This window comes from Rhamphochromis sp. 'chilingali' (assembly GCF_963969265.1).
Source record: "Rhamphochromis sp. 'chilingali' genome assembly, chromosome: 5".
Taxonomy (NCBI): domain Eukaryota; kingdom Metazoa; phylum Chordata; class Actinopteri; order Cichliformes; family Cichlidae; genus Rhamphochromis; species Rhamphochromis sp. 'chilingali'.
This window is the reverse complement of record NC_137932.1, coordinates 20,458,633-21,035,348: the sequence shown is the minus strand read 5'-3', so window position 1 is coordinate 21,035,348 and position 576,716 is coordinate 20,458,633. Positions and strand designations below refer to the sequence as shown.

The following is a 576,716-nucleotide window of genomic DNA, read 5'->3' as shown; positions in this document are numbered from 1 at the left end:
GAGCTGAAGTGAAAATGAGTCAAAAGGAACATGCGTAAAGATTCTGATTGAAGCATATAAAGAAAACAAAAAAACCTGAGAAATTTTACATAAAATCAAGGATAAACAGTTTGAACCTCCAGCATTAACTGAACGTGGCTGCTCTGTTACCTGATTTAATCCCACAGTCGTCCTCCTGATGAAAGTGCGTCTGCCCGTTAAAGTCTGAGCATGTTTCCTTTGGCGAGTTGCACAATGTTCTGGTTAAAGAGCGAATAAGAAACACGCCATCTCTGGTTGAACTTTCACTGCTGCGTTTCATCGGCATTGTGTAAGAAAAAGAAAAGAAGTAAAAAAAAAAAGTGAAGTTAGTCTGCTGTGTGAAAAAATCCTCAGACACCAAATAAATCCTTAAGCGCTGTGTGCTATTCCCTCCATCACACAAGTCCAGAAAGAGATGAGATCGATCAGAGAGACCATGTCCAGAGTTTCAGGTAAAAAAGTGGAGAAAAACGCCCAGGCTTTCTCTGTGCAACCTCAGTGTAATAAAGCAGCGCTGTGAGAAGGCAGAGCTAATGAAGCCGTGGATGCATTCATCATATTTACAGAAGACTGGGGCTAATCCACTTTATTAATGATTAACAGAAAAACCCTCATCCATCTGTCCATCCATCTACCTTACCTCCCACAGTCAGCTGGCCCTTTATACGGGGTTAAATACACATAAAACATGTGGGTTTAAGTCACACTCAATTCAATTCATCTGATCTTCATTTGTCTGAAAGCTGAATCTTGAAATGAATGTAACTGTGTGGCACTAGCAGAGTTAATTTAAAGCTTCTATTCTCAAATAAAAAAAATCTGCATAAACTTCTAGAGCTGCAGATTATTATTTTTGTTGCTGTATCAGCTGAAGTGTATTTAAGTTTTTTTTACGACCCATTTGTAGGTAAATACAGGTTTTTCCATTAATTAACGCCCTGTACCTAAATACAACAGAACTACCACATGACCATCATTAGTAACATCTGTGTTTACATTTTATTTCATGCTGAAATGGTTGTGGCACAATAGGTATATTAGTTGCTTTTACATTCCTTTATTTATTTCTGCGTCAGTTACAGAAGTAAACTGTGAGAATATAGTGGGGGGGGAAGTGTAAATTACAATCTACTAACAATACAATCACAAATCAATCATATTTTAAAATATCAAAGCCGATAAAAATAACCAAACAACAAAAACAGCTGCAACTATGTAATATTTGGTCATTTGCTAGATCGTTGCCAAATAATCTTGCTTCATCCTAATCAATTAATCCACTAATTTATACCACAACACTGAAAATAATACAACAAAGGTTAAAAAAAAACCCCATCATGATTAAACACATGTCATATTTATTAAGTTTATAGTTTTGCTCGCTTTTGTAAGTGTTACTCTAGAAAAGGGAAGATATCCTTTAAACTGTTAAGCTTTCAGTCTAAAAGTTATTTTCTTCTTACTTTTTATTGATCCCACTTTTTAAGATGACTTTAATCTTTAGTTACACTGTTCACTGATGTTCCCACATAGATAACAATATTTATGTACAGTATATACTGGTCTAGACTGCTTGAGCACTGGAGCAGACACATTAAGTATGGAACTTGGAGGTCCTCCACCAGCACATATTGACCCTCAGCTATTTCCATAGTTTCTAGTGAATTTTATACCTTTATTCATTCACAATGCTTGAAATCCTCAGCATGCAGAAGTCATCCAAATAACTGTGGCTCTGGATAATGTAAAAATAAACTTACAGACAACATCATTAGTTACTTCTGTTTATCTGCTCATTGAGATGAATATTTAATCAGCCAGTCACATTGCAGCAACTCAACTCATTTAGGTACGGCATGCAAGAAAGAAAGAAAGAAAGTTGATTTCAGTGATTTTGAGTGTGACACGGTTGACGGTGGGTGCCTCACAGACTGGTCTGAGTATATCAGAAACTGCTGATCTACTGGAATTTGCTCAAGCAGACATATCTACGGTTTACAGAGAATGAATTAAAAGAAAATATTCAGTGAGCTGGGAGAAAATGACTTGTACATGTCGGAGGTGAGAGGAGATGGATCAGACTGCTGTCAATTGTAACAGATATCCACTCATTGCAGCCAAAGAATGCAGAAGAGCATTCAAAAAACAACCAAAAAACACACTTATTAAAACACTTATTATGATATGTGTCCACCTTACTCCTTATTGTAATTATGTTTAGATTTTTATTTACGGAACTCTTTTATTTTATTTGTTGTGTCCTGTTCTTTGTATCCTTCTTTTTTTTCTAACTCACTGAGTCCTTTTATTGAGATTGTCTACTTTATTTAAACTAGGCCTTTTTAAATCATAGGCTGGCCTTCCACATTTTGGGATAAATAAAGTTGTTCTTGTATTATTGATGTAAAAAAAGAAGTAGAAGAAGAGCAAAACAAACAAAATAAAACATTACAACATAAGTAGTCTCCTCCTGGATTTATTAGGACGGTCAAATGTGTGCGTTTTAAATACTCGTCGAGATATGTCCCCTCCCCTCTATTGTTTATATGAGCAGGGAGTTGATGGTACCTGTTGCATAAGTATCTCGTACTTCAGGCCGCCATGTTTTTACAGATTTTACCTGGAGCACGAGACAGACGGCAGCAGCAGGAAATGAGATCAGCCACGTGCTCTCGGCCTGGACCGTCCTTACACATCTGAGGCAGGACAGAAGGTAGAAAAGAGACTTCAAGGTGAGCCAGGGAACTGCAGTCACACAGGTGTTACCAGCTAACCAGTACTCTTAGTCACGGAGGGCTCATTAGGGATCAGAGCCAGCACAAGGAAGGCGTTAGACGCAGCTGTGAGGGTAGCTTAGCATAGTTAGCTCTGTGCTACTTCTACTGAAGCTAACTCCTTTTCATGAAACACTCTGCTCACTTTCCGTTTACCGAAACGCTTACCCATCCTGCAGGTGTAGGCAAATAACAGTTTGTCAGATTCTGTATTCAATAATTGCATTTTTATTAAAGGTTTATATGCACTACATCGCGAAAATCTAAACTAGCCGCGGTATATGTGATATTAAAAAAATAAAATGAAAAGGTTGTGTCTGGATAAAAAAAAAATTCTTTCTCTTCTATAAACTATTTATTGTCATAAAAGGCTTTTATTTACTACTACTACTACTACTATTAGTATTAGTAGTAGTAGTATGAAACTGTTGTGGGAAGACCGCTTGGATTAAGGGACTCCCTTAGTCCAAGCGGTCTTTCCTCCCTTAAAGGGAGGCCTCTTTCTATATAGCTTTTTGCTATAGAAAAAAAAAGATTTTTTTCCCACAAAAAGAAATAATATTTTTAATGGATGGAAAGCTAGTGTGGGGAAGTCAACATCTGCCAAAGTGGGGAAAAACAGAAATTTAAACCTGCCAAGAGCCCAAAAATCTCACTCTACAGCCATCATTTACCCTTGGACCCTTCTTGTTGAACAAATGACTCGGGAGGGGGAAAAAGCAGGAACAATTTTACAATTTTAAGACTGGGGAAACAAAAATTTGCAGATACTATATATTTTTATCAGCTAAGCTACCTCTTAAAATGATTTAATAATTTTAAATTAATTTCTTTTTAAAATACTCACCCACATCTTCACCATGTTATCATCCTCATCCTTTGATCAGTGTCCCTGACTGCCTGTGTTTTTAAGTACTTATAAATGAGGGGTCGGCAACCTGTGGCACACAAAGGGTTAACTGATGGCACGACCATAGCTGGACTGGCCATTGGGCATTTGCTCGGTGGCCGATGATATATATATTTTTTGTAACGGTATAAACAATGAGAGGTGGTGGATTGGCCAGATGCTGGCCGGTGTGTAAAAATAACTCAGTTGTTTGGTGGTGGCTATGGCGTAGCTTCCACAGATTCAGTAAAATTAACAAGTGGTGGAGGCCAGCAGGTGGATGAGGAAAGGGGAGGCAGGAGGAGGAGAGACTCGAGGCGGCCGCCGGTCTGAGTGTCAGGTGAACTGAACTTCAGGTAAGAAGTTATGACCTGCAGTCTATGTGGGTCAGATATAAACCAAGTTTAGGTGGAGTTTATTTTCGTTGTCTTGACTTTTTACAGTCCGTTACAATAACTCGTACTGTGTACTAGCTAGCATGACGGAGTTTCTATACAGCTGGGTGGGTGCTATGATGTTACTGATAGTGAACTTTATTTTATTCATAAGGTTAGTTAGTAGCGTTGCCAAGCATCCAGTAAAAAGATGGAATCATCTCGTATTCAGAGAAATTATTACGCGTTTCGTATTGAGCTGAGAAGGGACGCAGTTTGTCTAGGATGGAAAAAGACACAAAGGTGGATTTATTCTGTCTTTATGCTGCACAGCTGCCTCTCCTCCTCTCATCCTCTCCCCCTCCCTCTCCTGTTGCTACTTCAATCATGAAACTGATCAATGATCAGCTGATCGGCTTTTCTCTCTTGTTTGTTTATCGCCCACTTTGCGCCAGAAAGAGGAAACCAGCAGATGTTGCGCTAAACAACAGCAGCACGTTTAAGCTTGATCAGCTGTTGTTAGAATTTATTTAATATTAATTTCTAGTATCAGCTGATGTTTGCTGGAGCCACAGCTGTAAACCTGCTGGTCATGATGTCTGTTTAGATATGTGGTGAGAGGGAAACATGAAGATGAAACCACGAGATGTCCTTACTGAATCATCAGAGCTGTGTGGTGATGGAGAAACAGGTTTACCTTTTAGGTGACATGAATGAGTTGAAGGGAAGTTATGAACTGTTGCTGAGAGACAAATAACACCAGGATCCTTTTCTAAGTAGCTGACAGCTGGTAACTGTGCAGGGGTGGGTCTAGCAAAGTGTTGCCAGGAGGGCCAGGTAGGGCATTAACAGGGAGAGGGGGGCACAAAGAAATACTTTCTTTTTCTAATTTAAAATGTCTGGCTGTTATTAAATAATTATCTGAAGCTTACAACCAAAGTTTTTATCTGATGTAAAATGTATAGAAATCATACATATACCAACAAGACAGCGTACATCACTGTCACAACAGCGTTTGTTTTCATTCAGACTTTATGGCTTTAATACCTGGTGGGCTGGTCTCTAGTCAAAATGCCCGGGCTGTTTTTTTGTCCCAGTCCAGCCCTGGGCACGACACGCAGTGAATTAATCTGAGAAAGTGCATCAAAAAATAAATGGCCGCGCCAGCGGTGCACATCGCAAATCAGCTCGCATAGACACATAAGTTGTGGCTCTTCTTAATGACGGTATCTTAGCTAACAACCCCAACTACCAGATTCAACTTGTAATCGGCTAAAAATAACTTCACCTACTGGTAAGAGGGACGTTGTTAGCTTTCCACATTCTGACACTTCAAAAGCTTCAGGAGCTGTTCGCTCAGCACAGCATCAGCACCACGGAGACACACGGATACATCCGTAGACTCGAGTAGGGCTGTTCGATATAACGATATATATCGGATGAGGATATAAAAACGTCTATCGTTTCATTTTACGCTATCGTTTGTTTCGTGGTGTCGCAAAATAAACTGTTTATGGCAATATTTTTTCATCGTTTTGATGGTCACTGTAGTGGCTATATTAATTTCTTAAAGTTCTCTCTTTCTTTTATATTTAATATAACCACACTACAGACGGACAAGCAACTGTTTTTATGCGTTGTCGTTAGCAACAGCGACGGTAACACCTTCGCATGTCCGCTTGTTTATGTTCCACATAAACCTTTCACAATAAAGCTCAAGATCCTGTTGAGACTTTTCAAAATAAACTGAATCACGTGAAAGTGCAGATTATTTACGGATGAGAAGTAAAAAAGAGCCGCCTGGGCCCTGTTTCAGAAAGCCGGTTTAGTGCAAACTCTGAGTAAGTATACCCTGAGTTAACGAAAACTCTGGGTTTTCGGTTTCACAAAGCGAGTTTAGATTAATTCTGAGTGAGTCACTATGACGACACACTCCGTGAAGCTAACCTGCCCCCTCGCAGGTTTACTTCAACTAACCCTGACCTTCTCCGCCTCTTTGTCAGAAACCTGACTGTAGGAAGTGTCAGACATGGCGTGCCCCTTCCTTGAAGAGCCAGTAGATGTTGAAGCCCAAATTCTCCGTAGAGCTCTCCGCTGGGAGAGAGTGATTAGAGCGCGTTCGGACATTTTATCATTTCCTGATGATTTCCTGTGTGAACGTTACCGTTTTTCAGCACAATCTATAATTTATTTGAATAACCTCCTCAGGCCTAATATTGCTCATGTGACACATCGCGGACATCCTCTCAGTTCTGTACATATTATTTGTATTGCACTTCGGTTTTTTGCAAACGGGAGCTTTCTGTATAATATTGGTGATGCTGAGCACGTTCCCAAGGCTACCGTCTGTCGGGCAGTCAGGAATGTTACAGTTGCACTGAAACGTCTCCTGTACTCGTTTGTGGTGTTCCCCGGTCATAGACCCACAAGATTCATCAAAGAGGGATGCCACAAAATTGCAGGTATCAGGATGAACAAAACTTAATTCATGATGTGGTGATACTTGAACTACTACTTAAATTTTACATTTATTCCCACGGTTCCCAGGCGTGATTGGCTGTACAGATGGCACTCACATTCCAATCATTGCTCCTTCAGTAAATGAAGGAGACTATGTGAACAGGAAGTCTTTCCACAGCATTAATGTACAGGTACATAGTTCCCTGTAGCATTTCAAACTAACAAATTATTTCATTATAGTAATGGATGCCAATTTGTGTTCTCTGCACTGTGAAGATCATATGTGATGCTGCCAACATTATCACAAATGTGGAAGCCAAGTGGCCAGGCTCTGTGAGTGGTGGTGGTGGAGGACCCCCACCTGTTTTTCCGGCCTCCGCTTTTTTTTCTGTTGGCTATAACGGGTCACATTTGAGCATACAGAGTAAGCAAATATGTACTTGTAATGCTCAGATAATTTCAATAAGTGCTTACAGAAAGAAAATTAATGTAGCCTCTAACTGCAATTGATTTACATCGGACAAACAGACCAAGCACTATGGCTCATAATACAAACCTCACCTGTTTGGACTATATTTTTATATTTCATTTTTACTTGCTGCCAGGAACGTTTGGGGCCTGTTGGGTTGCACCTGCGCTCACATCACATCACAAAATAAAATGTATGAAATAAAAAATAAAATAAAATATAATAAAATAACGTGTTAAATGGGTGGAAATCCCTAGATCAATGTTTAAATTAACACTCACGCATTGACTGTTTTGCCATGCATGCTCCCTTTGTTTTGCAGCTGAGGCTGTGTTACTTTTTTTCCGCAGAATTTGCATGTTATCGGCATATACTGCCATCAGAATTTCGGCCTCAAGCGCTGTAAAATACATTGACCGCGCCTTCTTTCCCTCCATCTCCATGGTGACTGTGCTCCACTAATCAGGGCTTTATGTATCCTCGTGCGCGCTCTTAACTTGGGGTTAAAGCAACTCCGCGTTGATTGAACTAATTGTTATCAGCCTTTCTGAAACCGAATATTCCGAGTTGGACAGTTCGGGGTTACTCAACCCCGTGTATCGTTTTTCACTCTGAGTTTTCTAAACTGGCTTCCTGAAATAGGGCCCAGGTGCTAAAAAATAAACCTTAGACTCAAACGTTAGAACAGGCAACCCGCAGCACGCCGTGTAATAAATACTCACAAAGAAAACGGCGGCCGTTACAACTTATGTCTATAGATGTATAGCTTCATGCATCGGTTAAAACACTCGACTCCGGGTAAAGCACGCCCAGCTGGAAACACTTCACGCAAGTCGAGCTGCCCGAGATTCACGGAATTTACAGAAAATTTTTGTGATTTATATCATTATCGGACGATAGAATTCTGATATCGGGATATGAGATTTTGGTCATATCGCACAGCCCTAGACTTGAGACACAATGCGTTTTTGGGACTTTCAGGTGTTTGGACCAATGTTTTATTTTCTGATCAAACCAGAAATCTTTAATGAGCAGCTGGATTTGTCTCGCATTAACTGGCTGAGTTAATACCAGTTAATGTGACATCAAAGCAGCTCTAATCCACAGCTGTGCGTGTTCATGGAGCTTGCATTTTCACCTGCTGGACATCACTACCTGACAAGTTTAACTGTCTTCAGAACATTGCAGAGGCATTATTGACAGTATTTGGCTCTAAATATCTGTGTGAGCAGATTTTCTTTCCTCAGGTAGCCGTCTGAATGCTGGACACTCGGAGACCTGTGTCTCTGAGTGGGAGACCAGAGATCAGATTAACATGTGTGTCTCTGTATTAACAAACATGCCATATTGGCTTAGTTTATTTTTCTTATCATTGTTGTGAGGAGACCATAAATAGCATTTGTATTTTCTGTTGTACAGACCCTTTGCTGTTATGGAGTTCTTGTTATGGATAAAAAGTGTCTTTTTTTTGTTTCAAAACAGCTGATAACTATTCACTGATAGCTGCCAACATCTGCGAACAAATAATTCTATGAAGTGGTTCCATATATTGTATAACTGTTCATATAGAGCGTTATTAAATTTATTGCTAATGCAATCATATGGCACACTGACTTGAGGAAATTTTAAATGGCACTCGTCATCAGAAAGGTTGCCTACCCCTAAATAAATAAATACAATTTTATTTATACAGCACCTTTCTACACAGTGTCAGAAAGTGCTGCACATAAGATAACAAGCCATAAAAAGGTAAAACAGACAATATAAAACAGGCAAAAGTTAACCAAAAGTTTTAAAGTTTTGAGTTGTTTTTTTAAAAACAGCTACTGAGTCCACAGTTCTTAAGGTTTGGGGGAGAGAGTTCCACAGTCTAGAGGCCACAGTGGCAAAAGCTCTATCACCCTTATTTCTCATCTTAGTCCGTTTTATAGCAAGTAAGCCCTGATCAGATGACCTCAGGGACCTGCTAGGGACATAGGGCTGTCGCAGATCATAGATGTAGGCTGGTAAATGATTTACTTTGCTCTGAGATCAGACTTGACTTTAAAAAACATTAGTTTCATGTACACTGCTCAAAAAACTCAAAGGAATACTTTTTAATCAGAGTCAGTGTCACTGATTGTAGCACGAGTTGATACTTAGACCCTTACAGAGGTTGCACAGATAGTCCTGCTCCTGCATGATGGCACATCATGTTACTGCCAGGTTTGCTGTGTCTCCCAACTATTACTATCCCAAATATTGTAAATCACTTTATCAGACAGCAGGGGGGGCTCTTGCATTGACATTGGTTTGTGAAATTTGCTCAGCTCTTTAAAAAAGGTGCGGTGTGTATATGTATGTGTATATATATATATATATATATATATATATATATATATATATATATATATATATATATATATATATGTGTGTGTGTGTGTACACAGAAGCAGAGCAGGAAAAAGGTAAACATGAGATATCTGATGAACGCTGTCACAAGTGAGACCCTTGAAGTCAGTGAAACCTGGGTTTAAATATTAATACAGTTAACCCCTTCAGGTTTGTCCATGAAACCATAAAGCTGCACTTTCTTTTTGCCTTATAGTCTGATTTGTCATAACTTCTCTGTTTTGTGGTAAGCTTTTCTTTGGCTGTCACTTCTTCACCCTGACCTGTCTTATTTGGCTCAGCAGAACTGAAATATAAATCCTGCTGCTTTTACACACGGACTCACATAAGCTCAGCGATTCTCTGCGCGATCAACCTCTCACATGTTTAAGCTTGCTGCGGGAGATTTCACTTGTCATGTTTGCATAGTAAGCTAACGATTAATAAGACGATGTCAGAGGAATTGGTGCACAAATTATCATCACTCACAGATCAGTGCTGTCGCTCTTTATACACAGTTCGCACGATTGCAAAGTGAAAGCAAAAAAACAAGCGCAAATTCAAACGCGATTTCAATATGTCACATATTGACAGTGGCTCACCGATGCCAATGACATAATTACCCAGCTACATTTCTGAAAGAATGCAAAAGCATTGACATATATTTTTCCTTCCTACGATAGCCCGACGGGCAGGGAAGAGATAGATTTTGGTAGCCCGACTGGAAAGATCGCTAGCCCCGGGACGTCGGGATAGCGATATTGCGAGCCCTGTATCTGATTGAGGAATCACTCATCTTTGGAAAAGAGAGTTTATTACAGAGAAATGTCTCTTTCCAAAATAAAAGCTATACTATCCGCTTCTTCTGGGCTATATTCTCAGCAGCATATTAAACATATCAGGTCCCCATAAGGAGAATCATGTGCTAACGGATGTCTAAATGACTCGGGTAAAGTTTGTAGCATGCGTGCTTATTGTTTTTGTCTGCTTCCACTTGTCTTTGCACTAGGATGATGTCAGCGTAAATGTGCAGTCATATTCGTTGTGTTCCCACTAGTGCTTTCAGGTTAATCTCATTGAAATGACCTTAACGCCACAACACGGCAAATCTCCGTTAACGAGCTACCCCTGATCGCCCCGTGCATGGGGCTAGACGGCCAACACGTTAACGAGCTAACTGCGCTAACACACTAATTCCCACCATGTGCATTGCGTGGCACATCCGACATACTGTTTTACTTTTGTCCATCAGGGTCATGCGTCACATAAAAACCAAAATAGTTCCAAACGCCAGATCTGAATGAGGGTGGGGGAGGTTCAATTTGCCATGTTGCAACAAGCTTAGCTTCTGTCTTGCTAGCTTGCCCTTCGCTCAGTGGATCTGCGCTCGACAGTGCAGCCTAGGCGGAGTAGTCGAACGCAGATCCACTGAGCTCTCAACACAGACAGCATCGTCAGAAGAGAAGTTGAAAAAACAAATTAAGAAATTTGTTCAATACATATGCGTACCGAACCGAAAGCACTGTATCGAACGGTTCAATATCGATACGAGTATCGTTGCACCCCTAATATATATATATATATATATATATATATATATATATATATATACACATATATATATACACATACATACACACACCTGTACCTGATAATAACCTCAGAAGCCTGGCTTTAAATCATATATTAGTTGTCGAATTAAGACTTTTTTTCCCCTCCCTACAGGTTTATTTTGGGATGCAATTGTTCCTTATTCTGCTGCCATGCAGTCCACACTGGGATCTGATCTTGAAAGGTAAGAATGTGCTTTTCTGTTTCTTTTTCTATTTATTTTGATCACATAGACAATATGCAGAAAATCATTTAGAGGAAAAAAAGAAAAAAAATTATAATATAAAAATTCTGTACAAAATAAAGCAAAACGCACTACAATATCATGTAGTGAAGCCACGGCTAACAAAATCACTGAAATTCAACAGCTATCTCTTCTTTATATCTCGTGAAAACCAGATCTTTATACTTCTTTCTAAAGTGTATCACAAATGTGTAAAACCATTATGTAAAAGTATTATATCTGACTTCATGCTCCTATGCAGGGGATACACAGTTTGGAAAATTCTGGGTATTTAAAAGAACATATTTTTTTGATGTTTTATAATGTTTTCTTCTTTGTTAATTAGCTTCAGGAAAATGGCAAAGCTAAATTGTTCAGCCTTTCAATTGCACAAATTTCTGAAACAGAATTTCAGATATAAGGAGCATTGTGCTACACTGAGAGAAAAAAAAGAAGCTGATAGAGAAGGGATTGTCATTGTTAGGGCTTTTAAGTCGTATAAGCCATGCAAAACTTTACGAGGCATGACATAACGATGCACTGCTACTAATACATGGTGTAATAAAGGCAGAAAGTCAAATCCAGGCTTTTGAGTCACAATTTCAGTGATATTAGTCCCAGATATTGGATCTCAAATAAAAACATCTGTTGTTTCAAGTTATGCTCTGTTGTTTATGGCAATATTGTTTTCATCATTTGGATGATTAGAAGCAATCAGGAATGTGAATATAAGCATGGTGAGTAAAGGTGAGACAGAGGCAGGACAAAGACCAGTCGAGACAAATCGAGGAGCTTGTTTGTAAATGAGGGCGTCTCTTTGTAGCACGCATGTGGTTTGGTTATGAGAAGTCTGACGTGGACCAGAGAACATTTCCCAATAGTTCTGTGTAAAAGGAGAAAAGTAATCACATATGGATTAGCACCATTCATCTTTGAGCTTATAATTAAAAAAAAATCTTTAATGTGGTTTTTATATAAACTAGCACTATTAATAAACTAGTCATTTATAGAGTTTCCATAAAATGTAATATACTTTGATACATTTCATTATTAGATATTGGGAAATGAGATTTTGGTATGGAATATCAGAGTGATTTTGACTCCTCGCATTTTAACATTTCAATGAATTGGCATATATAAATAATACATAAAACATGAATATAAATGCTATACAAAGTAACCATTTAATCTGTACTTGTATGAACTATTGTTGATAATGAAAGCCATTTTACTTTGCAGGTCTCAAGATTTATCCCCATCCGCACCATGCGCCCTTTGGCCAGTGGACCTCAAGTTAACTCACTTGGACTGGAACCCTGAAGCAATCCTGATACACTTCCAGGGACAGTACCTCACCATATGTGAACTTGACTATAGTATCTTGCAGGGAGAAATACAGAATGTACCAAAGACTAAAGCTGAAGTGGATATTGGAGAGTTTTGCCTCGTGGAAGATTTGACTTCAGCTCGCTGGTACAGAGGAAGAGTTCAGAAACGACGGGACAACCTCTTTGATGTTTTCCTCATTGATCACGGAAACGTGTTGACTGTCAGTGCCACAAACGTTTCTTCCTGTTCAAATGACCTGTTCATCCTGCCTCCGAAAATAGTTTGTGGTTTTCTTGCTAATGTGCTGCTTCTTCAGAGTTGTTCTCACTCTGTGGTTGAGGAGTTTTTCTCAAGCCTGATCGGCAGAAATATCAACGGTTACATTCAAGCACTGCTTCCCCACAAAGTCCTCCTACTAGAAGTCCCTGACATCAACACCGGCTTAGTTACACATGGCTTTGGGAGATATGTGGACACTGATACATTTCTCTTCTTGGTAGAGATGCTTACAGAGATGCCTCTCAAACAGAAAATAGAGCCGGTTCCTGACTTACTCATTGAAAAGCCAAGGGGACAAGAAGTTTGTTTTAAACCACCAGGTTTGCAGGGATATGAAGGCATTTTTTCACTCTATGGACCAGCCTTGTGTTGTGGGACACAAGCTAAAGTGAGAGTAACTGCCGCTGTCAGCCCTGGGTTGTTTTACTGTCAGATGGCCAGTGTGGAAGCAGAGCTCTGGGAAATGTCAAAGAAGTTAGCTGCATCATGTGAATGCAGACCTAAAGAAAGTTCTCAGATGACTCCAGAGAACCTGGGTTTATTGTCCTCAGCTAAAAGCAAAGATGGGAGATGGTACAGAGGTTTGGTGCAGTTTCTCCCAGGCAGTTCTTGGGTTAGAGTCTCGTTTGTTGACTACGGATTCGTTGAATCCGTCAAAGTTGAAAACATCCACAGGTTGGCACCTGAATTGTATTCAACGCCAATTATGGCATTCCCTTGCTCTCTGGCATGCCTGAGTGATGAGGATAAGGCCATCAAAACTCAGCAGTTGTGTCTCCTGAAATCAGGCTTACTTGGAGGACGATTACACGTGGAGATCACTAGATACGATGAAGAACACCACCTGTACTGTGTCACTATAATTAGTGCTGAAGATGAAGGTGTGGAAGAGCCGGAGCCTGTCAGAAAGTGTCCAGTCATGAAGGTTGAGTCCGTTTCTGAGGCTGAAGAACAGGGTGGCTTCTTGTACCATGAAACAATCATGGGCGAAACACTGGGGCAAACGCTGAAGGTAGAAGAGGTGCAGGTAGACTCCGTGTTTGTGGGCTATGTTGAACATGTCCAAAATCCAAACCATTTCTGGATTAGAACACAAAAACGCAATGAGGAGTTTGAAGAAATGATGTCAAAGATGGCAGAACACTTCGAACACGTGAAGCTGGATGAAGACGTACTGTTAAATCCTAAGCTTGGAACACTGTGCTGTGCGGTTTATGAGGGAGACATGCATTTTTACAGGGGTGTAGTGACAGACACTCTTAAGCACGGAGCTGAAGTTTTGTTCATCGATTTTGGGAACACTGAGAAAGTGCCACACATGCTGATCAAGAATATTCCTGAGTCATTTGCCTGCAAGGCGGCATTTGCCATTTGTTGTACTCTTTCGAATGTTTTTCCTGTTGAAGACATCTGGACAAGTTCAGCCTCTGATTTCTTCAGAAGAGCTGTGTCAAACAAAGCCTTGCTAATCCATGTCGTACAAATGAGAAAAAACAAATTTGTTGTTGACCTTTTTGAGATGGGAAGTGGCAACAATCAGAGTATTACTGAGCTCCTGGTCTCTTCCAAGCAGGCTGAATACATTCCGAAAGGGCACTTGGACCAAAAAAGGACAGAAAAGACAAGGTGCCTCCAAAGTAATGTGAAAACAAACATCGCTGAGGATAAGGAGCAATGGAAGATTTTTAAGGAAGAAGAGAATGCATCGAATAATGAACCTGAGAATGAACCTGAGAAAGCTCAACTTCTTGCTAGCATCAAGCTGTTAAATATCAAGCCTGGGTGTGAGTTGACTGTGAACTGCTCTTATATCAGCTCTCCATCAGATTTCTGGTGCCAGCCTCAAGACATGGTTCCAGCTTTGGAAGAACTGATGGATAAACTTCAGCAGTATTATTCAACTCATTGGGTTCCCCTAGAGTCAGGAGATTCATGCTGCATTGCCAAGTCACCTCAAGATGGACGATGGTACAGGGCCTTAATCACTGCAAAACAGAGAGACAATGTCACAGTAACGTTGGTTGATTATGGGAATACTGTCCAAGTCAGTGAACACATTCTTCAAGCAATAATGCCAGAATTTCTTTATTTGGAAGAACAAGCTTTCAGGTGCAGCCTTTACAACTTAATTGAACCTGCTGACCCTAAGAACTCTGGGAATTGGAGTCCAGAAGGCTGTAGGTTGCTGAAAGATTTTGTCTTCAGCAGCACTGGAGCTCTAAAATGTAAAGTTGTCTCCCAGTTATATGTGAAAAACAAGGGGCTGTGCAATGTTGTTGATCTCTACAACAGCCAAACCCAGCAGAGTGTGACAGATACGTTCACAGAACAAGGTCTGGCAACACGAGTGACGGCGTCAACAAGGCAACAGCAAGCAGCGTTTCCGGAATCTTTTATCTACTCTTCACATGATCTACACCCAGGAAATGAGGAACAAATGTATGTCACCTACGTTAACAGTCAGTGGGAGGTCTACTGCCATCTTGAAAGAAACACTGACATTATTGTTGAGCTTGAGGAGAAAATCTCAGAGGAGAGTAAACACATGATGCAAGTTGTTACAAGAGCTGTTGTAAGCAAACTGTGCCTGGCAAAATACTTTGATGGCAAGTGGTACCGCGGTGTAGTGCATCCTATTCATTCACCTCTGCATTTCAGTGTGTTTTTTGTGGACTATGGAAACACAAGCATATCAGAGAAGACCAAAGTCATGTTCATCCCGAGAGACTCATCAGATTTGTTGTACACCCCCATGCAAGCCGTGAGATGTTGTCTCCATTCAGTGTCCAAGAAAGATGTGTATGCAGATGTTAAGGAGTGGCTCAGTAGTGCAGTCCTCAACAAGCAAGTGAAAGCTGTCATACTTGGAAAGAATGAAGATGGTTCATTTGATGTCGAATTATTTGATGGAGACATGAACATCAATGAGAAGTTGAAGGAGCTCATTCTCAGTCTTTCATGTAAACCCAAGACTGCTGTTAGATTTGAGATGATCAACAGAAAACAGAAAACCTCCTGCAAACGAAACACAAAGTCTTCGTTAAAAAGCAAGAGTCATCCTAGCGTGTATTCAAATCTTTCGACATTGTCCACTGTCCACAGAGGTACTAAAAAGAAAGAAAACACAAAAAGCCTTGTTGGTGGGAGAACTCAAAGCAAGAACACAAGAGTGAGAACACAGAATGAGGGCACATTGAACACCCGGGCCTCTGTGAAATCGCAGAACAATCAAGTGAAACAACAAAGACAGAAACAGAAGCAAGCCCAACAGAAAGAGGCAAAAGAAATACCCCAACTGCTGCCTGACAAGAAGATATGTGCAGGCTTTAGGGCAAAGTGTTTTGTTTCCCACACAGACTCCATTTACAGCTTTTTTCTTCAGCTGTCAGAGGATGAACCTGCAATCTTGAAAATGGGTGAAGCTCTCAACTCAGGTACCCTCAGAGAATCCTTGAAGATGCCTACAACCTTAAGAATCAATGACATTGTTTTGGCTGAGTTTGAGGAGGACGGTGCCCTTTATCGTTCAGTTGTGAAGAACTTTGCAGGCAATTCGTGTTTCAAAGTTGAGTTTGTGGACTATGGAAACTCGGCAGTCGTTGAGAAGAAAAAGATCTTCTCTATACCAAAGGAGCATCTGTCACATCCGAGATTCAGTATACCATGCTCGCTGCTGGATCCAAGCACATTCAGAAATGATGTGGCTTTCACTGATGCAGTAATGGAGAAGCCACTGATGGTTGAGTTCATAGAGCAATGTGGAACCAAGTGGGACATAAAGATTAAGGTTCTTGATGGAGAAGTGGGCCTTAATGCAGGACCTGTAACTGAAAGGGAGGATGAGTCTCCTAATTCTGAAGCTAATGAGAAATTGAGGTCCCACAAACAGAATAACCAAAGAGATGAAGCATGCAAGAATGAAATAAGGTCTGAAAGAAAGATGGCTACTGTCAAAGGTGAAACATTCACGCCTAAACCACCATCTGTTAAGGTGTTAGTGCCGATGAGGATGAAAATTCACAGGTATCACAGGATAAGAGGCAAGAGTAGCAAGAGTAAGACGACAAAGAGATTTGGAAATGCATCCCTTACCCCATCTATTCAAGCCAGAGACTCAGAGAATGGAATGCTTTTGTCGGTCCAGAGTAATGGCTGCTTTTATGTAAGACTTCTTAGGACCAGTGACTGTCTCACTGCATTGGAAAGTCACATTGCAGATAGCCTGGTCAAGTGCAAGATGGTAGCAAGAGAGGATATCAAACAAGGCCTCAAGTGCTTAGTTCAAGTCCAGAGTCACAACAAGTGGCACAGAGCCATAGTTCAGCACCTGAGTGATGAAAATGTCAATGTTTTCCTGGTGGATCACGGAATAACAGTGGAAATCCCAATTGGTTCAATTCGACAGCAGTGTAGTGACCTGTTGAAATTCCCAAACCTTGCAGTGCTGTGCAAGATGAACAGTCTTGGGTTCACTGAGAAGGACGATGATCACAGACACTGGTGTGAAACTCTGAAACCCTTGATAGGCAAAGAAGTCAAGTTGATTTTTGTGCGTTATTCTGAAGCGGATAGCCTCTGGATGGTTGAAATAATCATAAACAAACTGTTTCTCATGTTGCATCAAGTTGTGTCACTGCAGCACAATGGAGGCACTGAAAAAGGACCAACCGTGGAGACCAGCCCTCCTCAGCGGCTTGCCTTTGCTCCAGTTCAAATGGACAAATTATATTCTGGCTTTGCTGCTGCAGTTAAGACGCCTTCTGACTTCTGTGTGTCTCTAGAGGATTTTCTTCTTGTAACAAACAAAGTGTCAGTTGAGCTGGATGACCTTCCAGACAAGATAACAACCCTCCCAAAGGTCACTTATTCCTGCATCCTGAGAGGTGTGAAGCCAGCTGGATTGGATGATCAGTGGCCTGATGAGGCGGTGGTCTTCTTCCAGCAATGTTTGTATGGGAAGAACCTCCAGATCTTCTTCATAGAGTTTGTGTCAAACACACACTGGAAGGTGGACATTCTTGTAGATGGTGTCCATGTTGCCAAGGAGCTGGTGGATGCTGGACATGCCAGCTATGTGGATGTCATGCTAGGACTCAGGTATGCTTTATAATTTAAAATCTGACTGAAAGTGTATTAGAAGTGATCAAAATAAGCACATATTTAGTCCTTTGATATGTTTTTTTAATGACTTCAAATCCACGATTCAGTATTCTTAGTGTAGTATATATCAGTTGTGCTTTAGTCGGTGAATAAATGAATGAAAGAACAATGAAATGTGTGTGGATTTGTGAGATAAATATCACATTTTTTGTGCTTAACCTCTGGCACTTTCAGGTTCCTGGAGCAAAGCCCCTTTAGAGCTCATTCCCAGGTCCTTCACAGTGAGGAGCAGTGTGGGCCAGAAGAGGAAGGTTCTTGTGAAGCTCGAGTCCACTGGGGGATGTGAGGGGACGATGTCACTCAGAATAAGTTTGGGCTTGTTCACAAAAATTTTGTGGATGTTTAAGGAATTTAAACAGTTCTTTATGTTAAACAGCTGTTTGTGTGAAAAATATTATATTGGTTCTAATTTCTGTTTCTGATCATTTTGACTAAACATGTAGTACCAAAAGATATTTTTGTTATTAAATTTCACATACTTTCAAATATCTAAAACTTAAAATAAAAAGTAATTGCCTGATTAAGACAAAATATTGTCACTACCTTGTCAGCACTTCTGACACTTTTCTTTTTATATTTTAAATACGTTTTGAGTCAAGGCCACATTGTGAAAAATAAAATCTTTACTGATTGTTCTTTTGGTCTCACGTTGTTTGTTGTCTTAGTCAGCAATCAGTCACTTGTGTGTTTAAGGAATTTAGGGTTGTTTTTTTTTTAAAATTTATGACCTGCACACATGTTCCACTTGATGGTGCTGTCAAGCCAAGATTTCTTTTTTATAAGCTCCTCAATGAGGCAGTGCTGCTAGGAACAAACTTTCTTTTTCTGTCCAAAAAGAGTCAAAGAAATAAATGCAGCTGAAAGAGATGTACATTTATCTTTAAATAGTATATTTTACATAAAAGTGGCATTATACCACAAAGTACAGTACATCCCGTTATTATTTTCATGAGTATATTTAAGTCCACAACTGCAGCCAATAATAAATGAAATTAGTTTGGAGTGATCACGTTGTGAAAATTGATGATAAGAACAGTAATGAAAACATTTTGTGGCGATGATGGGAAGGAAGGAAGAAAAGAAAAAAAAATACTGTCAGAAGTGGGATTCGAACCCACGCCTCCAGGGGAGACTGCGACCTGAACGCAGCGCCTTAGACCGCTCGGCCATCCTGACATCTAGGAACCGGGGAAAAAAGACTTAGTCATAAAGCCTGTGTATACCGTCACGGTCGTACTGATAATGTTCTGTGTGTATTCTGTGTCATATTTCTAAATAGATCTCCAGAGAGAGGACACTGGCGCGGGTTAACGTTACAGAAATAAACCGTCGCCATGTTCATTTTCTGTTACAAACGCGGTAAAAAAGTTACATGTTTTCATAATATATTTCAACAAACAAAGATGATTATATTAAACGTATTTACTCCTGTCGCTCATAATCTCTACACAGAGACGTGTTTTTCCGGTCTTTAAGCCTGACGTCATTAGCAAAATTAAGTTTGAAATCCAGGTATCCATGAAAACGGATTTTTTATTTATTTAACTGAGTAAGAAGTTAACAGAGTTAGCTCGCTAGTTTCCACCTAAAGATGATAGGAAACAGGAAGTGTAATGTTGCTGAGCGTTATTGATTAGTTTTGCTTTTGGTGGTGATATGATGGTATTATTATTCTTATCACCACAGAGTTCCCAAATGTAATGATGGTGGGTTTAGATTTATATTTGTTCATGTATTGGAAAATAAAGAACGCCGATTCAGCTGCTAAGTTCTGTGTACCAATCCTTACACTAATATCGAAAAGCAAAACGCATAAACAGCAAAGACATTTTAAAAACGTGTCGATTCCAATGACTGTAGAATTCCCGGGCGAGTTCTGAAGAGCTCTCCCAGAGTTACCCTATCATCTCCGAAGTTGAACTTCAATTTTTATGCTATAGTTGATTACGCGTTAAAATAAGCAGGCCGATTTACATATAAGTTTTTTTAAACGTGCGCCAGTAGGTGTACATGCATTATCAGCAAAACCGAAAAGAAAAATCTTTAAAACGTCAGGATTCTTCAGCGAGTTCCGAAGAGTGACGATCTGCCACAGTATTAACTTTGTTAACCTTTACACATTTTAAAATAAAATACGCCGAATATCGACAGATCATACTTTCAAGTACATGGTTAGATATGCTGGAAACTTTTAGCAAATTATGTTATAAGTGAAGAAATCTTAAAAACACCATCGTTTCATGCGAGTTCGGAAGCCCTTTAATTTTTAACCATCAAGTATATTACACCGACTTTATCTGGTGGAATATTTTACGAATACAGTTACCTTTTGTATCATTAATGACAACTTAAAATACCGGTAGTAACACATAATAATAATAATAGTTTATCAAACACAACTTCCAAAATCAGAGCACTTGTCCCAGATTAAATACACCCGAAATGCCCCAGCACCGTTTCACCGCCAGTTCATATTCCATTTGAATGTAGTACCACTGGCTTTTATAAATAGCTTGTCTTTAATCCTTTCTATCTATAAAAAGTGCTGATGTACCCAAAAAGTGACCGTATAAATACACAAATAGGCTGTGAAGGCTACATAACACCCTAACTAGTTAAGTAATAGTCTTAATTGAATTGTTTCTAACCATATGTCGATTTTAAACGCAGTGACAAAAGACCACGCTTCCAGTCCACACTGTTGAAAAATCTGTATTTATTAATGATTTACAAAAGGCTAAACATGAAACCATTTAAATGATTCAGTTCATTTTGAAACCTAAAAAGGGAGAAGTTGGTGTTGTTGCTGTGTTTGTTTGTTTGTATGTGTGGGGAGCATCTTGTAGTGTTTTTACAGGTCAGTTATTATAACAGCGTCTTTAACTTGTCATGTCTTATCAGAGGCTCCTGTTGAGAAAAAATATATAAGTCGACACACAGGATGGAGTCAAACAAACAAACAAACTGCAGGAGAGGGAGAGAGAGATACATCTGAAACATCACAAGTTTGGGGGAGGGGGTTTGAAGTGCGCTTCATTTCTACATCAGCAGTGGCGGTGAGTGAGTTTTTGAGACTGCACTTGTGTGTTGTGTTGCGTTGTGTATATTTGTACAATTGGGTCATGTTGTGAAACACCTGGCTCCCTCCGACTACAGCTGGTGTAAAAACAGAACACTTCTGTCTCTAAAGCAGAAAAAACCCACAGATTATTAATATTATTGTTATTCTTATCACCACAGAGTTCCTGAATGTAATCTCAGAACAGTTTGCAGATACATATTTAATAATAAAACAAGTCGTTGTGCAAGTTTTTCCACAAGGTTTGAAATAAATATCTGTAAAGCAAACAAGCACTTAAAGAGTAGCTGCATTTTTTTTCCTTTTTGTTATATTATTGTCAATATTAATATTACTGTGAAAACCAACATTAATCACATTGTGGGTGAACAAAACAAGTTCCTTTTTCTGACTTGAATTTAGGGCGAAAAATTCATCTCACACGACTACTCTGGTTAAAAGGAAATAAAAGTAGAAGTCAGGAAGGGGAGAAACACGTAAAAATGTGACTCTGGTGGCAGCGAAGAGGAGGGCTGTTAAATCACATTAGTTTTGCAGATTTTTTTTTTTTTTTTTTTAAAGTTTCCTGGCAGATTTCTACAGTAGTAAAAGAGTGAGTGGACCCGAGTATTTACAGTAACGTTGTGCACTTAAAAGATCCTTCCCGAAGAACCTTTTCAGAGTTTTTCTAAAACAAAATCACAGAAAAAAAAAAAGAAAAAAAAAAAAAAGATGTCCCACACCTTTTCGCTATAGAATGAAATAACAGTGTTTCCACTCGCTGAGAATTTAATTAAAAAACAAAATAAAAAAATAAAATAAAAAGGTGTGGAGCTCAACGTTGGGCGTTCCTGCTGGCAAGGAGGGATTAAAAGATTGAAAAACAACATGATACAGAAAATAGAGCATAAAATAAAACTGTAAAACTGTTCAAATTTCACTTAGCTATGAAAAAAAGAGAGAATAAACCTCTCTCTACCGCCCCCCCCAAAAAAAAATTAAAAAAAAAAAAATTTACAAACAAAAATATATCCCCTTTCTGTCATGTGATTCTCGGACTCTCACTAGATATAATTAAAACTTTTTTACAGTGCTTTATCATTATACATCTTTAACAGGTTTTAACACGAAGGGGAAGCAGATTTTTAAGCCATAAAAATCTCTTCTGCTGATATCGCTACGTCAAAAAGAAAAAAAAAGAAGAAAAAAAAAGAGTGGTCCAGTTATTCAATGATTTAAGTCAAAGCAAAAAGAGAGAGAGGGGAAAACAAACGGGCGGCGACGGTCAGTGTCAGGGGGAGCAAGCGCCGGCTCTCTCTCTCGATGTTTTTGTCCCCCAGGAGCACCTTATCACGGTGGCGTCGGCGTTAAGGTGGCGCTGGGAGGTGAAAGGCTCAGGTCTACTGCTTGGTGTTGAGCTCGTTCTCCAGCTCCATGAGTTTGCGAGAAGCCTTGACCTTGTTGGAAACCTCCTTCCCCTGAGAGAAGAGGCGCTGGCGCTCCTTGAAGGTCAGACTCTCCGGAGCATCGCTGGGGATCGAGTTCTCCTGCTCTTGACTGCAAAATTAAGATTAAAACCAGAAACTTACTAGAAGAAATAATGCAGGTTTATTATAGTTGAGTACCAACTTGACTTTTCCCTTCAAAATAAAGATGATCATTTACAAAATAAACATCCTTTTTTATTTAATGACTCAAAAATAGTAACCGAGACCATAAACTCACCAGGGGAGCGTTTACTGAGACATTAAGTCAAGGGAGAAGTAGGTGTCTTTTCTTTTTAGAGCGAGAGGAGTTGCCCCCTGCTGGTCATTAGGAATAATTCATTTTTAAAGGCACTTAAACCCAAATTATCTGTAGTTTAAGGCAAAATGGATGTAGACTGCTACAACAGAGACAACCACCCATGACTAAAAGTGGCAAAGAAAGAAAAAAATTAATAAAACAGAGCTCACCTCCTCGTCCATTTGTCTCTCGGGTCCTTGTAGACTTCTCCTGTTCCTACAACTCCTGATGAGTTTCCAGTGTACGAGTTAAATCCTGCTAGATGTTCATGAGCCACACAGCAGAAAGACAAAGAGCAGCAAGACACGAATTAGCATCGCTTATGTGCAGCTTGTGATTAACCAAAAATCATCTGCGACAGAAGCTGCTGGGAGACTGTTCGGAAGATCTCTGATATCAATTATCAGTGACGACAACTACACATAGTGAGTGCACTTGGAAATGCTTTAAGTCAAACTGAATCGACAGCAGACCAGAGACCCCGGTGACCATTACCCAGCAGCTTCTCCAGTCATTATCACTTCATTTCCCACAGACCAGCCTAAGCAGAAAGGAGGAAAGAAAAGAGAGCGAGTTGTGAGAAGCATTAGACAAAAACCTCAGATCTCATTAAACTAGAGCAGCGAGCAGAGAGAGAAACACAGCACTAAAGTAAAAAGCAGTTAAAGAGCCATTCCCAAGCAGCAACAATGGTCTGTGGAAGTGTCAGGTGGGCTCTGAGGTTGAGGTCACCGCTAAACATGTCCGAACCAATTCTGTTACTATCTAAATCCAGCAGTGCTTAAACTCGGCGTATCTTCAGAAAAATGAAGAAGGGCTCCCAAAGAAGCCAGGTGAACAAACATGAAGAGGGTGACCGCGACCTTTAACCCCAAGTGAGACGTTAGTTTTATGCATTCCTGTGTCTTTCCAAACTGTAGCAACATCAACAGCTTAACGAAGGTAAAGCTTCGTAAAACCATCGCAGGATCCGATGAGCCAGGAGTCTGAGACTTGTTTCCAGCACACAAAAATACAAGTTCCTTCCTGCTGGCTATAGAAGTGTTAATGGTTTACTTTCAATAAAGACCAAAACCGACAGTGCTGATATTAAAGCTTCAGAAGTATTTGAACTTTCTCTTTTATTTGCTTGTTTACTTCCCTTTGGTTGTTAAAAATGACCATCGCTCACTTCAGCTCCAAAACACAAAGATCCCGGGCACACTTTGATCACTGACACCCAATTACATCTTCTCTGGCCAACACGGCTGCATTGGAGCCGGACAGGAAGAAAAACAGACTTCTAATTCTGACTAAGGCTCTTTTTTTAAACACATCGGCCCAGATGTGTTGGAGCTTGCTGGCCACTTTCGGACTGGATGCTGGTGCAGATTTCCTGCTTCCTTCCTGAAGCTGTTTGCAGATCTACTGCCTCCGACTGGTGACCAACCCAGGCTTTGGTTTGTTTCTTTTTATAGAGTTAGTCAAGTTTGCTACCACATAGAGGGCAAAATATGGAATTTTTAACCATTTATCTATTAATTTTACCAAATCATAATTAACCAGAACTAATGACCAAAAGAGATACATCCGCCACTGAACAGTGGCGGATGTATCTCCCTAGCTACCTTCATTTGAGTAACTATTTGCTGTTTTGAGAAATACCTGCAAAGTGCTCCCTGGTTGGAACCCAGTGGTCCAAACGCGTATTAATCCACCACTGAAAATAGTCCCCAATGGATGAACCATTTACAGCTTTTCCTGTAACGTGCTGAAATAACTAAAGAACCCAGATACTTGTAAAAGTATCCCGTGTGACAGTGCCTGGCTGTTTTGTTTTCCCTTTTATAAATTGAGTATAAATTAGGAATTGTCTCACACCAATTGCCTGTTCAAAATAGCCGACGTGGTTTTGTTTTTCTTCTTCTTCTTTTTTTTAAAAAAGACGTTTACAAGAATACAGAATCGTTTAAAAAATGCCCATAAAGGCTGTTCTTTTCTGTTTTTAGCTGATAAAATGTTTCATTTCACTTGCTAAAACCAGCAAGCAGGAACTTGGAGAAATGTGGGATGATAAAACCTGGCAGACTCTCTTCGTGGCTCAGTATTTGGCACGTCATGCTAAGAGGAAACACTGGCTCCACATGGTAAAGAGGATTTCTTCTCTTGTGTTCTGTGTACTGGTGAGGATAGTGGTTGAATCTCACTCAGGAAAAACCCACGAGTTAGACATTAAACATCCAGTCCCAACTCTACTTGGCTGCCTTTTCAAAGAGCACAACTGCAGTCTAGATGGATGTAAGGTTTCGTGTTTCAGGATGCAAATCAAAGGTTGGTACAGTTCAGACGCAGACACAGTGATGGGGTGTGAACCCCGATAGATTCATCCAGCTGGCAGCTCCCAGGCTTTTTACTTTGGGTTTTATGGAGCCAAAAGCAAGAGGGGGTGGGGGATCTGAAGTATAGTCTGGGACGGGATCAAACCGGGTCCCACTTCAGCCCACATAAATACAAACTGGCAGAGAACAAAGCAACCACAGAGAAACAAGCCTCGTTCAAGGCCAGAAACATTCCTCTGTGCAGCCAAAAGAGATGAAAATTATACTTCTGGCACTACAATAGAAAATTCTTCACATTCACATGAAAAAAGTCATCCACTGGCCTGTGATTGATTCTCAAAGGTTATGAATGTTTTCTTTTACTCTGGCTCGGTTATCTTGGAGGCCAAAGGACGCCCGTTTAAATTGCTGTTTTGTTTCCCTGCTCTGGTACACATCTTTCTGTTTGAGCATCGCTCTCTGCGGATAACTGAACTCGTCCTTCCTCTGCAGCTTTCTCCGGTTCGTGCACCTTTGAGGCAAACTGGCATCTGTATTGTTTTTCCTGTGGTTTCAATCTTGATTACACAAAAATACCTCTAACCCAAGAAGAGGCCACACTTTATTAAAGTGAGACTCAAACCTCTAGGACCTGCCAGCTGATCAAATAACACACATCAAATACAGTTTCATATTGGCAGGGAAGCTGGAGACTCAGGTGCTGTTTGTTCACCTGAACCTGCCGCAAAGCCCTGTGGGAGTTTAGTAAATAAAGCCGCAGCGTTAGACAGCATTGAAGCTACAGCAGAGACACAGACTGACAGGCGAGATGACAGAAATGAAACAAAAGCTGATACGAGGAGGGAAAATTAGGCACTTCTGGGACAGCAAATTAAGAGAGAGTCCAAAACACAGACACGCAAAGTGGGGAAGAGCAGCAAAGAATAAATAAGGAAATAAATACAGACTGCAGCCTGGTGGAAGCTATGCACAGGCAGTAAAAAGCAATAGAAATCAAGCCGGTTACTGGGGTGAGCTGCTGGCAGCCAAAGTGCACTGTTTGCTGTGTGTTTATGCACAATGTGTTTGACTGTGAGGTGAAACGTGCAGATTTTACTCCCGAGGGAGGGGGGAGAGGGTGTTTGGGTGAGGTAGGTTGTTGGGGGTGGGGGGGTGTTAGTGGGATGATTTTGTTTAATTTAAGTGAGATTGCAGCACAGAATTCCCATGAGGTCCTGGATGTGTTTTGATCTTTAATATAAGCAGCAGCGGCGATGGAGGTGGTTTCGTGTTAAAGGTGCAGGCGGCCTCCTGGACCTCAGGTGCTGCTGAAACTCAGACTGTGCTGCAGTCAAAGCTCTGTTTGTCTATGGATGTTCAAACTGCTCAAATTGACAGCATCACAAAGGGATCGTTATGTCTACTCATCACCGAGTCATCTGTCTTTTTTCAGGCCAACACAATGCCTAGTTTAGGTACTTACTAGATTTTTGGGAACCTTACATTATGAAAAAAGTTTTTAACAGAAGATGCTAAAAACCTGATGAATCTGTGATACCAATACTATGGAAATAACTCACTACCACATATGTACTGGGGTCAAAACCTCAATTTATCAGTTGTAGGTTTTTTGACTGAGCTGCTTTTTACATGTGACAAGAAAAAAAATCCACTTTAGTCCCCAATTTGTTTTTGTTTTTTTTATTTTGGGGACTTTTTTGTTCTTTTAAACTAAAAGAGGATCAAAAACCTCATGGGTTCCTGTTCCATCAGGAGCAGAGAAGCTCTCCCTAAATCTTACCTTGCTTTATTTTTTCTCTTCAACTCTAAACTGGATCATCATTTACAAAACAATCATCTTTTATTAAGTAAATCTAATAACTGACCATAAAGTCATTAGGGAATTGCTTAGCGAGGTCATCTTCTCAGGCTAGCTTCCAAGCTGGCTTGTTTACTCGCCGCCTGCTGGTCATTGGAAAGAATGCGTGTTTAAGGCTCAGCAGGTTTCACATTTCCATCGCAGAGCCCTGCGTTTATCTTTTATACGAGCTCTATCCAAGGGATACGGAATAAATAAAATTCTGGGTGAAATTTTTGTGGGAACACAAAACTTCCAAACAGCAGCCAGCTGGCTGCAGCTCGAACTCTTTCAAACAATGAAGAAGAGATGCCCATCTTGAAATAATATCTGACATGGATAAATCCACATTTGGACTGCGTTAAAGACTATTTTAACCTCTTGATAAAAAAAAAAAAAAAAAAAAAAAGCGGCAGCCTGATCATGAACCTCTAGAATTTATGGCGCTCCGTCAGTGTGGTCAGAGTAGACTGAGCTATAGAGAAGGAAAACGAGCCGTTTAAACAGACACAGACAAAGAGGAGCTCCTTCACTCAACACACTGCTGCTGTGTGCAGTTTTTGCATGTTTATGAAATGATTCTGCTCAATTGAGTGATTGATGGGTGTGAGAAGCCAATGGTGTGTCTCCTTCCCTTTAAAGCCAACACCGCTAAGCAGAGCCACGGGGCAGGACAGGGGGGGCGGGGGAGGACGGGCAGGCAGGCAGGCAGACTGACGGCTGGCCTTTACCCCCGCCCCCCAACCCAAATTCCCAAGCAGCAACCAACCAGACACAAAGGAGGCGGCGAGCGACAACACCAACAGTACTATGATTGGCTCTGATGGGTCTCAATCTGCAGCAAAAAGTGGTGGCGTGATTATCGATTGCTTTTTTCTGTTCACTAGTGCTGATCGAAGGGGGAGGGGAGGGTGATTGGAGGAAGATGAGGACGGAGGGCGGGGGGGAAAAAAAAATTACTGGGGGACAAGAGGTGTTCAAATAAACCTACAATGAAAAATATGAAACAAACAGAACCTGATTTGCTTGAGGAGGAAGAGAGGGGGGGGGCAAATTTCTACATATAAAAACTAACAGTGATGAATCGACGACAAAAAAAAGGAAAAAACAAATAAATTTGGACAAACATGTAAAAGAGGGAAAAAGTAGACGGTGGAAGTGAAAGGGCACCTCTCTACTGAAAACAAGATAAACCAAGAAGAAAGTAGCACTAAACCATAAAGGAGTGGGTAGAAAATGAAGATGAGTGAGTGAGAGGGAGGGGCGGGCGCTTTAGAGGGCGCTGTGGCGAGCCTGACTCCTCTCTCCAGTTCTACCTTTATAGCCTCCTGGGGGCATGGAGCTCGGTTTGGCAGGAAGGGGGGGGGCTGTACTGTTGGAGTTGTTGACTGGCGGCTGGAACGAGCCAGACAGGAAGATGCCGTCAGAAAGAGGTCGGGGCTTGCGCGCAGTGGGCGGCGGCTGAGGCTTGCTGTGATTAGGCGAGGCGGTGGCCGGGAGGTCGCCGTACGACTTCCGGGTCGCCGACAGCTTCACCTGACCTGATTGGCCGCCGCCGCCACTCCCTGCTTTGGTGGCGTCCTCCTCGTCTTCGTCATCGCCCGTGTAGGTGACAAACTTGGCGGTGTAGAGCATGTCGGGGGAGGTGACCTGGGTTTTGAGGTAGGAGGTGTTTCTCTGTGGTGGGGGTGGGGGGGTGTTAGTAGGGTTTTGGGGGGCGAGGGGTTGGTAATCCCGTGGAAGCGGGGGCCGATACAGACCGGCCGGCTCGTCAGGCGTCAGCAGCTTTCTCTCCGCCTCCTCGTGCTGCCGGCGCCGCTCGGCCTCCAGGCGAGCGTAGTACTCCTCCTCCTGTCTCCTCTAGGGGAGGGACAACCTGTTAGTAAGCGCCGCTCTCAATGGCTCACACCTAACACTAATCAGCTACGTGGGAAACTACTCAAAGAGCTGCACTACTCTGCTTCTGCACAAGCAGCGCTCCACCAGTCTGATGAGACTCCCACCCAAACTCCAACTGAACCTGAACTACAGCCGCGTGTAAGAACCGCAAAGTGCGCCAAAACTAAACCGTACCAGCAGGTCAGGGGCATCGTTTCATAAGGTGTTCCAGCTGCATCTTGATGAATGACTCAGAAATACTGATGACATGTTTGAGGTGTAACAATTCTGAATCCTAGAACAAAAATGAAGCATCCCTGATTTAAGATCATCCACGGGACGAAAGAACTGGAAAATCAATAGGAAAAAAAGTGGCTCAAAAGTGGAAGTATGAGCTAAACTGATATTAAGAAGTGGGGGCAGAGCTCAGTTGCATAAAGGTACTGCCTCACACTTCAGTGCGTCCTCTGAGATTTAAAAAAAGTTTTATTAATAAACAACTATAACATTTATTTTCTCCTGTGTTTCTTATTAAAACAAATATACAAAAAATACCTTAAATTTAAAGTCATATAAACGATTTTTAAATCATCTTATTAGGTTTCAGAAAGATAAAAAATAAAATAAAATCAGGGACCAACTTCAAGGCTGATGCCCCTGTGCTGGTCTCAATTCTGCTGGTTTCCTGTGTCTGTGAGTGTACACTGATGCAGCTCGGCGCTCTTGAACGTCACGCCTGATGCATATGTTGCTCCACATCACTGCGAAAATCTAATATCGTGGGTTTTTTTTAATGCTGTCCATCAACCAAACTTGGGAAATCTCCTCCGACTGGTCTATGAAATCCGCTAACTTGACACAACGCTAAAAGAATCCAGCTTACCGCCGTCTCCTCTTCCCTCATCACTCTGTTTGTGTATGTGTGCTGGGTGTCCATGTGTGCTCGGTTTTCTGTGTGGCCCGGGTTTGTATTTTACGGTTTGTGGGTAGGTTTTTAAGTTTCCAGCCCACCCTGTCTCCAGTGGCTGAGCTCCAAAATCTACACTAGGGGGTGGGAGGCCTGTGATGAAGCTTCACTGGTGAATGTGTTTAGATTTTGAGGTTTGGAGCGTGACCAGCCGCTCCGGGGTCACTCAATCTGGATGCTTCTTGTATCAGATTATCTTCACATTTTTTGGTCCGTTTCATGTGTTGAAGGCCTGCCAGGAGGAGGCTGAGGGGAGGGCTGAGTGTAGTTGTGATTGTACATGTCTTCAGAGAGACCATGCGCTGCTGTGGGTGTATCCGAGCCGCTATGGCCAGGTTCAGCCAGCCCAGTGGGAATCTGAAGAAACTGGGAGGGATTAGTGGATGTGTGGGGTTTGAATGAGTGAGCGGCTGGGTTTCTGAATATGTACAGTATGGATGGCTGAGGGCGGGTATGAGGCAGGTGGGCCGACAGACCTCTGCGGTGCGTGTGTGTGTGTGTGTGCATGATGTGGGTATAAAGCATGTGGTTTTTGGGAAAAGTTGGAGGAGGGTGGGCAGCATTCCCCTAAACATAGTTTCCAAAGCAATGCTGGATGAAATGACAACAAAAAATAAAATTAAAAACCTCACAAAAAATAAATGAATCAAAACTGCTTCCCCAAAATAACTGAAACTTCCTGACGCACACTGACGATAACAACAACAACATGATGGGAGTCCCATGCTTCAGGTGGGTGGAGGCACGTAACATGACACAGCAACACATCACATAGGGTGGGGGGGGGTGCACAGGATGAGGACATGCAACTGGACAACTTCATAATAAACATCAGAACAATCATAACAGCCTAAAAACAGTTTATTTATCTTAGAAACACCTAAATATTCTCCTAATTAACATTTAATCAAATCCCTGAGATTTCTGGGATGCCTAAAGTTGAAATTGAACGGTAAAATCTGAATAAATATGCATGTTATTTTTAAACAACCAGTGGTCTTATGGGTGGTTTGCAGCTCACCGGACAAATGGACCGCGCTAACGGTATCACAGTGAAATCAGCGGGCACGACACAAAGATAAAAAACAATGAGCATGTTTGATTAAACACGCACGACACATGTGGGTGGGTGAATGCTGCACCAAACCACTGGTCATTTAAAAATACAGCACATGTATTACATTTCATCTCTCATATTAACCTGAGTTACTAAGTGACATTGAAGACTAAGCCAACAAAGGCATGAAAGTAAAAGCTTTGGGAAGTTTTCAGACTCATTCATCTGCTGCACATTTTACCGTTACAGTGAAGATTTAGTTTAAAACAAAGCAAAGGTGCTTTTTTGGCAATTAATCCCACATTAAGTGTCCCATCTTGTCATCCATTCATTCGTTGCTTTTTTTTTTTTCCTTCTTGTATGTTCACGTATTACTAGTACTCTGAGACAGAGCTCACCTCACACTCTCGCTAACCCTGACCGCCAGTGAGAGGAAGCCCTTGTCCGCCGCTTGAATCCACGATCTCATTCTTTCAATCACTACCCGGAGCTCGTGGCGGCAGGTGAGGGTTGTAAAATGACAGCTGCATTTCTCGCTCTGCTCTCTATTTCCCACAACAGCTTAAGTAACTAAAAATCTCTTGCTTACAGAGGAAAACAGTTTGCTAAAGGCCCACCAAACTGAGGCTAGATACAAAGGATTAATATATAAATAACTATAGTTTAACTTTATAGTAGGACTGATAAAATCCTATTATCTGCAATTTTAATTGCATTTATTAGACAGTTAAGAGTGCACCAGGTAAAAGGGTCTGAATTCTTCCAAAGCATCTTCACATTCAGGGGTTAGACCGATGTGATGGGTTGGTATAGTTTAAAATCTCTATGAAATCAAGGTGTGAATGTACAAAGAATATAAAACGTAATTTCTTTTTACCAAAGTGCAGGCTAAATATGCAAACGAACTGAATTGTAAACACAGTGGCTACATTTTAGCTTACATTGACAACCTAGAGAAAAAGCCTTTTTCAGTAGGACTAAAAATGTAGTCCTTTGCATCATCTGTGCTGTAAACACTGTTATCTGGTAACAGGGGAAACAGTTTGCCAGTATATCTAAAAGTTTAGCACCTTTAAGTATAATCCAACAATCTGAATTAAAATTACATTAAATCTTATCAAATGCCAATATTTTGGTTCTTAACGGGAATTTTTGATGTTTAATGAGGATTTTTAAGGACCTTCTTTCTCTTATCATGCTAATAGCTCCTTGTTAGCATCGCGTACTTTGGTTTTATTGTGTATTAGCAGCTGGCTGTTGCACCCTAACAGGGGAAAAAAAAAAATTTAAGACAAGAGAAAGCTGCATAATTTTGTAGATTTGGATATAATGTAATTACTGTTCAAATATCGGTCCAACCCCTGTGTGTGTGTGTGTGTGTGTGTGTGTGTGTGTGTGTGTGTGTGTGTGTGTGTGTGTGTGTGTGTGTGTGTGTGTAAACCTAATCTGTGCTACACCTGAAGCTCTGACTCAGTAATACTTTAATAAAGGCACAAAGCATTAATTTTAATCAGGTCAGAACTCCAGCGGTTTCAAGGACAGACACACCGACCTTCTCCTCGGCCTCTCGCTTGGCTCTCTCCTCCTCCCTCCACCTCCTCTCCTCCTCCTGCTTCGCCCGCTCCTCTGCCTCCCGCTTACGAATCTCCTCCAGCTGCTGCTTACGCCGCCGCTCCTCATCCTGCAACTGGTCACACACACCCGCGGGGAACATGCCGCAAGGCACGCATGCAAATGAGGAAAGAAATTAGTACGCGTGGCATTCACAGACACATAATCTGAGCACATTTTCTTTTGGATTTGTTCAACTGCACTAATATGTTTGTGTACAAATGTGAGGTAGAACTGCATTTGTCTCACAGGACTGCTCCTGGGGGGAGGAGCTGTGTGCACTGCAAACACACAGCACAGGCAGAAAGAAACAGACACGCACGCACGCACACACTGCTAAACATGCACACACCGACATGCAGCGACAACGACAACAGCAGCAGCAGTAACAACAACCGGAAAAGGGCAGAGCGAAAAGCAAAGACAGCCCCTCCTTTGGCTACTTAAGGTGTACTTGATTTCGTTTACAGATCATTAAATGTCCCACTGAGCAGCAGAGGAATAATAAATCAAGCGTACCTGAAGTAACTGCAAGCTTAATGGGCTGCAGCAGAAATATTCCGAAAACCATCCCGACAAACCAAGTGCAGCATGGCGACAAACGAAACAAACACACCCATTCTAGGGCTGGATGGTGGTTAAAGGGTCAGTTTAACCAAACGTTCGCGGTGGTATCTGTCCACAAAGAAGCTCCAATAAGGCTCCCCGTTTGCTCCTTTTCTAATTCTTATGCAGGATATATTGTTTTGCTTGAGTCGTTTCAATTTGTTTATTGAGTGAATTTTATATATTTTTAATTTCTTACAATTACTATTTTGGCTACACTTTTCTTTGTCTTTATATTTCCATTAAAAAAAAGTTGTATTTACACTGTAAAGGTTTTCCAGTAGATTTGAAGGCAATGCAGTCTTCCTTCTTTATTTTTGTTATTTGTTAATATTTACCACTATTGCATTAGGGTAAATATGGTAACTACATCATTCTAGGTCATGGTCAGGTCAATGCTATGACCCTGGTTAAATAAAACTAAATCTGTCTATCAATCATTTAACCACAAAGTGATGTTCTGAAGCTGTAGTGTCTAAAAATGTCTGGAACCTGCAATATAGATAATTGCCAGTAGGGGGCAAGAACTTTCCTGCAAAAACAATTGTATAGAAGTCTACGAGAAATTGACCCTACTTTTGTTTCTTCTTTTACCCAATTAAACACTTTCCTGATGAGTTTGTGGTCTCAATCATTAGCCTTAATGCTTGATTAGTACAAAATGTGTTTATTTTGTATACTAGGATCTAGTTTTAGAGTAAAAACTCTTGTTGTTAGCTTATTAGTCCTAACTCCATGTCCAAATATGAGTTGGACATTGAGTGTTTTTAAGCAAAAATGATGATCTAAAGCACAGCTGTTGAACTCCAGGCCTCAAGGGCCGGTGTCCTGCAGGTTTTAGATGTGTCCTTGATCCATCACAGCTGATTTAAATGGCTAAATGACCTCCTCAACATGTCTGGAAGTTCTCCAGAGGCCTGGTAATAAACTAATCATTTGATTCAGGTGTGTTGACCCAGGGTGAGATCTAAAACCTGCAGGACACCGGCCCTCGAGACCTGGAGTTCGACTCTCCTAAAGGTTTCAAAATTGTACTTCACAAACTAATGGATCTGAGTCTCTGGGTGGCCAAGTCCATCTCTTATGTACATTTAATCAAGTAAAGCAAGAATTAGCTAATCTAATAACTTGGTTGAACAGACCCTATACAGAGAAGACAAAGAGGCTCAGCAGGTCACACACAAATGGATGGATGGGTAGACAGACGGATGGATTCATGACCACCACGACAACATGATGTGGCCCTTCGCAGGCAGCGCAGGGGGCTCGCAGGACTGTCATGCATTGGTCTCGACCCAGATGCCCCCCATGATGCATTCAGCCATGCAGGCGCCACCTCAATATGTACTCAAAACATCACTGCTGAAAAGAATCACACCAACCGCAGCTCTGCTAATCTGAAAGCATGGACAGGTTTGGTTTGCAGTTATCAAACACCAATATTTAAGCAGCAGCTTCGTTCACCGTCCCCCAGCAGGTGTTTTGAGTTGACAAAGAGATGGACAGCTTCCCCAGCCAAACAACATCAAGCATCCTAGGACCAACTGCTCGTTAGCTAATCATGGCCCAGTCCCGTCTACCACCACGACCCCCGATGAAACGACAACAGCAAGCCCAGATGGGTAGGGAGAGACACGGGCAGGTGGGAAGCCCAGACAGGAAACAGGAAGTGATGTAAGGGCAGGGAGAAGATACTCGTCATTAACAGGATGAACATACCAAGTCTAGAACAGAGATAGCTGGGACAGCAGTCTGCTGCTGAAGAGGAAGAAGAAGAAGAGAATAGAGAGTGAGAGAGGGAGGGGAGATAGTTGGAGGAGGAAATACCCAAATACTGAAAAGGAAGGTGAGGAGGAGTTAAGACTAGATTAGAAAATCGAGGGAGGAACTAAAGAGTAAAACAGAGATAAGAGAAGAGCAGGGGAGGACATAGAATAAAGTGAAAACATGGTTTGGTCTTATTACTCTGTTGATGAGAAGCTTTTAAATCTAAAAACTACAGAGCTACATCTTTAACGTTGAGCTCATCGTCCCATATTTTTCTCTTCAACTTTATCAATGAAGCTTTGGTAAAGTAAAATAGTCCAAGAAGTTTTTACTTCTTAGAGAAAGTTGTAATTTTGTGGTATTATCCATTTACGGTAAGCTAACTAAATGTCCACTTTTAGTCATGAAGACCTAAACTAGACCCTGTTTACACTTAGCTTAAAAATACATTATGAACAATCTAACACAGGTGTAAAAGACCACCGAGGAGCACTACCAAACCTTCCTGGTGGTCTGGGACCCACTTCAGAACATACCTGTGGTAGTGTACATACTAATGCACACGAGGGGAAAAAAGTCAAACAAACCTCACTCAAACAACCACAAAGAGACACAATTATCCTAAATCAGCAATAACTCCTCACTGCAGTGATGCACATTAGATGACTGGACAGCATTTAAATGGATTATTTTATGTTAGTAATACTGTCACAATAACCTCTAACCACGTTATCCAATGTTTTACCTTTTGCGCACTTTATCCAGTTCAGTACTTGGGAACAGTACTCATAGACAGTAAAAAAGACTTTATCTGTGCCCCCATTATAAATTACTTTGACCAACCACTGTGAACAGCTGGAAACGCCTGCACATTTCTATTAGTGTCTGAAATATGTTTCTGGTGTATATGAGCCTAAATTCCCTTCCTAAGCAGCCAAAAGTCCCAGATTTTAAAACCAAGTGTATACCAGTCTTCAAGATGAATAAAGTAGTTCAACAAAGAAAAAGAACGCAGCAAACCAAAGACATAAAAAAATAAAATAATTCACACAGTCAACCAAACTCTGAGATTCATCCACAGCTACTAAAGACACCCACGTTCCGCATCCTAAAATATCCAGTCAAAGTCTGGTAAAAGTCAGCTACAAAACAGTTACCTTCACTACAGAGCTACTGGGAGGAACACACAGCAGATCTACACACGACCCGGATGAATGCACAACTGATGTGTCTGAACCTAGAAAAGCACTTTCCTCCTGAGGTTTCGACACACACTCAGGCTCGTGCTGGATGACTCGGTGAATTCAAACACCCAGCATCGTCTTCACCTTAAAAATACTGGATATTTGATATCCATTGTAGTGCAAGACCTGTGCTTAAATAATCAAAAGGCTGCACATGTGCAGCGTTTGCTCAAATAAAAGTCACATCCACGAGATGTGAAAGCAGCTTTAACGACACTGCTGCCGCCTGCCCTCCCATCCACCCCTCCAGCCAATCAGATTTAAGCAGCTCAGCATGGCAAAGCGATGATAGAAGCATGTTGCAGATGCACATTGCAGGACATTCATAGTGGGAGCCATTTTCCCTTCTAGCATTTGAAAGGCGGTTCTGTTTTCCCCCCCATCAGCCCGATTTCCTGCGGCTCGCCCTGAACTCTGAGCTGATGGGTAGTAATGCTCGAAAAACAGAAGTCAGAAAGTTTGATTTCTGCCAAAGCAGCCTTTGCACATGATACGATTTCGACTCCCTCCTTTTCTTTTTGTTAAGAAAAAAAAAAAGCACCTTCCCTACTTCCTTCAAATGAACTCATTTTTCCCCCTCAGTCATTTCCTTCCATTTCTTACCCTGGCTCTCTTCTCGGCCTCCAGCCTCTGCATGATCATCACGGTGTCCACGTCTTCATCATCCTCCTCGTCCTCCTCGTCGTCGCTCTGCTTGGACTCCTGCAGTCGTTTCTGGAACTGCCACTCCAGCATCAATTTCCTGAGGCGGTCGTTTTCTTCCGCTGTTCGCTCGGGCTTTGCCTGCAAAACAAAATGATGTTTAGAAACTGAAGTCGTCTTACCGGAATAAGCCACAAGGTCATCTAAGTATCAGAACGGGGCACCGGCCAGTAGCTTTTACAGAAATCCAGCTTTATGTCTTTGGTTAAACCCTGCTCTATCCACGCATAGATGCAGGAGTGGAAAGAGTGTGAGATATATTACCTCTCTAATAATCATATCTTTTATACTTTTGTGTGATGCAACATTTACACCCTGCACCTACCACTTGATATCAATATCTGGTGAACCATTTCTAACAATATCTGACCTAATTACTTTCTTTTGAATGATCTTTACTGGTTTTTACCATTAAATATTTCCTACTTGAGGCAAGAAGATAAAATAACAGTTTGCATAGCAGTTTTGATCATACTCTTCCACAATATCCTCATAATGTCAAGTCGATCACATTAACTCTGCTACTTCCTTCTAAAACATGATCTCTGATTTCAAATCACTCCTCCCACTGTTGTGAACAAAAGTACCTGCAGCTCCTGGATTTCCTTGTCCAGCAGATCCACGATGTGAAGCTGCTGCTGTTTTTCGGCCTTCTCTCGGGCATCTCTCTTCCAAGGATCTGGAGACAGACTGTCGCTGGACGTCAGCTCCTCCTTGCTGATTGTGATGTACTGCAGGTCTCGCCTCTCGATGGTTCGCGGCTGCTGCTGTGGAAGCAGCTCCCTGATCACTGTGTCCATGCCTGCAGGCATATTGAATACTAGTTATTACAGAGACAAGACTGGTTTATTTGTTTAAACAAGAAGTAACTAATACATTTCTTGTTACCAGCAGGGTTGGAGGCACTAGCAGGAGGAGGTACAGCAGACCGCGGCAGACTGGCCAGCTTCTCTGGTCTGGGTGGAGGAGGCTGAGGCTGTGGGGGGTGGTAAGGCTGAGGTGGAGCCATGGAGGCCACAGGGGGCTGGTGGTGAGGAGGAGGCATGGCTCCTCCGTTGTGAGGCTGGACGGGCATGACAGGGTTGGCCCGGATCTGACCCAACTTCCTCTCCTGCTCCCTCCTCTTCCTATCCCTGGAAATGCATCAATATCATCATCATTAATACTCAAAATCAGATGCATAAATGTAGCAGTATGACATCACCTTGTTTTGTTTTTTTAATTGAAAAATGGGAATCCTGTACTAATACGTTTTTGCTTTTAGAGAAAGTGCCATTTAAAAGGGTGACTTGGCCAAGGTCTTAAAATGCAACAAGCATAAATGCTTGTCTACATCTTCCCTCAGAAATAATAAATAGCAAGCCGGATATAGTAAATAGTAAATAACAAAGATGCTTTTTTTGCTAACATTTCAATAAACAAAACAAGCCCACCTCTCTTCCTCAAGCCGAGCCTTCTCCTTCTCATACCAGCGCTGCTGCTCCTCTCTCTTCTTGCGGTCAGCAGCTTGCTGAGCCGTTACTGGGTTGATAGCAGCTGGAGGGGGCGGAAGCGGTAGGTCCGGCTGTGGGTCGTAGGGTTCGGGGTAAGCTGCTGGAGGTGGAGGAGGAGGAGGGGGCAGGTCAGACCGAGACGGCGGCTGTGCCGAATGCGGTGGCACGGTGTGAGGGGCGTTGGGCGTCTTCCATCTGCCCGGGCCGGTCTTCTGGTTTTGGGTCTTGTTCGAAGAAGAGGAGGACGCGGAGAAGTTGAGATGCTCCTGGCTTGATGTTGATGACTCCAGGGAGGAGGACACCTGCGGCTGTGGAGCCCAGTGGTCGGGCCCTACCAGACCTGCAGACACAAAGAAACACATGGTCACCTGCTTGACCAGGGACACCAACTGCACAGTGGTTTCTAAGCCTTTAAACCTCCATGAAAAACCAGTATCAGTACCTCTGAACCTTCTTAGCCTAAAAATGAATTTTATCACTAATGTTGGCACAATACTTTAGTACTAATCAGCTTTCTGAAGAAAGATGGAGGCTTGGTGATGGTAAAACTACAGAGTGTTTTTCCTGGGCATCTGCAGTCCAAAACATTAGATTTTTATATTTATTTTTAAAGTGAAATAACTTACAACTTAGTTATTATTTTTGTTGTTGTTTTCATCTGATGAATGTCAGAAATGACAGCATGTCTGATTTGCTATGCTTTAGCAAATTGTCTTTGCTCTGGTCCTTGAATTTAATATCATGATTTGTGTGTTTTATGTAATCGTGAAGGATAATCAACTTTTAAGGGACATTTGGATGCTGACTTTAAGATGCTGTATAATCTGGTAGTGAACACACTAACAGGTGCTGCGGTCCTTTTTCTGTCATCCTCTCTGATCCGATCTGAAGTCAGGTTTTCCTTCTTACCTCCAGGTGGACCTCTCTGGTATTCGAGATCTCTGTGTGGGTAGTCCAGGTCCCGGTGCTGGTAGTGTGGCTGCATTCGCTCATCTGGCCTCATGCCTCCTGGTGGTGGATACAAGTCCTCCTGAGAGTGATTAATCCGCTGCAAAGCAATCAAAACATTAAATATTAGATGAGGAAAAGTATGCGTTATAAAAGGAGAGAGGAGGGGTGGTTGGAAACACAAATAATCAATATCACCTCAATCAGCTACTTATTACATTCCCAAGTTTACCTTAGAGGTTATTATGTAGGCTCTAGTTTGTCTGTTTTATTATGTTATCTTAAATTGTATTTCTAATGTTTAAATATGTTTTTCAATCCTGTGACACTTTTTAAGCCTTTGCATATGCAGATATAACCACGGTGACTCATAAGAGATGGAACAAACGATGCTCAAAACTGGGAGGACGAAGATGAGAGGAGCTCACAGCCAGAAAAGGATGGAGAAGGAGATGATGATCGGCTTGTCAACAAGCTGATGGCTTCCAACATTTCTGTGTCACCAAAATGTGATTTGGAAAAACACATTGATGAATAATAAAACTTTACTAATCTTTTTGGGTCTCATAGAGCGTTGTAACGCCCAGAAAAACAGTATCTGAAAAGTATCTCAAGCTTCCGTACCTGCATGCTGTTGTTGTGGATGTTATCGCCCATGGGGAGGCGATCTCTGTCCTCCATACCCTGCCAGTGTGGTGGGGGCCCCTGCTGCCCTGGTCCCACCACCCGATCCTGGCTCTTGGAGGCTGGGATGGTGAAGTACTCCCTGGGATATGTCTGAGTTGGGATGGGGTAGGCCTCTGGGCGGGGAGGAGAGGGCTCATCCTGAGGAACAAAAAACAAGCGTGTGAAAAAAAACAAAATATTTTGAGATGGTTTTCCAGGAATAAACAAGACTAAGCCATAAACCTGATAAATGATTTCTCATGTCTGCTCAACATACCGAGTGTGCTCAAATGTTGTGTCACTCTGCTGTTACATTTCCCATAAGGGTAAGGATTCAGTCTGATGGTTACTTACGTCTGCACACAGGTTCCCGGTGGAGACGGAGGTGATCTTGGTGCCAGGTCCTCCGGGGTACACTGATTTGTTTGCAGGACTCTGGCTCTGATCTGAAGCAGAGGCAGGAGAAACCATTGCTTTAGTGCAGTAACAAAAAAACAAAAAGTCTCACCAATACACAATTACTGAGGAACAGAAGAAGGAAAATGGTTGCTGAAAATATTTTCTTTTCTTCTGAAAATAAATATTTTTCCAGCAGCAGGAAAACTGGCTGCTACTGTGTTTCTAAATCAGGGTGGAGTAGCTACAGAATAACATGAGGGCGGTTTTATTTTTTTTTCCTATTTCCTTTACTGCCCACACCAAACGCTGTTGACCAGCGATGGCTCAATGGATCAATTGTTTTATTTATTCTTTTGCATTATAATTGAACTATGAATGATTTTATGCTCTCCTCTTAATTGATTGAGCCATTTGGTTTCTGTTTCATATTTTAATTTATGGTACTGACCTTTTGCCCTTTAGACTACTTTGTTACAGATATTTTACATGCTGTAAAAGGAAATTCCCAGCTTGTAGCATAAATTACATATAATTTGTTGGGATGTGAAATACCATGAAAGGAAGATTTCAAACATAGTAAAGAACAATGATTTTTTTTAATATACTTCATCTGTTTAAACTGTATTAAAGCTTAAAGTTATGTATTATTAGTGATGTGGCTGCTTTGAGTTACAGGTGGGTGCCGACACTGTGCACTTGGCTTTACCTGCAACAATTCAAGCCAAGTTTTAAATGTGCTATATAAATAAAACTGACTTTATTAGGTATCCATGTACACATGGAAAGTTTGCTATTATTGATAATTTAGCAGCCCAAGCTCTTAACCAAATATGACCATATCCGATTCCAAAACAGACAACACTGTGACAGCAAACATGGCCAACTAAAGGCTTTAAAACAATGCGCGACATCCCAGTGGGTACATCCTTCTTAAATATACAGTCTGTAAACCAAATAAGTAGGAATGGTTTCATTATTTTGTGCAGAACTAAAGTTAAAGTTCACCTTATATTTGTGGCGGAAGAAGAGGAATTATTAAAATGACACTGTAATAAATAATTAATAAGCAGCTTTCTTACTGGCTACGTTGGGGCTGGAGCGATGGTCGGCTCGGTTCTTCAGGAGCCGGTCTTCTCCGCTCATCTTCTTTGGCTCAGGGTAAGAGTCCCAGCCGGGCTGCGGGCTCTCTGGAGAGCCGTTCTGCACCGAGCTGTTGTACAGCTCGAAGCCTTCACTCTTTGGTCGCATTTTCCCGTTCTTCTCACGGCCTCGGTCTGACGCTGGAGGTGAAAGAAGAAACAGGAGCAGAGGAAAACAGTTAAAAAGAAAAAAGTGAATCTTTGTGTTGCTGCAGTTTGTCAGCCTTTGTTCTAGTCGAGCTTGTGTTTGGGCCCAACTGATTTCACCTCTTTGGAGTCGTTTGTTGTCTCAGACCATTTTAAACACACATCAAAGTGCTGATCTCCTGCTGGGGCGTCTGTAATTGTGACTGAAGCTAATTTAAAGGCATTTAAGTGTATTTTAAACATAGGTTCATATAAAATCCATACAGCACAGCTACCAATTTGTTTCTTCTTCTGGCTTCACGCCATCGTTCTGTGAGAATCTACACTCCTGCTCAGCTTGTCCAGTTTCCTGTAACTAAAGACCGTCCTTCGACGTCTGCTTGTTAAACGTCTCTGTCAGCGGTGCAAGAGTCTGCGGTCGAGGGAATTTGGGAGAAACACGCCTTCATCGTCATCGTGGACCACAGACTGGCCCGGCCAGAACGCTTCCTTAATGAACCTGGGGTCACCGCTCAAGCACCGCTCAAGCAGCCAGACAACCCTGTAAACTCTGCCATGCACGTGTGTCTGCACACACACACAGCTGGCTCTGGCCACAAGCTCTCATTATATCCTCCAGTCTGCTAGCAGGATTTTTACTGTGCTGCAGAGGAAGACAACAAGGACACACTGTCTGGACAAGCCTGCTTCTTTTCCATCATCCACAACACCAAATTACTGGCACACCCTTCAGTGGGACCAACAATAGTTCATTCATTACCACTTTTAAATACTTTAGAGAGCCGTGTTTGTGGCTGTTTTTAAATGCCTCTGAGGGTTGTTGATTGAGGTAGAAAAATGGCTTCATTATTTTTAAAACTCCTAATGATTTTATTCATTTGTGTCTTACTACCAATCCTTTAAAAAAAAAAAAAAAAGAGAAGAAAACAACCTTTGTATCTATTAAAAAAAAATAGATACAAATATTACATTTATACCAAAATTAGAGAAAAATCAGCATGCGTGTGGAAAAGGTTGAACCCAAGACAAGTTTTTACATCTATCTGTACAAATAATGGCTGAAATAGTTGAAGACAACTAACCAGAATTCAAAATCAATTCTCAGTTGATTTAATTTGATTAATAAGCCATCAAAGTTATCAATAAGTCACAAAGATTTCCACAAATCATCAGCGCTTCCAAAATTACATCCAGAACCATACACCAGAACTTTTAGTCATGAATAAAATCCTGCTTCTTGTGTGTGCGCTCACCTCTTGCCATCATTGGGCTTGGCTGGTTGAGGAGGGTGGCCAGTCCGTGGTAAATGGCTCCCTGCTTGGCGACTTCCAGAGTGACGACTGAGCCCGTCCTCGTCATCAGCTCTGCCGCCCTGAACAAGAGGGGGGAGCACAAATTACAGAGGGACACACTGAGCCAAGTTTCTTTGCAGCCCCTCCACAGCCCCACTCTCTGGAACAAACTTAGCCCAGTGTGGAGTCGCAGTTGTGGCTGTCTAAGGGTTTCATAATTAAAAAATAGGGTAGAAGAACAACACAACATTTTAGGCAAACAGGAATTTATAATCCGCATCTGTGGCGATCCATACCACAATCAGATGAACTAAGATGTATACATACATTTAAATTTAACTGACTGTTTTTTCATAGACAAACTTCAACTGTGTGACTTGTGATTATGTTTAATTTGGCTTATTTAGTGGCAGTTTATCAGGTGGCCACATGTTTAGGAGCGGCAACCTTGATTACCATTATTAGGTACCTGTAGTTTTGGTTTATGATCACCTTTTATGCTGATCGCTGTCTGTTTTTTGGATTACTTTAAACACTTCAGGGATTTAAAGCATGTCAGACAAGAAGACCTGACCTGTGTCTCTTTTTAGTTTGTTACTGAAGTTGCTATGGTGCGGTTTCCTTGTATCCACGTGATAAATATAATCTGAATGTATTGTACTAACTGGTGTTTTTTTAGCTTCGACATGTTTCTTATGTAAGGCAAAGCGGTTAAGATATGACACATATAGAAAAGAATGTGATTGTATAAGACTGAGACCACAGAGCGATGAGGTACTAACACGGGATGAGGACATGACTGGAAAAAATAAAAAAAAAATCAAAGTACCTTTTTTGGTAAAAGAACGTGTAGACAGACAAGGTTGTATCTAACACCCAGGTGGCGCTACAGAGGTTTATTCTAAGTTATTCTAAATTATAAAATAAAAGTTTTGAGATTTTAATTTTGTACCAATTTTCTTCCAGCTTCATTGTCAATATTGTTTCAAATATTATTAAAGTTTGTTAAAAAGGAGCAAATTCTCACAAGGTGTTTCATGTTTTGCCTGAAAAGTTCCTGAAATGTTGATTGAACTTCACTAAAACACAAATTTCATATCATGTAGACATAATGGTCTTAATAAGCCTATGCACCAGAGCCTCCTGATGCTTGTTGGTCGAGCACATTGTTTTTTGTTCAAATAAAAACATTTTGAGTGGGAAGTCTGGACAGCTCTGCAGCCCCCAGCACTGCTGTGAGTTAATAACGGGAAGAACAACTGCCTTTACTATGAACCAGAGGAGGCAGGGATTATATTTGTCACTACCAGAGACACGCTTCATTCCAACTTTGGCTCCAATGCTGATGTGTCACTCAGACACGCACAGGATGCCTGCTATTATGTGTTACATGTCCCTGTGTATGGAGCTTTAACCTAATCCTATAAATAGTTGTAGGGCAGAAGCTAACTGTTTGACTGGAAGTGATTCTGGGAATGTAACATCAGCCCCTTGGCGCTGAGGGGAAAACAGGCTCCAAATCCATATTTGGAAACATCACAGCTTTACATACACATCTATGTCTGACAGAAAGGGTAAAAATCCCTTAATCTCTACTTGCTGGGAGTTGAGATTACCACGCTATGATACCATGACAAAAACTCGAAATCTAGAAAAATTAGTTAATTGCTTTAGCTGCTATCTGCATGCTAAAGCAATTAACTTAATGATCTGTTAATCCAGTTTGACTCTTTGTCACAATGCAGGTAATAACACTAAAAATCAAGCCTGTGCATGTCAAGCAAGAGGAATAACAGGATTAATCTGAATGGGGCGTTAGCCACCGCGTGCTCTGGTGCTGTTTCCAAAACACACACACGCACACACACACACGCACGCACGCACGCACACACCCTTTTTCTGCTCGAGCTGCATGTTCCAGACGTGCTGGAAAATCCGTGTGTTTACAAGGACCAACGGGATGCAACGACCTCAGGATGTCTTAACCCTGAGGTGAAAAGTAAATTATCATGCTGACGTGCCGCTGAATGTTTTCTGCTCCTAAAATAACATTAAATGTCAGTTTCATCATCTCGTGACCATAAATGCGTCACTACAGCGCGGTAGGTGGTTAAATATATAAAAAGAAAAACACTATTTACACCCTGCTGCTTCTTTGGGGTCAATCATAAAATTGTAATTTGCTCGTGTGTGCTCAGGATTTCCCAAATTATTTCTGTGGATTAAAAAAATGTTGCTGTACAAGTTTCTCACCTCTCTTGCGATAGGCCGACTAGACTCCGCCCATCAACACTCAACAACTGGTCACCTGCCGCCAAACGACCATCCTGTGTAAACACAAACAGACGCACACTCACACATATTGATCACATCCTGATTCTTTCTCCTGTTTTCCGTCGTAGTTTTCATACTGACCATATCAGCTGCTCCGCCTTTGACAACAGACTTGATGTAGATGCCCAGCTTCTCCTGACCAGCACCCTGCAGAGAAAAACCAAACACAGTAAGTATAATGTTCATAAACCTGCGGGTGAAAAAGCGAATGGTTTTCATAAGTGCTTCAGTTTTTATCGAGTAACTCGATTCATTCCTAACACAAAAAGCAGACACATACAATTACCACAATTATTTACTGTAAGTAGGGAAGCACTTTGAATGCTCAAACTGAGTAGAAAGGCCCTATACGAGTACCGGTACATTTATAATTTTCATTTCATCCGATAATGGTTATAAGTTATGACTGGATCGGGTGATCCTGAACTCATTTGAGCTGCTACAGGCTCAGGCTGGGAGAAGATGCATTTAAGTGCCACCACAACATGTTATTAACCTGGGGTCACAGCACATGGCTGCATCTCTCTGAGCCTGATTCCTTTTAAAATAGAGTTTTTCCTTCCCACTGTTACCAAGTGCTTGCTTAATTGTTGGGATTTTCTGTCTAATACTCAGGAGTCCATGCACTGCAACAAAAAACAAAAAAACAAAAAAAAAAAAAAACAACCTTAAGGCAGGGGTCGGCAACCTGCGGCTCTTTAGTCCTTATACTGCGGCTCCGCAGTATGTAGCTGAAGTGTATTTTATTTATGTTAGTTCTTTTTTTAACTTGTAGTTCTAAATTGGAAGATTATTTTGATATTGAAATATAAAAATAAAATTAGATTTTATTATTTTTTCATCGCTCAAAATAAGCGTCACACTCGCAGAAGCCGGTGTAACCGCCGCAACGCCGTGCATATATCAAAACTTTCAGCCCCAGATGGGCCAATTATGGATCTTTGTATCCACATTATGTCAGCAGCTGTTCTCCACCGTGAACTATGTTAAAAACAAACACCGCTCACGCCTCACAGATGACAGCTTACAGTCCTGCGTAAAGATGAAAGTGACTTCGTACAGCCCTGATTTGCAGGCGCTGTGCGCAGAGGTTCAGGAGCAGAAGTCCCATTGTAAACATATCACGGCAGACCCGACGCTGTTTGCATGAACATGCTTTTCACACACAGTTGCTGTACGCATACAGCCGGCTGTAGCTTTGCAGCTCACAGCCCGACACACGCCAACACAACAGCAGAGAGAGCACAGACCTTAAGGCGGCGAGGCGTGATTGCGGGTGCAGCTCAGGTTCGTCCGCTCCCCTGCAGCAGCGCTGCAGACCACGCCCCACCACACACATTAACCAGGCAAAATACATATTTAGGCAGAATTTTGAAAATATCTATCTTTCTTTTTTTTTAGCAGCATAGTGCTTTTTTCCGCCAATTATTTTTTAAAAGCCAGGCCAAGGTTCCAAAAGCCCAAAGGCGATAAAAGGGTGGCGGCTCACGACAGTTGTTGTTTGCTACATGGATCATTTTAGTTCAGCTGGGTGTCTTTCCTTTTGTTATATTTCGTTAAGAGTTCAAAATGTGTTAATTACATAAATAAAATATAATTTTCTCTGTAGCACTTCATGGGTTTCATAAGCAACACACCTTAGTTGTTCACACAAAGCATAAAGGTAAAAAACAATAATTACAGTGTTATCTTCATTTTAGATGTCAAAAAGTATTTGCAGCTCCCGGTGTTTTCTTTTGCATGGAAACCGGGTCCAAGTGGCTCTTTGGGTCTTAAAGGTTGCTGACCCCTGCCTTAAGGTGACTTTTGTTGTAAACTGGAGCTACATAAAGTAAATAAAATTGAAGAAGAAGAAGACAGTTTCATTCTCATGATGAATTCTAGACGATCAGATGCTCCCTTGATGTTGTAGCATGAGGGATAAGAATGCAAACATCTCAAGTGGTTAAAACATTTGCACAGAGCTGTACTTAATCTCATAAGTGTGTCTCCGTCCTGCCTTTTTTCAAACCTGCCTATCTTAGCCAAGAAAGTCAGGGAATTAAAACATCCATCTCAAGAAGGAACTGTTATACAGTCCAATCCTAATGTGTTGAGACAGAAACGGTGACTTGGACCTGGTAGGAGTCCAGGATCAGCAGGTTTTTATTAAACACACATTTAGATCTACAAGTTGATGCTGAACAGAACCAGGCTGGATTGCAAAGCTGTCATTTCCTGAACTATAGCAAGTTCACTCACATGTCAAACTGAAACTCTTCAAGACATTTACTGCAGTCAAACACACTCAAAGGCTTTGCTGTACGCCTGTAATATTTACAGCAAAAACAATCACATCTCTCCACAGGATTCAGCACAGATTAAGTTTGTGTCAAAACATTTTCTTTAAGTCAAATCTTTTCTTTACAAAGCATAGCAACAAAGATTTTTTTTCCAAAACGAAAGAAGGGGGAGGACAAACACGTGCTAGTGTCAATGTGCTCACAAAGCCCAGAGCTCCTGTCGACGCGTTCTGACTGTATGTGTAGTTTTCCTGTGAAGTGGAGAGCGCTGGCTTACTATCAAACTCTATCACACGCTTTCTTTACCATCAACGCATGTTTATCCTTGGAGTTTGTGCAACTGTTGAACCAGAAACCATAAAAATATCTCAGCAGTCTTTCTTTGTAGAGATCGTGCTGTGCAAAGTATGAAACTATTTTCCACCGCCAGCACTTCAGGATTTTCTTAAGTGAGGATAAATTAAGAAATGTTCTCTTTTTCTTTTAAGAAGCAAAGAAAACATATCTGACAATCTTGCTGATAAAAGACTGGAGACAAGTCTTCATACTTTCAAGCCAGTTTAAGAAAATACAGCTTAAAGGCGACCCAAAACATCACAAGAAAGGTTCAAACGCACAACCTCCACATTAAGAATCACAGCATGACTATAAAGTCACTCATAAAACTGTGAAGTGGGTTAAAAAGACTTCTAATTGCTGCCATTTGTCAGACCTGGCAACGTGGCAGTGTGTCTGTGTAAAGCCACGTCTTATGAAAAAAACAAAACAAAAAAAACAAAACAGGGGTTGCACTCAGGTTAACAGCTCTCACTGATAGCAGGTCACTTTTATGAACTGATTCATGAGCTGTGGTTTAGAAGACAAAGACTGCAGAACAAACCACAAACACCTGGAGGAATGGAGACATTTCAACGCTAAAGTTTACCCTAAAATCAAAGGTTAATGTGTTTTCCCTCTGGCCTGTAGTGCTATTCACCCATTTAGGGCTGCACATCACCAGCCCATCTTGGCCTTCGATGAATTAGCACTCAGGTTTGTTGCAGGCTATGGTGACATTATCCTCTGTTGCATGCACAGACACACAAGTACTGATTTTGCTAGACTGCACTAAAGTTGAGGACTGGAGAACCCCGCCATTAATCTCAACATAATTCTGCTCGGTCTTTTCAATTTTAGCTCTTCATAAGCTCAACGGTGCGGCTCTCCACAACAGTCCCAGTTTCTCATGTAGAAACTTAGGATTTTAATGGCCCATCAATGCCGCAAGGAGCGTAAGGAGATGAAATCAAGCCCTCACATCTCTACTGTTGCCATCAGAGAGAAACCAAAGCAGCCACAATGACCGCAAAACTCACAAGTCAGAGAATGAATTTGAAAAATAAAGCAAAAACTAATTTTTGTTTTGCTATTTATCTGGTTTTTCTGAGGTCAGGGCTTTGCACACTGGATAAACAGGCCAGAAAAAAAGGAAATTTAATTAACTCTTTAAGCAGCAAATTGAAAATTTCTTACTTTACCATTGCCTCAATGATTACCATAAGTAGCTCATATTTCCTCAAAATTTAGCAGGTCAACCAGAGCGCCTGTTACTGAGACGTTTGTTGACTATAAATGATTTCCTGCAGAAGGAAACAACTGAGTATGTGGAGACATAAAAAAAAAAAAAAAAAGAAATGTAGCTGCTTTTAAGTAACAAAGGCCTTTGTGTTGCCCCGTCTTCTAAATGAGAGGAATGTATGCCAGAGCTTTCACATATTTTGCCCAAATGTGTGTGGACTGTGGATGAAAGCCTGCTATTGAAGTCTAGAGCTTATGCATGACAATTACTAGTATATTTTAAAAGTGCATAATTTTCCCTATTTTTACTCCAATGACTAGCTCATTTAAATATGCACTTAACATTGAGTGAACATTGTGTTCTTGTTTCTCCAGCGCAGACCCTCAGGCCTTGAAGCCATTTGAGCCACAAGGTTTCAGCTCTCAGTGTGTGTGTGTGTGTGTGTGTGTGTGTGTGTGTGTGTGAGTGAGAGAGAGAGTGAGATAATGAGGCTGCATTCATGCAGGCACGAATTTCCTGTGACTGACATTAAGATGAGAGGAGGACAGTGAATCATTCTGACTGTCTCATGTCTGTTATACATTACAGGCGACATTAAAAGAGCGTCTGTTTCAGACGGAGCCAGGCCCTCATGCACTGATCCAGAATGAGGCCCAGAGACACTTGCGGGAATTCCCTAGATCCCTGGAGGATATCATGGGTTGGTTTTTTTTTTTTTTTTTTAGGAAAGATAAGAGGATCCTACAGCGGGGCTCAGAAGGGCAGCATCGGCATCAGCTCGTGTCTGATGACTCCAACTGACTACAGCAGCACTGTTTGCAATGCCCACCTGCTGCCATACTTAATCGGTCTGGTCCCAGAATATAACCAGTTGGCAACCAGTTAGGTTGAGTCTCCCATTGCAAAGCGAGGTACTTTATTATTATTATTATTATTATTATTATTATTATTATTATTATTATTATTGTTGGCACTTATCTGCAAACCTGTGCGAAGGGGGATTACAGAGGGATTACACGCCAACTCAGACCCTGTTTGTTTGGAGACAGGTGTCCTGGGCCTTGTGACTGAATGTTGCAGCCCAGGGTTGAGTGCACAACACCCGCAAGCTCTAAGTAACCTCTTGGTCACCACAACTACCTACAATCAGTCTCAAAATGTAAAAGACTATAATGAGGATGCCATCATTTTTACTGTAGTGTGACAAACACTAAGTGCTGTCTGCTAGGAAGGCCACTTCCTATGTCATTTTTGTTTTAGTAGGTGGGCCAGTAAGCACTGGATTTCATTTTTTCAAAAATATTATTCTTAATGACAACAGCACACGTTAGCTAAGACCCTTCCATTAGCAATCACCTTTTGTTTTACTTATTTGGTGCTTGGCTTGAGCAGCAGCCTCCTGCTCCACGCTTCTGGTTCCCTTTTACATGACTACTAATAAAATCTATTAAATAAACGACTCAGTCTAAACCGCTTTCCTTGTGGTTGGTTACCTTTTTGCCTCTGAACCTAGTGAGCTGGGATGTAACAGAGTTTTATCGTGCTGTGAAGGCCTCAGACTGGAGAGGCAGGTAAAGGGTGCATACTTTGCATTTTTGGGTGGAAACCAACTCGAGTGAGTCAATAGAAACACAAACAGCAGCTAATTAACTGAGATGTTTTTTCCTTTTATGCTTCAGTGTGCTGGAAAACCTGGGAGGAGCTGGAAGTGCTGAAACCTGAAACCTCATCTCTAACCGTTTCAGCCTGGCCTCTAGTGTAGCTATAGAGCGCTAGACATCAGATAATACGACACATTAGAAAAGAAATTGCACCGCGGCAAAAAAATATAAAAGAGATTGATGTTATCCAGGTGGATTCTTTTGTATAAATAAATGAGCACTAGCTGATGAGCTTAAATCCTAATAAGAAGCTAAAAGGCAAACAAAACTCTGTTAAACGTACTGATTACAAATACGAGTCACGGTCTCTCTGTTGTGTAAACAGAGAAGACGAGCAGGCCAACTGCAAATTCACAGGCAGGTTGAAACATGCACAAGCAAATGCAAACAGCAAGTTTGTTGCAACAATTAAGCTATAAATTGTTAATTTTGAGGTGTGTTGCTTGTCACAAGCATTGGCAACAAATCAACACAAATTTAGATGCATAAGAATAACTGAAATATCTGAAGACCCTTTATTTATTTAGTCCTGTAACGAACCCTCGCACACCAAATAAAGCGCACCTTTAAGACATCACACCTCTATTAGAGTGAAACAACCCGAAGAAGTCTGCTCTTAAATATACTTCCAAATTCAACCTTTATGGAAAATCCAGCTTTTAATATTCAGCCAACTCCAAATCCTGTTGCTATGCGTCACACTTCTCAGTGTAACCTACAATGAATCAATGTAATCCTGTCAGGTGCTCTTGTCTTACAAGTTCTAGCCACACAACAAACATGAGCTTGAACATCAGTGCCCCGAGGGTGGCCTTGCTGGCTCCACACTCAAAATCTCTCTGAACTCACACCTGTTAAAGAAGAAAAGCCCGTCCTCGACTCGTACAAAGAACACCAAGTATCAAAAGCTCTCCTCTGCCCACAATTTCATTCTTCCTGGGTGTCTAACGTGAGCTGATAACCCACTAAAAACAAAGCGTTGTCTGTTATAGAGGTAGGACTGCTGTGATATATAACAATTTCTACAGCTCATAAATGAGGTGTATTGCGCATCTGGTAAATGCAATGTAATCAAATTTCCTCCTTTAATTATTTCTGCAATGAAGGTAACGGCTTTACCCAAAAATAAGGTTTTAAAAGGCTTTTGCTTCTTTCTTTGAAAGTTATCCTTCTACACCAACTTTCCTGCTGCCGAGTCCTCCAATAGATTTCTAGTCTACTCTTTAGGCACCATGTTTCTCACTTATGTCTCTGGTAATAATCGCTCCTCTTGAAGAGAGGAAAATAAATACGACTCAAAGTGATGTGACATTTTTCTCCTCAGCCATTCTGTGGCTGACTCACACTGAGAAACACACGAGTCACGTACGTCTGATACACATCTGACACAAACTGCTGCTAATGCAGGCTGGCGGTATACCAAAATTACAGCTTACAGTTTGAAAGCATGTCAACCTTTCCGCAGCTTGACTGAGGTTATAAACCACTTATCCACGAGAGGAATTTATGCTCAGCTCACCCTCGCAGGTATGCTTTATCATTTTTAGGTGATTAAGTCTCTTCTCTTGCCTTCCCTGGGCAGGTACAGACTGTCCACTTGTTTGTTCCCAATTCTCTGATTTAAATTTTGTTGCGCCTGTTGCTACAGAGACATTTCTAAACCTTTGCGATTGTTGAATAAATACAAAAATGCTGACTTCAACAGGTTTATAGTAGGTAACCCACAAGCCAAGATGATGGCTGATCTCTTACCCCTGTATTAAACAGAGACCGTGATGGAAGATGGGAAAGTAGTGAAATAGAAGGTCAAATGTGCAGGTCAGAGCACCCTGGTAACTCAAAAACTGTTCAAGTATTTTGTTCTGTCCATCTCAGATTATCCTAAGTATATCTACGAAGTTCAGGGTCTCAAATAATGGTGAGATGCATATATTTCAGCTCCAGAAAAGTATTTTATTGCTGCTGGTAGTAGGGTGTGCTTTTTGGTGCGGAATGGACAAAATCAGACAATGACTGCAAATTGTATCAACTAGTGCCTGTACCTAGCATTGTAAACTGCAAAACTCAGAAATTTTAAAAAAAAAGAAGAAAAGAAAAAAGAACAAGTCCTGGACTGATCAGCTGACAGATAGAAAGATGGGTGGATTGACTGACTGATTCACTGACAGATATATGGATGGAGGGATCAGCTAGCAGACGGGTGGATGGACGAACGGACTGGCTGACAGACAGATGGATGGAAAGATAAATGGATGAATCGGCTGACAGATAGAAAGATGATTGACAGGAGGATGCATGGATGGCCCGGCTGTTAGACTGATGGACGGAAAGACATAAATGGATGGATCAGCTGAAGGATGGATGAACTATTTTCCAGTGATTTTGCAGAAGGATAAAAATGGAGTTTGGGGCTTGAATACATCACGTGGTAAATGCAGAAGCTGTAGTAACCAAACTAAAGATTTACCAAAAAAATATTTCATTTTATTTATGTATTTATTTTTTGTTTTTAATCCAACAGACCACATACGGCACTAGAAATAAATGCAATTCAAATTTTTAAAAAAGCAAAATGCTGAAATAAGACCAAAACTACAAAAATGTAAACAAAATAAGCAAAAGACAAACAATGAAAAAGCCCTAGCCTTTTACAAGCATGCCTCAGTTTTTCCCCACACAGATGTGCCAAAATGTGACTACATAGATTTCATAACGAGCGCCAAGGTGAACAAACGCTCTCCTTCCACACCTCGTAAACACCTCCTGCCCAACAGGAAAGCGAATGCATGTGTGTGTGCGTGCGGTACATCCTTTCATTGTTCCAGCCCTTAGTGGGACGCTCTCATGCTATTGTTACACTTCCAATACGCTTCTATCAGCTAACAAACAAACACACACAACTAAAGCTTCAAACACTGCAGAAACAGATTCAATCCTCCTCCTTTTCAGTTTATAGCTCATTTCTCAAGCCGCATAACTCTGGTTTGAGTGCCAAACTTTTAACTGTTTAAACCTCTATTCCCTGTCTGTCTGCAAGTGCACACAAAAAGCAAAACATTTGAAAGAAAGAAATATATAAATTAGTTTCCTAGTAATGTAGGGATAACAACGTATCATCGGCATGAGCTTAAATCTTAGTTTTTAATGTTAGTCTCACACGTCTCCACAATGTATATTTCAACTTTCCATCCAAAATACCACACATTTTTTTTGAATCACACCTCTGGTTTTGAGCCCCAATGTTAACTGTGTGAGTGTCTGAACTTTTAGACCGAAGTGTAACAGCTGCAGGCTCCGCCCCTTTCAGAAGAAGGTATGAGTGACGGCCAGAAGTTGCCAATGAGAGCACAGTAGCTCACCTGCTGCCAAAACAGACCTGAACGAGACACTTTCTGGCTTTTAACTTTTCAGATTTCTTGTAAAATTGTAATAATAGAGTTCATCAGAGAACATCGTGGTTCCAAAGGTCAGCGGTGCAGGGCAGCTGCTTGGTAAACGGTCCGAGTGTGTTAGCTGTTTTGATGGTAGTTAAGGGCCTGCATTGACAAAATAATTCGGTCATTCAGTTATCTGAAAACAGGACATTTTAAATTAACTCGGACCGAACCACAAAACCCCTGAAGAGGACTGTGAACAAATTCTATAACCTCCACCATTTAATCATTTTTAATATACATATTTAATTATTGAAAATTGAGACATTTCCTCATAAGCGTTAACCAAGCTCAACTTTAACAGTTGATGGGATGTATCAACCAAAGCAGTATAAATGACCAGAATTTTTGACTAGAGATTGGAAAAGCTCTCCTTTATCAAACACTGTCCTGTCTCTGGGAATCCTCAATTACGACACAACACAAACATTATCTGGTGTTTTTAAATCTGTACAGAGAGGATGTTCTGTTCCTTTCTTTCGCTGATAAAGGAGTAAACACACCAACGGACAACAAGAGGAGGGCGAAGACGAGGAGGGGAGCGAGTGTTTCCTCAACTGCAGCTGGGAGCTGCCCGGAGGGAAGACAAACACAATACAATAAAACACACGTGTGTGGGTTTGACTGATGTAGTATTTTTAAGGATGCTAATCTGCTCTCCACACGTTTGTTCCACAGAGACAAAGGGCTCCAACAAAATGACCAACATGTAAAGGTTGAGAGTTCAAACAGAGCAATCACTGATTCGACATACAGATTTTATGAGCTAATATTCCCATTTTACACCAGAATTCTTATCTAGCATTTAAACTGCGCTGAACTGTCAGACCCCCTCCCCACCACACAAAAAAGAAATTCTTCAAGTCTAATAAAATATTTTAAAATTTATGGAGATTTCTGCAAAATCTGATTAAGGAGTCTTCTTTTAGAATCTACATTTTAAATCAGGCCACAAATTTAAATCTGGCTGAAGAGCACTTTACCCTTTTCTTTTTCCCTTCTATTAAAAACACCAGGGGTTTTTGTTTAACCAGTGACAGAACGGCACTGACAGCAAACTGCCAAGAGTGATGGACCAGCAGGCCATTGCACTCGATAAATCCAGGAATATTCAACCAGCTGCTTCACAAGCATGTGCTTCTAAATAAACACTAAATACTCATGGACTACTCGTGTCCATCTAAAAGATTGTTACCAGCACAAAAGGAAAAAGGAAACTTCCTCCCTCACGTACATTATGATGGTATTTAATTTACTGAAGTACACCTATTATTTTTTTGTATATCAAACAGTGAGATTTGAGCCAGGAAAAACCCCAGTAAGGTCAACATTTTAGCAGAGCGAGTCTATCGTACATGAAACGCAACAGTCTTAATCGGGTTTACATGGATGCAAACTTACAGACCACCTTTCAAATCTTTTTTTTTAAATTTATAATAACATCAAAGAGAGCAGACAGAAACAGTCTCTTTGCCTTTAAAAAACACAAATGACATAAAAAGAGCAGTTACCTGGTCTTTCCTGCCCACCACAGAAAACCACATGTTGCAGCTGCTTGTTATCCAGACCAGTTCACACTGAGGACATCCACAGCGGAGGACACACACACCCGCACCAACTGCACACACCTGTTTTTTCCTTTTCTTTCCTTCCTTCCTTCTTTTTTTTTTTTTTTTTTTTTTAAATCCCAGAGAACGAATCAACCTGCTAACATGAACCGACAAGTCTAAAACCTCCCAGCAATTACACAGACTGAGCGTAATCCATTGAGCTGAACTTTTAAAAATCACTGTTTACGGACAGAAATGCGGGATAAAAAAGTTCCTGTATGTAAAGCAAAGACGTGCAGGAATCTTTCCGCTCTTCATTCTCAAAGGTTTGACCGGGAAAAAGAATAAATCTTAATATAGAAAAAGTATTATAATAAAAAATTTTAAAAGTTGCCCAACAGTCCAGTGTGTGTTGCAGTAAATTCCTCAAATGTTCCCAAGAGCTCCCAAATTCCTCCACGGCGTCCTAATTGCAGAGTGTTTGTTAAGAAACAGCAAATTCAGACAGCGGTCCAGAGGTGAAGTGTCGGCTGGGACGCCAGCTGGTCGGACTGAGGTGGAGCGCTGCTTCAGCTCCACCAGGCAAATACCACACACGCGCACACAGACACACACTCTGAGTTATATAATAGGACAAAGCTCAGCCCAGTTTACAGAGAATTTAGGCATCTGTTTGACAAAATTCACTCTACCTGCCTTTCCCATCCCACATACACACATCTCTGCCACTCTCTCAAACATCCACACAGCTCTGAAAATAAACAGAGCAAGGAGGTTTCCTCAGCACATCCTTCCTTCCCACTCTTCCCATCCACACACACAGAGTCAGACTGCACACACACAGGAAAGCTCTCGCCTTAAGCAGGAAACTTGCTCCAATCAAAAGAAAGAAAGAAAATCATTATGTTTTGTACATAGAGCAAACCGTAGTAGTCTTATCTACTCATATCCTCTTGCATGGATGTATACTGGTTTGATACTGCTGTTCTGTACAAGATAAGCTACAGTACAACGAGGAACCCAGTTAGGGGGAAATCTTGGTGATGGAACGGCCTTAATGTAGAATTATGTAACTGTCTGGCCTGAAAGTGAAGGGTTGCCCCTGAAGGAAACTTGTTAGTCAAACTGGACACCCAACTGTGTCTCACTTCTCTTTGCCATTTCAAATTATAATCAAAACCATGTCGGACACTGTTGGGGGCTCTGAGGTACATGCTGTGCATCGGTTCATGTTTGGCTTGCAGCTCAAAAAAAGTCAGAAAACTTTTTAAATTCAAGAAAGCGAGCCAGTGAGTTGATTTCTTACTAACATTAGGAAAGATACAGGGTAGCGAAGCCTTTTCTTGTTGCTATGAAACACTCAGGATGAGTCGCCTGATGATGGCTGTGACATTTAAGATTAGAGGGAACCAGTGGAGACGAGACTGGACTGGAAGATGATGTCAGTTGAATATACTCCACGTTTCACATTACAGCCTCCCTGTGATGTGCGGTGAGCTTATATAAACTATTTTGGAAGCAGACTTAACATTTTAATTGTTTTCAACTTCAAGTTGTGCAACTGTGTTTTTCCTGGACTTGAATGAAATGTTTTGCGTTTCGAAGTGTTTTTGTTTAAATTTTCAGTTCATCTGAAGTAGCTCGGTGTCACAGTCATTACATTTTACTAAACAGCAGCCTCTGCGGCTGCAGTTCCTCCAGTGTTAATGTAAATGTGTCATGTTAAAATACTACGCCTCAGAGCTGAAATTAACATGTTTACAACCATCAAATAATGAATTGTGACAGTCTGTCCAATTTGGTGGCCCACTGTGTGGATCAACAGTCCAAAAAAGTTTAGCATTTTCTGTTAATTGGCACTAACAAGCAATCTACACAATCAGTATCTGGACATTAGCAACAAGGTGACAGTGGCCAAAATGAGTAACTCAAAACTTGGAGCCAAAGCAACATGTTTATTACATCCATACTGAGCAGGTATCCAAGCCACATTCATTTTCTCTACCAAAATGAAGCTCTGCATTTTCTTGGACGGCGTTCCAGGTACAGTTAGGTCCATAATTTGTTAGACATCAACATATACTTTGTAGTTTTTTTCCTCTTTGCAAAACTAGAAATCAAAACAATCAATATGTGATAAAAATAAGTATAAGGATAGTTTTTAAACAGTTGGATGAAAACCCTTTGTCTCAGTGGCTGAAGTCTAGAGCCCATGAACATCACCAAAAGCTGTGTTTCGCCTCTTGATATCTTCTGCCAGTGAAACAGATGTACTGTTGGGTTGAAATCAGGTACCTGCCTTTGCTTAAGAAAACTGGCTTGTGTTGGTTCAACAGTGTGCTTTGGGCCGTTATCATTTTGAATTGTGAAGCTCAATCTGATCATTTTGGGAAAGTAGTCCTATACACTTCAATTCATCTTGCTGCTTCTATCAGTAGTTATGTTTTCAATAAACATCAGTGACCCTGTAGTTTTTCAGGTCTTTTGGTGTTGCTGAGCTGGTCGCTGCAATCCTTCAAACAATAAACCAGTTTGCTGATTGTTTGGCCACTCCTGATGTTTTTGCCAACTCTCTGAAAGCTTTATTTTGGTTTAAGTCTTGTGACACACTGGCATCTCATTGGTCCTTATCTAAAAAAAAATACAATTAAAGGCTGTAAAATACTAACTCAACACTTGGATTCAACTTCAGATTTTATGCCTGCGCCGTTTGTTGTAAAATAATGAGGGAACCAGCCTCACCTGCACATGAAACTGCTTATCAGTCTGCAGCAGCAACCTTCGGACCTTCTTTTACACTTCGGAAGTTTCTGATTCGTGCTTTCCCTAAAGCAGTTTGCATGCAATCCAACGACAAAAATGAAATGACTTGACAGCTACAAAACAAAACCTCTCCATATGAAGTCCTGGTTATCTAATCCTATCATTGCCTCATGAAAAACAACTATACGATGCAACGTCAAAACTCCTGCCCCACACTCTGTTTACCTGACTGACTTGAGCATGTCAGGTGATTTACACACACCGATTTACAACAATTGCTCGCACTTTATGACTGCGTGAGAGATTTACAGCAGGGCAAACTCACAAAGCACAAAATTAACACGGATTAATGTTACTTTATTTTAAAGTGTTTTGTAAGCTTGGAATTAGCTTGGAAATTGGAATTTCTTTATGGCTGTGACATGGTCAATCGTCCAATCACTTTTGGTCTTGTGAAAATGGGGAACAAGGTGTGAAAATAGCTTTAATTCCTAAACAGTTGATGCAAAATTTTTGTCAGGCCACTTGAATTAAAGCTTAAGGTCCGAACTTCAAACTGTTTCATTTCAAATCCACTGAGGTGGTGTATGGATGCAACAAATTAAGGACCTGGATATTCACATATGCCCAAGTGTGTAAACCTCCTGTTCATGTATCTTTTGTTGGATTATTACATTAATACTTTTATGTGTATGTAAGCCAGAATTGCATCTTACACGGACATCTGCAGACTTTTGTACTTTGGTCCACACATCAGAGGTGCGGTAACACAAACACACGGACAGACAATGATCTACAGTTAAATTAGCCCCACCGCACAGCCCCACATCCCCTCCCTTAAATCAGCAAACTGCACAGAGCACGTTTTTGTCCGGGGCTTATCCAGAAGTTTCTTTGTAGTGTTGCTGTTTAGTCTCTGTGCTGCTGTCAGACTCAACAGTGAAAGGAGTCTATTTTAAACAGCAGCCTGTTCTGTCAGCAGTGTGTCGCTCAGCCTCACACACACACCATCTCTACAGCCACGATAAAAACATCCAAGTTATTTTGGGGTTTCCTGTCAAATGCATGCCAGTCGTTTACTTTTCAGTGTTAGATTTCATTTTTAGGAAAAGTTTCCTGCAAAATTTTAAAAAATAAATAAACCCCAACAAACTGAAAACATCTCAGAGCTGCCAAAGTTTGACTTTCACTCTTTAACAAACTTCCAGGTGACATTTCCTACCTTGGCGGCCACGATGCTGAGGCCCATGCCGTTGTGCTTCTTCAGGGTTACTGTGACAACCTCCGGCTCTTTCCTCATTGGCTGAAAAGAGAGATGGACAGGAAGGACAAACTGTAAGCGAGGATGTAACCTCTCACTGTGAGCGAATGCGTGGAAAAAGGCCTGAGGAAAGCTCAACTCTCCTTTAGCGTGTTCCCTTCGTCTGAAACATGTAGGAGAATAGTGAGAGAATGCAGAGTTAAAAAAAAAGAAGAAGAAGAAAAAAGAGGGAGGGATGAGAAAAGGGAGGGAAGGCTTGAAGGAGGGATAAAGGGGAAAAGGGGAAGACCGCAGAGGAACCTGTGGTCGCTGGAACCAAGTCAAGAATGAAAACCACTTCATGGCTGAGCAGGGCTGGGTGACTGGGTGGGGAAAGATGGAGAAACAAAGAAAGAGAGAGCTACCGAGGTTTCCCACATGATGAAAAAATATTCTGACAAAGGATACTCCAAAAGCTCATGTCACACTCATAAAAAAAAAAATGCTTGCATCGTATTGTCTATTTTTGTTTGGTGTTGTTGTCCTGCATGTCGCTGACTAGCGCTTCAAACTGCAGCAACACCCAGAAGCAAACAAAACAACAACCACAAGTCAAGAGGACAACTCGTACACTAAAATTACAGCTGCATACCCACTCAATCAGGCTGAATTCTATTAGAAAACAGATTCAACTTTCTGCTTGAAGTTTATAAAGAGAAACATTTCAGATCTGAGGTACAACCTGACCAAGAACACCCGAAACAAACAAACAAAAAATGAAAAACCCTCTTCGGCTTCATTGACGAGACGTGGCCCTACATCAGTGATCAGTGTGTGGAGAAGGTTCCAAATTCCTGGGTACTTTCTGAACACCTGAGCTGCCAATGGTTATTAAAAAGGTACAGAGACTACCTCACTTCCTGAGACTGCTGAGGAGGAAGAAACAGAGCCACGGCTCAGGAGATCGCTGGCTGAGCTCGGTCCTCCATACAGGACCTGTAAACCTCCCTCCTCCTTCTTCAGCAGACATATTTGAAGGACCCTCACATCCTGGCCTTCATCTGTTTAACTTGTTGCTCTCTGGCAAATCAAGGACACAGACCCAGGAAGGGCTTCTTTCCAAACCTCAACACCTCTTCTCTGAATGTACCAAGTACACCCGAGTTATTCGATTATTAGATTATTGGTAAATCACTGTGTAATATTTGGGATACTCTCACCATTTGTTACCCGACTACCTAACCTTATTAAACATTAGTACTTTTTATATACTTTAGTATTAGGGCTGGGTATCGTCACTGATTTCTAGAATCGATTCAATTCCGATTCACAAGGTCCCGAATCGATTCGATCCACGATTCGATTTAATTCGATTCGATTCGAATCTGGGAAATTTTGACAGTCAGAAATATTATAATTAAGATCAGTACATTTACATATTTTTGTATCTATTAAAAGGAAGCTGACACACGCAAGACTTTATCCAAGGTGTGAGCATCACAGCAGAGGCCTTTGTGTCAAAGTAGCTGAAGATAAAACACAGAAAAACATGAAGGTGATTTTTCCTGGCCTGGGATTTTATAAAAATAATCTGCAGTACATCAAAAACGAAAGAAAACCATTAATCAACACATGAACATTACCTCTGAAGTTACAGCGGTTTTATTAGAGACACGGCTAAGCGTTTTGCATTTTGCTTAATTTTAAAAAGTTTAAATTTGTTCAATATTGAACGGCAGAAATTAGGTTTACTTTTCGGAAGTAAGTAAAAGGGAAAAAAAAACGTCGGCCGACAGCGCTGTAAACAACGGTAGACTTGTGCGTAACAGGCAAGCGAATAATGCAGAAAAGAGAGAGAGAGAGAGAGAGAGAGAGAGAGAGAGAGAGAGAGAGAGAGAGCTGTGCATGAAGTGTGATTTTTATACTGAAAAGTCAGCAAACGTCAGAGTGAATTCATGACGATGTTTATGTGAAGCGTAGTTTGGATCTTCTTTTGCTGCTGGTTCGGTCAATATTGTTTGGAGAGAGATAAAACTAACAGCCATATGATCAGCGCAAAAAGGGCGTAAACACACAGCGCGGACCCGCGGATCAGAATCGGCGAGCTGTCGGCTTTCAGCCCCGACCGTCAGCTGAGAAAGGCGACATCTCACTGATTCTGATCCGCGGATCCGCGCTGTGTGTTTACGTCTTTGTGCAGAAGCCGTGTACCTGCTCTCATTTACTGTCTTAGCTGTTTGGTGGTTGTTGAAATTTTGTGAGGTTTCACCAGAGATTCTGGCATTTCGGGCAAAATAAATTAATATTAAAAAATCGATTCAGGATTTTAATGAATCGATTTTACGTTACCCAAGCCAGAATCGATTTTAATCGATAAATCGATTATAAAAACCCACCCCTATTTAGTATATGTAGCAATTTTTATACCTAGTACTTTGAGTACTAGCACTTTATGTATTTACTGCATAAATGATCAAATGTTTATTCTTCATTGTGTCTTAAGTTGTTGCTGCGCTCCAATTTCATTGTACATTATATAATATCAATAAAAGCTTCCAATTCTAATCTTTCTAATACAACCCAAGTCAGTTGTGAAGTCACCAATTTCTTCTTTCCAAGTTACAAATAAACGAAAATGTATGTGTGTAAATGAAAATGAATGAATCAATTAGATTTGAAATATTTTATGGGAAAAAGACATTGTTTGATCATAATCATGAAATACTGCTGCTGTTTACTTCCAAAAACTTTACTTGTGAAGTTTTGTTGTCCTATTCTTACCTCACCGTCTGTCATTCTCCAGTAAATACAATACTGCTGTAATTTATGTCTCCTGTCCCTGTTCTTTGTCACATCTATGCATGCGTATTAAAAAAGGCATGCTCTGTTCATTATAAATTAGCTGGTTAGTCTGAATCTCTCTGAACTGCTGCTCCACCCTAATAATGTTATTGTTACACATCTGGATCCTAAGGACTAACGCTGTTAACGTTAACTTCACTGGGAATGCCGCCGTGTTTGGTGTTCAGCGTTCTCCTCATCAGTTGAAGTGGATTTAAATTTTTTAGCCGGCAGTCATTGCCTGCACGGCTTCAAGTTCACACCTTTGTAGCCAGTCTGTGTATGCTAGCAAAACTTCCTGTAGCGCTGCAGAGAGAGGCTGCAGCTGTTCCACACTAATGCAACAGTGGCCCAAACATTATTAGATTACTGTAATTCCGTGCAGATATCTCCACAGGAATTAATCCTGGAAGATGCTTTGATTTGGGTCCAGAGGAATTCAAGCCCTGTACAGGTTATTATCAGGCCCACAATTAGGTTGTGTGTGACACGCCGCTGTACTAAACACAAGTAAATTAATTAAACTTAACTGATACCCATGTTTATTCATCAGACAAACAAACGAGGTTAACGACTTTAAGCTCTTAGGAAAAACTTAAACCTAATTAGACATTACGTACTCAGGAGGCACAGCTCATTACACATTTTTGGCCTCTTCCATCCTTTTCTCTTTCTCTTCGCTTCCTAACCAGTCACGGTAAACTGGCACCGCTCCCTGAGGCCTGGTTCTGATCCAAGTCTCTTCCTGTTTAAAGGGAGTTTTTCTTTCCACAGTTACCAAGTGCAGCACACAGGTTAATGACTTTTCAGTCTTTACATAATGGTATAAAGCACCCCGAGGCAACTGTCACTGAACGTTAACTGAATAAAACTCAATATTGTGTCATTTTTCATACTGTACAACAGCATGGGCTCAAACATCACTGCAGGCTCTCCTTATTCCACTTGTAATTTAGTATCAGACTTTTCCACATAATCCAGTTTATACATTTATACACATAAAAAGCAAACAATATCACATCTTTGACACTAAAGTGGTTGCAGAGCAGAGCTGGTCTTGTAATGATCGCTTAAGAACTGTCGACAAGGCAGAGCTCGACCCACCAGTCTGCCTGAACACACACCATTAATCACTGTGTGCGCGTGTGCTGTGTGAGACGCCAGTCGAGACTACAGTCATGAAATAGTAGAGTAGGGATAAACAGACCAATTACAGAGGAAGTGGCTGTGTGTGTGTGTGTGTGTGTGTGTGTGTGTGTGTGTGTGTGTGTGTGTGTGTGTGTGTGTGTGTGTGTGTGTGTGTGTAAGTAAGTAAAAGTAGTCTCTCATTTACTGCTCTGGGCTCCCCAACTTCAGCAGCGTGATTAGTGTTGATTAAATTGTGTGTGCGCTTGTGTCTTGGTGTGTCTCTTATGAAAAGTAAATAGATCCTTCTGAAGTCACTTTAATCTCTGCATTCAGATTGAGAGACCACACACACACACACACACACACACACCCACCCCTCTGGACTCAAATCAAAGCAGTCTCCAGGTTTAAACGTGTCTAAAAATAGTCAAACTATGACAGTCGTGCCGTCAAATTGTCTACAGCTCAGTTTCTGCACAGGAATTTCACCTTTTTTTGGCTGCTAGTCTCAGCTACCCTGAATCTCTTGTCCAAACTCTGTGAAATCCTCTACTTATTGTCATTTTTGTCTTTAAAAAGAAACATACAGATGAAGTTTATTAACACAGCTGAAATATTAAAATGTATACACTAGCCACATTAGTATTTATGCCTTTCAGGAACCACTTTTCCCTTCAGAACTGGCATACTGGAAACATTCTCAGAGATTTGGGTCTATAATGACACAAGAGTAACACACAGTTGCTGCAGATTTGTTGGAAATTTGTTGGAAAACATGTTCCATCACATCCCAAAGGTGCTCTACTTGATTGAGATCTGGTGATTTCGGAGGCCAAATGAGTACAGACAACTTACTGTCATGTTCAAGGAATCAGCAGAAGATGGTACCACTGTGGCCGTGGTCAGCGGTGGTGTTTAAACGATGCTCAATTAATACTAATTGGTGTGCAGAGTCCTAAGAAAACCTCTCTGACACCACCAGTCTGAAATGCTGATTCAAAGCAGGATGGATCCATGCTTTTATGTTGCTTAGGCCAAATTCTGACCCCATCATCTTAATGTCAGAGTAGAAATTGAGACTTATCAGACCAGAAGCAAATTTTCAGTCTCTTAATGTCAAATTGTGCTGAACTATAGAATCGATTTCCTGCTCTTAGCTGACAGGAGGGACACCCAGTGTGATCTTCTCCTTCAAGGTTTAATGTCTTGTGCATTCAAAGACGTTTTTATCCAGAGAAGTGTTGCTCACTGGATCTTTCTGCTTTTTTACATCATTCTCTGTAAACCCCAGAGATGGTCATGTGGGAAAATCCCAGCAGAGTCTGAAATACTCTGACCAGGCTGTCTGGCACCAACAACCAGGTCACAAAGTTGCTTAAATCACCTTTCTTCCCCACTCTGAGACTCAGTCTGAGCTTCAGCAAGTCATGGTGGCCATGTTGACATGCTTAAATGCACCGAGTTGCTGCCATGTGATCAGCCAATTAGATATTTGTATCAAAGAGCAGCTCATCGTTATTGACAATATGGAGGCGTCTGGGCAGCATACAGAGCAAAGTGGATGGGATCTCAGTGAAGATCATCCACTCAAAGCAAGAGCGCAGCATGAAAATGTAAATGCTGAAAAAAAGAACAGTTTCCCAAAGTCACTCTGCAGCCATCAAAGACCCTGCAGCCACTTTGAGTTTTAGTCTTGTTTTCTGCTGTCTTAGCTGTCAGACTTACTTTAGACTTCAGTCTCCACAGTCTCTGTGACTCAGCATTACTAAACCTGCAAAGTCTCCTCTGTGGCACCGAATTTACCCAGGATGCCCCACTGCACTGACACACAACTCTATAAATAAACGCACGCACAGTGTGGCGAGAGAGTGACTGAACGTCGACGTCGTACCATTTCAGAGTTGTCAGCAGCGGAGAAGTGGCTGTCGCAGTCAGCTCCTTCGAAGTGGACGGTCCAGGTGCCGGGCGAACGTGGATGTGGCGTTAACCTACAAAAACCTACCAGAGGAAACAGACCCACACAGAAATAATGTCACTGATAGTAGAGTGATCATAACCTTTGTTTCAGAGCAGCTTTTCTGAAATCATGACAATAAGAAAACGTTAATTGTCGAGTGTAGCAATACAGCATATAAAGCAACCAAACTTATTTTAAAGCAGCAGCTACTGATGCTTTTTGTTTGGTCTGCTTTATTTTAAGATGCTTAAATCCCAACATAACATCTTTAAACTCGTTGTACGTCTCATAGCTTTAAAAACAGGAGGTATAAAACTCAGAATAGCAGAACTAACACACAGTTATGAAACATAATTCAATGAATGTTTGATTTCCTTTAGGTATACAGGGTTTTATTTAAAACAATGACAATAAAAACAAATTAAAAACCCTGGGAAAAATTATCTGCTCATATTCAACCAAAGTCATTTACATTCTCATAAAACATAAACCTATTTGAAGGCTTTCATTCATATATTTCCAATATGACTTCATTCCTTATTCACATATAGTTTGACTTTCTACCTCTTTGCAGGAGAGGCTCCAGGAAGTCCTGCAGGCCATTGGGGAGGCTGCGCACCACGTCGCAGGAGTAGCCGTCCTCAGGAAGGAGAAAGGGCAGCTGGAGGTCTGGATCCTCCTCGAGCTGAACCTCTCTGCCGTCACTCCTCGCCAGCTCATCTGCTGTGTTTTCCGCCACTGCCACCACGTGGTCTATCAGCTCCTAAACACACAGAAACCAGCAGAAGTTTCTAAAAATCAGTTTGACTTGAATAACTCCAGTTTCATCTAATTTAATCCAATAAAAACGCTGCACATGTTTAAAGACGCCGTTTATCTTACAGGTGGGATGTACGGCTCATCGGGGGCACAGTGGTAGTTGGTCATGAGGGCGTGAAGCTGCAGGGAGTTGAGCTTGAAGCAAGTGTTATTGATGGTCTGCACATCCTGCATGGAGTATTTATCCATGGTCAGCAGGGTGGTGGCCTGGAAGGGGACACAAACACACATGTTGTAAATCAAACACATCTTATTGTTTTGAATGTAAACAGAGTGGCCACACGTGGTCGCAACGTTATCTGCAAGCACACGAAATGAGAGACTTCCGCGGTTGTGTTGACTGGCTGACTGTAGGCGAGGCGAGTGTTGTGAGACAGTAATAAGAATCTGATGACAGCTGTTGAGTTGTTTGCTTGTTTTGCCAGAGTCAGTCGAAGCTGATAAAGCAGAGTCCCAGAGAAGCACCTGAGCGGGGGGTTTGGAGTGTTTGCCTCTTTACGATTTTTCATTTCAGGTTTACTATAACAGAGGATTATATTCCTTCTGGGCAAGAAGAGATCCTCCAGAAACTGCAAAGCTTCAAAGCATTTTTTCCTGGTTGCATTCATGCTGCTAAAAGGGATTGTAGTGATGTAATAGCCAGTCAGCGGTTGGTAGTCCAACTCCATGTCTTGTTGTGGTCTCTTAATTTCTTGTTTCAGCCTCTTCATTTTCTCTCTGAATTGCTGCAGTGTAGTAAACATCTACTCCCAAACTTCAGACTGCCGCAGCCAATTTAGAGATCCTGAAAACCTTCTGCAGCCCACCCAAACCTTCAATCCCAACTGCACACCGCACAAAAGGAAATGATTCCTTCCATGTGGATTCACTGACTCATTTTAATCTTAATTTTGATCACATTAACAGCTTTAGCTGATGGCCATATTTGTGCTCTCTGATTAAATAGACCACAGTTCAGGGTCAAGAATAGGCCAGAAACTGAAGGAAAACCTGTTATTTTTAAAATCACATTGAGATGTTTTTCAGTTCAGTTTCTTCTTCTTTTTTTTAAATTACAAATGGCTTCCTTCTGACTTCTTGCTGCAGTAACATCACAACCCACTTTTTTTGGAATCCCTGATGTCATAGCAAAAAATGGCCCATTGTTAGTCAGTTGTGCTGGTTTCAATCATTATGCAAATGTACCATTTATTAGACTTGGGAAACCTGCGGTCACCTGAGACAGTAGTCGTCACTTGAATGAGTAACAAAACATTTCTGTGACTGAAAAAGCAAAGTTGAGATAAACAGAATCAACTTTCTGGGAGTTGTCACTTCAAGACCCTCTTACTCTTCCACAGGAGCTACTCTGTAATAGTACTTTTACAAGTCTGCGTAATTCCCTAAAAACAGAAAATGGGACACAACCAACAAGTAAATCAGTCGAACATATTCTTTTTTTATCTTTTCAAAACCCTTTATAGTAATAAGAAAAAATTAAAATGGAGATATTTTAAAAAGATGCAACAAACCAATTAGTGTGACTGACACAACTGAGGAAAATGCCTCTAAAACCTGTTTTAGCGACCATCTGCTCACACCCCTGCACAGACTCTTACTGTTTACCATCTTACCTGTACGATTCGGCTGAGGTGGCAGTCAGCAGCGAGCTCCAGACCCTGCTTCTCAGCCCAGGCCTCGATGTGGCTCAGCTGCTGCCGGAGGATGGCGCCCCAGTAGTGACAGCACAGCCCCGAGCCGGTATCTGTCACCAGCTTGTTGAACAGCCACATGTTGATGAAGTGGAAGAGCTGCGAGAAGAGCTGGATGGTGAGAGCGGCGTTGACCCGACACCGCCGCAGTAACGACATCGCCCCCGTCAGTGTGTGCAGGACGTCCTCTGAAAAGAGAAACCGGGACGTGAGAAAAAATCTTCCCCTCTAAGTCTTATATCCTGTTCAAGGTCATTCTGAGCCGTGTGAGGCTTGTTTTTTGAGATCACTCAGTAGAAATCCGGTTACATGCCCTTGTACTTTTGCTTCTGTGATAGGCGCACTTCTTCCAGTGTTAAAAAAAAAAATACAATCTTCCAGCTGGATTATAATTATCTTAATAAACTGACAGGAAGCCAAGTGGAGGAGTTTGTGATTGAAGGTTGTGTTTTTTTGGAAGAAAACTTTCAGTACATATGTACAATATCCTCAGAAAAAAGACAAGCGCCTCCTGGTTTCACTCCTCACCTGATGCAACACTGTCTGACTTGAAAACTGTGGGCTTTTCAACCCGCAATGATCCTCTACATGAAATGTGAGTTAAGTATATGGACAGTTTCCAGGAGCTGTATGATCAGGTTATTAAAACCAGGCCTGTACGCAAACAAATACAGTGAACAACGATAGCTACAGAGTTCAATTTGGGCTTTCCTCCGAGTTTCTGGAGTCTGCTGAAAAATCTTGGGCTCCATGTTTGTGTAAATTCTTGACTTCAGAGAGTTTTGATAAAAAATAAAATTCTTCGAGTTTAAGGTGGCACTGCAGCTACTGACTCTGCAGAAAAGTAGATCCCAAATCAGAGAGACAGGTCCAAAGCATGTTTTTAAAAAAACAAAAAAACAAAACAAGACACCTGAGAGACCATTAGGAAATAAAAAAAATACTTTGTTCAGATTTTCTAATATATTCTTTCCAGTCTCACAAGGTCCAAAGGAACCTGAGAAAATTAATGCTAACAATTTCTAGATGTGTGCAACCTGTGAGTGTGGAATCATCTTAACATAAAACGGTGAAAACTCCGGCAAAACCTATAATGACATACGATTAACATGTCTTCATTTTAAAGGGCTAATCACCTAAATTAATTCAGAATTGTTGCTGTTAGTCATGAGCAGTCTTGGTTGCTTCCTGTGGTTGTGTGTTTGCACATTACCGATCTTTGGTCTCTGTGGATTATGCTCCTCAGGGTCATCGAGGAAGGCAGGCATGTAGTTGTTCAGATCGGCCTGGAGACAGTGGACCAGGTACCTGCAGCAACACGATACAGCTTGTTGCAACGTCATTCAACACTGTTCACATCAAAGGTCACCATCTGAACGTATTTTACACTTTCAGATGCTTTCAGAAACTTTAATGTGGGTTATCAGTGTGTTCATATATTTTCCATAATGCTTCTAAACCAAGTGAGAAGTTTAAATTACTGCTAACTGCCAGCGAATGTCATTTATACAGAAAGAATTGCAAGCCTATGTTTCTTATCACCCATTTTATACTAACAAGTTACTTTAATAAGGATTTCATTACATTATTGGATGGACACTTTGGACTGCATATAAAAGACAGCGCATGCTCACAGGGGGTTGTATGATCGTTGGGGTTTCTCTCTATGATCGTGGGTCTTGTCTTTATAATATAAAGCCCCTTGAGGTGACTGTTTTCTTTTGGTGCTATATTAATAAAACTGAACTAAAATTTGAGGTAGATTCTCGCTCTGCTTATTTCACATGTATAAATGTGGAAACAGGAGGACAAAGGAGGGGGGAACAACTAAGCTGTAGTGCCTCTTCACCTCACTGTGCAATACCTTTTGTGCAATACTTTTGTAAATAGTCAACAGTGCAATAGACTCAATACTTGAAATGTGCAATTCACTTGTATTTATATTGTCTCTGTGTGTATATATATATATATATATATATATATATATATATATATATATAAATAAAATATTCTGTAACTCTGTAACTTCTGTCGGTGCTGTGCTTTTTTGGAAATCGAATTTCCCAGAGGAACCCACCCGAGGGATTAATAAAGTTCTATCTTATCTTATCTTAAATTTAAGTCCACCAACATCATCATCACCTCTCATTCATTTTGACTGGGGCAACATTATTAACTGGATGCACTCATTTGTTTTTAGGACAAAGTAATGCACTGCTCACTTGGATCAACCCCATTAACCTGCATTCCTTCTAATGGCCAGCAGTGGGCGACTCCTGCAGCTAGAAAAGATAACAGCTTCCTCCCCCTGTGACCCTAGGAAACACTTTTGTGGTGAGTTTACGGGTATTTATTTGATCTCTTATTGAATTAATAATCAACATTTTGTAAACTGCAGTTTCTGTTAAGAGTCACAAAGACGAAAACACTGATGCTTCGCAAAGGGAAGGCATTAACCTGTCTGCATCATCACAATGGCTATATCTTTGTTCACAGTTTATTATCTACACCCACACCCACAAACACAAACTGACTTGAAGGCCATCTGGACCAGATGGGCGAGGATGTCCTGGGCGTCCAGCGTAATGCGACTCAGGTCTCGGTCCTGTTTGATGAAATTGAGCAGCTCGGACGCATTGGCCATCCAGAAAGCCAGTGCTCCCGCGATGTTCTTCTGCTTCTGTAATGCACCAATCACAACCACACACAAAGAAGAAAAACATGGTAGAAGTTGTTAGAGTAGAAGTGTCCAGGGAAGACTCAAGGGTAAAAATTAAAAAAAAGAAGGGAGGAGGACAGAGGGGTTTCTGTTTGAGTGACAGCAAGAAGGAGCAGCTGTTACTTTAAGGGATAGACTCATGCCTCGCCCACCCCTCCCTCTAAGCCAACCGGGTGTCGAGAAGAAGAGTGGTCATCACTTTCAGATCGGTGAACACAAACAAAGTGTCGTGAGCTCTGTGATAGTTTTGTTTTACACAAGAGTGACCTCTCCTTTTCTCTCCCATTCATCAGATCGACAGACACCGGCCGTCTTAGTTCACAGTTTAAATCATGACGAAGCTCGATGTCTGAGGAGCTGATTGGTTAAAATCCCCACCGCTCAGAGAGAGAGAGGATTGTGCAAAGCTTGGTCCCTTGCATTCATCTATCCCCACCTTTGAAAAACAAATGAAAACAGAACAAAGAAAAGAAAATAATAATAATATCAATAATAATAATAATAATAATAATAATAACAATAATAATAACCCTTCATTCAGAACAGCCAGACAATGAGAGATGGAGCCAAGTGCATCCACAATGAAACACAGATGGATGGCTGAACACGTTAAATGAACATCCAAACAGACAAATGAAGCAGACGAGGTGGAGCAGGTCAGAGGGACGCGACTTGTCTCTCATCCACACCGTCGAGTAGAAGAAGCAAGATGTGAGGTCACAACAAAAAAACAAAACAAAAAAATGGATGCCAGAGTTAAAGACTGAGCAATGATGGAGAGAAGTGGATGCTTTGGTTTTTGTTCTGTTTTTGTTTTGTTTTTTTTCTTTGGTGTGTTTGTTTTTTAGTACCAGGCAGGTCCAGGAAGCTGAATGGAATTAGTCAAGTTGATGTTGCTGTTGTTGCTTAGTTTTCCAGCTGTGGGGTAGGATGCATTATTACGGCGGTATTTTACATCATCTCTGTTAGAATGGAGAAAAAGAAGCAGCAGCAACAATGAAGGGCTGGTCAAAAAGAAACAAAGCATAGAGAGAGAAGAAGAAAGTAGGACAGGGAGAGAGAAGTGGGGGCAGAGATTAATAGAGGAAAGCCGAGGGGTTGATGAGGTTGGTGATGTGATTTTACGTCACCAGTGCTTAAATGTTATCTGATTCGCCTTAATTAAAATGTGTTGGCTTTTTTTTTTTTTTTTTTTACCCAGTTGGTCTGGAGTCGAGGTTTCAGGTAAAGAAATAATTTAACATACGAGCTTCGATCAAAAAGATCTTCAAATCCATGCGCACTGTTATCCTGATCATCACTCTGTGGAAGTCTCGCTTCGACCACGAACACCAAACAAACAACTTTCAAGCTAAGGATCATCACCGAGCTGAGCATTTAACCATCGTGTCCATGCCCCTTCATGCAATAACGTTAATGTTCACATTTCCACTCACTGCACGCAGACTGAAATCAGCTGGCAGTAGCACAGCGCAAAAAAAAAAGACCCATCATGCACGTAGAGGAAGCTTTGCAATGCAATAACAACTTATTTGTTTCCTTAGTACATAGAATGAGATTACTGAACCACCTACAGTGATGCATAACAGAAAAATGTATGTTGACTGCAGCTCACTGTCTCCAACTTTGTGACATGAACAACAATCTGAAAAACAGAAGCTGTCCTAAAGCAGTCCAGAGGTGCACAACGAGACAAACTCTGACGCAAAACTAACAATGTTAGAGATATGGTGTAGGTAACCATAAACCGCAACCTGATGTGCACCTCACTAGAAATACAACTACGCATCACGTTGATGCAGCTCACAACGACTGTGACTCTCCTCCATGGTTATTAAAGTTAACTAAAAATAGGTGTGACCAAAATGTAATTAACTAAAATAAAAATTATAAACAGACCTGGGGAAAAACAAACTAGGAAAAAATGATAGCAAGAAATTTGCTTAGTTTTTGTATTGTTTGTCTATAAGACTGAGTCAACCGCTTTCCAAAAGTTTGGCTTCTTTTTTTTCTTCTTTTTTTTTTAAATACCTGAAATACCTGTACTTTACCGCTGATATAAATCTCATAATAATAACTAAAAAGCCAAAAACTAACTCTTAAATTAATAAAATTAAACTAAAACAAAATATTTTTAAATAAAATGAAACGGAAACAAGAAAACCTCACTACAGAAACTGCCTGAAAATTAACAGCAAAAAGTCTAAACTAAATAAAAATGACTACAATAATGCATTTTTTGCTATTTCCATTTTCAAATCCAGTGAATAGGTTTGAAAAACATCAAAACACCCATAACTAGTGTTTTGGGAGTGACTGCACAAGAACGGAGACACACCATGCACACATATAAACGCCGACCACGAGTCGGTCACTTAAACAGGCTTTATGTCGATTCAACACAGAAGTATTTATTTATCTTTCTTTACTTAATAGTTACAATGTAATACTAACATTATTATAATAATAATAATAATAATAATAATAATAATAATAATAATAATAATAATAATAACAACAACAACAACAACCATTTTTTCTGTTGCTATTGGGAGTAATAAATCAACCTACACTGAGAACAATACTATAATCCAGTAGTATTTTGTCACCATGGCAAACGTGATCGACTGTTTTATTTCCTCTGCAATATGTTCCTTAAAAACAGCTCTGAAAACTGTGGATAATACAGTAAAAGTATTGAGTTGCAAAGCTCTTGGCATTGCTAATCTGTGCAGCTCACATTAACAGTAGCGAGTACAGAATATAAGGTGCACTGCACAATTAATATTACCCACATCACCCACCCCAAGAAAATGAGACAAAGAGAGAGCATCAGAGCCAGGGAGAGAGAGGTAGACGAGTCTTTAGCAGCCGTATCATGATGTGCTATCCTACCTGATCCCCTTCAGCAATCTCCTGGATGGAAGGAAGAGGAAGAGGAGGAGGAGGAAGAGGACACGTTCACAGGACAGAGAGAAAACACGTCAACGGCTACAGTATGGACAGCTATGTGACACACAGATACACTTTGACACACACGATGATTATGGTTTACAATGTAAAGCCATCCTCAAAAAAGTGAAGTGATGGAGGTCAGCTGGAAAAGAAAAAATGTTAAAGAAAACACTGCAAAAGTGAACGAGGTATACAATGTTTTATATTTTACAACTAAAAGCTGCATAAAATGTTTGAAGCACACTATTGTAACCGCACTCTAACAAGGATTAAATATTAGAGAGTGCGAGCACTGTTATTGGCGAGGAACATCCCAAAGAGATGCTCCAAAAATATCCTGATCTGCTGGATTAGTGTCTCGTATGCAATGATTAATGTTCAGATGATAACTGAAAACACGCGCGCGCGCGCACACACACACACACACACACACACACACACACGCACACACGCAGTTTATAAGCAAGCTTCCCACATCTCTCAGTCTGTAGCTAAAGATAGTTTTCCTGAAACTCTATAAAGCTGAACTCCTACTACACAGACTGAAATAGTCTTACAGTCTTGTGTGTGAATTTGTGAGTCTGTGCTTGTGTTTTAGAACTTTTCTGCATGCCAAAGACAATGAATAGCTTGCTGCAGGCTAAACAAATAAAAGCAGTAATGGCTTTACTGGAAGCTGGAGGCTTTAAAAGAAACATGTAGGTGTTTATGTGTTTACTTTTCCCCCTCCTAAGATCCTCTGCTTCATATGTGGCATCGTGCTCCCACCTAACCCAGCAAGGATCACTTTTATCTTTTATTTTGTACAGTAACTTTAGTTAAGCAATGCAAAATCTTAACTTCATGCTATAAATATTTTATAGAGTATACACCAGGCCTCGAGGGCCGGTGTCCTGCAGCATTTAGATCTCACCCTGGGTCAGCACACCTGAATCAATCATTACCAGGCCTCTGGAGAACTTCAAGACATGTTGAGGAGGTAATTTAGCCATTTAGATCAGCTGTGTTGGATCAAGGACATATCTAAAACCTGCAGGACACCGGCCCTTGAGGCCTGAAGTTCCCCACACCTGTTTAGGACATGAAACTGATCGATGTGATGTGTCTAAATCAATTTACAGAACATTTGAACACGGATTTCTTTTCTGTGAAGGGATCGCAACTAGAAGATGAGCTTGCCATCAAAGTATAGGTAAAAAGATTTCATAATCTATAACTTGTGCCCAGCTATCTATCCCACATTGCGATATGACACTTGTGAAACTTGGAGTATCAAAATTGGTTTAAAAACCGCTTAAATATGAGGTACTGAAGTTGCTGGGAAAACGAGAAAGAATTTCTGGCTGTTTTTAACGTGGCCCAGAGTTAACAAAAAGTTTCAACAGATGGTGAAAGTCTTAATCCTTTTTCATATTTCCATACAGACTGTTTCAATTAAAACCAGGCATTTTTAGCATGTTTATTAAAACTTCTTGCAGATGTTTGTCTTAACGCAATATTGAACACAGATACCTCTATGTAGTTTTATTTAGAGGAGGAGATCTCGAAAAAGTCTTTAAAAATTACTGTTTTGACACCGCCTCCCTCCCCTACAAAAAACGGCTATAAGACCGGCATCAAACTTGACATTTTAAGTAACAGTAGCTCCATGTTGAGTCACAACAGGCTTCACATCTCGAGCGTAACACTGAGTGATGGACAAACAGAATCGAAAGCACAACTGTGGAGAAAAGCTGCTAGACACAAACACAGACACAAACACACACACACACACACACACACACACACACACACACACACACACACAGCTTACAACAACTACAAATGTAGTTTTGTAAGAACACCGCTGAGCGTCACCTAATATTCGACAAAAGCAGGAGGAGCATGAGAACGAGATAACGTGCAAATTAATCGATGATTTGATTCGACTGCTTTTAAAAATTACAGTGAAAAGACTTTTAAAAGACGCATTACTGACCTGGATGACTCCTTCCATCATGCTCACCATCTTGTTGACGATGGCGATGACCTTGTGCGTCCTCTCTGACGGCGACATGTCGGGCCGGTAGGTGGGCGACAAGACATAGCGGCAGGCCATGTACAGGACGTACGTGGGCGAGAGTTTGAAGTGAACCGTGGAGCTGTTGGTGTAGTTGATGATGGCAGAGAGGAAGGTGTCTTCAGCTGGATGGACACAGAGAGAATACATTCGATAAAATCTTTGCGGCAGCCGCTGTTTGTCAGAGGACGTAACAGATTTCACGTGATTAATTAATAATTAATTAATAAACATGCAGCTTAAGTAATCCCCCACAAACTAAACTCATGGTTATGGTCACGTGTATGGGTGAGACAACGAAGTCTGATGCAGAAAGGGTGAGTTGGGTTATGAAAACATGAATTAAAGGCTTCTTAGACACCAAAACAATGGAGAACTGAACTGATGACTACAGAGCATTTTTACTTCCAGCCACTTTATCGTAGTCCTACAGTAGAAAACACCGGAAATGTGTTAAAGAGGCAAGCAGGAGTTTTATTTGTTTCCTGTGTTTTCATTCAGCATTTCATTCAGATACTCCTTGTGTTGTCAGTTCATTCAGCAACTGGTTCCTGGCTTTATTCATTCATCTGTTATTTATTCTGTTTCCATCCATCCAGTTGTCGTTTTTTTGTTTGTTTGTTTTAACCCACTCAGCCATTCATTGATGAATTCATTCATGGATTCTCATTTTATTCTTTTTTTATCTGGTTTCGTTTTGCTTTCATCAGTCGTTTTTCTTTTCCCCACTGTGTTGACTGATAAATAAAACTTAACTTTTCTGAATTGTCTATTTTTTAATATAACAATAACAATAATAATATTCATTTGTTTATTAGACTTCTAGTTTACTATTCAATTCATTCATGTTTTTATTCATCTATTTTGGCTTTCATTCATTTATTCCTGCCCCTTCTGACAACAATCTCCACCTGTTTAACTCTTTCACTATAGCTGATTTTTTTTTTTTATTATTTCATGGAATAACAGCTCATCATTATAGCTGATAATAGTAATTAATGAATGCAAAGGTTTTATATATCATCTCTCATTAAAAACTGTATGTAAAGGCAGAAATGACTGCACACAATAAATCAAACTGCATGTTCGAAGTGTCGGCCCACACCGCCTCTGAGCTGTGGGAAGCAGTTTGTATCAGTCGCTTTGGCGGTGCAGATATTGGCTGCACATGCGTGTCATGTTGAAAACACCAATGAAACCAGCTGCCTCACTTTAGAGTCATTCGGTTTTAACTCGATGCCAAACTAGTGGCAGCTGCACTTTAGCAGCTACAACACTCCATATGAAAACCTGAAGATGAGACTACTGCACCTTTTCTGCCTCTTACAGCACATGGTTAGGCTCCCTGAGGACTGTGGGGTATGAGAGTCTCCACCACTTTATGACCAAAAACCATCTTTTGCCTGGAAAACAGATGATCTCACACACGGTGCCAAATATACTGTAGCACTGTCAGAGCGTGCACGCTGATAGACTCGGGCCCGGAGCAGAAGAAGAGTCAATAAACGGAAGACAAAGCAAACGGCTCGAAGCGTTCGTGGCTACAAAAAGCGTGGGAAACGAAACGTTGCACTGCCGTCTGGAACTCAATTATCATGAATTTAACATCCAACAGCAACAAAGAGTTCTGAAATCATCTAATAAAGGATTCACTAGAGACATTAGAAAATTAAATGCCGGGGATTAGGACAACTCAGTCCAGCTCTAAGGTTCCCTCCACACCGGCAGACAAAAAGGAGAACTTTCATTTTATTACTTTATTAAACAGGAATGCACAGCTCGAACACGGCTCAGAAAAACGCAGAGATGGAAATCATGAAGCTTAATATTAATCTCTGTAATGTACTCTGACATGTAAAGGCAGAAACACCCCGATGTAGCAGTTTTCATACATGCACCACAGCACCAAACTTCTCCACCGTTCAAGGTGCACGAGAGAACAATAAAAACCCTTTGAGGCCAGTCATGAAATGGTCTTCAACCTGCCAGCTTCACAGAAAAAGTTCCACAGGAATAAGTTCCTGGGTTTGAATCCAGTCTTTTCCGTTCTGTATGGAGCCTGCATGTTCTCCCTGTGTCTGCATGGGTTCTGTCTGGGAACTCCAGCTTCCACCAACAGTTCAAAAACATGCATGGGGTAAGGGTTAATTGGTGATTATAAATTGATTGTAGTTCCCAAGGGTCTCCTCCCAGATAAACATGCCCCCAAAACCTCCAGCGGCGTTGTTACAAGACGACGAAAAACATCCTGAGATATCTGCCTTTCAACCCAGAGAGGGCACTTCACAGTCTCACATTTGGAGGTGTCGACCTCCAATGCTGAAGATCACACTCTGATAAATCAAATAAAACCACATTGGCTTCAAAAAGCAGCGATGGAGAGTCGCCTTCACCCCGGCTGCACCCGCAGATCTTGTTCAAGAATATCACAAGCAGGCTCAGAAACGAGGAGCAAAAACCACTGAACGTGCTTGACTTTGTGCCACAACGTCAAATAGGATTTTAATGATTATAATGGCTTTCAGCCTTTCATCGCTGCAGGTCGGCGAGGTGAGAGAAAACGTGAAAAGCCTCTGAACTGCCTGCATTAACCATGATACCGTTATTGAGCAGCACTACTTCCAGCGCAATCAGGTCAGGTTTGTCGGTCCAGGACGTTACGACGGGAACTGAAAGGGTTCAATAGTTTCCAGCTATTGACTGTGTCACTGACACAGTGAGGTGAATGAAGAGGCAGAAAGTGATGCGCGAACACTCACAGTTGTCTCTGAACTCGATGCTGGCTGGAAGAGTCAGCTCTGTTCTGTCTGCTGAAATATCCTGAGACCTGATGAGACAGATTCAAACCATGAGGAGAGGAGATCCATACAGAGGGGAGAAAAAGGATAAGCATGAGGATCAAGAGAATCCAGGGTATTGGAGGAAACCATGTCTGACCTGCTGTCCTGCTGCTCTCCTCTGATCATGGGTTTGACCATTCCTCTCTCCATGTCCAGCTTTCCTGAGCTCTGAAAACACACAGAGAAAAAAAGAAGCTTCAATTCAACTTAACATACGGAAATTTGTCCCTTATTATATTTTAAAGATACTGGCTACAGTCCTACGAGGCTTAAATGCAGCGTGGGGAAACAAATCAAAGTTATGGTGTCATGGAGTTTTGTCTGGGAAAGCCGACAATGGTGACTTGGGTCAGATTTATTGGCAGAACTACTACAGCAAAAGCAACATGACAACCCTTTTTCCACTTTTCATCAAGTTTTTGTTTCTTTGTATTGAGTTTGACATTTAAAAAACGTTTTGCTGCTTCTCCAGAGCTTTTGCAGTTAGTCAAACCAATAATCAAATGACAAAATTAATCTGTGGCTTTGATCAGATTTTTAAATAATCTGAATTAAACTTCTTTGGAGTTAAATGTTAGATGAAATGCACTCAAGAAGATCTGCAAATCAACACCGATAATCAACAAAAGACTTAATTATTTTTGGAAAACCCATGAGAGTCATTTTTCTCCTTTTTGTCATCAGCAGCTCTCTCGCGGACGATTGTGGAATCATTGTGTTTTTATAATATTTATAATATGTGCATAGTCTTTACCTTTGAAAATAAAACACCTTAAGATGTGTCATGATTTGTCACTCTATAAATGACATTTAACTGCAAAGAAATTTGAAAGATACTGATAAATACCACTGGTGTGCATAATTATCATAATAAGATTGGCTCCATATTTTTAAATCTGTGAATTCTTCTACCACGACTAGTTACTGTAGTAGTTTTGTTCCCCCTCGCAAAAATAAGGCTTAAATAGTAGGTGGGTGGAGCTTCTGTGCTCGCTGTGACAGCTGTGCACCTGTGTTGACAATAGTTGAGATAAGGCATCATACAGAGCAGGGGGAAAAGAAACTGTCAAAATTGGCATGTTTAGAGCAGCCTGAACAGCGATGACTTGAACATAAACTAACGTCATTATTTGAAACCAACTTTAAAAGGAGAATCCACCACAGAAGCAGTGCAGTAAACAAAAATATGATGATGCCCGACTTCCAGCCAGTCTGCTTAATAAAAGTTCAGACAGATAAAACATAAAAATATTAACAGCATAGTGTTTAAGTGTTTGAGAGCAGAAAGCAGAGCAGAGAGAATTTTGAATGGAATAAAGTATATACACGAAAATGAGTGGGTGTTTCTTTTTCTGTCTGTGTGCATGTGTGTGTTACCTTGCTGGTAGGCAGGGCTCCTCCACTGTGGACGTCTCCGTGAAGGTCGAAGGTGGTTTCTGGTACGCTGCTTCAGCGGGGAGACACAGACATTCAGAGGTTCAGATGACAAACTGCGCTTTCCACAGCTGACTTTTCATTACTGACGTCGACAAGAGCGCAGACTTAAATCCAGACACACACACGCTCGCTTATCTAACTCACCGTCACAGAGGAGAGCGATGGGCGTGAGAGGCAGTAAAATACTCGCTGATATTTGCACACAGATAGCTCGCTTTATGCATGCACACTCTTACATAACAGTCTAATTAGTTATAGAGAAGCCACGCCACGAGTCCTAACTCACAGCAACGCCAGGATGTCGTGTCGTGTCGTGTCGTGTGTGTGTGTGTGTGTGTGTGTGTGTGTGTGTGTGTGTGTGTGTGTGTGTGTGTGTGTGTGTGTGTGTGTGTGTGTGTGTGTGTGTGTGTGTCAGCAGTCGTGTTTAAAAAGACAGGATTCTGCTTTCACAGCCCGCGTGACAGCAAGGCATCAATGTTGAATAAAGAGCACAGCACAAACACAAAGCATCAGTGCTTCATGTCATTGACACGGAGATCTCCATCACGCACACAATAAACAAAAGCAGCCAAACAAGGTTAAACCATTACCAGCATCAACATAGACAGAGAAAGTAGACTGATTGTTTTTTTCTTTCTTAAACTAAATTTCTAATCAAATGAAGTACATTACAAACAAACTCATAACTCCAGTAAAAACAGATAAAATATTAAAATCTTTCTGATGCTGCCGTTTTCAGCTTTTGAAAACAGATTCTAACATCTTTAACAAGATGGTCCCAAATCCCAGCGTGCCAAAGACTGCAATTCCTCTAACAGCCACCTGGGACTGGCTTCAAATGCGAGTCGAACCCCACAGGCTCCCACGTCACTGCATTAAAAAGCATGTTTTAGCCTCCACAGATAGGCTTTCCCTTTCACAAACTCTGTTTTAAAGTGCAGACCATTTAATAAGCTTGTGCTTCAGTTCTGGTCTGTTAATTAGCACCAAGGAAGGCTTTCTGTGTGTTTTAGCTGTACTGTACAATAGCTGGAGAGAGCCACTGTGATGCCACCTGTTTGTTAGTTTTATGAAGCCTCAAAATGAGTGTTTTCACTATCAGTTTTTTGAAACCAGATGCGGTGAACGAGGTGTGGATCTGACTGTGAAACCACACACATATCCTGGATAACCCTGGAAAAGCCTCAGGATGACTATAACTTACAAAATGCACTCAGTGTTTGACAAAAATAAGGCCTCATGCATTAAAGTAATGAAAAAATGTTTACAGAGTTCTTGGAGATAGGAAGGTGAGAGTCAACTTAGACTTCTATACGACCAGAAACCCTCTGCAATCAGAGGAGTTGAGTCCTGTTGGCCATTAAAAAGAATGAAGGTGTAATTTTTCAATCTTTGTCCATCTTTATACCGGCTGTGGATGCAGCTTTCTAACCAATAAGGCTGCTATTATTTGATAACTCAGCTGGGCCCCACCATCTCACCCTGCCATCCTTGCATGTCTTCCAAGACGCCATCATTTTAAATGGTCACTTTCAATTCAATTTTATTTATATAGTCGCCTCAAGGCACTTCATCTTGCAAGGTAAAGACCCTACAATAGTACAGAAAAACCCCAACAATCAAATGATCCCTTTTAAACAAGCAGTTGATGACAGTGGGAAGGAAAAAACAAAACGCTCTTTTAAGAGGAAGAAACCTTCAAGAGAACCAAGACTGCGTCATAGCAGTATGAGCACACAGCAATAGCATCTGCCTTTTCTGGCAGTCTCTACTCTGACAGAAAATTCAAAACAAACACACCACAGTGCTGCTTAACCTTGCGCCCGCTCACTAACAGTCTTCTTGCAACTCGCCTCATTTCTCTGTTTAGAAAGCGTACTATTGTAATCCTGCATCTGTGCCACACTTCTGTCAGCTGCTAACAAGTCAAACATGCAGACCAAAAAAGGCTGTTATCATGATATAAAACATGAAAAACAGTGTTTAAAATGTGAATCTGCCGTGTCATGCGTACTGAGATTACAGCACAAGGATCTGATAACGATTTATTTAAAATGATCTCAAATTAAACATGATACAGATTAAAGTTCCTTTTAAGGCTTCTGGCTGGTTTCATTCATGTTTTTCTCTCACTCACTGACAGTGAATACAGATGAAGTTAAGAGGGAGCAGATTATCAAAGGATCAAACACTCATTCCCTTACAAGATCATCTGAACCACGCCAAAAAAGAATCCTCGCCAAACTACTGCAGTAATTGGCCTAAACATTATGATGAGTCCTCAGCTTGACTGTGGCTAGGTATCCTGGTATGTTTGTGCAGCAGGACACTGGAAAGCAGCCCAGAAAACCACAGAGATCCACATCCACAACTTCTCCTTTTCTGAGCTGCACAAAATGATCCCTGGTCTTAATATAACTCCTCAGTGTTCTCATTTCTCGTAACATCATTTCACAATGCCTCCAACTGAGCTGACAACTGAAAAAGTTCCCAAAGGAGCTGATCAATAACAAAAAATCTAATAAAATGACCAAAGTATTATTTGAACCATTGAGAAATCTGATTATACAGGTGTACTTCTTGCTTATATAGAAAAATAAAAATGGGTTTTCTTTTGGGGCAAGGTCAATATTCACACATTTTCTGTAACTCCTGGGGGAAATATGGACCTCTTTAACTTACAAAAAATCCACTATATCCATGACCCGGAAGCTAATTTCATCTTCCTCATGTTTGTATCTGGACAGGCAGAACCGGCTAAATGCAGCTGCCTATCGTTAAAACCATCAATAGTAAGAATGAACTATGCGATTTATGCTATATCCTATAGCTAGAAATTACAAATGTTAATGCACGATGTTTAACTCTTTAAAAATAAAAAAATAAAAAAATAAAAAAAACACACACATTAAAAATGTATTTAAAGCCTGTAAAAAAAAAAAAAAAAAGATTTTTGGCTTCTATTGATAAATTCTCCCTTTATAACACCTCTACACTGGGTAAAACTCATCCAATGAGACTCTACCAAGTCTTAAACTTAAGGGCAGAATTTGAATCGGCAGACATAGACAGCTGTAGTTGACCTGCGCTGATCTGAACCATGCCTGTGCTCCTGGAGCCCTTTAGAGCATTTTTAATGGAAATGTCTGACAAATATAATGTATTGCTGTTTGGGACAGGCTGAGCAAGAGATTTATGACTCTTGAGCAGCAAAAGTACCAACATTAAGACTGTATATAAAAGACCAAGTGGCTACTTTGATCTTATATATACACAGTCTGTGGACTTCATTCATCCCGAGTCTTCTTTTTTTTAAGCTGAAGTATTTTATTGTCACATTTTGCTGCTGACATGTGGAGCACTGTGAGCTGTATTTTCGTATTAAACATGAATTTTGAGGTCTTCTTCTATAGCTGAGGTTACTAATCAAAATCACCTGATGGGAGTTTCTAACTGGAATGCAAACCTGTGTCAAAGCCTCTGAGGAACATGTTGTGAAAGCAGTCACAGCCCACAGCTAAATACAGGATTAGCTCTCTTTTAAAACGCTGCACTGATGTATAATTTTGTGTTTGCTCAGCAAGCGCTCAAACCTAACAAACCAGCTCTTAAACACATAAAAAAAAAAAAAAACACTCCCAGGCTGGTGGATTAAATTCAGCCAAGCAAAAATGTTATGCTCATTTTACTCCAAAATAATTTTAAGGTTTATTTCATCTGAAGGCAAAGCTTACAGAGGCAAACTTTACACTCTAGATTGTTAAAAAACTAATTTAAATGTGTTCATGACCTTGTGAGCTTTAGAAAATACTGAGCACATGCTTATGAAAGAGTGCTACAAAAGATAAAGGACAATTTCTTGAATCATTTGTAGAAACTAATTCATGCAGAAACACACCCACAGTTGTGAGTTAGTGTTTTGGGTACTTACAGACTTCCTTCTTTCTCTCTTCCTTTCAGTGTTAGTCGTCCATTAAAGACTTTTAAGTTGTTTCTCCTTTCCTTCACTGATCCCTAACTTTCTCACACTCTCCTTTCTCTTCTTATCTTGTATGCCCTCCGTCTTTCTCCCGTTAGTGTGTGAAACTCCAGCGAGGAGGAGGCCACACCCAACATCATGTTGATCAGATTAGAGGGCAGCCTGCCTGCCGTAACCCCAGACCTCCGCTCTTCCTCTCATTTCCCTGCTCTCCCCATCCCAGACTCCCTCCTCCCACTTTTCCTTCCCTTCATCTCTGCTTCCGCCTGCCAACTCCAAACCTCACCCTCCCTTCATTTACAATAACACCCTATTCTTTCTTTACTGTTGGTAGGCTTCGGGAAACTGTGTGTACAGACGTTGAAGAAGGAGGGATAGTAAGAAGAATGGATGTCCGTAAGTTTGAGGTGAAAACTTTGCATTCAGACACCCACAAACCCTTTTCCCATTCCTCACCCAGACTTGTGTCTGCCTCTCGGCATGGCCGGTTCTCTCTTCCCTCCCTGGTCGAACATCGGGTCCACGAATTTGAAGACGTGGGCAGAACCGAACTGGATGGTGGAGCCAGAACCCAACACAGTCGTCTCGATAATGCGCTGCCCGTCTACAAATGTGTCTGCGTCAGGGCCGTGCGGCGTCACAGTCACCATGCCTTCGCTGTGCATGAGGTTGCAGTGGTGGGGCAGAATCCCCGGACCAAGCAGCTGAAGACAAACACAGCAAGTATATCAGCTATATAAGCAGCATCAGGCTAAAACTCCACTTTTAAGCTGTAAGTCGGGCTGGCTTCTGGCAAAATAAATAAATAAATAACTCTTCTGCAGTCAGTTTCACTTGACTTCAAGCTCCCATTAGAGCTGTGCACCGTTTCCCCTCTCTATCAGCTTAAACACCCTTGCTGTTTAGTTTAACTCGAGCCAGGACGGCCAAGTAAAAGTATCATAAATTAACCTTGGAATGATCATCAGCTGCCTGATGCTGACCTTGTCTCTGGATTTTCACCTGATCGACTTTCAAACAACAGTTAGCTGCAGCTGCTCAAGTGTAATGGCCCTTATGGTCAAAAACCTCCACTGGTCAGCATCTCACTCCACCAGCTACACCTCTTTGCTTTTCATTTGAATCATATCTAAAGACAGCTTTTTAAACTGCAGTAACGTCATGATGTTTGCACAGTTAATTCAACACCGTGTGTGTGTGTGTAAGGGAACACTGAGTGTGAGGGAACTCCACAGGGTTTGCATCAGTGCTCGGATGCACTGGCATCAAAACTTGGCAGCATGTGAGCTCTTCCCAAATACTGAAAGCTTTAGAAAGACAGAAATCTTAATTTAAAATTGCAATGTAGTACTTTTTTTAAAAAGAGAAAAATTCTAGCATTAATATGTGCAGTTTATATAGTGCAGTATTCTACAGTCTGTATTAGAATTTTTTGTATTTTAATGGGGTGTTTACCTGGATGGCGCCGTCGTCTGTGCAGTCTGAGCCGACCTCAGTGATGCTGTGCTGAAGCCGATACAGCTTGGGTTTGTCCCGAGAGTCTGAGCCGTCTGAACACACACACACACACACACACGTTCAGATTTAGAAACCAGGTAAGGCTGCACTCACATCACATTTTAAAGAAACGGCATACAGGTTCACTACACAAACTCACACATACACATACACTGATTGACTGAAATCCCAGTCAATCAATTCAGCATTACTACAGTACAGAGTCAATACATAGTGACATATGGAGAGCTGCGCATTATGCACTGCTAATGTGGCACAGAGTGTGGGGGTTTTGGTGGGGCTGCAGTGCAGTTATTGATATTAGTAAGTAGGGGTTTAGTAAAAGCAAAGCAGGGCATTAGTTCAGTGAAGGGAAAGGGATAAAATGTTGGCTGCTGTGGGGGGTTGGGGGGGGGGGGGGGGGGGGTGAAAGGGTATCAGAAAAAAACCCACATATAACCATCTTCTAAAAATAATACTGTAGTCAAAAGGTAGCTAATATAACAGATCTCCGTAGATTAGAAGGTTCTGCTATACCGACTCGGTTTTGTTTTTTCCATCAATTCTGTGCCAGTTAAAGGTTTAAGGACGGTAATCACGAGGAGCCGAGGGCGTACTTTCACTTTCTTTAGACCCTCAGTCATTTTTTTCCCCTTTCTCTCTCTATTTTATTCATTTATAACTTTTCATATTGCAACAGTTATTCATTGTTTTGTGACTGATGCCATTATCATCATTATTTTGAATTTGAAATTAATTAATTAGAGATTAGATGCTAACACATTATGTTCATCTACGTGATTGTTGAATTAAGTTGAATAGGAGCCACCCTTGCATATTAGTTTGTTTTTTTAGAATATTTGGATCTAATTTATTTGGCATTCTAATGGCTCAGTGACACGAGTAGATATATGACGGCTAACTGTCTGCAACTAAAAGGATGAAAAACCAAACAAAAACACGGTGGCTGATAAACGCGTTTAATTTCCTTCCCTTTTGGCAGCTTAATGAACGCGCTGCAGAAACCAGATGCCTGATTGCGACCGCACAGAGCCCCTTGCAAAGGCAACCTGATTATTAGCAGGTTTGCATCTAATTTATTAACACAGAGACTGCCAACATGTTGCAATCAGTCAGAGTTGGTCCACAACAATGAACACAACGTCTCTGCATCATGGCTCTTTAATATCGACCCAATATTATAATCCTACATAATATCAAGGTTCCTCCATCCTTTAACAGTGAAATTCAACATCCTGCTGCAACTATGGCACTATTTGTGAATAATTCCTAAATTCATGTTTCACATCTATGAGGTTTTGGTTGAAAGTAACAGTATATAGCTGCCTAATGACCATTGAATTTGCAGTAACAGTGACAGCAGACCGACTCCATCTTTTTGCCATTTTATCAAAGCTACTTTGAAGACACAGCTGATGGTCATCTTTGAGTGCTGCAAGATCATGAGGTCACACGGTTGCAACTGCAGTCTACAGACACCATTTTTCACAGTGTGGCATTATGCTCGATTTAGACTTCTGGTGTGAAAAATAGATGCCAGTGATGGTTGCAGCCTCTAGCATTCCGTTTTACCTGTGCAGGCTGCACTGGCAGTGACATGTGGTTACATTTCTATGCAGGTGGACTTCAGGTAACATCGAACATTATGGTGCAGGATTTCAGAAAGATTTTCAGTTACGACTATTTTACAGGTAGATTTAACACAGAAGTATAATTCCCATGTTTTGACTTCTTCAGTCTTTCAGTCAGTTATGAGGTAACTCACTAGAAACGTCACTTCGATTATTATCAGTTCATTTGTGAGCTTTTAGCAACTGGTGAAATAAACTGATTTAGTAGTTTCGTGTACCCTTCAAATAAAATGAATGTCAATCTGCAAAAATGCTTCCAAAAAGGTCTCAGTTTTCCCTGCGATTGGCTGGATATAATGTTAAATCCTATTTCTTATCAAAACTTTATATCCTAAAATGTATTTAAGCTGTTATTGACTGTTTTTAATGCCGATACAGAAAGTATTAAATAACTCTCATGTAAAATGTAAATAAATTGTTTAAATCACTTTTTCCTAACCTCTCTGTTCAGTACTAGTGCCTAAATCACATCTAAAACATGTATCAGGGCTGTTTGACCACTATTGGCCAAATGAGTTGACCCCACCAACAGACACACAGGTGCGGCAGAGTTTTACCTTCGTGGTGCCGATAGGCGTAGTAGGCATAGTGATTCCCTCGCCCTAGGCAGGCAGGCAGGCACGGAGGTAGGAGGAGACATGCACAGGCCCCACACACGCACACACACACGCATACGCACCATGCCATAAAGAAGGTGGGAAAGAAAACAGACAAATAGCAGAGGGTGAAAATGCAGCAAGGAAGGGAAAAAAAATACCTTGTTAACCCGTTAATTGCATGGAAAGCAGGCAAACACACACACACACACACACACGATATTTTAAAAGGGCTCTCACTGTCTACATTTGTCTTAGTGTCCAAATTTTAAATGAATTAAACAAAGCAGTGTGTAGATGACAACGCACACTGCAAGTAAATTGTAAATTCTAGTTTACAGAGTATGTATCTTAAAACAGGTCATAACAAAAAAGATCTTCCCAACAGTTTAACCACTGATCCAAACAAGTATGCATTTTGGTGACATTATGTTGCCTGCCCTGACTTTGAGGTGAAAGCATCTTTATCTGTTTAAACGTGTTATTTTTGGTGACTTTGTGGTTTATTTCTCACCTCACGTGTTTTTAGGATCAAACTTGAGCTTAATGGTCTGCTTTTTTAAAGTGTCAAATTTTGGTTTTAGTTTAAAATCCAAGAGCAGACAGAGTGGTGTTCATTCAATCAGGTGGTGCCGTAAAGGCTGTAAAATGGGGAGAGCACCCAAATAGTCGTCTATTGTGATGCTTTATAGGGGCTCGCCTACGCCCCACAGTCAGCTTTGTCCTCTGCTCGTCATATCTGGCTTCATAAAGCTTAGATGGTAACACAATTGTCAGCTTGAGGCTGAGACATCCCTTATGTCCATATTTTAAATACAATCTATGAAGAAAACGCACTGAGAGGTATGCTTGTGGTTATAGGACTTCCCTCAGTAGCCCGGACATCACTTAAATACTGGAAAGTCATTTAAAAGTAAAAAATTACAACAAATTTCTTTTTATCTTAAGCCTTCTACAGGGTAACCTCAGTGTTTTCTTTAATAGAAGTGGATTAAAGTCCAGTTAATTAACACACACACACTCTCTCTCTCTCCTCACACAGACACACACACTTTGCCAAGCAGCTGTTATTTAGACAAGCCACCAAATCAATTTCCCATCCTGGCAATCTTCCACAGTCAGTGACCCGTCAACCTTACAGTAGATGAAGTAGACGTGTTAGTACATTCCTGGATAGGGCCCACTGGTGAGCCAATATCATTCCAGCACCACAGTTCAAACCAGTTCAAGTGCCAATAAGAATTGGGTTCACCAACGGGTCTGATAGGTTAATGGCATGATAGGAAGAATGACAAAAAGGCCAATAAAGAAAGAGAGGGATCAGTAGCAGGAAACAAGCTGTTAGGGTTGTGTCATATTTAACAGGACATGGGTATGTTTCTCCAAAATGCCCTTCGAAAGGCTCTCAAAACAAATAATCTGGGGTTTTATGTACTGCATTCCAGCTGTTATTACACCACTGTAACTTACCTCTTACAGTACAAGTGGTCTCTGTCCTGTATACTCTTACATCAGTAAGAAACTTCCTATAATTCACCAAATGAAGCTTTTTCATAGTAAGTTTAACCTTTTTGCTCTTTAAATCATCTTCATCATAAATAAATATGATAAAGACTTTGATGTGGCTGTTAAGATTAGGACAGGTTTTCCCCCTTTGAATAATAATAATAATAATAATAATAATAATGATGATGATGAAGAGATTCATTATACATGAGTGGTCTAAAAGAGTGATCTCAGCTGCTGTGACTGAGGACAGACACATTTTTGTTCTAACAACACCTACATATAACTCTTACCGATCTCTGTCTGATAACTTTACACTTTAACCTCAAGAACTGCCAGATGTTTCCCCAATAAAGAATTATCTTATGTTAGAAACCCTTCAGGCAGGTATAACCTCAGTGCAACAAGCATAAAGGAGAAGATCTAAAGTCCAAGTCTTTTTTATTCTGTGACTTCTCACAGTGCACTCGTGTGTTTTGGAAACTTTAATTCATATTAAAAGCTACAGCTCTTTCTGATGGGGGGATAAAAGAAAGTCAAGCAGCTGTAGCACGCGCCAACATCTCCAGCTATTTTTAAGAGCTCTCTGCAGCTTTCAGTGATCGTTAACCGCCCGCAGTGGTTTTTACACACTGACAAAATGCTGCAGTGGCAGGAACAGAAACCACAACACAGCTGAAAGTGGTGAGAAGATGTGGGAGCAATAATGTAGCCGCATTATAATGTGCTTCATTCACCTCGGCAGGGAACACGAAGACAGACTCACCTTTGACCAAACCTGAGTGTTTTTTAATGCAGCTACACTGCAACCTGTTGGTCACTGTTTGCCATTACAACAACAAATAAAAAAATAAAAATTAAAAAAAGCTGCTTCCGCTGGTGCTGTCACTTGTAATGCCTACCGACACTGACAGCAAAGATGAAGGGTCGCATATGATAGTGTTGTGGTCCTACCTGGGCTCAACTCCACTAGATAAGGCAGTTTCTCAGGAGGCAGCGAGCTGTCCTTCCCTCTGAGGCCCTTGTCATCCACTTTCCTTCCCTTCCTCCCCTGGTAGTCCGGAGGTCTCTTCTTCAACTGGAACACTAATGCCCCTGAAAATGAGGAAGACTAAATTTTACTACCTGTACGCAGTAGAGATTCCACAGGTTAATATACAGTAAGAAGATCAATGGTCAAAGAAAAATTACATTTAAAATAAACATTTAAAAAAAAAAATCTGTAATTTCAGTAAACCAGCAGCAGGGGGCAATAGTGACCAAGAAGCGAGGGGACAAGTGCCTGAGTGTGTCTTTTACCTCTATCAGCAGGCCAGTCCCTGAAGATCTGCAGTGGACACTCATTATCGTCCAGAATCACCTCCTTGCCCGACTTATCATCTTGCTGCAAATAAAAGGAGACAAACACCAAATCAATTCAAAGTTTATTCACATTTCATGCAGCTGTGCTTATTATTGGACTTATTAAACAACATGTTATAACATCTCCAGATGTTGCAGTTTAGAAATTGGTTGTTTTCCCATGTCCACATGGTCCATAATCCCCATTAACTAGTTTTCCAAGACACAATATAAAGAAAAGACGTCAGCCACTAATCCTGTTTTTCCACATCACACAGTCTAAAAATGCGTGCTGACCTGCAGCTTGTACTGGTTCAGTTTGCAGCTCAGTGGAGAGCAGATGCATTAGCGGATGAATTAGACCCTCAAGTCTGAGGCCCTGGTATTCAGTAAGAGATGGGTTGTTTTGAGGAAGCGCTACTGTCTCAAGTGGAGCATCTCAAGTACCTTAGGATGATGTTCACAAGTGGGGGAACAATGGAAAGTGGGAGAGCGACAAGTGGGCTTCTACAGCATCTGCAGTACTGCTAAGTTCTGGTGAGCTAAGGGGCATAGGGTTTAATTAACTGGCAGGGCTATGCTCTTACCATAACCTGTGGCTATGGGTTGTACCAGAAGAAAAAGATCATAAATACAGGCTGTAAAACTTTGTTTCCACTGAATGCTGTCTGGATTCAGACTACACAATAGGGCTGGGCGATATATCCAGTTTTTTAAAAATATCGATATATTTTCATACGCGATATAAGATGTGACAATATCGTTTATATCGATATAGTCTATGTTACGTTATAATTATACTTGTGGAGCCGCAGGTTTGCCTCTCTTTCGTCCACTTTTGTCTCTACGAAACGTTACTCGGCCTCGCCTCCCCCATAGCTTCACCTGCAGGCAATGACAAGATGAAAGCGGAAAATCTCCGTTAGCGAGTTACCGCGGATCGTCCCGTGCGTGGGGCTGGACGGCGTCAACGTGTTAGCGAGCTAACCACGCTAACGAGCTAACCGCGCTAACGACATGCAGCCCGGAGGAGCTGCACGGCCTAAAATCCTTTCATTTTCTCAAAACTCGACAGTGCGCCTTATGTATGAATTCTGGTTGTGCTTACTGACCGCGAACCGATTTTATGTGGTACACAGCGCTCAGCAATCTGTCAAAAAATGTTTTAATATGACTTTGCTAAGCTACGGAGCTGCACCGCTTGATGGATTGTCGGAGGATTACGGCTACCGAGGAGCTTCGCGGAGTGATACGTACTGTGCTTCAACGTAATATTACCGTACTGTGTGTGTATAAGGACCACAAATGGCACCTGTTCAGAGACGTGGTGAGCAGTGAAATCTGTCTCTTTGTTATTATGCTCAGCGTCTATTAGTTTACAATTTGACTGCACAATTGTGAGCTTTTTGTTATGCACAAAAACAACATTGTTTTATTTTATTTATGGACCATGATTATTTAATAAATGCTGATAATTTATTTTTAAGTAATTTCTTCATGTACATCTACGCTGTATGTAAATAAAAGTGCCCGTGTGACATCTGGGACACAGTGTGACTAAGAACTCTTTTTCACCTGCCCCTCCCTTCCTTCCCTCCCCATCTCCAGCTGCCTCCCTCTTCCCGCTCCTCCACAACCACCCACACATGCAGGGCCTTGGAGTGGGGGTATGTCACCAGGGTGCAGAGGAGGCTACCCCCCCCCCCCGTCCCCTTCTGGCTGCCTCTGCCTCAATTTTATCCCACAACTTAGACATTCACATTATTCACACTCTCATTACACATACATATAGGATCTTGGGGGTGGGCACAATCACGGAGTCCAAATCACCATCAGGGTGTATACCTCACCCCTGACGTCGTTGCCCACCTCTCAATTTTAAATACACTTAGTCATTGAGGGTTAGCAGGAGGGACTATGCGCTTACCTGCTGCTCCTTGGCAGGTAGCTCCATGCCCTCCTGGGTTTTAATTGCACCTTAGAACACATATGCATCAACACTACAATGAGCGGGTGGAGGGAGGTTTGGAGTCTTCTCCCACCCCCATTCTCTGCGGCCTGCTGGAGCGGGAGGGCTAGTAGGAGGAGTTGGCCGTCCGACTGCGGTCTGGGGTGTGGGGCCTCCCTGCTGCTGCGGAGTCGGGGTGGTCTGCCTCTCCCCACCGCAGGGAAAAGGGTAACACCACCTGGGTCTGGGTGCAATTCCCCCCTCCAGGGGCAAGGGTACCTAGACCCGGTTTGTAGAGTACGCTTGGGGAGTGTGATTGTGTGTACAGCGTCTCTTTATGTCTGTCTCCACGTTGGTTGAGTGTGGAGTGAGTGCATATGAGAGCATGAGGGTGGGAATGGATGTTTGTGTCTGTGTGTGCCTGTATGTCTGTGTCTATATGTCAGGTTGGGTATCAGACGCCACCTCTCTGGGGACACCTCAGGCCCTCCAAGGTTTGGAGGCCTATCTCCACCCACCACCACTTCCCCTGCCGGTGGCGGACTCCCTCAGGTGTCGGTGTGTTGGTGGTTCTTTGTGTCTGGGGGTGGGCGTCCGGGTGCACACCGGCTCACTCCTTGGCGGCCGCTTGTCGGGGCCTGGGGCCTGGGGCTCGCTCGGGCCCCTTTGGAGGTGGGGTGCCCCCGGCCTCTCAGCCTAGGGCTCGGTCACTCAGGCGCAGCTGGGGGCTGGCGGAGCTCACGGGCGCGTCACTGCAACTCCCCCTGACTTCTGCTCCGCGGCTGCTGGGCGAGCCCTCATCTGGGACTCTCCTCAGCTCTTACTGGGACAGTGGCGCGGCTGCCCCTCTGTTGGTCTTCCATGGTCTCTTGTGTTCTGGGGGCCTCTGGATGTCTGGAGTTTTGATCTCCTCCATACCCGCTTCACACCCTGGAGGACGGGGCTGTGGCCCCCCCCACACTCCCTAGCAGATCATTACATGGAGAAACCTTTGGAATGCAAGCATGCTGATCCACACAGGTATGCACACATGGGTATTCACAGACGCGGACTAAAGCTTTCTTGGCTGCTGCCTCAAAGCACACTGTGCGCTGTCTATCTTGCGTGCTGCACAATATCGTTTATTACTTAGTAAATACTGATATCTATGACTAGCTAGTTTATTGTGATGGTGCTTTGTTTTCTCTATTATTATGTTGCTCTTTGTTGTTTGCTGTCTCCTCTGTTTGTTTTTGTTTGTTTGGTTTTTTTTTTTTGTTTTTTTTCTCCATACAGGTGACCCAGGAGTTTTTTTTTTTTTTTTCTCTCTCTCTTCCCCCCCCTTCTCACCGTCTCTTCTCCCCTTTGGTTTTCTTTCTTTCTCTCCCCCTCTCTCTCTCATTCATTCCCCCTGTCCTATTTATTAAAAAAAAAAAAAAAAATGACAAAGGATGAACTGAAGCTCTGCCATCACGTAATGTCGCATACTGCTGTTTCTGATGTCATTTAAAGAAAAAAAAAAAAAAAAAAAAAAAAAAAAAGAACTCTTTTTGTTCTTAACTTATGGCTTTAAAAAAAAATATCGAGATATATATCTTATATCGCCATCCAGCTAAAAAATATCGAGATATGAATTTTGGGTCATATCGCCCAGCCCTACTACACAATATCAGCTGATTGCAACATGGAACAAATGTGTTCCAACAGTTCATCCTTCTACTCGTCCAGCATAAAATTCCAGACCAACAAAACCCAAATGAATTTACTAAATAACTTTGTGAAAAAGACAGAAAAGACAGACTAACTGTGGTGGTGGTTACAGGTTACACATGTCCTCGCCTCCAAAAAGTCCAATTTAAACCTACAAAAGCCTTGTAGGTTGATAATTGCACAAAGGTTAAAGGGGGAAAAAAGAGTTTTCCTCAACTTCAGTGACCTTGACTAATATGAGCTGATGGAGGAAATGTGAAAATCAATGAATAAGAAGATCACCAGGATCATAAACGTCACCACTGTGTTTTTTTTACTGGAAATCCCTAGCCAGCATTTCCATCCTGATGATATCACTTAAATTTAAAAAGCCAATAGGGGAGCAACGAGGAGCTCATCATGTCTCCAACTCTATAATCTTCTAACCTGACACATTAACCATTACAACAAACAACAATATTGTGTAATCTCAGTCCCGCCTTACACACAGAATGACTGATGTAATGTGGTTCAGGCTCCTTTAAGCCTCAAAGATGAGGTCATTTAACTACATCTGACAAGACAACGTCTCCAGAGAAGTCACAGGATGCAAAACAGAGCTTGAAAAGAAGGTGACTGGACTTCAAGTTTTTTGAAGATGTTTCACCTCTAATCCAAGAGGTTTCTTGATTGTTTCACAGGATGAAAGATTAAAAACAAAACAAAAAAAAACTTAATCCAGTCGCCTTCTTTTTCAGCGCCTTAGACTATCATGACCTGTACGACTGAGAACCTACACAGACACGACGCAACAGCTAGTTTTCAACTCTCCAGAAGAGCTGGAGGCAGTGGTGGTTGTTAGTTTTTGATAGCTGTGTTTAGATTAATGCTCCCATGATGCAGATAAGGAAAAAAAAAAGGACGAGTGGGTGGATAGTGTTTACCAGTTTCTGGCATTTCTCATTGTTGCTGACCTCCTGAACCCTGCACTTTAGGGTGAACTCGCACTAGGCACAGTCAGTGACTGTCCCAAACTCCCACACTGGCCTGTGCTCGAACAACACTTAACGATGCAGACCCAAGGATGAGTCAGTCTGCCTCAGCCTCTAAACACATCACTCCATTTTGCACACTGTCCTGTCAAAAATGTGTTAATTACTTAAGGCAATTTTTACACAACAAGCTGTCACTGAGGAAGTACTGGAGATCTGTGCAGGGAGTTTAGCTGAACTGTGCTGGACACACCTTTTCAACAGGCCAGACCTCGCAGCAGTAACACTAGTCAAAGGAAAAGCTCCAAACACACAACAGCTAACAAGTTAGCTCAGCTGAAAAGGGAAACTAGTGAGCTTGTTACTGGTTACGATGTGCTATCAATGTCAACTCTGTATGAGATCACACAGCCTCTGTACAATGTAACCATATGAGGGGCTGTGCAGTTTTGGTAAAGCAAAGCACGCTGATGAGTTACTTTTCTAAGTAGATAGCCCTGTAATGTAACAGATCACTTCATGATAGTAACAACACTGTAAAGTGAAAAGGTACCTTTAAAAGTAACCGTGTGTGTGTGTGTGTGTGTGTGTGTGTGTGTGTGTGTGTGTGTGTGTGTGTGTGTGTGTGTGTGTGTGTGTGTGTGTGTGTGTGTGTGTGTGTGTGTCTGGAGGATCTTCCAGTGTATTGGCAGTTGTTTTATACGACTGGCAAAAGCTGAGAGGACAGATAGGAGACAGGCTGTGAGCCAAGTTCACCGTCACAGTCTAACACACACACACACACACACACACACACACACGCTGATATAATAGAGCATCTGCTGCTACTGTGGCACTCAGTCTGAAAGTAACTGAGCTGCATTCCTTAAGCTTTCCTTTTCAATCTGCCATTCCTGTGAAGTGGGCATGGATTTTTCTTTTCCAACTTTTAGTCATCTTCATTTAAACAGGAACCAAAAAAAGAGAAAATGTGTTTAAAATGTGCCTTAAAGGTGGGATATATAGCATGCTCCTCGTATTGGAAGCTGTTACAATGTTTACTGACAGCAGTGGTGACCCTTGTGGCAATGACAGTGAACTTAACTTTCCACAGCCTCTCAGGAGGATGATAAAGGTGTTTATTACTGAACTCGGAGCGTCAAGGTTGTATAGTGCAGAGAAGCAGGATTAACGGTGTAACAATTCTCAGACGACAACAGAAATGGCGATACAAATGTCCCATCTCACGATGAGTCCCATGTGGAGTTGTTAAAGTATGCTAGTCTGGCAAAACGGAAACATGATTTTGGAAACATTACACCTCTAACCATGAAGATCAAATATGAGCTGTGAACATCACGCAGTGTCCTCAAAAATAAAATCACATATTAAACTGTGACAAAAGCTCAAACTCTGTTACTGTTAACGTGGGTTTGATGGAATTTGCTGCAGCTGGAGGAACTAAACCTAATTTAACTCGATTTTAATTTTAGCGAGAACAAAGCAGATTTTATGGTGTTGATGAATGTGTTTACTGGGAGCGTGAGAAGGTGACAAGATGGGTTTACAGATTTTTAAGAAAACTTACCCGAGCAATGCAGTACTCTTTGGGGTTCTCCTTCTCTAGTCCATACTTCTCCAGAGCCTCCACCACAGCAAAGTCAGCTGTGTCTCTCGTGGAGAGGAGGATGGTTTTATACGGGATATTGGGCTTCAGACTGTCAGCGTATATCCTCAAAGTGCCTCCTGCAGAGACGGAGTGTGTTAGTTCTGAATGCAAAAGCACTAAATACTGTTTCACACCTAGTTCTAGTTTTACTTCAGTGAACTTGGGTGTTTTTCACCTTTAGTTTAATTTTTGACTGCATTTAATATAGCCAATGTAATGGTGCTAGCAGACTCCCACTTTACAAACTTCTGTCACCATCGGTTCTCGGTCTATCATTTCTTGCTTGACCTGGACATTAAACTTTCTCGCGTACACTTTTAGATGAGTTTGGGGAAAAGCAATAACGTAATGCTTATAACAACTTTCATCTGGTGGAACATGTAGCCATGTAACGGGGACGTGTCAACTGAAAATGATCACCTTTGTAAATGCCACAAAAGAAGGCTTCAGCAGAGCAAACAGGATTTTCATTACATAAAATAAGGGTGTTTTGTTTGTTTTTTTAAATAGTGCTTTCTGCCGGGAGAACGTCACCGTCTAACCACCGGCCGTCCTGCCTCACCGGCTGCATGTGCATGCGGACGGTGGTTTGAGCCGTTTTTAAAGCCGGTTCACTCGTCCATCTGTCTGTCTGGCAGAGTGATTAGGTAATGCCTGAGTCACACGCTGAACCAGTCAGCATGCTTGTTTCATTCATTCGGCACGTCCGCGACGTATGTCTGTGTGCGTAAACATGTCAGCGTGAGACGCTCCAACGGCATATGGCACTTCTGGGAAGCAGCTGATGTGGGCGTGAGTAATTAGCGATGAGCAGTGAAAACAATTTACTAACAACAAAAAGTGGGCCGCTAATCCGCATGTTATATAAACACCACTCCAATAGATGTGCACACCTGCTTTCACAGAATTTAACTTGCTTTCTCATGCCCTTCCACACCAGATAAGGAGCGACAGTGAACTGCGACGTTCAGGTCACGCTGCAGATTATCTCCAGAGTTCACGTCAGGTTTCCTTTAAGCCATACAAGGACATTCAGACTTGTTTTAGAGCCAATCCGGGTCCCTCTCTGGCTGTGCCATTTCGGTTTGTGACATAAAAAGTCAGTATTCACAGCTGATTTTCATATTTAGGTCAATTTACTGTTTACTCCAACAAATACCATCATGAATTTTAACATTTAAGATTCTGGGGGTTTTGTAGTTACTCTGACACTGGATTGAATTTGGTGGCAACACACACCTGAACAGTCCAAACCAGAGGTGCTCATACTTGTTGATCATCAGTGAATTTGTCGATTTGATTAGCAGCACTTGGCTGCTACTTGCCCTCTTAAGTCCTATGGAAGCTGTGACTGTGGACTCTAGAGTCCTGTGCTCTCTTTTCCACATGACTGTAACAATATATCAGATTAGCCTTTGATGTTGACGGTCTCATTATTTTAAAGTAATACCACCTGCAAACTGCCCACGTGAGCCAATGTGTTCTGACTTCAGTTTATTTCCAGTGAGCAAAAACTTAAATATACATGGGATCATTAAACATACCGTACTGCCCTCTGAGCTCCGTCTCTTGTCTCATCATTAAAAAAGTGAAACAAAACACTTTAGCAGTGTTCAATTAGTCTACATTTTGGATCTAATGGCACTATATGCTTTTTAATTTTAACATAAATGAGGTGCAGGCTATCTAATTGGGAAGGAATGTGTTTGTTATATACCTATTGTTTTTTTCCTCTACCCACCCCTGAACTAATACACCTAGGAGACTAGGCACAGTTGGTAATCCGAGCTCATGTTGGGATTAGGAGAAAAGGGTCTGAATAAACTCGTAAACAAGATATTTGCAAATTCTAAGAAGTACCTGAGTCTGGCCTCCCATCGCTGCTCATGAACTCCTGCATGCGTTTCTCCAGTTTCTGCTGGCGTCTTCTCTTCATCACCACCTCTGGGTTGGAGATCGTCCTGGTAAAGCTGGTCTCCGGCATGTCTTTATAAACCTCTGCTGCCAGATTTTCTCTAAACCAAAGAATAAATGGGACAGAAAAAGAAACGCAGGGAAGAAAAAAAAAAGGAGTCAGATGAAGGAACTGAAAGGTCAAAAGTTTAAATCACTATTCTGTCATTTTCTGTGCTTTTCCTCGCATTAAGAAAAAGAATCTCTGAGGACTGTCAGGATGTAAGATGAATGAGTGCGTTACCCGTCCTCGCGACTCAGTGTCTGATCGTCTCCATCAGGGATTCGGGCGAATTCCTTCTCCCTCTTCTTTTCCTTTTTCTTCTCCTTCTTGGACAGAGTCCTCTTGAAGTTCTGTATCACGCCGTCCTTCTCCTTCTCAGGCCCGTTACTCTGACTCTTCTAGAAAAACAAGAGAGTGAGGCTGAGTGATAAAACTGCTATAGATGCACTCCTTTGTGGGTGAATAAGTGGCACATGAGCAAAGTGAGCAAGGAAAAGAAGAAAATCTTCGGCATCTTTGTGACATTCGAGTACGCCAAAATGTCCAAATTTGACTCAGGGCCCAAAGGGACTTTTAAAACCCACTAAAACCTGAGCACCTCTTACAAGGTCAAATAGGCACGCTGCAGTGCTCCCCACAGGCTGTTAAATTAAGACAGGTAGTTGCTGTCTTGCTCTGCATCGTCAGTGAGCAGGAAGACATAAACTACACCTCCACCTGCTCCAGGTTCTGATCAGAGTGGTCCTGTAACTCCCTACAGTGAAATACTCACCACCTCTTATCACAAATAGTACTGATTAGTGTACGTGTAAACAATAATACATTCCACTTTTAAATCACAAAAACGTTTGGGAGGCTGGTTGAGGTTGCTGGTAGAGCGAAATTTTATGCACATTGAGTCGCCGAAAATTGAGTTGTACACTTCACAGATTTTTACGCTTCATCATTTTCTAATTTTTTATTACATTACAAATTAAAAATACATCATTTATTATCATTAAAATTGGTTAGGGTTAGTGGGATAAAGATATAAAAACTATAGAAAAGATCACAGTTTGAAGAGACAACCTGAAGGAACAGCTGAAAGATATTAAGGACCATAAGTGGAACCTGGCAGGAAGCCAGCTGGTACAAAACATGAGAGCAAATGAAAAATACCAAGAAAATTCAAAAAATTAAAACTTGAAAAAGATTAAGGAGGGTTGCTAAATATACCCGAGCAGCTCAATGAAGTAAAGTCTATGTGTAGGAAACACTATGTTCCATTTAAAGGCAGTATCACATATAGAAGTAGCTTCCCTATTGGAAAATGAAGCTGAGTACAAGTCCTTAGCCAGTGAGCACACGTTTCAGTTTTTAAAGCCAAATCAGACACTCACTCGTCACATCTGGTCTCAAAATACCTGGATGGCTTCCTTGAAAGCCCTTCATTAACCAAGCAGCATCCATCTTTTATATACAGTCTGATTATATTCTAGTGGCAGCTGGTGCCTTTCCAATGCGCATTTGTATCTTTGTGATCTTGAAGAGCTGAACAAAGTGATTTAAAATGATTCGTTTTTCCTTGACAGGCTACGGATGAATGGAAGAATAATTCATCTCGCTAGTAAGCCTAATGATTAACAGTGAACACTTGAACCGAACAGTCAGAGCAGCTGACCTTGGGCAGGATGTCGTTCTCATTCTTCAGGACAAAGCGTCCTTCTCTGTCGTCTTTGTTCCAGTTCAGCTGCACAACAAGAGGCTTTTCGTCCAGGTCCAGCTGACGCTCTTCTAACACAGACACAGAAAGACCAGTTTACCTGAGAGCCATCCATTTCCTACTCTCCATTTTTACAATTAATTGGGTTCTGTAAAGTCTGTCGCGCTTTTCCTTGCATCAGAAATCTGTGGGACTCACCGCCACTGACATGGACCTCGTACAAGGAGTATTTTGGTGAGGACAGCATCCTCATGTCTGGTCTGAACTTCTCTGCTAACGTTTCAATGACATCCTGCGTTGTCGCTGTGCTGGAGACTCTGATGCACTTGGTAGCAAAGTTACCGGCGACCCGGTCCTGGAAGTAGAACCTCATCACGCCATGGAACTCCAGGTCCTTTTAGAAAAAACACAGGAAGAGAGTCACTAATTCTGTTTATACAAGCCGCAAATTACAAAAATACACCAAACATTTACATTCAACACAATTGCGTTTACATGCAGAGCATAAACAAATGCTTGGATATTAACATTGAAGACTGAAAGAAAATAGGGCATAAACAGTAGCTCAGACGTATTATTAATGCAGGATGGCGCTCTTAAGGAGGCTGTTCAGCAGCCTCGACTGTGGCGGGAGAGCAAAAATGCAAGGCTGGCTGAGATCCAGAGAGCCGAGTGTGTCAGCAGGTTGTGCGACGATAGGAAAAGAAGGCTGATCAGTTATTCACCGATATGGACTGTCAGCCCACATGCATCAAGTTTTGAGCACAACAACTTACTTCAGTGACATCGGTTATTAAATAGACAAGATGAATGTTTGCCGTCCAAATATCACATTAAATACTGAAGACATCACAACCATGAGGCGTGTCATTTCGGATAAACTTTACGTATACGTGTGAAGTATATTTGAGGTCATAAGTGAGCGTAATAGGTCCCTTTCAAGCAGTTCAACACCGATTAGTTCCAGTTTACTTTGAATTAAATCTTAAATATGTACTTAAAGTCATTTGTATATAATTGGTATCAAATGTTATTTCCAATAACCTTCCTGATCTGCACACTGATTTAATGTGTTCCAACTTACTTATCTACTTTATCTCAGCACACTGTGCAGGTCTAAGGAAACCTCTGCAGAACACACACAGCCTGTGTTACACAGCTACCCAGGGCTATTTTCTCTACATGTGTACAAATCCACTGCCTACATTTAGACATTTCCTTCATCTGCTACAGAGTGTACTACAGAACAAGAATGTGTAAAACCTGATGTATGTACGCAACGCTGTGCTGACGCAGCAACTGTAGCTCGCAGCCTGTGCACACACATGCATATGTTATGGCTCAGCTGTAAATCTGCCTCATATTTCATCATAACCGCCACCAGAGAAAGATCTAAGGTATTCAGGAGCTTGCCAACATTGCATAGCTAGTAGCTGCTATTACTCTGAAAAAGTAGGTGATTGTATCTCACTCTAGGGGACAAAAACAAATTGAAAGCGAGAGACAAACTTGTGGAAAGATATTCAAGTAAGATGAAGGCAGCCATGAACACAAAGCCATATATAGTTTCTCACAGACGCTGATTGGTTTCTGGCATCATTGGGGGGGGGGGGATGCACGCCTTCTTAAGTGCAGCATTAAATGTTGCCACTTTAAGGTGAATGCCAGGACAAGTGGATGAACCTGTGGAATAGGGCTGAACGATTATGGAAAATAATCTAATTGCGATTTTTTTGCCCCAATATTGCGATTGCGATGCGATATGCGATTATTTTTTAAGGTATTTGTCTTCTGTATTATTAAACAAAGACAAGCAATACATCATATAGTATGGCCAATACTATATTACATTAATTTTAAACTGTTCTTTCCTGGAAGACAGACCTCTGTTATGATGACATGAGGTGATGCATGAATTGATGACTGACATTTTTATTTAACTTCTTCAATCACAACAGTATATTTGAACATACACAATAGTTTATTTTTAGCTTACAAACATCTGAGCATAAAGTGCTGACAAGGAACCCTGGTGTAAACATTAAAATGAAAGTCAGTACAATGTGCAGATTGCAGAAATATACATAAAAAAAATCAGTGGCTTTACCACACTCAGTTTTTCGACATCTGTGAACTACTAGACAGTCATTCAATTAAAAAATAATATTAAATAAATAAAACTAATAAATAAAAAATACACACATCTTACTGATCTCTGCAGTCAGTAACATTACACATAAAGTGCAAACATAATAGCAATTGTATAAACACACACACAAACACGCCTTTAAAGTTTAAAGGCGTGAAATTGGACGGTCTAGCCTTCTGATTAGCCGCTGTCTCGGTGGAGTTTAATAAACTCGGCCGTCTGCTTCTTGCTATCTAAAATATAACCAGACACTGGTGTAAATTCTCGACTGTCTCATACTTCTGTTTAATCAGTTTTCTGTTTGACGTTTAGTCAGCTGTGTGAAAACCAAGGAGGAACCCACCCGGGGGATTAATAAAGTTTTATTTTAATATAATCTAATAACTTTAATCTCAGCCAAACCGATTTACTCACGAACAAACAAAACACTGAAAAAAGCCCAACAATAACATTTTTAGGTTGTCTAAGTGACTTATATATTACGTTTAACCCGAGCAGCGAAACTCCGCGGTGATCTGAAAATGATGTGCCGGGAGTTGTGCCGTTCTCGGCCGCATCAGTAACCCTCGAGCTCCCGGCTAGCTGTCGAGCTGGTGGGTAGCAGACGCCTCTGAAAACGTCGAAGCACTTTTGCAAATATGGGATATCTTGATAAACCGAGCAGATATTTGATGTTTACACAACTACTTTCTCGCCTGAAAATATGTTAAAAGTTTATTTTGTGACCCAGAAAGATTAGTATGAGTAATTTTAAAACTTAGTAGCGGCCGCCATTGCTGGAAACTGGAGTTTGGCTGGGCCGCGCTATGAATTCTGGGATATGGTAGTAATTTGGACAGCCTTCGGCGCGTCGCTGTGACGTAATCGGTCTACAAATGCGGCCTCAGGAGGATGCAGCCCATGAATTGTATAATATAATCGCAGTATAATCGCAGCCTTTGCGGTTAGAAAATTGCACTTGATCATGTCGCGATATTATCGCATATGCGATATATAGTTCAGCCCTACTGTGGAACAAAATGCAGATACTACTCGAGCACCATGGTCCAAGTAACGTTTCATGAATAGTGATGTCATTTTCAGAGAACCCATTGGTCAGGAAGTGACAGTTATATATATTCTCAGTGTACAGAGTAAGCACTGAGAGAGTGTCTTTAAGGTTTACTTCATAAGAAATTGTAACATTTTATTATGGCAGGAAAGATGTTGTGTCTTCACTGTGGATCTCCTAGACCGCAGATATCTTTTCTGTCAGCATGCCAACAAAACAACTCGCATGCCAGCTTCTAATAGGGGATGCAAACAAACAAATTCAACCATTTAATCTGAGGCTGAGGAGTGTGTGCAGAAAGACTTCCAACAAAAGATTCAACTACACTAATTCTGCACAGTTTGTGGACTTTATTCCATATAGAAAAAACAGGAAAATAGAGAGGAAAAAAAAAAAAAAAAAAAAAAAAAAAGAGGCCGACAGAAGTGAAAGCGTTCCCCGCCTCGTTCTAACTCGCCGCCTCCCCTTCCCCGTCGAGTGGAAACACTGAGAACAGTTTCGATAGGCAAGGGTGGAGTCGGGAATGTGCACGCGTTGTGATTTACTGCTGGAATGTGGGTCATCGAGGGCTGCCGTTGTCAAGCTTGCGTAACTGTTGGTTACAGTTACCGTGGAGACACTGAGGTTCAAACAAGGCCCAGCTTAGAGCGAGCGGTGGATAATTAACACACTGGTCAGTACAACGGCAGACACCTTCTGGGGCCACTGGGAACTGTTAAGGGCAGCCACGTGTAGTTCAAGTTCAGTGCACCTCCAGATGATGGTGCATTCCTGCAAAGTCTCATCTCAGCCATCTACACCCCTAAATAATCCAGCCCTAAACTCCTGAAAGTCATAATCTTAAAGTTGTGGACCAGTACTGACATTGCGTCCACTCATTTCCACAAGTTTCCAAGGGGGAGGGGATTTAATTAACTAACCAATCATAAGAGACTAAAGCAGCAGCATCTAACATCAGCTCAATTTGCACCATGGACATATTACTGCACATAGAGCACACAATTCATGTGTCCCTCCAAAATACAATGTTTGGTCGCACAATAACTAAACCATGAATTACAATAAATTCATATTTAGTCTTATAGTTATAATTTTTTTTTGTTTGTTTATAACACAAAAAACATCTTACTAAGTCAGAAGCATTTCTTTATGTCAATTGATTAAAAAGTCATTGATTAAACTCTTGAAATCAAGCTGTCGAACATTTTAAATACAGGGCAACAAGTGAGCAGGCGCCCTCATGTTGTCCTTCGCTCCAACATCCTGAATACTTGCAATAAGGACTGCTCGCAAGCCCGATCCAGTAGCGCCATGGCTGCGAATTTGGGCTAGCAGCACTCGCACAATGGCACAGCTGCAAACAGTTTACAATTAAGTTTATGCACCTTACTCCCCCCAACCATCAATGCTTTGATCTACAAACTGCACACAACTACACATTTAAATAATTTGTAAATCACACTCAGCTTTCACAATCCCTTTACTTTAATAGTTTAAAAACCAACAGTGTACACAGTAAAACAACTAGTAAGGCTAAAAGCTCCGTCTCCAGTTTGAGTGCTGGGTGATAATCTGTATATAGTCAATACTCATATACCTCCATGCCAACACACTTGTTCTGCAGGAAAGCTAAAACTGGACTAAAGTGAAAACAGTTCAGCATGTTCTTCCATATTTTTTTTTCAATGCCATCCTGTCTCGTGCAACAAAAAGGCACGCAGTGGCTGTGTGAATATCAGTTCCCAGCTTCATAGACCTGACATGAGTGCAGCGTTAATCCGGTGTGTAGGCAAGTCTTCTTTAAGATCAACTCTAAACTTAATTTTGTGACCTATTTCAAGCACTTACTTTGCTAAAATAATAAAATGTGCAATTATTTTTATCTTTTCAGCTACTACAACCTGGCGACCCTGACTTTGAGGCTGAGGAATGTTTCAAATAATGATCTAGTGATTTTATGGAGGAAAAATTATCTTTGATATTATTTTTGGACAGAAAAGGAAAGAAGGGCAGGCAAAGGAGACAATACCTAGACACAGGACTACTGTTACTTTATTGTCCTCCACAGTTGACAATTGTCTTGGATCAAACCAGATTACAGGAAATATTAGAATAAACAAATAAAATTTAGGCAAAAAAAATTCAAACATATCAAATAAAAGAGCAGAACAGGAACAAATGGCTCCGTTTATGCTTCTGCAGCTTTCACTCCAATAATCCCCAACAGCTTTTTCTGTTTTCTTCCATGTTTCACAGACAGCACATGGTTTGAGTAGAAATGCTAATGCAGCAGTATACCAACAAACAACAGCCCGGATAAGAGCTGCTGCGCTCCGCCTGTCAAACGCACGCAGTCCCACATTTCCAGTCGAGTGATGGCAGAGAGGAATCGGCTGAGGTTTAGGGGAGTCTTTGATGTTCCACTAGTTCTGTCAGCGTGTTTATATATGCTGGGTCGACATATGCTCTATGTACACAAATTAACTAATGCCATGTAATTACTGCATGTTAGACCATATGTGGCACTACAGAAGTTTGTGCATCTGTGTAGTTCCCTTTCTTCACTGTGTCAAGCATCAGGGAATGCTCGCATACACAGAGTGAGTGTAATGCAGGCCAATACCATAGATAGCCGTTACATTTTCAATTTATTAAGCCCCTTCAATTCTCACACAAATAGCAGATGAGCTATGTCAGACTTCAGTTGTTTCTAGTTTTGATTTTTGGTAGTGTCCTTGTCATTACTGATAGCATTCAGGTTGCACGGGTAGTCTGGCTCCTCCAGGGTGGCATGAGAAAGTTTGTGTCCAACAAAGACTCAAGAATAACTGTCGTTATATGAAAGCTGGACAGGGTCATTGATAGGCATCAACACCTCACCTGGACTATATCTACTTTTTCCCTCCTTTATTACCATCTTGCTACAAAACCCAAACAAACCCTTTGTTTGCATATGTGCAATATTCCTAATATGTTGTGAAAAACACTGACACATATTTAGAATATGTAAGGAGGCTCATCTCTATAAAATCTCTAAAAATGTTTTTGTCATCACTTTGTTATTTAAGTATCTGTGGCAGTAAATCCTCCTCCTCTCCTTGTGTTCGTATTGGATAAAATCACAATGTCGTTATTAGAAGTGAAAACTGAAAGTAATTTAGTCACAGCAAGCTGTAGTATTTCTCTACTAAACAATCTCTCACATGCTCAACTGTGTGAGAGCGTGCAACTAACAGCGACAGTGGAGGGAAACCATACTGCGTGAGAGATAACCTGGATTTTCAAATCCAACTGACTAACAGCTCAGGTTCAAAGGTCTCTAAGGGAAGAGTTCGAAGGTCACGTCTTTGTTTGCATGTGTAAGTGAGTTTACTTCACACTGCGGCTTTTTTTCTTTTTTAAAGAGCTCCCACCTGGTGCTTGTCTCATGTGTGGGAGCAGTGGATTAAACTTTAAGCCAAATGTAGTGTCATTACCGTACAAGACTAAAAATAAATAAATGATACAGCAAATACTTCACCCTTTTAAAAGAAACAACATTTTCACAGGGTATTAGCCAAGTAATTTTGTAACTTTGAATATCAGTATGTAAGCACTTTGAATAAAACCAAAAATATGTTCATAACCCTAAAGTAATATTCAGAAACAGTCACATTAGAACTGCAGACCTAAAGCAAGAAGCTGATGTCTGATAACTACTTCTTTTGGCTGCTCCCTGATTTAACGCCACTCACCCTCTCTCTTGCACCCTCTTTGGACACACCAACCCTCAGCATGCCCGCTCAGTAAATCCATAAATCTTCTCTTTGGCTTTGCTCTTTTTTTAAATGCTTCATTCCTAATTCTGCTTGGATAAGTACAAGTTAACCCCCTGCAGTGACGGTATTCAAAGAGGGACAACAGGACAATCTGGACTATTAGAAAGACGGTCCAGACCAACCATATTGGTCTGTTGGCAAATAAGGTGACAGGAAGGAATTTAAAACTTTATTAAAACATTTCATTATTTTAATGGCACAACAGTAGGAAATAAAATCAAATTTAAAAAAAAACATGTTCAAAACAATCCTGTAAACCTTCCTCCTTGCAAAAGATTTTTGATGAGCACACGTTTGTCCAGTGCTGCCTGAGGTCAAACAGTAAACTGGAAGCATGTTGTACAGGATGTTACAGTCTCTCTAATACTCATCATTAACTCAGTGTGCACCCTCAGCAGAAGTTATGAAACAGTACTTCCACTTTCTGTATACAAGGGTCACTGGTACACAATCCAAGAAAAGAAAACAAGTCAGTGTCAGGAGAGTTTCTGAGATCACTAACCTGAAGGTTGCTTAAAAAAAAAAAAAAAAAAAAAAAAAAAAAACTACAACAACAAAACAGCAAAAAGATAATTTGTCTAAAAATCATCTGTATTGATGTGGAATGCAGTGGAAACTCTTGGCTCCGGAGGGGCAGGTGATGTTGTCCATAACGTCATAAACCATTTATAATTTTTCCAGCATGATAAGAAACAGCAGAAATTCATGCAAAATGAAAATAAAAATTAAAAGGACTATTTTCCCCCACCAATTACTTTCATAAACTTTGGAAGAAAATCTTTTTTGTAATTACATTTATTTATCGCCCAGTCCTGACTGAATACATGCATCCCTAACTCTCAGCTTGCTAATATAGTTACTCTTAATTATTAACCCACGTTCACATTATACATATGAAAACCAATAATTTATATAATTTGTGTGCACGGTTTCAGGCTGCTAGTATAACACAACATGGAACAACTATGAGTTAGCCAGTCAAAAACTTTGCCTTTCTCCACCTAATGGTAATGGACTTTCATCAAACGTTTCAACAGACTGCTCGTGTTTTCATCAGGTTTTTTGCTTGTAAAAGCAGTGTCAGCATCGACTCTAGTAAAGTGCAACCACACTTTTTAGCACTCAATTCTCTCCACCTTCCTCACAAAGACCAGGGTGAGGCAAAGTTGCCCCGCCCTGACAAACACAGGGAAAAACTCTACCAAGAAGTAAATAGGGAAGCATGCATCGTAGATTCAAGTCTTAAACAGTAACAGAGGTGGTCAGATCAAATGCGAGAGATAACTTATGTACCAGGACCCATTTAACACCAGGTTTGGGTACCCATTCCTACTGACATCATCATGTCTCACTTTCTTATCATCCTTTCACATCTCTTTCTCACTATTCTCCCAAGTAAAAGCAGCACGGCCTCCGGAGCCTTCTTAAATCTGCCCTAAATAAATGTAGCTACAGTGTGTGTGTGTGTGTGTGTGTGTGTGTGTGTGTGTGTGTGCGTGCGTGCGTGCGTGCGTGTGATAAACTTGTGGGGGACGGTGGGTAGGAGGTTATCAAGTGCTAAGGAAACTAACCAGACCTCCACGTAAACCACTCCTGGGCTCTGATGTGTCTCTGCTGTGCTGAGACTGAGCAGAGCTGCTGTCTAAAGATAACAGAGATACCACACAGTACTCGGGATAAGATGGACACCATTCACAACCATGCAGGTAAACGATTCCATACTCCTGGTTCCCATCTTTCAATTCTCTGATGAATCCATTGGCTGCAGGCAAACACCGAGATCTAAATGAGATCTCAAACTCGTTATTCCCAACAATTTACAGGAAGAACTCTATATAAATGCTGTTGCTAAAAATACAAAGCATCCATGGCTCATTGGTTTAAGTGCTTGGGTTTTCTTGAAACTAACATTATTCCAAAATATCATTTAAAAAAGGTGTGATGCCACAGTGCTGACATAAAAAAGATAAAGCACTCCAAAAAAATATCCACAGCTGAAATCTCGAGGAGAAACCAAAAAAATTATTAAGCCAAAACCCAAGTTTAAGGCCAACATGCACAGCTCAAACCTGTACTCGAGTTGCTCAGCATCAACTTAGATGCCAGAGGAGGCCATTAAGAAACTTTTGAAAAGTTTATTTCCAAGCACCACCTTTTTCCAAGCTTTTCCTTAAAGGTATAAAACTGTTAATGGGAACAGTAGGTTAAGTATGGCAAGTCAACACCGCAGTAAGTCAACTACGAAACTGGTGTCCTGCTGAGCCTAATACACTGCTGGAAACCCTTTGTAGACTCAAAATAACTACCTGGAGTTGTTATGAACATGACTGCCAGGAATGAAACTTGTTTCTAAAAGGACTTTAATAATACATGTTGTCATGTATGATTTTGATGTCTGGATAATTTTCTGTTTGTAGCAGTTTTAATTAAAATGCTCTTGTTGCACGTCTGTGGCGTGGAAACCAATCCAGAGAGAAGTGCAACAAAGAACCCCAGCTGGCATCCAATCTCTCTTATAGAGCGTGTATCTTTGACACTAGGACACCTCAGAAAACACTTTTGACACCAAATGTAACACAAGGACACCAGCATTTTATATTTGTTACCCTTTTTATCTGAATGGAAACATGCAGGTGTGCACTTGAACACACCTGTTATATAAACGTCTTGCAGACAGTAAGAGCAGGGCACCATTTCCTGAGTTTGGCTTTATTATACATCTGCTGCACCCGTAAGCAGTCATTTCAGCTGGCTCTATGTCTGATCTCAATTTGGGGAGGCTCATGCTCACAGGGATGGGATTGAACTGCAATATGAAAACAATTACAGCCAATAAAATGTTTCCCATTACTTGGTCATGGTCAATTTAAGGTCTCAGATAAATTCTAAGGAGTCTAAGGATAAGATCTCACCCTCTATTGTCTTTCTGAATTTGGCATTGAGGAACTTTTTGGGATAAAACTGCACACTTATCACTAGATTTGCAGCCTAAAAAAAAAACAACAAAAAAAAAACTCATTCTAGGCAGCATGTGTCCCTGGTTTGGACGGCTTACAGCTAAGCTGCTATGTTGCTGGACTTCAAAACCACAGCTCTGATCCCCACCCTAAAATACAAATAAACAAAAACAAAAGTGCTTAACACTGTGATTTCACCCTCTCTCATACTGCAGTCGTGTTTATAATTAAATACCAATACTGGCAAACCAGAAAAAGGTGAAACCCCTAGTTTCCATGGAGACACTGAAACTTAAATTTGGATTTTTTTAGTTTTTGGCACTGAAACGATGAATTTGAAGCAGGGAGGAGAAGAGCTTTCTGGGTGATGGCTGTTTAAAAATGAGAACAGATTCCAGCTGCTGTGCGTCATACACACACACGAACATGAGCCTAATAAAATGAACTGAATTCCTGAGTCAATATTGTTGCAGCCCCACCTGCAGAAACATGGGGGGATTCCTCCCTAAGCCAGTGTCTAAGGTCAGCTGGACCGAGGTTTTTAAGGCGGGGGGGGGGGGGGGGGGGGGGGGGGGGAAGTCATCCGAGCGGGGGCATTTCAAAGACTTCACGGCATACCAAAGAAGAATAAAAGACATCAGGAGAGGGAGAGAGGTGAAGACGAGAAACCCTGAAGCAGGAGAATTACTTTCCCATTCCTTTAAATAGCCATGGGATGTGAGGCTTACACGGCATTATCCTTGATATCAAATATCTCACTGATACTTGCGGTTGCAGATGTAATATCAGAAATCCCATCCTCTCCTACTTTTCTTCCCCCACTTGAATACAAGTTAAGGACACACCCTCAAGCAAGCTCTCGATAAGTGTAAGAATAAAGCTCAGTAATAAATCTTTAGGACCTGTTTTGATGGTGCACTTAAATTTAAGAACATTTTAACAACTTGTTTTCAGGGATAAACGCGACATGCTGTATATATGGGCCGTTTTGTAGGTCCATCAAAGGAGGAGAACAAGATGTCCAAAAAGCAAAGCCGTGGGTCACATGAAGAGATAAATCCTCATTTAACTGCTGAGCTGAAGGGCAGAGCAAAAGATTAAGCAAAAGTGCTAGAAACGCACCACTTGTTATTCCAAATGTGTGGAGAGAAACAGAGTAACTCAGAATAACTACGCTGTAAATATGAGTGTTTCCACACACTTGCATCTCACTTAGGTGGGCTGCCTGGGTATATTTTGCAATTTGTATTTATTGTATATATTTAGATTTCTTAGCATCAGTGCTAGTATTGGTTTTCTCTATTAAAATGTAGGGAAATATTTGTCAGGGGCAGTTATTACAATGTAAACAGCTAATCAGTAGCCACGTAAACATTTAAGTCTCCCTAAGCTTAATGTGCAAGGATTAGAACCGAAGACATTTCCAAAATGTTTTTATTTTAGTTAGCTTTTTATTCTTCTTTGCTACTACAACTACTTTTATTTCAAGTCATCTATAACAAGCTAGCCATTCCTGTGTCCCATTACTTCACATCCTTGAAAACAATCAGCTGGTTCTCCAGTGAGTCTCTCCTCCCAGTCAGATGGACTCCAGCTCCCCAGTCACAAGCTGCAGCAATCAACATTTATTCTTCTGCTTTGGAAATCCAATGCAAGCTAGACAGCTACTCTGACAAGAGCCTGTGTTAGGCAGGTTGGAAATCTATTGGAAACATTCACTGTACAGTGATTCTGGAATAACTTCTCTACAAAACAAAAACATTCATTTTTGTCAAACATCAAATATAACTGGGTAGTTTAGAAGTGTGTTGGGGGGTAGCATTTAAGAAATTTGGAATAAAGTATAAAGAGACATAAACCACATGCTGACTCAGTTATGTAGACATCACAAGTCTCAAGAAACACTCTACCAATGTCTACACAAATGCCTTCCTCCAATCGAAAAGCAGCAGTGAAATGGCTTATTTCAAGGCAGGAATTCGGCACGTAGAGCACCACCATTTGATTATGTAATGCAGGACTGTTGTTGATTTACTGCTGGCCTCTAACTTTAGAGAGAAACACACAAGACCCATAAGGACCCCTGTTGGGATTAAACTTTCTGACCAATCAGGTGATGGACGCTTAAAAAAAAGTTCCATTTTCAAAATACTAATAAATCAAAGCTGAAAGCATTAAACTGGAATGACTGTACTGTTGTAGAATTTCCTGCAGAGCAAAAACAAACTGAACCACCAGGAAAAACAAAGCCGTGCAGCTGAGGTTTGTTGTCCTGAATGAATGACTAAAAGCACACATTTCCTCTGTGGCTGCGAAGAAAGGCCTCTTTGTTTCAGGTGAGTTTCTGCTTCGGTATCGGGCTGCCCAGCCTCCATCCCCCATCCATCCTGCCCACCCAGTCATTCTGACTGAGTAAAGCATTGTGGGAAGGTATGGCATAAATTTTCTGGACTCGTGCAGTGATGTCTGGCCACAAATCAGACCTGCTCAGCGCCTTTTTTTGGGCTGCTGATGGAGGCCATCAGCAGCCCAAAAAAACCCCCAAAAAAACCAAAACAACCTGACAAGATAATTATAAAAATGATTTTTCCTTTGCTTTTGCAATTTTTACTGCAAAGTTCTCATTTGACTTTGCTGTAAATGTAAAAGGTGTGCTTGATTTGCTATGTACAGGGCTTTCACTCTTCCCTAAAAAAAAAATTTTTTTTAAACTCATTTACCTCAAATGACAGAAAGAGTTTGGTCAACAAAGCTATCTAGAGCAAGGTCTACATAGCTGGGCCCTTCAAAGTGTCATTGTTACTGATGTCCTTGTGAGGTGGGCTTTATGGCTAAAAACGTTTGCTAATCAGGCTCTAGCTCTCTACCAACAGCTCTTAGCTTTACTTATTTAATCACTGAAATTATCATTGGAATGAAGGAAATTCCCTGCAAAAATGTTTGGTTCTGTCAAGCAGTCCTCACATGATGAGGCTCACATGGCAACTACTGTAGCAAACAGCTATGTTTCACACATTTTAACATCTAAATTAAGGGCTGTTCATGGTGACTGGTTTACTATTCATTCAAAAGAAAGAAAAAATAATATGGGGGTTAAAAAAAACAAAACATTTCTCTTACCGAAGTTAAGTCTTTTTAAACTGGTAATCAAACAATATTGGAAATGTTGCTGAACTCTGTGACACCTTGCACAACATGCCAAACAAACAGGTTATATCATTAGATCACTGAGCTTGGCTAACTTAGGAGCAGAACCTTGCCTTCTATGCACGTTAAATTCCACACGCCTTAGCAGACTGATAGGTTGGACTGTCTATCTGCCTACCTACCTGTATTATACTGCTAAAGTGACGCCAATCCACTAGCATACGTCTGGCGTTCATCACCTGGTCAGACGCCCTCAAACAGTCCTGTGACAGTCTGCCTGCTACCCGTTCAGATGCAGCACTCATTTAAAGTTTCTCTCAGAGGCTATGTTTGTTTTGCTTGGCATTGTGTTATTATCCAATGTCTTCCAACAGCTGACACACTTGGCACTTAAACTGCAACAACAATATATGGTTGTCACCAAAATCTCACAGCGTACCTGGACTTGCCTCAACACACCATTTGTGAACCAACATGAACTATGGAAACTGGCTTGTCTATATTTTAGGAATGGGCACTATTCTATATTCCATATAAGACGCGTGGCCTGCTAGGATTACCTGCCATAGCTTGAACTGGACTTTTTTTTTCTTTTTAAGTTCCAACACAAGACTTTGTGATGATTCCTGTCGGCTTATTTTTTGTGCAGCAACATCTAATCTCACCAGCAGGAGAAAGAAAGAGCGGGCATCAGTTGTACCGTTCATCAGACAGAAGCCTTAAAAAAAAAGGGCATAACCTTAAGATGCACAACTTTAAGATCATCCTCCAACTGATGTGACATATGTATTCAAACATGATCTTAGTGTGATTTAATGCAAGATTAAAATCATCTTAACACACCAGAAATTAGTAAATACAAAAATGACAAAACAAATTAAAAGCAACAGCGTGACGAGTGCAGTGCAATTATGTTGGTGTGCAGTTGGAAAAACTGCTGAGGCAAAGCGCAAAAAGCATGAACAAAGCTTAATTTGCTATAAAAGACTTTTCACAATAGACTTTTTCCAAAAAAAAAAAAAAAAAAAAAACGGGGGGGGGGGGGGGGGGGGGGGGGGGCGGAGAAGATGGAAAAACTGAGCCATTTTTGTCATAAATTACTCAAACCTCTACACAATGAAAGCTGGCCTGCATGTGTGCTATAAAAAACAACAAAATGGGTTTCTGTCCTATCACTCTAAACTCTGGTGGAAACATTTAAAGCAAGACTCAGAAACTAATTGGATAATGAGAGGAAGCATTCACTTTTGCTCCATTTACTGATATTTTTGCTCTCATTCACAGTAACTACAAAGGAGGAGAGAGAAAGAGGAGAGGAGGTAGAACAGAGACTCCAGAAACAGCCAGAAAGGTCACACATGCTCTTCGCTGTGTTTGTGTGCTCGCTGTGTATGTATAAGAAAGATCAATAAGAGTCTGCAGCAGTTTACAGGGGGGCTGGTTAAACACTGTACCTTGTGATCAGGGCTATGAAGTTACACGCAAACACACATACATGTGCACACACAAACGTGAATGTGTGACCTTAACAGGAATTTCTGAAGGTCCCAGCGTGCAGAGAATAGAGAAGCACTCATAAGAATCCAGCGTTCAAACACACAGAGCACACGACACGCTGACAAACACACTCGGGATGAGGCGCTGAATTATGCAGGTCCGCCCACATCTCACTCTCACAGCCTTGGAGTGACTTTGGTGCAGAGCAGGAGGGAGGAAGTGGCGACAAACTATCAGGGTGACCAACACACCAAAACAGTCTGACCGTGCAGATCGAGCTGAACGGTAAACAACCTGATAAACCAACAGAGACTGCCTGAGAATCCCACGAACTATATTTCAGCCAATCCAGGATGTATTCATCCAGCCAAAATTACACCCAAAGTGCCCACATCTTTTAGCACAGGAAGTTATTTTTGTCCATTTTCCACCATATCTAAAATCATGGAAAGATTAGGGGAAATTAGGCCAAACAAGAAAAACTTTATTGCACATTTCACACACACAAAGCATGAGCTGCCACAGTGCGCAGCCTCAACTTTACAGATAGACTTTACAGAAAGCAAGTAAATTAGTTTTAACGGTATTGGTAGAAACCCAGGAAATAACCAGTCTGATCCAAGTAACCTGAGGGGGTTGAGAGCTTTAATGGTGTATGATCATGTCAAGAGAGGTCAGAAACCATGGTGTGGAGGTATGTGCTGGAACTTCATGTCGGCCTGGGTCCTTTAGGTGCAAACTAGATGTGTTCCTGGTGACCAATTATTACAGTCAATTAAATAGGAGTGGGGAAAATTGTGAGAAATTTTGACAGTTTTTCCAGTCTAATAGAAAAGGTTAAACTTTACCCACCCATTTAGGAGTCAGTGAAAACTGATAACCATATTCTTCAGATGATGCTGAATGTGTTTTGCAACATCTATAACCTATCACACTCTCACACAAACACATACACACACTACATCTGTAATGTCAGTAGTGCTAACACAGCAGCCCTTTTTCCTCCTTGCAGGCCTGTGCAGATGGTGGTTACACACTGATCCAGCTGAGTGAGTGGTTGCCAATTTACTCTGAGACAACCAATCATTTTCTACACCATAATAGTGTATAGGAGTACTGGTAGGCAAGGCTTTCATATTTCTTTCTACCTTGCTTGTTTACGACTACAGCTGCAGTCCCGACTAGTGGGTGGTGGCTGCTTAGCACCTTAGACGGTGCATGGGTAAAAAGTCAGCACTGCTATTTCACTCTCTCAACTGACTGCAACCCCATTCAACACATTTCTTTAATTTGATTGTTTTGTGTCCTCAGTTTTTCAAACAAAAAGTTCACATTCAGTGTTGCTCAATTTATAAAAGTGAGTTCATCTATGCCAGTATGACCTCCTGAGGAAGTATTGGTGGCTTCCACAGGGGGCCTCAACTGTTGCTCCTAAGGCAAGTATTAAGTTGAATTGTGCATTAATTAAACGTAACTAATTAAATACAACTGAGTGTAGGGCTGGGCGATATGACCCAAAATTCATATCTCGATATTTTTTAGCTGGATGGCGATATAAGATATATATCTCGATATATTTTTTTAAAGCCATAAAGTAAGAACAAAAAGAGAGTTCTTAGTCAAAGCTGTGTCCCAGATGTCACACAGGCACTTTTATTAACATAGAGCAGATGTACATAAAATTTACTCAAAAATAAATTATGAGCATTTATTAAATAATAATGCTCCATAAATAAAAGAAAACTGTTGTTTTTGTCCATAACAAAAAGCTCACAATTGTGCAGTCAAAATGTAAACTAAAAGACGCTGAGCACAATAACAAAGACAGATTTCACAGCTGCTCTGTTCCCAACTTGTACTGCGTGACTGACAGCCTGGAGTTTGAAATCCGCTTCGCAACCACGTCTCTTAACAGGTGCCATTTATGGTCCTTATACACAGTGGGGTAATATTACGTTGAAGCACAGTACGTATCACTCCGCGAGGCTCAGCCGTAATGCTCCGACAATCCATCAAGCGGTGCAGCTCCGTAGCTTACCAAAGTCGTACTCAAACATTTTTTGACAGATTGCTGAGCGCCGTGTTCCACATAAAATCGGTTCGCGGCCATCAAGCACAACCAGAATTCATACATAAGGCGCGCTGTCAACTTTTGAGAAAATGAAAGGATTTTAGTCCGTGCAGCACCTCTGGGCTGCATGGCGTTAGCGTGGTTAGCTCGTTAGCGTGGTTAGCTAGCTAACACATTGACGCCGTCCAGCCCCACGCTTGGGGCGATGCGCAGTAACTCGTTAACGGAGATTTGCCGTGTCCATCTTGTCGCTTCCTGCAGGTGAAGCGATGGGGGAGGAGGGGGAGTTGTGTTCAGTGAAAGAGAGGCGAGGCCGAGTAACGTTGCGTAGAGACGGAAGTGGACGAAAGAGAGGCAAACTTGCGGCTCCACAAGTATAATTATAACGTAACATAGACTATATCGATATAAACGATATTGTCAGATCTTATATCTCGTATAAAAATATATCGATATTTTTTAAAAACTCGATATATTGCCCAGCTCTAACTGAGTGTTTTTGGTGCTGACAGGGAAGATAACACTCAATTTACTAAAAAAAGTTCATAGTCCTTGAGTTACCAGTAATATCTGGTTTAAGATTTTTAATAACCACAGAGGTCGTCCTAATTGCTTAATACTGGTGGAATCTCCCAAGCCAATTACCTCCATAGTGAAAAAAAATTTAACAAAAATTAACTCGAGGTCATTTAAGTATTAATGGTTTTCATGTGACTCTGCAATTTAGCAAAAAACGGGACATACTACATACAAGGATTTGTGCTATTGCTTTCCCTGTGGCTTGGTTTTAGGATTTATAATGGCTTGATAGATAGCATACCGTGTTCAAATTCCAGACATTCGTTTAGAAAGTCAGCATGAAGACATATTTGGCGAGGAAGCAAACTTGCAGCCAGGCTGGAAAGCCTAAATGAAATACAGACTTTGTTATCGACAAAACAACTTAAGGTCTAGCAGAGCTTTCAGCGGGCTGCTCGGTTGTCATGTCAGGTTGAAGATGTTTTCAGAACTTCAGCTCAAAACAGCAGGTTGTCAGAAAGTCATCCATCAGGTGGAGACTGAAGACAGCTTAAACTTCTGGGAGAAGGCAGCAAATGGACTTGAGCTAGAGTATGTATTCCAAGGTAAAGAGTAAGCTGTCAAGATGTTTTTTTAAGTAAAAGCTATTTTTATTTATCGATTAATATGCTCTTAGTTTTCGAATGAGTAAATGTGACTTGTTAAAATGTTAGTGGTAATCACAGAATTGAAGAAATTCAAGGTGACAGTTGCTTAACTATCTCAAAGCCGTAAATGTGCACACACTTTTGAACTGTTGATTCATTTTCTGACGATCAGCTATTCGTAGAACGAACTGGAAGATTTTACTCATCCAAACTCATCCTTAAGGCTACTTTTGGCACAGCAGGAGAACAGGTTAGAATACAAATCTGCTGCAGAGGTGATGAAAATCTATTTCTGTAACAGCCCAGTACATTACGTTTAAAATATTTTTGTAGATATTCTGGTCAGGTTGCTTTTCAATAACCTTTCTCTGAGTAGTGTCAATAGCATACCAGTTCCATATGAAACCAGTGAGAGCTGCCTCTGAAACAAACTTCCCTGAACAGTAGCCGGCTGCCGAAGGAACCCAACACCAACAAGCTACTGAACGCCTCCTGGGTAACCTCCTAGACGGGGTGTCGTATTCCCGCAGACCTGGTAGGTAGGCTGTGCCTACTTCTCAGGTGTCATGTGGACAAACAAAAGAGGGTGACAAAATATGCTACTGAGTATTATTACGTTTATAAGGTCATCAGAAATACGGCTGCTTTTCAGTCCAAGTAGAAGTAATTCAGTAAATTCAAAGGAAGCTCCCTGCTAACAGCAGCTTAAATTTTAGTTCTGGAAAGCCTTTCAAAGAGCAAGTCTGGCAAAGTAAAAAGGTCACTTCTTTTCTTCCTCCTCATCATCCACTTGTGAGCTGCCCCCCATCCGGCAGCAACGCCCAGCACTGAGAAATGAAGCCAACTTGGATGTCTCAAAAAACTGCAGTTCCTCTAATGGCCACTTGAAGCTGTGAAGTTCATCAGTCCCATAGAGTCACATTAAAAAGGCCCCAATTATATCTATGTAACTTGTTTACACCCAGATTTCTTTTTCCCCCTCTGTAAACAATTTCTTACATTATAAAACCTATTTTATGGCTTTTTCGTTTTTGTTTTAATAATTCTCCCCAGTGGATTTTTTTAGGGCTCAAAGTTGAGGTGCAACAGCTTTGACTGGCAAGTCTACTGATACAGGCAGCTGTAACTGTCAGCTGTCTGTTAGGGCTCAATACGACTACAAGGCAAGGCAAGGCAAGTTTATTTGTATAGCACAATTCAACAACAAGGTGATTCAAAGTGCTTTACAGAGACATTAGAAACAAGAACAAATAAAAAGCATGATTTAAAATTGATTAAAACAAGCAAATAACCTAACTAACTAATTAACAAACAAACAAACAAACAAACAAACAAAACAGTATATAAAATCAAAACAGATAAAATCAGAACAGTAGATAAAATCAGTAGTTAAATGTAAGTTTTGAAATTTAAGCTTAAAGTGTGGATTTGGTGCTTTATTCAAATGCAGCTGAGAACAGGTGAGTCTTCAACCTGGATTTAAATAAACTGAGTGTTTCAGCTGATCTGAGGCTTTCTGGGAGTTTGTTCCAGATATAAGGAGCATAAAAGCTGAATGCAGCTTCTCCGTGTCTGGTTCTGACTCTGGGAACTGATAAAAGACCGGATCCAGATGACCTGAGGGATCTGGATGGTTCATACTGGGTCAGGAGGTCATTGATGTATTTTGGTCCTAAACCATTCAGAGCTTTATAGGCCAGCATCAGAACTTTAAAGTCTATCCTCTGACGGACAGGCAGCCAGTGTAAGGACCTCAGAGCTGGACTGATGTGGTCCACTTTTTTGGTCTTAGTGAGGACTCGAGCAGCAGAGTTCTGAATGAGCTGTAGTTGTCTGACTGATTTTTTAGGTAGACCTGTAAAGATGCTGTTACAGTAATCAAGCCTACTAAAGATGAATGCATGGACTAGTTTTTCCAGGTCCTGTTGAGACATCAGATCTTTTATCCTTGATATATTCTTGAGGTGATAGTAAGCTGACTTTGTTATTGTCTTAATGTGTTTTTCTAAGTTTAGGTCTGCATCCATCACTACACCCAAATTTCTCGCCTGGTTTGTGGTTTTTAGATGTATAGATTGAAGTTCTCTGGTGACCTGTAATCGTTTTTCTTTGGCGCCAAAGACTATTACCTCAGTTTTGTTTTTGTTTAGCTGGAGAAAATTGTGGCACAACCAGTCATTGATTTCCTCAATGCATTTACCAAGAGCCTGTACAGGGCCTCGGTCTCCTGGTGACATTGTGATATATATTTGTGTGTCATCTGCATAGCTGTGATAGTTTATTTTGTTGTTGTTTATAATCTGTGCCACTGATGACTACAGTGAATTTCTCTCTCATAGTGGGCCATTCTGAAGCAACTATGCAAGTAAGCATGTGTATTCTGCGCACAGCATAGGCGCAGAGTCTGTGTAACCTTATTTGACAAGATCTCTGCATTTTCTGATATTTATGAATATTAAATATCTATTATGCTTGAGTACATTAACCAGCCAAAACCTATTAGGGCTTTTCAAAAGGTTCTCTAGACAGGAAAAATAAGTCAACACAGACTTTGTACCAGGGAGCCTGCAAGAGTTTGATATTTAATGCTAATCTAACTGAACTGGGAATTTGCTATGTTGCATATCAGCTGACAATTTGAAAGATGACAATCAAATCAAAACAATAATCTTTTGATCAAGCATCAGAGAAAACTTCAAATATCTTGTTTTGTTAGACCATAACTCCTAAAACCTGAAGATCTCAAGCTCAAAATGTCTGAAAATATTTTACAAGCCATTTTACAAGTTATCAGCAAATGCTTGTCATTCTATGTGATAATTTAAAGCAATATATAGGAGATTTTTTAAATAATAGGTTTTTCAGACAATGTTTTAGGGTTGTTGTAGCATAACATATGAAATCTAGTTAAAAGTTGTAAAATTTGTAATGCACCCTGAAGCTTTTCAAATCAAATCCAGGGTGTGTGTGTCTGATTTTAATTTGTTGGCACTTCAAACCCAACTATTATCAAAAATTACTGTGCAGAAGCCTTACATTTTATTCCAGCTGGCATTTAAAAAAAAGTCTTGATGAAAGTTGCAGATATCCTGAAACTAGTGCAACTGATGCCACAAGTATCCAAATTAGCACATGACATCATCTGGCCTTCACCAAAAATACAGTCCAAAGAGGAGACACCGCTCGCCTGAGCTTCGTTTCCACATGTGCAGGATTAACGGCCGGAGGACACTCCAAGCAGAAAAGCTCCACATATTTTCCTCTGCTTGTATAAAGTGGCTGGTACCGACAGTGTTATGTGGCAATCTCTGCCTCTGTGCAGTCACAGCAGGCACTGCCTCCTTAGACAAACAACTGACCAGGAACAGAGGCCTCTCCCAGTCTACACACTCATACAAACACGCTCTCAGGCCACACATAAAAACATCTGGGAGAAAGGAAGTTAGAGATAAATACATTCTTCTCCCAGAATCCACCCTAACCCTGAACTTCCAGGTACACACAAACACAATCTGGGCTTACTTCACCTGTGTGAGGCCAAGTCACACAATACCACTGTCCTGCTCTCTGTTTATAACTGTCAAAGCCAATCTTATGAAGCAGGGTGGACAGCTAAGATCAACAAATATGACCGGGTGGAGCAGGGTGTAGGGAAGACCCCAACATACTGAGGACACCCACACAGTAATATTGTATTTCTGTTTAAATTCTCCACCAGGTTCTTCCAGGAAGAAGGTGGGGCTGAACTAAAACAGGCAGAGGACAGGGTGCAGCTCCACTGGGGGGTCCAATAACAACCCACAGATGAGAGGAATGGACGTAGGACATACACAGGGTCTCTGCAGCAAAGTCAGTATGTTAACTTAAGGCTGCAGCACATATTGCAAATCACAATTAAAGCTATGCTGAACCTAGAGTCACTGTTTTTAGTGGTTCAAAAGTAGCTGGATATACACATTTAAGAACAGCAAATGACAAAACAAGTCTTCTCAGGAATGCATTACTATGGTTTTACTTATTGCAGAAGCTACAGCAGTTTGTGTCTGCTTCTCATTGCCTCATATTTTTTTCTGTAGTAATTAAGAACAAATTAAAAAGGAAATAAATATGCTGAGTAAGACTGCAGGAAAATAAAACTGTTAGTACAGCTTTTTAAGTCTCAAGTGGTAAGAAAAAGGGTGAGCAATCCTCTGTTATGCACCACAGTTACTACTATCGGGTAGGAGGTACAAGGAATAATCTTTGCAAACTTCTTTTATGCCAAGAAAGCTTTAATGCCTTCGAGTACAACTCTGTTGAACAAATCCAGACCATAGGAGGAGGTGTGTTGCTTGTATTTTGTGTTGCTTTGATTTCTGGTGATGACGTTACCACTTCAGAGCACTTTATTAGTAATGCATGTAATTGTAGCTGCAGTGTCTTTTTGTTTTGGCTGTGGCACAATGGAGACTTTATCCTTTAACTAACTAGACAATGTTAACTTACTTGTCAACACATAACAGAGTGTTGAGCAGTTTATGTGTTCAGAGTTTCAGTTTAAAACTGACTTAGAGCAGCATGTTTTTCCCCTGACAGCACTCTCAAAAACTCTCTCCTGAAGGGATACATGCAAACTGTTGAGCCGTGCATTAGTAATAGTGCCAGAAGAAGTTATAGCCACAGTCACATGGCACCTTGCATAAGTTCAATTGATGATACAAGACATTTATAAATATGCTCTATTAGGGCTGGGCGATATATCGAGTTTTTTTAAAAACATCGATATATTTTTATATGAGATATAAGATGTGACAATATCCTTTATATTGATATATACGTTATAATTATAGTTGTGGAGCTAGAGCTGGGCGATATGAGATTTTTTCATATCACGATATGTTTTTTTCATTTCAGGCGATAACGATATCTATCACGATATAAGCCAAATAACTATATTTGTAAGATTTAAATGTGCCGTTGCTCACAAGTAAAATGTGAAATAATCAGCAGCTTGTTTTTAAATATTTATTTCCCATAATAAGTTCAACAGGGTAGATGTACTTAAGGAACATGAGACTTTTTCAGATAAATAAAGGCAAATATTGCAAACTACACAAAAGGCAGCCGCTAAAGCGTTTAAGTTTCAAAATAGAACAAATGAAACAGACTAAATTGTCAATTCCACTTAGAAATAAAGTATTAATTCTAAAAATAAATCTTAGTTTGTTTTACAGAAGAACAGACAAAACTGACTAACTTTTGTCAATATCAAATAAACTGAGAACTAAAAGGAAATTCTCAATCTCTCCTTGTTGTATAGCTGAGCTTTTCAAACAGTTTTAACAGTTACTTTAGTCTGACAAAAGCCGAATGAAGAATTAGCGCTTCCAGTCAGAGACTGCGGCTACGTCCACACGTACACGGGTATTTTTGAAAACGGAGATTTTCCGTTTTCGTTTTGAAAAATAATCCCGTCCACACATAAAGGCAGAAATGAAGGAAAACGCTGCTATGAACATGCCAAAGCAGCAGGTGGCGCTAGATTCCTAACCGTGCCGAAATGTTGGCCAATCAGAAGTCTAGAAGCCTCGGTGGGAAAAAGTAAACAAAGCTGGGGCATAGAAGCAGAACCGAGTCGTATGTGTGGAGGGACAGTAACTGTGTGTATATGTAAGCATTTAAACACTGCAGAGAGTAGAATTAACAGTAACAGTATTGTAGAAATTCATTTCACCGAAACAATAACGTGGCGCACAGTGTGACGCATGCACCAGTTTATTGTATTTCCAGACTTGCTTTCGGCACAATTTACAGTGCACGCTACTCTGTTTTTTGTCAGACTTGAAATAGCCGAAATACCTTCACACTACGGAACTTCTTTGGCTCTTCCGTTCGACAATCTCTCCGGCATTGGAACCATCATCTGTTTTCTCTTCGGTCACGCTCGGTTGATTTTTCTAGTCGGCACACTCATTTCCTCCATTATGCGCTGGCTCCATTACCCGCTGGCTGCTTCCCAAACAAACACGCGTGCGGCTTGGCACTTGTGCTGTACGTAACAAGTCACGCGACGTGACGCTGCGGCTGTGATTGGTTCGGCTCTGCGCTACTGAATTTGGATCGGCTGACCTTTTTTTTTTTTTTTTTTTTCTTTAAGAGGACAAGAGCGGCGAGGTCTATCGCGATAGCTTAATTTCTCTATCGAGTAAAAGTTATATCGCGATACATATCGTTATCGTTCTATCGCCCAGCTCTATGTGGAGCCATAAGTTTGCCTCTCTTTCGTCCACTTTTGTCTCTACGCAACGTTACTCTGCCTCGCCTCTCCTTCACTGAACACAACTCCCCCTCCTCCCCCATAGCTTCACCTGCAGGCAACGACAAGATGAACACGGCAAATCTCCGTTAACGAGTTACTGCGCATCGCTCCGTGCGTGGGGCTGGACGGCGTCAACGTGCTAACGAGCTAACGCCATGCAGCCCACAGGGGCTGCACGGACTAAAATCCGTTCATTTTCTCAAAAGTTGACAGCGCGCCTTATGTATGAATTCTGGTTGTGCTTGATGACCGCGAACCGATTTTATGTGGAACACGGCGCTCAGCAATCTGTCAAAAAATGTTTTAGTACGACTTTGGTAAGCTACGGAGCTGCACCGCTTGATGGATTGTCGGAGCATTACGGCTACCGAGGAGCCTCGCGGAGTGATACGCACTATGCTTCAACGTAATATTACCGTATTGTGTGTGTATAAGGACCATAAATGGCACCTGAAGCGGATTTCAAACTCCAGGCTGTCAGTCAAGCAGTAGAAGTTGGGAACAGAGCAGCTGTGAAATCTTTGTTATTAATGTTAGTTTACATTTTGACTGCACAATTGTGAGCTCTTTGTTTAGCACAAAAACAACCTTTTTTTCTTTTATTTATGGAGCATTATTATTTAATAAATGCTCATAATTTATTTTTGAGTAGTTTTTTTCATGTACATCTATGCTATGTTAATAAAAGTGCCTGTGTGACATCTGGGACACAGCTTTGACTAAGAACTCTCTTTTTGTTCTTACTTTATGGCTTTAAAAAAATATATCGAGATATATATCTTATATCGCCATCCAGCTAAAAAAATATCGAGATATGAATTTTGGGTCATATCGCCCAGCCCTATGCTCTATGCTTGGTCCCAATCTGTTGCCAGGTAAGCTTTAATTCTAAATAATACAACACAAGAGTTCATAACCAGTAACATTATTCAAATCCTTTCACCAAAAACCAATGTGGATAGATGTTTTAGCTGCTTTCATAGACCAGTGGTTTGTTTCAAACGGAAATAGAATTGATTTAAGAAGCTGAAATGAAAGCTGTCTGCAGGGGATAAGCAGTTAGATCTTCAGCTACCCTCTTTCTAGTGATAGCACCTGCACCATGCAGGGTTGGTCTGAAGGGGTTCAAGTTTTAAGCTTTTATGTGCAGCTTTGATGTTACAGATAAACAGCAGCACTGAGAGCAGAGTGTCCTAAAATATGCTAACATGTTTTCTGCTAGCATTGTTTTCCTTGCCTCATTTGCAAGATCTCTATCACCTGTTCTTCTTATAACCTCTCTGTTGGATTGCTTTAAATCAGTCCAGTTGATGGACATCAAAGCCCAGGTTTATTTGAGCAGAAAGCTCAGGCTAACAAAGAAAGTTGATAGAAATCATCATGATACTCCTTTTGGGATGATGTCCTACAAAAACCCTGATTCTTTACGCAAGTAGGGCTGCTCGATTATGGCAAAAATGATAATCACGATTATTTTCACTGAAATTGAGATCTCGATTATTTGACGATATTTATTTAACAATAACAATGTATTGAATAATGACTTTAAAGATTGTCAAAAAATAATATAAAATAGTGTGCAAATACTGATAACAGTGCAAATGTTTGCAATATAAAAAAATAAATGAAAAATGTAAACATCTATGTTTAGTGAACTTTGCAGTGTTGCTCTGTGGTGCAGCTACGACACTGTAGCAAAGTTTACACACGTCTGACTCCGCGAACCCATAATGTTTCCACACCACTGAAGGTTTTTTTACCTCTCTTTTCAACCAACAGCAGTCACTCTCCTCTCCAAATAACTTCTGCTTAGCTTTCCGAGCTTCCCTCGGCTCCTCTTAATCAGCGGTCCCCAACCCCCGGGTCTCAGACCGGTACCGGTCCGTGAGTCGTTTGGTACCGGGCCTCGAGAGTTGAGGCTCATGTGTGAAATGTATAGTTTTCAGGGGTTTTATCGGTTTTCAGCATTATTTTGTTATCGTTTACTCGGTTTTCCTTGGTCTTTTCTCGTGTGTTATGAATAAATTTTCTTTTTTTTCGGTACCGGTACTAGTTTTATTTTGTTGTATTTATCCGCGACACCTTAAAGGCCGGTCCATGAAAATATTGTCGGGCATAAACTGGTGCGTGGCGCAAAAAAGGTTGGAGACTGCTGCTCTTAATTGTTGTGACACGTGTTCGAAATGCAGAGAGGTGCGCTCGATTTGCCACACGGAGCAGTGCGAGAGTAAAGCACGAGGGAGGGGCTAATAATTGGCTCATTCATTTTTAATGATCGTTGAAAGCCCAGATCGTAATCGTGATTAAAATTCGATTAATTGAGCAGCCCTATACACAAGTACTGTACAAATTACTAATGTCATGTCTTCCCTAACCTCAGGAATTTGTAAATCAACTTCCTTAAAAATCATACCCTGCTTGTTAAGGTCAGCATGAGTTAAACATTAATGGGGTTTTTTTATCTCGTTGCAGTAGACCCACGTAGTAAACACAACAGTGACACATTAACACCTTGTAAAATTGATACGGTGATAGTTGGCAAACAAAAATTAGATACACATGCAGCAGAGTGTAAAATTAGCACTTACTCAGAGTCGTGCTTCTGGACAGATGAGTGTAAAGGTAAGTACTCACTGCTTCTTTAGAGTTTGTTTGGGTTTTTTCCACCTAGCAGGTAAGGTAGTTTGGCTCTTTAACTTCAACTTTCAATTACAATTTTGGTTTCCAACTAGTATAAAAGTAAAATAACTAGAGGCAAAACAGCTATTGTGGTGTATTCATATCCATCTAGAGCAGTGATGTCAAATTCATTATACATCCACCATACTTTGATCTTAAGGTCCTTTTACTTTTTCTTTTTAGCTCAAGATTTAAGAAAACAATTACAGTGATGATGCTTGCCATAACTAAATGTCCATTCTTTTAAGTGGTCCGCTATACTCACTGGGTAACTGTCACCCATTAATTACAGCTGGATTATGAAAACCATGGCAACTGAAACTGATGAGAGTAATGAGACTGAACCATAATAGTAAATCTGCATGTCATTAAATGAGGTGACACTGAATAGCTGTGCAAAATAATGGAAAAACTGCAGTCTGACTTGACAATAAGACAGCTTTAACAGTGCATTTCTCCCCCTAATAAAACTTTGACCGAACACACCCCAGTCACTGACGCTCAGCTTCTTAAAGCTTAGAGCTCATGCAGACCGAAGTAAAACCATCATCACCAGCGATGTCCCGTCGAGCCACCAGCAGATCTGCTGTCGTGAGTTTGTTATGTAGACACTTCTCAGACCGGCGACGCCAAACCAGCAAACATTTCAACACAATGAGAAAATGCACCAAATATTTTGTGGTCCCGCTTTTACGAGTTGTGGAATTTCACTTGTGTGCTTATGTTCGTCACAGATGTGTGCATGTTTGTGTGTCCGTTCTAGTAATTAAGTTCAAGTAATCCAAAAGAATCACACCCTAATGCAGCCGTTATCCCACGGCTGTTTTGACCATTAGACCCATTAAGACGAGTGTTTTTAATCATGTTATTTTCCAGAAGGTCTTGTTTTTCCCATAAGAATTCTTTGTATTTTCTGTCACATACGTATATTTTGTGGAGTTTTCTGGCTCAGATTGTGCTTTTGGGGGACAACAACTCACATGATTTGACACAAATCTATTCATCTTATTTCTTCAAATCTCTTAAACAAAAATGCCATCTGTAAAAATGCCTTTGAGCAGATAGAAACCAAAAGTCTTACCTTAGGTTTTATTACAGGGCCAATCATTTTCTTTTGACTTTGGCCAAGATCCACCTTATTGATGGGGCAGGAAAACCCCTGTGTTACCACAGTAAATTACATTTAATTTCATTTAAACAACTAAGAGCAGTTAAAGTGGACTTTCAATGCTTTTTCCTTATGTTCTTTCATTGATAATAATGCTGGAATTGTAGCTGTTCATTTTAAACATGGCCATAATTTCAGGGAGTCTTCATAACCACTAAAGACTCTTTTGTGAAACTTGTATGAGTAAATATAATGTAAAATGTAAACAGCAAAGTGTACTGCAGCTTCTTTCCAACATTTTTATGACTTACCGAACGAACATAAATAAAATTATTGGGATTGCACTCCCTTAAATCTTCTGTCTGTGTAGCAGTCTGTCCTGGGGTATCTTGTGTTAAATTCTTCCACATCCTGTAAAAAAGTCAGACTGCTGATATTTTAGATTTCAGAAGCACAAAACTCCTACTCTAATGTAGCAGTGAGGAAAAATGGGAAACGGCACAAGACTGATTAATTTCTGCTTTAAGTAAGCAGGTTTTATTTTCTGCACTATAACTGCTACCATCTGACCACAAGTAAACTGCCAACACGTGGCAAACAATGGGTTTTACTCCTGATTACTCCCAGTGATTACACACACACTGCTCCTCCTTGTTTTCCCTCCTTGTGGGCCACGAATTAGACATTGATCTGCTGCAAAGCACCATGGGAAGCTGGTCGCAAGCGGTTCTAAACAGTGAGTGACTGAATTGGTGATTGCTGTCTGATCCTGCGAGGTCAATGGGGAGTTACCTCCTGTGCGACTGGCCCACATGGATGTGCACGAGGGGCTGACTGACAGGTGGGACAACATATCCGGAGGCTGGGGGGGGACAACACAAACCAATGGAGATGGGAGGAGAGGGGGAAGAAGAAAAAAAGCATGGGAGGAGGTGAGCCAGGCCTCTGAGGGGATTAACATGGTCTGACAGGCTGACTGGGACAAACACACACACAGAGCTTTGAGGGCGGGCTGCTCTGCTGAGCACACACAATACACTGCTTGTTTTAGAACAAGAGGAAAGAGAGAAAAGATAGATAAGAAGTAGGGGCCAAATCACCGCGAAGGAATGTGAGAGAGCAAAGAGAGAGTGAGATTATGAACCACAGGTGTTTCCCAACAAATGTCCTGCTGCTGTCCTAATGCATATTCCATAACTCTTCCACAACTCTCCCCCTTTACTTGAAGAATGAGCTGTCTGGATTGTACTGCAGTTCTGTTGGAAACTACACATGAAATACGCTCGCTTGCTATTAACAGGAATCTCTAACATTCCCCCACTTTTCCACTGAGAATCCATCAAGTTACCTGACCTTCTCTGTATGGAATTCTCCACTTGAAACTCCATTTGCATTCCAGGAATTCCATGACCACTAGGAGCCCTGAAACCCGTGGCATATCACCCAGTTGGATGCTCAAGCACACAGAGAGAGAGAGGGAGAGAGAGACCATGCTGATGTGTGGGGTGCTTAGGGAGCAGTTTAACATATTGATCAGATTCCGACGGCCCATTACAGAAAATTAACTGCCTCCAAAGTGGAGCCGGGGTTTCCACAAGACTGAGTTTAATCCAAGGCTTAAAGAACTTAAACTAACAATCAATTATTAACGTGTAAAGAGAAGACAGTGGGTCTGCAGAAGCATCTTTAAGATTCAAGTGATCAAATGGGGTCCATAAATGTTAACTACTATGAAGCTGTCTCTTTACTTCTACAACTTTTCATAGTTTTTACAGGAATACGATTTTGAAAAGTTGTGCCGCTTCATTAAGGACCGTGTTAGTGTGTGTGTGTTTTTTAACACTGTGGGTTTTGACTTCAGTGTAATTTTCCACTTCTTATCACTACAACACATTAGAATACACTGCAGTTCTTTTCCATAACTATTGTAGCAAGATTTACTTCCACAGCAGACTTGACGCCGATTAGGATAAAAAAAAAAAATGTATTTAATTAGATTTGAACATTTCAGAATATCTGCCATAGATAAACTAAAGACTAACTGATAAACTCAAATATAGCTTTTAACAAAAGAGTTCCTGTATAATTTAATTGTCATTTCAAGTAATTTTCAACCTAAAACCACTTGGTTGCTTTAGGGTTAAAGTGTTTTCAGGAGCAACAGAACATACAGAAGATACATAAATTTGTATCTACAGTTTTTTCATTTCACTGTCATACACATCTTACGTTTTTTCTCTAAATACAAATCACTGAGGCTTGATGGCACATGTTGAAAAAAGAAAACTACCTGTAATTAGCCGTGCTTCTTGTTTTTATTAGGTACAGTTTACAGACGTGCTTTAAATGCATCACATGCAGGCATGCAGTTACTGTTCTAAAAGGACAGCTGAAAGATGTGCATGATTGTTTCTGCTGGAAAAAAAAGGCCTTTCTAGGGTTTCAGACCATCAAAGTGATTAAATCTTGTAAAAGTTTTAACTTTTTGCCCAGCCCTCATTTCTTCGTGCCTCTTCAAAATTCCATTTAAGGGGGCAGACTGTGGGCTGCACTTTAAAAAAAAATGTAAAAAATAAAAACAGCTCATCCAAAATAACTGAGGCTGAAGTCATCTGTCACAGGAAACCAAAGGCAAAATCCCCAAGTCTGTCCGTCTGTCTTTGAACCAGTTTGAATTTAGTGGTGGAATTGTGTTTAAAGTTAGAACTTTAAAATCAGATTTTCCTTCTTTTTGTTCCCTTTCAAAGTGTGAGGGTTAAGACTTTGCTTTACTGTTAAAAGTTGTAGTCATGATCATTTCTGGTAAACAATCATTTATAAACTTGCCAAACATGCTTTGAATAAACTTCAAACCTCTTTTTATGGGAAACTCCATCTTTCCATGGGTGGAGATGGGCACGTTGTTGTGAGTTACACTTGTACTAGCCACTGATACCCTCTTGAATGGCAGCGTAAACCAAAAATAACGTGACAACTGTTGGCGTTTGCCACAACGCTTGTCGTGCCTTTGGATTTTTTTTTATTTTTTTATTTTTTTTAAATTACATGGCACACGAGAGTTGGTCGCTCTTTACCACCATTTAATGATAATTGTGTCTCTAGGAGCACAGAGACTGTCAAATAACAGGGAAATGCTTTAACATCTAGAAAAGAAGACTATGTAGCAAACTCCAAAATTACCTCTGTTCTCTTTATTTCCTGTTTTGACTTCTTGTCCTCCTGCAGCAGCACTGATAAGAAGTCGAGGGGGTTTTAAAGTTGTGACACCTATCGTTTAACGCCAGTATAAATGGTTACAGACCTGCACCGACGTCACTGTTCACACAAGCAATGAGTAACAAAATAACCATAATCACGACTTTAGATCAAGTGGGTGTTTCTGACAGTAAAGCCCATTTTGCTGTTGGTCCCTGCCAGCCCATAGCCTCCACTTTGGGGTTGTCTGTGGTGGCAGATGGGGATGAAGCGAGAACCTTATAAACCTGAGTCCTTATGATCTACAAGGGAAAGCCAACAGCTTACCATGACCCAAGTCGCTGATGCCAAAACCTCACCTGAAAACATTCAAACTTCAAACTCTCCTAAATCTCATGAGTCATCTTTCATGGCTACCTAAACTTTAAACTTTATTAAAACACCTAGGAGAATCTGGACCATTGTTAAAACTCAGAAGCCCCTCATTCTGTTTGCTAATTGAAAAGGGAATGCCTAATGACATTAAGATGTAACAAGCAGGTATTCGCCTACTGATTTGTATGCTTTAGTAAAAATACCTTTAAAAAAAAAAAACATAGGTGGTTTCATTAATTATTCAGCATTTCCCTGAGCTATGAACACATTTTGCCTAGTAACAGGGTACTAAGTAGTATCCAATCCATTTCATTTATCAGCTATACATTCATACATTTCTCCCATGACCCCAATAAGACCTTTAAACAATGTACAGGAGGCTAAAGTGGACTTCCTAACAAGCTGGGAATAAACAGTGGTGATGAATATCCTGGCTGCCCAGCTTGACCCCCATTCTTCTATTTAATAGACAGCAGCCAATACACTGAGAGCAGATGCATTAATTAAGGATGATGCAGTGAGCTTTGCAGCTGGGAGATGATAAGATGCTGAAATCCTGCAGAAATGCTGTTGTAATTATTTGGGGGGGGGGGGTTCTTTCTTTTTTTTTTTTCCTATTGTAATTTCTGGAATTGCTAAGTTTATCATTATTTATTCAAAAACAATGTGCATTTTTAAGGTCCTGAACATGCTTGAATACCAGTTAACATCCAAGACATTTGGTACACATACATAACAGCCTCTAACACATACTTTAAACCACAATAAAACCACCATTTTGAATGTAAGAAGCAATTTGGATGCAATTTTTTTTGCCATTTCTAAGCATTAGAATTTAAAAAACATCCTCCTAGAGACTGAATCAAATCCGTTTCAGTGTTGGTCATACATGGTCAGTTTTTATTCAAGGGAATGTCCAAAGCACTGTGAAATTTAAAGTTCTTGTAATTCACCCATACATTGCCCAAACCGGCCCAGACTAGTCATGTTTGATAAGGATCCCACCATGAACTATGAATGCCATGGCACCATCAAGTAGCAACAGGAAATCAGTATTTAGTGACATAGTTCATCTGATAAACCTAACATTTGCATTCTGGGTTCTACACATGGACACAGGAATTTGGTTTGTCCAACATCCACCTGCCTGCAGGAAACGCCTCAACCCGTACAAATTTGTGAGGACCCAACTATTGTTTTAATTCATAATTGTGATTCACTGGCTTTCTGAATAAGTGACACACAACTGGAGTATAATTGTGAGTTCACACTCAGTAGGAAAAAAAAACAAAACAAAAAACAACTGTGGCATCCAAATAAAGAAAGAACAGCATCACTCTGTTGCATCCTGTCAGACTGGAAGAATAAAGCACACCGCAGCATTTCTCCAGACTGAGAGAAGGTGGCAACGTTACTTACTAAGGTTTAAACCGCACAAGCGTCCAGCCTGAGAGTTAAGGCCTATGGTCACGATCTTTTGCCCCACTTTGTAATGAACCTGTGCTGAGGTGCGATTACTCTCAGGCAGACCCACCTATAGCCTGACCATGAAATGTGACATGCTACACATTTACAGCTTCATCTGGTCAGCCAGATAAAAACAAGCTCAGCAGACATTTACAGCAACACAGACAACACAGCTGTAGAGCTAGTGATCTAGGCCTGCTAAGAAGGTGCAGGTGGCTGTAGTTGCAGCTGATGGGGAAAAGGGTCAAAGGTTATAGAAGGTTCTTGACTTCCTTTTTTTAAAGTGGGGTTTAACACATTTTGCCTATAAAAATGCAAACAATTATTAAAATGTGGACCAATTGCAGTTACATGCATAGTCACGCCAGAAGAAACTGTGGTAGTGTTATGACCAATATTTTTGCAAGCTGACAGATTTACAAATATCCAGGACAGTAGGGTGTGTTAATTACTGAATGGACAAAGAAGTTAATGATGAGTTTAGAATATCTATATTTAGTGAGGTGGCTGTTAAAAAAAATCTAGTTTTGGGGTGGCCAATAGTGACTGTTTTTTTCCTTTTTTGTTAGCTGGACGCATTTCTAAAGCTTAAGAAAGACGTCAGATTGGATTGTTTCTTTAGTATTTTTAAATGATGTAATTACATTTATAAGTCTATGTGGGCTGGGCTTATTTTTTATGGATGAAACCAATTTTAAATCAATCAGCGAGCAGACCTTTTACAAAAGTTTGCAGTGTTTCATTTTTCTGTCAGGAGTAAACAGAATGCGCTTTATAACTATACATTTATATTTCAATGTCTTTGATTAGGAAAAAAAAAATACAAACCATACAGTCAAACCACTACTTGCTACTCTTCCACTCTTCCAATATTTGGGCCAGGGATATAAACATGTAACAGGGCAATAAATCATTCCAGCTACACCGTCTTGCACTGCAGCTGAGAGTCCTTGATCAGCTCTGCAGCTTCAGTGAGCATGGTATAGCGGCACGTGAGCCAGTTCAGAATGACCCTACAGCTCACAGATGACCTCCTAAGCAAAGGAAGAACTACCGCGACTAGCTGCAGTCCGAGAATGTGGAATGTGAGTACATCTGACTGCAGGATGAGATGTTCTGGGGAAGCAGGAGCTGAATGGTTTTGAGGACCACCTCAACAGCAACATGGCCAACAAGCTTGTAGGAAAAACACAAGACAGAAAGAACCAGGGCTAGCAGATTATAATTTATTCATTTATTTCTAAAAAAGGAAACACTGGAGCCTGTCGAAAACTGTGTGTGTGGCCTCCTATTTTTTATTTATTTTTTTTTAAACTGCTGTAGTGTGCAGCTCATCACAGCTACAGCGTTGCCATGGGGACGCAGCCAGCTAATGTCTGCATGACGTGAGGGGTGAGACAGAAAGAGAAAAAGGGGAGGGCACGGGCAATGAACACACAGAGGAACAATGCAAACAGAGATAAATGCACGCCGTGGTCAGCGCCTCTGCATGAGTGACCTCATGCTGCTGTCATTGTGGCTGAGGCCAGCATGTCTGTTACCCAAAAGTGTTTCTACTATCTCCAGCTGCCACTTTAGCAGGTACACCCACGGTCAGCACTGACCTTTAGCCAAAGTCAGAAACCAGCCAGCTAAACTCGTAAGTCCTTTCTGCCTTTATAAGCCGTAGCATTTTAATTTCCCAGGATACCCTATGCCATCTCACAGAAGATCAAAATACTTATTCCAGCGAATTTATTTTAAAAAAAATAAAAGAAAAAATTTCTATTATCATAAACAAAGGGCTAGACCTCAAAGTCCAAAGGCATTTAATTATCTAACGCAATGAGGAACTTATTAATGCAACAGTAACATGTTTCCAACAAAGAAAGGGAAAGAAACTGTCGCTTGAGTTGTTGGAACAAAAAGCATTGTATGTACAATGTGTACACCAGCTTTTATCATGACTGTGCTAGGAAGGACCTAGCATGGAAAAGAAGCAGCCATACGTCCTTGCCTGTCAATCAAGGTTATTAAATCCACATTGCCTACAGGTCTCTCAGATCTGCAGACACCTTTAGTAAAGTGCTACAATTTCAATTAGAGCCAACACAGTTAGGGTTAGAGTAAGTATATCATATAGCTACAAAGATTTTCATAACTATTTAAGTTTAACTTTTAGGGTAAAAGTGAAATTATTTCATAGTTCCAGGTTATTGACCTTGCCTTTTCTTGATGACTATGGTATCTTAAATTTAAAAACAAAAAAGGAAGAGATAGTCGCTGTTACATAACACAAGAAAGTGGCATTGTTTATTTACAAAGCTCAGCTGCAAAAACCACCTGGTTACCTCCGCCACTTTGCTTAAATTTAAATACTGCATTTACAATGTCAGGTCACGGGACTTTCTAGGATTAGCTAGAGGTACTCTTATTCACAATAAAAACTAAGTATAAATGCTTTGCCGCAATGCTGCAATTCAGTTTCAATCCAATTCAGTTCAATTTTAATCATACAGCTTCAAATCACAAAAACAGTCGCCTCAATGAGCTGTGTCTGCCTAATGATGAAAACATCTGTTAAATCTGTAAAAGATTTCCTATGCAATACAGATATATATACAGAGGTATTTATGCTCTTGTACTCAGGTGCAATGTTGCAAATCACTAAGCTGATCCGCTTTATATCAAAATGTGATTGTCCCATCAATGTGATGGACTATGTCAATTTGTCAGATATGTCCTATGCAATCACACATAGCTTTCTGGAATTCTTTTCATGTAAACACAAAGAACGTCAATAGGTTTCCTTTAAAAAAAAAAAAAAAAAAAAAAAAAAGAGTAAATACTTAAATAGAAAAAAAAATCTGACGGCCAGCATCTGTATACATATATCAGGTCTGAAAGTATACAAAAAAGCACACACAAAAAAAAAAAAGAATAAAAACTCCTGTGAAAGAAGGTACAGCAACTGATGAGTTTAACAGCCAGCAACTTCAATAAACCACAACGACAACAAAATATGACCAATAATATAGAATATCTAACCACACTGAAATACTTCTTCACAACTAAATTGCCACCACTGGTGGAAATGACTCCTCTGGAGGATTGAGAATCTGGGAATAGTTAGAAGAAGAAAAAAAAGAAACCTGACCGTTCTGAAAACAAATCATTCCACCTCATAGGCCAGGAAACACACTATCTCCACAAAACACTCACTTCCTTTCTGCAGAGTTTCCTGCTTCCTGTGCACCAGCAGGGAAAAGCTGGGAGGGAGGGAGTGGCCACTGATGTCACAGCGAGTCTGCCAACATGCAGCATATCCCGTGCCACAGGAAACAAAGTGGCTACAAGTCCGACTTCCTGCTAGTAAATACCTTCCACCTCAAATTATGATGATAAGTACAGGGAGGAAAATAATCCTTAAGGTGATCAGAAAAGTCATTTGGTGTGAATAATAATCGTTGATTTTGGAGTTCAGAACATGACAGGAGAAAAAAGGAGCGGCAAGAGCACACAAGAAGTCTCTTGTGCTGTATAGAGACTTCAAATAAATACTTTTATTTGTATATTTTCTCCAAAAGAATGTTGTGATAAAGTAAGCGTTTCTCAGGCTTTTCACCTCGCTAGGCCATGTGACGGCCAGACCAGTGTCTTAATATGCTGTGACATACCATCATCCCATTCAGCTGTGCATTACATAACTGAGATAAAGTAATAATTAAAATCCATTTTTATTCATGCAGATTTCCAATTTACTCTCCTGTGGTGCTCAAACTGAAACCCTTTCTCTTTAATTTTCCTTAAATTCAGCCTTAGTAGTCACTTCAGTCTTTTTTTTTTTTTTGGGGGGGGGGGGGGGGCAAAAGCTACAACCACTAAGTTAGGGAATTTATATTATAAGCCTGGTGTTCTCTAATGACACACAGGTCCCTGGGTCAGACATCATCCTGGCTCAAAAAGCTAGATAGGATAGGTAAAAACAGGACAATCAAGTCAATGCAGTTCTGTGTAGTTCTGTGTTTACTTTGCCATGCAACAGCAGCAGCTAACACATTTACATCACGCAGCTTTCACAAAGACAAACTGGGAACACTTTAGGATTCAAAAGATTCATTTCAGCAGTTAGTAAACCACAAACAAACAAAAGCCAAAGAGCACATATCTGACAAGCAGAAGCTCCTATAGTACATGTGAGCAGTGCAAGGTAAAGAAAAGTGTGCATTTAAAGAGAAGATTTTCTGCTCTGTTTACCAAAGTACATATAAAGTAAAAAAAAACATCTGTCATAGTGTATTAACTATGTTCTCTTCTGTGAGGACACAGTGCCTGTGGGTTAAATTAAATTCTTAAACTGAAAGTAAAAGTATGTATTGTGATGTAACATTTGCTTTAATTTCCATCTCTGCCTCAACTTTAGAAGCCCTAAAGTCTATTTAAGGCATTTATGTCTGTTAAATGTCTTAAATTTAGATCCAATCATAGAGATCTAACAATAGATTTGTCTTTTAAGCTGCTGTACTATGGGACAAAAAAAACAAAACACAACTGTACAACTTTGACTCTAATACTTGACAACTTTCTGAGGCTTTTAGGGTCACTGTTCAGCATAATTGATGTTTGGGGCAGAACATCTTGTTCCACGCAGGATCAGTGGAGAACTGAGTGGACAAAAAAATGCTGCCGTTCCCATTTTTAAACCATAAGCTTCTCTTGAGTTGCTCAGGGGGAAGGAGAAAAAAAAAAAAAAAAAAAAAAAAGGTCTTGGGTCAGCATTCAGGGCAAGAGGAGGAACTGTAAAACCTTATCACCATCCCACAGATACAAAGGTACTGTTTAATGTAGCCAACTCTGCCTTGCATAAATAAGAGTTTCCTGATAATCTGATTTACATGATTGAGGAAAATCACACTTATACAGGAAGCAGAGGGAAATGTCAGCATAATAAAGATCACTCCTGTCTGAATGATGGCAATGTAACACGTAATTACAGGCTTAAAGAGCACTACCTGCTAATTACTGCACTGTCAATACCCTCATGAAACCCACTGCCGGAGAGTGCATTTGTAAAGACGATATGCATCATTTATTCTCTATTATTTATCCAGCATGGTCTGCTTGTCCTGTAAAATGTTTGTCAGTCTGCCTTTATTTATGGCTCAACTTTATGGCATGTAGCAGAATGTTTACATTTATATGGGGGGGGGGGGGGGGGGGGGGGGGACTGGACCCAGATTTAACAAAACCTGCATTCAGTTTCAAGCACATCATGTTGGACAGGGTCTGACATAACCGGTGGCCTCAAGTCTGGGTTGTGTAAACTGGTCCCAAAATTCATTCAAAACTTATTTTTTTCTTACTTCCTGCACATCAAACTTGCTGTACAGTCTTTGTTTTTTCTCCAGAACTCATATTCAGGACAATCTTGTCAGCAGCTTTTTTTCCCTGATGAGCAGCATTTCCAAGCACAAGAAGCTGCAAAGCTGTCAACATCCAAACTATTAGAGGAGTCTTCCTGATGCTGCATACTCAAAAAAAAAAAAAAAAGGGTGCTTCTTTTCAAAGATGACACATACCATTATTTTGAGGTTGCATGTAGCAAGTTATTGAATGCCACATTTCTGAACAGACACCATTTGAGCTGACTGAAGAAATCTGAGTAGACAGTGACAAATTGAAGGAAATAAGTGAAGCCTAGGGCTGTGCGATATGACCAAAATCTCATATCCCGATATAAGACATCTATCGTCCCAATAATGATATAAATCACAAAAATGTAACATTTTCTGTAAATTCTGTGACTCTCGGGCAGCTCGACTTGTGTGAAGTGTATCCAGCTGAGCGTCGTGTACCTGGAGTCGAGTGTTTTAACCAATGCATGAAACTATACATTTTTAGACATAAGTTGTAACGGCCGCCGTTTTCTTTGTGAGTATTTATTACACAAAAAAGCCTGTTCTAATGTTTGAGTCTAAGGTTTATTTTTTAGCACCTGACGGCTCTTTTTTGCTTCTCATCCGTAAACACTCTGCATCCTCTTTCACGTGATTCAGTTTATTTTGAAAAGTCTCAACAGGATCTTAAGCTTTATTGTGAAAGGTTTATGTGGAAAATAAACAAGCGGGCACGCGATGGTTTTACCGTCGTTGTTCCTAACAACAACGCATAAAAACAGGAGCTTGTCCGTCCGTAGTGTGGTTATATTAAATATAAGAGAAAGAGAGAACTTTAAGAAATTAATATAGCCACCACAGTGACCATCAAAACGCTGAAAAGAATATTGCCGTAAACAGTTTATTTTGCGACACCATGAAACAAACGATAGCATAAAATGAAATGATAGACGTTTCTATATCGTCATCCCATATATATATATCGTTATATCAAACAGCCCTACCTTGACCTCACCAAGTCTGTAATGCTCTGGGGGGGTATTTTGCTACCATGTTTTCGGTCTGCTTGTTGCCACATAGGGAAGATATTTATCCTACGATAAAAATTTCAATCTCATCAATTTAAAGATTATAAAAAGATGTGAATCATGTCTTATGGTTGGCTGGGTTTGTCCCATTTAAATTTATCCACTCCATCAAGCTGACTGATTGATCTGGCATTGAGATGTGAAACAGCAGTTCCTCGATTAAAACTTACATCGGTTCACTGAGCACGGTGTGAGGACTAACGATTAGCCAACCAGCACCGTGGCGTGGGATTTAATCTGATGTCAATCTGTGGAACCCAATTTTTTTTTTTTTTTTTTTAAATTGCCATTGCTTGCTAATTTGCTGAACAACAAATACTGGACAAACATCAACTAAACAAGTAAAACTGTAAAAATTCGTAACATTTTAAGGTTCTTTAAGAGCCTTTTTAGTTCTTTTTAGTTTCTTAAGATGGTATTTTATATGTATGTAAAAAAAAAAAACAGCCAACGGGAACCACAGAGTAATATGATACTTAAACACAGTCACTTTTGTCAACACATAAAATAAAGATTTTTTTAAAAGATACTGAGGCTTAGACCCTTAGGCTACAACTATACAACTGAAATCGAAGAAAGTGCTCTTAAAGCTCAGGCAAAACCAGTTTGTTTCCATGGATATTAGACAGATTAATATGTAGGGCTTCAGGAATTTGTTAGAGGAAATGAAATGCCGTCCCTCACGGAAAAGGCTGCATCCATCTATTATACTGCATTTGTGCCCAAGTGATGGAAATGTCGTCACCAGGCTGTTAGCACGAGACTGTGCGGACTTCAAGCAGACCTCGAGCGGTCTTTAAAGAAATATAACAATAATCATTACTCATCCTCTGTTTCTGTCACTGTCCACAACCAAGTGTAAACCTCACTTAATCCTATGGTCTGCATGGTCACTAGATCACGACTACACATGGAGTATCCTCAGCCACATATTTGCTTTGAGCTGTACTACAGGAGCTAAACTTACTTGATAAATGTGATATGCTCTAACTATGATATGAGACATGGGAACACCAATGTTTATTCTCCACTTTACATCCATAATCTAAATTCAGGAGTATTAAATAAGACATAATAGAAAACACAGGTAGAAGATGAGCCTGGTGTCAAAACAATTAAATTCTTTAGTTGGTGCAGGTTTCCGTTTTTAAACCAGGTAAAATGTGCTTTTTCAACTCACAAAAGTTCATGTACTTATGAAGGATCATAAAAATAAGGCAAATTGAAAAGTATCAAACTCTGGCCTATGTCTATGTACTTGAGAGCCTGTTCCTTGGACAATTTTAGAGTATGAAAGTTAAATCATCAATGGCTTCATTAAATATTGCACAAAAACAATAAGCCGATTCTGAGATGGGAACTTTTGATAGGTTTGGGTGCTTTTCTTGAATAACTCTGGTGCAGAGTTTCAGAGAATCATGAAAGCTAAACACTTTAGGAAGGCTAATGTGCCACACATTCACATGTCCCACCAAAACCTAGAAGGATTAGAAGTCACTAAACCTCCACATCTCCAGTGGGTGGAGTGGAGTCATGTAGTGTTGAGATGCATGCCTGCATCTCAACACTACATGACTATTGTGCCACACCATCCAAGCCCAGTGTTTATTCAGTCTGCAGAAATAAGTCCCCACATCTCTTCCCACTGCGAGTCCCCAACGTGACATGGGTACCTGTTATGTTATAATGAGCCTCACCATAAGTCCCGCAGCAGGACCTATTCATTTTGGGTTTGAAAGATTAAGAAGTTTGAGAACCTTTGCTCCAGACTAATCAGCCAGCCGTGCCTAATCTAATCACACAAATGATCTCACTGCTCTCAGTGGCAGCTTGCTCTGAAATTAAACGTTTATAACAATTACCAGATATTCTGTTTTTCTACTGGGGGGTGGGAAGCTTTATTTAAGGATAACAGTGTCAAGTTTTATCTATAGCACAGCTTCACTCTGGAGTGGTCTAGCCTATTTGGAGGACACTTGTGCAGCTTGGGCGCTCCACCACCTGACATATGGGTGGGGTGTGGCGTGGTGAAGGAAGGCCATGCATCTCCTTACATTGAGTTATGCTCTGCTGGACTACACTGTGACGCTTGTGAGCTGAAACCCCAGTATAGTGAAAGAATTACAGTCTGGGAAACTTCTGGACATGCAGAGTTAATGATTCCTTACACAGACGAGGGGTTGTGTATTTGTCTGCGCGTGTGTGCTGTGTAGTATGCAACACTGGCCAATGGCTGGCCAGCTTCAATCCTGGTAATCGGCTCAAGAGGAGAAGAGAGGGGACCCTGTGGCCCCCCTACACCCTTATCCAAGAAAGAGGTGGGGGGTGGGCAGCTCGCCTAAAAACACAGCAGCTGACACAATCACAGTCATAGATTTAAATTAAAACTACTTAACCACAAAATGCACCAGTCACAGGCAGGATTGGATGCAAGGACGTGTCCTGAGGGGGGCACAGGGTGGCACCAGGCATCCCTCTACCAATGCTATTTTGCTAGAGCACTATTAAGCCATCTAGTATTATATAAATAATGAAAATCATCTCTACTAGCAGCATTAAAAGTGATATGCACACACTCTTGAATCAATAATTATGATCCAATAATGTGTTTATGACTGAAGGTTCTTTCTCATTAGGCAGTTGTAGTTGAACTATTTGTATATTTTGATGGTAAATATCTAAGAAAATGGACTAGATTAGATTTGGGCAAAATATGAGGGCCAGAATTTCACTGTAAATCATTTTGGTCCAGCCCTTCAATCCTAAAAAAATTAATAAATAAATAAAAAAATAGTATTAAGCTAAGTGTGGAGTCTGTAATGCATTTACCTCTATTCTAAAACAGTGCATTTCATCAGGTCCAGTCACTCAAACCTACCTTGAGTGCCGGCACCTGCAGAATGAAATTCAGATTAAATTAGAACTATTTTATTTGTTTTATCTTGTCATCAATGGTCTTGCTTTGGTCTCAGTGGTGCAGACAGAAAATGCAGGAATCTTGTTTAACTCCACATTTGTCTGGGCTTTAGCCAGTGTAGATGTTATGTTATGTTGTTAGCTGCTAGGCTAAACAGCATCACCAGTTTTCTTGGTTGCGTTGAATTGGCAACGTTATTGCAACTCTCATCAATCATGCTGACGTCCTGTGAGCCACCACATTTCAAAAATCCTGGAAACGCCCCTGGTTTGCTGGACACTGGACTTAGTAAGGACTAGAGACATCGCCAAGCCCTTGCTACTGTTCGGCAAGGAGGCGTTTCTTATCCCGTCATGTCATTAGTAAACAGCCACAACCTGAGTCCAGACGGGCGGTTTAATTACAGCACTGCTGCTCCGCCGTGTTGTAGGGTCAAATTATTGCTGGTCAAACAAGCAGCTCGTACCAAGCTAGCTCGCGTGTGAGGACAATGCAGGACGACATGACATAGTCAGTGTGTTGCACAGACAGATCGACAGACGTACAGGAGAGGGGCTGTCCTGTGGGTGGTGGGCTAGCAGTATCTGAGTGCCCAGCTAAGCATCCACACCCTGCTTGTAGCTAATACTTTAAGCTTTTATCTATATGCCTAACGTATCTAGCAACCTGACCGTGTTACTGGGTTTGTCAGCCATTGCAGGCAGTGCTGCGAGTGCGCTGCATGCACTGTACACGCCGGCTATATCACAACTTTGCCCCCTCATTTAAAAAGCGCAAATATGTAATGCATAAATCACCAATAAAGGGGGGGGGGGGGGGTGTTTATTCTGTTTAATAGTAGCACAGCTTATGTTTTCTCTACAGGTAAAGTGCTTGCTAACTAACTAGCTAGCTAGCCCAGTTAACGTTCCGTTCGCAAGATAACGCACCAAATCCCATTCAGAAATCTGGAAATTACATCTTTACCTACTTATCGCACGCATCCACAGAAGCAAGAATAAACCTCAAGGTAGATAATATTCTACTCACATTCGCGCCAAATTCGGCATATTTATCGCACACATAATCTTAAGAGCTTCTGTGATTTGCCAACTTTCAAAATTATTCCTGCCACTTCCCAAATACACAGCTGTGGGCGATAATAGCTACGCAAGTGTGAACAGTTTCTTTTAAAAGAAAGCGATAGAGGCAGGTTTACCTATACACGATGCTCAGCCATGGACTGTTAAATAGTTTGCCTGGGTTGCCGTGAGGGCTCAAAGATTTAATTAAATTTATAGGCACCATCTTGAACAATGTGTTTAGCCTACTATCTGGCAAATCCTGACATTTTTCAATGGAGTTTGGCATTCATTCTCTCGCAGCACGTACGGGGACTTGCCACCGAGTCACCCAAGAAAACCACGCTGCCCAATACTGCTTGGCTTTCAACATTTTCAACCCAAGGGTCAGCCGGGGGTAGGTTTACAGGGCCCCCCTCCCCCAGGAGAGGGCCCGCGTGTCCGCGGCCTCTCCTGCCACTCCTGGCTGAGCTCCTACCTCTGTGGGCCGGCTGATCTCGAACAGGTCGAGCCGGTTGGCGTTCCAGTGGTTGATGATGTCGGCCAATTTCCTCCTCTCCTCCTCCCTGCTCCCCGACATGGTGGACAGCCTTTCCGTAGGTCCGCACTGTTGAATAAAACTTCCCGTAACGGTAGTCCACAGGAGAAGAAAAAGCCGCCTCACAAACCAAAGGTTCAGGTCTGCTGCTTTATCGCCAGGACTTCGTGCGTCTCCGCTCACCGACCGACCTGCTCTCTGATCTGCTCCTGCTTCGCGTTCCCGGTGAGCTTCTGCGCGCCCCCGGTCTATGTGTATGTGTGTGTTTGCGTTTGTGAACGCGCAAACTATTAACTGTTTCAGAACCGACACAATTGATCGATGACGCTGCTTTTCTTAAATGTGCAGTCTCAAAAGAAGTAGTCCGCTTATGGTGGTCAGCAGGATTAACTCATTATCTTTTCATTAAGACCCCAACACAGACACACACACACGCCCTTAAACCCCTGAGCGATTTATTTACACTGTAAATATATAATATCTACAATTCAGACAGTGAAATCCCACTACTTATCTTGTTGTTTGTTTGCACTTTGAAAAAAGTAAACAAACACTTGTGCAGAAGAGGAATAAACCTAAAAACTTAGAGATGCAAAAAGATTTGAATACAGTAGAAAAATTATAATTAATCTTTTTAAATAATTGTAATAATCCAATACATTAAACACAATACATTTCAAGTAGCACACAGAATTTTTTTTTAAATTTAATTCAGGAGGCAGAGCTAGCTCATCTCAAGGTCAGCTAATCCAGTCCATATGAAAAAACTGAAAATTGCTGTGTGAATATAGACTGTAGTATTAAAAATGCTCGGTTAAAGTACAAAACAGTCCATTTAGCATTTGGTTGTAAATGTAAGATTCTTTTTTGTTACTTGTTGGAAGCACTGTGAAAGTGCACCAGAATTTTTCTTTATTAATAAAACTAATTGAAAATATCTTCTAATTATTAACCATTAATATTTTAAATTATTACCTTAACATCCAAAAGGTCTCTGCTAATCTATTTAGCTTTACATCTACCCTCGAATATAAAATTTTCACCTAATTTGCATGCTCAAATGGAAGCAAAAGAGTAAAGTGCATGCAAGAAACTTGATTTTAGAGGTATCATCTTCTTAGCATGTTACCCACCAGTGACCTGGTTTATGTTAAGAGGATAAAATTCCAGTTTTACGCACACAATCAGAGAGAGCATCTTATCTATGTATGGGATGGATGAGCCATTGTGTGCGGTTCTACATTCGTGATAACCTGTTTCACTGCAGTAGCTTTTTCCTTCCTGTGGACCCACTCTTCATAATCACACTCATTTCCTGTGTGTGTGTGTGTTTCTATTCTGTTTGTTGGGGGTAATGATGTGGCGCTGCGCTCCATCTATTAACACATGGCTGTGAGTGACTCTGAAAGGTCAGCAGATACATGTGAAATGTAATGATCTCATCTATAAAAATAGCTGTGATACAGCAGGGCAGTTAGTCATGTGGGCTGCCCACCTCTTCTCCCAGACAGGGTGCAGAACAGTAGCCCGGGCTTCTTATAAACACATTAGTCACCGTGCCAGAATTTCTGGGTGTTACTGTATAATGGATGAGTGAAGCATTGAGATCATATGTAAGTAATGAGTAAGGATTTTATCAGAACAGCTGATCTAACTTTAGCTACATGAGAGATTGCATAAAAATGTAAACATCAACAAATAAACTAAATACTGAATACTGCACTTTTACATTATAGTTTATATAAAAGTAATCAAATTAAACAATTAAACATTAAAATGACTATTTTCCAACCCACTTTTTTGGCCTGACTGTTACAAAAAGCCACTTACTTACTTACTTTAGACTTCTTATATTCCTGTACTGTAGTCTGAAAATCAGTCTGATCAAGGTTTGATGTTATGTGATGAATCCTTGGATCTGTTCATTGCCAGCCATTTCATTTTGTACTGATCCAGCTAACTCTTCAAATTTTGTGTGCTTTTTCCTTTTCGGTATCCTTACACTTACCATGAAACTGTGGTTATTTACTAAAACAGAAATAATTTCCCTAAAACTGATTCTCAAGTACAATTTCAGTAACTCATCTACATAGAGTGTAGAGGGTAAAGGAGCCGTGGCAGTTGTTTGGCTTGAAATGACAACTGTAATCTCCATACTTTCTTTTTTCTCGAAATAGTATTTCAATTTTATTCTTGAAATTCTGTTTGTGACAGGTAGCAAAAGGTTGTCTCGAAGAGAGAGGAGGCAAAACAGCTTGTTTTGAACTGTGACCAGTATAAAATAAATACGGATTATTTTGAGGTGTAACTCATGGAAAGCTACTCCAAGAGCAATAGGTAGGCATCTTAAGTACACCTCTCTAATATGCATATGCTAAAGTGGGTGTGTATGCAGGTATTTGACTTGCTATTGAGCCCCTTCTCTTCTTCTTTATGTGATGTGACAAGATGTGAATTCTTTGGGAACTCATTTGACATCAGCAGCAGAAGTGAGAAACCACAACAGGAAACCAACTTTACCAGATAGCCTTGCTACTTCCTGTATCTGTGATGTTATCACAGCATCAGTCACCACACACACACACACACACACACACACACACACACACACACACACACACACACACACACACACACACACACACACACACACACACACACACACACAGGTAACAGACAGAAGTTTCACTGATTTAAAAAGCTGACCTACATGGCTTCTGCTGCTTCAAGTTCACGTGTTACCATAATTTCGTTGTACACACACAATAACAATTATGGGTGATTCTATTCTATTCTATTCTATTCTATTCACAGGTCTACTCCAGTAACTGGAAGAGTCAGTTCTTCTAATAAACAGCAAATGAGATCATTTGTTTTGTCCCGGCTCTGCTTTGCATTTCTCACATTTGCAGATGAGAATCACATGATACAGGTTCACTGCCCTCGCTGACCTCTAATTCTTATCAATTATTTTGTCTCCCGCTGTGACAACCCTCTGTTATTTATTTATAATCTGTTATTTATTTAAATCAAGTATAATAACCTAATGCTTATCTTACTTACAGAAACATTTAAGTGCAGATTATCTCTCAGTTCAAGAAAAGTTAACATAACAAAGACTTAAGACAAAACAGAGCTAACAAAGCGAGCGAACATTTGAGAGAGGATGCCTCGAGGAACAGCTCAGCACACAAAAATGATGTACAATACATTACAAGGAAGTCTACATGAAAGAAAGCAATGAGGAAGCTCCCAAACAGGAAGCAGCGAGGTGAGCCAGGGTGGTTTGTTTGATTGGAAATTTGCAGAACGAAAAACTGTTTATTTCAATGAACTTAACAACATGTCGACATGTCTTTATGCTGCAGTTGGAGTCCAGCTGTATGCTGATCTACTTATGTGGCCCACACTGACATATCTCAACAGCTACTGAATTAATTGCAATAACATTTTCTGCAAGCATTTGTTATCCTAAGAGGTTGCAGTCCCTACTCGACCAGGAAGTTCACCTAGTTGATCAGGTGACTGTGTGTCACCTGTGTTCAGTTCTGATCCAGGACCCTTTGATGTGTGTCTTTCCTGTCTAAAAAAATATTTACTATCATATCAAATAAGGGCAAAAATGCTCAGAAAAGTATGTTAAAGAATTCAAAATGGTTGGCGTTTTTAGCATTAACATCAGGCACTGTACAGCCTTAGAGATCTGCTGGTATGGCTGCAAGAATTTCACGAGGACATAGACAGTATATAAATGATTAACTTGACACTCTCTAATAGTTAGCATGAATTTTTAAAATATTATAATATATTATGATATATAATGTAGCATCATGCTATTAGGAATAATCTCGATGATGAAGCAGGGTATGGTTTAGGGTGTGTCTGCTTTGTGAGTGACCACTCCTCATTCGTGGTGTTTGGTCTAAAAAGAAACAAGAGGGCAATGGTTAAAGCTGATGCTTCAAAACTGAACTTCACAAACTCACAAGCTTTCCATCTGTGATCCATGTCTTTCCCTCCAAAAACAGACACTACAGAACTACAGAGTATCTTGTCCCACAGTTGGAGACATCATCCAGGAGAGGCTATTGCAAAAAGTACATAGATGATTCACAGATGCAGCAATGATTTTATTCCCAGTGAAATCGCCCCAACTCGCAGTTCATAATGACTCATAACAATGTGAGTTGATTCTCAAAGGGACCCCGGCAGAACTGGCTCTGCATAAGCACCACATCTGTGGAAAAGAGGTAGAAGAGACTTGTCACTGAAACTTTATTTATGTCAGACAGCTGAGGGAGTCAAGTGAGACCTGACCGCTTGTATTTTATTGTTCATGACCGAGAGCGCCTCTCAATCTCATACCACTCCTTTCAATGTATTGTGTGTGTGTGTGTGTGTGTGTGTGTGTGTGTGTGTGTGTGTGTGTGCGTGTGCATGTGTGCAGTGTCACCTGAAGGGTATTGAATTTATTACCATCGCAGTGGATGGAGGTATTTTTAATCACCATATCTATACTTTTATTAAAACTACTGTTGGGTTAAGTGAGGTCATTGCAGAAAGACATAAACAGATTTGAGGTGGGGTTAATGAATAATGGATGTACCAGATAATAAAAACAGATTGATAAAGATGGAACAGAGACACTGAAAGCTTTTTCCAGAAAACCCCAAAAAGACAAACCAGGTCGAGGAATAGAGAAATCTTTTATAAAACTTTTTCAGACAGTCGAGTATGACCGAGAGCGCCTCTCCTGCAGTTTGAAATCAAACACCTGCACACTGTCATGACTCACTAGCTCTTAATCTCTAAAACAATGTGAGAAATGTGACTTTATCAAACCTTTCAGTAACATCCAGCAACTTTGACATAATCTTTATCCCACTGATTTGTAATGGAAGTGAGAGTACTTTAGAGCAAAGAGAGCTTAAGTTAAGCAAAAATAGATATTAATCAGCAGACACGTTGTTAAAGGATAAGACAGGAAAACTTTGATGTGATAAGTGCTCAAACAGAAGCAGACACGAGGAGAAAGAAGGTTCGCAATTAAGTGTAATAACAGCTTTCCTTCTTGAAAACACCTCTGAAATCTAAACTAGCCCTGAAGATGAACTAAAGCAGGGGCTGTTATTGAGGGTTAAAGATTTGCACAAATAGCTGCAGTGTTTGACTATGTTCATAGATAGTCACAGTTATTCTCCCTCATGCTTGCAATTCATTTAATTCAATTATGTTACGTATTAAGAAGCTGGTAAGGTATAAAGAACATCAATAAAAGCTCAAATTTGGGTTGTTTTTTTTGTTTGTTTGTTTTTAATTTATCATAGGTGCACTGTGATACAAGATGCTAACAATTAACAGGACAACCTCCCTAAAACTCATCTCACTTTGTGTTATCCTTTTCTATGAGAGGAACAAAGACTCATGATCAGGCAAGCGCCTCAAAAATGTGCCTCTCTCTGCACAGTGGCACGATTCAGTGTGTTATCTACTAACACACCTTTTCTTTCTTTCCTGTCCTTTTCTCACCATCTGTTGCTCATATTCCAAGAGAAACATGAATTTCTCTCACACAGCGCAACAGGAAACATCTGCTGCGGTGAGAAATGTGGCCGCGGAGGATACATGGAGAGGCGGGAGGAGCATTGTATGATTTTAAAGGTGTGAACAAATGACCGCAATGAAATGAAAGCATGGAAATCTGTGCCACTGTATTAATCCATGTCTTTGTATTCCAGTGTGTACAAAGACTCCACGTCATGAAAATGCCATCCTTCAAACTTCCGTTTACATAACAGCCATGGGGTGCTTTATGTAGCACCTCGCCTCAACGATACAAGAAACCTGTGTGTCTAGTTGATGATGATGGTTGATAGTAAAATAATCATCACAAAGCCATATAATAACTACAACATGCAGAGACTGTGCATCCAAGGTAATGGAGAAATTTATTTTGGAACATTCAGCGTTTCTTTGGTATATGGCAGGAAAGCCATCGGACTAGAAAACATCCACAGCAAGAGCTAAATAAATACAAAGATCCGGTTGGGGAACAAACCAATGAGGGAAGAGACACCTGAGACCTGTATAAAGTGGGAACTTCAGATTTAATCCTGGGTTTTCGGTCTTATCAGGGTATTTTACAGTAGAGTGTTTAAAATTAATCACACCACATGATTCAGAGCTTGTAGAGCCACCTTCTGCAGCAATAACTTGAAGCAATCATTTCATTGTCTCTATAATTTTATCAGTCTTGCACATCATTTTGAATGAATTTGGCCCAATCTTCTTTATTTCATTCCTTCAGTTCATTGAAGTTTCAATCAGGTTAAGAGCTGGACTTTAAATGGCTCATTGCGACATCTTAATTTTTTTCTTTAATGAGGCCTGCAGAGTCTGGGTTTATACCCAGTCTGCTTCAAGGTAGATTATGACATTGTATTAACACATGGCTAAATGCTACAGACCTGCATGCTACCCAAACTTTGGCTTTTATAGTGGTGCTCGCACTAGCTGATGATTAATTAATTGATCACCAGCGCCTTCCTGCTGCTAACACTCTTTATGTGGAAGGAGTCAGGTGTACTATCACTGCATAAATTCTGCTTCGGTGCAGATTATGTGCAAGATAAGAGATCAACGAGTAGGAAACCACCTCTTAAAGACCAATCAATTTTTTGGAAAATCATATCACCATTCCTGGAAGGTGCCTTGTACCTGTGTGCACAGATATTACAAATTTTATCGTTTTCTGACAAGCATGAATAAATACATTAAATACAATAAATACATGAATAAAAACATTCAAGTTTATATTTTTCACATAAAAGTGTAAACTACATTGAATAAATTACAACACTAAAAAGATTAAACTGAGGCAGGAAAATAAATTGTGATCTCAGTACATAAAACAGGCACTTCTTGCTTCTGTTATTGTTGTTGTTTGTTTTTTTTTGTTGTTTTTTTAATTCTGTTTTTACTACAGTTTTACAAGAAGCTCAAAAAGAGCTCTACAGAACACAGAGAATTATTAGATAGGCTCCTGTTAACTCCACTGAAACATGTTTTATATATATCTCTTAACCAAGGCTTGAAAACATTTAAAATTAGGTTAGCGATAGTATAACTACCCAAACTTTCCCCTGCACTTTTATCATTGCACAAACATCCTTAAGCACCTGGATATTTCTTAAAGTAAAAATTGAGACTTTACCAATTGACCACAGTCAACCTGTTGGGGATGACAGTAACTGAGATCAGCCTCTTAGTAAAAAACTATTTTTAGTTATAGGAGGCTCCATTTTCAGAACATACTGTGCATAATTTTTGCCTCATTAACAGCCAAACTAGGCAGCTTACTGCTGCAAGTGACAGTTTGCGAGGCAGCTATGGTTGGCTCTCTAGCTCATGGCAGGATCATGAATAATGAACAAACCAGTAAGCGTTGTTCCTCAAATGATTCATTTTGATGCCTTTATGTAATGCATATTATTTATTATATAATGTGATGCCCTTAAGCCCTGATCTTCTGAACACACTAATGTTTAAACAGTGATCAGCTGTATCTGGTGACTCCATCAGTCATCTCTTCACTCTGATCCAGCACTGCTGCTGCTTCTATGGCAAAACAAATCAGCACAATTTTTACCAACATATTGCACCAACACAAATATACAATAAGGTATGTTGGCTTCTACATAATAATGCAGCTTAACAACAGACTTTAGCAGACACACATGGCTATGATAAAGTTAAGTAATTGTTTTGTAGTTTGAAGAACCAAGAAAAAGTTTTTTTCTTTTATATTGCATGAAGAAATAAAGTAATGCACACAGTCACAGGACATCATCAGCTATTTGTTAGTGAGTCCCTGAGGGGTTTTCACCATCAACATCATCCTACTGTTTTAAAACCAGACACAGGTCGACCTGCCCTAAAGTATATTCTGCTTTATCATCTATTTAATTCCAAATAGAACCATCATGTCTCATTCCACAAGACTTGAAATAAGCAACTGAGAACATAAGGTCATCAGAAAAGTTGAGATGCTGCATCCGTCCTTTACATACTGTCTTTGGTACAGTGCTGTGACTCTTGGTTTCATGCTTTGTCCTCTGGTATCCCTCAGTGACAAATATCCTGCCCTGTTAACTGTAACACATTAGACTCTTTTGTTCATCACACAAGCCGTCCTTTGTTGGTCGAACCCAGAAGCTTAATCATCTGTCGTTAAGCTGTGTTTATGGTTTTAATGAATTGCTATGAAGAAAGAATGCTTCCAGTTTGGAACATGGTGAGCAAGTATGACTGGGTTATTTCTAGTGGATCTGGACTTTTCTTTTCAATTCTTTTCTTCTCTTTGTTCCTTCCTTCCTTCCAGCCTCCCCTTTTCCTTCCTTTCACATTATTTGATCTATATGATATATTTATGTCTTCCTATATTTCCAAGCCAGGCATCTAATCCATTCAAATTGTATTTTGACTCTGTATTGTCGATAAAACTTACTATTAATACAGGGTTATAAATATCCAATCAAAAAATAAAAGAAGCCCCGGAAAATAAATTTCAAGATGAAGCTCTCTTTATGACACAGTCAAATAGTTTGTTCGCTTGATGTATTTTATGGAACAAAAGCTTCTGTTAAGCAGACACATTTTCACGCATCTAATCAAAAACCATTCAGAAAAACCTGATGAATTTGTGAAAGTGCTAAATGCAAACTGATCTTCAGCTTTTAAGATGCATTGTTGCCGTACTTAGATATACCTTTCTGTTTTTTATATGAAGTTTTAGAATAACTAGTAAATAAAAGATACAATGAATGGACAAGACAAAGAAAGGAAATAAAAAATAGAAACTGGAAGACCAAAAAAATGCAAAGAAAACTCTCTATAGACCTTCTATTTCACACACTATCACTGTAAGAAGCAGAGAAAATCAGATGCACAAAATAAATAGGTGTAGAAAGTGCCTTTATAATTGCACATTGCAAGTGTAGTGCATACTGTACCTTTTTATCCACTCATATTTTATGCATTATGCATGGATAGTGGAGCTCAGAGTATGACGATGTGCTACAGGGGCTTCGCAGCATCTGTTAATCTGTGCTATTGACTGAACATCTATTAGTCATGAGGAATCCGCTCCACCCACACACAGCTGACATGGATTCCCTTGGTTGTTGCTATTTTTCTTTACAACATAATTTTAATAATATTCATGCAATAAATTCATATTGTAAAACCTATGAATCCCAGCACTTTCCCTTTAAAATCCCATTCATAAACACACCTCACTGGTACTGACTGTTCAGTGGGGTCCACAATGCTGACAAAGGAATTGTTTTGGTTTTTTTGCAAAACAAAAACGAGAGCTTGATTTTTTTAAAAAGCCAAATAATCAAGAGGAACACTAAAAACATCAACAAATCACAAACCAGGAAGACTGAATGGTACAGGACACAAAAGGCATGAAGCTCAGGAACACCCAGGAGTAAAAATCATCATCTGACAAAGACAAAGGGAAGAAAGACCACATGCTTGTGACAAGTGGGAACACTAAGTGGAGAGGGCAGGTCTAAAAGGCAGGAAATGAAAAAAAATGCAGGACACAAAAACTACATGAAGGCACAAGGACAATAACCTCCAAAATAAAACAGGAAGTAAGCAAAACACAAGAGAAACATCAAAACAGAGACAGAGGAACAAACAGGAGCTTTATTGTGTATACATAGTATTGTGGCATGCACATATACCAGTCAGCCACAACATTAAAACTGCTGACAGCAGGAATGAAGACATTTCTTCACCTCATTACAGCTAAATATTTGTAATGAGGTGTCCTGGTATTCATGCATCTGTTACAGACTCAAGCCGTCAAGGTAATGTCGCTCCCTGATGGCAATGGCCTTCTCCAGCAAAACAATGGGCCCTGCTGCACAGCAGAAAGTATGAGGAACGGCTCAAAAAACACAACAAAGAGTCAGATGCATTGGCCCAGCTTCTAGACTCCCCACATACCAATCTGATACAGCTTCCCTGAGATGCGTTGGAACAAGTAAGATCAAGCCCCACCCGACAAACCACAGGATCCAAAAGTCCTGCTGTTGATATCCTGGTGCCAGACACCACAGGACACCTGAGAGGTCCCACGTCAGCGCTTTGGTGGGTCAGAATTGTTTTGGCAATCTTTATTTTTTTTTCTGCATCCTTGTGTTTGGTACTTAAACGACTGAGTTTCTAAAGGCGCTTCAAATCTTTTATCCTTTGTGTCATAATCTAATAAGAGTTTTAATCTGATGGTTTTTGGTTGGTTAAAACTAAAGCGATGCAGTTTATTGAGTTCACTGGGTTTCCCCCTCTTTTTACATCTAAACCTGTACTGTCAGTCTGTGCATGCAGAACAATTCATTTGAGATCGTAGAGATTCGTTTTCAACCTAACCTTTCCTGTTTGCTTAACTCAAATACCTCAAAACATTGAGACTGGACTGACTAACCAACACAAAGCGCAAACACACTGACCTACACCACCAAACCATCGCACACACCAACCTGTAAATGCTCTTTTGCACAATATTATTACTAGATATATTATATATTATTATTTTTTTTGCACTAACTTGTCTTGTAGCACCTTGGTTCCTGGAGGAACGTTGTTTCGCCTCACTGTGTATTTTTAAACTGTATATGGTTGAAGTGACAATAAAGTTGAACTTGGAAAACTTGGAAAAAACTTATGCTGATGGCTGGATAAGAAATTTGTAGCCAGCGTGCATTAAATTAGAAGTTATAGCCAGGAGTTGTGTAGCTCAGCAATAAATACTGGAAACATGGAAATAGGTAGCGTGCCCAGACACGGATACTTCAGGCATAAACATCTGGTAAAACCACAGTTTTTGTACACCTCCCACAATAAAAAATGTGTTTATTAGGGGGTTTTACACAGGTCGACAAAAATAAATAAATAAATAAATAAAATGAAGAGAAGAGAACCGAGAGAAGTGTCAAAAGCTGCTAATATTAAATAATTTCCCCCAGGGATCAATAAAGTATTCTGATTCTGATTCTGATTCTGATTCTGATATCAGTCCCTACAGAACCAAATGTTAAGGTGTTATGGACAGTTTCCTCATTTATATCAACTCTAATGGGGTAAAATATTTTAAAACTCATTCATTTAGACTTTTACAAGGCAGTTATGCTGATACAGTGAGCAGTAGCCATCACCTTTCGGCCAGGCATCCCCTCATCTGATTGGAGTCTTGACTTTGCTTGTGCCATTTAACTACATTTACTGAGAAATACCATGCTATGCCGCTAGGTGCAGACTGTACAAGTAGTTTGTTCTTTGAGTTTTGTGAGGAAAATTTTATTAATGGATTTGTATATGACACTTTATCACACTAATCATCAGATATGTGAGTCTCTGGATTGCACCTGTACAGTTTATGGACGCAGCTTGCTAAGCAAATGTGCTGGTAAATTTGCACCTCATCCCCTCAACCCAAATACAGTCACTTCTGGCTCCATAAAGCAGGACCATACTGGCTAAACACTAATGTTTAGGTAATTCAACACGGACTACCTCCATCCTTCACTCTGTGTCTCTGAGTTTCCAGATTTTTTACATTTCAAGGTTTTATGCTAAGCAGCCTCCATCGTTTTTCTAATGTAACTCTAAATTAGATTAGAAAACTCATCAAGGCTGGAACTATTTCTTTAGTAGTTTCCTAAATGTGTAAGGTCATCAGTGATTAGATCAGTGATTCAGCTCAAGCCTATAACCTCAGATTTATCTTTTGAACGCTAATAAAAAGTATGTTTTGGGACAAATGTAAATAAAATTTAAATTTGAAGTTAAACTTTAAGTCAGTTGGGATTATCTTTCATTCCCCAGATTGCCAACATTTTCCAGAACAATAAAATCAAATACAAAAACAAACAAACATATTCTAATAGGTCATTAATGATGGCCTAGACAGAGGATTAAAAATGAGACAAATTTGGCAAATTCGATTTCTCTTTGCAAAATGCTGTGAAACTATTTAATTTACTCTTTTTTTCTAAACTCCTATAAGGTTGTCAGCTTTTCCACTGGGGTTTCTGATGCATGCAAACTTTCATCATAAGCTCTTTAGGTTACAGCTTGTTTCTTTCCTTTTTTCCCTCCCTTGTATCCACTTTGCGCGATTTATAATTTATTCTCTGGCTTTGTCTTCTTTTCTGTATCCCGATACAGAAAAGATAAAAGATGACTTGATGTGGGAGTCAAACCGGAGCAAACAGAAGCATTAGCTTCACACTGCTGAACAACCAATTAAACAGCAAACAGCAGAGTGAAAGTGGAACATCTTTGTTTTGTATCACTGCGCTGACCATCTGCAATCCACCGAGACTTCTTAAGTTTCTGTTGCACTCCCTTCATTGACTCAAAGCAGCGGGAGCAAGCTAGAAATGAAGGACATGGAGGTTACGTTAAAAAAAAGAGAGCAAGAGCAAGAGAGAAAGGAAGGAGTGAAGGAGAGGAGGTGACAAAACCCACAGAGGGTAGCTCAGTTTTGCAGATGTTAAGGGAGCTCAAACTGGGCTCAGTGGCCGTGGACAAGCATCTGGAAAAGGCATCAGTGGATGTGGTTACAAGAGTAGAGAAATCTCTTCGTGGCTTCTTAAAACAGCTGCAGGGTTGTTTAGGGTTGACGGATGTTAAAATTATAACTGGGCTGGAATAATCTGTCCATCCATCCATTTTCTGGTTCCTATCCCAGCTGTCAAAGGCCAAAAGACAGGTTAGAACATGAACAGATCACCAGTGTGTTAACAGAGAGACAGACAAATCTTCATGCTCATGTTCACAAACCACAACCAATTCAGAACCCACTAACCTAACATGCATGTCTTTGGACTGTGGGTGGAAGCCTCAGTATCCAGAGAAAACCCACACAGACATGTGAACAACATGTAAACTACACAGAAAGGCCTCAGCCAGTTGATTCAACCTGAAGTTCAGATTTCATCAGATAAAATACCAATTTTGGCTGGTTACCTCCATGATGTGTAACGACATAGAGAAATACAAGTGCAGGACACGGTAGTCAGAATCCAAATCTTTAATCCAGGGTAAGGTTATGCACTAGGAAGGCAAAGTCCAAATACATAAAGGAGACCAGCAGAACAAAGACGACAAACAACGGAGACATGAGTAATAGTAACTGTAGAACATTGTAACACTCAGGTGCAATGAAAAGAAAAGAAAACAGGGAACCAGGGAGTATATGCACACAGACAGGTGAGTCACTGGCTAATTGAATTCAAAACAGAACAAATGACCGAATGCTAAATAACTAAAGTGTGAAACAAACAGGGTGCTGCAGAAAAACCTAACAAAACAAAAAAGACTGAATACAAACAAAAGAAAGTTAAAGAATAATAAGGAACAGGTGAACCAATGCAGCATTTCATGTGAGGTGGAAAGTTGGAGGCCCAGAGTTCCCAGCAGCTGGAACGCCTTCTCAAGTCTTTCCACTTTGGAGTTCTGACACTAGACTCCAGCAAGGACAGTAAAAAAAGAAGTAAAAGCACAGATCTAACCTAAAAATAAAACCATAAGTGAACTAAAAAAGGGAGTAATGCGTAATATTAATACTATACTATACTGTACTTTACTACTATAAACTGTACTTCTATCAGGTACTTTGTGTAACTAACCAGGGTTTGCTTTGTGAGTGACTCCCTTTATATCTGCCTGAATGAAGCTTTTCTGTAGCAGCTTTAATTTCAGGTCCTCTTTCACTTCTCTTGCTAACGGTGTGCCTCAAGGTCGTGTCTTGGAACCTATATTGTTTCTGCTTATCTGCTTCCTCTTCAGCACATTTTGAGAACATCTCACTTTTACGTTCTAAGGTGTTTCTAAGCTACAGCTCTTGCATAGGTGCTTAAACTATTAAATGTTGGAAGGCTGACGCACAGTCCCTCTGTGCCATGCCCTGAGCTGGAAATTGTTATTCATGCCTTTATTTCACCATATTTAGATTACTTATAATTCACTCGTTCACTTGTGTTGATAAAGTCTCCTTAGAAAGCATACTGACTGTGAGGCTTCTGACTAAGTATTCACATCACACCGTTGCTAATTCACTTGTACTGGCTCCCCATTAACTTCATGGTCCTGGGGTGGTGAGGGATTTTTCTTGTGTTCTTCACTCATGCTGCTCTTCAGGTAAAGGTGGGATGGGTTTGCTGTTAGAGTCTTCTGGTTCCCGTTCTTCCACTGATGCACCACCATGAGATTGCCATCCTTTGTTAACCAGTAAGCAGGTTCTTTTTATGACACTCTGTCCTTTCTCCTTGAAACAATTCTCTGTCGCTGAAGAGTCTCAAAGTGACCAGTCACTTCCTCTGCTGCTTTCTCCCTGGACACTGAGCAAGAACTTGCACCATTTACAATAATGACTCACCTGCTCGTCATTGCTGCCTGGATTAACCTCCCCTTGTTCTCTGACAGAGTTAGCTACCTGCAGCAAGCACAGACTCCCTGTTATACTCCATACTCCTTGTTTTCTTCCTAATAAATCATTCAGAATTCCCCCAAAAACCTTACCTTTAAAGGTCACGACACAGAATCTGCTTTAAGATTCTGGGTTTAACTGGTTTTAACACACCAACATACATCAGTGAACTTTTACATCCATACATCTGGCTGGAACACTCTTTCTTTGAGCCTGAGATCTGTGGACTCACTGGTTTCTTTTAAAAAATTCACCTTTTTGAGCTAGCTGCTGGAGTATTACTGATTTTGAAAGTTCTTTTTAACGGTTCAGGAAAACTTCACCAGCTTATTTCCATATATTAGTCAAAGGGGGAAGATAACATGCTGATTTGTACCACAGGAGCTGACAGGGCTCTCTTTATGGCTCTCTGGCAGCTGAGTGCATTTACAGGATGAAAATGGATTGCGGAAGATGTGGAGGGAAATTACTGTCAGAGTTGTTAACAGCCAAAAATAACTTTGAAATATAAATCGTGTAGAGGACATCTAAACATTTTATAACATGTCAGTAACAATAAGAGGCAAAGAGTCGGGCTTAGACCGTAGCTGACTGACAAAGAAGGAGCCTCGCTTTGGAGGATTTGTCTCATCTGTTCTCCCTCACAAGTACAGAAGCAAAAGCACATATGCAAACACTGCACTCCCTCTGCCAGACAGATGGAGAGACAGGCAGGCTTCTCAGCCAGTTCCTGCATTTTTCTCCAGAGCAGCATCCCTCCCTGTCCAGCAGCAGTGTACAAAGTCCTCATTTGAACCAGGTGCAGCCGTCGTTCAGCAGTACAAGCCAGCAGCAAACTGCAGCCCCTCCTTGGCTCTCTGCCGGCATGTTGTGTAGCTGGCCTGATGCCACATAGAGGCCGAAATAGAGTTTCTAAATAGATCTTGGAGGTGTTCTCTGCTCCGTCACCCTGTTAGCTGCATAAAGACCAACATATTCTGACTAAAACCAGAAAAGAAATTCTTAATATAAACATATATAACTTTTAAAAACTAAAAACTAAAATTGACATTTCTTTGTTAAGAAGACCACCCAGAGCACAGAGCTCATTAACATTTAAGCTGGAAACAGGGATTAGATAGGTCACATCATTCAAAGGCCTTGTTCAGTTGTAAAGGTCGTTTTATTGAATGAACCACAGCAACAGTGACAGTTCTCACAGTCATTAAAGTACCTCTATATATGTTCACACTCATGTACTTTAACACAGAACGGTTATACGACAGAGTGTGTCATCTCTGGCTGATAAATATCACAAATCCTGTTTGTATTTGCTGATTTTAACACATTTTGACCAAATCGTCTGTAATTAGTCCTGAAGAAAGGCCCCCCCAAAACAGTATTTTTCATATTTGATAAAACATCTCCCATGTATGAGAACAATTGTTGAGTAAAAATTATCGTAAATTACAGGAAAAAGTGTTCCTGTGACAGTTATTGTAAAACCCAACCATGCTGAATGGCAGATGCTACGCTTGTGCTCATGTATGTTTATAATACAAGCTTTGATTCATTCCAAACTGGGTGTGATGTTGGGCAGGGTCTTCCTCTATATGTGTGAAAAAGCAGAACATTGTTTTCTTAATGTATTGAGGGAATACAGCCCTACAAACATGAATGAACGATAAGCAAAAAATATATGAGAATCCATGATGAATGCATCAATTTATTTTCATTGAGTTTTGGTTGGGAACATCTCCAGAAACACAAGCCAGAGTTTACTTGTCATACTGGTTATGAGGGCAAAGGATCCACTGTTGATCATTGGATCATTCAGAGTAAAGATGGCTTAAAAGGAGGGGGAGGGAGCTTATTTTAGACAGTGAATGTCTGATGGGCTGTACTGAGGCAGCATAAGACAAATAAGGATTATTTTGAACTGTTAATGATGTAAAGTGACTTTTATAAATTCCAAGAACAAAAAAATATGGAGCTGTATAGCCAAAAAAACATTTGAGGAGGCAGACGATTGGATGGGAATAAGGAGGCCATCTACATCCACTGTGAGCACCCACTGTTGAACAGAGGTGGTGGCTCATCAGTTATCAGCTGCTTTGAGGTGTTTCAATCCCCACTCACACGCTGCCTCATGTGACCTCAGTAGCTCACGTGATGGTAGAGTCCAAGTGAATGATCCTTTTCTCCCCACCTTGGCTCATGTGTTGACCAACATGATTAATCCTCGACCCCCAGGACCACCTCCAAAGGAACAGTCCCTATTACCTAAATACCTGGGAATCTTCACCAGCTGTTTACAAACTGAAGAAACCTCTTGGATGAGAGGCGTAACATCATTATGAAACTAACAGCTGCCTTCTTTTTAAACTCTCAATACTACAGGTGTAATGTAACTCTGCAGATAAACACATGGTCATTCCCAGTGATGAGCTTCATGTGGGAAAACGCTAACATGTGAGTCATTTCTGCTTCTCCCACAGCTCCACTCATTTACAGGGAAGTCTAGTGCAGCAGCAAAGAAGAGGACTTGGAAGAGTTTTCCACCCACATTTTCATTTGCGTTTATTAGGATGTACAGCATTATTTTTGCCCCACCCTTGTGCACTCTAAACCTTTAGTTTCTTAAACATCTGTTTCACTGTCATCCCCATAATGCAGCTGAGATGCGAAAGAAAAATGTCAGTAACCCCTGAAAAAGCTGCTTTAAGAAAGTGATCTGTGCATTCATTAATTTGTGTCGGATTAACAAAAAGTAGAAATCCACATTAACACAGAATGAAACTGGCAAAAAATTTAAAAAGAGTATAAGAAAGTGTTAACTTATATTGCAAATTTGTGTACTGCATATTATTTTTTCTATTTCCAGCACTGTATTAGAGTCTTTTCATTGTTTTCTGTCTGTGTAGAGTGGCCTACATTAGTCAGAAAGCCTGTTTGTTTGAAAACAGAATTGAAAAGTGCTGTCATGTTGTTTAAACACTTAAAATGGAATAATCTGCTGTGTCTGCTATCTCATGTTACACTAATTATTTTAAATGTACATTTTTCATTTTCTTTTGTTTTACATTTCCAATTAAAAGAATGCAAACATCTCAAATAAAGGAACTACAGGGTTAGCAGTTATCCTGTACATTTATTATCATTACTGAGAGTAAATCCAAGTGTTAAGCCCCTCTGCAACCTCGAGTCACCTTCCAGTGGCAGTGCGAGACTCTCTGGCTACTGCCAAGGCTTAATTGCCAGTTATCTACACTTTAGAGAGAGAGAGAGAGAGAGAGATACTACATCCTGCCACATCCTCTCTTTTTTAATTGAGTTTTTTTTAAGTATTATAAAAATAAAACCTGTGTTAAAACTCTGGTTTCAGTCTCCACTTTACATTGCAGCTTGTGAGCCATGTCATAGCAGAGGTCTTTATCATTAATCCTCATGCTCACAGATATACACCTATACAGTATAGCAACATTAACATTAACATGCCATTTTCTGTAAAATTATGGATGAAGACACAATTTAAAAGCAGAATTCCCTATAAAATTTAAATATTTCACACTCTGGACATGTGTTGGTTATTTGCAAACATAAAACATGTCTCAGTTTCTAACCAAATCTTGCATCTTGTTTTCATTTGGAGTTGTTTCCATCTCAACCTGAATAGCTGAGCTGCCAACGCCTGAGTTTTGTTCGTCCCTCTCTTGCACCAACTTTTGTTTTCATCTGTCTCGTTCACCATAAACGTTCTTCCATTAAACCTTGTTGTTATCGTATTCCTTTGTTGGACCCAGCTGTAACGCAAACAGCATCTAAAAAAATGAAACTGATATTTAGTGAAGCCATGTAGTTGAGAAATTATGCAAATATTTGCCACATTATTTTACTTTTACCAGCAGAGTCACATAATTCCTTCAGAAAGTAATGATGGCCTACTCAGTAATTGCACATTAAAGATAAGGCGAGATAAGTTACAAGAAAATTTGTGTAAGTCATTGTGTGTGCGTGTGTGTGTGTGTGTGTGTGTGTGTGTGTGTGTGTGTGTGTGTGTGTGTGTGTGTCAGCCTCCACCACTCAGCACCACTCCATTAAGTCAGCTCTTGTCACCAGCAGACTGTGACACAAAGGCCTCTGATAGAGCCAGACTCAGAGTAAAACACACACACACACACACACACACACACACACACACACACACACACACACACACACACACACACACACACACACACACACACACACACATGCACACAAAGAGAATGTCGTGTCGCCATCACTTCAGAGGACATTACACTGATTTACATTCATTTCCCAAACACTCACCCAGCTATAGCTGCTACTAACACGAACCTAAACCAGGTTTATACTCATTGTAAATTTTAATGGTTCACATCAGTGCTTTTCTTTTTAAATCACAAACACTGACAAAAGAGCCAGAATGAATTTTAGTGAAATAAAAGCTAAAATCAGAGAATCAGTAAACTATGGCTTGTTTATTTTACCTATAAATTTGATATTCATTCAACTTTGCTGTATCTACATTAGACAAACCCTATCATGCTGTCCGCTTGAAGAGCCAGGTCTGGATCAAATATGGCTGTAGTGTAAACTGTAACAATAAATCTATAAGACATACACGAGGACAATGTATCATCTCTTCCAGTAATTGCTCCGGTTATACTACGAATTACATAAAATCTGCAGGAGAGCTTTTAAAAAGCGTGAATGTAAGAGACAGAGAAGAAGTGAAAGAGAGAAGAGTGAGTACTTATGAGTGCTGGCCAATCAAGGACAGTCATGTAGGGCTGAGTATTGAAGCTAACATGTTAGTGCCACAAACTGCAGTTTTTCTTGTGGCCACTTGTGGTTATCTCAAAAACTGAGTCCGTCCTCAAAGACTTTTATGTTACAACGAGCAACTTCACAGCATTAAAAAAAGCTAAAAATTGGGAGTCCAGAACCACATGTTGCAAGTTGCATCCATCTTTTATATACTTTTTTTCTGTTTTTACTATTCTGCCAGTATAGCCTTAATTCAGCTGCATGCACATGGCTAACATGTGCAGAGGATCATGCTTGCAGGTCAACAGATCCTGGTAGCCAATTCTGAAAAAGACATTGATCTGCCAGGTTACCAGTGACCTGCTTAGTGTCAGGGTTAGGTTCAACCAACCAACTGAAGCTGTAAGGACCGATGACTGATTTGAACACTTTGTAGTTTCTAAATCTATGCTTGTAGGCTAAAAAGCAGCAGAAGCCCTCTGGAAGTTAAAAGGTCAGTAAGAGTGGAGAAAGGATTCTTTACGTGTTCTCAGCTCTACTGAGACCAAAGGAAAACACCTGCGGTGTTACCTTGGGTCGGCCAACTGAGTCAAACACTCCGTGTTTATGTATTTAAGGTGAGATAAGGGAAGGAAAGACGGAGCTGCACTGCCAGTTAAACTGGTTTTAAATATTCAGAACAACAGACAGGTCACATACACTATGAATGCTGCTGTACCTGTCTGCATGGTGACTACATTTACAAGTGTGTGCATGTGAGTGTGTGAGTAAGCAGCAGTGTACTCACACACTGTGTGTAATCAACCTCTGAGAACAATGGGATTTAGAATGATTTGGGAGCCCAGTCACTGAGGTAGTAAATACTGACTAACCTGAAATACAGCAAGCAGAAAACTAAAGTAAATCTTTCCCCTGCTGTCATGGGGCATCTGAATACTTGGAAACAGCACAACATAAATTTTACCTTCCTTATTATAACCACAGGGTTAGACTAGACTAGGGGTCAGACTGTGAACAAGAAACAAGTAGTTTAACAAACTGCTAAGTACTGCATTACCTTTAGGAAAAATAATGTGTAATGTGTTACTTTTCCATGGTGAGTGGTCACAGAGGTCATCAGTCAAATTTGATTTAAATTGTGTGAGGCTTTAAAATTATATAGACCCTTTCCTGGATCAATATATTCATCCAGGAGGAAAACATGCTTGGTTCTTGATCGTTGCTGTTCTTACATTCCTTTTAATTAGTAAGTAAGCCAGTCAGTCTCCCTCATATACATGTACACTTCCTACATAGCGCTCCTCAGCTGCCGTATTGTCTTTGCATAGCTTAGCTTTCAAGCTTTCAAACTATTTTCTCCTGTTTTTCCACACATTTCCTGGTGAATCCGTATTGATTCCTGTTGGATTTTCCTGGCCTGTTTATGGACTTTCTACCCTTCTACCCGACCTCAGCCTAGATTAAAGTTTTTCATTTTAAATTTCTGCTCTTCCTCCTGTGTACAAAGTCCTGTTTCCTTTTAAAGGGTCGCAGATCATCCGTCACTCTTTAAACAGACTCAAATGTGAGGCTTTCTGCTTTACGATTTCATCACTGGCATTTATTCAAGGTCCCTTTTTTAATTTTCATAAGTCAAATTCTGCCATCTTTCTCTTCCCTGCTGCTCCTGGGAGTGTTTTATTTTCTGAGCACATCGTTATCATATTAATAAGCATCGAATCTGCATGCAGTTCCTACAGTGCACTGCACATTCTGAACAAAAAGATAATAAACCTGCACCCAGATAACCACACCAACCCTGTCCTCTGTCTTCCTCAGTCTTTATAAATCCAGAAGAAAAAAACCCTCCTGGTCCCATGCCATCCGTGCAATAAAGGAAACACTTAAGCTGCCTACGTTTCCCACAGTCCTCAGCTGCAGGCAGGCAGAAAGGACTGTAATTTGCCTGTCTAATTATCAGGCTATTTAAAGTAGTGTGAGTGTGTGTGTATGTGGAGGGGGGGTGGACACAAGGCAGTATTATACAGCACATTCACAGTATATAAGCGCACATCACAAACGCCCTGAGCTTCACACGAACATCAATATAGACACACACACACACACACACACACACACACACACACACACACACACACACACACACACACACACACACACACACACACACACACACACTTGCAGAGTATCTCCCAGCAGCTACAATAAAGCTGTCAGAGTCTGCAGCAGCTCGGGGAAGAGAGGAGAAAAAGAACAGATTGAGAGATAAATGGAGAGCAGACAAAGGGAGAGCTGAATAATTCATGGACGGTTTTTTTCTGAAGGAGCTCTCCTTTGTCATCATCTCCTCTCCCTCACTCTGAATATCTTCACCACACATGCAGCGCCGAGCTAGGAGGGGATGTTCTCAAACTTTTAAAACATTTTTTTCCCCAAACCTTGATAACAGCCACAGTTTCTATTGACGCTGATAGGGAGCTGTTTGCGTGTTCTATGGGCTTACATGGCATGCTGTGTATATCACGCTTTTCTTTATCTTCCTTATTAAATAAAGAAGCTGGAAAATGGGATTACTGTTGTATTCGCTTTATTAGTTTACTCTAACCCATAAAAACTTTTATGACATTTACACAAAGCCACCTATACAACCATTACTATTTTGGGGGTTGTTGTCCATCCATCCATCCATCCATCCATCCAAGAGGCTGCTGGAGCCTATCCCAGCTATCATAGGGTGAGAAACTTGGACAAGTAGCCAATCTGTGTGGCACGTGTTGTTAATTTCATTAACATCAAAGCAGCTGAAATTGATTAAAAACCCCTCTGCCGCTTAACTGACCAGATCAATATCCCAGATATGTAACTGACATGATTCAATCTGATTCAAAAATATTGCTTTTTCTTTTCTTTTTCTTTTTTTATTGGGGGGGGGAGGAATTATAAGAAATCTACTATAATCATGTAATCACATTGGCCATTTTACCAGAAAAAAGCTGAGTAATTTTAGAATTTTATCTTTGAGAATTTGCTGATTTTCTTCATTTTACTGTGATCAAAATGTGGAATTTAGTTTGTCATCCAATGAATCATCTCTTCACCCTTTCGGGGGTGAGTAATCTTAATCAGAACTGCTTTTCGGTGAAACAGCACATGAGATCCGGTTGTCACACACCTTTATGACATCTCACGGTTACTGTAAGTTTCTAATGGGACAAACGCAGCTACACCCAATTCCTGTCATGATTGTTCAGCTATGAGGAGGAGAGAAAGCATTCAGAATAATGATTTCTGTGTCTGTTTCTGCCTTTCAGGAAAGTTTGTGTCACAGTTATTAATGATTTTTATGGCATTTATCCCCTGGTTCACACAAGGCGAGATAAACTTCACTTCAGTCAGGACTTGGTAAATGGTAAATGGCCTGCATTTGTATAGCGCTTTTCTAGTCCATAGGACCCCAAAGCGCTTCACACTACATTCAGTCATTCACCCATCCACACACACATTCACACACTGGCGATGGTAAGCTACATTGTAGCCACAGCTGCCCTGGGGCGCACTGACAGAGGCGAGGCTGCCGGACACAGGCGCCACCGGGCCCTCTGACCACCACCAGTAGGCAAACATGGGGTTAGTATCTTGCCCAAGGATATTTGGCATGCAGCCAGGAGGCAGCCTGGGATCGAACCACCGACCTTCTGATTAGTGGCTGACCTGCTCTGCCACCTGAGCTACAGCCACCTTCTGCAAGATTTTATTAAATCAGATGTGGCATAAATTGAGAGCCTAGCTTGGGAGTCACCGCACCTAGTGCTCCGATTACCACGGGCACCACCGTTACCTTCACCCTCCACATCCTCTCGAGCTCTTCTCTGAGCCCTTGGTATTTCTCCAGCTTCTCGTGTTCCTTCTTCCTGATATTGCTGTCATTCGGAACCGCTACATCGATCACTACGGCCGTCTTCTTCTGTTTGTCTACCACCACTATGTCTGGTTGGTTAGCCACCACCATTTTGTCCGTCTGTATCTGGAAGTCCCACAGGATCTTAGCTCGGTCATTCTCCACCACCCTTGGGGGCATCTCCCACTTTGACCTCGGGACTTCCAGATTATACTCGGCACAGATGTTCCTGTACACTATGCCGGCCACTTGGTTGTGGCGTTCCATGTATGCCTTGCCTGCTAGCATCTTGCACCCTGCTGTTATGTGCTGGATTGTCTCTGGGGCATCTTTACACAGCCTACACCTGGGGTCTTGCCTGGTGTGATAGACCCCAGCCTCTATGGATCTTGTGCTCAGAGCTTGTTCTTGTGCTGCCATGATTAGTGCCTCTGTGCTGTCTTTCAGTCCAGCTTTGTCCAGCCACTGGTAGGATTTCTGGATATCAGCCACCTCCTCTATCTGCCGGTGGTACATACCGTGCAGGGGCCTGTCCTTCCATGATGGCTCCTCGTCTCCCTCCTCTTTCTTGGGTTTCTGCTGCCTGAGGTATTCACTGAGCACTCGGTCAGTGTATATATATATATATATATATATATATATATATATATATATATATATATATATATATATATATATATATATATATATATATATATATATATATGAATGTCTTCTCTAATGTATTAAAGCTCTTACAGTATCACACAATAACCATGTAAATAACCATGTAGTTCTCAAAGCATGAATGAGCCTTATATAACTTTGTATATTCACTGCAGCCATCACTTCATATTTCATTTTAACCAGGCTATGTTTTTTTTTTTTTAGATGTTAATATCTCGTGTCTTGAACTTTAATCTGCCGCAAACTGCATCTTATCTACTCGGTTTCCAAAGCTCAAACACAAGACAGCAGATACAGAACAATGAAGCTTTTATAACTCTGTGCATTTCTCATCTCATTTTACAGATTTGGCATTTAGATGACCCTGTGCAGCTAATTCAGAAGCAGAAACATCTCCAGAAGCTAATATTCTGACTGTGTGTGTGTGTGTGTGTGTGTGTGTGTGTGTGTGTGTGTGTGTGTGTGTGTGTGTGTGTGTGTGTGTGTGTGTGTGTGTGTGTGTGTGTTTTTAAAGAAAACTGACTGCTCTTATCAAACCACATCGGATTATGTCTAAATCTAATTTTTCAGAGTGAAGAAAAGAATTTCTGTTGCTGCAAAAACTTCTGAACTCTTGTCTTCTTTTGAGATGCCAACACACACACACACACACACACACACACACACACACACACACACACACACACACACACACACACACACACACACACACTTTTCCTTGCGCTGTGTGTGTGTAAATGTGTGTATGTTTCATTCAGCTAAATAAAGCCGTGCAGTGTTGGGCTCAGCATCTCTGCATTGACTGCTCATTGTGCTGCTGGGAAAGCAACAGTAGCAGCCCTGCGGATGATGCACCATGTCAGCAAACACATAACAATGGATCATCTGGTCCCCCCCACACACACACACACATGCACAGTGACAATGGATGTTTTGGGAGTGAATCGCGGCTGTCACTAAGCTTGTTTGCAGTATGCAGCTAAGTACAAACAACACACACACACAAAAGTTTCCAGGCATAAAAACCAAATATCAAAACATCCTGTTTTATACATTTTCCTGGAGTGCAACAGAGAAAAAAATTTGTTTATTCAAATGTCCTCAGAGCTGCGGGGCAGTAGCTTTAAACAGAGAAGGGCATTGCTTTGGTGGCTTTAGCCAGATAAACATTTATGTTAAGAGTTTTTACTTCAGGTCGTATAGTTGCACACACTCAATATGTCTGCCTCTACTGAAAATAAGTATCTGTAGTTCAGAATAGCAAACACAATTTAAGGAAGAGCACACCAAACCTCTGTAGCAGTATTTGATTTAAAGGGAATAATGTATTTATTTAATTTATTTATTTTTTAAATATATTTAACTTTTTGTCGTGCAGCAAAAACAAGTGCAAAGTGTAGGACTATGTTATCTGTCCTGTTGAAACCCATTTTAATATAATTATGTTCAGTATAATTTCATTTTTATACATGTGGATATGGTACATGTGAAGCATTTCATAGTTTAGTAAAAATTCATATAATTTCGTTTTCTTTAAAAAAATATACTCATTCAAAAACATTGTATGTGTATTCAAATTGTTATATATTTAAATGATTATAACTGTTTCCATAGGGTTCATAACAAAGTCGTAATAAAGTGATGTGATATTTAGACTCATAGTGTTCCATACATGCCTGCATGTTACACAAACAATGGCAGTGAGAAACATAGGCTTTGACCTTCATATCAGTCCATAAACCTTGAAGGAGTTTAACTCTATATTTTGACAACACCCACCACACTTGTAGGAATCATAGTTTCCAAGTTATACAACTTATTGTTGTTGTTGTTTTGACTGATTAATCATTAAGTTGACCTTGAAGATTTTGGTGGGTGAATGCCAAATTTTCATAGATTAACATGACCACTACCAGAACACCATGCTACACTCCTTCAAAGTTTTATAAGAATTCATGCAAAACTTTGAGCTAATGGGTTCACAGACAGACTGCTGACATGTGTGCACATATGATGAGTGAATGATGCCTCTGTAAATGCAAATGATTGCATCACTTCCCAGCACTGGACACTTGATTTGCGTGTTGCAATATTTTCCTGACAGGTGTTCTCCCTTTCAAAGTAAAGCCTTGTATGAATACCCAAATACTGAATGGATTGGTCAGACTCCCTCTGTGAACTGACCAATCCAGTCTGTTCTTGGACTTTAAACTGAAAAGAACATTAAAGCCAGACAGAAGCTGAATCTGAGATGACATTTTAGGAAAAAAAAAGAAGTTTTCCAGCAGTTTCTGAGGTATTGTGTTCAGCTGACATGAAGCGACTGATATGAATAATGTCATCAAGCTTTCCATTTAAAAACAAAAATAAGGGCGGGTAACTTGATGCCTGGTTGCTTGAAACTACAAACTCTGCATAAAACATGGATGTAGCCAAATCACATTACTCATTTGTTAGCGAAGTGCTGTTTTACTCTAAATGGGACAATGACATTAGAAAAAATAACATTACGTTGTAATAGATAAGATTTAAAAGTGGAAATGGAGACCATAAATGCACCAGGAAGCTGTTTACTGAGGTCATAAATCAGCAAAGAAAAAGACTATTTTCTCACAGACTTCTATACAACAGGACTTGACCCCTGCTGACCATTAAAAAGAATACAGGTTCCATATGCGTTGGTTTTACTTGTGACTGTAGCTTTCAGTCAGGGGATGGTGTCATCGAGTGGTTTCCTGAGCCATGATGTCCGCCAGTTTACAGTAATGGCCTGCGGTGATGGCCAATCACGGCCTACCATTCTACAGCTGCAACCACGAATTCAGAATGGTGTACTAAATGTGTTATGTCTCTGCAAATGTGTCAATGTTGCTCCATAGCAATTAAAAGCTTCATAAACATTAGTGTTTAGACATTTTACAGTTTCCACTGATCAAGTGGCCAAAATGACTTTTTTATGTGTTAAATATTGTACTTTCTATGTGTATATATTGAGTATAATGTAACTCTGTAGGTTACCTTGCTATTAGATGGTGTAGCACTCTTTGCTATAAACAAGTTAGGGAAGCTATTAAAGGGCAGTTGCTAAGCTAATTGGAATTAAAGGGAAAGTTCTGCCTTAAGTGCTTTTTATTACCTCCAGTGCTTTAATCCACATATAATTTTAAAATATTTGGTTTAAACATGTAGTCAGCAAATATCTCTTTTTTTAAGACAAAAAAACCCAACCTTGTAGAATACTACCATGGACTTTTTGGAAATTGTTTGTTTTCCGACTATATAAAGAATATTCATTGGTTATTGTGTTCTCAGATAAAATGTTCAAAGGAACAGTACAAACACATATCTGTGTGTGATGGTTAAATCACAAGTTTCCTGCCAAAACACCAGCCAGACAAGATTAGCTCATCTTTGGTTAAGCTGCAGAAAATACCGACGCCGAGAGTGATGGCTATACAGAGGTTGCCACCTAAATACAGTGCGAGAGAGCTGAAAGCTAAAAGTGAAGCTGGCCACAGATACCAGCTGCTAAAAGGAAATGTCTGGAGTCACTCTGTGGTAATGAAGCCTGAAGCAGCTGCTGTGTGGTCAACAGAGAGCTTATTCAGACCAATATGAGCATTTTCTAACCCGTGATTTTTTTTTTTAAGTGACAGTTCATGCCAAACACAATAATTAAAACACAATAATGTGCAGAAGTTTGAATTTTGCAGAAGGATTTTGTCTACTTCACACGGGTTCAGAAGTGTATATAGAGTCTCATATCTGTACATACATCTCCATTAATGTCCCTTTGCAAGCTGCTGACACTTTGACCATCAACGAGCTCCTCCTTGAGTTTCCTGGACTCCTAGTGTTCAGTTGTTGTATGATGTAGAAGCGAAATGATGGCAAAGAGAAACTACCAGTTGCAGTCAATCACCATTAAGATCAGTGATCACTAATAAGTTAATGGGCCTTGGACTTGTCAAGTTAAGTCACTGTAGAACTGCCTATTAAAACATTTAAGGGAGTGTGTGTATATACAATCATTCCTGCCTGGAAAAAGAGCAGGTTAAAAGAACTCATTAAAAGCCCAAAGTTACCACGACATTCATGCCATGATGACTGTATATAAACTTCTCACCACAAATGCAAATATGCCATTACAGTGGTGGAGGATCATATTAAACATCAAATGCCAAATTTTCAATTGAGGTCAGAGTAACCCTCATGAACTCAAAGCTCAGGCTTCAGACTGCTCTAACCACCATTTGTCATGGTTATGACGTAACTTATATCTAGCATGCATGAACTTTACACCAACATTATTATTGATTATGCCTAGAAAGTATTGATTTAATATAACTGGAGCAGAACGGATGTTTTTTTTTTTATTGTTTTGTTTTGTGGGTGGATTGTATAGAGGAGGAAGCAAAATGCAGCACACAAAGTCAGATGGTGCAGAACAAAAAGGGAATCATTTACCGGTTGTTTACAACGTGAAAAAGAAAAATTAAACAAGAACCACAAAAACAAAAGTATAAAAACTGGCAGAAACACAAAGAGAACACCAACACACACAAACAGAGGAAGATGTGTTTGTGTGGCACAAAGCGAGCTGTCAGGGTTTCCCCCATTGTTCATATACAGAATCTGCCTTTCCTTCTCCGAGTGGGTGTGGTCTCTGGCTCACCTGTTTTCTATCCATTCAATCAGTTGAATATATAAACCTGGCTTCCATCACCACTCTTCAGATTGTTGACCTCATGTTGCTCAGGCCTCTAATTACAGCTGGTTTGTCAGAGTGGGCAGGCAGGTAAGAGACTGCCTGACCCACTCTGGCCCCGCCTGCTGAAAACATTCTAGTACTGGACAGTCTGGCTGCTTACCCTGGTAGCCTTTTACATGAAGTACCTGTGTATCTTGGCTCTGAAATAAAGACTTACCAGAAAGACTGCCTACCTGGTTCAAATCCCTGTTGCAGTTGCTCTTTAAAGTAAAACAGAAAATACAGACAAAGGGAGACAAAACATGAGCACAAAAATGAGACAGGAGCAAGGACTGATAGAAAAACACTGAGACAACTAAAGAGAAACACAAATCAAGAACTCAAAACTAACTGAAGGACAGTAACAGGAATTCAAAATTCTATAAAAACCAGAAGACCCACAACACAATAAAAGATCAGCATACCAGGCTAATAATGAAAACAGGCTCAGTAATGTCACAAGAACTCAAGCTGATTATTAGAATAATTAAGAAATCAAAATCAGGGATCAAAAAATTCAAACATAACCCAAGAAACCTAAATGCAAACTATCAGAAACCTTAAAAAACAGCAGTTTTCCTCTGGCACAAACAGTCAGCAGCTGGTCACATGAGTGAAAATCATTCCAAATGAACATGCTGCTCAGGCTGGTATTCATTCATTCATTTCACCAGAACATGTAACATCCATTCATCTTCCTCATATATCTTTGATACCCGTTTGATCAGCTCCCTGAAGACAACCATACATCACTTGCTTTCAATTCTTCAGGCCCCATTTAGATTTTGTAGAGTCTATGATATAGTAGCCAATGTTGTTGCATTTATGCTTGTAATGGCGCATTATGTGTTAATTCCTGTGTTGCCGTGTCCTGGTGTTTCAGGGCGTTTTCACACCTGATCACAATCAGTCGAGGAGTTGTAAACTTGTAGCTTTTCCCTGTGATTTGGTTTATTTTCACACAGAGAAAAATCCAAGCGCACCAAAATGCGTCACGAAAAACCACATGTTCAGTCTGCTCATTGGCCAGATGTGTCTGGGGTGAGAGCAACAAAAGTAAGCAGAGGTGTTGTGTTCTGGACTATCGGAGAACATGGAGAATTTACATTCATTTCACGGCTAGTTGCTAAACCCTTTACACATCTATAGTACCTTCCTGTATCTCAGAATATAAAGCATACATGGCTACAGGAGGTTTTTTAGTCCAGACTTGATATGTGGACGTGGTAGTTGGTTGGGATGGAGGTTCAAACCTGCACAAAAGAACTGCAGCACAGAGGAAAACACATCAAGTTTGACTTCAATCACAGCCAACAAAAACCTGGTTCCCAAATCTTTGTTGTAGTCATTTTTTCTGTTTTCGTATAATGGATAGTTTTTATTCTCTCACTGTTAAATTACAAAACTTAAAAGTAGCCTGAAGTGAAGGAACTGATGGTACTAAACAGGCCAATCACAGCAGTTGCAGGCGTGAATCCAATGTGTAGTTAAAATCCAAGTTATGGAGTAGGTTTTCAGAGGGGTCTGTAGTTATGAAGTTTGTTTCGGCCTAAATTTCCTACTGAAGCAGAAATCCCAGCAAAGAGTCTATAATAAAGCAAACTCTCTGTCGCACACTGGTTCAGCCTGGCCTCTTCCAAACTGAGCTGTTCATGTGGAGCGTCTTTCTTCTCTTGCGATTGTAAAACCACTTACATCATGAACTTTCGGCTCCATGTACACTCTCTCCCATAAAGCCTGTCACTTTTCAGTCGTTCTCTTGCGGTCTCACAGCCTTTGGAGCAATCCAAAGCCTGAGCGACAACACATCCCAGGGGTAAAAGCAGCTCCCCCTCTAAGGTGACAAGGCAGAGTCAATATTTACACAGATATCACTTTTATCTAAGAGATGAAACAAATTCAAGCAATCCATCCACACCACAGATAATATTTTGCACGACTTGCTGCTGATAAAACAGCTGCTATATAAAGGACAGAGCCTGAAAACTTGTAAGTAATTCTGTTTTTCCAGGTAATGCTGTCTTTATATCCAGAGCGGTTCTGTTCAAGTTTGATTTAATTTCACAATATTTTTTATGTTCTTTACAAAAACTTAATTAGACAGATTTTGTGCCTCAGGCTCATGAGGCGACTCCCAGAACTTTCCCACAGACCATCAGCTCTGTGCAAACAACCCAAAATGACTGTAACGTCTGAACAAATTACCTTACACAGTGTTTTATCTCTTTTTGGACATGACATGCTGTGTGAAACTGTTATTTCTGTGATAATAATCTCTGCTCACTTTGCTCTTAGTGTGCTCTTTGCTGCTCCAAATGGAGCTGTGTTGGATAGGAAGGAAATTGACGCCTAAGCAGTCTGTTCCTCTGTTGCTTCCCTTCCCTCCACCTCTCCATATGATAAGCTTTCACCTTTGCATTCACCTTTGATCTCTCTTTACTGCTTCCTTTTAAAATCACATACCATGTCTGCTCACTTTCAGCCTGTCCTGCAGCTGCCCTTACAAAGTATGTGCATTCAGTACGCCTAAAGGTGGGACTTATTACTTGGCTGTAAAACTGCAACTTGAACTTTTAACCCTTTTGCTTATATATCCGTCACAGTCTGTGGAGCTTCCTGGTATTCCCAACTTACCTTTGAGTTGTGATACAGTGAAATATGGTCTCATTTTTCTGGCATACTAAATAGTACGAATATTGGATCACATTCATGACACAATGTAAACAAATTCATTTATGCTGGCAGCACTGAGTCCGGCACACCCAACTGTGTGCAACAGATGAAATCAGAAGGTGCTCCTACTGTAGCCCACACAGTTTCGGACCAAAAACTGTCTTTTGTGTCTTTGGATTTTTCTCACCGTCCAGTCTAGGTGTGTTAAAACCTTTGGGTCCTGATTTACAAGAAATAAAACAAAACTGAAGCAGGAGAAGATACGAAAATGGTGGAAAACATCCTGCCTGGTTTCTGTACCCTGTATTAATAAGTACCAGCCAGCTGCCCTGACATCACATGCAATGAAGATGTGTAACTGTGTAACTCATCAGGAAAGTTTTTAGTGATTCAGAGCTGTTTTCACATTCACAACAAACACAAATCCCTGCTGTCAACATGGGAGGAGACATAAAGCCCTTTGGGGTTGTATCACGACGGACATCTGTTCTAAAAAGATGTTACCCTACTCGATGACTTTAAGTATTAACTGGAATGACTAGCTGGCATTCAGGTCTCCAGCTGTCCATTATCTGTGTCTGCAACAGGTAGGCGCCACCTTCCTGGTAGCCATTGACCTTTCATAGGCTTCACCTTTCAGACCCAGGAGTTTCATCTTTCATAGCTTCTTTGAACAATCTCAGTCACAGCTTCCAACATGGTGTTGTTACTATTAGACCTCATCATGAAAAATATGTAATTATAGTGCATAGTACCAGTTAAATATAAGTATATTTATTTATTACATGATTTAAAATCTACATTTCATTGTTTTACTTGCAGCTTCTTTTCTTCTCTAAATAAGAACGGTGACACTTGTGTGGTTCAGTAAAAGACTGTACATATAATCACTTATTTAAAATTCTCCTTGCTTTGTCAGAGTTATTCATTTCTTACTTTGTGCGGTGACAGTAAAGACTTCCATTCGTTTGCTGGAACCTCAGCCGGCTGCCGGATTTCAGCCCTGGAGCACGTCTCATTTAGAGACAGAGAAACTAAGGCTGGGATGACATTTGTTGAACAGGTAAGATACCTGCTGCTGAGTTTAGCCATAGACTGATTAGGTATGATTTGTTGTTAGAGCCATTGTCATTTCTCAGCCATGACTGGCATGCACAGTGATGAGCAGCCGGTAGATGAAAGTTGCTTGGGTGAATTTTTTGCGTGACTAAAATGACAGCTGGCTGCTCATTCGATTCAGGCTGTGTGCTTTCCTTTTAGACAGGTTTTGCAAATCCTTAAACATTCCTGAGGTTGCAGCTGCAAGACTAAAAATCTAAAACTAACTTATTTAGTAAGAACAGGAAGAGAGTCTGGAGAGGTGGGAGGTACGCTCTGAAGAGAAGAAGAATGAAAGTGTGTGTGAATGAGAAAGAGACAGGAGAAACAATAAAGATACAGGGAGCAGAAGTAGTGAAGGTGGAGACGAGTATCAGGGTTGATTTGAGCAAAATATTAGAAATATTAGATATTAGATGAAGCCCTAAATGCAGGAAAATGAAAGAAAAAATAAAGTTGGTCTTTAATAAAGATCAAAAACAGACAAATCCAAAGATTAAACAGACCAGCAACACAGGGAGGCCACTGAGAATAACCGATAGGATACCAAAAGGAGACCAACAAGACACAGGTGAAGACAATCAGGACACAAAAGAAGACAAACCTTTCAAAGTAAAACAGGAAATAGTAGATGGATACAGACATGAATGCTGAAACAAAGAGAAGCAAAAGAAAGGAAGGGTCACGGTAAACAAGAAGTCAGAGACAAGGAAACACATGATAGGGAAACACTGAGGGAACTTAAGCTGCTACTAATCGAAACCGCGGCATGAACCAAAACTTACACCCATCACTAGAATAACAAGAAGGTAAAGATCTCGTCCAGTGTTCCACATTTTTTAGTAAAACTGCTTCACTGTGACTCTGAATATAACTAGCTGCTGCTTACACACAGCATCGTTGTCTTTGTGATTATCTCAGTGTCTGTGGTATTTAGAGCTTAGACCAAAATATGCTTAATATTCAGATTAAAAATCAGATGTGGTCCGTTCTTCATGCTCCACCCATTAGTATGAGTCATGTGATGAAGTTTATTGGCTTTTAGATCATCTGTTATTTGTCAAGTTGTTTTGGTTTCAGAGACTGTCCCTCATTCAGCAGTGGGAAATTTCTATTTATCATTAAAGTAGTCAGATCTACAGATATGAAGCCTGTCGGCATCTTCAATCCAGGAAGATCCAGTATTGTTCCCAGTCTTTAAAAACTCATATCTTGCCGACCGCAGCCTGGTTCACACACAGGTCTGAGATTCCTGGGGGATTTGCTGGAGAGAGCCTGAGGATTGAGTGAGAAAAGAAAGTCTGGAAGAGGGAGAAAGTGTGTTTATGTGTATGTGTGAGAAACAAAGTATGAGAGAGCTTTTTTCCCATGACTCTGTAGCAGTCAGACAGGTAGGGGTCTGGGATTAGAGAGTGTGGCCTCGCTCAGTCGTGAATAAGGAATTCTCCCTTCACAGCTCTCACTGGCCTGTTTGAAGCATTAGTCTTACTTTAATACAGAGACATCAAAGGACCTAAAAAACTCACATTATCTTCTCCTCATTCTTTAAACTCCACGCTTAATATTTAGTAATCTGTAGCATTTCTATAAATAAACTTATGATACCTAAGAACTGTATTACTGTGGGAACTTAACATAGAGTGTATCCACTTGGCTGTTTTAAGCACCTAGAGTCCAGTTATTCAGAATAAATCAACACAAAGATTCCTGGGAAAACATTTTTACAGGGTGATTGACAGCTGAACACTTTATGCAGGCAGTGTATTAAAAAATAAACAGATTAGAGGTGACTTTGTGAGATCTGGAGTGCTTTCAGAAGCTTTTATCAAATAGTAGCACAGAGAAGAACTTTAAAAGAGACATATTCTGGCTCATTTCCAGCTCCGGTTTTTAAAAATATCTACTCAACAAGAGTAACTTTGCATGATTTATAGTTAAAAATAATCCTTCGTTTCATACTAGTGCATCCACTTATTTCGTCCCCTTACTGAAATAAGCTGTTTTAGATATTCCTCCTTTAAGCCAGCTTCCTTCTGATTCGCTGCCCCTCAAAAACCGAACGGAGCAGCAGCTTCTTATGTCCATCTGATATGACAATGTTTGTGAAATCTGCACTCAGTGACATCAGACGGACCAGAGGGCAGAACAAAAAGTCTAACAGGATGTTAATCAGTCTGAAGTCTGAGCTTTGGTCTCACAGGGATTACCTGCAAATACTGTGAGCTCATTATTGGAAACTTTGGGGATAAAGGCACGGTGACTTGATGAGATACCACTTTTCTTTGCCTTTATGCTCTTTGGGGTGCTAACTGTTTCAGCTAAGTTTGTTAGGCAATTTAAAATAAAATCTATGCTTCTAAAAACTCTGGTGTCAGTCTCCACATTTTTGTTGCGGGTTATAAAATTTGTGATGATCATTAGTGAGAAGTGATTTAGTGACTTTCTGCAGCACTGCTTTCCTTTTTTGTTTAGTAAATGTGTTGCCTCTCAGTGTTTTTATGTTCTCTGTAAATTGGGGTAGATTGTGCTCAGTTGGTCTATTTTGCATAGAAGAGACCTCAAATGTCCCCAATCATGTAACACAAAGCCTGAAGCAGAAAATTGAAGTTAACAAGGAAAGCTGATAAAATTTAGGCCCAATTAAAGTAGCTGCAAACCTCTCATTGTCCCTGATTTTGATCTTTGTTTCCTAATTCTGTTTTATTATTTTGAATTTTGAATAAGCGGTTTTATTTTCTCTTATGACAGGGTCACTGGTCTCTATTTCCCTGATTATTTTCCAGGGGTGCATTTAGCTGCTTATCTTTTCTGGGGTTTGGTTCTTTTATTTGTAGGTTTAATAATCTGAAACATTAGTTCTTATATCTGAGCTCTAGTTGCTGTTTATTTCTGGTTCCTGCCTTCAGTTCCTTACATTCCAAAGTGAGTTTGATCCTTTGGTTTCTCTTTGACTTTATTCCAGTTCCAGTAATGAATTTTAGTTTTGTGCTTCCTCGTATATTTTTTTTCTGTTTTGAGTTCATTAGCATAGCCTCTCTCTTTGACAATGATATATTAAAGGGGACATATTTTGCTTACGCAGGTTGTGCAAGCTTGTTGGTTTAGATTGATTCTAGTTCACTAATATATGCAAAGTGAAACTAGTACGGCCCACTGCATGCCCCTGAAATTCAAAAGTGATTTTCTATGTGCACTAGTTTTGTTTTTTTGCTCTGGGTACAATTATTTCTACACAAAGCTGGTGAATGAGGTCCAGTGGACATGTTTGGCGAAAATGCAAATATCAACACAAACACCTCGTATCAGCTGTCACCATGGTGATGAAGGGTTCATGATTTGGGCTCGTTTTGGAGACGCAGGATCTGTGCACCTTGCAGTTGAGTCAACTGCGAATTCCTCTGTATACCAAAGTATTGTAGAGTAAAATCTGAGAACATCTGATTGTAGAATCTCAGATGTCTGACAGATAAAGCTTGGCCCACACTGGGTCATGCAACAGGACAATGATCGCAAGCACAGCGGCAAAAAGAATCTAGCTGTCGCAGAGGCACAGTCACACACTCAACCTGATGTAAAGAGAGATGTGCATAAACAAAAGCCTGCAAACCTCACTGGTCTGAAGCGATGCAAAAGTCATACAGAAAACAGTTACTTAATGTTATTGCTACTAAAGGCGGAACTACAAACTACTGAATCATGGGATGCACCTCATTTTTAACAGGACTGTACGTTGCAATTAATGTGATGTGTGGTATGTGACTTATTACAGTCATCTACCTAAAGAACCATTAAAATAATGTGTCCTTTTAGTCTCTGGTGGGAGGTTAAGGTTGTTTAGTTTCCTTGAAGGACGTCAGATGCCAGAGTGAGATGGTCTGAGGCCTGATTCTGGGCCTCGGGCTGTATCGTTCCCAAATGTGTTCAGTTCTTCATTTTGTGTATAACAGAGTCCTCTAGTGGCTCACCTCACTCTCTCATGCACACTCTGCATTATTAAAGTGCCGTAAGCTGGTCTGCTCACAGAGCTTTCAGCCCATGTCTGGAGCGCAGACATACCTGTGTGTCTGCCTCTCTATTCCCTATTACCTACCTCCAGGCCGAGAAATATGTGCATGTACATATACCAGTCATGCTGTGGGTGACATAAGTCTGTTTATAGGTTCACACTGTGACTACTAATAATAACTAATAACTTTGGAGATTACATTTTAGGCTGAAGCTTGTTTCAAAGTTAAGTTTAGGTTGTCATGGGTAGGTTTTGATAAAGTTTCCAGGAAATGACTTCAAGTCAATGTAACGTCCTCTAAAGTGAAGGAAACACTATACAGTCTGTTTAACCCTGTGAGGTCGAAGAACCTTAATCAGGTTTCTCTTTGAAATACTGCCACAAACTGAGTCTCTGGAGAGGTTTTGGAAGAGTGAAATAATTACAGCAAAGTACTTTCAGAACTTGTTAAAAATCCCATGGTTTCATTCACCCTTTTCTGTCTCTATATAAAAGCAAATTTGAATAATTTCCTTTCTGATTTCCGTGTTCATCAGCAGTCAGCTCTCTGTTGCATGACTTTGTGCTTTAGTCATTTAAAAAGAATGTCAAAGACAAACAGGGTGCTATGTAAAATGTGTCTCTTCGTTTGCTTTTTTCTTTTTCTACATTGTATCAGTGCATGCACGCTTTCCCCTCTTAATTCTCTCATTAGAGATACACAACCAAAGGAGTTAGCGTTTCATTCTGTTTTGCTCAGTTAAAGGTTATCGGTGTGTTTTTAGATTTCAATCAGTTGCTGTTTCTCTTACAGAAATACCCATCACCTGAGGTGATTCTACTAAAATATTTTGATTGATATTAAAGGGGAATTCAGATGTACCATTAATGAGAAGCAGGCTCAGCCTGTGATAACAGAATAGTTAGTTTTGGCATTAGTTCTGAGGACTTTTCAGGGCGTTGTTGAGCATGAGGGCATTTATCAGGGGAGAGAATCTAATGCTGAGGTTGTGTCACATGGTGTGGATAACAAAGTTGGCTAGGAAAGGATTCCCATGTTCCTACCAGATGAGTCAAGACAACATACACAGACAGTTTACATCGACATCCCTTAAATCTGGCTTCGATAACCTCAAATGAGGTGAAGCTTTTATGTTTGCTTTTCCAGTGTTTTAGGCACCAAGTCAGAGATGTTGGATTTCCAGTTGAAGCTAAAACTCTGGATGATAATGTTGACACTATTTACAGGTTATAAATGTGTAATGTCCATTAACAGCCCGGAGCTTAGCTCAGCAAAGAGGAAAACACAATTTCCTTTTTAAATTTATATAAATAGCCAAGACTTCCTCATTCTGGTCTAAATATGTAAATAAAGATCAGTGACACATTTGTATATGAAACATTTGTACATGCAGATTTGTGTGCATCTGCTGTAAATGAGGCCTATTAATTTTTCTGGGAAAACAAAAGTTGGGGATTTACGAGATTCAAAAGTGCTTTTTTAAAATATTTTAACTGGCAATAATCATACAGTGCAATACTACCACGGGTTACTAGGTGTCAAGTGCAAAAATAAAAATATTTTGAAAGTAATTACATGATTAAAGCGTTAGGCTTCAAATAGACATATTTCTTGGCATTGCCCTGACTTGTTTGCAGAGGATCCTGCAGACTGGTTAGGCTCTTTTGTCGTATGTGCCTGCAGCAAAGAGGAGTTCCTTCTGCATTTTGAGAAAACAGAAGAGAAAAAGAAAAAAGGGGAAATTAAGAGGAAAAAAAAAAAAAGTAACGGGGTCTGAGCAGTGAAGAGCTACTGTTACGGGAGCCTGGAGGCTAGAGCAAGAACTGGGACCCAAAAACAGATGCAAGCACGGGAGCAAGCGGTAAGGTTTCAATGAGTTTATTTTACAAGAACATTGGGAAAAAGTGGCAACACAAAGGAGGACTTCTTTGCTAACAGGTCTAAATGTGGGCAGAGCATGATTAGAAGGGATTGCAGAGGAAACGAGACTGAAGATGTGAAGCGTAAACAGCACTGGGAAGGTGGAAGGTCAGGTGAGCTCCTCAGTGGAGAGTGAGAGAAATTATTCCAACCTTGTTTCCCAGTGATCCACAAAAGAAGATGGCAGGAAGGAAGGCAGGTGGAGATAGCGAATGATGCAATGATACGGCAACAAAGTGGAGAACTGTGTCCAGAAAATCCTGAGCAGTAGTTGAGTGACGGAGAAAACGTGGCAACTAGAAGCAAAGAAAAGATCAGGTGAGTACGAGTCGTTCACAAAGACCATGAACCGCATCGGCCCGTTACCAACATGAGGTTAGTCGACGATCTTGCAAAAGAGAGATGAGGATGCTGATCTTAAATACCGGGAAAGCGCTTTGGGTGCCTTAAAAAGCACTATATAAATCCAGTCCATTATTATTGTTATTTATATAGCACTATTCAGCGCTAATAGGAAAAGTGAAATAAAAACAGGGGAACTGCAAAGAAACTCGACAAGCAGGGAGATGCAGTCAGAGAAGTGAGATTAGGACACTAAGAAGCAAGAGAAATGATCACATAAGAACTTAAACTAATTCAAACAAAACAAATAAATGCATGAAATGCAAAGATGCAGAGCAACACAAATAACCCAGGCAAGATTATGCTTTGATTATAAAATTGGGATCCCCCTATTTTATTTATTTTTTAAGGGACTTAATTTTATTCATTCGTTTTCTTTCATTGGCTAAAATAGCTGTATTCACTCTTGTTTTCTCCAATTTGACTCATTTAACATATTCTGTTAAATATCCTATTGTTATTATTTTCCTGGGTCCCTTTATACACACACACACACACACACACACACACACACACTTTAATTCAAAAGTTTCATATCTAAAATATTTCCTCTAACCTGCATCAAAGGATATGCAAAATTAAGCTTTTTTGATTTATCAAGCCTGTTACGTCCCCACATAAAAACTAGGCGATGAGGGTGGGGGGCAGTAACAGTTGGATCCAGGTGAAATGAAAAGAACGCCAGGCAGAGGTATTTAGCACAAAATAAATCTTTATTATAGTCAAATACCTCAATCATATAAATAGTAACAACAAAAAGAGACAGCACCGCTGCCTTAATGATAAATCAGACAGGTCAACCCAAAGAGATAGTGAAAGAAAACAACTATAAGGCTTCAACAGAAAAAGACAGCAACGCTGCTAGTAACAATACCCAGGCAGGCCAAACAAACTAATGGAGGCTGCCGTCACTTAAGGGAAAACACCGCTCAGTTAAGAACTACTCACAAAGAGCCACGCACGATGGGGCTGGTCACACACAGCAGGCCGTTTCCATACCTAAACCAGTATCACACACTGCCCCCACCTCCACACTGCTCTTCTCCAGCTTACATCACCTCTGAGGGTAATTGGTGGTAACGAGGGCAGATGAGCAGCAGGTGTGTCCGAAAGGAGAAGGCAGGGGCGGAGAGAGACAAGGGGAGGGGCAAGAAAGAAGGAGGAGGAGAGGGAGAAGACAACACCACGCCCACACACTCCCACAGCCTCACAGGATGTAACAAAGCGTATAACAAAGACTTAGGTTGACGTGATGAATATTTATCTTAAAACTGCAGTGAAGTACAGGTTATAAATAACCAATTAGACTCCTGGCTCATAGGTTGCCATGTATCTAGAGACACCAAGTGCTTTAAAACAGCGGTCCCCAACCCCCGGGCCTCGGACCGGTACGGGTCCGTGAGTCGTTTGGTGGAGAGTTGAGTCTCAGGTGTGAAATGTATAGTTTTCAGGGTTTTTTTTTTTTTATCGGTTTTCAGAGTTATTTTGTTATCGCTTTTATCGTTTACTCGGTTTTCCTTGGTCTTTTCATGTGTGTTATGAATAAATTTTCGTTTTTTCGGTACCGGTACTAGTTTTATTTTGTTGTATTTATCCGCGACACCTTAAAGGCCGGTCCATGAAAATATTGTCGGGCATAAACCGGTGCGTGGCACAAAAAAGGTTGGAGACCGCTGCTTTAAAAGACTCAGTAAAACTGTATTTTTTGCATTATGCTCTATTAAAACATGGTTTCATCATCTAGACTTTATCATCCGTCATCTAAGTTGGGTCAGATATGCCAGCAGGGGTGCATATGAGCAGATATCAATGTTAATGTATTGCATATTGGAAAAGGCTTCACTGGCTTCACTTTAGCATTTGCAGAGAGATTGTTTTTGTCTTTGTTTTTATCTTCGTGGCTGAGAGTCTGCTCTGATCTTCTTAAATCTTTCCCATTGCAACCACGATTATAATAAAGACAACTAAACCTGACACTAACACAAGCGGACCGTGTAAGTTTCAGTAAATTGAAACTAAACTGATGTGAAAACGACAAAACTCGAACCTGCTCTGCGCGCATCTGTGTGTGTTTGTCGCCATCTAGTGGTTGAATTTACCACCAACAATTTCACTCATTTACGTCGCCTAGAAAACTATTCTGGACAGGAAACAAATGACGGGTTTTATTTAGCTAGATTTTAATCAGCACCCAAACTGGATGGATAATTTAGAGTTTCTGAGTGGTGCATGCTTCAGGAAAGAAGCTGCTCTGCTCCTCGACTCTGGAATTCCCTGCGCCCTGATTTAAGAAATATCACTTCCTTCTCCCTCTTTAAGTCCCAGCTCAAAACTCCCTTGTTCAAAATAGCTTATTATTATTATTATTAGTAGTAGTAGTATTAAGACCTGGAGAGCAACCCAGGAACATGGGACATGCAAACGTCCTCCTGTGAAGTCCGATCCACTGCTCTGCTTATTTTACAACCCTACTGCTGAAAAGCTGGAAAGCCTGCTCAAAACACTTCACATAGAGTCCTGAAGATGCGGGATTTAAAGAGCTGCTGCACTCGATGAGCAGCTTTGATTACGTCTTTGAGATTAAGCTGAAGCTCAGCTCTAGTTTATCAAACAGACAGTCCAGCGGTGGCGACTAATCATCACCAGCTCCCTCAAGTTATCCAGAGATGAAAGATTTCTTAGACATGTAAAACTGTTAAATAGGTATAATATAGTCAAGCTGACATACATTTGTATTGTTTTGACCTTGTGTGAATGGGTCATTTTTAATGGAAGTTGTTTATAAATGTGTGTCTGTAGTTTATGCTCCTGCTCCAGAGCTCCTTAGTCGACCTTCATGGCAGGTTGTTCAACTTTTGACCCGCCGAGTTTCATTTCTTCAAAATGAAGGAAAATTCACTTTTATCTTTGCCAAAAACAGCTTTAATGTTTGGTTTTACATATTTCATTTTAAGCGACAATGTGCAGATAAATTTGCTTCTTCTGAAGCTCGACAGTTGTGTCCTTAAAGGTCTGGATAAAAAGTGACTTCTGTCTGATTTCTGTGTGCAGTTAGAGGTCCTGAGGTTTGAGATCCACGGCCTCACAGCCGTGCACCAGTAACAGTCTCATCGGTCACGGCGCTCCACATATGAATAAAAACAGACCAGGTCAGCACTTTTCTGCCTCTGCAGGCCAGATTTAGATCAAACAGCACAAGCTTTGTCAAAATTTTCAGTCTACATGATCTCATACCCAACCACTGCTAAAAACTGTCACATGTATATTTTTAAGTGTGCAGTTTGTACCCCTGCTGAATGTGCATTTGATTAGATTATATGCATGCTAATGAACACTGAGTGTGGGAATGTATGTATCTACATTAACACAACTAGACTCAGTGCATCCCTAGTGTGTCCTGGACAGTTTGTTACAGAGTTGGTTTGTTTGTTTGTTTATCTGTAAGTTTTTCACTTTAAAATATAGCTTAGAAAAGCAACAGTTCCGACAACAGGGATTAAATACTTTTATTTAATCGTGAGCATCCCTGCAGGCCCAACAGAAACCAGCACTTCTCGTAATCTCGTAGATCCACCTTTTCTGACTTTATCAGTTGCTCGCATCGTTGGAGGGTTTGTGACGGACTCCTCTTTACAAAGTTGCCTCAGTACGTTGACAGTTTATTATTTTATTTTTCATTCTATTGTAGATTTATTACGGTGCTTGGGATCATTGTCCTGTTGCACGACCCAGGTGTCGTGCTGATGGCCTCTCATGTGAGTCTAGAATACAACCCCGGTTTGTGTCTGCAAAACAAGCTCAAATCATCACCTCTCCACCACTGTGCTTAACAACCAGTCATGAAGTGTTTGTGCTGATATGATGTGTTTTGTACATTATGGTCAAACATCTCCTCTTTGGACCGATAAAGGGAATTGCTCCAGAGGCCCGTGGTTTGTTCAGCAATCCTGGCAGCTCATTTCAGCATGTTCAGTATTATGACACAAATGTTGCGGATGCATTTGATGCATTTGAGCATCAGGACCTAACTGCTATTTATGCTTCTACTGTGTTTGAAACACGGAAGGCTGTACTTTGTTCTTCAAAAAGCTGCTTTCTAATCATTTTAAATGCATAAAAAACCTGGGCTTTAACACTAAATGAAAACAATGACTTGATGACTTAAATAACTTAAGAAAAAAAGTTTTTTTAAGGAACATTTGGGATCTTTTCATCTTTCATCACTACCTCAGCTTAATAGCGGCATGCATTCAGACAATAACTTCTCTCTATCTTTCTCGAGTCGCTCATTTTACATGATGAACATCAATCAGATATTACAGGGAAGAAAGTCTACTTATGATGTAAATCCAAACAAAAACATGCAGTCACAGCAAACTGCGTCTAAAGAACAGGGTGGATCATCTATAACACGCCCATAAACACAGATCTGATCTCTGATAAACCTGCAGCATAACAACGTAATTGCACCAGCCCTGCATATTTTATTATTTAGTGGAGAATCTGCACGTAGTAAAAGTCAGTTTACTGGGAAGGACTTTTGATTCTTTTCAAGCCCTAACCTAATCAACACTGATCTCACACTCAGTCATTTCCACTTGAAAACATTAAATTCAAGATATTCTCGTGCGATAACGGCTATCACTCCATGATAATTTCAGATTATGACAGTCTACGAGAGCAAATTATCCGATGTTTGGCCACAGTTCAACGAGCTCCTCCTTTGTTTTGGATAAAGTCTGACGTGCAGTTCTCATTTGTATTGTCACAGCAATCAGAAACACTCGATTTGTTTAAGCACTCACGCCAAACAATTCGGTTTCTTTTACAAAGCTATAAAATAGTTTTATATAATTCAAATATGAAAAACAACTGTTTAAAGTGTCCACAGATTTCAAGTACTTTGTCACCCGCCATAAAGTTCACACTCTGAACCTTCACGCTGACAAGGAGGAACGTGGAGAGTCACACTCACAGTCATTCACTTTTTAAAGAGTTATTTTGCTCCAGAGGCCAGAGAAATTATGTTAAATGTTACAGACACAGCTTATTAAGAAATCATCTATTCATTTGTATTCATTTCTTTCACGCAGATTTTACACTATTATTTTTTATTGTTAGTTTTTTGGTTGTGGCCCCAATCCATGGGCGTAACTTTGTGCTGAACATTGGGGTGGGGGGGTCAAGGTCTCTGTCTAAATAAATAAATAAATCTGGGTAAATTCCCAGATGATTAAACATGCAAGTATTTTGCTGGTAATACCTGAAATGAGTAGGGAAAATCAACAGCCTATTTATACAAGATAATTCATAATTTTATTGGGGGGGGGGTTATAGTGGATGGGTCTGATTATTGGGGGGGGGGGGGGGGGGGGGGGTTCATAACCCCCCCCCCCCAACCCCCCTGGAAATTTCGCCCCTGCCCAAATCGCATGTAAAATTTAACCCCAGTTACATTGCAAAAGTGAAGCCAGACATGAGACTTTTTCTCTCAGTGCAAAAGTTTAGCAACGAACACACAAACAAACAGACCCATCACAGACTTTCACACATTATTTGTACAATTTGTATGGCTGACGTGTTTTTTAATACATGTGTGTCGGTGTGTGGTTGCCATGGTGAGTACACCTGTGACATGAAGAGGACAATCTTACAGCTTCATGCTCTCCTACACAAAAAGACGTGCATAAGGGGAAAAATTTGAATGACTTATTGTGACAGTTTCACAAACTCTTGTGCGTCTTTTGAAGCCCCCACCCTCCCCAACTAAACCAAAGTCAAGTCAATGACTTCACACAGATAATACTACAATCTGAAACACAGCGTGGAAAAGATTTTCAAAACAAACATCATTTTTTATTCAGCATGCTCCAAAACGAGTGACTGAGCCCATAAACTCAGCATTAAAGTGTTTACAAAGACAGAAAGCCGCGTTCTCGCAGACTTCTATAGGATCACAAGTCTTGTTGTAGACACAGCTGTCGCCACCTGGCATAAGGCCTGGAGAAAAGGTCTATTTTGATCTAAACTGGGCCCTTTTTAACCAAGCCAAGCTTTTTCCCAAACATTTTATAATAATGTTTTTGTGTGTGTATGTGTATTGTATTGTGTATTGAGGACCTTAAAATATTAGAAACAAAACCAAACACACACTGCAGGAAGTCCTTCAGGCAAATCAGAACGGTTGAAAAACCCGTTTAAATTAGGACAAAGCCAGACAAGTCCCAATATCTAAGCCATGACAGCCCGATATCCAATAGGCAGTGAAAAAGCTCCAGGTCTGTGCAGCGCTGTGTGTGACCTACATCTGTCCTCATTAGGCCAACACCACCCAACACTTTATCTGTAGAGATATGAAGAGTTTCAAACAGCTGTTTCTTAGAGTTGGCTCATATGATTAGTCTCAAACTGTTCCACCTGTAATCTGCCATCCCTTCTGATAGCTTTAAATAAACACCAGATAATATAGACAGAAGTTTCATTCGTCAAATCAGCCCCGACGCAGTGAAGCAGCTTTTTGACCATCACAAGTCACAAAAAACTTCACCAAAAGCTACACAAATTAAATGATCTGCGTGCACTCACTGGCTGGTTTGGAATTTATTTCTCTTTGGGTACAGCTGAGATAACAGAGGGGACTGCGGTGTCCCTGTGTTTTCTGTTTAAAAAAACAACAACAACAAGCTGTCATGCTGTGAAAAGCAAGAGATGTCTTGTACGTTCATAAAAGTAAAGAATGAGAGGTAACACACTGTAAACCTTTGCTCTGTGGTCACTGCTCCTGTATGTATGCATGGTGTAAGTACACACAAGGAGTCTGGATTCAAAATCTTAAAAGGAACTAAAAAGAAGGAGGAAGAGGGGTTGAGTGAGAAGAATGAAGCTTTAAAGTAGTAATGATCAACAATTACAGGCAAAACATGTGCGATGACTCAGAGAAAGTGCAGGATTTAAAGAAGGGCAGTCTGATATATGAGCTTGATATGTGAGCAAATTGCACCATATTTTGAGGCCAACATGATAAGAAATGCAATATATAGTTGTCTGCAAAAACATGCGTAATGTGTGGGTGTATGGGCGTATGTGTGTGACAGAAAGAGGGCTGGACTTTGTTCTCAGTTATTTCCAGTGTAAAGGTTTATCAGAAATACCTTCAGCAGTGAGCGACCTCTGACTTCACTCTGTGCAGCTGCTGCATGAAGCCACGAATCTAAAAAACAAAACAAAAAAACAAAATACAAAAACCTAACAGCTTCTTTTTCTTTGTTTTTTGTTTTTAAAGGTTAATGCTCTGAGAAGGTTTTTTGTTTTGTTAAATATACTTTTAAAGAAGCAGCCATGATCAGCCGCAACTTCAAGAATGTGCTGGTGGTCTCAATTGGGTTTCTGTCCCTGTTCACGGCTTATGGAGGTCTGCAGAGTTTGCAGGTAGGTGGAAGATTTACAATTTACTGCTTGTTAAGGAGGGAAAAAAAGGAGTGATTTTTCCTTCCACAGTTGAAAGGACCAAGGAATAATTTACTTTACAAGTTTTCCATATGTCAATAATTACCGGTCATGTTTGTCAGTCAGCGCCGGATTTCATTCAATCATTATTGGAGCTTCGAAGAATGTATTCATACTAACTGACTATGAGATGTTAAATACATTGCATACCTATAGTCAACAAATGATGCCAGTAATCCATTCTGGATTAATTTGTTATTTTCTTGACTATTATATCACAACTGAACAATACAATGGTACTAACAAATATAAATATTGGTATAATATTAATGGTGCACATAGTATGCTAATAATTGTAGTTTTTTTCCTTTTCCCGGTAAAACTTCACACTCTTCACATGTATGATTAATTTGGAAAAATCTTTTCATTTCTGTATTTCCACATGCACGCATAACTCATAATATATTGATACTACTACTATCACTACTACTACTACTAATATTATAATAATGACAATCCATTCATCCATCCTCTACCAGCTGCCATAGGGCGAGAGGCACGGTACACTCTGGACACGCCGCCAGTCTGTTGAGCTCGAAAATAAAAATAAAAATAAAGACAATGAAAAAAAGTGTAATTATTTTAAAATACAAATAAAAATGCAAATAAGATATGGTAATTTATTTGTAATACCACAACTGCAATTGCAATTACTGTATTAGTTGTGTAAAGTAACAGAACTTTCTTTGTATTTTTAACATAAAAATAGGATTTTCTATCTATAAAAATGATGTGAGCAAAAACCAAAACATTTCAAATTTTTATTTGTACTGTTATAAACTATAAAAACTTTCACATCCGTACATATATATCTACAAAAATTCCATATTTCTGTCGTATGTTGAGAGCTGGACAGTTTTAAAGTAAAGTGTAAATTAAACAGTTTTCTGTTTACTTTAAACATAATTATCTGTGCACACACTAGAAGTACTCTAGATAAAATTAAAAAAAACTTGACAGTTATAAGCACGTGGCATAAATCATATATATATATATATGTATATATATATATATGATGCTCCGTGGTAATCGGAGCACTAGGTGCGGTGACTCCCAAGCTAGGCGAGTGGCTCCAGCAGATCCCGGGAGTAACATCAGAGATCTCTGTCCAGAAGAGCGCAGTCCTGGGAACAGCTAGGATACTGCGCAGGACCCTCAAGCTCCCAGGCCTCTGGTAGAGGACCCGAGCTTGAAGGATAAACCGCCCGCAGGGGCGTGCTGGGTGTTTTTTTTTTTAATATATAAATATTTTATACAAATAGAATCATGAATGAAATCTAATTAACTTTCAAATCACAATCAGTGTTTACATAATATTACACCAATATTGCCACCTTTAATGATCAACTTGCTTTAAACACTGATGCTGATATTGTGTAATTATTATGTAATTATCAGTATGTAGGTCAGTGTAACAGTAATATTAATTCAAAGTGTTTCCCAAAGCTTATAAGACATAGATTGGGCTACATAGCAAAGCTGAAACATCCCTATTTATAAACAGTGCTGCATTATGTGCAATCCTTACATCACTCAAAAGTCCAAGCACGAATTTTAAACACTTATTCTGTGTGTAAATCCGCCGGCTCACTATATATAAAAATATTTTGAGCATATAAAAAAATACTCAAATTTGTCTACTTTTAGAAAAAACTGTTTTGTTTTGATTATAGTGCAGTCGACTTCATAACATTGAACCTCTGATCAACACTTCTAGTGTTTCTGCTCTCTGTGCAGAGCAGTCTGAATGCAGCGGAGGGGATGGGCGTGGCCTCTCTGAGCGTCATCTACGCCTCCATCATCATCTCCTCCATGTTTCTCCCTCCCATCATGATCAAAAACCTGGGCTGTAAATGGACCATTGTGGTTAGCATGGCCTGCTACGTGTCCTACTCGTTGGGAAACCTCTTCCCAGGATGGTAATCAACCAGACAATCAATTAAAAACAATAAATGAATGAGGCTAATTGGGGTTCTAATTTTTTAATGTCTGTTATTAAAGATTATTTTTGTAATAGGATACCCAACTGCAACACGTCTTGTCCAATAACCTCATTGGCTAATAAAAAGTCTTGAAGCTGAGACCAAGTGTTGCTTTCTCACACAGGTACACTCTCATCCCCACCTCCGTGATCCTGGGGTTGGGTGGCTCTCCTCTGTGGTCGGCTAAATGCACCTACCTGACCATATCTGGGAGCATGCAGGCCGCCAAAGACAACAAAAAAGGCTCTGACGTGATCAACTACTATTTCGGCATCTTCTTTTTCATCTTTCAGTCTTCCGCTGTTTGGGGAAACCTGATGTCTTCCCTCATCTTTGGACAGGACACAGCTATTGGTAGGCAGCAGAAAAGTGGTCACATTTTGATTAAATTGAACCAGGACTGGTTTAATTGCCTCATTAATTGTGCATTGAAAGTTGTACAATGTTAACTTTTTGGGGTTGCAGTGCGCAGTTTTATTTGTTTATACCAGTAAGTTTAATTCCTCAGTAGTAAGCTTGAAAACAGCGTGCAACACTTTGCACATTTTCCTTATTTATCATTGAAATGTTGTACGTGTGCAGTGGGGTTTCAAGTATTTGAAAGTATTATTTATGAAGTATTTTCTCTCATTCGATGGGCAAGCCTATCGGCATTGCTCCATATACAAAGCCTGCAGTATTAAACCGCCATTACAAATAACAAATGACATGTTTCTATTAAAAAACAAACACAGCTTTGCTATTTTTTTTCTCAGAGCTGAACCATAGACCATATATAAAGCATAGACGTCACTACAGTGACATCTCCCTCTGGCTTTGGACTGGAAATTATTTCTAGAGACTCTGACATGTTACTAAATCACGGCACCTACAGCAGCTGATCCACTGTGCACAGCCGCTTAAATGCCACTGCTGATTAGGTAACACATCGGAGACACGGTGTACCTCAAAGTCTGTTACTCTACCTTTTTTTTTCAAGGAAATAAAAAACAGGTTTCACTAAAGTGACCCTTTCAGTATACTGTTCAAAACCGCTTGTGATTGTCCTTTAATGTGACTCATGCAAAGCTACTATAAGAGAGTTCAGGAATAAAAAAATACTGGAAATGAGTGAAGATTTTCACTGATGTAACATTTAGGAGTGTAAGGAGAAGAGGCAGCTTAGCAACAAATGTTAGCCTGGTGATTGGCTTGACTTACAATCATTAAAAATCACAATTTACAGTGATAAACAAACAAACAAACAAACAAAAAATTGGGTCACCACAGCAGGTAGCCCTGCATATCTGAGTTTTACACTAGCAAGTCTTTTCTTCAGGTACTTGTGTATAAACTCAGTTTGTGTCGAGGCTGCTGCGCCTGCAAGAAACAGTCAAAGCCCTCAAAACTTGTTTGACTTTTAGAGTTTAAAAAGATGTAAAAGCAGGTTTAAAAATCTTTTACAAACTCAGATTTGACAAGTTTAGCTTAAGTAGGGTGACCATATTTTAATTTCCAAAAAAGAGGACACTTGGCTCAGTCGTGAAAAACTTGCTTAAAGAAACATAGTTAACATATTAAAACGATGCCTTGTGTTGCTGCCAGCTTCAGCTCATCACTGAACAAGGTCCAATCATTTTATGGTTCAATTTAAGGACAGTATGAGAAAAGGTGTGTTTAAAGTTCCCAGGTATGCAGTATGTTACTTTATGGCGTCAATACTCTCTGCTTATCAGTTTAAAAGGAGACTTTCTTGGAAGAATGACTCCACAGAGACATTTATTTCAGTTTTATTTCCGTCTTACTTTGGGACACTGTTTAGATACAAACGTTTTTAAACGAAACTATCAGCAACAAAATCTTTATAGTTTTACAGTTTAAACGTGCTGATCGACTAAAATAAGTAAACTTGGCCGTTCTACCAACAATTTTCAACAGAATTCTCATCGATACGACAATTCCAAGTGTCCACTACAATCCAACACACTTCCAGTACAAAAAATTGAGAGATTTTTTGTAACATTGGTATTTTAGGGACACTGGACTGAGTTAGATCAAATAAAAAAGTAAAGATTTTAGTGTCTGAGCCCTGCAAACAAATAAGGAAAAAAGTTAAAGAAAACAGGGATATACTGACTCCAAACAAAACATGAATCAAAGGGGGGCGTGAGGAACAAGAGGAGGACAAACTGAGTGCAAACAGACAATCTGACAGCTGACAAGGCTGCATATGCAGAATGAACCAGTGAGCGTGGGTCAGACATTCACCTTTTTCTAGCGCCGTCTCCTTGACCTTGGTAGAAAACATCACAAGGTCAAGAAAAGGCGTGACTGTGATGTTTCAAGGGCTACAGTGAGCGTGTAAAAGCTGGGCTATAAAATGTGCCTCTTACTTCACCCGCACGTGTTCTTAGCATGCGCGGCAAATAAACAAGGAAAACGTGATTTTACGGTCACGCTTCAGCTGTGGGTTTAAATTTAACAGCTGCCTTAAAGAGCTTTACATTGTAAGGTAACACTGAATCATCCTTGATGAACAGAAAGGGCGAATATTATTATTATTTTTAGCAAAGTGCAAACAAAACAAAAACCGCAACTGTATCATGTTTCTCTCTGCATTCTTTCTGTTGGTCGTGATATATTCGCTTAAACAAATTGTATATTTTTCTGACAGTTGACATCCCACAGGAGCAGCTGGAAAGCTGTGGAGCAGCCGACTGCGGCCTTAATGTCACTGCTTATGGGAACACCACAAGGCCTGAGCAGAAACTGGTGTGGACGCTCGTCGGAAGCTACATCGGTAAAGTTTCCAATCACCTGAATGAGGGTGTTAGCTAATCAGTAATCAGCCAAACTTTGAAGCAAAGAAATTATATAACCACACAACCGCTCGCGAAGGTGCGACTAACATATTGCAGCTGTCTTCTGAATCACTGTTCTTTGTGTGTGGCAGGCGTGGGTGTGCTGGCCATCCTGATCGTGGCCGTGTTTCTGGACAACATCGACCGTGAGCAGGCCAGCGAGTTTCGTGGCAGCCAGCAGCCGTTTTGCCACACGTTCTTGGCAACATTCAGGCTCCTGAAGGACTGGAGGCTGGTGACGCTCATCCCACTCACCATGTACAGCGGCTTTGAACAGAGCTTCCTTTCAGGGGAGTACACCAAGGTAAGGACTGCTCCAAAAGATGAAGGCTTTCAGGTGTTAGTGCAGTTTTCATTAAGTCATATAGTTAAATAAAAGGATTTGATATATTAGCCTAATTTTTTAGATCTTTTCATTATTAGCGCAGTACAGCTTGACTTAGGGGGGGTCATATATTGATGGAAAACCAGAAGGGGTGTGAAGGGAGGTGTGGTCCCACTCCTGAATACAGATACATTATCTCCAATTAACTGAAGTCAGCAACACTGACCTGGGTTGGGGTCTGACTTTGATTGTGCACGTTGATTCTTTTCTTTTTTAACCATTTAGTTGTAGATTTGCTTCTGTCCTTGGCATTATTGGTCCGTTGCATGACACAATTTCAGCCTAGTTTATCTGTCAGGTAGATGCCATCACATTTGACTCAAGAGTACTTCAGTATACATGACTGCGTTGTGCCCAAGTCCTGTGTCTGCAAAACAAGCCAGAATCATTACCACTCCACCACCGTGCTTCACATTTCGTATGAGGTGTTTGTGCTGATGTTTTGTATTTGGTTTTCACCAAACGTGATAGCGGACATTATGCCCAAAGGTTTCCTCTTTGGTTTCATCTCTCCAAAGAACATCGTTCCAGAAGCCTTGTAGTTTGTTCTGATGCTAATTTGCCCTGGGAAAGCCATTCATTCCTCTGAACTAACACTTCTTTGAAAACAGCCCACTGCTTATCCAGGTGTTACCAATTTTGTCAACAGCAATAATGATAAGACGTGAGGCCTTATAAATGTCTGCTGTGTTTCTTCGCAGAACTATGTGACTTGTGCTTTGGGGATCCATTATGTTGGTTTTGTAATGATGTGTTTTGGAGCTTCCAATTCCCTTTGTTCAATTCTCTTTGGGAGACTCGCCCAGCACACTGGAAGAGCTCCACTCTTTGCCCTGGGTATAACCTTTTTAACAAAATACAATAATTAAAGACCGTTCACTGCTGTTTTTGTTTTGTTGTTGATGTTTGTATTAATACATTTCGTGCCTCTTTTCTTATTTTCCTTTCCACTTTCAGCTGCACTGACGAACTTGAGCTGCATCATTGCTCTTTTGTACTGGAGGCCTCATCGTGACCAGCTTGTTGTGTTTTTTGTGTTTCCTGCTCTGTGGGGTTTGTCAGATGCTATCTGGCAAACCCAGACTAATGGTAAGAAACCCAATCAGCCCACCTGAGGCAACTAACAGGTACACCCAGAAATTAGGATTTTTTTTAGTTAAAAAAACTCAAATTTAAGCTTAAAATGAGCAAGAATCTAGCAGATCTCCCCTTCAAGATAACATGCTGTTGCTGGCTCTCCCCTGAGATGCTGCTTTGCAGTGTGCACTCTGAAACCGTGAACCTTAAACCAGTGTAAACTAAATTTTCTGTGGAGACAGAGATGGTAACAAAAGGAACTTTAAAATTCCTTCAGTATGACTCACAAGCGTGACTTACCAGGAAAGTGTTTACAGGCTCAGTCAGAAGGTGGTTTTCCTCGAGACTTTCATAGGATTTAAAGTCCTTCTGCACACACAGGTTACGCCCCCTGTTGGCTATTTAAAACACTGTATGTTGTCTTTGCTCTTCAGACATAGAAACTAAATCCATTGTTATAAGTGCCATAAGGGTCATTACTCAAAAAAAGTAAAGTGTTAAATAAAACGTGTTATTTTTCTTAAATGTAACGCAGTAAATTACTTAATTACTCATTGGAGACAGTAATTTGTTACATTACCCCGGCGTTACTCTGTAACATGACCTGACGACACAGGAGTTTAAAACCAGTCCAAAAAGACATTTACAGCTGCAGAAGCAATTGCAGGTAGAAATAAAGGCCATAAGCCTTACTGGCAGTCACTACCTTTATTACCTGGACTTAATTACCTTCTCTTGGCGCACCTACCCCCTTGTCTCACAGCTCTTTACGGCATCCTCTTCCCGCGGGAAAAAGAGGCGGCGTTTGCAAACTACCGGATGTGGGAGTCGTTGGGTTTTGTCATCGCCTTCGCCTACAGCACGTTCTTATGCCTGGAGTATAAACTGTACATCGTGCTGGCCGTGCTGGTGGTCACCGCCATCACTTACCCGATAGTGGAGTACCATGAACACAAGCATCCAACGAAACCCATTCAAGAAGGAGACTACCAAAATCACAAAGAAGTCATCAAAGCAAGTGACGACATCGTCTGCCAGACACACTTGTAGAGACACAAAGTGCAGCATGCCTCCTGTTGAATGAATGTCATTGTAAACGCATGATGTGATTGTAGAGGTGCAGTAAGCAATAAGCCCACGTCTGTTGAACTTTACCAGACATTGACTTTGCTCTTTTCTTCCTTGTGGTAAAGCAACACAAACTGTAATGTCTTGCTTTTAAAAAAAAAAAAAAACTTAATTTTTTTTAATAAGGCCAGCTTTGTTTGAAACATTTTGTTTGGTTGGCACTGTACTGTTGTCATCATTCACGTGCTTCAGTCTTCAGTATCTATGTCGGCTAAATGTTGAGCAATGTGTGCGTGCAATCTTATCCACTTTATTTTACTGCCTTTTTCTATTGTCATTTACGGCTGCTGTGTGACCAGGATGTGACCAGTGATCGCACACAGAGCAGTATCATTTCCTGTTTTCGTAAGCTATTCTACTATATACCGCGATTAAGTGAAATCATACCTGTGAGATGTTTGAAAAATACCAGATTAAATTGTTATTTTAACAGTTGCCAATGTTGTAAAGTTCATATAACTTTGTAGACGTTAAGGAAGAAATAGGACAGAGAGATGTTGCCACACAAACAGCATTCAACACAACACTCACTGATTCATTAGAGTGAGCTGGACGAAATGGTCAACGACCACTGTCAGCCCCTGAGGTCCTGGAGAGACTAAAGTCCAGCACAGAAGCTCTGCAATCAGCCTGGCCTGTGATGGGTTGATCATATATGGACAGTTTGGGTATTTAGAGACAAGAGCTCACTAGAAACTAGCGACTTATCACACGGCTAACAAAAAAGAGCCAACCTTTCATGTTCCCACAGCCAGTTGAGAATCACCAGTTAACCTTATATGCATGTTTCTGGACTATGGCAGGAAGCCACAGTGCACCTGCAGGTTCTAACTACAGACTGAACATTGCTTTCTGATCTGCACCCTCTCAGTCCACTGAGCACAGTGGTGCTGGTGTTCCAGTTCAAGGCAAAATTGAGCTTTGGTAATTCCTGAACAACCTAACCAATTTCCTTTTATCTGAGGGTTTTCTTTCACACCTTAGCAAGGTGGTCACACATCTGAATAAATTTCGTACAGTTTTTTCTAAACTGGTGATGCTGGATTCTGCAGTCAATTAGAAATGGTTCCAAGAAACGTTCCTAACTGGTGTAAATCTACATTTCTAATTCTTAGATCCCCACAGAGTCCCTTGGATTTTGAAAACAGTCGTTGGACTGAACATATACTTTTTATGCTGGTAAAGAGAAACTACCAGTCATAGTCAAATATTATCTCTAACGAGAATAGACCTTGACCAAACTAAAAAACACATTGTAGAACCCCCTGCACTACTTATTAAAATGTGTATACATTTGACCCTGTGGGTTTATTTTGGATTTTCTCCAAACTTGTGTGAACAATTCTTGTATTTTTAGGCCATTAAAGATATATGCTGTACTATAATTTCACCCCGGAAAAAGTTACGACATTCACGTCCACGATGTGTCTATGTAAACTTGAAGACGACCGTCTTGTAACGAGTAACATGATACCATTGTTACCAAACTATAAGTGGGGCTCAGAATTAGAAAACCATATTCATTCTTCCTGTCACAATGCTAAAAAACTCTTTGTTTCCATTAAATGCACAGTGGTTCATTAGTGTAGCTGGTAGTATGGGCTAATAAACAAGACCATCATCTGCAAACTGGTTTAGCAAAATCTCAGAAACAACCTTCCAATTTCTGGGAGATAAAGAACATACAGGAGTGACACGCTGCATTTCAAATGGTGCTTTTATTGCAATGTGTTGCATTCCCACATTCATAGATGTTATAGATTTGTTAGTCAAAGCATCATTTCCTCAAGGTTGGCATCCTCACCTTGGAAAAAAAGCAGAGGGATCAAATGCACGAGGTGTTTGTGTTTTGAGTGTAGTAGAGAAGTGTGTGTGTGTGTGTGTGTAAACTTGAGCAGCCACGAACATATGAATGAACAAACCTCCAAATTTTAGACTTCCAGTAGATGCAAATAGAGTTTTTAATTGTCAAACAAACAAAAACAAAAAAAAAAAAAAGAAAGAAAAGAAAGTTTTGTTTGTCTGTTAGCCTACAGGGCTCTCACTCCCTGCAGGGACTGGACCCGGCCTGAGACTGATTGTCTACAACATTCCAAAGAAAAGGTAGATTTCTTTATATTCACGTTACACACCTGAAGAGGAGGGTTGAGGGGCATTAAAAGAGACAAAGAGAGAAGAAGAGGAGAAAATATAACATGCATAAAATTCTCCCAGATGAACATTGTCACTCATATTGTCTTGTAATAGCTGCTCCGATGCCTCTTTAAAAACAAACTTTACATGAGTGTAATATACAAAACTGGACAAAATGAGTAAAATGTATAATATATATTTATATATATATATATTTATTTATATTAATTTGTACAAGGGAGAAAGTGGAACCTTGGTCTTTATTTTAACTGAATTCTCCAGAGAAAGCATCAACGCCCCCAAAACAACAGAGTGGTGAGTAAATTACAAGCCTATGAACCATGTCCAACCTCAGAACCAATAAGGCAGCGCTTACAATACCTGACAGCTGATAGCGTGGTAGTTTTTTTTTTTAAAGTTTTGAACACCTCCATTAGGAATGAGTTGGAGTTATAAAAACTACAGGCAGTCTTGGACCTGGTTTCCATTGAACCACCAACTCAGTAGGTAGAATTACACGGCAGAAGGTGGGACCATTTCCATGAGAAGGAAATAACAGGAGACATATTTACTAGGAATTTCTTGTGGTAGCCTCTCCCATCGGTTTGGGATCAGGAATCTTGCTATCTCAGGATAAGGCTCACACAGGACTAGAGGAGAGCTGGAAAACTGCTGGCAACCACCAATTGCTGGGTGGGGGTAGTATTCCCCAACTGGGTGGTGAGTGATTGGTGGAGATTTGCACCAAAAACTTGCTCATAGTTTACATGGAAGACATAGACTTGTCTACAACCGACTGAGAGAGCAGTAGTGAAACATGAAAACATGCAGCACAAGCCGGAAACGGAACGCTTGCCTTGAAATTAAAAGCTGCACCTTACCACTGCAACCACCATGTTTCAAAAGGTGCAACTTTTACTTTGAAGGCAAAGGTCTGCGTTGCTGGTTTGTGTTGCACTCGTCACAGTTTCACTAACTTTTTGGTGAGTAGTTCAAGTCTTCCATGCAAATTACATGCGACTGCAACAATCTGGTAGCAATCAAAGTAATTGCAAGGTTTTCGGTGCAGTAACACATACCTCAATACAGCGACTTACACCTCCACAAACCACCTGCCAAACAGCTGGGGAGTAAAGATTTTTCCCTAGCAACCTGTGGTTGTCAGGGTGTCACCAACCGGTCTCTAGGCCTGTTTAACTGAGGCTTCAGGCACCTGAACTGTTTTGGTGGAAAAGAGGTACAAGTGGTGCACAAATGTTGGACCGATGTTGAGTGAGAACACGTATAAGCTGATAAAAGCCTACTTTTGCTTTGTGGAATAAAATGTTAAAGGTCGTGAACTTGGCTACCCACACCAGACATTAGACGGAACCTGCTAAATACTTAACATCAGGCAGCACAAAAAACACGAGGCAAGCAAAACACGAGGGACAGTTAGCGTGCTGTCATTTATGTCAGGTCACCACTGTGGCTTAGACAGAAAACACAGCTGCATTAATGACACCTATAAAGCAGTGAAGAGAAAAAAAAAGGAAAGCGAATGGCAAAGAGTTTGGCGAAAGCGGTCATGAGCAGGAATGTTGTGCGAATTGAGCTGAGGGAGGTTTTTAACAGTACGCCTGGGGATGGACGTCACCTGAAGACGATTAGCATAGTATTCACACTGAGGATCGGTCGGTGCAAGTCAGAGAAAGACAGACAGGATTTTTTTGGGATAATGGGTATCCACTACGGGCAAGTTCTTCACAAAGAACCTGAGAAGTTGTTTAGGTTCAAATTAAAGTACTAAGACTAACTCTTCTCGGTACATTCAGGGGACACGTCCTATCTCTGAATACTGATCTGATTGAGACAGTTACTGATGGCCTTTTCACTCCAAGTAAATCTGATATAAAGTGCAAAATTAGATTGTATTTGCAAATTCCTGGAATAATCTGATTAAACGTCTACGTGTGTAAAAAAGTCATTTCTTTATACAGTATTTTTTTTTATAAAGTTGAAAAAAGGTTTTTAAAAAAACCCTGGTTAACAAGGTTATTACTGTTAAACAGCAAAGGAGCAATCTTTACTGCAGAAAGTATATACACGAGGCACCTCAAGTTTGGTATAAAGTATTCAGTTGATGGAAAACCAAAAACCAAAAAGAAGAAGTGAAGGTCATCAGATATCGAGTGGGCTTTTTAAAAATGATTTTGTTGTGACTGTAAATATCTATGAAATGAAATGCTCCAGTGTTAACTCTACAAGGTGAGGAAATGCTTGTTTCAGTAAGGTGCATAGCTAAGGGTTGCAATGTTTTTTTTTTTCTCTTCCTGTAAACGAGTGATAGCACTTCAGGCTCAAAAGACCTCAATGGCAAAAAGTGGAGACGTCTCGAAAAACTGACCTAACTTTGGGACATCACACAGCTCGCTGCTGATAGGCCACAGGAGGGACGAACACGCAGAGCAGCAGCAGAGAAATCCAAATAAAGGGGGCCGCTACATTATGTTGTGTCCAGTGATGATGAGGTTTGCATATGAGTCCATGAAACGTGTTGAAGCTTTGGTCATTTACTACCGATGAATGCAAGAAGAAGAAGAAGAGAGGCTACATCAGTCAGACAGAAAGAAATAAAACATCCAGCTCAACTGGGCAATGCTTCTCCATAAAACCAAGGCTCCACTCTCCCAGATCTGCTTAAACTTCTGACAACAGAGAAAATTAAATAATATGGCCTTTTTTTTTTTTTTTTTTAAAATTAACCCGTACAAAAAGCCAGTCCACACTGCTTCTCTCTCAGTAAAATCACATTCAGCAGTCGCTAAAACCATTCTCTGGCATAGTCATCTGAAACACCCACAGGTACTGTGCAGGGTTGAAAAGAGTCGAAGAAGAAGAAGAAGAAGAAGAAGGAGAGAATCATATAGGACATCTTCCATCTTAGAGAACACCAGATATACAGTATTAATCACACATACATACACACTCACTGATAGTCATATACATACATACATCATCAGAAATTAAAAAAAAAAAGGTAGAAAATCAAATCAAATAAAAATGTGACGGAGGCGAGTAGTTATTTACCACAAACTCGGAGCACTACTTTTTTTGATTCTGAACAAATACATATTCACATTTCTCTGTTATATACATCATGTTGACATCTTGAAACCAACGTTACAAAAGAACCTAACCTGGTACCTGTTACTTGTAGTGATGACGGAGGGAGACTAGGTAAAGGAAGCAAAGGAGGGACTGTCGTTTCCACTGAATGGCTGTTGCATATAAAACCTTACCCTGGATGTATTTGGCATATATTTTTCCTTCTATTTTTCTTTATTTGCAGGTTAAGCTGACAGCTGCTGCTGAGTTTCTGCAATGAACAGGGTTGGAGAGGAAACCACTTCCATAGGAATGCCTATTTCATGCAGGAAAGTGAAAGGAGGAAGGCTGACACTGACAGAAACCTTTCAGAGAGGTGCGTCCTCCCACTTTGTGCAACTTCTGCCGTCCAAACAGTGGCGCAGGACTGTCAGGCGACTGCATTCAAACAATTCTCTAGAAAATACTCCTTGAGGGGGTCTAAAAGGGTTTTAAAATGGTCTGAGGCTTGAGGTGGGGCTGAGATATGTTCTTGCCTTCAGTTTCCCCCTGAATTCCTGATTGATAACGGTGGCAGAGAAATGATTCAGTTTGGAGGTCAAACATTCAAATAATTGAGCCGGAGCTCCTTACTACAGTAACCCACAAGGATGATCATGAATTCAGGCATTTATAAAAAGTCATCAATTAACTCCATTCCTCCAGAATCTGGGAAACTTTCTTGCCTTCCCCTGCTTTGACAAAGAGTTTGGAGGTAGTACGTTTTTAACTGCTTGTGGACTGCGATGCAGTTCAAAGGACCGAAAAAATTCTCAAAAATTAGATAAGCGACACATAAGGAGTTTGAAAATTCGGACTTTTTTGATCAATTACATTATTTACAAAACAAAAGCAACAAAAATTTGCTGGTGAGTTTTTGCCACTTTTTGCCCCCACTGTTGTATTTGGTACACTGCTTTAATTTTACATACAAGTTACTTTTATTTCTTATTCTGGGACAAATCCATCAGATTTAACGATTAGTAAAGTCGATGATAACCAAGTGCTATGTTTGCTTCTTCTTGATTTATGAAAGAAGACTTGTTAGCATGATTTTAAAATAAATCCATATAAAAATAGAAAGAAATCCTCTCTATACTGGAGGTGTTTTTGCATTTACTTCCGGAGCCACTGTTTGGACGCACACTGCATGATTCTGCACACAAATAACACGTCAAGATTGTCACACAGAGCGTTGCAGATGAGCACAAAGTGGTTCTCACATTATTAAACACTTCAGAAGTTGGTGGGTGGAATGTAGACCTTGCATACTATCCCTCTTTTTCTGGGTAAAACATTGCATACGGCGAAGTATCTCTGTGTAAAGACAAAGGAAAGAAGCCCTATTCCACGTGACTGCATCACCTACGTGAGCGACAAGTTTGGCAGATTGAAGACTTATTAGCTGAGTGGGTGGGTGGGTGGGGGGAGGAGTGAGCTTTATTTGAAACCTTCTCCACGGATCAAGTTTCCACGAGAGAAAGGAAGAGAAATAATAAACTGAGACCGGTTCGATCAGGGAGCACCCGATATTTGTGCTGGCGTTGAGGCGTGGCAGATTTGACAGGAGGAAACTCGAATGATGCTCCCTGACAGAACGAGCCCTGCTTTTGAAAAAAAAGAATAGAAAAAGAAAAGAAAAAGACCACTAAGTTTGGTTACACTCATTCCAAATGTTGTTTAGCATCCTCTAATTTAAACCTTTGGATAAAGGGTGTCGGACTGGAGCAAATTTAGAAAAATCATATGCATTAAGAAGTGCCTAAGCCACATATTACATGTTTATAGCTCTACAATATTTTAGTCATGTAAAGAATATTAAGAGGCAATGTCTCAGCAGGGTTTTCTCCTTCTTAAATTTCCGGTAAGGTGTAAGTAGCACATCTTAAGATTTGAATTTTGTTGTCACGAGAGGTCTGTTATCGCTGAGAGACACAGTGTCTGACTGAGCAACAGTAGTCAACAGAAAACTGTATATGAGTGTGTAGCCAGTGGAGTGAAGTCTTCATCAGGGAAACCAGAGGTGGAAGGAGAAGAGGGTTAAATCCCTCGTAAAAAAAAATAAAAAAATAATAATAATAAAGATTCCCAGGAGGTGAGGAGAAAATGAAAGGATGTTTTTGCAACTCTTCCTGTTTGGATTCAAATTCATGACAGCTTTAAATCAATTATCCATCACATCGTTGTTAGGAACTTCTATCACTAAAGCCTCTACTTAAATGTCATTATATAGGAACAATATCCAAAAGCGTGCCGTTTGCTGCGGCTCACAGCAAAGAGCCCGGTTTCAGTTTATCATTATGCTTTGTTTTTTTATACAATGGTTACAACACATGTACTGTCTGAAAAGTTTTTCTGAAAGTATTGTACATACATAAGAATAAAAAAAGAGGAGAAAGCAAGAAAGATGGCTAACTAGCTCCCTGGTTACAACAAGAGAGAAAGCAGAGCAATCAAACCCATTTTTTTTTTTAAGTGTGGCTGCATGTAGTGCTGACTGGGACGCCAAAGGGAGCGAGATCTACCTTTTTAATAAAAAAAAAAAAAAAATTCTTCAAAAACCAAATCGCTTAAAAGTTTCACATTTTAGAAGCTGGAATAACGTCTTCCTCCTCCACCACAACATGTAGCTGTGTTACAATATCATGATGCCGAAAAAACAATCTAAAAAAAAAAAGAAGAAGAAAGAAAACCTGGATCGAATCACATTATAATATATATGTTTTGCTTTTCTGAGTAATCAATTAATTACATTTGTTTTTTCTCATTTTTTTTCTTAAAGGAAAGCAGTTACAAGAGTGAGCTCATCCCCAAGTCTTTGTCCTTCTGTACTGTACAATACTACCTGCCTGCATGGTGCACATGGCAAACAACACTGATAGGCTGAGAGATAGCATGAAGATACACAGAGAGAGAAAGAGAGAGAACCCAACGGGGCTCTGTATTCACAGCTGCTGAGGTGAGGGGTAAAATGTGACGGACAGACAGTTAAATAATCATAACAGTCCTTTTTTCTTATACTTTGAGAAAAATAAAAATAAAACCTCCTCCCAGGGGAGGAAGACACGTAAAGTTCCAAACTGAGCAGCATCCTGTCTGTCTCCCATCCATCCATCCATCCATCCATCCATCCATCCTGGCTGTTGTCAAAGCTTGTTCTGATGATCGTGAAGATGATGATGATGATGACGGCGAGAGCAGAAGTTTAAAACAAACAAACAAACAAAAAAAAAACAATCCCCAATCCAACCCAAAACACAAACAAAAAAATAATGATGTAATAGAATAATATGTTGAAGAAGTAGAAGTAGAAGAAGAAGAAGCAGAGCTTGGGAAAAACTCAAACTTCCACCAGGCACCGTAGCTGATAGAGAGAGACAGTCACAGAACCAGCTGATACTGAGCTTCTATCCCACAATGCCACAGAGGTCTGAAACCTTAACATTCCCACATCGCTGAGAGACAGGCAGAGAAAAAACAAAACAAAAACAACAACAAACAAACAAACAAAAATAAAAGCCAGAGGTGCTGCTGTGTGGGATAATCCCAACACTTTAAAAACACTGAGCCCAGCTGTATGCTGCAACTCATGCTCCCGAGATGCGCTGCTGCTGCTGCTTGCTGTTTCGACGGCCTGACAGAAACCGTCCGATCAGAAAAAAACAAAAACAAACAAAACTAACAAAAACATATAAAACACAAATAAAAAGGAGGCCGGCCCTGATTTGACAGTGACAAAAACTTGGCAAAACTACAATGACGTTGCAGTTGTTTTCTTGGGTCAGGAAGCAGGAAGTAGGTCACCAAGGAATGAGCAGCAAGACAACACTGCCTTTAATAGGCTGAGGCAGACAGACAGGTTGTCAGACAGATTAGACAGGCAGGTTTAAATACACTGCTGCTCCTTCTGACTTCAGTCTTGACTTAAAATGTTCTGGGCATCAAACAACCAGCCCTGAATCCCCACCCCCACCCCTCCCCAGCACAGAAGTGGTTAGGCTGCGAAAACTCCACCGACAGCCAGACCTCTCTGAGCCTACTCTGTGGCCGTCCAAACATCCATCCGTCCGTACATCGATCCATCCAAAAGGTGAGACAGAGACAGCAATGGGTCTGGTGCACCGACCCTCCAAGGAGGAGGTGTAGAAGTGAGAAGTAGATAGAGCAGGAGAGCAGAAGAGGTGGGGGGTGTCACTCAGTGAGCAGCTGCTGGAGGAGGCTCTTCTGCTGGGCTTGGTTGTTCTGGGAGCCCTGGGGTCCGGGGCCCTTCTGGGAGGCCGCAGCTCCGATGGAGCCCTGGTTCAGGTAGGAATCACTGCCAACAAGGTTCACTGTGCACTGGACGTCCGCAAATACCTGGACCTGCTGCACCTGCAGAAACACGGGAATAAAGCGCGAGGCAATGCTTACAGAGGGAAGGAGGTCGCGAGAACCATCACTGACAGCGTCGGGAAAAGTCTAAAAGCTGTCAATCATTTTGACAGATTTGAACAGCAATGTTTGATGCAAGGGCTGTTTTGTTGCTTATTCACTACTTTGCATTGTTTATTATGCCATTTGTTGAGGCTACAAGGTGTTTTTTTTTTTAATTATTAAAAAAAATAAAGAGGTGGTTTGTAACTTAGCAACAAGGAAGCCTCTGTAAAGGTTGGAGCCTGCACAATTAACCTAATAAGAACAAGAAAGAAACGGTGCATTTGCTGAACCTTTTTAACCTCACTAAACATTTTCAGGAGCACACGATGCAATCCAAAAAAAAAAAAAAAAAAAAAAAAAAAGCAATTTAACTTGGGGCGTAAATGGAGACTGGAAGGAGAACTCTGCATCCTATGAGCATACTCTAAAGTAAAGCCACAAACTGAAACTAAGACAAAGCAAATGCAACTGGGGTGTATATCCCGATGCAAAGTAAAACAGGAAATGAAGCAGTGAAAGGTGGTCATTGGGACATGAAACTATCACAGCTGTCCAAGCTGGCAGGTTCAAAGTCACTGACCTGCTGGTCGCTGCACACTGAACCAACGTTGCTGAGGTTACTGTTGCTCATGCCAACTGACTGCCCAATGGGAGGTAATGAGCTGACGCCACTCGAGCCCCCGGCCATGGAAACGGTGATGCTCATGTTGTTATAAACCCCCTGCTGGCCAAACGGCTGCCCTGCGCTCTGTCCTGACTGACTGAACAGGCTGCAGCACAGAAAACAGTCAGAGAGGAGTTAAAACCGGCCTCACAGATTTCATTTATTAATGTTTGCAAATGTCTTTGTTCCTTATAAACTGTATGCATGCTCCTAACCTGCCCACGCTTGTTGGTTGCCAGCCTTTCATGTCGGGTGACTGGTAGCCAGTAGATGAGTTCTGCTGAAGTAGAGGACTCTGGGAGGTGGAGTTCTGAGGTGATAAAAGTGGGCTGGAGGGGCTCATCTCAGGAGCAAACGGTGGGTCTTGCTGGACCACAGCTGTAACAAAGAAAACATGGATGTTGAGAAGGGCGGAAGAGAGAAAAAAAAAAAAAAAACAAAAAACAAAAAAAAACAACAAACTCCTGGGTCACCTGTATGGAGAGAAAGAAAAACAAAAAAAACAGGGGAGACAGCAAACAACAAAGAGCAACATAATAAAAAAAAAAAAAAAAAAGCACCATCACAATAAACTAGCTAGTCATAGATATCAATAGTTACTAAATAATAAACGATATTGTGCAGCACGCAAGATAGACAGCGCACAGTGTGCTTTGAGGCAGCAGCCAAGAAAGCTGTAGTCCGCATCTGTGAATACCCATGTGTACACCTGTGTGCATACCTGTGTGGATCAGCATGCTTGCATTCCAAAGGTTTCTCCATGTAATGATCTGCTAGAGAGTGTGGGGAGCCACAGCCCCGTCCTCCATGGTATCAAGCAGGTATGGAGGAGATCAAAACTCCAGACATCCAGAGGCCCCCAGAACACAAGAGACCAAGGAAGACCCACAGAGGGGCAGCCGCGCCACTGTCCCAGTAAGAGCTAAGGAGAGTCCCAGATGAGAGCTCATTCAGCAGCCGCGGAGCAGAAGCCAGGGGGAGTTGCAGTGACGCGCCCGTGAGCTCCGCCGGCAGCCAGCTGTGCCTGAGTGACCGAGCCCCAGGCCGAGAGGCCGGGGGCACCCCACCTCCAAAGTGGCCCGAGCGAGCCCCAATAAGCGGCCGCCAAGGAGTGAGCCGGTGTGTACCCGGACGCCCACCCCCAGATACAAAGAACCACCAACGCACCGATACCTGAGGGAGTCCGCCACCGGCAGGGGAAGTGGTGGTGGGTGGAGATAGGCCTCCAAACCTTGGAGGGCCCGAGATGTCCCCAGAGAGGTGGCGTCTGATACCCAACCTGACATATAGACACAGACATACAGGCACACACAGACACAAACATCCATTCCCACCCTCATGCTCTCATATGTACTTCACACTCAACCGACGTGGAGACAGACATAAAGGGACGCTGTATACACGATCACACTCCCCAAGCGTACTCTACTAACCGGGTCTAGGTACCCTTGCCCCTGGAGGGGGGAACTGCACCCAGACCCAGGTGGTGTTACCCTTTTCCCTGCGGTGGGGAGAGGCAGACCGCCCCGACTCCGCAGCAGCAGGGAGGCCCCAGACCGCAGTCGGACGGCCCACTCCTCCTAGCCCCCCCGCTCCAGTAGGCCGCAGAGAATGGGGGTGAGAGAAGACTCCAAACCTCCCTCCACCCGCTCATTGTAGTGTTGATGCATGTGTGTTCTAAGGTGCAATTAAAACCCAGGAGGGCATGGAGCTACCTGCCAAGGAGCAGCAGGTAAGCGCATAGTCCCTCCTGATAGCCCTCAATGTCTACATGTATTTAAAATTGAGAGGTGGGCAACGACGCCAGGGGTGAGGCGTACACCCTGATGGTAACTTGGACTCCGTGTATCGTGCCCACCCCCAAGATCCTATATGTATGTGTAATGAGGGTGTGAGTAATGTGAATGTCTAAGTTGTGGGATAAAATTGAGGCAGAGGCAGCCAGAAGGGGACAGAGGGGGGGGTAGCCTCCTCTGCATCCTGGTGACATACCCCTACTCCAAGGCCCTGCATGTGTGGGTGGTTGTGGTGGAGCAGGAGGAGGGAGGCAGCTGGAGATGGGGAGGGAAGGAAGGGAGGGGCAGGTGACCCCTCCCTGGGGCCAGCTCCCCCGCTGACCCCAGTAGGCACTCCCACACTCCGCGACCAGCCAGGGAAAGGGGGGCCCAGGCCCATCCAGACCGGGGCCCAGCGCAGCAGCGCCCCCCGGCCCCACAGAGCCCGGGACAGTCCACCCAACCCCACCACAGAGAAAACTGCACCCACCCCACCATCCACTCGTCTTCCAGACTACATGAGACAATAGACGCCCAGGCTGAGATCTTCCTCCACCTCTCCTGTATCTCCCCCTCCTGCAGAGAGTTCCTGAGGGGAAGAAAGCTCCTGCAAGGTGTAACAATCTCCCCCACCGGTTGAAGAGCCCCACAGGCGACGTTTTCTTTCTTCCTCTCCCCCTCTTTCTTTCATTCTTTCCCCCTGTCCTATTAAAAAAAAAAAAAAAAAGGATGACAAAGGATGAACTGAAGCTCCGCCATCACGTGATGTCACATGCTGCTGTTTCTGATGTCACTTCCATAAAAAAAAAAAAAAGAAAAAGAAAACATGGATGTTTCAAAGATGTGAAATCATAATAAATTTATGTAGGTGAATCAATTTTTAAAAGGTTTTAATGTTCTTAGGCACAAAATCAAATTCACCAACCAACAAAGAGGGTGGCAACACCTTCCGAACAGAAATGCAGACACAATCATGTGCTTAGAGCTAAATGCACAACAAAGAGCCTCTATCCAGTCACTCAATATGGAAGAGCAGCATTTCTACTCTCAGATTACTGAGGTCATCAACCTACTCCTAAGAACGAGCCCAGACACTTTTGGAGGAAGCTCATTCCTGCTGGCTGAATCTACAATTGTTGTTACCAGCACCTTCAGCTCCACCTCTTTATTCATCACAACAGATCAGTTTAGTATCCACACCAATTTTTCCTCCAATTTGTGAACAAGGTTTAAATATGTCCTCTTCAAGGAAACTTCAAATGGGGATGAATCACCGCCTTAATATGGTGAAAGGGTTTAATCCTACACCCTTGCGCTTGGTCAGGTCTTAACAGGCAAACTGGTCCAGGGTAAGGAGTGAGGGTGGAGTGTATGTTGGAAAAGACAAGAAGAACCCTGTGACCTGTCCGAGGCTACGCACACAGAGGGAGGGGGTCACCAAAGATAACCTTGAAGTCTTGCTTTTTTCGTTTGTTTGTTTGTTTTACCAGTAAGGGCCCAGCCAGTGTTAGCCTGAAAAAGCCACATGGGGCAGCGCTCCTGCAGAACTCCAGAAGGAGCTTCAAGGATCCGGTGGTTTGCAGACTGAAGTCGAAGTTGGAAGCCTTGGAAGTCTGATTCCCAGCTGGCTTTAGGGACTTGCACCTCTAAGTCTGTCAAAACTGTTGAGTGTAAAGCTTCATTATAATTGGTGTTAACCAATGGTAAACTAATAGTCAATTTAACCTCACTGTTGAACAATGGCATTATAAGTTAATTTTACCAATCAGTAGTAAAACAATCATTTATTTTTCATGTCAGTTTGTGTGATAAAAATATTTGTTTAACAATTCCCTTCATGGTCCTACTTCTAATTGCATTTAATGCAGACCACATCCTATTTCCTAAAGCTACCCCAGGTGCCTTGACCTAAACAGAAGTCATCCCCCTCCCCCCAAAAAACAAAACAAAGCAGAACAAACAAAAACCAGGTTCACACCAACATCTCTTCACCTGTCTCCACCTGTATTAATTACAAAAAGTTTTGATATTTTAAAGTGAGCCTGTCGTGGTTTAGTATTTTGGTTATTTTGCTCCCGTGAACTCACCGGACCCTCCAAACTGCTGAAACAGGCCTTGCTGCAATGAGGAGTTGACGGTGCTGTTGAACTGGCCCTGCACGCCACCCATCAACGTCTGGTTGTTCAGGGGAACTCTGCCGGGCAGCTTGTTGTCCAGAGGGCCCGCGGTAATGGGGCTGAAGTGACTTGGTGAGGTAGGAGGGTTTCCCGCCATCAGGTTGTACCCTGGTGGGAAGTTGAACTGCTGTTGCTGCTGTTGTTGAGTCGTTGTGGGGGGAGCTTTGGGGACCCTAGCAGTCCCAATGGGCCCCACGGCTCCAGTGGGAGTGCCTGCTATGTTCTGTCTCATCAGCATGACCTTCTGCTGGAATAGCTGGCGTTGGCGATGCTGGATGCTGTAGAGTTCCCGCTGACGCTGAGCCAGCATCTGGGCATTCAGCGGAGGCTGCTGAGAGGGAGTAAAAGAGCCTGTTACAGAGAACTTATTGCCCATGTTCAACCTAAATATGATAGTTAATCTTATTATCCTGAGCTGCTTTGTACAGGCTTAAGAAAGAAAATTCACCCAATTTAAAGACCAGCATAATAACCATAGCACAGAAAAAAAGCAAGTTATTAATATGATTTGAAGAAGACTGGCAGTCCTAATTTTCTTAATTTCAATCAGCTCCTGGTAGGGTTCAAAGATCTTATGTGGCTGGCACTGGCACAAAAAGCCAATACGAGACCGAAATTAAAGCCTGCATTAGGACACTTAGGCTACGTTCACACTGCAGGTCTTAATGCTCAATTCCGATTTTTTGATCAAATCCGATTTTTTTGTCTGCTCGTTCACACTACAAATAAAATGCGTCAGCAAACGCGCTCTAGTGTGAACGCTCAAAGCGGCCTGCATGCGCAAAAGAAGACGTCACACACAACGCGCTCTGTTTAGACCCAGAGCAAACAATATTGTTTGACTGATGGCCCTTAATATAAAGACTTTGGACTTCATGTTTCCCAATTTTTGCTTTAAGTTATTTTGTTATTTACATAATAATGTAGATAACCTAATGATGATCCTTATTGCTGTTTTAGAGGAGCGGTGCTTCAAAGGATAGTTGCAGATTTCTGTCAGAATCTGCAGATTATACAGTACAAATAAAATGTTCACGTTTCTCCAACGTTGTCTTCCCAACAGTTTCACCGGATGGCCAGGAAGCGTTCGCAGTGTCTTCTCGGGCGCTTCTCCGGCGCTGATAATTGGCGTCTGTCTTGTGTCAGTGAGGTAAAAGACGGATTTAATGCGACACGACCATTCAAACAGCAGTCGCTTTCTGAAACATCGGATATGTATCGGATTCAGTACCACATACGAAAGTGACCCAGATCGGATTTGAAAATATCAGATTTGTTCCGTTCACACTGTCATAGCATGATCGGATATGGGTCGCATAGGGTCAAAAAAAATCGGATTTGATGCGCTTTCGCCTGCAGTGTGAACGTAGCCTTACATTCTTTTGGAGTCTCACCTGACCCCCCAAAAATCAGCTAATTATTTTGTATGATAACTTTTGTTTATTAAATAAAGTAATGCATAATTTTACCTTCACACTGTAAATATTTTCAGAGTTACAGAGGTGCGTGGAAATTCGGTGTTTTTAGTTTGCCCTTTCTTGGGCCCTCGTATCCTCGTTAAGTGCAGGAACATGAAATCTCCGGTGTGGAAAATTTAAGCTCTATTAAAAAACTGCAACCAAATTCATTTGTACCGATTGCGAGTATCTAAATCCAAAATGTTGGTGCGAAAGATACTTTTCATTTGCTTTCAAGTTTTCTCCAGTCAGGTTTTCAGAAACGGTCGAACATCCAGGGTACCCAGGCCCGTTTCGATCACTTTATATCACAGACATTAGACTGATGGAGTTTTACAGCAAACTATGATATATCTCATGATACTGATGATGAAAGTAGGTTACAGAAAAAAAACTCATGAACAAAAAGGTGTTGGGTTTACACTGTGAGATTTAGAGCCGGTATAAAACATATATGATTGCCATTTTTAACAAGAGCTTAAACAAAGCAACAAAGAATACTGTGAACTTGTTAAATTAATGGACAGAAATGCACATTATGCTTAACTGGCATGTGCAGTATATAAACAGACACACAGTTATTCATTTCTATGGCTTGAATTTCAGCACCAATATTGATTATTATCACTTTTTTTTATCTGAAAAAAATCTATAGTTAAATCCACAAAGTTCAGCCTGCTAACAAAAGCAGGGTGGTGAGTAGACAAACGCTCTCTACCACCGTGACTCACTTGCGAGGGCATTTGAGGTTGTTGCACCCCCTGACGAATCCCCATGTTCACATGCTGGGCTCCTCCTGGAAACTGATTCATCCCTGCCAGCCTGTTCTGGAGCTGCAGCAAAGAGAAAATCCCAATGAGCAGAGGTCAGACAGGTTGGACTAGACCAGAGACACGATAAGAGCAATAACAGAGAAGAAGAAATTAAATCAGAGACAAAGAAAATAACACTATTGGACAGTGTGGAGACAGAAGAGAAGAGCAGCGGGGAGAAAGAGGAGTCGAGCACTAGAGATGAGAGAGGAGAAAAAAAAGGTAAAGGGACATCGTTTTATCTCAGCTGCCTGTTATGCCTTGTCGTGGTTTCTCATAACATGGTCACAGTTTCAATAATATTTCATCTGAGTTTGAAGCTTTAAATGGAAGGTGACCTTAAAGAGACAGGAGCTAAAATGACTTATTTCAGACAGTGGAATGATCTACAGGGAGTGCAGAATTATTAGGCAAATGAGTATTTTGCCCACATCATCCTCTTCATGCATGTTGTCTTACTCCAAGCTGTATAGGCTCGAAAGCCTACTACCAATTAAGCATATTAGGTGATGTGCATCTCTGTAATGAGAAGGGGTGTGGTCTAATGACATCAACACCCTGTATCAGGTGTGCATAATTATTAGGCAACGTCCTTTCCTTTGGCAAAATGGGTCAAAAGAAGGACTTGACAGGCTCAGAAAAGTCAAAAATAGTGAGATATCTTGCAGAGGGATGTAGCAGCCTCAAAATTGCAAAGCTTCTGAAGCGTGATCATCGAACAATCAAGCGTTTCATTCAAAATAGTCAACAGGGTCGCAAGAAGCGTGTGGAAAAACCAAGGCGCCAAATAACTGCCCATGAACTGAGAAAAGTCAAGCGTGCAGCTGCCAAGATGCCACTTGCCACCAGTTTGGCCATATTTCAGAGCTGCAACATCACTGGAGTGCCCAAAAGCACAAGGTGTCCAATACTCAGAGACATGGCCAAGGTAAGAAAGGCTGAAAGACGACCACCACTGAACAAGACACACAAGCTGAAACGTCAAGACTGGGCCAAGAAATATCTCAAGACTGATTTTTCTAAGGTTTTATGGACTGATGAAATGAGAGTGAGTCTTGATGGGCCAGATGGATGGGCCCGTGGCTGGATTGGTAAAGGGCAGAGAGCTCCAGTCCGACTCAGACGCCAGCAAGGTGGAGGTGGAGTACTGGTTTGGGCTGGTATCATCAAAGATGAGCTTGTGGGGCCTTTTCGGGTTAAGGATGGAGTCAAGCTCAACTCCCAGTCCTACTGCCAGTTTCTGGAAGACGCCTTCTTCAAGCAGTGGTAAAGGAAGAAGTCTGCATCCTTCAAGAAAACATGATTTTCATGCAGGACAATGCTCCATCATAGGGCTGCTCAATTAATCGAATTTTAATCACGATTACGATCTGGGCTTTCAACGATCATTAAAAATGACTGAGCCGATTATTAGCCCCTCCCTCGTTTATCCGCGACACCTTAAAGGCCGGTCCGTGAAAATATTGTCGGGCATAAACCGGTCCGTGGCGCAAAAAAGGTTGGAGACCGCTGATTAAGAGGACCCGAGGGAAGCTCGGAAAGCTAAGCAGAAGTTATTTGGAGAGTGACTGCCGTTGGTTGAAAAGAGAGTTTAAAAAAAAAAAACTTCAGTGGTGTTGCACACTATTTTATATTATTTTTTTAAAGTCATTGTTAACCCTTTAAAGCCGGTCAGAGCAGCACGCTCCGTGTTGTGTAACTATTGTTAAATCCCTGTAGAACCTGAACCGTGTAAGCTAGCGCAATAATTTGTTTTGCATATGAAACCGGAGGAGTTGTACTTACATCTGATGCCATCAGCTTGTCCTCGGTCACGGTTTCGTTCCACATATAGCTTTGCAAAAATTGCATAAAAAGCGCTTGCAGGAACAAAAACATAATATTCCAGAAACACGCTTTGCCGTTCCGATCAGCTGTTCGTAACACTTCCCACAGTGAAATGATGCACCTGCTGTTTTCTTTGCAAATTTGCATCATAGGATTGTTTTTTGTTTTTCCTGCAGTATATAAAAATTGCTGTATCTCCAAAATAAAACTATGAAGACACTCAAAATAAATTTCCTGTTGTTGTAAACTATTTTTTGCAACTTTATTGTATTTAAAGTTTTGAGGGATAAACCTCTTAAATTTCTCCAAGTAGAAATATATGTAAACAAAACAAAAGCGATTTTCAATTTTTTTTGTAGTTTATTGCACTTTTTTGCAATTTATGTAATTACTATGGACTTAATGCATACATATTATTAAAATATGGGCTATAACAGTTGTATTGATGTAGCAACTTGAAATGCTCCCACAAATGGCACTACAGCATGTAAAAAAAATAATATAAGCTCTGGTGGACTTGGTTCTATAGTAGGTCTTAAAGGGTTAAATAAATATCGTCAAATAATCGTGATCTCAATTTCAGTGAAAATAATCGTGATTATCATTTTTGCCATAATCGAGCAGCCCTACTCCATCACACGCGTCCAAGTCCTCCACAGCGTGGCTGGCAAGAAAGGGTATAAAAGAAGAAAAACTAATGACATGGCCACCTTGTTCACCTGATCTGAACCCCATTGAGAACCTGTGGTCCATCATCAAATGTGAGATTTACAAGGAGGGAAAACAGTACACCTCTCTGAACAGTGTCTGGGAGGCTGTGGTTGCTGCTGCACGCAATGTTGATGGTGAACAGATCAAAACACTGACAGAATCCATGGATGGCAGGCTTTTGAGTGTCCTTGCAAAGAAAGGTGGCTATATTGGTCGCTGATTTGTTTTTGTTTTGTTTTTGAATGTCAGAAATGTATATTTGTGAATGTGGAGATGTTATATTCGTTTCACTGGTAAAAATAAATAATTGAAATGGGTATATATTTGTTTTTTGTTAAGTTGCCTAATAATTATGCACAGTAATAGTCACCTGCACACACAGATATCCCCCTAAAATAGCTAAAACTAAAAACAAACTAAAAACTACTTCCAAAAACATTCAACTCCAGGCCTGAAGGGCCGGTGTCCTGCAGGTTTTAGATATCCTCCTGGGTCAACACACCTGTATCAAATGATTAGTTCATTACCAGGCCTCTGGAGAACTTCAAGACATGTTGAGGAGGTAACTTAGTCATTTAAATAAGCAGTGTTGGATCAAGGACACATCTAATCCCTGCAGGACACCGGCCCTTGAGGCCTGGAGTTCTCCCAGCCCTGATCCAGGGCCTGCACAGAGGCCCATTATAAGATAACTATTTGGAACTGTTAACCATGTAAAGCTAATTTTAATAAAATTATGGAGCTGGGAATTAGCATAACAGGTCAATAAAATTCTGTGAATAAATTACACCTAAACAAAGTTCACAGTAGTTACTTAAAATGTTAGAGGCAGAAGAAAAAGAGGCGACATCATTTACAGGTTAATGAGCTGAATACACACCGGACAAACTGACTCTGTGTCCTTACCTGCTGTGGGCCTTGTAGTCTCTGCTGCAGCTGCAGGCGCAGTTGGTTCGGTGGCAGCCTGACCGGATTGCCCATCCCCTGTGGTCTGGTCATGCCTGGCCTCAGTCCCATGCCCGTCCCACCGGGGAAGGCCCCTCGAGGGGCTCCGAACCCCAGACCCTGCACCCCCACCGTGCCCAGCTCTGGAGGAAAAGGAGCTTGTGGAGCTGGTGTGAATTGGGAAGGGTAGGTGGGGAGTTTAGGGTCTATGGAAACTGGGGTGGCAGTGGGTTGCTGGGGTGGAAAATTTTGAGGTAAAGGGTCAAAGCAGCCACCCTACGAAGAGGGAAATAAAACAGGAAAAGGAAATCATTATGACGATGTTGTCTCGTAACCACCACAAAGTGTCCTTCAGTAAGATGGGGTAGGATTTTTCCAGTACTTTCTAGTCAAGTTGCTTTTTAAGTAATATGTTAGTATATCTATTTGGTCATTTAGAAGAGAAAATAAACATTCTGGAAAGTGAGAGCAATAACATACAAGATAATTATTGGACCTGGAGTTACTTGAGACCTGAAGTCTGAAATCTAACCATCTGTTCCCTTTATCACAACCCAGACTTATTGTTTATATCATAAAGGCCTTTGCAACAGTTTCACACCATGGTGGTGCTGCGGTTAGCTCTGCTGTCTCACAGAAAGAACGTCTCAAATGTCCGGGGCAACTGGGTTTCCACTAGAGCAGGGCGATATGGCCAAAAATATTTATCACGATATATATTTGAAAATTTGCGATAACGATATAACCGACGATATAATTGATGCGAGACAAAATACAACTCCACAACATTACTAGCGCAAAAAGACAACCTTCCATTTATTTTCACTTAAACAAGAAGCTGGTTTTTATGTACATTAAAGCTTTATAAAAATGTAACAGTGCAAATGCAAATTCCTTGCTGAAAGTTTAACCAAAAGGCATTTCCAGTAGAAATGGGCTGACATATCCTGAGCATAACCATGTATAATATCCACTGAAGTTAAAAAGAGGTGCAGTACGCATTTTTCGGACCATAAGGTGCACGGGATTATAAGGCACATTAAGCGAAACAAAGCAGTCAGATAAATCAAACTTTATTAAACTCATTCTTCTTGCTTCCTCCACTTCTGTACCATTGATTCATTAATGTTGAATTCTCTGGCAGCTGCTCTATTCCCATGTTGCTGCAGTATATTAATGACTAACCTCGTATTGTGGATGGATTATCTCAGTTGTTCTCCTGACTGAAGTTTGGTCCGTTTACAGCATCCTGCCATGCGATTGCATTTGTCTCTAACCATGAAGAACCTTCACGTTAACTTTTATAAGTGGAAAAGTGTTAGTGTTCGTCCTCCAGCTTCACTGTTTATGTTATGCTAACATAGCTGTGTCGCTAGCGATCACGTAGCACATCATTATATACCAGCTAGCTTCAGTAACCCTACAAACGTCACTGCTGTTTAGTTTCCTGTCTTCATTTATGTTGGAAGTGATAGCAGAGCTGTACGTTTGATTTTTTTCAGAAATCTCTCAGTCAGAACATGCAATATCATGCTTAGGTAACTAGCGAAACTAGCGAGCTAACTTCCGCTAGCTTCCTGCTAACTTCTAACTCCGTTAAATGTAATAACTTTTGTTTTCATGGATGCCTGGAAGTTAAACTTCATAGTTACACCTGGTAAAGCAGCAATGCTGATCGTTTTATTAAAGATGAAATAATTTAGACAGTTTTTAACTCTAAGTGATGCTGCAGTGTTGTTTGACCTGAAGCATATGGAGTTTAGGACCCAGATTACTCCCAGATTTAAGAGCATCTTAGTCCGACAAATATGACAATAACGACGGCCGCTTGCATGTTCTGCAAAAAAATGTGCTTTGTTGTGTATCTGACGGACAAACACCAAACCAGTTCCACATCACGGAAGTTGCACCATTTTTACAAACCAATTCTGGTTCATCTGTTTCACTCAACAATCGGCCATGTGCGTATGAAAACAAAGGCACTGCGCATGCGCGTTTTACTCCCATTCTATCGCGATATTTCATTTTCCTATCGTTGCCTAACATTATACCGGTATTACCGTGAACGGTATAATATGGCCCAGCCCTAGTTTCCACAGTGTAGTGATATATAAACAAAGCACTATAAGAATCTCTACTCCCAGGCAAAAAACAATGAAACAGCACTATTATTTACACGTAGATACTCATAAAAGTATTCAATTTTACACTAACTAAAATGCAAAAACGTTAATAAAACCAAAGTGGACCAAATGAAGTCTTTAAGGCACATTAAGTCAGCAATGTAGTTATTAAAGGTGAAGCAGAGACAGAAGCAACTGCAAAGCTACACTTTCAAAAGACTTTGGCATCACAGCAGTCACCAAACAGACACAGAAGTATGATGTAAACAAACCAAAGTTCTTGTAGACAGTTTATCTGGAACACCAGTCCGCATTAATGCTAGCATTAAGTAAATGAATGGCTATGACTAAAGACAAACTTAGCTCAACCCTTGGACCACATGATACGATCACAGTTACATGATGACAGAGGACTCCAAAGCCACACTTTGTTCCTCATTGTTTACTTCACTGTTCAACTGCCAGTACTGCTGCTGTTATCGCCTCGCTCCAGGTACAGCTTGCACGTCAGTCCATTACACAAAAATCAATCTACACATGTCATTTCCACAGCGTACACCTATAGTCACTTGCACTTACAGAGCAATTACTTTCTATCAGCGATTTGGCTCCGCCCAAAAAAACACATCATCACCTGTTTTCCTGGTTTGGAAAAGCAAGTCTGACATCGAACCATAATCATTTTCAGCCATTGAAACAACGTCGCTGCCACAGCGATGTTGATGTTTTTGAAACACTGAAATATTTTAATTCCATTTAAATCGTATCTGATGTGTTACCTGAGTGTTACAAAGAACTGAAAGAAGCATAAAAGCCAGAGATCGCCTGTGATTATTTGGCAGATTATTTGCTTTTAAACAAGCCAAAATAAACTAAACGACTGCGGTTAGAAGAGTTGAACAGAAGTAAAGGTAAACATTATAAACTAATTGAATCACCTTGTGTTTTACTTGAATGCCATCCAGGAGTTTTATTTATATTTCTTGTGCCAAATCCTTGTGGATGGCACAAAAAAACAGATCAGAGGCCAGCAGAGGCTGCCAGCGCTTCAGCTGAGCAACTGTTTTGAATGTTTTGATTAATTATAGCAACATCGTAAAATTAATGATCATGCACTGGTCTTAAAATTAATCTTGTAAAGCCTTTGCAGGGCTTAAAGTCCAGTCTGCTGGTCAAAGTGTCCAACAGCAAAAGCTAAAGTGCTTTGTTAATATGTTTGTAGTATAAAAGCACTCAGAGTTCAGTAAGCCTTTCCACTGTCTTACAAGCTTTATGACCTACTCACCTGTATCAGTTTGTCGATACCCAGGGCTTTGTCAAGCTCAGCCAGTTCGCTTTCATCTGTCCCACTGAGGAAGTTAACCAGCTGCTCTAATAGAGCCTTCTCATCGTTCCGGGCTTCAGGTGTGGTTGGAGGGCCAAGCACTTCATCCAGCGTACAGGGCACACACTGCCTGCTCAAAAAGACAAAACACCGTCTTTCCCACGCTCCTCTCTGGGCTGTGAAGAAGCAGCTTAGACTTATAAAATCAGACTTACTCTTGTGGTGATGCCAAAGGAGCCTGCAAAGGAGTTCCCAGACCATCAAATGTCAGGGTGTCAGCCAGAGCCAGAGGCTGAAACTGGGAATCACCCGCATCCATCTTGGTTTGACCTGAAAGGGAAATTCATACACTAAGGCTTGTGGAAGAAAAATGTTTATGAACAACAGCATGCATCTTTAGGTTTAAAGTGCTCTGTGCAACTTTTTTCATATATTAGATGCCTTCTACTTCCCTTTGTTCAAACAAACAAACAAACAAACACACTTTCTACTTCCACCATCAACAGGTAACAAGATATATATGGAAGTTACATACTTCATTTAATCTTGGTAAAATCTTTACCACGCAGCCATGACGTAGCATTATATTGCCCCCTTCTCAAGTAGAGTGAAAAAATTGATCATATATAAATTTCTATCTATCTATCTATCTATCTATCTATCTATCTATGGCCTGATTTATATGTCAGGCCCATGATAGTTTGGAATCTGGCCTTCTCGTTAAATTTGTTACCGTCTGGTTGTAGCTGTGGACTGTGCAGTTCATCCACATGCTAAACCAAAAAGACTGACTTTCAATCACTTACACAGCTGCTACAAGCTACACTGTTTGCTAACACAGAAAGCAAGAAAGACAGTTGATGCTCAGCAATTTCAACTGAGATGGGAAGCCTGCAGAGTGGCATAGTCCAATTATAATTTATGCTGTCATTACAAAGTTTGTTGTTTCACTAAATTTCTTTTTAATAGCAGAATTTAGTTCTGACTACACAGGGTAACCAAACTGTGGCTGCAGTACACTTATTTACCAGTGGTTGAGGTGAAAGGGTTCATAACTTCGGCCTCTGGAAATGGACTGCTGTCTATGGGGGTCTGGAAGGGGTCTCCTTGTCCCGGTTGTTGGCTTGGAGTGGCGGGATTGCAGAACTCAAATGAAGACTGACTCTGAAGGCTGCAGCCAGAGGGCGGTCTGCCATCACTGAGCCCTGCAACACAAACACAAGGACACTGCGAAAATCACTTGAAGTATTTCATGAGGAAAGAAATACTTTATGTATCCCATAATATAAAATACTAATAATATCTGGCAGATATATTTTATTCTAGGAGGTGATATCATGTGCTATGAAATATTTCCAACATCTGTCGCTGTGGGAGATGAGCTCAAACGTGCTGCGCTGCCTGTCCAGTTAGCCGTGCAGAGGGTTGTCAGGACTAATAACGATGGATAACAGTTTGCTCAGTGACCACCTCTCCACCACAGCCTTGAAAGTATCCAACTTTCAGCCAATCACTGATCATTTTATTCAGTCAGTGTCACCAGATCAGACCACAGCCCAATTACAGTGTGTTCGCTATATGTGAGTGAAAGAAAATCGCCAACATTTTGCTGCACTCAGTGCGGATCTCAGCTTCCCTAGGAAACAGAGCCTGCTCATCCCCAAATTTGAATATAGCCTCTATGTTGGTCTTCCAGTTCAGTCTGGACTATCGTTGTATACACCTCCACCACATGAACATCCTGAGTGTGCAGCCACCTCTTTCCTTCTGAAGTTCATCCCCATCTCTCTGATCTTATTCACATTCAGAAGCAGACCAATCCACAAACTCATCCACTAGTGCTCTATACTCCTCCTCCTGCCCATCACTAATGCATCCAACCATGCAGACCCGGAGTTGTACTGAAAGCCTAGCTATGACAAAATGCATCCATTTATTTTCAAGCAATTTTGGGAGATTTGTCCTTTGACATGCAGGACAAAGAAGGACGTAATCCACTTCAGACATGCTCTTGCTACTGGAAAATGAATATATCCAGTAGGAAGAGAAGGTAACCAATCTTAATGTGACAAGCATTATACAGTTAAAAATGTAAAAAAAATAAAATAAATCCAAGCTTGGTAAAGAAGTGTGAGATACTCTTGTGAGATACAAGAGTAAGTACTGTTTGACTCTTTAGCCATTGTGGTTCTCTTTTCTAATGTTTTATAAATTTTGCTTACAGCTTTCTGTTCCTCATGACATTTTCTATCCATGTCAAAAGCAATTAGACTCTTGACTATTCAAATTGAGCTTCTGTCTGAATTAGGTAAGCACACTGCCAGGATAGAGCATGCAGCACACTGAATGTGTGACAACCCACTTGCTATTGGTAAATCAACTGAACTATTTGCTGTGCTATTCCCGCTTTGACACAATTCAACAGCATATGGAATTCATATTTGGGATTTGGAAGATTAAAGACCGGCTACTGTCCGATCCTTTTTCTCCTGTCAGGTGATATTTAGAAAGATTCACGTGTGAAAACAGCTGAGGAAACCTTTAGACGTTTTCTCTGCAGTGTGACAAGAAGTAGAGTAAGAGTTTGGTTACATGGCTCCTGGAAGCCACTAGAGGGCATTAAGAATATAAAAATGCCGGTGAATGAACTCTGGATCATACCATTACTACTACCATCAATACAATAATAACAATAACAATTATTTTGAATCCAATCAATTTAAATGCTATCCAATAACGCTTAAAGAACAAAATTAGTAACTATTATAACAAACAATCTGATATTTGAATGAAATCAAGGATTTATTCATCACGAGCTGAAACAGTACCTCTGTTAGGAGTGCCAGGAGGCTCTCTCTTCACATTTACATTGCGGGGAGTGCTGGCCTCGCCGGGTTGGAGCTGAGTGGGTGACTGCAGTTTGAGCTGGGGGGAAGGGGAGTGAAGCTGAGGCGATGGGGACTGCAACTGTGGGAGGGACTGAGGCTGAGACAGGGGTGACTGGAGCTGAGGCACAGGGGACTGGAGCGTAGCTGGGGGCTGGGGACCCGGAGACTGAAGTTGAGGGCCTCCTCCGGGGTTTGGTGTATCCTCACTGCCCTGTTTGGCCCCAGCTGGGCCTCTGAAGCCAGGCAGCATCTGGGAGAGAGGGTCCATATCAACAGATACACTAGAAATCTACAGGCAAGAAACAAATGAAAAAGAAATGCAAATAAAAGGTGTTAAAAATAAAGTATTAAAAGATAATTGGGGAAAAAGGGGGAAGTGGGCGTTGGGAAAACTTCAAAGACTACAGCTGGTAGCTGAACCCACAGTGGAGACAAAGTCCAAGAAAATAAACATGCAACTCGGTTTACAACGGCTGTCCTGCAACTGGCAACACAGGATCAAAGCTCAGAGGAAAATTTCGAGGCTTGACTGAGAAAGATCCTTTTTAACGCCGTGTCACGCAAGCATGATTGAAAATAAGTCCTCGTTTAGGGTGGGAAGATTAACATTACTGGGTCATTACAGTTGCGCGTTATGACTGTCTGATTGGTCGAAGCTGGACAGAGTTCATCAGCGTCTGTTGCTTTTGACACTTGGATCACTTACTGATCAGTTTAGGTTGTTGAAAGGTGTTTTCTGTAATCTGGGTTAATCTGACTGGTATTTTCTGTTTTGGCTATAGGGACCACAAAAAGACCACAAAATACACCTCGTATCAGCAGACGTATCTCGTTGTTTTATCTTTGGTTTTATGTTCTCTAGGTGATTGTACACTAATAACTTATGACAGAGACACGCTCCTGAATCTTCGGTTTTCCTGTTCTCAACGACCTGACTGCCTTGGGACCGCCGGTGCCGCTATCCCCCTGATGCCTGTCTCCCCTACCTATGTGACCTATCCTCCTCTTCCCATGCTCCGTAGGAAACGCTTCAGGAAACGGGGTAGGAGGAGCGGCGTCCGTGTCCGCGTTAAGGCTTATATCAGAGCCATGGCTATGGACTTCCCTTCTACAAGCCGTGGGCTATCCTGTTTCTTCCACTATCTCAGCAGCCACTCTGCGGCTAGATTGCTAACCCACCGTTGGATTTGCTCCGTCGGCCTTCAAACCTACCCTGCTCGCCCAGTGGCTTACCACTCTGCCCGATTTTGGATAACACCGCCTGGCCGCGGTGTTCAACATAACAACCTTTGCTCCTTGCGACGGGCTACTACAAAGGTCCTGGGCCCCCGGATTCGGATGGCCTTATTTAATGTCAGGTCTCTTTCAAATAAGGCCTTCCTCCTAAATGACTTTTTTCGCACCTCGGGACTGGATGTCCTATTTCTAACGGAGACCTGGACTTCTCCGGGTGAGTTCATCCCCTTCTCTGAGCTTCTACCTCCTGACTGTGCCTTCTTTAGCTCACCTAGGCTAACTGGTAGAGGTGGTGGCTTAGCCTCGGTTTTCAATAATAAACATGATGCACGGCTGCTATCCTCTCCAACCTATTCCAGTTTTGAAGTTCAGCTATTGGAACTGACGGGCTCTCGGATCACTTTGTGTGTCGTGGTCTATCGTCCGCCTAAATATCATAAGATGTTTATCTCTGAATTTGCTGATTTTTTGGGATCCGTTCTTTTTAAATATGATTCTGTTATTGTTTCTGGAGATTTTAACATTCATGTCTGCTGTATGAATGACCAATTGGCTAAAGACTTTCTTGTGCTGACTGATTCTTTTAATCTTATTCAGTGGGTGAATGAGCCTACCCATGTTCAAGGCCACACCCTTGATTTGGTTTTTTCATTCAATGTGGACATTTGCATTAAGGAAATCAGGAATACTGGTCTCTCTGATCATTCCCCGGTCATCTTCGATGTAGACCTGGGTGATACTGGACAATACCTAAACTCTCCTCTTTATCCTACGCGCACTATTAATGCCAATACTGTGGTCAACTTTACTACGTCTTTTGTTAACTCCCCATTTAGTATGCTGGATTGTTCTTCCCCACACACACTTGAGAACTCTACTAATACTCTTTTTACCACCTGTTCCTCGATTCTTAACATTGTTGCACCCATCAAAATGAAACGCCCTAGAACTTTCTCACAATGCTGGTTAAATGATTCTGTTCGTGCCCTACGACGTATATGTCGGCGTGATGAGAGGAAGTGGAGGAGTGATAGACTTCAGTCTTCTTATGATATTTTACGTATTAGCCACTCGAAGTTCCAAACTGCTGCCAGAACGGCTAAAGCGGCTTTTCTCTCTAAAATTATTACCACTAATGGTGATAATCCACGAATTCTATTTAAAATTTTTAACTCTGTGGTGAACCCCCGTCCCTCTATGCCACTGCTGTCTTCCCCGGGTCTTTGTGGAAAATTCTCAAACTATTTTTTAGATAAAGTTTTATCCCTTAGATCTACTCTTCCTCTGGTGACTGATTGTATGTCTACTCCTGATTGTTCGGCCACTTTTTATCAATTTGAACCCGTTTCTCTCTCCACTCTGAAGCGTCTAATTGATAAACTGAACAATACTAACTGTGTACATGATGCTCTCCCATCCCGTATTGTTAAGGATTGTTTCAGTGTAATTGGACCTTGTTTATTGTCCATATTGAACTTCTCCTTGCTTTCTGGCTATGTACCTTCAGCTCTCAAGCATGCCATAATCCAACCTGTTCTAAAAAAAAGGAACCTTGAGCTTAGTGATTTTGCCAATTTTAGGCCAATTTCTAAGCTTCCCTTTCTGGCTAAAATACTTGAGAAGGTGGTTCTGCTCCAACTGCAGACCTACCTTGATGAGAATAATATAAATGATAAATTTCAATCGGCCTTCAAACAACATCACAGCACAGAATCAGCATTGCTTCGTGTTTTCAATGATCTCCTACTAATGGCTGACAATGGACGCCCCTCAGTCTTAGTGCTTTTGGATCTATCATCGGCATTTGACATGGTTGACCATAATATCTTATTAGCGAGACTTGAGCACACTGTAGGCATCAAGGGCGCTGCCCTGGATTGGTTTAAATCCTATCTCTCCAATCGGCTCTCTACGGTACATCTGGCTACATCCTCTTCCTCGGCTGTACCTGTTTGCTGTGGTGTCCCCCAGGGATCTGTGCTGGGCCCTACCCTTTTCTCATTATACTTGCTTCCTTTAAGTGCCATCTTTGAGAAATACCATATTGCTTATCACTATTATGCAGATGATATCCAGCTCTATTTTGAGCTAAACGACGATCTTGCTCTGTCTCTGAATAGCCTCCGAGAATGCATGTCTGAGGCCAAGAAGTGGTTGTTGTCGAATTCTCTTATCCTTAATGAGAAGAAAACCGAGATTATGATTTTTGGTAGTAATGCCCTTCGTGCCAAACTCCGGGATGCCTTTGGTTTTCTTAGTTGTTCTCTCTCTGATACTGTCAGGAATCTGGGTGTCTTATTTGACAGCTCCTTTTCACTTGACAAACAAGTGTCTGCTGTTGTCAGATCTAGTTTTTACCAGCTTCGTCTTATCTCTAAGGCTAGGCGCTATATCCCGCATAAAGATCTCGAAAAGCTCATCCACGCCTTTGTAACGTCGAGGCTAGACTATTGTAATTCACTTTATTGTGGTCTCCACTCTTCCCTTTTACAGAGATTACAGACAGTTCAGAATGCTGCAGCTCGCATTCTAACCAAAACCAGCAAGTTTGCCCACATTACTCCTGTCCTTGCCGATCTGCACTGGTTGCCTGTCAAATATCGTATTCAATTTAAAATTTTGTTGTTTACTTTTAAAATTACTAACAACACTGCACCCAGCTACCTTAAGGACCTTTTAAACCCTTATGCTCCTGCTAGGGCTTTAAGGTCATCGTCACAGTTACTGCTGGCTCAGCCCAGATCTCGACTTAAGACTAGAGGTGATCGATCGTTTGCTCTTGTTGCACCTGTGCTGTGGAACAATCTCCCGATTGGCATCCGGGCATCTGATTCTATTCATTCTTTTAAATCACAGCTTAAAACATATCTTTTTAAACTTGCCTTCTCCACCTTTTAATTGCTGGTTTGTTTGTTTGTTTGTTTGGTTGCTGTGACCTATTGACCTCTTGTATTAATTCCCTCCTATCTTTCTATTGGTGTCTTTTATTATGGTGGTACAGCTTTTATCTTGCTATTACCCATGTGCTGTAGTCATTCTTATTGGTAGCTTTTATCTATGAACATAACTCGTTATTTTTTATTTTTTTTATCCGTTATCAATGTTTGAACCTTTTATTGTTTTATGTAAAGCACTTTGGTATGCCCAAGGCTTTTAAATGTGCTCTATAAATAAAGATTGTTGTTGTTGTTGACGAGTAAAATCCCTATTTTTCTTACTTTTACCAGTTCATTAGTTTTACTTCCTAAACCTGGCTGCTCTAATGGCGTTTTACCTCATTATTTTCTGTCGCAGTCTCATTTTAAAGCGTTATTTTATTGGTCTGATGATGCAGTGGCGATCTGAAACAAGTTCTCATTAAGCTGTAGTTGAAATCCCACTCTGAAGGCCTTCTGTTTTATTACTTTACACAAATGTTAAATGCCCAATTTTCAAAAATTAACACAATATCAACAGCTGTACCATGGAGTCTCGGCTGTCTTTGCGGCTGTCTCTGCGGTTTTCTCCGACAGGGCTCGATTTGGGGCTGGACACTCCTCCAAGTTTGGTTGCACCTCCTGCGCCAACCGTTGACCCTGTACAGGTCACTCCCTCCCCACCAGCTTTCTTCTCTACCTTAATTCTCACTGTCTGAAGGCTCAGAGCAGATGGAGGTGGCAGGTCGTCCAAGTCCTTCAAAAACAAAAAGGTTTCAGCCAGGTGCCAAACATCAGGAAGTCAAATACAATGTAGTATACAGTAAAGAATAAATGTTCATCATAAATTAACGGACTTAAGCACTGCTTGCATTTACCTGAAATTTAAATATATGAAAATGTAATAATACAGAGAACCCTAAATGTAAGGTTTGAATATTAATGATATCAAAATATGAGCTAATTATTATGTTTAATTTTCACCTTTTCATAGAGTGACTGCATCCGAACACATAGTTTACAGAAGAATGTATGTTTGTATGGGATATTAAAGACCATCTTAAATTATAATATATTTGACTTTTAAAATTAAAACAATCCAACCATTAAAAAAGACCAAATAGTATATTAGTATATTTTTATACTGCATTGTGTTTCCTTTAAATTTTATTCCAGAAAAAGAAGCTAAAGTTCTCTTTCATAGCATTCGTTTGTGTCCACTATGGGAACGCCTCCTGCGTGACCTCATCAGAAGCTCAAATACCATTACGCCAGCCCTTACAGGCTGGCTAGGTGACGCCCATGTCAGGAGGGGCCAGTGCCTCCCTATATAATAGGCTGACATAGCGTCAGATGTCATTCAAAAACCTCTTCTCGCTTCTCACAGAAGCCTGTAGACAACTGTGCTATTGGGTGCTAAAGCTAAACTGTCCACAGATTCGAATGAACAACTCGGTCGCCGGGCGCTTTGTTCCCAGCTTTCAGTTGTCCACTAGCATACAAGCAGTAGCAATACTGTTCTGGAGCTAGTGCGGGTGCCAAGTAGCAATACTTTCACCCAGGGAAGTAGCAATACTTTCCGAAAGCGAAGTAGCAACGCTTTGCTAATAAAGGTACCCCTAGCTTCACCATCAGGTAGCAATACCCTTCGACGCTAGCGGTTTTAAACATTAGGTAGCAATACCTGTAGAAAAGTAGCAACACTTTTCACCCCACGTTAGCGAGGAATAGCAATATTCTCCGCACTCAGTGTCGGTCTTGCTAACGTGCGCAACCCTCTAGCTAACCATGGCTACGACGGCCAACGAAGTTGCAAAACTTTGTCCTTTGCGCAAAAAGATTTTTGCCTGGGATACACACCCCGTGTGTGCGGCATGCCTGGGCTTATCTCACGCTCAGGCTGCCTTGACACCCGCACGAGACTGTATCCACTGCGCGGCTTTCCCACGCAAACTACTCCGCCGCATGCTAGCTCGCCAGGCTAACCTGTCGGGTGGCGACCCTTTGCTGTGTGAGGCTGCTGCGGTGCCCGATGATTTGGCCGCAACGCCAGGGCCGAGCTGGGTAGAGGCAGACCCTCAGCCCATCGCGACCGCTTTCCCGTCGCTGGAGGCACACGGAGATCGTGAGTTTTTCCCCGATGCTGGAGTCACCTGGGGAGATGCCAACGAGGACGGAGATGAGTCGGCTGATTCAGAGCTCCTGCTGTCTGACGATGGCGAGGAGGAAGATTCCAACCTCCTTGGCTAGCATCAGCTGGGCTGCAAAGCCCTTGGCTACCGGCGAGGTTGAAAAACCGACACCGCCGTCTCCCCTGGATCTCGACATGCAGGACATGTGCAAGCGCGCAGCCGCTAGGCTCAACATCCCGTGGCCCGCCATACAAACAGAGGATGTAAAGTCTCGTTTTGACGGCGAGCCCACCCACTCAGCGCTGGGTGGGCTCGCAGGGACTGGACCCTCACCGAGACGGCCACCGTCGCGTGAGAGTCTCTGCAGACTGTTCACTCGCTCTCCGCGAGTGGAAGAGGCCAGGTTTCTTGTCTCAGGGCGTTGCCATGGGGGCAGTTTCAGCCAGGAAGGCGATTTCCACAGATGCCCCTCTTTCGGGCTGGGGGGCCACCCACGAGGGAAGAACAGTGAATGGGGCCCTCACTTGCGCTCCACCCACATAAACTGTCTGGAACTGCTGGCGGTTCACCTGTCGCTAAAACACTTTCTCCCTTGGCTGAGAGGTCATCATGTTTTAGTGAGGTCGGACAATTCCACCGTTGTGGCCTACATCAACAGACAGGGGGTCTGGGGTCCCCCAAGTTACACACACTAGCACACAGACTGATAGTCTGGAGCAGTGTCCACCTGCTGTCACTGAGAGCAACTCACGTGCCGGGGATCTTGAACTTTGGAGCAGATCTTCTCTCCAGGGGAAACCCGCTGTATGGGGACTGGAAGCTTCACCCAGAGGTGGTGAAGCAGATCTGGCTGCGATTCGGTCAGGCGACCATGGACGTTTATGCGTCCAGTGAGAATGCTCAGTGTCCCCTGTTTTACTCGCTGCATGATCAGAGAGCTCCACTCGGAGTGGATGCTCTAGCTCACGAGTGGCCGAGAACCCTCCTCTATGCTTTTCCCCCAGTGGCCCTCATTTCTCCAACTCTGGCCACAGTGAGGGAGAGAAGTCACTATATGATCCTGATAGCCCTGCACTGGCCAGGGAAACACTGGCTGGCCGAGATTTTTCAGCAGCTGTGCGGCCCACCTTGGCTGTTACCACTACGCAGAGACCTCCTGTCTCAGGCACAGGGGGAAATATTCCACCCCCACCCAGAGAGGCTGGCTCTGTGGGCTTGGCCCGTGAGTGGTTTAACCTGAACACGGTGGGGCTCCCTCATAGTGAATTACAGGCCACCCCTTTTCAGTGCTCTGTGGCTGTGATTCTGTCATTTCTTCAGGCCCTGATTGATAAGGGTAAAGCCTTCTCCACCATCAAGGTGTATTTGGCAGCAATTTCAGCCTGCCATATTGGTTTTGAGGGAAAGACTGTTGGCCAGCATCCCTTAATATGCCGTTTCATGAAGGGTGCACGGCGTAAATTGCCTACGTCTAGGCTGTTGGCTCCATCGTGGGACCTTCCCACAGTATTGGCTGCGCTCTCCTGTTGCCCATTTGAACCCCTGGAACAGGTTGAGTTGAAATTTCTGTCCTTGAAGACGGCTCTTTTAATTGCTTTAGCTTCTGCTAAACGTGTGGGAGAGATCCACGCTCTCTCAGTGCATCAGTCATGCATTCAGTTCTCCTCGGATAATACGAGGGTCAGTATGCGGCTCACCCTGCCTTTGTCCCAAAGGTTGTCGGCACATGTTCCCCTATAGAACTGCCGGCCTTTTGCCCACCGCATTTCTCCTCAGAGGAGCAACAGCGGCTGCATACCTTGTGTCCAGTCCGTGCTCTGCGCATTTACATGGACCGAACCCAGAGTGTCAGACAAAGTGACCAGCTGTTCGTGTCCTGGGCTAAACCACATATGGGAAAGCCTGTGTCTAAACAGCGCCTCTCCCATTGGATAGTAGGAGCAATTGCCCTGGCCTATACTAGCAGGGGCCTTGAGCCCCCTGCTGGCTTACGTGCGCATTCCACTAGAGGTCTGGCGACCTCATGGGCTCTCTTTAGGGGAGTTTCTATTCAGGAGGTGTGTGCAGCTGCATGCTGGACCTCACCTCATACATTTGCTAGGTTTTACAGGTTAGATGTGACAGCACCTAACCTAGCACATTCAGTCCTCAGTGCAGGTTCTTCCCGGGTGGGGGCCTCTCCCCTGTGAAGTGCTGTTGGGGACGGTTGTCTTCTTAACAGGCATGTCTGGCAATCCGGGAGTCAGTATTTCTCCCATAGTGAGACACGAAACGAATGCTATGAAAGAGAACTTAAGGTTATGTATATAACCCCGGTTCTCTGAGTAGCATGAGTGAGTGTCTCACCAGACCGCCCTCCTTGCTATGGAAGCGAGGAAGTGGTGGGCTTGTTTTGAATGACATCTGACGCTATGTCAGCCTATTATATAGGGAGGCACTGGCCCCTCCTGACATGGGCGTCACCTAGCCAGCCTGTAAGGGCTGGCGTAATGGTATTTGAGCTTCTGATGAGGTCACGCAGGAGGCGTTCCCATAGTGAGACACTCACTCATGCTACTCAGAGAACCGGGGTTATATACATAACCTTAAGTTTCCTTTTATAGTATTTGCAATGCCCTATATTCTAGACTTCCATTGCAATAAGTGAAAATGATTAACTATTATTTCAGATGCTGTTCTGGTTCTGATTCTCATCTTTTGGGTTGAGTAGGGATGTGTTTGTAGACTGTTATTTTTTTTAGTTTTTGTTTTATGTGGCAGCAGAAAGGAAAAAAATGTGAATATCAGATTAGAAATAAATACAGTATAGAAGGCAATTACTAATACTTTCAGGCTCACGTGCAGCCCTGCACTCCAATACAGCTGGAATTGTGTGGCTTTTGGATCTCTTATAGTCATAACCCTACTTAGGTAAAACTATCATAGTTTGGACCTAAAATACAAAGTATCTAAAATAAAATCAGTATATATATTCTAATACTGGATCATTGTAATTGATTCCAAATTGTCTATATAATTTTTATTTTGCTGCTGTACACTGCTGGGCAGCTTTATCTAGAACAATCGTTTAGTGCAGTTGCTTGTAACTAAAGCTTTAAAATAAATGGTTTTAAGTACAAAGCGCAATATTTGTATCCAAAATGTGCTGATTTTAAGCATAAAGTAGCAAAACACAGAAGTAATATTAAATAAATAACATTATTAAATTGTACTTCATTAAGCATTTCACCAGTGGTCGTGTCCGGGCTCTCGTCCACTGTAAGATTAACAGTAATCTAATAACATAAGACTGGCAGTGGGGCACAAGGAGAACCGGTCTTCCATATGTGGTGTGGTGGGAAAGGAATTTAGAAAGAAAAAAAGCTTTGGGCTTCCATATTATACCTTTTCATCTGTACCCAGGAGAAAACGAAGCAACTGGTGGTCCTGTGGCTCTCTCGAGTCGCTCTTGGGAGGTCCTGCACCCAGCGCCGGACTGGCAGGTGGCTCCTTCTTGATCTCAACTTCAGTTTTGTTTATTCCTTCCTCACTGGTGGTGGAGGCATCATTGGGACTACTGTCCTGAAGCAGCCGGTGGAGGATCTTGTGTCTTTCAGTGAGACTGCTGTGGGAGGCAGGGCACTGAGGGGCAGGAGCAGGGTTAGGTGGATGAGGTGAGGAGGTGCAGTGGATGCTGTTGCTGTTGTTGTTAGAGTCAGCTCCTGTCCCATTGCTATCCAGAAGCTGATTGAGTCTGGGGTTACCCAGCTGTGAGGCAGAAGAAAGGGGGACTTTAACAGAGTCCTCTCCCCCTTCTTCACCTCCATCTGAGGGTTTTGTTGACGGAGGTCGAATAGAGGAGCCGGTGGGTGTACTGGCTTGTCTCTGAAGGACCGGAGAGGACAGGGAGAAAGACCCTGTTGACCCACCGCTTGCGCTACTGTTGCCATCACCACTAGACTGCTGCCTGTTGAGGCTTCCTCCACTGCTTAGAGCCCCAGCTGGGGAATGGAGGCCAGGTGTGGAGGGAGAGAAGGGGTTCCCTGGTACCCGAGGGCTCCCACCTAACCCAGGACTGGCCCGTGGCATCCTGGGCGACATAAAAGAGGTAGGGGTTGCTGTAAGTGGGCTGCTCAAAGGAGAGGGGCTGTTGACCTGCTGGGGACAATTCGTCCGATTGGGTGTCAGGTAGCCTGTCGGCGTGGCTGGATTATGTCCGTGGGAAGAGGCATTGCTGTTGTTGGTGTGAAGGCCCGCGGTGGCGAGACTTGAGCCTTGGGTTGAATTACTGCTGGGGGGGAGGGAAGGGGAGCGGGAGGGAATTTGGGCGATACCGCTGAGGGTTGGTGGAAGGCTGGGGTTAGTGTTTTCCTGAGAGCTAGCAGTGTTGTGTTCCCTGGGAAAAGAAAAAACAAAGGAAAATTAAAGATGTCAACCACATCTTTATATCACGTCCACAAACACCCCATTTTCTATCAGTGTCTGCCTTATCCAGGCTTCAAGCGTCATCCAGGCTTCTCTGTCTGCTGCTCTTTAAATTCTCCCCGTAATCAATAAAGTGAAAAAAACATTAAACATTCATTATCTCCATTACAAGCTTTAAGAATGAAAATCCATATCAGAACACTTGTCGTAGCACTTTTTGTTTGCTGATGATTAAAAAACTTCTGTTAACAATCAATAAGTCAAACTGCACCTTGCATGGAAGAGAAAACATCAAATAAAATGTAATAAAATGGCCAATCAGTACATTACTGAAATTCCCAGAGGAACCCACCCGAGGGATTAGTAAAGTTTCATCTAATCTAATTAAGACAATATCAATTAAATATGAGGAACAAAAAATTATAATAAAATAAACTAGAATAATCAATAAACTCTAGTGAGAAAAGGAAATTCTGAAGAATTCAGTTACAACAAGCCAAAATAACAACCTTACTGGGTTTCCACACTTTTCCTTGAATTCAAGCACTTTTCAAGATATCCCAGCACCTTATGGCTGTGGCAAGTTACTCTCTCAGTTCTTCGGCACATTCAATGAGTCTGCCATAAATGATCAAATTACTGTGTAAGGCGCACATTCATCTGAAAAGTATCACTGACCCATTTTACCATAAAAGCAGTTTAATTACACTTTAACGCAGCTGGTAGAACTTCAGAGAAAGTCAGAGCATTTTTAAAATCCTTGAAAATACCAGCATCATCTGCAACATCCCCCAAAAAGACCATAACTGGGAAACTAACATGCATGGGACTCTGCAGGTGCATGCTGTGCACACTTCAGTGGATGAAAATTCATTTTACTCTGAGATACCACTTGTTACTGACACAAAGTGAAGTAAATTACTATCATAACATCTACACTAAGGCTAACTTCTGAAACTGGATAATTAATTCTGACCATGGAAGTACAAAGTTTTAAAATCTTTGACCTTTTACATGTGGTTGTCAAACATCACTTTATCCACTAATAAATAAGATTAGGCTCAGTTGCAGTCATCTCCTGTGTGTGTGTGTGTGTGTGTGTGTGTGTGTGTGTGTGTGTGTGTGTGTGTGTGTGTGTGTGTGTGTTCAGTCACAGTACCTGTCAATAGTGTGAATGCCCATAATGAAGGGCTGTACATCAGGGTTGGGGGGGCAGCAGAACTTGCAGCGGGTCTGAGCACTAAGCGGAGTGCCATCACTCAGAGTGAAATGGTACAGCGGGCTGATTGCGGTCCCATGTGTCATCACTGTTGAGAATGAAAGAGAAATAAAGGATTTAGGCCTAAAAAGGTCATTCTGAGGCAGACATCTGTGTTATAAGACGAGGTGACAGATGATGCTCCACCTCGGCTTTAGCCTGCTGCTTAAACGTGCTTTAGATTTACCGCATCCATTTCTGATAAGCTTGAAGTCTCACAGAGGAGTTCTCTAATTCAGATACATGAACCACTTCAACTGGTTTCTTTTGATGTGGAGGAGCAGCGTCTCAGGAATGTGTCACTTTTCTGTTAGCAGCCGAGCTGAAATTAAGCCAAGTCAGTCGATGTATAACTAACTTCTGAAGTGTGACGACTTCTTTTAGTTCCTTATCTTTTAGTAAGTTAAGTGTGTAATTATTGCTTGGTAAAAAATAAATAAATAAGAATAATAATTTGCAGGGCTGCAGGAACCTTACAGACTAATCAATCAACCTCATTCATTACTGGTTACAAGCCTAGAGCGAAGTTGTCACCTCCATAAATCTACATAAACATCCTCTCTCGATGTAGGTGGATCCAAGTTAGTTTGAAAAGTTTTTAATATTTAGTATTCTACTCAGTTCACTATAGTGCCATTGACATGTTGCAGAAACTCCTGCAGCCATGACAGAGCCGGCAGTGAGCGTGTCAATAATTTCTGAGAGTGGAGGCAAAAGGGGGGAGAGAGAGAGAGAAGAGAAAAAAAAAATCAATAGTAGCTACTCACCCTCATGCAAAAGCTTCTTGGCGTGGGAGGGCTCTTTGCCCTGCGGCTGAAAGAAAGCATAGATACATTTCCTGACCAGGTCCTCCCATCCAGGCCTGCCTGTCGCTCGCAAAGCACTAGTTTCTATGGAGATGATCTTCCCTGGATTAAAACACCACACACACACAAACAAAAGATCAGCCTGCACCGATTTCAACAACTGCAGCAGACTTCACACTTTCAGGGTTCACACTGTTACCTTTGAGAAACGAATTTAAAAAAAAAAAAGGAAAATCTCCGAATACTTTCTAAAATGATCTTTAAGCCTCATTGTTGCTGTAATTTTTCAAGATTTTAGGCTTTCGTCTGGGTGGGATATAAATTCATTCTAATAATACAGTAAAGCAAATTTTGTACATGTGTTTGAGTTTTAGTGACTGAACGCGAGGTAAGGGAGTGAACATACTATTGAGGGATGCAGATGAGAATTTAAAGGATGGATATATATGTTAGTATTTGGATTTTTACACTCATTTACAGCCTTTTTAAGAACACGTGAGGTATCTGCTCAATTCTTGACACCCCCCTTATTCTTCTTTGTGCTATAAAGGTTTAGTTCCTTTAATGTCTTGAACGGGAAATGTTTAAACTGAAGAGAGTTGCTTACTAAGTCTTGTTCTGTGCTGATATATCACAGCGTGGTATGAACTGTGGTTGAATAAAATAAATGCTGACCTCACAGGCGGTGCTACAAAGGGCCCCAAAGCCTCACAGGTAAGAGTTTGAGAACCATGGGTGTAGACGATGAGATTTTTATTTCCTTTTACCTGTGGGATCCTGCTTTGTGATAAAAGACTCCGTGCTGACAGGCTGGGTTCGTGGCATCCGGCAGGCAATGCATATCAGGCAGCTCTGCAGGTCTAAAGAGGACACAAGGAGCGAGGTTTATGTAAATGTTTGTTGCAGTCAATAAAAGAAAGAAAAAATTCACAACAGCTGAAGAATGGAGGTGATATAAATGAATTTAAAGACTAAGGGATGCACAGATTCACCCCCTTTTGTGTCAAGACAACAAATTGCTGAATACTTTTAAGGTTTTTCAGGATTTCATTAAACTAGTTTTAAATGTTTATCACCTGCAAGACTGATATAACACAGAAGAGAAGATCATCAGTTATATTATTACTTAATATGGTGATAACAACTGAACACGGTTGTTATCAGCTGAAATATAATTAATAACTCTATAGCAGTAGAAATATCCATTACTTGGGAGCATACAGTCCATATTCTTATTACTTAACACGAATCGCTGTCTTTGGAAACCTTAAATACAATTTTCTTAAATACAACAGATTCTTTTTTACAGTGGATTTTGGATATTCTTGAAATATATGAAGAATTCAATCCAAAAAACAGTCTGAAAAATAGCAATAAAAGTATGAACTGTGAGACAGGAGAGCGGGGACCAAATTCCCGCCCTATACCTGCGCTGTATTATTAAAAGATATTTGTTAAATCCAAGTAGTGAATATCAAAGACCTTCAACTACACATCCTCCTTCTTGCAACCACTATTCAATTACAATAACAGCTTGCAACATTTATTGTGCTGCATTTTTTTGCCCCACAATGGTGGTCTTGTTTTGTCTTGCACCATAAATCTAGAACATCCCTCTCGTTCACAGTGTATCACACATCTCTTAAAGCCCAAACTCACTCCCCCAGTTTAGCTTAATTTAAGTCAAGATGACAGAAAGATAAACTCTGGTCAACAAAAGAAGCAAAACCAGTTCAGCTGTTTGGAAACAGTTTCTTTCAAGACGTTTGGCAGCAAATACAACAAATATAAATAACACAAAAACACTTATATTTAAAAGTTCAATGAATGAACTACAAAACGGACGAAACAACAGCTTGCTGGAACACAAAAATAACATTTTCTTGCCAATTTTCTATAGAAACATGTCAAACAATGAAGTAGGAGCCACTAAACCAGATTCCACACACAAGAAGAGAGTCCTCCAATCCACAAGGCCAGCTCTTATCAAAGTGACTAAAAAGCAGACAGAACAAACAGCCCAATGAGTCTGCAATGCAGGAAAAAAGAAAAATCACACAGTTCATCAAGGCTACTGCGCCAGCGGCTCCAAAGAACATTAAAAACATCACCCAACAATCTGATGGCAGTCCAATTAACCAGCGAGTGAAAGGTTTTGGTGGCAGCATCAACAGCAAAAAGTCATAAAATAACTGCAGAAGTATTTATCCATCAACAATGATCACCTTCTGTGTAAGCCAAATCCATTATTTTCTTAAATTGGATTGATTCCTGACATAGCCAAGAACATTTTCATGATTCGGGAGAAACAGATAAACAAGTTTCAATAAGCGAAAACATGCTTCCCTCACCTAAGAGAAACACTACTAATAGAGTTTTAAAAAAATAACTAATTAAAACTTCATATCTAAAACTATTCTTTGTCTTTTTTTTTTTTTTTTAACTCTGAGTGCACTGGAAACCCATAGATAGAAAGACACTCTGCTACTATAACAGCTTTACGTGATTCACATTTTTAAAAAATCCTTATTTATCCTTTACTGGAATTTTGTGACGTTTCAGCTCCTCTTCCTTGAAGCAAGCGTTCTTCCAGTATGCTGTTCCTCCATCATCCATTCGTAAGATAAGATACATCCCTGTGTTACAGCATCCAAAACACCACCAACCTTTAATGTAACTTAAATAGATTATAAAGGTGAAGAAGCTCACTAAGAAAGGATAAATACAATAACTCATAAACTGCTGTACAAGTACATGCGTAACAGGAAATGAGGAAAGTATAATAAAGAAAAGCGTAATAAGTTTCATTTAAAGGCCGTTTCAGATTAACACAGATGTGCTAAGAAGGAAATACAAAATGCTCAAAGAACTGTGTCATAGGTGAACAATGTGGTGAGAGCCACAACTCTGTGCTGACAAGAACAGTAAAACCTCAGCCGAGGCTAAAGGCAAGGATCATGGAAAGTCATGGGAACAGCAGGAGGATATTAGGATGTTACATGTAATAATAGCAGGCCCGCTGCTGTATGTTCTATATCACATGAGCCAAAGTCAAAGCAAAATCCCACCTGGGGCAAATCTGAAGCCAGCCTGACTTCCTATATGGCTATTGAGCTGTCATGTTCAGGCCTGTAAAACAGGCTTGGTAATACTTGTAGGCATATGTGAAGAAGAAAGTGATTCTTATTCCTCTGTGCGGCCCTGAATTTGACACCCTTGTTCAGCTGTCTTATATAACAATTCCTAAACATGCAAACTGATACCAGCCAGTCTGGTGAGCAACTTCAAGATATTTTTTCTTCAAAGAATGGTGCAGAATGCACACATTGGTGCAATACCTAAATAGATTTATATTCAGCTGTTAACACTGAGTCAGTTCAAACCATGATCATCGTAAGGCTATACTCTGATGAGTGCCTATTGATATTGGCTTTAAAAACTACAATCTAGTGATTCAGTGTAGGAAATGGTTCATGGCTGTGTTGTAATATGTATGTATGTACCATCTCCCTCCTCCTGCATGGTCCGTAGCTGGGACACGGTGAAACACTGCATGATCTCATACTGCTGCCGGGCCTCCAGGTTCTCCGAATCCACCTCGTCTGGTGGTCTCTTCAGCATGCGACAGTTAAAGGCGTGGCTGTTCCTGCGCCCAGCTTCTTGTGGCCACGGGACACCATTTACTACAACAAAGAGAAAGTTAAATATTGATGAGGAAAGAGAAAATAAACAAAGTCCCATCATTTCCACCACTTCATGATAAAATCTCTTTACTAAACCTGGTACAAATCACCCTCAGGAACGCCATCCTTTTTTAATTTAGCACTAGAACTAGAGATGCAAATGCTCGTCTGATTTGCACAAAGTGCAGCAAAATAAATGCTGACAGTGGGACGCTTTGATGCGTTTTGCACACATTTTAAAAATTAGACAATAGGGCATTTGCAAATCCAAATCTGCTGCACACATTTGAAAGACAAGAAAAGACTTTTGCATCTATGCATTCATTCTTTCTTACACAAATATCACTCCTTTAATGAGATTTATGGTGAAAGGACAAAAAGACATCAGCTTAGATGAGAATGTCTGATCTTAATATCAGCATCATATTTTACTCATTTACAAGTTCATAACTAAGAACTATGGAGGTTTGTTTCCGTCACACTTGTGTGAATCAAGAAGAAGATTTTGCTACTGAGGCTTTCGTGCAGAAAGACTCTTAACCCCAGCAGCTTCATACAGCACCAGGGGGTTGGGACATAATTTAATGTTGCACTCAATTAAAGCAGGGCTATCAATCTGCTATAATCCTAATTGTGAGGCACAGATGGAACAGCAGAGCTGTGCTGGCCTCTGCGCATCTCGGCACTAATCGTGGTCGATGAGAGAGAGTGGGAGAGAGGGAGAGGGGAAAGCGAGGAATTTATTTTCCAATTTACAGTCTATAACACACAGAGAGAGCACCAAATCACCCAAACATGATTCACACGGTGAAAGGAATGCTTAGTGGAATTTGTAATTAGTGGACACAAATGGAAAGATGTCAGCGGAACCGGTGAAACAGTATCAAGTTAAAACATTTGCCTAGTACTTTTTAACGTGTTTAATAATTATATACTACGTAACTGCTTAACTTAGTCTATACCAGCAGTCACCCGGTGAGAGAGGGAACACCAGTTCATCACAGCTCTAACCAAACACCTCTCACTCACTTTCACATTCAAAAACTCTCTTTTAACAGGAAGAAACCTCCAGCAGAACCAGACTTGGGGAGAGGCGGCGACTGATTGGGGGTTAGTGGATGAAGACACGGCAGAGATATTTCACACATTTCTGGGAAATTTTATAATCAGTTAACAGACAAATAAGCATTACTTTAGACTGTGAGGGGGGACACAAACTACAAAAACAAAACAAAATAAACAAACCAAAAAACCCACAAAATAAAATGGATAAAATTCGAAGCAAATGTAGCACTGAGGCTAAAACCGAGGATTTTCCTAGCATTGTAGAGGCGCTGGGTTTTCAGTTCCTCAGATGCTGGAAGTGCATGGAAACTGCAATAAAATTAACTATTAATGTGCTTTCTCCATGCACAAGGAATGCTCTATTTTTTTGCATACTGCATGCCGTTACTACGTAAGGTAAAAACTTGCCTTTCATAGTAACATATCTTCATGAGTTTAAAACCACAAACCAATGAAGCTGGAAGAGCACAAATCTTTTCACAGCTTTAAATAAACTGATTATTTGTTTGAATCCTGAACTAGTTGTTACATTTGATACACAGTGAGGTAGATAAGTTACAGAAAGGAAACAAGGTGCAGCCAATTCAGGGCCAGTGTTTGTGGGAGAGGATAACTGCTTTGAAGCAATTTTTGTAACTTTGCAAAGATTTAAAAAGCACAAAAGCATTTTGTTCTGCTGCCTAATCTGTTCTTCTCTCCTTCCATTTTACTGTTCTGGGTTCATTTAGTAAATAACAATTTTAAATACAATATCAAAATTTATATTAATTTACAAAGGGCTGCAAATCCTTGTTAAGCAACACAAAGAAGAAGCACTAAAGGATTTAAGAATAAGCTAAATGTTGACAACCAACCTAAGATGGTAAAAATCCATCTGCTAAGTGTCTCTGTGAGTTTATTTTTCTTTAAAATCTGTTTCTGAGTAGAAAAAAAGAAGTACTGGAGTGCCTGGTGCCGAATTACAAGACCAATGGAAAATACAACAATTCAACCTTGTTGCCTAGTGCACTCTGTTATCTTTTGTCCTTAAATCCCCCTCATCTGGCCCCTACGTTTCCATTCTAATCTCTTCAAGGTTGGAGCTAAACACACACACACAAAAGAAAAAAAATACACTGTCACAGAATAGAAAGTCTATGTTTCAATACTCTTCACCCACGCATGTGCCGCCTCTACACACTTTCCTCCCTTAACATAATTTGCAGCTTTGTGAGAAGCACTAAAACTCTGTTCATTTAAAATTTACACAGTTCATCCTCCTACCTCTCCTCACAGCTCTTTAAATTTGCCTTAGCTACAAAATCTTCTTTTAATAAAGCAACTTAATCATTTGGATTTGAGTGCCGTGTACAGATTCTTCTGCTTTTTTAACAGTGAGTTTTATTGCCTCCTTAATGGGTTTCATTGGCATGGAAATGGTGAAATTTAAAAATGCTGAAAAAGTGATTATTAAATATCCCTCAAAAACATTGCAGTCGCTGGCTGCAAACGCAGTCGCTGCATTTAAAATCGATTCTGCTCACTCACCGAGGCTTTTAGGCAGCAGATTACGAACAAACTCATTGTGGTCTCCCACGTGGAGGATGCTGTAGACGCTGGAGGCCATGAGCTCCTCCTGGGTGTATCCAAGGTAACTCGTCACGTTCTCAGAAACAAAGACGATGCGCCCCTCCCGGTTGACAACGAAGAAAAACCCATCAAGCGCCTTAACGGGAAGAACAGAGAGAGGGAAAACTAAATCTGATTTTCTGAACGTGTGTATTAGTTAGGAGTAAACAACATGTTAGGCACACAAACCAGGATTTCCTATGTATTGTTTTACCTCTAGCAGCATGGGCCCCAACGCCTCTTTCTCCACCAGTCCCTGGCTACTGGAGGAGATGTCGCACTTCTGCACCTCATCATCTGGAGAAAGGAGGGCTGCTTTTTCTGCCCGGGGGGAGAGAACAACAGAGACATTAAATATTTTGCAATACAGTTGTTGTTGTTTTTTTAAGTATAAAGCCTATTTTTAAAAACTAGTGCTGTCAGTGTTAATTTCGTTTAAATTATTAAGGCCATAACGTCATAATGAGTGATTCTGCACGGCGTCAACATGTTAACACGTTGACGCCGTGCAGAACCACGCACGGGGCGATCCGCGGTAACTCGCTAACGGAGATTTGCCACGGTAATGCGGTCATTTTAACGAGATTAAATGACGAGATGACAGCACTATTAAAAACACGTACACAACGTTTGCTATGCTATGAAAAAAGGGGTTTTAATGCCAACAGAGATATTTGGTGCCTACCAAAAAGCCCATTTTGAGTCTCAGCGATATTCATAGCACAATAAACACTGAGGTAAATATCACAGTTTTACCGTGTTATTCTAACAAGTGTAGCACATGTTCATGGATGGAATGAAAAAGGTTGTTTTGTACGGCTACAATTTATTATCATACAGTTACTGTTTTGAAATAAAGAGCACTCTACATGTGTGTGGCTGCACAGAGCAGACAGACTACTGGAAACCAAAGAAAAAAAAAATCATATTATTTGAAAAAAGTTAGCTTTAGACCACCAGAGTGGTTACATTTTCTAAACTCCTTTGACAAGCTTTCAAATCCCTGTTTGAGGGTAAAAGCTTGGTTTTACAGTTAAAGTTACAAAACCGGTTCAGGTCAGGGAGAAGGTGAAAGTTTATCAGATATTTTGTGATGGTTAAACTTAAGTCTTAGGAATGCACCGATGTCAATGAGTGGCCTCACAAAGACAGCCAAGGCTTTCCTCCCCACATCTGTCGAGATAGGATAAGAATGTATGCTTTAACTGAAAACTTGAGGTGACAACTCTTACAGATGTGGAGGTTTATTTTTTGCATACCCTGGTTTACTCCTGCAAACCTTGTTTAAACATTTACATAAAATGTTTTATGATTTTTTGGTTTACATTATAGTTACACAGAAAATTATAAAGAAAATTAAAGAGCATAATATTTGACAGAAATTGTGGAGACACTGTACAGAAAACGTTTTTCCTCACCCTGCTCACGCCGTTTGATCTGCTGGATTTGGTCCACAGTGCTCTTGAGGATGTGGCACTTTTCGGGCTTAACGCTGAGACTGGCAATGTCGCCCATGTTGGATGACAACAGCTCCGCCAGCTCCTCGATGTAGCGGCACTCCAGCTCCCGTCTCCGCTTCTCCGCACTGCAGAAACAGACCCGACAAAGACTCAAAGCGAAGTTCACATTAAAACAGCTGTTTTTAAATCAGTACTACTTTTCTGGGAGATTTTTTTGGTACTTATCTGATTTTAAAAACATCAGAAAACTGATTCTCTAGCACTAATGAAACTATATTTGTTTTGATTTTGACATTTTTAACCATGAAAGCCGTGACATTTACTTTAAAGTGAGAAAGAAAAGCAGCAAAACCTGACATGTTAAAAATTAATCAATTCACTGTTTCTGCTCGGCAAAAGTTACATTTAAATTACACTGTACTTGAAGTACATTGTCCTAAACTAATCAATATGGCCAAGTATATAAGGAAAACTTTAGAACACTTTAGTAATAAGGCATTACTATATCACCATGTTTAGTAATGTAATCAATAAGGATGAACTTTGTGTCAGCCATAGTATTACTAGCCTAACTTTCTGTTGATGTCAGTGGTCAACATTTACCTCGTTGTGAATATAAAAGTTTAAAGATGTCATGAAGAGCTTTAAAAAACTTTAAGAAGATGTGATTATTGTTGTTGTTGTTGTTGTTGTTGTTGTTGTTGTTATTATTATTATTATTATTATTATTATCATCATCATCTCTTTTTAAAATGCAGACTTTTTTTTAAATGTGTACATGGCAGCAAAAAGTATTGGCAATTTTTTTTTTAAAGATTATGACAAGAGAAGAAAAAAAAATCAATTACTGATGGATTAATGGATACATATGAGAACACACAGGTTCTTTAAACAAAATCACCCATGATGTACAAGCAACTATCAGCACCCCTCCAGGAGCAGAAGCAGAAGAGAAAACTATAATTGTCCCTGTAGGCTAAATATGCAGTTATTACACAATAATGAGTGACTCGAACCGTTGGTTGTGACTGACAGCAATAGAGACAAAGAAACAAACAGAAAGCTGGTTGGACCCAACACAATGTGCTCAGACACATTACACAGGAGATCCAGCAGAGTAACGTAGATTGCAATGAAAGAGAAACACATGATCTTTAACGGAGCACAAATTAGACTGTTGGAAGGCTGGTGATATATTTAAAGCACAAATCACATTTTATTGATAGCAGCATTATTGAATAAATAAAGTAGACTAAGTTTTGTTTATTTTTTGTTTGTGATAAAGTTGTATGAAAGAGTTAAAGCATCTCGTACCTCTGCTTTATTGCTGTTGATGCCAAAGAAACATACATCAATACATACATCTACATTCAATGCTGGCATTTACAACTTTTAAGGTGATTTTAGACCTTGTGATTATTATATTTTTAATGTTTTTCCTCCCTCAGTTAAAAAAAATGCTGTTGCTATTTAAGCCCTTGTAAATACGACATTTGACATTTTTGTAATTTTCAATTAATGCAGATTAAAATAAAATTAGCTTAAATCGAATCTGAATCATGCTTTCAGCTCTGACCTTTGGTTTCAGTGTTAATATATTTGTAATGCATTTTACCATGGTGTTGCTTTTTTGCAATCAAATTGATTTATTTATACTTTTTAACACTGCTTACTTATAAAAAAAAGATTGTTTTTTTAAAAACAAAACAAAAAAAACAAAACAACAGCCAGTTAAATTTAAGTAAATGGTTATAGATTAAACTGTGAAAATAAATTCATGATCCTCTTTTTTCCTGCATTGGCTTTTTATCCACCTGTGGCATTTTTCTATAATATTGAAATTGGACAAAAATCAAAAGAAAAAAAATAAATTAAGATTCTTCTCTTTTAACCTTTTGCGCAGCCTGGTGTTTAAATTTATTCTTGAGTTCCAGTGATTTCATTTCTAACGGACGAGAAACAGCAAGGTATGTGGCAGCAAGAAGAGCGTATATGTGACCGTGCGTATGTGAAACGACAACAGCAAAAGTAGGTCAGTGCATTGGCCAGCCAGAAAACACAGGCGTGGTGACCGAGGGAAGGGTGAGGAGGGGGAGGACGCTGCTGTGTGAAATGAGCGGGTAAGTGGATGAGTGTAGCTGCTGGAGAAATGCTAGCTGGGCTGTTACATCACCTATCGGCCTTATAGATTTACACATACAGTACATGGAGAACTTTCACTCCTACACGCCCCACTTAAACTTATACTGACCTAAAGTCAAATCTATACTTTAAACTTTATCTCAGGTTTCTAATGACTTCTATTTAATTAGGACTTTTTGTTCAAATTTACTTTGTTTGGAGTAGCAAAAATGTTTGGTATATAACTTGGTATCTTGGTATATACATATACAAATATACATGTATATTGTTTTTTACATTTATATCTTTATAGTGATTTGTTTTTCCTTCGGGAGTATATAGACATAAATCACTTTAATATCACTAACAAATAAATAATAACTGTGATAAATAAATTAAAACAACAAAATATTTGGCACAGGGAAGTCAGCACTTGACAGGCTGTCTGTGGGATGTTATTTCACTTTTTGTTGCCGATGTTTAATCACTGACACCGCAATCACACTAGAGACCGGTTGGTGATCCCCTGGCAACCTCCAGTTGTTAGTGACAAATGTGGGTTCCTTAACCACTTGGATGTTACTAGGTGAAACTGGTCACAAACATAGCGCTGCACCGAAAACCTTCTTGTGCTCGCTTTGGTTGCTAGCAGATTGCTCCAGTTACTGGAGTTTGGTGGACCACACCAAGTTGTCTGCAATACGAATTTCACTGATTACCACGAATTAGAGATGGACCGATCCGATATTACGCATCGGTCCAATACTGACCTAAATTACTGGATCGGATATCGAAGAGAAATAAAAAATGTAATCAGATCCATTAAATATCACAAAATCATTTAACAAAACTTGCGACATGGCGTAACTCAGCTCATAACCAATTCACTGTTTCTGCTCGGCAAAAGTTACATTTAAATTACACTGTACTTGAAGTACATTGTCCTAAACTAATCAATATGGCCAAGTATATAAGGAAAACTTTAGAACACTTTAGTAATAAGGCATTACTATATCACCATGTTTAGTAATGTAATCAATAAGGATGAACTTTGTGTCAGCCATAGTATTACTAGCCTAACTTTCTGTTGATGTCAGTGGTCAACATTTACCTCGTTGTGAATATAAAAGTTTAAAGATGTCATGAAGAGCTTTAAAAAACTTTAAGAAGATGTGATTATTGTTGTTGTTGTTGTTGTTGTTGTTGTTATTATTATTATTATTATCATCATCATCTCTTTTTAAAATGCAGACTTTTTTTTAAATGTGTACATGGCAGCAAAAAGTATTGGCAATTTTTTTTTTAAAGATTATGACAAGAGAAGAAAAAAAAAATCAATTACTGATGGATTAATGGATACATATGAGAACACAGGTTCTTTAAACAAAATCACCCATGATGTACAAGCAACTATCAGCACCCCTCCAGGAGCAGAAGCAGAAGAGAAAACTATAATTGTCCCTGTAGGCTAAATATGCAGTTATTACACAATAATGAGTGACTCGAACCGTTGGTTGTGACTGACAGCAATAGAGACAAAGAAACAAACAGAAAGCTGGTTGGACCCAACACAATGTGCTCAGACACATTACACAGGAGATCCAGCAGAGTAACGTAGATTGCAATGAAGGAGAAACACATGATCTTTAACGGAGCACAAATTAGACTGTTGGAAGGCTGGTGATATATTTAAAGCACAAATCACATTTTATTGATAGCAGCATTATTGAATAAATAAAGTAGACTAAGTTTTGTTTATTTTTTGTTTGTGATAAAGTTGTATGAAAGAGTTAGGATAGAAAGTGTTACACAAGTTATTTGAATGTTGCTATTTAAACTATTTTGTACATTTTGTAAAGCATCTCGTACCTCTGCTTTATTGCTGTTGATGCCAAAGAAACATACATCAATACATACATCTACATTCAATGCTGGCATTTACAACTTTTAAGGTGATTTTAGACCTTGTGATTATTATATTTTTAATGTTTTTCCTCCCTCAGTTAAAAAAAATGCTGTTGCTATTTAAGCCCTTGTAAATACGACATTTGACATTTTTGTAATTTTCAATTAATGCAGATTAAAATAAAATTAGCTTAAATCGAATCTGAATCATGCTTTCAGCTCTGACCTTTGGTTTCAGTGTTAATATATTTGTAATGCATTTTACCATGGTGTTGCTTTTTTGCAATCAAATTGATTTATTTATACTTTTTAACACTGCTTACTTATAAAAAAAAGATTGTTTTTTTAAAAACAAAACAAAAAAAACAAAACAACAGCCAGTTAAATTTAAGTAAATGGTTATAGATTAAACTGTGAAAATAAATTCATGATCCTCTTTTTTCCTGCATTGGCTTTTTATCCACCTGTGGCATTTTTCTATAATATTGAAATTGGACAAAAATCAAAAGAAAAAAAATAAATTAAGATTCTTCTCTTTTAACCTTTTGCGCAGCCTGGTGTTTAAATTTATTCTTGAGTTCCAGTGATTTCATTTCTAACGGACGAGAAACAGCAAGGTATGTGGCAGCAAGAAGAGCGTATATGTGACCGTGCGTATGTGAAACGACAACAGCAAAAGTAGGTCAGTGCATTGGCCAGCCAGAAAACACAGGCGTGGTGACCGAGGGAAGGGTGAGGAGGGGGAGGACGCTGCTGTGTGAAATGAGCGGGTAAGTGGATGAGTGTAGCTGCTGGAGAAATGCTAGCTGGGCTGTTACATCACCTATCGGCCTTATAGATTTACACATACAGTACATGGAGAACTTTCACTCCTACACGCCCCACTTAAACTTATACTGACCTAAAGTCAAATCTATACTTTAAACTTTATCTCAGGTTTCTAATGACTTCTATTTAATTAGGACTTTTTGTTCAAATTTACTTTGTTTGGAGTAGCAAAAATGTTTGGTATATAACTTGGTATCTTGGTATATACATATACAAATATACATGTATATTGTTTTTTACATTTATATCTTTATAGTGATTTGTTTTTCCTTCGGGAGTATATAGACATAAATCACTTTAATATCACTAACAAATAAATAATAATTGTGATAAATAAATTAAAACAACAAAATATTTGGCACAGGGAAGTCAGCACTTGACAGGCTGTCTGTGGGATGTTATTTCACTTTTTGTTGCCGATGTTTAATCACTGACACCGCAATCACACTAGAGACCGGTTGGTGATCCCCTGGCAACCTCCAGTTGTTAGTGACAAATGTGGGTTCCTTAACCACTTGGATGTTACTAGGTGAAACTGGTCACAAACATAGCGCTGCACCGAAAACCTTCTTGTGCTCGCTTTGGTTGCTAGCAGATTGCTCCAGTTACTGGAGTTTGGTGGACCACACCAAGTTGTCTGCAATACGAATTTCACTGATTACCACGAATTAGAGATGGACCGATCCGATATTACGCATCGGTCCGACACTGACCTAAATTACTGGATCGGATATCGAAGAGAAATAAAAAATGTAATCCGATCCATTAAATATCATAAAATCATTTAACAAAACTTGCGACATGGCGTAACTCAGCTCATAACCTTAGCACGTCGGAGCAGCATGCGTCACGTGATAGAGCGGCTGTGGCGTGCGAGACCTGTCGGTGGTCTGGTTGAGCAGTTGGAGCCTCGCTACGAAACCGGCATTTCATCTCCGAGAAAGGTATCCCAGAGAAGTAAAGCAAGTGTGTAAGTTCATCTCTGAATGTTTGTAAAGCATTCCCACGTCAAGCTTAACAACCAATACATGCAGTGACTGCCTCTTCTTCTCTCCCCCTCACTCTCCTGCTGCTACTTCAATCATGAAACTGGTCAATGATCAGCTGATCGGCTTTTCTGTCACAACTCCCGTCTCTCTTGTTTGTTTATCGCCCACTTTGCACCAGAAATAGGAAACCAGCAGATAAACAACAGCAGCATGTTTAAGCTTGATAAGCTGTTGTTAGAATTTATTACTTTCTACACCAGGATCCTTTTCTATGTAGCTGACAGCTGGTAACTGTGCAGGGGCGGATCTAGCAAAGTTTTGCTAGGGGGGCCAGGTAGGGCATTAATAGGGAAAGGGGGGCACAAAGAAATACTTTTCTTTCTAATTGTCATGTCTAGCTTTTAATAAATAATTATCTGAATCTTACAACCAAAGTTTTCATCTGATGTAAAATGTATAGAAATCTATTATTGTATAAAGGAACTATTAACTCTAATATGTACCCTGGTAAGCTACAGCACTTTTTCCTTTGGTAACCATCTGTGCAGTCTGTAATTCTGTTGAAGAAAGATGTTGAATGTATTTAAATATGTAGAAAAATAATTGATTTCTGTGCATTTGTTTTACACGTGCATTAAATTAAAGTAGATTGCGCCGATTAAGCATTATCAGGCGGAGGGTGGGGGGTGGTTTCCTTTTGCTTTTGCTGGGAGTTTGCAACCCTATTAGTAAGGTTGTTTAATATTTCTGCTAAGTACTGTTTAGAATACCAGAATAGGTTGGATGGTGTAGGTTTAAGTAAATTAGATTGATCAGTATTGCTGAACTATGAAATATTTTGGGTGTAGTGTATTTTTTGCATACAGGAATAACAGAATAGCTTTAGTGTTTGTTTTTTTAAAACTTGAGTATGAACTCATACAAAATGCAGCAAGATATTTAAAAAACAAACAGTTTTGTTGATTATAAAATGAACTATATCGGATTCGTATCGGTATCGGCAGATATCCAAATTTATGATATCGTATTGGACATAAAAAAGTGGTATCGTGCCATCTCTACCACGAATCTCCAGTAACCACTTGGTTGGGGAATAGACATTCATCCCTAGCAAACTGCCTCCAAAAACTAAGCAACCTCAAAGTTAGTTCATGAAATCCTCATGCTTCATGCTCTTGAACACAAATTTCACCAAACTATTGGTATGTCCCGTAACATGATTTTCCATCACATGTACCAATTTGGTGTTAATTTCACAAAATTAATATGTTATACTTTTAAAAAGCAAGAAACCTCCAACCTCCACATTAAAAGTTAGAGAGACTGATTGTGAAGCAAATCGTTTTGTTGCTGACATCATATTTTCAGCCATGATTTATATTATTTTTAATATCTTACTAATTAAAAATACTTTACTTGGTTACAGTTACACATTAAAAATAGCTTTGCATTAGTAAAGGTTGGTCGGGTTATAATACAACAGTTAGTAATGTCTAAAAACTATTTCCTGACTATAGTCACGTATCCTCACTGATGAGTCTGGACAACATATGTGCTGCAGACACAAAAATACACTTTCTTTTAAAGCACACTACAAAAAAAAACACATAACATTTTATGTCCACGAATATAAACAAAGCGAGGCAGAATAAAACACTATTTTGCCTTGAGTAAAACGTTATATTTCTCCCATCTGGAGTTGCCTAATCCCACAGTGACAGCCCAGCTGACCAAAAATGAGCAAAAACAAGTCATCAGTAAGCATGCTCGCCATGTACAACCAAGGCAATGATTGCGTTACCTTATGTGGATAATCTATGATTTTTATAAGAATTCGGCAATCTGAGAATTAAATATGTCCATTATATTTATTTTAGGGGTGGGACTCGATTAAAAGAATTAATCTAATTAATTAGAGGCTTTATAATTAATTAATCTTGATTAATTGCACAAGAAATTTTTTTTTTAATTTTAAAAGGTTTTAGTGGGGGACAGAACAAATAATAGACATGGACATGAATATTGCAAACTCAAGCTCTTTTGATTTATAGGGGGAAAAACTGCATTTAAATGCAAAACAGAGAAACAAAAATAATATCCCTGGCCAAATTGGGCAGACTTAGAAATTAAAGTGCTATTTTAAGTACTTTTAGTACCTTTTTAAAATGGTATTGTCTTTAAATAATAATAGAAATTTCAAAATAAAGTGCAGTTTTTCTTCTAAAAAAATTAGGCAGAAACATAAAAGGCTATTTGAACAGCTTCACCTTTAAAATCTGAATAATCTTAGCCAACATTATTTTGTACATTAGGCTAAAACGGTGTGATCATCAAACATTTTAGTGCAAAAATAAACCTATTGGACTCACAATAACTCCATTCTTACTTACAGTCCGTCTTTCAGCCAGTTACTTAGACAAACTAGCCTGTTCACATTTTCAGAGCTCAAGGCAGCTCTCTTTTTTGTTACTATGTGACCTGCAAGTCTGCAACAGTCTCTCACATGAGACAGAAGTGGCCGAACTAATCAAATACTTGCAGGCCAGGACAGACAGCTGTGGGTCGGCCCCTGCTCGACTGGACCACTACTGCAGCGGGCAGTCTGCCTCCCTGATGGTGGATTCTGCTCTGTAAAAACTCAGGGCCCTGTTACACAGGGTTTCCTCATCTAAATCTGTAGCACATTTTCTAAACCCCTATCTTCTACCACTGCTAGTGGTCTACAGTCCAGAGCAATCCATTTTGCGAGACAATCTGTAAGTTTGTCCGACGCTGACTTAGTAATTTTGGTCCTGAAGCCAGTCATTTCATCAAGTTTGGATTGCCAAACTGGGACTGCTAGCACTAACAGCTCCTAGTTTCTGTGCTCGCTGCAACATGTTTTGCATTTAGATGGTACTGTAAGGTTGAAGTGCTGCGGTGGTATGCAAACTCCTTTTTGCACAGTTTGCACAAAACCACGCTTTTATCAAGACTTCTGCTAGGTAGTCTTTTAAAATGTAATTTAAATTAAATGAGTCCTAACTGTCGCTACCCGATCGGTACCCCGCATGCGCGAAAGGTGTCTACTTCCGGTCGTAGCATTTTACGATAGTTATGGGTCAGAGTATCTGTTAAGATGTTAAGAATAATAAGTATATCTTAAAATGTTTGCAATAATGAAGCATTTCAGTACAATGTAGACAAAAACGAAAAATAAAAAGATAGTTACGGATCAGGACTCCCCGATCCTTACTGCGCATGTGTAAAGTCGGACCGTACAAATCGGGTCTACCCGATCTGTACCGCGCATGTGCAGATGTTTTCTTCTTCTTCTGTTCGTTTAATGGCAGTTTACTCCCCAGTGTACGAGGATACCGCCACCTGCTGACCGAGCGAATGAACCCTATTATAAACTGAATTAGCGTGATTTCAAATGCGTGTTAAATTTGATTTAGCGATAGTCGAGTGTGTTTATGCTTGTCTGTGAGGAGAGGATTGTTGGAATAGTGATGATGACGTCCGCTATCACTGTCAATTGTCAGTAAACACTTAATCTGGCTGATGAATCTTCACGTGACACATTGCTAACTCAATATTATTAAGTCTGTAATTAGGTGCCATTCTTCTTATTTTACGGCGCTGTTGTTCAATCGGGGGACGCTCTCTGTGGAGGAACTTAGCATGAATTTGTTTGTATACGGATTATCCATTGTTTAAATGTCCCGGTAGTCGAAAAGGAGGCAGAGCTGTTGAGAAATGCTAGGAGCTAACTGGGCGCTAACCGTGTCATTCAAATATATTGAATGTCGCAATGTTGGCAAAGAGAGGAAGTGATGTAAGATTTGCGCATGCGGGGTACCGATCGGGTTTCCGGTACGGATCGGGTACACACTTTCTTCTGATTCTTCCATTTTTGTAGCTGTGTGCATCAGTGTAATCGGTATGCCAGGAAGTCATGCATTGACAAAAGTTCCCCTTTGCTTGGAATTCAAAGTGCGATTAAATGCATTAATGTTTTTATAATGCATTATTTTTTTCAAATTTAATGGTTTAACACATTTTAATGCAAACATCATTTGTTTACATGTATTTTACAACATAATTTCACGAGCTTAGACGTTTATAAGCTTACTGATAAAAAAGCTAGGTTGATATGGTTGATAATTGTTTTTATTACTCATCTTTTGGCTGATCATGAACCAATAAAGATTCACAGTATCTCCGGCTCTATCCGTGTAATGTTTGTCAGTGTTGTAAAAAAAGGCATGCAGCCGGTCTTACCTTTGCCCTGACGTGTCGCATGGCGAGCCCTTCCTCTTGCGTAACTCTGGCGTGGCAGGGTCCAGAGGGCTTTCCCCTACTGCACTCATTTTCAGCTTTAACTGACCTGCGGGGGTGGGAAACACATGGTAAAAAGAAGTGTCAGGAACAAAATGAGAGCAGCCATTAATGTAAGTCCCACAGCTTCCCCACCCCTAGATCCATTCCTACAAACCAGTGCAGATAAAAGAGCACAGGAAAGCCACAGATTTTGTCAAGACTTTGGACAACTATTTCTTTAAATTCCTACTGTCAGGCAGAGCTAACCACACATGCACAAAATCCAAGGCCACACTGAATCTCCTCGGTCAGACAAGACCGACTCTGCTGTTTTGTTTTTCCTTGTAAAACAAATTCCCAATTAAAACAAAAGTCAATAACACTATCAAACACTACTGTAATAATCCAAATAATCATATGGCGCTATGATTGTGTGCATTTCTGTCAACACCATCATCAATCAACATGATCACCAATTTAACTACACAAGTTTACCCCTTTTACACAGGTGCATCTTCTTTAATATTTGTCCTGACCAGTCCTTTTTAAAAATCACCTTCACCTGCAGTTTTCTACCAACCTCTGAATATAGTTCAAGAAGAGTATTTTGTGCTGAGAACATTTTAATTCACTATTAATGCTGAGTGGCTAATATTAGGCTAACCTACATGTTTCAACTGATAAGCCATGTATGAGGTTGACAAATGAGTTACATGTCACTCTCATCCTTTAGTCTTCCAAATGATCCCGACACCCTGCCCTACATATGTAGTCTTGAATTATTATCTACAACAGTGTGGACCAACCAGTAAACAATAATGAGAGTCTATGACTGACTGAGAGTTGTTCCAGGTGACAAATTTAGCAACAATTATTCAGATTTGTGAGCAATCAAACTAATTTAAATACTGCTGAAATGTGTAGCACGTTGAGTCGTACATCTTCTTTGCATGTTAAAGTCCTTGAGCTGAAAGTGGCTGCAGATCAGCCACTTTCAGCACTGGAGTTTTTACAGCCAATGTACAGCCACTCATTTCTCACAATACGTTCTGCAGTTTCAATAAGTTTCCCACTGGCACTATAAGCTCTCAGAAACAAGTTAACTAGTGTTGAATATCAATTAAATATTAAATATTTCATCATCTAGTGGACGTCCAAGCAACATCTGGCTTTTCCCATTCATAGTATCTCACAAGTACTACAAGAAATACACTGTAATATGCAAATGCAATTGATATGAGCATTTTTGTACAGAGATTGCTGACTGCTTACAAACAACGGAAATCTTTTCAATTTCTGTAGCCTGTATTTACAGGACAGTTCAGAGTAGACAGGAAAGCGGGAAGAGGATGTGTAGAGTGACCAGGTAAGCTACAGCGGCGCCTCGGGATTTCTAAAAGGAAGGTGAGACATAAACATGAATAAAAGCCTTTCAACTACTTGTGGGAAATTTCTTTTTCTTTAAAATTTACATTCATGCGTTGTGACTGAAAGAAAAATCTGTACACATACACACAACCTCTTTAGCCCACTGAAAAACAGGCTGCCATTGTCACAAGTATTGGGTGCCGCTGCAAGTCCATGCTGCTCACGGGATGCTAATCCTTCCTGACTAGCACTGTTTACATTTCACCTCAAATCACCCCGCTCTACTTCCGCCTTCCTTGTAGTGCTAACCCACTGCACTTAAAAAACATCCATCCACAACAGTGAGAAATGAGATCACTGCAGCACATTAGCACCCAATAAAAACACAATGCAGCCCAGTTTCAGAGTCAGAGATTAGTATGTATTTAATATAAGAGCCTGAGCTGCAAGTATGATATATAATTTATTCTTGTTTATGTTACAAATGTGTTAATTCTGGCTATATTTTAAGGAAAAAACATTTATAACACACATCAGATGATATTAATGGCTCGACTGGAATCTTGGAATAAAAATAAGAGTTAAAAAAGACATTTTTACGTAGCCAACATCTTTTTTTGCCTACCAAATATCTAAAAAAAAAAATGTTAATGCTTTAGTCAACCCTTAACTTGGTATATGTTCATAAAAGAGGCCAGAGGCTCTAATTTCATTTGTCAGATAAAATAGTAATAATATTTAGTTTGATATCAACGTGCCTCCAAAGGCACCAAATATTGACTAATTTTAAATGTATGTTTTTTTTTATTTATTTATCTTTTGTAACTTAACCTTGAAAATTAACGTTTGCACTTACAGACTGATGGACTGTTTCACCTGTAATGTTAAGTGTAAGAGAAAGAGGATCCATCTTTTCAGAGTGACCTTCCCATCATAACGCTCATCATTTATGATGGTTAACAAGCTCAGGTAAAGCCGGTACATTTCTGGGAACGCATCTACAAATTTACAGTTCACTGTCAGAAAGAGAACACCAGGTGCAGTGATTATGTCTGATAATGTACAAAAGCAAGCAACACCAAATGCATCTGCCGAACGCCCTGTACTCACTCGCTTTATAGATAGCTTTAATTTATCAGTCTACAACAAGAGGACGCTTTATGCTTTCTGTTTTGTACCATGAAAACAACCACTTATACTTTTTCTCAGAATGATTCAAAAGGAATTTGTGAAGCCCATCGGCTAGGCTCAACCAGATTTTTACATCTCAGGGCACATGGCCTGAGATGTAAAAATCTGCATGCCTGAGTATATCGGTCAGTTATTTTTAACCAATTTTGTATTTATTTTTAGTTCATCTGTCAGAGAACAGCGTCATTTCAGTCCTAGTTTGAACGTTTAATTGCTGCTAACCAGCAAGCAAAAGAAATTGCAGTCACAAGTCTGTGCCAACTGGTTGGTTCAGCTCTTTATCTCATTCAGGTGCTCCACTGAGACTAAGGGCAGGTATTGCACTTATATACATTTAAGTCACTTACAATGTGTACACAGTTCCAGCAATCTAATAATGGCCAAACCAGTGGGCACCAGTGTGGAACAACAGGCCTGAAGCGTTGCAGAGATGGATGGGCATCCGACCAGGGCAACACTGCTTTATTCTCTTTGTTTGAGGCTACAAGCTGCCTTTGTTCCCTTAGTTTCAGACTAAAGCACCAGTAAGGTTAACGTTAATCCTCAAGATTAACCTGTTTGTAAGTATTTGGCTGGGCACAGCCTATGAAGGGGGCTTTTCAACCGACACAAACACGTCTAAAAACCTAACAGCGTAGCTTGACGTGAATGATGCCATGCACATGTCAAACCCTGGTTGAAAAGTGGTCCTGAACACAAAAGGAAGTGATACCAGAAGCATATTTGAGAATGCTTCAAATGTAAGAAGGCCACTGCAGTGTAAAGTCACTAAGCTTATTTTGTGCACCACCCCTGTACTCCCTCTTGCATACATTACTGTACTTGGAAAGAGGTGATGCTGGTGGGATATTAAGTTATAAGTAACTGGTAAAAAAAAACATTAAATGCTAATGTCTATCGTTCCCAAACTATGTGTCAAACAGTAACACATGAGTCGATTCTCCATTACAGTCTTGGTGTGCTTTTAGGGCTCGTTTCTGACTGCGTCTTCTCAGCCAAAAGAGCTGACGCGGTGAAGCAACAAGAGCATCTTCGATAGAGAGCTAGTTATTTCAAGTGACTCACATGCCCCTTCAGTCCGATTCTGGGTTCTGCTGATCAACGGAAACAAAAGTAAGGGGTCTGAGTGTAACATTTACTGATAATAAAGCTTGAGGATCAAAATTTAGTAAGACCCCTAGCATTAGGAGACCCCTGTGAGAAAATAACAAAGGAGGAAGGGGCTGGGAAATGGTCTTCAAACAGAGGAAAAACGTGGGACACCAACATGGTACTGTAATAACTAAACAAGCTGAACAGGACATGTATCCTCAGATGAGGCCATGGCCATTTCAAATGTTCTGAGGTTCAGCAACCATTTTTAAAGGTTTAAAAAAATAAAATAAAATCCCCCTGTTGTGATGATGTAAGTGCTCTATCTAGGGAAAAATATCAATATCCAGTTTTTAGCAATTTACACCCAGTTAAGTGTGGATTTTCACACTTCACTCACCAACACGCTTATATAAACAAACAAAAGAATCCATCGACTACCATCCATGCGAAATATTGCAAATATTCGTTACTAAGCATGACTACAAAGGATTTAAAACAAATGAAAGACATTCAGCACAAAGTTTTCATTCTTAGCACCCACATGGCTGTCTTTAAGCAAGGTTTCTGCAGCAGTTTGTCTGTGGACAACCAGTCAAGGCAGATAAAACCGCTTTGTTTGTGCTCGGGTAAATCTCACATCAGAGCGCTTTAGACAGTTGTCTATGTTCTGCGTATTTGCTGTATGAGGAGAGGATGTGACACTCAAGCAACACAGTGTAAGAATTGTTATTTTCTGCGAGGAAAAAAAAAAGCTTTTACAGCAAAGATGGCAAACTTTTAAGCGTAAAAAAATAAATAAAATATGACTGTTTATATCTGCCTTAATAAGTGCCTGGAGACGTTTCAGGATCCTGGTGAAACTTGACCCTAAAAGACGAGAGGCTTCTTTGTCCCTGGCTGCCCGATTACCATCTCAAATGCAGACTGGAGCATCTACCAGTGATCTGAATGCAAGTGTAGACTGTATATAAAAGATGGATATGGTCACCCAGGCTTTGGAGTTCACATTGTGAAGTTTTAAGAGTGTTTTGGCCCTGGTTGCATAGGCTTTTTGGAGCCAGAAGTTACAGTACTTGGATGAAATGAGGGAGTTTTAAGCTATGAGCAAGTGCTGCACCCATAGATGTTACAACAGCTACACCCCAGCATAGGTACCTCCTAATTAGTGTTAAGAATTAGAATTTACTCCAAAAATCTCCAGCACAAGCACAGTGGGGCCATAAAATTCAATTACTACAATTAACAAATATGACCCCAAGCAGACACCAATCAGCTACAGCTGCCTGTGCCAGAACAGTGCCAACTACCCCCAAGTACTATTATAAAACAACTCATACTTTTGTATTAAGAAGGGCTAAGCTATTTACTGAGGCCAAAACTGTTTCTGTTTATTTTAAATGTTTATTTTTAATTTTCTGTAGCTTTATAATGCTGTAAAATGGCATAATTGAACATGGCTCATTTTTGGAACCAGACTCCAGTGGCCACTAGTGGAACTGCAGTTTTGGTCTTCATATCGTTAGCTTCATAGCATAATTGCCTAAGTCATTTGACTAAGTCAATGACTTAGGCACTTATGCTATGAAGCTAACGATATGAGAGTTTTGGGGGAATCTTTAAATTGGAGCTACAAACAACATCCCGTACTACACTCCGACCCTCTAAGCCGCATGAGAGTCTGCATACTACAACAAATACTGTGAGAAGTGACACATGATATACTTCAAAACCACACTTTGACTAATACCTTAATCCATCCAAGCCTTAATCCATCCCTTTAAATAAAATTCAAAGTTCAAACAAAAACTCCACAATTATGATACTCGCTACCTGAACCACCTTCAGTCTCAGTTTCAAAACTGTCACAACACTCCGTGCTTCTACTGCATACACCATTATCCAATCACTGAAATGAAATGACAAAAAGTTAAGTGCACTTTTTCATATATTCTGATACGCTTAAGTGAAAAGTTAGGCACCCTAGTGCCAGCTGGTGTGAAAAAGTTAGTTTGGAGTCCAGCACCCAGCCCTACATTTACAGGCAGTCACACTATGAAAGCTACCACAGTTCAAGTTAGTGGTTAAATATGAATCCTCTCGCTAATGTGGCCCTACGATGAAACGGTCAGGTCCGTGATGAGAAGTTCAAGTGCTCTCCTTTAACCTCCCATTTTCTCCACTCCACATACATTTATACAATTATGGAATTTGTGCAGCAGGATTCACATATTGTTGTCTTCTCTCCTTTTTCTAAAAAAACAAAACAAAAAACAAAAAACTAAACACAGCAGATTAAACAGAGGATTTATCTAAGCACTAAGCAGCACATTAAACAGTCTGCTATATTACTACCCTTAACTGTCCCTTTTGAATGAGTATAACTCACAGCGGATGACAGCTTTCACAGTTTGCACTTCTTATAGCATCCAAGCTGTGCTGCATGTGACTGAAACAATCATAATTAGTTACAGCTGCAGCGCGAGCATATCCTCAAACACACTTTCACACATATCAGCCTCAAAGTAAACAGAAAGTAGGGACCAAACAAAAAATAACATTAAAAAAAAAGGGGAGAGAGGAAAACTCACACTCTAACCCACAAACCTGTAGACCAGGTCCTGCACCTTCTGACCTCACCTCCCTCTCCGTATGTGCTGTATGGTGAGAGCCTTCAGTCGCCAAAGAGAGAGAAGAAAAAGCAGCAGCAGCAATGCAACAGACTCAGACCTTTGAGAAACACAGTCCACTGCCTCCACGGGCTCCCCATTTCAGCCGTCTCAGTATCTTTAAGTTTGTCTCTTCTCCTTCAAAGATCCTTCAAAGCTTCCCTCTGCTTCCGCAGAGCTGCATGTACACACGTGCGTGCGCGAACACACATGTGCAGGCATGCATGTGCTCAGCAGCCGTAATGTATGGCTTGGAGAAGGGGGAGTAAGGAAGAGACCACCAGCTACAGAGTAGGGCTTGAAGAGTGTGGAAAACAAGGAGATAAGGAGGACCTAAATGACATTTAGCCTCAATACAGACCCATTATTTATCTTTCTAATGTAGACACAATCTTTCACCAGGTCCCATTTTATTATTTTGGCTCCTTCAAAGAACCTTTATCTTTTGGATAAAACAGCGACAAAAAAGAAAGAAAGAAAAAAGCACAGAAAAATTCCCTCAGATTCACATGTCAAGGTTTCCATCTTGAGCCTGATATTAATCGACCTGACCAGAGATTTGATCAGAATTAAATATGACTGGATCTTCAGTAATGCCATAAACAGATGTGAAAAGGTTATAGTAAAAGGCTAATAGCTTAATATCTTTAAATAATTATCTGTAAAATAAGCTCACGACACTGCTCATGCATGCAGCATGGCCACCCCTCTTTACTGCATCATGTTGGTACAACCCATGCTCAGTCACTGTTGCTGAGGCCCACCCTCTCAAATATAGGACATGACCAGAGAATGTATACAGCTTCAGCAAGGCATATAGAGCAGCCAGTGACTTATATGTTCTTTCATGTGTCAAGTGAAACATAGCAAATCAGGATGCAACGGTGCCGGTGAAAAATTGAGTGTGCAGGTTCACTACAGTCACGTAACCAGCAGATTCAACTGAGCAGCTGCTTCTCTGAAAAGGCTTCAAGCTGAGGAGATTTTTTATTTCCCCATGTGGTTTCCACATGAGGGCAGGCTTAGGATTTGGTTTCTCACAATTCAATTAACAAACAAACAAACAGATTCTCTCATTACTCTCATTACTTAATATTAGTTAAATAAAATAGAGTGGAGTCAAATATTGTGACAGAAGTAACTCAAGTTATTCTCAGTGGATTCGAAAAAAATAAACGTATTGAATACTCAAGGTGCTTTCCATGCTGCAGAGTTATATGGTAGGGAAAGTAATTGCAAAGCAAAATAAACTGGAGGTGCCATGCTCAAAAGCTTTTTGATCTGACCATGCAATCAAAAGAAGCACTGGCAAAAGGTCAGATGATGGCTTATTTTAAGTAGATACATAAAGCAAAGGTGCCTTTGTTGTGCCACTGGAAAAAACAATATGAATTTCTCTGTTATTTCACTTCATTTAATTCACAGAAAAGAAACCTATGCAGGAAATTCCCTGGCTCAGTTTGTTTGTTTGTTAGCAAGATTACTGAAAAATGTATCTAAAGATTTGCATGAAATTATAGCAGAGGTGGGTGCTGGCACAAGTTAAATGTGATTAACATCTGAAGACAATCCTCAATCAGATCTGAATCCAGGAAGGATTTGCTACCATAGTGAGATTAGATGAAAAGGGGCAATGTTGTCTCATATCTTTGTAATTACACATAAAAATGAGTTAATAAAAAATTGGGAGGCATCGTCTTGATGTTCAAGTAAATAGCACAAACTACCCTGGCTTCCTACATTCTTCTGCATAATGGGAATTTAGTATTTTCCATTCCATATATTGTCTGCTTATAAATGAAATATGCAGTCTAGTCTAACATTTCCAAACCAGCCGTCGATTTACAAAAAAAGGAAAAAGAAATAGAAATGTCGTTTGACTTTTCAAACAAATGTTGTGACCTACAGTTTATGTAGAGCAATGATTGAATTGGCTTGATTTTAGAGTGCGCCGCAAGCTTGCTTTCCAAAACAAACTTTTACCCTGTCTGCATACAAATTTTCTACAAATTAAATCAGTCCCAAAGCATGGACCCCCATGCGAGGGGTACTTTGAAGTCCAGTTTGGAGCATGTAAGCAATGAAAAAGAATGTTTTCTATGGAAAAAGACACAAATATCCTCAGTTAAGTTTTTTTTTTCTTTTTTTACTAAATCTTTAAGTGAAATTTATAAGGAAAAATCAGTTCAGTGCATCTCCAATGTCATCAGTCATGGCACTGAGACAAAGATTTACTGACCTATCATTAGCCATTTTTTACTTACCAAAATTGCTATCAGCTTGTCAGATGGCTACTTGGCGGAAGGGATAATTTAAAAAAGGGGGGAACGACAGGTGCTGATATTGCTTAGTTGGTTGAGCAGCTGACCATTACACTGAAGGATGTTCAAACAGGTAAAGTACTGCTTGCTGCTCTGACCTGGGTATGATCAAGCTCCAGACCCGTTCCTGCATGTCATTCACCCTCATTCTTACTACTTTCCTGTCTACTCTCTGCACTGTCCTAGCCACAAAAAGGCCCAAAAATTGACACAGCATTAAAAGAACAATTGCATAAAATGCATCACAATTTCTATATTAACATATTTTCTCCATGTCTAGTCTTGGTTTGAAAATAGTTCCCAAATGAAAGTTCCGCCTCACATTTGTGAAGTCTATGGTGAACTCAGTGACTGCAAGGTGCTGCAAAATAAACCCAAATCCTCACCCTCCACCCTCTTTGACAGTTGGTATGAAGCGTTTGTCCTGATATTTGCTGTTTGGTTTTCTCAGAACATGGTGTTGTGCATTATGGCCAAACATCTCCACTTTAGTCTCATCTGTCCAAAGGAAACTGTTTTAAAAGTCTTGTGGTTTGCTCAGATCCCACTGTGCATACCTAAGCCATGCTGTCAGGTTCTTTTTAGAAAGAACAGGCTTTTTCCCGGCAATCCTTCCAAACAATCCATTACCTGTTCAGTCTTTTCTTGACTCCTATGAAAGAAGTAAGAGTGTATTGAATTGGCATCCATGCGGCTGTAGGATCACAACCAATATGACCAAATTGGCTCACAATCAATTATTTTAAAATAGGGAATAAAAAGCAAAAACAGATGTATTTTATTTCTTTATTGGAACAGTCTGGTGGTATTCTTGCTTTGTAATAGACAGTCTGAGCTCTGTAAGTGCCAACATCATAAATGATATAAACATCAGTCTGTCTATAGCACAGTTTTTAGCACTATGCTGCCATCAGTTTTGATTGGCGAGAGACTGTCCCAATAGGTTCCTTAAATGAGCGGTTTTCTCTTCAAGTGAAAATGTGCACCCAATTCTCACTTGCTGAATATTGTTTCAGTAGCAGAGGGTTACATTTGGCACGCCATAAGAAAAAAGTCTTGCAAACTATGCAAAACAGCCATGTTCTTCAGCTACAGTTAGAGTAATCTATAGCAAAATACAAAATTTTGCTCTACAAGGGCCTGATATCCACTTACAAGGACATTATACTGCCACTGTTCTATCAAAATTTAAAACAAATGTCTTCATATGTGGATCTCATTTTTCTCAGAAACAAAAATCAGGTAAAAAAAAAAAAAAAAATTCAAATCTGGTAATCTTTGTTTTTACATTCATCAGGTCCCAATCAGCCCAAATAGCAAGAAATTAAAAATGCATGCCATGAAAGAGTTCCAGAGTTAAAGCTAAAAGTCTGCACTTCAATTGCATGTGAGTTGTGTCATTTAATATCCATTGTGATAATCCGTTGTCGTAATCTCTTTCCAAATATATACGCACTTAACTGTATAAATTGCTTTTAAAACTGCTGGAAATGACTCATTTAAACACATATCTGGCTTACCTCAACATCATATCTATGTTAGAGTTTTGAATAAATGCAGTCAAAGTTATCTGTGCAAATCCAAGAAAGATAAAAGCAAGGCTGCAACAAATAATAATAAATCTGCCAACATTTTTTCTTTGTTGTTTCGCTTTTTAGTCCAAGATCTTCAAGGTCCGCCAATGCTGCGCTTCGGTGGAAACACCAAAACGCCCAAAAATGTAAGATCTATGACCTTAAAAAACTGCAACTTAAGAAATGTTAATGTTGACGACTGTGTTCCAAGTTAAACAGTTGGAATCACTGATGTATGTTTTTTGGTGGTTTATTTACTTCAAAAGATGATCAGGAAATTATCAACAAAATCATTTTTTCAAAAAACTTATCATTTACCCATGTTTAAACCTGTAAAAGTTAGTTTTCAAATGGTGAAACCAGAAATAACCAGAAAGAAATGCTAAAAACTCTGATGTACATTAGAAAAATTGACTGACTTCCAAAATTGTTGCACTTAGTTATTGTCAGCAAATAAGACATGTCAACCACCCTATATGGGACAACAACCATAACAACAACAACAGCTGGTTACAGCTAATGTTAGGCTTAAATTCTACAAAAATCCAGCTTATCCAACAGGCTATATGTTTGAGGTGACTTCTGCAAAAGTGTAAAATATTGCAAAATATTTCACTGAAAAGTATCAATTTTTTGCTCCCAATTTATTGTCTAGTGCTGGCATTCTCCACATATATTATATAGTGTGTACAAAAATGTGTTCATACTTGCACTGAAATGCAAACTGCCTAGCCTCTATACTACGCATGCTTCCAAATCCCAATGAAAAACCATTAAACATTCAAAAAATGCTGTTGTGGCCCTTTAAGATTCCCTGCTTCTCAACTGAATACCCTGTTAAGTTCCAGCCCATTGTTTCCCCAACCATCTGTGAACACCCAGATCCAGGATGTTTACCAAGAGTAAGAAATAACCTTGGACTACACACAGCTCCTCAGACATTATGACGGTTAGCCAGAGATCTTAGTGTATAGAAAGCACAGCACAAAGCTGTTTTTAGAGGTGAGAGACAACCAGAGAATTGCTACCTGTAGTTGCCCTGTTCATTTATGTAACCAAAATATAGAAATATACATTTTCACTGAGATAGAAGTGTCCTCTCGCTGTTTTCTGAGCAAAACATACGATATTCCTTATCAATCTTTTAAAAGACATCAAATATACCACTAAAACAATATGAGCCATGGACCGTCGGATCTGTGTAACTGCCTTTCTTAGCGTCTGTGTCATTGTTCACCTAATTTTTTCACAGTACGCTTTCTCTCTCAAACACGTTCACTGCCAGACTGATAATTCCACATGAATATTCATCATTTATTGAACTCTGCTGGGCACTGTGTAATTTGGCGCGTGAATGTGGGTGTGTGTGTCCTCATTTCAACTTGTGAAACGCTATGGGAGGCCTCCTCAGACATGCTGGGATGTTCAGAGCAATGCACTTCATTGGCCTGAAGTTTTTTTCTTCTCGTTCTCGCTTCTATAAACTATTAAATCCAAGTTTAACTAACTTGTCTTCTTTAAAATTAAATTGACAGGTTATTAACTATGTGTGGAGATGGCAAAGACTGGAGTCTTTCAAGTCAGCCATTTGTGCATTGTCTGCATACTGCAGAACTTAAAATAAATGACTTGCCCTGCAAAACTGAAAAGAACAAAACGCAAATCAAACCAATCTCACAGTGCATTTACACCTTATAAATAAATTCAAACAAACACCTACAGTGACAATATAATTACGATGGCACTCCCGAGGTTTTGTGGCAAATCTCACACTTGGGTCCTTGATTTAAATTAGATTTAATTCACCATTTTACTGCTAACAAACTATAGTTTGCAGGGTTTTTCCTGCACACAAGTAGTTTAATTTACTCAAGCCTAAATATATTTTTGGATTATAAAATGAACAAAATTAAGAGGTAAATGTATCTGCCACTCTGGCAAAGGTCTATTTTAAACCAGGATAAACTCTCATTTTCTCCTGGTCAGGAACAGATTTTGAAACAAAAAATGAATTTTCAATGAGGTTATAAGATAATAAAATATGACAAGAGTAAACAGGTTTGGCCTTACATCAATGTACATTGGAGTAAACTAAATCCCATGAATGAATCAAATGCATGGAAGTGGATGCAGTTTTTAAATACAATAGCTCATAACACTGGTACTGAAACACTGATTAATCACCATCAATTTTGATAAGCTGCCATTTTCAAGGAAAAACACCTTTTCAGCGTGATAGGCTGGTTCACCCTCCTAAACTTGCTTATATGTTACTTTAATATTTTAACTAGTTTGGGCTACTGGTGATATTCAATCACAAAAGCAGTTAAGAGAATAATAGATAATAAGAACTAGATTACAAAACAAGCATAAAATAAATTTAAAATAAATCCACGTTCAATACGTAGCCGCTGTGTCTTGCTTTACTTGACCTCAGGTTTGCCACTGCCATCCTACAAACACAACCTTCACCCTTCGTTAGAAGCTCAGTCCAGAAATTAAAATAATCACTAAAAAAGTATTCTAGTCAATAAAGAAAATTACTCTTTCAGTATTCAGTGGGAAATCAATGTTATATAACAGTTTGCTGCAGAACACACAAGTTGTGCGAGGGATCACTCTGGCTTGCAATGAGACATACTGCAGCACTCAAGTCAACGAGTACAGAGCACCGTGCTTACTTGATCTAGGGCTCCAGTTGGTGAGTCATGTGGTGGCTGTGGTGGCCTTGTCAGGGACTGAGCAAAGCTGAGGGAAGGAGGGGAGCCTGGGCGTGAGATCAATGGTGGGCCAACAGCTTAGAGTCAAGAGGATGGAATGGTGATGGCGGTGGGGTTATGGCTCCACAGCCGCTCTGTCAAAAAGCACCATCCCAGGTGCAGGGAGAAGCCCGTTGGCCTCCAACTGTCAAGAAAACACAGAAAAAATGGACAATCACAATATGTTCATTTGCAATGTAGAAATTAACCTTTCACAAGTTATGCTGTAATATTGACAGTTCTATTTGCCATTTGTTAATAACAGGTCATTATTTTTGAATATTTAAAATACCAAGCAGCATTAAACACAAAAAAAGTGAAAGAACGTGTTAATTGCTAACAGAGGGAATAAGTCTGTGTGACATGGTGAGACTAGATGCTATTACAGGGGGAACATGCAAAAGCAATGACAAATGTAGAGGTGAAAAAAAAAAACAGGTCCAGGGTGAACTCCACCAGGTACAGCTGGCAACCTTACTACAACTATGGGCTGTTACTTGAGAGTGATTTGTAGTGGTTGATATTTAAAGAATAGTAAAATAGTGACAATGTTTAAGCTTAATCATATGTGATCTGAACATAACACCAATACCACTGATGAAGTGAAAATGATTTGATGATATATTTTTTCTTTTTTTTTGTCATATAAGTAAATATAAGTTGAGTTGTAGCTTACAAGCTGCACCAAACACTAATTTTCAGACTGTTTGTTCCACTCTTATGGCACATTTATGCACACGAAGTCACTGCAATGAGGTGAACTGACACAAATTTGCACCAGGCATTGTAACTGGAGGCAAATCTGCATTTACACAAGTCGTAGACAGAGACAGAAAAGAAGGGAGGGCCTTGGAGAAAAGTGGCAAATCGTATATCTCATGATATTCTGGGGGAAAAAAGCCAATAAGAAGAAAGATAGCTTAAGGGCCGATCAGCTAAAACAGATTGGTTTACACAGAAGAAAAATTAAGGGGCAGTGCCAAGACCTTGTGTAAGATAAATAAGGATTATTTTGAACTGTAAATCATGCAAAGCTACTCTACAAGAGTTTAAGAGGTTCATGTTGAAGGAAACTTTAGCATTTCCATGTAAAAGTGATAACAACCCCGAAGAAAAGACTACATTAAATGAGATTTCCCCTCACTACTACCAAAAGACTGCATCTTATAAAAGAGCAATAAAATTGTTGGGCGAATTCAAAATAGAAGCTTCTATGGAAGACATCTGGAGAATTAAAAGCAACCCACACCAGCTGCAGGGCTTCATTCATTAAATATATTCGAAATATTTAGGTTATTTCACTGTATAACCTAAGAGAAGCACAGAAATCTACTTTAATAATAACTTAGAGCACACACACAGAAGATAAATCTAAACAGAATTACTTGCCCCTGACATTTGTGTTTCTTGCCTTGACATCCGCTTCATAGCTGCTCACAGCTGGCTGTTAACAACCCAGCAGGTAGGGACAGACTGATCACAGTAAAATCTGCGCACCATTGTGTCGACTTCGGTGGCTTTACATCTTGTAATCATAACAACTCGTCAACAAACAAACTGAGAACACAAATAACACTCAGACCGTTAAAATTCCCTACATTTAAATCCTTTAAAGTAATTCAGTAACTCAGAACTAAAAATCTAAAAACATGCTTAAAATATAATGGAAGAAAAGGTTTGAGGTGGATTATTCTGGTCTATATTGAGATTATTTAACATCAGCTCATTTTGGAAACGTGATGCATTAAAGGAATACTTAAAAGAAAATGGGACTTTCCTAAATTAAAAAAAAAAAGGAAAATAAAACATGAAACATATGGTATGTGTTTGACTTCATTTCCTTTATAGCACTTTCCACCCTCCCCAAAAGCCCAAACTCACTCCACAAGTTTAGTTTAGCTCAAAATAAGATGACAGAAAGAGAACCTCTGGTCAACAGGACCAGCAAAACCAAGGAGTCTGTTTGGAAACATGTTGGGTTCAAGGAATCCAAAAGTTCCATAAATGCAACACTCGAATCATCATGTCAAAACAACTGTTAGTCCAGTACTGACCAAAAAAAGAGAGGAAAGAAGAAGAAGCAATTATGATTCTTGCTATAATTGAGGTCAGACTGAGGCAAGTACAAAAGCATGTAGACCATCAGAAGTTCAATGTCGCCAGTATCACCATCTATAGACAACATTCGGTCACTATCAAGTACTTGTATATTTATTATCACATGCACCAGGTCTGAGACACTGCTATAGCTGTATTTCAGTGGAACAATGATCTATATTATTTTTCTGTCCTTTTCTCTGATTTCTTGTTAGTTTTACTGACAACCAACTTTGTAATTAAATGAATGATTTATTGACTGTATTGACTTTGAGTCAATGTACAGGAATCTGAGTAGAATGCCTCCCCAGTTTGGCTTTTTGGGTGTTGTGCTCTACAGAGATGACGCCCCTCCCAGACTCAGGGTCTCATGCTAGAAGGATTACATCTCTTGGCTGGCTTAGGAACATCTTCCTGTCCCAGGCCAGCAGATTTGCAAACAGACATATGTATCTATAAAGTAGGCTCAAATTAACCAGTCTGATGACCCGGGGCCAACACTGGTCCACCAAAACATTTGATTGGAAAAGTACAATTTATATTTTTGATTCCAAATTACTCCATAGGTTAAGGTCCCTTGCAGATTGACTTGTCTTTAATACACATCTAATGGCACTATGCAGAAACACTGAGATCTATTGTTGGATTTGCACTTATTATAAGACATTATAAGATGTTATTAAATGGCTTTACTAGTCAGGCACACTTTAAAACTCCTGATTTAAGCTTAATACACTGGTTTAAAGGGAAGAGGTGTGGTAGATTTATATCACAAGGCAAAACAACAGCATCACAGCAAAGAGTTTTATCTTGATGATCATGCTTTTATAATTGCTGGAAGTTGCCCGATAATAAATTTTTTATTGTTTCCTGTTTAGTCGAGGAGGGCACCTTAGTGCAAGAATTGCATTTCAGAGTTTTCTCTTCAAATACTGAACAATAAAACGTGGAAAGTTACAAACACTCGTGTTTGGAAGAGTCTCAAGTTTTGTCAGTATTGGCTGGATTTGAACGACTATCTGGATCTGATTCACTGGGTGGTTCTGCTCCTCAGCAGACCCCACTCTTCTGTTTCCATCTGTTCAGCTGACACATGGTTATCCTGTGCAACAGCAGATCAGTGTCTCAGTCTGGAGAACGAGCTGCTCGGGCATTATGAGTGATTTTCCTGACTATGGGGATCAAACGCAGTATCAAGCTGAATCAATCTGCAGCCAGAGTCTGTGCGGCAACACAGCTCTGCGTAAAAAGGCAGCAGTGTGCTGATTTTAGACGTTAGAAACAGTTTCCTTGTTGTATGTGCTACACAACACGCATTTTATGTAAAGATCAGATAACACATGATTGTTGCCAGGCCCAAACACACCAGCTGATTGACTAGTCCTCTTAATCTGGCTCCTTGCAGTGCTGCAAGAAATTTTCGAACAAGCAAGTCGAAGTCAAGTCAAAAGCCTTCTAAATGCTTTGCATGAGACCTCTCCTGTCTCAGGCTTTTCAGTGTCTATTTAGAGTTTGATCAGATAGCATTTTACAGGTGTGAATTACAGCTCGTCACTGGAACAGCAAAATAGAAGGCGAGTTAACAGGTACATACCCATATTCAAGGGAGAACAATGAAGAGAGAAAACAGAGCTTCAACGTCAACTTTATTTGATCCTCACTTCATCTGGGTTACTTAACCCTCCTCTCGTGTTAGGGTCGGCACCGACCCATTTTAAATTTCAAATGCATAAAAAAATCACATACATTTGTTTATTGTATCAAGGCTTTTTGACTTTGTCAGGAACCTCTATTTCTACAAAATAAAATAAAAAAAATTATTTTCACTAAATTATAAAATGCCCTAGTTGAAATTATGACCTTTGTGTTGTTAGGGTCGGTTTCGACCCAGGTATAATATTATGAGTATAAAGCAATAATTAAAGCCAAAACTGAAATCATAAGTGCACTGTCAGCTAAAACACTTACAGCAAGCGCCTCTCCTAATCATATGAGCTTTAGGGGATTCTTATTTTGCATGTTTTTTGCAGTATACCTGCACAAAAACAAAACAAAATAAACACGGGCATGTGAGGTGAATTCACTATTTGAGTGGCCATTTGACTTCCAGAGTGCACATTTACAATTTGCAGCATACAAAAAATGAGAAGAAGATTCACAGTGAGCTAAGTTCTGGATCATATTTTTGGTGAAAATGAAGGAGAGGACACAGAGCAGCATAGCGATTCAGATGGGCAGGTTTCTACAGAGGAAGGCAATGTGGACTATCATCCAGAAGACACAGACACATCTGATCAGAGGTGGAGGTCGCTGGTGCTGAAGCTACTCCTGCTGAAAGATTCAAGTCCAAAAATGGTAAGATCTTTTGGAGCTCAGTACCTCATGATGTACATGGCAGGGCAGCTGCTGCAAATGTCATCAAAATGACCCCTGGAATCACAAGGTTTGCTCTGACCAAAGTCAGTGACATCAAGAGATGTTTTGAGATATTTATGCCATTGTCACTAGAAAGAATCATCATTACTATGATAAACCTTGAAGGGAAAAAAGTCAATGGCGACATGATGAGGAATACCTGGATGCTTTCATTGTTCTTGCTGGAGTGTACAGATGCTGCAATGAGGCCACTGATCGTCTATGGGATGCATCGACAGGCAGAAACATTTTCTGGGCAACGATGTCACTTCACACATTTGATATCATTTTGATTCAAGAGTCCTCAGATTTGACAACAGAGAGACCAGACCGAGGTCTGACAAACTTGCTCCCATCAGGGATGTCTGGGAGAGATGGGTGCAGCTTCTTCCACTGATGTTCATCCCAGGGCCAGTGACAGTGGATGAATGTCTTGTCCACTTTTTGAGGAAAATGCCCCTTCCGGCAATATATACCCAGTAAGCAAGGGAAAAACGGCAGAAAAATCTGGGAAGCCTGTGATGCAAAAACCAACTATGCCTGGAATGTACAGATTTTCACAGTCAAAGCTGCGAGTGGCACCCCTGAGAAGAAACAATGAAAATGTGTGGTCCTCCATATGACCACTGGACTGCAGGATCACAATATCAGCTGTGATATTTTATTTTATTTTATTTTTTACCAGATATGACCTTGGACAAGAACTTCACAAAGGAAACTGAGGTGAAGCTGTATCATTGGGAAGTGATAAAAAGCCCACAATTACCCACGGCTATAACCAAAACAAAGGAGGAGAGGACTTTTTCTTTTTTTCAGTTTATATTAAAGGTCTACTGCTGAAAAAAAACAAACTTTTTTTGTCTTTTCTTGATGTAAATGTCTATGGGTCGAAATTGACCCGTAACACCATCGATGTCATTTTAGTTATTAATCTTAAAATGAAAAAAATCAATAAAACAGATTTATTTAAGAGATGTGTCCTATACCCCTCAGTAATACTCAGGTAACACAGAAACCTTTTATTTATTAATATGATTCTCTTGAGGTTAATTTTACAATTTTTTTTTAATTGAAATCGAGGGGTATAGTGACAAAAAAAGACCCAGAGGCCCACACCAAAAGTATTAAAACCAACATTTTCATGGATAAGGAAGCCTAACAAGGTAACCAAGAGATGAGAAACAAATTGGATGATAACTTATTGTTTTTAGTATATTTTATAGCTGATTTAATTCACGGGTCAAAACCGACCCGCTAACATAAGAGATGATAACAGAAAGCTAACACGAGAGGAAGGTTACTTAACAAAAAAGATAAATAAAATTTGCATACACAAGGTTTTTCCAGGCTTATAATGGGTCTTTGGGGGGGGGGGGGGACTACCCTCATCAGCAAGGCTGGTCCGTGTACATTGAATGTAATGAGTCTGCATTACCTTATCTGATGAAGAACATTTCCTGGTACTTCTAACCATCTTACAAAGAAAAGCATTGTTCGTATATCAGTATATAAACGTAACTGGCTGCTTCCTCGCTTAGATAATAACAGGCAGAAGAAAAAAGAAAAAAGTGAGTAAAGTTAATGTTAACAGTGTCAATAATCCTCATCCTCAGGCAAGAATCACTGATGTTATTAAGGCGATACTGGGTCTCAGCATGCAGAGGTGTTCAACTATGAACTCAGGGCAGTTATTTTCTTATTGTAATTCTCTGCTATAAAGTTTTAATCTGTGTAGTTCATTTCTTGTTTATCTTGTTAAAAATAGCTTTTAACTTCTGTTAAATTCCTCAAGATTTTCCTTAATTTGCACTTTTCTGATTGGCTGCAGATGTTGCTAAATTGGCATTTATAAAACTCTTGTATATTTTACACAGAAAGACTGCACTGAATGAGGAGCCTTAAAACATGAATGAAAATCTCCTTATCCAATGAACATTGATTTTCAAATATGGATTTTAATGGCTAGCATGCCAAAGACTAAAAAGAAAGTGCCAGCTTATAGGAGGATTTTAACAAAAACTTATCAATACCGTTATGAATATGCATCTGGAAACAAGAGCTGTCTAGCGTCATAGCGGATGTCTGCCCTTCACCTTCACACTGACTTCAAGTGTAGACATAATAAAGGGACCTTCAAAAGCACATTTTAACTTGCTCAAGAAGCCAAAACCTTGTCCCATCTAGTGCAGGTAACCAACAAATCAAACTCTTTTCCTACAATAAAGTATTATGACAAACTACTTTATCAAAACACATGAAGGCTATATTTCACACAGTCCTTGATTTCTTTAAGTCTGGTGAACCAGCAGCCTTGGCTTTGGTGGACCAGTAGGCTTGTTTTGGAACAGTGTGCCAGCCTTTCTGCCTCATCTACCAACGCTTCTAAATAACTACAATGACTACGTGATGGTCAGATAGTCATCAGATGCCAAAAGGTCAGCCTGCTTATACCAGAGGGTCGAGGAGGAGTTCAAATTTGGAGCATTTTATGAATTAAATGAGAATCATTACATAACAGAATAATTGTGATGTCTGATCTTGCATTCCATTTAGAGCTGGGCGATAGAACGATAACGATATGTATCGCGATATAACTTTTACTCGATAGAGAAATTAAGCTATCGCGATAGACCTCGCCGCTCTTGTCCTCTTAAAAAAAAAAAAAAAAAAAAAAAAAAAAAAGGTCAGCCGATCCAAATTCAGTAGCGCAGAGCCGAACCAATCACAGCCGCAGCGTCACGTCGCGTGACTTGTTACGTACAGCACAAGTGCCAAGCCGCACCTGTGTTTGTTTGGGAAGCAGCCAGCGGGTAATGGAGCCAGCGCGTAATGGAGGAAATGAGTGTGCCGACTAGAAAAATCAACCGAGCGTGACCGAAGAGAAAACAGATGATGGTTCCAATGCCGGAGAGATTGTCGAACGGAAGAGCCAAAGAAGTTCCGTAGTGTGAAGGTATTTCGGCTATTTCAAGTCTGACAAAAAACAGAGTAGCGTGCACTGTAAATTGTGCCGAAAGCAAGTCTGGAAATACAATAAACTGGTGCATGCGTCACACTGTGCGCCACGTTATTGTTTCGGTGAAATGAATTTCTACAATACTGTTACTGTTAATTCTACTCTCTGCAGTGTTTAAATGCTTACATATACACACAGTTACTGTCCCTCCACACATACGACTCGGTTCTGCTTCTATGCCCCAGCTTTGTTTACTTTTTCCCACCGAGGCTTCTAGACTTCTGATTGGCCAACATTTCGGCACGGTTAGGAATCTAGCGCCACCTGCTGCTTTGGCATGTTCATAGCAGCGTTTTCCTTCATTTCTTCCTTTATGTGTGGACGGTAGAGCTGGGCGATATGGACCAAAATTCATATCTCGATATTTTTTAGCTGGATGGCGATATAAGATATATATCTCGATATTTTTTTAATCCCATAAAGTAAGAACAAAAAGAGAGTTCTTGGTCAAAGGTACTTGTCCCAGATGTCACACATGTAACTTTTATTAAGATACAACTGTAGATGTACACGAAAAAATTGTCAAAAATAAATTGTCAGCATTTATTAAATAATAATGCTCCATTTTTTTTCTTTTCATACATAACAAAAAGCTAAAAATTGTAAACTAAATGTAAAATGTAAACTAAAAAGATGCAGATCTAAAATAACAAAGGCATCTTGCTCTTTAAAAAGTGCTTACACTGAATTAAAGTTTTCTAAAGTGTTTCTTTGTGTGTATTGCTGAACAATCATCTGGTACTTTGTGCAAAAAACCAAACATGTAAACAGATTGAATGAAATTAACAAAATTACATTCTTTGGTCAGTGGGTCTTTGTGCAAATCTCCAATGACAATAACAATATAGAAAGAACACAAACAAGCAAGGCCAACAACTGTACAGCTTACAGATTTTGTGCCAGGAAAACTAATCTGTCAACATTATCAGGCTTCAACGATGCCCTGTGGCAGGTTACAATGTTTCCACTGCAACTAAAAATCCTTTCAGAAGGGGAGCTGGTAGCTGGCGCACAAAGATATTTCTTGGCCAGGAGGCTCAGTGCTGGAAAGGCAACTTCATGTTCCTTCCACCATTTGAGAGGGTCAGCATCACTCTCTACACAAACTGACAACAGGTAGCTAGAAAATTCATTTTCGATTGCTTCCCTTTTTGTGAAACCAGTGTTGGTGGCTGTGCTGTGCTGGAAGAAGCTTGCCAGTGATCTCTTTTTTTTAGCTGTGTGTCCTACTGCTGCTTCTTCTTGGTCTGCAGACTCAGGCACGGCTGGATCAGTCAGCTCAGACAAACACGTACCCTGATAGCTGAGCAGAGACTCTGCCTCCAAGATGAGTTTATGTTTTAGTGCATTAATCTTCTCACTAGGGATGTATTTCGCCCTGAACCGTGGATCCACAAAAGAAGCCATGTCCAACAGGTCACTGGTGGATGGATCTGCATATTTATTGTTGAGGTAATCCACAATGCGGGTCTTGATGGATTTACACAGCTCACTATCCTCCTCTCCAGGTGCCAGGAGACTAGTGTTAAACAGGTGTAGCACAGGTCTGACATAGGACAGGGTCACATACTTCTCTCCTGAAAGTGCATCAGTGAAGTCCTGACAGGGTTTGAGAGCTTTCTGAACTGCTTCCAGGACCTCTATGTCCTGCCAAGTAGGGACTAGAGGTCTGGTTTTCATGTCGACAGAGAGGACTTTAGAAAGTGCTCTTTCCTGCTCCAGAACTCTCTCTATCATGAGAAGCCTTGATCCCCAGCGAGTTGTTGCCTCTGTGAGTAGCTGGTGACTTGGAAGACCCAGCTGTATTTGCACTTCAGCCAGCTCTCTTCTCTTCCTCCGGCTGTAGGAGAAGCTGCTGATGACTTTCTTACACAGAGAAATAGCCCGGGTAATGCGGGCATCATCCATAGCATGTCCTGTGACACACAAAATACAAACTTTTAAAATCACTTTAATTGTTATGTTAAGATGCAAATCACTCAAAGGCAAATTAACATCCATCTCAGTTGTATAGAATGTGATGCATAAGACTTAACAATATTTGCAAAATGTGTCGTGTATTGTATAACCTAGAAATGGTTCTAGTTAAACTATCTTGGTAAAATCACCAGATCACCAAATGATTAGAACATGGTTTTTTTTCGTTTTTTTTACACCTTTTAATCTCACTATGTATTTAAAAATGTATCCCTGTCTTGTCTCAGCTGTGGTCCTCATTTAGTGTCACAACTCAATCTAATACAAAGACAAATACACCCCAATACGTTTATTGGATTTAATAGGGATAGTTTATTTATTTGTTCAACTAACTTTCGATTTCTAAGTGATAGATGTATATGCTGGCTATGACTTATAAAAATATTTGTCTTGTGGTCCATAGGCATGTTTAGCTCTACAAGAGACTCTATACACTTTTCATTTATTAGCGTTTTTTTTTCCAAATCAAAAAATTCAGTATTGCACTTACCAATGGCCAGATGAAGCCTGTGACCAAAACACTGGATCCTCGACCACTTGTTCAGTTGAACCGCCTTGACAATATTAGCCCCGTTGTCAGTTGTTATAGCAACCAGTCCCGTCGGGTTGAGCTTCCAGGTTTTGAGCACATCCTGCAGGGCTTCAGCTATATGCTCTCCGGTGTGGTCTTGAGGAAAGTAGCTGGTCTGGAGACAGGCAGTTTTCAGTTCCCAGTCTTCCATGAAATGTATAGTCACACTCATATATGGCTCGCATGTCCTGCTGGACCACATGTCGGTTGTCAGTGCGAAGTGAGACACTTTGGTGAGCTGGGCAGCGAGACTCTGTCTAACATCAGTATACATTTTTGGCAGTGCTTCTCTGGTGAAGTATTTCCGGCTAGGTAACTGGTATCTTCGGTCAAGAGTTTTTAGCAGCTGTATAAAGCCCTCTTGTTCCACAGTTGAGATGGGGACCATGTCTTTAGCAATATGATAGGCCACTGCTTTAGTAATTTCCCCCCACTTCTCACTTTTTGTATCATATGGCACAGCACGAGTATATGAGTGTTGTAAGGTGGTCTGTTTCACGGCAGGAACCTCGGAAGACTTTGCAGTCTGGGCTACAGCACGCAATTTCACACACTCTTCATACTGCACTTTATGGCGCAGTTGTAAATGGTGGTAAAGATTAGTGGTGCTCGAACCTTTCGTTGCGACGCTTTTTCGACATTCTCTACAGAATACATTATTCTGCTGCTCATCTGACACTTTGAACCCGAACCATCTCCAAATAATTGAGCCATTGGTTTTCTTTTTTCCGACGAGCTCCTCTTCGCTAGCTCCTGTGTCCATCTTGTTGCCAACTGGAGGTTTAGCGATGGGGGAGGGGGTTTGTGTTCAGTGAGGGTGAGAGGCGGGGCAAACAAACCCAGACGAGAGAGAGGCAAAATAGCGGCTCCACAAGTGTAATTATAACGCAACATAGACTATATCGATATAAACGATATTGTCACAGCTTATGTCTTGTATAAAAATATATCGATATTTTTTAAAAAATCGATATATCGCCCAGCACTAGTGGACGGGATTATTTTTCAAAACGAAAACGGAAAATCTCCGTTTTCAAAAATACCCGTGTACGTGTGGACGTAGCCTCAGTCTCTGACTGGAAGCGCTAATTCGTCATTCGGCTTTTGTCAGACTAAAGTAACTGTTAAAACTGTTTGAAAAGCTCAGCTATACAACAAGGAGAGATTGAGAATTTCCTTTTAGTTCTCAGTTTATTTGATATTGACAAAAGTTAGTCAGTTTTGTCTGTTCTTCTGTAAAACAAACTAAGATTTATTTTTAGAATTAATATTTTGTTTCTAAGTGGAATTGACAATTTAGTCTGTTTCGTTTGTTCTATTTTGAAACTTAAACGCTTTAGCGGCTGCCTTTTGTGTAGTTTGCAATATTTGCCTTTATTTATCTGAAAAAGTCTCATGTTCCTTAAGTACATCTACCCTGTTGAACTTATTATGGGAAATAAATATTTAAAAACAAGCTGCTGATTATTTCACATTTTACTTGTGAGCAACGGCACATTTAAATCTTACAAATATAGTTATTTGGCTTATATCATGATAGATATCGTTATCGCCTGAAATGAAAAAAACATATCGTGATATGAAAAAATCTCATATCGCCCAGCTCTAATTCCATTGTGTAACAATGAAATCATGCCAGCAATCGCACCCATAAGAAAACCAGGCTGACTAATTGGTGATTGTTGATTTCTGGCTTAGAAATACTGCTGATGTTACAGAGGGAAAAAAAACTGACTACAAGCAAGAACAATTAAGGTGCTTTTTATCTTGAAGTGAAGATCCTACAACATCTGAGAGAAGCCGAGAGCAAATACTTGGCAATAGTTGGAAGGAAGAACTCACTTTTAATAGGAAGAGACCTCCAGTAGAGCCAGGCTCAGCGAGGCAAAGCCATCTTCCATGACTGGTTGGTGAGAAGAGAGAGAAGGGGCAAAAAAGTACCCAGAAACACCAAACACAGAAAGCCCCACAGCAGTTTAAACAATCAGCAGCATTACTGAGGGACAGCTCAGGCTCACCTGATCCAGTCCTAATTGTAACTTATACAAAAGAGAAGTTTAAAATAAGAGTAATAGAGGGGATGGTGTCTTTCTCCTGAATCAGAACACGAACCAAATTCTACAAAAGGGAGGTCTGATAACTGAAAACTCTTCCTCCAATTCTACTTACAGAAGAAGCACAAGGAAGCCTGCACTCTGAGGGTGGGTCTTGATATGATGAGGCATGTAGAAATCAAGGTATTAGACCCCTTTAGCACAGAAACTGTACCTTCTTTATTACAAAAGCATTACTAAGGTAACCCACTATTATTTTCAAATAATGATACGTTCAGAATCTAAAGGTGACAAGGCTTTTTCCATTGCTGCTCCAAGACCCTGGAACAGTCTTCCTTCATTTATAAAGATCACCTCCTCTTCAATCAAACCTGAAGACCTAGCAATTTTCACAGGTTTTGGATCACTTTGAAACAGGGTCTATTCTGTCGTAGTTATTTAGTTTTGGTTGTTTTTATCTTGTTGGATAATGTATGCATGTGTATATGTATACATGTATTATGTCCATGTGCATGTGTGTGTATAGGCATTTGTATATAAGTGTATTAGGGCTGCCACGATTTGTCGACTAGTCACGATTACGTCGACTATCAAAATCGTTGACGACTGATTTAATAGTCGACGCGTCGTTTGAAGCTTTGTAAGATCACAAAAGACGCAGGAATAAGTGGCAGGATTTAAGAGTGTAATAACGGACTGAAACAGAAGATGGCAGCATTGCATGTACAAGGATGTCAGCTGCCGTTAAACCCCGAAGAAGAAGAAAAAGCAGCTGTGTCCCAGAATTCATAGCGCGGCCCAGCACAGTTTCCAACAATGGTGGCAGCTAGTTAGTTTTAATGTTACTCTTATTATTCTTTCTGGGTCACAAAATAAACGTTTAACATATTTTCAGGCGAGAATGTAGCTGTGTAAACCTCAAATATCTGCTCAGTTTATCAGGACACCACATATTTTCAAAAGCGCTCCGACGTTTTCGGAGACATCTGTTACCCACTAGCTCGTTAGCGAGCCGGGGGCTAGGCTCACTAGCGCCGTGAGAACACCGGACTCCCCGCAAATCGTTTTCAAACCCACCGCCGTCTTTCGCTACTCAGGTTAAATATATATGAGTCACTTAGATAACTTAAAATGTTATTGTTTGGCTTTTTTTTTAGTATTTTATTTGTTCCTGAGTAAATCAGTTTGTCTGAGATTAAAGTTATAGTTTTTACACAGCTGAATAAACGTCAAGCAGACAACTGATTATCAGAAGTGTGAGATGCTCCAGAATATACTCCAGTGTCCTGTTATATTTTAGATAGCAAGGAGTTTATTAAACTTCACCGAAACAATCTGCAAATTTCATTAAAATTTAATAAACTATCATCTTGTCTTTATTTTTACTTAGCACAGACCTTAAACACTTAAAGCTGTAAGCTAATGATAGTTATATAAGAGCAGATGCTGCTGGTGCAATAAGCTGTAGTTTTACGTCCAATGGATGATGATCTGATTAGTCGACTAATCGCAAAAATAATCGGTGACTAGTCGACTATCAAAATAATCGTTTGTGGCAGCCCTAAAGTGTATACATGCGTATATACATATGGATGTCTTGTAATCTTTTTATTTTTTATCATTTGTTCAAAATTTTTACAAATTAAGAAAAAAATGCAAGTACTTTAAACATGCACAGTATTTTAGTCACTTTCAAACCACTATGCCAATTATTATCTAGTCTAGACTTTGAGGTGTGCGCATTTGTGGTTGCACAACTGCACAAGTTCTCTCAAATTAAGCATTCTATTCCTGACTCTTTACAAATTGATTATTGGATTATTTAATAATCAAATTATTTGCAGCTAAATATGATTAAGCTGGAGCTTTTAAATAAATTAGGTTTGATTTGAGTGATCAAAATGTTGCTGGCTCTCGTTAGCCCGTGACTTTTCCCTTTTAAAAACAACGGTGCTTTCTAGATGCACAACATGAGCATAGGCAGAAACTATAAAGTACAGTTTTAACTGACTACAAACTGGTTCCTGAAAAGCCACCCTCCAACTGAACAGGTTTACCCTTTTTCCTACTTTTTGAAATACTGCCAAAATGCAGGTCATGTTTTCTAAACATGACAGCACACCAGGCTTCAACAGTCAGCCAACTGTGGTTGAGTTAAGTAGGTCAGTTTTGTGTGCTCCATAATGATGCTTCTTGTTGACAGGAAATTCAGTGGGTCTTGTCTTATCTATTAACATGTTTGGGTAAACATGACACTTGACATTGGAGTTTGTGTGCACACATGCACACTCACTACTGACCATCTGAAAACAAACCACAGAAATATGACCATCAGGGGAATCTTTGCTCAGTCTTAGCTAGTGGAGCTGGAGAGGTACCGCAGGGCTCGCAAAATTTCAAAGTCCCTGGTAGCCCTTCGGGCAGGGACTCTTCAATTTTTGGTAGCCCAAAATAAATTTAAGTAGCCCGAATAAAAAAAGAGAGCAATTTTTTGATTGATGTTTTGTTTCCGTTACAATACATTAAAGTATAATATTGTAACGGAAACAAAACATTAATCAAAAAATTGTTGAAACACAAATTACAACATTGTATAAAAATTACAATCATCAACTCAAATATTTGGTTCTAATTCAGTGGTTCTTAACCTTGTTGGAGGTACCGAACCCCACCAGTTTCCTATGTGCATTCACTGAACCCCTCTTTAGTGAAAAATAAAACGTGATTTTTTTCAAATTCAAGACATAGATATGTTTTTTACTGGTGCACAAAATGAGCCGTGCATGTCACAGTGGAGGCTCTGCCGAACCCCTGAGACTAACTCACCGAACCCCTAGGGTTCGATCGAACCCAGGTTAAGAACCACTGTTCTAATTAAACAGAAATTTCTATGAACTTGTAAGAACTGTGTAGGACATGAATCAGTCTGTGTCAGATCCTGAATTTGAAATTTCCACTGAAGTCACGGGTAAGAGAGAGTTTGCAAAGACTGCTAAATTTTGCCAGTGGTAGTTCAGTCTTTGCAAGTACTAAAGAGATTTTTCAGGTTTATTTTTAGTATGTTATTTGCAATTGGTGTTTGTTCCAGGAAAGATATTGCAGACTGAGCAATAATGCATTTCTTGCATTTCTCATGGGTTCTAATGGGGGCCTTTCTTAAAATTACTGGTCCCAGTAACAAAGGCGCTTGTCGACTCAGAAATCGAGGGAAAACCAACAACACACCCGGCAGAACATTATGTTATTTACACAGGTGCACATAAGTGGTCTGCATGTGCGCATTCGCTGTCAAAATAAAAGACGCGCACCAGATAAAAAGTTGCAACGTGCATTTGCGTACATATAAAAAGCACTGTTTTTGTCCGCTAGAGTGGGATTTTCACGGCACATTCCGCACCACATCTCTGTGCGTTCATCATTTGTTTGAAGCCAGCTCACCTCCTGCAACCACTTTACCGAGAATACGTGCTTCTTTTGTGGTTCGGACTCCTGACATTTCTTTGGAGGTGGAGGAACACCAAAGTAATTGCTTAAGGAAGTCAGACTTGAATTTTGAAATGAAATTATGCCAAACTTTTTTTTAGAGAATTTGGCTATATTCCATTCAACACAGTGCAAATGGCTTGTAACTGAAAAACTAAAGGGACCAAAAATGGTCCCAGGGCCTAAGAAGGGTTAAAGGAGCTTCTTTGACATCTTTAGGAGTTCTAAACAAATGTCTGTCCTCCAGAAAATCTTATGTACGCATACACGCGTTGCAACTTCTTATCTTGTGCGCGTTTTTTATTTTGACAGCGAATGCGCACCTGCGGACCACTTATGTGCAGCCCTGGTTATTTAGCTTGTCATATTGCAGCCGCAGAAATTCTTTTGTCCATGAAACCATAAAGCTGCACTTTCTTTTTGCCTTATAGTCTGATTTGTCATAACTTTTCCATTTTGTGGTAAGCTTTTCTTTGGCTGTCACTTCTTCACCCTGACCTGTCTTATTTGGCTCAGCAGAACTAAAATATATATCCTGCTGCTTTTACACACGCACTCACATAAGCTCAGCGATTCTCTGCGCGATCAACCTCTCACATGTTTAAGCTTGCTGCGGGAGATTTCACTTGTCATGTTTGCATAGTAAGCTAATGATTGATAAGACGATGTCAGAGGAATTGGTGCACAAATTATCATCACTCACAGATCAGTACTGTCGCTCTCTATACACAGTTCGCGCGATTGCAAAGTGAAAGCAAAAAACAAGCGCAAATTCAAACGCGATTTCAATATGTCACATATTGACAGTGGCTCACCGATGCCAATGACATAATTACCCAGCTACATTTCTGAAAGAATGCAAAAGCATTGACATATAATTTTCCTTCCTATGATAGTCCGACGGGCAGGGCAGCGATAGATTTTGGTAGCCCGACTGGAAGATTTTGTGAGCCCTGTACAGGATATCAAAATCAAACTTAATTGGTATAGCATCTTTTGTGCAGCTTAGCAGTTCAAAGTGCTTCCAATGAAACTGATAATAGGCAGTAGGAAAATTTTAATTTCCTTTAGTACAATAAGAATGCATCATTTGAGCAACTGAAGATAAACAATGTTAAGATGGAAAACTTGTTTTCCTTATATGTATTAATCAAAAAATAATTTAAAGTGCACTAAAAACATAGCTGGCTGTCTTCAACTCAGAACGTCAACCTTCACGTCACATTAACATTTCTGCACTGAATAAAGACACAGCTTACTTGCAAGTGGGTAACACCATTACCAGCATTTATGCTTATACTATACTGTGTGGTATGTTTGAGTTAATTTGCAATTTTGCCACTAAAACAGTAGTTTTGTGGTGTTTCTTCCTTTAAGTCAATGCAACAGATGGCAGCAGGGAAGAACTAGATGGAAGTGCACCGGAGAAAACCATGATACCAATCACAGTCGTTGTAGGCTGCATCGACGCAATTTCGCTAGATTTCCAAGGAGGTACATTTCAGTTTACATCCAAGTTACACCGCATGTACGATTAGGGCGGTATGATCTCAAATCAAAATCAACTGAACATTTTACCTCAATTACAATTAATGAACTATGAATTTTAAATGGACCCCATACAAAGCAATCTGATCCTGACATGTTTACATCTCAAGTGTCTGAACAGAAAAAAATCATTTTTAACATCTGCAGAATAGTCCAACTTTCGATAAACAGAAGTAGTAGTTGTGAAAACCAAATGTGCAAACCCATCACTGTCTGGATCTCTTCTTCTATTGTCACCTTGCTGCATGCCACAGTTTTCAACCAGCATAACTCACAACCGACACGGGCCAGATTATGTTGATAAGAGATCTAATTCATTTCCAATTAATTGTCCAGTCCTAAAACGGAGTTTGGTTATGATCTTTTGAGGATGTAAATTTAATGCACAAGTATAAATCTCACATAACAGTGAGTAGAGTTTTTCACAGTCAAAAACACACAAAGGGAGGCAAAAAGCTGAGAAGAGGACATCAACTACAACTGCACTCTCATTTCAAATCAACCGCTGGACAGCCAACAACTGACTTCCCACATTCTGAAATGATATGTCAGTGTCATTTACATTTTCTAAATCCTAAATTAATTTAGTGATAAATAATAAGAAGCAATAGGGAAACAAGCTAAACGTGTTAATCAATAACACAAATGAAGTCACTCTGACCATCAGCAATTCCCCAAATCATTGTCTGCTGACATTAAAAGAAGGCACTTTCAGCCCTACTTCTAATATAATTTACTTTTCAATAGTCTTAAAAGTTATAGTGTACAGAGAGTACATACTCACAAACTGTCTTTAAGCTGGGATTTGTGAGTAATCACTACTGAAAAACATGCCCTGCATCACACAGCGAGTGGTACTTTCTTCACTGCTATCAGTCCAGTGTTGCCTTTTTTGTAGGTACTGCTCACTGCAGTAATCTCTGGCTTTGTCACCAAACTCGTTTTCTCCCTTTTCACACACACCATTTATCCATCAAGTGCATGCAAAATGCTATGGCACTGGCAGGTTAACCTGAGATTAGAACCACACCTCAGTGACCTGCATTTCAGCTGAATGGGACAAAAGGGAGAAACGTAATGGAAGGTGGGCAAAAAGGAAGAGAACAAAGCTGGCTGGATACATATTTTAATAACAGGTAGAGCCAATATGCAGAACTGACTCCATTTAAAGACCAATGAGTGACAAAACAGAACTATCAAGTAGAGCTGGGCGATATATCGAGTTTTTAAAAAATATCGATATATTTTTATACGAGATATAAGATGTGACAATATCCTTTATATCGATATAGTCTATGTTACGTTATAATTCTACTTGTGGAGCCGCAAGTTTGCCTCTCTTTCGTACACTTTCGTCTTTACGCAACGTTACTCGGCCTCGCCTCTCCTTCACTGAACACAACTCCCCCTCCTCCCCCATCGCTTCACCTGCAGGAAGCGACAAGATGGACACGGCAAATCTCCATTAACGAGTTACTGCGCATCGCCCCGTGCGTGGGGCTGGACGCCGTCAACGTGTTAGCTAGCTAACACGCTAACGAGCTAACCACGCTAACGCCATGCAGCCCAGAGGTGCTGCACGGACTAAAATCCTTTCATTTTCTCAAAAGTTGACAGCGTGCCTTATGTATGAATTCTGGTTGTGCTTGATGGCCGCGAACCGATTTTATGTGGAACACGGCGCTCAGCAATCTGTCAAAAAATGTTTGAGTACGACTTTGGTAAGCTACGGAGCTGCACCGCTTGATGGATTGTCGGAGCATTACGGCTGAGCCTCGCGGAGTGATACGTACTGTGCTTCAACGTAATATTACCCCACTGTGTATAAGGACCATAAATGGCACCTGTTAAGAGACGTTGTTGCAAAGCGGATTTCAAACTCCAGGCTGTCAGTCACGCAGTACAAGTTGGGAACAGAGCAGCTGTGAAATCTGTCTTTGTTATTGTGCTCAGCGTCTTTTAGTTTACATTTTGACTGCACAATTGTGAGCTTTTTGCTATGCACAAAAACAACATTGTTTTCTTTTATTTATGGAGCATTATTATTTAATAAATGCTCATAATTTATTTTTGAGTAAATTTTATGTACATCTGCTCTATGTTAATAAAAGTGCCTGTGTGACATCTGGGACACAGCTTTGACTAAGAACTCTCTTTTTGTTCTTACTTTATGTCTTTAAAAAAATATATCAAGATATATATCTTATATCGCCATCCAGCTAAAAAATATCAAGATATGAATTTTGGGTCATATCGCCCAGCCCTACTATCAAGACAGAAAAAAAAACGTGTAGAAGCAAGCATATTATATAATTGATAGGTGGGTTATGCCCATTTCAATCTGTATTCTTATAACATTGCAATAGTGCTTACATTTTAACAAAAAATATAAGTGGTGAACAGTCAGGGTGATCAATAAAATGCAAGAACTCATACACTGCAACTACAACAGCAAATATTTTATTTACCAAGTACTTTGTTACAAATATGTGATTAATATACAGGTTTTCTTCCAGAAAAGTTAACCCGGGCAGCTTAGACTGGCATGGGGACTGAGGTGTGTGGGGCTGCGGGTAATTGAATGTATCCGCTCAATTACTGTTGCACTATCAATCTGCTGTAACGCTAACTGAGTTGCACAGATGGACGAGCAGAGATGTGTTGGTACATATCTGAACGCACAGTGGATAGAGAGAGAGAAATAATTGGGGACTTTATTTCAAACTTATTTAGCACTAAGGTCCAATGCGAATTTTTAAAAATGGTTGAAAAACCTTTCAGCTACAGCTACAGCTAGAGCTGGGCGATATGAGATTTTTTCATATCACGATATGTTTTTTTCATTTCAGGCGATAACGATATCTATCACGATATAAGCCAAATAACTATATTTGTAAGATTTAAATGTGCCGTTGCTCACAAGTAAAATGTGAAATAATCAGCAACTTGTTTTTATTTAAATATTTATTTCCCATAATAAGTTCAACAGGGTAGATGTACTTAAGGAACATGAGACTTTTTCAGATAAATAAAGGCAAATATTGCAAACTACACAAAAGGCAGCCGCTAAAGCGTTTAAGTTTCAAAATAGAACAAACAAAACAGACTAAATTGTCAATTCCACTTAGAAACAAAATATTAATTCTAAAAATAAATCTTAGTTTGTTTTACAGAAGAACAGACAAAACTGACTAACTTTTGTCAATATCAAATAAACTGAGAACTAAAAGGAAATTCTCAATCTCTCCTTGTTGTATAGCTGAGCTTTTCAAACAGTTTTAACAGTTACTTTAGTCTGACAAAAGCCGAATGAAGAATTAGCGCTTCCAGTCAGAGACTGAGGCTACGTCCACGCGTACACGGGTATTTTTGAAAACTGAGATTTTCCGTTTTCGTTTTAAAAAATAATCCCGTCCACACATAAAGGCAGAAATGAAGGAAAACGCTGCTATGAACATGCCAAAGCAGCAGGTGGCGCTAGATTCCTAACCGTGCGGAAATGTTGGCCAATCAGAAGTCTAGATGCCTCGGTGGGAAAAAGTAAACAAAGCTGCGGCATAGAAGCAGAACCGAGTCGTATGTGTGGAGGGACAGTAACTGTGTGTATATGTAAGCATTTAAACACTGCAGAGAGTAGAATTAACAGTAACAGTATTGTAGAAATTCATTTCACCGAAACAATAACGTGGCGCACAGTGTGACGCATGCACCAGTTTATTGTATTTCCAGACTTGCTTTCGGCACAATTTACAGTGCACGCTACTCTGTTTTTTGTCAGACTTGAAATAGCCGAAATACCTTCACACTACGGAACTTCTATGGCTCTTCCGTTCGACAATCTCTCCGGCATTGGAACCATCATCTGTTTTCTCTTCGGTCACGCTCGGTTGATTTTTCTAGTCGGCACACTCATTTCCTCCATTACGCGCTGGCTCCATTACCCGCTGGCTGCTTCCCAAACAAACACAGGTGCGGCTTGGCACTTGTGCTGTACGTAACAAGTCACGCGACGTGACGCTGCGGCTGTGATTGGTTCGGCTCTGCGCTACTTAATTTGGATTGGCTGACCTTTTTTTTTTTTTTTTTTTTTTTTTTTTTTTTAAAGAGGACAAGAGCGGCGAGGTCTATCGCGGTTTCTTTCTCTATCGAGTAAAAGTTATATCGCGATACATATCGTTATCGTTCTATCGCCCAGCTCTAGCTACAGCTATGAGGTTCAGTGGATTTAGAAGTTAGCAATTTTAGATGTTAGCAGTGAGTTAGATAACTAGTTAACCTTACGCACCATGATTGAGATATCACGAAGCAAAAAAACAAAACAATTACCAGCGAGAGAGTATTGAAATATGGTTAACGTACATGAAAGTAATCAATGCAATCAGACAGACAGTAACCAAAAAACAAAATAAGACAAAAAGAGAAAAACTATGCAAGTAAAACACGAAACTACGCCTTGAAAGCTCACTGGCAGTAAAACCTGAAACGCTTTTCTGAACTGAGAAATGTCTGTCATATTTCAGGTCTGCTTATAGAACAAAAACGCTGGATGTGCATCTGAAATTAGTGAGGGTGATCTATGCAGCTACCCATGGAAAACTCCAGAAACTAATTCGTCATCAAACAATCTTCTTACCATACTGAGGTATGAAAACCCATCAATAAAGGTAGAAGCTTGAAAAGATTAGATGTTCTGTGGAAAACTTTTAAAAGTTTTCTGCAATCACTTTGCTTCCTGTGAACTAACTAAATGTTATAGCTTTTTCTATGGTGGTATCACGTTAGGCCCAGCGGGGAATAGCCTGGGCTTGAAATACACTAGCAGAAAGCCCACTATCATCAGCCCCCTCAAAAGTGAGTGTCTCATTCTGCTGATGAACGCTAAATCCCCCACCTAGGACTACAGCATCACTACACGCTCTGTAGCCGCTGTGACTTCTGAATAACACGACACCAAACAGTTCTTCATCTACGGCAGGGTCTGGTTGATGTGACCCTGCAGCTCACAATAGGTTTTCCAACATAACCAGGACCAAAATAGTAGTTTTCATATTACTACCCCAAACTTCCATTACTGGGTCAAAAATGAACCATATTCATTTCCTGTGGAATTTCATGGGAAATTCTGATTCTTATCAACAGTGACGGCCAGGAATGGATATTTTGTGGACCACAAAGAGTGTCACACCCTAAGATTATTTTACACAGCAAGAACTAACAGACAGCTTTCATTCAGCATTCAGACAGTTTATTCTTAGTAAATATGTAGATTAACAACCTGTGCCATTCAGGGGTAGGTTCAAACTAGGGCAGGGCAATATGGCCAAAAATATTTATCACTATATATATTTGAAAATTTGCGATAACGGTATAACTGATGATATAATTGACTAATAATAATAATTATAATTCAAAAATTGATTGATAACTCCACAACGTTATTAGTACAAAAAACCCCAAAAAACCTATCAATGTATTTTCACTTAAACAAGCAGCTGTTTTTTATGTGCATTAAAGTTATGTAAAAATTTAACAGTGCAAATGCAAATTCCTCACTGACAGTTTAACCAAAAGGGATTTCCAGTGGAAACCGGCCGACATATCCTGAGCATAACCATGTATAATATCCACAAAACTTAGAAAGAGGTTATACACACACAATACGGTAATATTATGTTGAAGCACAGTACGTATCACTCCGCCAGGCTCCTGCCTCCGGTAGCCGTAATGCTCCGACAATCCATCAAGCAGTGCGGCTTCGTAGCTTACGAGAGTCATACTAAAACATTTTTTTGACAGATTTTCGAGCGCCATGTACCACATAAAATCGCTTTGAGGTGAGTAAGCACAACCAGAATTCATACATAAGGCGCACGGTTTTTCAGAAAAATCGAAAGATTGATTTTAAGTGTGCCTTAATTTCTGAAAACAGTAATAACAACAGTATACCGGTATTACCGTGAACAGTATGATATGGCCCAGCGCTAGTTCAAACTTCTACTAGGGCTGCTCGATTATGGCAAAAATGATAATCACGATTATTTTCACTGAAATTGAAATCTCGATTATTTGAGGATATTTATTTAACCCTTTAAGACCTACTATAGAACCAAGTCCGCCAGAGCTTATATTATTTTTTTACATGTTGTAGTGCCATTTATGGGAGCATTTCAAGTTGCTATACAACTGTTATAGCCCATATTTTAATAATATGTATGCATTAAGTCCATAGTAACTACATTAATTGCAAAAAAGTGCAATAAACTACAAAAAAATGTTTTAATCGTTTTTGTTTGTTTTTTTACATATATTACTTGGAGAAATTTAAGAGGTTTATCCCTCAAAACTTTAAATACAAAAAAGTTGCAAAAAATAGTTTACAACAACAGGAAATTTATTTTGAGTGTGTTCATAGTTTTATTATGGAGATACACCAATTTTTATATACTGCAGGAAAAACGAAAAAACAATCCTATGATGCAAATTTGCAAAGAAAACAGCAGGTGCATCAAAATAAACTATTTCCAGCAGTGCAATTTGAGTTCCAAGCATCCCAGAAACTATTCAGAAAAGTCAAACATGACCAGTATAGGCTTTTAAGGCATCGAATTTCCCAGAGGAACCCACCCGAGGGATTAATAAAGTTCTATCTTATCTTATCTTACAAGTAAAAAACTACATTTCCGCGAAAATGACGTCACTTCCGGTTTCGGCCAGGAAATGGCGGACATGCGACAGTTCGCGCTGACGTCTGTTTCACTGTGGGAAGTGTTACGAACAGCTGATCGGATCGGCAAAGCGTGTTTCTGGAATATTATGTTTTTGTTCCTGCAAGAGCTTTTTATGCAATTTTTGCAAAGCTTTATGTGGAAGGAAACCGTGACCGAGGACAAGCTGATGGCATAAGATGTAAGTACAACTCCTCCGGTTTCATATGCAAAACAAATTATTGCGCTGGCTTACACGGTCCAGGTTCTACAGGGATTTAAAAATAGTTACACAAAACGGAGCGTGCTGCTCTGACCGGCTTTAAAGGGTTAACAATGACTTTAAAAAATAATATAAAATAGTGTGCAACACCACTGAAGTTTTTTTTTACCTCTCTTTTCAACCAACGGCAGTCACTCTCCTCTCCAAATAACTTCTACTTAGCTTTCCGAGCTTCCCTCGGGTCCTCTTAATCAGCGGTCTCCAACCTTTTTTGCGCCACGGACCGGTTTATGCCCGACAATATTTTTACGGACCGGCCTTTAAGGTGTCGCGGATAAACGAGGGAGGGGCTAATAATCGGCTCACTCATTTTTAATGATCGTTGAAAGCCCAGATCGTAATCGTGATTAAAATTCGATTAATTGAGCAGCCCTAACTTCTACAGTGAACTACTATGCCAAACAAACCAATCAAGTATGGCCTAAAGATCTTCTGGCTCTGTGATGCACACATCCTTCTTTGCAAGATCTAGAATGGTTTCCTCAGTGAGACACACAGCTGAAGAAGAAGATTTTTTCTTCTCCAATGTACCTCTTCCACAGTGTCTCCTGGGACACTATTGTGAGGACTCTACAATAGGACAAGGCAGAAATCCTTCGTCTGAAGAAGGCTTCTGAGTTCTGGGAGGTTTACAGCACAGTGTGCATTCAATGGCAGGCTTACCATAGTCAGCTATGTCAGAAAGAACGAAGTGGCTGTTGTACTCCTGAGAATGATGTATCACAAGAAAATAGTTGATGAAAATGCTAGAAAGGGGAAAACATAATTTATCACATTGTACAATAAGACCAAAGAAGGTGTAGATACTATGGTTCAGATGGTTCGCGCCTACTCTACACTCTGAAATTGTAAAACATATAGGTGGCCCATGGTGCTGTGGTACAACTTGACATTGCCACCGTGAGTGCCTACACTTTTTTTCACTGCTCAGCACCTTGAATTCAAGAATTGTATGACCACTGCATAACGGGTCCTCCTCACTGAGCTCTCAAAGGAGCTTGCTACACCACATATGAGAAGCTGACTGAAAGATTGCCCCAAATGCAAACCCCAATCACTGAAGAAATAGGAAGGTGTGGGGTGACAAAAGCCACAATTCAGCTACAGAAAAAAAAGCAAACAGGGCCAACCAAAGACGGCAAGACTTCAGATCCAACTAATGAAGATCATAAAGTCAGCAGCCGGTGTGGGGAATGCAAAAAAACCTCTGTGTAGCAACTACAGTCAGAAACAGGTGGTTTGTCACAACTGTGTGTATGTACTGTATGTAAGGGGGAGCAAGCCAAAAAAAATGAAAGAGCAATTGTCTGTATAATTGTTGTTTTAAAAATCTTACAAAAGTGAAAAATACAAAATGTTTCAAACATTAAATCATTCTTGACCAAAATGACAAAAGTGGGACAAAAACAAATCGATTTTAACACGGGTGGTTTTTGACCCACTTATGGAAGAGTGCAGGCTCCAGTCACTCATGCATCCGAGGGTTAAAGGACATCAGACAGAGGTCCTTTTTAGAGTAGCAGCTAAATGACATCAAAGACCTCCACAACAGAGAGCAAGTGGGTTGGGAAAACAAACCTTAAACCAGATTGGTGTAAGGACAAAAAGGGAAGAGTGTAACAGTAAAATAATATGCATCTGAAAAACAGAAGCCAAAAATAAGGAAACAGCGGCATGTGTGTCAGGGGAAAACTTGAAATTTTTGTTTTATTACGGCTGACCCATATGCGTCAAGGCTGAAAGTGTTTCCATGGTAATTATGACATAAGAAGCGGTAATCCTACAGTTTTTGTTATGCAACACATTAATTATAGAAGATTTTTTCCCAGACAAGGAAGTTTAATCCAGCACTGACACGGGTTACTGTAGCCACATGAAAGGCTTACAAGTTATAACTGCATTAAAAAGATGTTAATGAAGTCAAACATCTGGATACAGTCTAAGGTCATGGATAACTTTAAAGTGCCAAATATGACAAATCTGCAACATGTTTAGCAAATAACTGAAAACCATAGCTGTCTTGCAACATGTCACACTGCAAACCAAAATTTACAATAAAACAAAGTTTTTGTTATTTCAATTTTATACATTAACAATATGGCAGGAATCCTCTTGTCTGCCAATGTATACTTTGTTTTATTTCCCATGCTGAAATTTTATTTCTTTAATTCTACAGGGTTTTAAGTATTTATGAGTTCTTGTACATTTCTTCAGATTTTTTTCAGCCTAAATAGCCAAATCTGGTGCTTTAACGTTATAGATTTGTAGAGCCTTTATTTTGAATAATAATTATTGGACAAATCCTGACATCCGATTTTAAATCCAAGACCAAACATCCATGATACCTGCCTCCCATTTTCTGGTGCAGGGACTACTTGGTTAAATTATGTTCGTTTAGTGAAAAGTATAATGTTAAAAGCATTGTTATAAAAAATTTTATCAAATCAAAACTAAAAGTAGATGCGAAAAGACATTATAATGATTTTTTTTTTTTTTTTTTTAATTACCTTGTGTGCTTCAGTGTTTCAGTTTTTGTCAACACACCAAGTGTTTTTATTGAAACTGGCACATCTATGTGACAGGAAGTGTTGTGTTTGTTTTGTGAAAACCTATCATGAACTTCTTGTGTCTCATTCCTAAACCAAAATTAAAAAACAAACAAACAAACAGGTCTTACATTTACAACACTTTAAGCTGAATTACTGTACAAGGACCACAACGTTTACTTAAAAACTGAAGAACAGTCTGGAAACACCTGTGGTATAAAATATCCATAGACCCCAAACTAGCACCAAATACTCGCATTGCACAACAACACAAAACAAGCGGACTTCCTTTTCTCTTAGTTCTTTGTTCACCTTTGTTAACTGCCACAGTCTAGACATTCATGCAAACGATACACTGCTATACAATAAATCTTTTTTTCTTTCCTTGTGACTCTTGAACTCTCGAGTACTGAAGTTTCCCAGGATGATTAATCAAAGACGCTTTTTCACACCAGTTAATACTGCCCCTAGTTTACTCCAAGCTGTTCTGAACTCCTGTGCTCTTTCACCTTGCCACATAGATTTTTTTTCCTGAAGAAGATGGCATCCATCAGTATCAATGGATGATATCACATAATGATGTCACATAATTTTAAAGTTGGATAAATGTGTGACAAAGAGCTCAAAAAGCAAAAGCATCTATAAGCTTGAATACAGACTGAATCTTTTTCCACTTGTAATATTAGTTGGAAAATAATATCACTTGTAAATTCTTTGATTATCTAATTATGTAAAAAATCAGCTTCAAGCTTCCTGACACTGAAACAAAGACCCACGATCAACATGACATTAATGAGCATGCCCCACTACAGTTCATTTTATTAACCTTAAATGCCGTCTCTAATGATGTAAACAGTTTTTAAAATGACTTCCCTAATTAGTACAAACAAACAAACAACACTTGCAGTCATCGGTTTGTACAGTAAACATCACAAAGCTAAACTAAAGCAGCAAACTGCTGGCCAGCCACAAACTGCAGACTCACCTGTGAGGACGCGGTGGAGCATTTTATACATAGCAGGTATCAGTAGATCAGAAATAGAAAGGTGCAGACGAAAAATAATAATAATAATAATAAAAGAAATTTTTTAAATTGCTCAACGGTAACAAAAAAAAAAAAAAATCCACAGCAGTTTCCCACAATTAGTCTGAAGTGCTTCACTCAAAAAAAGCAACTGTAGCCTTACATCCGTTTGTGAGTCACTCAGTCTGACTTAGTTGGTTTGTTGTGGGAAGTGAGTGAGAGAACTAATCAAAGCATTAGAAAAGTGAACAGTGCCAGTCACTTTAGTCATAAAGTGGGCAAAAAAGCTGCAGCACAACAGTTAGTACCTGCACCACAGAGTTTTCTGTTTAGCGCACATAAACAGAAAATGTTATGAAGAGTGGAAAGCACTCCAATAGTGGGTGCATGTTAAAGCTGGAAAGGTACTGTTCATTTACAATCACATAAGAGGACGCCAATCGAACAGACTGTCTAACAGTAACCTCGCTGGTCCGGATTTCTTTGTAGATGAACAATAGATGAATAGATCCCTTCTAAACCCACAGCATATGGCATGAAAATCGTGTTGAATAGAGATAGTAATACTCTTTCTTTTGCATTATCTATTAACTATTTTTATTATCTATTCTAAACAGTACAAGTTTGCTAAGCACAAGTAGAGCCCCACTTTGGTCATTTTACTCGCAGAAAGGGTTAAAGCATTTCTCAGCCTTGAGGCAAACCTAAGTCCTAACTTAAATTACCAAGTGAACTTCTTGATTAAAAACGTTTGGCAGTCTCTCAAAACAAGGCCATTTAAAACCCAGGCACATGGACACCTTCATGCTTCACTTCACAAGAGGTGTTTAAACACCCATATGTTCATTACACACTGTTTGCTTCACATCTAAGGTGAGAAACCCGCAACTGTTAGGTGAATTACCAACGGTGTCCTCCAGACACGCTAACGTACCTGAGAAAAAAAGCTGCTCACTTTCTCTGCTTCCAGCATTGCCACTCAAACAGTTGTCATCAGAAAACACCAACTCGGATCCACTCAAATCAATCCACAAGGAAAAAACTGTTGGGTGACTCTTTTTATTGTAGCCTGACCTTGTCCAGGAAAACTGGGCCATTAGGGCTCGACTGTTAAATTGCTCGCCACTACTACTCTCGTCACTCTATTTTCTCACCTACACTATTAATTTCTTCCTGTATGTGCTCGGTTCCTTTCTCCTTCACTCCCTCCCACCCCTCAAATTCTCACTGTCTGCTGCTCAAGCCTCCCCCCCCCCCTCAGGCGAGAATGTAGGCCATTGGTTTCTGTTTTAGCCACAGCAGCAGCTGAATACAGTACACATGTATGTATGTATGTACGTAGGTTTGTGCCTGTGTGTGTGTTGCCGCCTCACAATGACTCAGAGCGCCAGACTTCAGGGACAAACCACAGACTACACCAACAGCCCATCTGTTGCAGTTTTGCAGAAACGAAATCTCCTGCACGTCCCATTGCATAATTTGATAGATGATCTGAAACGTGCTCTGAAAAGAAGTTTATTTTATCCACAAGCTCTGTTGTGTAATAACAACAACCTACATGGAGTATGTAAACCAAGGCTCTCATACTGCATGCTGAAACTTGACTGGAAATGTAGATCTCACACCTCAGTAAGCGATTAACGCCAACAATGCAGTACCTGAAATAAATAAACAAGAAACCTCAAGATGCGAACTGGAACTCTGCCGACAACATAATACATTTTTATCCACTGCTGCTTTCTCGTATCAAATGGATATGTACACATTTCTTAAGCACACAAAAGCAAGAACTGAGAAAGAACTGAAGCGCTATAATAGGTTTTTTTACTGCAACTGGCCGCAGGGAGAAGAGTTTAATGTCATGCAGTTATGTTTTGGGATGAGGGTTATTCAACATAAACTGAAGTTATAAATCTTAGGGGGGGGGAAAAAAAGTTCTGACCCCCAAAAATCCCTTTTTTCTTTTTTTAGTTGCAGGTCATTAAAGTACACAAAGTTGTTCAGATTTGTTTTGTTTCCCTGTCAATTTTGAGCACTCATAGCTTCATAAATATTTACAGTTTTCAGAGATGAAAAACATTTAAGCAACCTGATCAAAGTTGTAGCCACTCCAAGTCACAATCTAAAGCTGGTTTAACGTCTGTGATGTAGAAGAAGAGAAACAAGCATTAGTACCCTATAGGGGAGAGTTTTAATAATCAATTTTCAGACTAAAATCAATTTTAGCTTGAATAAAGCAATATCGATTCATTAAAATCCTGAATCGATTTTTAAATATAAATATATTTTGTCAGAAATGCCAGAATCTCGGGTTAAAGCTCAAAAAAACTATTTCAAACAACCAGTTAATCCTGATGCTTTTATTGGAGTTAGTTTGTGAATATTAAGCTGAAAGTGCTTAAGCATAGAACAATATACTGGCCACCTCCTGTGCTAGCCCTCAGCCTCCTAGTAGACACAAATACATTATCAATTTGAAAATCGTACATCACCACATTCTCGGGCTATGGGATTCACAAGAATTTCATAAAACTTGACCAATAACCTTGCAGTCAAGGTCACTGAGAGTCAAACTCACAAGAATTTTAGTAAATACACCTATGGTGTCAATTTCAAACTCCTATGTTGCCTTGTTCTTGTGTCCATGCCGCCAACTCATCCGCCATCAGCCTTTTACGGCGGAGGAGGAAAAAGAGCACTTGTATGAAGGAGTGAATGACACTTGTAGTAAGAAAGCGCTTTGTGTGCTCAAATGGCTCAAAAGTATATTATAAGTACCAGCCCATCTTGTTGAGTGAGAGCTCTCTGGAGGAAATCTAATCCCTGTAAAGAAAAAGGATGTGCTTGATTTGAAACAAACAAAAAAAGCAAGCTTTGTAGCAAAAATGAATGCAAAAGCCTGTAATGATTCAATTGCATCTGTAGTGTGCTGTTTATCGCTGAAGGCTCGCAAGCTTCCTGGTCAGTTAGGGTCTTTCTGTGTATGCGTGGGTTTCCGTGTATTCTGGCGTCCTCTCATAGTCCAAAAACATAAAAGCTGGGTTAATCTGTGACTCTAAATTGGTCGGGGATATGAAGGAGATAAAGGGTTTAAAGATACCCTGTAGTAGCAGTGACTTCCAAGTTTATCTTTTAACTGTGTGACTTAGTGCGGTGACTAAACAAGTCATCACAGAACTACACTGGCCTCCCATTCGCTACAGTGTAGTTCTCTGATGACTTATTTAGTCACCGCACTAAGTCACACAGTAGAAAGATAAACTGGTTACAGAAAAGTAACCAGTACAATCTACAGCAAGATTTTACTGGTTACTTTTAAATTGCTCTACTTTGACCAGGAGTCTATATAAAGCTTTTGGGGTTCTGTGAAAGCACAGTCGTACTTTGATGAAATGCAAACATCCCATTCTCACAATGAAAATGCTGTCAGAAATAATTGATGTTGGCAGCTACAGTGTCAAGCTGGTTTAATATCGTGTTATTAAATTATCATGTATGTCATGGGTGTGTTGGCATTTGGTAATTAGCTCTTACCACAAAGCACAGTGGTTGATGGGAATGCCAGTACAGTTAAATTAAAAAATGCAATTCAATGATGGTGCTAGACAGAGGACGTTATTACAATGCCTCCTCAGGAAGATATGAACACCTTCACTAAAATCCAGCAGCCCACTACCACCTGGGTCTGTCTTAACTGCTGCATGCACCTACAGACATTTGCTGTACTTTAAAAATACATTTTAAAATTCAGTAACTGTGTGGTTACTATGTAGAAAAACTACAATACTGAGTTTTGCTTTACTAAAAGATGTCCGAGTGCCTCATAGCAAGAAGGCCCTGGGTTTTAACCCAGCCTGAGGCCTTTCAGTTTAAGGGAGTTTGCATGTTCTCCCCTGTGACTGTGCGGGTTCTCTGAGTACTCTGGCTTCCTCCCACAGTTCAAAGACATGCATGGGGTTAGGTTAGTTGGTGATTCTAAATTAGCCATTGGCGTGGTTGTCTGTCTGTGTATTAGTCCAGATTGGTGACCTGTTTACCGTGTACCCTGCCCCTTGCACCATCACAGCTGGGATCGACTCCGGCCCCAACGTGACCCTGAATCAAATCTATTACATAAATCTTACAGAAAAGGAAATGGACGGATGGAAAACATGAAATTTATTCTACTACTTAACATAGGTTCAGTAAATTAATATTTTTGTTTGTAATTAATTCTCACTTTTATTTATCAAAGTTAGGAAAGTTTTCCCAGTTCACCCACGTCTCTTCCTGACAGCGAGGAATACAGTTTATTAACTAAACACTGGTATCAGATTGACACTCTGACAGGTACTCAAAGCCAAGGCTGAATAGGAACAGGAGTATACCTAATTAAATGTCAGTACTCTCTGTCTGATTTTGTGTTAAACACAAAGACGGACAAAGTAAAGAAGACTGAACTGAATCATCCATTAAACTACACATTATTCATCAAAGCAGCTAAATATGGTTTATGTGCAAATTTTATGGAAATGCACAAACAAGATTCAGTCAGAGACTTCTGTTCCAATCTGCAGCTTTATGACACCACTAAACACTGACTAATGTACACGCTGAGCCATAAGATCAGTGTGGCAGTCAGGTGACCCTCACTGATCTCTCTCAACAGAGACCAATCATTATCAGGCATTGTTTTCTATGTGACCCAAAGTGAAAGCACACTGTGGCATTTTCTCAGGTTGGCTGCAGGTATCCTGGGGGCTTCAAAACAAACAGCATTAATTAGAGGAAGAAAGCTGTGACAGTGGCAGGCAGGCTGCAGCACTGCTGAGTGCTAAAATGGCTGCTTGTTCTCCATACAGACGCAGAGCTGAGTGTGGAGGAGGAGGAGGAGGAGGAGGGATCCCACTCCCAACAATATGCCTCAAACGTAGCTCATCCTTAGGTAGGCTTCATTGCTTGTGCCTAGAGCTGGGCGATATGGACCAAAATTCATATCTCGATATTTTTTTAATCCCATAAAGTAAGAACAAAAAGAGAGTTCTTGGTCAAAGGTACTTGTCCCAGATGTCACACATGTAACTTTTATTAAGATACAACTGTAGATGTACACGAAAAAATTGTCAAAAATAAATTGTCAGCATTTATTAAATAATAATGCTCCATTTTTTTTCTTTTCATACATAACAAAAAGCTAAAAATTGTAAACTAAATGTAAAATGTAAACTAAAAAGATGCAGATCTAAAATAACAAAGGCATCTTGCTCTTTAAAAAGTGCTTACACTGAATTAAAGTTTTCTAAAGTGTTTCTTTGTGTGTATTGCTGAACAATCATCTGGTACTTTGTGCAAAAAACCAAACATGTAAACAGATTGAATGAAATTAACAAAATTACATTCTTTGGTCAGTGGGTCTTTGTGCAAATCTCCAATGACAATAACAATATAGAAAGAACACAAACAAGCAAGGCCAACAACTGTACAGCTTACAGATTTTGTGCCAGGAAAACTAATCTGTCAACATTATCAGGCTTCAACGATGCCCTGTGGCAGGTTACAATGTTTCCACTGCAACTAAAAATCCTTTCAGAAGGGGAGCTGGTAGCTGGCGCACAAAGATATTTCTTGGCCAGGAGGCTCAGTGCTGGAAAGGCAACTTCATGTTCCTTCCACCATTTGAGAGGGTCAGCATCACTCTCTACACAAACTGACAACAGGTAGCTAGAAAATTCATTTTCGATTGCTTCCCTTTTTGTGAAACCAGTGTTGGTGGCTGTGCTGTGCTGGAAGAAGCTTGCCAGTGATCTCTTTTTTTTAGCTGTGTGTCCTACTGCTGCTTCTTCTTGGTCTGCAGACTCAGGCACGGCTGGATCAGTCAGCTCAGACAAACACGTACCCTGATAGCTGAGCAGAGACTCTGCCTCCAAGATGAGTTTATGTTTTAGTGCATTAATCTTCTCACTAGGGATGTATTTCGCCCTGAACCGTGGATCCACAAAAGAAGCCATGTCCAACAGGTCACTGGTGGATGGATCTGCATATTTATTGTTGAGGTAATCCACAATGCGGGTCTTGATGGATTTACACAGCTCACTATCCTCCTCTCCAGGTGCCAGGAGACTAGTGTTAAACAGGTGTAGCACAGGTCTGACATAGGACAGGGTCACATACTTCTCTCCTGAAAGTGCATCAGTGAAGTCCTGACAGGGTTTGAGAGCTTTCTGAACTGCTTCCAGGACCTCTATGTCCTGCCAAGTAGGGACTAGAGGTCTGGTTTTCATGTCGACAGAGAGGACTTTAGAAAGTGCTCTTTCCTGCTCCAGAACTCTCTCTATCATGAGAAGCCTTGATCCCCAGCGAGTTGTTGCCTCTGTGAGTAGCTTGGTGACTTGGAAGACCCAGCTGTATTTGCACTTCAGCCAGCTCTCTTCTCTTCCTCCAGCTGTAGGAGAAGCTGCTGATGACTTTCTTACACAGAGAAATAGCCCGGGTAATGCGGGCATCATCCATAGCATGTCCTGTGACACACAAAATACAAACTTTTAAAATCACTTTAATTGTTATGTTAAGATGCAAATCACTCAAAGGCAAATTAACATCCATCTCAGTTGTATAGAATGTGATGCATAAGACTTAACAATATTTGCAAAATGTGTCGTGTATTGTATAACCTAGAAATGGTTCTAGTTAAACTATCTTGGTAAAATCACCAGATCACCAAATGATTAGAACATGGTTTTTTTTCGTTTTTTTTACACCTTTTAATCTCACTATGTATTTAAAAATGTATCCCTGTCTTGTCTCAGCTGTGGTCCTCATTTAGTGTCACAACTCAATCTAATACAAAGACAAATACACCCCAATACGTTTATTGGATTTAATAGGGATAGTTTATTTATTTGTTCAACTAACTTTCGATTTCTAAGTGATAGATGTATATGCTGGCTATGACTTATAAAAATATTTGTCTTGTGGTCCATAGGCATGTTTAGCTCTACAAGAGACTCTATACACTTTTCATTTATTAGCGTTTTTTTTTCCAAATCAAAAAATTCAGTATTGCACTTACCAATGGCCAGATGAAGCCTGTGACCAAAACACTGGATCCTCGACCACTTGTTCAGTTGAACCGCCTTGACAATATTAGCCCCGTTGTCAGTTGTTATAGCAACCAGTCCCGTCGGGTTGAGCTTCCAGGTTTTGAGCACATCCTGCAGGGCTTCAGCTATATGCTCTCCGGTGTGGTCTTGAGGAAAGTAGCTGGTCTGGAGACAGGCAGTTTTCAGTTCCCAGTCTTCCATGAAATGTATAGTCACACTCATATATGGCTCGCATGTCCTGCTGGACCACATGTCGGTTGTCAGTGCGAAGTGAGACACTTTGGTGAGCTGGGCAGCGAGACTCTGTCTAACATCAGTATACATTTTTGGCAGTGCTTCTCTGGTGAAGTATTTCCGGCTAGGTAACTGGTATCTTCGGTCAAGAGTTTTTAGCAGCTGTATAAAGCCCTCTTGTTCCACAGTTGAGATGGGGACCATGTCTTTAGCAATATGATAGGCCACTGCTTTAGTAATTTCCCCCCACTTCTCACTTTTTGTATCATATGGCACAGCACGAGTATATGAGTGTTGTAAGGTGGTCTGTTTCACGGCAGGAACCTCGGAAGACTTTGCGGTCTGGGCTACAGCACGCAATTTCACACACTCTTCATACTGCACTTTATGGCGCAGTTGTAAATGGTGGTAAAGATTAGTGGTGCTCGAACCTTTCGTTGCGACGCTTTTTCGACATTCTCTACAGAATACATTATTCTGCTGCTCATCTGACACTTTGAACCCGAACCATCTCCAAATAATTGAGCCATTGGTTTTCTTTTTTCCGACGAGCTCCTCTTCGCTAGCTCCTGTGTCCATCTTGTTGCCAACTGGAGGTTTAGCGATGGGGGAGGGGGTTTGTGTTCAGTGAGGGTGAGAGGCGGGGCAAACAAACCCAGACGAGAGAGAGGCAAAATAGCGGCTCCACAAGTGTAATTATAACGCAACATAGACTATATCGATATAAACGATATTGTCACAGCTTATGTCTTGTATAAAAATATATCGATATTTTTTAAAAAATCGATATATCGCCCAGCACTACTTGTGCCATAACGTAATAATGGAACTGAAAAACGGTATTAAATGCATATGATTATCCTCTTGTAAAATCAGCTGCTTACACATCTACAGTTTACATTAAGTCTCTCTTTCAAATGTAATTACTGAGCTTTTGGTATATCACCGCACGGCAGAGATCTAATAATTGTGTTTGTCCATGTTTTATTTACTTTTCATGTATTCTTTTCAGCTGAGTTCCAGTTCGCTTCTTTGGATGAGTTTTCTACTCTCAGTGCATGTGTAGAGCAGAGCGATATGACCAAAAATATTTATCACGATATAACTTTATTAGTGCAAAAAAAAAAAAAAAAAAAAACCCATCAATGTATTTTCACTTAAACAAGCAGCTTTTTTATGTGCATTAAAGTTATATACAAAATTAACAGTGCAAATGCAAACTCCTTGCTGAAGGTTTAACCAAAAGGCATTTCTAGTGGAAATTGGCCGACATATCCTCAGCATAACCATGTATGATATCCACAAAACTTAAAAAGAGGTTATACACACACAATACGGTAATGTTATGTTGAAGCACAGTACGTATCACTCCGCGAGGCTCCTGCCTACGATAGCTGTAATGCTCCGACAATCCATCAAGTGGTGCGGTTTCATAGCTTAGCAAAGTCGTACTAAAACATTTGACAGATTTTCGAGTGCCGTGTACGACATAAAATCGTTTCGAGGTCAGTAAACACAACCAGAATTCATACATAAGGCACACGGGATTATAAGGGGCACTGTCGATTTTCAGAAAAATCAAAGGATTGATTTTAAGTGTGTCGTATTTTCCAAAAAACGGTAATAACGACAGTCCGCTAGCATGCGCTACCAGAAATAGTGCTTTGTTGTGTATCTGACGGACGAAAGCCAAACCAGTTCCACACCACTGAAGTTGCAGCATTTTTACAAACCAATTCTGGTTCATCAGTTTCATTCAACAATTCGCTTTCGCCCTTCTCATTCTGCGTCGCCGCCATGTGCGTATGAAAACAAAGGCACTGCGCATGCGCGTTTTACCCATATTCTATGGCCATATTTCATTTTCTTATCGTTGCCCAACATTACACCGGTATTACCGTGAACGGTATGATATGGCCCAGCCCTATGCATGTGTTTATTAGTTTCAGTTTGTTTATAATTACCAGAATATGGAGTGTATGTGTAGACCAGATTTAAGAAGTTCAGACCAGGTAATACAATACAACTGCATGACTCACAGGCATCCCAGTATCAATAAACACATGCACTCACGAACACATAGGCAAAATACGCCCCAATGGACCATTTCAACCTGATCCCTGCCACTCTGAAAGTAAAACAAAGCAACCCTCAAAAAAGTCAACAAATTGCAGTATTATGATAATAAATCTCCAGTCAAATAGCTCAAAACTGCAAAGAAACATTTTCTCTTATGAACTACCACATCTTACAGACTTCAGGGCATTTGTACTTTGTATTTTAACATCTGACCTGATGCCATGCTTTGGCATGTCACCTGGCTCAAACAGGCTCTCCTCCACACCGTTCATATTAAGTGCTTTAAAAACCCCAACATAGCTAGATTTTCCCATTTAAATGCAGCTAGCCAAACAGCCACTTACTGCTACAGAGACAGACAGAACAGTGGACAGTACATAAAACTCATTGCTGCAGTCTGGGGCAGCACAAATGCGATCCCCTTAAACTGATTTTTAATTTTAGTGTCGTTATTTTCCTCTTCAGTATCAATGCTGTCTCTAGGTAGCTATAATAAACTAATCTAAGTCTATTAGCTGCAACCAACCAAGCACATGACACATGTTCCATACTGACAGAAGATGGCACGAAACATGTTTTTAAAACAGTTTTTAAGAGCAGAGCTCAATGGTGTAAATTAGCCTTTATATGTACAGCGTTTCATGTCCCCTATAAAGGTGTGGATGACTGGGCTGTTTATCTAATGGGCAGGAAAATCCATAGACTTCTGTTAAACAAGTAACTCTCATCGATTGCCTTTACTGTACGTTTACTGTATGACCAACTGAGCTTATATGTCACCAAAAAGAGGTTCTCTTTAAACCAGGAAAAACAGTGGTTATTATCTATATCTTTTCGCTGCCTCTAAGCTGTAAACAAAGTCTATCCATTATTTAAATATTAGTTTTGATGTTTTTTGTTTGTTTTTCTTAAACGCTGCAAAACAATAATAGTGAAATTCGCTACTTCCAGCCTCGTTTTGTTTTGACAATCTTGTTGGGCTTAATGTGCTGCCATGCTGGTGCCACACTCAGAGACCTCGAGCTGAATAACTGAGGCCTACGCTGAACTCCGTATACTTATGTGGGCTACATCTCGGTCAAATGAAGCACAGTTACAATGCTTTCACTTAGAACAAGACAAAGTCTGCAGCAGCAATACTACACGTACTACACAAACAGATTAGCAGCTATCACTGAGCACACTCAAGCAAAAACAAAGTAGTCAATTGCTCCATGCATGATAAGAAAAATCAAATGATTTTCCCCTAAAAATACCTGCAAAAGCTTACAAAGATATTATTTTAGGATTTGGAGAAAAGTAATCTGACAAATACACCTTGGTAAGCATAAGATCTCAGGCTACAAGAAAAAAAACAGCTTAATTCTTAAAGCCTATGCATAATAAGCCCTTGAGTCACGGCAGCTGCTTTGCATTTTCTTGCATTTTGTGTCTGAAAACAGTCAACTGGAAAACTTTAACTTGTTAACTTGGGATCTATGGAAATATCCATTGCCTCCCCTGCATGTAAAACAGATTTACACTCAAGGAGCAAAGCCCAATTCAGTCCTCTTATCACAGACTTCTGTTTACATATCAAAGACAGAACTCTTAAGGCACAATTTAGATGACTGTTTAAACACCATTTGTCAGTTACCATTGCAATAAAAAGGTCAAATTTCAAAGTATTAATAAAGCTCAAATAGAATTTATGAGCAGCCTATTGTAATCCTAATATTTAAGGTAATCAGTAAATGATCAGCAACATCAGCTTAGCCTTAAGGTTTATTCACCGTAAGAATATCCATTTGAAAATAAATAACTATCAAACAAGCTGCCTTCAGTTTTTTACTAGGGGTGTTAACAACATCCAAACAGATTAAACACGATATAAATGCAGCATCATATCACAGCTCCCCGTGTGAAACTGTGAATGCCTGGAAATGCGTGAAACTTTGGTGAAAATTGGAATAATCAGAGACAATTCTGGGAACAAGTTTAGTGGAAATACATCACAATAATTAACTCTTTGTATTTTGATCATAATTAAATTTCAAGCAAGTGTGAAGCTGTGCCCATGAAGACAAACCTGCAGCATCCCAAGGATCAGTTTGAATTAGAGTTCAATGTACAGCTGACCCCTTGTAGAATATATCAACTTGGCAGTATTTCCCCCCATTAAGCATCATATTATGTTTGAAGCTACTTAAAATCTATATTTTTAGCTGAAATGTTTTTGCTTTGTAGTCAAGTGTATGGAATGGTAAATGGCCTGTATTTATATAGCGCTTTACTAGTCCCTAAGGACCCCAAAGCACTTTACATATCCAGTCATCCACCCATTCACACACACAATCACACACTGATGATGGCAAGCTACATTGTAGCCACAGCCACCCTGGGGTGCACTGACAGAGGCGAGGAAGTCAAAGACTGCCAATTCAATTTCCAAATGCGCACCTCTGCTCACAATGGTGCGCATAACCCTAACTAGGGCTGCACGATTAATCGTTAGAAAATCGCGATCTCGATTCATACTTATGTGCGATCTCATTTCCAAATGACATTCCAATCCCATTAATTAATAAGTACAGAAACTGGCTTCAGTTCAGCTGGAGGCACAGCAGGGATCATCTTGCAAGGAGTATAAGGAGCTAAATAGGTAAACTAATCATTTACACGTGCTTCTAGAAAAAAAAAACACCCCCACAGAGTACTGATAATGTGTCCAAACCAAAATAAAACAACACTTATGACCTTTGTCTTTTCCCGAAAAACACTAGAATTGATTATATGCATGATGACTGGTCAGTTAAGGATTTACGACAGGACACACTCCATCAATGGCATCATTGTCCAAACAATAACTAAAAGCCAGAATTAGTTAAAGGCAGTTAAACTACAACAGACCATGTGTGTATAGAAAGCAGCTGGTTGAAGGGGAAATTCTCTGCTTCTCACTTCATGTCTGAAACCAAAATACTGGATGCTGTGAAGCAGCTCATGGTGTTGTGACATCCCTAGTATTTAAGGAAAGTATTTCACAAAAAATGTTTGCTTCATTAAATTTACATTTTTTGGGCTACAGCTCCATAGGACCCTATTCATCCTCATGATCTCACAAGAGCTCCACATGAAACCGAACTCCAAAGAGTTTAAGTTCTCAGCCTTGTGCCACATAATATTGGGTTAAGCTGTACTCTGAAGTGGAATTATAGTGCATGTCTATTTGCATGTTGTAACAATAAGCACAGGTAAGACGCTGACTGGTGAAAAAGTTGATGGAGTTTACAATGAAGGGGAAGAACAACATCAATGATTTAAAACTACATATGAAAAGCACATCAAACAGCTGAAGAGAACAGTTTTCACTGCTAGTCTTTTGACTTAAACACTTGGTTTAACACAAAGGACCAACTACAACACAAATACATGCAAGAGTAACCTAAATTACTAGCTGTTACACACATTTTTGAAATTGCACCTGATGACACCACACAGCTATAACCGACATTATAGACACTTTGAGGTTCTGCACAAGATTCAAGGCACAAGTTACAGGTAAACAAAGGCTTCAGGCTTCAGTGCTCATTTAGTTAAACTTTTCAAGTACTGGCACATGTTTCAGGCAATCAAAATGAATGAGAAGTCGATCAAGCATAGAAACAAGCATAACAAGCATTGAAAGTATAAATATGGGCCCATCCACAGGTTAGTGAAATCCTATGATGAATGGCATGTCGACACGTTGATGTTTTGAAACCTGACATGAACAGCAAGGGGTGGATATGACTGTGATGCACTCGCCACTGAGAATACAATCCTATTTTCTGACTCTTTATTTGACTATAAAGTATAAAATTAACTTATTTTAGTCAATATGAAACAAGCAACTGAACCAAGGAAGTTTACCAGTAAAGTGCTTACTGAGGTCACAGAGCAAGGGAACTCAAGGCATTTAAACTTCTATATAAACATTAACATTTATAAGTCATTTGGAAACCAGTCACTCCCCTGTTGAAACCTTGAAACCTGACACTGGCACAAGCCAGTGTACTCCTACTGCTGGTCCCAAGGCCAGATTAATGAGGAGGAATATATCAGGAAAAGCCTCTGGTGTAAAATTATTTCTCAATTAAACACATGGACCATCAAGAATAAGATTGTCATGACGGATCGGTTGGGTCCCAGGGTTAACAACAACCACCTCCGGTGCTGTTGGCCAACGCAATGCCAGTGAAAACTGTGCTGCTGTTGGCTAAAAACAAAGGGAGAATAGAGGGGGAAGGCATGTTAGGAGGCAGCAAGAGAGAAGGAAAAGCAGGAGTGTGGAAGTAAGAGTAGGGACTGTATCAGTCACAGTCCTTACACTTAAAGGGTGAGACCTGGCTGATATGATGGATAGCAGGAAAGTAGGAATATTGTGCATGCAGTAGACCAGGTAAAACGGAAGCAAACTGTTCTACCACAGTGTAGACAGAGTTTTGGACAAGAGCAAAGAGAAGATTCATAGATGTACAGAAGGAGGACATGCAGATATATGGCAGACAAGAAAAGAAGTCATCCCCTGTTGGTCATCGGAAAGAATGCAAGCTAAATAGTGAGAAAAAGTTTCCTCATATTCAGTCACACAAATTTGCACATTTGCTCATGTCTGCAGCATGTATACCTTCCACATTCACCCCTGAAAACAGAGCAATAGCTGCGTTATAATTGAAAATTATTATAATTTACCTAACAGTACAGATCACAGTACCACATTTCATTTGGCACAACTTTAAACAGACTGCTTTTCCTGACACAATCCATTTGTGTCCACAGCTGGAATTCAACCACCAACCTCTGTTTGCAAAGCAAATGTGTAAACAGAGATCAAGTATAAGGCCAAAATGATCAACTCCACCCCCAACCCTCTTCCAACAGCCTCCATATGTGGACTTATTCCCTCTGGAAAACGTGGATTTCGTGCTCACTAACGTGACACGAGTCCAAGGAAAGTTCATAGCAAGAAACAAAAAGTCAGTGGATTAAAGGGCTGTGACTATTTCACGAACTGCCGTGACAGGCAGACATGTTTATATTGTCTATGCTAACACGCAGCTAGCCTGGCTAAGTGCTGCTGCTATGACAATGGATACCGCCAATTGTCGGACACGCCCACCATCAAAGCCTGTAAGCCACGCTGATTTGTGAATCTGGCCTGAATGAACCATAGCGACACCTTGAGGCCGGCTCTACCATATTACATAAGACCTGCCTGATCTCGTTTCTTTGCAGGTGGCGGGGGAGTGAAGGAGGAGGGGAAAAGGAGTGAAAGAAAAAGCTCCGCGGAGCCTTGCACGTTATAAATCCCGCTGAGAAGATGGTGTCTGTGAAATTTAGTAACGTTATGTGGAAAAACCAAAAATGAGTCAGGCAAGTTTGGAGGCCCTGCTGCAGCCACTTGAGTCAGGGTTTGTAGGGATGACATGTCATGCATTCACGGCGATGCTTACCTGTTCAGCCGTCCGTTCAGCTTGCAAACACTGAGACCTTGCTTCACGCTGGCTGATTAATTCCCAGGCAAACAAAAGAGTCAGTTTAGACTGTGTGCAAAGCAAGCCAGTTAGCTAACTTGGCTGACCAGCTTAACTTGCAGCTTGCTGGCGACCAGGATGGTCAGATGTCTGACTTTTTTATCCACTCTCACTTTGCACAGATAAATCTGCGCTTAACTGTGGCCACCATGTTATAAACACACTCAGGTTAAGATGGGTGACTGGGGGAGTTGTATGTTAGCTGGCTCGCTATCAATTTAACGTCAGCTTATGTTGACAAACAAGCCTGCGTGCTTAAAATCACACACACACCACTCTGAGCCAGCTAACGCCAGGTTGCTAGCACGGTTAGCTTAGCCAGCTAAGTAGCTCCGCTAAATCCAAACCTCGCTCCGAAAATCCGCTCACCTCGCGTGCGACTTGTGTCCCGTCAGCAGCAGCAAACCGTAAGTAACTCCGAGAACCACTTGCGAAAGGTTTCTGCGTTTCAATGACGGCGCACTTGCTTTTGCTAGCCCGAGTTATCGCTTTGGTCTCTGCTCTCCGCCATTTCCAATCGCTCAACACAAACAAACAGGGCTGCTCGTGCGCGCGGATCGTCGAGGCGCGCTCACGCCGAGGGCAGCGGGCAGACGCTTCCACAGTGCTGACAGAGGGGAGACCCGACTGTTGATTACATGTGATTAATGTGTCGCATGTGTCACAGGGTGAATGTGCAGACATACAGCGTGTATTTAGCCACACCGCACCGAGTGACTGGAGGAGGGTGAGCACTGATGCTTTCTGGAAACTATTAGGCCTCCTAAATCCAGATGCCGTACACGCACTGTGCAAAATCCCTGATGTGTCATATATCTCGCCGGGGCGTTTTCAAGAAAACATGGTTTGGGAAGGGCAGGTAGAAAACATTGGGTCTCCTACAGAAAGCTGCACCAAGGCGAGAGAGTTCAAGCGTCATGGAATCTGGGAGTCACAAGTGATGGAAAGCTGGAGTGTGAGATAGATCTGCAGATTGGTACCTGTCAGGATTCTCAAGCAGTCATCATGGCAAAGAGATGAGTCGGATCTGGTTCGATGGACTGACTGATGGATGTCATTGATTTTCAGGTTCATGTGCAGCTCTGTGCTGTGTTTACAGAAAGTAGTACATTAAATACTTTGTACATACACCAGTATAACTCTCCAGGTTAAGGAGGTGACCACTATGCTACAAGCTGGGAATTTTGCCCTTCCCCTGCTCTCTTCCACCTTTCCTGATAACCCTCAAAGGTGAAAAAAAAAAATTGGTGAAAATGCTAAAGTTTTATCATCAAAATGTAGTTAAAGTTTAACAGTCTTTATTCAGATTCATACATGCAATTTTAGTGAATCCTATATTTTGATTTATCAGTATGTACATCACTCTAATTGTTTTGAAATTAATTATGAATTTCTTATATACCGATATACGGTTTTATTTTAATAATATAACTTCACCAATTCAGTGTATTAGTGGAGTTATACAAATAATAGGTAACTAAAGTTGGTATGTACGGTATACAGTACCAAGAACCATATCTGCATCCAAAATCGGGTGTAGTTGAAGTAGAAAGGTGTCAAATTACTTAAAATACAGGTACATTAAAACTGTACTCAACAGTTTACTCATAAAGCACCGTTTCAGCAAAAGAAAAAGTAATCTGAAGGTGTTTTATACTGTACAGAGAAAGACCCAATGAACAGACAGTCCCCTCAGCAAGCATTTGGCAATGATGGGAGGAAGAAAAAAAATCTGCAAACAGATTTACTATAAAAAAAAATGTCAGATTTAGAAAAGAATAAATAAATAAATTAGGCAGTTAAATTTATCATAAGAAAAAAAACTTTACAAATTGACAGTATTTTTCACACATTTACAGGAAAAAAAACAGGCAAATGTATGAAAAAATGGTAAATTTAAGAGATATATGTAAAGGGTAAAATCAGGTCAATTTCTTAAAAAAAATTACCAAAAGAAATACTGAGATAAAAGCTGACAGTCAAGAAGAAATAAACACTATGTGACAAAAAACTCTCAAATATATAAATGAAAAGTTAGAAAACAGCATTTTAGTGAAGGAGCCATACAAAGTTAATCACTTATTTGAGCTCCACTAATCAATAACTGATCGTAAATGTTGCTGGAAAACAGCGACACGTTTTCTTTGTTATCATTGAGGTTATCAGCAAACTGCATTTCCAATCTGGACTCCACTGGTCACTAAAAGTGCAACAGGAACACAACACACTGCGTACACGTTCAGTAATATGTATGGGTCGATGCCACCCCAACCCCCCTTCAGCACCGCTTCTGTTTTTGGTTCATTTGAACCAGATGACGGAGTTGCCCAACAAGTGAAAAATCACTGTAAGCATCTGCAGAAGCAGATCTGATTTGTCATTTGGCATCTTTAACTTAATTTTATATAAATGCTGATCATTATTTTGCTTTCGTTTCCACTCACATGAAAACACTGTCACAGAGACGTGCACGGACTTTGCTCTGTCAGAGCTCGCAGTTCATCTTCTGCTGTTTTCTGGCAAGTTTTGGAAACCACTGAGGCCAAATTTATAAATATAGCGTATATCCTCATCTCTATAAACTAACGCAGCAGCACAACACTCATCTGTTAAGTGTGCCTGTCATCCTGCCGCTCCTTTGAACTCTGGATGTTATGATAAAATTACAGTAGCGTGTTTAAGGCAGCATATTCTGGGAAATACACTGAAGTAATTACATTGTGTGTAATATGTTGATTGGTCACTCGCATACTTCAGAGTGCTTTTACTTCAGAGTTCAAGGTTATGAGTTATGAAAGCAGGCGTTTGGACACATGGAGTTCTAGACGTGGGATTTATTGTTGTTTATCTGTCTTTTATTGCCTTTTTCAAATTTAATAATGCCTGTTAAATGCCTCTTTACAGCGTGCCTGAAAGTAGTGGTGAAATCTGAAGATGAGTCACGCCTGGATTAAAACCATTTTTGTTATGCATTTACAGCCCAAGTTTATAATGTAAATGATCTACAGTTAATTTACTACTGCTGTGCTCGCAGTCGGCTCGATTCCAAGTTATTCTTCCTTTTTTTTAACGTCATGGCTGAGATCCCTGTTAGGAAAGAAAACAGGTTCTAAAATATCCAGTGTCAAGCTTGATAGCCTCTCAGTGAAGCATAAATAAAAACAACTGACAGTGCGGCGCTAGCATGAATTATTTCTGAGTCTTTTTGGATAAAACTGCACGCAGAGAGAAAGCATATGTTTATGAACATCACAAACATCTGAAGTTTGTGTTAACACAACAGCAAAAAGAGCAGCTGAGAGGCTCTGCAGCAACTTTTGGTTTCTCTCAGACCTCTAGTTTATTGTCAGAGTGACTCAGTTAAGAGTTATTGTGAGCTTCTGACCACTTCTACATGTACTTTATGAGTGAAAACGCTAAGTTTGAACTGTACATTGTGTACAGGGTCAGAGGTGGACGGTTAGCGGTAGCTATTAACTGTCCTGCAGCTGCTCAGTTTCTGCATTGCCTGTATCAGATAAAAATATTTTAATTACTTTTTAAAAATGGTTGAAGTTCATTTTCTAATGATGTTCTATTGATGTTATTACGGGGATGTTATTAGGTCCATCGTCTACTTCTGCAGGTTGGAAAAACAGTAAACAGACGTGGGATAAGAAACAGGAGCGTATTCAAAATGAGAAATTACTTGATGTAAATATAATTTTTTTTACATTTTAATTTCTGCAGTTTTCAGGTGAGGAGTCTACAGTGTCCAAGGCTCAAGTGTTCTTTTTCTCTTTTGTCATCCATGAGGTTTGGCTCTTATTCGTCACCAGAGATGGGCAGTAACACATAATCTGATTACTTTTTTGAAGTAATGAGTAAAGTAATTGGATTACTGTTACTTTCCTGTAAGCACGCTGTGTTACTGCGTTACTAAACCGTGATTTTGCTTGCGAGAGTGTCTCAAATGATGTATGAGTGTGCGACGTCCGTGGCAGCAACAGACACCTGTGCAGATCAACGATGCATAATATGGAGTGCAGGAGAGAGTACGACCACGCAGCGTTTTAAGTGTGTACTGACATTACTTTGAGTTTGATTCGGTAAACAGTTACAAAAACATTAGCGTCCACTGTACACTCTGGAAGGGAAGAAACTAAGTAATAAAGTAATTAATTACTTTTGAAAATAGGCAATCGATAAGTAACTGGATTACTTTCTTGGAGAAGTAATCGGTAATTAGTAACTAATTACTATTTTTAAGTAACTTGACCAACACTGTTGGTTACACTGGGCGAGACGGTCAGCATGGAGTTCACTGTCAGCGTTTGGCAGCACACTGGCTGATGAAACTTTACAGACAGCTTTGAAGTAACGTATAAATCTAAAGGCAGCAGACATTTACTTAATTTCTTACTTAGTATAGAACATAAAAACAACTAAAACAAACAAGAAAAATATAGTTGTTTTTTTCAAATTTATAACAAAAATGTCAGAAAAAATCTAAATGTATAGAAAAAAAATCTACAATCAAAAGATTCACATTTCTGAGAAAAGAAATCTCAAATTCAGTGGTAAAATATTACAAATTTACAAGAAAAAAGGGCAAATTTCTGAGAGTCCTTTTTAAAGCTTCAGCTTTGTGTGTCAAGATTTGCTGGATCTCATTTGTGATTTCCAGTAATAATAATAATCATTTTAAAAGAAGCCAGGCTTTGTGGGACAATTTTATAGAGAAAATTTATATTAATTTCTTTTTAAAAAAAAAAACTTTATGCTTGCATTTATTTCTGTGTGAGGTTCCAAGTTATTCAATGTGTTTATTATAAAATGCAAGTGACTGATTATGGGGGAAAAAACAATCAAAAAATCGAATTCATATTAAAACAACTTACCTGAAATGGTCATTTTTATTTAGTTTCATACGTTTTTGTTTCTGGTATCCATTAGACTGAAATAAACAGATTAAAACTCAGGCCAGAAAGAAACAGGCTTTCAGATCGTTTTTAAACGATTAAAGGAAATTCTATGATATTATGAGACGGCTCCAGGAAATTATGAAAGCACTTGTTGCTACTTTCTCATATTTAATCAATCAAATAACTGCAAGAGAAATAAACTGACCTGCAGTGTGTACAGAGAGGTTGATTCAGAGTTGCTTAATCTTGCTACAATGACTCATTAACAATGAACAGGTAGTGCAGGGCCTCATAGAAGTAAAGTGTGATTGGACACACACTCTGAACCTTATCGGCTCATTAAATGTGAGCTGATAACTTGGCCAGCTGTTAGGTCAGTTTATAGATTAAGCAGATGAGATAAATTTAAATTCTTGGATTCTTTCTTCTTCTGTTTCTTTTTTAAATCCCAGGCTCTTTGGTGACTTGAGGACTCTGACTTTTACCCGGTAACATCTGGGATGGGCTCCAGTTGTGACATGAATTTAGATAAAAGAGTGTAAAACAGATAAATATTGTTCAAATCTTCCGGTGAAACATCAGCTGGCAAGAGCTCCAGTTATAAAACAGTGCAGGCATGTAAATCCACACTCATCAGTATAGCGGCATAAATTTCATCTTCAAACAGAGGATTCACAATATGATAACATACACCTGAGTTACACTGCATTAAACAGGAATGGTTTATTTAGATGAGCAATGAGAACCAGCTGGGGGTGAGATAAGGGACTTTTGTTGGCGTCTCATTTTGCTTTTACATCACAAACGAATGAACACAGCTTTTGTATTTTGTAAAACATCAGAACAAATAAACCCAGATTAGCAGACAGTATTTCAGATTTTAATTCTGGACAGAAAAGGGTGCAGTGCCCACTGTCCATTTTGCAGACTGCAATTTAAAATAAAAACGAGTGTCCGGATGGAGAGTGTCTCAGCGAGGCGGCGGTGTTTGGAGGGGAAGTCATTTGAAGAGTTTGAACTTGCGCATCAGTGGCTGGACAGTCTCTTTTGGATACGGCTTCAGGGCTAAACACGTGGGGATGTTCTCAGGCTGTTCGATCCAAAGCTTGTGGGAGACACCAGCCTGCGTCAGAGACTCAGACAGACCAGAGAGGGCAGCCTCGTCTGGAGCCTGGAGACAAAAAAAGCATACTCTCACTGATGACTGCAACAGATTCCTGCAATGAAGGACAGAGTTCTGGGAACAAAACACTGCAGGTCTGTCCAAACAAGAGGCTGAGACAGTACATCTATTTCTATATGCACCACTTTGTTTGTCCTAACAGGCTTTGGTGGGTTTAATAAAGCAGCCCAGTAAAAACAATAGACAACAGCTGTTAAGAGTAATACACCAGCACAATGCTTTCCTTTTAAATGTAAAGGGGAACATCTTGAAAGCTGAAAACAGGCAAAATGAAAGACACCCCTTGCCAGTCTCTTAAAAATGTAATATCATATTATGTTTATAGGGAATAAATCAGCACTCTGACACTTCTTTTAAAAGTGAAGTGCAATTTAAAAATATATATATTTTAATTGAAAAACTGGGAGAAGTTAATAATAACACAACACACTGTAAAGCCTCCTATTGGGCCGAAGTGGACCTTTCACTGGCTTTGGCCTCTGTGTTTGACAGCCCTGCTTCTGAGGAGAAAAATCTCTTATTGCGAACTTCTACTTGAAATTACAGACTTTAAAAGTCTAATGAATTACAGGGAAAATGTATCTGCTAGCGCATAATTTATCACCGTATCGTAATGTGTAGGACTGGTCTTTTAATTCGGCGCTCAGCTTGATCACTCTGATATTATTATTTGTTAAAATGAAGGGTTTTAAATGCTGCTAGAGAAGCAATGACTGTGAATAATAGCCATAAATCGATATTATATAGAAATTTACTGCTGCTGCTGATTTCAAATAAGAATGTCGACTTATAACATCTCCGTATTTAATCTGTATCGGGCGATGAACCCGCAATATGCTCCAAGAAGCTAAAGTAGCGAATTTCTGAACAGAGTTTGGCACGGCTGTCTTACCCCCAGCACCACCTTGTGCATGGAGTCCAGCTCGGACAGGTAGCGCTGTGTGTCCGGATCTCCGTAGTGCAGGTGGATGGCGGCGGTAGCGGCGTGGCAGGCCTGAGTTATCACGGCCCCCAGGGGCCAGGACAGTTTATGAACCAGATCCGAGCGGACCACTACGTACTGGACCAGCCGGCCGGGAGACCCGGCTCCTGACGCCGCCATCTTTAGCCCGGACAGGAACTCATGCTCTGTTTATTTTCCGGGTCAAACTGTTAATAACGTGTTATGAGCAGCACTACCGCCCTCTAGCGGTCACTGTTAAGACTCCATAGTGTAGCAGCCTGTTCGTTTGGTATATGTAAGATTCTATGGTATTTATGATTGCATTAACAAGGGAACAGCTGGGTAAACACCACAGATTTTTCCCCTTTTCTACCACACCTTATATTTCTTATTTTTCCACTTTATTTTCACCTTCTTTCTTCTCTCTAAACATAAATCATAATCCTACTCATCATAAATATATATTTATAAAAACACTACAAACCATTTTATCTGTATACATATAAGAATGTGTTCTTCCTTCACCTTATCCCATTTATTTGTCCATCAAATTTCAAATGCATATACAACTGTCTGCAGATGAGCTCACGTAAATTGTGTTAATTACTTCTGTAAATAGTAAAGCCTCCTGTGATTTGATCAATTTAGCAGAAATTCAAGCTGCCAAAAACAAAATTCATAGAAACATGTTTAAGTAATAAATGATTTTAAATAACTAAGTAGATTTGGGAGCACAGGAGGACAGTAGCTACTTCTACTGACTGTTGGGAAGTTTTTGATGAACAGCCTCATTTTAAAGCGATGTTTGGCACAGCTGCATCATAAAGCCCATAAAGCTGCTCTGCTGATGATGTGATCTCATATCTCCAGTGAGCACAACAGTGTTCAAGACAACCTTTACGTCTACTTTTAATTTCTACTGAAAAGTATTTGTCTGTAGAGTCCTGCCCCCAGCATGAGGGAGTGTGTTGTGTTGTTAGACCAAACAACGCAATGCATACATGTTAGGATAAATCTGTGTCTAGGCTTTGGAGCACAGTGTAAGGGTGTGAGGGTGGGCTCCAGGAGGAGCAGGATAAACACTCGCGGGTGTGTTGTTGACAGCTGTGTTGTTCATAGTGAGTTATTTAAGATGCGCAAACCTTCTGCCCCAGTGCAGCACAAGCTCTTAATGAAGCAGTCGTTCCACACGTCACATTGAACTGACATGTCGTTAAAATGAAGCTCTGAACTGAGGATGTCTCATTCGCTTTATAACTTGTTGCCTCGACTCCTCGCCTCTCTTCCTTTCACCCCAATCAGCCCTGTGTATTTAGAGTACCGTCTCTTCCTCTGCTTTTCCATCTGTTTCCCCTCACTCCTGTATTAATTCAACAAAAACTAAAAGCTTTTGTTTTCTTTTTTTATACCTCATAACAAAATAAGTTAACTTCAATAATGGAAAAAAAACCCACAAATCACCAGTTCATTAAAAAAAGACAAGCAAACGCCAGTAAATGTCACAATAATAATTTATTAAGCATACACATTATAATATAAATATAAAATATGCTATTTTTGATTTTAAAATTGGTGAGACATCATTATATCTGTGTTGAGACAGACGACCATACAAACAGGTTTTAATATTCTACCAAAATCGGCTGAAACTTCTATGCAGCTGTAACAAACTCGCCATGATGGTGCCGTCCTAAAATCAGAGCCTGTATTCACGGAGCACGCCAGAGAAGTGTAACTGATCTAGGATCAGGTCCGAAGTTAATGTCACCATAAATGAGGAGGCGAACTGGTCTTAGATCAGCCCTCCTAGTCTAAGATGCTGTATGCAGTGGGGCCCACGTACAAAGAGAGCACAATTACCTACCGTATAATTCTTTATATATAGTTCTTACTGTAGTCCAACAATGGCAATTAGCAGCATGAAAATGCACCACTCATATTTTATTCTAGTTCCAAGAAACTGCAAAATAAGTCGAAGAGTAAAGGAATGAAATAAACATCAAACATACGGATGATCATTGTCACTGTACTACGAGAGAAACTCCTCCACAGTGAAACAATCAGAGAGAATCAAACAATCAAATCAGATCGGAGCGATGACATTTGATGTCGCGGTCGGGTTCAATTCACTTTGGTCTCGGTCAACGGCAGGAAGTGGAAAATCGTGGCGTTTCTCCCAGAAGTGGAAATCAGCGACATCAGGTTCTGTGCGTTTGATCGACACGTCGAGGAGAAGCGATTCTCAAACCAGGATTTACAGTTTCGGTCGACTGATTCCAAAGTGGATTGATCCCCGAACCGATCAATGACGACAAATAACAAATAGTTTGAAGATTTTTTCCAGTTTTTTGTTTGTTTTTTTTCATCGGTTTTTTCTTTTTCTTTTTTTTAAAAGTTCGGTTGACATGCTGAATCGTTGTGTTTGCAGGTCTGTGGTCGATCAAAAGGAAAAGTATTGGGCGAACCACTCCTGGCGCTGAGCGTCCGGGGAGTCGATGGCAGAGTCCTTTGTTTCAGGAGGGCTTCAGGACGGACACACACAAACAGAAAGTTAAGGAAAGAGAAGTGAGAGGCTGATCGCTCAGCTCGTTTAGTCTTAAACATAAAGGGGTGAAAAGCACAAGCTTCACTTTAACGCTCTCCGATTTTTTCACACCGAAAGTCGATGTGTTTTTATAATAATCCAACTTTAGCCTCAAATGATGACTTTCTGATTGAAAAGAAAATGATGCTCTAATGCTTTCATCTCTCAGGAAAATATAGGTTCAGCTGAGCGGCCTTCCTCCAGCGAAGCTCCACAATCTGATCCAAAGCTAAAAACCTTTTTCCTTTTTTGCCTCCAAAATCAAAAACAAACATTCACACTCTGTTGATATTAACATGCAGAAAGAGCGGGGGACACACATTAACAACTGTGTGGAAGATGTTTGTTTTAGTACTTCGTCCGGTCTAAATACTGAAATAAATCAAACTGAGCTCTGCATCTAAAACATCAGTGACTGTGTGGTTTTGTGGAGGTTCATGCGAGACACGGTGTAGATGTTAATTTTGGACGTATTTTCCTAACTATTACAATAAATAGCCCAAAGCAGCCTCTGTGTTAGTTTGTGAACATGAGCTAGTGACGGAGCATTACCAAAGCCGATCTAACCCTACATGTAACGGGATGCCCGCCTGTGCACATGTCTTCATTGTAACCAGTGATGTAACAGATGAGTTCAGCCAGTTCTTTAGTTACCACATTCCCTCCTTCCTATTGGTTGTTGTGTCGCCTGATCCTGACTTCTCCTGCTGTGTCCAATACTACGTGTGTTTTTATGTGTGTTATTTTCACTGCAGTGGCAGATTGTCGTTTACATGTTTGTTTTTAGAAAATAAAATTATTTAGACAGAAAGATAAGGGGGAATTCTGTTTCTCCTCAGACAGACCAGCTAAACTTTTTTACTATCATGAATCAATAATCATTAATATTACTGTTAATTTAGCTGTTTGTGTGTCTACCTCTGATGCTTTGAGAAAATGTAACTGGGGTTTTGACCTTTTTCCACACTCCACTGGTGTTTTTGTGTGATTTAAGTTTGAAATCTGAGCGTTTGAATGTGTAATTTTCTTTTCTGTCCACAGGGGGCAGCATAACCACAAGATTCAAGATGAGCCACGCCAGTGTTTGTCCTTCTCCGCTCTCCATTACAGCTGATTGAATGACTACTCTCCTGTGCAGCCTTTGGAAAGTAACCACGCGCAATGTTTTATCTCTAAGTAAAGGTTTAGTGAAGTTCACACAGTCCTTTGAAGTGAATAGATCTTTTAAAGAGTATTCCCCGTTTAGCAAAACTGTTAAAAACACATGGCTGTAGCAGCGCCGTCCCTCATCACCATGAGAACGGTTTAATTTGGCTCCTCAAAAAATCATATCACGATGCTGCTGCAGTAAATCATCACTAGAGCCTCAAAACAGCTGAAAATAGTTACAAAAATGGAACAATTTCATCCTGTCTGAATAAGATTTTCTGATAGACCTTAAAAGCTATTTTTTTGGATGTTATTTGCCTTTAGATGCTTCAATAATGTAGAGATCTGGGCTCAGGGGAGGCCAGTCCATGACCGATAGAGTTTATTATGTTGTTCTATCCAGGATTGCTTTGACTGCAGTGGGATCACTGTCATGCAAAACGAAATTTTGTAATGTTTGGCAAACTGTTATTTTTTGGGCATTTTATAGATTCATTAAAAGAAATATAAAGAAAGGGAACAATTATGTATTTTAGTGACAGGCTACTAGTAACAAAGTGTCTAAAGACACAATTTAAAATGGGTTCTTTGCTTGTCATGTGCACACACTGGTTTATCTCTTGAGTTTTTTTTATTCATTTATTGAATTTTATTGTTTTATTTATATTTTGATATTGCTAGGGATGATGCAATGATCGGGGACCATTCTTAATTTCGTTGTTCTCGTGACAATGACAATAAAGTTTCTGATTCTGATTCTGAGTTGATGGTTTTTTATGCTTGAATGATTCATAGATCAGTAACAAACAAAAACCATTTTTTGAAGCAAATAACGAGAAATGAAAATGGCTTTTGCATCTTTTTTTTTACCTATTCATGCTTGTCTGGATGAAAAAACAACAACGTGATGCTTCCCCACTTCACTGCCTGTTATTGTATGGCTACTACACCATATTTGAAAACTAGGCACCAAAGTTAAAACTACATTCTGAAACTGTAATACTTTTAAACTTCAAACAGCTATTGGACTGAATTGGAGGTTTTTGTGTGTCTCTGTTTTCTTCCGCATCTTAAAGGGAAGTACAGATTCAGTTGAGCAGCCTCTCTTCAGTGGAAGCTGAAAAATCAGATTCAAAGCTCTGAAGCCTTTGTTTTTTAAAAGATACAATTATTTGTCTTGAAATCAAAGTTTCACACAGGAGTTTGGACACAGCTCTGCATCTATAATATTAGTAATTGTGTGGATGAGTGTTTATGCAAGATATGGTGTAGACGTTAAATTCTGAATTCTTTGGAAGTATTTGAGTTTAACAAAAAATAAAAAGCCCAAAGCACCCTTTGTGTTGCTTTGTGAACACGAAATTGTGATGGACCATTAAGAAGGAAAATCTAACCCTAGAAGTAACAGGGTAACTGTCTGTGAAACGCACAAACTGTCATGTAATGCACTTTCTATGAAAATGTCACAACATTTGCTTCTTCCTATTTTTGTGTCTCTGAAGCACTTCCAATGTTTCTACCGCCCTGCGATGCATTTTAATCCTACGGCTGTGTTCACATTATAAAGGATGGGTGTAGCCACTGTGGCATCACCCATTGGCTAGTAAAGTCCGATTAAAGAAGCCTAAAGTTGTTTACGCTAATGCTTATTAATCATTGTGATTAAAAAGCCTCCTCTCTGACTCTAATATTGACCACAGTTCACAAAACAAGGTTAACATCATTTCCAGTATGACCTTAACATTGAATTATTCTTTATACTATTTATTTTTTGTTACTCTCTCACTGATAAATTCAAAACTGCTGCAAAACAGTAGCCAGAAATGCACAAAATGAACCGATGGGACTGAACAGGCCAATCACAAGCTGTGGGTTACGTCGATTCGATGTTTAATAGCTTTTTTTTAAAATGAGGGGCAGGTTTTGGTGTAGGATTCCCGCTGAAACACAACTTGGGGATTAAGCTCAACTTTTCAGATTCTTAAGCTTTGTGCATCTTTTATATTGTCTTTGTCACATTTTAAAAGAGCACTGATGGGCTGAGCTTGGTGAGTATATGTGTGTTAAAATACTTTAAGAGGTTAGTTTCCTCAGCAGGTAACTCTATAACACTAAATTACTTTAAATTGGCATTATCCAATGATTTAAAGTCTATTCTTTTCCAGGAGAATGCCAATCGCGGCTGGAATTTATATGATCTAATCAAGCTGCAGTTCCTTCCTGACTCACGTCCTCAGAGGGGAAACACACCGTTCCCCAAAGTTTGAACTAATTAGTGTGTGCATCTATTAAAAACAAACACCTATCGGAGCCACTTCTGTTTCTTAATGGGCTACTTCTTAAACAAACAGTCCCATAACCCCGGGGCGATGCTAAAATTTTACGAGGGTATTTTTTTGTTATTTTACTTTCTCCCAAAAAGACCTCCCTTATATTTGCTTAGCCTAATAAATCTTGTTTATGCTGCGCACAGTCACAGTGCAGACTCAAGGCGTTCTGTTTTACCACAAATTCATAAAATATTCATGTTAATGTATAATTTGTGCTCACGGTCATCTCATATTAAACACCCTCAGAGTCTGTATTCTCAGTGTGTGCACTGACTGACAGAATCACGAGGCGATCAGAGGATTTTAAAGGTAATTTTCAGGAAGCTTTGATGCAGGAAGTGCAGCTTTCTGTTCGCAAGAAGAAAAGGAGAAAAGAGAGGTGAAATGTGGTGGCATGAAACCGTGAGCAGAGAAGCTGGATGACTTTCAGGAGCAGGGCAGGAAATACGATGGAGAGGAGATGAAAAGAGATTGGCAGAGCATGAGAAGATGAATCAAGGTCAGAGGAAGAAGTAAGAAGAGCGAGAGGAGCGTATCAGATTGAAGGAGGGAGTCTATCCATTGTACGTGACAGCAGAGAGAGGATGTGGCCTCTCTTTGCATTTGCACAAATACTGGACATTGAGGGGGAAACAGAGGGCTAGAAACTCAGCAGGCTTTTACAAATGTGTGCACTTCACCTGCCTACCTTATTTTTTAAGGGATCAAGGTGCAGTCATATCATCTGCAGCTCAAGTGTTTAAGATTTGGTCTTTCAGTTGTACATTTCAATCATGTAGATCAGCGGTCCCCAACCCCCGGGCCTCGGACCGGTACCGGTCCGTGAGTCGTTTGGTACCGGGCCGCGAGAGTTGAGGCTCAGGTGTGAAATGTATGGTTTTCAGGGTTTTTATCAGTTTTCAGCGTTATTTTGTTATCGTTTTTATCGTTTACTCGGTTTTCCTGGGTCTTTTCACTAGTTTTATTTTGTTGTATTTATCCGCGACACCTTAAAGGCCGGTCCGTGAAAATATTGTCGGGCATAAACCGGTGCGTGGCGCAAAAAAGGTTGGGGACCGCTGATGTAGATTACTTCAATTTGCATTGTTTGCACTTTGTTTACTTATCTATATGTTTATATCAAAACTATTTAATTTAAAATATAATTTTTTTTACTATACTTTTTACGATCCATCCATCCATTTTGTTCCACTTATCCAGTTCAGGGTCTTGCTGTAAGGTGACATTGCTGGCCATGACCTTTTAATATACTATGATATTTTAGGCCTTTTAAACAGCTTTAAAGAATCCCAGGACTGTATGAGTAAATGCACACGTTAGAACAGCTACCTGAAGACAGCTTATCTTTATTTTTATAAAGATAATAAGATCAGCTTATGTGAGAGCCAAAAGCTGAGACTTCAGTCTGCTCTAAAGGTTCATTCAGCTATTTTTTTTTCTATTCTTGAATCTGTATGATGTCAACAGATTACTAATATGGTCAAATCTGGCTGTGAGCACAGAAGCTGCACCCACGTTCTGTTTAAACTTTCTGTTTTTGAGGGGCAGCCATTGAGAAGAAAGCGGGCCTTGAAGGGGGAGGGGTCTAAAATGCCTTGTTTTAGAGAGTCATTGAACTGGCTTGGCGTCTCGTTGGCTCTGGTAAATGAGGATTATTATTGTTGCAGAGTTTTGTATTTCAGATTTTGATTTATATTATTGTGTTTTTGGTGCATGATACTTGATATTTTGTTTTTTCTTCTGGTGTTTTTCTCTTTAGTTCCTGTCGACATGATTGTCTTGATTCCTTTCAGCTGTTTCTTATTCCTCAACTGTTTCTAATCCCTCTAATTCTCCTACATTTATATGCAGCTTACTCCTGACTTTCTTGTTGTCTGTCTGATACGCGTCTATGAAGCTTGTTTTTATTTTATTTGTTTGGGGTTTTTGCTGTCCATACCCCAAAATTTAGGGTCATTAACCTAAAACACGTAACTTTGAGTTAGTCATCTTGAATTTAGGATTAGATTAGGATTAGTCTGGGACTTAAACATACCCAATTTAACACCATTAACAGGCTGTTATACATATTGCGTTCTATATTTTCCTATTAAACAGATCTTTGTTATGAATGTTCTGGATGTTTGTAGGCACAAAGATATCTCCTTCAGCCAAAACGGGTGCAAGCTGCAGTCTAATAACTACTCTTTACTGCTCTGATGTCTGACTTACTTCTTCTATACAAACTGAAGTCTATTTGAATAACGTTTATCAGGGTTAAACACGTAACGACTTATTGATTTAAAGAGGCCAGCATAGCAAATCGCTCAAGTGTAAGGAAAATGTTTACCATCACTCAAACTGTTTGTTAAGAACAAAGAGTGTGAAGAGTGAGAGCAGAGATAAATTGTACTATAGTCTGAAAACATTTCAAAGCCTCTAACACCTGACCTCATACTGTCATCGCCTTACTTTGTTGTGCATGTTAGAATGTGTGTTAGGGTACAGCTCTGGCAATGAGGAATAATAATGCGTGTGTGTGCTTGTGCAAGCATTTTAAATCAACAGAGGTTTGTCCCAAGCTTTTGCAAAGCAGCCACTGCGTCTTACTCGGCAGTACAACATGCAGCACAAAGGAAAGAAACCACTCACTCACACACATGCTGTAAACCTACATGCAACTACACCCCCCCCATCCCGCCACCCCTCACACGCATACACACTGCATGTATTCATGTGAGAAGCATGTTGCATAATTTATCATCATATCAGTTCACACAGTTCGTCACAGCCACCAAAGCAGCGTTTACTGGAGCGTAGAGTAGAGCAGGATCAAAATAAGACACCACCACACACAGAGGGAGACGGTCCATAATAGCAAAAGACAATATCTACTTCAATACAAGTCTGCATTAAAAAAAACGTTTATTTACTTTTTACAAAAACGGTCGAGCCCATTTCGAGTCGAGTAAAAGTGCAACATGCTGAAATTTAGATGATGGTGAGGATGAAGAAAGAAACGTCACAGTGTGACACAAAACAACGACAAAAAAGACACAGTGGATAATAACAACAGGTAGTGTAAACGTCCTGAACTGAAAAGAAGAGAAAACAAAACCAAAAAAAAAAGAACATTCAGCATGCACACAGTTCAGACAGCAACATGTTCGGACTGATGGGAAAGAAAAGAAATCAAAAGTAAAAACATGCCCCTTTTGCATTCCAAGGCCATTCTTTGAAGCTTCAGTCGCACACGGGACTCTTGTGTTTATGTTGCCCTTTCCATATTATTCACTTCTATTTAAAGAGCTGCCAATGCCTCTGAGTTCAAACGTGCTGCAGCAGAAAGTAGTCGTGTCCTTTAATGTCGACTCAGGGTCAGCTGGTTTGTGATATAAACAGTAAAAACCTCAGGCCCTGAAAGGAGGCAGAAAATCATCTACAAGTCTTTTTGATTAACTGTTCGCCAAACCCTAACCCCGAGGAGAGAGGCTGTTATCAAAAACTATTAACGGTTATTATCACCAAAAAGTATGAAAGGACCAAACTGTCGTCATAGCTTAGCATTTATATGACTTAGGGTACTCCAGACGTTTAGGCTCTAGATGTCTTTGATGTAAAACTATCTACAATCCATAGTTAAATAGTTTGGACATTATTTCCACTTAAAAATCTAAATCAAGAAAAACAAAGTGGTGAGGATTTGATTGAACCTGGTTTGCTCTACTGTAAGCTGCAAACAGTAGCATGTCTGTTAGCTTATTAGCTTAAAATTAGCTTTTAAAAAGTAGCCCTGGTTACTTTAAAAGCCAAAAACATTACATCAACCATGCATTAAACAGTTTTTTCTATTGTTTTTTTCCCCAGTGGTTTAAAGTAGTAGGATTAAACTTGGTTTTCAAAAAAATAGCCCTTGCCTGACTCTCTCAGTTGTCTCTAACAGTCCTTTTTCTATTTGGGATGAATTTATCGCAGAAAAGTGTAAGAGCTTTATGCTAGCTTCCAACCTGCAGTATAACATAAATCTCACACAAGCACTCCATCAGGACGATAAAACCTGATGTGGCTCTAGATAGTACTTTGCTAGGGACAGCATTAGTGAAACAAGATTTGGGTTAAAACACCCCCTTGGTTGGAGTTGGGAGTGACCGCTTAATGTAACACCATAACACCTTGAATGCAACGAGCCATGCAGCAGTTTTTATCTCATCAGTTAATACTATGTACTATAATGCCAGTTCACCCTGAATGTCTGAAACATGTATACGATGCCTGGTTCTACTTCCTAATGATTTTTTATAGTATGGGACTGTCTCATTGTTGAGGATTTCAATTTAATATTTTAGGGCCTTTGCCTTGGAATATAAAGCACCTCCTCAAGGTTATACAGCTGTTGTGAATAGAAAGGTTTTATTCATTTCCAAGGAAAAAATTATAATATGTTGACTAAACCTTGGTTGAGTTTGTTTTTCTGTGTCACCTTTAATGTCTTTGCATTTAAACAATCTAACATCACTGTATCTGGAGAATACCATAGTATCCACCAATCACCTAACGCCAAATCTTTAAAATAACTGCCTGATTATGTGATGACTAATTTTGTTGCAGCTCTAGCACCTGCTAAATACATATATTTTAATCTTGTTCCAAACAGAGTCAAGTGGAAGCAACACCTGGCAGTTTAACCAGTGTGTTATCTTGATTAAACTAATAACAAAAACTGAGAAAATCAAGTAGCAACAGCTGATATTTAAGCCAAAAAACCAAAGTAATGATCTAAAAACAAGCAGCGTTTTTCTGCCTTTTTTGTCTTAAACTCAGGTTCCACATCTTGCTTCTACAACTGTCAACAAACTGCAGAGGGGAAAGCTCAACATGGCACCAGCAATCAACAAGGTTGGGAATCAGCGAACAGTTGATCACAGCACAGAGCTTCTGAAAGCTTCTTTTTTTAGAATCTGCAGCTATAGCTGACAATGATTTCATGCTTCTTATGGTTTATGAAAGTGCCACACTTGGCAAGAAAGAATGAGTATAATAAAACAAAACATCTGTAGAGAAGAAGAACCAAGTTCTGTTGTTTGTTTTAAAATCTAAAATAAAGATATTATATATTTGAATGTTTACCTCTGGCCACGACTCACTTCAGTAAAAGTGCTTCTGAGGCCTGTGATTGGATAATTAATGCGCTGCTGTTAGTCGGGGCTGAAAAGGTCTCACCTCATGAATTTCTTGGGTTCGGTGGGAGGGGTCAGCGGGGCAAGAGGTTTGTTGGAGTTGAGCTCAAGGTGATGGAGGGGGGAGTTGGGGATAGGCTCTAGGCGACTGGGCGGGGTTGGGGGCGGGGGTGGTGGTTGTGGGGGCTGGCCGCTCCCTGTACCCACCAAGCCCATGCCCATACCTGCTCCCTCCAGAGCCCTGACATTAGGAGAGCTGCTCAATCTGCTGGCTGCTGTTTTCTCATTCTTTCTCTTTTGCTACACAGGAGAAAAAAAAAAGAAAAAAAAAGAAAAAGGAGGGGCACGGGGGTCAAAAAGGAGCAAAAGGGAAGTTTAAAACAAAATAATAATAAAAACTTAGGAAGTAATGAAAGGATAAAAAGGGCAAATGGAGTACAGGGAGAGCTCTGGAAGCTGTAACAGTCCAGCCAATGAGAGACAGGAAAGAGCAGCGTGCTAACTTAATAATATTCAAATGCTGATCGAAGCAGAGTGAATGGATCAGTCTGAAGACCGGCATTGCTCAGTCACAGTCTTAAAGCACCAGTCACTCTGAGCAGAATGAAAGTTCAGATGAGAAGAGATGTGTAAAAGCGGGAAACATCTCACACTAACAAATGGCTTTGAAAGCAAAGGAAGGCTGAAGAAAAGAAGACCAGTCAAATCGGGTGGCACATTTATACACACAAAGACATGATCAGAGAAAGGGTTTGCAAAGAAAACAACGCGTCACAGGTCAAAGTTGTACCTGAGATCGTGTCAACAGTTAAATCATGCAGTGGGAACCATTCAGCTCAGACACACATGACAATGAGACATTCTGTTAACCAGAAACATCTTCTGAACCTGTTTCCTGCTACGAGCTATGAAGTCCTGCATGAGAATGTCAATCTTGTTCTAAACCTTTTAATTTTCTGCTCTTTTGTACTTTTTTGCCACAAAAGGAAAAGGTCGGCACACTATTTACTTTAAAATATCAATTTAATTCTTAATGCAATGTAACAAAGAAAAGAGTATTAATTTCAAAGGAGCTTCTTTAGACATCGGTCAAAGAGAAAAATGAGCTGCTATTCTTATTGTAGAAGCACTAATTGATTTAAATCACCACGGCAACCACCATATGTCTGGGAGTGTTATCACATGGGACACCAAGAACAAAGAACAAAGGGCCCACAGAAAATCAGAATATTTGATCTGAAATATATTCAGTATACAGTCTGGATTAGAAAACACTAGGAGTGATTTTTGGCATCATCATAAAGATGCATTACTGAAGCAGATGTAGTACATTAAGCTGAATATTCTAAAAATGTTTTCTAAAAGGGAACGGGGATACAATTTGAGGGGGGAATTAAATTTAAAACATCCTCGTATCCGTACAACATTAAAAAGTTTTTGCATCTCTGTGTGTGGAGTGAAGCTGTGGAACAGACTAAGTAAAGATATGAAGCAATGTCCAAGCATGGCGCAGTTTAAAAAGCGGTTTAAGGATATGGTTTTTACAGGGTACAGGGAAAAGGTAGAGATTTTATAGGCTGTTCTTGTCTAATATTTTCATGTGTGTGCGCGTGCACGGGTATGTTGGTATGGGTATATATATATATATATATATATATATATATATATATATATATATATATATATATATATATATATATATATATATTTGTAGGTTGTGTATCCTTGAGGTGTTAATGGGGTTATTGAAAATGTGTATATGTGCGTATGTGTGTATATACGTATGTATGGATAGATAGAAACATATATGTGTATAAATAAAAAAAATAAAAAATTACACATAACATATAATGTAATTGCAAGGAGGTATTTCTGTAGTCTATTGATACTAGATAGTGGAAAAGGGGTGGGATTAAATAAGTTTATGCTTCTTCCTGCTCTGGCGATCGTGGCTCAAGAGTTGGGAGTTCGCCTTGTAATCGGAAGGTTGCCGGTTCGAGCCCCGGCTTGGACAGTCTCGGTCGTTGTGTCCTTGGGAAAGACACTTCACCCGTTGCCTGAGTAAATGCACTATGCTATATTTGAACCACTGGTCCCATCCATACTTTCATCCAGTGGAGTTAATTGTATTTTTAGTGGGGCCTGTGCCACCCCATGCCCCCCCTCTGACCACACCCTTGACAACTACAAGATGGTCGTCATAAATCCAGTAAAAAGAGAAAATACGATGCCGGTGTGACAGGAAGGAAAGAAAAACCAAGTCTCTAATAAACAATTGATTTTAAGGTATTTATTGAACCTTTTTTACACAAGCTGAGGGAAAGGTCTAAATTAAATTGTTTCAATTATCAAATATTAAAATAGAAATAAATGTTATTTATATGATTTCTAAAAATGTGCCATTTAATTATCCTTATATAGTATACAGAGCTTTTCCTTTTGTTGCAATATATTGTGTAACATTGGGGGGCGGGGGAGTCTGGTATCTAAATTAATGCTTGCTTTTGCTTATCTGGTTATTTCGCTAAACCAACATCCTATATACTGATTTTTTGAGAAGTGCTTTAAAGAACAGAAATGTTTGTTTTCAGCAGCTTTAAACAGATCACAAAATCAATGCTTCAGAAAAGCACCATTGTCCTTTTGGCTTTAGGTTTAAATTCTCTAGTTATATAATTACATTGAGCCACAGCGACTAACAGGAAACAGCATTTATTTAATTAAAGGTAATAAGAGAAAATAATTTTATTGCAGTCAAACTTCCTGATTTTATTTGACTGCATTCATTAAAACCAAAGGCCCTTTCCTTTTGTGGTGTTTTTATGGTGCATTGAAATCTATATGAACTGTGACACTTTGGTTCAGCTGCTGCAAACAAACAAGATCTTGGTATGTAGACCTTGGACAGCCTCCCCCTCACTCCTCAGTCTGTGCTATTATCTAGAAATGAAAGAAACACTACAGTTCCTGTTCCTCATGCCGTTTCCTGTCCGTTTCTCCATCCTTGACGACCTTCATTTTACAGAAAAGAATAAATGTGATAAAATTGATTTTTTTTCTCCCCTTGTCCTTCTACTGTCTCTCATAAACTCTGAAAGTTTTACTGGAACATTGTGATCCTTTCTTTGCTGTAAAACAACTTCATGTCTTGCTCTGTAAACTTTGCTAAAGGACGACAGTCACCTCAAAAATGGTGTAATTCTTAACAGGTATTACTTAAAATGATTTACTGTGGTACCTTTTTAAAACCTCAGCACTGATGGTGTTGGTTGATCAGCACGGATGTACATGAAATGACTTGGAGTGGATATCATCTTTGCTATGTAGTAAAATAATGGAGCAGGCTTATCAGAGTACCCCTGTGTGTGGCGTGTTACAGGATATTAGGGCCTACCTTAATGAGCGGGTTGATAACTCCCACATTAGGACTGGCGGTGAACACTTTGTTGAAGTTGGTCTCCCTGTTGACGAGTTCCAGCTGGTAGAACTTTTTATCGTCCTGGAGGAGAAAATCGTGTTAGCTGACAGCCAGTTAGGCTGCGGAGGACTCAGGGGAGTGTAGAGTGACTGAAAATCACACATTTAATGAGCTCTGTCTGGCAACATTTCCGAGTGGCACACAAACTTGACACTACAGTTTCATGTCTTTGTGAAAACTGCTTAAAAACAGCAATTCTCACAACCAAACTCTTCTGCCCACCAGAATTTTGCACCTGTGAGGTACCTTTTATGCACTTTAGCATAAACTTTTCACCTCCCAAGCACTCCAAACTGTCAGAGACAACTCCACAGCTGACTCAGACAGCAATAGTGCCTCAGCATTAAAAATGTAACCTGATTAATAAAAATCACCATCTCAGTACCACTGAGTGTCAGACAAAAACAATGAATCTCACAATGTTAATGAACTGAAGTAGATTAGGTCTCAAACTGTCCGAAAGAGAGAAACTAAGCCTGACAATGGTGCTGAAAATTGTGATGCAGCGTTTAAATGAAGACTAATTCCAACATATTTCTGAGGGTAGCAGTTCTGAATGCCAACATGTGAATATATTTAGCATGTTTCCAAGTTTGGACGAGTTGAAATCTTTTATTTTATTTTTAAACATTTCAATTGTCACATGAGGTTTCGGACTCTTCTTGAGAAACAACTTTGTGGTGTTCCTCAGGATTCTGTCTTGGGTCCTGCACTATTCTAATTAGCACCTTCTCTTTAAGTCAAATATTTACCGACTGTTCGTTTTATGAAGGACTCCTCACCCATACATTATTTTTAACATGTCAAACTCTGTGAGTAATGAGTTATTAAGCTGTATGTGTGTGTATGAGTAGTCGAATACATGTTGCTGCCCTCGACAGTCATGAGTGCAAATACTGCTTGATTAAACTACTTACTCATAATTAAGTTCATATTCAAAGGCAATTAACTGTTAGATTTTATAAGATGTTAAACACCCAGCCACAGTCACTACATGGTATAACTACTCGACCACAGCAAAATGTACCCAGATTCTGCACAGGCATGTCAACGGTAACCTGCAAGACGCTGGTGTTAGCACTGCTAATGTTAGCCACCCTTTACTAAATTAATCTGACGCTGTGTGTCTGAACTACTGACTGAAAAGGTCAAAGCTAAGTGTGAAACCATTTAGAATTGGACGAACCAAGTGCTTTTTTTATTGATTGTAAGACAAGTTCTTTGCTAAATGCTTGCTTTCAATTCTCCTCACACTCTGGCTTGTTTTTCTCTTTTGGTGTTCTCTTGGTTCTTTGATGAGGCTCATTAGCTAGCCTGTGGCCAGAAGTGACAGACAGATGATTAGTGCAATGGACGTCATTTAATTATTATTTAAAATGCGCTGGCCGTTTCCAAACAGCTTCAAAAGATGACTTCAAAGCTGGTTCTGTAGTAAAACCATGTGGTGTTTCACTTTAGTCTCGAATATAAGATAAAATATAGTAATATAGTATAAAAACGAGTATAAAATCAGTGTTGTTAGAAAAGTAACTTGTGAAAATCAGCACAACCTGAGCGATTTTTAATTGTACAGCAAACATTTTTTTTGTTGGGTTTATTCAAATGTTTAGCCTAGAGTTTTCAGGAGAGTTAAACATATATTTTGTGGGTCTGGACAACACTATCCATGCTTTCTCTATAAATCAGATAAGATCTGGAAAGCATTACTCATCATTTTTGTTCAGTGTGCAAACAAATAAGGGAGGATGCATTTTCCTCTTCATGTTTATAGCTATAGCTTCTTATGGTTGAGACTTTACCTCAATACCTACCACCAGTTTTTTGACTAGAGTTTCTCTCTCAGAAACCATATCTTTGAGCTCGGCGATGAGCTGCAGATCCTCAGGACGACTCTCTCTGTTCCTGAACTTATCCTCTGTTCCTTCCAACCTGTGAGATAAAGAAAAAAAAAAGACATAAGACCATAAATATCCACCCACAGTCTAGGCTAAAACAAAATTATACATATCTAAAAATCAAGCAACACGTCAATGCACAGTTTGATCCAACAAACTGTGTGCGTTTCTTCCACATATTAAATATGTGACATCAAACATTAGCAGGGAAAGATTCAAAGCAGGAACATTTGATCTGGCACTTTATAGTGTATGTTTACAAGATGGAAGCATTTAAGAGTTGAGAAAATTAAAAGTGTGTATCAAAAGGCGATTTCCTTTTTCATTACACTTTAATCAATAAAACAGTAATTGTCCTTCCTTTCTTCCCCGCCCTCGCCTCTTCTCATCACAAAAACCATTATGTCAGCAGCTGTGCAGTCCCTGTGGAGAATGTTTTGATTCTGTAACTTAGGAGAACTTTCAAAAATGTTATAATGGATTTATTTTCACACTGGCCTTTAGAGAAATCAACACTTTGTGTAAAAGCTCTGATTAATTTAACGTCTGGTGACGTTTTCCCTTCTGCACGCTAAAGAGCGCAGTGCAGTAAGCGAGTGACACGCTCAAGCAAGCAGTCATATGTTGTACTGTTGGCTTAAATTAGTTATTTTTTTAAGCTGTGATAAACTAAAATTTTATTTTGTGCACAAAACTCAAGTAAACATAAAAGAAACATGCCGTGATACAAGTCATTATGCCAGTCTCATAATTAAACAGCGATGCACTCAGTTGCAGTTACTGTGTACTGGGTTGCTAATAAATCAAAGTATTTTCAGAATATGTTTTTTTTTCTGGTCACAAGAATTATGACATGACACTAGGGCTGCTCGATTATGGCAAAAATGATAATCACGATTATTTTCACTGAAATTGAGATCTTGATTATTTGACGATATTTAACAATAACAATGTACGGAAGCGTAGAGCTGCCACCCAGGCAAAAGAAAAATACAAGTGTATCACGTTATAACGTGAAAGGTTTATTGTTCTAACAAGATACTTTTCCTGTTTGTACAATATACTATCATGTTTGTACAATATACTTTTCACGTTTGAACAACATAATATCACGTTATTACAATATACATAATTATCACGTTCGTACAATATAAATATTATATTGTACGAACGTGATAATTATATTGTACAAACGTAAAAAAAAATACCATTACAATAACATTTTTTATTGTAAGAACGTAAAACGTGTTGCATTCGGAAACCCAAATCCATGGTAGTTGTGGAGAGTGCACGCTCGTCAGAACTGGCACTTAACTTTGAATGCCCTGCTTTCAACATGGACACAAACACTGATAGCCCACTTCTGAGATTTCTTCGGAATCGTGGTGTACCTGAGGACTGTCTCTTACGAATGCTACAAGAACACGTAAGTGCACTCTTGAGGGGGAAACTTGTAAAACTCGCTTTTTACGAAGTTACAGCGTCTAAAAATGTGACATATTGCTAAGTTAGCAACCACAGCGGTTTTCGCTTCTCTCGCTTTGACTGCGTAAGGACGTAACGGTAGGCTGCATTGGTGTGGATCTTTAATATGGAATGGAAAATGTAAAACAAATTAACCCGCTGTATAAAACTGGGTCGTTGTATGACCACATGTTACTACTTAACCCGTATGCAGATTCCAGGTTTCTTAAATATATCGCTATATTATGTGATGCACAATGTTTCCTTGTTTATCTAAAAACAAATGAATTAAACTGTGTTTATATTGATATTTGTCTTCAATTAAAAAAAAACAGTGAGTTCAACCCTTTGTGCTCTGTGCAACTGAAAGATACGTGAATACTAATTTACTTTTTCAAAGGTGGGCGTTGTATATACTGTAATATTTCTATTAATAACATGTTAGAGTATCTCATTAATGTTGCTGCCATAGAGAGAGGAAAAGAATAAATGCTAAATATTGATGGCTGCCACTAAAATAATAACAGACAATTATCAAAACACATGTGAAATTTACATACATTTTTTTAGTGAGGTACCTCATGTGGTGTGGCAGCAGGTATACCTTGTACTTCTGTATAGTAATAAATATCCCTGTTATTACAGATTGATGCCACAGTGATTGATTTCATGGATGACAAGACCCTGTCTGATTACATCCCAACATATGGTGACCGGATAGCTGCCAGACGGTTCTGCTTGGAAAACAGTGGTGCAAGTACTAAGGAATCAAGAAAAAACTCATTGCTCGAAAAATTGAAGGAAAAGATGGGAATCAATGAAAATGAGAAGAAACCTGATCATGAGGAGGCATTTGTTTCTAAGAGAAAAAGAACATATGCAAAAAACAACAAATGGGCTGAGAAAAAGACACGAAAAATTGAGTTAGGGTGGATCCATGAAGGTAAGCAAGTGAGAAAGCGCAGAGGAGGAGGAACAAGGACCTTTGATGTGCCCAAAGACTCCAAAAAAGCTGACATATTACAGTATGCTAAAGATCTTTTCTTTCCAAGTGGAAAAAGCAAATTTGGAAGATGGGAAGTGTTCAGTCATGACATATTAGACTATCAGGAAGAGGCCGTATTTGATGAAGATGTCACAGTTGGAGAACTCTACTCAGCACTTAAAATGGGAATGTTGAGATTTTACTTGTGCACAAGAAGATTTTCCAATGATGAAGATGATGAAGAAGTTTATGATAGAGGGAAAACACATGTAAACAATGTTACACAACTGACTGACTCACATCAAGGAGATGAAGAAGCTTCTCACACTGTTGTGATCTCATCATCAGAATCTAGGAATGCTGATGAAGATGTATTATTAGACACATCTGAGGTAATGATTGGACCCTACCTTGGAGAGCCTCTGCCTTGTCAACTTGATGACACTGTAATAGATGAACCATTCCTGCAGTTTGAGGAAGATGATCTGGTCATCACATCCATTACACTTCCTCCAACAAACACAGCAGTCAGTAGTCCAGAAACATCTATAAGCAATGAAGCAATAAGCTCTGCAGGATCATATGATGTTGTCTGTGTTACCATCAAACTTCACAGGGTTACTATTCTGGAGGAGATGATCAGCCAGTTCAAAGATCCAACACTCCTCATACACCCTCTAAAATACACCTACATTGATGAAAAAGGAGCTGACGCAGATGGCGTATCAAGAGATGTGTATGCTGCATTTTGGTCAGAGTTTGTGGACAACACAGCTGAAGGAGAGGAGTTCAGAGTGCCATCACTGTCTCCTAAATGGCAGGAAGAAGAGTGGAAATCCATGGGTAGAATTTTACTGAAGGGATTTCAAGACCATGGATATTTCCCTTGTCGCCTTGCTCCTGTTTTCACAGTGGCACTCATCTTCGGTGAGAATCAAGTATCAGATGATCTGCTGTTTGAAAGTCTTCTCTTTTACCTAAGTCAATCAGATAGGGATCTGATAACAAGGGCACTAAAAGAAGATCTTTCAGATGAAGACAGGGATGAAGTGCTGGATCTCATGGATCGCCTGGATGTATCAGTGCTTCCAACCAAAGAGAACTTAAAAGGCCTTCTTCTGAAAGTCGCACACAAACAATTAATCCAAAAACCAGCATATGCCGCAGAGAAAATGTCCTTAGTTGCAAGCTACTTCCTAAAAGAAGCTTTTCAAAGCCCACAAGATGTCCTACAAATGTATGAGGATAAAAAGCCAACAACGAGAAAGCTTTTGAAGTTGCTTACTGCCTCTCCCACCACTCAAGCAGAGAAGCAGAGCTTCAGATTTCTGCACCAGTACATCAGAGGACTTGACGATACAGGGCTCAGAAGGATGTTCAGGTTTCTTACTGGGTCAGATGTCATCTGTGTTGACAAGGTTGAGGTACTGTTCACGCCTGTGGATGGACTGGCACGACGACCTGTGGCACACACATGCGGCCCTCTTCTGGAACTACCATGGACATACACGTCCTACCCAGAACTACGAAATGAACTGAACAATGTTTTGGCTGCTAAAAGCTCTTATGAGTTCAGCATAGCTTGATTAAAGTCCATCATGTTTAAACCAAAGAATGAAAGGTTTGCACTAACAATGACTGGCTATGAAGCTCTAAAGTTTGTTAAACCCACAAACAGGGAACACATCATTGTATAAAAAAAGAAAGAGCTTAAATTTCAGGGAAGTGTTTTATTTCATATTTGAATTTATTTTCAAAAATTGTGGATAACATCAATTTGTTTCCACCATGAAAAATGTAAATTTCAGTTTAAATTTTCATACTTAAAAGTTTTACTAGTTTAAATGTTAACTAATTATGTTTAATAAGTTCATATGGTTAGCAGCAAGTGGTGAACTATGCTTATTATTAGTTCTTATCATGTGTCAAGGTCCTTTTCCACAGGTCTGTGGTGCAGTTTTGTAGGATACAAGATGTCTGCTAGAGGGGATGTTTTGTTTAGTAATAATTCAAAAGACTTAATATTAATTATTTTCAAGTATATTTTTTTTACCTTTCCACCAGTCATTTGTTTAGAACATATTTTAAGGGAATAACTTTGGAAGGCAATGTGTTTGATGCAATAGTTGACTGGAATAAAAGACAGAAAATTGGCACATAAGTTAAGTTTTGTAGTGTTTATCAAGAGTCCGTGTTTTCTTCTCCTTGAACACAAATAAAAGGGAGGTTAACATCTAACACTATTTGTTAATTATTAAATAATGCAGAATTTGTACATTTACCAGTTTACAAGAAACTGTTCGTGGATGAATAGCAGTTGCACAATGTGTTCAGTAAAATTGAAAACAATATTTCATGAATGATAATGTATAGGATCAGCAGTTTAAAAAATGTTTTTTTGACAGTCTTAAAACAGAAATCAGATATAATAGAAATTCCGTTAAAAAAATAATTGGAAATGCCAAAAGGTTGGAGTACGCAGATTTGGTTAAATATATTTAGACATGCTTGCTTGCTACTATCTTGAACCGAAAATCCAAACAAAATAATAATGAATGTCTTTTCTATTGTTTATTGCACAAATAAAACATTGTACCCAAAAATATATGCGTAAAAATTCCCAAAGCCCAATTATATTTAGGTTTATAAGTCCTTCAGTATATAGGCTCTCAGGAAGAGATACAGTTCAATGGATTCATCTGCTGTGCTTGGTGGAAGTAAGAAGTTCTCTGACATTATAAGGCAACACAAGCTGAAAACGGTTTCATCACAGGTATAAGGTCCTCTCTGTTGACATTCTTGCTTACAAGCATCCACTGCCTCCCAAGAAACCTCTTTCAGATGATCCTGTCCTCCAAAGAGATGAGGGATGGTGTACATGAGAATCGGACGTCCACTTGGAGCAACTGCATTTCTGCTTCTGCGTATTATGTGGGTGTTCCACATATGTGCAACTTGCTGCAGCTCTTCCTATTAAATATTAAAAATTAAAAAATCTCATATCAGTAAAAGAACACATTTCTCTTGGCTCAACATGTTACCCAAAAACGGCGCTGGCACGGCTGGCAGCCTTAACCCAATTTCCCTCGGGATGAATAAAGTACGATCAATCAATCAATCAATCAATCAATCAATCAATCAAAAGCACCACACAATGACAGTCGGAAAAACAGAGTTTATCAAAAATACTCAACAACAAGCATAACAGTGGTAGACACGTGATACTTTGGAAAATTTTAAGTAATTATTAAACGTGAATTGTTTTAGACAGTGCGATTTTATGTTTCTGGCCAGTGAAATATGCATTTTTTTTCATATCCTCAACGGAGTGATAATAGGGATGGTGCATGGTAGGTGTTAAAGCAAACTTTTTATTCTCTCTCCGTGTCTCTCTTTCTCTCTAACACACACACACACACACACACACACACACACACACACACACACACACACACACACACACACACACACACACACACACACAATGACTCATTAAAAGAATATAAACATGGGTACATACCTCGATGACGTTCAGGCACGTAAACAATATGAGCTGCTTGTCCAAAAAACATCCAGAAAAGCAATCATGGTCTTTTAGTTCCTGGAGACAATTTATCCAGTGCTGAGCATGATGTCGTCTCAGAAAGGCCCACCAGCCTTCAATACGCTGATTGTGATTGCTGGATCCAGTAATAAAACAGTTTCTGACGTTCGGATCCATAGTCCAGCGCAAGAATCGTTGCATCTCGGCCATTATGACATTTTCTGTTCCCAAATCAGAGCGAATCCTAGCAGGTGTTCCCATCCTCTTTTCAACTTCTGCTATGAAATATCCAGCAATGACTTTGGGATCATTGTTTGTTGAATAGGCATGAAGCCAAATCATAACTCTCGAAAACCCATCAATAGCTCCATTTATACAGATTCCAAAAGGCTTCAGTTTGTCATAGGAGTCAACATGCCACATGAAATTTGGTCCAGGATTTACATACGTGCGTCGCATTAGGCGATTTCTGCGTCGTTGCTCAACACCGTAAGGGTCAAGATATTTCAGTAAATGTCTCACAGTACTCTGCGTGACAACATAACCTGCCTGAATGCAGTTCAGGTGATGTAGTTTGTATCCATGGAGCCTCCCATGTCCCTCCAGTTGATCAATAAGAAATCGTGCCACCTCAATCGGATCGGACTCATTCTTTCTCCTGTACAGTCCCATGCGTTTTAGGTTTCTTCTAAGTGTCCGCATGCTTATCACAATACTGTCCAAACTGCTCAATAACAGCAAAATCTCCCCATGCCTCAATCCAAGCATAAAATAGAACTTAATTAATTCCAATAAACGAGCCATTTTCTCGCACTCTGATCTGCACTGTCACCCACTTCACTATGTTTTACACTTCCGTATCTTTACGGCAATATATCATGCTCGAACAATAAAATATATGTTATAACGTGAAAATTTTATTGTTCAAACAATATAATTATCACGTTCGTACAATATAATATTTATATTGTACGAACGTGATAATTATATTGTACGAACGTGATAATTATGTATATTGTAATAACGTGATATTATGTTGTTCAAACGTGAAAAGTATATTGTACAAACATGATAGTATATTGTACAAACAGGAAAAGTATCTTGTTAGAACAATAAACCTTTCACGTTATAACGTGATACACTTGTATTTTTCTTTTGCCTGGGTGGCAGCTCTACGCTTCCGTAGATAACAGTGCAAATGTTTGCAATATAAAAAATAAATGAAAAATGTAAACATCTATGTTTAGTGAACTTTGCAGTGTTGCTCTGTGGTGCAGCTACAACACTGTAGCAAAGTTTACACACTGTGTCTACTTGATCCACGTCTGACTCCGCGAACCCACAATGTTTCCACACCACTGAAGTTTTTTTTTTACCTCTCTTTTCAACCAGCAGTCACTCTCCTCTCCAAATAACTTCTGCTTAGCTTTCCGAGCTTCCCTCTGGTAATTGTTGTGACACGTGTTCGAAATGCAGAGAGGTGCGCTCGATTTGCCACACGGAGCAGCGCGAGAGTAAAGCACGAGGGAGGGGCTAATAATCGGCTCAGTCATTTTTAATGATCGTTGAAAGCCCAGATCGTAATCGAGATTAAAATTCGATTAATTGAGCAGCCCTACATGACACCCTCATAAATTTAAATTAGGAAAGAAAGAAAAAAGAACTTAAGCAAAAGAAACAATAACAGGAAAATGAAACCATCAAAGCTCAGTTACAGAAACTTTTATGTGAGGCGTTTTAGGAAATGAAAACAGGTCTTTTTGATCAAACACGACTTCTTTTCATGTTTAGCTGCAAGCATGTTTCTAGTTTTGGTAATACTTTTTATTATTATTTGACAGTGAACTTAAAAACTTGTTACACTAACACAGTACAAATTTCCCTGGATTTTTCTCCTGTATCTTGTTTATAGTTCTTAAAATTTTGTATTTCAGGTTATTTTTTAGGGTTTTTAGTCTTTTTTTTTTATATTGTGTTTACATGCTGAGTACCAAATATACTTAATTGGTTTTAGACTCCCCCATGTCCTTTTCTTTCTTGTTAAGTCTACATCTCTGTCCCCCCCGTGCGCTACCTCCAGTTTCAGTTTAGTACTCTGTTGTCTCTTGTTTTTTGTCTTTTATTTTCGTTGTTTATTGTTCTTGATCAGTTTCAGCTGTCCTTGTTTCCCAGGTGTTTTCCCTCCTCCTAATTGCCCCTTTTCTATACAGTCAGTGGCGTCTTCCCATTGTTTATAGTTCTTAAATTAGTCTTTGTCCCAGCGTCTGTCTTATACCCTCATATATTCAGACTCAGGTCTGTTGTGTTGTGGCTTTTGCATTTTGGACTGTTTCAAGAACCTCATGAGGTGTCTTCTGAGTTAACTCAGGTTATGAGTCTCTTCAGTCCATTTTTCATAACATGATTTTTTTCATTTTAGTAAGCTTCACATTTTATATATTGATGGGTTGGAGGAAAATAAATCAAGCACCCATCTTTTAACAGCTAAATTTGAGCTTTTAAGTATTTAACATAACAAAAAAATAAAAAAATAAAATGGCAGTAGTGATTGCTTTCTTTAGGCCAGCTTCTCTTCTAGATAAATTGCAGTCACTCCAAAGAAAATCTGGCATTGGAGTGGAACAGCCAGTGGAGCTCATCCAAGTGATGCTGATAAAAGCTGATCTGCACTTTCGTCAGATATTAGCTCTGCTGTTGTGCTGGTACTTTTGAGTTTATCAGACAGGCGATTCATCATTTTTTTTCCTGTTTGCCAAACATTTTCTGCTGCTCAAGTAGGAGAATATCTACAGTATGAACCAAACTAAATTCTGGTTGCTGCTTTGTATTGTTCAAGTGCAATAATCACTTTAGGGATCTAGAGTAAATTCTGAACACGAAAGTAAAAATATGAAGGAAAGGAGCTTGAGGCTGTTGCAGTCTTTGTGTTTTGAAACTGGATGCTACGAGCAAGGGGCAGAGAAAGGACATAACCTCACCCTACAGCACACCCTTTTTTTGGCTTTAATAGTAATTATCATTTAAAAAATTAAAGTCAAGTTGTATTCAATGAGATATGAAACTTGCTTTGCTTTGCTTTGTCTTAGCTAATTAACAACGTCTTTAGAGATATGTGGGCCTCATAGGGTCACGTCTATGCTCGCCTTTTTCTTTTTTGTTAGGCAAAATATAGCTGATGTTATTGTGCTAATCTTTATTTAAGAAAAATTCAAGTTGGATCCTTTTTTACTGTTAATAACTGATTATCTATCTATCTATCTATCTATCTATCTATCTATCTATCTATCTATCTATCTATCTATCTATATATATATATCTGTGTTCAAGCAGACTGAGTTGGTGCTAAAACAGCTCTTCCTCTGAGCAGGAGCACACTGAGGCCAAGTGTTTAGTGACCAGCTATTTTTGTGCCCGAGTACCACAGCATCAGCAACCCTTCGCTGAGCAGAAGGACCCTCAGTCACACCCACAGGAAAAGCAAGGGAGCGCTGTGCCACCAGTGGCATTTATCTCATTTTCAGATTTGTTTCAGATCACACGGACAGACGGTTTCCAGCTTACGGACAAACACACACACACAAAACATCATGACAACCTGCAGGGAGAAAATCCGCTGCATGGTTAAGCTGATAAGAGACGCTGGACAGCCACGACTGCTCCAATATGTCACCAGCAAACCTGCAACACTGTGTTCATGTGGATTTTCTGGAGGTGCTTCATCTTCTTGGTGAAGGTGAAGTCTGTGATAAGATGATGACTTAGAATCTCTCAGCAAGAGTCTGAGGTTTCAGGATTTCAAATGTCCCAAAAACAGAAATGAGAAATGGTCAGGAGGGTTTCTGTTATCTTTGCCACCTTCTTATCATGTCTTGACCTTTTCTCTCATAGCCGCTGTTGACACACCACATTCATGCTACTCACACCACATCAGCAGCTGAACGAACAAATGCATGACCCACTCATGTTGTTGCACTGGTCCATGTGCACAGTGTTAACTCTGAATAGTTTCAGCTGTGTGGTTGCAGACACAAACTACTCATTAAGTGAACATTTTTCCCTAGTTGGTTTAAACTTTGTAAGTACAATAATATACACCAAGACATACAAATACAAAAATGTCGTGAGAAAAATGAATGAGAAACTGAAGAGTCATTTCGAAAACTCACTGTGCATTTATGATAGAATATGGAGATATAAAGAAGCACTCATCAAAGAAAACGTTAAAAATAGAAAAGAAGGCTAAAAGAGAAATGAAGGAAAGATCCAAAAGGTCACATTAAGCAGCTTTCATACTGTATGCTTGATATTTTCTCTATAAAGACTTTATAGGAGGCAGAGTTTTATCTATGGCAGCCAGAGACAGCTTGATCTTTAAAGGAGCAGTTTGATTTGTTTGGTCGTGCAGCAACAAAATTTGTTTTCTCTTTGAGAAGAAATTGGTGTTTTGAGACTTGCAGGGGGTTTTCTGCAGGATCCTTGGAGTCTTTTTCAATATTGCATTGCTAATGTTGCAGAAAGCAAAACCTCTGCGATATTTACATACAGTTTAATATGTGTTAATTTGAGAACTGGTGTTGAAGTGTTAGACAGTAATTATGCTTATGGTGCCGCTATCATGGTTCTGGATTCTTTTGGTCTCATTTTTATTTAGTAATCTTTTCTTTCTTTCTTTTTTTTTTAAATACACTACCTGTGTTTATTTAACAAGTCAGTCCCCAGTATATACAGTATGTGGACAAAAGTGCAGGGCCACTTACATATTACATCTACATGATCTGCTCATCCATGGAAACCATGCCATGAAGCTCCTGGCATACAGTTTTTATGCTGATGTTAATCCCAGAGAAGATTTGGAGCGCTGCAGTGTTTGAGTCAGCAGAGTGTTGGCAACTTTTACACATTATGCATCTCAGCAGATAACACTCTGTAACTTTACATAGTCTTTGCAATACTACTACTTTGGACCTAAGTTTTGGACTAAAGATCTAGATTGTACTCTTCTTCCTGGTGTCCTGGAATTGAGTCCCCTCCCTTTGTGAATTTTTCCAGTCATGATGTACGACCTCAGCTGGAAGGCTGCTAATACGACTGCAGACATGACTACAAACTGAAAAATCCTAACTTCATAAAAACAAAAACCCCGCAGGCGAGCTTTTAAACTCCCAGAGGACCGAGCAACAAGGTGCACAGGCAGAGAGCAAAACACTGAAATATTCATGAAAACTAAACAGTGCAGCAATTTCAGGGGATATTTAGAGGGAGGGTAAAGCTGTCGCATCATCACAGTGATTAATTAGGAAGGGACACAGCTTGTTAAGATAAATCTATGCTGTACTTAATTAGATGACAGAAAGTGGATTATCTAAGAGGAAAGCCCTAGAAATGCATCTTTAGGGACTTGAGTGAAGACAGCAAATCAGGAAGTTTTCCTGACTTTATTAAAGTAAAATTCTTACCATAATAACAAAAAACAAAAAACAGCCTAGAATACATCTGTAACCTAAATTTCCTGCATGGACTACAAACCTTGTGCCCTGATAATGATGTAGATGGTTTCATGTTTTTTCTCTTTGGTAAGGGTTCATTAAGAAGCAAGGCTGGGTCTGATTTCAGATAGATTTAAATGGACTAAAATGAGTGTAATTCAGAAAGAAAAAAAAATCTAAAAAGTTTATTTGAACTCAACACACAACCACTGATCACAAATTTCAACACATTAATCTCTAGGATCAGAAAAAACAACAGGCAGAAACCACAAAAAAACTGACACTGAAATGTGATGCAACTAAAGTCAAGCCTTGAGATGGGATTATTTTCTAAAACACTTTTGTGGCATCATTTTTAAGTTTTTGATTAACTATTATTTAATCTTAAATAAAAGAGAAACTAAGAAGATCTTAACTTCTTGCTTTAATTTTTGCCACATGAGACTGTGGCAGGTTTAGTTCATGGAAACACTTAATTCGTAAGACATGTTTTTTTTCTCGAATGAATGCACTTTTTCCCCCAAAGTTAAATAATTGTGATCTCAATACTGACCAAAAAAATGTGGGAAAAGCTTGATTTTCAGAATTGTTGTACACTCGCTGGCCACTTTGTTACACCTGCACACCTGTTCAATTGCTTGTTAACAAAAACGTCAAATCAGCCAATCACATGGCAGCAACTCAATGCATTTAGACATGTACACATTTTCAGTTCAACCTAAAGTTCAAACTGAGCATCATAATGAGGAAGAAAGGTGATTTGAGTTTGTGGCATGGTTGTTGGTATTTCAGAAAGCGCTGATCTGCTGGGATTTTCCCATACAACCATCTCTAGGGTTTGCAGTGAATGGTCTGAAAAAGACAAAATATCCAGTGAGCGGCAGTTCTTTGGATGAAGATGCTTTGTTGGTGTCAGAGGTCAGAAGACAATGAGCAGAATGCTTCTAGCTTGATAGGAAGGTAAAAGTAACTCAAACAACCACTCGTTACACCCAGACTGGGTGGCACTCCTGTCAGCTAAGAACAGAAAACTTGCCTGGTCTGTTGAGTCTCGATTTCTGCTACAACATTTGGATGGCATAAACAATATGAAAGCATGGATCCTGCCTGCCTTGTATCAATGAATACCAAGTGAACATTGTTTAAATTTCACAGCTTAACGGGAATATTTGGTCATCCCACTATAACCATAGTGTACCCATCTTCTGATGGCTGCTTCCAACAGGATAACACACCATGTCACAAATCATCTCAAACTGTTTTTTTCCCCTGATTTCTTCAGCAGACAAACCAGCAGCAACTGTACAATCCCATCATGTCAATATGGACTCAGATCTCTCAGGACTGTTTTCAGCATCCTGCTGGATCTATGCCATGAAGCACTGAGGCAATTCTGAAGGCACAAAGGGGGTCTGTGAAAGAGCCTGAAATGCCAACCTTATTTTTTCCTCATGTTGTTGCTGTGCAGGTCAAAGCAATCATTTCTTTTACTATCTTATATGTGCCTATCTGTCAATGTGACATCATGCATTCAGACTTGCGCTGTAACAAAAGAGATAAATGTCAGACAGCTGCTGTAACGCTTCACATGCGTTCAGATACTGTTGGATTACAGGAAAAGGGTGCAGTGTGTTATGCAAGATAATGTTGAAGGGTGGATGCAAGAACTGCCCATTCAGGGTGATTCGGGTGAATTCACACTGTTCATCTGTGACCCAGCAGGTGGCGCTGTGCTCTCAGCAGAATCTGAGTAAAAGGAGGTCAACTCTAAAGGGTAGAGCTAGCTCGCTACATGTTTCCTGATGGTCTCTGGACACACACACACACACACACACACACACACACACACACACACACACACACACACACACACACACACACACAGCATGTCTCCGTATGAATTTTCATTTTTCATCTCCCTGTTTTTTATCAGTGTTGCTTTCTCTTCACAGATTCGGTTTCATCTCTTTCCTTCATGCTTTGACATCACAGATCGCCCACCAACAGGAAGATTACCTTAAAATTCACCTTATTTTTACACCCACTCTTCTAAACATCTTCTCCAGTTTTCTCTTTCAGCTTTTATACCACATCTCAGTCTCTGTTATCTATCTTCCTCACATCCCCTCAGCCTCCTTTTTTATTTTCCTCCTATACATACATTCATCACTTACAATTCACCCAACATCTCACTTGACCTCTCTTGCCTACAGTATCTTCACTGCATGTCATCAGTAATACAACTCTCCCTCTTCATCTGCAGTAATAAAAAAACCCCCACACGCATACATTTCCTACCACTAATGAGGTCCTTTAACCCCTTTCATCAATTCTTGGCGGTCTAAATGTCTTTGATCCACATCTATACATCAACTCTGATCTGTGCTCAGAGTTCTTCGACTGAGTAACTTCTAATTTACAGCATACTTAAGGACTCAGAGGACTTATGCTTTAAAGGAGGCAATAATTTACATTTCTTTTTGTTTTATCACCATGCTTGAATTCTCAACTTTATTCAGTGTATAAAGAGTTTAGCTGAATGCCTCATGTTATGAGACTTCAATTGGATGAAGTTGCAGTTTTTCAGGGTTGAATCTGGTGGTGAATCACCCTCTGAAGTTCTTCAGTTTCACATTGGAGAACAGAAAAGCTGCAGCAGTGTGATGTTAACCCTTGACACTCACCATACAATATAATTTATAGATTAGAAATGATTACAAGTTGTATTTTATTACAGGAATGATTCACTGTAGGACTAAAATTGCTTTTGGGTTAATTTGCTCATGTCAGGTTTAAAGGACTTCCTCCAGTGGAGTTAATTCCCATAGACTCGTGTGTTAAAAGTCCCATGGGGGTGGGGGGTGGGGGGTACTTATTAAGCTCACTGATCTTAACCTTTTGACTGTTTGTGGTGTTGGAGCCTTTTGGAACATTTTTCATACAATTAATAGTGTCTGAGAAATAATATGGTCTACTTAGCTTGTCTCTTACTTAGCACTAAGTAGCTTTGTTTTGAATGCTCAATTTAAGCAGAATACCTAAATATGTACCAGTCTCTTTAACATTTAAAGGTGCAAATATGGTCACGACTCCAAAACCACTGAAAAAGGAGAGTCAAAACACCACTTGATTGAGTCAAGGTGAACAGGTCTAGATCTGATTTGCTGTGGATGATATCGTGGCAAAGTTCAGCTGGTGAATTAAAACAGCCAATGTTAGCATGGAAGACCAGGATCTGAGACACGGCCTGGAGCTTTTCATGAATAGATTTCACATTGATTGGACTGGCTAAGTGCATATGTAGGTCCACATGGGTGGCACTTCAAGACCCAGATGATGTACTCTTTATGTTCATAAAATATAGTAGGAAACATCTTCTTTTTTGTACAAAAATCTTTCATGCCTACTAAATTGATGGAATTTAATATAATTTAATATCAGGGGCACTAGCAACACACAGACCATGCTGAGTATACGTAAAGGATTCAATATATTTGGGATTTACAGTTTGGAAGTGTTTTTTTTGGATGTTTGAAATAGTACATTTGATGGCGTTGACATGTCATGATTTTTTTGTGTAAAAAAAAAAAAAAGTTTGTTTGTGTAGTTGGACTTCAGCCTTAAACTCCAGGTAGGATACTGGTGACACTGGAGATATATAGAAGGTTTCTATTTTTGGACTGAACAGCTCATGTACAGTGATGTTTAGATGAAGAGAGCAGACTTTACATTTACTGTCTGTGTGAAGAAGACGTGCTGATGGTGCAGGCAGCACAGATCCATTGTTATATGACAGTTTCATTAATTTAGAATCAGCTGTCTCATACTTCCAAGACAGGTCTGGGCGTTGTTCCTTAATTAAATTGATTCCATATACAGATGTGAGAGTGTGAGAGTGTGGATAAAGGCACATTACAGCTTCTACACGTGTAATCCGGAGCGCTATACTGTGCTGGCGTTTGTGTTTCTATTTTGCCAGCCTTTGATTCATGGATTATCATTTCTTTTTGTGATCTGTTTGTGTTTTGGAGACTGAATACATTATTTCCAGATGACTGCAGCACAGGTAAATATTGCAGGTGCACTCATTGCTTGAAGCTTGCAGTAAATCTCTCATGGTGCCGCCGCTTACGGTTAGGCAGTTTCGTTACGCACTGTTGTGCTCAGCGCAGTGATTTAAAATTTATGACACGCACAATGTGATTGGCTGGGAAGAAAAAAACTCGTTGCACTTTATACTCCATTCCACCTGGCCAAAAAGGAATAAAGGAAGTCTATGCTTTAAGTGTCTCATTATGAAGTAGTGACTGCACTGCATGAACAAACAGGAAACCCACATTTTTTTTTTAAAGACTCCCCAAATGTGAAAAAGAGCATTTGTCTAAAAAACAAAGTTAAATCTGTAGAAGAGATCTGACTGTTGCCTCTACTGTTATTTTCCCCAGAGACACCCAGTCTGTTTATTAGGATATAGTGGGATATACTTTAATGCTCGCACTTGACCCTGGCAACGCAGAATGACATCATCTACGATGAATAGGCTGACCTGCACTCAGAATCTGTTAAGTGTTACTCGTCTGCAGCTGTACAGCTGTTTAAAGGCATATAGTTTTTAAAATGTGTACATACAGTATCTGAAGGGCGGAGATCTTGTCTTTGAGCAGTTCCTGGGCTTTGTTGAAATCTGACAGCATGTTCTGCGTCTCCCTGCTGTGGACGGCGCTCAGCTCGGCTAGCTCCCGCTCGTGTCTCTTTGTCAGCTCCTGCTCATGAGCCCTGAGGAACGAGAAGAAGAGTCAGCCGACAATTTGAAATAGCATTTAAGATTTTTTTGCATGCAGTGTCCAACTCACTAAAATACTGCCATCACACCAAATGTGAGATGAAGTTTTCACACTGCCTTCGTACACACAGAGTCTATGCAATGAGACAAACTGACACAAATTTGCACCGGGCGATGTGAACGGAGCCAAATCTGCATTTGTACTATTTAAAATATAAAACCCATCAGCCGGGATTCTCCTGAAGCTACAGACAATCAGAAATGAAGGACAATCTTGCTGATGCCATTAAGGAGCAGCTGGAGCCGCTTCAGCTTTGCAGGACTTTCTGGCAACTTCTGAAATTATTTTACCTTAACTTAATTCCCACTATCAGTTGTGTTCCATGGATTCGATTTTAATAGAGAGTATTTTCTGGTGTATGAAAACTTGCCAGTAGTAGAAACAGCAAACAGTGAATCAACAGTCGACCTTTGAATCATAAGAGCCAACATCCTGTGGCCACAGCAGAGGTTCAAGACAAGTTTAGCTGTTTGCTGGCAGACATAGGATGTAGATAAGTGCACTTGTGGTTTTCTTGTCTCTCAGTATTGATAACTTGGGTTTGCACTGGCTATGTTTAGTGTCCGGGTGGGATGTGCCAGAGATACTGTGGCTCGAGAGTGCTAACCACTGGCCCACCATCACCATAAACATCAAATAACCATGACCTAAATAGGAGGAATAGGAGGATTCTGCCAATGCTGACTGGGTGGCAGGTGTTAAACTCATACACAGTTCTGGTTTCTGGTCTACAGGGATACAGCACACTGAGGAAGTAACTGTCTCTTCCTGTTTTTGTAGGTTTTTTTGGCATATTTGTCAACACTTACATGTCTCAGATCATCAAACAAGTCTTAATATTAGACAAAGATAACCCGAACAAACAGACATTTTCTTTGATGATCTGAAGCATGAAAACGTGCCAAGAAGGGTAGAGCGCAGATACTTTTTAAATGGTATTATAGATGCTTAGTCTCACCAACGGTGATGAAAAACACAGAATTACTTGCAATATTTTAGCTCCGTCTAACGTGATTCCGCTTTTTGACTCAAACCCAACCCAAATATCAGATCGGTGCGCCCCTACAGCACCTCAGAGCTGTTGCCAATTAAAAGAATCATGATAATGACCGAAAAAACAATTAATTATAATTGCATTATATCGCACTGTTCACTTTTAATTAACAAAAATATTAAGTATATCCCATGTTTCACATCACATCATGTTTCACTTTGCTTGATCACAATTTAAGCTCTGGGATAAAGTGCTGTTTGCTGTAACTCAGAGGTAATAGATTTATTTTTACTCTTTAATATATGAGGTTGCACTTTAAGACTTAATCAGGTCCTGCAGACTCTCTCTCTCGCTTTGTATTTTTCTCCCAGGACGGGCAAAACATAATGGATTGCTCCAGGGAAATGTTAGTGAGATAAGAAAATCCAGAGACGGATGCACGGAATGAATTCCTAGAACATAATTTCATGACAAACACATAATTAATTTAAAATCATAATGAAACTGACATGTATGAATATTTAATAAAAAAATACTGCAAAACATGTGCACAGCAATATTTGAAGACCTGGACAAGGGGCAGGATGATAAAAGAGGATAATGAAATGAGGGGAATAAAAAAACAAAACAAAACGAGTTGATGAAAGCGAGGAGGACGATGGAGGGAGAAACATGGATGCTCGTCTGCCTCTCATTCTGACTGGGCCAACTCTCCCCGAGGGGCGCACGTCTCATCTCCCGCTCTCTGCTTCCTCTTTATTTATTTATCAGTCTATTTTTATCCCCGTGACCAGGATTCAGACGGGGCGTTACGTAACAGGAGAAGAAATGTGCTGCGCATGGGTCTGACAGCAGAGAGCGATGACGTGCATATATAAAGGCAAGCGGCACACAAATTAACAGATAATAATAATGCACCACGGGCGCATTTAAAAATACAGTGTGATGGATGCTAATGAGTAGCCGGACCACATTACTCATATAGCACTTTAAAAATTCATGCCATGCCGCAGGGACAACACGATTATAGCCCACATTTTGCATTACCCAAAATAATCTACATGTCTTCTAATCAATGGGCTCCTGACACTGGTCGAGAGACAGAGGCAGACTAAAGAGACGGATTTGCTTCTTTCGGGCTTTTCTTTCCTCCCTTTTATCTTTTGGTGTATTTTCATCACTCAGGCTCGAACAGAGAGGGATTGCAGAAACTATCGTCATCCAAATATAATAAGAGAATTCAAATTCAGACACATGTGCCGATGACAGGCCCACTGCGGGCGTTTTTGTGTGTTCTAGGCGACAGCGTGTACACGCCAAAGCTATCCTGAAATGTCACTGACAGTGTGGTGCTAATGTTTTTAAAGGAATAGTGTGACATTTTCAGGAAGGCAGCTTTTCTTCTTTTTTTTTTTGCTTTAAATGCCACATTCAGCATCATCTCAGATGGTTTTTTTTGCATGGATTAAAGAAATAAGATGTGACGTTTGTAGTTTTTTCCCCAAGAAACAAACTGTTTAATGTTGCTGTTTACTGCTCTGAGCTAAAAGTCTAGATCAGCATTTTAGGAAATATGCTTATTTACTTCTTTAATATGTATATTAGGACATTCTATTGCTTACTTATGAAGTTGAAAATTGCAGTTAGTTCAGATTAGCATGAAGAAAGCAACATCTAGCTTGGCTTTCCCCAAACTTCAAAAACGGGTATTGCCCTCAAATAAAGCAGATTTAACCAAAAGATGTATTCATTACGAAATGTGCAGAATGTGCAAACACATCATAACAGAAAACATTAATAGGCAGGATGGCGGTTCAGGTCTACCCTGGACATTTCCCTGTCCAGCATGTTCTCCCTGTACTTGCAGGGTTTCCTGTGTGCTCTAACTTTCTGTCATAGAGCAAAACCAAACATGTTAGGTCAGGATCCAGCCACACATGCCTAGAGACTAGGGCTGCCACAAACGATTATTTTGATAGTCGACTAGTCACCGATTATTTTTGCAATTAGTCGACTAATCAGATCATGCATCCATTGGACGTAAAACGTACAGCTTATTGCACCAGCATGCAACTGCTCTTATATAACTATCATTAGCTTACAGCTTTAAGTGTTTAAGGTATGTGCTAACTAAAAATGAAGACAAGATGATAGTTTATTAAATGTAAATGAAATTTGCAGATTGTTTCCGTGGAATTTAATAAACTCAGCCGTCTGCTCCTTGCTATCTAAAATATAACGGGACACCGGAGTAAATTCTCGAGCATCTCACACTTCTGATAATCAGCTGTCTGCTTGACGTTTATTCAGCTGTGTAAAAACTATAACTTTAATCTCAGCCAAACCGATTTACTCAGGAACAAATAAAATACTAAAAAAAGCCAAACAATAACATTTTTAAGTTATCTAAGTGACTTATATATGTTTAACCTGAGTAGCAAAAGACGACGGTGAGTTTGAAAACGATTTGCCGGGAGTCCGGTGTTCTCGCTGGCTCTAGTAAGCCTTGAACCCCGGCTCGCTATCAAGCTGGTGGGTAACAGACGTCTCCGAAAACGTCGGAGCGCTTTTGAAAATATGCGGTTTCTTGATAAACTGAGCAGATATTTCAAGTTTACACAGCTACATACTCGCCCGAAAATATGTTAAACGTTTATTTTGTGACCCAGAAAATAAACATTTGCCGCCACTGTTGGAAACTGAGCAGGGCCGTGCTATGAATTCTGGGATAGGTTGGGCCCCGAAGCAACCAATCCTTCAAATCTGGGGAAGGGCACATTTGTTGGCCGCATTTGTCGGAGTCTTAGAATTTGGACAGTCTTCGTCGTGTCGCTGTAACATAATCGGCCTACAAATGCAGGCACAGGAGGATGCGCTTCCAGAATTTGAACACAGCTGCGATACCGGACACTGCTTCTTCTTCTTCGGGGTTTAATGGCAACTGTCACATGTCAGTTGCGGTGGTAAGATCTAACTTTTTCTTCGAAGGTAAACCTAACTTTCTGCTAGTAGTTGGCATCCATGCTAACCACCAGTAACCACAGCAGACAGCTAATGACCAAATCAACTTTGTGATTGATTTCACATTACAACATCCAGCAAACACTCGACTGGTCTCTAGGTCTGTGCGTCCGAGGTATGTTATATGTGGGTGTATTAATGAATGTGCCTGAAGTGGTTTGAGTACTAAGAAAGACTAGAAAACCACAATATGAATAAATGCCAACCCACATAACATAAATGTCAAGCTTCTAAGACTGATTATGAATATTGTGAACACATGCCAGCTTTGCTTTCACGCTCAGCTCTGCAGATTGTGCTTCAACCAAAACCTAAATTCCTCATTTTTAAAAGTCAAACTCAAAATTGATTCAACAGAAGATTCTAAATGGAATCTGAACCGTGCACTGTAACTGCTTACTGCCAAAAACGGACACAAAAAGAAAGAAAAATAAGGCACTCAAACAACCATCGCTCTAAAATATTCAGCAGTTTGGTTGCTAGGTTACAGTAAAGGATAAGCTTCACTGTGAAGATGCAGTTTTGTTTTTTTCTTTTCTGTGTTTTTGAGATATTTGGACGTGCATGTGTGTGAGAACTGTTCAAAGTGCAAGTTTAACGATTCATTCTTCGGCCACACAGAAACATGATACAAAAGAAAAAAAGAGGCATATTCAGAGGAGATCAGTCACAAAGGTAGAGGATTAAGCAGTCTAATGTAAATGCAGCAAACAGTAACTTAATGTTGACAAAAAGAAAACAATGTTTAGTTAGACTCTGGAGCGGTAGACGAAACCAATTTGCTGTGAACGTGTTGAGAAAACGCGTTTTTCCTCCCTGTGAAGTAAAGTTTGACCGCAGGTTTTCACTTCAGTGCTACACAATGAACACTGAGTCATACCGGATCTGCTGATTGGCTTCACTGCGGATCTTGAGCACCTCCTTGCCCTTCAGCTCCAGCTCTTTAGTCAGGGTGCTGATGTTCTCGTTGAGCGTGTGGATTTGGTGGTCCAGCTGAGCGATGTGGTTCTTCCTCCTCGTCACCTCCTCCTGCAACTCGGAGATCCGGCCCAACAGCTCGCGTTCCTGTGAAAAGAGAAACAATAAAAATCAGCTCTGAAGAGATGAAGGACGTAAAGGTTTAGCTATAAGGCTTGTAATGTTGATTTTAAAGCTTATCTATATGGTAGAATATTTTGGAAACTACACTTTAGAATTTTTTAAAGTTGGTTATTTCGAACATGTTTAACACCTTGAGAATATTTTTTAAATCCACCATTAGGGTGAAACTTTTCAGATGAATAGGTGAATGCTGAACACAGCTGAATGAACAAAAATGGCTTTACCACGATGAAGCAATCATCCATCAGTGCACACAACGCAGATAGCAACAAAGCCTCTTAACGAATATAGTGAACAGCATTTTATCTTAAGTCCTAAATTTATGCAGGACTTTAAATAATCTGGCTTATGTGTCTTGATTCAATTGTCAAAACCCTTTTCAATGTGTCCATAATTTCACATCCTTAAGAAGCTCACAGAGGCAGGTTTGGTATTTCTCACAAACTGTTCAAACCTTCTGTTTGCAGACAAAAGTTGGCTTAAAGGGAGAGAAGCTGTTTATTTCAGACAGTGGATTAATCGAAAGGTTGCAGCACTATAAGATTAATAGGGGTTATTTTGAAGTGGGAATCGCACAAAGCCACTTTCGCAGAGTTCAGGAAAAAAAACAGAGGTGGAAAGGAGCATATTAGGTCCTCTTTAAGTAAATTTACTTGTTTCCTCAGGTAAAGTCACTGCATGATACTGTTAAGGCAGTATTAAGCTGTGACCCCTCTTAAAATAGATCAGAAATAAATGTTAGATTGCTAAATTCTTTGAACAACAAGCAGCACACCAGTGCCAAAAGTATTCGCTCAGCTTTCCCACACATATGAACTTGACTAAAATCCCATTCTTAATGTCGGCCAACCATTTGCAGCTATGACAGCTCCAACTCTTCTGGGAAGAGTTGGAGAAGAGTTTAAGATGACCAGTCTTTTAGAAGTGCATTTATGAGATCAGATGCTGATGTTCACTGAGATGGCCTGGTTTGCATTCTCTGATCTGATTGATAGTAAATGGTAAATGAACTGGTTCTTATATAGCGCTTTTCTACTCTGAGTACTCAAAGCGCTTTATACAACTTGTTCATTCACCACACCCATTCACTTTTCTAAGTGCTATCTAACTACCATTCATACATACACATTCACACACACATTTTTGGGTTGTATGGAAGCCCCAAACGCAATTTCATTGTTCTTGACAATGACAATAAATAAATAAATACTAAATAAATACTAAATACACTCCGATGGCTGCATCGGAGAGCAACCTGGGGTTAGTATCTTGCCTAAGGATATTTGGCAAGCAGACTGGGATTGAACCACCAACCTTCCAGTTAGTAGGTGACCTGCTCTACCACCTGAGCTGCACAAAGTTGCGAGCATGAAGTTGTACAAAGTTTCTTGGTAGCTGAAGTATTAACAGTTCCTTTAACTGGAACTAAAGGGCAGAGCAAAACTCCTGAAAAACAAGCCCAGACCATAAACCCCCTCTGCCAAACTTTACACAGATTTTCCATCGGCCTTCCATTTATTTGGGCTCAGGACACAACTTAACACTTCCTGTAACTCTTTCAAATTAAAAGCCTTAGTGTTTCTTCTTACCACAGCTTTGCAGGCATATACAACAAACACTGGAGAGGACTGTTCCTTTAGCTTGCACATTATAGGCAGCCCTTATTTGGTCACTTTGTCCACAGAGACATCTAAATCCTCCACTGGTTTTCATTTAAGGATACACAGTGATTTCCAACTGTGCCACAATAAGCTGAGTCCGTGTAAGGTTCTTATTTTGTCAACTTACTTGCATTTTGCAGCCAGTGTACTTGGGGAAACAATGATCTATTAGTTCTTTTGGGCCATAACAGTTTGTTTATGACTGATAAAAGCAACTTAATAAAATCAACTTAATAAAACTTAATAAAATCCAGTAGAGAACTCAAGCTGTTGAACCAGGTAATTTAACTGACGAGTATGGCAAAAACAAGATTTCAGTCATTATGGGAGAGACGAGATTCATCTGAGCTCTGATAATACAACAGTGCTGTAAACTACTGAATGACTTCATGTAAACATGACCAACAACTGAAATTACTCACGACCGCCTGCCGAGCTGCTCTTTTCTTCTGAGCTCCACACTGACACAAGAAGCAGCTCGATTCTGTCGCATTTTGAAAGTGAGAAAATGAGCAAGTGATTTTCCCAGCAGGGGTGCGGTGAACGACGCGTAGGTTCAACCAAACAGTGGCATAAAAAAAACAAAAAGAACAACGCAGCCTGTCTGCATTTACGAGTCCATTATTGGAACATGTGACTCACAGCTTCGCAAACTTTAAGAAGTATTCCACTTTCTGTTGTTTGTTAATAGGGAGCTTAAATTTCTTTTGTATACAGTGCATGAACTGAGGGGGTGCATTGAGGTCTGGTATAAGATAGAAAAGGATTATTTTGAATAGTGCATAGCTACTCTGATAAAGTCATAAGGTCAGTTGCTGCGATTTATCCTCTTTGTAGCTCTGAATATCATCTCAGATTTTCCTGAAAATGGTAAATTGATCTGTGCCTGTAAAAGGTGAACTTTAAAGAAACAATGACACCTTACTATGTTACTTATTTCACTGATATATATATATATATATATATATATATTTACATACATACATACATACATACATACATACATACATACATACATATATTAATTGTCATCTCTCATTTGGGTGTTTCTATTTTAGTAACTTTCAGTTTTATGTTGACTGTCATTTGTCTGTGATGTGTTTTAGACACAAGAGACTGCTTCCTTTCTCTCATTGTCCTTGATTTTGTCGCATCTGCGGCAGATTTACTGCTGACTCTGATCAGGAAAGTGAGACGTCGAAAGAGAGGTAAGCGAGCCGGCGTACTCGTGCGTTTGAGGAAACGCGGACTGAGAACGGCCCTTCCTGGGATCTTCCTTTCTAATGTACGCTCACTCTGGAATAAGATAGACGAACTGGCCCTGATGAGAAGCATGAACAGAGACTTTGCCTCCTCCTGTGTCTTATGTTTTACGGAGTCGTGGCTCAGTGAGGACATCCCGGACTGCGCGCTCAAGCTGGAGGGCTTTCATCTGCTGCGCGCGGACCGGCAGGCCGCTCTCTCCGGTAAAACCAAAGGTGGAGGTGTCTGCTTCTACATCAATAGTGGCTGGTGCACAGATGTAACAGTGATTGCTCAGCACTGCTCTCCCTCTCTGGAATATCTTTTTATTCACTGCAAACCGTTTTATTCTCCGCGGGAGTTTGCTTCATTCATCCTGGCCGCTGTTTACATCCCGCCAGACGCGGATGCGCAAGCAGCTCAGTGCGCACTCGCAGAGCAGATTCTCCACACGGAGTGGACATACCCGGACTCTCTCATCATTGCTCTTGGGGACTTTAACAAAGCCAATCTGAGCCATGAGCTTCCGAAATACAAGCAGTATATTAAATGCCCGACCAGAGAGGAGAGGACATTGGACCACTGCTACAGCACGATCAGCGGGGCCTATCGCGCGGTGCCGCGCGCTTCACTCGGACTTTCTGATCACGTCATGATCCACCTAATCCCCGCGTACAGACAGAGGCTGAAGCTCTCCAAACCTGTCGTGAGGACCAAAAAACTGTGGAGCAACGAGGCTGTGGAGGAGCTTCGCACGTGTTTGGAGACCACAGACTGGGACACAATGAAGGCTGCTTCTAACAGCTTGGACGAGTTTACGGACACTGTCACCTCCTATATCCACTTCTGTGAGGACAGCATTGTGCCATCACGCACCAGGGTGAGTTATAACAATGACAAACCCTGGTTTACTCCTAAACTCAAAAAGCTGTGGCTGGAAAAGAGTAAGGCGTTCAGAAGCGGAGACAGGGACTGCTACAGAGAGGCCAAGTACAGGTTCACTAAGGAAGTGGACATTGCCAAACATCAGCACTCTGAGAAGATGCAGCAGCAGATCTCAGAGAATGACTCGGCCTCTGTGTGGAAAGGTTTTAGGAATATCACAAACTACAAGCCTAAAACCCCCCACTCCACTGATGACTTGCTCTTAGCCAACACCCTTAACGACTTCTACTGTCGTTTTGACGAGCCATCAGGCAGCCTTCACACCTCCAACGACCCCAACAATAGAGGCACTTTGGACACTCATTCCCCCACCTCTCCCCCCTCCATAGAGCCATCACCACCTTCAAACTGTTCACCTGCAACACCCGCCCCCTCACCCCACACAAAAGAGGATTTCACACCACCTCCTCCGACCACAACTCTTCATATTCATGAAGCAGATGTGAGGAAGCAGTTTAGGAGTCTGAATGCTCGGAAAGCTCCCGGCCCAGACGGTGTGTCTCCTGCCACCCTCAGACACTGTGCAAACGAGCTGGCCCCAGTGTTTTCTGGCATCTTCAACTCCTCACTGCAGGCATGTCATGTGCCTGCCTGCTTCAAGTCCTCTACCATAATCCCTGTCCCCAAGAAACCTAGGATCACTGGACTAAATGACTACAGACCCGTGGCTTTGACATCTGTGGTCATGAAGTCATTTGAGCGCCTAGTTCTCTCCCATCTCAAGACCCTCACGGCCCCCCTCCTGGACCCCCTGCAGTTTGCATATAGAGCCAACAGGTCTGTAGACGACGCCATCAACATGGCCCTACACTTCATCCTGCAGCATCTGGACTCCCCAGGAACCTACGCCAGGATCCTGTTTGTGGACTTCAGCTCTGCCTTCAACACCATCCTTCCAGACCATCTCCGAGGCAAGCTTTCCCAGATGAATGTGCCTGATCCCATCTGCCGGTGGATCACTGACTTCCTGACGGACAGGAAGCAGCATGTGAGGCTGGGGAAGAATGTCTCGGACTCCCGGACCATCAGCACCGGCTCCCCTCAGGGCTGTGTTCTTTCTCCTCTGCTCTTCTCCCTGTACACCAACTGCTGCACCTCCACCCACCAGTCTGTCAAGCTAATCAAGTTCGCAGATGACACCACCGTCATTGGGCTCATCTCTGACGGGGACGAGTCTGCCTACAGGAGGGAGGGTGAACGTCTGGTGTCTTGGTGCAGCCACAACAACCTGGTGCTGAACGCCCAGAAGACAGTGGAGATTATTGTGGACTTCAGGAAGCACACAGCCCCACTCCCCCCCCATCATCCTGACTGACACCCCCATCACCTCTGTGGACTCATTCCGCTTCCTGGGTACCACCATCACCCAGGACCTGAAGTGGGAGCCCACCATCACCTCCGTCATCAAGAAAGCCCAGCAGAGGATGTACTTCCTGAGGCAGCTGAAGAAATTCAACCTGCCAACACGGACGATGATGCAATTCTACACTGCAATCATCGAGTCCATCCTCACCTCCTCCATCACCGTGTGGTACGCTGGAGCCACTATCAGGGACAAACAGAGACTGCAGCGTGTTGTGCGCTCTGCTGAGAAGGTGATTGGCTGCAGACTCCCATCTCTGCAGGACCTGTACACCTCCAGGACACTGCGGCGTGCAGCCCGGATCTCAGCTGACCCTTCTCACCCTGGACACAGTCTGTTTGACCTGCTCCCCTCAGGCAGGAGGCTCCGGTCCATTCGCACCAGAACCTCTCGCCACAAGAACAGTTTCTTCCCCTCTGCTGTTGGACACATGAACAATAACCACATGACTGTCCCCGCCACTAACACATGACCCTACGCTGTGTCACTGCATCATTTCATGTCTGGCACTGATCACCACCTGCACTCATGTATATATCTTTCTACGTAGCACTCATAATTCTTATTCTCATGTATATATGTTTGGCACTGATCACCACCTGCACTCATGTATATATCTTTCTACGTAGCACTCATAATTCTTATTCTCATGTATATATCTCATGTATATCTCATGCACATATCTTTCTTTCTACATAGCACTTTAATTCTTATTGTCTGCACTGAAGCACCGCAGCAATTTCCTAATGTTGTAAACCTCAACATCTGGCAATAAACCCATTCTGATTCTGATTCTGATTCTGATTAGTTTTGGCTGTTCCTTGTTTCCCAGGTGTTTCCACTCCTCTGATTAGTCCTCATTGGTCTCCTTGGCGTTTGTTCTTAGAACTTTGGCATCTCATCTAATAAAAGGTTGATTTTAAAGATTACAAAAAAGTTTATTTGTCATCATGGAGCATTTTGTGTTGACTGATGAGGAGAAAAAACGAGCTGAATCCATTTTCAGAGGAGCCTGAAACACTGAAAGAGATCTGAAACCTTTCTCAAGTCATTGTCATTAACATACTCAACTCTGAAATTCCCGGGAGGTGAAATGGGCCTCACGTGCCAAACATTTCATTACGTTTGGTGACTTAAATGAAGAAGCAAGATGTGATCTGAAGACTCTCAGTTGAGTGCCACTTAACACCATCAGAATTAGATTAAACACTGTCACGTTATCGTCTACTAATGATTCCTCTCCCTGTGAAAAATCTAATTTAACTTGGCACTATAACAATTTGTGCCAAGGACTGTGTTCACATATCCAGAAGCCATAATCTTGTATAATAGCTTCATATTCACAAACTACTGTCTATTTGCATCGCCATCTGCATTTTCACTTAATGTAATTGGCTGTTTTATTTTTAAAGTCCAAAACCTTCAGTACAATCAAGCACAATGGTGATCGGCCAGATGAGTCTTTAATGACCAATTTACTCATTTTACTCTTCATCTCATCCAAATCTTGGCTGGCGTTGGAGCAGGAGATGAAGGGAAATTAGGAAAGAAAGCTGGCAGAATTAAAGAAAGAAACAAAGGCTAATTGGAAGAGCATTTATCGAATGATATGGGACATTATAACTTAATATACTCTTTCAATTACAGCAGATATCAGCCTTTGATTTCACAACTGCGGAAGACGAGATAAAATTCCCAGTGTTGGGCTCGTTTGGGGGAGAGATTTATTTACTTTTGCATCTTGTCTGAGTTGATCTATCATCTTTTTTTTTGTCTGCTTATCTGCTGTCTCTCTCTTTTATAATCTAATTTTATCCTCTCTTTCAAACACCTCAGATATAATATGTAAACAGCGCCGTAAAGGAGATCGCTTTGTCATTCTCTGTTTTGCCTAGTTCTTCTTTATCCTTCTTTTCCTTAAAAAATAAACTTTTCAAATAATAATCAAAAAGGACATTACAGTAAAATAGAGTGTGATTTCCTGAGCTACTTTATTTTTCAATGGGTATTAGTAGTTAGCCAATGAAATCCCATGAACTGCTGCCATGAATACATATTTTTATTCTCAGGGGAACAATGCTGTGCCCCAGTTTCTAAACAGTGTGTGAGTTATTTGCTTTGTTATTCCTTTAAATGTGCTTTTTTGTTAGTTTTGAGTTCTTTACTGTCTTATTCATAAGTGTATCTGTGAATTTTAACAGTAAAGCCTTCACTTTTAATTCCTCCTTTCAGCGGGACAAAGGTGGTTCGTACTGTTGCTGTAAAATATGCTGGCTGTCATCATGTTTATCCAGGGCTGCCAACACTAATATGGGAAATATGCCACTTTTCTGCCTGTCACAATCTCAGCTAACCACTTCATATACAATTCTACCAAACTGTTAAGAACACATTGCTCCAAAAACCCATGGCTCCATGAGAACAGAACCATAGCGGGGAGAAAAATAATACGAGCGATAAAAGGAAACAACGGTTCTCTGAAGATGCTTTAAATCTAACAATGAGGAAGAAAACAAATGTTCTCATGTGTGCTAGAGCATCATCATGACCACAACAATACAATCAAAGTGGACCGGAATAGTTATTAAAAGTCAAGAGATACTGATGGCAGGGTAATTCTTCAGACAAGACTGTTAGATCAAACATGATAAATATCTAGACAAGGATAGATGACACTGTGCACACAAAGACCTGCGCACACCTCTGCACTCCATCAGCCTCTCCCTCCCCATCTGTTAAGTAATTGGAGGTACAAAAGCATTATTTAACACAGCGTGACGCCCGTCTGCCACTGAGCTCCTCCGCTCTATTGACTCAACTCAGGAAGTTTTAGTTTATGTTCCATTAATGCCTCAGCAAAGTAAACAAGGAATTATTGTAAACACAGACTCCCACTGATGTTGAATTTAAATGTAAAACAAAATGTTTAAAGGCAGACTTTTAACATTATTAAATCCCAGGACCTACAGCATGGACAGAAATGTCCATTACTAAAGCCCCATTCAAGCAGGCCCAGAGAACCCCTAGCAACCAACAGTAACCCAGTCACCAGAGAAAAGTGTTATTTCCTGACAGGTTGGTGAGTGGTGGAAGTCGATATCTTCCATGGAAATTATAGATCTACTAATAACTAAAGCTGCTTCTTTCCACATGACTTTACATGGTTAACAGGTAGCAACAGCTTGCTAACTGTGAAAACATACTTGTGTGGCTCGATGCTCCCGCAGTAATCAAGTCTCTGGGTTTAAATCTGATGATTGTTTAAAGAGTTTGCAGAGGTGATAAAGAGGAAGAGGTCTTTCTCTTTTCAAAGGCCTGCAAAAATGGCTTTTTACTTTTTTCTTGTTAAACAGTTACCAATGTAAATTAGATTATTATCCTACTACTATGTAGGAAAGTATGAATGTCAGACTTTGTGTCTAATTGTGATTTATATTCAGGAATGGGCATTCTCTGGCATTATTAATTTCATTGCTCAGTTCATCTGCAAAACAAAAACACTAGAGAGATGACTTGCAGGGAGTTGGTAACGCATTCGACATAAAACAAGAAAAATATCAAGAAAAAAATGAGCCGACAAATATTTATTTGCCCCCTGTGGATCCAACCTTCCATCCAATGAAACTCGTCCAGTGGGTGTTTCCTCAGGAAAAGAAAATATTGAGCAGCTATGTACATCGCTTTGTGAGCAGCACATCAACTTCTTCGTCTGAGCGCGTAACTTGGATGTCTTTATGGATCTCAGAGGACCAAATAATAAATAAATAAATCTTCAGATGCAAGAAAAAAGGCAGAACACAGTGATGTAGAAATCTACGAGAAACTGACCCTTGTCTCCTGTAATCCATGACATCAGAAAACATGCTACTTTTTCAGTCATTCATTTTGAATCTTTTTAAATAAAATATGATGATAATTTTGCAAATCATGGTCCACATTGTGGTCAAAAACAAGAATAAAGGAGAGTTTGCTTTACCTCATAGCTGACTGCTAGTTGACCACCCCTCGCTTGTCACATTCAGTTTCAAATTACCAGAGTGAAAACAGTTTGAGGCTTTAAGACAGATCCTCACTAACAGGTTGATGATGTCATAGTGGCTGTGTTGACTGAACACGTAGTTACATTTCTTGGGAGGTGTGTATCAGGTTAGATGGGAGGTTACGGCACAGGTTTAAGAGGGGGTTCTGCTTATCTCTGAAGTCATGCCGTACATTTCCAGCTGAAGCATAATTCAAACATCACTGCTTGACTGGCAGGTAGTTGAGACTGTAACGTGTGCCTATTAGCTTTAATTGCCCTCCTGTTCTCTTTGTGACTAAAGAGGGAGTAAAGGTGGGGTGTGTGCACGTGTGCATTTAGGGGGTGCATAGTGGCAGTATTAAAGAGAACCAGCTGTGTGTCTCTGCTAGAACATCTGTATCATAAGGTGATGAGAATGGAACTCACTGTGCTGGGGGTAATTAGAAAGATTTACAAGTGGTGCTCAGAGGGCTGCCTGCAGTGTGGTGTGTGTGCTTGTGAGCAGGTGGTATATGATGCTGGTAGCATCATTTAACATTGACTCCATCCCACTGAATTTCTTTGATTTTGATTTCTTTGAAAGTAATTTTGTTTTTAGAGGACTGTGCGACCTAGATTACTGCATTAGTGTCTGAATGTTTTATCACTTATTTTGTATTTGAGCATGAGCTGTATACTGAAGATAGATGGTGGCTGATCAATCACGGCTTCACCAGCTGATTAATGAAGTCCTGTTCTGAAGCCTTGAGTTTTGCATTTTGGCCACCACCACGTTGGTGTGTTGGAAGAAGAAGCGTCCATATTTTGACATGATGGTGGATTACAGAGTTAACGATAACATGCTTCACACAGACATACAGATGTCTGCTAGTTAGTTAGGTCTAGCTAACAGACTCGATACCTCTATGAAGTGGGAAATTAACAATCGAGACAAAAACCAGCCTATAAAACATGTTTTACTGCAATAAAGTTTCCATAAAGGAGACTATAAAGACCCGTGTGTCAAGTACTCATTTGAGGAAGTGCAACTTTTGGCACTTCTTTATGGCCCATTTATCCTCACCATGCAAACTGTGCCAGATGAAAAAAGCGACATCATATACAGAGGGCGATGTTGCAAAAGTCTGAAAAGAAAAAGACTTGCTACTTTTTTCTCCTCTTATACCAGCGCTGATGTGCACACTGTGTCTGAGTGGAGACACTTATCGTAATGTGGGGACTATTTCCTCCCTCAGTGCTGGTATAAGTGGTACGGAGCTGAGGCGACGTCACTGTTTGCAAACAGACCAATGTAGTGAGCTTAACCGAGGCTGAATTCTTCAGCGCTAAGAGTATCTATTTGCTTTGGACATGAACACTTTCTTGGGCTGTAAAAATTTAGTATATACAAAAAAATAAAAGTAAAAAGCTTCCACAAATCAAGGTGACACCTATAAATTGCTCATTTTTGAGTCAATAGGTAAAGCTGGAGCTGGTGCATAGTCAACATTTCCTCTTGAAATGCTCCTTATTTTTTAAGCACTTTTAACATTGATCCAGCTTGTCCTCAATTATTTTTTTGTTGCTCAAGTAATCAATTATATGACTAATCACCTCGATGTAACCTCAGGCTAATTTAAAAACTTGGTGAAATAAAGAAAAATCCATAAAAATATCAGCAGCCTGTGGCATAAGTCAAGCCGGGTGTGTATGACAGGAGAATGTAATACTGTGTGCGTCTAATCTTCACTGTGGCCATGGAAGAGAGAGAATATGGTAAAGTGTTTTGAGGATTCATCCTTCACTGGATGCCCATTCATCACATAGCTTTGTTGCTCGTGGTGCTGTGGTGGCGGTGGAAATGAATGTGGTTGGAAATGCTGTTGTGATAAGCCAGCCCGTCTTCAGTAAGTCTCACAGTACCTGTGTCCGGTTATTCTCGATCGTCTTCTCCAGCTCGGCCTTGGCGGCGGCTGACTCGTGCTGGTGGGTTTGTCTCAGGTGTTCGATGGCTGACGCGTGGATGTGGTTCAGCTCCGATCGCAGAGAGGCTGATGGAAAAATATGATCGAATACACGAATGTCAGGAGGTCACATTTTATTTGCACAGAGCATCACGCACATGATGAAGCAAAGCTAGTCTGCATATTTCAGATTCAGACTTACTCAGAAAGCTCCTTTCAGCCTTTTGTCTATTTGCAAAAAGAGCTCATTAAATCCAAAGGCATTCTTACTACATTACTTTTTTCCCCCTAACTTTGCCCATAAAGAGAATGTCTCTGCTGCCTTTACCCGAGTGGCCTTTAATCCTCACTTCAATGAACACCTTTTATTGCAAACAGTCTAATGGCTTAGAGAAGCATGGTGAGGGAACACACTGCTATTAGCTTTGAAAGACAAAAGAAGAACAAAGTCACGAACTGCACATGATTTCTCTCTGCAGTTCAAAACCAGTCAGAAGACGGGCAAACAGAAAGAAACAGAACATGCGAATACACACGTATGGGGATACGATAGAAAAAAAGGTAAGAGATATAAGGAGGAACAGGTAATAAAATAATATTATCGCTGGAGCCTGCCAGTGTCAGGACCATGACATAGAGGGTAATGGAAGACCATTTATCACAGCACAGTACTGGTTTGTCGGCACCAAATATTTGGTGAGGTTGAGAATTTACTTCACTTATGTGCTTATATGATTTTGTTAGACTTTAGATCCTTGTTGATGTTTCATTTTACTCTGTTGTCCCTACACTGCATTATAATGAGAAAATAATAAAGACCAGATGTTTCTCCTGTCAAATAGCAACATTAACGTAAGACAGAGAAATGTAATAATGTAGTCTGTGATGAAAGAATGTCTGTCTACAGTCATGTAGAAAACATCCATATGTCTTGCGTTCTGAAATTACAGCTATTATTCACGGAAATGCCATTTCTATAGCACCGCGGTGCAAGACCAGCTATCTAAATGCGCTTTAATGTTGTTCTGCAGTGGGGAGGAAAGACTGTCTTTTGACAGAATGAGATCAGACCCGGGCTTGAGGAGGGGTGGTTAACTGCCACAATCGATGGGGATGGTTAATTGAAAAGAGACGACAACCGACAAACAGGACAAAACACAAACTGTGAGCGAGCAGGCAAAAATGATCACCCATCATTCTACTGCATGACTTTCCCTCGGACCCAATTCTGAGTGTTTTATTGAAACAGATACCTCCCACAGCCGTCCTTTTTCACTTCCGATGTTTTTCCACTAGTTGGAAAAACTCCATGAGGTTCGGGGGAATGAGCCGTCTGAACAGAACGTGGAGCAGGCAGTAAACATGACCAAGACTCACTAATGGTGAACGGACCAGGTTACCAGCTGCTAAAGTCCAACACGTTCTGACATTAACAGAACGTTGCCAGGGAGCTGGAAAGTTACAGATTTGTGTCCTCACAAACAAAACTGGCTCAAATGTGTGATAATGTGACCTCATCTTTTCCAACTGTTCTCCGTCTGCACCAGCTGGGAAACCCTGAGCTGTGCTGATGTATCACAGAGAGGCCTGTACATGTATATCTCACAAAACTAAAATACTGTGAAAATCTTCATTTTTTTCACTTTTTAATTTAAACGGGTAAACTTTTATATATTCTATATAGATTTATACATTTAAAATGAATAAATTAATACTTTCTTTGTTTTAATTTTGATTATTATGGCTTAGAGCTAATGAAAATCTTAAAATATCTTAAATTATTTCATTATTTCATTTGAAGTTTGAGTAAATAAAAATTTAAACAGTCTAAATACTGCATGATTTTATGCTTCATCTGCTCACGTCCTTTACAGAGATGCTGATTTCTTTTTCCAGTTGGACTTGCTCACAGTGCTGTCTGTGCTCCATTCGTCAGCCAGCTCACTTTTCAGAAATTGGACAGTTTTGTATTTTGAATCCTTTTTTGATAAAAATGAGAAAATGTTACGATAAAACTTGTGATGGATTTGTGAGTTTTTTTCATGAGCTTTAAGCCAAAACCAAATCAAAATGTATAAATATTTAATAAATGGAGAATACATGAAAGTATAAATCCTGAAACAACTAACTTTTTCCTGGACCTTCATATTATTGTAGATGCACTAGTACAGATGGACCCTGTCGCACACTTTTGCCTGCAGACTGGGGTCAGGTTACAAAAATTGGGGGATGCCAAAACAACACTGTGTGGTCTGCGGCTGCAGAGGAGGCGTGGTGCAGTGGGTTCAGGGGCCAATGCCCGGGAGGCTGGGAGGGCAGCTGGGGCTGATTGGCTTATTAGGCTCTCCGGTGATCAGGAGGTCGCTGGGACCGGAGGAGAGAGTTGCACCGGGAGTTGGTAATCTCACTAGAGACACCGACCCTGTGACATTGTACACGTGTTGGGTCCTTTTGCCAAACTAAAGCTCACAATGCATTTACATTTCAGAGAAATCCAGTTTAAAATATATTTTTTGAAAAATAATTGTGTTACATATTAGAGGATAAAATATTAGCCACAATAAATGTGGCAGCCCTAATTTTCCCTTTAAGTCCTTCACTGCCAGTATCTTCTTTCACTCAAGACTTTCTTCTGAAATACATGAATCTGTTTAGCCCCTGCTGCATTTTTTCCATTTGGATTTTTCTGAAATAACCACCAGGAATCCATATTCATAGGTGTGTGAAGTCTCCTTTATGTAGACACAAATCAGCTGCCACAGGGTGTGTTTGAGGGTTTCATAAATGACTTCCACTTAAGGCTGTATATAGTCTGGAATAGCACTTAATGTGGCAGTGTGAAAACAGAGCGAGACAGGGGGGAGGATCTCATGGCTGAATTGAAGTCCTGCCAATAGTCTCATATTCAACCTACAAGTTTAAACACAAATATATTCATATTTGTGTTTAAACTTGTCGGTTCTACTTAAACATTCTTCTGTTCTTTCTATAGTTTCAGCTCAAACTGAAAAATCACTGCAGACTGAATAAAAGCTCTCCAATCAAGGCAAAATATACTTAAAATTCATGGGTGGGTTAATCTGTTTTTATGTATGCACCCACACACAAAGACAGAGCAACCAAACACACACACACACACACACACACACACACACACACACACACACACACACACACACACACACACACACACACACACACACACACACTTTACCTAACATGGCTTTGCCCTCATCCTCCAGTTCAAAGCGGAGCGTTTGAAGCTCCTGTTCTGACTGCTGTTTGAGCGTCTCGATGCTCTGGCGGTGAGCCTCTCTGAGAGACTGCAGCTCTGCATGGTGATGGTGGCGGAGACGCTCCTCCAGGTCCTGATGGAGAGATGAGACAGGTGGGTAAAAAAAGGAAACAGAGGAGGGTGAAAGAGAAACAAAAAGAGGTCAGGAAAACAATTAGAAAGAGGGAAATGGAGGAGTGGGAGAACCAGAGGGAGACCAGCGACAGGAAAAATGCAAGAAAATGAACAGTATAGGAGGAAATGATGGAGTGGGAGGGAAAAGTAAGAGGCAAGAGGGATAAAAACAATGAAATGGAACAGTGAGCAAGAAAGAAAGTAAAAGAAAACAATTTTATTTAAAATCCTCTATGAGCTAAAGGAGAAACTGACCACTGAAGCATCAAGAAACACACCATTTATGCTGCAGACTGCACAAATCGGGGTCACCTTCTATGTCTGAATGCATCATAGTGCACATGCTATTTTCTTACATTTCTTACATTTGAAATGTCAGAAAAAATTATAAGTCACTCTGCTCTGGAGATGTGATATTAAAGAACGCGCAGACAGTTTTCTCCGTCATATTTCAAGTATCATAAACACTTTTCCTAGAAGGTTTGCCGTTCCTGTCCAGAAGTGCTTCATATTCATATTGCTGCATATTTCCATCTGCTTTGGATGCTGGAAGATCGTTCTGGTTGCCATTAGTTTGCATGAAAAAAAACATCCTGTCTGCAAACACTTGCCAACTAGCTACTGAACTTGGAAAAGTGCGGCACACCAGAACTAAAGTGTTCACCGTCACTGAACGGCGTGCTTTATTGGTGCAACCAGCATGTTTCAAAACACCCAACTTTCACTTTGAAGGCAGACAGTCTTTGTTTTCTGTTTGTGTCACACTGCTTAGGTATTACATCACTATTTTAATGGCAGATACACAAAGCTAAGGTGTCCGTCGGGATATTAGGCATAAAAATGGATTGGCGCATCCCTGCTCTTCATCCTTCTGCATGCAAACATGGAAATCTGGAGATGGGATAGAGGTGGGTTTCTAAGAAGCTTGCAGATATATCCTGAAAGATCTGACAAATGGATGTTAAGAAGAGTATCAGGCAATTTCCCAGGATTGGAGCTCACATCATGTCCTGCTGGAATTAATTAATTTATGGTAACCCTTCAAAAAACCTGTTTATATTGACACAGAGAGAAAAACTGAGTGATGTGCCATCAGATTCTTTTGATAATTTTGCTGTTGTCGTGCTATGAAGAAGGAACAGGCACAAAGACATTAATTAGTATTTAGGCTAAAGGCACCAGAGGCAGTCTTTGTGTACACTTCCAATTTTCAGCTTTTCTGGAAACTTTTTGTCACATTCAGCATCTGAAAGCAAGAGTCTCGACTATTTAATTAATAAAACAATAAATATGTTCATTTTGTTTCGTTCAGCTCTTTGATTTCCACTTTAGTTTCCAAACAAGAACTTAAACAGTTTAAACAGAAAAACATATTTGACTATTAGCAAAAACAACTGACAAGCATACACATCATTAGCATCATGCATTAGCACTGTTTACTGGAGGGTTGCCACAAAACAAACACACACACACACACACACACACACACACACACACACACACACACACACACACACACACACACACACACACACACACACACACACACACACACACACACGCACACCGTAACATCAGTGAAGACCTACTAATGTTACGCTGCTGGCAGCTGAGTGTTTACTCTGGCAGGAAAAGGCTGTTTTTGATGTGTGAGTATCCACACTTTGTGCCTTTCTAGCAGCAGTTTATAGGAAACATGCTTTTACTTCTTTGAGAAATAGTCAGCGCTGCTGTTGCTGTCAGGATTTGACGTCTCTGTGTCAAACGGCCATTAAAGTGTTTCTGCAATCTATCAGGAGCCTCATTTCTGTTTCCAGAAAGCAGTCCTCTAAAGTTATCACTGAGATTACACACACAGGGTACTACTTAAGCGCTGTTTTTCAACATGCAGGTATAAGTTGGTACAATATGACTTCTTTAGAGATTAACAGTAGTCATTGTCAAGGCTTTTCTAAGCTTACAAAGGTGTTTATGATGATGATACCTCTAATTTACAGAAAGTAGCCTCCACCTAAACTACTTCTTTTGGCTTTAACTGCAGGGATCACCATAGTGGACTGTCTGCCTCCATCTCACCCTATTCCTAGCATCCTGCTCTGTCACACCAACCCTCTGCATGTTCTCCTTCATGACATCCACAAACCTCCTCTGAGGTCTTCCTCTTTTCCTCCTGCCTGGCAGCTTCATCTTCAACATCCTTTGTCCAGTATATCCACTATCCCTCCTCTGTACATGTCCAAACTATCTTAGAGTCACCTCTAACTTTGTCTCCAAAACACCCAACCTGAGCTGTCCCTCTGATGCACTGATATCTAATCTTGGTCAAAATCGCTCAACAGTCCATCATCTAATCTGAGAAACTCCAGTGCGTCTCTCTAAAACCCAACTCTTGAACTTAATAAAACTTTTAAATGCTTAACTGTCTGATTAGATTTTTGGTTGCCAGATGCATTTGGTAACACTCTATGTTCAGAATAGAATTTCAGTCTTGATGTCAAGCCCCAAGAAAATGGTCAAACCAATGAGGGCAAAAAATGTAAAATAAAGATGAGAACAATACAAGTGACTTTTTAATTTATCAAGAACCTCGATATAAAGTGTTAAATGTTCTTTCCAACTCTGGACAAACCACCTAATCATCTTTGTCTAAAATGGTATCAAGATAACTAACCCAGCATGACAATAAATAAGGAAAACGTTGATACTTTTTCTATCAGCAGTCGTGAAATATTGGATGACGGTCAGATCTCATTTGCATTGTTGCACAAAGCATTAAAGCACACCACGGTTCACACTGAGTTTAGCTCGTTTTTCTTTGTCAGTGAAATGTTCAGGTGCCATTTTGTAAATTTTAAACCACAATCCATCAGCGAGAATGATCTAAAATGATATTCAAATGAGGCTGACAGAAACATCTGCATTTTGATTCAGCAGTGTGTAATGCCTTTGGGAAATGATACATGGATTGAAGAGATGCTTGAATATTGAAATGAGGCTCGCTCTGAGTTGGCGGACAGCAGCCCTGGTTATTCAGTGTTCGACGGGGCTCCCATGCTGTTTTTATGGTAACCCTTCAAAAGCACCAAAAGCAGCACAGTGCATTAATGACATCAGAAAGAAAAAAGAAAAGAAATAACTGCTATTTATAGTGGATTCAGTCATTTATCTGCTATAACAGGGCTCTCTGTTTTCTCACGATGAAAAGCTGCTTTATATTTTACATAATTTTCCTATTTGCACTTTAGAATCACATTAAGTCCTAAAAAGATAACGTAACAATCCTCAGCAACTTAATAAAAGGCAACATTATTCTGATTAATCTCAAACACAGTCAGAGTATCAATGATGAATGAATCCAGTGTGATTTAATCCACTGCGTATGGAGTTCACATGTTGATGCCTAAAATTTGATGTTTTGGTTGCCACCACAGTTTCTTTTTTCTACCAAATCTACCAAACAGAAACCAACCACACAAACAAGGGACATAAAAGTCTGTATCCAGACTAGGGATGGGTACCGGTATCTGGTGCCATAATGGCACCGGTTCTGACATAAACGGTAGTAACCAGACCGAAAAGCAGCGCACATTTCGGTGCTTTGTTTTTCCTCAGCTGAGATACACTTTAGATTCTAGCCAATCATTTTACGTTTCCGAGGATAGTAGGCGGGCCCAGGTACGTACGTTCTTTTAGAGCAGAGCTACAGATTAAAAATGCCCAAGGTGAAGCGGTCAAAGTCTGGCTGTACTTCACAGCAAAAGATGCAAACTCAGCAGCCTGCAACAAGTGCTTTAAGCTGATACTGTGCAAAGGAAGTAACACCTCGAATCTGATGAAACACCTGGCGACACATAGCGGGTTTTTTTTTTTTAAAGCCGAGAAATGCACCGTATTTGATAGCTTGCTGCAAGACCTCACACCGAGCACATCTACTGTGGGTGTGGTGGCTGTTATCGACCCGGAGTTAGCAACATCCCCCAAGAATCCGAATAGTAGAGTCCTGGCCCCTAGCCCTGCCAGTGTAGCAGGAATGATGAGGATGATGATGGCAGCAGCAGCCGTTCTTCTCTGGGTGAGTCGCTTAATGTTGTTCGTGTGTAATTTACGTTGAGTAGGCTCACCACGTTATTACATTAATGCATGTAAGGTGAACTAGCAAACACCGTCATAGTTACATGCGGCTGTCTTGTTTGATGGCAGATGCTCCCTTCACCCTGGCCAAAAAGGCTAAAATGACCAAAGAAAAAGTGGAAAACGGCTAAACGTGAGAGGTTTTTGGACAAAATTTGTTTTTTCCATTGTTTAAGCACTGCTTCCAGCCAAGAGTGATGCCATAAATCCCCTATAGCTGCAGAAAAGGCTAACATTGTTATCTTTTCACAAAAAAACAGCTGAACACGAGAGGTTTTTGGACAAAGTGTGTGTTCTCCATTCTTTAAGCACCGGTTCGAGCACCGTTTAAAAAGTACCGGTTTGGTACTGGTATCGGATAAAACCTAAACGATACCCATCCCTAATCCAGACCAATGAACTATAAAACAAATTGACTCGCTAAACAGCTGATGTCAAACTATCCACCGAAGCCAAAACCATTTTTGTACTAACTTGAAAACATGTTTGCTTCTGCTGTAAATTGGGGCATTTTAACATGTGAGTCTATGAGTGCTCATTCACTTTCTGAGCCTGCCTCAAGTGGCGACTGAAGGAACTGCCGTTTCCAGCACTTTTAACCCCTCAGTCATGATTTTCACATGTGATAAATTGAGAACGATGCAACATAACTTTTTCAAATTGATACCATTGGTGCATCTAGTAAAAATCGATGACATGTTTGAATCTCAGCTACCTCAACCTCAAGGATCAAGGTCATGGATAAACTTTTCTGAAAATACTCTATGGTGTAAATTTGACTCTTTTTTTTTCTTCAATTTTACCATACTGCAAGGATTATTATTTTGTTGTCTGGTTGTGTTTCGCCGACCTTTATGTAGCTAACCTGACGCCATGAGTGAAGTAAGCGGTTGGTATAATCTTGGCACAGATAAAAGAATAGACATGCAAAGTGACCTTCAAGATGTTGTAAGCTGAAATCTTCCAACACAAAAGTGGTGCACACTTTATGCTGCCAAAAAGTGTGCATCACTTTATGGCAACATAAAGTGGTGCACACTTTATGCTGCCAAAAAGTGTGCACCACTTTATGGCAACATAAAGTGGTGCAAATAAGCATTTCGATTGAAAAATGTACCCTATATATGCTCAGTGCCCGGCCCAAGAAGGAAAAGCAGCAAAGACCTCTTTCACTCAAATATAAAAGAGAAGCTAGGCTGGAGGAGGGTAACAAAGGGGCTTGCAGATAAATCATGGCAGCCTACTTTACTATCGTGTCCAACATGAGACACAACACTACACTCAATTTTATACTTCCAAATAATCCATTTAGGGCCTCATTCTTTCCCTGTCTTCCTTTTTAAGATTAGGTGTTGGTCCACTGGCCCTTACTTGAGACTTGAGCAAATCTTAAGGACTTGATTTAATCCATCTAATCCTTGCCTAAGTATTCTGTTTCTCTTGAACACATCACAAAACACAAGCTCTACAGTTTGACTTTGAAGTAGCACCACTGCAGTTTTTTAAGATCTGGGAGAGCCTTTAATTATCATAGATATTCTTAATGTCCTTCACTGAGTTCATATGTGCAGCGAATCCTGTAAGAGTTTTAAAAGCCACTAATCTATCTTATTCATCAGTATTGATCATTGTTGCTTTTGTGCCCCGAGTCAGTTAAAAGCATACCTTTTATTCCTTTAATTAAAAGGAGAGCATTAGTTTCTCTTAACTGCAGTGAATCCTTTAATTACAAACTGACCGAACTGTTGTTACATTCACCTCCTCCCCTGTCTTGTCTCTCTGTGCTGTTTGTGTGTGAAGGCCTGCTTCTTCAATCTTCTTTCCATTACCAAGCAGTCAATATTTGTTACTTTTCTGGTGGCTGAATCCATTTAACAAGTAAAAGTGGTGATACCGAAGAACAAGAGCTTCGGGTAAACATACAAAGACATGAACTGAGAACATTGACCCTCAGGTTTTGTGGCAAACTGATTCAGCTGCTTTTAGTGCAATTCTGAATCCTGACCCCGAAGACCACTGAGAGTCCCCAGGTGGAGAAAGTGAGGCATCTGAAAGAGATGTGGCTTAAAAGCCTGTCTAATGTGCATTCAAGATCTTAGACTGTTGAGTAGAATCTTAATGCCTAAACTAACCTGCAGCCCACACAAGGGTTTTAAGACAGGTAACATGTTTGAACCCTGAAGCTGCTGTAATACAATAATGCTCACCTTATTCAAAGCTTTTTTGACCAGAGAACACCACCTGACTAGTAAAAACGTTTGACTGTGGGAAATGACTGCACTCTGCCGTTATTCCAGAGATGATTGAGGGGATTTGGTGATTTTTTTTTTTTAATGCAGGACTTGAAGGTCAGATCAGATCAGGAGAAAAGTAGCACAGGTGATGTCTGAACATGTGCACACTAACTTTCAGCATTCCTCATAGATAATTATTTCACTACATAAAGAATTATGGCAGAAAAAAGCAACTCTCGTGGCTGGAAAAAGAAATCTGATTGAATTGAAGCCAGAGAAAACGACCCCACTTGATGCGCTTGATGTATGAGAAGAGTTTATTGCCTTAAAAGTCAGTTTCTATGCTTCTTCAACACAGCATTATGTGTGTTCTGTAATTAATCATGACATTTAAAGTAAAATTGACAAAAGCAGGAACTGTTTGAGTGCATGATGACCTTGTGATTAACAAAATGGTACCAGCGACATTTTTGTTGCTGACTGGGCTGCTGCTGTACAGGAAGGGAGGTGATCTATTAGTCAGATGGTCAGTGGTGTGATCCCTGGCTCATACACTCCATCTCTTGAAGTGTCCTTGGGAAAGACACAGAACTCCAAATTGCCCCTGGTGAATTCATTGGAGTGGGAATGTGTGTGTGATAAGAAAAAAAAAAAGAAGGTTAACAGCAGAATAAAGTGCTGTGTGGATGGGAGATGTCCAGAACTACTTCTATTCTCTCAGAAAGAGTAGAAAAGCGCTACACAAGTACCACGAATCAGAAACATTCTACCGAGGCAACTCTGGATAAAAAATATGGGAGTAATACTGAGTGGTGCATGCTGTTTTCTGTTGTGGTGACCAGTAAAATTTAAAGTTCAAATAAGTCTAAAAAAAAATTTACTATCTAATTTAAGTGTCCATGGATGGTAACACTAGGTAATGCACAAATTAGAAGAAAATCTTGATTCACAGGCACGACAATTTACATTTTCACAGTAATCTTACAAGTCCTGTGTGAACTAAGTATACCCAATGAGCCAGTAAATTATAGAACCACTGTGGTCACTTGTTTATGCACAGCTGACCTAAGGTCCCACCACAGGATTTCAATTAGGTTGAGGTCTGGACTTAGTCTCAGTCAGTGTAGTAGATTTGCTGTTGTGCTTGGAATTATTGTCCTATGGTGTGACTCAATGTAGACCAAGCTTTAGCTGTTAGACAGATGGCCTCACATTTGGCTCTACAATACTTTGGTATAAAGAGGAGCTGGTTGGCTCAGCGACTACATGGTACCCAGGACCCATGGCTGCAAAACAAGCCCCGATCATCACTCCTCCATCACTGTCCTTGACAGCTGGTTCGAAGCATTTGTCTCCACCTTGGTCTTGTCTATCCAAAGAGCTTTGGTTCAGATGTCTTGTGGTTTATTCAGATACAAACCTAAGCCATACTGTCCAAGGCTTTCTGCCGGCAACCCTTTAAAACAAGTCATAGTTGATCAGACTTTTTCTAATGATACGCTTATTATGAACTTTAGTATTTAACACACCAGCTTAAGTCTGAGTCTGAGATGTAGCTTTAGGATTTTTTGTTATTTCTCTATGCACTACACTATCCAAACTTGGGCTGAAAGTGCTGGAAAGATTGTGACTGTCACAACCTCTGCTTTTACAGAGATGGTCACATTTGCTGATTATCAATCAATCAAGTGCATTTGATTAGAGACACATGACTAGTCCAGTGAGGCTGTTTAACATGTAACCCTCTAAATTCCTATTGAAGCAGTTAGTGTTACTTTTCACAGGACTTCATATCTTGTGTGAAAACCTTTTTACATGACTGCATCAACAGGAAGGATTTATGTCAGTAAAACGAATAACATCAATCCATCTGACAGTGATATTTCAGTGGGTGGTGGGTGCCTGCAATTTTTTAAATATTTATTTGAATTAATATCTACACATCCTTTTAAAAAACACCACTGTTGAAGGTGAAATCATTCTTTCCCTTAGCGTGCAGACAAAAGAAGGCAAGTAAGTATTGGAGAAATAACTAAGACAAAAGATAGGAAATTCCATATAGTGTCAATTGCCTCACCCTCATTCACTGCTTCTATTTGCAGCTTTTTGTTGCAGAGAGTCTGGGAGCAAACTTTGGTTATTTGAATGTGTGTGTATGTGCGTATATAGCAAGGATTTGGAACAAATGTATTACTCCCTGGATATAACTTCCTGTGAAGTGTGAAGAGATAACACCAGACAATATGAATGTACCTCTCATCACCCCCCCACCCCCCCCACCCCGCACAGACACACACACCTACACACACACTGACAAATCACAAATCATCCTTCAAATGCCTCCACACGGGATAATTGAGTTTTCTCTCCCTGCGCTCCGACAGAAACAAACACCCCGTCACCATAAAAGCCCTCCATAAAGCTTTTAACACTTGGTTTCCCAGCTTATTAACTAAGTCTGTGACAGAGGAAGAAGTACTCTGAGCAACAAAAAAAGTGGTCAATTTTGTGGGTATAGTGAGCAAATATGTACCAGTGCTGTGTGCGTTTGCATCAGAGGAGAAACAAGTGGAGGAGGAGATGAAGATAACAGAGAGGAGCGTGTTTGTTACAGCAGTCAGTTCGGTTTACGGGGAAATAATGAAGACTGTCGATTTCATAAGAGCTGTGTGACTCACTGTTTTCTATCATTCACACACACACACACACACACACACACACACACACACACACACACACACACACACACACACACACACACAGTCTCATACAAATGTGTACTGTGGGAAATGCCAGAAAGACATCATAAGGACGCTGCTTCCTGACCTCCATTCTACTTAAAGTATTAATACAATTACAGCGTCCAAGACGGAGACGGGATTTGGAATTGTGATGTAAAACTGATCCAAATCGACCTTGACTGTGAAATGGACGGATTAGTGCTGAAGAACATTTTCTTGGCACCTTGAGGAGAGGGTATGTTGTGTTTATACTTGCATGTTTTTGACATTATAAAGAGGAAACACAGAGCTGTCAGTAGAGCTGCTTGATGCAGAGGCTGTCTGCTGTCAGTCAGGGCGAGTAATGATGGAGATGAGTCACTGCCACTCTACTCTTGACTCTGACAAGGCTCCACTGCATTCAAAAGTCAAGTAAGACTTCTCCCGAGGAGCATCTCTAACTGGCTGAGAGGATAACAGGAGTCTGTAAGCTCACAGTTCATGTAGTCGTTTAAACTATTTACATTGAATAACAGCATGAAACTTTTCAGGAATGCAACATTTTACATATAAAAACTAAAAGTTCTTATTATGCTGAAATGGAGGACTACTGTCGGCCTGGGGGGGTAATGGCAAAACCCATCGGGTCTTTTTTTAAGGAGTAAAAATGATGTAGTCTTGGACTCCTGCTGCATATGGAGTTAATTAAACCACTCGTATCTATTTTCTACAACCTCTGTCTCTCTTCCACAGCGTGCTTTTGTTCCGTCTTCCTCCCCTCACCCACAACCGGTCGAGGCAGATGGCTGCCCCTCCCTGAGCCTGGTTCTGATGGAGATTTCTTCCTGTTAAAAGGGAGCTTTTCCTTTCCACTGTTGCCAAGTGTTTGCTCACATTTTGCAAATTTTTATGTTCTTCTCTGTGTTATTGTAAGGTATTTACAAACCTTCGCTAGTCTGTGTCAGTGACTGCCATCAGTCTGGGTCTGACCATGACTGTTTAGAGCTATCCTACCACGTGACCTGTGCAAAGTGATCACCCAGAGATTGATGGTGTTGCATCCTCGGTCTCTTGTCTATGTCACCATTCTTTTTTTCTTTTTGCAATACCCTGTCTGGCATAGTGAAATCTACATAAACCTAGATAGTTTTGTAGCTATAATTGAGAGGTGTCACACAGAGGCAATCATAAAACGACTCTTTTATAAAGTGGTGAGCTGAAGGGATGCACTCACTGAACATGTGTGTGTGTAACAGTCCTATTAAAATGTGGCTGTGGAGAATGGGCAGATTGTTATTTGCTGTTTTGTTGAGAATTACTCATCCAAAGAACATGACTGAGTCACTAAAGTCATCTGCCACAGGAAAACAAAGACAGATAAATGAAAACATGTAGAACATCTTGATCAGCTCTCACTTTTTAGCACCCTTGTGTTAGTCTGTTTGAGTTAGGGTAAAAGTTAGAATTAAGTTTAAATTTAGGCTTAGATTTAGGTTAAAGGTTTAGCACTTAGAGCTAATAAACCAGATAATAAACCAACTAATTCAGAACTGAAGAAGGCCCAGTGGTCTTAGAAAACACACTTTTTGAACTAAATAGAAATAATAATGCACTGTATTCGGTGATTGGGGAACATTGAGTGCAGAGGACAGTGTTCACTGATGACTGCTGATTGATGCTCCATGCAGAGCAGAGAGACGTAGGGGTCCCGAGGGTCGCTGAGATGTATTATTATAATTACTGTTTTATTTCTCCGTATGTCACCCACATCCTTTGTTTTGATTAGCGAGAGCAGTACACGCTTCCCAACAACATTTTGTATTAAGTTCTGTATTTGTCTGCAGGCCTATTGATCTATTTGAGCTGGAAAGACTCTCTGTCAGGAGCAAAATCAATTTCAAATTCAGCTTTCAAACAGCAAACACAACAGCAGCGATTAAAAAGTTATTTGCTCTGCAGTGTGTTATCATTGGTCTCTTTGTCTTCACAGGGTTGTGCAAAGGGATTGTAATGTGGCAGGTCTAGCAGCTTGTCCATCCAAAAAGATTGAAATAGGACATAAACTATTATTTTCATGTAATTTGCAATGAACAAAATGTGTCTATTGGGCTGATCAGTCTACTGCTCATGGTACTGATTTGGCCCGAGTCTGTGTTGCAGTATAAATCTTGCCAGTCAGACTGCTTCATGACACATTTTTAGATTTATTTCCTTTCCATCGATAAAACTTTCAGGCATAGAAAAAGAATGTTTTCAGAGGACTCTATGTACTTGTTAAAAACTTAAGTACACTCTTACTGCTTTTGTAAAAAATAAAGATGGCAAGTAGTAGCCAGTAGCGGCTAATCAGAGGCACTTGATAAATTGATTATCAGCAAGTGTGAAAATCTCTAAAAGCAGAAAATGTTGCTCCTTGCTGTACTGGAGCTTCAGGTGCTGTGTAAACAAAATGCCACAATTGTTCAATCAGTGCTAAATTCACCCCAATGTCAGAGAAACAGCAAAAAACCCAAGAGCTACATCACAGACTCTACAGTACAATTAGAAAAAGACTGAACAAGTATGGCCTGTTTGGAGCCTCTTCTCTCTAAAAAGAACTTGGCAGCATGGCTTAAGCTTGGAAAGCTGTATTTAAACAAATTGTAAGACTTCAGTGCTTTGGATAGACCAGACCAAAGTGGGGTGATGATATGGGCTTGTTTTGCAGCCACAGGACTTGGACACTTAGCATTGACTGAGACAACTCTGTATACGCTACCTGTGTGACAGCTCAAGCTTGGCCCAAACTCATGCAACAGGACAATTCAAGCACAGCAGAAAATCTATAACAGATTGGCTAAAAAAGTAAAGGAATCAAGGTGTTTCAATGGCCAGGTCAAAGTGCGGGAGCTCAACCTGCAGCGGTGGGACCTTAAAAGAGCTGTGTATAAATGAAAGCGTGTAAACCTCAATACCTATAAACTTCTTGGAAAGAAGAATGGACCAAAGTTCTTCCACATCAATGGGAGAGACCGATAAAGTCACACAAAATGTATGTCTTCTCTATTCTGTTTTTGACCTATCTATCGATGATATAGATATAGATAGGAACTGAATGGGGATATGGCGAATAACACCGCGTCACGCCAAGTTTAAGCCTATAGCACAAGACACCATCAACTGCAGGATCTACCAAGGAGATGCTTTGTCCCCACTGCTGTTCTGCACAGGCCTGAACCTCACTGACAAGACTGGCTACGGATACCAGCTACAGAATGGAGCCATCATCATCCACCTCCTCTACATGGATGAGATGTAGGAGTGAATGAGACACTGATTCACTGATCCACACCACGAGGATCTACAGCAACAACACTGGAATGTCAGTCGATCTGGGGAAGTGTGGTCGGATGGTAACAAAGAGAGGCAAGGTAGTCAGAACTAAGGGGATTGCACTACCAGAAGGCGATATTGCAGAAATTGAGGACAGCTACAAGTACTTGGGAATCCCACAGCAAATGGGAACCACAAAGACGCCACTAGGAAAGCTGCAACCAACCAAATGAACCTTTGACAAAAAAGCTCTATAGCAGCATTTTTGGGTCACTTTAATGTTACCTTCAAATCACGTTGCCTGGCGTGCTCCATGTCCTGCATGGCGCAGCGGTGGGCCTCCTGCAGACGGTGCTGTCGCCTCTGATGCTCCGTCTGCAGCTCCTCCAGCTGCATCCTCAGGTGCTCCCTCTCCTGGCTGAACTGGTGCTGTAGCTGCTGCAGCGACGACTGCGACTGGGACAGCTGCATCTCCAGACTTTGCTTCAACAAGGATATCTGCACAATAATAAGAACAATACATATTGCAGTGATTGTCAGTGAGAAAGTTGAAGAAGCCGCTGCCTCTAGACCTCTGCATACATAATTAGTTGGATAGAAATCAGGTAGGTGGTCCAGGAAGTGCAAGTTCAGGCTGTCTCAAGGGAACTGCATTTTTACATGGCAGAATAACAAAAAGGTAGAAGGTTGGGGTTGGCAATCAATTTGCCTTAAACAAATATATACTCTCAAGACCTCCAGCAAAAGAGCTTTTTGCTGTGAACATAGCACTAAAAGCAGGCAGCAGTGTGACTCACAAAATTAACCTGTCTAGACAGCTTAGGATTTTGAATTCAAGTGTTGAGATAAGTACGACCTTGCAAAAGCTGCTCTGGCAGCACTGTATGCAACTGCTGCCAGGTCAAAAAACACATTCTAATCAGAAATCCCGATGAAGAAGATTGACAGTAAACTTTAGGGGCATCAAACTCATTTAAGGTCACGGGCCCATAAGTTACTTACTACACAATTTAATGTCAAGTAGGCTGAGCCAATAAAATCACTTAAAATAACCCAGTTCTTAAAACAGAAGCAACCATCCATTCACAAAGCAGATGTTTGGAATGTGATCAGAAAATCTTTTAGAAAGGCTTTATAAATTCAAAAATGCTGATTTTAATTTAGCCAGTCTCACCCTTAAGATCGTCTTCTTATGCACTCACAGACAGCTTGTAGTGGGTCTGCGGTTTCTATATTACTCCCTGAAAGTTGTGCTCTGATGGTGTGCTTCTTGCACACACACAACTTCTCTTCCTCTTCTTGACCTAAATTTCATGTAGGGGGTCATTGTTGAATTTCTATTATTGTAGCTTTGGTGATAGTGAAATGAAAATCAGTTAAGACTTCTGACTTTCATGGACTCATTCTCAGAATATTGTGATCACACCCCTACACCTCTTTACACAAGTTTCAGGGTAAAGATCTCACAGACAAACAGGAGCATTTGTACCCTGAATGTGCAACTCCGCTCTATGGACTGTGAAAGCTGAACGAATTATCCGGCTTTGAGCTTTTAATTAAAAATACAACAATACTGTCAAACATAATCGGAGAAAGTTGTTGATAAATCCATCATCTTGTGCAGCCACTTGCAGATCATCGTTTCTGAGATAGTAAACACAACAGGAAAGACTCTCTGTGATCTAAATAGAGTAGCTTTGCCGCAGGAACTGCTTCACTAATTTGGAAATTACATTATCACTCAGACATGAGTCACACATTTTTTTGCATGGTGGCAAATCTTTATTAGCAGGCACATATGATTATATATGCTGCACACTGATCCTGTATTATCTAAAATTGACTTGCTCATATAGCTTGCAAATTGTGGACTTAGTGGGGAGGGTTTTTGTATAATAGGTGAAAACTTGCATAATGTATTAAACAGTTTCCACATTCCCTACATTTATACACATTGGCATCCTTGTTTCAAACATTGATATCCACTAAGGTTAAAACAGGGGCCTGATTTACTAAACTGAGAGTGGAAAGTCTTTTGTTTTATCTACTAAGAGTAAAAGGTTTTGTGTTTTGTTGCTGCAATTTTGAATAGTTGAATTATCACCTGGTGATTATGTAACCAACATGAAATGCCACTTTTATAATGACAGCCCATCACTTTAGGGACATTTTGCACGTCATGTCAGGCATTTTAAGCTTTCTGTGCCTCGTTTCACTGTGTTTTGTGCCAGCTGTAAAAAAAGAAGGTCATCACAAATTGCCAACAGTGAGAGTAAATCCTGGACTGATGGCAGTGATTTTGCATGTCTTGCAATTATAAAGTCAGCAGTGCCGACCTCTCTAAGTAGTAACTTTTTGGGGTTTTTGGGTTTCTCCCATAAATCATGTAAAGCTAGAACCATACACTAGAAAACAAAGACAAATTTAATTTATTTAGCTCATTTCATTATATGAAAACTAAATCTGCTTAATACAAAATATTAAGACATGAACCCCTCCCCCCCAAAATAAAGTTTACAATGCCTTAAGGGAGTGAAAACTGCAAAACAGAACAAACAACAACAACAAAAAATATTAAGTGTAGGCCTTTGTGAATAGAAGGGTTTGGAGTCTGTTTGACACACAGATTTAGTTGATCTCAATTTAATCAACATTTTATATTGCGCTGAGAGCCATTGAAGTCATTTCATTACTGGGGTAATGCAGGTAAATTGCGGGTAAAACAGTGACCTATAAGGATTCTGGCTGCTGCATTTTGGACAAGCTGAAGATGCCGATGATGTTGATCATTTGGGAAATCCTGCAAATAGAGCGTTGCAATAATATAACCTACTTGATTTGAATGCATGAACGAATTTCTCAGAGTCAGTTTTAGAGAAGATTTTTCTAATCTTAGATACATTTTAAGTTGTAGAAAGCAGTTCTGGTAATTATAATGATGTGGTTATCAAAACTGAGGTCACTTTTTAAAATGACACCAAGGTTTGTGACTTGATCACTGTGTTTTAGAGAAATGGATGATAAATATGAACACATTTTGGACTACAAGTATTTCTGTCCTGTCTCTGTTCAGTTCTAAAAAGTTTTGAGACATTCAGGACTTCAAGTCATCAATGCAGCTTATTGGTTTATGACCAGAGGTTAGATCATAAGAGGGAAGTGGTAAGTACAACTGCGTGTCATTGCTATAAGAATATGAGGCTATATTAATAATAATAATAATGGATACTTTATTGATCCCCATGGGGAAATTACTTGTTTTTCTCTGCATTTGACCCATTCACTCTGTGAAGCAGTGGGCAGCCCACTAAGCAGGCGCCCGGGGAGCAGTGTGTAGGGACGGTACCTTGCTCAGGGGTACCTCAGGGTAGCCGTTAAGTGGATTCGAACCGCCGACCTTCCGATCATGGGGCGACCACTTTACCTACTGAGCTATCCCTGCCCCAAATATTATATATATATATATATATTATGACAGTACCAAGTGGGAGCACGTAAAAGTTGAACAGTAATGGACCAAGGACTGACCCTTGAGGAACCCCCAATTGAATTTTGCATTTGAATGGATCTAAAACTGCTAATTGAAACATAAAAAAACTTCGACCCTTTAGATACGATTAGAAGCAATAATGTGTCTGACCTGTTAAACCTACTGAGTCATGAAGCCTTTAGTTAGATTATGATATGGTACAATTATTAATTACTAATAGATTTAAGTTAGTTTTATTGGGTGACAGTGTGATTACAGCACATTTAAAAGAAACAGGGAAAAAGCCAAACTGGAGAGAGCTGTTGATAAAATTTACTAAAAGATTTGTAAAACAGTGAAATACAGATTTGACAACTTACATATATTAATTTTGTATCATTTTTGCTATAGCTGGCATTTTTGAGAAATTTCTTGCTCACAGTTGTCAGATAGACACATATAATGGAGGTTGGGCTTAAAAACCACACTGATTAAGCTTTTGCATGAGTTCAATAAGGAAGATCTGTTTTCACTCATCTGCTCGCTTCTAGTCTGCTGTTATTATGTTCTTTACTGTATTCAAAGTTTCAGACGTGTAGCCCTGTATTATTTAATGGTAAATGGACTGATTCTTATATTTTCTACTCTCCCAGAGTATTCAAAGAGCTCTACACAACATGGCACATTCACCCATTCACTGTCTTCTATGCTTTTAAGTGCTTTCTAACTACCATTCACACTCATACTCCGATGGATGCATTGGAGAGCAACTTGGGGTTAATATCTTATCAAGGATATTTGGCATGCAGACTAGTGGGAGCCAGGGATCGAACCACCAACAGATGACCTGCTTTACCTCCTGAGGTACAGTCATACAGCCATGAGCTATAGTGTATATGATAATATTAGACATAATATTATAACATTTCCCCCTCAATATTATCTTACTTTGGTGCATTTTATTTGCCAAAAATGAAACAAAAAAAAACAGTGAACATAAGTCAAAGATGAAATTCACATGCAGCCAAATTCTTCTTCTTGTTAATCCTGAAGTTGATAATCATGAAGTGAAAATCTGATATTGTGACAGTGATGGTGTGGATGCCACTGACCCTTTTTAATTTGGTTTTTCACTGAGATTCACAGCGGAGGTTTTCAAGCTTTACCAACTCTGCGTTTGAGTGCAAAATTACCCGCATATATCATTCACATTAGGCGTTATTTACAACGACACTAATATTTTCAATGCTTGTGCCTTTTGAAAACACACTTTGGAGCATGCTGTGCATCAAGGCCTTACTGGCACTGACATCTGCCATTTGATTTCTAAACAGCCTCTTCTCCATCAGTGCGTATTTGTCAAGAGCCTGACTGCTGCTCTGATTTGGCATTGGAGTAAATAAATATGGTTTAGCTGATTGTGAGGTGCGGAGCTGCCACATTAATCACCGATGACAGGGTGGGCATGTTGAAGACCAGCAATTAATGCAAGAGACATGCACAAACAAACAGAAATAAAGCTGTTGATTCTGCACGTACGATGACCACAGGAGAGCTTAGTCATGCCACATTAATATTACTGTGCAGTCATTAGCTACAGCAGCCGGCTCTGGTGTGCGTTAAACACTAACACATAATGAATACGTGAATCTGTGTGCCAGTGTTAGGAGGAAATCTGTGAGTCTGGCACAGACAAGCCATCACAGGCACAACATACACCTAGAAGAGAGGTAGCTCTTATTGCTTCAATAATGTTTCGCCCATCATATTGATTTTCTCACCACTGGTATAATTACAACCACTTGACTCCAGGCTGTGGGCATTTTGTGTTCAAAAAGATCTGTTGATTGTAAGTTGAAGATTAAACCTTTAAATCTTTAACCAGTATTGTTGCGTAACAGTACTTTACAGACACACTTGGTGTACAGATGCTATGTGATTTCTTGTGTTAATAAAAGCTGTTAGTTTCTTGCTGTTCCTGTTTTTATTTAAAATATATCCTTTCTCAGCAATGCCTTTGTTTGTGTCTACACTCACTGGACACTTTATTTATCACACCTTGTTACTACTGGGGTGGACCCTCTTTTACCTTTGCCTTTAATTCTTGATGGCAGAGATTCAACAAGGTGCTGAAAACATTCCTCAGAGATTTTGGGAGATTTTATGAGATCACATCTCAAAGTTGCTCCTTTTGGATTGGTTGAGGCCACTGGAGTAAACTCCTTGTCATGGTCAAGAAACCAATATGACATAATTTTAGTGGTCAAAAAGGGATGGACATGATCAGCAACAATACTCAGGTAGGATGGCATTTAAACAATGCTCATTTGGTACTGAGGAATCCAAAGTGTGCCCAAAAATATATTCTTCACACTATTACACCACCACCAGCCTGAACCTTTAATACAAGGCAGAAAAATTCTGAACCTGCCATCTGAATATTGCAGAAGAAATCGAGACTCATTAGACCACTTTTCCCAATCTTCAGTTCTGTCTAATTTTGGTGAGCGTGTGAAAATTGTGGCTTTAGTTTCCTGTTCAGGTCATCGTGACCATGTCTACATGCATAAATGCATTGAGTTGGTTACATGTGATTGGTTAATAAAATATTAGCAATAATGAGCAGTAGTGTGTTTTCCCTCCTTTTTCTTCTTTATCGACTTCTCCCCTCTAATTATCTACAGCTTGGTGTACTTTCAGGTTGCAGTCACATAACCAACACAATTACCTCACATGTTTATCTCTAATTACTTTTCCTTGACTTCAGTGTCAAAAGCTTTGAGGTGAAGTACCTGTGTGAAGACGACCTCTTCAAAAGTGGCCCACACAGCTCACACCACTTTCATTAGGGTGCTTAATAATGTGGTGGGTGATGTGAGTCAGCCCTGGTGATACTACAGAAGTAGTACAGCCTTATCTGTTCTTATTATTTTTCTTTATGCAGGCTATATGAACTTAGACATTGATGTGAATAATGTTTCCATTACCAAGTGGGAAAAAGTGAGAAACTTTGCAGTCACAATGAAATAAAATGGTTTGAATAAGAAATGTGGCTCACCATGCTGTCCACTCATGTTGTCCACTCATCTACTTAAACGCTTCCTTTATTAAAGCTTTTAGAATCTCTGACATGAAACTAATTAAAGGTAATCCCAAAAACTGGAAGTACAGCAACCCCGAAAATGAGAACAAAAGAACAGCAAAATGAGTTACACAACAACATTCACCTCTCTTTGAACTTTGAAATAGGGAAAATTATCTTTATTTATACAGTGAGCTTGGCAAACTGTTAAGATTCAAAACATATCGGCATATTAAATCATTACGGCACAGGCGGTAATTTACATCATCTGTTTCACTTGTCAGGTATGTTGATCATTTTGGTTTGTGAACGTTTGAATGGTGTGCTGCTATGAACCCTGGGAAGGCCTTATTTTCTTAGAGTTGGGAAGTGTATCATCTGCTAAAGGAGGTAAGGAAGCATGCACTGAAGCACCTTTTCTTTGCAACTTGAGAATTTGACCAGCTCTTATTACAGCTGCCATGCAGATGATTTAATCAGAAGCCCTCTTAAGTACAAATGACTATTTGACCACAACCAAAGTCACATCTCTGCTTTTGTCTTTGTTTTATCATCTGTTTATTGTCCTGTTTTCCTGTTTGTGTCCTGCCTTAGTACTGGTTTGTTTTCTCATGTTATTCTCATGTGTTTTGATTTTTCTTTGTATTCAATGTGTGTCTGCTCATCACTGCAGCTTTTTAATTCACACCTATTTATGAGCTTACTAAGTCACAGTAGTCTTTCAAAATCTACCAATATTTACTTACAAAATTCCCAAAACACAACATAAACACCAACATTCACTTAACATTTCAATATGTGCCCTTTTAGTGTTTTGCACAGAGACAGTAAAGTGAACAGAAGGATGGGCGGCACTGTTTGTGCTCCCATTGGGAAGAGCCTCACCTGTTCTAGCAGGTCCTCCACTTTCCTTTGCCAGCTCTCCCTGGCATTGCTCAGTTCCTGCTCCTTGCTTTGCGCCAGCTGAGCCAAGGCTGAGTTTTTGTCCTCCTCGTGCTCCTCTTTCAGCTCCTCACGTAGCTTCTTACACTCCTGCCTATAGCACAGCACAAAATGAAACACATATGCGTTTATGTTTCAGGCGCTTTATTAATCATCCAGTGTGATTCACAAAACCTGTGCGGAAAAATACACAAATTCAATCTGTGAACTGCGAAGTTCCAGAAAACCTGAGAGTAAAACAGTGTGACAGAGGAATCAAGTAAATCTTAGTGAGCTCAATAAAGACCCTTCAGCAGCAGCGTTACTGACAGGTAGCTTAGATCAGAGGACGCTCCATTTCAGCACTTTTACCGCCGTTTGTAAGATGGAAATTAGATTTTTGGAAAACAGTGGGAACCTCCTCAAACTTCTTTCTTGTGAGTGAATAACCATAAATCATTGGAACTGGGGGATTGCCTATATTGATTAAGTGTCAACTCTCAAACTGATTTATGTGCTGTGCTGACAAGAAATTGAGCACAGCGTTAGTTCAATCAGGGCATGCAGTCAAGCCCAGCAGTGACCACAAATAAAATAATTTTAACGCCCACTCATGTCAGCTGATACCCTCATATAGATTCAGGTGGCAAATTTAATATAGGGCCTACTGCTTTAGTGTGGAAGCCACTTTGCAACCCACTTCTGCCAGGTTTCTCTAAAAACTCCCTGGGGGAGTCCCTCCCTTTAGTCAATCAAGAGTGCTGCAGTGAGAGTACTGACAGAGACTAGAAACAGCACATTCCTCCCAAATTAGCATCGTCGCCCTGTTAAATCCAGAACTGATGTTAAAATCCTTCTCCTTACATATAAAATCTTGAACAATCAGGCCCGTATCATATTTTAAAGACCTTGTAGCACCATATTATCCTAAAAGATCACTTTGGTCTCAGACTGCTCCTGTACTCTAGAATCAGGCCCCTCTACTTTGAATCAGGCTCCTCGCACTGAGCTTTTCTTCTTCACTCATCTCTTTTCACTCTCTGTGTATTCATACACCACTACTGTAGTTAATCATTAGTTCTTATTCATCTCTATCACTCTCTCACAGTGTGTCCTTTGTCCTCTCTTCCTCCCCTCACCCCCATCCGGTCGTGGCAGAACGTTGCCTCTCCCTGAGCCTGTTTCTGTCGGATGTTTTTCCTTCCCTCTGTCGCCAAGCGCTTGCTCAATGGGGGTCATGTGATTGTTGGGGTTTCTATCTAATATTGTAGCGTCTTTACCTTACAATATAAAACACATTGAGGGGACTGTTGTTGTGAATTGGTGCTATATAAATAACCCCAGCTCCTCCTTTCACGCTTTATCTGACTTAATCTGAAATCTGCTGTCAATGATGCTTGATCTTCTCTGTGCTCCTGCTGATGCCCTCCCCATCACCAGTTTTTACTGTCTCCATAATGAAGGGTGGCAAGGTCCCAGAACGGAGCTGCCAAAAAATGAATTACTCCAGTCATAAATATTAATCTTCTTTTGTCTACAGGGGTCTTGACTGAACTGAAATTATGGATTGCCTGGAGGGTATCAAATAAATCTAACAGGTATGCTCTGGGAAAATAAGGAACTAGAATTCAGCTAATTCCCCCAAATGTTGTGTGTTAGGTTTAGGCTGATTTTGTGGAGATGACAACAAAGTCTGAAAGAAGAGACTCAAACAAGCAGCTAGGAATTGGCTTGAAAAGTAAAGGTGCTTCAGAGAGCTCTATAACACTTTATGGGAACAATAAATTGTCCTGAATCATTAGACCTCAACACAGCTTCCACTGAGCGCCCATCACTCTCCAACACTTCGGCTAACAGCTCTGCGAATGGCAGTGTGTGTGTCTGCGCGCTGCCAATGTGATAGCTGTGTGGGAGTAGAAATGGCAGCTGTTAAATGAAGTATCCAGGCAAACACATTTTTTCTCTCACTTCGAGAGCTGCAAAGTGTCAGACTGAAGGCAGGCTATAACACACACAGCGATGCAGTCACACACCACAAAGTCACGTTCATAATGCGGCACACTTGACACGTGTCATCATTCACGTCCTTGTTCGGCATAAAGCAGACGTTCTCCCTCTCTCTTGCTCTCTCACAGACACATCCAGACTTGAGGCGTCAATGATCTCTGCTCTTCTCTTCTCTGCTGTGCAGGAAGAGCCGAGGGCAAATGGAAAGAGGTAAAAACATGAAGGGATGAAGGAACTTTCAAAGATGGAAGGAATATCCGGATCAAATGTGGGATAATTGGCTGGATTCAGGGATCGTACAGGCAGATATGAGCCGCATGTGCTCATTTAAGGTGCGTGTGACATTATAATTTACTGTGTGCTCAAAATATGTAATCATTCTAACAAGAACTTTGTTCGTACAGTACTTTTAAAACACACAGTTACAATGTGCTTCACAAACTGGGGCGCCACTGTAACTCACCTGGTTGAGCTAGCGACCCGGACACTAAAGGCTAGGGACCTTATGGCAATTTGAGACAGAAGATTTCCCATGTGTCATTCGCCCTCACTCTCTCACCCCCTTCCTGTCTACCCTCTGCACTGTCCACCAAATAGGCTAAAACATAATCAAAGAAGATTAAAAATAAACCTTTTAAAGCATAAATGATTTTTTTTTGTGTTCTAAATTGCAATAAAATTTAACCTTTTATACTTGTATACATACGTCAGCATGCACAATTCATTTTGTTAATTTTATTATTGTGACATGGAAACCTAAATAACAAGAAACCAGAGCCACAGTAGCACCATAAACAATCCAACCTGATGTTTTTCCCAAGATTTGCAAACAAAGGTTAATAACTTATAAACACCCAAAATTACAAATCATCACAATCTGTACATAAAAACACTATTTTTTTCAAAACATCCCACTAGATGAAGGTATTCTTAACTTGTCATAACTAAGGACTATACAGAAAAAAGTCACTCATTGTTTGTTGTTGTCCTAAACAGGGTTTAGGACTGTATGTTTCGTTAATTTGAACATATGCAAATTTTTGTCTATGACAGATTCTTTTCTTTTCAATGACTTTACTGTAGATTTGCTGCAGTGCATTGCCCTGTTGCATGACCCAGTTTGGGCCAAGCTTTAGACAAGTGCATCACATTTGACTTTAGAATATTTTGGTACACAGAAGAGTTCGTGGTTGACTCAGTGTCTCCGAGGCACCCAGGTGCCAGGTAGCTATGAAATAGGGGTGGGTTTTGATAATCGATTTATCGATTAAAATCGATTCTGGCTTGGATAACGTGATATCGATTCATTAAAATCCTGAATCGATTTTTTAATATTAATTTATTTTGCCCGAAACGCCAGAATCTCAGGTTAAACCTCACAAAATTTCAAGAACCACCAAACAGCTAAAACAGTAAATGAGAGCAGGTACACGGATTCTGCACAAAATCGTAAACACAAAGCGCGGACCCGCCGACGGATCAGAATCAGTGAGATGTCGCCTTTCTCACTTGACGGCACGGACACGGTCGGGGCTGGAAGCCGACAGCTCGCTGATTCTGATGTTTCGGCAGGTCCGCGCTTTGTGTTTATGCCTTTTTTTGCGCTGGTTCTGAAGCTGTTAGTTTGATGTCTCTCCAAACATTATTGACCGAACCAGCAGCAAAAAAAGATCCAAACTACGCTTCACAAAAACATCGTCATGAATTCCCTCTGACGTTTGCTGTTTTGCTTCCACCACACTTCACGCACAGCTCTCTCTCTCTCTCTCTCTGTCTCTTAGTATACTTCAAGAACAGTTTCCCATCTAAAAATCTGTTTTCTGTATTATTCGCTTGCTTGTTACGCACAAGTCTACTGTTGTTTACAGCGCTGTCGGCCGCTGTTTTTTCCCTTTTACTTACTTCCGAAAAGAAAGCCTCATTTCTGCGGTTCAATAGGCTTCTGAACAAATTTAAACTTTTTAAAATGATGCAAAATGCAAAACGCTTAGCCGTGTCTCTAATAAAACCGCTGTAACTTCAGAAGTAATGTTCATAAGTTGATTAATGGTTTTCTTTTGTTTTTGATGTACTGCAGAATATTTTTATAAAATCCCAGGCCAGGAAAATCCCCTTCATGTTTTTCTGTGTTTTATCTTCAGCTACTTTGACACAAAGGCCTCTGCTGTGATGCTCACACCTTTGATAAAGTCTTGCGAGTGTCAGCTTCCTTTTTATAGATACAAAAATATGTAAATGTACTGATCTGAATTATAATATTTCTGACTGTCTGAGGCAAAATTTCCCAGATTTAAATCGAATCGAATCGTGGATCGAATCGATTCGGGACCTTGCGAATCTGAATCGAAGCGATTCTAGAAATCCGTGACGATACCCAGCCCTACTATGAAACCAGCCCAAATCATCACCACTCCACCACCGTGCTCAACAGCTAGTATGACGTGTTTGCGGTGATATCCTGCATTTGTTTTTGTTTGTTTTTTTCAAACACGGTGCTGTGCATTATTGCCAAACATCTGCACTTTGGTCTCGTCTGGACATTTTTCCAGAGGGCTTGTGGTTCGTTCAGGTGCAGCATTTTAAACTAAAGCTGTGCTGTCACATTCTTTTTCAAGGGGAAGAGGCTTTCTCTCCTTTCTCCAACAACGTGCTAAATGTTCTGCTTTTATAGAGATTCTCAATTAATCAAGTATGATTAGCAGCACCTAGCTACTTCTTATTAGAAGTAGTATAGGTGTACTGAGTTCTTCACAGTACTGCACAAAGACTGTATATTCACCTTTTAATGTTGATTATTATTGCACATACAGTGTAGTTTAGCTTCTATAGTGAACTTCTAAGAACTATGTGATTTAGTTAGTTTACATAGGGGCAAATTTATCAACATCCTGTCTGCTGTTTTTCATTCTTTAAGTCCACACATCCCTGCAGCATAATTAAACACATACATCATATAGTTAAGAAGAAATGTAACAGTCAAGGTCTTTGCATATTTATAACTTGCTGACAAAAGACTCCGATGCTCTCCATTCCAAATCTGTGAACCTACATACATACTCACATAAAGGAGACGTGCCCAGAATAATTTAATACAAGCAGAGAATGATTAAGAAGAATGTTTAAGTAAATGCTGCCTACAAAAATATGTTTTTGACAGACCTTTACAACAAACCACAGCTTCAGCCAACTGATGCTGCTGTTTCAATATTTATCATTTATAAGAGTCAATACTGCTGCTTGTGAGTCTGAAATAAGAACAATGAGGTGGACCTGAATTTAATGTGTATAATGTATATTGTGTAAAAGCCCACTGTGAGGGAAACCAGCCACCAGGCTTATACTGACTCACAGTTACTGCATCACAGGATTTCCAAGCAGCTGCCAGTCGCACGAGACATTTTGGCTGCTGGTACTTTGACAGATTTCTGATTTGCACCAGGCAACGAGACCCATTGCAAAGCTAACACGCGCATCAACTTATGTGGTGCTAAATCCCTGTGGTAGGCCAAAACGTGGAGGTCTTACTTCTCCTTTTGTCTTTTTTGCCATTCTTACATGTACTCTTGTGTATTTAGGCCGGACATTTCCAAACCAGCAAATGTAAGCGATAACATTGATAATGAGAACTGATGGGGTGTGAAGTGTAAAAACAAATACAGAAATAGAAATATATGGACTAACCACTTGTCTGCAAGTTTCCTTGCAGAATACTTTCTATACAAGTAACAACAACAGTACAAATTCAAACTCAGATCTAAAAACATTTACTGGAAAAAAAAAAGATATTAGTATGACATTAACAATATAAACTTTAGCCTGATTATGTTTCGGGTGCCTGCAGACATTTTAATAATGAGTGACTGATGATTTATTTATTATTCAATATTAAACAAGCAGGTTCACCGCACAGAAAGAAAAAAAAAAAGAGAAAGTCGTAGTTTTGGAGTCACATTAATAAAATTATCCCCTAAAGAACAGCCGGCTCACATTACAGGATGATGTGGGTAATTAAATATTAGCTGTCCCTCCGCTATTTACCTTCTGAAAGTCATAGCACAGGCAGAGGTTCAGAGTTTAGATGTAAATCCTTGAACGCAAACAACTGCAGACAAACCCTGCTGGAAGCATCTGCCACAAACTCTGCTGTAACATTCAGCAGACTCACACCTTGCAGGAACTTTGTGAGAGGACGTGTCTGTTAAAAGATGCAATAAAGGGCTAAAGAGGTACGTGCAGTCTCTTTATCATAAAACAGCTACAACTGTAGCAACTCAACAAAGCAGTATAGTTTTATGTAACATGGACAAATGCTGTAATAACATTGTCCAAGCAGCTGGTCTTTGTCATTGATTGTAGAATTAATTTCAATATTTCTGGGATATCTGGTGCCAAACTATTATGTTTGTTTAACATTTAGCTAAACTGCCACAGCAGGGAGATGCTGGTGTCATGTTCACTCAGGTCACCATCCTAGTTTTAGGTTGGACAGGTTGGAGGGGGAGGCTGTTTTTCCACTGTGGGGTTTTTACCTTACAATATAAATAAATATAAATAAAATATGTAAATGCATTTTAGCCACATGCTAAAAAAACAGTTCTTCCTGAGTATATCCTCTGATTGGCTGTTCCTCATAAACAGAAGATTAGAACAGCAGGTAAATGGGGCATCTGTGCTCACAGCGTGCCAAATTACACAAAGACTGGACTAAAAATCAGGACCTGTCAATATATTCCATTTTCCTAAAATAAAAAAATGCATATGCAGGCCAATGATGCATAAGTGAGCATCACTGACCCCCTCTAAAAGTCCGCCGTTGATCTAATTCAGTGACATTTTGCAGGTTAACGGAGGCAGTTTTTGGCTGAAACAGTGACCTTTGATTACCTGACAGGAAGACCACAATATGTACGTCTCCCACAGTGTGTGTCTGACAAGGTGATTAGCAACACAGGGGCACCACAGGGGACTGTCCTCTCCCCCTTCCTCTTCACCCTCTACACCACAGACTTCAGCCACTGCACAGAGACCTGCCATCTTCAGAAGTTTTCTGATGACTCTGCGGTGGTTGGATGCATCAGCAGGGAGGATGAGACAGAGTACCGGGCTGTGGTCGACTCCTTTGTCACGTGGTGTGAGCAGAATCATCTGCAGCTCAACGTGGCAAAGACCAAGGAACTGATCGTGGACTTCAGGAAGACCAGGAAACACTTGACCCCTGTTTCAATCCAGGGGGTCAGTGTTGACATTGTGGAGGACTATAAATACCTTGGAGTACACATTGACAATAAACTGGACTGGGCTAAAAACACCACAGCACTTTACAGGAAGGGCCAGAGTCGTCTCTATTTTTTGAGGCGACTGAGGTCCTTCAACATCTGCCAGAAAATGCTGAGGATTTTCTATGAGTCTGTTGTGGCCAGTGCGATCCTCTATGCTGTTGCATGCTGGGGGAGCAGGCTGAGGGTCGCAGATGCCAACAGACTTAATAAACTGATCCGTAAGGCCAGCAATGTTGTGGGGATGGAGCTGGACTCCCTCAAGGTGGTGTCGGAGAGGCGGATGCTGTCCAAGATAAAGACAATGTTGGATAACACCTCCCACCCACTCCATGACATGTTGGTCAGTCACAGGAGCTCGTTCAGTGAGAGACTGAGATTACCGAAAAGCACCACTGAACGACACAGGAAATCATTCCTGCCTGTGGCCATCTCCCTGTACAACGCATCCACTTAACACACTGTTTGCTGCTACAACTACACATGTTTCTTTTCCAAATATTTATTTATAAGTGACTTATGTATGTATGTATGTATATATATGTATATATTGTACTATTCTTAGTTAGCGTATTGTCTGTCTTGTCTTAATGTTGGTTTAAAATGGAGCACTGTAACAAAAAATAATTTCCCCCAGGGATCAATAAAGTATTCTGATTCTGATTCTGATTCTGATTCTTTAGATCAATAGTCACAGCAGAGATGGAGAAAGGTTTTCATCTTCTGCCCAAGGCTTCCTGCTGCAGCACATTTACAATGACTTACTTTTCGGCCAATATTAATCTGCCACCACTGTGAGATATTCAGTATTAGGTGGCTGGTTCTAATTATGATATAAAATAAGGATTAAATTTGTTTTTATATTGGGATTAGGAGGAAAAATGAACTAGACATCCCTTGTATTGAACTAGTCATAGTATTTTTTACTTTAGGGTCTGATCAGCTGTCCACTACCTCCAGTTTTATCACTGGCAATAACTGGGAATAATATCTACAGGGAACTGTAACACAGAGACAGCTGTTCGCATTAAAAAACATTTTTCACTTATTTATTTTATCCACGACTGTAATTGTACTTTTTCTGATACATTTCTTCCAGAATCTACACTGCCCTTCAATAAATCCTGTTTTCACTTTCATATGAATATAAGCAATAAATACATTGCAAGTGCTCCCTGAAATGCAGTAAATAGGATGTGAATAAAAGCACTTCTTGTGTATTCGCACTCAGGATGCAAACACTTAACTTAGTCCGTTAAAAGAAGGTTCAAAATAATTGATTTCATTTCCTCGTGAGCGTGCCTATTAAAGCAGGATGGATCTGTATTAGGATATACACACTTCAATACTTTTTATTATCTCAAGTCATACTAAATCGCGTATTGAACAATGGTATTTCATACTGCACATTTTCCTTTTATCATGCAGTCCTTTGCAGTCATACTACCTGCTGATTTCTGACTTTCATTTCACGCTCTTTTTCTCAGCCTCGGAGTTCGTTTAATCAGTTAATGCCCCCGCTCTTTGTAAAGGTCACACTTGATATTGTTTAATATTTCTGTCTTTTCCTCGATCAACCGGCCCAAAGATGTCTTCTTGCCCGACTGTAATTTATTTTCTACTTCTCTACTTAACTTTCTTGTATTACCCCACTTCACTCTTACTCTTTCCTTTGCGCTCATTTTTTTTGTGTGTATCTGAATCTGATTGTGCATACTTAGAGGCTTTCAGATGATCAAATCAAGTAAAATGCACCTGCAGTGCTGAGAAAAAGTTTTTGCCACTTCTTGATGAGTTCATTTTTTTGTATATTTGGAACACTTGCATGTTTTCCATCCATCCATCCATCCATCCATCTTTACCCGTTTTATCCGGGGCCGGGTCACGGGGGGCAGCAGCCCAAGCAGAGAAGCCCTGACCTCCCTCTCCCCAGCCACCTCCTCCAGCTTATCCGGGGGAACACCAAGGCGTTCCCAGGCCAGCTGAGAGATATAATCTCTCCAGCGTGTCCTGGGTCTGCCCCGGGCCTCCTCCTGGTGGGACATGCCCGGAACACCTCGCCCAGGAGGTGCCCAGGAGGCATCCGTGAATCGCTACCTTATCGTGGTGGAGGGGTTTGCGTGTCCCAGGGATCCCAGGGGCTATGTTGTCTGGGGGCTTTTGCCCCCTGGTAGGGTCTCCCATGGCAAATTGGTCCTGGGTGAGGGACCAGACAAAGAGCGATTCAGAAGACCCTTATGAGAAAAACATTGAGGGAACAGTTTACCCTGCCCGGGATAGGGTTACCAGGGCCCCGCCCTGGAGCCAGGCCCGGGAAGGGTGCCCAAGGGCGAGCATCTGGTGGCCGGGCCTTAGTCCATGGGGCCCAGCCAGGCCCAGCGTGAAAAGGGGACATGGGCCCATCCTCCCGCAGGCCCACCACCCGCAGGAGGAACCGTAGGGGTCGGGTGCATTGTGTGCTGGGCAGGAGGCCCTGGCGGACTGATCCCCGGCTATCAAGACTGGCACTTGCATGTTTTACATCATCAAATCAAATTTAGATCAAACAAGACCTCAGTAAATTTAAAATGCAGATTTTAAATGATGATTTTCATTAAGGAAAAAAAAACTCTACCTAATAATGGTTGTTCCACCACTGGCACCATTGGCACCAATGAGTCTTTAACATCACAGTGGGGGAATATTGGCCCACTGTTTTTTGCAGAATTGTTTTCATTCAGCCACACTGGAGGGGTTTCAAGCATCTCAATTGATTTTAAGTCTAGACTTTTATGAGGCCACTCCAAAAAATTTAAAAAAAATATTTTTTTTGAGTCATCCAGAGGTGGATCCAGATCTTTGTCCTTCTGTATAACCTGAGTATGCTTGAGCATCAGGCAATGAACTGATAGTCGGACTTTCTCCTTCAGGATTTTCTGATACAGCGCAGGACTCACGGTTCCATCAATTACAACAAGTCGTCCAGGTATTAACCACCTTACTACCACCACCATGTTTAACTGTTAGTGTGATGATCATTTTATGAAATGCTGTGTTAGTTTTATGCCTGATGTAATGGGACTCTTTTGGTTTTTGAAATTAAATTAATTACAGGAAATTATAAGTCATCATTTAATAACAGGGAGCAATTACTTTTTCAGATTGGGGCACGTAGGTTTGGATAACTTTTTCCACTTAATGAATGAAACTATCATTTAAAAATACAAGTGGCCATTAGTACTACCCCTCAGCCTCCTAATACGCTCCTGTGGTATAAATTTGATAATCCAAGGTGATTCCTTTGAGTTCAAGGTAGATGAGATTTGTAATAGATGCACCTAAGCTATGAATTTAAAAACCCTACGTTGCCTCATTCTTAAGTTATTGTGTTCAGAATCATAGGTCCACGCCATCCACCCACTACGTTTTGTATTACCTGCGTTATCTCTGTATAATATGATGATCTGAAACATGTCGAGATACCAAGAAGGTTGCAAACACCCTTTCAAATTAACAGAAATGTGGAAAATACAATTTGATTTCAGTTGTAATTTTGTTGGTTAGTTATTAGATTATGTGTTTTCTGTATAATAACAACACCCCAACAACGCCGGTCCAGTCCATAGCCTTAACAGAGAAAACAGGCCTCTCTCTCCCCAGCTGCCTACTTCATCGTTTCCTTGGACAAAGTCAGCATTCCCGAGCCCCTTGAAAGATATCATCTCTCAAGTATGTCACAAGTCTGCTGCAGGGCCTCATCCCACTAGGACGTGCCCAAAACCAGTAAGCGTCCAGCTCGGATCAGATAAACTACCTCCACAGCTCCTTTCGAGGTGGGGGAGCAGCCGCTCCTCACCCTACCTCTAAGGGAGAGCACAGATGGTCTTTGGAGCAATCTCACTTCTGCTTGTGTCTGCAGTCTTATTCTTTCGGTCACGGCCCGCAGCTCGTGGCAATAGGTGATGGTATGAATACAGATCGACCAGTAAATTAACAGCTTCACGCCAACACTCAGGTCCTTTCACCATAATAGAGTGTTCCAGCGTTACTGCAGACATCTGCAGTAAATAAATGTAATACTTGCTTGTTGAAATACTTGGGCGGTCACAGACTTTGTTCTGATATTATAATTTAAAATACTTTTCCTTTTTGGGCACACCTCTGTAAGGTACACAAAGTCACCTTAAAGTATAACAGATGCATTCAAGTAGGGACAGATGTGGGATTTTAGTGTACTGCTATTTCTTAAGAGTGTAGGGGATAAACTAGAATAGAATTAGTATTAAGGATTATCATGAGTGACAGCAACTGGAAAGTGGTGACAATTCAAGCTTCCTACGCATGTGAACAATGAATTAAGACAATAAAGCACACAAACCACCCGAAGACTCAGTGAAGGTGCAAAAGACTAAAACAGAAATATTGGCATACTGACGCATTTATATTATCCTGATGTTCCCCATCAACAGAGAGGGACAAATTTTAAGAAGCACATAAATAGAAGGCCAATAGGTGTCAAGTCTTGCATTAAATTTAGGAGAATTGATGTTAAAATACTGAAGCTGCATCTTTCTTCTCTTATCTTGACAATCATCACAAGCTAAATCTGTCAGCGGCCTCTCTCTTGGCAGCTTTTTCTTTCTTTTTATACCTCCCCAGAAGTATGATTTTTCTGGTTGATAACAGTATTTATTTAACAGAGAGAATTCCTCCTTCACAAAAATATCAAACAGTTGGCTAATTTCACCTTCTGCATTACATTTTAAGGTGCTTCCAATGAGGAGGATGTTTAAATAAAAAAATGACAAAAACAAAAAGGGGGGATTGTGTCACATGCTGTAATAGCAGCTCTGCTGTGATATTAATGATCAGACCTGATGCAAAGTACATCTTCTCATTTTCCCTCTGCTGTGCTGACAAACTATCTGCAGCAAATTCACTTAAATACTTTATAAACCGCAGACTAGGTGACATTCAGTCTTCAAAGACAAGGTGAACGCACTGTAGGATTAAAAATAAATAAATAAATATAGACCAGCATATTTATACAGAGCACTTGTCGCTCTCCTCCTCTCAGTCTCCTCTTCATTAGCTTCCATTCACCTTCCTTTGTCTCTATGCACTGAGCTCTTTATTCCCTGGAGAACATCTATTCATTTGGTTGGGATGAGTACACTGTGGTTAGTGAGCCGTCTGAATAAAGGAGGCTGGCTTTAATCCCCCTTTCACTGTGGAAACAGGCGGTTTGTCTGTGATAGTGTAATCACGGAACGAGCTCTCTGGATTACCAAATGAGCAGAAGAGGTTCGGCGGATCAGCAGACTAAAGCGCAGATGAGGCCGTGCTAGGTTGTCCTGGTTATACATAAGATCTTAGAAGCATGTTAGGCACTTGAAACTTTAGACCAGCTTCTGACAGATGCTTTATCCTCATTGTTCTGGCCTTTAGTTTAAGACTATTCAGGGAAGTCTTAAACTAAAGGCCATGAGAAGTTCAGGGAAGCAAAATCAATCTATGATTCAGTGAGAACTGACCTGGTTCACACTAAAATATCAGCAATTAATGGGATTTCCTGACTACTTCCTTTTTCCAAAATATTCATATATATGTAAAAGTATATATCTGTACTCTAAAAAGCCTGAAAGTCAATATTAGGCATGCCTAAAGCCCGAACTCTTTTAGGCAAGTTTTTTGTTGTCATTTCTTTAAGCAGTCTTAAGGAATAGTTCTCCAGACGTCTTGTAGGACATTCAGAGTTTTTCTTTGGATGCTTGTTCTGTTCACTAATAATGAGGTACAGGCTCTGAGGAGGTAGTTCAAGGCTGATAGTGTTTTCTACCCAGATATGCTTTTTGTTTGGGATCATTTTCATGCTGATAGATGAAGCTGTTGCCAGTCAAATGCTTTCCAGGTTATATTGTGTGCTCGCTCAATCTAACTGTACTTTTCTGTGTTCATAATTCCATCAAATTGGACAAGCTCTCTAACGCAGTAGTACCAAACCATGACAGAGCCACCATGGCTTTACATGTTTACAGACACTCACTATTGTACTCTCCCCTGACCTTATCAGTAAGTACTGATGCAGATTTGAACCTAAAATGTTTCCAATTATTTTCAGTCCAGTTCTTGAGTAATCTGGCAAAACTCACCTTTCCTCCTTTTCCTCTTCGTGAGAGTCACCTTTGTACTTAAACCATTTCTTAGAAAGCTTCAGTGAACAGTAGTTCCTGTCTCAGGTCAGTGCTGGATTTTTTTTCTATTGCTTTAGGTGTTTTCAGATACTGTTCATATGCTGTTGAAAGCTTTTCAGGCCTGCCACTATTTCTTGTGCCCTTCCCTTGTAGTTATTTGTCACAAAGTACACAATACCCTTTGCGTAATAACTGTCGATGTGGAACTTATGAATGGAGGGAATTAATTATCGATTTAAGAAAGCGTGTGCATGAACTTTCAAGGCAAAACTCCACAAACAGAAACAGAGGTATAGATGAGATGTTACGATTACCGCAGCACTTTCACTTTGGCCTCAAAAGGAAGAATTCATCAGATGCTGTTGAATCCTGACAAAAACTCTAACAGAGTCATTTAGTAGCTGTGTGAAAAGTACATCAGTTCACACCTGAAAACAGTCAATTTTACTCTGAGAGGATTTTGAATAATCACTCTTCAAAGGTCTATGGACATTAACAGAGACTTTAACACTGGGGGCTTTAACACTGGATTGAGCTGAAAAGCTGCAGAGCCCACCAAGACTAATGCTCTGTCACAGTCAACGGTGGAAGCAGCAGGACCCGTGTGTGTGTGTGTTTACGTGCATTTGTGTGTGTGTTTAATCTACTAACAGCAGGAAATGAAAATAAGTAAATAAAAAGACAGAAATTACCCATCTGTTCTCAATTTCATACTCTGTTAAAAGAAAAGATGAAGACGGAGGATGCTATTGTTGCTTTTCCATTTAAAATACATACACACATTCTTGTTTTTCTATCTTACTGAGGACATCTAATTGACATCTAATTTTTGGTCCCCACAAAGACATCTAAACCGGTACACACACACACCTGAGTGTTTCAGTCCATTTGAGCTCCAGCTCCAGAGCCATCTTGTCCATCTTATGTTTTTCTTCTTCTTTGGTGGTGATGAGTTTGGCTTCATGCTGACGTTTTTGGGTCTCCAGCTCTCCCTGAGAGAAGGACACATTGGCTTCAGTCCACCATTGCAGTCTAAATCATATGTTACACTTAAACTCTGTGGTGTGCACATCACTTAAGATTCTCAACAAGTTTTGACCTGCCTAGCTGAAGTTTTGGTCTGACGTGCATGCTGTCTAAATGCCAGTCATGCACACATTCACAGCACCTGCAAGCTAAAGAGCCAGCTAACAAGGGAAGCAACAAAAAGGAAAAGTTGCTGAAGGCAGAATAATTTCAGCAGTGGTGTGAGACTGAGCAGCCTACGCCTTTACTGAGTGCAGAGAGAGAGACCCGTGTATTCACCATTAGACACTTTCTGTTTTCAAAGACTATGATTTGCATCATTACTATTTTGTCTTTTCTGTCTTTAAGGAACTTTCTACACATATATTGCGCTCTCATGTTCAGGCCCGTTAAACAGCCTGTGCAAAATTCTGAAAAATTTTATAAAGTTACTTCTTTGCTTTTACATCAGCATACATTTGGTCTTATTGAATTTCTCTGCACTACCTGCTCGTTAAACAGGTTGTCGTGAGTTGACTGTGCTGTAACCTTTGTGTAGAACTGTGATGTTTGGTTTTTCTTAGCAAACTAAGGTTTATGGGGACCAACTGTGTCTGACAAGGCAGAACGGAATGTATGTTCTTAATTACAGGGTGTAAGTAAGCTACAAATTTTCAGGTGCCCCAGTGTGCACCTTAGTGAAACCAAAGTTATGAAATTTATCTAAATTAACTTTAATCTCAATGATGGTGTCAGTGGTCAATCTGCATGCCCAAAAACAAGCTGAGTCAGATGTTTCCTGCACTGGATCCTCCATACTCTATGTAAAGGATAATGTGAGGTAATAGGCTAAATGAAAATATGATTTATGCTTTGTAGATGTTAATTTTGTGAACTGCTCTCCTTCTTCTCATTCATCTCTCAGGCTTTTCCACAACACAAGGAAGGCCAGTATGGGATGCCTTAAAAGTGACAATCAGTTATAGACAGCCTTTCACAAAGCATTGTGGGATATTAGGCCCAGTTTTCAATCAGGTTTTTCCTTTTTTAAGGAGAGAATCCAGCTTCGTAGGTGGATTTTTTGCAGGACAAAAAAATAAAGCTATGTAGTGTGACACTGCTAACAGACAGCACAACATGTTGGCTTCTGGCAATGTCAATCCTAACATCCTAACACAGCAGGGACACAGAAGCCATGCTAAAAATAGAAAAGGAGAAACTGCTACAACAAAATTTACGATTTTCTTTTTTTAAACCAGGACACTAATTTTTAAAAAGAGACATTGTTGCAGTGTTTCAAATATATTATTTTAGCACTTTGATGAGTACAAAGAAAAGAAAATGCTATCTGGTTACATAATGTTTAGGAGAAGGACAATCGTTATGGGTAAATAGCAGCACAGAAAAAAACAAAAAATGTTTATTTGATTTTAGAGTGAACTGTTGCTTCACAGATAAGTTAAGGTTCGAGGTTCATCCCAGGAAGTTGATTCTGTTCATCTGGACGTAGCGTTTCCATCCAAGTGACTTCTTCAGTCTCAGCTAACTGCAGGTTTCCCCAACCTTATAAACAGTACATTAGCATAATGACTGAAACTAGCACCACAGAATGAATATAATATACAAATTAACATACAAATTAATATACAAATTGTCATGACCATTGATCAACAGCTACTGATCAACAACCACTGATCAATGACCACTGATCAGTGGCGATGAATACCACTCACAGAGAGTTGGGGAATGGCTGCAATCACAGCATTTTAAGATGGTGAAAGATGTACCCTTAGGCCCCCTCCTCAAATCAGAGATGTTCTTTCCCTTTTCACATAAATTGCCTCTTTGACTCTCCGCTCAAACCAGCATTCCTCCCTGTCCAGGATGTGTGCATCCTCATCATTGAAAGAGTGTAGAGTGAAAGCCTGTAGGTGTAAATAGGTGCGAGTTAGCTCTTCTGTGTTGTGCCATCCGCTTTGCCAGAGGTTGTTTGGTTTCCCCGATGTATAAATCATGGAAATCTTAACAGCGTACACTACATTACTCTGTTTGTGCTGGGAGACCCGATCCTCAGGATGGGCCAATTAGTGGTGCAGCGTGTTTGGGGGTTTGAAAGCCATAGAGATGCAGTGTTGAGAGAAAACGCGTCACAACTGTTCCGATACTCCTGACAAATAAGGGAACACTAAGGGTTTTCGCTTAGGCAGCAGTTGTTTATAAGGTTGGGGAAACCTGCAGTTGGTTGAGGCTGAAGAAGTCACTCGGATGAGTGATGAAATGTTTCTCCCACTGAAAACACTACGTCCAGATAAACAGAATCAAGCTTTTGGGATTTCCTCACCTGGATGTTTGAACATGCATCAAGATGTTTGAGGTTAAGTATGCTGTTGTAAAGTTCAGTGCCCAGGCTGACGTGTGCTTTGTTTGCCTGACCTGCAGTGCAGTCAGCAGGTTGCTGGTCTCTCTCAGTCGGGCCCGTGTAGCATCCAGCTCCTCCAGCAGCTTGTCCTGCGCCTCCTTCAGTGTGGAGATCTGCCCCTCAGCTGTTTTAATATCATTCTCCCCCTGCTGTACTTCTTGCTGCAGCCGAGACACCTGCAGGGAGGACAGACAGACAGAGTGAGGCAGAGAGAATAGACTCTGTCCACACCCGCCTCTCTGTTACACTTCAGGCTGTAGCTCAGTGTGGCACCAACCTTGAAACTACATCAGCATTTTAGGCTCAGCGAGGTGGAATTTCCATCAAAAATACATTCAATGACTGTTTCCATTTCAGATTTTTAAATGAGCCAAGCCCATATATTTTTTTTGCTAACATAGCAAAATAGTTTTGCAATGCATCACATATTAATTTCCCCAAATGTCTGAAGTAGTGGCTAAAAATGTTTGCATAAAGTACCCCAAAAAACAACAACAAATAGTGGCAGCAGATTTATACTGAGGAAACCTTGAAACTGAAAACCATTTACTGATTCAGTGTTTTAGTATGCAATCAATTTAATTCATTCATAATCATTTGAGCTAAACTCTCATCTTTATTCTTTCTTGTTCAGCTACTTTACTACACAAGTACTAAAGTCTTGTTGTTTTGCAGCAGAGCTGATCTGACCTGCTCAGGTGCAGTCAGGTTCAAAAAGAATTAAAACTGAAGCTTTGGGTTTAAAGTTTTATAAAAAGAAATCTCGAACCCAGTTACCTCCTCTCCTGGGCTCAGTTTGAGTTTACAAGCTCTATTTTTTCACACACTTAATTTTTCTGTGTCCTTTAAGAGCGACGGAAGCTGTGATTCTTAGAAGCGATCCTCAGCTCATTTTTCAGGGGCTAACATGACTGAAATGTGTTTTTATTTCAGCTTAAAAACAGCAAGCAGTTTTTAACACTCTGGGAACACATTTTTTGAAAAGCTCAAGATTCAGATGTAGGTTTCTTAAACTTTCTGTGGTGAGAAAACTGACCGGAAGTTAAAACAACTGTAATAGTATATGTGTGTATTTAAAAAAAAATCTAAACTTTTACCAAAGTGTGCACATACTTAAAGAAACTCCATGTGCTCAAGGACATCGCTTCATCTGATCTCAAGAACGGGCACTAAACTGATTTAAAAGGTCAAGAATAAAATTTAAACCTTACAGTTTTTCTTCTTTCCATTGAGATGCTTCTGATCTGTTTTCAAAGTGTTCCTTTAACTTTTTTGAGCAGCGTATTTACCACAATATATTGTTTGCACACTTGAACAGAAGTTTTACAAAGTCAATGTGTCGTACCTCCTCAGTGGCCGCATTGAGTTTGGACGTCAGCTCCTCCCTCAGCTCATCCAGCTGCTGCCTGAGCAGCGTCTTCTGCTCCTCCAGTGACTGACGCTCCCTCTCAAACTGCTGCTCCAGCTCCTGTGGAGAACGATCAATAACACAACACTGTCAAAAACAACAGGGAAACTTAGAAAGCCAAAGTGAGCTCAAGACCTTGGATGAAAAGTTTTTGCGCCTGAAGATTCCTTGAACCCTTATCTGTTTCCCTCAGATAAGTGACTCACATAAAGGGGAAACAGTATGAGTCGTGCATGATTTAGTTGAAGGTCGACGTTAAATTTAATCAGTATTCACGGTATTTAGCGTCTGTAAAGATTTTGAGTCATACAGGTAATGCAATATCTGAGAGACGAGTCAGGGCAGAAATGATTCATAATTCAGATGAAATCTTGTTAAAAACGGTCACGATCAAACAGCAAGTCATTTTTCCACTAACCTACTGAGTACCAATTAATCTAAAATATAGCAAAAGCTGCAAAACCGAAGGCCAACATGAACAACCTTGGGCTCAGTGAATAGGAGACACTTGAGAGGAATTTGAAATACAACAAAATCGGCATAACTGTGCCACCAGTCCATTATAAGAAATGAAAAACACCAGCAAATACTTACAATTTTACATCAGGCTAATAAAAAAACAGCTTTATAATGAGCCAGGAAACATTGATGTTACTGCACATGTTCTACATACTCCCACCTAAAACTCAAAAAGTTTCAAACTGCATTGAAGCGCAAAAAGTTACAGCAATTATTTCAGTCGTAATAGTCCTGAGTGGCCTCTTCAGTGAATGTACCAGGGTGGAAGAGGTTAGAGAAAACCTTTGCAAAGGTTTTTGTTAGAATTTCCTAACTGAAAGTCAGTTTTGCAAACCACATCTAAAACAATCTAAAAGCCAAGGCAGTCGCTCTTTCATTTAAGAGTTTCACCAAAACTGTGCTATTATACCAAAGTTTTATACCAAAGGTTTAGCAGACATAATCTTTAACATCAGACAAAGTGATGCTAATGGGAACATTACTGTGAGTTCATGTTTACTAAATGAATGTTAGCCGATGTAGAGATGCTGTAGACTTGACGTGTCATTGTTTGCCAGCAAGCTGATGTGGGAGGGAGAGAAAAAATGGAGCCTATACACAGATTATTAAAACAGTGCATACAGCGGTGTTGCACTACACCAGTACTGATAAAAAAATTTAATACTTCATAACAAACATCAATGTTGTGTTTTAAATACATACATTTGTATTTTGAGTACAAAAAAAGGTGTGGCTAAAGCACATATTAGATAAAGTTTTGTTATGTTATAGATTTTTTTTTAAACTGATTTTTATTTTTTCTTGAGTATTTTGGAGTCTGCAGTACTTGTTATAATTTAGTTTTAGTTTTAGAGTTTAATTTGTTCCCTCAGTATTTCCTGTCTTATTCTCTTGTGTCAACCCACCTTTTATGTGTCTGCATTTCACCATTTAACAATTTTCCCTTCCTGCTTTATTTTGATAGTCTTTTGTCTCTAGTGTCTTGTGTTTAATTTTACTTCCCCTCCTGCCTCACTGCATTTGATTATCTTAACCTGTGTTTTTTTTAATCTACCTATCCATCCATCCATCCATCCATCCATCCATCCATCCATCCATCCATCCATCCATCCATCCATACTATGTACTTTTTTTTAGACTTTTTCCATCAGCTGAAATAAAAACTTGCTTTTGTTTGATTTAACCTATCTCCACATATCTACGTTTGGATTCCCTTTGCCTGCAGTTCATGACATGACATAAAGTTACATTTCTAAGAAACTACATGTCTACAGTGGAGTTTATATAGCAACACTGTAGTTATGGATTTACTGCAGTGCTGTAAAAAGACAACTCTGAGGCATTAATAAGGTGACTACAATTCATCTACAGGTGTATCTGAACCAGATTTCAGGTCACTCCATCAAACATTTGTTGATACATTTTACTGGTGACTAAAGAAGGATCCAGATCCAGATCCAGAACTTGCCTCCCTCTCTCTCCTTTGTTTGACATTACATTCACTGCATTCATCTGTACAAATTTCTAAATATACTTCAAACATTTTCATTGTCCTTGGCAGTCAGAAGAGAAAGCGCTCTTGCAATTGTCACCACTATAAAGCTTATTATGTCTTCTGATGAATGGGGAATGGTTTCTGTTATACTGAGCGATGATTGCTACTTTCCAAGGACAATTAGAGCTCAGGGAAATTGCTATAATGTCAAATAAAATTTGCCACCGTTATTCATTACACAGGAGGATGGAGTTTGTAACGGCGTGCAAAAACACTCTGACAAGTGTGACAGAGTCCCATAAAAATGAATGGGACTTTAAAAAATGTATTTGAATGGAAGAAAGAGTGAAAAATCACAGTAATTCATGTGTAATGCTTCATGACTTCTTACATTCCACTCTCTGCTTAGAGCATGGAAAGTTTCTCTGTTGTCATTCTGACAAATGTTACAATTGTTAGCTCACCTTGCATAGAAAGTGAATATTTAATGACACAAGAATGCATGTGTAAAAAAAACAAAACCCTCTGCAATGTGTAATATTTTACACCAACATAACCAGTTAAAACATCACACATTGCTCCACTACTGGCTTCCCACAGCACAAAGGCTCAAATTAGTCTGACAGATGCTGTGAATCCTGCAAAAAACTGAAAATATACCAAAAAGACTTCAAAACATAACCCTAAACTAGAGCTGCATCTTTCTATTTTCTGCCCGGAGCCTGCTTCTGCCCCAGACCCCTGCAGAGAAAAATGAGGGCAAAAATCAGGACACAGAATAACTCTGTAGCAGTATGAGAACTGTATTTATTTTATATGTAGTTTATTTATTTTTTATTATTATAGGACACAATATGCAACATGAACCAAGAGATGCATTTATAGCCAAAGCTAGTCTGCAAGCCCCGTTCCTTGCACAGTAAATACAAACAGTAACAAACAGTGACCAAACAGTTACACAATCATTTAGTGACAGTATACTGAGAAAATTATACTCACAATAATGGGGAATAAGTGAGCCTACATTCACTCAGTGCCAATTAATTATGGTCCCTCCTTTTTGTGCCATTAAAAGGAGACTTCACCAACTATTCAGCTGCAAACCATAAAACAAAAACATTAAACTGAATATGGCACAATGACTCATCAGCCATCACAGTAAGGTAAGTACGACAGTCTTTCTGGGAGTTCTTACAGATGGCTGAAGAGGCCACAGTCTGGGCATAAGATGTGGTACATTTGTGCTGTGCACCAGTGTTAGAAAGGGGAGCTGGTGTGGTTGCTAGAAAGCATCTCATTATCACAGGGCATATGCAGGTTTCTACAATTTATGGGACTCTGGGGGCACACAATCGGTGAGAGCCTGCACTGCAGGGCCGACTGAGTCGACAAGCCGGCCTGGTCGAAATAAGGAAAGGGACATCTCGCCTTCCATCAAAGGCTGAAAACTTCCTGTATTTGCAGAAACAGCCGCCAATACAGAAGGATATACAGGAGGAGGTAAAATTGTATTTGACCAGATGCGTTCTGACCGTGTTCGTGATCCAGCCTCAGTTTGCTGAATTTACAAGAAACGTAAGAATTGGGGGGGCACTTTAGCTCTAACTTTTAAAAATCCTTGGGGATTCTCACTATACTCAAGTAAGTATTAAGAAAAAACATTGAAATATTTCAATACTTCAAAGAAAACAAAAACTATCTTCTAGATAAAAAAAACATTTGTTTTAAAGTCCAACTTTTTTACTATTATTTAACCTTAAAAATCAGAGAATATTGTGTGAATTGCAGACTGTTTGGTGCTGAAACAGACAAAGTCAAATGGTGCAAAAAATAACAAAGAAATAAGAAATAATAAGAGAGAAGGAAATAATAAAGACATATCTATAGGCTCCATAGACTGTATATAAAAGATGGACAGAGCTTCCAGCTCTCATAAAAGAAGCAAAGACCTGCAACTTCTTTTAATGTAAAAAGAAGCCAGACTATGCATGGAAAAATGAACTTACTTTTCACCACATTTAATATCTCAGTAAACAGTTTATTGATATGTTTTTGGTCTCTAATTAATGACCAAGTCTTATTTTATAATAATAATAATGTATCTTTTATTGATCCCATTTAACCCATTCACTCAGTGAAGCAGTGGGCAGCCACCAATCTAGCGCCCGGGGAGCAGTGTGTTATACAACATGATGCTCATTGTGTTTTACACTGTGGCTTCCACCTTATTTAAATTAAGATGGACAAAATTCTCAACTCAAGATGTTAAAACAGAACAGAACTAACTAAAGGGGTGATGTCACAGTGACTGTCCATCTTGTATAGAAAGTCAGTGATTATGACACAGAAGGATTAATGTCATGCCAGGTAGCTTCATTTAGAGCGTGAGACAAAGGCAGAATAGATCCATTTAAATTCAAAATGCAGCCTCCTCACAGACAACTGTCATTATAATTTAAAGTGATGAAAGAATGAAGATGACGAAAGAAAAAATGATTAACTAGAAGTGATGAAACTTGGATCAGACAAAAGAATTAGGTGATGAAGATTCATTTCTTCTCATCTGTCTGCTCTGTCATTTTTGGAGAAAAGATGTAAAATTGTGAGTGAGTGAGCCGGGAATGAATGCTGCTGGTCGCCCTCCTCCTCATCCTCCTCCCCATCACTCTTTAAATTTGAACAATTCTGCACACAGTGCTGACAGCATAATCATGAACAGGACTGAACAATGGTAAATTACTGTGCAGTTGAGAACGCAGTGGGAGGGAATAGGAAGCCATGTTAATCCCACAGCCGTGAAAATCCCACAGAGCCACGGAGGAGAAAGTCTTCGTATGGAATGCATATCTATAACTACAGAAATAATAACAGTCTTCTCTTAGCGCTGCTTTCCCATCTGATCCGGTCTACAGTGGAATATCATTTAAAACATCCTCATTATGCAACTTTGATGCAAGAGAATACTTGATCACTTGCTTTCACATGGCTGTGTGACTGGAATGAAGGACTCTTGAGATTAGGCATCATCACAAGGCTATTTCGGGCTGGTGGAACTGCATGCCACGGCTGCAGTCAAATCAGTGGTAGGCTGCGATTTGGAACAGCAAACCATAGGCTCATTAAATTGGTCCCAAGCCCAGTTTGTAATCCTAGGAGACAATTTCACTGTTTCATATCAGATACAAAGCTATTCTGTTGGTGCAGTATTCTTCGATACTAGGCACAAAAAAGGATGCCACCGATGATCATCTCCTGAAATTATCCAATATCAACTTGTATTTATTTATGCTTCAGCAACTGTTTTCATTGCACCTTTTACAACAATGACCATGTATACCTCTATGCTGCACTCTAGCTTATATTTGTGGGTCACTTCATTAGGTGTCCCCGTTCAGCTGCTCGTAAATGCAAATATCTAGTCAGCCAATCAAATGTCAGCAACTCAGTGGCTTTAGACATGTATGCATGGTCGAAGTAACCTGCTGAAGTTCAAACTGAGGATCAGAATCATGAAGAATGGTGATTCAAGTATGATTGTTGACCAGCTGGACTGGTCAGAGTATTTCAGAAGCATTGGGAATTTTCCCAAAGAGTTTACAGCGTGATCAGAAAAAGAGGAAAAATCCAGTGAGCGGTAGTTCTCTGGGAGAAAATGTCTTGTTGATGCCACAGATCGGAAGAGGAAGTGGATCTGATAGGATGTCAAAATCAACCCAAATAACCACTTTTTACAAGTGAGGAATGCAGAAGAATGAACAAGACAAACAACAGCAGCAGAAGACCCCACAAGGTGCCACTGCTGTCAGATAGAAACAGGAAACTGAGGTCACATTTAACATGGGCTCATCAAAACTGGACAACAGAAACCTTCTGGTGAGCCTTGATGTCTTAATTGTGTCATTTGTACTTTGGCATGAACAGCATGAAAGCATGGATCCACCCTGCCTTGTGCCAGTGGTTCAGGCTGGTGCTCGAACTCTATTAGTGGGTGGGATATTATCTTGAGACACTTTGGGCTCCTTAGTATCAGAGGAGCACTGTTTAAACAGCCTACCCAAGTACTGCTGCTAACCACGTACACCCCTTATGACCACAGTGTACGCATCTTATGATGGCCACTTCAAGCAGGATAACACACCATGTCACAAAGTTTAGGTCATCTCAAACTGGATTTTTGAACGTGACAATGAATTCACTGGATTTAAATGACCTCCAAACATAGAAATTTAACAGAGCTCCTTTTGGACCTGGTAGAAGACAAGACATCGTCCGTGTGCGGCTGACAAATCTGCAGGAAGTGTGTGATGCTGCCACGTCAATATGGACCAAAGGATCTGAGGAATGTTTCCAGCACCTTGTTGATTCTGTGCCCTGAAGAATTAAGAAAGTTCTGGGGAAAGTTCTTTTTTGCATTTATTTTTTGGCCTTTTTTCTACACATTTTTGGATTCTGTTGGTTTCTCACATTTTCTTGACTTTCTGTTTGATCTCTCTAGGTCTTGCCTCTTGGGTCCTAAACTACTGCTCTACATTCCTTATATCCAACTGTGACATCTGAATCAGGAGTTTTCTTTAAAGCACATTTACTAATGAACTTTGCAGCATTCATTTCAGACGAGAGGGAAATAAGAAACTCAGTGCTTTCCAAAAAGAAACTCATGTTCTTCTTAAGAGTTAAAAAAAAAGGTAATGGGGTAAAAATATATACCATAGAATATGCAGCAGACAAGCAGTGGGTAAAAGCGTCATCTAAGAACTGTGCATGTATGTGCTTAAGCTCTGTTAGGGAGGCCACACGCTGTTCTAAGTAAGTAGCAGTAAAATATTGATGCTAGAAGTTTTAGAAACTCTCATATATGCACAGACACACACACACACACACACACACACACTGTACTGGTTACCACAGCCATATCCTTGAGCCAATGCTCACATCTGTCTCCTTCAACATCAAATCATTTTGCCCTAAATTTGATCACTTTACTTACTTTATACCCTCCACTTGGAGTTTTATGCGCAGTAAATGTCATCCGTGTCCTGGTAAGACTGTGAATTTAAATATATTGGTCTTGCACTCTTTTCAATGTCGAACTTTCAAAGCTTCTAACAAGCCTTATTTCCTCATTTATTTGAAAGACGACACCCCCCCCCCCCCAACAATTAACGTTGTCCTTTAAAGAAGCAAAAGCTTAAAAAGTTCCTTTTTTTACTATGTAGCTTGATGTTTTCTGCAATGTGTTAATCTAATTAATGTCTTATTGTTTCTGTAGCAGACACACTACAACAACTCGAGGAGCACTAGTTTAAGCATCTCCCTGAAATAGCACCTAACGCTTAAGACGCTCTTTGTCACCTGTGTGACTCATCAGGCAGCATGAACTGTCTGCACATGTGGCTGTCATCAGCTGCCACTTCTTATTATACTTTGTTTTCATTGATAACCTATTTTAAATGCCTGTTCTGGATCTGGTTGCTTTGTGACATAATAAAACTGACAAAACCTTCATCGGGTTATTCACATTCCTACCAGCTCAGATTAGGAGAGCCCAGAGGTGTTCCAGATTACATTTATAGGTGATAAATATAAATGCGCACCCACATCAGTAGGTTGCATTTCCTCCTTTGATTTTTGCCAGCTTCTTAGTCACAGTTATAGCATCATTTGATGTATTTTAGTCTATAGACAACAAAAGAAAATGCAACTGATGTCATATGTCGTGCCTGTGCTAGTTGGTGTACTACTTTGAATATGAGTAACAACATGTGCGCAGTAGTATCACCCTGTGATACATTTTTCTCTTGTTAGAGGACTTGCTTTTTGTTTGCATGCTGGTTTGTGTTTTAGCAATGACTGTCTTTCACATTGACACTGAAGTTAAAAAGACTCAAAGCCCTACCATTACCAGGTACACTCAGGCAGAGGTGGAAAGTAACTCAGTACAGTAATCAAGTACTATACTTGACAACACTTGACTTGCTAGTACTCAACTTTCTAATTTAAACGGTTCTTCTGCTTCACCTCAACATTTCAATTTTTGTACATTCATAAGAAAATACATTTATCTCTATTCATCTGTTTAGATTTTACAGTCTATTCCATGTGACTGATGGTTCCCAAACTTAGATTTTAACATTCTATTATTCTATTATTAACTTGTAACACCTATGTAATTTGCACAAATCCTTTTAGTAGACTGTTTAAGTATTAATAAGCAATAACACAAAGCTTAGGGCAAAGTTGGTAGAAGAGCACGGAACAATGTGGTTACAGTGATTCTTCTCTGAGAGCATGCAGGATATAACATCACTGCTCATCTCTGCCTTTATTATTACAACAGTGCAAGTCAGAAATGAAGCCGAATCAGCTGCTTGGCTGCATCACTCGGGGTCTGGGTACCTCTCACTGCTAACTCTGTGTGACCATTATATACCGTTTTACAGGTCCGCACAGAGCTTTGATGTTATTCTTGCAGTCGCGGGTTGTTGTTTCTTGCATGAGTGCAGCGCTCTCTTTACTTTCTTGTCACTTTTACATGTTTGCCAGTGTTTCACGTTTGCTTCTTTGTACGTCTGCAAATGTGACTTTCTTCTTCGCTCTTTTTAGAAAGAAGATGTAATCATCGCTCCTCAGCAGTCATAAATCACTCTAATACTTTTGCCTCATCTTCCACATGAACTGTCATGAAAAGCCGCTGTTGTGCAACGCACATAAAAAACTATGCTGGAACATTTTTCCTACCCCCCCCCAAATCACGCAGACAATCGAGGAACTTATGTAGCTTATTGTTTGATTAATAACTATGATGTAATTACTGAATTACTCCATTACAGAGCCAGAATATCAATGATGTGGCTCATCCGGTTCGCAATCCATCACAATTCACAGGTTCTTGCCAGTAAAATGACAACTGTGACCTTGAGCACACTTTGGGTGAAGACCCATTAGTTGATCACTGTCTGCAAGTCTCTGACCAATACCCAACACTGACTACAGTATATCCATCACTTTCTGCAGATTAAATACTGTAATCTTAGTTTACTTGCCTTTATATGAGGAGTAATTTCAGGTGTAATGATCCCGTCAGTGCTGTCATCCGATAGGGAAAAATGTGAAGATTTTCAGCACTATGAAAAGTGAAAATCATCAGGTTGTGAGAGCCTAACTCACCAATCTCAATATCCAAAAGAAACTTTAATCAAACCTTCATCAGTCCCGGATTGCTAAACTGATTCGTGCGTACTACACAATACGAAACATTTCAGTAAACAATGCATGAACAGTCACAGACTTTAGTAAGCACAAACTTCAAAATTAGGGAAAAAACTCCAAACATCACAGCCCACTGCTCTGTCTATCATCATCTTTCTAACAGATTTTCAATTTCAAACGTTCTTCAGCCTCTCTGAGAGAATCACATCTGCTCTTCCTCTTACACACAGGAAAAACTGCGCTCTTTGTATTCACGAGACTGACAGTCTTGTGACAACAATAAACTGAAAATGTTAGTCGGATCTTTTTCCACCGCCTGAGAGGAAGCGTTTCAAAGAGGGGCATCACCTGAAATTCAATATGAAATTAACTGAATACCGAAGCCAGTATTCAGCATTTCTTTACATTTTTGGCATCAGCAGAAAAAAGCTATTGAAACAGTATTTAGACCTTTGTGAAAAACATGTTACAAAGTGTCTAGGAAAACACAGCATGTATCTTCTTTATAGCTCTTGCGGCAGTGAATAAAGGAGAGTTTTTGTACAGATTGCAGAAACAGGCTTGTGATAAGTTACTTGTTAGTAATCCACACACACAACTTACATAAGATCATTTGTGGAGAGGTAAATGAGTATGGCTCACAGTACAGGACTATATTAATAATTGGGAATAGGAAAAACTTTCATTTTCAACCTAGATTGTTAATAATCAACATAAATCCCCCCCCCCCACCACCACCACCACCACCACCACCACACACACACACACACACACACACACACAACTGCAACCTACTGTAACTGTAGCCAGTGGTATAGAAAAACATATGCAACATAATGCGGGCTGTCTGTCATTCCACTCGTTCGCTAATGAATACAACATGAGCAGACTGAATTATCTGACAGGACCACATCCTTTGGCAGGCCGCAGATCCTTAGTGCAAAGAACCCGAGCGAGCCGACAGCTTGTATTTTGACTGAGTCGTTCCTGATTATCTGTCTGCTCATCGTTTTATAATATCAACTCTAACTACACGGTTATTTGCAGTAGGTGCCTCCCGGGTTATGATAAAGTTTTGTAACAACATGTCACCACTTATAACTGTGACTTAGAGGTAGAGCAAATTTCAAACAGGGAGGACGTTCGTCAAACAATCCAGGTGAGCAGCAAAAAGGAAACAAAAAAATACACAAGAACAATGGAAACAAGAGAAATACTACAAAGTATAAAGTAGAAATAAAACACTGACTTGAGGGAGTCTGTTGCTGCCTGGGTTAATAATAGCTAAAGTCCAAACGGGACACCGAATCTGATCCAATTCATCAGATTTCTATCATCAGTTTTGTGATCTAGTGTACATTTTTATCCCTGTCAGGTTACCGCTGACAGGGATAAGCGGAAGAGAGCGGATGGATGGATGGAGGTTACCGCTGAATAATTAGATTTCAAAATGAAATATAAAAACTTGACGACAGAAAGTATATCATACATAAGTATGATATATTTTATGTCAAACTTTTATTCTGTACATGATGACAACAGGGTGACACAAGCTGATTATTAATGACTGTTCTCTTTCCTCCTTATTTAAAAAATCAGCATTGACTTGTGTTCATATTCCTCAGTCGTTTGAGTTGCCATGGTGAATTGTGATATCACTGTTTTATGTGTTATAAACTACATAAAACTACACGTACTTCAGCTAGTTTGAAAGTAAATTTAATCTCAAAGTTTAGCTCTCCAGACAGCAAATTTTCCATCACATACTCTATATAACCTACAATATGTCTGTGAAGGTTCTCAGTCATCCAGGTCATCGTAGTCAAAGGAGCTTGCAAAGGGAGGAGGGAGGACAGACGCAACAACATTGTCATCCCCTATGTAGCCGGCGTATCAGAGAAACTCAGGAGAGTTTTCTCCAAGCATGACATCCCAGTGTATTTCAGACCCAGCAACACGCTCAGACAGAAACTGGTTCACCCGAAAGACAAAACGCCAAAACACAAACTTAACAATGTGGTGTATGCTGTACAGTGCAGCGAGGAATGCTCAGACCTCTACATTGGAGAGACCAAACAGCCACTTCACAAGCGCATGGCACAAAACAGAAGAGCCACCTCCACAGGACAAGACTCAGCAGTCCATCTGCATCTTAAGGATAAAGGACACTCTTTTGAGGATGCCAATGTTCACATTTTGGACAGAGAGGACAGATGGTTTGAAAGAGGAGTGAAAGAAGCCATCTATGTCCACTGTGAGCGACCATCTTTGAACAGAGGCGGGGGTTTACGACACCAACTCTCTGCCATCTATAATCCAGTTTTGAGATCCCTTCCCAGACGCCTTAACGCCCACTCACATCCTGGGCCATCTGACCTCAGGAATTCGCATGATAAGGTGGGGCCAGGTTTCACAATGAACACACCCGAAACTCTGGCTGATTGGGACCCACACCCAGTTTCACACCTTGGCTCAGGCGATTAGAGGATCATCAGGGGGTCCTTTTGTCCCTCTGTGGGGGGAAACTCCCACTAGGTTTATATCTGGGACTCTCCACCATTTGACCTTAGAACTGAAGAAGCTTCTCGGATGAGAGGTGAAACGTCTTCAAGCAACTTAAAGAAGTCCAGACGCTTTATTTGCAAGCTCCTTTGATAACCTACAATACTCTACCTGCTGTGTAGCAAATGGTAGAGAGGAAATTACTGATAAACACAGAGGGTCATTTAGGAGCGAGAGAAAAATATTTCCTTCTGCAGTTAGCAGACCACAAACAAGACAGTGAATATTGGACAACAGTCTAAATAAATAATGAAGTTACTCTGTAAGATGTCAGATCGTATCAGACTGCTGCAGTCAAAGGTTAGAGAAGCGTGTCTACTACAAGATCAATGGATCAGTCCCGGGTCATCTCTCTCGTCAACACCACTGCTCCGCTGATGCTGTTTCAGCCTACAGCTTTGTGCAAGTGAAACTTTCCTTAAAAAATACATGCTAAATCAAGTTGGTCAAGTTAGTTTGTTAAAAATTATTTCCTGAAGACTAATCCATCCATCCATCCATCCAATCCAATCCAACTTTATTTATATAGCACTTTTAAAAACAACAAAGTTGACCAAAGTGCTTTCCAATAATAAAACAGAGATAGCAGTTAAAAACCATACTTTAAGCATACAATGAAATCAATAAACAAAATAAATATATAATTGAAAAAGATAAAAATAAATCAGTGTATATATTAAATATCACAACATGAGTAGAATAAACAATAAGATATACAATGAATAAGATTAACAAGGTGGAAAGATTAAGAATGATCAACAGCTGACTACAAACTGACTCTGATAATACTCCTAGAAAGCCTTTGAAAAAAAGTGTGTCTTTAAAAGTGATTTAAACATTTCAAGTGTTGGGGCCAGCCTGATATGGAGGGGCAGTTTGTTCCATAGTTTGGGGGCCACAACAGCGAAAGCTCGGTCCCCTCGGTGTTTCAGTCTCGACATGGGGACAGCAAGGAGTGACTGGTCAGATGATCTCTCAGATCATCTGACCAGTCTGACCAGTCAGACCAGTGTCCTTTAACCATGCAGATTAAAGGACACCAGCATCTTACTTACCAAACATTTTTGTATTAGATGAGGTCAGTACCTGAAGCCAACGAGTTGCTTGTCATCTTGAGCAGTTCACCATCTCCTTCTTTCACTTTATTTCTGATTGAATGCAACATTTGACAACTCTAGCTTTTCAACATGTGCAGTTCTAGGGAATTCAACAGTAATGGCAAAGTTTGTAATAAAGCTGCCCAAGCCTTTACTGGACGAAGAGTGGCCCTTTTACCATACATTTTATACAGTTGTCCTAGGTGTGCGTGCCACCAAGATGTCTGATGGCCTAGCCCCCCCCAAAAAATCACCACAGAAGGTTTTGGTTAAACGTATTTAACCTCCCAGTGACTCGTATGCAGCTGATTAGCTCAAAACCGTGCAACAAGTTCACACTAGTTAGCAAGCTAATATTAGTGGGCTGAGATCACAGACACTATAAAAGATGAACACAGCTTTTGGGCCTGAAATTTAAGTTAATGCAAAAGCACCTTAACCGTGATTCTTTTTATTGGTCAGCCAGGAACCACTGCACTAGAAAAACTGGGGAAATGGCCCTCAGCTCACTCTCCCTGTGACCTCACTAAACATTTCCTGATATGTTTATGGGCCCAATCACTAGTTTCTAATCATCGCAAACAGCAACTCGGGCCCACTACCTTCCATTATTAACCCAATTACCTGTACTGCTGTCACTGTCAGCAGGCACCAGTAGACACTGTCACTATGATTTCCCATCACAGTAATGGCGACTGTGCTGGATGGTGGAGCACACAAATCGGCGATAGCAAGGCACCACGCAATGACCATGTTTTGACATATTTTTAGCTGCACATTGTCTTGTGACTAAAATATTACCAAAGCTCAAAAGTGCATAAAGTTAAAAAAAAAATCTAATGCATCAGAACAAATAAAAATACTTATGCACCAAAAGTTAATTTACTGTCACATCTGGTGTCCATCAGAAATTCTTCGAAAAACAGAATGTTTACGGCTTGAGAATAGCTCCGGGCCTGATGATGCAGGATCAATTAGCATACAGCTGTTCACATTCCTTCGGCTTCGAGCAATAATCGCTGATTACTCAAGATGCGGCAATCACAAAATAAACCCCTGTTGATTTTCATTCATTGTGCCCTGTGAACCCACCATCTGATCCATCCATGTTTTAAAGCTGCAGTATACAAAAGTGTTTTTAGAAAGTGACATGACATAAAAACACTCAAACACACTGGGCTTTAACACTCAAAAAATGCATAAACATGCTTATTTGTTCGTGATATTGTCCCAGCTACAGTCAGCAGATTAGACAGGCGACCCACACAAACAACAACAACACTAAGGCCGGCTAACAGCAGCACTTCTCAACAGAAAGGTTCTGTACATCCTCAACAACTCACCTCAGTATTGGAGAGAAATAAGCTTCACTGACTCCAGAGGCTCCACATGGACACCCAGCTGACATAAACAGCAGACTGACAGAGTTGTTTGTACCTACAGCCGCCATAATTAGGATTACGCACTTAAATTTCAGAGGAGTAAAAAAACAGAAATGGACGGCAATCAGCAAGCTACTGACATCTACAGCAGTGGTGAGATTTCACAAACTGTACCTTTAACTCTATGTTTTTTGGCTTGTTTTAACAGACAAAGGAAGAAAACTTGAGATGCACTGGTTTAGCCCATTCAACCCACTATTTTCTTTAAACTACTGCACTGAGGCTAGTGTGAAATTTGCTCAAGTCCCTCCTCACAGGCTACATTTTAGTAAAGCCTGAAAACAGAGGCCAGAGGCACTGCAGAATTCTAGTTTCCTCTCCAACTACTTCGGTTTCAACCTGCTGGATTATCTATTTTTTTTTTAAATAACTACACCAGCTTTAAATGTAGTCGTTTCTTCTTTGTAGTTGGGACCTTTGTTATGATTGCATGTGTCAGATGCTTCACTTCATAATAAGGCTCTGGTCTGGAAGAACCTTCGTCATATCAGAGGTGTACACTGGAACATTTACAATAAAGGGCCCAGGCCAGCCCTGTATGTCTTTCTGTCCTTGAAAACAATGAAAACATGTCCCTGTGTGTGTGTGTGTGTGTGTGTGTGTGTGTGTGTGTGTGTGTGTGTGTGTGTGTGTGTGCTCACAGCCAGGAGGCGGTTCTTGTCCTTCTCGGCGTTGTTGAGAGCGGTCTCCAGGGTCACCCTGTTCTTCTTGGCGACTTCCTCCAGAGCTCGAGCTTGGCTCTCCTTCATTTGGCTGGTCTCCTCTTCGTATCGAGCTCGCAGACTGTTCACGTCCTTCTCGTGGGACACTTTCTCATCACGGAGGGTCTAAAAAACACCGAAAACGCACGTGCGAACTTAAATTATGCTCAAAGGTGAGCTCTGCGATAGACGATAGACAGACACAGAGCTCGGGCTGACATTCACAACATATGCTGCATTATTCAGCCATATTGCCACCGTTTGCTTGGGGATAATCCTCCAGGCTGCCTCTATACAGTGCTACTCTTTCTCGCCACGTCACTCTCATGTGTTATTCTTTGAACAGTAAAAGTTGATAAAGCCTGGGCACAGCCTATCTGGGATTACTGATAATGGGGTTATTGATTAGGACACAATGAAGCCCATTATCAGTCTCAAAAGTAAAGATACAATCGTTTGGATTCTAGATGTCCAACGGTCTTTATCACACTGGTGTTCAGGTATTGTGTTTTTTAAGTATGCTAAAGCAGTCTAGCTGATAACAGGAGAACTTCTTTTTACTCATTATTTAAACAGTAGGTCTTTGAGTTCATGCAGAAAGAAACAAACAGACTTTGGGATGTTTTGTAGTGAAGTCCCAAGTGAAATGAACAGCTGCTGATTGAAGACTCTGACCAACACGTTTTAAACATTGTAAAACGATCTTTAATATAGGCAGGCATGTAATATTATGTTTGACAAAAATGTAACTAAATTAGGTGCACAGAAACTATATTTGACTCTGCAGTGGGACATCGCAAGATGATGACAACAGCGTATAATACGGTGACCTTTGGGATAAAATAAGAAGCAGCAATACGGAGACCAAACAGTTCAGGATATGTTGACCTGATCGTGTGGCTGTTTTCACTTTTTTTTTTCTTTTCTTGTTTTCTTGGACAAGTCCAAATATCAACTTTGGTGTCCATACAGGAAACAGTTTTGATGATCTATAGTATCACTTTACATATGAATTATTTGTTTAAGGCAAACACATCAGCAGTGTTAGTTTTAGTCATAATGCATTTTGGCTTACTACAAAACCTCCTAGTGGTAAAATGTCAATGTACCAGTGTTGTACACTCATTCAAACAATCAACTATGGTTAGAAGTGCTTCACAAGTACCTGGATGATGTACAGTCAAACAAGTAAGTAAAACTCTTGCCCTTCTTGCCTGCAGGAAAGAGAGGGACCTGAGAAATTTTCAACCAAGTTACAAGAGCTAGCAAGACAATCACAATTCTCAGTGTCATCTATGTACATTAAGTGCACAACTTAGATCATTTAATTTGAGACAACACTGTGTCAAAGTTTACAAACTGCACTTGCAACTGAACTAATGAGTACTGTAAAAAATGCTCATCTGTATAGATAAATCCAATAGTAATTTTAAATTTAAGAAAAAAGTGAAAATTTGTTCAAAACGAACTTCTAATGCGACCCACTGATGAGTTACAGACGTGACAGATGTTTAAGAGGAGGAAAAACATTAAAAAGCCTGAAATTCCAAGTTAAAATGCTAAGTTAATGAGTATAAACACAAAAAAATATGTAATGAGCATCATTTAAAGAATGAATATAAGTTATCAGCAGTGATTTATGTGTGGATGAAATGAGAGGAGAAGCTGTAGAATAGCAGAGCAAGGAGGCAGAAAATGCAGTGAAGAACAGATGTAGAAAAGATGTTGTTTAGAGAGACACAAGGAGAACGAATGAAGTCCTGCAGAGTTAGGTTGTTGTCAGGCTCTATAAACTGTGTAACTCAGAGATGAGCAGACAGGCAAGAACAAATGCCCTCTGTACCCAGCAACAGTGCACTGGGTTTGTCATTGGGAAGCTATTATAGTATGAATCAAGGCTACAGTCAAAAAATAGTGATTTTCAGGGGAAACAGACAAAACAGACAAAAAAAAAATTAATATGCAAGCGCTAAAGTTTGGTTTTAATCAGGAGAGCAGCTGTTTCCTCTTTGCATGGCTTTAACAAAACTTTAATTGGCTAAACTTCGCCAAAAAAAAGTCACAAGGGAACTGTAATACACATGAGCTGAGCTGACTCACACAGTGAGCGATCTGAGGGAACATATCCTATTAAAGACTATACCAAGAATATCTGACTACTAATGAAATTAGAGTTAAAATCAGCAGCTCTGTTTCCAGCTTTAAATTTCTGTTCGTTGTGTGTCTCGGATTAAAAAACTGTAGCTAAAGGTGTAGATAAAGTTAACATGTGGGCTCTGGTTGTGGAGCTGGGTAGGTTCCTGGTTTCTTTGCGCACTAACAAGAGATTGGCACCACACCAATCATCTGGTGGCAGTAGCACATCAGGGCGTACTACAGGCAGACATAAAAGGGATGGCAGGAAGAAAACTTGAAAGTAACTGATAAAAATAATTTTTAAAATAAGGTTATATATATTTTTAAATTTAAATTTGCTCAGTCTCAGGAGTCCACACACTGAATTTCAGGTAGGCCATTAAAGGCTCTGACAGCATTTTTACTGATGACAAGCGTATGCGTTATTTGATGGTTATTTTATTAAAATAAATAAATAAAGAGGCTAAGTGGCTGGTAATAGAAGCGAGGGATTAGCTGAGTGAACAATTAATCTTTGGCACCACAAATATATGTTTGTTAAACTAATTGCAAATGTCATCAGTGTCACCGACTCACTGTTGGGTTACGCAGCCACCCGTCACTTACCCAGGGTTGCACTGTACACTGCACTGTAGCCGCGACAGCTCCCCTCCCCTCTCGCTAATTGCTGTAATAGATGTAAACAAGCAGGGTGGGAGGTGGAGCAGATGACATCTAGTAAAACTTCTGCAGTCCACCAGTCTACTTTGATGTAGCGAATGAAAGGTTGAATGTAGCGTTTGAGTCCGGCCTGTCATATAGACTATGCCAGCCTTAATTAATTTCAAATCAAACTATCAATATATATCACATTTTACAAAAAAATCCCGTTAACTGTTTAGGAATTACAGACATTTTTAAATACAGATCACATTTTTAGAGGTTCAAAAGTAATTGGAGGATTCACAAGCAGTTTCATAGCTTAGTTATTATTATATAACAAATGAAGCAGACATAATATCTGAAGTTGAATTAAAATGTTGAATTTCACGTGTCTCAGCAAGACACACGAGACAACTAAGGTGGATGAAGACAGAATTAATTCCATGGTTAAGAGAAGTAACATCTAACCAAGCTAAGAACACCTTTGAGCAGATAGCTGGTACCTCCATCTGATCCTATCACTAATATCATCCTCTGTCACACCAACCTTCTGCATGTCCTCCTTCACTATACCTGTGAATCTTTTCTGTGGTCTCTGGCAGCTCCACATTTAAAATACTTAGCCTAATATGCACTCTCTCTCATCTGCACATGTCAAAACCATCTCAGCCTTCCCTCGTTTGAACTTTATCTCCAAACAGCTCAACCTCAGCTGTCCCTCTGATGCACTCATTTCTAATTTCTAAACATACATCAAATCAGGACTCACTACCATCTTGTAAACCTTCCCTTTCAGTCTTGCTGATATTCTTCTGTCACAAATCACCTGACCTACTCCTCCCTGTATGCACTTTCTTCTTCACCCCTCCTGTGCACTGTCCATTACTTTGAATGGTTGACCCCAAGTATTCCAACTCATCTACCTTCACTAACTCTACCAATTTTATGTTTATCTTTCCACCTGTCTCCCTTTCATTCACACACATGTTCTGTTTTGTTTCATTGTTTCATTCTGTTGTTTGCTTCATTCCTCCTCTCTCCAGAGCATACCTCCACCTCTCCAGACTCTGCTTCCTACTCTCCTTACAGATCATAATATCATCTGTGATCATCAGCGTTCACAGAAACTCCTCCCTGAGCTCAGCTGTCAACCTGTCCATCATGACCACAAACAAGTAGGGGCTCTGAGCAGATTTAATCTCACCCCAACTTGAACCCATCTGTCACTCTTACCACACACCTCACCAGTGTCTTGCTGTCCTCATAAATGTCCTGTACCTCCCCTCACATAACTTCTCTGACGGCTCATCAACTTTGTCCATCTATAGTGTGTCCAGCTTCACATACAACTGACTGTAAGCTTTTCCTTTGCCACCTCACTCTTTCTTGAACGCCTACCCTCCCAGTACTCCGGTGTACTATTTTTAATCTCCATGCTATCTCACTTTTCCACCCTCTTCCCTTGATATTCTCACTCTGATAACAAAATTTATATCAATGGACATAAGTGGAGCCTTGCATGGTGGTGGATGCAGAAACTATAACATTGTTGTTGGTTTATTAGATGGAGAGACATCTGTATCGGCATCTCATGGTATTAAAAATCATATCCTATGACATACTAATACCCTAGTGTTCTATATACTTTAATGGCAGTAAATTTACTGCTTCAGAATTAATAGCGTAATAGCTCCCCAGCCTATTTAGTGATACTAAATGCTTACATAACCACAGAGAGCCCATTACAAATTATATTCACTCATTACAAATTAAATGTTTGCTTAAGTGTGATAAACGTAATGTGTAAAACTCTTCCTTTGTCCACTAAACTAAACTCTAGAAATACTAGGCTTAAGAAAAATGTGAATATATTAGCTTCTCAAGTCATTTAGACTGACTGATCAACATAACTTCTCAGCATGACACATTTTACTGTCCTAAAACATGTACAGTTTATATCTCATTCAACCTCACAATTTTCATTAACCCTACTGAGTGTCTGGCAGATCATCAGACACTGGCAGCAACATGAAAAAACTTTAATCTCCGATCAAAGAACGATCATATTAGTGTGCAGTAATTGCTCAGAACCAAAGGCTGTTTTGGAAAACTACCAAAAACAACATCTAACAAACTGGGCAAGCCTGCTGTGTTATCATATGGCCAACAAAGCCATGGGCGCCACATCTCCACAGTGTGACACAAACAACAGGCCATGAACATCCTGAGAGGTTAATTTCTCCTTTTGCAGAGAGACAGAGGAAAAAAACTCAAAGAAATAAAAGCAAACAAAATGGGAGAGAATGGTAATAAGAGGGAACCGAAATGAAAACCAAGGAAACAATTAATCTAATGACTTTTCACACATGTTCCCTAATTAAGTCAGGTCAATGAAATTATCATTATAGTTCCGTCTCTTCTTGTTCACTAATGTTGCTTATTTCGAACCATAATTGATCCAATCTTTGTCTTAAAAAAACAAGGAAAGAAGAAAACATGGTCTGCATTGCCAAAAAAGATGCAAATTTATATGGATTTCACTTGGAAGGAACTGTGCCAAATATCACTACATTAACAATTAAATGTAATTATAAAAATCATCTTTGCAATGTTTACATCAAGGTAATTTTAATTTATTTTACAAATACGATACATTCACTATCATTCAATTGTACAAAGCATTTGTTTTTTACGGGACTTTTAGCAGTAAGTATTTACATCTAAAACACTCATGAACCCATCTGAGTCAGGGCTGCTATAGCTGATTATGAATGGTTCTTACTGTTTTTGTTTTGTTTTCGGTTTCAAGCCACTTCGCAACCCAACTCTGTCTCAGTGTAGCAGAAAAAGTAAATTAGCTCTTTATAACTTCAGTCAATTATCCTTCCATGTTTTAACTGACTTGGTCAGTGTCTCATCTGTTGGCACCGTTTCCCTATCTGGTCCTGCTGCAGCCCTCCTCGCCACTGGCTTTCATATGTAAAGGGTGAAGAGGTCCCTGAACAGAGCTGCACCGCCAAATATAAATTACTGCAGATGGGAATGCTCTCTTCCCAATTTCTTGCTTCACTGCCCGTTCAGCTTGTGACTGTTTTCTTTTGGCATTACATGTTATGTTCTGTTTACTCACTTTACTAAACTTTAGAGGGGAACATTCAGTTACTGTGACACTCATGTTCAGTGCAGCATTTTGATCTGCTGCTCCATTGGGGGTCCTGAGACCCTATAACTGCATTTTGATCGAGGTGATATGTCCAAAGTATAATACAAACACCAGTGTAATTTCTCCATTTCACTACTAAGGGTTAAAATATCACTGTATTAAGAAAATTCTTTTAAGTTTACCTGAAATGAAAAGTTCTTTTCAGACAGTTATGAGGAGACAGAAACGGGTTCACGTTATTTATAACCAGCTCAAAGCTGGTTATAAATAACGTGAACCAAATAGAGATTCTGGCTTTAGGTTAGAGGGAGTGTAAAACTGGTTGAGTAACAGTTACCTATAACCAGTTGTGGCAAATGGCTGATCCTCCCTGAGCCTGGTTCTGCTGGAGGTCTCTTTCTCTTAAAATGGCGTTTTTCATTCCCACTGTTGACAAGTGTTTCCTCAGAGAGGGTCGTCTGATTGTTGTTTTTTCTGTATTGTTATAGGAGAGCTTTGAGGCAACTGTTGTTGTGACTTCACGCAACATAAATAAAAGTTTTCAATGTGTTTTTTCAGATGAGAAAACATGTAGACTATGTGACACAAAAATACATTGGAAAAAATTCAACCCACCTCTCTGGGACCTTTAATACAAAAAGCATTCATAGCGTGAAGGTAAAATTTCATTAAGCATAAATAAAGTTATTTTACATTAATAAATCAACTGAACCCGTCGAGGTCAGATGGGAACTTTTATCAAATTTAGTTGAGTTTGCATAAATTTCATCAAGAGCCAATTTATAATGATGAATCAGTGTTGAAAGGTTTGGAAATTTAGCTTCAGCCATAGAAGAAAGATGGCATGAAGTTTAAGTGATCTGAGATCTTCCATTATCCTTGGGAAGACATCTAAATTCACAGCAACCACACTCAGTGGGAGAAGTCTTTCAGCTCCCAGAGGATTACACTGCACAAATGTCAGATATAAAAGAATGGGAAAACACACATGAGGCTGCAACACTTGACATTTACTATCGGCTGCGGTTGGTCTGCTGACTACGCTGTTGCTTAAATCATCTGACCTTTAAGAGTCCCGCTTTCTAAAAAGAGGAGCAGCTGTCCTTTTTTCAGAGTTTGTAAAAGCTGTGATCGACAAGTTTGACCCTTTCAACTGTTTGACGACCACAGGTCATCTTGCACAGATGACATGCTTTAAACTTTGTTGCAGACCTACGATTAATTTTCTTCTTAATCCCTAGGAATTCCTCTGCAACGCACTAAATATGCCAAAATAACTAACGAAAGATAGACAGGGCGGGTATTTATGCATACTGTAAATCTACATGCTCTTATCTAAAAATCTGACTTCGCCTACAAGTACAACTCTCTCAGATACATCAATAATTAAAATCAAGTGCTCTTTTTACTTCTGTAAAGACTTGGTTTGGGAAAGACATCAGCCTCACATGGGGATTGCAGTCTCGTCTGTACAGTCAGTATCACAAACTAAGAGAAGCAAGCAAAAGAAAACTTGAAAAATGAATTTGGACTAGAGTCTACGTTTAAATCTACTTTTGCTTGATCCTGGTCACATGGTCAGGAGAGACAAGTTCACTACTTAAAATGCACATAAATACAAAAAAATACAGGAGACCAAGGCTTCATGCTGGGGTTTCACAATAACATTTTGGGTACAATTTTTTTTCTAACAAAGTAACCCTAATGTGAAAACCTGATGTCAGTAGGTATTACTTATTACTGCTCAACTCCATCGACATTGGACCACTACACTAAAAAGTATGGGCACTGACTTCTTCACAGTCCTTGTATTTTAAACTGGTGTGAAGCAAACTACAAAAAAGATCAGTTTCTGCATCTTGATGACTTATTGGTTATTCATAACAGAGCTGCTTCCTGTCCGACATGAATACAAAACACTTCACCATCACACACACGCACCTTCTCCAGGGCCTGGAGCTGCTGTTTCTGTCTTTCATCCAGTGCTTGGCCCTGGCTCTGAAGGGCCTCCCTCTCTTCCTCCATTCGCACCACCTTGTCCTTCAGCCGATTCCGCTCGTTGTCCAGGTCTCTGATGGCTGCTTCCTGGGTCATCTGGGTGGCCTGCAGACTGCTTATCTGACCTATGGCAGAGCAGAGGCGAGAAGAATACAAATATTCAACTGATGCAATCAGCATGTTGCTGGTTCTTATTGATGCTGCCAACACAGTTACAATGAGGGGCTGTCAAAAAGTTTCAGTTTTGTGATTGTGCCATAGTTGACCCTGACTCATAGGAAGAAGGTCTACAACTCCCTGGGGCCTTTCTATGTGGAGCTAGAATTCTTTTGCTTTGTCATGTCTTTGTCTCTGGGTACTTCAGAGCTATACAGTTCTTCACTGAAAACCTGCTTGAGATTGCTTTGATCTCTAGGGGCTTGCTACATTCTCCAGTAGTTAGCAATGAAAATGTTGACATGCCCACAAATACTTTTAAAACTATTCCCAGAGCAGTAGTGAAACTGTTAAAGTACAATGCAAAACAGGAAGTAAAAGTTGTGTTTTTTCACGTGTTAGTTGCAGCGATAATTCTGTTTCTAGAAAGCTTCACACAAGTTCTAAGTTCTAGTTTCACTATTTACTCTCCAAGTTCTAGTTTCACTAGAACTTGGAGAGTAAATAACAACTCTCTGAAGATAAGTTTCCATCTTCCCTGTGAACTACAGGTGATCGTGTCAAACAGCTTGCCATTAAATCAATCACAAGAAATTTTTGTTGCAGCCATTTTTGTGACCGATTTCACTTCCACAAGTTTGGAAATAAACATTTTTGTTACCCAACTGGTGGTAGCCAGTTAGTAACTGATTGGTCTTTGTGATTGTGAGAGGCCTTAAATGCTGATTCTAAATTAGCTGTAAGTATGAGTGAGAGTCTGAAAGGTTATTTTTGTCACTATGCTAGCCCTGCAATGGATTAGAGACCCTGTCTCTCCCCCGTGACAGCTGGAACAGGCTTGAGCCCCACTTTGGCCCTTAACTCGATAAGCTGTTAGGAAAATATATGGATGAATGGACACCCAATGTGGCAAGAAAGGGTCCTTATCAAGCATCTGTATGTGAGCTGGGAGTGAAAATGTGCTGGACATTTCTGGACATACAAACCATAAAACTTAAACTCAAGACTACACATTTAGTAATTGTTGAAGGATGATAAGTTGAAATTTACCACTCTTACACTTTTTTTTTTACCTTTATAACTTAAAAAACAAAAGGCACTTTAAAAGGCAAAAAGGACTCATGGTCATTTCTTTGCAAACAACCTTGAGAGGTCCTCTGATCTGTAGTGTGGTAAATGAGACTCCCATGGCTGCATTTACCAGCTGGATCTTATTTGTCTCTAACATGCAAGCAGCTCCAGTGGAAAGTGATAAAATGCTCTCATTGGATACAACGAACTCATTGGAGCTAATGGGCCGAGAATGACTCCGCACCAAAGTGGCTGCGATTGCTCACACGTTTCAGACAGTAATGTTTATGCAATGTTGTTAACCAAAGTAGTGATGGAAATACATCATAAGACATTAGACCAGATTCTAACATACACCTATTTAGCCATTTACATGTGCACATAAACACAGACAAACTGGGCACTGTCGTCAGCAAGGCTTCTTCTAGCAGCCTCTGAGGGACCGGGAACACCATTAGCCCCGATATACAGTACAGCAACATGCTATTAAAGTGTAACAGGCAACGATGTGTCAGACAAGATGAGGGGAGCTGTTAGTCGATATGTTTGACGTGTTTGCACGGAAAGCATAGAGTGCATCTTGAGTCTAGTGCGGATGCAAGAATTCACAGGTCTCATGAAAAGAGAAAGGGAAGAGATTGTGGGTCTTACTGGCTTTGAGAAGTATTTCAGTTGCCTGCTGCTGAACTCGGTCTCTGGCTGCCTCTAGTTCACATTCAGCCTCCTTCTGACGGATTTCCACAATCTCCGAGTTCTGGGTCACCTCGTCCAGCTGCTTGGTTAAGTCCTAGAGGAGAGTCAAATCCACAAAAGAAAGCTCTGTTAGGGTAGGTTAAGAAGAACAACAACCAACCTCTAACATCTTTACAGAAGGAAATAATTAAATTATAATTTACCCCCAGTTTAAATGACACTGATGAAAAGACTGATGGTCTGTGCTGTCATACAACTCTTTTCGGTTTACTTTCCCTACTTTCAGACATTGCAGACGGGTGTTTTCAAACATCATTAAAGACCAGCTGATAAATGCAGCTTTGATATATATAGTTCTAAGCCTAAATATAGTATCTAAATGAGCTTGAATATTAAACCTAAATAACTAGCAGACCAGAGACTTCAAATGGCATGACACATCTGACTTTTACTCAGTGAAACTGCAGTTCCTCTAATGGCCACTTGAGACCAGCTTCCAGGTCAATCCCCATAAACTCATATGTTAAAACTTCCCATTAAAAACAGCATGTTTACAGCCTTGCACACAAACAGTTTTGGCCTCTACAGATACTTTCCACCTTTAAAACAACTATACAGAGGGGAAATATTTTTATCCAACTCATTCATGTGGATAGTGGCCACTCTGACAAGTTTTCAGACAGTTGGAGCTGTATTTGTGATATTGGTGCATTTTGTAGAATTTTTAATTGAACTAGCTCACAAATAATATAGCCTGTGGTAAGCTACAGCCCACCCAAGATGCTTATGGTTCAGTTTTGATGACTGAAATTCTAGTATTTTGATTAATGATAATGTTGAGGTTTTAATATTTAGAATCTCATATGGATGTCAACACCACGGGTATGACGATGTTTTACAAATGAAGTCAGAATTATTAGGCCCTGTATTATTATTTTTTGTTTTAAACAGAGCAAAGAATTCTTAACACAGGTTTTTTAAACATTCTATTTTTATTTTGGACACTTAAAATATGTTACTTGGTACACAGAAACAATATTATACCACATAAACCAAAAACTACCAGGGTTAAGACTGATACTAGTCAATTTTATATCCTTTTTGCTAGATAACGGCCTGCAGCCGTTTATTGTAGTTTTCGGCACGTCTTAAACATGCCTTGATGGTCTGCGATGGTCTTCTGGAATGCGCCTTGGTCTTTGGTTCACCTCACAGATTTCCAGTTGGATTCAAGTCGGGGGGGGTTTGTTCACTTTGGTCGTCTAGAGGTAGTTCTTCTCCAGGGGCGATGTGTGTATTGATTACGTTGGAAGACAAAGCGATGACCCAGACCCAGTTTTGCTGCCAATTCTTTGAGGTTTTCTTTAGGATCAGCACATATCTTTTTTTTTTATGATTATCCTTCAACCTTGGTGGGATTCCCAGATTCAGATGCACTGCAGCTTCCCTACAGCATAAAACTCCCACCATGTTTCACTGGGCGCACTGTTTTTTAGGGTTGTACTTCAGAAAAAAAAAAAAGAAAGATTCCTTGCTTCAAACGTATGCAGTGTCTCTGTGGCAAAAAACTACAGTAGTTACATCTCATCTGACGTGTATGTCCAGTATGCATCATCTTTGTTCAGGTTTCCGTAGCATATTTCAGTCTGGCTGGAAAGTGTCTCTTCTTCTTGGGCTCTTTTTTTCTTGGTCTGTAACCTCACAGTCCATTTCTGTCTAAGGTTCTCATGATTGTGAGATCAAAAGTCCTGACTTGGCTAATTGTTCATTACTGTTTTCAGCATTTGTTCTGGGGTCTTTAGACACTTTTCTCAATAGTTTTCTTTCCAATCTCTGCCGGGCTTATTCTGCACAGTGTAGCTCTCTTTAATTTTTTTGATGAAACTTCTCATTCCAGTTCTTGACATTTGGAAGCTCTGTGATAAGGTTTTTAATTCATCTCCTGCTTTGTAAGCATCAACAATTCTTTTTCTGTTGTCTAAGCTGATTTCTTTTGTTTTTGGCATGATGCTTTCTCAAGCGGCAGCTCAAACTCCTGCTGAAGTTTTTGTACTGTGTGTAAACTGGAAGACGATGCTCAGTTTTAACTTGATTTTACAAGCTTTGAGCATTACAAAGTTAAAGCACATCACTGCACAGCAGTGGCTTGTGCTTTTGCTCAATAGAAGTTCAGGTTATCGGGGGTTATGTTAAAAATATGTTGCTCTGTTTCATTGTGGAGTAATTATTTTATCCTCACCTTTATATACAGTCAGTCAATCATGTGTGGTCACAAGTTCACCAACAAAACTTTAATATTGATTAAAAAAAAAGTCTGTGTTGTGCTCAAATATTTTGCATGTTTTTTTTTAGAAAAGGGAAGAAAAAGGAATAAAGAGAAACTAAGAGTTTACAAAATAGTTTATAGAGCTGTCCTAAGGAGGAGTTCTTGACCTCTGGACAGGTCAGGTTAATGACTAAAACATTGTTTTACAAAATTATCGTACTATCTATAAATGATTTTTGTGGTGATAAAAAATAATTTATAGATAATGTCTTTGTTATTTACAAGTTAAAAGATCACTCATTACAAAGACTGCCACAAGGCTCGCTAGCTAGTATAAATAGAAGAAGATGGGTTTTTTTCACTCTCACTAACTTTTTTGAATGATAGGATTGTTAGCCCAAGTCCAAACTTCAACATTCAAGACCTAAATATCTGGGCACATGCCCTTTAATGTCAGTCATTAACTAAATGGAATGAAACCTGAGTAAATGTAAATCCACCTATTCTATATTTGATGAGCTGTTAAGGGTGTGTTCAGTACTATTATGAGGTAAGGTATGCTACTGAAGACAGACCTTTAAAATTACATGTTGCTTGGTCATTGCAAAAAGGTAAGTGTAGTACATTCATATTTAAAGCAATGTAGAGGCTTTAAGAGGCACATCCGTATAGAAAAGTGAACTTCACCTTATGTTGTAATGCAATGCCAGGATGAAGTTGGCAGCCAGCAGTTGCAGCCAGTTTATCACACTTACAGAAAGAACCGTATTGGCAGAATATTAATACTGAAGATTGAGAGTGTAAATGCTGACTGGTGCTCAATTAATAGGAACTAGACTTCAGGGAGTGATTTGACGTGAGCACACACACACACACACACGCACACACACGCACACACACACACACACACACACACACACACACACACACACACACACACACACACACGCACGCACGCACACACACACACACACACAGTACAGTAGCTTTGTGATTTAGCACTCTGCAAGAACTTATGAGAGGCAATTTCACATCTTTCAATCCCATCAAACAGCCTCCCTCAAACTTAATTACCGCTGCTATGGCTAAGACAATGAAACCTCAGTATGATGAAAACCACTGAGGAGTCACACAAATTAGACCTGATATGTGTGAGTGGGTGAGACACTGTGTGTATGCTGATTTCCCTCAAGGAAAGTAGTTGCACTTTATGACCGCTAGGTTTAGATAAGGTGGGATAAACCCACTTTAACTTTATGATTTGGGGGGTTACATATACAGTGGGGCAAAAAAGTATTTAGTCAGCCACCGATTGTGCAAGTTCCCCCACCTAAAATGATGACAGAGGTCAGTAATTTGCACCAGAGGTACACTTCAACTGTGAGAGACAGAATGTGAAAAAAAAATCCATGAATCCACATGGTAGGATTTGTAAAGAATCGTAAATCAGGGTGGAAAATAAGTATTTGGTCAATAACAAAAATACAACTCAATACTTTGTAACATAACCTTTGTTGGCAATAACAGAGGTCAAACGTTTACTATAGGTCTTTACCAGGTTTGCACACACAGTAGCTGGTATTTTGGCCCATTCCTCCATGCAGATCTTCTCGAGAGCAGTGATGTTTTGGGGCTGTCGCCGAGCAACACGGACTTTCAACTCCCGCCACAGATTTTCTATGGGGTTGAGGTCTGGAGACTGGCTAGGCCACTCCAGGACTTTCAAATGCTTCTTACGGAGCCACTCCTTTGTTGCCCGGGCGGTGTGTTTTGGATCATTGTCATGTTGGAAGACCCAGCCTCGTTTCATCTTCAAAGTTCTCACTGATGGAAGGAGGTTTTGGCTCAAAATCTCACGATACATGGCCCCATTCATTCTGTCCTTAACACGGATCAGTCGTCCTGTCCCCTTGGCAGAAAAACAGCCCCATAGCATGATGTTTCCACCCCCATGCTTCACAGTAGGTATGGTGTTCTTGGGATGCAACTCAGTATTCTTCTTCCTCCAAACACAACGAGTTGAGTTTATACCAAAAAGTTCTACTTTGGTTTCATCTGACCACATGACATTCTCCCAATCCTCTGCTGTATCATCCATGTGCTCTCTGGCAAACTTCAGACGGGCCTGGACATGCACTGGCTTCAGCAGCGGAACACGTCTGGCACTGCGGGATTTGATTCCCTGCCGTTGTAGTGTGTTACTGATGGTGACCTTTGTTACTTTGGTCCCAGCTCTCTGCAGGTCATTCACCAGGTCCCCCCGTGTGGTTCTGGGATCTTTGCTCACCGTTCTCATGATCATTTTGACCCCACGGGATGAGATCTTGCGTGGAGCCCCAGATCGAGGGAGATTATCAGTGGTCTTGTATGTCTTCCATTTTCTGATGATTGCTCCCACAGTTGATTTTTTCACACCAAGCTGCTTGCCTATTGTAGATTCACTCTTCCCAGTCTGGTGCAGGTCTACAATACTTTTCCTGGTGTCCTTCGAAAGCGCTTTGGTCTTGGCCATGGCGGAGTTTGGAGTCTGACTGTTTGAGGCTGTGGACAGGTGTCTTTTATACAGATGATGAGTTCAAACAGGTGCCATTCATACAGGTAACGAGTGGGGGACAGAAAAGCTTCTTACAGAAGACGTTACAGGTCTGTGAGAGCCAGAGATTTTCCTTGTTTGAGGTGACCAAATACTTATTTTCCACCCTGATTTACGAATAAATTCTTTACAAATCCTACCATGTGAATTCATGGATTTTTTTTTCACATTCTGTCTCTCACAGTTGAAGTGTACCTCTGGTGCAAATTACTGACCTCTGTCATCATTTTAGGTGGGGGAACGTGCACAATCGGTGGCTGACTAAATACTTTTTTGCCCCACTGTATTTTCTTTGTCTCACTTCTTCATACAGCATTCTGAGACAAACCTACAGGGAAAAAAAGTTTTGAGTCCATCTGGGAACTACCGTAGCTGAGACTAAGGTTGGAGCTCTGGAGTAAAGATAAAGATTGTGTTATTTCTACAAGTTTCTTCACTAGCAGTACAACCTATGGCTCTCTGTGAACAAGAAAAAGTAAAAGTGTGAATGTTTCAGAAACTGGGGCATTAAGTGGAGTCCTAATTTCTTCACAGGGCTGTTTCAAGACTCAGCTTTGGGTCTAAAATTGGAACTGGGATAGGATGGGGTTAGACACAGCTGTTTAAATGCCAATGCACGATTCAGCCAGGCCAAATATGTTTGGTTTTGTGTCAGTGTAGGCAAAATCTCTACAGGCAACATTCTTAACAAATGCAGACCTTTTGATTATGGAAAGACAAAAGTGAAAATCAGGGTGTGTGGGGCTTAGTCAAACTGACTGCTGCTTCTCCATAAGTCAAGCTCTGTGCCTCCTAGGTGAGGAGTTGCAGACATCCTAGGGCAAACACAGGACATGCTGTTGAGATTATGCCTCACAGTGGGCTTGGACACCTCAGTATCCTATGGCAGAGGGTAGCTACTGCCGATTAATTGACCTTCTGCGAAAGTTTGGATGTTTCTGCCAGTCCTGAAGCCTTCAAAGATCTTTTTCAGGATCAAAGGATTTCTCTAGTTTTTGTCATAACCCCTATGGTTCTCAGACAGGTGGTGCCCTACATGTGACAGTTTGTCTCACCTGCCATCCTCACTTTATATAGCTTGTTGTTGCAGATCCAGGTTACTGAATCTTAGAACTAATATTTTCTACTGTTTAACACCACTTTGATTTAAAGCGCCCTCCATCAAGAATCTATGTCACAGAAGGCTCCAGTATGCGGCTAGTTTGATTAAGCCAGTTTGCCTGACCTGTCAGTTTTGTTGTACGAGCTTTAACCAAAAAAAAAAATAATACGACTCTTTTTATACAGACCTTTTAATGAAAACCAGTATTGTGTTAATTTATCTCTTATTTCCTTCAGATTTTCTTCATCGTTCTAAGCCAGTTTGTTCCTACAATAGAAGTAAATGCACAACAAATATTGTCATTTTTAGCAAATCCAGTTAACATAATAAATTTGTTGAGGTGTCTTTGTAGTGGCTGAGACACAGCGCCCATCAATGCACTGTGTGAGAGACATAAGACTTGCCTATATACTAATGCTAACTTTTGGTTTAGACTGAGTGGAAGGTCGTTGGTTGTTAAGGTTTGGGTTAAAGGCAAGTGAAAGCACAACTGTCCCTTCGAATGCAGTGTACACCTCTGTTTGTGTGAATGAGGCTGGCAGATGGAGGTGAAAACGCTTTAATTAACAGTATCTCTGTTGAATTATCTGAGTTAACAGAAGAATCCCATTGTCATGACATTCACTGATCACCTTTGATTCACTTCTAATCCCCTTTAAACCTCAACAAAAACACCCACACGCGCACATGTGAGTTCTTCTCACGTACTGCCTCACCTCTGTCAATCCTCCTGATTGGACCAGGCTGATTCCTGCATTTTCATTTAAATACAAAAAGGGACCCGAACATAGTGCTTTAGGTGATTTATTGTTTTATCTCACTAAAAGCTCCCATAGACTTAGTCCAGATAAGCTCTACCTGAAGTGAAATATTTAGTCCAAGGTCAGTGACAGCAGCAATTTAACACAGCGTCAGTGGAGTATTTCACTTGGGGGACAATTTGTAATTTTTTGGCATGCATATTCCTGCAGAAGCATGTGAACACTGAGCCATTAATTACGTCTGTCTCAGTTACTCTGAGCGATCATTTGCTTGCATTTCTCTGGAGATTTGCCTACTAAATCATAAGCTAAAGGAGGGTGGCAGAACAGTGAAGCAGACGCTGCAGCATCCTGACACCAACCGCAAGTGTCTCACACTGGTGTTAAGTCGATATTTGATGATACGGTTTCTCCACATGGCGTATGTGCCAGTACAGTAATTATGCCTCCGGAGACTTGGGAACATTTTGATTTAGTGCAGCATTTTAATTTTCAAGAGTCAAATTAATTTTGTGAAGGGTCTAAAAATGTGCCTCTACTTGCGCAAATGCTAGCAACTGTATAGGTATGCACAGTGACGAGACACAAGAGGTGTAAATCAAACCTGTGTTGCGAGCTTGTTAAGGTTAAATTAAAATCTATCATCCAACAATGAGCTCACAGCAGGACGTGAAGGATTAAAAGATCTGTTCACATACCGAGGCTGTTATTAAGAGATTATTATGATATTACTTTTACAACTCAATAACATTTCAGCTGCACAAAAGACAAAACCAGCAAAGGATCAAATAGTTTCCATCCTCTGATATCTGTTTTACCTTCTTACATCAGGTATCAACCGCTCTGCTTGTCGTTTCTTTATCTGGGTTGTAGTTAATTGCTCTGATAGCTAAAATTATTAACTCCACAGCCACCGCTGACCTCGATCCCAATTTCAGCATCACCAAGGAGGAGAGATCCCTTCCTGTCTTTGTCTGCAATCAGTGATAATTCCACATAAACTTCAGAGCGAGTCATCAAAACAAAACAGACCTACTTAGCCAATCCTCCCTGGAGCACATGTCAGCTTTATTTTCAACGGCGAAGATAATCACGGGCGTCGTCACTAAAGATCTTACAGAAGTCAGACACTAGAAAAAAAAAAATGACTTGGGAAATAAACACAGCACTGCTATTTTTGCTGTCATACCAAATAGAGACTTAGTGTGCTGGATATTTTGGGTAATTTGTAACAAATACAAAAAAAGTTACAACTTTGGCAATCCAAAAATCCGAAAGGAAGATAACCAATATTGCTTTAACCGGTTCTGTTAATAGGGGGCTTCATTTGCTCAGGCATAATGGATACATTTTGCCTATCAAATCATCAAATAATAGGAAATAGCTTGAATTCCTCTTTAAAAAAAAACGTAAGATCATCTTTAGCAGCAATAACTTGTAGGGTTTGTCATCGTGGAGGAATTTTGGCCTACTCTTCTTTGCAATGTTGCTTTAGTTCATCGAGGTTTGTGGTCCCACGATGGCATTTAAGTCAGAGGAGTGGACTTTGAAACCCTAAGACACGCTGCCCTATTCTCTAGAGAGAATCGGTAACACTTTAGTCTTTTTCTAATTGTACTGTCATGAACTTAACAAGCTAACTGAAGCCTGTAGCATCGTCTTTCTGTGATATTGTAAATCCTGAGTGTTACAACCTGACCCATAAGCTGCTACGCAAAAAAACTGACAACAGAGTTTATAAAACCCTTTAGTTATTTCAACTGATAAATATTAATAAAAGTTCCAATTTTTGGAAAGATGTTAATACTTCAGCCAGGAGAGTACAAAGTCTAGCAGAAAGTGGTTTGAGTCACAGCCACATTTAGCAGCTAATGTAAATCTCATAGCAGAAGAAGTCTATTTGAAAGCTTTTGTTTGGGAACTCTTAAGCATGCAGCTAAAATGTAATCCAAATCTAACTCAACTCTTAAGTGGCTTGCTGCCAACCTGCTGGATGCTGAAAGGGTAAGTCCATACAGAACCCACTGAAAGGGTAGCATGAGCTGCAAATGGGGAGTAAAACTGAATCCATTAACCTTACATCCATTAACCTGAGACACACAGTGATTCTAAAGTGGCTGTAGGTATACGTGAATCTGTCTGTGCTAGCTCTGTGATACTTTCACAGGAAGTCTTACTTATACAGCGGCAACAGGCCAGTATTAGCTGGTAACACTGTCAGATAACATCGTCCATCATATGTTGGTTAGACATCAGTGGGTAGAGAGACAGCAGTGTGCAGAAAGGCCCTGCTCATATGTCTGCTTAAACTGTCCTAGAATATATTTAATGGCACAGAAACAGCCAACCGTTTTAGAATAATGGGACAAATTACTTGTAGACTGTACGGTTAAGCATCTCAGTACACAGGTAGGCTGTGGAAACGCAGCACACTGTTTTTAATCATTTACTGTTCAGCAGCTTGGACATTTTTGATCTGCTCCTCCTCTAAATTACAGAGAGAAGACGAGCAGGGACACAAAGTTTAAATACAATCTTGCTGACATGTCATCATCCTAATGACTTAATCAGAATCAGAATCAGAATGCTTCAATAATCCCTAAGGAAATTATGTGGGTTACAGTTGCTCCAAGACAATAACGGTGACAGACTGAACTAATTAAACAATACAGTATATTACAAAGTTTAGAATATATGAGAAATAGCTGTAATATATACAAATAGCTCAATTACAAATATCGAGAATATTACAGAGATGAAAAGTATATGATTGACTGAACAACCTGGACTAGCAGCCAACTTGAAGCGTTAATTTGGCGAATGTTTCTATTTGCCTTAACAACTAAATGTTTTAACAAACACTCTCCTTTAAGGCACCCGCACACTGCATGATCCGGGGAATCTTATAAGTTCACTGCATGACACTATGCAACATGGATGTATTAAACTCAGGCAGGACACCAAGTTTGATGACATTATTTCCCTACAGAATCAGGGACTGGTCTGCAGTTTCTCTCCATGCTACCATCACTCTTACATCCTAGACCAGACCTCTTACGACACGTAGCTGAACCATTTTACCTGTGCTTCACTGTTTGAGATCAAGACACAAAGGAACCATCCTTCTATAAAGACAGCCCAGCATGGCTAAATGACATCCTCACCCAATTTAAAGTGAGCCTCCTGTTAGGATCCCTGGGTCTGTTCCCAGTGTTTGTGTTTTTTTTGAACTTTTGCATGTTGTATTTTGTTTTGAGAAGTGAGCTATGTTTCTAGTTCGTAGTCTTTTGTTAACTTAGTCAGTTCCCTTTCATGTCCTAGTCTCACCTGTGTATGTCCTTCGTAGGGTCCCCGGTGGGCATTCTCTCTCTGTGTCTCTACCATATGACTGTGTCAGTATCTCAGTGTTTGTGATTTCCTGTCTTATTTTGATAGTCATTGTCTCATGTGCAGTCTTGCTTCCCTTTCTTCATTATGTCTATTTTGCTCCAGCTGTGTTCTCATGTGTCTCCACTTCTTCTAATCACCCTCCTGTGTATATGCAGTATCTCCCTTTGTGCTTTGTCATGTTATGGTCCATTTATGCTACTGTTCTGTTTCCCAGGCTTAGTTTTTGAGTGTTTCTTTGCCCGAGTTAGTTTAAGCAGCTTGCATTTAGTTTCCTGTTTGGTTTTGTATTTTTGCTCATGTCTTGTTTACTTATCAGCTCATTAAAGAGCTCGCCTTTAGTTAAACTGCCTCCATGCCTACAATTTTGGGTCCTCCTTCACCACACCCTAACCCTTGATACCCTGTGAAAAAGTTCAGTTCCACCTTGCACTTGGTTGAAATGTATACAAGCACAGAATACAACCTGTTTAGGTTTCACTTCCCTACTTCAAGGAAATACCTGGCTTTAGTTGCTAATTGCTCTCCTATGTTCATCGTCAGTTCTTGTAGGAGCATTCAATAAAAAAAAAAAATCAAGCTGAAGGCCCTAAAACGGTGAGATCCCCTATTATTTGACCCATTAATATAAAAATATCATTTTTGAAATCTATGAATGTTAAATTAAGGCTCAGGCTCAGGTTGGACCGCTTGATGAACATCTACTCGTCATAATTTAATCTATAAAGTGACTATCCATATAGAAAGGAATACATTTATTGAATTTCTTCACACGGACCTTGTTCCCTGTTTTAATTTGAATCTATCTTTGATTACAGGCACAAAATCTTTGCAAGCCGTCTATAAAAAGAGACATCAGCTCACTTAAAACGACAGGATTTTCGGCTACTTCGCCTCCGTCCACCTTCTGTTGACTCATTTTTGGATGAGCAGGTGAGGGTTCACACTCACTTTGACGGTGCTCTCTGCAGTGTTAAGTGACGACTGCAGCTTGTAGGACCTCTCCCGGTTTTCCCGAGCCTCGTCCGACACCCTGGCCAGCTCGGCCCTCAGTTTTCCGAGGGTTTTCTGCAGCGCCGCCTCCTGAGTCTGAAACTCCCGTCGCAGCTCGGCCTCAGTGCGTTTCCATGCCAAGAGGTTGTCGGCGGTAAGCTGCTGGGTTCTCTTCATGGCCTCCAGCTCGCGCTCATAAAAGGCCTGAGCCTGGGGACAAACGCACACTTGTGAAAGTGTTCACCACTGCGGAAAAGATTTAAGCCAAAAACATGAAGGGTGTAAAACTAATTAATAAGCCTCAGTTTTCTCTTTTTAATGACAATGTGAATTTTATATCGAAAGGTCTAAAAACATTTAGAGCTGGAGCCAAAATTACTTTCCTGACAGTGTTTACTGCCGACGAGGATGCTTTTTTTTATTGAATTACTAGCATCTAAATGCAGTCCTTAAGTGCAGCTATGGCTTTTCCTGTACACAGATCTGCAGATAACAACCTTCACTTTCAGCAGCGTCAACACTATAGTGCCAACAAATTAAATTTTCAGGCCTTTTTTTAACTATTACTAATCCAAGGACATTTAGCACAGCCTGGAGTGAATCGATTCTGGAAATGCCAGATGAGACACTGTGTGTGCAAACCTTTTCTGCTTGAATCCTCTTGAATCCTTATTTTATTTAGGCTTATTTTTAAAAGATCGCACCTTTCAGTCTGGACTCAGTATTAGGTTTTTTGGGTTGGCTCTAGACAGAATTAGACTGTAGCAGTAGTGAGAGCAGGGAAGGAGAGTACACCCACGCTTTCCTGAAAACATTAATAAATAGAGTAAATAACAATGGACTTAAGAGTCTTAGAACATAGTGGTACCAGTTCTCCATCTACTGCAGGTTCTGGATAGAGTTGGCCCACTAACTTGGATCTCCAAAGTAAAACAAACACTACTGTATATTGTCCCTAGCAGCAGTTAAAGGGTTTGGAGGAGCGATACGAAGTGACTGAATAGCATCAAGGACATGTGAACAGTTTGGGAAGGGCAGACAATCACAACGAGAGCAAGAGAACTGGAAGTGGAAGGAAAACAAAACACACGGGTGGGGGGGGGACTAACACAGAAGGCATCTGAATAAAATAATGCCCAATAAATGATTTATTAACTCATATTTGCTTACCAGTTTGTTTACCAATTATTAATGATGGTTATTATATTTAATGTACTGTACCTTGCTGAGTTTGGCCTCGTATTCCTCCACCAGTCTCTTCTTGTCCTGTTTCAGCTCCTCCACCCGCTCTGTCAGAGAATCAACCTGAACGTCCAACATGGAGACACAAAGAAACGGCACATTTCGAATTAAGTAGAGTCAGTTTATTTTAAAAAAAATTAAGCAACCAGAAGTCTCTGATGCTTTTGCTGTAGAGAGACGATTATAAATTACATTATAAAATGCATGTAGTCTATACTAGCGTTAAAATGTTGTATAAGGAAAGGCAAGGTAGAACAAAGAGTTGGAAACTTGGTAATTATCGCTGTCCCACTTTCTTTCTTCTTCCCTGTAGTGGTTTAGAGTTTGATGCTTTGGCTTTCAAGAGCTGCTCTACTTTTGCAGAAGCGAGTGTGTTACCTCGGCTTTATGGAGCTGTACCAGTTTCTCCTGGTCTTTGCTGTAGTTTGCGTTCTGGCTCTGGTGGCTGCGAAGAAGCTCCTGGATTTCCTGTCTGTGCTCAGCCTTGAGCTCTTCCAGCGCGGCCCTCTTCTCCTGCTCGAACTGGGCCTGTGCCTGGCTGAATGTACGCAGCTTCTCCTCAAAGGACCGTCGCATCTCCTCCACCTCCCTTGACATGGACACCACACGCTGCGTGTGCTGCCAAAGAAGACGGGAATGAAAGGCTGAGCCAACAGGGGAATTGATTTATGGGTTTTGTAGGCTTCTTACAGAGCGCGACTTTTCAAAAGGTCTAAGCCAGGCGGTGGTGTACTGGCTTGGGGGATTTTGACCTTCTGGCTGCCGACCTGGCTGCTCTAAATTAGCAGTAAAAAGCAGCAGACTAAACAGAAACAAAGTGTGTGAGCAGAAAATGCTCTGAAGGTCATTGTTCAAAAATTACAAGAAAAATGTCATCTAGTATTGACATAGGAAGTTATCATTCTGACAATGCCTCAATCCATTGATATTATATGTTATATTGATTAGCAGAAAAGTGGTCTCTAAGGTACCTGATCAGAAAAACACTAAACATTTTACGATAAAATCTTTAAGGCACATAACAACCATCTGTCAGGGGAAGATTTACTAATACGTTTTCATACCTTTCATTTAATTTGACTGCATTTCATTCTCTAAAGTAGATAATTACACAATCAGCACCAACTAACTATTAGCCATAAATTTTCTAGTCTCAAAGGGTACAGAAGTGGCATATCAACCACGATAAAAGTAGGAGACACCCATGACTGACAGCTTGGACAGTTATCAGGGAAAAAAACACTCAGGGATAATAACACAAGCACAAACACAGACACACATCTGCATATTTGCCATCAGTACGGTGGCTCATTCTGCTGCACTGTGGCCTCACAGCAAGTGGGTTCCTGGTTCAAATCATTCCTCCAGGAGACCTGGCTTCTCCTGCCGCCAAAACATGCTAGGATAATGCTCCCCTCGCTGTGCCCTTGACCAGAATAAGGCCTTACAGGTGCCCACCGCTGCTAATAATGAATATGGGTTAATATGTGGAGACTACAGCCTTTGGGTGTTTGCATTTTATTTCTTTGAGCGTCACTCTAAATCAGGGATGTCATTTTATTTAATGGGCTAGATCAGTAAAACCACTGCATAATAACATGTGGTGAAATATCCATTTCCAAAACACATGATGAACATCCTCAGATCATTTTAACAGTATGTCTTATTGCATATGTGCTGTAAATAAGTGAATCTAGAAAATGCAAAAGTAACTTTAACTTTGTTCTGGAGGTAGTTCAATGCCTGTTTTGGGTTGTTGTGTCGGAAAAGTGATGACCCAGACCTGTTTTACTGCCTTTTAAAAACCTGACATATCCTTCTTTATTCACAAGTCCATCCATCTTGACGAGATTCCTAGATCCAGATGTAGCGAAGCTTCCCCACGGCATGATACTCCCGACACACTGTTCTAACTCTAACCCTCATTAGCCACTGGTCTGGAGTCTTTAAACATATCAGTAGTTTTCTTTCCTTCCAGGCTTGTTCTATATTTGTGTTTCTCTGATTCTGTGGATGATACTTCTCAATCCTCTTTTTGTCTGTACAAGTATCAGTCCATTTACCAAACAGTCCAGATGTGTTGTGAGATGATGTATATTGTACTGATAACTGTCCGTACAAGTGTCTTACTTTTCAAAGCCATCCAGTGGGCTTTGGTGGCCTGGTTCAGGCCCCAGGCTGCTTTGTTTGACATCCCTGCTCTAAATCATAAATTCCTGCATATAGTCAATTTTTCTTTATTCCTGCCTTTGCATCTTTTTATCAGAGAGCTGCACACACTCCATAAATCTATATAATGATGTTCATTTGGTCAGCTATTGTTAGAGATTAGTTACACGCTTCACTGTCCTCCCAGGTCATATACAAGCATATACATGGGGATGATTTCATACACACTGGCTTGCTCATAAACTTATAAACAACAAAGCAGAGGCAATTTACAGCATAGCAATAAGAGAGGTACTCCTCTCCTACTTACACGAGGTGCGGAAAAAAAAACGAATTTAAATTATATCTCTTTATGTGTCTTAGCAGGACTGGATTGTTATTGGATATCGAAGAAACTAGATGTGATTGCATCCGAGAGGCAGCCAGGTCCAGCTGTTCAATACATCCTGCATTTGACTTGCAATCCAGGCAGATGTGAAGAAGATGAGTGCATGTATCTCTCTAAGACTTCAATGCAATGTTCACTTCTCCCAGCTGTTATTGTGTCAAACAGTCTGTGGTCTGTCTATTGTTACTGTAATCCTAACAGGCAGATCTACTTTGGAATAGTACCAGAATAACACCAGTTGTTCCTCGAGTTTAATTAACAGAACAGACATTGCCAGCTTCTGAATCTGAAAATGAAAGACTATAGAAAAGGTGCACTGGGTGCTTACAGCATGTCTGTGATCTCTGGTCATTGTAATCATCTGTTTTGATATTTATATTTTAGTTGCAAGCCTCTATTTAAGGCTGTGTCCAAAAAAGTTGGCACTAATACGTCTGTATTTTTACTCAAATAACTGTATATAAAAGATGGATGCACCGTGCACCCACTGTGGCATCACCCACTGGTTAGTGAGGTCCTGCTGAATCGTTTTGCTCTCACCATCTTGGTGTTTTAAAATGGGAGATATTAGGCAGGGTTTTGATAACTGAGAAATATTGTATATACCTGAGCTGCAGCAAACCCTACCCTCCTTTTTCACTGTGATGAGGATCCCAATTTACAAAATGAACTTCATGTTTTATTCATCTAACGAGACCATAAACTCATGTTGTAGATCGAGTAAGCCGTGGGCTTTTTTTCCATCAACTCAACTTGTGCCCATTGCACGACATTACAAAGAATGCTGGTTCTGGACACTAAGCTACATCTAAGAGTAGTTTTATTTTGTAGTATTGCTGCCTTCACTAAAGTAAAGAATCTAAATCCTTCCTCTGCTGCTTTCCATGTATTTTCGTATATTAAGGCTTAAGGCAATCGACAAGAACCTGAAAATTGTGCCTCCCATTTCCTAGGCTAATATTCAAAGCTGCATTTTCTGATTTCCCCCATGCGCTTCGCTCTGATGGGTTCTTGGCCTTTCCTGTGGCAACACATTCAAAGGTTAGACCAAGCCAAGTTCTCTCTTTTATGTCTCTCCCGCTCTCTGATCCAACTTTTCCTTTGTCTCACCATGAGCACAACTCCTCTTTTAACTAGATGACCCAGGCCTCCTTGTTTCCTGTTTCTCTGCAAGGCCCTGCTCACATCTTAGTAAAATCAAAAATGGAGTTATAGTGGGCCAAATCATTCTCAATAAATCATCATCTCACATTCTTATGGGGGAGTTTCTTCTGGTTGACTTGTTTTAAAGAAACCTACTAAAATGTGCAAGAAAATCTGTTAAGTGATGGCATGACGTTGGTGTTTCCAGGTAAACGGAGCTCATTCTAGTCATCATGTAGCTGGATTAACTCGTGGATATACGTGACTAAATTTAAAAATGTATTGAATAATATCTGGACTCTATTTACAGACTCCTTGAAAAAAGAAATGAAAATGAGGCCTGAATGAACCCTGACCGCTCACAGCAATCTGAGGCAGTTGATGCAGACAAAGAGAGACTCTCCACTTCACAGCAGGACAGAGAAACAGACTTAATAGCGATTACCTGCAGCTGTGAGTGCAGACACAGGTGCCTCTTGCCTCCAGCACACACAGACATCACATCACTCTTCCATTTACCTGAGCCTCAGTGCAGAGCTGCATGTCTTCCACCCTCTGACGGTAGCTCTCGAACTCGGCCAGGGCCTGCCTCTTCATCCTCTCGTGGAGTTCCATTGACTCCTCCAGAGACTGGATCCGCTTCTTCAGGTCCATCTCATCGCTGATCTTGCTCTTGTACTGTGACAAACATTTAAAGTTCAGTGAAGTGCTCGCTATCATCCAAATCTAGCATTTTAATGACAGCATGTGTGGAGATGCTTACTCTGTGATTGACAAGGCACAATATGTCGTACACTTCATATCCTCCAAAACTTGATCATTTTGAGATATTATGGGACATAAATTGCATACAAACACCGGTAAATAACCATCCTGGATTTCAGCTTTAATTAAAATTACTTTAAAAGATTGGCTGATGCGCACAGAATTTAAATTAGGCTTTGATTTTCCTCATTATGACAATAAATGAAAGTGAAAATTAAAAGATTAAATAGGTACATCCAATTCGGCTAAATTAATTAAATTTACATTCAAAGCACACCAGTAAACACTGCCTCCAGGGAAACTTAATAGAGAAGCAGAGTGAGGCGATGTCTGCGTATTCAAGTTTAGCTGATCGAGGTTGGTCACATTACTCACAGAGAAGCATCGTCATTGAGGCATTGTCATCAAGAGTAATGACGTGACATATAGGCTTAAATAATTAATATTCACGTGATTCATAATTGATGACTTCATTTCAAATGTGGTCTGAGCTCACCGGTGATCACAGTGCAGCGCTCCTGATGTATTTTAGCTACATCATCAGCTGTATGTGATTTTATAATGATGTCTGTTTTCTGTTGAAATCTATTATAAAGTTGACTTTAGTTCCTCTTCAGCCTTTTGTCCACCTATTATTATTACTGTTATTATATTTATTATATCATTGCGTCTAATTTTATTACGCTTTATTTCATTTTTAATTGCTGTAACAAACGACTTTCCCACCTTTTATGATAAATAAAGTAGATCTTATCTTAATCTTATCTTTTAGGTCAAAATGAACAAAGGCCTATGAGAACAGCTTCTCTTTACACCTGTGATACATTTCTATTATCTAAATTTCGAAAATAGGCTTTGCTTACATAATATTCATCCTCCTCCTTTTATATTACCACTAAAGAGTCAGATGTAGACGTTTAGATTCAGTACGACTTCGCCCTGGGTTGCATTACATTATATCAGCACATGCAGACATCTTTGTTCTCCTGGATACTGAGTGCTTGCTACAATACATGTCTCAGCAGTGGTCCTGAGACTCCTGAAACTCCTTTCTGCATGGATGAACCTGGTCTAACGAGATTCCCACAACGCCGTCTTCTCTCTTTCATTTTATCTGCATTCCCCAAGTCTGCATGTTACTAAAAAGCCAAACACTGTGTTAGATCCCAGTTACCCCGTACAGGAGGTCTGGATTGGGGTCTGAGTCTGAGTTTCTGATCCTATGAGTATACTATGAGTATACAACAGTGGGTTATTCAGAAACCATTGGCAAGGAGACTCCTAGATCTAAAAGCCTGATATCTTGTAAGCTTCTACTTGATTCATAATATGAACTTAATATGAATGGACAGCACTGTAACAGCAGTTTTGCTCTTAAACCACTTCCTTGTATTGTGGACAGGAGCAAAAGCCCCCCGACATGTCATGAAAACAGCACGAAATATTGTTGGCACAGAAACAACATCTCTAGATCACTGGCTGTGTGAAGAGGACCAAGCAAATCATCAAAGACATTGCAGACCCTGGACACAATTTGTTTAAGCTCCTACCATCAGGCAGACATTTTCAAACAATCCACAAACAAACGGATTGAACTGCAGCTTTTACTAAAGCCCCAACTCAAACATCTCCTCTGTCTGAAAACTAAATGTATGTACAGCTTTACTACTACTACATGTACTATACTTACATCCTCACTAACTGTCCAATTATAGACCTGATTGTTCAGCATTATATATTTCTTATCTCACAACTTGGGAGTAATTTTGAATTGAATAATTGAATTTTAGTGTAATGGTCACTGAGATACTGGATGAAAGGAATAATCATTCAAATCCATTGAAAAGTGCTCAAAAAAACTCCAAGAAAAGCTTTGAAAAGATTTTCCCCCATAAAGCTGTACTTCTGCTATGCATACGTACATATCGTGACTTTTGAAATGATTGTGAAACTCTAATGTGGGCATGCATCTTTGCAATGACATGATTGATTTAACCATTTCCTGTTTCAAATGTTGTATGGCTCTTTGGGGATGAGATCGCCATCTTTAGCGTTTCATAATTCTCTAAAACCAAGTACACCCTCACTGCTTCCATAGGAATTAAGTGGGTAAGTAGCAGCCAGGAGATGCTAATCAAATGCTTGATTAATTAATCATCAACAAGTGTGAGCACCTCTGTAACACCACTAATCAGAGAAATTGCAAAAAAACCCCCAAAAAACCCCAAGAGCTACATCTCAGACTCCTAATCTGACATATAGCTCTACATCTCAATTAACATTTATCATGCTAACTGAGGCCTGTGCTTCTTTCAGATGCTCCCTTATTAGCAACGCATCTCCACAGAAGAGGGATCCGCATATTTGATTTAGCACAAATTTTTATGCTTGATGCCCTTTGTGACACAACTCTAAATCATTTGCCAGGGATCTCTTGCACATTAGGTCAATGTGTTAACCACTACACAAAGATGAATATGCATGATTAGTTTGGAAGGGCTGCCAGGAGAAAGTCTGTTCTGTATAAAAGGAATATGGGACCATGCCTAGATGTGCACAGTTCTAAAGAACCTAATAAATTTAAAGTAAGACAGACACACACACAAACCTGGAGTATCTTCTCCCTGGTCTCAGAAAGAATCTGCTGCACCTCCTCTTCATGAGCCTCCTTAAGAGTAGCGATGGCTGCCTCGTGTTCATCATTTTTCGTGTTCAGTGCATAGATAACCTGCAACAGAGGGAAGAAACACATTAGATAATGTACAGGATCATAATAAAGATTTAATACAATATTGATATGGTTTTTGTTTTTTTTACACCTGACTAGACAATTAACAGCAGTATTCAGCTAACATGCTAGGACTGCTATGCTGGGCATATTGTGTTAAAATATTAATACGGGAGCTAGCAGCAGAACATCAAAGCATGAGGATAAAGTAAAGAAACATGAGAGCGGAATAATAAATCTGTAAGATGAAAAGGAAAGGTGATATTGATGTTTTGAGGATGAAGCTCCCAACGCGGTTCAAGGAGAGAAAGAACTTCTCATACAATATTTTTACAATCAAGTCCAATGAAGTCTTTATGAAGAACAGCTGGTACTTAGTGCAAACTTGGTGTTATAGACAAGGTGTTTGAAGCATCCACTATAATGTTCAACCATCACCCTAAATCAATGAAAAGAAAATTTTTCACAATTTTGAGAAGTCGAGTTGGATGAGGAGTCCTCACGGGGTTTGTCCTTAAATGCCTTTTTGCCTTTTAACCAAAGGAAAAAAAATCACCAGGACTGTGATAAAAATATGCGTGCTTAATTTTCCAAAGCTGGCAAATACTTCACGTTTATAAGATGGCCAAACCCTCGCCAGTTACTCTCCGAGTGACGCAAACCGAACTCTACTATTCAGCTGCAAAATAAAAGATTCACCTTAATGCTGCAATCAACACATTTGAAAGGACAAAACTTTTGCTTTGAAGGCGAGCATTCTCCACTTCCTGTTTGCACTGTAAACACACACGTTGCACTTGTTATAGTTTCACTGGTGTTTAATGAGAAGTTGATAAGTGTTTGCAGACATGCCGGGGGCTTCCATGTAAACTACAACCATGACGATCTGCTAACAAATAAAGCATTCACGAGGAGATTTTGGTGCAGCACTATATATTTCATTGCAACCTCCAGCAACAAGTTGAAACCAGAAACCAGTTGCAGACTGGTCTCAAGACCTGTGAACCCTAAAGACCTAATGTGAGCCACAACAGTTATAGTGTCATGTTCAGGCCATTATAAAATACACTTAAAAAACAAAAAACAAAAAGCAAATTCAAGATTATCTGCCATACTACCAATATTTGTTGTGGTTTACTGAAACGATTAATGGTGAGACAATTTGCTGAATTTTTGCTGGTTTGCTGGAAGCTTTTCTGGGAACGCAGACCAGACTGACCAGACATGATGAAGAACTTAATAAGAACTTAATGCAATTCTAACTTCATATTTTGGCCTCAGTTTGATAGTCCTGCTGTAGCATAAATATTTCTAATGCTACTGACATACAATTAGTAGAGATGAACTGTGGTACTGTATATAGCTGCTATAAAGCTGCTAAAACCTCCTATTCCATTGCTTAATGTTTCTAATAACTCAGAAGTATCAGTGATCTCTTAAGGATAAGCTATGAATTTCACATAGCCTTACTTACTTAAATAGTAGATATTAATGTTTCATATATAACTGACAGTAAATCTTGCAAGTCTTCACCTTTACAAGAGAAACATCAACATACTATGGATTTTTTTGCTATATCTTCTCCATATCTGATGCCTTGCAGTGATGAATTAGAAATTGGTTGACGCTGTGTATTGCTGGGGATAAAAATAACACAAGCAAACTGTTGTGCATGAGATTGACCTTTAAATCTGTCCAAAAATACATGCGGCCATCCAATAATTTGACAGTGCTGTGATCCTCTGCTCAGAGCAGAATGAGAGGGAGAGGACAGAAATGGGTTCCATGGGTTTCCACATGAAAAACCGTGAGACACCCGTCCTCTGCTTCTCTCCCTGCCGTGAGAAACAAAGCTCTGCGTTGCCTCTTTGAAAAACCAAGTCAATAATTCAGCACATTGAACTGTGTTTGGGTGCTAAAGAGCCTTTGTTTACTTGGGCCAAAGTCCATCAATAGAATTGGAAAAGAGTGCAGAGGAAAAAATTAGAGAAAGAAAAGGAGGAAAAAGCTTTCACTGACACTAGACACCCACTTTTTATTCTTTGCCATGCCTTACTGGGAGAAGAAATGTAGTGCATGTAGCTTGACAAGTGCTGATGTCTTTGAGATTTTCATTGTTTATTCCCCACACACTCACCCTGTTTTTGCTGACAGCTGCAGAGCGGTGCAATGAGAGAAATAAGTCACTTTATAATCAAAGACATACTCAGGCGTGGGATGAAGCCTCTCATTTGATTTTGTAAACCACTGAAGTTGAACAGGACTGTCCAGCTTTCGTTTGGCCAAAAATCCAACTTTATCACCTCGTTTTGACTCAAATTATTGTTGTACAAGATTGGTTGTGTTGTTCTCTTTTGATTTTCAGTGTAAAGGTATTAATTTAGGAACACTTCACATTGCAGCTAAAGCTTAAATATTAAGGCCCTTTTATTTAATTCAACTGTTAATAAGTGTGCAATGAAACATTCGATTAACTTGTTTATATTTTAGATACCTCAGCTGCAAATAAGCCTAGTTCATGTCTAATTAAAAACAAGAAAAAAGTGTTTATTAATTCTATAAAGCAACGAATAATAGTAATAAAGGTTTAACTGTGGAAAAAGAGCCATTAATGTGAAGTTACATTAGTGTATGAGGTTTATTTACATTATAAGAAACTCTAATAAGTTTCTTAAACAGTTGTGTTGGTAAATGCTTAATCTAATGTTTATAATACTATTATTACTGTTTATACAACCTTATTAGCACATAGTATATCTTAATACATGCAATAGATATGAACTAACATTTATTACATGGATTTTGACATCATGCATTACCATTTACTGTCCTGGCAATAATAAGATGCCAATAAGACATTATGCTAATGATCCTGTAAAACTGCTCTATGGCTGTGCAATTAACTAAAATTTTGTTTCAATTTCTATTTAGGTTTCTACCAATTACTAAAATGAGATTATCAAAATCACACAGTTACTATGTCAGATTCTGTTTTAAAATAATCATCTTGTTTTGCTTCCAGTACATCACTTTTCTGTACATTTGATCGGACACATTTATTCACTTCAATTATAGTAAAAGTTCATAGAAATCCACTTAAATAAAAATGGAAAATAAAAGTGCCTTAAATCATCAGTACTGAAAAAGTAATTATGATTTTGGCCATAATCAAGCAGCCACAGACTGGTTTTAGGTTCAATTTCAAGAAGAAGAAGAGCTTTCCCTCCTCTTTAACGTCTCTCTCCCCTGCAGGTTGTAGCAGCTTTAGCTCATCTCAAACCAAAAAGAGGTAACTTTAATAAAACTGACCCAGGTCTGTGGAAAAACTCATTTTAAGTAGGAGTTCAAGAAGGTGACAAATAAGTACTATCTTTGCTAAACGTTTATGATTGCCATGGTCTAGCAGGCCATGTGTGTTTAGTAGCTGACTTAAAGGAAGTGATGTGTGTGAGGTTTTGGTCTGTCTTTAGTCTTTAATAGGATTTACATTTAATGGAAATCCAGCTACAGCTAGACTTGGACTTTAAAAAAATGCCAGTATAGATAATTCATAGTGGTGTCAGAGAACAGGCCAGGGGATCACTAAAGTCAGCAGAACTGGTCCCCTGATGCTCATGAATGTTTATCCAAAATTTATAGCTGTTGACATATTTAAGTATTTCAAGCTGTTACAGCCATATGACTATGTTCCTCCCCCTTGTTGTCCACTCTTTCTTGTAGGCCAATTAGTGCCTACTGTGTACTTGTTCTTCATCCCAGCTTCCTCTGCTTCTTGGGCAGGTGTCCCAGTCCAAGGCTCTAATACTAATTACAGCGGCTGACTCAAAAGAGCTGCCAGTTTGTCATTTGAGATAGCAGTGATTTAAAGTGAGGAGTCTGCCCCGTGTCTCCTTGTTTGTAGCGTTGTTGTTTGGTAATCTGGTTAACACTGAATGTACCTTAGAGGCTTTTGTGTTCTGCTTCAGATGTGCTTGCTTTATAGTGCTTTAACTCTGTAACCGGAGACACTTATCTGAGTGTGGAGACTGTTTTATCTGTTTACAGTTAGAATTTCTAACTTTTTTGTTCATTTTTGTCTCCTGTGCTGTTTTATTTCAATTTACCCATTAATAGAATAGAATAGAATAGAATAGAATAGAATAGAATAGCTCTTTACTGTCACTGTTACAAGAACAATGAAAGGCAATTTCCCTGACCTCCACACATCTCTCCATGTGTGTGAAATAAACAATAGCGTTAGTATTTACAAAATAACACAGACAAATTTACATTTACACAAGTAAGATATACATGGACCTGCAAATATCTTTTGTTTGTGACTGTACCTTCTCCTTCTGTGGTCAAAAGATTGACTAACATCAGTACACCCATGCAATCCACACACACACACACACACACACACACACACACACACACACACACAGCCTAGTTTATGTATACAGGGTAGTTTTATCCAAGAATCAAATCAAATCAAATCACTTTTATTGTCACATCACATGTGCAGGCACACTGGCACAGCACATGCGAGTGAAATTCTTGTGTGCGAGCCCCACAAGCAACAGAGATGTGCAAACACAACAACACAAACGAGCAAAATACAAGAATGGCCAACCTGAAACTAATAAATATATGTACAATATATAATAGTGTATGCATTTCTGGATGTGTATACTAAATATTTTCCTACGTGTGTGTGTGTGTGTGTGTGTGTGTGTGTGTGTGTATACACATTTTTACAAATTAAATAGTAAAAAAATAAAATAAAATAATAATAATAATAATAATAATAAAATATATAAAATATACAGAGTTGAATATGTGCAAAACAAGTGGCATTTATATACAGTGTGGAGTGCATAATGTTGAAAGAAGAATTACAGCCCATGTTTTCCTTTGGACCTCTCACTGTAAGTCTCCTTCACTGTGTTCACAAATGAGCAATGAAGCACCAAAGATCAGAGACAAACTGCAGAGAGGAAAATAAGGCCAAGAAAAATTTGGTTTGCTCCAAAATAAAACATCTTTTCCTCATCAACACGCCTAAATTATTCAGCTCGGCTCAGCCGCTCATCAGCTTAGGAAGCGAACGAAGCGAACGTAACGGTTAGACGAGCTAAAATCTCCATCAGAGTCATCAGCACACTTCTGCAGATGAAATGCACTAATCATGATGCTGTTGGGCCTGCACACACACACACACACACACACACACACACACACACACACACACACACACACACACACCAGCATAAATTGTCAAGTTCCTGATGAGCCAATGAGCCCATGTCCAAACTCATCATGATAATTTGCCTGACAAATGGTCAGAGGCAGAGATGTGGAGGCAGAGACTATTGTGTGCGTGTTTGTATGCGTTAGCACCCACAACAATGACAAGTGCAGCCTGGGAGATAAAGCCTGCAAATATTGCCGTCATTGTCACCCACGGACACTGAACAGTGTGTGCCAGTAAAAGACATTCTTCTAAAGGTTATTGCAGATATGAGCCAATATCTTCTGCCAGTGCTGATCTATGTAAAGAGTTTCTGTAGATCAGCACCGTCTGAGAAAATTTGGGTTAATTTTAGTATTACACAGCATATATTCAGCATTAGATGAAGACCCATCCTGCCTGGTGGGGCTCTGTGAGAGCATCGGTATACACAATTTAAGGGACTTTCTCAGCCCTAACTGATCCTCTCAGACAGCGTTTTCCCCCAAAACGTGCTCTCGGTAAGGCAGTACATAGCTTTAACTAAAGTCCTGCCTTAAGGCGGAATTACAATTCTCTGTCAAGGTGTTGTGAGGTTACCCTTCAGGTATATACAGGGATCAGCTTAAGATTTAACCCAATGAACTGCCAGAGCACTGTCTGTGAAATGCAATATCATTCATTTATTTTATGTATTGTAGGTATGAAATATATTTTGGTATTCATGTGATGGAGAATCACACCAAGGACACTTTGGTAACAGCTTGTCTAGATTCTAGATAGTAAAACACGTTTGTGCATATTTAGTGATAATTTCAACTTGGTAAATTAAACATCACTAAAATGACCATGTTCCAATTTTTGTAATCACATTGATCACAAGTTTTCTAAAGGACATTGTTCCAGAAGTCTTATGGTTTGCTCGGATGCAACTTTGCAGACCATCCATGTTCCTTTTAGAAGAAAGAAGAGAAGAAGCTTTCTCCTGGCAACACCCCCAAACAAGCTGCACTTGTTCCGACTTTTTCTAATTGTACTCTGACAAACTTCAACATTTAACATGCTAACTGAGGGTGTTAGACTCAAAGATATAGCTCTTAAATTATTTAGGCTGTCCAGTCCTGTATGTTAACACACTCATGAATGCTTCAGACCAGCATACTGCCAAAAGATCTTTTTAGTGGTGTAGAAACACAAACATTTTAGAAATCTTGTCAAAAAAATTTGTAAAGCTAAAACATATTTATTGTTATTGAGCCGAGACACTGGACTTCACACAGAAAGACCCCAGCCAGATGGTGGATTTAAACTCAGGACCTTCTTGCTGTGAGATGACACTACTAACCACCACACCACCATGAACAGTGAGAACAAACCACAGATTAAAAGACTGTAAACCACAAGAATGAGTCACAAGACATAAACGAATGTAAACAGGTACAGGTACTAAATTCATCAGAGAAAGTACTGTCAGCTATTAGAGTCTCAATTTAAACCTTTTTCCAGCAGTTAAATTTGAGATTCATGTGTTTTATGACAAAAGGCCACTGTTAAGATTTTCTTTTGGTATACAATACAATGAATGCTACCCTCAGCCTAAACTACAAGCTCTTTTTTACACTTGAATAAAGTGCTACGAATTCATCCATCTAAGGTGTGAGCGTGAGAGAAAGAGGGAGTGAACGTGTTTGCACGGTACCAGAGATCTTTTCTCATCTCCGCCGATCGATCAGTTCATGTCCTTGGAGGAGTTTGCTTAAATGACAGTGATACCAGGCCAATCGATAAGGCGACAGCAAAATGCTGCAAATTTTGTCTGTCAGCTGGGAGAAAGTCACTGCTGAGAAACTCGCTAGGACTTCGACCAGACGCGCTACGGCTGAGTCTCTGCCTGCTGCTCGGTGAAATATGACTCAGCTGCCAAAAGCTGGGAAAAGCTGGGAAAATAGGACTGTCTAAAATGAAAGTTTCCTCTCCTCACTCTTACTTAGTTTCTAACCCCCGGTTATTTCTATTTGCTTTTATGTTATTCACTCGACACAAACCAGCTGCAGTGTATAAGCTTCATAGCAATGCTGAAGATACGTAAACTTGTTTTCTTGTCTCCGTTTAATTTTTTCTACTTGAGGTGTTTACTCGTCTGCAGGAATAATGTCAGATTTACTTTGCGTGGTGCTCCAGACATGCTATCATCAATGTAAGCTTCGGAAAGTAGCGTGGATAAACAAACTAAACGATGTCAAAATATATTAAATTAATGTTAAAATATACAAACACAACAACAAACACAGAACGTTATTTTAGCTTCACACAGAGCAGTAAAGGTTTCTGTCAATACCATAAGGACAGCTTAAGCTGCTTTCAGTAGAAATGATTATATGTGATATTTTGTTTGATATATTTTATGAACATTGAAGTAGTTTCAAAAGCCTCGTCACCTCATTCTCGAGTTATGGGATTTATAAATTTGGGTGTCCACGCTGCTAACAATACTCCATTAGCCTTTCACGGCTGAGGGGTAAAAAGGATGCACACAGCTTTTGGGTCTAAAAAATTAAACCAACTTGGGAGTGCCTAGAACCTGCATTGTCTTTAATGGCCATCGAGGGGTGCTAAATGTACTTTGGGTCCTATAGAAGTCTATAGAAAATAAGCCGTCTGACACTTTCCTGATGACGGTCGAGTGCTCAAGACTCAGTTTTAGTCATACTGAACAAAAAAAACGAAAACATTAAATCTTGGTCGTACTGTGTATCTGGGGTATGCTCACTACGCTCACCACTGAATTGTGATTGCCAAGCCATCAGGAAATGAGCGTGTGGTTTCACGGTCAGAACAGCCCTGCTCTCACCACAGTGGATAATACTGGCATCACTATATCTACATCTGATGTAATATCTATCATCTTTTTTTTTCTTTTTTTTTTCAGATCGATCATCTGACGTCAAGATTCATGGGCTGGACAACACTCATTACACTTTAAATTCAATCGTTTTATTTCAAATGCACACCTATAAAAACTGTGACTGCACCTTGCACCTTGAGATGCATGCATAAATGTCATGTTGAAAAAAATCTGCCCACAAACCAGTAAACCCCTTGCACTTGATATTGCCTTTGGGGAAGTTATAGTAGCTGCAGTGGTTGTGTCCAGGATGCACATATTGCCATGACACACACACACACACACACCAATTTAATGACTGCAATGCCACTTTTTAAAGAGTTTAGATTTTCCAAAGTCAGACTGAGATTCAGGGAGTGCAAAGTTTAAAAGTGTCCCCACAATTAAAACTCAGACAATAAGAACTCTGAAGAAAAAAAAAATCAAAATTTCATTGGACCAACAGCAGCTGGAGGCAATATGGCAGGGGAGGTGAGTCTTTACTTTTTAATTAGCTTGAAAGGGACAAGATTCTGGGGTGATCAAAGCAAACTATGCTGTTTCATCTTCACTTCCCCACCACACTCAAACCTCAAATTTTGTCACTCTAAATTGCTTGTGAGTGCTATTTTTAGACATTATTTATTTATTTATTGGCTCTGCTGCCAAGATTGGATTGTGTACAACTTGCAGAGATGCAAAAAAATATGTTTGGAAGATCCTGGGCACTGGCTTTTGTTGCTTGGTTCCCAGTGCCAGTAGGAAGAAAGGGTTCTGTAGCGTATGCATGTAGAGCAGCGCTTCACGTAGTTTGATCCTGGAGTTCAGAACAACTGCACCGGTGCTGAATACTTCTGTAATGCTGCTTCTAATTAGTAAGACTGCAATGCAAAGCTACTTAATGACATAACATCAAAAGATGTACATTTTTAGGGGTATAAAGAGATAATATTTAACTGTTCTGCTTTTGTCTCATACAGTTTTACAGAGAGAATTTTATAGAAACTGGATGCACCTGAAACTACAAAGGTAAATATTCATTGTCTTCATTGAGGTAATCCACTTGTTAAGCCCGACTTCATTAGTTACTTCTGGCTCTCAGAAGCCAACCAAACTGAGTAAGTCCATCAAAGTGTGGCTCACAAGTGTTTAATGTATAGCTTTAACCTCCTGAAGCTTTGCAATATTTGGAGTCCTGGACACAATACTAAGCTTAAAGACATGATGGAGAAGCTTAGGATGACAAAAGAATACTTCTGGGGGGCTCGTGTCTATTCAAAGACAGAGTAATAGCACTGCAGCAAGTTCAAATGACTTTGAGTGAAACTTCCACAGAAAATAAAAGTGAAAAGTCCATCAGGCTTTGCCAAATGAAACGGGGATTGTTAAGGCCAAGATTCAGCTGAAGTCTTTGAACTGGCAGGATGAAAGCTGCCAAAATAAACTCCCATAATAAAGCGGATTGTTAGTATTTGCAACAAAAGTATTAAATATCACCTACAGACCAAACAAACAAGACTTGGAACTGTTTGTGCCCAAAGCAGGAAGTGAAAAGGACAGCTTCTAAAATTTTGTACCGTTGTCATTGGATTCCCAACGACTCAGTGAGGGAAAGAACATAAAAGGGTAAAAAGATGCTGCTTCTTCTTGGAGTTTTAGCAACTTCAAAGGATCTAATGGCCACTAAGAAAAACTGCCAGCTATCCACACACACACCTAATCTCTCTTATCGGGTTTTTCCATCAGCTGACGAGACTTTGATGATAATGATGATGTCTAATGACCACCATTACACTACCTTAATGCAAGCCGGTAGTCATTTCCCACCTTGTAGCTTCAGAGCTTTGTCTTAGGAGTTCAGTTGGTGTGTAAGCACGTGAAGGAAAGCTTGAAATGTGTTGGGAAATGCACAAAAACAGAAAGAAATACAGTATATATTCCTCATTCTCTTCATTCTTTTCATTAAATGCCAATTTTCTATATAGAAGAGAGATTCCTCTTCCTAATGTTCAATGATATATTTTATATGTTTTATTTCTCATTTAAAAAAAGTTTAATCATTTTTATTTTTATTCTGGTAATACTGATTAAGACAATTAACAGCTTATAGATATAAATCACTGTTGACTGTTTATATAATATGATACATAGAAACATGGTCATGCAATATGTGTTAAAATTTAAAAACAGAACAATAGTGTAAATATAAAAACATCAAGGAGATTTAGAGGTGAAACCAAGTAAACTGCATTAACATGGTTACCACTTAATTCAAATTTCAAGCCTTTGTGCCAGGTGAAGCTAACGATCAACCTCGAAGTGTAAAAATATGAATGCACATTTTAATTAGTAATGTTAACTGCTTCATGCTTTAATTTCTGATTTTGAATTAAAGTTCAAAAATAACACAGTGCAGATATGAGCGACTGCATGTCGGTACCCATGTATTGATTTCTGCACACTTGGGAATAAGATCGTTAATGGTTTGGAAAAAGGTCAGTGGGTGGGATCTGGCATTTAATTGCTCCAATAACTATTGATGTGTCATTTCAGTGGCAGAAAGCCTTTTAGTCAGTGGGCTGCTGCAGAAGGTAGTCAGTTTAGTGGAAAAATGGGTTTTGCAAGCAATTAACTTCATTATTACTGCTGCATAACAAACTATAATTATTATGTTGATGGGAAGCCTGCTTTATTTTCTCTCTTTGTCCCCTGTCCAATCTCCCTCTGCCTGAGTCTTAATTCTTATGTCATCTTTTTTTAGTTAAGCTACAGAAATAGAGAGAAGAAGACATTTTTACTACTATTTAATAATACTTTTTTATTTATTTATAATGTTTAGTTATAATGTTCCACTTGTAGATCATCTTATGACACGTGACTCACTTACATTAGCTGATGAGGACCATCATATGCAACTGAAAACTGTAACTGGAGTTCATAATTTGCTGTATAATAAAAACAATGTCAAAGATCAAAAGTTAAACACAAAAACATGAGTATAAAAAAGTGATGCCATGCATGTGACACATGGTTATACATAGGAGACCAGTCAGAGAGAGAAGCAAATCCAGCAGGGACAGGACAAGAAGCAACATTTCTACAACCAAGCCAAAAAGTCATGCACAAAAGAGATCAGTTAGATAATGAGGCAGTACACAAGGAAGAATATGAGAAAGAGCAGGAGGTAAAAGACAAGATGGGCTACATGAAGCAAAACTAGAGGAACAGGAGGATCACAAGATGTAAAAACAATAGGGCAACATAAACATGAGGAAGAAACACAAGGAATCCCGGATGCAAATGAAGCAGGAATATAAAGCTGAAAAAACATACAAGAAAGCATAAGCAAAAAAATATGAGGCCATGATTACGAACTTGAAAACTTGTGCAAAAACAATCTGGCAAGTGGGAGGTGAAAGACAGACTGTATATTTATAGAGTGACTGATTAACTAAAAAACAGGTGATACAAAGCAAATAATCACAAAGGAAGGAAAGACACAAGGTTAAAGTGACAGTGTAAAAAGACAGAGTTAGAAAATAAAACAGGAAATGATGATGTGAGGCAGCTATTCTAACCACTGACCCAGCACCGTCTTGCTTGTGGTCAGTGAGTTGTGAAAGAACAAAGGTCTGAGTAGAGTATAATGTACAATCTCGTGGCGTTCCAATGTGATATCCGCTATAACGGCTTTAAATACTACTTGGCTAAGCAATATGTGATGAGACATGAGTGCCAAATCCTCCCGAGCTGCAGTGAGGAACATTGCTAAATAATTATCATTATCTTCCTGCACTCATTAGAATTTAATCTTAGTCAAAATGGAAATTTAATTTCTAATTTGGAATATAAGCCTGTGGCCGTATCATGCATTGGTTTACATTACTCCTATTTTTTTACTTATCTTGTAGAATTTTATGTCATCCATGCCATGTCACAGTTAACTCATTCACTGCCAGCCATTGGCAGTGAATGAGTTAAACCCATTGACTCATTCACTGCAATTGACGGCTATAGACGTCAATGGCAGTGAATGAGTTAACATGGTGCCTACAACCAGTGAACTAATTATTCCATTTGATTTATAGTTTGTGAAGGAGACTGTTAAAGCGATTAGGGGAAGTTGATCATTTTTTTCTGGAGGAAACAGTTTTTCATTAATTTAGAAAATTTCCTTAATAATGTCAGTGATAGAAGACCAGCATACAAACCCAATCCAAATCTCTTTAAGCAAGCTTGAGATCAGGCACAGGGGAAGCAGTCAATCGGGTAAACTAAGCAGGTGAGGAGCAGACAAGAGGCCAGAAATCCAAAAACAGTCCGAGAAAATGAACATGAAGAATATAAAGCAGCGAGTAGCTTGATCAGAATGAAAAGATGATCCGGTAGTTAACAAGATATAAAAATCAATATTTGCAGCTTAAAATTTGCAGAACGATAAGAAACCAGACTACTTACTCCTCCCATGCAGACTTCAGTTTGTGAGTCGTGCAAGTATATTTCAAAATTCATTTGTATTTTTTCACCTGTCTAGGAAAAACAGTGATCAACTTACAGGGACACTCTTGCTAGCTGCTATTTTAAAAGTTCAGAGCTGTTATTTATTGTCTTAAAAGTATATATATTTGGAAATGTGCATACTGCCCAAGTTAGAAGTTTTATTGAATTTCGGGGCGGTTGTCGAGTTTTGCTGGTGGATGTCAGGAGGCCAGAATGCAGCCTCAGGCATCTGTCGTTTTCTGCATTTACTTTTACTACATTTGTCTGGTTTGTTTTATTTTATTTAACTATTTTGCTGAATTGAATGTTATCATAGTCTTTGAATTTTATTGTACTTTTGTATGTTTTTTTCAGTCATTAAGCTTCTTTTTATCTTACATTTTTTTTTAAATTATATTCCATTTAACTTTACATGTTTCTTTTTTATCATTTTCCCACATTGTGCTATTTTGTTTTGTCAACTTTTATTTACGTGTGTCGCAACTATATGTGTTTGAATTTCCAATCAATTAAAATGGAGCTAATACTGACACCGACAGGTGGTGACACTAGCAGGAGGAATTACAAAATAAAACAGGAAATGACTTGCAAATACAAATAATCAGTATGGTAGTGCTGGGGTTACTTCTCATAAAGACCATCTATTTTCAGATTGAATCCAACATTAGTATCAGCTTCCTCAAGTGCCACCTCACACTTCTACTGTGCGCTACATCGCAGCTTTTCCCCGCAACATCATCTGAAAGTTTCATATTTGCAAATGGGGGGGGGGAAGGCACTGTGCCATCTCATTTCAGCTGCCTCAATATTATTCATTTTCTGGGAGAGAATTTACCGAAGCACGGAGAGAGAGATAGGAGGTCTAATTACTTTAATTATAATGTGCGGCTGTGATCTGCTAAACTGTAAGGTGCACCTTAATCCGCCAGCTAATTACGGGATGCTCTGTGGCAGCGTAAGCAGCGGCGCTGTTAAGATAGGTTTGAGCCGGTGAGTAAACTGCAAAATTTGGTCTTTATTTAATGCAGATTCTGTGATCTGTGGATCAACTTTGTTAGCATTTCACCAAATAAACACCATCTGATTTTAATTGAAGGATCCTGTCGTGACTTGTCTTTCTGGCGCTGGATAAGGGGGAGAAAATATTAAACGCGTGAAGCAGACTCACTGCAGACTGTACATATTTTCTGCTCCTTTTTTTGGGTAAGCTTTTAATGCACATGCTTTTTGTAGCTTGTCAACACTGTTAAATTAAAGAAGAGGCCACTCAGTGCAGTTTTTTCAGATTTTAACATTTGAATCCCTCCATATTTCTATCATACGAATAACACCAGAAAAAGAAAACACATCATGCTCGGGGACAATTCTTCAAAAATATAAAAGAACAGATGCATGGCCTAAAAGTCAACATCAAATACGTCTAAAAGAACGTGTGAAAGTGCCTCTTGCTTCTAAAAGATCGGTGACTGCTCAACAGTCAGTTGAGCTAAAATGTCAAAATGTACTTTAGTCATTTCTGGTTTTAATTAATAACTCGTTGATTTGAACATGATCCAAATTAGCTTAATATTCAGTTTCATTGTAAAGTACCTTTATTTTAAAAACTTGTAGTCTTAAATAATGCATTTGTTCTCATTGTTTTATACACACTTATTTACTCCCCTTGACATCTGTCTCTCTCTCTCTCTGTTCTGCAGGACCAGAGTAGCCAGTGACATTAAATGTTACCATTAAAGGACTGAATAGATGCCATCAATTCCCAAAACCAGCTTTTATTAGCTTAATTTGCAGTGATGCATGACTTAACGCACACATTTTAATTTAACAGAGAATCTGATTTACTGGGAATCATTAGCTGCATTTGGTTTTTAGAGCACCGTGTAATTCACCAAACAGACTCAGCGAGCAGAAAAATCAGCTTTACAATCATTTGAAGACTCTCCATGGGGGAATAGTTTGCGCATCACTTCTTTTGGAATACACACTTAATAAATCCTACTCCTAAAACAGAGTCACTGTTGCTCAGCAATACGCAAATGCATGCCTAAAGTAGCGCCAAACACTGGAGGGATGACATATATTTATCATAGATCTAAATCCAAAGTAAAATTTTGTTGGAAGCCAAGTATTTTTAGCTGGCATGAAAGCCAACTTTCTGCACTCTGACTTGATAATTAACCAGTTACTGTGGCAACTACTGCAAATACAGATGCGGCATAAAAGCGCGTGACAACTAGTGAGAGTTTGTTTATATGCGTTGTTACTGTGTTACAAGAACTAAACAGTACAGACTCATCTAATTGAACAATGAGCACCATCTGGATGCAATTAGTTTACTGTAAGCTCTGAGTGCGTTGTTCTTCTGGTTCTTTAACACAACACAAAGAAGGAGTAATGCAATCTGTTTCTGGTGCATAATACTTTCATTCATCTTAACCTTTTTATGGAAATTCAGGAAAAATGAATACAACAAAAAGTCAGATTGTAGCTCATTTCTTTGGCCTTTAACCCGTGAATACTCAGGCACACAAACATTGAGTAGGGGGGATGCTGGGCTTTCTTTCTCCGCTGGTTGGATGTGATGTGATTTCTATATTATTTGCATAAATAGTTTAGCTCTGACAGACACAGTGACCCCTGCTTGGATCACAGAATTAAAGATTAGAATACCTTCATATTTGGCCAATATGTTAACCTAAGAAGAAACTTTTTGGACTTACTAACAAGTTGTTTAATGAGCTAAGATTTCAAGGTATGGTATGGTTGTGGTTGCACCCTAAAAAAAAAAACATACTAATGCTACAGTCACACTGGGAAAAACAGTGGTTGATGAATTGTTCCCTTCAAAATGGTTCCTTTGAAGACAGAGACCAGGTCTGTGATTAATCACAGTCTGTTACAGTCTTTCAAGCGTCTTTAGTGTTTCAAAAATGCATTGAAACTGTAATAAGACAGAATCATTCTGTTATCAGTTTGCACCGAATGGATTCAAATTGGCAATTATGTAAAATTGGTGATAGTATAACAATTAACTGTTATAAACCACCAAAAATATCAAATCTGTTGCTGACTAAATATGCAGAAATTGACATTAAATAAAAATTCACATTCACCCATCTTCCTACACTCAGAGTCTAACCAGAACCCCCTAGTTTTAAAATTAGAACTCATAAATTCCCCTGCAAATAATGATGATGTTTCTGCAGGACAGCAATTTAACTGTAAAATGACACAGTCCCTCAGAAACCTTCCATTGCAAACATTGGAACCAGTTGAGTTGAGTCCCCTGTTACAAAGACATATGTTCCAAACAATTAGCATTCATTAGTCCAGACTGACTGACTATTTGGATTATTTAGCTGCTTACAATACAAAGGTACTTCTCTTTTTTTGGGCTATTTTTCACTCCTCTACCTTTCCTTTTTTGGTGACAGTCTATTCCCACTTGTTTAAATGTTATCGACAAAGAAGCTATGTCTGGAGTCTGAGAGATTCGTTAGCTTGCTATGTTATCAAAACCACCCCCACACCACCAGTATATATATATATATATATCTCATCCTTGCAATGGGCTCAGCGTCTGCATCCAGATAAAATAATAGGCCATCTCTGTTTCCCACTATATGTTTGCATGCTGTATTATATGGAAAATAAAGCCACTGCACTCAGTGAGACTGAAATAAAGTCAATACCATGAATGCACTTCAATCTCAGAGGTTTAAGGCAAGCCTTACTAACAAAATACAGTGATTTTATGGCCCTTTAGATGTTTTTATTTTAAAACAAGAAGGAAAAGAGCAGCTTGATTTTAAAACAACAACAACAACAACAACAACAACAACAATTCATTCAACACAAGGCGTGAGATTTATTTTTGCATTTTAGCATGAGTAAGCTCATGCTAAAACGAAAAGCAAATTAAGACCCTGCTGAGACATTGCTATAAATCAGCCAAAAAGACACCTTATGAGCATCACAGTACGGTATTGTGCACTGTCTTAAGCTACCCCTCAATTCTGTGTTTTGCTAAAATAATCGTAAATGTGGAGCAATTCATTGACATGTGTCCAAGCATTCATGAAAATACACTAAATAAAGCAAAAACAGAGTTCGAACAAACTCAGTATTTGGTGACCACCTTGATTCTTCAACATTAAATTCAAATCTTCAAATCTTGTCGCGTTCATTGTCAAAATGATCCACGCTGCTTCAATCAGTCATGGACTGACCCACTCCATGACTGGTAGTGTTTCATTGTTTGTTTTTCTTTCCAGATATGCTTTGGCTGCATTGCCAGTGCACTTGGGAATAATAATAATAATAATAATAATAATAATCAGCCCCAAACTATTGCAGAGCTTGCATTGAAAAAGCAGCCAATATCCAAAGAAAATCTCTGAAAGACCTTCAAAAAGCTAGACAGCTGTTGCTCAAGACAACTTCAAAAAATGACAAGGAAGTCTGACTTTCTGGAAGCAATATATAAAGAAATTAAGGATAGCTCAAGACTTTTGCACAGTTCTCTATACCAATTCAGACCGATTAAAAAGACACAGAAGCATAGTGTAGATGAACTGAGTGGGAGCCAAAAGAAGAACAAAAGCATTCAGAGAATGCAACTCCACCAGAAAGACAAGGGCTATACTAAAACTTGATAATTTTCAGTCAGTAATATTTTATAGATTATTTGTGGTTATTTCACCCTAATGACATTAGTAATACTGAAATCCCTAATAATGACATGAACATTGGGCTAACAATGAATCAAATGCTTAGCCAACCTAGGTCTTTACGTCCAACAAGGCCTGGTGTATTGTTCTGAAGTTTGAAGACGAACCTTAAAAAAAATTGTGAGTGAAAGAGGCTTTTACTGATTTTCACATTTGTTGTGACTTTGACCACGACACGATTTTCACCTAAATTAAATCAGATCGAGCTGTTATTGCTATCTACCATCATACAAAATGTGAAAATGATATAATATAAATGATATACATACTCGCTCACTTCAGAGGGAGAACAAAGGTGCGTTTTTAGTCTTCAGATCTCAGTAAAAGATTTGGGAAGCAGCCTGGGTGGCCCCATGTGTGTGTGTATGTGTGTGTGCATGTGTGTGTATTTGTTATAGAGCCCTGAGTTGATTACAGCCTATGCTCCACTCCTTTCATCTGTCCACAGGTCCTGGCAGTGTCAGGCTTTGACAACAGCTCTCTGCCCAGGTTTTATTTCTGAGGGGCTTCAATTCTCTCTTGTTCATTCTCACAAGTTTACAGTAGCTGGAAAAGCAATCAGCCTTATTTCTAATGTCTTCATTCACCCTTTGCTGTCACTGTAAGAGCCGAGGCAGCACCTGAAGAAAAGCTCTAGATGCACCAAGCCTGGTTTTCCACTAATTACCACATCTCTCCATTCACACCATTCAAAGGAAGTCCCTAAACAGAGCTGTACTGCTGCACACAGAAACAGCAATTTTCCTTTGAATGTAGTGGTCCTGACCAAACTGTAACTACAATCCCTTTGTAATCGTAAAGCAGTATGGTGATAGAAAGTAGAGATGTGGAGGCTGACAAAGAGGAGTGAGTAATGCTGTGAGCTGTCACAGACCTGTGACTATGTCTGCCTTTTTAAACCTGACTCTGTTGTTTTCTTTATTTTAGCCATTCTTTAACCTTATTTTAGCTCATAAAACTCAAAACTTTTCACTCTTCTTAAACATTTTGTAGCTGCCATGCTGCAGAAACAGTAGTGCAAATATATACAAGAATATGGTAAAATGTCAGGTAAAATTGCAGTCATCCAAAAAACAACAGCTCTTCCCTGATGACAGATTTGCAAAGCTACTATCAGTATTTCTTTATTTCTACGTCCCTTTGCTGTTGTTGTCACTGGACTCCAAAGCAATTGAGATATTGCTCAAACCCACTGCTGCTGTAATCTGGCTGCAGTGGTCCAAAGAATCAAATCTGACAAACTGTAAGTTATTTGAAAGCTAAAAGCCTCACCTTAACAGCAAAACTGCTTTTTTCTATCTTTTTCATCATCTACAGGGAAACACACTGTGAACGTTTGACAAACAAAACATTCGTAAGTTTTTAGTTTTTAAATGAGAGTTATCACTTAAGATTTTATGCCTCTGCCAGCCAGCGTAGCTCAAATTTAAATTGCTCCAAACTAATGTAACATATATAGTGAAGACAATGAAAGAATTTTATACGTAATCAACTTGGCAGCTGACCAGATGTCAAGAACGATAACAATCTCTCCTTGTGTTTGTGAGTCAAGGCACTGACTAAAAGTCAGTGAATTTATGTGATGACAAGGCCTTCGTCATCAGTCAATCCCTCCACAATTCATGAGAATCATTATTCAATCCACATTATTTTTCATATTTTCATTAAACTTGCATAAGTTTATCACCTAATGGGTCTTGCCCGACACTGCGTTCAAGAAAAGCTCATATTTGTCATTTTACACGGGGCTTTTCCCTTTTTTCAAGAACTGCTTCTCCTCAGATTTTAGTAAAGTAAGGTTAACTTGTCTTGGATATGATTTCTAACTTTCTTTCTGTATTTTACATGTTACAATAACCTGTACAGTTTGATGGCTCATGAGCCAGTTGAGCTACTAAGTCACTAATGTTCTTGTAGATAATTATAATTAAATTTATAAATTATAAATAAAATGTAAAGGTTAAAAGCAAACAATCATTTTTATCATCATATGTCACTTCCAAAATGCAACAGTGGCATGACTTTGATGCAGTGTATGCAATAACACTTCAGAATAGATCAGATATTTTGATCAATTACCTCTGAGAAATCATGAAAGTAGTTTGTTGTCTATAATTTAAAAGTTAATGTGTATGTTATATATATATATATGTGGGTTATATAATTTATATACTCACAAACTTGTGGCATGTTTTCATCTCTATGAAGCTTCTTAAATTGCTTACCATCAGCATAACTGTCATTAAGACAGAAAAAACACCTCCACATGTAGAAACAGCATCAAACAGATGAACCACAAAGCTGATGGCCTGCAGCCAAAAACACACCAGCTTGGGCAACTTGATTATTCCTGTTCTTATTTTCCATCCCGTTATCCGTCTATCTGCTGTGCTGGCTCCCTCCCATCTCGTGCTTTTCCCGATAAAACAGGCTGGATTGACACAGAGCTCACTTCAAACTTGAAAACTAAAAGGCTGCTCTGGTTAACAAACCGTCTAAGACATTTTAAATTGATGTTAATGAATTGTAATAGCAACAAAAATCACCCCGTGCATTGGATGACCAAAACGGGAGCAGACAAGCATGAGCCAGCAGTATACGGTGGCACAGCAGGTTAGCTGACAGCCTTTATCAGGGCTGATTAATGCATGGGGAACAGGGATGAATGGGGACACTAACATTCTCATGAATTTACTGTTTCTCTTTTGAGCTCATATCAAACTCCTTCCCTCCTCATCCTGCTTCTGCCTCCGAAAAAGGCGCAGAATGGGATGGGTGGGAACAGAGGATTAAATAAATGCAGAGAGTTTATCATTTATCCCTCCATCCATCCACTCCTCTCTCCCCGCTGTTACCCACAGGCTCTGAGGAAAACACGTTGATCTGATTATGTTTGTGAACGTGTGTGTGTTTCAGGAGGACATGTGTGTATTTGAATCCCAGACTACACACTCCTATGCTGAGGTGTAGTGAAAGCTTAAATAACACACAAAGGCAGCGTGTCGGACTGTTGAAATTAGTTTTTTTTATGTGCACTGAGGATTTGATGAAGGCTGTTAAAGGAATGAAGGAATGGTTAATCATTTCTCCCACAAAATGTGGGCGACTGCTTTGTGACATAGATGCATGGACATCAACTCAGACTGTTTGTCCTGCTGTCAGTAATCTCCTAGCAGACATGCACGATGTCACAGAAAAATAACCAGCAGCACACAACACTCAATACAAGACAATTCAAAAGTACTGCTGTATTCAAAATATATATTAAACTGGGCTTTTGCAAATTAAGTGCAGGCATTTTTTGTCCAAGTGACCAAGCGGGGTAATTTCTATGTGATGTTGTGATAATTTTTCTCATAAAAATGTATCCGAAATCTGTTAAATGTGTGTTACCAGGCCAGTGGGTGACCCCTGGCAGCCTCCGGTCATTAGCAGATTGCTGTGGTTGCCTGTAGTTTGCATGGAAGACACCAACTTCAGTGAAGTGGTAGCGGCAATCATTGACACGGGCAGAGAGTTGCCAAATGTATCACGGCAACAAACATGTTTTGCAAATGTTCATCCCCTATTGAAAATCATAATTAATGAAATTATAATATTTTACAAAATCTGTCATAATTACAGAAAACAGTATAGGTGATCAATACTTATACTACTGTACAAAATGTAATGTGGTCAAAAACGACCGGATTTGGTCAGTTTAGTGGCTAAAACAGCACAATCCTCAGTTTCAGTTTCAGTTGTGGGATTTTATGTTTCTTGTCAGTCTTTTCATATTTAGTCTCAGATGTTTTGCTGCAAAAAAACACCCCGTTTCAAGTCCTCTGTGTGGTTTAATCACTAAGGTAAAAACCGGGGAGGAGGAGGACGGAAGAGACGAAGAGGCAGGATTAATCTAGTGGCAACAAGCAGCTTCGATATTGTGTTCAGCGTGTGAGTGTGTGTGCGTATGTGTGTGTGTTTCTTGATCTCATAAAATGTCCATGTGAGAGCAAAGAGCCAAATAAATATAGAAAGAGAATGAACAGAAGGATTTTAGCTGGCGCTCTTCTGTTTATGTCACAGGTTGAACCTCTCAAAACGCGTGTGTGTGTGTGTGTGTGTGTGTGTCTGTGTGTGTGTGCGTGCGTGCGTGTGTCTGTGTCAATGAACCATCTTGCATATGCACTGGTCTCTGAGAAAATGAGAGTCAGGCCCACTTTCGCTTCATTTACGCCTTCTTGACCACCGCTGACCTCCATCAGCCATCACATCAAAGATCTCTTCATGCACTAAGAAGCATGAAGTGATGGCCTATGTAGGTACAGTACTTTTCCCAGAGACATTATAGGAGAGAGACACAGCATTCAAAGGTAGACTTTGCTACTCCTATCCTTCATGTTCTGTTGGCTGAGCACCTTGACTGGATTTTCAATCAGAATCCAAGCTGCACAAAAGCAGATGGACGGTCTTACTGGTCTCTGTACAACTCTGAGAACTTGCCAAGAAGCCAAGATGCCATGCAGCACTGCTTATCCAGCCTGAAGATCAACATCAGGGATTTATAAGAGGATTTCGGGCTTTCCAGACCAGATTCTTTGTTAACTTTTGTTAAATTCTTACAAAGAAAAGGGTGTTTCTCTTTAAGAGCATGCTGTCATGTTATTACAGTTTATTAACAGGGATTGTATGTCTTATGAAGAGTTAGATGTAAGATTTTTAAAGACTTTTTTTAAAGCCACTCAGAATTCAATTTAAGACTAACTTAACACCAACCAAAATGAATAAAGAAAATATATCTATTCAACAACAGGAAATCGACAATGCTCTGCTGGCTTAATAACTACAGATATCCAGCTGCACATCTGCATCTGTTGGTACGCTGCACAGCAGTGGAGCAGACAGTGGTGCGGAGGACTGTTGCTTCACAGCAAGAAGGTCTGGGCTGAGTTGTTTCTGTGGGGTTTCTGTTCTGTTCTCCCTTTGTCTCGCTGGGTACTCTGGTTTTCTTCTAAAGTCATGGTGATTTTAAACTGACCATAGGTCTGAATTGTTGTCTGTGTCACTCTGTTTTAGCCCTGTGACCCGGTGACGAGTCCAGGGTGCACCGCCCCTCTGGCCTAAGACATTTGAACTGGAAAAGTGGGATAAAATGGATAGATCTCTTTGGTCCTCTCCCGAATACTTACTGTAAAAACATTTAATTTCTGCATGTTTTTTCTGGACAATAAGACATTATGAATGCAAGACAAGACATTATGAATGCTACTAATTACTACTTTTGTGTTATTTGATCAACGGCAGGAGTAACACAACTTGAAGCAAAACCATTAATACTTCTGTAGAGGCAGCTGGATGTCAGACCAATCAGTAAACAGTGGGGCTTGCTTTAGATGATGACAATAAGAAGCAGTGCAAGTTTTTGTTTTTTTTTATTTAGTTTTTTTGTTTGTTTGCTTTAACTTAATCTGAGTGCTGTGTTTGGTTTGCAGCCCTGACTCATTAAAGGCTGAGCCAGATGCTAACAAAGTAAATTTGGTCTACATTCACTGATGATGTCTCTAAGCCAAATAAATGCCAATTTAACCTTACCAGACCGCGGTGAATAAAAGGATATTTGTGAAGCTGTCTGCCTGCAGGGTAATAGAAAGTAACATGCACTGAAATTAAATGACAGGCAAATGAAAAGAAAAAGAAGCAACAAGCAATTGGCATCAACAATAAAGAACAAAAAAAAAACCCTAACTAAACCTACGCTCCCTGCATAAAGCCTGTTTATCTTTAAAGATAAGCTTTTGTGTGCCATCCAGATAAAACTGTCATCACAATATGCAGTATTGTTAATAATAAGCTAATAAGCTGTGAAAAGTTGACAACATAAATGATTAACTGACAGCAAGCGGGACATGGTTACATAATCTACATCAGCATTCAACACCAGGACATAAAACGTGCCAGATATCTGTCAATATGAGGTTTATGGATTGAGACGTATTAATTCTAGGGTTGGGCCTTTGAACAATGCGTGAAAGACATTATGATTCGCAAATGATGGATTTATTATTTTATTGTATTGATGTAATGCACTGAATCACTGTATCTATAGCTTAGTCTATAGTCTGTGGTAGAGCAGGGCGATATGGCCAAAAATATTTATCACGATATATATTTGAAAATTTGCGATATAATTGATGCGAGACAAAATACAACTCCACAACATTACTAGCGCAAAAAGACAACCTTCCATTTATTTTCACTTAAACAAGAAGCTGGTTTTTATGTACATTAAAGCTTTATAAAAATGTAACAGTGCAAATGCAAATTCCTTGCTGAAAGTTTAACCAAAAGGCATTTCCAGTAGAAATGGGCTGACATATCCTGAGCATAACCATGTATAATATCCACTGAAGTTAAAAAGAGGTGCTTTGCAACATTAAACTGCAGTGTGCAGTACGCATTTTTCGGACCATAAGGTGCACGGGATTATAAGGCACATTAAGCGAAACAAAGCAGTCAGAAAAATCAAACTTTATTAAACTCATTCTTCTTGCTTCCTCCACTTCTGTACCATTGATTCATTAATGTTGAATTCTCTGGCAGCTGCTCTATTCCCATGTTGTTGCAGTATATTAATGACTAACCTCGTATTGTGGATGGATTATCTCAGTTGTTCTCCTGACTGAAGTTTGGTCCGTTTACAGCATCCTGCCATGCGATTGCATTTGTCTCTAACCATGAAGAACCTTCACGTTAACTTTTATAAGTGGAAAAGTGTTAGTGTTTGTCCTCCAGCTTCACTGTTTATGTTATGCTAACATAGCTGTGTCGTTAGCGATCACGTAGCACATCATTATATACCAGCTAGCCCAACTTCAGTAACCCTACAAACGTCAATGCTGTTTAGTTTCCTGTCTTCATTTATGTTGGAAGTGATAGCAGAGCTGTACGTTTGAATTTTTTTCAGAAATCTCTCCGTCAGAACATGCTATATCATGCTTAGGTAACTAGCGAAACTAGCGAGCTAACTTCCGCTAGCTTCCTGCTAACTTCTAACTCCGTTAAATGTAATAACTTTTGTTTTCATGGATGCCTGGAAGTTAAACTTTATAGTTACACCTGGTAAAGCAGCAATGCTGATCGTTTTATTAAAGATGAAAGAATTTAGACAGTTTTTAACTCTAAGTGATGCTGCAGTGTTGTTTGACCTGAAGCATATGGAGTTTAGGACCCAGATTACTCCCAGATTTAAGAGCATCTTAGTCCGACAAATACGACAATAACGACGGCCGCTTGCATGTTCTGCAAAAAAATGTGCTTTGTCGTGTATCTGACGGACAAACACCAAACCAGTTCCACATCACTGAAGTTGCACCATTTTTACAAACCAATTCTGGTTCATCTGTTTCACTCAACAATCGGCCATGTGCGTATGAAAACAAAGGCACTGCGCATGCGCGTTTTACTCCCATTCTATCGCGATATTTCATTTTCCTATCGTTGCCTAACATTATACCGGTATTACCGTGAACGGTATAATATGGCCCAGCCCTAGTCTGTGGCTCATATTTTAAATCCAGCCCTCACAGGGCAACTGATTTTGGTTTCCACTGACTGTTTTTAATGTATGTCAGTAAAGATTTTTAAGTTGACTATTCGTTGACTGTATCTTGGCATCACATTAATGACGCGCAAATACCTACATACAGATGTATTGACAAAAGAGCCGTAAAACACAATGCCTCTGGCCATGGTTATTTCCCAGCCTGGAAGCATGGACATAATTACTTATAGCCGTAGGTGATATTTGTGAATGTGGCAGGTAAAAGATGTGGTCAGCATGTCTAAACCTTTTTGCACTTTGCAAACAAAAAGAGGTGCTCACTACATAACTAAAGTAAGGTTGAAAATTCCCAACAGACTCCGAAGAAAAAAGAATATCTAGCTAGATCTGGATTAGTTTCCTATACCTCCTCGACGATGTCTCACAGGTTTTGTTATTTAAATATTATAGCAAGTGTTTGTAAAAAGAATGCAAAATGCCCATCTCTGACTTTAAGTAGCCTTTCAGAAACTCCAGGATTCAGATCCAGATCCTAAAATAATCCCTACTAAGTTGACCCAAGCTGACCTTGGGCAATTTGTCACGGAAATCCATCCACAACCACCCTGACACAAGTACAGGAAAGCAACGGGCTGGAAACAAACACACCAGCTGAACAAACTCCACTGAGAGAGAATTTTGAATCTCTTACTTGCTACTGTCCTGACCTTGTTCTCCTTGACACGAGTTGACTTTCACAGTATTTTTAAAGCTTTTAGACAAATAACTCACACACACTACTTTTAGAATTCCAAATGTGCCTTTAACTACTTCTATTTTTAGCAGAAAAGAAGTATATAAGCATTAGTAAAAAATAACATGTATATTAACTTTACATGGTCCAGTGAAACCCTCAACATTGCACGCTTCTCTGTATGTGGAGTCAGAAAACTACCTACAGCATAATTATATAAGAAATAAAATGTATGTTTCAGTACTGTTTTATTAGCCCCTATATTATGATGCCAAGCAGAAGGAATGTGAAGTGTTGGTAAGAATAAATAAAGAATAAATAAACTCCGTCAAAGCGGTTCACTTTACTGGTCTCATTGCTCTGCTGTGCCAATCATTAGACAAGAAAAGAAAATCATACTGTTGCTGGGATCAGTGAAACACCCACCTGTTTCACACCTGTTTGGAATAACTAACTCTCAGATTACGCGCTGGGCGAAAGGTCTTAAACTGGACCTCAGGAGTGGAAATATTACAGTATGTGTGTGATTAGTGACATAAAACACATTGCATTGCATTTTTAGACACATTTTTTTAATCTACTTATAGCTTTAAGACAACGAGACGGCCTACCTGAAGGAGATTAGGAATCTGGAGAACTGGTGCCAGAGGAACAACCTCCTTCTAAACGTCAGTAAGACAAAGGAGCTGATAGTGGACTTCAGCACTAAGCAGGAGAGGAACTACCAGACCCCCGTCATCAACGAGTGCCCAGTGGAGAGAGTGGACAGCTTCAAATACCTCGGAGTTCACATCACGCAGGACCTGTCATGGTCCTGTCACATCAACACCGTGGTGAAAAAGGCCCGACAGCGTCTCTACCACCTCAGACGCTTGAGAGACTTCCAACTGCCCTCCAAGGTGCTCAGGAACTTTTACTCGTGCACCATAGAGAGCATCCTGGCGGGAAACATCTTAACCTGGTTCGGGAACAGCACCATGCAGGACAGACGAGCTCTACAGAGGGTTGTGCGGTCAGCTGAGCGCACCATCCGCTCCGAGCTCCCTGACCTGCACTCAATCTACAGCAGGCGGTGCTGGACCAAGGCCAGGAAGATCGTGAAGGACCTCAGCCATCCCAACAACAGACTGTTCTCTCTGTTGAGGTCAGGAAAGCGATTCCGCTCCCTGAAGACCAACACAGAGAGACTGAGGAGGAGCTTCTTCCCGCAGGCGATACGGTCTCTCAATCACACCACCACACAGTACTGACCCACACATACAGTTCTTACACACACACTGGACTTTCTGGACTTTGGTTTTGCACAACACTGGTCACTATATTCTTCATTTCCGGTTAATACTTGTACAGCTGCTGTTATTGTGTATATATTTATTTATATTTAGATTTCTTCATACATTCTTATATAGTTCTATATTGTGTATTGTGTATTTTGTTGTACAGTTATTTTATTTTCAACTTTAATTTATATATTTATCTTTATCTTATTCTTCCCAGTTAAATTTACCCTTCATTCTAATTTGTGTTGTACAGTTATTTCATTTTTAACCTTAATTTATATTCTATTCCTTCCTAGTTAAATTTACCCTTTTTAATTTTTCATATTTATTTCCTATCTTATTCATAGCCTTTTCCTTTTTTTGTTTTCTTTAGGTCACGAGCAGTTGTCCAAGCATTTCACTACATATCGTACTGTGTATGACTGTGTACGTGACAAATAAAATTTGAATTTGAATTTAAGCTAGAGTAGTAGTAAGGAGAGGTATCAGGGCCAAACTACACATTCAAAAAAACCAATGACATTATTATCTTGACTGAAAAAGACCGTAGATACTCAGAATTTCTTTTTGAGGCTCAGCAATGAGCTGCCTACTCATTGCTCACACACCGGCAGAAATATGGATCTTATTTTTTAAACTGCTGCCCTTCAACAAGTAAAGGATAAATAGAAAAAATAAATAAAAATACTTTTAAGGATCCACAAAGCACATATTTGACGCAGGCAGTATTTAACTTTTATTTTTTTATTTTTTTAAATGTGCTTACCTATGCTACTTCTCGCTGCAGATAATAACCTGAGCACTGTGGGAGCCTCTAAATACAAAACTGAATCCAAACAGGGTGCTGAGACAAGATCAATGTAATAGTTTTCTAGAAAATAATCAGATGACTGTTCAGATAATTGATAATAAAAAACTGAATGCATGCTTTTGAATGCTGCAATTTTATTATTTGCATTAAATGTGAATCTAAGTGGGGAAAAAAGAAGAAAAACATGGTCAATGCATTTTAATGACCGTCAGTATAAAAATATGTAAGATTTGTGAGATGTAAAGATTCTCAATTGTCATAAAACAGCTCATTTATGAACACCTATTGTCCCTTGGAAGGTCACACAAAACTGTTAAATATGCAAGTGTCAAGAGTCAAGAAATGCACAATAAGTTAAATGCAGAGTTAAAACTGATAACAGATCTGGTTTGGCATAATTTAAATAATGTTCAGGGAAAACAGTGGGATATGTAGAGTGTTCCTTCATTAAAGCCGGTAAGCTAATCCAACACAGTACATACGGCGCATGCACAGTGATTAAACAGAGGTAATGTGAGCCCTTTTGCACGATTTAAAGCCTTTTACTGAGACACATTGTCACGCTGAGTGCTGCTGACAGCTGGTCTGCTGCTTGGCAGCCAATCTAGTTTGTAGATGCCCAGTTTACCGCTGAAATATTGATCCTAAGCAGACAGGTGAGTGTTACTGTGTCTGAGGCGACTGTAGGTCCCGGCTAAAAATACGTTGTGACTAAGGTGTCCTGGTGGCTCAGTTGGCACATGAGCTTTTGAAAAAATAGTTTTAGTCTTTCTGGCTCTTTAAGCAGCCCAGCGGGAGAGGTGCCACAGTCTATTTGAAAGGAAAAAAATGTCACTACTGCAAAGCCTGAACTCCCACACATAATTATAAGTTAATAATTATCAGTCCAAATAAACCATCTGTGTTAGTGACAAAATTGTTTAATTAGTTTATTTATTATTTCCTGGCTTCCCATGTCCTTCAAATTCAGAAAATGATATTGAAACATCACTAGAAATGTATGGATTGTCTTTTTTTTTTTTTTTAGAGGATAAAGCAGATATTTTAGGTTTTTAGTTAAATTATCTCAATAACTATTGCATGGATTTTAATTAAATCTGGGAGAAAAACACAAAACCCACACAAACCATTAATTCAGCATGATAACAATCACAAGAATTTGTCTCTGGTGGGTTAGATTTTTCACCTGTGAAATATCTTTCACTGACATTTTATCTCAGTAACGGATCATTCTGGATGGTAAGTAATGTAGTTGGGTATTCTTGTAAACCACCGTCATGTGCTGCAGTGTTGTGCTTGAATGAGCTAAAAAGAATATGCTCACTGAACACAGTGAATGGAGTGAATGCGAGAATGTAGCTAGGGTGCTGTAAAGTGCTCACTGCGTGAGAGCCACTGTAAACAACAACACAGCTTGTTGGCATGGTTAAGGAAGAATTAGAAGATACAGCTAACAGTAGCATCTCTGAGGCCAGTTCACATTTTAAAAAATAAATGGATTCAGACATTTTATGCAAAACTCTGCAAGTTGGGTTTGAACAAAAAGGTCAGATTAGCCAAATCTGGAACTTAACTTCCAGCTTTCGTCCAGTCTTGGGAAATATCAACGAGGGATTGATGGTGAGAAGAAATCCTAACTACAGAGGCAAAACAATGAATTCCCACCAGGCTCCATCACCTTCATAAACAGATCTGTTTTGAGATGGCCTTTTCAGTGCTATGTCACTGCTGAAACGGTAAAAATCTGCATTCTTTTGTTGGTTTGATTGCACAGTAGAACTGTGGTAACAATGACTGGGACTGTGTGGAAATGTAAGTCAGCTCAACTCAAATTTATTTATATAGCAACCAAAGTGCTGTAAAACAGTTACAATAGATTAAAACTAATTAAAAAATGGAATAAATAAGAAATAAGTGAAATACATGTTAGTAGGTACAGAGTTGGCTGCAAAAGGCAATGGAGATATTATGGTTTTAAACGACTCAATGGCGGGAGCAGATTTGACTGTGAGTGGACTGCTGCTCCACAATCAGGGGCAAACACAGAACACCTGCTCTGCTCTGAGTTTAAATCTAGAGTGGGGGACAGTCTGAAGCACTCGATCAAGAGGCAAACCATGAAGGTTTCAAGATCATCCTGTTTGTAGACAAACAGGATGATCTTGAAATCTATTCTAAACCTTATTGGCAACTGATGGATGGAAGCTAAAACAGGTTTATTTAGATCTCTTTTTCTGTGGGGAGTCTAGCACCAGCATTTTTTTTTTCCAACATTATGTTTATTAAAGTTTTACATATATACATATATAAAGTACATACACAAACAAATTTACACAATAAACGAAACACAAGGTACATTCAATGAAAGCACTTGAGTCCATGAGACCTCTGACAGATTTTAAAGAATAATTTTCAGATTGCAGCATATGGTTGTGGTCCTGTACAGGGAATAGATAGGCTGTCCCTGTCTCACACAGTAAACCAGATAGATCTTTATTCCCAATATACTGGATGTAGCGCCCCCAAATTTTCTGGAAAATTTCTTGTTTATCTTTTAGAGTATATGTAATTTTCTCTAATGGTAAACATAAAGACAATTCTTTGAACCAATGTGAAATACTTTGTTTGCCAAGACTCCCCCACGTTAGAGCTATCACTCTCTTTGCTTGTAGTATTCCCATGTTTATGAAGATTTTTTCAAAATGATCTATGTTACACCCTACAGGATATAATCCCAGTAGGAAAAGTTTGGGATCCATCACAAGTTTAATTGACAAAATCTCCTTTATCATTGCTCCAACCTCTTCCCAAAACTCCTTTATTTTTGGACATGACCATAAACAGTGGAGCAATGTGCCCTTATCTTCTTCACATCTATTACAGATATCAGGAATCTGCATATTAAATTTGTTAAGTTTTTCTGGTGTTATGTACACTCATCAACCAATTAAACTGTAGCAATTTTAGACGTGTGTTCCCTGTCTGTGTTTGGGCTAGCTTACATGCTCTACTCCATTGTTCCACTGTCAAGTCCTCCTGTAAGTCATACCTCCAAGCTTCAAGCTTAGCAGCAGATGAATCAGGAGAGGATGTCATCATCAAGTTATATAATTCAGATATCATCCCTCTACCACTGGGGTTTTTGGTTAGGATTTTCTCTAATGTGGACAGCGGGGGAATATGTGTAAAATCATTATGATAAGACCTGATAAAACTCCTAAACTGTAGGTATTTGAAAAAGTGCTTTCGGGGAATATTAAATTTAGAGATTAGTTGTTCAAAACGTAAAAGTCTTCCATCACCCCCGAAAGCATCCTTCACCAGTCCCAGCCCCGAGTCTGCCCACATTTTAAAACCACCGTCCGCCCTACCCGGGGCAAAATAATTGTTGCCCCAAATCGGGCTAAAAACGGAGAGGGGAGATTTTACGTTTAAATATCTTTGAGTGACATGTAAGATATAAATCATGTTTTTAACTATAGGATTAAGCGTAATGTCTTTGAGTTTATTATATTTATCAGAATATACATATGTAGGAAGTGGAAGCCTAAGAGAGAGAGACTCAATAGTTCTCAATGCGGGGGGCTTTTCTGCAACATACTAGAACATTATAGTTCTTAACTGGGCTGCCCAGTAATACCAAACCATGTTAGGACATTGCAGCCCTCCTGCATCAAAGGGCAAGTACAAAAGTGATAAGCTTGTTATTCCATAAAAACTGATTAAACAGTTTTCTTATTTTAAGGAAAAAGTCTGAGGGGGGTGGCAAGGGGATATTCTGAAACAGATACAGAAGCTTAGGGAGCACGTTCATCTTTAGCATATTTATTCTACCAATCAGTGAAATTTGGAGACTCGACTATCTCTCCACTGATTTGGATATGTCAGTCATAATTGGACTATAATTATGGTTCACCACCTCTTCCAATTTCGGGACAATCTGAATACCTAGATAAGTAAACTGATTCACATTTCTAAAATGGCAGGTGTATTTAGGTGGATTCATACTTTCTTCTGAGTTCAAAAGCATTATAGAAGATTTTGATTTATTGATTTTATAACCAGAAATATGTCCAAATTTTCCAATTAGGTCTAAAATGGCTGGAATAGATTTTCCCAGATTTTTAAGAAAGAGGATCACATCGTCAGCATAAAGAGCTATTCGATGGTCGAGCCCTCCGATCTCTATACCCGTGATCACACAGTGTTCTCTTACAGCAATAGCAAGTGGTTCAATTGCAATTACAAATAAAAGGGGGGATAGGGGGCAACCTTGTCTACAACATCTTCCAATCTCAACTGGTTTTGAGATAACAAGCACCAGCATTTTTGACAAGCTGGAGACAGGATAGAGAAAACTGACTGAAACTGTTGCGCTGTTGCGCTGTAAGAACTTGTAAGAAAGTAAGTAAGAACTTGCTTACTTTACAAACTTACTGTAAAGTAAGCAAGTTCTTAATGTGCTCAAGGGATATCATAATGCTATCCAGCCTACACCTAGCTTTACCTTTGCCAGTGATAAGCAATGATCACTGGGGCTGCTTGGGTGGTGGGAGGAGGGTTTTACTACAAAGAAATTAATGTGAACGGAACCTTAAGCTAGAAATGAACATCTACAGTGTACATATGGCTAAAAGGAATTAATTATTAATATGACAACTAACTGAAGGCATGTTAACCCTTTAAGACCTACCATAGAACCAAGTCCGCCAGAGCTTATATTATATTTTTACATGCTGTAGTGCCATTTTTGGGAGCATTTCAAGTTGCTATACATCAATACAACCGTTATAGCCCAAATTTTAATAATATGCATGCATTAAGTGGCATAGTAATTACATAAATTCCAAAAAGTGCAATAAACTACAAAAAAATTGAAAATCGTTTTTGTTTTTTTTAACATATATTTCTAGTTAGAGAAATTTAATAGGCTTATCCCTCAAAACTGTAAATACAAAAAAGTTGCACAAAATAGTTTCCCACCACAGGAAATTTATTTTGAGTGTCTTCATAGTTTTATTTTTGAAATACACCAATTTTTATATACTCCAGGAAAAGCAAAAATAAATATTATAATGCAAATTTGCAAAAAAAAAAACCAGCATATGCATCAAAATAAACTATTTCCAGCAGTGCAATATGAGTCCTAAGCATCCTAGAAACGACACAGAAAGTCATAAAGTCAAACATAACTTTTAAAAACACCAGTATAGGCTCATAAGGCCCTGATAGTAAAAAACTACATTTCCGCAAAATGACATCACTTCCGGTTTCGGGCAGTGCTGATGGACATAGAAAGTGTTATGAACAGCTGATCGAATCGGCAAAGGTTTCTGGAATATTATGTTTTTGTTGCTACAAGTGCTTTTTATGCAGTTTTTGCAAAGCTATATGTGGAAGGAAACTGTGACCGAGGACAAGCTGATGGCATAAGATGTAAGTACAACTCCTCAGGTTTCATATGCAAAAAAAATTATTGCGCTAGCTTACGTGGTTGCAGAGCTACCGTGATTTAAAAATAGTTATGCGCTTCATAGATACAGAGAAAAACCCAACAATCATATGACCCCCTATGAGCAAGCACTTTGGCAACAGTGGGAAGGACAAACTCCCTTTTAACAGGAAGAAACCTCCGGCAGAACCAGGCTCAGGGAGGGGCGGCCATCTGCTGCGACCGGTTGGGGTGAGAGAAGGAAGACAGGATAAAAGACATGCTGTGGAAGAGAGACAGAGGTTAATAACAGATATGATTCAATACAGAGAGGTCTGTTAATACATAGTGAGCGAGAAAGGTGACTGGAAAGGAAAAACTCAATGCATCATGGGAATCCCCCGGCAGCCTACGTCTATTGCAGCATAACTAAGGGAGGATTCAGGGTCACCTGGTCCAGCCCTAACTATATGCTTTAGCAAAAAGGAAAGTTTTAAGCCTAATCTTGAAAGTAGAGATAGTGTCTGTCTCCTGAATCCAAACTGGAAGCTGGTTCCACAGAAGAGGGGCCTGAAAACTGAAGGCTCTCCCTCCCATTCTACTTTTAAATACTCTAGGAACAACAAGTAGGCCTGCAGAGCGAGAGCGAAGTGCTCTAATAGGGTGATATGGTACTACAAGGTCATTAAGATAAGATGGGGCCTGATTATTTAAGACCTTGTATGTGAGGAGCAGGATTTTGAATTCAATTCTGGATTTAACAGGAAGCCAATGAAGGGAAGCCAAAACAGGAGAAATATGCTCTCTCTTTCTAGTCCCTGTCAGTATTCTTGCTGCAGCATTTTGGATTAGCCGAAGGCTTTTCAGTGAGTTTTTTGGACATCCTGATAATAATGAATTACAGTAGTCCAGCCTGGAAGTAATAAATGCATGAACTTGTTTTTCAGTGTCACTCTGAGACAGGATATTTCTAATTTTAGAGATGTTGCGCAAATGGAAGAACGCAGTCTTACATATTTGTTTAATATGTGCATTGAAGGACATGTCCTGGTCAAAAATGACTCCAAGGTTCCTCACAGCGTTACTGGAGGCCAAGGTAATGCCATCCAGAGTAAGAATCTGGTTAGATACCATATTTCTAGGCTTTTCAGGGCCGAGTACAATAACCTCAGTTTTATCTGAATTAAGAAGCAGAAAGTTAGCGGCCATCCAGGTCTTTATGTCTTTAAGACATTCCTGCAGTTTAACTAATTGGTGTGTGTTATCTGGCTTCATGGACAGATAGAGCTGGGTGTCATCAGCATAGCAGTGAAAATGTATGCTATGTCTTCTAATGATACTGCCTAAGGGAAGCATGTATAATGTAAACAGAATTGGTCCTAGCACTGAACCCTGTGGAACTCCATAATTAACCTCAGTGTGTGAAGAGGACTCTCCATTTACATGAACAAATTGGAGTCTATTAGATAGATATGATACAAACCACTGCAGTGCAGTACCTGTAATACCTACAGCATGTTCTAATCGCTCTAATAGGATATTATGGTCGACAGTATCGAATGCTGCACTAAGGTCTAGCAGGACAAGCACAGAGATGAGTCCACTGTCAGAGGCCATAAGAAGATCATTTGTAACCTTCACTAAAGCTGTTTCTGTGCTGTGATGAGCTCTGAAACCTGATTGAAACTCTTCAAATAAACCATTCCTCTGCAGATGATCTGTTAGCTGTTTGACAACTACTCTTTCAAGGATTTTTGATATGAAAGGAAGGTTGGAGATTGGCCTATAATTAGCTAAGACTGCTGGGTCTAGAGATGGCTTTTTGAGTAAAGGTTTAACTACAGCCAGCTTGAAGGCCTGTGGTACATAGCCGATCATTAGAGATAGGTTGATCATATTTAAGATCGAAGAATTAATTAATGGCAGGACTTCTTTGAGCAGTTTTGTAGGAATAGGGTCTAAAAGACACGTTGATGGCTTGGAGGAAGTAATTATTGAAGTTAACTCAGAAAGATCAATTAGAGAAAAAGAGTCTAACTTAACATCAATGGTACTAAGAGTAGCTGTAGATAATATTACATCTGTGGGATGATTACTGGTAATTTTTTCTCTAATGATAAAAATTTTATTTGTGAAGAAGTTCATGAAGTCATTACTAGTTAACGTTAAAGGGATGGTTGGCTCAAAAGAGCTCTGACTTTTTGTCAGCCTGGCTACAGTGCTGAAGAGAAACCTGGGGTTGTTCTTATTTTCTTCAATCAGTGATGAATAGTAAGATGTTCTGGCTTTGCGGAGGGCTTTCTTATAAAGCAGCAAACTATTTCTCCAGGCTAAATGATGATCCTCTAAATTTGTGACACGCCATTTCCTCTCCAGATTACGAGTCATCTGCTTTAGGGTACGTGTTTGAGAATTATGCCACGGAGTCAGGTACTTCTGATTAGAGACCTTAGTTTTCACAGGAGCTACAGTATCCAGAGTCGTACGTAGTGAGGAGGTGAAATTATTAACAAGATAATCGACTTCTGTTGGGGTAGCGTTCAGATAGCTGCTCTGCTCTATGTTGGTACAGGGCATTGAAGATGATAACAGTGGGTGGATTATATTCTTAAACTTAGTTACAGCGCTTTCAGAAAGACATCTACTTTAATAAAGTCTACTATCCACCGCTGTGTAATCAATTATTGTAAATGTAAATGTTATCAGGAAATGATCAGACAGGAAAGGGTTTTCAGGAAACACTTTTAAATGTTCAGTTTCTATGCCATATGTTAAAACAAGATCTAGAGTGTGATTAAAGTGGTGGGTGGGTTCTTTTACATTTTGAGAGAAACCAATTGAGTCTAATAACAGATTAAATGCCATGTTGAGGCTGTCATTTTTAGCATCTACATGGATGTTAAAATCACCCACAATAATTATTTTATCTGAGCTCAGAACTAAATTAGATATAAAGTCTGAGAAATCAGACAGAAACTCTGTGTAAGGCCCAGGTGGACGATAGATGATAACATCAGTCAAGCTTTATAGTGTGAATAAAGTAAGTCGTTAAAGAGTAAATAAAGGTACTGGCACAGAGGCTAATATGGCTCCCATTGCTGCTACTGCTTGGCTATTGACGGTGGGACAAGATCCAACTTTACCATTTAAATATTGTTCTATAGATTTCTATTCAGGATTATTTGACTGCAATGGCTTCTCTCCATAATGTCTCTAATAGCAAACATCAGTAGTTCTAAGACCAAAGGACCAGTAAGGCTTGAAAGTGCACCAATACTCTGAGCCCCTCCTGAATGACCTTGTGGCAATCACTGAGAATACAAACCAGCATCAATCATGGGTAAATCAACATCGCTTTCACAGAGAGCTCTCTGTTCACCCCAACAGATCAGTACAGCACTTGGGCCATTGCAGATGCTCCACCAGTCCATCTGTAAATCCCTCTCCACCCTCCCTTTGCTAATGAACAAGTCCATGAGGTAATTATTTTCCTCAACATGGGCCTGCAGTTCATTCCCAACCCTGAGTGGACGCTCCACCCTCTTCCAGCTGCGATCCATGGCCTCAGACTAACCACTTCCAAATTTGAAGCTTGGAAATAAAATTAAAAAAATCTGTGATTTTATTTGGAGTAGCAGAATCAGAAATTGGGACAGTGGCATATCCTGACACACTACCCAAAAGCACCACTGTGTGAACTCACATTAAAAAATAAAAATGTATCTTCAGGTTTAGTAGCTGTTATCTCATAGCTAAACCCTCAGCATGAATGCCAAAACTTTTATGCCTTAAACCGGGGGAAAAAACAACCTTATTCACTCTTAAATTAAGAAAACCAGTAGGAGTTTTTTTGTATTTCAGCACACACACACAAGTGCACACACGCTCACACTATAGGACCTCATTACCCTGAAGTGTTTCAGATAAAACCAGCTGAGAATAACTAAAGTCATTTCTCTTCTCCTCCTCCGCCCCACGCCGCTCTCTTCCCACCATTTCTCCTGTCTCAGCAGATATCAGAACAGAGCAGGGAGAAGACAACTTTCTTGCTTTTTGAAGCGAAAATGTGACACTCTCGGGAGGTCCGCGTTGCGGCCGACAGAGTAGCAAGGGGACGGTGCTCTGTTTCTCCATCTCTCCTGCATCTCATCTGCCTCACATGAGCCTACCCACACCCGCACACATGCACAGCCAGGCTGTAATCTCTTTGGTCTGCTCATCGGCCTTTTATGTTTTCCCCAGAGTCCTCCCAGCATGCTGCAGTTGGGCATGTCCTGCTTTACTGAGCATTGGAAGAATCAGAAACAGTATCTTATCAATCTGTTCATTTTATTCCAGGTCGATCGTTTCGCTTTGCGTTTTGGAATGGACTCCAAACTGAAGCGAGCAAAGCAGAAATCTTCTGTTAGCCCCTGTCCTCAGGGATGCGGTTTCTCTTTGCACGACAGCGACCAGCACGATGCCTGGCCTGTCTGCCTGGTATCATCAAAGATGAGCTTGTGGGGCCTTTTCGGGTTGAGGATGGAGTCAAGCTCAACTCCCAGTCCTACTGCCAGTTTCTGGAAGACACCTTCTTCAAGCAGTGGTACAGGAAGAAGTCTGCATCCTTCAAGAAAAACATGATTTTCATGCAGGACAATGCTCCATCACACGCGTCCAAGTACTCCACAGCGTGGCTGGCAAGAAAGGGTATAAAAGAAGAAAAACTAATGACATGGCCTCCTTGTTCACCTGATCTGAACCCTATTGAGAACCTGTGGTCCATCATCAAATGTGAGATTTACAAGGAGGGAAAACAGTACACCTCTCTGAACAGTGTCTGGGAGGCTGTGGTTGCTGCTGCACGCAATGTTGATGGTGAACAGATCAAAACACTGACAGAATCCATGGATGGCAGGCTTTTGAGTGTCCTTGCAAAGAAAGGTGGCTCCTCTGCCGACGCAAGAGACCGGCGCCCACTGTTGAAGTGGGTGTGCCGCCAACGAGAGCACATTCTCCGGCCCGAGCTCCACACCAGTCGGCCTGGAGCAAAGACCCACCCTCGGGCCCCCGGCGGGACCCGACGCCCAGGAGGAAGAAGCCGAAGCCCTCCTAGCTGTGGTTTCGAGTGGAGAAGGGGTCCAGCAGCAGGGAGACCTTGCTTTTACCCCTCTGTTGCTGCCCAAGAGGTGCCGCTTAAGTTCTGTTCAGGTTGTCAGCCCCAGAAGGCACTGCACTTTCCTAACACTGTCTCCCAAGCACAAAACCCCTGCACACAAAATGCCTCAGGTAACTCCCTGTTCAGGTGTGTTAAATGTTCAGGTGACCATATCGCGTGTTCCCGCTGTTTTTCATTGTTGTGCCCCAGAAAAGGTGCCTCCAACAAAATGTATGAATGTACATGTTTCCATGTTACAATCAATAAAGAGTGTTGTTTATTCTCAAACAATCACAAATGCTCAGCCTGCAGGCAGAATGAGCCAGGTCAGGCAGGTGATGCAGTCCCCTGCAGACACACTGAGGGGGCGACAACGCCCCGCCGACGGTGCTGCAGGTCAGCCGGCTGGCTGCTCACTTCCCTCAGTGGCGCGCTTGCTCAAAATGCGGTCCTCAAATGCGTCCTTCATTTAAGCCCTGTGTTTCTTCTCGTCAGTGTTGTAGTCTCCCTCATGGCTGTGTTTCCCTGTGTATTAGTTATCCATGTCCCAGTTTAGTTTAGTTATATTTTTCGTGCCATTCTGCAATAAAGCAGCTTTTTGAGTTTAATTCCTGTGTGGTGAGTTTTGCGTTTGGGTCCTTCCAGCCGCGCACGTTTGTCGGAGCACAGAGTGGCCGGGTTCATCGCTGCCTCGCTCAGTTTCAGTTGGGACGCAGACTGTGTTTCCAGACGATATTAAGCTTGTTGGGCATGATGGCATCTATGATCGCCGTAGTGCCACTTGGACTGTTAAAAATGAGAACGTTTCAACCAGTGGCGGAGCGGGGGGGTGGCTTACTGAGCTTAAGCCCGGGTTGTTTTTTCAGAAGCCCGGGGTCTTTTGGAGTGTAATTTTTTCATAGTAAGATGCCTGGCTGACAACTGTATAAAGCAAAAAACTACACACAATATTTGAAGCACATAGTGCACACTGTGGGAATTTACGACTGTGCGTAAATCTCCCCTAATATTGGTATGATCCGAGCTCAGGCACTAAGCGGGGCAGGGCAGCTGCTGCCTACGAGTGAGCTGTTGGAGAAACGGAGCTAGGCAGACAGATGAGAACTGAAGTTTGAGCAGGTACCAAAGCAAATCATTCGTACTGTACAAAAAATGTAAATATGACGGTGTATCACGAAAGATTGATATCAAACACTTGACCCATATTACGTTACTTGCTCTTCGAGTGAATCAACAAATGGCGAAATGAAAAGCCGAACAACAACAACGCTGTTTCTTTAGAGAGTCTTAGCTTACATGTGTGTTTATTTCATATTTTCAGTTGTTACCCTCCACGGCTAAATAAATCGGTTTCAGTAATGCACTGATGAACACAACAATGGACATTAGAGGGTTCTTTCAAAGAAAAAACTTGTTCAGTATATTTCTATGCAAAACAAGAGGAATTTCAATACACAGCAGTGTATTCACAGTTGAAACCAGATATTTACATACACCTTATGGAAAACACAATAAATTTTCTTTACTGTACAACATAAATTTAGAGTAAACTTGTTTTGTTTTGGATAAATAAATATTTAAATATCTTTTGAATTAGTTAAATGTCAGAATAAAGACAGACAGAGCTATCTATTTTTTATCACTTTCATCAAATTTTGAAGTACATATACACCAAGTTTATTGTTAATTAATAAGAAAACTCCAGACGATTCCATTCTGAGCTGAAGAAGCTTCTGATAGGTTAGTAGACTCCATGTGAGTAAATTGGTGGCACACCTGTGGATGCATATAAGGCAAAACACAGAGCCTGTTTCTTTGACATGGGAAAATCAAGAGATGTCAACCAAAACACCAGAAAAAGAATCGTGGAGCTCCATAACTGTGGCTCAATTTTGAATACAATTTGGTGCCATTTACAATTAAGAAATACAGATAATTTCTCTCCTTACTCTTAAAGTTAACAAATGTGTTTTTATATTTTCAATCTAAAAAAATAAACATTTAGTCTAATTTGATGTTACAATTAAAAAGTGTTTGTGTTTTGATCTGAAGAGTGTGTAAATATCTGGTTTCAACTGTATATTTGATGATTGTCAGCACAAAGAGGGAGAGAGAGGAGCAGAGAGGGAACAAGAGCAGGTGAGACACACATGTTAGTCAAATGGTTATTTACCAAAAGTATCACCGTATCATAAGTACTCATGTATCTCTTACCTAGTGTTTCTTTTTAGGTTTGCTATTTTTCAAATTCTACATTTGTTAAGTTATGCAGGCTTGTTTGCACAACAAGGCTAAATAATTATATAAACTTTTCTCAATCTAAATAGTGTACTATTAGAATAAGTGTAGTGCAGGTCTATGATGATTTTTAGTGCTACTATCATCTAGTTCTGATTCTGGTTCTGTCTTGGTTAAATCCTAAGTAGTCCTGATTTTGAACTGTTGTAGTCCTGTTTTAGTTTTGGATCAGTTCTGGGTCTGGTTGAATTGGGGTTTAGTCCTCGTGTCTTGATACAGCCCTGATTTTGTTCTGCCTTGCCGCTTAATTAAAAAACTAGTTTAAGGTGTCCTGCATATGTGATATATATTTTTCCCTATATGAAGTCATTCTTTTTTGAACAAAACTCAAAACAGAGCCATTTAATCTTTCAGTCATTTCTAAACCCCCCTCCCAAAAAAAAAATCCCACATGCATACTACCCTTTAGGGCTAAGCCCCGGGTGTTTCAAATGTCTGGCTCCGCCTCTGGTTTCAACGCTGGACTCTCTCACACCGTTTGTGTGCATCACGTCACCTCCGGAGGAGGCTGCCGGTAACCGTGTCTTGCATGCTAGCTCGCAGTCCTTGGAGGGAGCCCAGGCTGCTGCATCAGGGCTCTCGGATTGGGAGGGTGTTGTTTTGCAAGGTGGTGTCCACAGATGCTGCCCTAAGAGGATGGGAAGCGCTGTGCGAGGGTGCATCAGTGAGAGGGATCTGGCCTGCAGCCCAGCGCCAGCTGCACATCAACCACTTAGAGCTGTTAGCAGTGTTCTTAGCTCTAAAGCATTTCCGTCCAGTCCGGGAGGGCCACCATGTCTTAGTCAGGACGGACAGTTCAACAGTGGTGTCCCACATAAACAGGCAGGGAGGAACACGCTCTCTTCCCCTGTTGAAGCTGTCTCGCTCTCTGCTGTTATGGTGCAGTGTTCATTTTCTGTCTCTAAGAGCCACCCATGTCCCGGGCCACCTGAACCTGGGGCCGGACCTTCTCTCCAGGGGGGGTCCTCTGGTGAAAGAATGGAGGTTACACCCTTTAATAGTGGCTCAGATTTGGGATCTATTTGGCAAGGCGCAAATAGATCTTTTTGCTTCCAGGGTAAATACTCACTGCCCCCTGTTCTTCTTCATAATCGACCACGATGCACCCTTGGGCTTGGACGTGCTAGCGCACCAATGGCCAGACGTGCTCCTGTATCCATTTCCCCCAGTGGAAATGATATCTCCAGTTCTAGAGAGTGCGTCGGCATTCCCCCTCTCTGATTCTAGTGGCCCCTTGGTGGCCCACAAGGTCGTAGTATGCAGAGATAATCAGCCTGCTAGCAGCGAGTCCTTGGGAGCTTCCTCTCCGCAGGGATCTCCTCTCTCAGGCGGGAGGAGAAGTGTTTCATCCGCGCCCAGATCTGTGGCGCCTTCATGCTTACCTGCTGAGAGGTTAAACTCGATTGCTAAGGGTTTGCCACCTAGTGTGATAGCGACAATTCAGAGCACTAGGGCCTCATCTACTAGAGGCTTGTACGCTTACAAATGGCGAACCTTCGAGCAATGGTGCCAGGACTGCCACACTCTCCCATTTCAGTGCTCTATTGTGGATGTTTTGACATTCCAGGAGCTGCTGGATAAGGGCCTTTCATTTTCGACAGTTAAGGTTTATTTAGCAGCTATATCTGCTTGTCATATTGGCTTTGACGGGGTGACATTTGGTGCACATCCCCTTGCCATACGTTTTCTAGAGGAGTTCACCGGCTGAGGCCCGTGCTTAAGTCCAGTGTCCCTGCTTGTGCCTTGTCTTTGGTGCTTCTCGCTTTGGCTTCGGCAAAGCGAGTGGGTGACCTTCATGCGCTGTCTGTGCATCCCTCCTGCACACAGTTCTCTCCCGATGGCCACAAGGTCGTATTGCGTCCAAATGCTGCCTATTTTCCCAAGATCATGCCTGCATCTTATAGCTCAATGGAGTTTGAGTTGCTGAGCTTTTGCTCCCCTCCTTTTGCATCTGAGGAGCAGAGGAGGATGTATTCTCTTTGTCCAGTGCGTGAGCTACGCACCTACATTGAGCGCACTCAGAATGTGCGTTTAAGTGACCAGCTGTTTGTCTGCTTCGCTAATCCAAATAGAGGTAGAGCTCTGTCCAAACTGAGGCTGTCCCACTGGATTATAGAAGCTATCTCACTGGCATATGGCACCAGAGGTCTTGCTTTGCCCCACGGGGTGAGAACTCATTCCACCAGGGGGATGGCAACCTCATGGGCTCTTTTTAAAGGGGTGCCTGTAGCTGATATTTGTGCGGCAGCTAGTTGGGCATCACCGCACATTTTTGTGCAGTTTTATCGGTTGGACGTTACAGCCCCTTCGGTGGCTCATGCTGTCCTTTCTGCTGGGTCTACCACTCACTAAGGATGCGGTGGTCCGATTCCGGTTTGGTGGCTGCTCTGCGGGGTGTGTATATATGTCCCATACTTATGTGTTGTACCGAGTGAATCGACTGAAAGGGAACGAATAGTTATGTCTATAACTTCTGTTCCCTGAAGGAGAGGAATGAGGTACAACACAAGGTGGCCCCACTGAGCAGTTTGGCTCGGTGAAGAGCGGCTATCGAACTGAGAGATGACTGTGATGACAGCGGCTATATGTGCAGGCGGGGCCGTGCGCGTGTCATCACACGTCATCTGCCTTAAAGGCGTGAATAAAGGCTTCTTCAGCCAGGACACGCGAGGGCGTGATATCCCATACTTATGTGTTGTACCTCGTTCCTCTCCTTCAGGGAACAGAAGTTATAGACATAACTATTCAATTCATATTTTCAAGTATGTTATTGCAACTCTTTAAACATTAACCCTGGCTAGGGTTATGTAATAAACCAGAACGTCAATGATGTTAGCAGTTCATTTGGCTCACAATACATGAGATACAAGAGAGTTTATTGCCCATAAAATGACAATTGTGAACTAGACCACAATTTGGGTAAGGACCCATTAGGTGATTAAATAAATTCAATTCTGACCAATACTGTAGAAGTAAAAGTTCTTGAGGACTTCGAATGGATGGATGGATAGATGGATGAACGGGCAGATGGACGGATGGTGGTTTGGGTTAAAATATCACGACTGCTAATGCTTACAAAGCTCCATTTTATTGCTTGCAAGGCTAACACATTCTCTCTGAGGAGTCTGAACAGCTGCAGACACCAAACAGAGATAAACATGCGTTTCAAAATCACCCTGTCACCCAAAAAAATTCAACAATTTGACTCAATAAACAAAAAAACAATAAAAATAGATTACTCGTCCTCACAGCAAAATGTGAAACTGTCATGTAAAACCAGAGTTGAGTGGAGCATGAGACTGACAATGTTTGCATGTTGCTGGTACAAAAAAATTAATATTTAGTAGACAAAGAAATATAATGAAGACTACATTGTTGGTGTGACAGAAGAGGATGCTGGGAATAGGGTGAGATGGAGGAAGAAGGTCTACTGTGGCAACTCTTAAAGGGAGCAGCCCAAAGAAGAAGAGGAAGAAGAAGTCCACACACTAGCTATACACCAGTTTTTCCTTTCCAGCTTGTTTTGGACTGCTTTTGCCCTCCAGTGCACATGAAAATCAGTTATTGTAAAATTAAAAAAAAAAAAGCCAAACTGCTGTCAGCTCCACAGTTCCACACATCTGTCTGACCCTGGTTTACACAAGGAGTCTCTGAAACAGTGAGGGAGGAGTGGAGGGGTATAAAAAAAACACAACTTCTCTTGTTTCTCTTTTCACTAATTCTCTGAGAGATTACTCTGACCACACAGTTCCCTGCAGTGCATAAAATCCCAGTTAAATAAGCTGCACAGAACAACACTGATCACTGATGCAGCAGTCATTTGTTTATCTGCTCAGAGAGACAGAGATATGTCTGCGTGCTCCGCCAGGCTGATTTTCTCAGCTAATTGCAGCACGGTGGCCTCGTGCATTCAATTCAGAGGCAGAACAAAGCTGAGAGCGTTTGACTCTGATCAGCTGGGACTGAGGACAGCACAGCGCGCACACAAACCCGCTCTGTGTGTGCATGTTTGCACGCAGCGTTTACAAGTAATGATATTTCTTTGGTGTCTGCCTTTGAGTCAAATGGACAGAGTCGGGTGATGAAATAGAAAGCTGAGTGTCCTGATTTACATGTTCTATATCTCCTACTTAGGTTGCTGAGGTTGTAAATAACGTTTATTTCCATAATGATATCTGGATGGATTTTTAAAATTAATTGTCTCTCTTATATATTAGTTGGTTCAATGGCTAAAAAACAAAAGAGATTAAAATTTTAATCAGGAACTAAACATACTGGGTACTTTCTGCTTATTAAATGACTTCAAGGATTATATAATACTTAAAAGATCAGACAGGTGAATTTTTTATTGTCAGTAACATACTTTCTGACTCCTCTGCCCTGTCTGTGGCACGCTGCCCTTAATCCGCGTATTAATACTGAAGACGAAAGTCTTAAAAAGCGGATCACAAATATTACTTTTTATTGTTTTTAAAAGAGGATCTGTAATAAACCGGGCACACTAGTTTTTCGAAAACATTAGCAGAGCAAGAGTGCATTCTAATAAGGATTATTTAGCTGTATGTGAATCATCTTTGCTGAGTTTTTTTTAGCGTTCTCTGTCAACTGCTACTTGAGCACACTGCTCGTGTTTATTGAATTGACTGTGAAGTAGAAGGGTGTGGCTTATTGTTTATTCATTTATTTATTTTTTGTAATCTTCGGCAGGTCTTTTGCAACACTGAAAGCACTTGGAAGATTTTGTTCTAGTGGAAATCGAATATAGAAAGTTGCCATCCTTCACAAATGTGCGAGTCTGCTTTGTTGGTTGAGTCAGCAGCAGACTACAGTACCCAACAGAGGCGACTCAAAATACTACAAAATGTTCTTTAAAACCACACTGCACACACAGATGATCCATAATATAGGCAGCAGAATGACTTATTGAGTCCTTGTTGTAAAACTCCAAGCTGTATTTTGAATTTAAGCAGGAGAAGAAAAAAAGACAAATGGCATTCTTAAGGACATAATCAGTAAAATACTGTCTGTGCAGAGAACAGAAGCTACTACTACAACTGGGACTAAGAATTCAGCTCGCACGTAATCTCACATTTTGTTCCACCTCCACTAAAAGCCGGCAGATAAAAATGCCACGGCTCCTGGAAACAGATGACAGGTGCCACAGTCGAGCCCAGATAAAACTGATGAGGAGGCATTATCTTCTTTTATGAAGCAGAGCTTCTTTTTCTTTCTTCCTGTAAAGCACACGACTGGTTGGACAGGAAGGATTGCAGCATCAGGGGAACGATAGTTAGACTAAGAGTGAAATTAGCTTTGAAAGTGAGGTCTGATATGAGAACGATGACAAAACATATACAGTAACCTTGACTCTTTCTTATAACATTACCTCAGTGTAAAGTAGCCCATTGCCCTCGTAGACTGACTTATTGAATGACGCTACAATAAGGAGCCCCGTTGCTATGGTCACACCATTAAGCTACAGCCTCAGAGATTGTTTTTATGTCCTCGGAAGGAAAAATTAAACAATCGCACGCTGACTTATTCAAGCGTTACAACGAGATGCCATCTTTTATCCTGCATGCCTGCAACAGTACCACAACCGACGAAAGCATTTTTAATCTGAGTGGGACCAACATAGTTAATTAACAATTAATTACGCAAAAGAGACAAGCACAATAAAGAGGTACAATTATGTTAATCGCAAGTGTCGGGGACAAGAAACGAGTTACTGGGATCATGAACCCAAAAATCTCTGCAAATTAGTGCAGGGTGGGTGGTGTCACAAAATTATTATCATGCCAGGCCCAGAATGCAGAGATACTAATAACAGGAGCCTTTAATTTTGAGCAACAACAATAAATTATGAAGGGAACAAAAGACTTATGAAAAGACTGAAAAGATTTTCAGTACAATATAAGTACTTGATTTTGCATCGCAAATATGTAAAACATGAGGCATTTCTTTGAGTTATATACTTGATAACATGTATGTGAAACACAGCATAGTATTTATTATGTGGAATATCTGAATGAATTCTCCATATTGTAGAGAATAAGCAGTGCTCCATTGAGCGAAAAGGGGTGAAAAATGTAGCCACTGGAAAAAAAACACTGCAGTTTCTCTAATGGCCACTTGAAACTGGGTCCAAAAACGAGTTAATCCTCCACCTGTAAAACTCAAAGCTTATTGGCTAACAGCTTCTCAATCAAAATGAAATTTAAGTTTATTTAATTTTCCTTGAAAACAGTGACTGAGCTTATTAACATCAGGAAAATGCAAGCCGAGCTAATGTCCAAGGGTAATTTTCCTATAGACCAGAACTCAATAGGAGCGGAAGTCGAGCAGTCACTTCCAGCTTCCAGGCACTTCTCACAGCCTGAATCCATGTCCATCTTTTATAAAGTTATATCATAATGTCTGTGATACAATAGGGATCTACTGCTTCATCATAAAATTTTACTGTGAACTTTAATCTGCTCTCCGTAATTATAATATAACTATAAAATCAAAATGGATTTAGTTGCAGGACGATATTCAGGTATTTTGGGCATACTTTATGTTTATTGGAACACACTGAATCTTTTCCAGTACACTGCTTGACACATTTATTAGACCACCATCCAGTGTAATGTTTATGCAGCAGCTGCTCTAAATTAACAGTACCGGTAATTACCAAAATCATTTGTTATCTTTCTGTAATGGTAAATCCACATTTAAACAGTATCTATGAATTTAGAAAAGTTTATTATTTTACAGAAAAAAGTAATGTTTGCACTTATGTTTGAAGTCCAGGGTACCTGCTTTAATTTGAGAATAAAAATGTGAATTCAACGTAAAATGGTTAAATAGCTTTTGAACAATTTCTAAAATATTTGTATTTTCTTGTTTTTATGTCAGGTGGTCAAATAAATGTGTTCAGCACTGTATATTGAAAGTTGTATTGGTGGGATTTGGCCTTATGGCCTTATGAAAGGAAAATAACGAGGACTGACATAAAAATATTATTAGCCACAAGTTGAGTTTAATTTCCAAAAAACCCTTTTATGATTATTGGAACTGACTCCTAGTATAATTAATATCAAAACTACAACTCTTCTGTGAATTCTACTGTCTTAATAAAGAAAGGTAAATGCACACTGACTGGTGATTCACTTTATATTGATTTTGTGTTTTATTACTCTTTTCTAAACCTATTATCTGTAGAATGCAAGTTTGTGCTTTAATAACTTTGAACCAAGTTTCTTTATGTACTTTTATATTACTTAGAATTCAAAAGCAAAAGGAAGCCAGTTGAAATGGAGGGCATGGTGGTTTCGAATGTACAATCCTTCACCTGTCACCGCGAGGGCAAGAAAAGTAGGAGAGTGTATGTGTGCTTGTGAGTTTGGATGTGAGCAGACAGAGCGAGCTGACCAACTGCCCCAGAGAGCAGAGTCTTCAACAAAACTGTGTGTGTGTGTGTGTGTGTGTGTGTGTGTGTGTGTGTGTGTGTGTGTGTGTGTGTGTGTGTGTGTGTGTGTGTGTGTGTGTGTGTGTGTGTGTGTGTGTGTGTGTGTGTGTGTGTGCAGATACAGATCATCTTCTTACAGGTTCTCTCTGAATTTGTTTTCATGTGGGACCTGAGCCACTGCAACACAGGAAAATCTGTGTGGGCGCATTTTTTATTCAATATTTGCAAAACTTTGATTATAAGCAACAGTGGCAGAACCACAAATATGCTCATACATTTGTTGGCAACACATGCCATTAAAATGCAGGACTGCTGTGTTTTTTGGTGCCTTGCAGGCAATAGATGAATCCCCTCCGGCTAGTACAACTGCATATGTAATGTAGTGTTAGGAGCTGCACAGGAAATGTGGGCCTAAGATTTTGTGTTTATTTAACAACGTAAGCTTGGATTTTAAAAAAAAGTATGGACACTTTGCAATATAGACAAAATAAATCTTACACAATATAAATGTTGCATTTTACCAGACAGCTGCACACGTTGAGTGAAAAGCAGCATAGATGTGTTATTGTTTTACAGAAAGTTAATACAGTGGACCAAGTTACTTAACATTTGTGTGGTTAATAGAAGTTATACAGAATTAAGCTTTATGTGTTAACCTATGTAGCACTTCAGCAAACAGAAAACTTTAAAAGTATATAGTTTAAGAAAATTAACTTTGGTGCTGGTGATCAGTGTGGTTTCAGACATTGTTAAGCATTTAATGTTAAAAACAGACTTGTCATATTATTAACACAACAATAAAGAACTGGCAGAATTTACAGAGTGCCTCTAAAGCTGACCTTCAACCTCTACATACACATAACCATACATTTGGCAGACTCAGTAGTCTCCCACATGATGTAAGATGTTACTGGTACTAACTCATTTTTATACGTATTAACTTTGACTGCCCTTGTAGTTTAAAACTACAGTTTTATTCCCCTACTTCAAGTTTAGTCTTAAAGCTCTGATCGTTTTTTTGTAATGCTCCAAAGCTTTTTTATATTTAGGGCTCTCTCTGATTTTCTTTAATTATTTGCTCTTTGTCATCTTCTAGCTTCTTCAGGCTTTATTTTAATTACTGTGTGTGTGTGTGAGAGAGAGAGAGAGCGAGAGAGAGAGAGAGAGAGAGAGAGAGAGAGAGAGAGAATCCCGGGTTCAAATCTGCCACTAAAGCCAGTTACTGCATCTGTTTTTCCTGGTCTTTCTCCCAGATCTCCAGCTCTTATTAAAAATAATGGCTAAAAAGCCCCAAAATATGTATACTACTAAACGTTGTTAACGAGGGAAATCTATTTAACAGTGAGAGGAAAAAAAATAAAATCGGGAAGCACTGTATGTTTTATTTCAGCCAGATACCATTTGAGTATTATCTGACAGCTACAGGAAAGTGTAGGGTAAACAGCAGGGACTGGGTTTATATTTATCATTGTTAGGTTTTAAAGAAGTTCTTATTTGGCTCTCTGTGCATTCACTGTGTGGACCAGTGTACCTCTTAAAGCGCTATATCATTAGTTCTAAATAACAGAATGATGACAGTCATTACTTCAGGTTAAATTAATAAGCAAGAGATGAAGTAATAAATGACAGCTTTCCTGCCAAGAAATGTAGTTCAAATACAACACAAACGATTAAAGCAAAGTTTACTCTGTAATTTGAAATCAAAATTATATTTTCTTTACTGGAAATGTTTAGTAGTTCCAAATATAACTTTTCGGTCTCTTTAATGACTAAAAATTTCCATCAGTGTCAGCCCTGAACAAGCTATATCAGTTGATCCCAGTAAGCAACGGTTAGAATCTCTTGAAAACAAGATCTCAAACTTAATGAGACCCAATCAGTGGTTGCGGGAGAGAGGCTTAGTTTAAGTATCTCAGGATCTTATTCATAATTGACAGGAAGCTGGAGTGCGATGTGAGTAATGTCACGGTTGTGTCATTATGAAGAGACAGCTGAGCTAGAAGCTGAAACTTCCTACTTATCAGAGTATCTACCTTCCAGCTCTCACCTAAGGTCATGAAATTTGGGTGATGAAGGAAAGAATAAGATTGCGAATAAAAGCAGCTAATATGAGTTTCCTCCATGGGGTGTCCAGAGCTCTTACAGATAGGGTGAGGCTATCTGTAAGAGCCCCAGCTTCATCGTATCAAAAGGAGTTAGTCGAGTTGGATTGGGCATCTGATCAGGATGTCTCCTGGGCGCCTCCCTTTGGAGGTTTTCTGGGGATACATCTAAATGGGAGTTTACAGGTATATACAAAAAACCTGCTGCCTGCTGCAGAAGTTACATATGTCATCTGGCCTGGAAACCCCTTGGGATTCACCTGGAGAAACTGCAAAGTGTTTGTGGTTACCCTGCTGTCAACTTTAGATAAGCAGAAAAGATGATGGATGGATGGATGGATGGACCCTATACTATATAACTTTTCATTCAAAATTTTAAGAAACTTTGACTTTTACCAAAGATTTGTTGTGACATCCATTCTCAAGCAGAGTACACATGGTTGCAGGACAGCTAATAGGACACGAGCAGCAGAAAGGACAGGAAGAAAAAGTAGAGCAGCAGCCTGTTCCAGCTCCATGTCAGCTCTCGCTGTGCGTTGTGGCAGCTGGAGGGTTGTTGCGGTTGTTTTTCTTGGCATTAGAAGTCAGGTAGTGTCTGTTCCCTCCAGCAACTAGTCATGAAATGCGGGAAAAGTTTGAACGGTCTCAGCAGTAGGTGCAGGAAAGTGAAGTCTGCAACATTTAACTTTGTCCTCAAACTGATGGAGCTAAAAGTTTCCACAGGTGTCTGCTGAGGTTTGGGATATTTTTAGAAGCGAGTGGGTAGACTGTAATTACACACTGCACAGACAGGTGAGGAGAGAGGGTGGTGGTGGGGGGGTTAAAAACACACACGAAAAAAACCCTCTCTTTTACACACAAACGTACGCACATACACACGTCTGATTGGCAAGGCTTATCGGATGCGTTTCCATGGTAACTAGACACAGCTGCTTCTATTAAAAGGGAGGAGGTTGAAAAAGGTGAAGAGGGAGAAAGAGAAATAGGGAAGTGAGGGGGAGCACAAATGAAAGAATAACAGAAAGGGGAAAAAAGCCAGCGATAGAAAAATGGCTGAACATATTTCTAATTCAAACCCTGTAATTTACACTCAGCTGGTGACGCACATACTAAAAGCAGTGATTGAGTTAAAGGAAGCGAGGCGGGCAGGTTGGCAGTCAGGTGCTATCTAATCAGCTAGGGGAACAAAACACATTGTAGACAGATGATAAATGAGTTGCTGGGAGTGATTATGACCAATCAAGGCTCCCACTGATTAAAAATAACTGTACTGCAAACTTGCGTGTGCCTTGGCTGTGAGATAAAACTAATTAACATGATCATAAATACGTTGAATAATCTTTAAAACACCACTGACATAAAGAGCATTGACAATTTGCTTGCTAGTTATACAGTACTGTGCAAAAGTCTCAAGCCACCCCTCATTTCTTCATATTTTGTTACCAAGAAGCCAGACTAGTGAAAATAATAGAGCAATAGTTCTTCAGACTTCCTGGTCACCAAAGCCTTCACTTGGACAATAGCTGCTTTTTTACTCATCGTCAGTCCAGTCAGCAATATGTCTATATATTTAAGGCTCTGGACACTGACCAACCAAGCAGTATAAAAGTCACTTAACTCGAGGGGTGAACCATGTTGTTTTGTATTAGCCAGAAAACTTGGCATATCTCAGCATGGTATGCAGTCTATCCTGAAAAAAAAAACCTGAAAAAAAATGGACAAGTGGAAGACAAAAGAGGTGGAAGGCCTAAAGAAAAAACAAAACAAACACCTTTTACAGCAGGTGAACACCATCTGGAAGTAATTTCCATCTCATCAGAAACAGTGCCATATGCCTGTCAAGAAGCCATTGTCATGGAAAGGAAACAGGGAGAAAAGGCTGAAGCATGTCAAATTACACAAGAACTGGGCTCAAAATTGGTGGCAACAGGTCTTATGAAGGGATGAAACCAAATCTGAAATTCAAATCGTTGTCAATATGTACAAAGAAGGTCAGGAGAGATGTGCAACAGATATTTTCATGTGATCACTCAACCTTGATGAAGATATCCATATTATGTCAAATTCAGTGTGCAAAATGACAAGAATGTGATGATAAAGTGAAAACTGTGGCCATGATGGAAATGACCATCCAAAACCTGCATCAAATTTCTCCAAAAACCTGAAAAGGTAACACTGTGACTTAAAGAAAGTAGTAAAAAAATGCAAACAATGATGCCAAACACCTAAAAGCAAAACTTTCAGGTAGCTAAAACAGAAATGAACAGACACAATTCAGTTTTATTTACATATCCCCCATTCACAGAAACAAGGTACTTAAATACTGTAAGATAAAGATGTAAAATATCAAAGGAAAATTGATCAGCTGATCCCCTAATATTGTCTTAGAAATATGAATACCTCATATCTTGTTAGGGACTGGTGCTGAGTATGTGGACTTATATCAGGCTTAACTTTATACTGTAAACTTGCAGTTATGTGGCAATGCATTTCAATCTTGTGATTTAAAACAAATATAATGTACAAGTAAGGGCTAATACAGTGCTTTGTTGGACCCCAAAACTGCAATTTACTCAAATTCAGTGTAAGATAAGGAGCATATGGAGAGTTTACAGCCCGCCCACGCTGTGAAACATTAATGGACAGGGACACATCAACAGAGCCCTGATTACCAACATTCAGCTAAAGCAGCTTTGCGCTTTTATATACTGCAATTTTCCATAATAGGCATAAAAGCCTACAGAGTGCAATGAGTCATGAGTAGGTAGGGATTAGTGCTGGGCCTCAGCTGAGGAACATAAAGTCAAAACCTCATGTATGATTCTGGAACCAGTACTAATAAATAACAGACAAGAAGGAAATAATAGCCAAGGTGAGATCAAGTCACAGGGTTTCCATGCCTTTCTGCTAAATAACTGACATACAATCTTTCAAACATGAGCCACTTCAGGGATGTGTTTAAGCTTTTTAGAAAGACACATAAAAGAAACCCCTAATGCAGGTGCTGGTTGGAAAAGAAAATGCTTGTGAAAGCAGCTAGCAAGACTTTGATCTGTCTCTTTGTACTCATTTCATCATTTTCTACAATAATAGTGGTTTACATATCACTTCAAGCTATAGTGGATAAAATGAGAAAAGTGACAGTCTTTTTCCTGCACTATTTCTTTGTTCTAAGCTCTTCAATCCATTGATATATCTTGATCGTGCGAGGCTGTTTTGTGAGTAGCTGCCTGAGTCTCACCAAGGTGCCATTTGGCAGCTGTGCCTTTGTGCAAGAGCCCTGGTAATATAGGACTGAGACACAACGGTTCAGTTTTACAAGGGGTTCAAGCCACATATAGCAGACAAGACACTGTGATTCACATCCAAATTGGACCTTTGCATTTCAAGTTTTTTTTTAACTTGATGATTTGTTTCATTTTACCTACTTTTTACTGGTTAGATTTAGGCACTAAGTGCTCCTCGGTAAGGTTTGGACACTAAAAGCTATTTGGTTAGGTTGAGTGATTAAAAACCATTTGGTGAGGTGTATGCACTAAAAACTTACTTGTATGGTAACCAAAAAGTTAAGTGCAGCCTTGTGGATAACTGAGGCACATCAGCCGGTTTGATAAAACTGCATTGCTTGACACCCAGGGAACGAGAATGGACTGGGTTTATATGTGATCAAAATAAATCAGTGCTGACTCACGGCTTCATATGCAATTCAAAAGACATTCTCACGTGAAAGTTTACTGCTTAACTCACAGCAGACTCTTTTTTAGTCTTCATGAAGCAGTTTTTGTCTTTCATACAGCTCAACTGATCTGGTCTGTATCTGTGATCAATTGTAGTGTCCTTTCACAGAGCCAAGAGGAGGTGCAGGACTCCTTTCCCCCCATTAAAGTTCTTAAATGGGTTTAGTGAGAGAAAATGTCCAGTTTCAGCACAGTTTTAGTTCATACAACTCATACAACTCAGTCAAACAAATAATCAGTGCTAAATTTAGCACCATCATGCTACCCAAAGCAGATCTCTGCAATTAATTTTAATCACTGTTAATGATACAGCACATATGTGAAAACAGAGCACCCCACATATGGTGACAGGTGAGTGATCGATGTGTGTTTCATTGAGTTTTTCTGCCTCTGCTGTTGCTGCTGCTGTTGAGAATCAGGTCAGATGAGTCACCAGCAGCACAGGCCCAAAGCTACAATCTCGCTCTCTAATCCACTCTCAGCCTGATGTGATAATGTGATCCCATTCAGTCTGCTCTTCTGTTGACTGCTAATGTCTCGCGGTTTGTGCGCTTCTTTACTGCATGGTCATTTGTTTGAGTTAGAGTTTGACAGGTGCACGTGTTTGAAGAATGCCACTGTAAAAGTAAAACTACTGTTGAGTTTGAGCATTTAAGCCTATGAGGAAGGGAAACAGTCTGGTCACAGACATTTGTGTCTGTAAGAGTTGGTTTAGTATAAACTTAGTTGTTTTTCTTAGTCTTTTCTGACAGTTGTTAAGCTGGACGGCATTTTTTCCTGTGGGAAAACATCCTAGTATTGAACTGCTGTTTGGACTAATGTGAAACAGGGTGAAAGTTCAGTGGAGTAGAGATGGATTGGCAGAAATTAATCTGCAACTCTCAGAGGCTTAGATAATCTCTAACCTTCAACAAATAAATCAAAAATGCACCCGAAAGTGCACAATAACACTGAGGTTATGGTGATAAAGTGCTTGCTGTAAATTGGATAACTGAATCATAAAAAAACGCAATCTAAATATTATGGGGCATTTAAAGTATGTCTATTTATTTTAATAACACAAATGAGTATGTTGATGATAAATGTACACAGATTATCCCTAGTGCCAATGTTTTTTTAAAAACAGTAATAAGCTGATGGAATCAAGAAAATAATCAACAATTGTTTACTTATTTATAATTATTGTTGTCATTTCCGAGCAAAAATGCCAAATACTTGTGAGGTCAGACCAAAAAATGCTCTTGCCAAGCAGTATCAAGATTTTTAAAGCAGACTCTAATTTCCTGAAATATAAAATCATTTTATTCTTCAATAAACAACCAGAAATAACACAAAAATGTATAAATGAGTGTTAAATAAGGTAGCATTAACTCACTGTCTTGGCTATACGCAAATTAATCGTGCTTATATGTGTTGTCACCATACCAAAGATTTCTTTTAAACCAGGTAAAAACCTTAAGGTGTGCTGTTTTTGAGCCACAAAATAATATGAAAAAAAACATCTGTGAAATTGGTGAATTTTGGAGGCGCAGGGAACTTTTAAAAGGTATTCTTTACCATTTTCACACATTTTACTGAGGAAAAGGTTCAAAGTCAGGAACAGGTTGGTCTGTAGAAAGATCAATATTAATTCCGGCCTTGTGAAGGAATCTAAACTTTGGTCTTCTGTGTGAAGTTAGACAGTTGACCAGCTAATGAACAAACACACACATCATCCAGATATAAAGAGATCGCTGGTCAAACGGTGCCTTTCTTTTTTTTTTTTTTTTTTTTTTTTTCTAAATGACATCAGAAACAGCAGTATGCGACATTACGTGATGGCAGAGCTTCAGTTCATCCTTTGTCATTTTTTTTTTTTTTTTTTTTTTTTTAATAAATAGGACAGGGGGAATGAATGAGAGAGAGAGGGGGAGAGAAAGAAAGAAAACCAAAGGGGAGAAGAGACGGTGAGAAGGGGGGGGAAGAGAGAGAAAAAAAAAAAAAAAAAACTCCTGGGTCACCTGTATGGAGAAAAAACAAACAAACAAACAAACAAACAAAAACAAACAGAGGAGACAGCAAACAACAAAGAGCAACATAATAATAGAGAAAACAAAGCACCATCACAATAAACTAGCTAGTCATAGATATCAGTATTTACTAAGTAATAAACGATATTGTGCAGCACGCAAGATAGACAGCGCACAGTGTGCTTTGAGGCAGCAGCCAAGAAAGCTTTAGTCCGCGTCTGTGAATACCCATGTGTGCATACCTGTGTGGATCAGCATGCTTGCATTCCAAAGGTTTCTCCATGTAATGATCTGCTAGGGAGTGTGGGGGGGCCACAGCCCCGTCCTCCAGGGTGTGAAGCGGGTATGGAGGAGATCAAAACTCCAGACATCCAGAGGCCCCCAGAACACAAGAGACCATGGAAGACCAACAGAGGGGCAGCCGCGCCACTGTCCCAGTAAGAGCTGAGGAGAGTCCCAGATGAGGGCTCGCCCAGCAGCCGCGGAGCAGAAGTCAGGGGGAGTTGCAGTGACGCGCCCGTGAGCTCCGCCGGCCCCCAGCTGCGCCTGAGTGACCGAGCCCTAGGCCGAGAGGCCGGGGGCACCCCACCTCCAAAGGGGCCCGAGCGAGCCCCAGGCCCCAGGCCCCGACAAGCGGCCGCCAAGGAGTGAGCCGGTGTGTACCCGGACGCCCACCCCCAGACACAAAGAACCACCAACACACCGACACCTGAGGGAGTCCGCCACCGGCAGGGGAAGTGGTGGTGGGTGGAGATAGGCCTCCAAACCTTGGAGGGCCTGAGGTGTCCCCAGAGAGGTGGCGTCTGATACCCAACCTGACATATAGACACAGACATACAGGCACACACAGACACAAACATCCATTCCCACCCTCATGCTCTCATATGCACTCACTCCACACTCAACCAACGTGGAGACAGACATAAAGAGACGCTGTACACACAATCACACTCCCCAAGCGTACTCTACAAACCGGGTCTAGGTACCCTTGCCCCTGGAGGGGGGAATTGCACCCAGACCCAGGTGGTGTTACCCTTTTCCCTGCGGTGGGGAGAGGCAGACCACCCCGACTCCGCAGCAGCAGGGAGGCCCCACACCCCAGACCGCAGTCGGACGGCCAACTCCTCCTACTAGCCCTCCCGCTCCAGCAGGCCGCAGAGAATGGGGGTGGGAGAAGACTCCAAACCTCCCTCCACCCGCTCATTGTAGTGTTGATGCATATGTGTTCTAAGGTGCAATTAAAACCCAGGAGGGCATGGAGCTACCTGCCAAGGAGCAGCAGGTAAGCGCATAGTCCCTCCTGCTAACCCTCAATGACTAAGTGTATTTAAAAACGGTGCCTTTCTAACTGCAGATTCATTGACATGTCAGGCTCTCACTGTCAGACAGAACCAACCCCCAAGTAGGTCAAATCAGGATGATGAAAACTGCAGCAAAGTCATTACTTTCTTCAATTTTTCAACATATACTGGTGAAGTACAGATAACATTACTTGACTGGAGTGAAAATATGTTGGCAGTTAGAAATATTTCTAACTGAAACATGTCCAGTAAAGAGTCAAATACTATTTTTTTTAGCTCCCCCCACAGTGCTACCAGTTCTTTCTTCGCCACTGAATTTCATTGACATTTCCTAGTCTCTGGTCATCGTATCGCTGCTTATCTCTTCCTGTGGGGTTTTACTTTCCACCTCGCTACATAAATGACACACTAATTCCTGCACTTGCTTTGTATAACTTATGAATTGTGTGTTTAATACAATGCCAATGACTGTGCCTCCACCCACAGTATTTCTATGCAACGATCTGATCTCATTCTAAGCTGGATCATCACTCCTCTGCAGTTCACCTCCTACCATATAACATTTAAATTGTAGATGAATAATAGCACTGTCTTCAGTTGGCAAAACACACAGTGACACTCTCCGTTAATAGCTTCCTGTTTTTCCATCTTTCTTTTTCTCGACATGTCCTCGTTGTGTTTCCAGGCGGTGGCCGGCTTGTCCAGCCGACCGTCTCTCTCCAGCTGTCTCCCTTTCTGCGTTGGCTAACTCTGACTGACACTGACCCTGCCCACAGGCTAAAAACAACACAGCAGTTTCAAATGCATTCATTTCTGCACACGCACACACTTGCAACACACACCCACACAATGAGAGATACACAGTGGTTGGTTTGTGGCAACGACAGCTTGATCTAATCTGACCTCAGACTCTGTTGTCTGGTTTTAGGTCTTTGTGTGTGTGTGGATATGTGCTCACAGCTGTTGAATGATGAGGCACACTCCATCACCTGCGTCCCAGTCATCCTCCTGTGAAATAGCGGATGGCTGTCGCCCTAAGAGATACGCACAGTGGCACACACTGATGTCTGGATTGTGCTTCTCGCTCATGCCTCAGTATATCTTATCTGTATCCTGTCTTAATCTTTCTCTATGTGTCCCTAATGTCTTCCTCCTGTCTTAAAAGTTGTCGGTGTCTGCATGCTGTGCTGCCTCACCAGAATGACTATTCCATCCAAACTACCAGCTACCATAGAAAGTATAAAGTATAAAAGACCAGAGTAGTCAACACACAGTCACACACTATTTAGTGACGTCGTGTTATGAAGCCTTGAGATCAGTGTTTTCACCATTGAAACAGGATGTGACAGGCAAGGGAAAAACCAAATGCAATGCATGTTTATTGTTGAAAGACTTTTGATTCATCAGTCCATTAGAATATTTTAGATAATCCTCCTTTCTGAATCCAATATTTACCACATTTTACAATATTAATGACATTTTTATTTAATATGACCTCAAACTAGTGATTTAACCCAAAAAGTCATTTGGAAAGTTTTATACTGCGGTCAAAGAGCTGAGGGTCATCCCACATAGCAGACAGGTTTAGGGATGGGTATTGATAAGATTTTCACCATTCCGATCCAATTTCGATTCTGTTTAACGATTCGATTCTTTATCGATTCTCTCATCGATTATTTTTAAAAAAGGAGAACACTAAGGTCGATTAGCTTAGAACTTTGTTTTATATCTTCTCTTTGAATAAGATAGAAATTTAGGAGTAACATGGCCTTACAAACCCAACAGTGAGATCTTAAGAGATCCACAGCCCACGGCTCTTCAAAAATTGTGACTGTAAAATAATAAAATAAATATTCTTCTGTAGCAATAACAAAGTATAACATAAATTATTCTGTAGCAATTACACAAGAATATCCAGTAATGTCCCTGCCTACAATTAAACACATTCACTTACCGAAAATCGGGGGCATCTGCTGTGGCAAATGGGTGCAAGCCTTTTACCACAAACTTAGTCACTGCTCGGTGACATTCGTCTATCCTGGCCTGAAAGGAGACGCTACCGGTAGACTGCAGCGAGAACTGCCAGCATCTGAGCCAGCCAGACTCTGTCTCTCTCATCATGGTCACCTAAATGCACAGTAATGGCAGGTTTTGTAATAAGGCAGATCGCGCTAACATAATATGCACTGTTAGTTGGTTATTTACCTGCCGCATTAATGGAAGAGGATGTGCAGACGTTACCGCTGCTGCTGGGTTGAGATTCACGATTCCGGAGCGGAATTAAAAACACAACATTCATTTAAGGTTATCGTGTGTTTTGTGAGCAAATGCTTTTGCATATTCATAGTGTTTCCTCCCTTAAATGAAATATCTACTTTTCAAGTATTGCAAGTTGCCCTGTTGTCATCCGTTCTCGTAAAGTATAACCAAACTTTTGAGCGTTTGAGCCGCTTAGGCGCCGTGTTTCCTGACAGGTAAATGACACTCCGCAACATGGTGACGTCATTCGGGGCGAATGGAATCGATAAGGGAATCGTTTGCAAAAATGGCAAACAATTCCAAGGAATTGAAACAGTGGGAACCGGTTCTTGTTGAGAACCGGTTTTCAATACCCATCCCTAGACAGGTTTGGCCCAGATCTGGTGTCAAGCCGACACTGCTGGCTGACTTCTGGCATGGTAAGTGGTATGTCATCCAGGTATGGGCCAGGTTTGGCATAGATGGCATTGTTTATGTGATGGCATGCCATATCTGGCTCGTTTATGGTTTGGTTTATGTGTCCCAGGCTCATAAAAAATAACAGGTCTTCCCCAGATGCGGCATCAAGCTGGCACTTCTGACTGACTGGTGTCATGGCAGGGTGTATGTCAACCAGATGTGGGCCAGGTCTGGTAATTATGGCACTATTTATGTTTTATTTTTCTATTATTCATTCTAATTTGTGTTGTACAGTTATTTCATTTTTAACCTTAATTTTTTATATTTTATTCCTTCCTAGTTAAATTTACACTTTTTAATTTTTCATATTTATTTCCTATCTTATTCATAGCCTTTTCCTTTTTTTTTTTTTCTTTAGGTCACGAGCAGTTGTCTAAGCATTTCACTGCATATCGTACTGTGTATGACTGTGTACGTGACAAATAAAATTTGAATTTGAATTTATTATAGTACTGCAACAAGACCCAAATGCCTTGTATACTGCTATGGTAGCCAAAGTTTCAAATCCAGGTTTGACAGGTTTGTGAGTGTACACTTTATGCAAAACCTAGTGAGGGGGTTACTTATGTTTCCCACCGGGCGGCTGTAGCTCAGTAGGTAGAGCAGGTCACCTACTGATCAGCAGGTTAGTGGTTCGATCCATGGCTCCTCCAGTCTGCATTAGGCTGTGTGGCCAGCAGTGTGTTTGCAACTGGTCTTGTGCTGGCCCATATGTGGGCCACCTCTAGCAAACCAAATCTGAACCACCAAAGGGCCGTCATTCTTTGCAGTGTGTGGGCCAGATCTGGGCCATACCAATTTTGCTATGTGGGATTTTGTCACAAACTCCAATACGTTAGGAGGTTAAAAAGAATGCAGATCTAAGGAACTTAGATCTATGGCATATGTGGGGCATATGAGTATGAAAGCCCAATACTAACCTTTTTCTACAAGTCAGATCTGAAAAATCATATTCATACTACCAATCAGTTAGTTAGTTAAACAAAATAACTCATCACAGATTCACAGAATCTTTGTATAGGCTTTTCTATTCCTATGCTATCGTACGTTTCCCATGGCAGTCTTGAAAATAAAAGTGTAAGACAAGCCCTGAATACTAGGAAAGTTGTGCAATTCTGTCTGCCATGGAAACCGGTAAAAAAGAATAAATAGCTGCATTTCGACAGTCTCATTACATAAGCAAAATCATGCACAGGTTAAACCGTTTTGAATACAAATTGGGGCTCTGTGGATCCTTTACAGGATTTCAATAAAAACCCTCTACATACAATTTAAAGCTAAAAGTTAAACTTTGGAAAAAGAAAAGAACAATATCTACAGTTTTAATAAGACCACAAGTGCTGGGAATGTTGGCTTTAAGGTAAAAACTGTCTATATCATGTTATAAGGATATTTTTCATAACGCTATGGGGATTCTATTTTGGGTAAATGTGTGTTTTACAACAACAGAAAGAATCTCCATGTTTTATTCCTCATCATCCCTCCACCACGCTGTATTTCAGTTTAATTTCTTTAAAAAACACTCATCGCCACATCATTGGGTCTACTCACGCATTCAGACTTATTTTTCTCTGCGTCACAGTTTGCTTTCGGTCTAAGAAAATCTCTCCTGTTCTTTAGATTCATACTCATTCTCAAGCACAGCATCGACCACCCTCGCCTCATCAGCTGCACCAGCGCTCCACGCCTGCCACTTTGCTCTGCACTCCGTCTCTCATTCATCCTCTAAGCCCCGCTTCTACCTTCAGCCCTCACCACCTGCTGAGTTGGCTACAGTCAACTTCAATCCCTTGCCTTCATCATTGCTGCACTTCTCTATGATCTTTAGGATCCTAAGTCTGAAATCTTCACTGGTCATAATGCATTGTTCAAAGCAACAAATAAAGACTCTCTTAATCCTACCAGAAGAATCTTCCTACATCTTAATTAAATATGCTAGGTAAGATAATCTAGAGCAGTGTTAAACCAGTCCACCACAGAGTCCAATTTGACCCAATGAATGGCTTTAAAAAAGGCGTAAAATGCAGTCCTATTGTAGTGATGCGATGCCAGCATTACTGCAGAGAAGTGAAAATGTATGGAAACCAAATGTAAACTAAATGTATGTTTAGATATAAACATCATGTTTAATTCATAAAGACATAAAATACTTTGCTGCTTGCTTACAAAAATGTGAAGGTTGTGGCTGTGAATCTGTAAATATAACAACATCACACTTACTAAGGGGTTGCTTGGTGCCTCACCCAGGACCAATTTGTTTTACTATACCTTACCAGGGGGCACGTTTCCCCTAACAACATAGCTCCTGGGATCACTTGGGTAGGCAGACACCACCACCAGATTAAGGTGGACATTCAAAAATGCACAAATTAGCTTCCTCTAAGGTGTGTCTGAGCTCAGTCTTAGAGATAACACTTTGGAGTGGTCCAGGCTTCTTACTGTAATGTCTTCTGCATGCCTCGTAGTTGAAGTGGTTCAAGGATGTCCTTGGTTTGCCTGAGGATCAGACCTGAGGACAAACCAAGGACATGATGGAGAGAATGTGGCTCTGCAGGCTTTACCCCTGGAAGAGCTTGTAGATAACTGGGCCTTGGCATCAATCCCGTAACAGGGATGGATAGAGAAATTTAGAGGAATACTGTTTTCATATAGGTTAGTTTACAATAGATTAAGTTTATCTCTCCTAGTATGTGATACTATTCGGGAATTTGAAGTAATGGTGCAAATTATCATTGGATGAATATAACATAATGCATAATAAACTCTTTCTCATTACTGCAGAGGACAAAAAATAACATAAAGGTAAAAACCATGAACTCCCTGCTATTAAGATGAAGCAAAAGCCAGAATTAATCGGCTCACCAGGTCATCTCGCCCATTCTGTTTTGCCTGATTTACAGCCCTCTGCTTCTCCTTTGCCAGCACCAGGTCAACCACTGGTGCATGAAAACCATTTACAGTGTGATCACTTTCTGTTGAGTCATGCTGTAGATCACAACTGCACAGCTGGAGGTCATTCTCTAAGACTATAAGGTCTACCGCCTTATGTGACAACAATTTAAACGCGTTAATCATACTTCCTCACCTCGAGTACAAAGCTATGAATCTGTTCTGACTTCAGATATAGTCCAATGAAGATGCTGGTGTCAGTGTTCAGCACAGAAAAGCTGTTACGAACCCGTGTAGCACAAGTAGTGATGTATGAATGGGACGATCGTTATAAAGAGAGTGTTAAAAATAGCACAGCACCGGGTCCCTCTGGAAACTGCATGGCTCGTTCCCTCTCTTTCCTCATCTTTCTTCTGCTCTGTTTTGCTCACACAGTCACAGCATACTGAATTCCATTAGAAGAGGCATCAGTGTCTGTAGCACTTGTAGCCTGCAGCTTCTTTCTCACGCATATTCGGTGTGTGTGTGTGTGTGCGCGTATGCCTATGATGTCACTATTTGTTGTATTTTAGACGCAATGGGACTGAGTGAACCCTCTTTAAACAGTGCGGAGGAACAGAGTACTAGTCTTTATACTAAAGGTTGTAGATTAATGCCTGATAAGAATTATTTTAAAAGACAGCTTCTCTGGTGAACAAAGAAAACACACACTTCAGTTTTTCTGTGGGTTTAACATTGGGGGGGTCGTGGTGGGACCTGAATTGCAGCCTGGTCTCATAGCAAAATGTGAAAAAAAACCCAAAAAACCACAAAAACATATTTATGGACTCAAACTGTCCATTTGTTTGCTTGCTTTTTGTGTGAGTCACCATGACATTGAAACTAATGTATCTAAATTAAGTTTTGTGTTTGCATCATGTAAGTTGCCTTGACTTTTCAGCAGGGACATATCACCATGGCAACCAAGAAACCTTTAAAAGAAGAGGCAAAGCATGAAGCTTTCACCAAAATGATCCACAAATTGGAATTTTTTCACTATTACAAGTGAATAATATAAATGCGCTTGGAAAAATGTTCAGGGGCATTAAAAAAAAAAATAGAAGAATGTGTGTCCAGAAACCCAAATCGGCAGATTAAATGTTGTGGCTAACAGCTGGGAGGGGCTAGCAGCTACAGTCAGCAAGAGTAAAGACACATGGAGGATAGCTTTTTATTTCATTTCCTTCTTTCTTTTATCATAAGTTTTATACAGATGGTATAGTTGTTGGCACAGTCGTGTAATAAGTGAAAGACAGCTAGTGTAAAAATCAGCCAAATGAAAACATGTGGGGCTACCTGCTGTGGGGACCCCTTGGGAATAAGGGAATAGCTAAAAGTAGCAATAAAAAAACAGGCCACTTTAAACTGATATAAAGGCATACTTAATATTAACGATGATTTAGTGATATTACTGTAATTAAAAACATTTTAATGTCAATTAACTATTTTATTAGAACAAAATAACCATGATAGCTGTACTTTGCAACAATGCTCTACTTTTGGACTTTCAGACTCCTTTACACACTCTTTATTTCAGTTTTTTGAGTTCAATAAATCCACACTTGTTCCAATGAATGAGCAGTTGTAATCTCATTATTAACCAAAAAAAACATAATTATAAAACTTGCCATAATTGAGTGATATGCAGTGAAACCACCCGAATCCCTGTGATACAGATTTTTTGTCATGCCGCCCAGCACTCGAGGAATGTCAAGCTGGAGGGAAAACTGATCCACATTACACAGTCATCCTTTTAACATCTACTGCAGCAGTTAGGCTGAGATGCTCTGCACATAGGTGTGTGTTTGTGTGAGCACGCCTGTGATATAAGATAATATAAGATAAGGTGATATAAAAGACAAGGGTGAGATGTCGTAGCTCACATACAGAGGTTTTATCAAAACAAGCAGACAGATAAAAAAGCATCAGAGAGCTGAAGGGAAGCAGTGCCGTGGAGTTAACACGAGGCAGGCGAGCATTCTGCTGAAGTGGTAATAAGCTGCGAATCCACAAATGACTGTCCACATATTGTGTCAGTGCAAGCAGAACTGACACCAAAAGGCTTTGCACAATGTCCCTGGCTGTGCTCAGCCTGGCATTCAAAAGCTGAACATTGCTGAATACATGTTGGACTCAGAATGTTCATCAAGTTTAAAAAACTGCAAATATCCTCCCACCTAACTTGAAAGTGTTTAAAGTTTGTCTGTTGTACTTAGTGTTTTGTATGTAATGTTCTTCTTGTCTGCATGCTAATTAAAAAAAAGAATAGGAAAATAATTTTTCTGAAATGGCAAGCACAGAAACTCACAGGACAGTTAATGTTTCACTTAAACTCTTTCTTTTAGCAATGACAATCTAAAACACTAAGATTGTATTAAGTGTGTTTCCCTTAAACTTATGTAGAGCACTTTTACTGTGGTATATTAAGTTATATTTATAGGTCCTATATATGCTCCGAAGAAACCTTTTCACTATAAAGCCACGATAGCACATTTCATTTTACACTAGTGTTTCATGAATCCATTCGCTACCAGAAGAAACTATATCTCTGTGTCCTGCAGGCATCATTTATGCACGTTCAGTTTATTCTTTTTCCATTCTCCTGTGTCCTTGGCACTAAACCAGTATATGTGTAATACCTTTTGAATTCAGTCTACTCATTAAGTACACCCTAACTACACCCTGATTGATTGACTTTCCCTAAGAGCAGTTCCTCAGCGATTCCTGTTAATTAAATGTCTATTTTCTGTGTATGAATTGCTACGTGCATACTGTGTGATGAAAGCTCCCAGCAATTCAGTACGGAAAGAATAAAAAAAGCTACTGTGCTAAAACCATGTGATGCAGATAGTTTGTTTTTGGATATATCATTATTGAACATTCATTACTCTTGACTGTGGAAACTCTGTGAAAGTGTTTGTCTTTCATTTCTCAGGATCACTTTGTGAACCTTTTTGACCTTTCAGCTCCAAAATACCAAGTTTATACACCATCTTCCAAGCTGAGCAGAACTACTGGAAGCATTAGAGAAACTTGGGGGAAATACACCACATCATTCCCAAGCCAGAAAACGGGCATAATCTCTTCACTGTGTCCTGGCTATGCCCTGGGGTTTCCTCTCAGTAGGATATGCCTGAGCTCACTTGGAATGTGTCCAGGCTTTCCTAGTCAGATGCAACAACTAGCAACTAAAACAGTGGTTATGGGTGACACATTTGTCACTGTTAGTAAGCCCAGCAACATTAACACAGCCCCGTAACTATGTATACCGGCACACTGGACTCAGTGCCATGTTCTCCTGCACGATCGGTATCATATTTAGAAAAAGTAATTCAGTCCAGGAATAGAAGGTAGAAACAGGGAGTCAAAACAGGAAACAAAGCCGTCGCTGATCTTTTTTTCTTTTCAAAGTTCTCGACAGACCGTCTCATCATCATCCAGCTGTTGAAGGAAGCCCCTCTCTATCACTTTTGCAGTGATATATAATTAAAATGCTGGTAAGGATGTGCATGCTTGTACACTCATTTTCAACAACAGCAAGCATAAACCGCTGATTTTAGACATCCTTCAGAGGAAGCTAATTTCCACCTCTTGTATCTGCAATCTTCTGGCCACTACTCCCAGTTCATGGCAATAGGTGAGAAAAGCTCACACAGTATATATCCACAGCTTTGCTTTCGTGCTCAGCTCTCTCATCATCACCACAGACTAGTACAGGTTCTGCATCACTGAAGATGCCATGCTGACCCATCTGTCAATCTGTCACTCGTTCACACTTATAAACAAGAGCTCAAGAATAAAATGTTTTAAAATAAATAAAATATCAGAAGTCAAGCCAACAATTCTGATTACAGCTTCTCAGTGTTTACTTCCTGCTTTTCTCGCTTTTATTTGATAACAAAGCTGTACATCGTTACCAAATATGCTTTAAATTGGGTAATATAATCATTAAAAAAAGAAAAATATCCTGACACGAAAGTCACATTCATCCAGTTTGACTCAGTTTCCTGTGTGAACTGATTGGAAACAGCAAAAACAAACCTTGCATTTGGCTTCAAGGAGCTAGCAGAGGTAGTCTATGGACAAAGTATGGCCATCTTATCCTTTGCTTGTTTAGTAATGCTTTCTCAAGATGTATGAAAATATTTAATCTGAGTCCCTCATGAACTTTATATGCTACATGAAGGTCAAACTGAAGCTTTAGCCTTGGGCTTTTTGGCTTATTGTGAAACTATTAGCATAATTCAATATAACCATTTATCACTTGCTTTCATGTTTAAAGTAAACACAACTTAACCAAGAACCTTATAAAGGTAAAAAACACAAACTCCCCTACTATTTAAGAATATTTAAATCTATTTATAAATCAAAGAAAAATTAGGCTAACAGCTTACCATCCCAATATAACAACACAAAGCTGAGAATAAAGTAATCAATGAATGTAACATGATTCTATGAGTGAGCTGCATTGTGCCTATTCTCTTTAAGAATCTCCATCCTCTCTGCTATTTTCTGAGATAGTTTTGTAATGTTGGCAGTTGCCATCACTGAATCAGGCTTTTCACAGTCTGAAAGGGAATATATCCTCTTCTACATTTCTAGCATAGCCAACAGGAGCTCCTTCTCACTGACCCCCCAACCCCCAAAAGAGGAGTGATTACTCAAGTCTTTCTAAAGCCATAAAACAAAGCACTGAGGAGGCACAAAAGTCTAGTTTCCTCTCAGACCACTCTGAATTACAATACTAAAATGTTATGGTGTTTTTGCTCAATGATACCATAAAAATGACTGCCTACTCTAGCTTTAAATAAGGGCCCTCTACACCATGGTAGGTTTTTCATTGTTCATAAGAGACAGGCATTGTGTTTTACATCAAAATATCGCACTTGAATTGATTAACAAAATAATAATAATTGTTTTGCAAATGGAATTTGTTCATTAACATGACTAGCAGGGTATTAGTAAAAATAAACTGTAAAAATTAATAGAGAAATCATGACAGAAAAATTCATGACTTAATGTATTGGATGTTTTTCCTTCCCACGGTGGAAGTTTAAGTCACATTCTTCCTTCATGTTTGCAATTACTCACCAAGTCTGTGGTTCAGTTGCTGCATTTTACTTTAATTAGTGCTGACATTTCTCACTTTTTAGCATTTTAACCATTTGCACATAAAAGCAGTTTGATGTTTTAAAAAAAGGAAACTTGTACTTGGCATTGATGGCACAGATGGTGTCAGCTGTTTGGGCTATAAAGGTGGTGTATTTTGTGCTTTAAAAGTACAGAGAGCAGTGAAGCAGCAGCATGTTCTACAGTGATTTCGCTTTTAGTCTGTCAGCTGCCCTAGGCAGAGATGTGCCCTTATCAACAACATTTCTTTCTGGATAAACGAGGTTGAGCTATATTATTTTCCTCTGTTAATGGTTTTATTTTTTGTCATTTTTGGCTGATTAAACAGGTAGATTGTATTATGAAATTCTTCTATAAACATGCTCAATAAATTAAAACCGGTTACAAATCTTGTACTTTCTACCTCAGCATTTCAGTTTAGAGCTTTACTGCAGCTAAAGTACATATCTAATGCTGCAATCTTCCACATAAACAAGAAAAAAGGGACCAAGAGTGAATTAAAGGAACATTTAAATTCCTGTAACGCACAAAGAGGCAAAGAGAAGCAAGGTAGGCATTTGTAGAGAAAGAGCTTTATTGATTGAACATAAACCACCCCTCAGAAAACTGACTGATATAAAAGGAGCAACGCTGAGTCATGGGGTTGTCAAGATGTCAGCAAAGAAAGGCCAGAGGACTGTGCAGATAGATGGAAATATGTGGAAATGATCAGAAATATACTAATAAGTTATGAACAAACAATTTCCCAAAATTTGGTTAATTTATTAGTGAACATATTGTCTCACAGATTGTGATTCAATCATTTTGGCTCTACTTCTGTCTTTATAACAGATTCCAAATTAAAGTTTGGCCTCAATAATTCCCTAATGCGACTTAAAAGCTATAAAAAGAGCTGGAAATGTTGATGAACTGGTGTCAAATTGTTTTTCTCTATGTCAATATATGCATTATACATATACATTACATAGGAAGATTCATCCAATTTAAATTAAATTTTCTTTACTGGGATAACTTAAGTTTCAAGTTACTACCGTATTATGTCCTTTATCCCATCGCTGTTGACTACTGGCCATAATATCCCCTGAGGGATTGGTTTCATCTTATCTTAATAGGAGGACAGACTGAAGACTGGGTGAAGTCATGGCGAGCCCTGCTGTTGTTTGGATGTCCTTTAGCTTGAGGGAAGGACAGACTGATAAACAGAGACATGGAGAGAGGATGTGAAGAAGAGAGGAGTAAACACAGGCCTGCCAATTTTAGAAAGAGCCAAGAGGGGCATGGTCTTCAGGAGAATAAATAAAAGTGCAAAACGAAAGAGCAAACTGAAGAGTGAATATTCAATACTAACGTTTATGTAAAGATTACAGCGTAATATGAATAACAAATCATTTGAAGGCATCAAATTCACATGTCACAGTATGCAGGTAGTTCTCTTCTCTGCCTTCAGATTGAAGACACATCACCAAAGAAGTATACAAGGACATTAATGGATTATTAATGATTAAAAAAATTATATAGAAGTGAGCAGCAAAAGGACATTTTTGGGTACTTACAATAATAATGTGTTTTTCCCACTTTTTGAGTAGTAGTGTACCACGTTTCTGCTGCTGATGCTGCTACTGTTTGGCATAATTGGGTGTTACAGGGATTAGGGATGGCCACGATTTTCCAATAGAAGTGGACAGACTAGAAGAACTGGTCACTTTTTTACCATTGATCCACAGGTCTACTAACTCGCCCAGTCTGTGTTTTCTGTTTAAACTTGCTCACCAGTCTCACCTACTATTACTCAAGTTGATGTTAAAAAAGACGCTTATCAGTCTTCTCTTAAATAAATAAATTAAATTAAATAAGTTTAAAAGAACAGGTCTGAACTATTACACCCAATACAGTTTGAACTATTTCATTTTGAATTGGGCCACTTTTACACATATATTCTTTGAACACTGATAATAATTCAGATCCACAGTCAGGGAAAAAAGAAGTAAACACTACACTCTTGTATAAGCCAGATACTTAGCAAATAATCAAATATATCTGAAAGAAACTTACTTCAGCAACAAACTTTAAGAAAGACATAACTGCAAAAGTGAAAGCAATAACAGTTTTTTTTATTGTTGAGCAATCATATGCAAGCCACTGCCCTCAGCTATTTCTATGAGCTTATACCCAAATGATGCACACGGTGAGAAGGAGAGGGTAACTGCCAGTGTTAGGCCCATCTCTCCCATCAGTGAAGAGAAACAGAACCCAGTGAGTAAAGATGGATCCCTGGTGGCCGAGTAGGCTCACGCCGCTGCCAAGAAAAGAAGAGAAAGTCGAAGCAGACTTTAGCCTCGAAAATCCTGATGCTTGCTTGCTACTGACAACGTCTGCCAAACAGCTCCCTTTTCTTGTTAAGTGTGTGGGCTGGTGTCAAGTTAGTAGGTCTTCACTTTGTAGTGGCTTTCAGTCAGTACTGTTGATTCCCACATCAATTTAGGGCACTGATGAACACTTTACACTTTATGTAAATATGTCAGACGGTCTTTTCTGATAAACCTTTATTCTAGTCCGTGAATTTGAACTGAAATAAACAGACACTACAGAGGAATGCAGAGGAAATAAGTCTAATAAAAATTACAGTTGTTGTGGAGAGGAAAAACTGGCCCACAGTTGTCATCACTGATGGATTATACACAGAAATCCAGCCCACGAAATGCACTCATGTGCAAAGGTGTGTAGCTTTATTTCTTTTTTCCACATCAAAGCTGTAAGTTATACAGATCCATACAACTGATTGCTCCTTTATTCTAGGGCTGAACGATTATGGAAAATAATCTAATTGCGATTTTTTGCCCCAATATTGCGATTGCGATGCGATATGCGATTATTTTTTAAGGTCTTTGTCTTCTGTATTATTAAACAAAGACAAGCAATACATCATATAGTATGGCCAATACTATATTACATTAATTTTAAACTGTTCTTTCCTGGAAGACAGACCTCTGTTATGATGACATGAGGTGATGCATGAATTGATGACTGACATTTTTATTTAACTTCTTCAATCACAACAGTATATTTGAACATACACAACAGTTTATTTTTAGCTTACAAACATCTGAGCATAAAGTGCTGACAAGGAACCCTGGTGTAAACATTAAAATGAAAGTCAGTGCAATGTGCAGATTGCAGAAATATACATAAAAAAAAATCGGTGGCTTTACCACACTCAGTTTTTCGACATCTGTGAACTACTAGACAGTCATTAAATTAAAAAATAATATTAAATAAATAAAACTAATAAATAAAAAATGCACACATCTTACTGATCTCTGCAGTCAGTAACATTACAGATTTTTATATATTTTATTTATTGTTTACTCTATTTAATTTGTAAAATATGTGTACACACACACACACACACACACACGTGTAGAAAAATATTTAGTATACACATCCAGAAATGCATATACTATTATATATTGTACATATATTTATTAGTTTCAGATGTAGCCATTCTTGTATTTTGCTTGTTTACATTATTGTATTTTGCACAACTCTGTTGCTTGTGAAGCTCGCACACAAGAATTTCACTCACATGTGCTGTACCAATGTACCTGCACATGTGATGTGACAATAAAAGTGATTTGATTTGATTTGACATAAAGTGCAAACATAATAGCAATTGTATAAACAATGAGTATGGCTCAGCTAGCCATAATCACCCTAGCTCACAGGTTTTTTGCTAGGAAGACCAGCATATCTACTTTTGCTGGCTTTAAGGATGAGCGAGTGCAGGTCACTATATTCCCTCCAGTGCTGAACAGACGCTCTGAGGGGGCACTTGTGGCTGGCACACACAGATATTTGCGGGCCATCTTGCACAGTCGTGGAAAGTGAATGTTGTGCACCTTCCACCAGGCTAAGGGATCATCCTCTCCGTCAATGACAGGGGTCAACAGGTAACTATTCAACTCTGTCTTCACGACATCTTCAAGTGGCAGAGGCAAAGCTGAAGAGGCCGCACTGGTCCTCAGACGGTCGGGTAGGCCGGAAGTAAACGGCCATGAAATTGGACGGTCTAGCCTTCTGATTAGCGTCACCGCTGTCTCGGTGGAGCTTAATAAACTCGGCCGTCTGCTTCTTGCTATCTAAAATATAACCAGACACTGGTGTAAATTCTCGACTGTCTCATACTTCTGTTTAATAAGTTTTCTGTTTGACGTTTAGTCAGCTGTGTGAAAACCAAGGAGGAACCCACCCGGGGGATTAATAAAGTTTTATTTTATCTAATCTAATAACTTTAATCTCAGCCAAACCGATTTAATCACGAACAAACAAAACACTGAAAAAAGCCCAACAATAACATTTTTAGGTTGTCTAAGTGACTTATATATTACGTTTAACCCGAGCAGCGAAAGTCCGCGGTGATCTGAAAATGATGTGCCGGGAGTTGTGCCGTTCTCGGCCGCATCAGTAACCCTCGAGCTCCCGGCTAGCTATCAAGCTGGTGGGTAGCAGACGCCTCCTAAAACGTCGAAGCACTTTTGCAAATATGCGATATCTTGATAAACCGAGCAGATATTTGATGTTTACACAACTACTTTCTCGCCTGAAAATATGTTAAAAGTTTATTTTGTGACCCAGAAAGATTAGTATGAGTAATTTTAAAACTTAGTAGCGGCCGCCATTGTTGGAAACTGGAGTTTGGCTGGGCCGTGCTGTGAATTCTGGAATATGGTAGGCCACGAAGGACACACCCGACCCATCCTTCAAATTCGGGGAAAAGGAGGACGCATTTGTCGGCTACATTCGGAGGAGTCTACGAATTTGGACAGCCTTCGGCGCGTCGCTGTGACGTAATCGGTCTACAAATGCGGCCTCAGGAGGATGCAGCCCATGAATTTGGACATGTCCAGAGTATAATCGCAGCCTTTGCGGTTAGAAAATTGCACTTGATCATGTCGCGATATTATCGCAAATGTGATATATCGTTCAGCCCTACTTTATTCTGCAGCATTTCATATCTTTCAGAATCTATGTGCTTTTGGCTAAGATACTCTTTTAAAATCTCTGGGACTGGTGCTTTGTCAATATATTGAATTAAAAGACATTGCGCAAATATTTCACTATATATATATATCATCAAGTAAAAAGCAAATATAGTCCCTCACCAATCAACAGAGGAGAATAAAAGTTAGGAAAAAGAGCTGGCCAGGCTCAGTGGTCGCCAGAGTGAAATACAATGAAGCAAGTTCAATATGGTTTTATCTATGTTAGGGGGCTTGACAAAATCTAAACCCCCAGTCTGAGATAAGAATTATCACAATGGTGGTTATCATCTTTCTCTGCTAAACCTTTGTGCTTCAGGCTCTGTGTGCGGTCATACGAAACGAGGCTTTGATGCATCATTCGACTGTTTCACTGCAGAAAACAGAGTGCTGCCTACTGCAGCCTCAGACTTCAGCAAAAGAATGTGTGACAAAGATCTATTCAAAAGTAAATAAAAAGCCAAATAGCAATATTGCTTCTGCAAATAAGTAAAGAGAATGATGCTGTGAGAAGTCTTAGATCTTCACTAATTCACAAATGAATAGCTGTTACAGCAGAACGCTTTAGAAATGTGAAACTTGAGCCATTTAAACATTAAAGCTGTTCATTGATGTTTGACAGTCTGATGAAGGGGGAAGTGGGAATAACTTTAGTTTGTGGACAAGTCAAAGGGAAATACATTTTTACTGATTAAGAGCCTACAAATAGTTCATTTTTTTAATCAGTGTTCTAGTATCTGCAAATCAAGCAGTGTAAAACTTTACTACTTATGAGTATATTAAGTATAAAAATATATTTCTACATTACTAAACGAATACATGTACAGTTTGTGTCCCTGTGAGCTTGTACCAGGGCTTGATTTGGTAGTGTTAGTCAGGTGATGTTCAGCAGGTGGCAGGTGTTCTTACTGGAGAGAAACTGGATCGCACGTAGAGCAAAATGTCATCAACATAATTCCTGAAAAACTGCCACTTAAATGGTAAATGGCCTGCATTTGTATAGCGCTTTATCTAGTCCCTAAGGACCCCAAAGCGCTTCACACTACATTCAGTCATTCACACACTGGCGATGGCAAGCTACATTGTAGCCACAGCTGCCTTGGGGCGCACCGACAGAGGCGAGGCTGCCGGACACTGGCGCCACCGGGCCCTCTGACCACCACCAGTAGGCAAACATGCCGTTAGTATCTTGCCCAAGGATATTTGGCATGCAGCCAGGAGGCAGCCCTGGATCGAACCACCGACCTTCTGATTAGTGGCTGACCTGCTCTGCCACCTGAGCTACAGCCACCCCACTTAAAACCAATTTTAAACTAAAACTGACTCCGGATCAGGTCATACGCTCAGCATAAGTTACCATGGTGATCTAACGGCTGAAAACTCTTTGACAACTGACTTTCTTTTGCTTTAGGTATCATTAATTTAAACTTTTCATTATTGTATTGATTTATTAATTAATTTAACTTTCTTGGTTATCATCTAGATATCTTTATTGTTATTTCCTTCATCCCCCGGTCCATTTCAGGGAATACAACACAAGGTTATAAAACAAGAGACAACTACAATTCAACAATTACCTACCTTCTTAGGTTAGCAAATACTCCAGATAATACTATGCTGGTAAATATATCATACCAACAGTGATTTCTTGGTCAAAATACTCCATATACTCAGTGTAGAAATGTTTACCACAATTTCAATTCCAGCTCTAATGATGTGGTTTTTGCTCTACATCTACAAACACAATCAGCTCTGCGCAGCTGCTCTGGCCCACAAGCTGCTGCCTTTCAATATGGCCACCAGAAGGACTGTTACATCACCTGAAAGCCCTCACAGTGAAAACAATCCTGTGCAGAGCACGCCTTGTTGCAGGCAATTTGTGACAAAGCAATGATGGATTACATCCTTTTGGGCCATTACTGGTTCATGGAAGTGAAAAAAATATTGGTGCGAGGTTGTTTCCTGGCATGTTTTTTACTCTCTCTGCAAAAGTTGAAATTTTACTGAGTTGAGATTTCTTTTTTATAGTTGAACAACGATGCAATGTGGACAAATTATGGAAACACACCATTGACAACATTGACGAGGACTGTTTCTTTTTTGCCTCTCTCTCTTTTTATTGTTAATTTTTCAGATGTCATAAATGCTGATACTAATTTATCATACAAATGTTTCTTAGCGAGGGTTCGTCCACTTTGTTTTCAACTTAAACTTAAATGAATCAGGCCAGTTATGCCAAACCCTGATACGCTTACTTGTTCTCCTCAACAATAACACAGTGTGTAATGGTATTCAGTTGCAGTTGAACTCTAAGCTTAAAAAGTTATCTAAATGATTATCACAATAGATAAAACTTATTTTTCTTTGATTGACTGACAAATACTTACACCTTAACAATTTTTATTATATTCAGCTGGCCTAATAAGCTCAATGTCACCTTCAAAAATAAAAATACAACACATGTGAATTGAAGCAACAAAAAGACTTTGTTACTCCATAAATTGTCATACAATAAATGCCATTTAAACCTTAAAATTTCCAAAAATCTTATATGAACATTAGTCATCCAGTGAATCAGTGAGGCAGGTCCCACTGCAGCTTTTACAGGCTTCTGAGTACAACCCTGCCACACTGCGCTGGAATGAGTTCTCACATCAGACATCTCATAACAGTAACAATAAAAACACACCGACTGTGTTTACAGGCAAACCTTCATCATATTGGAGGTGGAAGACACTCTTCTCCTCTTATGAGATTTTCCACAAAGACAGCTGAGTGTTTGTTTGATATATCAGGGGTATGTAATGACCAATTGTGCACCGGTGTTGCGCCGCATCTCGCCTGTTGCTGCGACATGAGTTGCTGCAGCGTCAGCCAAATAAATCGGGGCAGAAAAGACGAGCAGCGATGTGGCTTCTGGCTGTCCAAAGGCAGAGGAAACAGTCAAGGTCAAACATTAAGAATGACTCATCAAATTACCCTCCATGTGCACCTCGCGACGCCATAAGCCACATGTGTGTACATCCAAGAACGTGTCTGTGTGTGTGTGTGTTCAAATTCAAATTCAAATTTTATTTGTCACGTACACAGTCATACACAGTACGATATGTAGTGAAATGCTTGGACAACTGCTCGTGACCTAAAGAAAACAAAAAAGGAAAAGGCTATGAATAAAATAGTGTGCACAGTTTTGTGTGTGTGGGTGCGTCTGTGTGTCAACAGGCATGTCGGCAATGCTTTATTTGTTCTGGATAGTGCTTCAAGCCAATATGCTCCCATCTCACCCCCTATCTTTGTGCTCAGCTCCCTGTATGTTTGTGTTTCAGTGTAAGTGTGAGTGTGAGGGCGTATCTTAATGAAATCTGACAGAGAATTGTGACAATCAGTGAAGGAGCATCCTGCAGAGGTTAATAAGCTGTACTCCTCACAGCAGCAGCAGCATGCCGCTTTTCTCTCTCTCACACACACACACACACACACACACACACACACACACACACACACACACACACACACACACACACACACACACACACACACACACACACCATTATCCCTGTGTTTTCATTCTCCCAAAATTATAGTTAGAAATCACAAAGCTGAAATTCATGGCCAGTATCTTTAGCGCCCTATAAGAGCCAATCTTCTTTGTTTGTCACCTCAAGAAAGTAGTCTGAAAGGATACCGCGGCTGCTCCTTGGAATGTTTTCTGAGACAAACAGCAGCTTGTAATCAAATCCCACTTCCATCCTTACAAGATCTGAACTAGGATTTGTGATTTGGTGTGGCACACAGATAGACTTTAACTTAGGTAGTTCAAACTGAGCTGTCAGAGGGACATCTCCATTCAAGTCAGTAATTACTTAAATTCTGGATAGATTAAGACTCTTTTCTAACTAAAAACCCCGAGTTAAACTGATCAGTAATTTTCTAAACAGACTTTGTGAACAGCATTGCTGACTGCATTTTGTTTGCCTGTTTACTCTGCATTCGAATCCTCTGGTACAATGTCATTGTAGGACAACCGTGTCTCCTGTGGCATATACAAGGTAGAGAAAAACAATCACCAGAATTTGCTGAATTCTCAACCAATTTTCAAATAGACTGGATGGCATAAATCATTAAAATAACTTTTTCATTTGCCACAGATCCCTGGTGCCACATCATTTCAAGAATCCAAGGACAGAGTCCAAAGACTTAACTCCTACCTTCTTCTCCTAATCACATTTCCTTGATGGAAAAGTAATGAGGTCATTGAAAAGTGTAAAGGAGAATTAATAAGCATTTGTGGGGGGAAAGGGAAGCACAGTGCTCAGAATGATGAGATCAGAGTGGAGATGACTGGCCATAAAGCATGGCCACATTTAGAGAAAAGCAAAATACAGCATATCAGCACAAACACTGTGAGGGATGGGGTGATGACCGATGCACCTTGCGGATATTGAGTCGACCATGAACTCCTATGTACACCAATACATTCTTGAATCAATGTTAGGCCATCTGTCTAACAGCTTATTGTATGTCCGGCTAAAACTGGGTCATGCAACAGGACAATAATCCAAGCACAGCAGCAAATCACAAGCAACACAAAGACTGTAAGAGAAGGGAGTCAAGGTGCTGCACTGGTCTAGTCAAAGTCCAGACCTCAACATGCCTGAAATGCTGTGTCAGAACATTAATACAGCTGTGCATAAATGAAGGTTCACGAACTCCCTGAGTGGTCCCTTGGACCACTGTGAGCAATAGCAGACGTGTGCACTGTGGTCACGCCAGCATCGAATCCATCCAAGTTACATGGTTTATTAAAATAATCAAATTACAGCATTTACATTTATTTTTATCATAACTCTGGTTTTACGTGGCCTATCAACACAATTTAAAAACTGGTATAAAGTCCACACTTTTTTCGTCAATTGTTCCGTCTGTCCTTCTCACATCTCCAATGGTTGTACATGTTGTCATTAACGTGTCGGCACATAAGGACGCTGTCATAGTCTGTCAACGTATATACGAATGTGAATCGCATTATTGGCTGGACTATGGGATAAGGTTCTAATCCCATACGGGAGCCGCCAGTCACTTACTGACTAACACTGCAAAACAGAATTGTTAAAGTTTTAATTTAAATTTCAATTCAGGTTCGATTTTTTTTTTTGTGCGCAACGCAGATTTTCTGTGCACAGAGACTGTGCCAGCAGTGCACAGCTTAGAGGGAACATTGGCGGCCACCATTCTTGGAAACTGGAATTGGCTGGGCCGCGCTATGAATTCTAGGATATGGTGGGCCACGAAGGACACACCCAACCCATCCTTCAAAATCGGGGAAATGAAGGACGCATTTGTCGGCCGCATTTGAAGGAGTCGACGAATTGGGACAGCCTTCGTCGCCTGGCTGTGACATAATCGGCCTTCAAATGCGGCCTCCGAAGGATGCAGCCGACGTTTTGGGACACAGCTTTTATAGACACCCGTGTTCTTCACTCCAGGCAACAGCTCAACAAGAAACAGATTTTATTACAGCACTATAATATTCATGTTACATGAGCTGAACCATCAGGCAGGGTGTCGTTATGACTTGTGGGACTGCATTATCTCCTTTCTTTTTATTAAGAATGGCCCAGTGTATTCTCTGCTGAATGAGGTAATAAAGGAAGAATTGAAACACCTTTCCTACGTTTTTAGAGAATTCAACCAGCTCTTGGTACAACTGCCACACAGATACTTCCAGGTCACTTCACTGAGTTGGGAGTAGAATTCAGTTTATTTAAAAGGACGTTATCCAGGTTTTAATCATGCAGCCTCTGCTTTGTTGTCCATATTTAGAGCAGCTATGTTGAAATAACAGTATCAAATGGATGCTAATTGCTACAGCTAATATGACCATTATCAGGAGAAGCAGCAGTATCAAGTCTTTAAGTCGATAAAGATTAGTTCATCATTGAAATATATTTCAATTTGAAATCTTCTTACTTGTTTAAAAATCTGTGTGCACAGTATCAGGCTTTAAAATCCCAATCAGTAAGCAGTACTCTATTCCCAGATCTGGACTCATGTTGCTCTGACCATCTGCGCTCTAACCCTGCCCCGGCTACACAGATCACTGCACTACCACCCCTGGATTATGGCATCAACACACGCACATGCTGCTGCCAAGTGATGATAGTGTATTTATCTTTTCCTGCGTTGTCTTCAGTGCAGTCACTAAATACAATAACAAGGAACAATAACTGGAAATTTCTACAAAAGAGAAAAAATTCCATCTTTTATCTACCATGAGTACTTCTTTCTGTAGTACTGAACAGACGCTTGGCCACAATGTGAAATAAGGGAATAGCGGGGAATATAAAATTAGAAAACTACTAAGCCTCAGATTGTAGAGCAGCTTGTGTGGATCTTCTCATCTTTTCTGAGTTGCTTGTAAAGAAGTCTCACTAGGGAGGAAAAAAATGTAATTAACAAATTTCTCTATGGATATGTCTGAGTCAGAATATCATTTAATCAGAGCATAAAACCAAATCCTCTCATCATCTTATGTTGGACCTTGTTTAGTGTCTATACGTGATACAGACAATATAAAGCAGTGTATATGTTGCATACTTTTGTGGAGTCATCGTGAATTATGATTACAGTTCCTATTCCAACGCCATAGAGATCCATATAAAAGAAAAAAGCATAAGTATAAAAAATAGCAAAACCTTTTCTCTATTCAAACTGTTACTTTTAAAGCAGCCATCCACAACCTTTAGACTGCCATCAAAACTATAGTCCATCAAAACTTGAAACCACATAACCAAAGATAAAGCATTTCTCTCTGGGGTTTTTTCATTGATTGATTTGGACATCTTTTGGTGATCTGTCTGTTAAAGCTGATTCTCCAAGCATGTATTTCTTGCACTTGATAGCTACCACTCTATTTAAGTTATTTCATGCCTCTGACAGGAAACGATGAGTTTAGAACTAAAAGTTGGTCAGAAAATGAAGAATATGTATCATTTTCAAATCGTGTTTTTCTTTTAATTTTTTCTGATTCGTTTTAAAGTGAAAATACTGCTTTTTTTCAGCCCAGAAATATCTTTAAGATAAGGCTGTGCCATATCAAACTGTCCATGGTAACACCACTATACATTTTGTATAGTGGTGTTACCATGGACAATGCATTTCGCATTTCATAACGTGCAAAACAACACAAGCTCAAACATGCCGTAGAGCCACATGTCAACCTCTGATGACGATTTTGTATGATTTAGTAAATCATACTACGATTTAGTAAATGAGCTACTTACAACACAGTACTTTGCAAAATACTCTAGAAAATGTTCCGGGCTAAAGCTGGAAACAACAGCTGGTGATACGTAACCTACAAGTAAGCAAATGACTCGACTGAGCATGGCTGGAGCTCTCTGTAGTTGCATCGATGTGAAGGAAGAGCAAACAGTGGATGGAAATTACTGTTGCTGTTGCATGATGGGAATTCTTTTAGCAGCTGGTTAAAAATCTCAACCCAAGATACAACATCCCAAGGAGAAAATATTTTTCCATTTCAAGCTTTTTTATATGTCTGTATTGTTCAGACTGTTGAAGAATAACAAGGCTAACTTTAACTAAAGTTTTAAGTCGTTCTGTTATAATTTTACTTAAAAACATCAGGTAAAACACTACTAACACTACTTTTGAAGTTACATTTGACTTCTGTATATATTGGTGTCTCACTGCCATTGCACTGTACCTTGTGGCACTAGAGTCATACTTTGAATCAGGTCACTTGCCATCGATGATACTGGTCCTTGGAAAAGAAGGATGGAAAATGCTCTTCATTTAGTTTGCACTTAATAGCAGCCCTGTTTGAAATTCTTGCATTTCATTTATATGCTACTTAGCACTAATTAGGAGGAACCTGTGTCCCTGCGATGCATCCATATCATTTATGGAGGAAATGTGTTATTTAAGCAAGCTAGCTGTAGCTGGTGGCATACTACTAAACACTCTTGTCCAAATGTTCTCACTTCTGGCTCCCAAAAAAAACCAAAACCCCCCAAAAAACTGTAAGTCTGCCCATCTTTTAATTACACTACCATGTTCAGCTGTCATTTTTTTAAAGTACTTCTGGCTATTAAGGGGAAAAAAAACAAACAATGGGCAAAATGCAAAAGTAATCAGTGACATCATAGTGTTTACATCTATTTATTTATATGAATGGATTTACCAAAGCTTTAGAAAAATGAGATAATGAATCAGCAGAGATGGTTTGATATTGAGGTAAAAAAAAAAAAAAAACATACTTTTTTTATTTCCTCAAACTATATTTGAAAACATCTTTGCTGAAATGTTTATACACTGATTTGGTGCTGCAGCACCACATAATATGAATTACAAACACCACACACACACACAGTGTCCATGGTATTTCAGTATCTCTGTCTCTTCTGATCCCTTCGTCCAGAAATGCACAGAGAGCTCAGAGGTCTATTTCTGACTCACTTCAACACTAAAGTCAGTCAGGCATTGCAGATGAAACACACACACACACACACACACAACACACACACACACCCTAGGCTAGGTAATACATTTGTTATAAAGCCTTCTCCTGACGATGCAAAATGACATGCTGCCCTCTCTGTTTCCCAGAGCTCTGACAACAAGCAGAAACCTCACTCCTGACTCACTGTGGACAACCTACAAGATCAAGCGTATTTTTTTTGTTATGAAAATCATCAGCCCACTTCTTACAGTACATTGCCCTGAATTATCATTTAAAACTTGTTTCCATAACAGCAAAGCCCCTGCACTGCCTTCTTTTTGACAGAAACACTACAATAAAAAGAAAGCCATCAGAGAGTGTAACTTGTGAAAAAAAAGAAAAATCATGACAGTGAAATCCCAGCAGTACACAAAGGCAAGCAGCTTTGTGGGATTAAAAATTACTGCATGAAGTCTTAAAGAACAGTGCCAACAAGTCTTGCATCACAAATCATGAAATTCAGCATCCCAGGAGAATGGCAATCGATAACTGACTTACTGACTTTGCATGAAATCCCAGCAAAAACGTACAGAGCATTGAAATGATAACACTGCTTCACTGACGCACGCTACAGCTGTCAGCCTGCTCTCATAGCAAAAGTTGAAGTGGTCACGTACAAGCACTGTCTTTGTTCACGTTCACGGACACAAATTCTCACGTTTTCATGTCAGTCAGCACGACTTTGAGACTGAAATGTATTTTGAGTCTGCGATGCACAGGTTATCCAGACTCCTCAATGGGAAACACTCCATCACGGAAACCACAAATACAAGCTTTAAAACATGCTGCATTTATTACATGTGTTCCTGTATTTTTAGTATAACGATTTAACCTGGCAGGAGTTACATATGTTCACATTAAGCAGTTATAGCGTTTAATTATGAGGAGAGCATGCACACCAGCGTGAGCTGATTCTCCATCCCTTGCTGAGATTTTTACTTTCCAAATCCTCATTCACGCATTTAAGACTGCTTCCATGCAGGAAGCAATTCGCTCATCATGCACTGCATTGTTGCTGATGGTTTGTCTCTAGTTTACTCCAGGCTTCACCTGCCAACGTAATCCTGTAATTTATTCAACAGCCTGTAACATGTCAATCGATGGCATGCTTTGCTCTCTGGCTGAAGTTGAGATTTGCCCACTTTGTCTCTCAAGCAATTATTTTGTCTTTGTACGTAACAAAATAATTTATTGTATTATGCAATAGTAATGTAAACTATATAAAGTATTGCAAAATTTTAGTAACTATGAAATAGTTAGGATAACAAAAAACAGAATTACAGTAGCACTGTAGCAAGCTGGCTGATGTTATCAGGATTAAAAATCATGACCAGATTATAAAAACGAAATAAGGGAAAAAAGACAAAAGATTTTGAAAAATCATAACTTGTAAAGCAGACACTATAGATTCAGATAATTCAGTTAAAATACGGGACTAAAGAGATGCGTCAGTCGCTCCCGAATCATTCTGTGACAGCGAGCTGGAAATCATCCAGGCAGAGATGTGTCACGAGAGTGGCTCAGAGAGGTTCCAAGGTTGCTATTTATTCCTGAATGCATCTCTCACTCTGCAGAGATCAGCGGTCAGCAGATGGGCCGAATGCTATCAGCCTGTTCCCCTCCCCTGCTTTGTCGTGGCCCAACACAACAAGGCACTGGAGACACGAGGCTCAGATGTGTCGCCTGTGGGAACGTGTGGTGATCATGTGACTTGGCGTATGAAAACAACATCTACTATTGTGTCAGTTGGTGCACACTCACTGGAAATACGGTTTTATCTCAGCCTCTGTTTCATTGCGTTTTAATGCCGCTATGAAATTAGTGCTTCTCCACTTTTTCTTTGAAGACATTTTTTCTTGTACTTCAATATATAGGCTGAAAATGGCTTAATAAAAATGAAATATATGTCATTTTTAAATTCCATGGCATTGTTTCATTAGTTATTTTTCTTATGTTAATGTAAATATTTGATGCCAATCTCAAATTTTTTATTGTAAATGAATTATTGGGATACAGGTGCAGTAAAAATTGTGTAAATTGCTATTTTGTGTTTCCCATCACTGTCTTAAATTCATGTTTTGTTGTTATACTTCCTATACAAGAGCCAACAGTGGCATTAAAGACAATATATCAAGGAGGAAGTGTTGATGAAGAGAAAAAAAAAACAATCTTGTTGGTAAACACATCAAAATATCAGCCGTTTTCTTGATAGACTGCAAGTAAAAATATTTAGTTAAACTATGAATGATCTTATTTTTTAACAGTTTAGCATCTTGAATTGGAATTCTAAATGAAATGGATTAAAAGCTGACTCTCACTGAGAAAATGTAGATTAAACTACTCTGCAGCATCATGCAGGCTTTCATAGAAGTGCCTGATTTAAATGTTTTCTACCCTGTTGCTGACCGATGATCCGTGGTAAGTGTACAGGTGCAGAACTGGAAACAAAAATGGAACTGGAAGTGAGGATTTACCTGGATAGACAATGAAAAAAAAAAACTTTCATGAGTCCTGTCCACTGTGAGGTTAGGTTTATCAACACTATAACACAAAAACTGTAAATTATAAACACTCCAGTGTTTAAACTGGAGTGTGCAGTTTATATACGGCATTAGAGTCCAGATTTTTTAACAGTGATGAAAAGATTGATGTTGTTATTTTTTTTAGTGTAGGTTATATTATTTGTTATTTCTATGCTTACTTTTTTAGTAAGCATAGTACTTTTTATTTAATTAATTTTTATACCTCCTTAGAATCCACTGAGCTCTAGCAATTCTAACACTATGTTAAGAGAACATTTTTCATAAGCAAAATATAGTCTGACAACACAATGTTAAGGGGGTTATGTTTAGCTCCTTGTAAACCATCCTAATAATAATTTTGTTGCACCCAAATTTGTCTGCTTCTGTTGTCCAGAATTATGCAAAAAGACAGCATTACTACATAATATTATAGAAATTAATGTTATAGTCTACACATCAGCTTTTCACTGAAAAGAATATATTTGTGCTTTTCCAATATTCTCTGTCCAAGGCACACCAAAGCGTGAACTAAAAAATTAGGACTAACGTCTGTAATCAGTTCTTCTTTTGACTGGGCTGTCAGATGACGGGACACAGCACCTGCACATAGGTGTCAGAATTAAGGACCTAAATGCAGGACTCCAGGCAGACTAAATATTTAAAAGCAAACCTTTCATGAGGCACGCACAGGAACAGATATAGACACCACAACAAAGACCAAGGGAAAGGGGCAGGACTATTTATACACATAGGGTAATCAAGAAAGTGGAGAGATCTGGAAGGAACGAGACACAGGTGAAGACCAAAAAAAAAAAAATCACAGCAGAGGAAGTAAAATTCAATTTTAGACACGAGACAATGTTAAATTAGGACATTAAATTCAAAACATGACCATACCCAGGCTGCTAGGCTGAGAGAAGCAAGGTTTTTTGCTTCACAATAAGCTCCACTATCATATACTTTGCCTCCATAATTAAAATAATAGTTAAAATAATAGTTTTTAAAAAAGGTATTGTTGTTTCTTAACATTTCTTTTGGCATTGCAGTAGCCATACACAAAAATGTCTTTTAAACTTAAATAAATGAAATCAAAATGAACATAACTGTTTTTTGGCAGGGGGTCTGTTGGATCTTCATATAAAATACCAAACATTACCATGAAGAAAAATCCCTGTACCTTTAACATTACATAATATTTGAACAAAACTGTGGCAAATAAACACAAAAACTAAGAAGTTAAAAAATGTATGCAAAAAATACAAAAATATTACATGTGAAATTTCCTTTAAATTATTATTAAAAGCTATGCTGCATATTACGATGGTTAATTAGCTACCACGGTCGAAAAGACCCTTTTCTATTTCATTGTGACTTTAAAGAGTCCACTCTGCACTAAGGCTTGGCACACACCTAGCCCAAGGCTGCTGAATTGTTGTTTTTTCGTTTTTTTTAAGCATCCACTCTCTCAGCACAAAAAGAGCACAAATCTTATACTTAGAAGTCAGAGGCAAATCCTCAGAGTATATATCACCAACTCCAGGCATCAAACCCTTCAGAAGCCACCTGGAAACATGTACAAGTGCCTGGTGGACCCCCCAGCTCGATGATAATGACACCCTGGAGCCAGAAACATGTGCTGACATGGAGCCAATGTTTTGGAGACGCCAAAGTTTGGCAAGTGACATAAAAGAACTGATCCCGCTTTGAGGTGAAAATCATTTAAAATGCCCTTGAAAGACCATAGATGCGGGTGGTGTAGAGGAATATCATTCAAGTCTGCTGGTCTAGAGCAACCATATATACTGTAAATGATCTCCAAAATATATACAGTACACAAATTTGCATAATTGCATAATGCTTGATACTATGAGGGATCAAAGTTTTCAGGAAGGGTTTAGTTTAACTGCATACAACACTTATGCATGAGAAGTAAAACTAAATGCCGGAAGAGTCTGTGCTGCTAAAGATGATTAATGAATGAGATGGCTGATATTGTGATGACCCGCTGCTCGCTTAAAATGCAGCATCCAAGCAGACCTTGGGGCAGCTCGTACCTCCCAGGTAAGAAATCACGCCAAACTCACTAAAATAAAATATCAAACTTTGACGGCTTTTGTATGCTTTTAGATTTCAGTATGCCATGAGGCATTCAGAGCTGCTGCTTCTTTCGGCTCACAATTCAAACACCAAGCAGCATGCATTTAACTTAAATCCAACTTTAACTTCCTTTAAACCAAAGCGATTTACAGCTGTAGTGAGCATATCCTACTTTAGGAGTTAATTATTTTTTATCAGACGAATAAATGTTGCCTTAAATGGACCCCGAAAGTACAAGAACACCCAGGAGATCCACTAAAAAATGTCAGTCTTGTTGTGCTCGTTAGACATGTAAACCGACACAAGTTTAATTGCTAAACGGGCAAATTTCCAATGGAGTTTGGTGCCCAGTTCTCACACCAGAACAGCAGGTACAGGGTCTTACCCAAGGGTTGAAGAGAGAGTGCAGAGGAGGCCTCCTAAAAAAGGATCCTTACCTTTGTTAGCTGTGCTATCTTCTTGCTCATCTTCAGGTGTAGGTCTTGGGTATATTCCATGGCGATGCCGGACTGAAAAGACATGCTGGATGCCGAGGATGTGCTAAATTTCCCCTGACCGGCAGGGCAGTAGCGCTGCTGCCAACCCGACCCAGTCGCCATCTTCACGATGATGCCTCAGATGCTCGAGAAAGATATGGGCAGTAATTACAATAATAAACTGGAAGGTGCTAATGAGCGGTGTGTAGGACTGGGACTGTGGAGGATTTATGTTTTTGCCGAAAAAAAAAAAATCAGAAATATGAAGCCTTTTGAGCCCACAGACTGTTAAGAATTGGTTTCATTTTTGCTTCTGTCGGGGTAATAGTACACCAGAGGGGTGAAATGAGTAATTTTAAGGTCCGGAAACATGAGCTACTACCATCTTGTCCGTTATGCGTCCGTTTTCAGCGGGTCCAGTCTGCTGTCACCTGGCGCTGATGTGCAGCCGTTTCCAGGGAGCTGGTTGGCGGGTTGGCTCCCGGTCGGTCACCTTGATACAGAAATTTGTCAGCGGCAGCCGTTAACAGTGATTCCTCCTCGGTACATTCCGGCTACACTGAGGAAGAAGTGAGTAGAGACTGGGGTTATGTGTGTGTGAGCGTGTAGGACAGGCTCGGCGGTTGGCTGCTGCTCCTCTGTTGCCATGGATCACCTCAACAGTTTATGCTGCATTCACGTAGGATGGGAGCAGCGCTGCATTCACGTGCAGTCGGACAAAACGAAACGTGCTCACGTACAGCTTGCCAACACCAAAATACGGTTACTATAACTAACTACGCTAAAAGTAGGTGTCCATTTTAGTTAACGGAAATAAAAATAATATCGTTTACGATTTTTCGTTCTTAAAATATAACAAAAATGAAATAAAATATAGAAGAAATGACGCTGATCGCCTAAGCAGCCTTTGAGGCTTTGATTCATTACTTTATTGAGACGTGTCAACAGCTTTTTAAAACTTCACAGGCTTCATTGAAACTAATCTGAATCCAAAGCATAAAGTAGAAATACAATCTAATTAGGCTTTAAATTAGGCAAAACCAAAAAAAAAAGTATTTTCACTGCATGCCAAAGCACATCTTGACTCATATTTGCAGATGCAGATATAAGTGCCTTATGTTGTCTACGGTTCTTATTGATTTCCAACTAAGCTTTTGCCTCTTTAGCATTAGTTAACTTTGGACAACAACTGATGCACTCATGATTAAAAACAATTTACCTTTCCATTTCGTTTGTCTGTTTGTTCTCTTGTTTTCTTTCTCCACAAAGTGATCCGTTATTACCACCCGCCATAGTTTATCCTTTTGGCTGTTGTTTGGCTGATGCTAAATCCCATCATCTGGAGTTGCCTTGAGGCACACAATTGGAAAACCACTTAAAAATGTAAAAAGTAAAATGGAAATGGAAAATTAGAAAGTGCATAGAAACGCAGTTACACCCAAGATGGGTCTGAAGAAGTCATAAAAGTCTTTTATTTTAGTGGGTTGCAGAAGGCACAGGCTGATTTTCATGACTGCACTTTTTTAAATGTCTTTTAAAAATGCACATATATCTAAAAGTCTTGGAAAGTCTGTTTCACAGGCATCCATGACAACTGTATGACAACTCAACAGCTGAAGAGACAGTTTAATATTTTACTACTTATCCCATACACCCAGTTTTTCCTCTCCCCATTTTTTCAGCGATGCCTCGCCTAAAGCACAGCCTCTGGCCCAGCTCATTGCTTTTCATTCATCTGTCATCTTCATTATTGATAAGCGTTTATCATTTGTATTCGGGGATGTGGTCCTTGCTGGTGAAAGGAAAAGTAGAAGATCTTTAATCATGTAATTTACCCATAATGTACAGCACAGCCTCCTGACCTGAAACTGGCTGCACACAAAATGAAATTTCCCTTTCCAGTTGCATCACTTTGAGACATTGTGCTATAGCCGTATGTCCCTTTTTAGTTCAGTGGCTCTCTGAAGCCAAGAATTTATTGAGTTTGTCTGTCGGGCAAACTAAAATATGTATTCGGCCTGATTTGGCCCATGGGCCATGATATCAAGATTATAAAAACAAAAAGCAAGATGTACGGAACTAACAGCAGTGATTTCAATTTAAACCTACTTTGAGGAAATTAATAATCACATATCAAGTTGTCTGAGATGTAAACCTATTCAAGATGACCTCACGTATCATGAAGACTGAGACAAAAGCAATTAGCTATGTTATGCAGTGCAGGTTCAAGCCAATTATATGGACTCAATTACACCCACTTAGACTCAGTAATTGGAATTAATTAAACACCTATCAATCAGCAATCGACCAAAGACAGTGCGTCATTTCCCATTAAAACATCATCAAAAGAGGTGGCATAAATTCTAAAAAGACCCAGCAGGAAAAATTAAGTCTCAAATCTGTTTTTAGGAATTAAGAAAGTAACCAAAAGGCCTCAAATCTCAGAGATACATTTTCTATTTTCTCCTCCTTCCTAAGGGTGTCAGTGTTTGAGATAAAGCAGGTAGCACAGGCAATTCAGAACTGTCATATTGTCAAATAGCCAGAAAAAGGGGTAGGTTGGCCTTTGACACCTATTGAAGCAGTGATGGGTGGCCGTTCTCACAGAGAGATGACAGCATGCTTTGGGTGTTGTTTTTCCACTATGAGAAATGAAACAGGTAGCAGGTAAGGGGGTTTATGCTCAGTGGAGCTTAATTTTGACAAGTGTAGGTGTACGTTCCTGTATTTCATGGTTATAACACATCTGTTTTGTCATTTACATCTACTGAGATGTGTCTACAATTTTAATGATACCATTATTTGCTGCTCAGTGACTTTAGTTTTCACAATTAGGTCATGTCTATGAAGTATTCACTATATTCTAATCATCATTGCGCTAACAACACTTTTTATTTTAAATATTACATGTTATAAGTCTTAATAAAGCATGATGTTCCATTATCCTAAATGTCTACATCCATTTGCATAAAGCTCAAAAAGATGGCCGCATGTTTTACCCTGACCTAAGCTAAAAGCATGCACATGCATATTCGTGCCAGATTATTCAGGTACAATGCACCATTTCTCTTCATACAATGACAAATACACAATGGACTATTGAATTACTGAAGCCTGGGCCATTTTTATTTGTGCCTTGGCTCCAGTAATCCTGGCTGACCTGGAAAAAGTCTTACACAGTAATACTTTCACATTAGTTTGTGTATTTACTGAGGTTTTCGCAATAATCGGTGATAAAATTCTGCAAATTAAGCTTTTCAAAAGTTAAATGGGGAAGATGGCATATGAGCATGTGCTCCTCCCCTTCCTCAGCTTGCACGCTATTGCATGTTTTTGCAAAGATCAAAACCTGGCCCACCATCTGGTTTCCACGCAAATGTCAAGTCTCACCATGAGACCTCCTGTTTAGCCCCAAAGATCACAAACAACTAAACATGACACACTTGAAATGAAGTCGGTTTCCAGAAAATCTTAGGAACACCTTCTCAAAAGGTGTAGGAGTGACACTCAGCAGTGTTTGAAGAATGAAAGAATAACACACAATGAACCTTTTAGATGAAATAAATCTGCAGCAGAATTTCTATTTTTACTCTTGTGCACGTTCGTTTTTACTCGCACATACCAGCTACTCTCACTAAGGAGGTCATATGAAGCACGAGTTTCTTCCATGGCACATGAATGCACCAAGCTGAATTTCAGTGACGTCATTTCATCATTCAAAGCTTAAGAGGAGGAAGAGGAATAAAAATTTAAACTGACTGGCTCGCTGCAGGCAGTATATCTCACATAGTCATAATCACAGGGATGACGCAAATAGTTTTTCTTATGCTTTCTATTTAGGGTTTCTCACAAGCTTTGCAAGAGTGTGACCGCTTATTGCATCCATTTTTGTGAAATAAATGTGTCCACGTAATGAATAAATAAAACAACTATCAATTTGTGCCTCACTGTGTTGAAATTTAAGAGTACAACCAGTACATTAACAGTTTTGCAATAATCACAGCTTGTCTATATAATTTGAAGTGGACTACAGTAACTATTTTACCAGATTTATTATTAAAAAAAGGATAATTTTATTAGTGCCCACTGATGCAGTAACAACAGTGTGATTTCCTTCTGCTGAAAATGTTTTCACTTATTAATATAAGAGAAGATGTGCACTTCATAAAAGTCATACTTGCAACCAGTAATTTTCTCAGTTGATAATGTTAATTGGCTTACGAGGCTAGGAGCCCTTCTGCTAGAGGGGGCACAAAAACTGGTTAAATCAGCAGTTCAAATGATGAGAAAAAATTACGCGGATGAGCACACAATCCTGTGAGAATAATAATTTCAAGCCAGGCACTAACTACATCTTCCAAGGTGCACTGTTGCAAGAGAGATCCAGTCATCTGTATAAGAATATATCACCATTTGCATCACCGACTAACAACTTTGTCTTCACAACCTTGGAACTGAAAAGATCCAAGTTCAAAAACTGGTACACAACTCTTCATGAAAGTAGCAGAAAACAGCACTGCGGGGCCGCCAAACTCTAAAAGGTAGCAACCACTGGGGGTGGGGGGTATTGAGCAACGATCAACAGTATCTGTCTTGCACATCCAAACAAAAGCCATGGGAAACTACCAGTAGCTGACAATTTTCCCACTGTGACTGGGTGGGAAGCCTCCAGTTGCTTACTGCCCACCGGGCACATCACTCCAGTTCTGGCTTCTTTACATTGGCTTCCCATTGAATTTAGGATTCGTTTTAAAGTCCTTTTATTGTTTGTTAAACCTTTAAATGGCCTGGCTCCTGTCTACTTATCTGATTTGCTGAAGCCACATGTTCCTACTCAGCACTCAGCTGAGCAGCTGTTGCTGTCGGTTCCTAGGTCCTAGGTGGCTGAAACTCAGAGGAGACCGAGCGTTCTCTATTGCGGCTCCCATGCTTTGGAATAACCTTCCCCTCCATATTAGACAAGCGTCATCAGTGTAGGTCTTTAAGTCCAGATTGAAAACCTATTTTTATTCCGTGTTACGACTGTGATCGTAATCATGTGTGAATTTGAGTGTCCAGGTGCTCCTCCGGGATTGGTGCATCCAGGGTGGATGGCTCACACCGATTGGCTGAGGACTGGGAGGCAGCGGATAAGAAGAGACCGCCAGGGACTGCCAATTCATTCATCCTCGGCCCAACCCAACCAGCAGACCGTTCACTGTGTCAAAATATTATGTTAATGTAAGAGCATGTAGGGGTGGACCGCCTTTTTGTTTGATCAGTTTTCTCCTGTTTTTGTTAGGCAGGGAGGAAAGTGATTGTCATTTGGTTTAGTTCTTTTGAGTAGGTAAGTTGTGTTTATTCCTGAGATAGGTTACTTTTTGTTTGTTGTTTTGGCCTTGGGTTCACCCTGAAGTTATGGTATGCTCCCTTCCTTTGTTTAACTGCACTTATTGTAAATAAATCACTGTCACAAAATATTACGTGTGTGACGTGCTGCTTGGGGTTGGACGGGGATGGATCACCCTTTATGTTGTGGTCTGGCCGCGCCTAGACGGGCGATAACACCCTGATTTTTAACTCTGTGGGAAACTGATACCTTTCTTCTTAATTTTATTGTATTTTTAATTTTGCTAGTTGTTTTGATTTGTGTTGTTCAGCACTTTAGCCTGCCTGGTGTGTTTTTTAAAGTGCTATACAAATAAACAATGATGATGATGATGATGATGAGATTATCTTGTGGTCAAAGAAAAGCTCAGAACAATGTAAACATCAGTCAATATTATAAGAAAAATACCATGCTCAGAGTTCATGCATTCTTTGGATGTAGATGAAAGTAAATTGCATCGTAAGCCTCACTGTTTACCAAGTTTACTAAGTGTGTTGCACTCACAGTATTTTTGTTAGGAAGTGTGCACAGAAAGCAGAGGAGAGAACAGGTCAGGAAATCCATGCATTCTTCTGATGGCCACATTTCCCAAGTTGGAAAATCATTCTGTCGACTCCGTTATGCTTGTTCTCCTAACCTCTGTGGCATCCGTATGAATTTTTCCAACTGAAAATGTTCTCTTTCTCATTAATCTGAGACCACATGGTTGCACAATAAGCTGCATCTACCCCCCATGTTACTCACCTAATAAGCCCTCCCTGATATAAACTGACCTTGTATGGAATTATCAAGAGCATATTCCTGTTTTGAAATGACTCACAGATTCTCGAACCTCATTTGTTTGATATTCTCAGGTGAAACCATTTTCCTGGCAACAGATGTCATTTTAAATCATGGCTGCTGGCAACAAATGAAAAACAGCTCTTTTTTTTTCTCTCGGTCTGGAATCAAGGACATTTGTTGTTTCATTTCTTGTGGTAAAGTCTGCCCTCTTTATTACTGTGAAACCTGCATGCGGGAGACAATTGCAGCATCGGTAAGAAGCTTAGCGAAAGGTCTATTGTGTCTTTTATAATTTTCTTTTGTGCTTCTTCTGCAAGAATGACTTAGGTTCGCATACACTGTAGTTTCATCATACTGTATGTCCCGACTTCAACAGCCCAATCATTTGAATTCACAATGTAAGAATTACAAGTAGTAAAACACACGCACATAGCCTACACGCACAATTCATAATCACTTGTGTTCAGTGAAGCTTGGTGTCAGTATGGGAACATTAATTTCTGCCTTGTCTTTGTCCTGCTGTGGGTCAATAACTCTTTAAGGACAGAGAAGACGGGTCCCTGCTGATGCACAGTCACAAAGAGGCTGCAAGACACACGTGTGATGCATCTAGCTATTAAAGAAAGTAATGCAAAGTATTAATGGTGTGAATTCAATATGAGGCTAAACAAGGAAGCGCCTCAAGGTCCATCAATAAAGGGATTAAGCTCCCAGGGGCTAAAATTATTTACAGAATACAAGGTTATCACACGGGCTCAGTTGTGGGTTTATGTGCAGATACCCACGGCAGGGGCAGGGGGCATCAATAAGCTCCAACAAATCCCCTGCATCTACAATCATTTACAACCAATCCCCCCAAAAGCCTCCATTTAAAAAGAACGAATCATTTAGGGACAAAAGAAAAGTGATATCTGACGACTGATGGGTTATTTGGTCAGCTGGACATCTTTGAAAGAAAATGCCCAATGAGCTCTAAGAACATTCGTCCAAACTGAATCTTAATAACTACTGGTCATGAAATTTGTCACATTTATGCACTTTATTGGCGAAAATAAATTATTTTGCTGATCTGTACTCGTTTGATATATTTATAGAGATTAAAGTTAGCATTTGAAAATTAATTAATACTAACATCAAAATGTGACGAGGCAGCTGCTTTAATGTGCTGTCTAAAATATCTGAGTGCATTTAGACATGTGGACCTGTTTGAGACAAGCGAGCATCATAATGAGGAAGAAAGGTGATTAAAGTGACTTTGTACATGGTGCGTTCAAAGTCACTTGTGTTTCAGAAATTGCTAATCTACTGGGATTTTTCTACACAACCATTTCTAGGACTTAAAGAGAACAGTCCAGTCTATCTATGGGAAAATGTCCTGCTGATGTTGATTGCTCTGTACACTCAAGGTATGCAGAAGAGACTCTCTGAATGCACACCACATTGAACCTTGAAACAGACGGGCTACAGCAGCAGAAGACCAGACCAGGTGCTACTCCTGTCAGGTGAGAACAGGAAGGTGAGGGAGCAGTTCACGTGTGCTCACCAAAAATGGACAATATAGGATTGGAAAACTGTTGCCTGGTATGGCAAATTGCAATTTGGAGGGCCCACTCCTGAAGACCTTCTATGACTCTGTTGTGGCTTCTGCTATCTTTTATGGTGTGGTCTGCTGGGGCGGCAGCATCTCTGCTGGGGACAGGAAGAGACTGAACAGGGTGATCCGAAGGGCCAGCTCTGTTCTAGGATGCCCTCTGGACCCAGTGGAGGTGGTGAGTGACAGGAGAACGGCGGCTAAGCTGTCATCCCTGTTGGACAACATCTCCCACCCTATGCAGCAGACTGTGACAGCACTGAGCAGCTCCTTCAGTGGGAGACTGCGGCACCCACGGTGTGGGACGGAGAGATTTCGCAGGTCTTTCCTCCCCACTGCTGTCAGACTCCATAATAAAGACTTTAACTGATCAAGTACACACATCCATACATATGCAATAATACTAAGTGCAATAATCCTTTCTGTCATCGTTGTATTTTTACTCAGTTGTATATAGTATTTGTATTCTATTTTTATCTTATTGTATATTTATTTTATTTTATTCTACTGTATATAGTATTTCATTTTATTCTATTCTGTACAGTTGTGTACTGTATTTATTCTTATTGTATTCTAATTTTTGCCTCATAACTTTTGCACTGTCCACTTCCTGCTGTGACAAAACAAATTTCCCACGTGTGGGACTAATAAAGGTTATCTTATCTTATCTTATTTCAGCCGCAGGGCAGAATTTGCCATAAACACCAGGGAAGCATGGGTCCAAATCATCAGCAGTTCAGGCTTAACCAAGGCACTATTTGCACCAGCTGTGCTCTGTTTAAAGACCACAGCCTACCCGAGTATTCTTGCTGACCATGTCTGACCCTTTAGTGTCCATTCTCTGAAAGCTTCTTCCAGCACGCCGTGTAACAAAGCTCAGTTAATCTCAAACTGGTTTGCTCAACATGATAGGGAGTTCACTGTCATCAAATGCCCTCCACAGTCACCAGATCTCAATCTAATAGAGCACCATTGGGATGCTGTGGAGTGGGAGATTCCTATCATAATGTGCAGCTGACTAATCTGCAAGAAATGTGTGACGCTACCATGTGAATATTGACCAAAACTTCTAAGGAGTGAATGAGTGTTTCCGGCATCTTGTTGATTCTCTGCCCTGAAGAAACAGCAGCTCGAAAGACTAAACAGGGTCCAACCTGCTAATAGCAAGATGTAGCCTAGCTGACAAAGCAGCTACCAAGTGTACATCTACCAGAAACTTTGAAAATTGCATGCTTGTCCCTCCACCAGGCGTGACAAAGATTGTCCCTAGGAAGAGGCCCGAAAAGGTCATGCTTAGTGGAAGTGACTGTTCTTTATTATCGGGAAGACTAAAAATCATAGAAGGGGGTATAACAAACCTCTCTGGGGTGGAATGACCTTCAGAGCACAATGGTCAGTCTTGCTGCATCACATGTGCTCATCTCATTTCCCCTTCACATTAAGTAGTCCTGCTGTCATGAAATCTGCTAAAAGCAAATCCCTGTTTGTCCACAATAGCAAGTAGAAATTCTCACTGCACACATGTTAACAAAGCAGAGCTAGCAACTGCTGAAGTGAAGCTGAGCAAATTCAAGTTGTGCATCTGGAGGGTGTATTGAAAGTATTTGATGTGAAAAGGAAAAAAAAAGCAGATTTCCCAAATATGCAGCTCCTAATTTATTAAATTATTACTATATGAAGCTATAATTCAGGTTGATTGCATAGAACCTAGCTTTGTTGAGGGACCAATGGACCAAAGGAGTTTATTAAATCTTCATTTAATCAGGGTGTCATTGAGAATACAATTACTTTTTCCAGACAGCCCTGAGACCCAAACATTTACCAGAACAATAAGCCACAAACAACAGAAGGCAATAAACAAAGAATTAATGAGAGCAGTTGCAAGATTCATAAAAACATCAGTTAACAGAAGCAGACTGGTTGGTATGATAGATTCGGTTAGATTTAGATGTGCAGCGTAAACTTACTGCATTACCTAAATACGATTAATCATTTATTAAAAGATTTTAATTTTGGGCCACTGTTGGGCCAAAGTACTCTGGCTAATGAGTAATGACAGTGAAATCAATGCATTTTTTTAAAAGCAAATTTAAAGCTAAAGTTTACTCAGTTCTAGACATACTTCAATCCCCATGGTTAATCTGTTCTAAAAGTCCACAAGCATCTTCTCTTGTCACAATCTGACACTTAATCGAGGTTGTTATATTAGGAAGAAGCATTATTTAGTGAGTCTCTACTCTCTGAAGGCCACTTTCCTTAAGCGTCACGTGTGTGTCATTGAAGCGGACTGCCAGGGGACACTTATTCCGCCTGTATCATATCAATAAATCAATAAAACTAAAACACCCTCAGAGGGAGCAGCATCCCTGGCTCCCTTTCCCGCTTTTGAACAAAACTGGTCATCTTGCAGTGACAGGAGCAGAATAATATGAACCTTATGTCCTTCCATTTATTAAATCCCCTCTTGGGACGCAAAACCATATTACAGTAACTGTCAATGTGCAACCCGATGGCAGAGTCCTGGACTAGCACAATGTAACAGTGTGGTGTATTTACTACTATGTAATGAACAAAATACGGTTTGATGGGGTTGATTTTCTTGCATTTTAGTAAGTACTCAAAGACACGACAGCTGTCAATATGACAACAGTAAATCCTAAACATTACATGTGAATGATTGTTGTAAATTAGTGTGTTATATGCGCATGCATTACCTGGATTATGCTCACATTCACTTGTAATAATTATTCACTCATATGCAAATGTGAACAAGAATGCAGATCACTGCAGAAAAGCGACATTAATGCACGGTGTAAGCTTTCATAGGTGTGTTGGGTGACCTAGTCGGGACATAGTTTGACAGAGCCAGACCTTTTTCTTTTTCAAGACCTAAAACCAATTTACAAATAACAACATGTTGATTATCAACCATAACTAATGGTCATTTAACCATGAGGAAGTAGTTTGACTGTTTTTGTTGTTGTTGTTTTCACTTTTAGGGTTTTCTTAAAACAAATCCACCTGTTTTTATTTTGAAAATTAAAAAATGGATTTACTTCCTATCCATTGTTGCATTAGCTAAATAGGTGCACCTGCCACTTTAAAAGAGAGCAAAAAAGAAAGTGGGTGGATAAAAGGGGGTCTGTGTTTTAGGGTGAGGGGCATCCTTCTGCGGAGAAGGTCGGCCCCATGCACTATACAGGGAGGCTGCTGCTACTACAAGGAGGGATGGGACCAGCTCTTGTAATTACCTTAGTGGACTTTTGGCACATGATGTTTTATATTTTCTTGAACTGGCCTGATTTTATCAATTATTTTTAAATGTTTTTGGGGCTTGTATTAGATACATTGTCTTAAAATGGTTGACTTTCATATGTGGTCTACTGGCAGTAGAGCCAGCATTTAACAGTTTTTACAGAAACAGTAGAATGCATGTGCATTGCAATGACCTGTAAATAACTGTATAGCCGGCATATTTATATGTTAAGTATGATTATTGCACAGCAAGAAGGTGGTTGTGAATGGGTGAACTCTGTCCCTCGCCCTGTGGCAGCTGGGACAGGCTCCAGCACCCTCACGACCCTCATTTGGATAAAGCAGAAAAAGGACGGCTGGCTGGCTGGAATCATTTAAAATGCTCCAAAAAGATTTCCACATGATTAAATTGCTTTATTTTAGCATTATGCAATTTTGTTATTCCAACTTAATTTACTTGTATATTAGTTAATTCCGTTCAGCATAAAAAGATTAGTTTGTTCAAATTACAAGTTAGACTCTAAATTTTCTTCTCTCTCTTTTTTTTTGAGTGAACTCCAGTATCCAGGTGGACATGTTGTGAAAAATCCACCTGACTCTTAGATTTTATGAAGAGGGAAACTATCCATATGGTTAAAACCATTAGGCATTTTAAGACGGGAGTCTAAAAGAACTGAATATCTTATGGAGCCAGATTTAGGTGGAAATCCAATTCATGGCTGTTGTCTGCTAAAGAATCACTGCATATGTGGCACTTACAGACAATTTTAACTGAAACTCTGCTGTGGACATGGTTATGTGTTCAGCATAGGTTTCTGTGATAATTAAATGGGGTAAAAATCTTTGTGACACTAAAAATTAAGATTTGTAGGCTCATCAGACTTCACTAAATATTAATCTCACTTTAGCTGGAGCTTAGCTGAGCCTGCGCTTCTTTAAATGTAAAAACTGGGTATGTCTTTTTGCACAACTGCATTTAAAATCCCTGCCAGTTCCAGTATAGCTGAACCTTTTTTAATCTTCAGACGAGCTAAATTAGTCAGAAACAGCCCCACCAAACGCTCCCAGGAGTATTTAACAGAGTGTGTAACAAGTAACACACAACACATTTTCATACCTCACTTCGTACAGCGCGGCAGAGAGCCGCCACAGACTCTTGTTTAATTCTGAATTGAGGTTTTATCACCTGAAATAATTTGGATGCAAACACACAAACGCGGTGAGCATTAGAGACTCCCCTGAGCTGCAGGTCTGCTGCACTGTGCCATGAAAGAGGGTCGTCACCCAACCCTGCAGCAGCTGTGTTAATCAGTAAAAACAGCTGCTGCGGTGTTGGTTGGAGTGAAATGAAATGGAAATGAAAGAGGTTTCAGGGAATGTTAGCAGTCCTGCAGTCAGAAGAGAGCAGAAAGTTCACTCCAAGTTTAGCACTGAAAGGATTCCTTCTTTGTCTAATAATTTAAAGGGTGACAGATTCTGAGGTGGATTAATCTAAACTGCTGTCAGCCCACCGTTCTGACTCGTGCAAATATCAAAGTTTTTGCCACGTTTGGCAGTTTAATCATCTCAGGGCATGGAGCCGTGTAAAGGTGTGTGTGACAAATGTAGAGATGCTCACGCTGAAATTAAACTTCAGGTGCGACTGACAGCATTAAAATGTAGACTTTGATATTAGATCAGCACAGGGGTATATTTGGAAGCGCTGACGCAGTTGTGGATGTTGATATCTGTTACTTTTATTGACAGTTTGTGGTATGGAAAAGCAGTTAATTTACATACTTTCTCCTAGGTGGCAATTTATAGTGCTGCTAGTGGTATTTCCCATGTCAGATTATGTGAACGCAGCTTTCTCGCCGATAGTAGCTACAAGGTGTTTAAATATTTTTCATTTAAATCTTTTCTTTCTTGCTTTTTTTTTTTTTTTTTTTTTTTAAAGAATACTCTTTATTTTGCTAGCCTTATTTTGAGGTCCACTGATCTGAACAGCTTTAGAGGCAGACATTTTTATGCAATTAAAAAGTACTTGCTGAATTTTATTTTAAAGCTGTATATGTGTGATTCCAAACATTTCAGTTTTTTGCATGGGTTTTTATGTTGATTGTAAATGAGATAGTAGTAAAATACTTAGTTCAAACTGAAGTTTATAATGCTACAGCTGTTTTTGGTGAAGTTCTGCTCTAAAAAACTGACTGCAAATTGTAACTGACAGGATTACTTCCATTATTTAAATGACTTCTCAGTCCTGTCAAAGTTTAACTTGAAATGAAAGCTGTAGACAAGCTGGAGGATCTCTTCTTCTCAGTGATGTACTCCATAAATGTCTATCTTTAGCTTATGAGACTCCACACACACACACACAAAAGCAAACACCCAAAAATAACTTCTTTTTTTTTTTTTTTGCTCAGATTCGGGTATATGTGCAAGTTGACGACTTCTGTCAAATTACAGTCACATTAAATGGATAACTTAGTGCAAAGAAAAACACTTTATTAAATTATAAATATCTTTATGAACCAATTAATTAAACCTTCCCATTGTGGTTTAGACCAGAAGCTTGTTGATGTCTACCAAAAGCATCTGGTTGAAGTTCAACTTAAAGACATTTAACCAAGTGTAAGAGTGTGTATTTATGGTTTAGACCAGGGGTCTCCAATGCCAGACCTTGAGGACCGGTGTTCTGCAGGTTTTAGATGTGTCCTTGATCCAACACAGCTGATTCAAATGGCTAGATTACCTCCTCATTTTGTGTTGAAGTTCTCCAGAGGCTGGTAATTAACTAATCATTTGATTCAGGTGTGTTGACCCAGGGTTATATCTAAAAACTGCAGGACACTGGCCCTCGAGGCCTGGAGTTGGAGACCCCTGGTCTAAACCCTATGTGAGTTAAAAATTGTGCACCCAGTTGTTGGTATTTAAAGTCATTAAAGTTGTATGTGGTAAAATCATTCCACCCTGGAAAAAGAGGGGTCCAAAGAAATCATAAAAGCTCAATATTAATTTATACTCATGGCCACAATGAAACTTCTGCCCACAGTTTTTCATGTTTGAACCACACAAAAGGTGGTAACTGCACTGTAGCCTAAAATAAAGTTAGCTGCGTTCTAGTTTAAGCATTTAAGGAGTATTTTTTTCATACTGCTACTATATAATTTTTATAGTGTAGGCATTAAAATCTGAACAAGCTTAGCATGCAAGCAAACAGTTGTGCTGCTTTGTTGTGGATGGTTGTGAAGTTTCAGTTCATAGGACTACAACCTATCTGTCTAATTTGTGAAGTTGCCTGAATATTTCATGTTTTAAATATTCATGTCATACCATGTGGCTTGTACAGTCTGCACGTAAAAAGGTTTTCTCCTACTTTCCTGAAGAGCATATTTAAGTTTTGCACTTCCTCTAAAATGTGAATATGAATTATAAGTTGATACTACCACTGAATATTTTGTGGCTATCCTAATTATCCCCACCACACACAAACACACCCATCATGCTGATCTCAATCAGCAGCAACAGCAGCAGTACTTCCTTGCTGGCAGACTGCACGCACAGCAGATCGATAAGCACCGAGAACCCAGAAAGAAAGAGGAGGTCATGCAATATCAGTCTGAAAGCCTAATAAGTTCAGGACAACTTTTTATGTGATTAGAGCGGTTGTTTCTACTAACCTTATTACTAATTCTGATGAAATATTGACAGGCCTTGTCAAACTCAATAATATGATTGATATACGATTCATAAAAGTCATCCCTAAAACACAAAGCATTCATTTCTTTTTTAATGTTTAGGCCTCCCTTGTCTCAATTCACATCAGTATTTATGGTTCAACAATATGAAAGAGATCGGGCAAATGGAAGCAGAAGAGCTCCCACAAAGGCTCATCTCACATTTGCCAAAAAAAACGTCTTGATCATCCCCAAGACATTTTGGAAAGTATTCTGGACTGACGTGACAAAAACTGAACTTTCTGGAAGGATTCTGTTTCATTCCAAGAATGCAACCAGTTATTATGTTTAGGGGTCAATCACTTTTTCACAGCTACCTGCTGCAGCTTGTATCCCTTAATAAATGAAATCATTTAAAAACATTTTGTATTCATTCAGGGTTTCTTTTTTTTTTTTTCTTTTTTTTTCTTTTTTCCGCCTGTCCCGTTTGGCTCTTTTGCCATCAGAATTGTTGTCTAAAGGCAAAGAAAGATGCCCAACGGATTTACTTTACCAAATTGACCATCCCAGCCTTGCCATAATGGTCCATTTGATTCACCTTTTATTGTTTATTTTATTTTCACTTACTGAACATGGGACAGACTTGACTGGGGGAAAGAAGGGGAGAAAGAAAGAGGGAAAGAGAAACAGCTGAGAAGAGGGACGGGGGAGAAGGGCAAAAACCAAAAAGCAACAGAATGAGCAGAAAAAGAAAAAAAAGAAGAAAAAAAGAAAAAAAATGCATATATCGATCACCTGGATCACCTGCTGAGAAAGAAAAAAGAAAACAAGCAGAAGAGAACAAGAGTAATAGAATAAACAACATCACAATGATATATGGGAATATGACAGTAACATTATTGTGCAGCACATAAGATCAACAGAACACAGTGTGCTTTGAGGTAGGAGCCAAAAAGGGTGTAGTTTGTGGGTGTGATCACCCGTGTGTACACCTGTGAGCATGGACGCGCTTGTTTTTTGTTTTTTAAAAGGTTCCTTCATGTAATAATCTGCTAGAGGGTGTGGGGGGGCCACAGCCCTGTCCTCCAGGGCATGAAGCAGGTATGGAGGAGATCAAAACTCCAGACATCCAGAGGCCCCCAGAACACAAGAGACCAAGGAAGACCAACAGAGGGGCAGCCGCGCCACTGTCCCAGAAAGAGCTGAGGAGAGTCCCAGATGAGGGCTCACTCAGCAGCCGCGGAGCAGAAGCCAGGGGGAGTTGCAGTGACGCGCCCGTGAGCTCCGCCGGCAGCCAGCCGTGCCTGAGTGACCGAGCCCCAGGCCGAGAGGCCGGGGGCACCCCACCTCCGAAGTGGCCCGAGCAAGCCCCAGGCTCCAGGCCCCGATAAGCGGCCGCCAAGGAGTGAGCCGGTGTGTACCTGGACGCCCATCCCCAGACACAAAGAACCACCAACGCACCGATGTCTGAGGGAGTCTGCCACTGGCAGGGGAAGTGGTGGTGGGGGGAGATAGGCCTCCAAACCTTGGAGGGCCTAAGATGTCCCCAGAGAGGTGGCGTCTGATACCCAACCTGACATATAGACACAGAAATACAGGCACACACATATACAAACATCCATTCCCACCCTCATGCTCTCATATGCACTTACTCCACACTCAACCAACGTGGAGACAGACATAAAGAGACGCTGTACACACGATCACACTCCCCAAGCGTACTCTAAGCCCCGGGTCTAGGTACCCTTGCCCCTGGAGGGGGGGGAACTGCACCCAGACCCAGGTGGTGTTACCCTTTTCCCTGCGGTGGGGGGAGGCAGACCGCCCCGACTCCGCAGCAGCAGGGAGGCCCCACACTCCAGACCGCAGTCGGACGGCCAACTCCTCCTCCTAGCCCTCCCGCTCCAGCAGGTCGCAGAGAATGGGGGTGAGAGAAGACTCCAAACCTCCCTCCACCCGCTCATTGTAGTGTTGATGCATGTGTGTTCTAAGGTGCATTTAAAACCCAGGAGGGCATGGAGCTACCTGCCAGAGAGCAGCAGGTAAGCGCATGGTCCCTCCTGCTGGCCCTCAATGTCTACGTGTATTTAACATTGAGAGGTGGGCAACGACGCCAGGGGTGAGGTGTACACCCTGATGGTACTTTGGATTCCGTGTATCGTGCCCACCCCCAAGATCCTATATGTATGTGTAATGAGAGTGTGAGTTCAGGGTTTCTTTGTCTAATGTTAAAATTAGTTTGATCCGAAAAGTGTGACAAATATGCAAAAATAACAAATAAGAAAGAGGGTAGACAGTGTTGCTAACTCTCTTCTTCATGTATGCAGGTGCATACATTGCCTTTTAAATACCAAACAAATCAATGTGCTTTACCGAAAAAGTTCTTCAAGTAGTCATGCTCATTGATTCGCTACCCAAACAGGTATCTCAGTATTACAGTAAGACAATCATAGCACCAGACCTTACACGGCCTTCCTCGTGGTATTTTCTTGTGTGTCTACTTGCTCAACGTGTCTTTGATGCCAGCTTGTATGTTAAAAGCGGTATCTGTTGATTGTGATGATTTGCAAATGGGGCACATCCTCATTTCACTTGCTCTTAATGAATAATGAAGAGGGACATGCTGGCTCAGCTTGAGCCCACTGAGTGTGCTTCTGGAGATCAGCTTTTTAACGGTGACATGACAGAGCAAAGCCATTCTAATGAAGATATATTACAAATGCACGTGTGTGCGCATTCACAGAGTGTTTGCATTTCTGACATCCATTAAGAATGACTATGGCAAAAAAACATGGGAGGGTGAGCGTGTATTTTAGGGGAAAACTGAAAATGGGAAGAGCTGTGGGAATACGCGTTGCATCTGGTGCACCAAAATGATGGACTGCTCTCCATTGTTCTCTATTGTGCACTAGGGATTGAGTCTGCAACAGCAAACACATGGGGGTACACACACTGGCATGCACGCACACACGCTTGTTTGTCATCAATCTGTGTTTCTATTTTTAGACGATATAAAGCTGAGGCACATACTCCGCATCACTTCTTCTGCTTAATAATTGGAATATTTTATAGGTTTGAGCTTCCTGCTGCCGAGGGAATACAGACTACCACAATCCAATTAGGGGAGCCTGATGGCTCACCCAAAAAGTAATAAAGTTGACAACATAACCACAACAATCTAATCTCTCTTTGCTCGCTGAAATATACAGTATGCAGCGTTAACACTGGAGGGCAAACGATCAAACTGAAACATAATTGCATAACTCCACAGAAGGTTATTGTGTGAAACAAGTTTTACACAGGAAACAGAGTATTGGATCAGTTCAAAGCACATCAGTCACATCACAGCGGCAGCGGCAGTAAAAACGCTCTCACACAGCGTTATGATCCTACGGCACTGGGTGAAGCCAGCCTGGTTACAGCCTGATATTTTTCTAAATTGCAAAAACTAGCCCAGTTAGCCCGACTCACCTCTTGACCTCAGCTAAATTAGTGTGGCTTTTATTTAGTACCAACATCTTCTGATAGCTTAAATGCTCCGTTCTTGATTTTGTATTGCTACAGAGTGGAAATCCTGATGATTACTGACTCTGTGTATTCACCCAGGATCTGACACACTTAAAGACAAAATTCAGTCAAGTGTTTGCTGTTGGGGCTCCTTGGATGTGCAAGACAAACCAGCTTTAAAGATTCATTTATGTTATAGGACCTTCACTTCTTTTTTCTTATGAATGTTGAAGTTTTAGGTTATTTCATTCTTGATTATTGAGTCACAATGTATTTTGTCCAATTTATATTTGGACAATTTATATGGATGAGTCATCAGGAAATATTTGACGGGTTCTAAGATTATAAATTACTAAAATATTATCCAGTTTTTCTTCTTTTGGCTGCTTCCTTTAGCGGGTCATCTGCCTCCATCTTACCCTATTCCTACCATCCTCTGTCAAATCAACCCTCTGCATGTCCTCCTTCACTACATCCATGATCCTCCCCTGTAGTCTTACAAATCTGGCCTCATGTCTCCAAAGTTTGGGATTAAGGGTCTCCTTTTGGGTGAAGGAGAGAAGGTGGCTCTTAAGGTTTTGGGAAACAACCCGCCTTCTCGTTGCCTCTGAATCTGCCTTTCCCCTCTCCTCTGTCTTTGTCTTAGGCCAACAGTTTCTTCCGGCACCCTGTTGGCCAAGAGTACCAGAGGTGGCCGTTAATCTGGGCCCTGACCGATCAGATATGGAAATTTCATTCTTGATGAGCCGCATGTTTGATTTGGCAAAGATTCAGATGTACTTGATGCATTTGCTGACTTTGCCTTCCCCATTTGTCCAGTTTTGAAACTGACACAGGAAGTACACTGTGTTGTTCACTGTCAAGAATGCTGGAGAGAGAATAGTCAGAGACAAACAGGTTTAATTGAAAATAAGTCTAATGACTAAATATGTTTAATGACTAAAAATTGCTGATTGGTTGCAACAGCTCAATATTTATTTCAGTCTAAACAAACTTGGATCATTGTACTCTTTGGTGTTTCTCCCAGATTGTAAAATCACATCAAAGATCCCTACTATCCACTCTTAAATTATTAAATTGCATCACTTAACACATCTTATTCTGATGTTCAAAAACATAGATAAACAGTTAATACGAAAGTGATTTTCACTAATGGATGAAGAGAAGCGGGGCTTTTGTTTCTTGCCCTCACCTTTTGTTCTGTCTCTCCACGGTCAGCGTCCCAGGCGAAACCTCGCTGACACTTCCCTCGATAACAGAGAATGCCAAACAAACATGCATATGTATGTTCAGCCTGTTTAGGGATTCAGCAGGTGTACGTGCATGCATAGAAATGTATTCAAAGGCACTGTGTCACCACTGTCATCCCTCTGCTCCCCTGCCAGCTTATGGAGGAAGCTGTGAAGTAAATCCACGTTTAGTCTTTGCTGTATCCACACAGCTGGCAAAGTGCAAAAGAATGTACCGTTTATCCATTATTCAGAGCCTAGAAGTGCCTGCTTCTCATATAGCTATAGGGTGGCTAATCACATGACTTTGTAGGCTCTGTTCTTTGTGAAGGTTGCAGTTTTTATAAGGACCCTTGGAAAATCATTTTAAAACCATTTCATCTATTTTAACAGATATAAACAGTCTAGATTATCCTAATCACACGTGCTCAAGTCTTTAGTTAAGACTAAACTTTATGCAAATTCAATTTTCATTTTCTATTAGGAACTTGTTTTGTTTTTTTTATTTACAGTTAGGACAGATGGAGAGCAGATGCAAATAAGGCCTAGCATTAAGAGTCCCTATTTTCAATGTATATTTTAGCCAAATGGCCCATTTCCATTTCTGTGATGTCCTGTTTTGTGCCAGTATGGGTGGCAGGAAATGGCAGCTTAGGAGAGCTGCTGTCAAAAACAAATAGCCAGAGAGAAAAAAAGAAATCCTTCAACACAAGCCAAGACTTACTGGAAAAAAAAGCTTTTAGTTGGAACGGTCTTTGTGAACCTCATCACTCTCTGAAACAGACAATGACTTAACTGGGCCAAGAGACCATAAAATAAGTAATATTTGATTGAGACTACGAACTACTGAGGCCTTACTGACTCTGATTAAAGGCTTTATTGTTGAGGAACCTCCTTTAAGTGCTTTGAGTGTTGAAATATGCACAAAAGCACATTTCATCCAGAACGTCTCTCAAATTTCCCGTCAGGATAAAGTTTTTTCACACATAGAATTAGGGAATAGCTAACAGGTTGTTTTTTTTTGGTAGTAGCAAGCTGAGATAAGATAGCTCACCATCCACAGAAGGTGCAAGAAAGCAAGTAAAGAACCATTTTGCGGTCTAATCATGGACCATTTTTCTGTAGTCGAAACAGAAAGCAGGTGGAAGAGATCCTGGAGAGGTGGAGGTATTCTCTGGAGAGAAAGTTAATGAAAGGGAAGAAGTAAGACAGGATGTATGTGTGTGAATGGGAGGGAGACAGGTGTGACAGTGAAGGTGCAAGGAGGTGAGGTAGTGACGATGGACGAGTTTAAATACCTGGGATCAACCACTGAAAGTGATGGATCGAGCATTAGAGAAGTGAAGAAGAGAGTACAGGGAGGATGGAGCGTGGAGATGAGTGTCAGGGTGATTTGATAGATAAAGATAGCAGCAAGATATCTCTAAATAACATATATAAATAACTAAATAACATTAATGTTTGGAGGGTTAGTTGGCATATACTTATGCATTAATGACTTCATGGCTAATGAGGAGAAGATGTTGGCTGAAGGTTACATTTTTCCTAATAAAAATTAATCTTGATCACTGGACGGAGATGAACGCCATCATACGGCAGGAGGAAGACTCCAAGAATGGACCAAACTTCAGCCAGGAGAACATCTGAGATGACACAAGGTTCGTCATTATTACGCTGCTGTGTGGTTTGGATTACTCGCTATGAAAATATCCTGGTCCTAAGCTTGATGTCCACGCTGACACATCAGTCAACCTGAGGGTGATTCTCTGTCTGAAGCTTTCAAATATTTCGTGTCTGGGTTTGTAGTGCACACAACAAAAAATTCAAGCCCTTGTATATATTGCTCATGAATGCCTCACATGAACTCTTTGCCTGTATTTGACCTCAAGCCTGGAGTTAAGGTTTTAAACTGTTTTCCTTGTGATAAAAGTCAGTTTGGATCCTATTTCTTTGTGAAATGTCACACTATAATATGTCATAGGACTTGAAGTCCTTCCAAAGTGCCAGATAGCAATGATGACAGAACTAAAGAGCTGCTTTCAATCGTTTTTCTACTAAACTTGTTACACAGCTACACTTGAATATATCCAGGGAGAGTGTGCTCCACTGACATTGACCTAACGAGTCCTTAATCAGTTATATTAATCAGGTTTCTAAAATGTATTATTCATAAGATGCAATATTACTGACAGTGTTCGCAGTTGATGAGTCCTGCAAGTCTGCCTTAAAAATCTATCGTGTCAGAGCTCTTTTTTCTTTTCAGCATGACAGAGGACATCCTGTCACAGTTAACAAACACTGAACAAAGACCATCATGCATCAAACATTGAACAAAGACTGACCATGCATCAGAAGAAAGAAATCTTTGAGCAACCTTCACAATCACTGAACTGGTTGGAGAGCAGGAACAAATCATTTAATATTCTCTGTGCACTGGTCTGTTATTGAATTCAAAGATTAAACACGGCTGGTGTGCCTTTTCCCGGGTGTTAGAACTCACTGCTGTGTGGCGTAATTGTTAAGTTTAGGAGTTGCTCTGTTTTTTGAACAGAGCTCCTTTGTCACTCAGTCAGGAAGAAACACACAGGCATGCTGTTGTTATGTTACTACTATGGATCAGAAGGCAGAAACATGTATTCATTAAATTAAAGAATACTGGTGCAGTATTGTAATAGTTTCATTCTGAAAACTAAAGAAGAGGATCGAGATCGTCCATGTCTGTGCTCTTGATATGAAGCTGGACCCAGTGGACTGTAGCTTAACGCTGGACTTTGAAACTCATTATTTGTGGTTTTATATCAGACTGTTTCTTGGCCACGCTCAATAGCTTCCTCGAACCTTCCAGTAACTTCTCTTCTTTCTAGCTACGACAGATTTCATCACACAACCCATGATTAAAAAGACCCCTCCAAACATATCTGTCTTTTTTCATTTTGTACAGATAAACGACTTAATTACCTGTTGGTGTATATTCATGTTGTTGTTTATGGGTTTTATTTGTGCTCACATCAAATGAGAAACTGGATGGATTTCAACACAGCTTAATTTTCCAGGACTTCACATTTCTGTAATATTTCATTCATTATGAATCATCATATCACAGGGGTCAGCTGTATTTATGTACAGTGTGTTGTAACTCAGGCCATTTGCCAGTTTTTCCCTTTCAACACCATCAGCAGATGTTCCGGTAAGAAGCGAATGTAATTTTGTCAATCTACTGTTCTGATAAACGTGTACAGTCCCTGAGCATTATCTGACTTTCAGTAAGAGCACAAAGTACAGACCAATTTCTCAACAAAAAGCTCAGAACAATTTATCTCCCTCAGTCTCCCCCCCCCTTTATGTCTGTAGTGTTCCTCTCAGCATTTGGCAGATGGATTTCCATTCAACAGCACTATTGTCAAGTGACTGTGTGGACGTGGGCTGGTGATGTAAGTGGTGTGCTATTATTGTCTGTGTGCATCATTGCCTTTGTGTAAGAGAAGTTCCAGAAAGGCAAATTATTACATCAAAGGAATATTCACAGGCAATCAACCTGAAATAATGACATTATTTGATTTAAAAAAAAAACCCCCACAAAAACAAAAACCTGAAAGGCAGTTTTTGTAACATTAAAGAAAATTGGTTGGATTCAAATTCATGTTAAACTTCACATCTATATATTTTGTTTTGCTTTGTTTTTTTCCCGCTCCACACTGGGAAATAACAGTGGGTAATAATCTAAAATTATAGATATCATAATACGAGTTCATAATACGAGCACGATGATAGACCAGTACTGACAATAAGCATGATATTTTAAAATGAAATATACATACTGGCCACTTGGGTCCATCGTCTTAGTCACTCTCTTGCCTTCAGAGCTTCATTAGTTCTTCATGGTATAGATTCAACTAAGTACTGGAAACATTCCTCAGAAACTTTGATTCTTATTGACATGACAGCATCATAATTGCTGCAGATGTTGCACATCTGTAATGAAAATCTCCTGTTCAATCATGTTCGAGTACTCTGTTGGATTGAGATCTGGTGACTGTGGAGGCCATTTGAGTGCAGTGAATTTGTGCTCATGCTCAAAAGCCAGGTTGAGATGATTTGAGCTTTGTGACCTGAGCTTTGTGATGCGTTAACCTGCCAGGAGGTGATAGGTGCATTGTTGTTATTGTTGGCATGGACACAGTCAGCAGCAACATTCAGGTAGGCTGTGGCCTTTAAACAATGCTCAGTGGATGATAGGGGCCAAGAAAATATCCCCTACACCATTAGATAAAAATCATCAGCCTGAACCATTGGTACAAAGCATGATGGATCCATGCTTTCATGCTGTTTATGCCAAATTCAGACGCTACCGCCTCAATGTTTGGCAGAAATTGAGACTCATCAATTGAGAAAACATTTTTCCAATCTTCTATTGGCCACTTTTGGTGAGCCTGTGCAAACTCTATCCTCAGTTTCCTCTTTTTAGCTCGCAGGTTCTTTACAATGAAGGTGCTCTTCTGTAAACTGTAGTTGTAACTAGTTATTATTTGAGTTACCGTTGCTTTACTGTCTGCTCAAAGCAGTTTGGCTACTGTTTTCTGACCTCTGACATGAACATTTTCACCCAGAGAGCTGCTGCTCACTGGATATTTTCTTCTTCTTTGGCTGATTCTCTATAAACCCTAGAGATGGTTGTGTGGGAAAATCTCAGTCGATCAGCATTTTATGAAATACGCCTCCACCATGCCACATTCAGAGTCTCTTAAATAACCTTTTTAAAAAGGGCTTTTCTAAACATTGCTGGCATATGATTGGCTGATTAGTTATAGTGGGCGGTGGGTATAGATGTTGCATTTATAATTTACGACAGAGTCTATCTCCACATCCCTACAGTAAAATTTGTGCTGTTATCCAAACTTCCTATTAGGTATTCTTTGTGAAAATCTGATCTCGTAACAGCTCGTGTTTACAAAGCCTCCTGAGTCCTTGGAAGTACATGTTCCACATAATAATATTAATCTGTGTAAAGAAAACACACGCAATATGCTTTTTAATCTACTGATGCACTTTAATGCATAGCATACAATCATCATCAGATTTTATAATCTCTGGCTTTACACAATATACGCAGCCACTATAATAATAGTTACATAATTTATAAACTCTGAAATGGATCATAATCTGGAACGAGTTATGAGTTACGAGCATGTGGTGTTGAGAATGCACACAGTTATACACTCGATCTGAAAGCCAGCTTCACGTAAGGTGGCTCGCGGCCTTTTTGTTGTTGTTATGGCCCAAGACCAGGGAGATATTGAAATGCAAAATAAAATAATGCCCAAATCAGAGGTCATACATTGGGAGTAGTCAAGAACAGAAAACAATTATAATCCAACAATAGAAAAGCAGTTTTGTATTTAGATCATTAGGCGTAGGTGGTACTGAAAGCAGGCAGGACAACTGGACAGATATGAATAAGCAAGAATGAAAATAAATAATTATAGAGGGAACAGCTTAACAGACTCCATCATAGTCATCATCATGAGAGCATGTGAATAAATGTGATTGGCAGATTGTAGCCATATGCCGCATAAAACATTTATGTAGCTTCTGGGATGTGCCTGCATTTTTGTAATTGTCCCAAGGGGGCGTCTTCTTTGGTTGCATAAAGACTTTTGGCTGTTTTGAAGTTTACATGACAACAGTGCTCTGTGAGCTCAGCAAAAATCTTTCTAGATGACTTTAACAGGTTAATCGCTAGTTTCAGGTCACAGTAAATAAAACATGAAGTTCATTTTGTTAATTAGGGAGGTTTTAGTTTTGTGTTTGTAAGCATAAATAAAAACTGTCAAATAAAAATGGAAGATGGGGAGGGTCTGCAGCCTGCTGACTCTTTGCACGAGTGAGACATTTGTCACTGAAACATCCTCCTGTTCCTACTTGTATATTCACTCTTCCCTCCTTGCCAGCTGTTTAGCGCTGTAGATGTGTGCTGAGCAGCAAATTCGCTGCTTCCTTTTCTGCACTCATCTATCTTTAATATTGATTTTCTAAGATCATAGTGGTGTTTTCCTTTCATCTCCCTCTTTGAGGATTCATTTGACAACTTTGCTGCTGACTGCAATGAGTTTTTATTTCGTGGTTTCTTTTTGCTCGTCTCCTGCAATATAGGTTAACATAACATAGGTTGCATTGTTAACTATATTTATAGAGAAGGAAAGTTATTCAGCATGGTGAGAAGGTATGAAATTGTAAATGAATGAGACAAAAAACAATACAAAGCCATTGCTTCTACTGAAACAGCAACAACAAACATCATGGAGAATATAACAATAGTGCAATACTTAATTTATTTGTCTGTGAAGGGATTAAATTCAGATGCAGCTGCAGGGTGGATATTGTCCAATAATATGCAGCATGCAGAGTCATCCATCAGATTGTTTACAAGAAAGTTTTCCATTAAGAGCCTTAAAATGAGGCGATAAAGAGCCTAAATACGAGGAGAAATCCAGAAGTCTGCCTTGTCGCCATTGCTCAATAAAAGATGAGCACAGGAGAGAAAAGCAGTTCCTCCTTCAGGGTTATTGTGGCTCAGCAGATTTACTCTCAGTCGTCCTCTCTCTCTGTATCCACACATAAACACGCTGTTGAATCAGGGAATTTTTGAGGAGCGCAGGTGCTGTGGTTGCGTCCTCTCCTGTTCTGTAATCTCCTGCTGCTTTAAAGCTCTTGTTCAAATTGAGCCTAATCTGAGTCGTCTGTTGTTCCTGCAGGTAGACAAAAGGACGGGGAGAGGAAAAACAGGTAAAACAAGGACGGCAAATGGATGAGAGGGCTGCAAAGATAAATGCATGAAGGAAAAGGATGGGACAGACCGGGAAAGGGCAGTGTGAAGGAAAGGAAAGGATGTTAAAGGAATACTTTTGGTGGTTTATTTACACCGAGCTGTGGTTTTAGAGGGAGGCAAACAACAGCTGTGAGCAGCTCAGTTGAGTCTCATCACAGTGAAGTCTCCAGATTTGGTACCACCATACCTACTTATTATTATTATTATTATTATTATTATTACTATTACTATTATTATCATGCCATTTATAAATGGTTGTCTCTCCATTGTTACATGTACTTGCAGTTTTTCCTCTGTTAAATACTGACTCATGGGTTTTTATAAATATTTGTTTGAGTGGAATGTTTTTTCTTTTTCTCCTCTGCCTGAATCCCTCTGTGAATTTGTTCCTGGTCCGGCGTTTTTGTTTAGCATCGAAATACTTTACTAATCTCAGGGAAAAATGATTACAAGCATATAGAATCTAACTTTAAGCCTAACATACTTGGTAGCCCATTAATCTCACTCAGTACACTCTTCAGGAAAGGCTTTCATTGTCCTCAGTCTTTAAAAGTTGCTTAAATTACTAAAATCCCCCAACTCTGATTGTTTTAGGAAAAAAGCAGGGGAAATTTTAAATTCCTCCCCCCTTCCAATTCTGTCCACAATCTGGGGACAAATATGTGTAAAAATGTAGTGAGATTAAAGGCCATGTTCATTATGTTGTATTAAAGATATTGTCATAAACAGAGTCATCAACTATATAACAGTAATGTGCAATTTCCATAGCCTGTTAAACATAAAGTACAACGGAAGGCAGTTTCATCCTATATAAAGAAAAGTAACTAACTGCCCGGAGGAAGAAACAAGATTTCCAAAATGTGATTGTATAGGAATTTCTTTTACTTATGTATTAATCACATTATTTTATTGTATGATACCTTGGTGCCACTGGATTTTAACATGTCTCACACTCATACAGTAAGACAAATGGTGGGGGTCTAGTAAGGAAGTTGGGGGAAGCAGACAACTCCACAGGAAGAGTCTTGTCTCTTTGAGGACTCCGGTAGGTAGCAAGTGAGTGCAGTGTTGGGGAGTACCGGTAACGGAATACATGTACCGCCGTTACGTATTTAAAATACAAAATATGAGTAACTGTATTCCGCTACAGTTACCGTTTAAAAAGGTGGTATTCAGAATACAGTTACTTTGTTGAAATAAATGGATTACACGGCGGTACTTTCCTGTTTCATATTGTCGCAGGTCAGGATTGTTTGGGTTTTGTTTGACAGCCGTGTTCTGTTGTTCCAGGTGGCAGTGTTACGGTTACCATAGTTACAGGGTGACGCTCTCTCTGCGTGTTTCCTGGGTGAGAGAGCGCCTTTTTGTTGTTGTGCTAAGCTAACAGGCAGAATGCTACAAGCATAGCTCTAAAGAATGTAGCATCATAGGCAGTGTAGTCCGTGCTGCAGGGAGAATGGACTGCCATACCCGTTATGTGTCTGTGAGCGCGAGGAGGGAGAAAAAGGCGAGTGGAAAGGTACGAGTTGTCATCGAGCAAAAACGGGAGCTGGAAGCATGTAAATATAATAATAACCACTGCAGCCAAGAAGAGTGCCTGACGAGCCCAGTTGTAAGTAAGCTATTAAGACTCGACTGTACACCGTGTTCGTGTTTTCCTCCGAAACAATAAGTTCCGTTGGAGCAGCCTTTCAACGCCTCTCTCTGTCTCTCGCAAGCAAAGTTGACCCACACAACAAAGTAAAGCTAATTGTCGGCAACGAGCCGACACAAACCCGACGTATTAGTCAGAGGTCCCTTTACTACGGGTTCGGAGCCGCGGACCTTCAGTAACAGTAGTAAATCACAGCAATAGTACTGTACATTCACGTAGTTGTAAAAAGCATGATAATATATCCAAGTAATCCAAAGTATTCAGATTACGTTACTCAATGAGAGTAATGTATTCTGAATACTTTGGTTACAGAATACATTTTGGGGCATGTATTCTGTAATCTGTAATGGAATACATTTTAAAAGTAACCTTCCCAACACTGAGTGAACCTTAAGGTGTGAAACAGCTGTGTACTGCCTTTTGTTCCTGGAGAAGGTATTTAACTGAGAGCCATGCTGGGCTCGTGAGACTCTGCTGACCGCCTGCCCCGCGATCATGCAGGCTCTCCATAAGCTTGGTTTATTTGTTCTTTGTTTTTGATTAAAGAATGTTAGCTACCGCTCACCGCTCGTCTGCAGGCTTTATTTAAATGGAAAACTTCCACAACATAACCAAATTAAGTAAGTTTGTGTGACAAGAAGAACTAATGCGTGTTCAAAACAATCATAAACAAGCATGCACATGTATTGTCCTGTTTCTTTTCTATTATGTGAGATGTGTATTAAAACTATATTAAGATCATTAAAATGTGTCTTGTAAAATGTGTGGTACTGTGACTATCACTAAAACAAGGCAAGAAATGGAAAAAGAAAAGCAATGTCTAATGGACCAGCTCCCTGCTAAAGGTCTGGGGGTGATCCACAACAACACGTCTCGATGTGATCCACCGCAGCAGTCATCACATCCTGTGTTTCCTCAATAGTCTTTCCTCTGCTGCTGCTGATGTTTATTTGCCTGAAGACTGCTTGACTGCTCATGTTTCATTTTTAATTACCAATATTAATACACCCCCATTCTCTTTTGCTTCTTTGCTTTAACTTAGTTGTCCCCCTTAAGTCTTGGCCCTCCACTTGCATCAATGAAATTCCTAAGAGCATAAAGAAAACACAGGCTCTATTAAATAATATAATATTTTATGTTCTGCCTCACTGTCTACATGCCTTGACACATCTATCACAGTTCAGAGTAGATGTTTCCTTTGCCTATTTCTTCACTACTTTTCGGGATTCATTATTTGAGCTGTAGTCTCATCTCAGTCTTGAGCAGGAGCAGCCGCAGCAGCATGTTTTTATGGAATCGACTGAGAAACTAATGATGCTGCATGCTCACATGACTGGGACTTGTCAATCACACTTTGCAATCATACCCTAAATGCATGCTTTATTTTACTCTACATAGGAATCAAATTTACAAGATGAGCACTAGAGCTGGGCGATATATCGAGTTTTTAAAACATATCGATATATTTTTATACGAGATATAAGATGTGACAATATCCTTTATATCGATATAGTCTATGTTACGTTATAATTATAGTTGTGGAGCCGCAAGTTTGCCTCTCTTTCGTCCACTTTTGTCTCTACGCAACGTTACTCCGCCTCGCCTTCACTGAAGACAACTCCCCCTCCTCCCCCATCGCTTCACATGCAGGCAGCGACAAGACGGACACGGCAAATCTCCGTTAACGAGTTACTGCGCATCGCCCCATGCGTGGGGCTGGACGGCGTCAACGTGCTAACGAGCTAAACATGCTAACGAGCTAACAGCGCTAACCCTAAAATCCGTTCATTCTCTCAAAAGTTGATAGCGCGCCTTATGTATGAATTCTGGTTGTGCTTGATGGCCGCGAACTGATTTTATGTGGAACACGGCGCTCAGCAATCTGTCAAAAATGTTTGAGTACGACTTTGGTAAGCTACGGAGCTGCACCGCTTGATGGATTGTCGGCGCATTACGGCTACCGAGGAGCTTCGCGGAGTGATACGTACTTTGCATCAACGTAATATTACCGTATTGTGTGTGTATAAGGACCATAAATGGCACCTGTAAGAGACGTGGTTATGAAGCGGATTTCAAACTCCAGGCTTTCAGTCACACAGTAAAACTTGGGAACAGAGCAGCTGTGAAATCTGTCTGTCTTTGTTATTACGCTCAGCGTCTTTTAGTTTACATTTTGACTGCACAATTGTGAGCTCTTTGTTTAGCACAAAAACAACCTTGTTTTCTTTTATTTATGGAGCATTATTATTTAATAAATGCTCATAATTTAATTTTGAGTAATTTTTCATGTACATCTGTGCTGTATGTTAATAAAAGTGCCTGTGTGACATCTGGGACACAGCTTTGACTAAGAACTCTCTTTTTGTTCTTACTTTATGGCTTAAAAAAAATATCGAGATATATATCTTATATCGCCATCCAGCTAAAAAATATCGAGATATGAATTTTGGGTCATATCGCCCAGCCCTAATGAGCACCATGTTGCGTTTAAGAAGACTTGAGAAATGACTGAAAGATTAAATGGCTCTGTTTTGAGTTTTGTTCAAAAAAGAATGACTTCATATAGGGAAAAATATATATCACATATGCAGGACACCTTAAACTAGTTTTTTAATTAAGCGGCAAGGCAGAACAAAATCAGGGCTGTATCAAGACACGAGGACTAAACCCCAATTCAACCAGACCCAGAACTGATCCGGAATTAAAACAGGACTACAACAGTTCCAAATCAGGACTACTGAGGACTTAACCAAAACAGAACCAAAATCAGAACTAGATGATAGTAGCACTAACAATCATCATAGACCTGCACTACACTTATTTTAATTCTACCAAAGTCCACTATTTAGATTCAGAAAAGTTTACATAACTATTTAGCCTTGTTGTGCAAACAAGCCTGCATAACTTAATAAATATAGAGTTTGAAAAATAACAAACCTAAAAAGAAACACTAGGTACAAGATACATGAGTACCTATGATACGGTGATACTTTTGGTCAGGGGTGTTGAACTCCAGGCCTCGAGGGCCTGCAGGTTTTAGATGTTTCCTTGATCCAACACAGCTGATTTAAATGGCTAAATTACCTCCTCAACATGTCCTGAGGTTCTCCAGAGGCCTGATAATGAACTGATCACTTGATTCAGGTGTGTTGACCCAGGGTGAGATCTAAAACCTGCAGGACACCGGCCCTCGAGGCCTGGAGTTCGACACCCCTGCTTTTGGTAAACAACCATTTGACTAACATGTGTGTCTCACCTGCTCTTGTTCCCTCTCTGCTCCTCTCTCTCCCTCTTTGTGCTGACAATCATCAAATATACAGTTGAAACCAGATATTTATGTACTCTTCAGATAAAAACAGAAACACTTTTTTAATTGTAACATAAAATCAGACCAAATGTTTATTTTTTTTAGATTGATAAATATAAAAAACATATTTGTTAAATTTAAGAGTAAAGAGATAAATTGTCTGTATTTCTTAATTGTAAATGGCACCAAATTGTATTCAAAATTGAGCCACACTTATGGAGCTCCACGATTCTTTTTCTGGTGTTTTGGTTGACATCTCTTGATTTTCCCATGTCAAAGAAACAGGCTCTGTGTTTTGCCTTATATGCATCCACAGGTGTGCCACCAATTTACTCACATGGAGTCTACTAACCTATCAGAAGCTTCTTCAGCTCAGAATGGAATCGTCTGGAGTTTTCTTATTAATTAACAATAAACTTAGTGTATATGTACTTCAAAATTTGATGAAAGTGATAAAAAATAGATAGCTCTGTCTGTCTTTATTCTGACATTTAACAAATTCAAAAGATATTTAAATATTTATTTATCCAAAACAAAACAAGTTTACTCTAAATTGATGTTGTACAGTAAAAAAAAAAATGTTCTTGTGTTTTCCATAAGGTGTATGTAAATATCTGGTTTCAACTGTGAATACACTGCTGTGTATTGAAGTTCCTCTTGTTTTGCATAGAAATATACTGAACAAGTTTTTTCTTTGAAAGAACCCTCTAATGTCCATTGTTGTGTTCATCAGTGCATTACTGAAACCGATTTATTTAGCCGTGGAGGGTAACAACTGAAAATATGAAATAAACACACATGTAAGCTAAGACTCTCTAAAGAAACAGCGTTGTTGTTGTTCGGCTTTTCATTTCGCCATTTGTTGATTCACTCGAAGAGCAAGTAACGTAATATGGGTCAAGTGTTTGATATCAATCTTTCGTGATGCACCGTCATATTTACATTATTTGTACAGTACGAATGATTTGCTTTGGTACCTGCTCAAACTTCAGTTCTCCTCTGTCTGCCTCGCTGCGCTTCTCCAACAGCTCACTCGCAGGCAGCAGATTCTCCCTCACCCCGTCCCTCACTCAGTCGCTTAGTGCCTGAGCTCGGATCATACCAATATTAGGAGGGATTTATGCACAGTCGTAAATTCCCACAGAGTGCACTATGTGCTTCGAATATTATGTGTAGTTTTTGTTTTATACAGTTGTCAGCCAGGCATCTAACTATGAAAAGGTTACACTCCAAAAGACCCTGGGCTTCTGAAAAAACAACCCGGGCTTAAGCCCAGTAAGCCGCCACCCCCCACCCCCCGCACTGCCACTGCTATTTGGGTTGATTGGGACCTAAAGAATGTAAAAACAAAGAATTACTAACCTAATATTTGAACAGTGTGTTCATGAGACGCAGCCAGTCAGAGGGTAAAATGGCTGCAAAAGGCAAAACATGCTACTCTACAGGGAAAGTATAAAAAACCTAATAGCTCCACTTTAAGCACTGATTAAAATGTAAATGCATTAGATTTGTCCTGAATTCAACACACTGCAAAGTACAAGATTCAGCAAAAACAGGAAACCTGAAACAAGCTTCATTCAGCTTCAGCTGGTTGAATGTTCACAAAAACAGAATCCATAAATCCAAAAGAAGAAATAAACAAAGTTCCCTTTTAGAGGAAGTGGACGTGTAGTAGAAGAGAGTTGAATAAACTAAAATGCAAGAAATACATAAATACACCAAGAACTGGAGAGGAAAACCTAATACATCAAAATACAAATATATTTAAAAAACCCTCAAAACTTTGGGTCGAGACCCACACCATGACATAAAAATTATCAGAGTAAAACTAAATGCCTTTTACATGCTTGGACTCATTTCAGTCTAAATTGGCACACATGAACGCGCATCATTCATGCTGTTATCACAGTGCCACAAGCTATCAGGTCTTACCGCGTCCGGCAGCAGCTGCTTCATGTTTCTGGGTTTTGGTGAATTCTCTGATTTTTCAAATGGATTTAAATGTGCTTCCATGTGCTTGGTTGTAACAAAAATACAAAACATTTACCTCTTTTTTCCCCACACTTTTTTCCCATTAGTGTTGCATTTTTATGAAACAGAAAACCATTTCCACGTAAACACATTCTATATTTCAATGTATGTTCACTTAAATCCTGGAACGTAAATGCACCTCTAACCTGTCCTGAGTGTGTGGATGCCTTTAAATAGCAAATGTTAGTAAATGATCCTTGTGAGATCTGATGGGCTCTATAGCTGACAGATCATATGTCATCTTTTTGGATCATTACAGGAAAAATTAGACAGCGACTGAGTCCCCCTAAGGCTAGTGCGCTGATGAGCTGAGTCATTGTTTTGTCATATTAACAGCTATTGACTCTGACGTCTGGATTAATGACACGTTTCCTCGAAAACATTATGCCATCCACTAAACAAATCTGACGCACTGAATCAACGTGTCAGTTTGAGAAAAGAGTGCAAATAAGATTATTCAATATTAAGTTACAAGGCCTTGCTGACACAAACAAATGCTTTAATTTTGATGCCAAGAAAAAAAAACTTGCTGAAACTACTCTGGGCTCTGCACTACAAAGCAAATTGAGCATGTCGAGGATATCTTTCCATTATCTGTACTTACACTAACACTGGCAATCAGAATACACAAAGTCACACAAAGCTGTATATCAGCTTGCCAAGTTAACCCAGGGTTTTGCCTACATGTTTGGTGGTGTTGGCAGCATCTGGACCATATAGCTCTTCTTCCACAGAAAATGACTCCTATGAGCGTCACAAGCCAATCAGACACATTATCAAATTATACCTGAGTGCGCTCTCAGTGCTCCTGTTTGGCTACATATCAGAGCTCTAAAGCTTTAAACTGGATCCATTTAAACATCAAAGACTGCTGTCCCACAGCCTAATTAAAGGGACGTAGCAGATCAAATTAAGGTATGTTTTTTGTGTCCAGCAGAATACAACAGACTAAACATCAGATTCGAATAAAAATACAGTATATTCCACCAAAAGAAAATCTATAATGCAATTGAAAATGTGGCACTTCCAGCTGTATTTGAACTGAAACACAAACCACAACCTGATCCTGACACTTTTATTTTTTATTCTCTCAGCTGCAGACAGACCATCAAAAAAAAAAAAAAAAAAAAAAAACCACGAGGGAGAAGGACAGTTGCACAACTGGAATATAGAGATGCTTTAACAAAGGGAAGACAGGATTGTATATTGACCAACCAACTGTAGCCAGAGAGAAATGTGCATTAATTCATTTCTGTTTCTTTTTCTGTAAAATAACCAAAGTTTAGGCGTTACTTAAAATTACTTACTTAAATTAGCTTACATTGTAGTTATTTCTTTTTTCCTTTTAAAAACATGGTGTTCTACACTATGTAAGGTTGCGTAAGCATTACTAAAAATTACATGCACACTACTTAAAACAATTACAGTGTAGTTATATTTTGTTTCCTATACAAACCTGACTTTTTATTCATTTATTCTTGTGTACCAAAGGTAGTTGTAGGTAAATATAATTACATTTTAATTTCAAATATAATGCATTGAAATTAAAATTATTTATTTGGAAAGAATTTGGGCTGTATTATAAAGTGCCATTTTTGTGCCATTTTATAACAATTTTAAGCATATGGCAATGGTTTTTACAGTACCTTGACATCAGCTCTAATTGTCAATGTTCTGTAGTTTTTGTTTGCTTCCCTCACCAGTCCAATCATCCAGTCCATCACAGGGCTAACGCAAAGATATTGACACACTTAGTTTTCAGTGAGACAATTCACATTTCTAACAAGATAAAGCTTAAAAATGTGTTACATGTAGATATTAGCGTGATGAGGAAATCGAGCCTTTCTTCTCTGTCTTTCTCTCTGACTCCCAGGTGGAGCCTCCTCGGGGATCCGCTTGCAGGTTCCCTCAGGCTTTCTCCGGCTTTTCCTCCCACACCTGTTGCTCATCATCTAACAGGATCATAGTATTTATGGACCGGCTGGTGCTGCAACTCTCTGCCAGATTGTTGTCGCCTTTACGGTGTTAATTAGGCCTTCTTTGTTGCTAAACTGCTTTCGTAAGTTTCATCCAATAATTGCTCTCCAGATTATTGCCTGAAGCCTAAGAGATTAGTCCTAGTTCCCAGACCCAAGTTAACTGAAGGAGTTTAACAGACACTGCCTGTGAACATTACCTGAGTCAAACAGCAGGACCAATTCTTTCCCTGCTCCACTGGAAGTGCCTGTCCAAGCACAACTTCTCCAGGGATCATATTCAAGAACACAGCAAGTAAGACCTCAGACACCTACTGTTGAATTTGCTAAATCTTTTTGCACTGACACTGGCCGTTAACATTTCTTCCTCTCTCTGGACATTTTCCTGAATTGGGAAACATCATTACACTCAACCTTTTCAATAAACCTTCTGAACTTACTGACAGTCACCTGAGTCTACTTCTTGGGTCTAATTTGTTGTTAACCTGCAGGCTTCTCTCCAACTAGAGTCCCCAATTAACTTTACATGCATGTCTTTGGACTGCCGGAGGAAGCTGCTGAGAAAGTGGAGGGGAAAAAAAGCAAACGCCTCACAGACATGCCTCAGCACATCAGCAGCAAATTCAAACCTACAGCGGTCAGGAGACAGTGCTGCCCATAAAATTAGTAGATGAGAAATCAATGCAGTTATTCACATTAATGATCAACGAAAAACATTACAAAATACCTCATTGTTATAAATCACTACGGCTTATTGATTTGCAGAAATGTCTACAATAGACCATAAAATTTAGTACTTGCAGTTATAGACAGGATTTACACGTCTAAAGCAACAAAAACATGAAAATGACAAAAAAGAGATTTTTAAAAATGTATAGCGCCCCAGAGAAGAATGACCAAATCTGAGGGAGGATTGCAAGGTGCCCCGATCCTGTGGCTGCAAAACAAACCCAAGCACCAAATCCACCACCATATTGATAGTTGGCATGAGGGTTTTGGGATGATATGATCGGTTTGGTTTTCTCCAAATGTGATGCTGGACATAACGGCCAATGGAGACAGTTCCACAGTCTAGGGGCTGCAGTGGCAAAAGCTCTATCACCCTTACTTCTCATCTTAGTCTTTTTATAGCAAGTAAACCCTGATCAGATGACCTCAGGGACCTGCTAGGGACATAGGGCTGTAGCAGATCAGAGATGTAGGCTGGTGCCAGCCTACATCTCTAAAAGTCAAGACCAGGATCTTAAATGTACTCTAAATTCAACAGGAAGCCAGTGTAGCTGAGATAGCAATGGTGTCACATGAGAATACTTAGAGGATTTAGTCAAAAGCCTAGCTGCAGCGTTTTGCACAATCTGCAGACAATCCAAATCACCCTTGGTTAGACACATAAACAGTGAGTTACAATAGTCCAAGCGTGAGGAAATAAATGCATGTATAGCTATCTCCAGTTCAGAGCGAGATTAAAAAAAAAGGGCTTAACTTAGCTACATTTCTTAAATGATAAAAACAAGACCGAACCAGAGATTTAACATGGCCATCCAATGTGAGAGTCGAGTCAAAAGTGACACCTAAATTCCTGATAGGGGATTTAACCTAAACTGAGAGAGGACCAAGGGCTTTTACTATCTGGGATAAAAATCTGTCCGGAGCGCATTGGAGAACTTCAGTTTTCCCCTCATTGAGTTGGAGGAAATTTGAAGCCATCCAACGTTTGATGGAATCTAAGCAGTCATTCAGAAGCTGAAGCTTAGATAAATCACGGGGCTTAAAAGAGGTGAACTGAATATCATCAGCATAACAGTG

At 40.1% G+C, this 576,716-nt stretch overlaps 10 protein-coding genes and 2 long non-coding RNA genes across 34 annotated transcripts in view; 4 read left to right on the top strand and 8 right to left on the bottom strand.

Annotated features, from left to right (window-relative positions):
* Positions 1–505, bottom strand: part of rfx6 (regulatory factor X, 6) — an 18,766-nt gene extending 18,261 nt beyond the window's left edge. For both annotated transcript variants that reach the window (XM_080882003.1, XM_080882004.1), the window contains exon 1: positions 151–505. In XM_080882003.1, coding sequence (XP_080738129.1) covers positions 151–307 — 157 coding nt within the window. In that variant the 5' untranslated portion in view covers positions 308–505. The remainder of the gene's footprint in view (positions 1–150) is intronic.
* The window catches only part of LOC308397092 (uncharacterized protein), a gene marked incomplete at both ends in the record, with an annotated part of 535,410 nt that extends 369,342 nt beyond the window's left edge, over positions 1–166,068 (top strand). The window contains one exon of the mRNA XM_080882807.1: positions 165,951–166,068. Coding sequence (XP_080738933.1) covers positions 165,951–166,068 — 118 coding nt within the window. The remainder of the gene's footprint in view (positions 1–165,950) is intronic.
* Positions 2,625–18,589, top strand: tdrd15 (tudor domain containing 15). The gene is made up of 4 exons (XM_080882001.1): positions 2,625–2,753; positions 11,083–11,152; positions 12,431–17,896; positions 18,134–18,589. The coding sequence occupies exons 2-4, from the start codon at positions 11,121–11,123 to the stop codon at positions 18,243–18,245; spliced, it is 5,610 nt and encodes a 1,869-aa protein (XP_080738127.1). The 5' UTR covers positions 2,625–2,753; positions 11,083–11,120; the 3' UTR covers positions 18,246–18,589.
* Positions 21,713–144,817, bottom strand: afdna (afadin, adherens junction formation factor a). Of its 10 annotated transcripts, none has more exons than XM_080882096.1 (37): positions 144,525–144,817; positions 100,826–101,021; positions 100,586–100,698; positions 99,166–99,323; positions 98,829–98,983; positions 96,888–97,045; positions 90,671–90,755; positions 90,326–90,466; positions 85,576–85,670; positions 84,577–84,824; positions 80,082–80,151; positions 78,802–78,872; positions 78,624–78,691; positions 75,784–75,989; positions 73,746–73,766; positions 70,666–70,811; positions 69,345–69,439; positions 68,054–68,319; positions 66,504–66,647; positions 66,186–66,384; positions 65,556–65,662; positions 59,678–59,758; positions 45,289–45,354; positions 45,127–45,200; positions 42,835–42,953; positions 41,375–41,575; positions 40,251–40,342; positions 39,855–40,055; positions 39,192–39,330; positions 38,223–38,622; positions 37,678–37,922; positions 37,377–37,591; positions 36,691–36,870; positions 32,412–32,546; positions 28,274–28,817; positions 22,973–23,060; positions 21,713–22,574 (listed from the first exon to the last, which is right to left on the bottom strand). In XM_080882096.1, exons 1-37 carry the CDS (start codon positions 144,624–144,626, stop codon positions 22,418–22,420), a joined length of 5,781 nt encoding a protein of 1,926 aa, XP_080738222.1. In that variant the 5' UTR covers positions 144,627–144,817; the 3' UTR covers positions 21,713–22,417. The 10 variants fall into 10 exon arrangements, with proteins under 10 accessions (XP_080738222.1, XP_080738216.1, XP_080738221.1 ...); XM_080882090.1 differs by having other exon boundaries at positions 22,973–23,057; positions 144,525–144,714; XM_080882095.1 differs by having other exon boundaries at positions 22,973–23,057; positions 28,499–28,817; positions 144,525–144,714.
* On the top strand, positions 144,692–151,299 carry LOC308396635. Its single transcript, XR_013971602.1, has 3 exons — positions 144,692–144,809; positions 150,136–150,245; positions 150,323–151,299. It is a non-coding gene; the product is annotated as an uncharacterized lncRNA (long non-coding RNA).
* A 16,696-nt stretch (positions 166,069–182,764) lies between the features above and the next one.
* Positions 182,765–198,599, top strand: unc93a (unc-93 homolog A). 2 transcript variants are annotated; one of them, XM_080883189.1, is made up of 9 exons: positions 182,765–183,190; positions 190,557–190,702; positions 192,518–192,699; positions 192,887–193,116; positions 195,416–195,541; positions 195,695–195,906; positions 196,689–196,824; positions 196,945–197,076; positions 197,828–198,599. In XM_080883189.1, exons 2-9 carry the CDS (start codon positions 190,613–190,615, stop codon positions 198,112–198,114), a joined length of 1,395 nt encoding a protein of 464 aa, XP_080739315.1. In that variant the 5' UTR covers positions 182,765–183,190; positions 190,557–190,612; the 3' UTR covers positions 198,115–198,599. The 2 variants fall into 2 exon arrangements, with proteins under 2 accessions (XP_080739315.1, XP_080739314.1); XM_080883188.1 differs by lacking the exon at positions 182,765–183,190 and having other exon boundaries at positions 190,444–190,702.
* A 6,258-nt stretch (positions 198,600–204,857) lies between these two features.
* On the bottom strand, positions 204,858–311,438 carry ncoa1 (nuclear receptor coactivator 1). Of its 9 annotated transcripts, XM_080883080.1 has the most exons (23): positions 311,291–311,438; positions 310,841–310,892; positions 268,179–268,401; positions 255,244–255,349; positions 245,096–245,262; positions 243,892–243,998; positions 243,597–243,774; positions 240,825–241,004; positions 238,089–238,181; positions 237,283–237,423; positions 236,417–236,564; positions 234,238–235,228; positions 229,269–229,478; positions 224,511–224,859; positions 222,711–222,887; positions 221,898–222,012; positions 221,644–221,812; positions 218,197–218,511; positions 214,672–214,773; positions 212,394–212,814; positions 208,747–208,909; positions 208,448–208,637; positions 204,858–207,822 (listed from the first exon to the last, which is right to left on the bottom strand). In XM_080883080.1, the coding sequence occupies exons 4-23, from the start codon at positions 255,330–255,332 to the stop codon at positions 207,643–207,645; spliced, it is 4,485 nt and encodes a 1,494-aa protein (XP_080739206.1). In that variant the 5' UTR covers positions 255,333–255,349; positions 268,179–268,401; positions 310,841–310,892; positions 311,291–311,438; the 3' UTR covers positions 204,858–207,642. The 9 variants fall into 9 exon arrangements, with proteins under 9 accessions (XP_080739206.1, XP_080739205.1, XP_080739208.1 ...); XM_080883079.1 differs by lacking the exon at positions 310,841–310,892; XM_080883082.1 differs by lacking the exons at positions 268,179–268,401; positions 310,841–310,892; positions 311,291–311,438 and adding an exon at positions 261,525–263,554.
* Positions 276,123–278,798, bottom strand: LOC308396914 (E3 SUMO-protein ligase ZBED1-like). Its single transcript, XM_080882546.1, has 2 exons — positions 278,252–278,798; positions 276,123–277,700 (listed from the first exon to the last, which is right to left on the bottom strand). Exons 1-2 carry the CDS (start codon positions 278,718–278,720, stop codon positions 276,670–276,672), a joined length of 1,500 nt encoding a protein of 499 aa, XP_080738672.1. The 5' UTR covers positions 278,721–278,798; the 3' UTR covers positions 276,123–276,669.
* Positions 300,975–307,490, bottom strand: LOC308397578 (E3 SUMO-protein ligase ZBED1-like). The gene is made up of 2 exons (XM_080883555.1): positions 303,023–307,490; positions 300,975–302,471 (listed from the first exon to the last, which is right to left on the bottom strand). Exons 1-2 carry the CDS (start codon positions 303,864–303,866, stop codon positions 302,251–302,253), a joined length of 1,065 nt encoding a protein of 354 aa, XP_080739681.1. The 5' UTR covers positions 303,867–307,490; the 3' UTR covers positions 300,975–302,250.
* A 5,085-nt stretch (positions 311,439–316,523) lies between the features above and the next one.
* Positions 316,524–318,137, bottom strand: ptrhd1 (peptidyl-tRNA hydrolase domain containing 1). Its single transcript, XM_080883362.1, has 2 exons — positions 317,901–318,137; positions 316,524–316,996 (listed from the first exon to the last, which is right to left on the bottom strand). The coding sequence occupies exons 1-2, from the start codon at positions 318,108–318,110 to the stop codon at positions 316,826–316,828; spliced, it is 381 nt and encodes a 126-aa protein (XP_080739488.1). The 5' UTR covers positions 318,111–318,137; the 3' UTR covers positions 316,524–316,825.
* Positions 318,138–319,444: 1,307 nt separating this feature from the next.
* Positions 319,445–540,348, bottom strand: fam184ab (family with sequence similarity 184 member Ab). 4 transcript variants are annotated; one of them, XM_080882221.1, is made up of 23 exons: positions 540,107–540,348; positions 539,686–539,869; positions 453,025–453,144; positions 450,171–450,329; positions 446,330–446,569; positions 445,931–446,014; positions 444,668–444,919; positions 433,566–433,701; positions 431,631–431,812; positions 423,689–423,874; positions 408,661–408,783; positions 407,330–407,491; positions 404,762–404,883; positions 390,400–390,550; positions 383,249–383,461; positions 370,372–370,525; positions 367,117–367,244; positions 355,762–355,946; positions 350,652–350,798; positions 334,460–334,577; positions 332,565–332,669; positions 329,214–329,470; positions 319,445–320,473 (listed from the first exon to the last, which is right to left on the bottom strand). In XM_080882221.1, the coding sequence occupies exons 2-23, from the start codon at positions 539,845–539,847 to the stop codon at positions 320,392–320,394; spliced, it is 3,468 nt and encodes a 1,155-aa protein (XP_080738347.1). In that variant the 5' UTR covers positions 539,848–539,869; positions 540,107–540,348; the 3' UTR covers positions 319,445–320,391. The 4 variants fall into 4 exon arrangements, with proteins under 4 accessions (XP_080738347.1, XP_080738346.1, XP_080738348.1 ...); XM_080882220.1 differs by having other exon boundaries at positions 539,686–540,348; XM_080882222.1 differs by lacking the exons at positions 539,686–539,869; positions 540,107–540,348 and adding an exon at positions 479,352–479,483.
* LOC308397121 lies at positions 508,833–510,323 on the bottom strand. The gene is made up of 2 exons (XR_013971690.1): positions 509,238–510,323; positions 508,833–508,986 (listed from the first exon to the last, which is right to left on the bottom strand). It is a non-coding gene; the product is annotated as an uncharacterized lncRNA (long non-coding RNA).
* Positions 540,349–576,716: the final 36,368 nt, after the last annotated feature.

Excerpts from the sequence above, each read along its gene's own strand:
- ptrhd1 (XM_080883362.1), bottom strand. The coding sequence starts at position 318,110 with ATGGCGGCGTCAGGAGCCGGGTCTCCCGGCCGGCTGGTCCAGTACGTA. Across the intron at positions 316,997-317,900 it reads TGCACAAGGTGGTGCTGGGG|GCTCCAGACGAGGCTGCCCT; the intron begins GTAAGACAGCCG and ends TTTTGTCTCCAG.
- LOC308397578 (XM_080883555.1), bottom strand. The coding sequence starts at position 303,866 with ATGGACACAGGAGCTAGCGAAGAGGAGCTCGTCGGAAAAAAGAAAACC. Across the intron at positions 302,472-303,022 it reads CAGGCTTCATCTGGCCATTG|GACATGCTATGGATGATGCC; the intron begins GTAAGTGCAATA and ends TGTGTGTCACAG.
- fam184ab (XM_080882220.1), bottom strand. The coding sequence starts at position 539,847 with ATGGCGACTGGGTCGGGTTGGCAGCAGCGCTACTGCCCTGCCGGTCAG. Across the intron at positions 450,330-453,024 it reads CCAGGGAGAAGATACTCCAG|TACAAGAGCAAGATCAGCGA; the intron begins GTTTGTGTGTGT and ends TGTTTGTCACAG. Across the intron at positions 350,799-355,761 it reads GAAGCCAATCAGCAGATCCG|GGCTCATGAGCAGGAGCTGA; the intron begins GTATGACTCAGT and ends CTCGTTCCTCAG.
- tdrd15 (XM_080882001.1), top strand. The coding sequence starts at position 11,121 with ATGCAGTCCACACTGGGATCTGATCTTGAAAG. Across the intron at positions 11,153-12,430 it reads CTGGGATCTGATCTTGAAAG|GTCTCAAGATTTATCCCCAT; the intron begins GTAAGAATGTGC and ends TTTACTTTGCAG. Across the intron at positions 17,897-18,133 it reads GATGTCATGCTAGGACTCAG|GTTCCTGGAGCAAAGCCCCT; the intron begins GTATGCTTTATA and ends TGGCACTTTCAG.
- unc93a (XM_080883189.1), top strand. The coding sequence starts at position 190,613 with ATGATCAGCCGCAACTTCAAGAATGTGCTGGTGGTCTCAATTGGGTTT. Across the intron at positions 193,117-195,415 it reads TGGACAGGACACAGCTATTG|TTGACATCCCACAGGAGCAG; the intron begins GTAGGCAGCAGA and ends TTTTTCTGACAG. Across the intron at positions 197,077-197,827 it reads CTGGCAAACCCAGACTAATG|CTCTTTACGGCATCCTCTTC; the intron begins GTAAGAAACCCA and ends CTTGTCTCACAG.
- LOC308396914 (XM_080882546.1), bottom strand. The coding sequence starts at position 278,720 with ATGGTCCCCATCTCAACTGTGGAACAAGAGGGCTTTATACAGCTGCTA. Across the intron at positions 277,701-278,251 it reads CAGGCTTCATCTGGCCATTG|GACATGCTATGGATGATGCC; the intron begins GTAAGTGCAATA and ends TGTGTGTCACAG.
- afdna (XM_080882096.1), bottom strand. The coding sequence starts at position 144,626 with ATGTCGGGGAGCAGGGAGGAGGAGAGGAGGAAATTGGCCGACATCATC. Across the intron at positions 73,767-75,783 it reads TGATGGAAGGAGTCATCCAG|GAGATTGCTGAAGGGGATCA; the intron begins GTCAGTAATGCG and ends CCTTCCATCCAG. Across the intron at positions 45,201-45,288 it reads AAGGCGGAGCAGCTGATATG|GATGGTCGTTTGGCGGCAGG; the intron begins GTCAGTATGAAA and ends GTGTTTACACAG.
- ncoa1 (XM_080883076.1), bottom strand. The coding sequence starts at position 261,703 with ATGGGGAGCCCGTGGAGGCAGTGGACTGTGTTTCTCAAAG. Across the intron at positions 238,182-240,824 it reads CATGCAGGAGGAGGGAGATG|ACCTGCAGAGCTGCCTGATA; the intron begins GTACATACATAC and ends TGTCCTCTTTAG. Across the intron at positions 236,565-237,282 it reads CAAGAAGCTTTTGCATGAGG|TGATGACACATGGGACCGCA; the intron begins GTGAGTAGCTAC and ends CATTCTCAACAG.